A 475,085-nucleotide genomic window follows, 5' to 3' on the forward strand; every position below is an offset into this window, starting at 1 on the left:
CGACGAGATCTCACTCGTCATCTTCAGGCTGGTGCTTTCGGCTTCTTGTTACTGGAACAGAGCAGAATCTGGTGTTTGAGTTCCTATAAATACTGTTGAGGGGTGTGGTGTATAGCCTCCAACGTTCTGGGCAGAGAGGAAGTTCCTAGATTAGTGTGCCTTTTCTTCTTTTGTTCCTTAATTACTTGAGGGATATCTTGAGTGATTTCATGAGTGATATTCTGAATACCACTGGGTGGGTCATTAAGTGTAGATTAGTTGCTAAAGCTTTTGTGTCTTGACCTCTTGAGCTTGTGAAGAGTTTTTCTGAGAAGATGGCTGTGCTGCATTTAGTTGTGCTCTGGCTTGGCTTCGTGTATAGGGGCGAGCTGTGGTTTTGTGCCTTGTGCCAGCCAGATCTGTGTAGGGATTGCAGGGGGGTGCAGCATCCGGAGGTGCCACTATAGTTTGGCTACTGGATGGAGTCTGTAATATGTCTGTGGAGAGGGTCTGGGTTTGTCAGCCAGGCGTTTGGTTCTGGAGATGAGAGTCTTGGCTACGGAGTTTATTTGTGCAGGGTGGTGGTGTGATTGTGCATGGTGGTGGTGTGCAGGGTGATTGTGCACACCAGGGTGATTGTGCAGGGTGATTGTGCATGGTGGTGATTGTGCAGGGTGGTGGTGTGATTGTACACAAAAGCTTTAGCAACTAATCTACACTTAATGACCCACCCAGTGGTATTCAGAATATCACTCATGAAATCACTCAAGATATCCCTCAAGTAATTAAGGAACAAAAGAAGAAAAGGCACACTAATCTAGGAACTTCCTCTCTGCCCAGAACGTTGGAGGCTATACACCACACCCCTCAACAGTATTTATAGGAACTCAAACACCAGATTCTGCTCTGTTCCAGTAACAAGAAGCCGAAAGCACCAGCCTGAAGATGACGAGTGAGACCTCGTCGAAACGTCGCACAGACACCCCGACTCTTACACGGGAAGACACCCGAAGACACCAAAACCTGCATTCCTGTACCCGTGAAAATCTACGAAAGCAAATATATATATATATATATATATATATATATATATATATATATATATATGGAACTGCAGTAAGAGGGAGAACACTCTCCCAGAAACGGCTCCTTTTATTCCTCACCCACACACCCAAAGTGCTGACTCCACCCTGTTCTGGTTAGCTGTCTTGGTAGCCAGTCAGAGGCTCCAGCCCTCTGGTGGAATTCTAATGCACTGTATCACCAGACTCCAGGCTAGCTTAGATGTCTTTCACACACCCTTTCAAGTCTGGGGTGGTCAATATACTGTATTTTTCAGTGTATAAGACTAGGTTTTTTTACCAAAAAATTGGGTTTAAAATTGGGGCTCATCTTATACACGGGTAGTGCTGAGGGGTGTTTTCTTAATTTGGAGTCCCCAAAAATAGTCCCCATATACATGGGGGTGTCTTATACACGGAAAAATATGGTAAGTAGACATATTTTTCAGTCAGAAGCAAAGCTCAAATGGTGCCCCCTCTTTTAGGACCAATACTTTGAAAATCATACAGTGCCGTTCAAAACTGAATTCCTGCCTTCATCCCTCCCTCATGGTGCCACCTAAAGGAGGTCTCTTTATCCTGCTGCACTGAAGGTCAGCCTTTGATATCAGTAGATACTTGTCAGAAAGTATTGCCATTTTCAGTAAGGAAGGTGATCCAGTTGGTGACAGGGAAAGCCTCTGTCTGTGCTCATGGCTCATGGGCACCATTGCTGCTGACTCCAATGTGTTCAGAAAATAGTAAAGTAGACATGACATCAAGAGGAAGTTATTATATATGTCTCCATACTGCATTTGATAGAGATAGATATCTGACAATCAAAAACAGAATGTGAATGCAATTTAGTCTGGATAACATGGAAGTGTTAGTGAGAAGTGTTAACTTGTAAAGTATGTTTAGAATAAGCTCTCATGAAATGGCAGTGATTTAGAGTCTAAGACAAGGAAATCACACTGTCTATTAAAGGTAAAGGTAAAGGTACCCCTGCCCGAACGGGCCAGTCTTGACAGACTCTGGGGTTTGTGCGCCCATCTCACTCAAGAGGCCGGGGGCCAGCGCTGTCCGGAGACACTTCCGGGTCACGTGGCCAGCGTGACAAAGCTGCATCTGGCGAGCCAGCGCAGCACACGGAACGCCGTTTACCTTCCCGCTGGTAAGCGGTACCTATTTATCTACTTGCCCCCGGGGGTGCTTTCGAACTGCTAGGTTGGCAGGCGCTGGGACCGAGCAGCGGGAGCGCACCCCGCCGCAGGGATTCGAACCGCCGACCTTTCGATCGGCAAGCCCTAGGCGCTGAGGCTTTTACCCACAGCGCCACCCGCGTCCCTACACTGTCTATTATGTTCTGTTTATTTAGCAGATTTTGACCCAGTCATACAGTAGGTATGACAAAACATGCTAGATGAGAAAAGGCTGCTGTGGTACCTCTGGTTACGTACTTAATTTGTTCCGGAGGTCCGTTCTTAACCTAAAACTGTTCTTAACCTGAAGCACCACTTTAGCTAATGGGGGCTCCTGCTGCCGCCGCCGCACAATTTCTGTCCTCCTCCTGAAGCAATGTTCTTAACCCAAGGTACTATTTCTGGGTTAGCGGAGTCTGTAACCTGAAGCGTATGTAACCTGAGGTGCCACTGTAATGTGTTTTAAAACAAATCATAAGGGAAACACAATTATAAACCCTAACTGCCTAGAAAATTGTAAAACTGAAAACATAGTGGCCCAATACAGTTAGGAGGCTCAGTGATAAGGTTATAATCATATATGTGGGTTAGTTAACAACTCCTTTGAATCCAACCCCACTCTCTTTACAATTGTTGCAGAATGATATTCTTGCAAAGAAGCTGGTAAAATGTGGACTGGACAAGATAATGGTTAGGTGAATTTGTAGCTCATTGACTGACCAAACCTGAAGAGTTCTCACTAACGGTTCCTCGTTATCCCGGCAAAAACTGGAAAGTGTGGTACCACAGGATTCTGTCTTGGGCCTATTATTCTTCATCATCTTTATAAACAACTTGGATGAAGGTATTCAGGGGATGCTCATCAAATTTGCAGATGACACCAATGCCACTGAAGACAGAATCAGGACTCAATATGACCTTAAAAGATTGGAGAACTGGGCCCAAACTAGCGAAATGAATTTCAGTAGGGACAAATGTAAGGTTCTGCTCTTATTTTTTTTTTAATAAATATTTTATTAAGTTTTCACAATAAAAAAGCATACAAAGACAAAGAAAATACAAAATCACAAAAAACAATACAATACAAAAATACAAACATTAAACACATCAAAAGAAAAAGAAAAAAGAGATAAAAACACATATAGTAACAAAAAACAAAAATTCCCTCTTTCTTAATTTCTCATCTTCAATTAACTTATTTTCCCGACTTCCTCACGTCTCCCGTTCTTGTATCCCTTTTTAGAAATTAATTCAGCAAATTCATATCCTATTAATTTATCTGTTGTTAATCCAATCTTACATTTTACTTTGTTGCTAAAGCCCCTGCAATTCATTTCAATGTCCTTAACATTCAAAAATTTTACTATTTCTGCAAATAAATTTTAAATTTCTTCCAATCTTCCTCCACCGACAAATGTAAGGTTCTGCTCTTAGTCAGGAAGAACCAAATGCACAAATATACGATGGGGAACATCTGGTTTGCCAGTTGTACATGTGAAAAGGACCTAAGGGTTTTAGTAAGTGCTTGTTTTCTGGCAGTACTCAACGGTACACAGTACTGGCACATTCAAAGTTGGAGACGGTCCAACTTACAGCCTGTCAGGGACTGGCCAGATGAGGAGGAGTGGTGAAGACCACCACCCCAGGAGGCTTCCTGGCAGGAGGCAGATGAAGATAGTATGGACCCAGATTTGTAGTGGTGGCAAACAGGACACAACCCAGAAGAAAAAAGCTGCAAAATAATGGAGGATGAGGAACAGGAACAAGCTAGCAGATGCTCCAGTCCTGAACAGAGACAGGAGTGGTAGAAACAGTACAGCATACAGTTGACACCATGTCACTTGAGCCTCCTCCTTCTCCTACAACCAGATGCTCCCTTTGTATCTTAGAGAAGAAAGCCAGAGACAGAAAGATTCCTTTACTGGCCATCATAGGCAGCAGGAGGGGCTTAGAAGCCAGGAAGTACTGCAAGGGGGGTGGACTGGGCACTCTGAGCAAAGTCTTGAGGGACCATATTTCATGGTCTCTGTATTTCTGTTGATTTAAATAAAAGAACTGGAAGAAGCTCTCTGCGTCTCTGATTTCACTAGGCAGTTAGCCAGTGAGCTCGTGATACAGCCCTGTCCTGTTGGCACAGCTGGGGAGCAGGAAACCAGAGGCACTGTTTTGGGCTGAGTTGCTGCTGCTTCCTTACTCCGTCAACATGAATGGAGCCCCCAAAAGGCCTGGGAGGAGCCCATGGGAATCGCCAAGGGGGGGCAGCTCCCCCCCATAAAGTAAAACAATATACTTAACTGACCAATCACGTCTGTTCTCCTTCCCCAACAAAAGTCCTGCCCCTACCAACAAAAAACCTGGCTATGCCCATGGAGGGGCATCTCTCCTCAGCCTGGTGCACACCCTGGTGATGACTCAGATCACCCCAGAGCCTCCACCCTCCAGTGCTTTTCCTGGACTCCTCCCCATCCTCTTGGTGGCGAAGGAGAGGAAAGCTTCATGAGCACTGAGCAGGACCCCCCTTCCTGGCCTCCGCCTTCCCCCCTGTTGGGCTAGTGGCAGCGAGACGGCCTCCCCCATCCCATCCCAATCATCTCCTGCCTGCTTCACCTTGCCCAGCTTTGCCAATACCCAGTGGCCCTGGTGCCAAGGTGAGCCTCTATTCTGCCTTGGTCAGACCACACTTGGGACGTGTCCCATTCTGGGCGCCACAATTTAAGAAGGATGTTGACAAACTGGAATGGGTGCAGAGGATGGTGACCAAGATGATCAAGGGTCTGGAAAGCAAGCCTACGAGGAGCAGTTGACAGAGCTGGGTATATTTAGTCTGGAAATGAGGAGACTGAGTAGAGATATGATAGCCATCTTCAAATAGCTTAAGGGCTGGCACATCAAGGATGAGAAAGCTTGCTTTCTTCTGCTCTGGAGGGTAGGACCTGAACCAATGGATTCAAGTTACAAGAAAGGAGATTCCAACTAAATATCAGGAAAAACTTTCTGACAGTAAGAGCTGTTTGACAGTTGATCAGAGTCCCGCAAGAGGTCTTTCCTTCCTTGGAAGCTTTTAAGCAGAGGTTGGATGGCCATCCGTCATGTATGATCTAGTTGAGATTTCTTAATTGCAGGGGACTGGATGATCCTTAGGATCCCTTCCAACTCTACAATTCTATGATCCTATGATGTACAGAGGATTCAGGAAAGATAGCAATATAAAATACCAGGTAACATTATTCTTCACTATAAATAAAGTAATCTCCCATAGGTAGCTTGCCCAAAGGGAGACTAGTTTATTCACACTGCAGATTAATGGTATGAAATTCACTCCAAAGAGAATGTCTTCCAGCACTTCTAGGGGAGTGGAAAAAAACAAATCTAGCGTGTGGCTTGTTTCACGTATATGGCTAGTTATTATTGGAGATATCTCCATGGTTGTCATGGAGGCCATGAAGTCCCAAGCTGACCTTAAAGAGTCAGTCTTGGCAGAAATGGTGAGGTTGTTTCTTAACAAGCTCTTACAGGATAGTTGCCATCATTATACACTCATATGAATCACACAAAAGAGCTGTTTTTAAAGTAAATTATTATATTGATGATGACGATTTATACAGAACCATTAGTGTACATAGTGGCTAAGTTACAAAGACATGGAACTTACCTTCTAAAATAGACAATGACAAAAATGACAGGGGAAGGGAAGAATGTGGGCAATGCAATGGATTCTGATGAGGATTTAGGGCAAAAGGTGGGTTTTGAGAAGGAAAGATCACATACATGTTCACAATGGGCGTTGCATGCATAGGGAGACACTTTGTTCTTGTTCTTATTCCAGAAAGCTAGTTGTAGATATTACTTCATTTTGGGGACCAAGCTTAACTATGTCTAGAGTTGCCAACTGACCAGAGGAAGTAGAAGCCTTTGCTTGCTCTTCTGTTTTGAATAGCAGCTATAGAGATCAGTGTGTGAGGCATTTCACAGCATGAAGATAAACTATCACCTCATAATATCTGCACATTAAACTGCTGTTGAAGGTTCGAAGAGACAGGGTCAAAGGCTGGAACCCTAATGTTATATTTATGGTAAGTGTTGCCAGGAATGTACAGCATATGGAAAAAACAATATAATTGAATGAGTTTATTTCTCATCTTACTAATGCCTTAGAGATGCCCAGACTGATATCATAGGCGCCGATTCCATGGGGCCTGAGGGGGCCCGAGCCCCCTCAAAAATTCGTTTGGGGGGGCTCCGCCCCCCAATAATCTCGGGCGCCCCTCCAGCAGAGCGCCACCGCCGCCCCTCCCCCAGCCCAAAATGCACAGGGTCGGGCTGCATGCCTCCTGCCCTCCCTCCCGAGCAAAAGCTCCACCCAATTTCCTTCAGAGCTGATTAATAGGCGCAGCACGCTCTCCCCTATTCGCTCACGAGGAGGCGGCGCCACTTTATCTGCATATTCATGAGCTTATTTATTATTCATGAGCTTTCGCGGGCTCCCCCAATATTTTTTATAAGTCGGCGCCCCTGACTGATATATACGAGAATAAATAAGCCAACAAAAATAATAGGTATGGTTATTTAAATATTTGGCACATTGGTCTCTGCAGCATCCAGGCATAACCGTTATATATTTGTCTATAACGCCAAGCACCTTTGAGAACTAGTCTCACATTGCTCAAGTTACATATTTCAGCCAACCACCATGGTTGTTTTTTTTAATGGCACTGCCAATTGCCAAGTACCTTTCCCTGCTCCCCCTGACTTGTTTTCTGTACTTTTTCACTTAGGTATAAGCCTCAATGAAATCCTCAGGAATTATGTGTGAATGTGCATTGGACTAGGTAGCACAATTTCAGTAATAGCAGTATCATCAATTGTTTTCTCACGTAGGGTTGCCAGCCCTTCAACCAGTAACTGTGCCTTTAGCTGTACATTTATTCTCCATGTTGTGAAAACAGATCAAGCTGTTGTTAAAGCTCAAAGGGCAGGGCAGGCTGCAACCCTGTTCTCAAAGGATGGTCTTTTGGCAAACAAGCGGTCCAGTCTCTGCCCAACGCCTTTCTTTGGGCTCAAGTCCAGAGGCAACTGGTGGTAAAAGAGAGCAGGTAAGCACCTATCCCAACTGTGCACTTGGCAACCCTAACTCCCTGACAGTAATCTGAAGCCCTGGCACACACTCAAATTGTCTGGGTCAGCTCTGCCATTTGGCAAGTGGAGTGATGCACACAAAATAAGCCCCATTCCTGCCCTGAAATATGATAAAATATGCTATTTACTTAGTCTCAGCACGTAAGCCAATAGAAGTACAGTGGTACCTCTGGTTAAGTACTTAATTCATTCTGGAGGTCCGTTCTTAACCGGAAACTGTTCTTAACCTGAAGCACCACTTTAGCTAATGGGGCCTCCTGCTGCTGCTGTGCCGCCGGAGCCCAATTTCTGTTCTCATCCTGAAGCAAAGTTCTTAACCTGAAGCACAATTTCTGGGTTTGCGGAGTCTGTAACCTGAAGCGTATGTAACCTGAGGTACCACTGTATCTTAATTCCCGTTGGGTATCTGGGAGCTGGGGCTAAGCCTCAGGCACAAGCCCCAGCCGCAGACATAACATTTCTTCGACAGCGAGGTCGCCCCCTTCATCTCAGCCTCTCACGGCCCCGCTCCCCCCCCCACAGTGTCGTTGATCCTTCTAAAAATAAGAGGCTCGCCATAAAATGTCATCTGGCGGAGCTGGCGGCGAAAGAAACCGACCAAGGTGGTGGTGGTGGGGAGCCATGAGCAACAATAGCAGCCCTGCCCTCGAGGACCCATAAAACCAGCCCGTGTTCCTCGCGGCCATTTAAGTAGCGGGCGCGGCGGGGAAACGGCTCGTTCCTCCCTCGGTTATTGCTGCTGCGTTGCAGTAGAAAGGCAGCGCAGTGGATCCGAAGGGTATTTTTTATTACTTTCCCGGGATTTCATTTCGGGGCGGAGGGGAGCGTGGTGCGCGCAGAGCAGCCAGCGAGCGAGCGAGAGAAAAGGTCCGCCATATTTCTGCCTCGCCACGCCCGGGGAGCCGAGCCGCCCCAGTCCGGCTGGCGACACACCTCGGGCGGGCAGGCGGCCGGCCCTCTTGCCCTCCCGCGCCCACCCCCCTTTTCTGACAGTAAGGGGAAGGCGGCCCCGAGAAAGGAAGAGCCGCTCCTCCCGGGCTGCGCAGGGCGCGGGGAGGGAGCCTGGCTGCGAGGAGCTTCGGAGCCCCCGGAGGCCCTTGCCGACCCCGCCCCGCGCGGACAACCTCGGGCGGCTTCTGGGCGCAGGGAGGCGGGGTGGGCGCTGCCAATGTGCGGGGAGGGCCCGTCGGGGTGAGGCAGCTTAGAGGGGGCGGCGGCGGGAGGACAAGGAGGGGCTGCTTCCCCGCGACGGTCTTTCCCTTTCTCTCGCTGCCGCCTCCCCTGTTTGGTGCCTGATCGGGCGAGGAGGCGGAGTGGGGAGCCGCCGCGCGTGTGCCCGGGGGCGGCGTCGAGGAAGGCTGTGCTCGCCGTCGGCCGGAGAGGCGGGGGGGGGGGGCGCGTGGTGGCTGCGTGTGAGCGCGCGTCTCCGCGTGTTGGGCTCGCCTGGCTCTGCTCTTCCCGGGAGCGAGGCGCGGAGGCGGCGGCGGCGCAGGCGGGGGGCTCGCGGCTCGGGAGCGGCAGCTGGGCTTCCTCCCTGCGGCGGCGGCGGCGGCTTTGTGTGTCGGGGGGCGCGGCGCGTGTTTTGGGGGTGGGGGCGGGGGCTGCGCCTCAACCAGTTGGGAAGAATGACTCTGGAGTCCATCATGGCGTGCTGCCTGAGCGAGGAAGCCAAGGAAGCGCGCCGGATCAACGACGAGATCGAGAGGCAGCTCAAGCGGGACAAGCGGGACGCCCGCCGGGAGCTCAAGCTGCTGCTGCTGGGTAAGTCTGGCCCGACGGCGCCCTTCGCCCCATCGCGGGGCGGCTGCTGCCCCCCCCGTGCCCCCCCCGCGCGCCTCCTCCATTGCCTTTTCCTCCCACACAGCGGCGGATGGCGGCGTCTCTGCCTGCAGATCGGCGATCTGCGCGGAGAGGAAATGCCCCCCACTTTGGGGTGTGTGTGTCGGAGGCGCGGGAGCGCGCCGCGAGGGGGGTCGCTGCTGCTGCTGCCGCTGCCGCATATATGTGGATTTATTGTTCTGTACCGTTGTGCGGTAAAGCAGCCCGCTGCTGCTGCCGCTGTAGGAAATCAGATCCTGGTGGTGGGGAAGGTGTGTGCAAGGGGGGGGGGGGAGAGAGAGAGAAGCCAAACTCGAGTTCCCTCCCCCTTCCTCCTTCCCTTTCCCAACGGGCGCTTTGCGAGCGTCCATCGATGATGCTCATGGGGGGGGGGCGTTGATCATGGAGGAAAGGCGAGCGGCGCCCCTTTGCCACGTTCCACATGCACGTCTGTCCCTCTCTCCCTGTGCAAATCAGACGCGTGTAGCGGGGCGAATGGCTACCTCTGGATTCCGGGGGGGGGCTTCGTGTGGAGTGGGCGAAAGGAAAGCGGGGGTGCGGGTGGAAGAAGAATGGGGGGGAGCGGGAGAGAGACGGCGACAGAGATGGATGGCAAATGCGTGTTTTTTTTTGGGGGGGGGGAGGCGGCGAGGAAACCTGTCAACAAAGCTGGAGGAAAAGGAGGAGGTGCGCGGGAGGAGTTGCCTTCCAGGATGGATGTCGACGGGGCTTAACATCTGCATTGGGGGGAGCGCCCTCCGCCTTGGGGACGTGGAGCGACTCCCCTCTCCCTGCCTGCCCCCTGGTTTTGCCTTTTGCTCTTAAGGAAAGGGGGCCGCACTCGGATGGTGGCTTGGCTTTAATTGCCTGCCTCTGCATCCACCCACACCTGGTGTGCCTGTGAATGGCTGCTGCCTTTCCCTGTGGAGCTGCTGGCTTGACACCAAAGGCGCTTAAAGCGAGATGAATTAGAATGGTTTAGGAGGCAAAGTTTGAACGGGGATGTTTGATTTAAAACATTTCTGAACAGCCTTTGCCTTGCAAGTTGTCCTCTTTGGGCAGGTATGGAGGGGGCTTGCACCCTCTTGTCACAGCCCTCTTCCTCAGAAGATTCCAGGGCAGTATAAATGAAACTATTCACACAATATCTGCCCTGCTTCATGACTGTGAAAATCTGGACTGTTCAGGTTTTGTGGGACTGCAGCAGCACTGTTAGTTGAGAAGGCGTGGTGTTATAAAACTGGCTACCATGTGTGAAAAGCATGAATGGATTATTGCTTTATTGAAGCCCTTCTCTGCTTTATACATAGAAGGAGCAACTGAATCTAGGATACAGCTTGTTTCAAGATTCAGTAAAATTGATTCGCAATTAGGAAAACAATAAACTTTATAGTCAGTGATTGCATAGCCATGTGCACGTATCCATTTTGTTTTTATCTAATTTCTGTTGTGTGGTAGTGAATGTGGAGAAGAACATACCTTAGTTCTGAAAAGAAAAGGACCCTTGCTTTTTGACCTCCATGTAATTGGGTTATTATTCAGTGCTTCATGGGAGGTGGATTAGAAAATAATGTGGGTGTGCTGGTGCTGTTGTAAGGCGACTGAGTGAAACATTTATAGCACATTGTTGCTATATTTGACTTTCATATCATATAGTCTACCTTAGGGATATGTTTATTTCCCATTTCATGCATTATCAAGACTGCAATCCTAGATGAAGTTAGGCATGACCTGAAACTGGAGGAAATGTAGATTTTGAAAAGTGTGGATTTTGAGATCTAGGACACTACAAACATGTGGTTTACATATGCAAATAAATTAACCCATGTATATGCTCTTTGTGATAGAAAGCACGATCAGATCTTTGTAATAATTTGCTTACACAGTTAATGATAATAGGTGGTTCAATATATAAATACTGTTGTTTGTATTTCAGTGTTGGTGAACATAAGGATTTTTTGGTTCCCACATTATCTATATAGCAGTGCCGTGCTAGTTTAAAATGGGAGTTTGTAGTAGTAGTATGGCTTATCTGAAAACTTGCATGGTTTACCCAGTGCAAGGAAAAAAATTATATGAAAAAATAGATGTCCTACAGTGAGAATATACTGCATAATTCTTTGAAAACATTCGTTTTCCTCTTTCTTACTCATGTCTAACTAACAGCTGCTCCTGCTGAGCACTACACTCTCTAAACAAGCTTTCCTGAAATGAATTGATCTACTGCAGGGCTTTGTATATTTAGAACATTGTTAGCAAACTGGTGGTTTCACAAATGTAGTTGAAATCTATGACTATGATGTTTATCTATGACTAGCAAGTAGATTTAGCATTGTGCAATGCATTCATTCAAAGACAAATGGACCTCTCTGAGATTGTTTGCCCTTTCGGTGAAAGTTAAGACAATAAGCCATCAAAGAGGTGAGAAATAACTTTTTCTTGCTGGATTGATTTTTGCAGCATCTGCAAACTTTCAGTAATATTTTGATACAACTGAATTTGCCATTCAGAAACAATGAGACTTGCTTACATTTAAGTAAATGTTTTTAGGATTGAGGTGTCAGACTGATCCGAAGCATTCATACCTGGGAATGAACACATTGGGCTTACCTCCAGCTCCAAGTAAATGTGTTTGGTATTGAAGAGTTAGCTCAAAATACAGTGATGTCTTTTGTTTACTGCATTTCGTCAGAAACCTTTGGCTTGTATAGCTGTTTTATTGCCAGTTCCATCTTTTAAAACATATATCTGTGTAAGTGGTATATCTTTAAATGCTTCTAATATTTTCTGTTATGGTTTATTTATTAAATTTCTATGCTTCCCTTCATCTGAGGATCACAGGGCGGTTTACAATCTAAAACACAAACAATTCTTGCCATAGTAATAAACAATAACAACACTCCAACACACCTTTCACAGTTTAAAACGCCATAGAAGTCCTGGGACAAGAGGAATCCTTTTGCCTGGCACCTCAAGGTATGTAACAAAGGTGTCAGGAAAACCTCCCTGGGGGCAGCATTCCACAAGTGAGGAACCACTGCGGAAAAGGCCCATTCTTGTGTTGCTGCCCTCTATTCGCAAAGGAGCAGTGCTGGAACTTAGGTGCATTTTGCACCTGACTATCAGCTCCTTGCATGCAAGTGAAGATGCCTGGGTGCCAGGATGGCAGTATGACATCTCCACCATCTGGCTGGCACATAGCACACTCTTTCTCCTCTGCCACATCCTGTATGCAGCCCCATGGGCACAGCCAGGATTTTTGTTGGGGGGGGCAGAACCTGGGGGGGGGGCAGAACCTCAGTTTGCTATCTATTTTTGTTGATTGGGAGGGGTAGTTGCCCCTCCCTGCTCCCCCTTGTGCCACCCGCCACCTCGGACTGCCCTGATCCTCCTACTCCTGCCCTGGCTTTGCAGGTGGCACCAAACCCCATAAATTGCCGACCCTCTCTTCTGAGTCACTCTCCCGGCTCCTTGTTTCCTCCACACACACTTCAGATCCCTAGTAGTCCCTGGCAGATGATGATCATAGGTTTGGGGTTGGTTCATGTGGGTGGAGGTGGTCCTTGAAGTATTGTGGTCCTGAGTCGTTTAAGGCTTTATAAATCAAAACTGGAAACTAATTGGCAGCCAGTGCAGTCGGGCTAGGAGAGGCATTATATGCTCAAAGTGTCTTGTCCCAGTCAGCAACTTGACCACCGAATTCTGTACCAGCTGAAGTTTCCAAACTGTCTGCAGAGGCAGCTCCACATATAATGTGTTTCAGTAATCTATAAGAGGCAGATTTTGCAATACGTTATGGAAAGATGATTTGAAATGAAGCACTTCATATTTCAGAAAGTGATTGGATGTTTAAGGAATTATGTCTTGGAGATCAGGCACCTCAGAACAATGGTCTGGGAGCACCTGGTGGTGAAGCTAGTATGGATGCAAGAGCCTGGATGGAAGACCACCAATATCCTACGTGTGGTGTATGTATTGCAAACAATCTGAGTTTGTTGTTATAAGGTTGCAAATTCTACATAATAGCCATTTGCTTGGTGATTTGCAAGAAGTAAAAATTGCTTTCTGATGGCTAGGCAAGGAAAAATCACAAAACTGAGCTCTTTCTTTTAAGCATCAAATGACTAACATTAGATGTTGACAGGCTCAATTTTCACTGCAGTGACATTTCTCTCTCTCTGGATTATCATTCTGCAAATATTAAATGTTGTACAGTTTTTCATCTTGTATAGCAAGTCTTCTGCATGTTATATTCAAATTGTAATTTGCCTTCATGAAAATAATAAAAGGGATCAGTTTCTCATAGTCTCTCAGATACTGTCATTTAAAAACTTTTCTTCCAGTCTCCATATCTTCTCAAATTGTAGGGAAAAGGGTAAGAGACCTCGTAAAGAATGCATAAACCTCAGCCCCACCCCCACCCAAATTCTAGGCAAATAATGACATAACCATTCAAAAATAATAACTAAGAGGTTATCACAAAATAGAAGGGAATGTGGTTCTCTAATTTAAGCAGAATCAGCTATTCTCTTTACGGAGGGCAAGTGCCTCCCACCATTTTTTAGTAGCTAATTTACTGTATTTTTCCGTCTTTAAGATGCCCCCCCCCATGTATAAGAACCCCCTATCTTTGGGAACTCAATTTTAAGAAAATGAGGGGAGATGGCCCAAAGTTGAGCTTCTCCCCTCATGTAGCTGTGGGAAGGAAAACTCCCTAGATCATTTCCCACACGTAGCGGCATCGGGGGAAGTTGCTGTTCCGCCAACTGGCTGGCTGGCGGGTGCGCCGCTTGTCCCCCCCCCATGCCACTATCTGTGTATTGGACAACCCCAGTTTTTTGACACAATTTTTGAGTCAAAAAACCTTGTCTAATACACGGAAAAATATGGTATATGCTGCTGTTATTGGGTTCAAATTTAGTTTGTGGTAAACCTTCTAAATTATTTTATCCAAATACAGTGGTACCTCTGGATACAAACGGGATCCGTTCTGGAGCCCCGTTCGCATCCTGACGTAAACATAAGACGCGACTGAGCAGGTCATGTTTCACCGCTTCTGCACATGCACTATTTTGAGCATCTGCGCATGCGTGAGCGGCAAAACCTGGAAGTAACGTGCTCCGTTACTTCTGGGTCGCTGCAGAGCGCAACCCAAAAATATTCATCTCGAAGCTACTTCAACCCGAGGTATGACTGTAACTAAGTCAAATCAGTGACTAGAAGAGAAGAAAATTCCAACAAACCGTCAGTCTTAATATGTGCATATTTCCAACGTGTAATGCTTCTGTCAAGTGCTAAAATGTACTGAAACATCATCTTGTAATTGTTCTCTCTTACCTGATCTAAAAGGAAGATGTTCAGAGCCTTTTAGTGCATACTGATGGTCAAACACAATTCTGTAATTGTTATTGTCTACATTTACTCCCATATTTCCTTAAACAAATTGCCTTCTGTATCTTCCAGAGTTGTTAATAGCTGGTAAATTTTGAACAATAACATTCTCAGCAGGGTTTCCCCCTCCTCATAATAAACGTTAGATTAAAATAGGAGTAGGGGGTCATAGTTCCATTACTGAGAATTTGCAGAAGAGAATTCTTCAGTTGAAAACACTAGTATCATTGGGATACACTAATTTGCTTTATCACCATTTGAGCTAGAAACTTTTGATAGGCCTCTTTGAATTTAATAGCACCATACTATGTCAAATTAGCTGTATTTCCACCAATTGCCTTTGTGCTTTGCTTGTAAGCTTCCCTTAGGCGTCTGGTCACTGTGGGAAACAGGATGCTGGACTACAGGGACCTTTGGTCTGATCCAATGCAGCTCCTCTCATGTACAAAATACTTCATAAATGATTGTGGTAGTGAAATAGGAATGTCTTTGCCACTTAGTCCTAATTTCTATTTCTCTTCGGATATTTATCCAACTGAAGGATATATATTCTTTTCTATGTAGAAACAAGATTTCTTGCCTGTTCCTATAGTATGTGTGGAATTTGGCCTTTTAAACCAGCAGCTATAGTTGCATAGGGTGGCATTCATTTATAATAATAATAATAATAATAATAATAATAATAATAATAATAATAATAATATCTTTATTGTCATTGCCCCCTTCGGGGACAACGAAATTACGAAATTAAATTTAAGTTTTACTCAGAGTATAGACCCACTGAAATTAATGAACACGGCCATAAATTAGGCCCAACAATTGCAATAGGTCTGCTCTAAGTAAAACTTAGTTTAAGAGGGAAAAAGTTAGAAAAATTGGAGAGTAATTATGGTAAGTGTCATAACTTGGCAGTTTCAATTCTACAGCATTTCAGCCAAACTGCTGTTTGGTTTACATTTCCATTTTATGATTTGGATAGGTGCAGCTGAGCTTTTGGTAGCCAGAGATACAAGTTGGGAAGCACAGTATGCAAGGAATTTACATGCAGTCCATGTGGAAATACATGAGAATTGAACATAGGTTTCATGGTGCTTGGGTTGTTGTTGTTAGATACTTTGGGTAGTTTAGACATTTTGCCTCTGGGTGAAAAACTCATTTGGCAGTTGGATCACCATGTCAGGTATGACCTGAACTGGGTCACTCTTCAGAATTTGCCTAAGATATGAATGTATGTGGTAAATGTCAAGGCACAGTTGATTAGCAGATTAGCACTTTTCACATAAGCCACATCTTTCTGGCCCTAATCACTGCATTGCTTTATACAGTGGTACCTCGTGTTGCGAACTGTCCCCCTTACGAATTCTTTGGGGATACGCGCTCCGCTAACCCGGAAGTAGATGCCCCTTGTTGCGAACTTTGCCCCGGGATGTGAGCGGAAGTCGCGCTCTGGTGGCGTGGCAGCAGCAGGCGGCGCCATTAGTGGAAGCGCGCCTCATGTTACAAGTGGTTTCCGGTTATGAATGGACCTCCGGAATGGATTAAGTTCATAACCAGAGGTACCACTGTATACAGAAAATAGTGCCACACTTTAGAAGTATGAAATCATTTGGGGTGACTAACTAGGAGCTGCTAAGTTGTATAGCAGTTTATATGTGGGAATATAATAGATTTGGAAATAACTTCTTTCATTTCGGGTTTCTGCACAGAAAACTGCTATTATATCTCCACAATTGAATACCCTAACATTGTGTAGCAATTGTGAGATCCTTCATGGGTAGTGCTCTCATCTCTTTTCCTCACAACTTTCCCTTCTTGCTGACTGTTGGGAACAGACATGCAGTGCTAGAAACCCAGATATATAAGCTAGGCCCCAAATGGCTCCTTAAACCAAGGTTACAGCTGCCAAAACAGAATGTCTAGTTGCCATTTTGGGGTAAGAGGGCCCTAATGTCTTATTTTCCAAATGGTGGACTGACTGTGGTTATCAGTTAAAAATTGGGCTAGTTCAGATGACAACCTTGAGCTTGAGAATTTAAAGAAGAAAATACATTTAATCCCTGGACAGTCTACATATATATATTGGCCTGTTTCTACCTCTCTTTCTTAGTGGTGAGTGCTGTTGCTCAGGCTGCGCAGAAAAAGCATTTTGGTTCCTGAAATTCATTCCAATTGTGCAGATAAAATATAACTGATAGAATTCTGCAGGATGTGTTTCTAGTGTGTGAAAAGAGTCCAGGTCCAGTGATCCCCAGGCGCGACGCACCTCCAGATGGTAGAAATGTCAGGAGCCATCCTGGCACCCAGGCATCTTCGCTTGGTTGCAAATGGTCAATAGCCAGGTGCAAAATGCTCATGGCGCCTGGCTAATTTGAACACTGCAGACATGGTTTATATGAATGAATGAAAGTTATCACAGCAGTATTAATCCATCCATCTGATGACCCATCTGGCGACCTCATCACCAGTCGAAAGAAAATAGGAACTTTTCACATTAAAAGTTGTGGTGAAGGAATTGTTGTGAAGTTAAAAGCCACGTTAGGGAATGTGAACAGAACATGAAGCAGCAGAAATTAAATTAAGGATAAGAAAAGCCCCTCCCCCTTCTTTCTCCTTCTATGATGGAAATTTATGAATTGGGGGGAACTTGCTGTTTGTTGGAGTAGGGGCATTGGCCATGGTGCAATTTTTCCTGTGATCATAAAATTTCTGTGAGCTCTGAAGTTTCAAGCAATATGTGTGTCAGGCCTCACTAAGTGTCTCAAAATGGTGTCTGTGGGGTGTTTGTGTTGGAAATTTTGTATACAGATACTCTTTTTTTTCCTGAAATAAACGTTAGAAAGCTACTGTCACTTAAAACAACCAGAGATTCCCAAGATACAAATAAGATTTTGTTTCTTGCTCAGAATCTGCCTCCAGGGCCATACTTCACTCCTGACTATATTAGGCTTTAGGACTCTGAACCAGAGAGAGAGAGAAATCCCTGTTATATTCAGACTAACAGAGTTCTGATTTAAAAGAACAAACAGACATAAAAAAGTGGCAGAAACTATATACTTCGATGCCATGGCGGTGAGCAAGCAGCACCTAATATTTTCCACTGAGATTTATTTCATTTTAATAAGAATTTTATCTTGCTGCTCAGTTTTATTTTGAAAAAGAGTACACTTTAAACAAATACTTTTAACATAACAAAGATTTTATTTTTTATATTCTATGCTCTATCACCTTGGTATTCTTGCTATAAACATAGCATTTATAATTTCCTATTAAAGGCAGGAGCTATTTAAGTATTACATTAAGGTGCGTTTATCGGGAAAAAAAGTGAATGGCAAATATCCACTGAACATTAAATTTAAATCACATAAACCTTAGGTTTTTAGGCAATTACATGCTTAATATTTGGAAAAGTCAGTAGTTTGGAGGTTAGTCTTTGCAGGTTTAGTAAACCGTTTTATGGGATAGCTGCTCACTGTCTGTCTGGGCTCCTTTGGGAGGAAGGTTGGGATAAAAATGTAATAAATAAATACACACATACCTTCATGGTTCCTCTGCATTTGATACTAAATTCCCATGTTTTTTGCAGCATGTGCTTGAGTATACACATGTAAATAATAATAGTAATAATAGTAACAAAATGAGTGTGACTAAATTGCTGGTTGATGTAGTAAAATATGACAACATGCATTGAAAATAGTATATTACTTCTGTGTGCTAATCACAGTGTTAAAACATGAGTGGACTCTTAAACAATTGTGGGCAGATTGATGATGACAATGACAATGACAGCAGCAGCAGCAACAACAACAACAATAATTTATTTGTACCCTGCCCATCTGACTGGGCTGCCGCAGCCATTCTGGGCGGCTTCCAGCAGAATATAAAAACATAAGAAAACACCAAATGTTAAAAACTTCCTGATACAGGGCTGCCTTCAGATGTCTTCTAAAAGTTGTGTCATTCTTTATCTCCTTGACATCTGACAGGAGGGCGTTCCACAGGGAGGGTGCTACCACCGAGAAGGCCCTCTACAGTGGTGCCTCGCAAGATGAAATTAATCCGTTCCGCGAGTCTCTTCATCTAGCGGTTTTTTCGTCTTGTGAAGCAACCCTATTAGCGGATTAGCGCTATTAGCGGTTTAGCGGCTATTAAAGGATTAGCGGATTAGCAGCTAAAAGGCTATTAGCGGCTTAGCGGCTTAGAAAAAGGGGGGGCGAAAAAAAATCGGAACACTTGCAAGACGTTTTCGTCTTGCAAAGCAAGCCCATAGGGTAAATCATCTTGCGAAGCAGCTCAAAAACGGAAAACCCTTTCGTCTAGCGGGTTTTCCGTCTTGCGAGGCATTCGTCTTGCGGGGCACCACTGTATCTGGTTCCATCTTACACCCATCTTCCTTTTTAAAGAGGCACCTTAAAAACACCTTTTGGAATATGCAGGGCTTTTTCCCCCAGCTGGAACTCACAGGAACTCTTTTCCGGCACCTCTCAGGTGGGCACCATTGCCATTATAAGAGAACGTGAGTGAGTTCATGGTTCTTGGGATCTTCTTGAGGACTTCCCATAGGCATCTGGTTGGCCACTGTGAGAACAGGATGATGCACTATATGGGCGTGGCCTGATCTGGCAGGCTCTTATGCTCTCTCCTGTCTCCCTTGGTGGAATTTAACCTGGTACACGATTCAGTGTGGCCAGGCTTTCATCTCGGTGAGAATTTTCTAGACCTCGTAGCTATGGAGGGAGCTAGGGAACAAACTGCTTTCTGAGGTCTGCCTGAAAAGTGGCAGAAATGAAACCTCATCTGTTGGTAGGGGACAAAAGGACACCACTCCTAGCACTTACCGTTGCACGGGGGAAAGGCTATTTCTGCAGTGCACTACCACATACTTGCCTCTACTACCTGCCCTTATCCTTCTTACCCTTCATATCTCATTGTGACATGAAAAATGAAACAGTTATGATTTGTGTATATGCGTTGTTGTCTATAAGCACAGCGCACAGTGTTAGAAACTCAGATATATAGGTAAGTCATGCTAGAAATTACAGGTGCCAGGTGCGTTTTGTGACTGGTGCAGGTCCAGTTGCAACCATGTGGAGATCTCTGGGTGACAGCTTGGTGGCTGACATCTCCACATGAGTGCCCCCTCTAGCTTTCTTAAGCAGGAAAGCAGAAGAGCTCGTTTATTGCACTTATATACCACCTTTTCTTCCAAGGAGTACATCACCCACCCCCTCCTCAGTTAATCCCTACATCTTTAGTTAGTTTGAACAGAAATGAAGCTTCAGTTTGAATGGTTTTGAAGCTTGTACCCTTTGATGATTTTACCTGAATGCTGTTTCACTGATATTCTATACTTCAATGTCTGTTTTGAGTTGCATTGTAAAAAGGCAGGCATTTTTCTGTGCACTCAACAATGTTAAATTTCAAATAAATATAGTACAGCATCAGAATGCTCTATAGGGTACATTAGTAGGCTATGGGTCATCCTCTCATGCTTTGCAGTATGTCTGAGCTGCTTGCCAGTAGCTTAGTGTGAAGCAAGCTATTTTACTGTGGTATTGCATAAAGAAATAGTGTGTATATTTTACCTAATCAGCAAAGGGGGCAGACTGGGGGCGGGGGTTATCTGGCTATAGCCTGCACACTGGGTGAGAAATGTGCACATGAGTTAGGAACTGCTCTTTCCTCTTTCCCCCCATCTACTTTGTTGGTATTTCTGTCATGGGGATAGGGAACCTCTGAAGGCCTCCAGTTTGCAATCTCAGCAACAATTTTCTTTTTTATTCTGTGAGAATAGAAGAATAGAACACTTAAAGCTATTCCCACATTTCTGGGCAAATGGGTGTCAGCCAGGAAGTCAAACAAAAGGTTTCCTTAGGGTGACTACTGACTTACAAGGCCAAAATGAATTTGAGCACAAAAAGTTGGAAGGATGCCATAATACCTTGATTTGTTTTTGTTCTAACCTCTCAAGCTTGGGGTGGGGGTTGAAAAATGCCCCAAATACGCAACTCCTTTTAACTCAACCACATTTCCCTTTGGCAGAGACTTCCATGTGCAGCCATAGATTTAGGTTTGTTTGTTGAAAAATGAAAAGCTCTTTTCAGTGGAATTGTTTCATGAGAACTGGAAGTGGTGCTAATGCGGAGATGATAAAGTCAAGTAGTGGAAATGGAGATCTTCTGGCGGTGCTGATAATGGAATATTCAAGAACCTGGCATTATTCAGATAATTGTTTTGTTGTAATTGGAAATCTAGTGGATTTCATTACAGCTGAGTCAGAAAACAAATTCTTTTGGTAAAGATCTTTTAGTGGTTCCACATGATGGGGAAAATATTGTGTTTTTGTTTTAGAGAGATCTGCGGTAATGTTTGGCTTTTGCAGTGTCTTTATGAGATGTGGGAACAAATGGGGAAACTTTGAAATATATTTCTTTAACCTCTCCTTTGAAGTTAATATATTGTTTTGTGTTGTATGCTACTTTTCCCATTTAGGGGTAAATACAGTGACTCAAGTTTTATAAATAAATTATTGGGCTTTGGTTTCTGCCTTTCAGGTTTTCATTCATGTATCTTTATTTGTTTGGTTTGCTTGACTTGTTGATTTGCATTCAACCTCTGTTTATCATATCTATTAACTAGAAATAGTTCTGTTAGTCAGGAGTCCACAAATAATGACTCTTCATGTTGGCCAGAAATTTAGCATTCGTGACAAGCATTGAAAACCTTCTGTCTACTCGGCTACAGGAGTAGGCTTTAAAAGAAAACAAAAAACTGCTACCAACACAAGAAGCCAAAGAGTGCCTCTTTCAAAATGGTGCTAATATGTGTATTGTACAGTAATGCGGAATCAGTATCTTGGTTCAGAGAAGTGCTTTCCATTACTCCCTGGCCTTGAATAATTCCCTCACTTGGCAATACATACTACAGAAATGGACTTTGCCTCTGTTCAATAAGAAGCAAGAAAGCTGAGATGCTGTATACACTATTGCTTTAAAGCACATTTGAGACACCTCCTTTTCCTCAAAGAATTCTGGGCACTATAGTTTGTTAAGAGATGCTTGGAATTGTAACTCTGTGATAGGTAAGCAAAAGCTTTGAGGGAAATAATGTTCTGTAAAGGTATAGAGCGCAGACAGCCCCACAGGATACTGGAAAGAATGACTGGCTACTCAACCCAGCCTAAAATTATGCATCTCGGATACAATAAGATTTTTCAGTGGTTTTGAACATCTAATGAGGCAGCATAACTTTTTAATGTGGTGCCCATAGTAATTTATTTGGCTAACAATCATGGAAGTTCAATTTTGCAGACTTCAAAAGCAGAGAGCTCAAATTCCTGTGTAGCAGTGGTTTCCCCTTCCACTGAAATCCAGTGTGGTAATTTTTTTTGAGTCAAGAAATCACAAACAGTGATTGATCTTGTGTATGAGATCATGGGACATAAAAGCTGTAGTATCTATCCATATTCATTTGGGTTCTTGTGACTAGGAAATTGAGGGAGGGTGACTGTTGAAGCAGCCTTGCAAAACTAGGTAGGGGTTAAGAAGAATAATTTTCCAGCAAGTAAAGTAGTTCATCTATTCTGATCCAATTTCCGTATTTGCATTTTTTATATTAAGGTTGCAATCATATGCACACTGTGCAACTTCTGAGTAAATATGAAGGTGATTACATCAATCTCTTTATTATGGTCAGTGGCCAGTATACTTTGTACAAACAAAACAAAATATAGAAGCATAACAATAAAATGGCTAACATCTGTATTGTATTATCGAATGCCAGGCTTATAAAGCAGAATTCTAATTTTGCTAAAATTAGTCCCTGACAAGTTTGACATGCAACAGCACAATATTTAGCCTGTAAATGTTAACATGGGATGCAGCTGTGTTCTGCCCCTTTGCTGTAGGAGTTGTGTGTGTTCTGTGTGAGATCAGTGTTAACTTAGTGGTAGAGGGATTGCGTTTAGCGGTGCCAAATACCCTTGTTCCATTAGCACAATGCAATGCTTATGTAATGGAACTTGCCCCTCGACCTGTTGCAGCCTCCCCAAGTCTGCTCTGGAGGGTTGGGAGAGCCCCTCGAACAGATTGCTGGGGGAGTGTGGGGGCGGGAAAGGGATTGAAGTTCCCTTGCACCAAGCATCAATCATTGTGCTAACGGAACACGAGACTTAGTGCTAGTTTGAAAACAAGCAGTGCTATTTGTCTAGAAAAAGAGGTGCCAGAACTCACCACGAACAGTTCTTATAATTGCAATAGTGCCCACTTGAGAGGTAACTGAGTTCTGGTGAGTTCCAGCAGAAAAAAAAGCCCTGGATATAAGCCATTGATTACCACAGGCCAGTTTCAGAAAAAAAATGATGTGCAGGAGATTCAGGTTTGTGACACCTGCATTGTTCTGAGGCAGGACAGTCACCGGAGGAACTGTATAGATACGTAGATCAGTTGTACATAAAAGTCACGTTAGAAACTTAACAGGTAGATTTAGAAGGTTACTTTAGCAGGCTCTTAAGCACTCTGATTTTGTTAAAAAACACACCAAGTGTCAGTCTGTGTAATTTGCAGTTGTGGCAGCTGCTCCCCTCCCTTCCCTTGAAAACCCATTTTGGTTGTGTGTTCCTGCTGAGCAAGTTATCTATCTTACATTCTGCAAGTAGAAACTGAAATGTACTCTGACACAAGCTTCTGCAAAGACACAAGCCTGCAAAGTTTCGGCTTTTGTTCGTAGCAAATGAGTCACCACAAGTTGACAGTTGCCATGGACACAGAAGGAGTAAAATACAATACCACAAACAGTATATTTGTAAGCACCAGCTCTAAGATTAGGAGGGATATAGTTCAAAATAGTTAAGAGGATATTTACAGACTTGCTTCTGTGGGTCATCAAAAAAGTGGTCAACAGCTGTGTCCAGGGCATTGGCAAGATAATAGGTAAGCCCTGTTACACCAGCACCTGCTGCACTGTTGCCAGATGTGGTACAGGAAGATGAGTGGAACTGCTGGAGTAAGTTTGGAGTAAGATGAGTGGCCTAGTTGCCTCCTAAGATTTACTTAGATCAGATTACCCATGTTTCCAACAATGTCATCACAAAATGAAAACAATATTTTGATCAGTATACATCACATACAAAATTGGATCCTGACACCCAAGTAGAACAAATTAATTTCCAAATTAATTTCCTTCAGCGGTATGAGTCAATTTCACTATTTACACTTCAAGTCAGGGACAGCATGTTGTGTACTGGGATGCGGGTGGTGCTGTGGTCTAAACCACTAATCCTCTTGCGCTTCCTGATTGTAAGGACTGCTGTTCAAATCTGTGCAGCGGGGTGAGCTCCCATTGCTTTGTTCCAGTTCCTGCCAACCTAGCAGTTCGAAAGCAAACCATCGCAAGTACATAAATAGGTACCACTGTGGTGGGAAGGTAAATGGTGTTTCCATGCGTTCTGGCACTCATCACAGTGTTCCTTGCCATACCCCATAGTTGAATTCGATTGGACCTAACTGGCCAGGCGTCTTTGCCTTTTACCTTTACCTGGGAAGTACCACCCTGCTCTGCTGCAACTCCAGAAACGTGGTGCTGGCATTTGGCACCAGTTTTCAAAATTTGCAACCAAGTGAAGATGCCTGGGTGCCAGGATGGCTCCTGACATTTCTACCATCTGGAGGTGCGTTGGGGATCACTGGACCTGGACTCTTTTCACACACTAGAAACACATCCTGCAGAATTCTATCAGTTATATTTTATCTGCACAATTGGAATGAATTTCTGGAACCAAAATGCTTTTTCTGTGCAGCCTGAGCAACAGAACTCACCATTAAGAAAGAGAGGTGGAAACAGGCCAGTATATATATATATGTAGACTGTCCAGGGATCAAATGACTTTTCTTCTTTAAATTCTCAAAGTTCTTAACCTAGCTCAAGGTTGTCATCTGAACTAGCCTGATTTCTAACTGATAATCACAGTCAGCCCACCATTTGAAAAATAAGACTTTAGGGCCCTCTTACCCCAAAATGGCAACTAGACATTCTGTTTTGGCAGCTGTAACATTGGTTTAAGGAGCCATTTGGGGCCTAGCTTATATATCTGGGTTTCTAGCACTGATTGGCGCTGATTTCTAGTGAGATTTTATCAAAATCTTGCAGGATCTCTCGTACTCTCAGATCTCTCAAGATCTTGCTGAAAATTGGTGTTGATACCAGTGTCACTTTTCCACTGGTTGCAAAGGCACTCACCTCACCTCATGGGTGGGCTGGCCTTGACTTCATTCAGTGTAATCCCATGAATGCTTTCCTAATCTTAGTCACCTTGTATACAATTTGCCAGGAACTGTCACCGGGGAGAGTGCGAAAAGCAACCTTGGAAAAATTCCAAGTCCCTGGCTTGTAGAAGAAAAGAAAAAGAAAAAAAAGGATGTAATTGTCTTTCAATTTAAAATAGTCCTTCAGCCCTGAAGAAACAAGTGACACAAATTTGCACCCAGTACCATATTAAGTATGTTAGGATGTCAAAGAATATTGTCCAGAGTATTGTCCAGGAATGCTTTAGGAAAAAATGATAGATCAGTTTGTTTCTCGTTAGAGAGACTTTTGATGTTGCTACACGCACAAGCTCTCACACTAATGTGTTTAACCAAAGCTTACAAGTCTTACATGTCCATGTTCCTTTTGCCACAGACTGGAAGTGCAAGACACTGGAATATTGAGATGTCTGCACTGACTGTAATGTCTGAAGCTGATACGTGTGGAATCTTTTGTTTTCTGTGAGCCATCTTAATAAGTTCACTAGATCAGGACCATAAAGCAGTCCAACTTGCAATATATTTATTTATTTTGTCTGGTGCTCTAGATGTCTGTACTCACTTATTTAAAGAACTTTATGTGGTTTCTCTTATCAGGGGTCAGCAAACTTTTTCAGCAGGGGGCGGGTCCATTGTCCCTCAGACCTTGGGGGGGCGGACTATATATTTTTTTGGGGGGGGAAAGAAATGAACGAATTCCTGTGCCCCACAAATAACCCAGAGATGCATTTTAAATAAAAGGACACATTCTACTCATGTAAAAACACGCTGGTTCCCAGACCACCCACGGGCTGGATTTAGAAGGCGATTGGGCCGGATCCAGCCCCCGGGCCTTAGTTTGCCTACCCATGCTCTTAATGGTCTTCTGCTAAGTTTTGAAGCATCCTCCTGATAGTTGGACATTCTTTTATTTTTTGTCAAATACATTTGCTGCACATGTTAACATTTTTCTCTTCATTTTGAATATCTTATAACTGAAAATTACCCCCAACTTTAACTCTGACACCCTTTGGAATTTTTTTAAGTGCAGGTGCCCCCCCCCCAGTGATTTTGAATTAGAAGTTCTCTTTTAACAGCTCAGATTTCTAACTGTATTTGCTCATTTTCTTGTTTCTGTGTTATCTGGAATAAAAAGGGTGTCAGACTGCCTTTTTCATATTTATGAAGCAATAAAAGTTTCCTTCCTCATGTTTCAAGGGCTGAGTGTCCCTTTACTGAACCGAAGTTCTGGATTACGCATAAACAGTGGAACTGGGTGCCACTTCCTGGTTGCACTATCAATCAACAGAGCAGTTTAGAAATAGTACAAAAAAAATAATACTCTGAATCTCACACCCAATTCTATGCATATCTACTTGGAAATAAACCCCATTTTTTCACTAGCACATGCTTCCAAGTAAATGAAAAGTATTTCAATATAATACCTCAAAAATAATTCCAGCCAAGTATTTATATATGATAAAATATAGAGTTATTTTGCAGGTACCACATCTTTCTCTACTGGACTAGATGGCATACATAACAATCATAAACATGTGTATTTTTATTACCGCCTGTAGCAATAAAATCCGGTGCCTGTTAGCAAGAAGCACTGTTTGATTACTTAGCAGCTCGGACTCCAGACGTTTCCCTGGATAAGATCTGCACAGCTTCCTAAGTACATTGGCATGCCTCCTCCAGCGACCCATTCCACAGCCTTGAGGTTGTTGTGGAAAAGGACCTGCTCCTCATTATCTGCTAATCTTCACTGGCAGTAGTGAGTGGATTGTAAAAGGAGAGGTGATCTCCTCAGAAGGCAGGCCCTTAAGTGTTTTAAAAATAAAATTCAACGGCTTGCTTTGGCCTTGAATTGCCAGTGCAGTTTCTCTATTGCTGGTTGAGTATACTTTCACTAACAGTATAACATGGAACAGCAGCATTCTTTCTGCACCAGCTGCAGTCTTTGAATTGTCTTCAGGTTAATGCACTGCAGTAATCCATCCTTGAAGTTACAAAAGCAGGCTGAAGGCTAGATCTCTATTATCCAAGATAGAGCATAGTGGATATCCCACTTGTAACTGATAAAGAAATAAACACCATTGTTGTTTTGAAAAATAAGTGTTATATGTTAATGTGTGGAGTCATTGTGCTGAGCATTTTGCATATTCTTTGGGCTTTTTAGTTGGGCTTCATGTAGACCTTGTTTTGCATATTCAATGGAAGCTTTTTAATCTGCTTTAATCTGTTGGGACAGTTTTCTTTTTCTAACATACTTACAATATGACTTCATAATTTTAAAATGGCAAACCTAAAGGAGTGATCTACTGACAGCAGCCACATCATACTGTATTCTTGGAATGTTTCCTGGTACTCTGACATTTCTTTGAAAAGAAACTGCATTTGAGGTTGAACTCCATAAATTATGGCATCTAGTGTTTAGCTAGAATATTGGTAAAGCAGTTGGGCAAATAACCTCTGCTGCTTATTCATATACGTAATGGCAGTCTTGGCTCCATGCGTGGACTTCCAAAGTGGATACTTGGCAGTCAAGCAGTGTCTGTGGTCTTTATTCACTTCTTTTCTACTTTTCAAACAAACACCACCACCGCTACACTATAGTTGGCATGAGCATGCTAGGTTTAAGCTGCTGGGGATTTTCCAGCAATTGAGACTAGTGTGCAGTTGCTAACAAATTGTCCTGAGACCATTTGGTCCCACTATTATGGCACAAAGATCACTGCTGTTATATTCTGTTTACAGTATATAAAAATCAAATCAATTGCTTGCCTTAATGAGACTGTTATTTACCCAAATAGATTCATACTTATTTCATAAAATTAATGTACCACCTGATAGTAAAAAAAACCACCCTCAAATTGGTTTCCAAAAAACGAAACAGCAAATTTAAGGAAAAAATACAGCTTTACTTTAAAACATACAAAAGTTAAAATACAAAAACAGGTAAAAAATACCACAACTTTCTAAGCATCTGGGTAGGCTTATCTAACCAGGAATGTATTTAGCAAATGCCAAAAAGCGTATAGTGAAGGTGCCAGCTTGATCTCAAAAGGCAAGGAGTTCCAAAGATTAGGCACTGCTAGACTAAACAACCAAGTTCTTACAAATGAGTATCATTCTTGCAGCTGTAGTTGTACACATAAACAAGTTTCTATATTGCTTAGGTAGCTCTGATCCCATTATCCTCAGAAGAAAAGCTTCTGGGTTGTTGTTTTTTTACAAATGTTATCTTAAACATCTTTTTCAATTCATTACCGGTATATATCATTTCCCAGTAAGCTTTAACCTTATTGCAAGTCCACCATATATGGGAAAAGTACCTTCTTTCTCCTTACATTTCCAACACTTGATTTTAACTGATGCATTTTTGCCAGCCTGCTAAGTGTTAAATGCCATCTATATGACATTTTCATATAATTTTCTCTTATACCATATCATGCTGTAAATTTTATATCCATATTCCACAATTGTCCCCATGCCTCCATTTCTATATTCTGACCAATATCTATTGCCCAATGTATCATTGAAGATTTCACTTGTTCATCCTTTGTCTCCCATTCCAATAACATCTTACACATTTTAGACATTACAGTCTAACAGGTCTTTCTCTAATTGAGATATTTGTCCCCCAAACCCCCATTTCATATCCCTTTCCAATACTTTGTTCAACTGATGATATTGTATCCATGTTGTTAACATTCCTGATAAATCCTTAAACTCTTTTAATTTACAGATAGGTAGCCGTGTTGGTCTGCCATAGTCAAAATAAAAAAATTCCTTCCAGTAGCACCTTAAAGACCAACTAAGTTAGTTCTTGGTATGAGCTTTCGTGTGCATGCACACTTCTTCATCTTTTAATTTAAACTCTCCACTTTCCTCTTTTAACAAATTTCTATAAGTTACCCAATTTTCCATCATGGTTTCGTTCTTCACCAGTGGCTTCCAGTGGTGAAAGCCAAAGTGGTGTTTTTGTCTCCAATAAATTTTTATATTTAACCCATGCTCTGTACAAATGTTTCCTAATTATATGGCTTGTAACTCCTTTGTGAATTTTCACCAGCTTCAAAGCATTATTTAATACAGTGGTACCTCGGAAGATGAAAAACGTTCGACTCACAAGGCATTTGGGATCCAAAGTACGACTGTAATAGAATCATAGAGTTGGAAGGTACCCCAGTGGTAATCTAGTCCAACCCTGTGCAATGCAGGAATCTTAGCTGAAGCATCCAGGACAGATGGCCATCCAAATTCTGCTTAAAAAAAATCCTAGCCTGTTCTGAAACTGGTAACCATGGTTTCCCTGTTCACACAAAATGGTGAATTTTGGTTAATTTGAACAGCGGTTGGCAAACTTTTGGGGCCCATGGATACACTTGCAAACTGGAGGAACTGCCATGGGCATAACACACAAGAACAATCTATTTTCAAGTCTAGTTTCGAGGGCAGGCAGGGGACCCTGTGAGCATCAGGGAAGACCACTGCAGGCAGATTTGTGCCCAAGGGTGCCATGTTTGTGACTTCTGAATTAGAGGGCTTCAATTTGATTGCTCATGCAACAAAGAGAGGGGCAAAAGCAGCTTCAGTGTGCACTCACAAAGCTTGTTCCCAGGTTGAAACTTAACACTGGAGGCAATATTTTTCACTAGACTTCTTCCTTTTGTTTTTCAAATTGAGGTTTTCTTTTTAGTCTTTATTAAAGCCATTCATTCTAAAAAAAAACCTCTGTATCAAAATTGCACAGCTATTACATATGCTTACTAGTCCCCTGTCTGTCATTAGCTAATGCTGCTTATACATGACAATCGAGCCATCACAGATCACACCATGTTCCAAATTAGAAATTTGCTACAAGCTCACATAGCAGAAAATAACTTGCATGCAGGACAGATGATTCAAGAAAGTGAACAGATTACAGATCAAGGAATTAAGCATCCTGAAAACATCTGTCCATTTTACAAATGGGGATACCAAGACTCTGTGATTTAATTGACCAACGTCATTCAAATGCTAAGCCGTCTACCCGCCCCAACCCAATGTCCTTTGATTTGGTTTACTATAGTAGTAATAATAATAATAATAATAATAATAATAATAATAATAATAATTTATTATTTATACCCCGCCCATCTGGTTGGGCCTCCCCAGCCACTCTGGGCGGCTTCCATAGAAACCAAAAATACAATAAAATATCACACATTAAAAACTTCCCTGAACAGGGCTGCCTTAAGATGTCTTCTGAATGTCAGGTAGTTGTTTATCGCTTTGACATCTGCTGGAAGGGCGTTCCACAGGGCGGGCGCCACTACCGAGAAGGCCCTCTGCCTTGTTCCCTGTAGCTTTGCTTCTCGCAATGAGGGAACCGCCAGAAGGCCCTCGGCGCTGGACCTCAGCGTCCGGGCAGAATGATGGGGGTGGAGACGCTCCTTCAGGTATACTGGACCGAGGCCGTTTAGGGCTTTAAAGGTCAGTACCAACACTTTGAATTGTGCTCGGACACGTACTGGGAGCCAATGTAGGTCTTTCAAGACTGGTGTTATATGGTCTCGGCGGCCGCCCCCAGTCACCAGTCTAGCTGCCGCATTCTGGATTAGTTGTAGTTTCCAAGTCACCTTCAAAGGTAGCCCCACGTAGAGTGCATTGCAGTAGTCCAAGCGGGAGATAACCAGAGCATGCACCACTCTGGCGAGACAGTCCGCGGGCAGATAGAGTCTCAGCCTACGTACCAGATGCAGCTGGTAAACAGCTGCCCTGGACACAGATTTGACTTGTGCCTCCATGGACAGCTGTGAGTCCAAAATGACTCCCAGGCTGCGCACCTGGTCCTTCAGGGGCACAGTTACCCCATTCAGGACCAGGGAATCCTCCACACCTGCCCGCCTCCTGTCCCCCAAAAACAGTACTTCTGTCTTGTCAGGATTCAACCTCAATCTGTTAGCCGTCATCCATCCATAGCCAGAGTCCATCCAGGAAAATCCATGGCAAAACAGAAAGCCAGTCAAGAGCAGACAGACAGTAGGAGGCACCAGAGTGACGCACCAGGGCTGAGAAACTGGGAATTGGTCATCATCAGGATGAGTCTGATCTGGTGCTGCTACTGGTCTGCTCCTGCCACTCCAAGTGCTGCTGCTCTGCGCTGGACCACTCTGGTCTCAGGGAGAGCAGACAAATGAACCAGAGAGAGGCTCCAAGGGGATATCCCACTACCTTGCCAGCTGAGTAGCTGGCATGAGACTGCCCCTAAGCCCTTTGTATTCCCAAGATATTCTCATGCCTTTCTTACTCTTCATTCTGTTATTGCTGTTTGCCACCATTCCGTTTCCACAGCAGGACAGAGTGGGTGGAAATGCGTGAGATCTTTGACAACTAGGTTAGTTACTCACCTGCTGCTCACAGGGACTGGAGGCTTCAAGGCCGAGAGGTGGCTATTTTAGATTCTGCACTTGCATTACCGTTTGTGCTTTCCCTGCTCAGTAAGCATGCATGTTCAGTGCATTTATCTGCCTTGCCATTCTTAGCCAGTAAAAAGCAGCAGTTGGCATTCTAGGAGCAGAAAGAGGCAGCAGGTGTGATCAAGGGGGAAAGTGGGATGAAGGAGCAGTTTATTTGCACATTTTGTTCTTGGAAGGGCATATTCAGAATTGTACTGTAATGTAATCTTCAGAAATGTAAACAAGAGACAACAGAGTAAATCAGTGCACAGTTTTCAATGTTTGTCAATACTGAAGAAAACTGCTTCCTTCCCATCTCTTTTTCCTGTTTGGAGAATCAAGATGATGATTTGAAGAAGAAAGAAAAGGAATTATTTGAATAAGAAAAGAAGTGCAGTTGTGTATTTATTGTACTTCCCCTATCAGTGGATGAAAATGAGCTCCCAATAAAATACTTCCTTTAAAAAAAATGAAAATTACAATATGTAATTTGTAGCATGTGGCTTCAACACTTTTTATGGGGCTACAAAATGTCCAGTCAACCCACCACCAATCTAATATTGCCTCTGTAAGAGACATCTGTTTTGTAGCAGAGGTCACCCTGGGTGGAATGGTCAGCTATCTGTTCTCCCCTTCTCTCTCTCTATATATATTTAAATGAATGAATGAATCAGCAATCAACTACTTCCGGCCTACTTCCCTACTTCCTGTTTCTTATGTCCTCTTCTGTTTCTTATGTTCCCATTATATATAGTTAATGGGAGCTTATTAAGATAAGGGTTGCTTTGCATCCCCAAATAATTGTTCCTGTAAAATAAAAATGTGCAGCTAGAATATCTTCCAGCGGCTTTCTGGCTTGCAGCAAGTCCAACATTTATTATTTAGTAATACACTTATGTATATACTGCTGTATTACAAATATATACGGTATACTCTTTCTGAACTTTTAGTGTTTCTTCCTGAATCAAACAAGCAGTGGCAGGGTTCTTTTTTGTTGTTGTTAAAGTCCTCTTTGTAGTAGTACCAGCTAGCCTTTAAAATCAGGATGTTATTGGATGCCCAATAACAATTAAAAATTATTGCAGGGGAGGACCTCATTACCAACTACGTATTTTCTCACATGGCAACAATTCCTAACATTAGGCATTTCATGCTTTTGTTCTGAACATCTAAGGTGTAATCTGTATAACTTGAAAGTTCTCTCTGTATTTTAATGTAGTAGGTTTTTTAAAAACAACAACGAAGCAGCTAGTGTAGCCTTTCAGGTTTGATATTACCAGGACTTCAGGACTCTGTCTGGAATTGCATATTGATGGGAGAAGCATCTAGGATATTTTGGTAGCCTGTGTACTGAGATAATTTTTGTACCTTATCTGCAGTGAGGGATACATGAATCAGTACCTATGAAGATATGCAGCACGTATCCACACTGATGCTATCAAAGGTTTTAGCCCCCTGGAATCTTTGGGAGAAAAAGAAGCAACTGAGATGTGTTTAGTACTCTGTATACCTTCTTTGGTTTGCCTTAAGTAGCTGCAACCAGCTTTAGCATGAGGGAAGGCAGCTCAGATCAGCAACGTTATTGGCCAAGATCATTGTGCAATATTGGTGGTGCCTTGAAATTGCCTGCCCTGCTCTCCCTTGCGTGAGGAATGATATATTGCTGTGTATTACCGGGTCAAAAATCGTTATCGCGGTCTGATTTCAAAACTGATTTTGGCAAATATATCAAAAAACCGTGCAGCGCTAAAACAAGCTATAAAATTTGTGATACTACAATGAAAAAGCAAAAATTTAGTTGGGGGGAGGCAAGGGAGGGGGCCGTGGATCCCCAGATGTCCACAGACCCCTCATTCGGAACCACTAGCGTATAATGTATGAAGCTTTCAAGTTGGGTTGTTCACCAACATTGCAGTATCCTTGCAGTGCTATCAGATGCAGCTGCTGCAATGTTGAGGACCAAGGCACTCCAGCCAACAACAACAAGGTATTACAGTTGCTCATATCGGCAAAAAGTTTATATCAGGTCCAGGAGCATCGCTTGAGTTACTCTGACCTGTAGGTGAAGGAGCCTTCCTTCAGTAGTATAAGTAGCCTCTTCAGTTTCCTCCTGACCACATGTTTGGGGCAGGATATGTGTGTGTAACTTGGGTTCTTTAGGAGGAAGGGTAGGATAGAAATGTAATAAATAAATATAAAGTAAGTAACATCCAGGATTAATCGTTATTACTCAGCTCACCATTTGAGGGTCAAGTCCTGACAAATATCCCAGCTCTGTTCAACTGTGTGCTCTTGTTTTGAATAGCAAAGATTAAAAATGCGCCCTCTCATTTTGTGTCTTTTCATAGCTATAAAAAGTTTTACATTCTTTGTGTAAATGTTGCCTGACACAGGTTTGCTGGGAAGTTTTTGCTCTGCAGTATTTGGATCTATGATTTCAATAGAGTGGTATTCAACTAACTTTTACTCAAAGTAAACCCATTGAAATTAATGAACATTAGTAACTCAGGTTAATTTATTTCAGTGAGTTGATTGAGTAAAAGGCTAGTTGAATATCTCCCAAAGGGTCAGAGGTAAACCTGGGTCACCTGAACAGGTAACTCAATGGATTAGTTTAATATCACATTAGTGATAGTATTGTCAAGCTTGGAGAGGTGATGGGAAAATGTGAGGCCTTCTAGGGGAAGCAGGTCCTGAGAACAAGAAAAAGCTTAAATGTTAGAACAACGCTGAAGTTTTTTCTAAAATTGCATTGCTGTGGATATAGTTCCTCAGTAATTGCTTCAAATCATACAAACTAAATGGAAACTGAATTGTGGAAAAAGGCACACTTTGGGGAATAAAGTTATTACTGAAGGTAAGCTGAGCCTTATGAAAGAACCTCTGACAGTGATATGTTGCGCAATTTCAGTGTCCCACCAAGTATTAAATTGAACCTTCCCAAGGGAATAGGAATGACATTTGGTGCTTACCTAAAGTTACTTTACACAGAGCCTGGGGATTATATTAAATCTTCATAGGAAAGATTCTTGTTCTTGCCTTTCATGATGCTAAGTTTCCCTTCTGGTCAGTTACTGGAGTCTTGCATAGAATAGTGCAGCTTGGTCTGATCCAGCACTGCATGCTCAGGATCACACCAGTGGCGTAGCGTGGGGGGTTCAGGGGGGCCCGGCCGCACTGGGCGCAACATCTGGGGGTTAGGGGGCGCAAATCCACGGGTTAGGGGGCGCAAATCCGCGGGTTAGGGGGCGCAAATTACTTGCCTTGCCCCGGGTGCTGACAACCCACGCTACGCCACTGGATCACACAGCAGTGATTAGTTGTGCTTTAACTGAAGGAAGAAAGTTTTAGCATTTGCTCCTGTTTTACTGATTTGAAACACGTTGGTGGGCCACAAGCAGTAGGTTTTCTATAAAATTTTGAATTGGACTGTTTTATGTGATTTAAGCCCCTCCTTTTTTTTTGGTTGTGGGGAAATAGGGCATTAGGCTAATTTTATTTGGTTGGAAGGATAGTTGAATTAGGATAATTTGCATTGGAAAACGTTTCATTGTTATTGGAATTTTTTTCTGGTGACATTCCTCCCAGTTCATACACACCAGCAAAGTGGATTTGAGCTTCTCTGTTGTATATTTTAACAGGCTTCTGCTGGTCTGACTGAGAATGTCCTGTTCAGTTTTATGTAACAGTTTTAAGTGTCCCCCCAACAATAAATAGTTCCACTATTTAATGCAAAACTAACTTACATTGGCCTCTATCTTTGGATGGGACTGATTTTATTCCATGTTTAGTGGCTTGAGTCCAAACTCTGTGTTCATTTGTATGGCTTTCACTATTAGTGTTAGGAATGCAAGGCCTCACATTTTGTTTCTTAATGCAGAGAGGGGTATTTAATATTTAATTTAATAACATTGTGTACACTAAGACGGAAGCACTGAGGTATCCTTCAAAGGTGTGAAACTCTTTAATTTAGTTGGTTAGTATATTTGCAGCAAACTTCCTTTTTAAAAAATACTTTTGTTAAATTCCCCCCAAAAATTACACATAAAATTCCAATACATTCTTAAAAAAAAAATTATTTTCTATTTTTGACTTCCCAACCCATTTTCTGTGATGTTTTCCTTACCCCCCTCTTCTCTCTTCTTTTTATCATAATCAGAGCACAATAGTCTAATTATTTCTGTTACTCATAACTCAACCTGTTCGCGGATTCTTCATGTTGTAATATTTCTTCAAATAGTCTAAAAGGGGCTTCCCTTTAGTAAGAGAATCTTACTAAAGCCGTTAGCTTTGCTGATTCAACATAGTCCATTACTTTGCTTATCCATTCTTCTTTAGTAGGAACTTCTTCATCTTTCCATTTCTAAGCGTAAAGATTCCTAGCTGCTATACATTTGTAGCAAACTTCCAATGTATTCTGAGAAACCTCTGTAGGTCCTCGGTGGTCTCCTGCCCAGGCAGTGCTCATTGCCAGACATATTGCATGTTCAGATACACCCATTCCCCACAATTAATGTATGTCAACTTCTATTTTGCTGGTGCTGTACTTTATTTGAAGCCAGTCATACGCCTTGTCCTTTAAGTTGCATTATAAATTGCTCTCCCATAAGAACTATTAGAGCTTAACCCTGCTAGTTCAAGATAATCTGTTGCGGTCCCTTTCCATGTGCTACTTCCATCAGACCTACGTACTAAGATCATCTACAAAGGCGGGGACCTTCTCAGGAGTGGCATCTAGTTATGGAATGCCCTCCCTAAAGAGATTCTTTTGGTACCAACATTGCTAAGGCTTAAGTGAAAACTTTCAGATTTACCCAAGTATTTTAATAGATCTTGGTTTTAGTCTGTTTTAAAATTTAGGGAGGTATGAACATGTTTTAAATAAATAAGGACTCTCTGCTCTATTGCTTTTTGTGTCTCAGTTAGACCCAAGTTGGATCCAGAATAGTCATGCTTTGAGTAGCCCTACTGAAATAGTAGGTCTTGCTTACATCAGTGCCATCAACAAATGTCCTTTCCTCTTCTTCATTGTTGTAATTATATTTTGACCAACTTTTACTTCAAATAATAATAATAATAATAATAATAATAATAATAATAATAATAGGGGTTTGGGGGAGGAAATGGATAGGTCATAACAAGTTACGGCTATGTTTAGATCAACTGAAATCAGTAGGGCTTGTCTTAGCATGAATATATTTGGCTCTAACCCTATACATAAATGAAACAAAACATTGACTTTAAAGAAAGTTGTGGCATATGTCACCTGACATGTAATATTCAGATATATGGTTTGCTGCATAATTTTATCCCGTTTTGCATTCGTAATGCACAGTTCGTACTTTCTATTCCTAATTATGAACTTGAACGAGTGAATAAGTTAATCAACAACTCATTTATCTATCATTCATCTTTAAGTATATGAGCCGCAGCCTGCTAGAAACTAATTTCTGATGATCTTTGGACAGAGGCGTAGCTCGGACTTTTGCCGCCTGGGGCAGTCACTGAGTCACTCTCACTGTTTCTCATCCAGGAGTCTTGCCATGGTCGACTTGCCACGGTCCTCCCCTCCGCTCCAACTGTCCTTCCCTCCCCACCCACCCCCATTTCCCAAGGGGTGGGAAGGAACTCAGTTCCTGTCACCTCAGACTCGACCTCTTCTTCGCTTTACTTAATGCCCCATCATGTTACTTGTTCCTCTTGCTTCAAACACAAACAGAACTCAAGCACCTATTCCTGCCAAGCAAGAGCACCCAAAAATAGTGCAAAGCAGGAGCAATAAGAGAGAATATAATCTCTCATACTTGCATGCTGTTTCTGTGGACACCTATAATACTGCTCAAGTACGGTGGATTTAGGTGGTGTCATAGGTGCCCCCTTTCCCGCACCTATGACAAGCCCTATCGGGCATTTTCGTGGCCTGCTGTAGGAGTGGGAAAGCCCAATGGGACTCGTCGCAGGTGTGGGAAGACCTGGCAAGGCCTAGCCCCTCAAGGTTGGGGGGGGGGGCTTAGCCCCACCCCAATTTTTGGGGGGGCTGGCTGGCTGAGGTGTCCTCAGCTATAGGGAGTTGGCGCCTATGGGTGGTATGGTCACATGAGGGCTGCCATTTTAAACCTTTCCAAATCTAGGTAAGTACTTCACAAAATTCTACGTTTAAAAAATCCACAAATTGCATTAGAAGAGATTTCTCTTTGTGTTCTTCTAAGTCCCACCAGTTCCTTTTAGCCTGAAAGGTTCTATGCTTAGGCAGGAAGAACCAGTTGCACCAATATAAGATGGGGGAGACTTGGCTTACCAGCAATACATGATTCAAAGGATCTAAGAGGCTTAGTAGACCACAACATGAGTCAACCATGTGATGCTACAGCAAAAAAAAAAAAAAAAAAAAAAAGCTAATGCTATTCCAGGCTGCATTAATAGAAGTCTAGTTTCTAGATCAAGTACCACCCTATTCTGCCTTGGTCAGACCACACCTGGGGTGTTGTGTCCTGTTCTGGGCGCCGCAATTTAAGAAGGGTGTTGACAAGCTGGAATGCGTGCAAGAGGGCAACAAAGATGATCAAGGATCTAGAAAGCAAGCCTTATGAGGAATGGTTGTGTATAACTTTGGCTAAGATACTTTGGTTACATCCAAGTAAATCCTACTTACAGTGGTGCCTCGCAAGACGAAATTAATCCGTTCTGCGAGTCTCTTCGTCTTGCGGTTTTTTCGTCTTGCGAAGCATGGCTATTAGCGGCTTAGCGGCTATTAACGGCTTAGCGGCTTTAAGAAAAAGGAAACAAACTCGCAAGAACTCGCAAGACGTTTTGTCTTGCAAAGCAAGACCATAGGGAAATTCGTCTTGTGGAACGACTCAAAAAAACGGAAAACTCTTTCGTCTTGCGCGTTTTTCGTCTGGCGAGGCATTCGTCTTGCGAGGTACCACTGTATTGCAGACCCTTTGAAATTAATGCTTGGATTTTTAATTCATTTCTGTGAGTCTGCTCTGAATAGGACTAGCATCAAAGGCAACCGTGTGTGTGTGGTGTAAATTTACATGGGGGGGGGCAAATTAGGGCTGAGAGCAAATGTAAAAAGGATAGGACAGCTGCATATTCGTGCATTGTAGGGGGTTGAACTAGATTATCGTCATCAGGGTCCCTTCCCACTCTTCAATACTATAATTCTTTGAGAAAGGAAAACCTCTCCCCAAAGGTGTCTTTCCAGGGTGAGGAAGGATTTAAAGCAAGGCCAGAGTTAAGCAGGGAGATGTGGAAAGGTGAGAGGGGGCAGAGAGAGGGAGGAAAGTGAATACAGGAGTGTAGGTACCGTATTTTTTGCTCTGTAAGACACGCCAGACCGCAAGACGCACCTAGTTTTTGGAGGAGGAAAACAAGGAAAAAAATATTCTGAATCCCAGAAGCCAGAACAGCAAGAGGGATTGCTGCTTTCGCTGCACAGTGCTGTTCTGGCTTCTGGGATAGCTGTGCAGCCTGCATTCGCTCCATAAGACGCACACACATTTCCCCTTACTTTTTAGGAGGGAAAAAGTGAGTCTTATAGAGCAAAAAATACGGTACTTAAGAGCTGCAGAGTGCAGTTGCAGCCAAGAGAGAAGCAGCTACTTGCAGCTCCAGGGCCTGAGCTGGGTTCAGGGGGTGGCACAGGCACACCCTCTGCCCCCAATGGAGAGGGAAGGTGAGGGAGGGGGGAAAGGAAGAGCCATTCAGCATGGCGCCCCCCCCTCGCTGTGCAGCCCTGGGGTGGACCACTCCTCCCACCCCCCCTTCCTCCATCAGTGTCTTTGGACCAGGGATTATCCAAGAAACCTTGAAATGTCCGAGATCAAAACAATATGGGCATTCCAAGGCATGTGCAATATTCCAGGTGCCTCTTTATGACTATCAATATGCCACTGATTTAGATGTATTTTGATGCATATCTGGAACAATAGGGTTGCCTGTGTGCAACTGCTGTTTCCATGAAATCACAAGAATCTATTGTTAAAATGGCAGCGCCTCAAAAATAGTGAAACTTTAATACCATCAGCAAGAATAAAACTCCACCTTGAAATTAGGAGAAAAGAAGAATAGATCAGAAATGAGATTGCCACCCGGGGTTTTGTGTCGATTTGACATTTTTATTCAGTTGGTTTTTTTAAAAGTCGGCACATGACCATATTTGAAAGGAAGGAAGAAGAGAAAATGCATAATGAAGGGAAGGAAATGTGAAAAATTATTATCCAGGACTTACTTTTACTACAGTTGCTTGGTCATCTGTGGGGCTGTGTGATAAATCGCCATATTGTTGAATACTGGTATTGAAATAACATGGTGATAAGTGCTTCAACAAGGCAATATGCCAGTGAACAAAAGGTGGAGACGTAACAGCTTCCTGGGGGCAGCTCAGCTGAACGGATACTTTACAGATAATTTGCAGGCACTGTCTCTCCCTCCTCCCTCCTAACCAATAAGAAAAGTAGATAAGCCCTCACACAAACCAGCAAACTGTTTCAGCTTCACCCCTATCTTTCCACTTAGAGGTCAGCTAATTATGCAGAGCTTGCTAACAATAGACAATCATAGACCCAGCAGCAAAGAATGTAAAAAAAAAAAAAACCCTCACACTCATCCCCACTGTCAAAAAAAGAGGGGAAAGAGTTTTTATTTGTATTTTCTGTTGGTGTTTATGTTGTTATGTAAATAGCTTTCCTCCATATTAAAAAGGAAAAGTTTTTATAAAAATATATATTAAAGGAGACTATCTTTTTGCTAGCTTGCCCTCCCTCTGATAAAAAAAGGAGAGATTGGTGGGATGAGGGCTTTGGGGGGGGCTTCTGTGGGGGGCAGGAATGGAGGGGAGAAGATTTAGCTGGCTGCTTTATGGCAGTGTTTCCCAACCTTTTTTGGGCAAAGGCACACTTGTTTCATGAAAAAAATCTCGAGGCACACCACCATGCCAGATGGGGAAAGGTCACTTTTTACTTATGTAAAAAAAAAATAAAAAAATAGTAACAGCATAGAAGGTAATGGTTAGGCTAGCATCCCTCTTCCAAATATGCTAGGTTTTTATTTGCAGGGACTGTTCTACATGGGAAAGCATTCAGCACTGTCATTCTCCCATCTGCCATCTGAATTGGTACTATTCTGGGTCAACTTACTCTGCTGCATGTGTAGATGAAAATGGCACCAAGTGTGGGGGAGGGGGCAGAACAGGTTTCAGATACAGGATATTAAGCATACACGTACTTCAGATTGAACTGGTTGCTTGCTTTGCAGGTTTTCATTTCCCAAATGACTGCCTTGGCAAGCGCAATACCTACCAGGCTCAACGCCGGTCTCGCGCTGCCGCTTCCCGCGCTCTCAAGGACCTGGGAGGAGGAAGGCGTGAAGGGAATCCCGAAGGCGCGAAAACCTCGTGCATGCGCAGGCCTTCCGCCTGCGACAGCCCAGTAGGCCGGCCGAAGCGAGCGGCGATGGGATGTGGGAGGGAGCTCACTCGCCGCCCCGCGTGTGCCTATGTGGGGCACGTTACAGCCCCGTGACGTCAGCGCCACGCAGGCAGCCAGGCAGGCATACGGCGAGAGCCCCGCGCTGGGCGGCCTCTCCTCGCCGCCGCCGCCCCACCTCTCGCCGCCCGACTCGCCCGCCTCCCTCCCACGGCACACCAGGCAACGTCTCGTGGCACACTAGTGTGCTGCGGAACACCGGTTGGGAAACACTGCTTTATGGGAGGTTGGGTACTATGTGAGAATGATGGGGAGGGTGTTTTTCAGTAAGCAGTGCAGGTAAATGCATGTCTACTTGCAAGCAAGCCCTACTAAATTCAATGAGGCTTACTCCCAGGAAGATAGAAGTAGGTTTAGTTGAACTCAGTGGGGCTTCTGCATGCACAGATTCCGCTTAGACCTCTGAGTGGGGAAGCAGATGCAAATTGACTAGTAAATCACTTAAACTACTCTTAAATTAGTTGAAAATATATTCAATATATTATACGAAAGTTTATTTAATATTTTTTATTAAATATACTACTTCCTTACATTTTAAGGCCCTCCACCGGCACAGGGAGCCTTGTCAAGGCCCTCTGCTGCTGTGGGGAAGCACAGCACACCCTCCACCGCTGTGGGGATGTACGGTGTGATCCTCTGTCACTGCGGGGGGCACGGCAAAGCCCTCTGCTGCTGCGGGGAAGCGTGGTACACCCTCTGCCGCCACGGGGAGGCACAGTAAGGCCTTCTGCTGCTGTGGGGAAGTGCGGCTAGGCTCTCTTCTGCTGTGGGGTGGTATGGCAGGACCCCTTGCTGCTACAGGGAGGCGCTGCAAGGCTCTCTGCTGCTGCAGTGAAGTGTGGCACAGTGGCGGAGGCGCAGCAAGGGCTTCTGCTTCTGGGGGAAGTGCTGCACACCCTCTGCCGCCCTGGGGAGGTGCGGCAAGACCTTCTGTATCCTCCTTCACCTCGGGGAGATACGACGGGATCCTCTGTTGCTGTTGGGAGGCCCAGCAAGGTCTTCCACCGCCGCGGATATATATCGTGATATATCGAGATATCGTGATGTTTAGCTGGTGTAATATCATGATGTTGAAAACCAGATATCATCCAGCTCTAGTCATCTGTATCATCCTGCAAATGTCAAATAGGATTGTATCACACATCAGGTGTAGAAGTGTAATGATATGTTTGTCTGTATGCACCCTAATATTTTTTAAAACAATGATACATACATGGCATATTGGCATACTGACTAAGCCTAGCACGAGCAGATGTGTTCACAAATGCGAATTTCCAGCCATTTGAAATCTCAGAGCCATTTCTTAGAAAATATTTGTGTATTTAGGTAAATGCCAGAGTGCAAGATACATATATAATACATCAAATATTAGACAGACTTGTATTTAAACTTTGCAAATTTACACTTCAAGTAGACATGAACAAGGAAGTACCAAAAAATCAATTCATGTGTATTTTATAAGGATTTCCACATATATCTGATACACGAACTGTATATGTATTTTATACTCTTTGTCTGTATGCAGAATTCTAAACATATTGTAGAAAACTGCTCATTGACTGACTTCTTGAAATTCCTTCTTGAAGTTAGTTTAGAATCGCTGCTGCAATTGACCACAGGTTGTGATTCATGCTCCCTGTTTTTAAACCTATGCTTACTTATTATTTTTGATGCACCTGCTTCTATGTTTTATTAAGTATTGGAAAAATAGCCGAGTGAACTCTTAGGAAATCTGTTTCTTTTGAGGTTATAGCTCTTATAGGCCCCACTTTGCTCATAAACAGAGACACTTTCAGAAGAGACTGATCTCACAAAAAAAATATATTATACCGAAAGCTATTTAGGAATGAGTGCTGCCTCTTCTCTTCCCCTCCCCAAAGTGAAGCACAGATCTCCTTTTCTGTTTTTATTGCACAAATTACAGGGACCTTATAAATAGGAATTTAGTGTATACTTTTGGGTCATAATCGGCTACAGTGGTACCTCTGGATGCGAACGGGATCCGTTCCAGAGCCCCGTTTGCATCCTGAAGTGAACGCAATCCGCGTCTGCGCGTGTGCGGGTCATGATTTGCCGCTTCCGCACATGGGCGTGACGTCATTTTGAGCGCCTGCGCATGCGCGAGCGGCGAAACCTGGAAGAAACACGCTCTATTACTTCCAGGTCACCGCGGAGCGCAACCCGAAAATGCTCAACCCAAAGCTACTTCAACCCGAGGTATGACTGTCCATTTTTCAAAAATTGATATTTATTCCTCAGGTGGCTCGCTGACAGGTGTCTTAACAGGTAACAGATTTGGCTGTAATGTCTTGGTGAGTTACAGGACGTATAACAGAGAGCCATATAACTCATTACAGTGGTTCCTCATGTTACGTACTTAATCCGTTCCGGAGGTCCGTTCGTAACTGGAAACCGCTCGTAACATGAGGTGCGTTTTCTCTAATGGCGCCTCCGGCTGCTGCTGCGCCACCAGAGCGCAACTTCCTCTCGCATCCCGGGGCAAAGTTCACAACAAGGGGCATCTACTTCCGGGTTAGTGGAGCACGTAACCCGAAGCATTTGTAAGGGGGACGGTACTTAACACGAGGTATCACTGTACATGTGCCTAGTGACACTCTTCAATTTTCTCCTCTGAAAGACTGCCCCTCTTCCCAGTTCTTCTGTACTGCTAATTATTTTAGAAGCAGAGAAGAATTTCAGAGCTATGCATAACAGAGTGTTAGGGGGAGGTTGCTGGATATGAAGCTCATGAGCTTTGTTTTAGGTCACTGATCATTCCTTCTCATTGCAAACTTGGGGAATGAAATGGGTGCACCCCAAAATAAGCATATGCTTTCTATATACTTGGGGATTTCCTTGGTAAAACAGAAGTATAGAAGCTAGTAAACATAAAAGAGCACCCAGAAAGAAGTTACAGAAATGCAGGTTACTGGTCTTTCCTCTTGCCCTACTGGTATCGGGGAGAGAGACACCCAGAAGTGACCCGAATGGATATTCAGAAGATTATGCTATTAATTAAGAAAAAGAAAAATCTCTTTGTATAAGATCCCCTGCTTATATAACCTTAACAGGAAGTAGCCAGAGTGATTCCTTTGTGCAGCAAGGGGGTTGATATCAAAAGGAACAGTTAGGCAAAGGAAGGAAAGGGGCCTTCCTGTTGAGTCAATATTTGGAAGTTCATATTACCCCTGGAGAGGAAGATGCAGAAAGGATTGTCATCACCTTCTTCCAGGAAGGTGCCATCTCAAAAGGAGCAGGACTTATACCAGTAGATGGGGGGAAGATGATAAAATATTAATTCCAGAAATAAGTGCAGTTCAGAGGAGGGAACAGGATGCCACCACTTATTTGGAGTGAAGCCCATCAATTACTGTGGAGACCCATGCAGCCAAGCTGCCATTTTCTGGTGTACATACCGTACAGCTTTTAGAGAGTTAGAGGAAGTATTTTGAAGAGTTCCAAATTCAGTCACATTCAGGGGTTCCTGCCATTTAAAAAAAAAAATACAATTCTTTTAAATCTGGCTTGCAAGTTTGTATGTGCACATCTTTGTGCGTGCTTTATTTCATACGTGGAAACTCAAATATATTATAGTCCATTGTTCCTCAACCTTGGATCCCCAGCAGTTATTGGACTACAATTTCTATCATCCCTGGCCATTGGCAAAACTGGCTGGAAATGATGGGCGTTGTATTCCAAAAGCATCTTCAACCCAGGGTTCAGTTAACACTTATTCTTATAGTGCTAAGTCTCATGTTAAAAACTATACAGGAGGTAAGATTTAACCAGTAACTTCCACATGAAATTTCCCATATGCTAAGCTTTGCACCAGAGGCCCTTCTTTGGCTTCCACTTCTATCAGAAATAGGCTGACAGCTACTGAGGAAAGAACCTTCTCAGTCTGTTCACTGGGCTGAGAGGTATAAATCTTAAGACCTATTTATTCACTCAGATATTCAATTTATTTTTTTATCTGCTGATTTTTTTGTTTTTGTTTTTTGTGTTGGGATTGTATGAGGTTCTGCTGTTTCTTTTTTAAGCAAATGTTTGATAATGATTTTTTTAAAAAAAATATTGTTGCACTTCTTTGAAAATCCCAGGATGATGTCAGGATCTGGAAGTTCAAGAGTCTAATCCTTCCTAATTCTTGAAGTTGTCCAGTATTTTATAAAATAGAAACTTTGCATCTTTTCTCAGCTTTCAGGGGAATACTGTGCCACATACAATGTGTGTGTTTGTCGTGGAGGAAATGCAAAGCTTCATAAGTGACCTTATTTTCTAAATAATTCAGGAATTTCAATTTAGCAAAACTTCAAAACCAAATTCGAGAAGTTTGAAAATTGCTAGGAGAGGATAATGAATATAATATATTTTTTTAATGATTTTGGATCTGAAACTGGGTTTCATAAGTAAGTACCGTGTCATAATACTACCTAGCTGATGTAGCTAATTGCTTGAATATTGATGGATGGTAATGTTGCCCAATGGCAAGGAAATATATTTGTAGAACTAGTTCTTACATTGTGTGTAAAAGTGTTTAATCATAAGTTTATTGTGTCTATGCATTTTCAAGCAGTGATTGAGGAATAACAATAACAACAACGGTGCTAGAGTTGAATTAATACATGAACCCAAAACGGTTGTACAGTGGTACCTCGGCTTAAGAACTTAATTCATTCTGGAGGTCCATTCTTAACCTGAAACTGTTCTTAACCTGAAGCACCACTTTAGCTAATGGGGCCTCCTGCTGCCGCTGCGCCAGCGGAGCACGATTTCTGTTCTCATCCTGAAGCAAAGTTCTTAACCCGAGGTACTATTTCTGGGTTAGCGGAGTCTGTAACCTGAAGCGTCTGTAACCTGAAGCCTCTGTAACCCCAGGTACTACTGTAATAGGGAATAAAGTTTGCTTTAACTGGAGAAATGAAGTTGTGCGACTGCTGCATTTTCTTCAGTCTAATGATGCATCTGTATTTGATTATTTTTCAGGTACAGGAGAAAGTGGCAAGAGCACATTTATCAAACAGATGAGAATCATCCATGGTTCTGGATACTCTGATGAGGACAAAAGGGGCTTCACAAAGCTTGTGTATCAGAATATATTCACAGCAATGCAGTCTATGATCAGAGCTATGGATACACTCAGAATCCCATACAGCTATGAACATAATAAGGTAAGCTGTCAGTTTTAAATATACATCAGAACTTTTTTCAGCTTTACTTCTGGAATCACATCAGATGGCTTTGACTTTGTGGATGTGCTTTAGCCATTTCTGGAGAGGGAAAAGAATGCCATTTTTAAAGACAGCACACCAGAAAACTACTCAGCACTGGTATTTCTCCACTTTGTCACAGAAGGTGGTAGAAAGGTATCTACAGCTGATATCCAGTATAGGTAGAGATGACTACTGTGGATGTGGTTTACCAGACCTGTTCCTCTAGCCTAGTTTAACTTCCACTACACTTGATCTTAGCCAAAAGGCCGAGAAACTAAAATAACCAAATATAATACCATAGAACCTTCTCAACACAAACAAATGACTCAATTAAAATGGTCCCAGGAAATGAGTGCAGCAGTGGGGCAAAAGCTAACAGCCAACCTGAGAAAACAAGTACTATCTAATTTAAAGACCATTAATCCCCACAGTGATATTCCGAAAATCTATAATGAAATTTTTCAAATGTTTGCAGAGCTTAGTACCCCACCTAAAGGTTGGATACTTAAACATAGCGCTAGCCCCTGGTTTGACGATGAATGTTTCCAGCTAAAAAGAAAACTGCGCCAAATATTTAAAAATAACCGCACTAAACTAGAGCCCTCTTATCTTGATGAAAAAAGAAAATATCATCACATTCTGGCCGAAAAGAAACAGAAATACGCAACCCAAAAATGGCTACAATTACTCGACTCAATTCAGAACAAAAACAACAAAGCGTTCTGGAACCTAGTGTATGGAGGATTGAAACCCGAAAATCAATTAACCCAATCACCAATTGCAGAATCCAAATGGTACCAATATTTTACTTCTGTCTTTAACAATCTACACAGTGAACTTAAAGGAAATGAGATCACTAAAAACAAAATCAATAAACTCCAGGAGTGGCCAAGGGTAGAAGAAGCGGAAATTAGAGAAATAGTTAAAAATTTTAAATCGGGGAAATCTCCTGGGCCTGATGGTCTACCAATAGAATTATTCAAGACCTATATAGATTGGTGGGCAGAACCCTTAGCTCAATTGTTTACTCTCATAGACAAAGAGGGGATCATACCTGAGATATGGCTAAGATCAATAATTATCCCAATCTTTAAAAATGGTGACCCAAAAGAACCAAGGAATTACAGACCGATAAGCTTATTATCAGTGATAGGGAAAATCTACGCTAAGCACCTTTTATCTAAACTCCTTCCCTGGATGAAAAATCTAAATTTACCAGGGAAAGAACAAATAGGTTTCTCTAAAGGCTGCTCTACATTAGACCACTGCCTTATACTTATGCATTTGGTTGAAAAATATAGATCCCAAAGGCAATCTAAGATATATGCTGCTTTTGTAGATTTTCGTGGTGCATTTGACTCAATTGACCGCCCAAAGCTGTGGAGGAAACTCGCAGAATTAAAAATTGATCAGCGTTTATTGACTTTAATACAAAATCTATACTCTTCCAATGTCTGTCAAGTCAAACTTAACACCAAAGGTCACCTTTCACCAGACATCCCAAACTCGAAAGGGGTAAAACAAGGGTGTATTCTTGCACCCTTTCTATTTAATTTATTTTTATCAGACTTGCCAGATCACCTTCAAAAAATAGAATCACATGCCCCTAAACTTAATCAGAAACCAGTTCCTCTCTTATTATACGCAGACGATGCAGTTCTACTATCACTAACGAGTCTGGGTCTGAAACGTCTTATATCTTCTCTGATCCTTTACTGTGAATGTAATAAACTCTCAATAAATTATGAGAAGACAAAAATTTTGGTCTTCTCGAATGGTTGGAAACTAGAGAAATGGAAAATAAGAGGGCATGAAATCCAACAAGTAAAAATCTATAGGTATCTGGGAATATTATTCCAGAGCAATTTAGGGTGGGCAAATCATCGCACAAACGCCATAAAACAGGCAAAGTGCACCTCATCAGCAGTTGCTCGTTTTTACTATCAGAAAGGTAATCAATTTATCCCTGCGGCCAATCAGATATTTCAAACAAAAGTGCAAGCCCAGATACTCTATGGAATCCCACTATGGGTCCAAGCATATAACAGTGATCTAAAAAAGATCCACTCCAGCTTTCTGAGACGTATTCTTGGACTCCCAGCTGTGATCAAATATGAAACAATGTGTGCAGAAATAGGCATACACACAATGGAATACTGGGCCTGGTCCACCTCAATAAAGTACTGGTTACGCTGCCATTTTCGCTGCTCTCCATCAAGCCTGCTCGCTGATCTGCTCAAAGACCCCTATAAATCAAGATGGTATCAGTACCTCGAAAAAAAGATTGAATCTTTAGGCATCGAGCTGGAGCCCCTATACAATTCTAATGAGCAATACATTTTCCATAATATCCTAACTAGATTAAAGGATGTTGAGAGACAAAATATTATGGCAGCAGTAAACAAAATTTGCTCCCCCGTATTCTATGATTTAAATATCTTAGATAGCAGAGCCAACTACGTCACTAAATTAACAATCCCAGCCCAACGTAGGGCTTTTATGCTGGCCCGGTTGAATGTTTTTCCCTCAGCTTTTGTCAGGGGAAGATATCAAAACATCCCCAGAAACAAGAGACTCTGCAGATGCTCTATGAATGTCCCGGACACTGTAGAGCATATTCTCTTTCATTGTCCATTGTACAGTACGCTCCGTCAACGCGTGCTGTCCCCTCTTCTGGGTGGCCTGGAACCCCAACAAGGTGAATGTGTGGGATTCTGCCTATCCGACGTTGACCAAAGGGTAACGGCGGGGGTAGCTGAGTTTTTGGTAGCAGCCCTCCAAGGAGCAGGTTAACAAGGAAAATCACTGACTCTATATGTGTATATATATATATGTTTGTAGCCAACCGCTGCTTTCTTACATATACTTCAAGTCACTTATATGTTACTTTTTCTTTTATGGTTTTATCTGTACAATGCCTAATAAAGGTTTGATTTCAAGCCTAGTTTAACTTTAACAGGTGATAAACCTACTTGGGCTGAACCACCACCACATTACAAGTAGGGACTATGACAAGTATTCCTCTCGCCTAATAGAAAACTAGCAAATTAGCGACTAGGGTTCTAGCCTAGTTCTCACTGATATGCTTGTTGTTCTGTGTGGAAGGAATATCCTTGCATGGAAGTATTTTCAGTGCTGTGAGCTCACTGTTACCTGAACTGGTATAGTCAAAAACAGAAATGGCCCTTCAGAGTGCAGCCATTCTTGGTGGTGTGATGTAAGAACATGATGTTGCCTGTTCTGCCTTTCCTGAGCCATGGATGGATCCTGCTTTTGTGCGGAGTGTGCTCATTGATAACTTAACTTGGGTTGATGTAAAGCTGGACATAGAAATTGAGTGGAATAGATGCATGGAGGGAAAACTTTGACTTGATTGTATTTATGCACCTTGAAATTATGCAGCCTCTTTAACCTTGGGCCCCCAGATGTTGTTGGACTACAACTCCTGTCAGCTCCAGCTGTGCTAGGGTACATTTGGAAATGTGCACACCGGAGACTTGCAGATGTGAACCTTCCCCCCTTGGTTCACAGCACAATATTTATACTTTAAAAAACTTCCGCAGCATTTTTTTCTGAGAGAGGTAGTAGAATCCTAATGTCAAAAGGTACTGGAACTTTATGTGCATATAATAGATAGGAAATTAATTTCTCTCATCCATGTGGAAAGGTCTGAATTTGCTAACCAGTTTTGTGCAAGAATTAATGTGACTGACATTAATATGATGATATCACAACTCTTAGGACACGTTCAGGTATCTATAGAGTTTTTTATTACATCAAAATGAAATGTGGGAGAAAAATCCAATAAGAACATATGGTTTTTGTTCAATTATCAATTTATTGAAGTTAAATGGTTATCATTTAAATTCAGGTGTCTGTTATTATACGGTTCACAAGGATTATGTAAAACTTTAAAAATCAGTACTTTTTGTGATTATAGTGAATACTGTTAAGAGCCCACTATATATATATTTTTTGTGCACTTGTATTTTCAAATATTTCAGTTTATTTTGTACTAGAGGACATCTAGTAGGGGACGCGGGTGGCGCTGTGGTCTAAACCACTGAGCCTCTTGGACTTGACAATCAGAAGGTCGGCAGTTTGAATCCCTGCCATGGGGTGAGCTCCTGTTGCTCAGTCCCAGCTGCTGCCAACCTAGCAGTTTGAAAATATGCCAAAAAGTGCAAGTAGATAAATAGGTATCGCTCTGGCGGGAAGGCAAATGGTGTTTCCTTGTGCTGCTCTGGTTTCGCCAGAAGCAGCTTAGTCATGCTAGCCACATGACCCGGAAAAACAGTCTGCGGACAAATGCCGGCTCCCTTGGCCTATAGAGCAAGATGTGCACTGCAACCCCAGAGTCGTCTGCGATTGGACTTAACTGTCGGGGGTTCTTTACCTTTTTAGAGGACATCTGGTTATTCAACACACCAGTCTTGGGGTAGGTAAGGGACAGTTGAACTATTTTCATGGCTGTGTGATTTGAGCAAGTAAAAAATAATCAAAAAAACCCATAACGTTCTCCTGCTATCAAACTAAAAAAAATATACTAGTGAGGTGATGCTTCTGGACAAAAGCAAGAACACAGCTGTGTGGGTGTGGTTATGATACTTGGAATTACAATGCTCTGCCATCGCTGGCTTTAGTGGAACTATGAGTCAGTGAACACATTTGCCATGTGGAACTCAGTTTAAATCCTTTGTCTTGGGTGCCTATGGGGCTGTCTCAGACATGTTATGCTCATGTGGATGTCCAATTTGTATGAACCACCTTCTCTAAAAAGTGTCACCACTCTCACGGAATTTGTGGGAAGTATGTGTACAGTACTGATATGGAGGCATCAGTTCACACAAATGCTGCCTTGGTGCAGGCATGACCAGTCTGTCCAGCCCACTCATAGACCCTGCTCCTGAGGTCACCTGCGGATCTGTGAACTGGACTTTCGACACCACCTTAAGTTCTGAATTCCGATACTTTTTGTCTGTAGAATGATAACCATGAAGAAAGCTGTTAGGGTCTCCTGTGACCACATTAATCAAAAACAGGACCTGAATTCACCAGGAAATGTGCTTTTGCTAAATATGTTCCAGGTGATATAAAAATGTAAATTTTACACAAAAAGTTGACTGAACATCCTACTCTGTTGGATAAGCAGAGGCAAAGTTATCTTAAAACCATTTCCTTTCTGCATCCATGTTTCTGAGTCTCCTGGAAAATACAGGAAAGGCACTACCTAATCGCTTGAATCTCATATCAGGAAATTCTATCCATGCAGAGTTTCGTTTTTGCTTTTAAAGCAGCAGGGTATTTTTAGTAAGCCACTTTGTTTTTCTCATCAGTTTCAAAAAATCTACGCTCCTTTTTAAAGATTCTGCCAGGCTTGAAAAAGTGGCTTGGATTATTGAACATTTTCAATAAAACCAGGAATGTATTGGTGTCGTCTTAAATTAAATGTAAGCTTTAATTACTATAATAAATACACTCTTCCATTAATTGCAGCTTACAACTAGAACTCCTAAGTATGTTGTTGCTGTGGCTACTTTATTTTAAAAGTAAAGTTTTCATGAGTCATATTTGCAGCAGAGTCCTATGTATGCTTCCTCTGCAGTAAGTCTTGCTGTGTTCCATGGGGTTTTCTCCCGAGTAAGTAGATTTAGGATTGCAACCTTAGGGTTGTATCCAACATTAGTCATTCTTAGAATACACCCATTGGATTAATCCAGTGCTTGTTTAAAGTGAAGTGTGAATCAAGCTTGTGTTTGTATGAGGAAGGAATAGGAAACCTGTGGTCCTCCAGATGTTGCTCTATTCCAGCTACTTTCCGCCGTGCAGCCAGTATCAGAAATGGTCAGGAATGGACCACAGGTTCATTATCCCTGATGAAGAAAGAGGTAGAATGTGACTAGTTAACTAAGAGGTGTCTAAACTTTGGTTCTTGAGATGCTGCTGGACTACATCCCTGACTATTGTCCATGTTGGTTGGGGCTGACAGAATGCAAAGTCCAACACCTGGAGCACCATGGATTAGCCTCCCCTGAGTTAACTGAACACTGCTATTGGTGTTTGTGTGATGCTGGGAGAGCTTAGTGATACATGCCTTTTAGTGGAAAGATGTGACTGTTCTGATCTGCTTCGTAATCCTCATTACCAGAGGCTAAACAGAGTCTGATGTGATATTGAAAACAGTAAAGGGGAAAGATCTGTAGCATTGCTTAAATCTGGGTCTTAATGAAGCACACAGCTACTTTTGCCTTCTCACAGACAGCCACAGTCCCCAGTGTGTTGCCTCATAGTACTTGTTCGATGTACTCGTGTTATTTCTCTTGGGACTGGAAATGGCTTATTTTATGGACATCTTCATGATCTTATGAGATGTTTGTTCATAAATGGATAAGGATGGAGCCAGAATTCTGCAAAAGCAGTAGTTTGGTTTCCATGTGTGATCAGGAATCTATTCCTGATCATGGTGATGCATGATCACTGCACTTCACAAAAAAATGGTGTATGTGTCCCTTATGTTATGCCAGGTGGAAGAAGGAGGATGGTTTTTAGCTAAATAGACCAATCAGTGCAATAACTGAAAGCACACCTTTAGGGGGTCTTGCTCTCAGCATTGATTAGCTGATAAGTCCCAGGAGGGAGTCCCATTTAAGTTGTCGTCTCACACCAGTAATTAATAGGCAGCACTGCCTTTCTGGACAGGAAGAGCTTAGGATCCCTTCTGCCAGCGGGAGAGGGGACAACTGTTTTTGAACAAATTATATCACAAGCTCTTCCATTTTTAACAAAAGTGTAGTTCAGATTTGGACTAGGCTCCTTGAAGGTTATATACTGGGTATTTTCACTTTGCTGCTTTTCAAGTGGTACATTAATTTTGCTGCACTCTCTGTTTCTGGTTTAAGTTAGGCATGTTCACTTGGAGAAATACGGTAGCAGAAATTATACAAGACTCCTTCAAGGTCCACTTGGAACAGGAGCCTGTGGAATACTAAATAAGCCTTTTAACAGCTTTTCACACCTGCAGGGCTCATTTTCTAATCTCTCAGTCTGCACTCTGGACAGCTCATAGCTATGCAGAAGCAAAGCTGGTTTCCAGACCACCTTGTGCAGTTTCTTTAATAATAGGTCTTTTGACAAAGAAAACAAAATAGAAACACAATTTTTGTGCATACATCTTAAGGAAATATGTCTCGATAACCTACCATTTAGGGAATGGAAGTATGTGCAAGCCACCACAAGGCTAGTAACTTGTAGAAGCAGTAGGTGTTTTGATGCCTAAAATATTCAGGGCTCTGTCCTCTGCCACACAGGTGCCTCCTCTTATCTAAACCTTTCATCAAGAAAACATGGGCTCCCTTTTCAGAAAATGTATGCAGCTATATCCCTATAAATCTAATCAATTTTCATGTATGTAATTCAAACTTTGAAAATGTTCTGTGATAGAGAAGCCATTAGTCAGTTAACTTGCATATAATTATTTAAATATGTGCAAACGGAAAGAATTATTTCAAACGGTATTGAAGCAAAGCTAGTTTTATAGAGGATGCTTGTTTGGCCATCATCCCTCTCTAGTCTACAAGATTCTTCCCCATGTTTGCAAGCCATTGTCAAATAAATGATTCTCAGAAGTTTCAGCTAATCAATGAAATGTTCCTCTTTTTAATTACACAATTTTGTGTCCTTTAAAATTATTGGTTGCACTAAGACATCCACTATATATTAAATAAAATAACTTCAAGGAAATCAGGATGGCGGTATGATTAAAGACACTTCTAACAATGATGTGAATTAAGTAGCCTATTAAATAAAGAAATCAGTTCTGTTTGTTCATGCAGTGAAAAGAAACTTCAAAGAATTTTAATTGTAGGATCACTGCCAGTAAGGGTCAATTGACAGCTGATTTTGACTAAATAGTTTCATGTGTACACACTCTCATACATGTGCTTTGGAATTAGTTTTGTCAAGGAAAAGCCTCCTGTTAGTTGGCAAATGAAATGGTTATTGAATGAGAAGCTCATTGGAAATTAAGGAGTTGACAGTTCCGCTTGTGTGATAACTGTTTCTGTCCTGTCCACAGTATGGTTTAAATTATAATCAGCAAATGCAACATTGACTGTCTCTTGAAGCAATATTGTTTCCCTCCATCCAGAGGCTTCTTAAATAAGTCATTATAAGAAAGCAAAAAGCTTTGCCATATTTGTGTTTTATTCTGTCCCTTCCCAGAAATAATAGGATATGCATAGCCTAGTTTGCTCCTTGTATTCAGCCAAATTTAGACACACATCCTCTTGCAGTCTTCCTGTAGAGCTTCCTATTTTACTTGAACATTGATGATACTGTGTGATTCAGCAATGTGTGTGGTGGCTTGCCCATTAGACAACAGATAAAGCTCAAACAACAGTGTTTATAAGGGTCCTTTACTGAAACCAATTTGTTTCATACTATTTAGACTAAATAACCCAGTATGTATAAACCATACATATCACAGGATATGTATGACTTCAATCAAGTTGTGTGTGTGGCTGTGTGTGTGTGTGGAGGGGGGGGGGTTCTGCCTCTTCGCAAACTGTAAAGGAACAGTGTTTAGAATATACCTCAGTCAGTCATGCAACCTGCTATTTTGGAGGAACGTTGTTGGCTTTCAGCACTGCCTTCAAGAAGAAAAGAGACCTTGCTTATCACTCTTGTTGAAGTTCTGTGGATAATTTTGCCCCTCTGATTTGTGTACTGTTACAGTTGCTTGACCGGGCGCATGCACTAGGGAGATGCCACTCCATGTTTGCTGGCTGGCCCCCATTTTATCATCTGGGTTAGCGGAAGATGTGTGGCAACAGGATCACTGGCCACAGTGATCCATGCGACAGTCATCTCCAGGCTTGACTACTTTAATTCGCTCTACGCGGGGCTGCCCTTGAAGCTGTCCCAGAAACTCCAGCGGGTACAGAATGCTGCAGCGAGGCTCCTCACAGGGTCTCTGCCATGGGAGCATATTCATCCAGTGCTTTTCAAGCTGCACTGGCTCCCGGTGGAGTACAGGGTCAGATTTAAGGTGCTGCTTTTGACCTTTCAAGCCCTTCACGGCCTAGGACCCTCGTACCTACGGGACCGCCTCGCCTGGTATGCCCCACGGAGAGCCTCAAGGTCCATAAATAACAACACCCTAGTGGTCCCAGGCCCTAAGGAAGTTAGATTGGCTTCAACCAGAGCCAGGGCCTTTTCAGCACTGGCCCCAACTTGGTGGAACGCTCTGTCTCATGAGACCAGGGCCCTGCAGGATCTGATTTCTTTCCGCAGGGCCTGTAAGACAGAGTTGTTCTGCCTGGCCTTTGGATTGGAGCCAATTTGATTCCCTCCCCCCCCCTTTTTCTTTTCCTTCTCCTGCAATGAGGCTTCATTTTAATATTTTAATGTTCCATTATTTTAATGTTGTATTTTATTTTTGTTTTTAAGTTGTAATCACTCATCTTGTTTTTATTATTGCTTGTAAGCCGCTCTGAGCCCGGCCTTGGCTGGGGAGGGCGGGGTATAAATAAAAAATTATTATTATTATTATTATTATTATTATTATTATTACTGGACTAGATAGTTGGTCTGATCCAGCAGAACTCTTCACATGTTCTTCTGCTTCATGTTTAGGTAAAAGACCGTAGCTCAGTGGTAGAACACATGCTTTGCATGCAGAAGGCCCCGGGTTCAATCTCTGGCCTCTCCAGGTAGGGCTGGAATAGACCCTTGTCTGAAAACTGGAGCCGCTGCTGGTCAGTGTAGACAGTACTGAGACCGATGGTCCTTTGGGTCTTACTCAGTGCAAGGCAGCTTCCTCTGTCTGTTGTCCTTCTTATTCATATTCAGCATAATACATAAATGGGATTTGTCAAACATTCCATAAAATATGAAGGTAAAAATTAAATGTAAGGAGAGTTCATGTGCTAAGAAAATACTAGGAGATCCGGATAATCCTGTGAGTACAGAATGAGGTATTCTTTCTGCAAGTGCATGTTCCCAATACCATGCTTACTTGGATAACTCGAATGCATTGAGGAGAGTCATCAAGGGGAATGTTGGGTAAAGGGGTACTTCATCTTTCTCCCATGGCCACATGCTCTCCTCTCAGCCCCCCACCCAGCTGAGAAAAAATAAACTGTGGGGGCTTGTAAGTGTCATTTGCAGAGGAGAATCAGCAAGTGGTCACAAGATTAAGTGTAATTTGACCACACTGTCAGGAAAATATATGGTTGCCTATCCCATATTTCCTTCATTGTGTCTAGTTCTACTTGAGTCTGCTGCCTAGCAGTATTGTTGTAAGGTAAAAGGTAAAGGTACCCCTGCCCGTACGGGCCAGTCGTGACTGACTCTAGGGTTGCGCGCTCATCTCGCTCAAGAGGCCGGGAGCCGGCACCATCCGGAGACACTTCCAGGTCACGTGGCCAGCGTGACGAAGTTGCGTCTGGCGAGCCAGCACCAGCGCCGCACACGGAAATGCCATTTACCTTCCCGCTATAAAGCGGTACCTATTTATCTACTTGCACTTAGGGGTGCCTTCGAACTGCTAGATGGGCAGGAGCTGGGACGGAACGACGGGAGCTCACCCCGCCATGGGGATTCGAACCGCCGACCTTACAATCAGCAAGTCATAGGCACTGAGGTTTTACCCACAGCGCCACCCGCGTCCCTAGTATTGTTGTAGGTCATGCTAATTCTAGTCCAATACTGAACCTCCAGAATACTCATTTAGACATTTGTAGGTCAGGTGTAAAGAGGATATCAAATGGGATGGGGAAATCTGGATATAGTTAAGTCATAAAATTCAATTTAAACAGTCTTATGCTGAAAACAGGCCATATCTAGTGAAGCTTCTTTGATCTTACTTGTACATACAAAATCTTTTTTTTTTCCTTATTAAATTTGTCTAATAGGATGTAATTATTACTCAGCAAGATGCTGCAGTAAACTCTTTGCAATGTGAGTGTCTTCTTTCTTCATTTCCGATTAGTAGTCATTGCTAAGCCTTTGGAAATCAGGTAGATCACTCTTTCTCATCTTCATCTGTCCTGTCTCACTATTGATCTGCAACAATTTTGTTTGTTTGTCCAGGGAAGTAAAATGATTTCTTTCCCAAATAAGAAATAGACGTGAAAATGCAAGTGTTGTAGCAAGCTGACAGTTTTTGAAACCTGTACAACTGTAACGAATGGAATAGGATATGAAAGACAAATTTGTACCGTCCAGGATCCTCAGGGTGCCTGACTTACAGCCACGGGGTTCTTTCCTTATGAAAGCAGACTCCCGGTCTCCAATAGTATGTATACAGTTGGATCTTTTATAGATATACAGGAGGCTGCCTTATACTAACCTAATTTGCAGTAAACTGAACTGAGCTAAGACACAGTTAGTAGTAAGTGAAGAGAGACAGTAACCAGGAGTCTTGAGTTCAAACTTTGGCTTGGCTCAGCACAATGCAGCAGTAATAAGGACTGGGGAAGAGTGAAGGAGCTGTGAATTCCACTCTGGGAGCCCACACATTTGTGTGGCTTTGCAAATCCATAGCTTAGCTCACAGTGCGGTGTGTCCATCTACCTCAGTACTGTCTGCACTGACTGGCAGTGGCTCTCCAGGTTCTTTCCCCAGTCCTTCCTGGAGATGCTGGGGATTGAAGCTGGAACCTTCTGTTTGCAAAATGTGTTCAATAAGCTTTGGCCCCTTCACCCTAGAGAATGAAGATGAGGTAGGTATTGGCCATTTCTTCCAGATATATGTGGTCTGTGATAGTACAAAACTACATGTTGCCTCTCCAGGTTACATGTTAAAATAGATCTTGCTGTAAACAAACAAATGAACCTAAATAACAGTAGTAATTCACAAATAAGAATAACATTCCTGAGCAGAAAGACTGAACAGTTCTTTTCTCCTGACCTGCATTTTTCTATATTAACTTGAAGATGTAGTGAAAGAGTCCTCAACTTTTCCTGGAAAGATTAGCTTTAGGGAAATAATGCTATATCACATTCTCTTTTCAGCAAATACACCTTTGAACAGTGCATGACCTAAGCATAACTTTTAGTTTCTTCACAACAATAGCCCCTGTGAAAACAGGCAGAAGCAACTCTCTTAGAGACAATAAGAGTTTGTGTGTTTGTCAAAAACTCCAGCTTTTCTGACAGGCTTGTACTAGCTTTTAGGTCAGACAGGACAGCCAAGTTAAGAGATCTCACAGGCCTTTACTGTCAAATACAGTGGTACCTCGCAAGACAAATGCCTCGCAAGACAAAAAACTCGCTAGACAAAAGGTTTTTCCGTTTGCGATTTGCCTCGCAAGACGAATTTCCCTATGGGCTTGCTTCGCAAGACGAAAACGTCTTGCGACTTTGTTAAACCGTTAAAACCGTGCTTCGCAAGACGAAAAATTCGCTAGACGGCAAAACTTGCGGAACGAATTAATTTCGTCTTGCGAGGCACCACTGTATAATATGAATATGCAGTGGTACCTCTGGATGCGAATGGGATCCTTTCCGGAGCCCCGTTCGCATCCAGAAACGAAGGCAACCCGTGTCTGTGCGTCTGTACATGCGCGGGTCGCGATTTGCCACTTCTGCGCATGCGCGTGACATCATTTTTGACCGTCTGCACATGTGCAAGCGACGAAACCCGGAAGTAGCGTGCTCCGTTACTTCTGGGTTGCCGCAGTGCGCAACCCGAAAATACTTATCTCGAAGCTACTTCAACCTGAGGTATGACTGTATGGCAAAGGGATATAAATTTAGATCCACACACAACACGCATTTGCCAAGTTAAGCAAGAAATAACTTTGAGAGTTTGGAAAGTAGCTCCTGTTCCCTGATACAGTAATTTATACCTCTATAAAATGAGAGACAGGTGGAAATACTTTATACCTATTATTCTTATCTGTATGCGATAACTATTGCGTATGTCCAGCCAAAATAAAGCAATTTAAAACAGTACCATTTTGTTGGTATCCATCTGTCTCGAAAGACAGTGGAGTGTGCCACTGTCAAATTGCTGGAGATTCACAGCGCCAACCTGTAGCTGTGGAGACTGGTACCGAAGTGACCTCTCAGGGGCGCAAGCCTGGGCATTGTGTATGGAGGTCCTGGGCTGCCCAGAAGACCCCCTGCCCTCTGCCTCGTTGATGTAGCTCAAAGGAAACCAGAGCAATACATTTGGCACCAGCTTGGCTGCAGGAGTTGCCAGAAGGAGGTGCACACGATGCTATCCAACCATCTTAGGGACTCTATTTTGGATTTGTGCTGGGTTCTGAGCATTTGAGACCAATCGGCTACCCTCACCTGATTTAGTCAGCGGCTGCCAGCCAGTCAAAACCATTTCCCAAGGTGTGGCCACTGTTGCATGATGACAGCTTCTAGGATCCACAGGTGAGAGCTGAGTTCAGGGTGGGGACCAAAGTACCGTATTTTTTGCACCATAACACTCACTTTTTTCCTCCTAGAAAGTAAGGGAAAATGTCTGTGCGTGTTATGGAGGAAGGTATATCTGTCCCCCACCAGAGATACTAACGTCCCCCTAACACCCCAAGCTCCCCGTAAAGGTAAAGGGACCCCTGACCATTAGGTCTAGTCGTGGCTGACTCTGGGGTTGCGGCGCTCATCTCGCTTTGTTGGCCGAGGGAGCCGGCGTACAGCTTTCCGGGTCATGTGGCCAGCATGACTAAGCCGCTTCTGGCGAACCAGAGCAGCGCACGGAAACGCCATTTACCTTCCTGCCGGAGCTGTACCTATTTATCTACTTGCACTTTGACGTGCTTTCGAACTGCTAGGTGGGCAGGAGCAGGGACCGAGCAACGGGAGCTCACCCCGTCGCGGGGTTCGAACCGCTGACCTTCTGAATGGCAAGTCCTAGGCTCTGTGGTTTAACCCACAGCGCCACCCGCGTCCCTAAGCTCCCCATAGGTACCATTAATTTTAGTGATTTGACTATATGCTTTGGGATCATGCAGAATGTCACTAGGAGGGAGGCTGCAGCTGCACTGCTTTTCTTTAACTACACTAGAGCTGCAGTGACGGAAATAAGTGAGCTGGAATTTGCAAATGAGAATGATAGAAGTGCATTTTCACTTTCACTTTTCTGTGCTTGGTTGCAGATGGGGCTGGGTGACATCTGGTTTTAGTGATATATCGCCAGCTAAACACTGTGATATATTGATATGTCACGATATCTGAAATAAGGAAGGAACGATGCAGAAGCGAACAGGACAATGTCCTGTATGTGCCTGGAAGCATGTTTCTGTATGTGTGTCCCACCAAATAGCTGATTGCTGCTATTGCTGTTGTTTTGTCAGTGCTATTGCATGTGCAGCTCAATTGGGGTCAGTGTTTTTTCTCTCCTTTTCTCTACACCTCCCAACACCCTTGTTCTCTTTTTATGTAAGGTCTCCTAGAATCTAGATGAGCTCTATTCTTTATAAGGAAACAAAAAGGTAGTGTTTTAAACTGAAGTTATCCAACACAGCCTAGACTGCAGAAACTTAAAATAGGAACCCTCCCCTTTTCCTCTCCTCTCCTTCTTTGAATGTAATGCAAGGAACAGCTGAAGAAATATCACACACAGTGGATTGAAATTATTAAAAATGCATGTATAAATTCCTCCAACATTGTGAAGAGCACACGCCTAATACCAGTTCCCGTTGACACACATGAAGAATGTTGTTCCTCCAGATTTGTAAGGCTGTCAACCTTGTTGTGTTATGTGACTTGGCTAAATTCAGACCGCAAGCCCTCCTTGTATGGCTGTACCAGGGCAGGGTCTGCAGAACTAGCACAGTCAGCTTCTCACAGAGGAATTAAGTAGTTTAAGAATACATTAAGATATCTGTTTTTATCATTATCCCACACAATCCAATTCACGCTGAACTATGAATTCTCCCCTCCCCTTCAATTTCTCTTTCAAAATACTAGGAAATGGACAGTGGCTTATTTAGATGTCCCTAATGTAGGGTTAGGGACGCGGGTGGCGCTGTGGGTAAAAGCCTCAGCGCCTAGGGCTTGCCGATCGAAAGGTCGGTGGTTCGAATCCCCGCGGCGGGGTGCGCTCCCGCTGCTCGGTCCCAGCGCCTGCCAACCTAGCAGTTCGAAAGCACCCCCGGGTGCAAGTAGATAAATAGGTACCGCTTACCAGCGGGAAGGTAAACGGCGTTCCGTGTGCTGTGCTGGCTCGCCAGATGCAGCTTTGTCACGCTGGCCACGTGACCCGGAAGTGTCTCCGGACAGCGCTGGCCCCCGGCCTATAGATGTGAGATGGGCGCACAAACCCCAGAGTCTGTCAAGACTGGCCCGTTCGGGCAGGGGTACCTTTACCTTTACCTTTACCTTTAATGTAGGGTTACCATAAGTCTGTTTCCCCCCGGATATGTCTGAGACTTCATGGGTGAAATCACCATCTGGGGGGAATTTTTTAAAAATTGCCAAAATGTTTGTTTTTTGGGTGGGGGAGGGACAAAAGGAGCATGCGTGCTCTGCCCAGAGTGCCGGATGTAGGAGGCTCGGAGAAGGAGAGAGCTGGCGGGCAAGGGAGGTGGGGAGAGAAGGAGGGTGGCTGGGCTGCTGCTGGTGATGTGAGGGGATTGTGTGGCAAAGGGGGAATCGGCATCACAAAGCCTATGCTCCGCTTGGCGATGCTGTACGGGGTTGCCAGGATGGTTGAGGAGGACGCAACGGGCATGCCCCTCTGCCCTGTTGCTCCTCCTCACACTCTGCCAAAGCGGAAGAGGGGTACTTAAGGGGCTAGTCCATCAAAAGGGGGAGGGGAATTAAAGTTTTGTTCGTTATCACATTATGTGTTTTTGTTTTTATACTGCAGGCCGCCCTGTGATCCTCTTGGGAAAGCTGGTATAGAAATTCAAATAAATAAATAATAAATTGAAGTGAGGGGAAAGCAGGAATCCAGCTTTCCCTTCGAGGAAGATTTGGTCTGGATTCTCTCACTCTGAGCTGCTCCTTCCCTGAGGAGGCCTGAGGGACTTGGGGTCTTGGCACCAGAAGCGAGCTGAGCCGTCCCCTCGGCAGTGCCTCTTCCTCTTGCCTTGCCTCCCCCACTGGGGGGCAGGAGGCTAGCTGGCCAGCGTGCGGTGGATCTCGGGGCTTAGGCCACTATGGTGGAGAGAGAACCCCCTGGGGGCATCTGTATGAGTTTGAGGGAGAGGTGTGCTGTGCTTCCTCGGCTGGCTGCGGGCTTGCAGCCGCTTATAAATCTCAACTTAGCCTGGAGGAAACACGGTGCGCAGGAAGGTTGGACAGCCATCTGTCATGGCGGCTTTAGTTGAGATTCCTGCATTGCAGGGGGTGCCAGGGTGGACTAGGTGACCCTGGGGATACCTTCCAGCTCGACAAGGCTATGATTATATGAAGCTGACCAGTGGTTCCTCCAGCTCAGTATTGTCTACACTAACATACAGCAGCTCTCCAGGGTCTCTTCAATAGGAGTATAGCATCTAGATCAAGGGAGGTAATAGTGCCACTGTATTCTGCTCTGGTCAGACCTCACCTGGAGTACTGTGTCCAGTTCTGGGCACCACAATTCAAGAAGGACACTGACAAACTGGAACGTGTCCAGAGGAGGGCAACCAAAATGGTCAAAGGCCTGGAAACGATGCCTTATGAGGAACGGCTAAGGGAGCTGGGCATGTTTAGCCTGGAGAAGAGGAGGTTAAGGGGTGATATGATAGCCATGTTCAAATATATAAAAGGATGTCACATAGAGGAGGGAGAAAGGTTGTTTTCTGCTGCTCCAGAGAAGCGGACACGGAGCAATGGATCCAAACTACAAGAAAGAAGATTCCACCTAAACATTAGGAAGAACTTCCTGACAGTAAGAGCTGTTTGACAGTGGAATTTGCTGCCAAGGAGTGTGGTGGAGTCTCCTACTTTGGAGGTCTTTAAGCAGAGGCTTGACAACCAAATGTGAGGAATGCTCTGGTGGTGTTTCCTGCTTGGCAGGGGGGTGGACTCGATGGCCCTTGTGGTCTCTTCCAACTCTATGATTCTAGGATTCTAGGATTCTTCCATCCCTGCCTGGATGTGCCATTGGGGATTGAACCCTGGAATCTTCCTGCGTGCAAGGCAGATGCTTCAACCACTGAGCTGCAAGCACATGGCTCGCAGGTGTTAATTGCACCACTCCCCACACTTAAGGCTGACCAGGAGGGCAGGAAAGTTTTAGTAAGAATGTTAATCTGATTTTTGTTTTATTTCCTTACACACAGATGCACACAAACACACACAGAACTTGGAAGGAACTGAACGCATGCATTTTGTTATGTACTGAAGTTCTCACCCTGGGCCAGCAGGGGGGATACTGTAGATAGTTATGCAAATAAGGGATCGAAAGTGATGTTCAGTGATTGGATAGTTTTAGAGAATTGTTACAGTTATGTTGTACTGGAGTTCTCTATAAGCAGGCTGACTGAACCCTTCAGTTCAGTTCTGTTCTGGCCTGGCCTGTGAATAAACAAGAGCTGTTTGAAGAATCGCTGTGTCGTCTGATATGTTCACCCACAACTTAACACATTTGGTTGGTTGCTGTGTGTCTAGCACTTTATGCAGAAATTAAGAATGGAATTTTAGGACGTTTCATATACCACCCTCATTTTCCAGTCCTAGTAGCTTTATGTTTCAAATGGCTTCAGGAAGAATTAACTTGAAACTTTCAGTTATTGAAAGAGCGCTTTCACTGTTTGCTATATGCCAAGCGTTACTCCCTGCCCCAAATGTGGTACACTTCACAAAGTTGAGCGTCATCCCTGCAAAGGGGGCACATGTTATTTATTATGGTGTGCTGTAGTGGTTAAAATTTGTGTATCGAAGTTTGTAATGTCTGATGTTTTATCGTGCTTCTAATATTCTGTTGGGAGCCGCGCAGTGTAGCTGGGGAAACCCAGCCAGATGAGTAGGATATAAATAATAAAATTTATTATTATTGTCCTGGGATCTGGAAGAAATCCTCACTCAGCCATGAAGCTAATCAATAGACTTTCATACCACTTTGTGAGGCTGTTCCGCTTTGTCTTGCCCCAGGTGGTTGTGAGGTAGGTATATATATCTTAAATTGGTGACACTCAGACCCATTAATTCTGCAGAAGAAAAAGAAGCTTTGAGACTCCGTAGGGTAGTGATAAAGTGGGATATCAAATCCAAACTCTTCTTCTTATAATACCAAACGCTATCCTACGTTCTCATGGCAAGATATAAACTCATTCCTTATTGGCCCCATTTCACCAAAATCATCACACATGTACTGCCATTGGCAGACTGGGAGTTCAAATCAGATGGTGTAGCATTTAGACATGTTGCTCGGTCCCTGCTCCTGCCCACCTAGCAGTTCAAAAGCATGTCAAAGTGCAAGTAGATAAATAGGTACCTCTCCGGTGGGAAGGTAAACAGCGTTTCCGTGCGCTGCTCTGGTTCACCAGAAGCGGCTTAGTCATGCTGGCCACATGACCCGGAAGCTGTACTCCGGCTCCCTTGGCCAATAAAGCAAGATGAGCGCCGCAACCCGAGTCGGCCACGACTGGACCTAATGGTCAGGGGTCCCTTTACCTTTACCTTTATGTCTCGACATCTCCCCATTTAGAAATCAAACCACTGAAAGCAGTACAATATATTGTGTATAACCCTCAAAAGGGGTGAACCAGAGGGTGAGGAAATCGCTTTCGACAGCAGTTCACTGTAGTTTTGTTTGCTGCTTGATGCTGCTAAAATTCTTCCCCACACAGAATAGCCTCCTTCAGGGACATGTAAATTGGATTGTTGGGCACTTTTAGTTCTCTGATAGGGAATGTTCAGGCAATGATTGTTCCATAGGAAGCCAAAGAGAAACAATACTTTTGCAGAAGCAACTTTTCCCCCTACGTTGCCTTGAGTTTTAAGTTAAGCATTATGAGTGTACATCTGCAGATTGAGACTTTCTATGCTGGAAGTTTTTGTTACAGAGAAGAAAAGAAAGAGTAGCCTGCAAGAAGTTGGCCTCCAGAGCTTCATGACCAGACCCTCTGCAGGTTTGGGTTGCTCTCTCAATTGTCCAGGACTAGCCCCTTATCCGCGGAAACACATCCTGGCATCTAGCAACACTGATCCCTTTTAAATTTCTTCCACTTACACCAAACTCTGGGCTTTATTCTTCACCAGGTTTCTTTACCTAGCTAAACACTCATTACAGCTATGATATTTTTAATGTAATACTTTTTAAGATCCTATAGAAATCTTTACAAAAGGCAGTAAATATATTACAAAAAACCCTTTCATTTTAAAATACATGATGATGTAGATTCCTTTCTTTTGTGTATCTCAAAATCTTTATAAAACATGGAAGTATGTCTATTAATAATATTGGATAAGCAGGTGGCGCTGTGGGTTAAAGCCTCAGCGCCTAGGGCTTGCCGATCGAAAGGTCGGCAGTTCGAATCCCCGCGGCGGGGTGCGCTCCCGCTGCTCGGTCCCAGCGCCTGCCAACCTAGCAGTTCGAAAGCACCCCCGGGGGCAAGTAGATAAATAGGTACCGCTTACCAGCGGGAAGGTAAACGGCGTTCCGTGTGCGGCTCTGGCTCGCCAGAGCAGCGTTGTCACGCTGGCCACGTGACCCGGAAGTGTCTCCGGACAGCGCTGGCCCCCGGCCAATAGATGTGAGATGGGTGCACAAACCCCAGAGTCTGTCAAGACTGGCCCGTTCGGGCAGGGGTACCTTTACCTTTACCTTTACTTTTTGTGGGGAAATTAATTACCAACAATAATTGCAGGAAGGATAACATATCAGGGAGAGGAGATTACTCTTTGAGCCCGAGAAGGAAGATTCCTGCTTGAAATTCTGCCACATTTAGTTGCCAAAAGTGTGAACTCATTTTCAGGCTTTATATATTCATTTCATGAGATTTATACACTGCTTGATGGTTAAAAAATAAAAACCTCAAAGTGGTTTGTATTGATTTGAGCAACATATCTGTAGGCAGGGAAGAGGGAGCGTTTTTCAGTTTGAGGGTGCTCTCCCTCACAGACGACATACGGGAGGCCACATTCCAGTAGTAGGCAGGGCCAGAGGGATAAGAAAGTAGAGCAGTGGGTGTGACTCTTACCTTTGTATACAGTAGGCAACCATTTCTACTCCAACCATAGAAATGCGCACACATTCTCCATGCAGGCAGGAGGCTTTATCCCTGTTCAAGAACACATTCCAGCCAGGCAAAGGCCCAAGGTGGGGGTGGAGCAGGGTCAGTGGGGGGTGGGGTCAGGGGGAAGGCTAGCCTGGAGTGCCAAATTTATGAGTGTTTGACCAGATTTGGCAATGGTTGGAGTGGAGCACGTGGCCTTTGCCAACAGAGAGCTTTTGTGTGTGCTTTTGTGTGTGCGTGTGAGTGCTTTCCCTGTCTAGGAGAGACTCCTGGTTTTGTGAGGAAGGAATGTGTTTCAATAATCCATTTTAAGCAAGACACAGTATTCACGTAAAACAGAGGAGTGGAGTACATGGGAGGCAGTTGTGGCACTTAACGCATGCAGAATATGTTTCCTCTTCCCTTGTTTATTCTGCTTGGGTGCTCTGCCCATGGAGTCCCAATAGTTAGAACTGGGATGCAATGGGGTGTTGGTTGGCCGGGTCTAGAGTCCCAAAGCAAGATACTTGGAGCAGAAGTGTTAGCAGTGTGCTTTAGTTCAGGTTGCTCACTTTTTGTGCAAAGCATCCTTACAACAAAGTTCCCCACAAAAGAACTTACCCTTGTGCATGAGATAAGGCCTGAGAGATACAACCCTATGCAGCAGACCCCATAGTCCGAACCAGAGATGCCAACTTGAATAAAATGCCCACCCTGCATAATTGACCACATGGCATGGTGCATGTACACCATTTGAATGGCAGTGCCCATCAACTTGGGGTGGCTGCCCCCCTCAAATATTTTATTGGGGGGACAACGACGAAGGGACCTCAGCCCCTAGGAGTTGGCTTCTATGGTCTGAATTCTGATCTACTGGGTGATGTTATATATACCTCTGGTGGTGTGGTGCAATTGGATGCTAGCTTGTACCATATCCAATATTTTGGCTTTATTTGCACATCACAGTAACCTAGACTAATCATGGTTTAGGAAGTACAGGCAGTGCTCTGGTGCATGTTTCCTAACTACTACTGCCCTTCTGTGCCATGAGCAGAATAAAATAAACCAGGAAGTCTTAGCTTTGCATTATGCCCAAACCAGGGATTGTGGTTTGTTTCTCTCTAAGAAGCCACAATAACTAGCCGACCTGAAACCATGATTTCTTGTTGGCTTGCTAATTGTGCTTGGTTATGAAAAAACAAGCCATGGTCCCTGCTTTGGATATAATATGAAGCCAAATCTTCCTGGTTTGCTCAATTCACCAATAAAGAACATAGACGACTCCTGTTGATTCTAGAGCTGATTCTAGAGCTGATTCTAGAGCGATACTGGCACGAGAGTCAGAGTGGGCCTAAATGACTACTTGTCTCAATCTTTCAAGTCAGCTAGTGGTGTAAAACAAGGCTGCATTTTAGCCCCCACACTTTTCAACTTTTACATCAACGACATAATCCCACATTTAGCCCAAGCTCACTTTCACTCTTCAGTACTTAGAAACAGGAAGGTGTTCTGCTTGCTGTATGCGGACGATATAGTCCTTCTTTCTCTTTCCTGTCTGAGCCTTAAAAACTTCCTGGATGCTCTCAGTTCATATTGTAAACAAGAAGACCTCCTGGTTAACCACTCCAAATCATGGTCTTCTGAAAATGTAGCCCCCACTATAAATGGATGCTTGAGCACCATGATTTAGAGCAAACCCATGTTTTCAAATATCTTGGCGTCCTTTTTAATGAAACATTGACTTATAAGTGGCACATCAAGGTGGTGAAAACCAGAGTGCAGAGAGAGATTGGGGCTCTGATGAAGTTTTACTTCACAAAGGTTGGAAAACAGTTTGAGCCCGTGCTAAAAATATTTGGCAGTAAAGCGATCCCTCAAATGCTTTATGGAGTTGAAATCTGGGACAAGGATAAGAATGCTATCAAAGGGTTAGAAATGGTGCAAAACCAATTTTGTGGCAGAATCTTGAACTCTTATTATTTCCATAAGGTAGAGGAGATTACATCCACAGACAAACACCAACTAAGTGATTGGTGCCACTGGACAGAATTGCTACATGATCTGCAAGCGATTAAATTCTCTAAATGCTCTGCTTGGTTCCCCCTTCTGAAAATGGTCCGTTTTAGAGCCAGTTACCTGTCAAATCTTGGGCTTGCTAAGATTCGCTTTTACTGGGCTGTGTTTTCAGACTGTGCCCTCCAGCATCCTAAAAAGACTCTGTATATGTGGGCACCTGCAGGTAGAAGACATCTTGCACTATTTACTATATTGCCCACCCAGGAGGCGATTTCTCACCATCTGTACAGGAAAAATGTCTCTCCTGGCAGAGAAGGTCCTATGGTTTCTTAGTGGTGTAAATGCTCCAGTGACTCATAAAATTGCCCTGTTTGGCGGCCAAAAAGAAAACCCTGGACAATACAGCAGTAAACTGTAAGGAAGACGCAGAGATCTAAATAGAGACTATTATTTGTGGCGCGACACCACTTTTTTTTTTTAAGATTTAGATTTTATTTAGATTTGTCATGGCCAGTGGCTAGAACGATAAAGTTATTTGGATTGGATGGAATATATTTCAGTCGGTTTACTAATCTTGTCACATTTAGAATTGATTCACTTTTCTGAGGGCTGTGGTTCACTAATCCAATATTGTCAAGCACTTATATGAGTGTGCTTTCTACAAGTGTGTGTTTATGCTTTCTGTCTCTCACAAAGCAAAATTGTGTCCCAACACTACTTCAGCTAATTCCAGTTGAAAGATTGGCCACTTCACCTTGTAGAAACCTTGCGCAATATAGATTAACAACCTGATCCTATGCAGTGTAACACTCACTGAGCTTTCTCCCAAGTACAGTATGTATTACTGTCTTTACTCAAGTCTAATGCGCCATCGAGTCTAATGTTCACCTCAATTGTGAGAACTCTGAAACAACAACAACAAAAAGGATTTGCTGGTGAATATAATGCACATTGGCAAAAAGTGCACTCTTCACAACAATGAGTTTTTATTATGAATTCAATTTTACAAAAAACCCGCTATTATTTGATAAGCTTACTAATACACTAAAAAATTAAATCTCAAAAATTTACTGCTCTTTGTAATTAAATAAACAGTTTCCTTTATATCCTAAAATTTCAAGTGTATATACTGTTCTTTGGTGTTTCAATTACTAAATACAGAACTAGATGACAGACTGTAACTTAATCTAGAACTTAATAATAACTGCAAGATGAAATTTTGGTCAGCCCCTGTGCTTTGGTACTCTCTGCCTGTAGACATTATTCAGCCACCATCACCTGTCCCAGAAGTAGATGCTCCTGGTAGCCAACTTTGCCCCGGGATGCGAGCGGAAGTCGCACGCCGGGGGCAGCGGGAGGCCCCATTAGCAAAAGCACACCTCATGTTAAGAACAGACCTCCGGAACGAATTAAGTTCATAACCGGAGGTACCACTGTACTGGGCATAGCCAGACACTTGATTTGGGTACACCTGTTCTTAAGTTTGCTTTAAATGGTTTATTAGGTTTAATTGTTTTTAGATATTTTAAACAGTTTTTAAACAAGGTATTTTTTATCTTATTTTTATGCTGGCTGGGGCTGATGGGAGTTGTTGCTCAACAACACCTGGCAGGTCACAGGTTCTCACCATCATGCCGATGTAACTGTAACCAACATTAGAAAAAGATAAGATCTGCACACCAATGTTTGTTTGTTTTTTAAAGTTTTTAAACAGTTTTCAGCAGAAAATAAAAGCCTGTGCTGGTGCAATGCATTATAACCCAATGTTGTTGTTTTTTTAAAAAAAAGTATGATAAATTTGATACAAAAGTTAATTGACATGAACCCTTTCTCCCAACAGTGGCAAGTCTGGTTAAGCAACAAACCTAAGAACTGTGATTTATGCTGTGAAGGGACTATGTGGGTGCTATACTCAAGTTCTGCTTATGTAAGACTTCCAAAGAAGGGAGGCTGCCTGGTGGGAGTTGAAAGTTGGCTTTCTGTTTTAGCAGGCTTGCAGCGCTGTCAGTCACAGAGCAGCCTTTCTGCAACTGTTACTTAACATCTCCCGTTGGATTTCATTATGCCTTGGCCTGAATAAGAGCGGGCTGCCTGTGCCTGCGTTGGACTGCCCTGCTTTTTCTTCATGCTTTTCAAGACTTGCTTACAAATGGTTGCTCGGAGTTGAGGGACAAGCTGTCCTCTAGCCCTGGAGTGGAAAGAAGCTGCTGTGCGAGAGGTGGAGCTGGTGCTGTGTTCTGTGGGCAGCAAGGCTTGGGAAAGTGGGTTGCAGATGCTTTGTGAAGTGCCTTGACCATCACCGCCTTGGAGTGGAGGCTTTTCTGGCCGTGATGTCTTGTCCTTTTTTAACCTTTATCTTCATGCCTATATATATGTATGTATGCATGTCCGGGATTTTGTTTTCTGTGGGCACCCTCAGGAGAGAATGATGGAGAAACAGAGCCTATGATTTTCAACTGTAATTGTTTTAAGAAATAATTAAATTAACACTTCTGCTGGCTGAGCTAACAGCTTCACTGAAAGGTGTATGCAAAAAAAAAAAAATTAGCCAGCATTTCCAGTTTGAAGCTAGCCAGGCTTTGAAGCCAACAAGTGTTTAAATACAACCAAATGAGGGATAAGTACCGTATTTTTGGCTCTATAAGACTCACCTTTTCCCTCCTAAAAAGTAAGGGGAAATGTGTGTGCATCTTATGGAGCAAATGCAGGCTGTGCAGCTATCCCAGGAGCCAGAACAGCAAGAGGGTTCACTGCGCAGCGATCCCTCTTGCTGTTCTGGCTTCTGGGATTCAGAATATTTTTTTTCTTGTTTTCCTCCTCCAAAAACTAGGTGCGTCTTGTGGTCTGGTGCGTCTTATAAAGCGAAAAATACGGTCGCTGATACTTCCCAGGGGATGGTGGACTTTTCACCCACAACAAATTACTTGTATTGATAAGTTGTCCGTCTTCACTCTCCAAGAGCCTTCCCCAACCTGGTTGGGCTTCAGCTTCCATTTGCCCCAACCAGCTTGGGAAGTTAATGGAAGTTGTAGTACAGAGCATCTCTAGGCTGCTCTAAAATACGCTACTTTTAAACACAATGAAAATGGCACAATGTCTTTTCTTCAAATTAAAGGCATCCCCAGGGGACTGAATGGCTCAAAGCATTTCAGTTTTTCATATCAGCTTTTCAAGTTAAACATCTCACCGGTTAATATGAACCCTCCCCCAAAAAACGCTGGCCCAGTCACAGATTTGAACAGCTGTTTTTCCCCATTCAGTGTTTCTAAAAGTTGGAGAACTTGTCTATCTCACCAAAGAGATTTTCTTTACTAAATTTCATACGTATAGGGTAATTTTAATCTGTTTTATAAGGAATGGAATGTACAGATTTTTAAATGGTAGAATACTTAAAACAACAACAACAATCTCTCTGCCATATGCATTAAGCTAAGGGAGTGTTTTTATAGTTTTCATTTTTCCTGCCTGCTGGGCGCTTACCTCTCACTCTTTTGGTGAAACTTTTCCTCCTTGAATCCACTTCCTACCCAGCCCAGGATAAGGGGGGTCAGAGCACCCAGAGTCTTATGATGCTCCCAGTCTTTTTAGCTATTCAACAGAGGGCCAAGCAGCAGGTGGCAGCAGACCTGTGTCTTTTTCCAACACAGGTCTGTATTAATAACACGTGACGTCAAGGGGCAGGTGCAGTTTAATGTCCTCTGAGCTCAGTTCTGGTCAGGGCATCAATTTGCGAGAGAAATGGGAGATGGGTTGTGGTCTAGTGAAGTAGCAGGCGGGGGGGGGAGGTCAGCATCTCTGCAGCACACGGTTACAAGCAGGGTGGATTTGATTTAAATCACGATTTAATTTTTTTTTTTTAATAAAATTTTTATTGGTTTTACAAAGTTTTTAAATAACAAACAAACACTTAAAAAGACAAACATACACGTATAGTTTCATAGCATATTTTCATAAACCTCTTTTCTTGGACTTCCCCTCCCCCCCCCTTTCTGCATCCCAATGTCCATTATTATTTTTTTAGCAACTCCCAATTGTTACTTCGAACCTCTGTCATCTTAGTCTTCTCTATATTCTGACCTTATATCACTGTAACCCTTTGTCTCTGAAAACCACAACACTTTAACATTCATTGAGTTTATAATAGTCCTTAAGGTAACTTTTAAATTTTCTCCATTCTTCTTCCACCGTCTCCTTTCGTTGGTCGCGGATTCTGCCCGTCATCTCAGCCGATGTCATATAGTCCATCACTTTCATCTGCCATTCTTCCAAAGTGGGTAGATCTTGTGTCTTCCAATACTTCGCGATAAGTATTCTTGCTGCTGTTGTGGCATACATAAAAAAAGTTCTATCCCCTTTAGACACCAATTGGCCGACAATGCCCAAGAGAAAGGCCTCTGGCTTTTTAGGAAAAGTACATTTAAGTACCTTTTTCATTTCATTATAGATCATTTCCCAGAAAGCCTTAATCTTCGGGCACGTCCACCAGAGGTGATAAAAGGTACCTTCAGTCTCTCTACATTTCCAACATTTATTATCGGGCAAATGGTATATTTTTGCCAGTTTGACTGGGGTCATGTACCACCTATAAACCATTTTCATAATATTTTCCTTTAATGCATTACATGCCGTGAATTTAATACCGGTGTTCCATAACCATTCCCAGTCAGCTGACATGATATTATGCCCAACGTCCTGTGCCCACTTGATCATAACCGATTTGACTGTTTCATCCTGTGTATTCCATTTCAGCAACAAGTTATACATTCTAGATAAAATCTTAGTATTGGGTTCTAATAACTCAGTTTCTAGTTTTGATTTTTCCACCTGGAAGCCAATTTTCCTATCCTTTTTAAATCACTAGTCAGTAAGACTTGATTTAAATCATTTTTTTTACAGAAAGACTCATTCTTGCTAGTATAATCTTAATATTTATAATCTTAATATTTACAACCAGATGAAGGTTTCGTTTTTGGAATAATAAATTTTCAGAGTAGTTTTTACAGTTATATAAAAAATTACTGACTTGTGCAATTACAGTGCTACCTCGCATTACGAACTTAATTCATTTTGGAGGTCCGTTCTTAACCCAAAACTGTTCTTAACCTGAGGCACACTCTTGCTAATGGGGCCGCTGCGCGATTTCCATTCTCATCCTGGAGCAAAGTTCAACTACTTCCGGGTTAGCGGAGTTTGTAACCCAAGGTGTTTGTAACCCGAGGTTACAAACCCGAGGTACCACTGTATTACACAAAGATCCCAAGACCTGTGGAGTATTCTGCTCACAAGACTGCACTTTCATTTTTACTGCTTCACACTTGGCTACTTGTGCACATCTATTCCACTCCAAACAATCTATTCATAGAATCATAGAATCATAGAGTTGGAAGAGACCACAAGGGCCATCGAGTCCAACCCCCTGCCAAGCAGGAAACACCATCAGAGCACTCCTGACATATGGTTGTCAAGCCTCTGCTTAAAGACCTCCAAAGCAGGAGACTCCACCACACTCCTTGGCAGCAAATTCCACTGTCAAACAGCTCTTACTGTCAGGAAGTTCTTCCTAATGTTTAGGTGGAATCTTCTTTCTTGTAGTTTGGATCCATTGCTCCGTGTCCGCTTCTCTGGAGCAGCAGAAAACAACCTTTCTCCCTCCTCTATGTGACATCCTTTTATATATTTGAACATGGCTATCATATCACCCCTTAACCTCCTCTTCTCCAGGCTAAACATGCCCAGCTCCCTTAGCCGTTCCTCATAAGGCATCGTTTCCAGGCCTTTGACCATTTTGGTTGCCCTCCTCTGGACACGTTCCAGTTTGTCAGTGTCCTTCTTGAATTGTGGTGCCCAGAACTGGACACAGTACTCCAGGTGTGGTCTGACCAGAGCAGAATACAGTGGCACTATTCCTTCCCTTGATCTAGATGCTATACTCCTATTGATGCAGCCCAGAATTGCATTGGCTTTTTTAGCTGCCGCGTCACACTGTTGGCTCATGTCAAGTTTGTGGTCAACCAAGACTCCTAGATCCTTTTCACTGAACCTCTTGGAACTTAGCATTGAAGAGATATGGGGTTGATTCTGTGTATATAAATTTGCAAAGGAACAATGGGTTTAAATTTCCCCCCTCAACTCTATATGTTTATTTTTCCTGTGAAAAGGCATGTTATCTCTGCAGACACAAATTCACACTTTTGAGAACTGCAAAAACAAGCACCTGTGATACTATCATCTTGTTAGAAAAACTGCCCCAAATAATCTTACAGAAACCTCTGGAAGAGCATGACATTGTGAATGGATTAATGGAATTCATTTACCAAAACATTTAAACATTGCATATAAAGTCTCATGTTACATAATTAAAAGCAAATCTTTATTTCCTGGACTATAATGTAACTTAAATAGAAAACTAACTTTAGAAAGAATTTTCTTCCAAAAGCATTTTATTTTTTAAAAAATCCAATTAGAATTTTTAAAAATCTGATTTAAATTTTTAAAAAATCTGATTTTTTAAATTTTTTATTAAAAAATCATTGATTTTCATCCACCCTGGTTACACTCCTTTCCTCTCTCCCATGTTACATATATTTGGAACAGGCCGGTGTTAACAGAAAGATATTTTGTGCTTTATGTTGGCCATTGTGACTATTTTATATTCTTATTACCGATCTGGCATATTTCCTCACTCTAGTGCACCTCTAAGCTTTATTCCATGCCCTCTAACAGACTCTGCACTTCAGATGCTGATAATACTGTAAGTCCTGGAATTTTTGCATTTAGCTAATGTCTGGCATCATGGCACTAGTGCGCAGCAGCTCAGCAGGAAAGCACATGTCTTGCGTGCGAGAGGCCTCAGGTTCAGTCTTTGGCATCTCAGGTATGAGTAGGAAAGACTCTCGCCTGGAACTTTGGAGAATCGCTGCCAAACATTGAAGACAGCACTGTACAAATGAACTGATTCCTATGTTCACAAGAGACCTTTGATTAAAATAAAGGACTTAACTCCCATTCCTGTGGCTTACAAAAATGGATGTGCCATCATTTTTATAACGTCACATGTTTAATTACAGTGGTGCCTCGCAAGACGAAATTAATCCGTTCTGCGAGTTTCTTCGTCTTGCGGATTTTTTCGTCTTGTGAAGCACGGATGCACCCTGGTAATGTATTATAAAGCGGGCAAAGCACAAAGCGGGTCGCTCCCCAGCAGGAGGAGTTTCCCCAGCCTGGAGGATCTGATGCCGGGAAGAGGCAAAGACACCTCCTCCCACCTCCCCACAAAAACAGCCCCCCTTCCTCTGTCGCCAAACCTTGCCGCGTCTTCGCTCGGCCAAACCGCGTCCCACATCAAAGCCCCAGCCCGCTCCTCTCCCTCTCTCTCCACGAGGTGCCAAAGGAAGTTCAAGCCCAGGAACCGAGGGTGGACGCACGAAGCGCCTGGCGCGGACTCTCCCTTGCTCCCCCCGTTACCTTGCGCCACGCCGCCGGGCTCCCCACAGTCTCGGCAGCTGCTCCCGGCTTCTTCCCACCCCCGCAAAGGTGCCTTCACGGTGGCCCAAGCGCAGTCGATGCCTCCTCCTCCTTGGTCCCCCTCCTCCTGCCTTCGCGCAGTTAGGGCAAAATGGAGCAGCCATTTTGGGGAGGGGGAGAGAGAGAGAGAGAGGCAGAGGCGGCGCAGAGACCCAGCCAGATCCGCTGGATCCCAGCCCACCTGCCTCCTCTGTGCCCTCTCCAGAAGAGGATCCCTCTGGAAAAGGTAGGTCGCTCCCTCGCACGCTCCCTGCCAGCCCAGTTCCCGCTTCAAAAGGAAACAAACTCGCAAGACGTTTCGTCTTGCGAAGCAAGCCCATAGGGAAATTCGTCTTACGAAGCACCTCAAAAAACGAAGAACTCTTTCGTCTTGCGAGTTTTTTGTCTTCCGAGGCATTCGTCTTGCGAGGTACCACTGTACTGGAAACCATGGCTTCCCATAGTGAGGAACTTACCAGCATTTTCTTGCTATGGCTGGTTCTGTATCTGTTCTGTTCTCACTTGAATGTTTAGTCTTTCATTTCACAACTACAGAATTGTAGATTTTGTCAGCTGCAGATCTTTGATCTACAATTGTAACAGCTAGATCTTACTAGAAATATTCCTCTGTGCTGAGCATTTGCTGATATCATTTAATATTACAGCGAGTGCATTAACAAGTCCCCAGTTCTTAAGATCTGTTTGCAGATATTGTGGAAAGATACTGATGGATATACAGGCAGCATACGTTTTAGGTCCATCCAATATTGGCGTAACTACGCATGTACACATTGCACTGAACCCAGAAGTGACCCAAAAATATTACAAAAACATCCCAGAAAGGGGCGGGGGAGCAGAATGGGGTGTTTGCAGGCTTTTTCAATAGGTGTTACGGTTGCACACAATTTCACACAAGCATGCAGTGACTCAGAATGCAACCCGTTTGCAAATGGGATATTGCCCATAGTCTGCCCATTTTTGTTATATGCATCACAATCGGACTTAATGTTTATAACTTTTCCTTTTTAAAAAAGAGAACAACTGCCAAAGATACTTTATTGTCTATTTATTGACATTTCTCTTTTAAGCAGTCACCTTTTTGTGTGTGTTGCAGAGTTCACTAATGATCCTTTGCAATATTTGAATAAATTAGTCTGTGTACTTTTCAGGGGAAAGTGCATTATCTGACTATGTTCATTATTAACGTACAGCAGTATATGCTTGCTGTGATATTAACTACTCATGATAGTAGCTAATTGGCTAATGATCAAATTCTACCATAAAACAGTTTAATTACAGTTAGGAAAAGGTACGTTGTACATTGAAATAAATACAAAAATCATAGTAATTTGTATTGTGCATCTTGTGATTGAACAGCAAAAGGTAAGGGATTAAAAACAGTGTCTCAAGTTCCATACTTACTGCCATTCCTTCCTCCAATGTGTGCATATTGTTAGGCATGTATTCAAATTACACTGCTGAATAAGGGGTTGAGCTGTTTGTCCCAAAGAGTGCATCAGTATTTCTAGACAAGTGAGCCACTTTGACTGTATTGCTCTTACTGTAATGATGAAGACTAGAACTAGCTGGTTCTAATAGCTACACATAGGAATGAACTTTTTAATTCTTGCACCAGTAACTTCCCCTTATTTTATAGTTCCAGGTAGCATCAATGAATATAACTATTGGAGGCCGGTTGCACAAAGCTAGTGTTATATAAGCAGAAGGCATGGTGCTATTTGGCTGTTATTGCAAGATGTTGTGCAATCTTTTGGTTAAATGTTAGTAGACATTCATTAGACTTCACGAGTAACTGCCGATTCCCCCAGCTTCCCATGTCTGATGTAAATTTTAACACCTGGTAGACTATATGGACTTACTGAAAAGGTTTTTCAGTAATGCAGTCTGCTTGCTTAAAGAAAAGATAACTTCCTTAGCTTGAAACTGTGCTATTTCTTTGGCTACTTCAAACAGGAACTGAAAATTAAAATTTGAGCCTGTGAATTGTTTGTTTAGCAATGTCTGATTAGCTAAGCAAACAAAGAAGGGGATTTTCCACATTATGGAAATAAGTTTCTGTTAGTGTTTGTGTTGTCAATTGCAGACAGTTCCCTATAAGCAAGTATTGAGTATAGTGAATTGAGTCAAGGATAATTCACTTTCTGCACGAGCAAATGAAGGTCATGTACATCATTTTGAGAAAGCTCATTTGGTTGGCACAGAGAGCAGAAGAGCTTCTTTTTCATATTATCTTGGGTGAACATAAGACGAACGTGTGTGATCAGGCCAATGTCCATAAAGTCCAGCATCCTGTTCTTACAGTAGCCAACTGTGGGATTCTTGCTTTTAAAGCCAATATCTTTGCCAGTTAAAATGTTTTACTTTTATATTAGATGAATTGACGTTGACATTTTCCCAGTTATATGAAGTGAATAAAATAATACGATTTGCTCATGCTTTATATCCAACATAACACTATTTTTGTAGCGTATTTTATATCAATAAATATAATTTATCATAAACGTATGATTTGTTAACATACGTTTATTATAGCTTTCATATATGCTACTGTAGTATTGCTAATGAATTAGTGAATATAAGTATTTTCAGATACAGTTTAATATTAGCAGGTCTTCATCTTGAACCCCAGCTTCCACCTAGTTAGAATGTCCACACACCTTTGCTCTGTCCAAATTACCAGTACTCTGATTGTCAGCCAACAATCACTTCTCTTTTTCTATTCTACTTCCTTTTGTGACTCACACTCGCATCTCAATATCCTGAGTGCTGTCATTGCCTTCTGATAAGTGTCACACCCCAAAGTCAAATTCGACTGCACTTAATCTTCCAGGGGTCCTTTTCCTTTACCCATTTTACCTTCCAGAAAGTACTTTTTTTTAAAAAAACAACAACATACTTACCACATATTTTTGAAAAGAAGTCTGACCGTATGTCTAGGAAACTTCATTTCCAAATGTTCTTATCAACACATTATGCGTGTGTGTGTGTGTGTGTAAGTAAGTAAGTAAGTAAATAAGTAACCTAATATATATTTTGTTCAGTGTGTTTAATGCACTTAAATGTAATCGGATTTTGTTTTTATTATTATAGGCTAATGCGCAGCTAGTTCGAGACGTTGACATAGAGAAAGTGTGCTCATTTGAGAACCCTTATGTAGATGCAATAAGGTATTTATGGAATGACCCTGGAATCCAAGAATGCTATGACAGGCGGCGAGAGTATCAATTGTCAGATTCTACTAAATAGTAAGTATAAACGGGAAGATGTTTTGGATAGTAATGCTTTAGACATATCTCATGGGCAGCTGTTTTTCAAGAATTATTTGAGGTGTCCAGTCACTGGGAATCTTAGTTGTTCAAACTTCCTTTCTATCTGAATTAAGATACATACCTTGTTTTATTTTAGGATAATGTATACCACTACTGATAATATACTTAGTTTATAAATGTACATGTACTCCACTGTCTTACTGCATAGAGTTTGATGTCCCCAAGAATCCCAAATAGGACAAGAAGAACCCTGTTTCGGAGCCCAAAATGGCAGTGTTTCTCTTAAGAGATGGGAATACACTGTAAGATTCTGTCCCTGTTTTCACTTATTTGTATGGAAAACTCAAGGTGGCATTGCTTCAGCTAAATAACTGCTGAATATAAACCACAGCAGTTTCTCCCCTCAGTCTTTGCTGCCTGGTCAGAGTTGTGCATCAGAATGATCTCATCTTTGATGTAGAAGAATCCGCAGACATAGAATCTGCAGTGTTGAAAATGACCAGAAATGATGGATTGGAGCATGTCCTCCCACACCCTAATTAGATTTTCTAGGCAATGTGTTGTAGTCAAATGATGTACCTATTTTAACTTACAATTATATAACATCAGCTTGCATCATTGTTGTGACAAATGTGGTAAAAACTGTATGATTTTATAAAGCCATTTAAACTACCTGATTACTGAGTGTTAAAAAAGACTATCTCAGTGTGGTGCAAATTTTTAGCGGCTTTCCTACTCAAAGTTTTCTACACACATAGAGTTACAGTTGTTTCTGATACAGAACAGAGTAGCAAAGGAAGCTGTAATCTTCAATAGGAAAAGATCTAAGTACAATGGTACCTCCGGTTACGAACTTAATTCGTTCCGGAGGTCTGTTTGTAACCCGGAACCGTTCTTAACACGAATGGCGCCTCCTGCTGCTGCTGCACCGCTGGCACACAACTTCCTCTCGCATCCCAGGGCCAAGTTCACAGCAAGGAGCATCTACTTCCGGGTTAGCAGAGCTCGTAACCCGAAGCATTGGTAAGGGGGACGCTACGTAACATGAGGTATCACTGTACACGTGCCCAGTGACAGACACTCTTCAATTTTCTCCTCTGAAAGATTGCCCCTCTTCCCAGTTCTTCTGTACTGCCAATCATTTTAGAAACACTTATGTATGTAACAACAGCAGCTGGGATTCTATATGCACAGAAATGGAAGGAAGAAGAAGTTTCAACAAAAGAGCAGTGGTTAAGTTAGATAATGGGCTATGCAGAACTGACAAAACGTAAAGCAAAATTAAAACAATCTAATGATGAGTGTTGTATAGAAGAATAGATGCCTTTTTCAGACTATTTAAAGAAAGGTTATAGTATGATGAACTTGCTAGCAGGACTTGAGCTATGAGCATCAGAAGTAATTAGATCATAATACTGTGGTTATGATTTGATAGATAGAAAACAGGGTGCAGCAAAAGCAGAGAAACAACTCCATGGAAAAAGGGGTGGGAAGTTGACAAAAACAAGAGGAAGGAGAAAGCTGTTTTGACTGTATTTGTTAAACATGTTGAAAATTAAAACATAATGAGAAAATAAAATTGTTTTTGACTAGTGCCTAAAAACAGATAGTGATGGCACCAGCGTGGTTGAAGCATTCCACAAATGTGTGCGACCACTGGGAAGACCTGTTCTCATGTGACCACCCCACCCCTCTCGGAGGCGGCACACAGAGAAGGGCCTTAATATGCTTTAAAATAGAACAAGGATCCACTCGCCTCTTCAGGATACCACTGACTTGCACTTCCTACAAGGCTCCTGACAAGTCCCAAAGAAAGCATTACTTAGGCGCAGGTGAACAGGAAAGGAAGAAAAGAAAGGAACCAGCCTATACTGAAGAAATCTAGTTCCTGCAGTGATCCAAGGGCTTGTAACATCTTGGGAAAGCTTAACACAGAGCAGCCTCTGGGTACATTATAATGAGCTGTCACAATATCATTTCCCCACAGGGTTTTACTTTACCCCTTTTGTTAGAGCTGGTTTCCCCACTGGTTAAGTTTTCTAGTCCTTCAGGAGGCTGCTCTATGTTAAGCTTTACTTAACTTTACTTTCATAAACATAAACAATCACATGCTTATTCAAACATGGGTATGTTCCCATTTGAATTGTTGATGGAAGTCTTCTTAGACTTATAAACAAAACTGCGTTGAGACTTGCACCAGAGATTTACCTCACTCAGGCCTTACAATTGTGAAAGGTTTTTATTTTCACCTCAGCAGTATTTTCTTTGTTCCTTACAGAGAGCTCCTGCACAGGTTTCTCCCTATTAACATTTAGGGATCTTTCTCTGTCTGTTTCAAATCCGACAGATCACGCTGACACAACACTGTCCTCAGCAGTATCCTGAAAACATCCTCTCTTAGCAGCCATTGTCCCTCACACACATGCACAGAGAGAGCAGAAAACAGTTAAAAAATAACAGTTACTGGAATAACAGTCACAACAGAATGAAATACCTCTCTCTGTGATTCAGTCAGCCAAAAACATAAGAGCAACTGCCGGGGGGGAACAATGTTAAAAGTACCCAGTAATTTAGCATAAGTAAACATCTGCATTTCAGGAAATTATATCATTATCCTTAACAGATACTTGCATTAGAGATGGCTAGAGCTTTGGTGGATCAGTTTGACAGGCATGTTATGCTATGATTGAGAACTACCTATCATCACATCTACTATTGAGAGGTCTTTGGTAGAAATTACTGGTGCTTCCTTTGATGGGCGGACACCACATGAACGGCACTTCCTCCCTCTGATTCCTTGTATTGATGCTGTGCTCATTGCTCAGGTCAAAGCCAAATGAGACGCACAGCCCCTGTACATTTGCAGAGTTCCAGCTGAACCGAACTTAGTAACATTTACCATATTTTTCGCTCTATAAGACACACCAGACCACAAGACGCACCTAGTTTTTGGAGGAGGAAAACAAGAAAAAAAATTCTGAATCTCAGAAGCCAGAACAGCAAGAGGGATCGTTGCGCAGTGAAAGCAGCAATCCCTCTTGCTGTTCTGGCTTCTGGGATAGCTGCGCAGCCTGCATTCGCTCCATAAGACGCACACACATTTCCCCTTACGGTTTAGGAGGGGAAAAGTGAGTCTTATAGAGCAAAAAATACAGAAAATGCACATGGAAGACTGCTAGCTAAAGCCATTGTTGCTAACTATCTACATTCACAGAACCCATTTTATATCAGCTTGTCTGTGAGGAAATCTTTTGTGTCAGTTGTGGAATCCCAGCACATTCGGGAGGATTCTTGAGGTATGGGCCAGGACAAGGATGGCAAACTGATGGGCTTGTACAGTAGATGCTAATGGACTACATCTTTTCTTGTCTGTGACCATTGGCAGTGCTAGCTGAGGTTGATGGAAGTTGTAGTCCAGTAGCATCTGGTTCCCCATGTATTTCTCTGAGCCCATTCTGTTCACCCAGGGACTAACCAGGCCAGTTTGGCCTCACCCTTGCTTTTATTACTTGGAAGTGCATTCATGAACATAGCCTGTTCTTCCCTGCATGTTGCAGATGAAGTTTGGTTGGGATGGGTAAGGAGTACTACATTATCTTGGAGGGAGGCTTACAAGGAACCCTGGAGCTCTCTGGAAAACTGCTTAGGTGGTGGCTTGCCCTTGCATTTTGCCTGTGTAGTGCTATAAGGCAACTTTTATTCTGATAGTTCCGCATAACTAATAATATGCATGCTACAAAACCTGTAATAAGATCTTTAATCCTTTGTGAATGCTGAAATTTATGTTTGGGTGTAGCACTAAAGGAGACTTACTCAAAAGTCATGACCTTCAACTTTGAGACAAGAAATCTCATTGACTGTTGTGGTTAAGAACTGACACTCTTCGTTTGCATAATTTATACTTGCAGTAATGCTCTCTAATGTTTTTCCTGGAAATTCTCATTAGACTTAGAATAATTCAGGCACCTTTGAAAGCTGTGCGGCACACATTCTCTCTCTCTCTCTCTCTCTCTCTCTCCCCTCTCCCTCTCCCTCTCCCTCTCCCTCTCCCTCTCCTCTTCCCTCCCTACACACACACACACACACACACATACACATGCATGTTTCTGGAAAGCTATTTCAGTCACTGGCTTTTTATATTTTGAGTGATACATTCAGTTAACTATTTAACCAAGAAAAAATGAAGCACGTGTGTGCACACACATTTTTACAAATCTTTATATATGTCTAGTACAGGCCATATTTTACAAGTTAATTATAGTTGTAATTCATCTTATAAAAATAATATTAACAGGCTGCTAAGGCAATTCTGCTGGGTTGCCATAGAGATAGAGCTGAGGTGCATTACCAAGGTAATATGTGTATAACAAGCAATTGGCCACAACACTTTCTGATGCAGCTACAGAATCCCAGTATAGCATGGATTTGCAGTGTAGTTTAGGAGATAGTAATATTGGTCACAGTTATCAGACAGATAAAAATTTCATGGAGAGTCTAGATAATATTACATTACAGTCCTTTGGATGAGGTGGGAAAGAAATGTAAATTTCAAAGAGGAGATTCAAAGGCTGCCTGACAATAAGAAATTGCCAACACACTCAAAAAGACTCAAGACAAGAAAGATGGGCAGCAAGTTATATTTATTAAAATTCAACAACTATAGAATCTGGCAATCATAATAATTCAATCAAAATGAGATCTGGGTGGTGAGGTACATTTATGGGAAGATTCCAACTTTCCCATCTCCTGATCCAGCTGTGATCCTGCATAAAGGTCTAATGATATTCTCCCCCCTCACTGCATAGTCCTTGGGTATATGAACCTGACAAGCACACCGTGACCCCGTTGGTCATCGTTCACCCCAGTGCGCCAGACAGGCCCAAGCACCACTCTGTCAGATATTTCCCAAAATCCACTCACCCACCCGGACCAAATGCCAGTTAGCCAGATTCAAACAAAACGCCACTCCAGTCACACAGACAACACCCAACAGTGTGAAGTAGGCAAAAAAGATGTGGCATGGGCCAATTAGTGTCACCCAGAAAATTCCTACTGCAATGAAAGCAACTAGCAGAGCCTACACTGCAAAAGGGGCAGGAGGGTGGGAGCCTCAGTGAAAAGAGGGGAGAGTATGGGGTGGAGGGGGCTTAAATAGGCTGATCTCCACTTCTCCCCCATAGCGCAGGTCACCCCACGTGGTTGCCCACATTACCACTGTGGGAGAGTCCATCTCTTATTGCATACGGGGAAGAAACAGAATTTGGTGGGGCAGTTAGCATCTTTTTTTACATTCTTGACAGAAATCACTTTATCTGGGCAGCCTTATAGCATAGCTGGATAGATTCCACTTGTTCTGAGATAATACAATTGATTAACAACCAGTTCAACAGCAGAGAGACAAAAGATAGTGGTGTCTTATAGTGTTTTTTCCAGAAATAATTGCGTGAGCTTTCCTGACTTGAATGACTTTCAACTGTCAGTTTAAGACAACAGGTGAATATATATACATACAGAATACACACGTACCTTGCTACTTTCCTAACAGAAGTTTTGATAATACTTAGGTAAGGTGAGACTCTCACATTGCCTTGTGACGGCCCTTCTTCTGATGAGAAGTTAGCATAGGTTCATATATTCTAAAACCCACTTTTAAGAATTAAGCAGGTTTGTACAATCTGTGAAACCAAATATTCCAAACCAGATTTATGCATATCAAGTGCACCTTCATACAAGACTAATAGGGGATTTTTTTCAGCATGCTGAAAATGTTATTAATCAGCTAGTATTCTAAAATAATGTACTTAAAAACATTATATTTCACAGTAAAAAAAGATTTTTTTTGAAAGATCTGGAATGGATCTTTAATGTTTTCGTTTGTGTGGCCTGTGCTCAATCATCTTCCAGGTTTCTGTGTGTGCATGCTCATAACTCCTGCATTTACTGGCTGGAGGAACATGCGAGTTTGTAATCAAAGCCACAAAATTTGATGGAGGTTGCAGAGCTTTGAAAAATTAAAGGATAAGGTGCAAGACTGGTTTCACTATGCCCAAATTAATGAGGTGGTTAAGCTGGACAAAAAAACAGGTTTCCAGGTGGAAAAATCGAAACTTGAGACAGAGTTGTTAGAACCAAAGACCAAGGTTTTATCGAGAATGTATAACTTGCTGCTTAAATGGAACACTCAGGATGAGACAGTTAAGTCAGCCATGATAAAGTGGGCTCAAGACATTGGGTACAACATTATGTCTGATGACTGGGAAAAGTTATGTACCACTGGTATTAAATTTACGGCATGTAATGCCTTGAAAGAAAATATTATGAAAATGATATATAGGTGGTACATGACACCAGTCAAGCTTGCAAAGATATACCATCTGTCTGATAATAAATGTTGGAAGTGTAAGGAGGCTGAAGGGACATTCTTTCACCTTTGGTGGACTTGTCCAAGAGTGAAGGCCTTCTGGGAAATGATCTATAATGAGTTAAAAAAGGTGTTTAAGTACACCTTTCCCAAGAAACCGGAGGCCTTCCTCTTGGGCATTGTGGGCCAAAAGGTGTTAAAGAAGGATAGAACATTTTTTATGTATGCAACTACTGCAGCAAGAATTCTTATCGCTAAACATTGGAAGACTCAAGATTTGCCCACACTGGAAGAGTGGCAAACGCAATTGATGGACTACATGGAATTGGCCGAGATGAATGTCAGGATTCGAGATCTGGGAGAAGAAGCAATGGAGGAGGACTGGAAAAAATTTAAGGACTATTTACAAAAATTTTATAAGTTACATGAACTATAGGAATTTGCACGATCCGGAAGGTTAGCCCCAGCAACGAGAGTGGAATATATATGAAATTAGATAATAATTATGAAAGAACTAAGGTTTAAAGGTTTGTTTTTTTTAAAAAAAAAAAGATGAGTAATTTGGATAATAAGTAATTTAAACCTAAAATGTATTTGAAGTTACAAAAGAAACACACGAAATAAGGTTATAATTTGCTGTCAAATTTATTGTTGAGAATGCACTGTGCGGGAGATGTGGGGAAGTCCGTTGGTGGATTGAAAAAGGATTTGGAAATGGTCGGTCCTTTTGTTTTTTTTCTGTCTTCTCTTTTCTTGTTGATTTCTTCTGTGCTGTTTATTTCTATCTGAAAAAATGCAATAAAAAATATTATAAAAAATAAAAAAAACAAAGCCACAAAATTTGAGCACAGCACCCCACCATTCATGTGGAAAGGAAAACCCAGCAATCTTTAAAAGAGTGACATGTGACCAAAGGTTCAGACCACACAATCACAACTACAAACTCACTCTTAAAAATGTCATGTCAAATGGCAACTCTAGGTTGGGAATAAAGATGATAAAAGCAAGAAGTCCTTTAAAAAGTAGCCTCCTATGAGGAAAAACCACACATGCAGTACCCTTAGATATTTCTTCATAAAGAAAAAAATCAGTCAGAGTACCCTCATGTTTGAAAACAAAGCTTTTTATAGAACAAGAATTCTGTTCTAGAGGAGTGGGTGGGAGGAGCTATTTGGTTATGGATCCACTAACCCATCTGACCAGTGGAAAAACTGCTTTGGTTCTTGGTTTTCATCTTCTACTGTCCCCCTCCCCCCTTGGTACGAGTGAAAAATCAGAATGCAAGTTGTTATTTTTCAGGGTGCCAGATTATGTGGTGGGTTCTACACCTGCCCTTTCATGGGAGACTCACCAATATGAGAAATACAGTGGTACCTCTGGTTACGTACTTAATTCGTTCCGGAGGTCCATTCTTAACCTGAAACTGTTCCTGACCTGAAGCACCACTTTAGCTAATGGGGCCTCCTGCTGCTGCCGCACCACTGCTGCCCGATTTCTGTTCTCATCCTGAAGCAAAGTTCTTAACCCGAGGTACTATTTCTGGGTTAATGGAGTCTGTAACCTGAAGCGTATGTAACCTGAAGCGCCTGTAACCCGAGGTACCACTGTATGTACCTGGCATTGCGCTCTGCTGTAGAAATGAAACATGAATGTAACCCGCAAAGCAAGTCAGATACTGTTATTTCTTCCTCGTTGTGCAGTAGCCCCTCATTAGGCCTTGCTAACCTGTCTTTGATCTTGCATGAAAACTTCTGATTAGTCAAGACAGGTTGATGTGAAATGCAGGAAAGGAATGTGAACCTGTGAACGTAGTGAGCCACATCAAGAGTTTCTGAAGTGGAGGGCCTGTTTCCCAGGGGTTGTAGTGCAAAAAGGCAAGGGGCATAGAGACTGGCAGCATCTAAGGGGCTTCAGACACACTGTCTTCTTGGGCAGGCAGTTTACCTTTTTAAATGTAGGAATATAGTGAAAATGCCACACCTATATACTCTCACCCTCTACCCTGAGTAATTTAGTGTGTCCTTTTCGTTTTGTAAATTATGATCGGTTCTTTTGGGGGGAATTTAATAGTTGAAGTATCCTATTCCTTTCATCAGTTTTTTTCTGAAAGGATTTCATTTTGTCTGGGTCTGCAGGGGGGGGGGGAGTAATTATTGGTGCTTTTATATTCAGTTCTATGTTTTTAAGATCATTTTCAAAGGAAGATGGCTGAATATTGTTTCTTAATACACTGCTACTTATGCACCTATTAAAACGTAGTAGATGAAACCTTTGTGTAATGAGGGAGAAGAGTGATTGCAACACAAGATTATCTCCCTCTCCATAGATTGCAGTCAAGTACCCTGTCCAAATTCTGATTTACTGCCCTGGAGGCTAATCCTGCTATGCCTGTTTCACAGGGAGTATCTTTTGTTCAAATACCCCTCCACCTGGTGAAAGCTGGTATTTTCTATGACAGGCTAATTCCATTTTTCAATTACCTTCCCTGAGATTTTGAACATTCTTGGAATTGTGGTGATTTTCAGCCACAACTGATTAAAACTAACAAAGCCATAATACACAAAATTGTTAGCTCTTGGTGTCAAAATGCTTGTTTCTTCTACAGTTATTCAAGAATTAATTACATTCCTGTACACTTTGTTACCACTTTACCACATGCACTCAAAAATTTCTTTGTCCTTTAAATCCATACTGTGTCTTTCTTCAAAAGGAGTAGAGTATCACTATATTTCATTGCTGTTGTTTCTTTCCTGTCTATAGTTATCTTAATGATATGGACCGTATAGCAGATTCTGGCTATCTACCTACCCAACAAGATGTCCTTAGAGTCCGAGTTCCAACTACAGGAATCATTGAATACCCATTTGACTTGCAAAGTGTCATTTTCAGGTAGAGAAAAAGGCTTTAAAAATTGTTATTACTTGATACATTAATTTTGGGGGTTTTTTTAAGCATGTATAATCAACTGTGAGAAAATATCAATTTTGAAGAATTTCTTTCCTTTTTTAAAAATGGTAACAACAATTTCCATTTGGATACACATTCAGGGAAACTATTGTCAAACTGCAATCTCCACCACCTCTTATTTTACATTGTTCAAGAATGTGGGGTAGAGAAGAGATTTACTTGCATTAATGTATGTACAACATACATACAATTTAATGTACAATTTAAATATAAGTTTCAAACAAGCACACATTTTTTAAAATGAAAAGTAGTGCCCCTGCACCTGCAAATTTATATAAATATATTGCATCCACAAACCAGTTGCTGGTATAAAATCTTCTCTACAAATTCTGCCTCATCTTTAGTTTTTTAAAAACAAACTTTAAAAATAATAATTTGCTAGTGAACAGAAATCTCCACATTTTATGCGTTTTACAACCTCATTATGCTGACATTAGCTGTGCATGTTTAAAATATTTCAGAATGTTATCATAATTTGTTTTAAAGGAGCAGACTGTTTACCATATCAAGCAGAAAGTTTCATTTTTAATCTTTTAAAATGCCAGTTAGCTATAATGTGTTTATAACAACTTGTACAGAAACTTTTTTACGTGAACTAAAAGTAATGAATAGGTCTCCTGCTCAGTGATGTCTGGGGCAGCAGTGCCTCTCAGCAGAAGCTGAGTGCATTAGAATGCATTATGCATTCTAAACATTATAACTTTTTGTTAAATTTCTTCTTAAATGTCTTTAGGAATTATAGTCTAGCTAACAAAAGTTATTTGTCAGATCTGTGCAGTATTTCCCATCAGCTCTATTCCATTATTCATTTTTCTGCTTTTGATCCCCCCATATAATTATATAATGTGTTTGAATGCTAGCTTTCTCTTGAAAAAAGGAGTATTTCATACCATGCATACTATTTTGTTACAGATTAATGTAAAATATAGGCTGCATTCTCACACAATAGTAAACTGAGCTTTCATATTGCAAGAACAGACCTATAATTGTTTACTAAAATAAGACATCTTCAAATTGTGGTTTATTAAACCAGTTTGTTCCAAACAAACCATAACGAAGATTAACCACAGTTTAGGGTTTGGATGTTACCCTAAACTTTAGTTAATCAAAAATGATGAGAAAGTTCAATCTCTTTCCTGCAGCTGCACCAGAATAGTGGTGGTGGTGGGGATGCACAAGCTTCAGACTCACACAGGGTCGTCCTCGTTCAAATAAAACAAGGGCAACAGTGAAGTAGACAGACCACATGCTGGCTTTTGTTCCACACACACTTCCAAGTTTTATATGTTCACATTAGTTGTCAGAATCTTTTATATCCCAGTTTTACTTCTAAAGGACATCTCATGCTCAAGCGAAGCAAGTGTCAATATTTGATGCAACATTTCTGTAAGCCAGATATTTTCCATAACTTTATTCAAGGTGTACTTTGAGGCATTAATGATCAGAATTCTTAAGGCTGCATCTTTACTCAATTTATTATGGAATAATCTCACTGAACTTCTATTTAGGTATGTTTGGTTATTACTGAGCTGCTACAGACTGGCTGACTCCTCAAGCTGGTCCTCCTCTTGTGGTTTACTCATGATATAGAACACACACCTGTTTTCCATTTAAATGTGGATGGAATGCCAGTGTATAGTTGGCTGGCTCTAATGCCTTTCTAATTGATTGCTTTAATGTAAATAATACCATGCTTTTTATATCTTACCTTTTGACCCATGTATTTTGCTGTTATTACAGAATGGTGGATGTGGGGGGGCAGCGATCAGAGCGAAGAAAATGGATACACTGCTTTGAAAATGTCACCTCTATCATGTTTCTAGTAGCCCTTAGTGAATATGATCAAGTACTTGTGGAATCAGACAATGAGGTAAGCAATTTTAAAAATGCACCATTACTTGAGAAGTAATTTAAGGCTCCCATATAAATTTGCCCATGTGCTGACATTTTTCCATGGCATTCTGAGGCTATTCAGATAGTTGCAAGCAGGGCCTTTTCTGTGGTATCACCCCTGTTGTGGAAGACGCTGCTCAAAGAAGTTTGTCAAGATGGTTCTTCCATGGTCTTTTGCAAGTTGGCTGAGACATTTTAATGCATCGGGCTTTTGAGGAGTTGTTGAGTCTCTTTTGTTGTTTTTGTCTGACGTTTTATGAAATCCCTGTTCACAATTCCCTCAGTCAAGGAAGAGGATGGATCCCTATCTTATCCTTTGCATAGCTCTGTTCAAATAAATGTCTATTCATTTCATGTAATTGATACTTTTATAGCAGCATACTATAACAAGCTTTGCTCAGATTACTCTTGTTTATCAAACTGTCAAGAGGAGTAACACATAAGTACAAGATGAACAAAATAATATTTTATGTATATCACATCATTTCAGATTAGGGCAATTTCACCCATGTGTGTCCATCACATAGTGCACACTTTCAACGCTTCTGCCTCTCCCTTCCCCGACTACTCCTTCTGTGGGCGGAAATACTATAGCCCTAGGGGTGCTAGGGCTTGTAATCCTAGTCACCTTCTCAGCCAGTAGTTGCCAGCCGAAGTTTTGAGGTCCTCTTTGTGGTTTCATCAAGAACTGTGACTTGTGGTACAGTGACGCAAAACAGCCTTCTTGGTGGAAGTGCTCCAATTGTGGAGCTCCTTTGCTGGGAAAGTGTATTAGTCCTCTATGTTGACAACCTTTTCACCATTGGCTAAAGACACATCTGTTTATCTGGGCTTTGGGGACAAAATTAGATTTGAAACCCAAAATTTTTAGTATCACTTCCTGCTGGACTGTGTTTTGGGGGCTTTAGGTAATGTAATTTTATTTGTATTGATCACTGTTTTCTGATGGTTGTATTTTACTACATAGGATCCTGCTTTTGGGGCGCAGCGTTGAGGAGCTAGAGAGGAAAATTAGGTCATTTGTCTCCACTAGCAGGGCCACATTCCTTGAGTAGAGCTACAGTGAGGGAAACCTCCTGACAGCAGGAAGAAATCTGTATCCAAATCACAATGTCTTTTGAACTTCTGCAATGAACCATCCCATTTAGCTGGGTGTTTCCTTTTTCTACCATGGAGTTTTTCTTTCGGCAAGATTGAATCACATTTAAATGCAAATGTGCATAGAGATAATCTAGCCTGGAAAGCACTTACCAAGGAAGTCATTATGTGTAAGGGAACTTGTTAATTTATGATATGATTTTAAACACATTAGTCATGCTTCAAGTTTGAGGCATGTACAGTCATACTTTGGGTTACAGATGCTTCAGGTTGTGCGTTTTCGGGAACAGGTTACTTCAGGGTTTCAGCGCATGTGCAGAAGCACTAAGTTGCGCTATGCGCAGAAGTGCTGAATCGCGACCCACGCATGTGCAGGCTGCGAGTTGCGAACGTGCCTCCCGCACGGATCACGTTTGCAACCCAAGCGTCCACCCAAGCACAACAAAGGGGGGGTTTTATTTTAAAAAATCATTTCCTCCTCCTCCTCCTCCTCCTCCTCCTTCTTTATTGACTTTATATACCGCCCTATACTCAAAGGTCTCAGGGCAGTTTTTTCATATTTGTTTAAGGCTGGGTGGACTTTATTTTCATGTACTCATGACTCAGTTTTGAGTCAAGAGCCTTTATGAAAATCTCAACAGAAAAGAAAAATTGAGGACACTTTATCCTTTATCACCACTAAGAGAAGCATATGATATAGTATAACCCTACTCTGCATTTGTTTGATCTTTTAATCTCATAATTAAATTATTAGATTAAACAATACGTGGTTGCTCTGCTGTGTTCCTTCTTCAATACTTTATTTTAAATAATTTATAAGAAGAGGACCTCTTAATTATACTGCCTTATCCATCCCCCTCTCAATTTTCTCTACTTTTTTTCTATTATTAAGAAATAATTGAATAATTGCTTTCTGAATTGCATTTGTTGGTTTCTTGAAGTGTAAGTAGTTTCATTTCAATGTATTGATGATAGAATAACTAGTTTTCATCACTTGAAACTGCCAGTCCTGGTATCACTCTGTATCTAGTCTAGTGTTAGAATGGGTTTTTCTGTATTTTCTGTATTTTCCTATATACATAAAAATGTAATGCTGTTGTCATGCTGCAGTTTCTGTGGCTGCCAATAGGTGGCCATGCCAACTCCAGCAGTATGACAGGGTGGCAGGCAGCCCAAATGTTTAATAGAGTGGGGATAGGGCAGTTGGGCAAATTGCTCTGTGAAGCGCCACTTCTGCTATACATGTCTGCAGTAAAGTTCTGAAGTGCCTTCCCCCTCTTTTAAAAGTGGGTGGCAGTTACAAACAACCATACAAATCTGGAAACAGAAACCTTTAGCTTATGTCTCTGAAATCTCTCTATTTAGTCCCCTGTATTTTCACCCACTTTCTCATTCTAAAGAACAGTAGATATTAAGGGCTGGAGGAGTAGGGGACTTTATGACTGAGATTTCTATATAAATGGTAAACTTATCAAAGAAATGGAATTGAATGAGAAATTGGAAAACATCCACATCCCTTGGTTTACAGATTAGTGCTTTTCTGCACAACAAAACTGTTGAAACCTCTGCCACATGTGATCTTTCCAATTTTGAAAATTTTATTCTCTTATTTCTTCACACTATTCAAAAGGTACAATTTAAAGTATTGTTAAAATTTTGCTCAGATATGAACCTGTTAACCAAATGAGTTTAAGAATTTCCTGGAACACAAACGTAAAATGTGACATAACTGAAGACACTTGACTAGCAATGTGGGGGGAAATCTCTTTTTCATAATGGGATAGTTTTCCAGCAGGGCAATAACTAATAAGTTGAGAGTCCTTAGTGGCCAAAGAAAAAAGGATGATTTCATACCTGTTTTGTCTGGCTTTATTTCTTTTGTATGCTAGGAAGAACATGTGTTTGAGATTGTGAAAGCTGTTGCTTGTTGTGCTGGGCAAGTGGACCATTGGGCCTTTTTCTGTATAATACAGCTTCAAATACATATATATGTTCATGCAAAGTAACAGCAATACAAGAATCTGTTACCTAACAACAACAATCTACGCTGGGTGGATTCCATCAAAACATGAAAAACACAATAAAACATCAAACATTAAAAGCTTACCTATACAGGGCTGCCTTCAGATGTCTTCTAAAAGTCATACAGTTGTTAATCTGTTTGACATCTCATGGGAGAGTATGTCACAGGGTGAGTGCCTCTTCCGAGTAGGCCTGGGTGGTATACCAATATATACCAATATATACCAATATATCACCCAGGACTGGTATGAGGAGCAGACCACAAAGTCGGCTTCTCTCAGCGGTCTATCTTGACTTCCTCTAGTGGGTGCTGCTAGCAGAGGGACTCAGGAGTGGCAGCAGTTTCACCAGTGATACACCATTGAGTGAAACTGCCACCCCACTCTGCCCTCATACGGCACAGAGGGAGAAACAAGCTGCATCGCTGAGGCGCCGATACATCTTGTTCCTCCCTCTGCATCTTTAAACTGCTCAGCTCTGGGGTGCGCGGTTGCCACTCCCCTCAGCCGAGCAGTTAAAGCACAGGTTTCCAAACTTGGGTCTCCAGCTGTTTTTGGACAACAGTTGCCATCATCCCTGACCCCTGGTCCTGCTAGCAAGGGATGATGGGAGTTGTAGTCCCCAAACAGCTGGAGACCCAAGTTTGGGAAACCCTGAGTTAAAGGATACCTCAGCCCAGCGCTGGCTCCCGTAAGCCAGCGGCGAGGTTGGGGCTCTGTGAAACTGCTCAGCTGAGGGGAGCACACCAAGCAATTAAGGGAGCCCCCAGCCTAGGCTTGCACGTGAGCAGGAGGAGCACCAGGGCTGGCTCAGCTGGGGATCGGGAGCCCTCCCGTGCCCCAGTTGAGCCGTGCAAACAAGCTTCTGTGTCCCAGTCTGTGAGGCACTGGGGTGAAACCGCCTCAGCTCCCGCGGTGAGAGCTGAGGCAGTTTCACCTGGCGCCTTGCGGGCTGAGGCCAATGCAGCTTGTTTTTTCAATATCACAGTATATCACCAGACCGTGATGTTTGGCTGATGATACACCACAGTGTTGCAAAGCTGGTATCACCCAGCCCTCCTACCAAGAAGGCCGTCTGCCTGATTCGCTGTAACTTCACTTTTCACATTGAGAGAACCTGTCAAAAGGCCCTTGGAACTAGACCTCAGTGTCCAGGCTGAATGATGAGGGTGGAGACGCTCCTTCAGGGCCTGGGTTGTTTAGGGCTTTAAAGGTCAGTACCAACACTTTGAATTCTGCTTGGAAACGTACTGGGAGCCAATGTTGATCCTTTAGGAGCAGTGTTATATGGTCTCGGCGGCCGCTCCCAGTCACCAGTCTAGTTGCTGCATTCTGGATTAGTTGTAGTTTCTGAGTCACCTTGAAAGGTAGACCCACATAGAGACCATTGAAGAAATCTAAGTGGGAGATAACCAGAGCATGCACCACTCTACTCTGGTGAGACAGTGTGCAAGCAGGTAGGGTTTCAGCTGGTGTACCTTGTGGAGCTGGTAGACAGCTTCACTGGACACAGAATTAACCTGTGCCTCCATGGACAGCTGTGAGTCTAAAATGAGCCCCAGGCTGTGCAGCTGGTCCTTTGGATCTCAAAGTTGTTAATAAAGGAAGACCTCCTGGCTCAAGACTGTGTTAGTACTTTGGGTTGCTTGTTGCCCGTAACCTGATAATGCACTTCAAAATTTTCTTTGCTCTATGACTCTTGGTGAAATATTCAATTCTCTATTACCTTAGTTGTAAGGTCCACAAATCTTAATGGGACATACTTTTGTTCAATATAGATGTACAGTGAAAATGCTTAATGCCAAAGAATGAAAGTAGCAAGCTTTTACTGGCTTATGTTTGGCATACTGTGAACAATTGAATGATTCTTAGGTGACAGAATACTAGGTGTGTTCAGTTCATTAATTTCACTGGTACTTGGAATAGCTAAAGTTACATCATTTTGTAGAATATTATTCCTCTCAATAGAGAAAAGCATAAAGGATTCAGACATTTTGCACTGAGTGATTTAAAGCTTATTCAAATCCAAAATTATCCTGATCAGAAAAGGCAAGATAACTGAAATATTGGAGTGTACTGAGAAGTGTATGCTACTATTGTGTGGTTTGCATGTTTGTGGGGGCAGAATTGTGTGTGCGTGCGCGTGCAAATAAAATTTGCCATTTTCATTCATAAATTTCAGATTTCACATATTTATGCAAGGTACAAGGAGCAATTTACCTGTTTGAATAACTGAATTCATGTGAATGCCTACTGTACAAAGTAGTTTAATTCCTTTTATTTCCTCAAGGATTCAGTTTATTCTTTAGGATAATATAGGATACATACACACATGACAGATATTAGTTGTAACGAAATATTATAGCTAACGAGTAGTGTACTTTGGGTTTAAATGAGTTTGCTTACACCATTATCTTGTGATGAATGTGACAAGCTAAAGTTAAAACAGTAGTATGAAAATGTTGATGTGTAAATGTCTGTCTAAATGGGTCCCAAACCAACCCAAATTCTTCTTTCAGTATTGAGTGAAGTTTTGGTATGCAACAGATACCAGATTAGCAGGTATCCCACCTAGTGGATTACAAATAAGGGTGGCCGAAACAAAACAAAACAAAACAAAAATAAATAAATAAATTCCTTCCAGTAACACCTTAGAGACCAACTAAGTTAGTTATTGGTATGAGCTTTCGTGTGCATGCACACTTCTTCAGATACACTGAAACAAAAGTCACCCAGACCCTTATATATAGTGAGAGGATGGGGAGGGGTATTACTCAGAAGGGTGGTGGGAATGGGTGATTGGCTGATAGGTGTGGTAAACCTGTTGATGTAAGGACTGTCTTACAAGAAAAAGCAAGGAGTGAGTTGGCTAAAAATAAGGGTGGCGTTTAATTTACGCTACTTGAACACTAGATGGTGCTATAATCCTCTGGATTATAGTATAAATATATGGATTAACCTCCATTCAGGTTAGTGTTGTATCAAAAGATTTCTCAGTCTCTCATCAGTTAACGAAAAAAGAAAATGCATTCAGAAATTATCCAAGGGGACAAATAATTCGGTGATAGTCTCACGGCTTAAGTGCTGGGTGCTAGTTCCACTTTCCTATTGAAACTTTAGGATGCAACGGATATGGTTGTGCTTTCTTTACTTTCAAGGCACCCAGAAGCTATTTGTGAGTTTTCTTTGTTTCTTTCTTTCTACAAATAATCTCACCAGTGTTTCTCAACCTTTTTCCAACCATGGCCCTCTTCCGACCTTGTTTCCTTCCAGTGCCCCCCTCCACTTTCCTACTGATAAAAAGGTAGCTATTTAGGTAAAGGTTTTGTTTGTAAATAGAACATGTTTTATTTATATTTTTATAATTAAACAAAATACAAAATTTATACTTTAAGTATTTCTCAATCAATGTGACCCTTGTGCTTGATGACCAGAAACAAGCTTTTTTATATCTGGTTCTATTGCTGTCCCCTCTGTCCAATATGTTAAGGTGATTCCAGGTTAGGCTGTGTACCTCTTGCATGCAGTAACATACTTCCTTTCACAGTAATACTTGCACAAAGAAACAGCGTCCCACACACTAATGCTGCTGCAGTCATACACCTTGCCCATGACAAACGAGATGTAGCAGGTTGGTGCAGTCACGATTGGAGTGCAGAAGTGGGAGGGAGAAGGACGTGGCAGCAAGTTGGTGCAGAGCGCACATGGCACTCCCTCCACGGGGAAGCACTGTCACTTCTCTGTTTACTCTAATTCTCTGTTTTGTGCTATCTTCACTTCTCTTTTTCCCGTTTCCTTTCCTTTTTTTCTTTTCTTGGTCACTTCTCTTTTTTCTTCACTTACCTCTGTGGCCTCTGAGTCTTGTGCCGTGGCCCCCCATTCATGCAATTTTCACCTGGGGCCCCCCGTTGGGAAACATTGGTCTACACTCTGTAGCCTTCCTGCGTGTCTGCACTTCTTGAAAATTCCATAGGGTCCTAGGTTGGAATTTCTTCTAAGGCCTCTGCAATTTCAGTGTACCCTTCTCTGTTTTTCTACTGCTTCAGACAAAAGGAACGTTCAGGTACACATAGATAGCCAGAGAGCAGTCTGCCTGCAGCGCCACACGCTTCTTGGGGGCTGCCAGCCAGTGTGAACCTCTCCCATGGCAACTATAAAATCCAGCTGTAATTTGCATGTGTAAAAACAGAGCTCTCAGATCATTCCACCCCACCCCAAGTACAACACCAGAAGCATCTCAGTTGTTTGATACTGGTGACGCACCTGAATGTGTGAATCTGGTGTGGTTTTTTCATTGTTATTTTTTAGTAAAATCATTACTGGTGGAGCTAATGAACAAAACCTCTGATTTAAATACGGCAAGCTAAATTTCATTCAGCGTAGATAAGCTCAACTTAAAACAGGCTGACTTTTTCTTTATTCAGTTGACTAAGCCTCAAAATGATGACTGGGTGTTGAGAGGTTTGGGTGCTCATTTCACATTTTTTGCATGATCATCAGCCAGCTGTTCATAATTTTTGCTGTGGATTTTCTGGATTTGCATTGACATCCTCTTTATTGGTTGGCTCCCTGCCTGAGTCTGCTTCATTTCTTTTAGCTGTTAAAATTTTTAATTAGATACAAGAAATAAATCTGTTTCTACACCAAACATTTTTTCCACAGCTGCTTTCAGTGTTATCTTTTGAGCCCCCCTAGAAGTTGGTAAGATTTTAAGACTCTTCCCTGCTCACGTGAAGCCACCTGCCAGTATTCTGGGCTTCAGAAACCGTTTTTGTGTTACAACCATGCATACAGAAATTGATGGTTTCTGATGCAAGATCACTTCTCAAGTTGCCAATGTTTCGAATCCAGTTTAGTTTCTGCAACATCTGAGTAAAAGTGAAACAGTTTAAATACTATGATTTCCTTATGCATCACAATTACTTTATTTATCAAGGACCAGCATCCATACCAGGAATAATGAGTAGCAGTGATATCACCATGTGTAAGCAGCGTAACACTTGTGGGATTTAATTTTTTATAAATGTGAAATAAAGTACAGTGGTACCTCGCAAGACGAAAGAGTTTTCCGTTTTTTGAGTCGTTCCGCAAGACAAATTTCCCTATGGGCTTGCTTCGCAAGACGAAATGTCTTGCGAGTTCTTGCGAGTTTGTTTCCTTTTTCTTAAAGCCGCTAAGCCGTTAATAGCCACTAAACTGTTAATAGCCACTAAGCCGCTAATAGCCGCTAAGCCGCTAATAGCTGCTAAGCCGCTAATAGCCGTGCTTCGCAAGACGAAAAAACCGCAAGACGAAGAGACTCGCGGAACGGATTAATTTCGTCTTGCGAGGCACCACTGTACCTAGTTGAGATGAGCTTTAAGACTTTAGGTGACTATTATTTGAATGCAACATTTACTCCACAATGCCATTCTAAAAGCCCTTGGTTGTAGATGTGGCAGTATATAAGTAAATGGAAGAATAATGTTTACTCTGATGAACAATTCAATGTTCTTTGGCATGCATATTGTGTATACAGTAGTTTGTAGTCAAGTTAATATTTCATTTACATCTTAAGACAGTTTCTTTATTTTCATTGTTCTGGTTGAATCAAAACAACTTATCTCACATCTGCTTAAGTTAGAATTAGTAGTCTCCACTGGCTAGTGTCAGGAATTATGCTTAAAATATTCGGGAGAAAAGCTCATACTTTCTCTACATAGGGCCAGATCATGCACCTCTGTTGTATTGAACATCTCTTTGGTTTGGGAACCTGCAGGATCCCAGCGAGGGCGGGGGCAGAGAGAAATAAGATAGGTGAGCCAGGCTCAGCAAATTCACTGTATTGATAAAGTATATGCTGAGGCACCAAGAACCTCACATACTTTACTCACATGGCATATTTATGTAGTCATTAAATGTATGTACAGTGTGTGTTTATACAGTATTGTACATGTCATCTGTGGATTTTGTTTTGTCTTTTATGGTAATGTATGCTTGAGATCTTGGGGTTAATGGGAGATCTGCTTTGGGCAGGAATGTTGACTCTTAAGTTATTTTCACAGCTTGTTGCTTGGCATAATTTACAAAAAGAAAAGCCTATCTACTTTCTAGCGGTGTTAGAAACTGAGATACAAAAACTAGGAGCTAAATGGAACCTTAAAGCTAGGATATGGGTGCAACAAAGGAATGTCTAGGCTTGCTTTTTTAATAACAAGAATACAAATCTGAAAATGAATAAACTGAATGAACTGCGGCTAAAATATGTTCATTTTCACATGGTCCCCTAATACTCTTAAGAGGGTCCTTTCTCCAGTCTTCAGAGAGTAGCTGGGAGAGTGGGGAGCTTGGTGCTGTGCTCCGAACCGAGGGAGGTGGGTTTCCGATCTGGTTTTGGAGGAAGAATGCTAAGCATAGCCGGCTGCGTGAGACATTATAGCAAACCATTGTTAGTGCTAAGGAAGAAAATGAAGTCCTGTGCAAGAAGAGAGGAAGAGGGAGCATGCAAAGCCCCCAGCTCATTTCTGATTGGATTGATTGATTTATTAAGATATTTCCATACAGCTCTTCGCCAGAAACTGTCAAAGTCCAATTTACAACAAATCTCTCTCTCTCACACACATGCATTTTTAAAATGCATCGTAATCTTAACCCTTTGAAAGCCTGACAAAAGTTTAGGCAAGATGCACTTCAGTAGGGGAGTTTGTTCCACAGATACTGTGCTACCACCAAAAAGGCTCTTTCACTGCATTGAGTCCAATAATGTAATCAGAGCTACATTTTTTTGAGAATGTTACCTAATACAATATGTTTAATTTACAGATTATGCCCTTGGAACATGTATGTATGAATTGTGTTATTCTCTCATTTAATTCTGTATTTTCCCTCTCAGAATCGAATGGAGGAAAGCAAAGCATTGTTTAGGACAATTATCACATATCCCTGGTTTCAGAACTCTTCAGTCATTCTGTTCTTAAATAAGAAAGATCTTCTAGAAGAGAAAATAATGTACTCGCATCTAGTTGACTATTTCCCAGAGTATGATGGTAAGAGAGAACCCGGCTTCCTAAGACAAGTAAACTTCTTTTCATATACTTCCCTTCCACTCCTTCCATGGTTTCCTCTCTATTCCCAACCTATCCTTTCATCTTGTTCTTCTAAATTTTTCTCTCATGTAATAACTTATGCTGCTGAATTACATCATTCTGCTAGGTTGATTGTCTTATTATAATAACTTTTCATGTATTCTATATATAACATCCAATCCTCTTTATGTTTTTTTAAAATCTGTGTTTCTTATTCTATTAGTCATACCCGCTAGTTCTGCATATTCCAACAGTTTATGATGCCACTCCTCTTTTGTTGGAAACGCATCTGTTCTCCACTTTTGTGCAAATAAAATTTGTGCAGCCGTGGTCGCATACATCAGTAGACTCACTTGTTTTTTTTGGGGGGGGGATTTCTGTCATTATTATACCTTTATTATACCTAGAAGATAAGCTTCTGGGTTTTTAGGAAAGGATCTTTTAAACATTTTTTTTTCAATTCATTATGGATTAATTCCCAATAGTCTTAAATAACACTATAAGACCACCACATATGGTAGAATGTTCCTACTGTCTATTTACATTTCCAACATTTATCACTTTCTAATTTGAACATCTGTTGGTGTTGTTTTTATTATAACAGGACCTCAGCGGGATGCACAAGCAGCAAGGGAGTTCATCCTGAAGATGTTTGTTGACCTGAATCCGGAGAGCGAAAAAATTATCTACTCCCACTTCACATGTGCCACAGACACGGAGAATATCCGCTTTGTCTTTGCTGCTGTCAAAGACACTATCCTACAGTTGAACCTGAAGGAGTACAACTTGGTCTAACTGTGCCTCTAAAGTCTCTACCACCCCTTATTCCCCCTTTGGGCAATGGAAGATATTCAAGAGGGACTGTATTATCTGTGAAAACAATCTGCATAATACTAATTTATTACTGGCCTGGACTCTGTGAATGTTCACAGGGTTTATAGTAAATATTATGATTTTATTTAAACTTTGCAGAGGAAAAACAAAAGATGCTGAACTACATTCACAGCACATTTCCTCATTTTTTAAGTCAAAACCTTGTGACTCGATGTGTGTTAAATTCTCAGTCGTGCACTCACAAAGGATAGGGACTCGGATGGTCTTTGTTTTTTTCTGAAGCAAAATCAAGTTGGTGTCTCTCCCCTCTTGTCTTAAGAGGTACAGTGGCCTTTTACCCAAGTTTCATTCTTTCATTTCCTCTATAGTGATATGGTCAGCAAAAATCTGTCTCTAGAATTTAAGCCATCAGTTGTTCTGATTTTTCAGCAACTAGTTTTTGGAAGGATCAAAAATATTGATGTGCTTAACTTTCTTTTGTTTTTCATTTAATTTTTGGCAGAGATGTCAAATACATCTGCTTCTTGGTACTGTCTTTGCACTGAAGGCCCGGGAGTGTTGTTCAGTGGCAACATGAATTGTAGCAGTGTTACAGAATTTACCTTTAATTTTCTCATGGAAACTTTGCAAACTGTGCAGAACACAATAACAAACAACTAAGACACAAAAGCAAATAAGGAAATAGGATAGCTTTTTTAATTTCCATGTGCCATAACAAAATTTATCCTCCCCCCCCCCTTTTTTTATTGCGTCCTAAACACAGATGCCAAACAGATGTCATGGACACTACAGTAACCTGGAAGCTTTTGTTTTTTGTTTTAATTAATCAGACCTTCTCGATTTCTCTCACCATTTCAAGACTATTCTTAGTGTCTACCAAGTTTGACATTGCCAGATCTGGCTTTTAAAAAAATGGAAGTGTAAGTTACTGATTTTAAAGGTCAAGTTAACTGATTGGGGATCTGTCTGTTCCAGATGACAGCCAAATGTTTAAGCAGCTAGAGTTCAGCTTCTCTGTTCCCTGTTTGTATTGGGAAGCATTCCTTTGTCAATGCCAAAAAACCACTGCAGTGTGAGTGAAGTGAAAATGTTATTTGGTGCTACATACATATGGTCTGCTAATTCAAAGTCAGTTTTACTCTTGTCTAGGTGACATAGCATTCCACAGTATTTCTTTCTTCTTCTTAACTGAAAAACACAGAATTGGAAGTACAACATCCTTGATGTGGTTGCTTAATTGGTTTATTTGGGGATTTCTAAATAGGACCTGGCCTTAGAATTGTTATTATATGTGAAATGACTGGGGAAAATCATATTGGAAGGTGAAGGCTGCAGTCCTATGCACATTTCCCATTGAGAGCAATTTATTCTGAGTGGACATGTATGGGATTGTAAGTATACCTATTTTTAACAATATAAAGGGTGGAGAGATATGACTGTGTATGCCTTGATGGGTATCTCTTTCACATCATGGATTTAGGCTTTGTGTAAATAAGATTACTGTCAGATTGCAAAATTGTGTATGAAGGTTAGAAAGAGCATATGAGAAATTAACCCTAGCCCTAACTTTTTCTAAAATGCCATGTTGCAGCCCTTTAGTAGAAACTGTAGCTCAGCAGCAGCATTTGTGGCAGAGGGGCAGCGAGACTGGTGTATTAGTTTAGTACCAAAGTTTAACTATGGCTGCAATCTACCAAGCATTATTTTCAGTGGCACTGGTGCAAGGTTCCCACGTACAATGAGCATGAGTGTTAGTGCACCCGTGCTTGGTGGATGCTTCTCAATGATTTCTAATGAGATGCCGTTCACACTTAACTTTTTCCATTAAAATTAATGAAAAGTTGAGCTGCTTTTGTTCCCTCATAATGAAACATCTTGTAATTTAAAAATGGTTGTAGGTATAGTGCAATTATGAATGCTATAATCATTGTACACACACACACACACACACACACACACACAAAACAAACATATATATATATATATATATATGGCAGCATCCATATTGGCTTTGTAATCATTCATTTTTGGCAGATTGAATGTGCTGTATTGATATGTATCTATGTAATTGTAATGTATGTCTTATAGATAATTCACATTTTAAATAATGTTATTTTATTTACTTTTTTAAGAGAGAAGAATGTAATTTTTTGTCAGTTTATTTCTGACTAGGGTTTTTTATTTTTATTTACAAAAATAATTATTATAGTGCAGAGCGGTACTAGCATCGCGCTGTGTCAAATCATTTGCACAGCCTGAATAGAAGTGGACTGAAAACACGCACGCACACACAAAGTCATCGATGTTTCTATACAAGTTTTCAGAAGGTTTTCCTCTTGAGGTAGCTTTCTTAGAAGAAAATGTGCTGCTGGGCTGCATTGATTCTGGTAAATGAAAAGAAGGTTAGTTTACCTCCCTGACTTTGCAAACTTTCTTCTTCTTCTTCTTCTTTTAACCACCAGGTTATACTCTACAGTCACCATATAGTTGAGATCTATATGGTACCAATTTTGTGTGAGTTCAACACACTTCTGACTGTTCAGAAACTGTGTGACTGGCAAACTTGCTAATTTATTGGCCTTGTCTTTTGTGTGTGTGGCGATGAGACAACTTGGTGTATATTGAACCCATTCACAAGTGGGGGTCTCATAGATCTCCAAATACAACAAAGTGAGCAGGAAGGACTGTTTGATTCCACTCTTGTGCTGCTTCACACATGCCAGTCTTCCTACATGAACATCTCTTCAGTGTAGGGACAAACATATATATACTACTAATATACTCCCATGTGTGGTGAGCACATGTGTGCCTATATCATTGTGTACATATGATGAGAAGTTGAGATACAGAAATGGTTGTATGTGATGGGGGCCCTTATGAGATGGTTTTAACAGCCACCTCAATTCATTATGCAAATAAAATTATTGTGCATACATTACTACTTCCCTAAATATGCTGTATTCCAGAATTTAGTTTGTCAGACCCAACTGAGTAACATTTGAAAGGTTGTGCCTTTCTTTAAACATATAGCAAAATTACCAGTGATACAGCTCTAAAAAGTATTCTGTGTTGCAGAACTATAAATGATAGGCATAGAATGTGAAAAGACACTAAAATGGGGTGGAATGGGAAGGAAATGATACTTAAGTCTTTACTAACAACATTATGAAATCTGTCCTAATTTTTATATAAAACAATGGATATAATACAGGAGGAACTGTTGCTTACGCAACTGCCATTCATTTCTATCAAGCTAAAGTATGTTCCCACACTGTTATTTATCATTTATAATAGCATTTTATTTTCAGTTTGTACTGTGGTCTCCTCAAAATATTTAAATAAAGTAGGATGTTTGTGGGAACTGGATCTCCAAATAGCATTGAATTAGACAAAAAAGCTCAGTCAGACTGTGAAACTTTGCTGCGCAAGATTCTTTTTGGAGAAGATGAACAATCTGTGTCAGACAGATGCAGAAGTGACACACATTGGGCTAGCTGTGCTTACCTGTCTCATCTGAAGCCACCTTGAAGTAGTGACTTGCTATGTGACAAATCTATAGCAGATGTTGGATCTGAAGCAAGGTCTGCCAGATCTTTATGTGGTTGACCAGGCACTTGGGGCCTTCACTGGGGGTTGTGGTGCATTGATTTTGGTGGCCTCTGCTCAGTCCTGGATTTCTCTTCCCACTAAATGCGAGAATGCATGACAACATTCCTTCTCTTTAACAGGGAATAAATTGACCACTCCAATTTAATTTGATACATTTTTCATTAAATAAGCTACAGAAAGGAAAGAATGGAGGAGTCTAAAATATTATTTGGGGTGACAGTATTCTATTATCATTATTATTATTATTATGGGTCTGGTGGGGGGAGTTTTAAAACTTGTATAACAAGGAATCAAAGTTTACTTATGTCTCCTCATAATTACAAAGATGTTCCACTAGCATCTTCTAGGAAAAGTTAAGACTTGTGGCAAATGTTTAGAGCATTGGATCATCTTGTTGGTTGAAAGAAGGGGACTTTGGTGTGCTGAGGCAAGCTTCCCTTAAATTGCCATTACAACATTGCCATGTGCCAGTTCCTCACAGCCACTATTTTTCCTTTTGAAATGACACTGCTCTTCCCACGTGTAAGTTATACTGCTCAGATGTATTTTTCTTTCATAAACTGCTGGTTGTTTTCTGCTATGCCTTACAGGTTTTGAACCCAGACTTTAGTGCCTCTTAGCAGGGAGCTGGAAGAAAGCTAACAAAAGGAAAAAGATGTGTATATTTGCCAAAGCATTGTAACATGGCATATCGTAAATGGACCAAAAGGAAGCTGCTTGGAAGTGTGTGCCCTTGAGCTCATTAGGAGTGCTGTCCTCTAGCTATAAAGTTGTGCACAATCCCTTTTAGAGATCGTAGGAGCTGAGGAAGTGCAGCTCCCATTCAACTCAATGGGGCTTGTGCAGAAGAAGCAGAATTGTGTCCTAGCACATAAAACTTATTAATATATGAGATGTTCATGGGTAGCTTAAAAACACAAACATGTAAAACTTGCTTTTCTCACAAGATGGCTGGCGCTCTCCAGATATATGAAGGATAAATACATGATCAAGGTCATTTCATTTTTTATTCTTCAAAACTACTTTGATTGCCAAGATTATGGGAATTGTTTGTTTGTTTGTTTTTAGTTATGCCATCACATTAGTATAGTTTTTCCCCAACCCCGAGTTTGAAAGTGGAGCAGACTTTTTAAAAAAAACAAAATGTGGGAATATCAGGTTGGAACTGACTGCATGATTTGCAAACAGAAATCACGTGGGGAGGGAAAGGGTTGCATATTAAGTGACTTCTAGGCTCTCCCAGCCTTTGGTTGTAAGATGCAAATTACTTTTGACTTAATGATTGACTTTTCCCATTCGTTTTGCATTTCTCACAAAAGCCTGGAATGATAGAAAATCAAATGTTAACACACATGAAAAAAATAAAATGTACCCAAATAAATTATAATGATGTGTTGCTCTTCTTGAAATTTTTATAATATATATATATATATATATAGCTTTTCATGCCAACTACAACAGTATTTTTCCTTAACTAATGGTGTGCAGTCTTAGAAACTGAGATATGAAAGCTAGGAGCTAAATCGCACCTTAAACCTAGGTTATGGGCACAACAATGGAATGTCTAGGCACAGTTTTTTTATAACTAGAATGCTAAGCTGAAAATGAATGAACTGAAGCTAAAACATTATGTTCAATTTCCATATGGCCTGGTCTTTCCCCTGGTCTCTTCTCCAGTCTTCAGAGAGTAGCTGGAAGTGGGGGGGGGGGGGCAGAAAAAGGTCCTCATTTCCTTCCATTCTGCAGTTTTAATCTGAAATCTTAGGCAGAGTACCTTGCCCAGAGTTCAGAAACGGCTCGAGCTAATGAAATTCCCTCTCGCAAAATGCACCTAGAACAAGGCCAGTTTTTCTTGATATGTTAACATGGCCTACCTTAGCTAGAAAAGAACCCTAATCATATAGCCAGTTCATGTCTTTGGGATTCCATCACAGTGCCACCATCAAATTATGAAACATGTTGCATATGCCTGACTGCTGCATTTTAGACATTCAGATAACCTAGTATTGTAATAGCCCTCCCAACATACACCTTTACCTCTCACATCATAGTAGGCATTAAATGTGTATCTTCCATTCTTTGCGTAGCCTAATGCTAATTCAGAAATTGCACACTTTTCTTCAAATCAAGTTGGCCCTGATCCAGAGCTCTGTGTCTACTGGTGTGTACCTGGGTTTTATTATTTTGTTTCCTTTCTTCTGGGACTCGATTAAAATATTTGTTGAAGTGACCCAGAAGTGGCAAGAAAATTCATGTATACATTGGGCTTCCCATGACTGTGAGGAATTGCCATATCAGGCTGCATTATATCCAGAAATTACAGTTTTTCTTTATCCTGAAAAGGAATTATTGCTACATTTGGATCATTTAGTGACCACTTAAGTATGAGTGGTCCCATTAATTTCTTGTGTTAATTGCTTAATGATAATTGGTCACTCATTTTATATTAGTTTTTATATATATTTTCCAGCGTAGCATCCTTTTAAACATTATTTCAAAATTTTGGGCTATCACAGCCTAAGACTTCCTTCAACCTCGACTGATGGTTTTCAAAAGTCTTTCTAATCATGCATTTTGTTACTATAATTATTGCTATAAGCGCAACTCATTCTGATATTTGATGGTAGTTTTTACAATGTTACAGACAACACCCCTGGTTTGAACAGGCTAGTTCTGAAAAATGGGGAAAGGAATACAAGTTAAATAGATAATGAAAGATTTAAAATGCCAGACAGCTTAAAGATAGAGCTGCCTCAGAAATTTTCCAAAGGATATGATGTGATTTGTTAATGGTGTCTTTATACCACCATCTTGGAAGTTGGCCTTACAGGACCTGTAGATTTAACAGGTGGGACTCATACTTTTAACTTAGCAGTATTTTATAAATTGCACTTGTTCTTAATGTCCTTCAAATGCATGTATTGTCTATGGCTTGGGGATTTAAAGTTTTTGATGAACGAATGTTGTATAAACCTCCCCATATGACCTTGCTAGTTAAAATTACAACATTTTTGGCCATACTTTTGTACTCCAGTATCTTCGTTTCTTTACATTTGCATCTCTTGAAGTACCTTTGGCTTACTGTTCTCCTGAAATGCTTTTCAAAAAAAATACAATATTGGAATAAATACCTTTATTCCAGTGATTACCTTATAGTGCAGTGCTTTATCCTCTGTAAAGAGCAACATATCCTGAAAATATTTGTAACAGCTCAAAGGTTCAAATCTTCCTTTCTGCGTTGGAGGACATCTGTTCTACACAATAAAAATGGATTGGTTTACACAGAAAACCATCAAGGTATGTCCATGCATGCATAATTGTGCAGTTAATAGAGAACTAAACTAGAATGTGACACAACGGTTTTCTAGAGAACCTCTTTAAAAAGTAACAGCAGAATACATTTTTTCTTTGGTGGTGGACTTAATAGGGTGATAGATTTGTATTGTGTGATCAGTAATTCGTTTTTCTTGAAACTGCAACTACCACTTACAGAGATGACTACTAGCTCAAGTGCAGAGGAAATACAGCTTCAAGAAGCTGATGGAAATCTATCAGATTTAATCTAAGAGCATTTGCCCTCAAGGGTAATCTATAGCAGTCTATTCAATAAAGTGTAACATGGAGACATGCAGTACATTGAAGTTAGTAGTTCCTGCCTTCTGGGTAGTTTTTAGAGGAGCATTCTGTAGACCCCATTCCATGGGGAACCTGGTCATGCAGCAAATGACGAGGAACTCAGTAGCGCAGCCAGCCCCAGTAGGCAACCCTCCATTGCCAGTGCCCAATCGGGGACAATTTAGGGCTCCCCATTGTACATTGGTAGTTGAGTCTGCCTGTCCCAGAGATGTGTGATGTTGGGTGTGAGGCAGGTGTGTGTATTTTGGGGGACAAAGGAAACAAAGTCGCGAGACGTTTTCGTCTTGCGAAGCAAGCCCATAGGTGAAATTCGTCTTGCGAGGCAAATCGAAAACGGAAAAACCTTTCGTCTAGCAAGTTTTTTGTCTTGCGAGGCATTCGTCTTGCGAGGTACCACTGTATTGGTAAATGTTCACAGCCAATATAGTTGAATGTTTGGAAGTTGAGGACAGACAGAAGGAAATTGTATCTTCATACAGTACATACAGTGCATCCTTAACCTAAGGCAGTGGTTTTCAACCTTTTTGAGTTCACGGCTTCCTTGACCAACCACATTCTTTCCGTGGCTCCCCACTTAACCCTGGGGTTCCCTGTCCTTACACATGTAAGTGGGGATTTCCCCATTCTGCTCCGCCCTTTCCAGCGCCATTGCTGGCTCGTGTGTGTCGACGGGAACCCAAGCAACACCACTGCCCTGTAGGGCTGAGCTAGCACACTCCACATGGGAGCCCCAGCCTGCCTCTCCCGAAATTAGGGTGCACATAGCGGGGGGTGGAGAGAGCAAAACAAGATTAAGATCAGAAGCAGAAATACGTTATTGCGGGGAAGGGAAGCGAGAAGCACACAGCACAGGACTCACATGCAGACTTAAAGCCATAGAATCATCTGAGAGTTGGAAGGGACCCAGGGGTCATCTAGACCAACCCCATGCAATGCAGGAATCTCATTCATGACAGATGGCCACCCAACCTCTGCTTAAAAGCCTCCAAGGGAGGAGAGTCCAACACCTCCCAGAGGGAAGCCGCAAGGGAGCCCGGACTCGTAAAGGTTTAAACCCACTGATGTACAGTATAATGTTGCAATAGACAATGTAGTAGTAGCAAATGTTACTATTTGACTTCTAAGTATTTTACAAAACCAAATGAGCATATGGCCAATGCACTAATAATGAAAATCAACTGATTCCCCTAAAGCCATCTATCACCTGTTTCTCCATAGCATTTTAACATTTACTGATATCCTACAAGCAATCCTCACTTAAAATCTTCTAGCACGACGCAGCAAGACTTTTTCTCAATCAATATTTTAATCAAACTTGCAACTATTTTTGTTCTGCTTGCAGTAAAAATGGTTCAAATGTTACTTAAGACATTACATCAGACGCCACAAACTGCCTTCTAGAAGGATGAATTTGCATCAGGGGTGGCTAACCTGTGGCCCTCCAGATGTTGGACTAAAACTTCCACCATCCCTGGCTATTAGCCATGCTGGCTAGCTGGTGTCACTCCAAAAACATCTGGATGGTCACAGTTCCCTATTCCTGGTTTTTGAGATGACTGCAGTCATCTATTGATAACCTGTTTTCAGTTCTTTGCAGACTGGCCCCCCCAAGCCAGGAGCCTGACCCATAGGGTCACTGGGTGCTCCTAAACAGGGCCAAGGGGTGCTTTGGCTAGTCTCTTAGGACTGAAGGTCCCCTAGGTTGGTTGCTAAAAGCCAAGGGGTCCCTGGGCTGGTGCCCCACGCCAAGAGCTTGGTTCATCAGGTTGAGGAGACCCCAGGCTAATTCTTTAGGACTGAAGCGGGTCCCCAGGTTGGTCTCTAGGGCCAAGGCGGCCCTAGGGTGGTGCCGCAAGCTGAGAGGCTGGTCCATAGGGTGATGAGGTCCTTGGCCAGTCCTTAGTAGGGCCATGGGGTCTGTAGGCCGGTCCTTAGGGCAGTAGGGTCCCGAGCTTGGTCCCTAGGGCCAAGGGTCCCTAGGCTGCCCCCCCCCCAAGCAAAGAGCCTGACCCATAGGGTCACTGGGCACTACTTAGTAGGGTCTAGGGGTCCTTGGCCGGTCTTTAGTAGGGCCATGGGGTCCCTAGGCTGGTCCTTAGGGCACTAGGGACTTGAGCTTGGTCCCTAGGGCCAAGGGTCCCTAGGCTGCCCCCCCCAAGCAAAGAGCCTGACCCATAGGGTCGCTGGGCACTACTTAGTAGGGTCTAGGGGTCCTTGGCCGGTCTTTAGTAGGGCCATGGGGTCCCTAGGCTGGTCCTTAGGGCGGTAGGGTCTCGAGGTCGGTCTTTGCAGCCCACAGGTCCCTAGGTTGGTGCCCCAAGTCCACAGGGTCCAGGGGACCCTGGGTGGTCCTTTCCAGGGCCAACCAGTCCATCAGGTCAAGGAGACCCCAGGCTAATTCTTTAGGACGTGAAGGGGGTCCCTAGGTTGGTCTCTGGAGCCAATGCAGCCCCAGGTTGGTCCCACAGCCCACGGGATCCAGGGGTCCCTGGGTGGTCTTTTCTAGGGCCAACAAGTCCATCAGGTCAAGAGTTTGGTCCATCAGTTCGAGGAGACCCCAGGCTAATTCTTTAGGTCTGAAGGGGGTCCTTAGTGCCTAGGCTAATTCTTGAGGACTGGAAGGGGGGGTCCCCTGGCTACCTGGAGGGAGATGAGGTCCTCACAGATGGAGAGGGCCATCCAGATGGCATTGGGCTTTTGGGGACGGAGGTGGCGTTGAGCTGGATCTTCCAGGCGCCATGGCGCTTGTTGGCCTGGCCGATGGCCTTGCGGAAGACCTGCTCGTGCCTCTTGGTGCTCAGCACCGCCCCGATGTTCACCACCTTGGGCTCGCAGCCCCCCTGCGCCACCGAGAAGCACAGCAGCACAGCCAGCAGCATGGCAGTCACCCCACCATCGCCTAAGGGCCCCAGGCACTGGAGATCTGCCCCGCAAGAGCGTCTATCTGTGGTCCTCAACCAGCCCTGCAGAAGGTCCAGTGGTGGCCACTGTCCCTGGTGCTGAATTGCCCCCCCCTGCAACAACGTCACAGTCCCTTGTGCTGAATTAAAGGTAAAGGTACCCCTGCCCGAACGGGCCAGTCTTGCCAGACTCTGGGGTTTGTGCGCCCATCTCACATCTATTGGCCGGGGGCCAGCGCTGTCCGAAGACACTTCCGGGTCACGTGGCCAGCGTGACAACGCTGCTCTGGCGAGCCAGAGCCGCACACGGAACGCCGTTTACCTTCCCGCTGGTAAGCGGTACCTATTTATCTACTTGCCCCCGGGGGTGCTTTCGAACTGCTAGGTGGGCAGGCGCTGGGACCGAGCAGCGGGAGCGCACCCCGCCGCGGGGATTCGAACCGCCGACCTTTCGATCGGCAAGCCCTAGGCGCTGAGGCTTTAGCCCACAGCGCCACCCGCGTCCCTTGTGCTGAATTGCCCCCCTGCAAAAACCACATCTATCCCTCGTGCTGAATGCCCCCCCCCTTTGCAAACAGCCACTGGATCTCCTTGCAAAGAAGGGGTCCGCCGCTGGCCGCGGTGCTGAAGCGCAATGGCACAGTTTAGGGTGCCGAAACGCCCCCTGCAAAGACAGGAGGAGGAGGGGGCCAACCAATGTGGCGTTGTTTGGTGGGGGGGCAGGGCTTGGGATGGGGGTAGGGAGGGAGGGAGAGATAAAAGCGGTGGGGATGGAGAAATTGCGGGGGGGGGGGAGAGGAAATCAAGGCCGTCGCCCCCAATATACAAAGCAGGGGGGCCGCTCAAGAGATTCCCCCACCCCGGCAATCTTCCTAGGATGTGCCCCCCCCAATACAAAGCAGGGGGGGAGGAAAGCCAAACCTCCCCGCTCAAGAGATCCCCCCCCAAATATTTATAGAATGTGCCCAATACAAAACAGGGCGGCTGCAGAATCCCAAAGCTCCCCGCTCAAGAGATTTGGGCCCCCCCAAATCTTTATAGAATGTGCCCCCCAATATTCTTCAGTTGGCCTTGCTAGCTAGGGGTGATGGGAGCTGTAGTCCAACATCATCTGGAGACCCACATGTTGTGAACAGCTGATATATGGCATTGTGTGTGTGTGTGTGTGTGTGTGTGTGTGTGTGTGTGTGTATTGTACAGGTATTTTATTAATGTGGTTAGACTACAACTCCCATCATCCCTCACCACTGGCCCTGTTAGCAAGGGATGATGGGAGTTGCAGTCCAACAACATCTGGGGAGCCACAGCTGCTAGTCTCTGCTTCTCAGTTTGTATTGTATAATTTTATGCACTGCGGCTTGCCATTGTTTTATTGGTTATGGTATAGAAAATATTTCTCTTTAACTTTTATATGTTTATATGGATATATAACTTTTATATGTTATATGGATTTCTCTTGAACTTTTATACATTGATCTTATTCTCTTGGACTAGTCTAATAATGGTTGAAAGTTCCTTTATTGGATGTTGCTTGCTTATTTTAAAGTTTTCTTTTATTATCACATTTTTCTATTGCATCCGATTATCAGGTGCACATTTTTTGCTTCTCCAGCTTGCAAACCGCCTTGAGTCTTGTAAGGTAGAAAGACAGTATACAAATAAAAAATGATGGTGATGATGATAATTTATTATTTATGATGATAATTTCTCTCCTTCTTTCCTTCTTCCTGGGAGGTTCGGAGGCCCCTTGGTCCTGGGTTCCAGATGCGAGATTGCTCCCTTGCGGTGGGTCAGACTACATGACCCGGGCTCCCTTTTCCAGCTCTTCCATCCCGGGCTCCCGATTCTGGGCAGCAAACCCTCCCCCCCAAAATACACACACACCCTAGCTGATTTTCAGATTTCCCTTGAATAACCTCCCAAAAACCCCCACAGTTATATATTATAATGATATAATATATGATAATATTATAATAACCCCTCAAAAAACCCACAATTATATATTATAATTATATATAAATAAGTGTGTGTGTGTGTGTGTGTGTGTGTGTGTGTGTGTGTGTATGTGTGTGTGTATATATATAATCACCCCCCACCCCAATTTAAACTGGAGATCCGGTTGAAAAATCCCGCTGATACAGGATTATTGTAATTATTGTTATGTTTACAGGAGATGATTGGATGAGCAGGTTTGAGCAGGAATTTGGATAGGCAGAAGATATTAGAAATTCAATTTAAATTCATCTAATTATCTACTTCTTTCCCCCTCTTTCTGCGGTTCCTTACATTTAATAATAGTAGTAATAACAACAACAACAACAACAACAACAACAACAACAACAACAACAACAACAACAATAATAAACTTTTATTTACATTTTATTTTAATAATAATAATCAATAAAATCCACAGACTCCTTGGGAGGAGATGCCCAAATTCCAGTCTGCAATTCCAGATGTTAGGTAAATATGTGAGAAATGATTTCAGACGAGTGAAAATGCTAGCAGGATTCAAGTAAATAACAACAACAACAACAATATCAATCATAATATCAACAATAATATTAATAAAACCAATAATAATATCAATAAAATCAATAATAATAATATCAATAATAACAATAACAACTTATTTATACCCCGCTACCCTGGGTTTCTGACAACATAGTGTACAATAAAGGGAAGATCAGGGGAGGAGTGGATCTCTAAGAGACCCGAATGGATCTCTAAGAAGGGAGGAAGTCAGCTCAATGGATCCATGGGAATAGGCAGGAATGTTGGGAAAATGAAGGGAAGCAGGGAAGAGGCGGTTGGGAAGTCTTGGAAAGGAAGGAAGGAAGGATCAAAGGATCGAAGGAAGCATGGAAGGAAGGATGGAAAGAAGGAAGGAAGGAAAGAAGGAAAAAAGGACGGACGGAAGGACGGACGGAAAGAAGGAAGGAAGGAAGGAAGGAAGGAAGGAAGGAAGGAAGGAAGTAAGTAAGTAAGTCGCCCCTCCCAAAAAAATTGAGTGATCCCCAAAGTGGACAAAAGGAAGAGAAGCAGATTATGTACATGGACAGGATGGTCAGTCGGCTCCCCCAAATCGAGCAAGCCCCAACGTGGACAACCGGAAGCGGAGCACTGTACATGGATGGGATTCTCCCAGTTGCGCCCAGCTGCCTCCTCTCTCGGGCAAGCGGGCAAGCCGGGCTTTCCTGGGAGGGTGTCCTTTGAAGGGGTGCAAGGAAACAGGAAGTGGGCACCGAAGGCACACCAGAGCTCAGTCTCTGTCCGTCTGTGGCGGGCGGGCGGGGCCACTTCCTCAGCGCCGGTCCCCAAGGGAGGTCCGTGGGAGAAGAAGATAAAGAGCCGGTCCATTCCGAGGCCCCTGGGGGAGTCTGAGAGGGGGTGGGCAGGAAAGAAGTGACGGGTTGGGGTGGGGCCCCCCAAGTCTCCCCTCGGGCATCTCAGCTGCCCCTTCCCAAGCTGGCGGCCCTCACACCACGGTGCTGACTGAGGGGTCCGAGAGGTTGAGCTGCCCCGCGAGGTCGGTGGGGTGGTACTGCTGCAGGGGAGACAAAAGACAAGACACAGGGGAGGGCCGGGGGTCAGGCAGAGGTGGGCCAGAGCGCAGCTGAGACACACGCCACCCCTGCAGGCCGCCACCGCCCCAGCAGGAAACTGCTCAAGGAAGATTCTGTGCCTCTGAACCAGGATGCTTTCAAGGCTGCGAGCGCCAAGCGGGGAATCTCCGGAGATCCGTTCTCTTCCCACAAAAAAAGCCAGGGTGCCACAATGTGGGCGGAGCCAAATGTAGGGCCACCCTTCCCATTTTAGGGACCCTGACATACTGCCACCCTACTAATTTTGGAACCCTGACCTGTGCCGTCGTGTCCTGCCCCCTGTTTCCATTCGGCTCAGCTCCTTCCCGGTTGGAGCGCATCGTCCCTCAGGGATCTCCCCAGGGGGCAGCCACATGGGGCAGGGGCCCCCTCCTCCACGCAGCGCAGCCGCTTCCCCCGGAAAGCAGCACCCGCTAGCTCAGCCATTTCGGGCCGATCCCCTTTGGAACCACCCGGCAGCTTCGACCCCTTGACAATTTCGGGTCGATCCCCTTCGAAATCTGCCGACGACTCTCCCTTTGTGGTCGCCGATAAACTCCCTCCGGGAAAAAGCTCAGCGACTCGGCTCGCAAAAGAGCCACTTTTTCCAAGATGGCTGCCCTACTCCTCTCCCGCCCGGCCCTTTTCTGGGATGTCCCGGAAGGGGACGACCAGTTGTTCCCCCCACCAGCACCACCACCCGTCCCACAAGATCATACAGGACTTTGGATACAGGACAAAAATGCATCAACATTCACAACAAGATCCCACCCTTTGCGGAGGAACTCCTGAAGCCGGGAATTCTCTACAGGGCTTTATCTGCAGCTCACGGACTCTGGGTGTGGCGGCCTCGCGGGGGTGTCTGTAGGGAGCAGGCGCATCAAAGGGATGGTCTATTACATCGAAAGCCAGCTTTGAACCCAGGGACACCGCTGAAACCACCACCCCGGGAAAGCGGGACTCCGCCCGGCCAACCCGGAGCTGCGTTTCTCCTCCTCCTCGTCCTCCCTCCGCCCTCCATGCTGGAATGCCTAGAAGGGAAAGCCACCAGAGGAAGCAGACCCTCCAAGCACCCCTCTCTCTCCTGGGACAGAAGAATCCAGCCCGGTTTCCGACGGGATCCCGGAAGCTTCCGCTGTTCGCTGTTTCATGGGAGAAATGTTGGAGGGGATGGACTAGGACTTCCCTATTTCCATCAGAGAAATGTCAGAGGCTATGCAAATGCCCACCGCCGAGGGACAGACATTTTTTTATAAATCCCTGCGGTTACAAACGGGAGGAATAAACGGAGAATCATGCAGGGGGAGTTTGCGAAGGCGGGAAGCCATCTTTTCTGGCTGAGACCTTTTCCCTTCTGGAATGCCACCCTCCCAATATCTTGTGACAGATGTCCTTTTGATGGGGAGAGAAAGAGAGGAAAAAATCAGAATTTCAAGATGGCTGAGAAGTTGGCTTTCGCCCCAGGTGGACCTTTCGATATCTGGGACCTTTGGAAAGGCGGCAAAGGGGGGGGATGAGGTCGAACCCGATGCCCACCAACTCAGAAACATGCATAATAGAGGGTCTCCAAAACGGGCCGGGGGTTGTAGAGGGAGAGGGAACTTTCCTGCCCACATGGCGACTGTACCGGAAAGGATGATGCGCAATGGGAAAAATATCTGGGAATTAAATCAAATTTGGTGGAATGATTTGGTTGCTTTGCTGCAATCTGCTCCTTGGAAACAGCCGGAATCCTGCAAATGTTGATTAGACATGGGAGGGAGGAATGAATGAATGGATGGATGGATATTCAGAGGAAGGAATAAAGGGATGGATATTCAGCAGAACAAGGGAATGGATGGGAGGTAGGAAGGAATGGATGCATATTCAGCAGAATGAGGGAATGGATGGGAGGGAGGAATAAATTCAGCAAAATGAGGTGGAGCCGGAATGCCGCGGAGTGATGGCTTGGAACATCCAACAAGGAAGAATCTGCCGTGGGAAATGGACAAAAAATTGGGAAATGGATTAAAAATAAATAAAAAGGGATGAGAATGGATTGACATGCTGTTAAACTGATTTTTAATTCTGTTTCCTCCCTCTATGGTCTTGATTGATGGGCTACTATAGGCTACTATAGCCAGTGTGGTGTAGTGGTTAAGAGCGGTAGTCTCATAATCTAGGGAACCGGGTTCGCTTCCCCACTCCTCCACATGTAGCTGCTGGGTGATCTTGGGCCAGTCACACTTCTTTGAAGTCTCTCAGCCCCACTCACCTCACAGAGTGTTTGTTGTGGGGGAGGAAGGGAAAGGAGAATGTTAGCCGCTTTGAGACTCCCGAAAGGGAGTGAAAGGCGGGATATCAAATCCAAACTCTTCTTCATCTTCTACTACGGGATGCGGGTGGCGCTGTGGGTTAAACCACAGCACCTAGGACTGGCTGATCAGAAGGTCAGGGGTTCAAATCCCCGCGACAGGGTGAGCTCCCGTTGCTCAGTCCCTGCTCCTGCCAACCTAGCAGTTCGAAAGCACCTCAAAGTGCAAGTAGATAAATACAGGTGAAACTCAAAAAATTAGAATATTGTGGAAAAGTTCATTTATTTCAGTAATTCAACTTAAAAGGTGAAACTAATATATGAGATAGACTCATGACATGCAAAGTGAGATATATCAAGCCTTTATTTTTTATAATTGTGATGTTTATGGCGTACAGCTGATGAAAACCCCAAATTAACAATCTAAGAAAATTAGAATATTAAATGAAATCAGCAAAACAAGGACTGCAAATAGAGCAATATTTCACCTCTGAGAAGCAGAAGCATGCATATGTACTCAGTACTTGGTTTGGGCCCCTTTTGCATCAATTACTGCCTCAATGCAGCGTGACATGGATGCTATCAGCCTGTGGCACTGCTGAGGTGTTAGGGAAGACCAGGAAGCTTCAATAGCAGCCTTCAGCTCTTCTGCATTGCTCGGTCTCATGTCTCTCATCTTTCTCTTGGCAATGCCCCATAGATTCTCTATGGGGTTCAGGTCAGGCGGATTTGATGACCAATCAAGCACAGTAATCCCATGGGCATTGAACCAGGTTTTGGTACTTTTGGCAGTGTGGGCAGGTGCCAAGGTCCTGCTGGAAAATGAAATCAGTATCCCCATAAAGCTCGTCTGCAGAAGGAAGCATGAAGTGCTCCAAAATCTTTTGGTAGACGGCTGCATTGACCCTGGACTTAATGAAGCACAGTGGACCAACACCAGCTGATGACATGGCTCCCCAAATCAACACAGACTGTGGAAACTTCACCCTGGACTTCAAGCATCTGGCATTGTGTGCCTCCTCATTCTTTCTCCAGACACTGGGTCCTTGGTTTCCAAATGAGATGCAAAAGCTGCTCTCATTAGAAAAGAGATTTGGGGAGCCATGTCATCAGCTGGTGTTGGTCCACTGTTGGTCCAGCAGGACTTGGCACCTGCCCACACTGCCAAAAGTACCAAAACCTGGTTCAATGCCCATAAGATTACTGTGCTTGATTGGCCAGCAAACCCGCCTGACCTGAACCCCATAGAGAATCTATGGGGCATTGCCAAGAGAAAGATGAGAGACATGAGACTGAGCAATGCAGAAGAGCTGAAGTTTGCTACTGAAGCATCCTGGTCTTCCATAACACCTCAGCAGTGCCACAGGCTGATAGCATCCATGTCACGCCGCATTGAGGCAGTAATTGATGCAAAAGGGGCCCAAACCAAGTACTGAGTACATATGCATGCTTCTGCTTCTCAGAGGTGCAATATTGCTCTATTTGCAGTCCTTGTTTTGCTGATTTCATTTAATATTCTAATTTTCTGAGATTGCTAATTTGGGGTTTTCATCAGCTGTACGCCATAAACATCACAATTATAACAAATAAAGGCTTCACATACCTCGCTTTGCATGTCATGAGTCTATCTCATATATTAGTTTCACCTTTTAAGTTGAATTACTGAAATAAATGAACTTTTCCACAATATTCTAATTTTTTGAGTTTCACCTGTAGGTACTGCTCCGGTGGGAAGGTAAATGGCGTTTACGTGTGCTGCTCTGGTTCGCCAGAAGCAGCTTAGTCCTGCTGGCCACATGACCCGGAAGCTGTACACCGGCTCCCTTGACCAATAAAGCGAGATGAGCGCCACAACCCCAGAGTCGGTCACGACTGGACCTAATGGTCAGGGGTCCCTTTACCTTGTTATAGGCTACTACTACTGCTGCTAATAGTAATTAATAATAAAATAAAATAATAGTAGTAATAATAATCGTTCTGATGTTTCTTCTCTTTATGGGTTTGATTTATGGGCTACTACTAAAATGAGGCTGTATTTTAAACTGTATTTTAATTAACTGTTCTTGGGTTTTTCCCATTATGTTTTATTGTAATTTATATTTGGTGTTAGCTGCCCTGAGCCTGGCCCTGGCCGGGGAGGGCGGGGTATAAATAAAAAATTATTATTATTATTATTATTATTATTATTATTATTATTATTATTATTATTATTAATGTTTTTATCAGAATTGTTTTTACTGGTTTTGATATGTGTGTCTTTTTAAATATATTTTTCCCCCATTTTTTCTGTTTTACAATCTTGAATACTCATTTAAACATCCTTAAAATTCAAGGGTATTTTAATGTGGTATTTTTTTTGGGGGGGTGCTGTGATGGTGATCTTGGCACTGATATGGGAGGATTTGATGAGGAAATTCGGAGGAGAAGCGGTGAGGAATATTCAGGGCTGGTCTCCAAGAAAATGACAGCGATCTTAGCATTGATACAGGAGAATTTTCAGAGGAAATCCCGAGTGGAAACAATGAAGAATATTTGGGGCTGATCCGAGAGAGTGACTGCAATCTTCACATTGATACAGGAGGATGTTCAGAGGAAATTGTAGCCCAACGCCCTTTGGAATAAGTTTGAGAAATCATGGGAGAAGTTTTGTGAAATATATTAATTTCTATTAATAATAATAATTAGTAGTAGTATTATTTATTATTTTATTTCTGCTGCATCAAACCAACACAGCTGCCTACCTGGTGATAATAATGATAATACACAGCTGCCTACCTGGTGATAATAATGATAATGATGATGATTATATATTATATTATATTATCATCACCACCCCCACAATTATTGTTGCCAAAGAGCCATAACATAAATTAATAATAATAATAATAATAATAATAATAATAATAATAATAATAATACCCCACTCATCTGGCTGGGGAACTGCCTGCACATAGGAAAACAGCAGAAAGTCTGCAGATTGTGGAAGTTCGGGTTGTCCCGCCTTGGCCTCTTTCCCAGCCTATCAACAGATTGGGATGAGGGATCCTAACAGATATCCCAGGGTCCCTATTTTGCAGGGACAGCCCAAGATCTTAAGAAGCCATGGCAGTTTCTGGTTTGATCCGGGGTTGATCCCGCTTTTCCTAAGGACATTCCTATTTTCATGGGAGAAATGTTGGCAGGTATGGAATAGGACGTCCATATCTTCTTGGGGGAAATGTCAGAGGGGATCGTAAGAAGTCTGTATTTTCATGGGAGAAATGTTGGGAGGTATGGAACAGGACAGGGAACTTCCTGACAGTAAGAGCTGTTCGACAGTGGAATTTGCTGCCAAGGAGTGTGGTGGAGTCTCCTTCTTTGGAGGTCTTTAAGCAGAGGCTTGACAACCATATGTCAGGAGTGCTCTGATGGTGTTTCCTGCTTGGCAGGGGGTTGGACTCGATGGCCCTTGTGGTCTATTCCAACTCTATGATTCTATGATTCTATTCTAGGCAATTTTTTCTAGCAGCCGGCCGGTCTACTGTACCACAGACCTTGTGGCGGGCTGGAGAAGCAGAACCAGGGGGTGGAGCTGGAAGAAGAGGTGAGGGGGTCAAATTGTCCTCCTCTCCACCCCCCAGCCCCAGCTTCCCAGGGGCTGCTGCCACTGCCACCACCGCTTCTCGTGAGTAGGCAGAGCGAGTCCGTTCGCTTCCTCTCTGGCTCGTAGAATAAGGTGACCAGAATTCCCCCCATGAATCCGGGGATACTTTTCAATTGGCAACAACGATGGGACAAAGAGACTGAGATGGTGGCTTGACCAATCCCACACCGCACCCGGATCCTAGCATGGGGTGGCGCCATTCCTGCCAATCAAATGCCGCCGGAGCAAATGCCGCCACCACTCTTGGTCCCATCGGTGTTGCCGAGAATTACGGATCCGGCTTCCTGGATTGAGGACCCGGGTGGGCCTGATCCATAGCTGTCAATGGTTCCCTTTTTAAAAGGGAAATTCCCTTATTCCAAATAGGATTCCTCACAAGAAAAAGGAAAGGTTGACAGCTATGGCCTGATCTGGCCCGGGGGGACTTGGGTTGCCGGTTCTGTCGGGTCAATGTCAGAGAGGACGGCCAGACACCCTGTTTCCACAGGAGAAACGTTGGCACGGGCTAAGCAATGGAGCTCGGCCATCCGCCTGATGACGGAGGGCCCCTCCCCGCCTCGTCGTTTCCAAGGAAGCCACAGACGGAAACCACAGGTATAGAAGGTGACGAGAGACACGGCGCCAGGCGAGGCCATGACCCTTGCCTGAATCCCACAGAAAGTGCAGAGGCTGGAGACGGCGGGGCAGGGGATGGACGAGGGGAAAATGGCACAGCGGACTGCTTTCCAGGCAGGGACCAGGATGGGAAGGACTGGAAATCAAAAGGGGGGGGAGAAAAATTGGGTTTTTCAGGGAGTCAGAACAGAAAGGAAAACAAACCACGTACGGGGAGAAGAGGGAGCCCTCGATCTTTGGGACAGACGGTAGAGACGGACGGACAGAGGACGGACACGGGGCCATGGCAGCTGTGAGATGGGGCGGTTGATGGGATGGCAGGAGAAAGAGAGAGAGAAACAAGGAGGGCACAACCGGTTGTCTTCTTCTTACCGTGTCTCTGCAGGACCTACGGCTCTTGAAGCTGTTGGCCAGCGTGGATGTGATGGACCTAAAAGTGGTTTTCATTCTAGGGCCTGGTTCTGCTCTAGCACTTGGTCTATCCTAAAACGAACATGTACATAAGCGGTTAGATCTCCGGACGGCCGCCGCGGGCCACCGCGTCTACACTGAGCCTCGCTTTCCTGGGCCGCCTCACTTGCCTGGTGTGCTCCTCCTGCCCTATGGGGCAACCGGGCTCCGGAGGGCCCCTCTGAGCGCCGAACCTCCGAGCAGCCATCTTGGGCTGGGCCGGTCCTGGGAACCGCCCCAGATTCTGAGCGGATCCACTGTCCTTTTCACGGACGTACCTGAATTACATGGGACGGGGTGGGAGAAGATGCCCCTCTTGGAATGGAATCAGAAGTACCTCTTTTCATGGAAGGGGGAGGAACCAGACATTCCTCTCCCCCCACTCCCGGAGAAATGTCAGAGAGGATATACAGTTGCCCTCAAAACCATCCCATCCCTGGGGCAAACGGGGCAGGTCCCCGCTGAGAGGGCGATTTTGGGGGTCTCGGAAGGGGCGGTTTGGGTCGGACGCACTCCAAGCATTGGTGGTAGGGGGTGGTAGGAAGACCCTGTTTTCCAGGGAGGAACGTCATGGTAGGACGTCCATAATTTGGTGGTGGGAATGTCACAGAGCATGGTATGATGTCCATAATTTCGTGGTAGGAATGTCAGAAAGTGTGGTAGGACGTCCATAATTTCGTGGGAGGGACGTCCTTTATTTTATGGGAGGAACGTCAGAAAGGGTCGTAGGACATCCATAATTGCATGGGAGGAACGTCAGAAGGGGTGGTAGGACGTCCATAATTTCATGGGAAAAACATCAGAAGGGGTGGTAGGACATCCATAATTTCATGGGTAGAACGTCAGAAAGGGTGGTACGACGTCCATAATTTCATGGGAGGAACGTCAGAGGGCAAGGTAGAACATCTATAATTTCATGGGAAGAACGTCAGAGGGGATGGTAGGACATCCATAATTTCATGGGAAGAACGTCAGAAAGGGTGGTACGACGTCCATAATTTCATGGTAGGACGTTCATAATTTCATGGGCGAACAGCAGAAAGGGTGGAAGGACGTCCGACGGAAAATATAAGTGAGGACCCTTTATGTGGGACGGAACCTTTTCTGGAATGGGTTGGTGGGACTGGGGCGGGGCTATGAGCATCGTTGGGTTCCTGCAGCATCTCTGAGGGCCTCCTCTCAGGAGGCCAGCGGGCAGTCCCTGCTGGTCGCTGGCAGACCCTTCCATCTTCTAGAGGGGGGGGGAGAGACTTTTTCCACCTACCCCTAAATAAATAGAATCAGGGCCTTTGGTCAAGGCAGGTCCTACGGGAGATAGAGAGAAGACTGCGTTGGAAGAGAAGGGAGGTCATTGTATGTAAATGGGGGGGAATGGGGGGAATCAGAATTAAAGAAAGAAAGGAAAACCAGTATGGGGGGGGATTGAAAAGGGTATATAGGACTCCCGAAACCAGCTGCCGGAAGTTGGGGAGCTGGTTTCCGGAGGGACCCCTGGCAGGAATCCAAGAGGGGGGTTAAATGGGGAGGGGAGAGCTGAGGATTGGGGATGCGGAGCAGGAACGTAAGCCATCAAGGAGGGGGGGAGAGGCCATGTAATCATGGGGAGCGGGTGGGAGGCAACCAGACCTGGTTTTGGGGGGGTTGGGAGGGGCCCCCATTTTTGGGAGTGGAACCCCATTTCTGACCCCATCCCTTTGGGCTATGGTGGAATTGGGGGGGTTAGGGGAGGGGGTCCACGATCTGAAGCCTCTGTATCCTCCCCTTGGGGAACCCCATTTCCCTTTTGGATTTAGGGATTTTTTTGGGGGGGAGAGAGAGACCAGGTCTGGCTCCTCCACATCTGGCTTGGTGGGGTGACCGGAAATGAATTCATTTCCTGCTTCTGTTCCTGGTGTTCCTCTTCGCCGCCCCCGCTCCCCCGTGCATGCACAGGAAAAAAGCAATTGATAGGATGGAATGGATGAAGATCCATATCTAAATATATATAGATAGGGAGAAACCTCCCCCCCCCATATATATATATATATTTACATATACTGATCTAGAGGTATCAGCGCGTGGCTTGCCACGGTGTTGCGCCATGGCGGAAGGGTGACCAAAACCAAATAATAATAATAATAATAATAATAATAATAATAATAATAATAATAATTTATTATTTCTACCCTGCCCATGATTTCAAATAATAATTTGAAAAGAAACACCCATGTATATACATTATATATATATTATATGCATTATATATAGTTATATATATATTTATATATATTATATACACATATATGAATTATATATATTATATACATATATATATATATATATATATATATATATATATATATATATATATAACATACATATATAAATTATATATATATAAATAAATATTTTTTTATTTTTTACATATATGCACACAAACATATAATTATATATATAATATGTATATGTGTATTTATATGTATGTATGCATATGTGTGTGTGTGTGTGTGTATACACACACACACATACATTTTTTGGTCATAGTTTGATTTTTTTAAATTGATTTTTATTTTAATTGATTTTTTAAAATTGGTATTTATTGAACAAAGAAATCTTCCCGTTCACCTACCTTCTAGCATTGGCCGGAGGGTTCCTCCTGCAGAAAAGTCTTACATTGCCAAATGGATCTTCAGAGCGTCGGCTTTCCTCGTCGGGCGTGGGGTGGGGTGGGTGGGCATGCTCAGCCGATGGCCCCCACCCAAAAAATCCTGGACCCCCCCATATCTCAGCCAGCCCCCCAAACCCCAGACCGGACCCACCGTCAACCCAGGGAAGTGTTTCTCCTCTCTAGAAAGTTGGCATGTGAAAAATGGCAGTGACAATTGCACTCGGGATGCCCTACAAAATTTGAGCCTGCCTCATTTGGGAGGCGGAGCGGGCAGGATGCAGGGATGGACAGACCCCGATTGACAGGACACCCCTATTCCCATTGTAGGGGATTTAATAGGACGTCCCTATTCCCATTGTAGGGGATTTAATAGGACGCTCCTATTTCATTATAGGGGATCAAATAGGATGCCCCTATTTCCATTGCCCCCCTATTTAGGAGGGTAGGGAGCCCTCAAAGGCCTTCCCAGGATGAGTGGGGCAGTGCGTCCCCCAAGGGTCATCCAAACCAACCCTCCACCCTCTTGGAAGGTGAGACTCTTATGGGGTTCCCCCACCACATAAGTGGGGGCCACAGAGAGGGCGTCCCCCTAATTCTACTCCCCTTCGGCACCCTAGTGACTGTTGGGGTGAAGGAATGGGAAATGCAAAAGGAACTCCAAATTAAAAAATGGAAATTCAAAGACGTCCCACATGTTTTGGTGTTTTTTCCGGCGGTTTTGTGGGTTACCTGCCCCCTGCCAGAGGTCTCTCCTCCTCCCAAAAATGGCCTCTTCCTACCTGTAGGTTTTTCCTCCAGACATTGACGGCGGCAAAGGCCAACTGCATCTGCTTCCGTCGGGCATCCTTGTGCCTCTTGTAGGCAATTTCGATGAAGATCAGGAAGATTCCGGCCACGATCCCACCGGCCACCAGCATGAAGACGCCTGGGAGGGGTCGAAACGTGGGAGGGAGAAGGGTCAGAGAGCCGGGTTTGAAGGAAGCGTGCGCGTGCGCACACACACATGCCGCCACCACAGTCGAGGGTCATCCAGGAAGCAGAGTGAGAATCGTAATCATGAAAAATAATAATAATAAGGTAAAGGTGGGAGATAAGAACTTGCTGAGTTAACTATTGGAATTAGGATGTAAGAAGGGGAGGTGTGGGGAAGTCAGGGAAAGTGGCTAAAAAAGTAAGGATTTGAAATTATGCATGTTTGTGTTTGTGTGTCTGTGTTGTGTATTGTGTGTTTATAAAATCCAATAAAAATTTTATATAAAAAAAGAGAGAATCGTAATCATGGCGGCAATCATCATGATAGTAATAACGATGGGGATCCGGAATAAGAATAGGAATCACAAATGACAATTGTAAGAAGAAGGATAGCAATAGCGATAGGGATACTTGCAAATGGTGGTGGTGGTGGTAGAAGTAGTAGTTAGAAATGGCAATAGCAACAATAACAGCAATATATATAACTAATAATAATAATGTGAATCTAAGTCTGGCACTCATCATCATCATCATCATCCATCATCATCCATCATCATCCATCATCCACCCACCACCACCACCACCATCTCAATATTCTTATTCTTAAAAGCCGGGCTAAGTACAGGCCGAAACATTTTGTGAATCTAAGTTTGGCACTCATCATCATCATCACCACCACCACTATCATCTCAATAGTCTTATAGTGGTACCTCGGGTTACATACGCTTCAAGTTACATATGCTTCAGGTTACAGACTCTGCTAAGCCAAAAATAATACCTCGGGTTAAGAACTTTGCTTCAGGATGAGAACAGAAATTGTGCTCCGGCGGTGCAGCGGCAGCAAGAGGCCCCATTAGCTAAAGTGGTGCTTCAGGTTAAGAACAGTTTCAGGTTAAGAATGGACCTCCGGAATGAATTAAGTACTTAACCCGAGGTACCACTGTATTCTTAAGAGCCTGGCTAAGCACCCATCACCATCATCCATCACCACCACCATCTCAATATTCTGATTCTTAAGAGCCGGGTTACATATGGGCCGACACATTTTGTGAATCTAAGTTGGCACTCATCATCATCATGATCACCATCGCCATAACCATCACCTCAATACTCTTATTCTTAACAACAGAGCTAAGCACTGGACATTTTGTGCCTTGCCTTGGGTTGGACTGGATGATCCCCGGGGGTGGGGGTGGTGTCTCTCATGCCCCTTCTTCTCTGACCCCTGAGGGAAGGGAGCTCTGGAGGGGACGGGGAGGTTTAGGAACCCACCTGCCATGTTCTCAAAGGTGAGGGTGGCCGGGGCGTTGCTCCTTGAGTCGCACTCCTGGTACCTCACCCACGTCTTGTCCAGCTCTTCCATGAAGCCATTTTCGTGGAGGCTGTGGGATGGGAGGAGAGAGCTGAAGCGGGGAGTCCCGCCATCTTGAATAAAATATGGATTGGGGGGATGGGGCAGGTGGCCAGCTGAAGCCATGCCTCGCAACCCTCAAATCTCTTACAGGGACCCAAGGGAGTCCCGGGAAAGGCCACTTCCTGTTCCCTGGACCACTTCCTGTCCTCCAGGAGACCAACTTGGACCAAAAAGGCTCCTCGGCCATCTCTGACAAACCCAGAGGAGGTCAGGCCCAACTGGACTCCCTCTTTCTGGGATCAATCCCGGAACATCCCAATGTTTTGGGGGTGAGGAACGTCGGAAGGGCTAGCGGGGGTCTGGTTTGATCCTGGAACACCCCAATTTTGGGGGGAGGAACTTTGGAGGGGCTGGCAGCTTTCCGATTCAAACCCCGGATATCCTATTTTCCCAATTTCCCCCAGAGGGGATGCCTGGACCTTTCTCCCGTGAAAAGAGGTCCTCTCGTGTTTCTTCTCCAGAGTGGGAAAGGGAAGTTCCGGGATTGATCCAGGATGCTCGGATGGTCCTGCGTTCTCCAATCCCACCCCCTTCCCTGGATCATTCCCGTGGGCGGGGGAGAGGGTACGGACTTCAGGATGGCTAGCGAGACGTTCTGCTTCCAGGGACTGTCCTTCCTCATTCCGATTCCAAATCCAGACCGGAAGAAGAGTTCTCCAGTGGTCACCAGGTCGCACTTCTGGGAGGCTTCAAACTCCAGGACGGCGGAGTCCCAGATGAAGGCGTGGAGCTTGCTGGGTGGAGACACAAGTGTGAACAGTAACCAGGAAAAGGGGGTTGACTTCAGCGCTCCCAGCAAATTCTAGAAGCCTTCCTTCCCCCTCTTCCAATGGAGGATTTTCGCAGGATGAAGCGGTCCCGAAAGGAAAGGATCAGATATCCCAGCAAATTCGTTCCTGAGAAATTCCTGCCAAACCTTTCCTGAGAAATACCCACCAAACCATTTCTGAGAAATTCCCACAAAACCATTCCTGAGAAATTCTTGCAAACCATTTCTTACAAATCCCGCCAAACCTTTCCTTAGGAATCCCTGCCAAACCATTTCTTAAAAATCCTACCCAACCACTCCTTAGAAATTCCTGCCAAACAATTTCTTAGAAATCCCAGCAAAATTTCTTGAAATTCCAGCCAAACATTTTCTTAGAAATCCCAGCAAAATGTCTTATATATTTCTGCAAAACAATTTATTAGAAATCCCTGCAAAACATTTTGTTTAGAAATCCCAGGAAAATTTCTTAGAAACGCAGCAAACATTTCTGAGATATCCCAGTCAAACAATTTCTTAGATATCCCAGCTACATTTCTTGGAAATCCCAGCAGAATTAATAATAATAATAATAATAATAATAATAATAATAATAATAATAATTTATTTGTACCCCGCCCATCTGGCTGGGTTTCCCCAGCCACACTGGGCGGCTTCCATAGAAACCAAAAATACAGTAAAATATCAGAGATTAAAAACTTCTCTGAACAGGGCTGCCTTAAGATGTCTTCTAAATGTCAGGTAGTTATTTATTGCTTTGACATCTGATGGGAGGGCGTTCCACAGGGCGGGCGCCACTACCGAGAAGGCCCTCTGCCTGGTTCCCTGTAGCTTTGCTTCTCGCAATGAGGGAACCGCCAGAAGGCCCTCGGCACTGGAGCTCAGCGTCCGGGCAGAACGATGGGGGTGGAGACGCTCCTTCAGGTATACTGGGCCGAGGCCGTTTAGGGCTTTAAAGGTGAACATCAGCACTTTGAATTGTGCTCAGAAATGTACTGGGAGCCAATGTAGGTCTTTCAAGACCGGTGTTATGTGGTCTCGGCGGCAACCCCCAGTCACCAGTCTAGCTGCCGCATTCTGGATTAGTTGTAGTTTCCGAGTCACCTTCAAAGGTAGCCCCACGTAGAGCGCATTGCAGTAGTCCAAGCGGGAGATAACCAGAGCATGCACCACTCTGGTGAGACAGTCTGCAGGCAGATAGGGTCTCAGCCTACGTACCAGATGGAGCTGGTAGACAGCTGCCCTGGATACAGATTTGACCTGTGCTTCCATGGACAGCTGTGAGTCCAAAATGACTCCCAGGCTGCGCACCTGGTCCTTCAGGGGCAAAGTTACCCCATTCAGGACCAGGGAATCCTCCACACCTGCCCGCCTCCTGTCCCCCAAAAACAGTACTTCTGTCTTGTCAGGATTCAGCTTCAATCCATTAGCCGCCATCCATCCTCCAACCACCTCCAGGCACTCACACAGGACCTTCACCGCCTTCACTGGTTCTGATTTGAAAGAGAGGTAGAGCTGCGTATCAACTGCATATTGATGGACACCCAGTCCAAACCCCCTGATGATCTCTCCCAGCGGCTTCATATAGATGTTAAATAGCATGGGGGAGAGGACGGAACCCTGAGGCACCCCACAAGTGAGGGCCCAGGGGTCTGAACACTCATCCCCCCCACCACTTTCTGAACACGGCCCAGGAGGAAGGAGCGAAACCACTGTATAACAGTGCCCCCAGCTCCCAACCCCTCTAGACGGTCCAGAAGGATGTTATGGTCGATTGTATCAAAGGCCGCTGAGAGATCCAGCAGAACCAGGAAACAACTCTCACCTTTGTCCCTAGCTCACCGGAGATCATCAACCAGCGCGACCAAGGCAGTTTCAGTCCCATAGTGAGGCCTGAATCCCGATTGGAAGGGATCCAAATGGTCCGCATCCTCCAGGCATGCCTGGAGTTGTTCAGCAACCACGCGCTCAATCACCTTGCCCAAGAATGGAAGATTTGAGACTGGGCGATAGTTGGCCATACTGGCCGGGTCTAAAGATGGTTTTTTAAGAAGCGGTTTAATGACCGCCTCTTTCAGCGGATCTGGGAATGTTCCCTCACAGAGGGAAGTATTCACCACCCCGCAGAGCCCATCTCCCAGCCCTTCCTGGCTTGCTTTTATTAGCCAGGATGGGCAAGGATCAAGGAGAAAGGTGGTTGGTTTCACGTGTCCAAGCAGCCTGTCCACATCCTCGGGGGTAACGGATTGAAATTGATTCCATGCAACTTGACCAGACAGAGCTCTAGCACTCTCCCGCCCCAGCCCTGCTCCCACGGTGGTGTCTAGCTCCTTCTGAATATGAGTGATTTTATCTGCAAAAAACTTAGCAAAATAATTGCAGGAGATCTTGGGGTCTTTACAAGGCCCCGGTGGTAAAGGTGGTTCCTTTAAATTGCGGACCACCTGAAAGAGTCTCCTGCTACTATTTCCTGCAGATGCAATAGAGGCGGTGAAGAAAGTCTTCTTCTCCGTAGCTATCGCCACTTGGTAGGCTCGACGTTGAGCTCTAACCTGTGTCCGGTCAGATTCGGAGTGAGTTTTCTGCCACCGACGCTCTAGCTATCTCAGCGATTGTTTCATCGCCCTCAGCTCCGAAGAAAACCATGGGGCTGTCTGGGCTCCATGCAGTCGGAGAGGGCACTTCGGAGCCAGACAGTCGATAGCCCTGGTTAACTCTGCATTCCAGTGGGCCACCAGGGAATCAGCTGAAAGGCCATCAACATGGGCTAAAGCATCCCCTACCACTCTCTGGAAACCATTTGGATCCATTAAGTGGCGGGGGCGGACCATACGAATTGGTCCCACCTCCCTGCAGAGGGGAAGGGTCACGGAGAAGTCCAGTTGCACCAGGAAGTGATCTGACCATGGCACTTCTTTTGTTTCACTTTTACTTAGTGTCAGATCACCCACGTCACTAGAGGTGAACACCAGGTCTAAGGCATGTCCATGACTATGAGTTGGGCCAAACTTATTTCTTATAAATCCCAGCCAAACAATTTCCTAGAAATCCCAGCAAAATTTATTATAAATCCCAGATGATTTCTTAGAAATCCCAACAAAATTTCTTAGAAATCCCAGCAGAATTTCTTAGAAATCCCAGCAAAATTTATTAGAAATCGCAGCCAAACAATTTATTAGAAATCCCAGCCAAATTCCCACAAGAATTCTTCGCCTTTGCATTGGCTTCAAATCAGTGGGTTGTTAATTCGTCAAAATACGTGGAAATTACCTGGCTGAAAAATAAAAATGGAATCCCATAATCCAACGCCTCTTTCCCCATTGGTCCCCCATGTCCTCCCAGCCCACCCACCCGGAAAAGTCAAAGGAGTCCGACTCACTTGTCCCGGACAGCCTGGATGGCTTCGGCGGCGCTTTCATAGTTATGCTTCTCCATGTGGCGGTACATGGTGCTGAGCTCCACCTGCCGGCGGAAGTAGATGTCCACCGAGCTCTGCTTGACCGTGGCGTAGATGAATTTGTCAGACGGGTTGCGCAGCTGGGAGAGGGGAAGGTAGGACGTCCGTATTTTGGTGGGAGAAACGTCAGAAGGGGTGGTAGGATGCCCATAATTTCATGGGAGAAATGCTAGAGGCGATGGTAGGACATCCCTATTCTCATGAGAGACATGTCAGAGGCTTGGTGTTCTCCTTCCATGCTTACCCTGGGATCATTGATGCCCGTGATCCGTTCCTCGGGTCTGTCCAACACCAGGAAGGCCGCCAGGTTGGCAGTGTAAGAGGCCACAATGATCATGGCGAATCCAGCCCACACCATCCCCAGGATCCGTGCGGAGAAGCTCCGGGGAGCGCCTGGAAGAGATAGGGCAGCTCAGGATGGTCCTCAAGCATCTGAAGGACCGAAACCCTGGGGAGATAGACCTCACCCAAACTCTCTAGGGCCACCCCTCGAAAAGACCATCTAACTGGGGAAGAACCCAGAGGGGAAGAAGTTGAGATGGACATCCCTATTCTCGTGGGAGAAATGACGGAGGTCAGAGAAGATGGTAGGACCTCCATATTTTCATCCATGTCAAAGGGGATGGTAGGACCTCCCTATTTTTATCAAGGTGAAAGGGGATGGTGGGACCTCCCTATTTTCATGGGAGAAATATCGGAGAAGATGAGATGGGGTCGGTGGCACCAGCCTTTGCTTTGCAGCCTCTTACGGACGGACCCATCCAGATCGTTCCCACTGGAGAGACTCACCTTCTCCGATGCCAGAGTTGAGCAAGACTCCCCAGGAGAACCACATGGCAGATGACAGGGTGAGGGCATCCTCTTCCTCTTCCTCGCTGTTGACTTTGAAGCGGCCGAAGGGGCTGCAAGAGAGCAAGCGGGGCCAGTGGTCAGCCGTCCGTTGAGGAGCAGGTCTTAGAAGATGCCCCATGGAAAGAAGCTTCTGGACCTCATGGGTGCGAGAAACTCCAGAAGTTCAGGGTGGGCAGAGGGCGGAACTTCGAGGACTCCTCGGTTTCCCTCATGTCATTCGCAGGTGGAATAAGTGATGCAAAGTCAGTGGACAGAGGTCCCTTTGCATCATTGATGGGTATGTAATTTGGTGACGTCTTGAGGAACAGCCCATCCAGTTCCTTGTCCCTGCCCCCATTCATGGGTGGGAGGAAGCAGAGCTGGATAACTTTTCCTTGCTTCTCTGGGAGGAGGAGGAGGAGACCAGGAAGACCAAGGGGTAGAGGAAAGAGGGGTAGAGGGGGGAGGAGGAGGAGGCCAGGAAGGCCAAGGGGCAGAGGAAAGAGGAGGAGGAGGAAGGAGGAGGAGGAGACCAGGAAGAATAAGGGGTAGAGGAAGGGTTAGAGGGATGAGGAGGAGGAGGGGGAGGGGGAGGAGGAAGAGAGGAGAAGGGAGGAGGAGGAGGGGAGGGGGAGTAGAGGGAGGAGGAGAATGAAGGAGGAGGAGGGAGGAGGAGGAGGAGACCAGGAAGACCAAGGGGTAGGAGGGGTAGAGGGAGGAGGAGGAAGAAAGAGGAGCAGGAGGAGGAGGAGGGGGAGGGGAAGGAGGAAGAAAGGAGGACGAGGGAGGAGGAGGAGACCAGGAAGACCAAGGTGTAGAAGGAGGGGTAGAGGGAGGAGGAGGAGGAGGAGGAGGAGGAGGAGGAGGAGGAGGAAGAAAGAGAAGGAGGAGAAGGAGGGGGAGGGGGAGGAAGAAAGGAGGAGGGGGAGGAGAAGGAGGAAGGAGGAGGAGGAGACCAGGAAGACCAAGGGGTAGAGGGAGGAGGTGGAAGTGGTGGAGAAGACCAGGAAGACCAAGGGGTGGCTGCAGTTACCTGAAACGGTCCAGGAGATAGAGCATCACAGCTACCACGTGGACTGAGAGGCCCACCAGGAGCCACAGGGTGCTCTGGAACGGCTGCATGAACGAGTCCAAGGTGCTGCGGGGGATTTCCTGCAATGGAAAACCGGAAGTGGGCGTCAGCAGCCGGGGGAAGACCCCAGCAGGGGCTGCTTAGGGTTCCTCACAAAGGTTGAGAAGATCATGGCAAGAAAACGTTTCTCCTCTTCTTCTCCCCAGGCCTTTCAAGGATGGACCTTGATGTCATATAAGGGTGGCTTTTAATGGATGCTGATTATATTATATTATATTCACAAGAAATTCCATCGGGACTTTGCAAAGGGAAGGAGATGGATAACGGGAACGGCTTGACCAAAGCAGAGCGTGGCCACCTCTGCGGACCAAGCCCTCTGGAGGGCACAGTGATGCCTAGTGGTCGTTGGCCATGTCTACCCACCTTCTTCACCAGGATGGTGAGTCCCTGGTACTTAAAGGGCTTGGAGAACTCGATGTACTGGGCCCGCTCGTTGTTGATGGTCAAAGGAGCCACGATCATGTCCGCCTGACCGCTCAAGAGCTCCCCCATCATGCCGTTCCACTCCTTCTTGTTGCTGTTGTTCACCTGTGGTGAGACAGAGCCGGGGTGAGAAGGGCAAGGAGGTCCATATTTCCATGGGATGACCATCAGTGATGATGGTAGAATGTCTATATTTTCGTGGGATAAATGTGGGAGATGATGGTAGAACGTCCGTAATTTCATGGGATGGATGTGGAAGGTGATGGTAGAATGTCCATAATTTCATGGGATGAATGTGGGAGATGATGGTAGGACGTCCGTATTTTCATGGGATGAACGTCAAAGGGGATGGTAGGACGCCCATAATTTCATGGGAAGAACCTCAAAGGGGATAGCAGGAAGAAGCTATGGGAAGCAAGTTCACGAATGGACAACCCTCCAGGCCTCTCCTGAAGGTTCCTCCGGTCACCCCAGTGTGGGCGGAAAGCCAATGGTGACAGCCAACCGTTCCAGGAACGACTTCCCACAGATCCCCTTTTTCAATGGGACGGCGTCTGTCCGTCCCCGGCCAAGGGGCTGGACCCTCGGAGGTCTTCAGAGAAGTTGGAGGGTGGCCCGTCCAGCCTTCCCGAGGCCCGCTCACCCTCTCCTGTGTGCCAAACTTCCCGTCGCCCACCAGGTGGACCTCGTAAGTGAAGTTCATGGTCTTGGCCAGCTTGATCAGGAGGTCAACGCAGAAGCCATAGCAGCAGAGCATCACGCTGGGGCGGTCTGGTGGGGCAGGAGAAAGGGGGACCATTGAGGCCCGTTCCAGAAGGTCCCCAATGGAGAGGACCTTCTCAATCGCTCCACCTCCCCATTGTTCCTGACCACTGGTCCTGCTAGCTAAGGATCATGGGAGGTGTAAGCCAACCACATCTGGAGGAGCCTGGTCTAGACTAAGAGGATCTCATCTCCACCATGCAGTGCAGACCCTCCCAAGAAGGAGAGACGCCTGCCGCCCAATAGAGACGCTTGGCGGGGGAGCTTCTGACCCGACGCCCCGGCTGTGGGTTCGAGACATACCCGGCATGGTCTCGTTGGGCCCCGTACAGAGGACCTGCTGCACCAAGCCACCGGTGCTGTTGGTGAGGGCTTTGCACTTGCCATCGGCCAGGGTCTCCTTGACGTAGACGAACGGCTCCTGGTGAATGGTGACAATCTGAAAGAGATTGAAAGAGAGCCATTTCCTTCAACCGTTTCTGCTAAGGCTAAGCTTCTAGGCCCTCAACCATCTTGAGATGTTTGAAGGTGGTTCCCATATCTCCTTGGTCTCCTCTTCTCCATCTCCTCTGAAGTTCCTAACCGTTCCTCCTAAGGCTCAGCTTCTAGACCCTCAAACATCTTGAGATGTTTGAAGATGGCCCTAACATCTCTCAGCCTCTTCTTTTCTGAGCTAAAGAGAGCTATCTCCTTCAACCTTTCCTCTAAGCCTCAGCTTCTAGACCCTCAAACATCTTGAGATGTTTGAAGGTGGCTCCCATATCTCCTCTTCTCCATCTCCTTCAACCCTTCCTCCTAAGGCTGGGCTTCTAGACCCTCAATCATCTTGAGATCTTCGAAAGTGGCCCTAACATCTCCTCTCAGCCTCCTCTTTTCTGGGCTAAAAAGAGCCATCTCCTTTGACCATTCCTCCTAAGCCTCGGCTTTCAGACCCTCAATCATCTTGAGATGTTTGAAGGTGGCTCTCATATCTCTTGCTCTCATCTTCCCCAGCTCCTTCAACTGTTCCTCACCAGGCTGACATTAGTGAGGGAGGGAGGTGGAGCAGAGATGATACCTTGAGCTTGGTAGACATCTCGTAGCCCTGGGGCGTCTCGGTTTCTCCTCCCGGCCAGATGATCTTGCGGTCGTTGGGCAGGAACTGCGGAGGTGAGGAGAGAAAGGTTGGGACCAGACCTTCTCTACCAGCCTTCCCTGTTAAACGACCATAGAGTCAGAATGGGACCCCTAAAGGTCAGCCAGTCTGACCCCCGGACCAGGCAGAGCCCTCCCATCCAGGGATACTTACATGGCTGCCGTTGTAGACGCCGACCTGCACCAACTTGTTGTTCTGCAGGTTCATGACGCTGTAGTTGGCGTACCTGCGGTCCCCATCCTCGTTGAACTCCACCCGGCCCGTCACACCCTCGGCGTACTTCGTCTGCATCAGTACCCTGGGCAGAAGGCGGGTTGATCGGGATGCGGAGGGATGGAAATGTCTCCAACGAAATTACGGACGTCCTACCATCCCCTCTGACATTTCTCCCATGAAATTACGGATGTTCTACCATCCCCTCTGATGTTTCTCCCACAAAATTATGGACGCCCTACCACCCCTTCTGACATTTATGCCACCAAATTATGGACATCGTACCATCATCTCCAACATTCATCCCATGAAAATACGGACATCGTACCATCCCCTCTGACGTTTATACCACAAAATTACGGATGTCCTACAATAATCTCTGACATTTCTCCCATGAAATTACAGACGCCCCACCACCCCCTCCATAAAGAACCCAGGTCTGAGGTGCCCAGGACGCTCTTACCTCTTGAAAAGTGGCCCCGTCTTCCAGATGTTGGTGTTCCCGACACACCCCCTGGGTGGGTCAGTGATGTTCTCCTTCTCAAACAAGTCGTGGACCGCCTGGGCCACTATGGCCACCGCGTCCCGGATATGAGCTGACTCGTTCTTGCCGTTCATGAGCTGCAAACCGATGAGACCTGGGATGGGAGTGGGGGGGGCGGAGACAGACAACTGGGTTGGCCGGTACCCCAGAGTTCATCCAGGCCAACCCACTGCTGGGCGGAGACCTCCGAATGGATTTAGAGAAGGGAAGGAGAGCACCACTGGGTGATCAACCATGGGGCAGCTGGACCATGGGGAGGGGTCCCAGGTTACCTTCTGGTGCATTGCGTAGGGCATTGCCGGAGATCTCCCGTTCCCCCACCAGCCAGACGTAGCCGGGACCTGTCATGTTTTCTTTGGCTGCGGCCGTGTAGACAGTGGTGGCGTCGTCCTCACTGGAGAAAGAGAAGAAGGCTGTTGGGATGGTAGGACGTCCATATTTCGGTGGGAGAAATGGCAGAGGAGATGGAATAGGAGGTCCCTATTTCCATGGGAGAAACGTCAGAGGGGATGGTAGGACGTCAGCATTTTAATGGGATAAATGTCAGAGTGGGTGATGGACATCCATAATTCCATGGTAGAAACAGCAGAGGGGATGGTAGAAGTCCATATATTCATGGGATGAATTCTGGAAGGGATGGAATAGGACACCTCTATTTTCATGGGGAAATCGTCGGAGGGGATGCTAGGACGTCCCTATTTTCGTGCGATGAATTCTGGAAGGGATGAAATAGGACGTCCCTGTTTTCATAGGATAAATGTCAGAGGCGATGGTGGAAGTCCATATTTTCGTGGGAGAAACATCGGAGGGGCTAGTAGGACATCCCTATTTTCATGGCTTGAATTCTGGAAGGGATGGAATAGGAGGTCCCTATTCTCATGGGAGAAATGTTGGAGGGGATGGTAGAACGTACATAATTTCATGGGAGAAATGTCGGAGGGGGTGGTAGGACATCCCTATTTCCACGGGATAAATTCTGGAAGGGATGGAATCGGAAGTCCCTATTTTCATGGGACAGACCTCAGAGGGAATGGTAGAATGTCCATAATTTCATGGGAGAAACATCGGAGGAGTTTGAACGAGGGGAAAATGGGGGTCACCTCCACTCACCTGACCCCAACCCCGCCCCACCGGCCGGCCCTCACCTGGCAGACAAGATGATCACCCTGGCCTCCAGTTCCTTGGCTTCCAGGAGGAGAGACGTCACATTCTTGGTGCCCGGCTCAAACTGAAGGACCTTCTCGGCCTGCAATGTTGGCGCGAGCAAATGGGGTCAGTCGGCTGGGCCCCGATCCCCCATGCGAGAGCCATGCTTTCCTCAGAAAGATACCTCCTTCTCTCTTTCCAAGGTCTACCTGGAAAGGACTCAGTTGTTCCTCATTTCTTTTCCTCGGTTTTTTTCTCCTACCTCGTTCTTTTTTTTCTTCTTTTCTCCTGGTGGGGTTCATTTCCTCCCCACCCCCCTTAAAAAAATAAAAATCTAATTTTTTATTTTATTTTCTATTTTTAAAAAAGAATCATTTTTCTTTGTTGTTGCACTGGGCATGCAAACAGAAGTCACTCCAGCCCCAAAAGAAGGTCGTGCATTGGTACAGGAAAGAGGAAAAAAAGGCATATATAGAGATACACAGCAGCCGCCAAAGTGATTCCACCCACCGTGGCAAATTGATTTCTCGCTATTTGGTTTTTGCAAAAAAAAAAAAAAAAATCTTGCGAATCCCTGCCATCTCGGAAATTCCATCTCTGCGACGGCGAGGGAGCCCCTCGGGCGGCAACTGCGAATATCCATATATTGGTTGGTTGGCTGGTTTCGCAATGTAGTTGACTGCTCAAACGCCTGTTGCTTTTCCAAAAGACCAAAACAAAAAACAAAAAAAACCACAAAAAACCAGGAAAGGGGGAGGGGAAAAACACGCAAGGGATCCGCCTTGCAAGGGAATTGAAGTGAGCATCTCGCATTTCCTGTTGGGACAGGAAGGGGCAGAGCAGGAAGAGGAGAACAGGAAGGGGGAATCAGATGGTCCAGGAGGAAACAAAGGGAGGGGGGAATAAACTCGCAAATTCGCTCTGGCTCCACATGCATGGTCTTCCGAAGAAAGACGTCCAGGATGGGATTGCTCCTCAAACTCAAGCTCAAACCAAGCATATCTCAACGGAAAAGAACGTGCGACCCAAAAGAAAAACACCAGTGGAGTCTGCTTGCTGGCTCCAGAGATATTTTTATTTTTTTCCCTTAAAAAAATAATATATATGTATATATCTCTCTAAAATTTATTCTTATTTTTTTTGTGGGGTGCCCTTGGGCCTAGGTGGCCTGATTGATGAATTTTTATTTTAATTTTTTTGCTCGTTAGGTTGGTGGGCGGCGTGCATTTCCATGCAAATATACCTTGGGTCCTCGCTTGTTGTCAAAGGATAGCGGTTCGAGGCTGTCAAAGCTCCTTTTTTTACTCTGATGGATAATGTGCACAGAGAAAATATGCAGACACAGAAGAAGATTATAAACAGTTGAAAGAAGAAAGACGGGCACTCAAAGCAAATCCCATATCCAACTCCTCCTGATCCGGGGTGGGGGGGCGTAACAGAGGAGCGGGGAAAACCCCCTACAAGCTTTCCTATTCAGTTTCCTGCAAAGTTTCCTACAAACTTTCCTACAAACTTTCCAACAAGGTTTCCTATTAAGTTTCCAACAAGGTTTCCTGCAAAGTTTCCTACAAGGTTTCCTATTCAGTTTCCTTCAAAGTTTCCTGTTAAATTTTCTGCAAATTTTCCTACAAAGTTTCCTATTAAGTTTCCTACAAGTTTTCCTGCAAAATTTCCTATTATGTTTCCTACAAGGTTTCCTATTCAATTTCCTGCACAGTTTCCTAGAAGGTTTCCTATTAAGTTTCCTACAAACTATCCAACAAGGTTTCCTATTAAGTTTCCTATTAAGTTTCCTACAAGGTTTCCTACTACGTTTTCTACAAGGTTTCCTATTAAGTTTCCTACAAACTTTCCTACAAGGGTTCCTATTAAGTTTCCTTGAAAGTTTCCTGTTGAATTTCCTGCAATTTTCCCCCACAAAGTTTCCTATTAAGTTTCCTTCAAGGATTCCTGTTAAATTTCCTACAAACTTTCCCGCAAGGTTTCCTATAAAGTTACTAAAAAGGGCTTCTTAAAAAGTTTCTGATGGGGGTTCCTGACCCAACCCAGGAGAGAAGGAATTGGATCTTCAGGAGAAGCTCGGATTGGGGGAAGTTGTGGACGATTGGACCTTTTATGGTGTTCTTCTAGATGTTGGAGCGGCTGGGGCAACCCAGTCTGATGGGTGGGGGTATAGATGACAAAATTATGACCATTATGACTGATCAGATTGTTGCGTTGACCATGAGCTTCTTTGGAGAGGAGGAAGGAAGCAGGTAAAGGGAGCTGCCTATCCCTGCCTCACAAGTCTCTCTTGGGGCTCCTTCCCAACTCTATGATTCCATCTTGAGGTTCCTGCCTTGGTTGAACCAGACAACCCTTCCAGGTCCTTCCCAAGTCCATGATCCAAGCCTACCCTCCTAGACTCTCTCTTCCAATAAAGAATTGGGTTTTTGGCCCAGCTCCAGGTTACGTCTCCCCCCTCCTCTCCCCGTTTTTGCCTCTTTCGGATTTCATTTTTTTTAATGTAGTTGGAGATTTCGATTTTTTTCAACCATGGCAAAGCAAGTGAAATGAATAAAGAGTAACAAACTTTGGCCAGCGCCTAAGAGCACAATGTGGGTCATGTTTAACAATGGGAAGAAGAGAGAGAAGGTGTATTTACAGATGTCAATCTACACACGGACGACAAAGCGCGAGACATTCAAGAAGAGCGTGGGTGGCGGGAAGCTACTGACCTTGGACTCTTTCTCCTCCAGGAGGGTCTCCAGCTTCTTCTGAGCCGCCCGGCCCTCGTGGTCATCGCTGACGATGAGGATGATGTGGTTCCATTTGTAGAAGCGCATCATCTCAAACCAGACATTGGACTGGTGAGAGTAAGGAGGGACCGTGCGGAGGAATGAAAGATGGATACTCTGGGGAGAGAAGAAGCCAGAGGGAGCGTCACTGTGGACCAAGCGGGGGCGTCTGGGTTGAAGCGCCGTCCCTCCTATGGGGTGGAAGGAGCCTCTGGAGAAGTTCCATCTTGAGACCCCACCTGCCTCTGCAGAGAGGTCCATGCTCTGCTCAGCTAAAGCGTTCTCCATGGGGCTACCTTGGAAGGGGACCTAGAAAGGAGTTGGGGCAACGTCCCTCCTATGGGGTGGAAAGAGCCTCTTGAGGTCTTCCATCTTGAGACCCCACCTGCTTCTCCAGAGAGGTCCATCCTCTGCTCATCTCCTGCTGTCTCCATGGGAAGGTGACTTGAAGATGAGATTGAGGAACATCCCTCCCCTGGGGTGGAAGAACATCTCTAATATCAGCTCCATCCAAGACCTGGCCATCTGCTTGGTCTACTGCCCTGCTTTTTTCATGGGGCTACCTTGGAAGGGGACCTGGGAACCATTGTGGAAAACAGCCCTCTTCCGCAGTGGAAGGGCCTCTTTAGGAAGCCAATGGGAAAGATCTCCAGACGGACAGATGGACATTGACTACTGAGAAGAACGAATGGCTGTATCAAGGCCTTCTCCCGCCAGATGTCCAGGAGAACGGTGGGTCCCCGACCATCGGGAGCTGTGGGCTTACCTTGTCCGAGTAGATGGACATGCGCGTGGTCAAGCCAATGACCGGTATCCGGTAGAAGCCAGCAGTGTATGACACTGGCGTTGGCGTGAGGTGGTCGTTGGGAGCCGGCGGGTGACTCACCAAGATGGCGTAGACCTGTGAGAGAGACGTTTTCCCCATGGAATTACGGACGTCCTAACATTCCCCTCCGACGTTTCTCCCATGAAATTATGGACATTCTACCATCCCCTCTGACGTTTCTCCCATGAAATTATGGACCTTCTACCATCCCCTCTGACGTTTCTCCCATGAAAATATGGACATCCTACTATCCCCTCCGATATTTCTCCCATGAAATTATGGATGTCCTGTCACCTTGCTGACATATAGATCCATATAGTTCAAGCTATGGTTTTCCCACTAGTGATGTATGGAAGTGAGAGCTGGACCATCAAGAAGGCTGATCGCCGAAGAATGGATGCTTTTGAATTCTGGTGCTGGAGGAGTCTCTTGAGAGTCCCATGGACTGCAGGAAGATCCAACAGACCCATTCTGAAGGAAATCAGCCCTGAGTTCCTTCATGGACTGCAGGAAGATCCAACAGACCCATTCTGAAGGAAATCAGCCCTGAAGCCTCAGCTTCAGGATCTGCCCTGGAAGGACAGATCCTGAAGCTGAGGCTTCAAGACTTTGGCCACCTCCTGAGAAGAGAAGAGTCCCTGGAAAAGACCCTGATGTTGGGAAAGATGGAGAGCGCAAGGAGGAGGGCGCAAGGAGACAGAGGATGAGATGGTGGGACAGTATTCTTGAAGTGACCAACATGAGTTTGACCAAACTGTGGGAAGCAGTGGAAGACAGGAAGGCCTGGCGTGCTCTGGTCCATGGGGTCACGAAGAATCGGACAAGACTAAACGACTCAACAATAACAACAAGAAGCCATTTCCCTCCGACGTTTCTCCCATTAAATAATGTATGTCCTCGAATGCCCAGGCTTTGACAGGCGGAGAGAGAAGTCGGCTGAGCCAGATTGCAAGATAATATGATTTCCTTAACCGCACATTAAAGGCCTAAATGCCATTTCCCCACCAGCGACCATTTATGATGAAATGGTCTGGCGAGAAGGAGGCGAAGAGCAATCGATGGAAGGAGCCAACCCTATGGAAGCAACTGAGATGGCGTTTCCATGGAAACTTCCTCCTCCCTTTGCTGGCTTCTCCTATAAATGACCTTTTCTGCTCCGTTTGGGGGAAGAAGGAAGTCTGTAAATGTTGATCAGGTCTGCACTTTGGGTGGCTTCAAAGGAGATCCCAAATGAGACGTAAATGGGGCCAAAATAGCACCATTTGATGACTTGGGGACCCGGTTTGTTCCTTGGGAAATGGGCTGTGTTGGGGTATTTTTAAGGTCCCAATATGTGGGTGTGTAAGAGGGAGAGAGGGAGGGGGAGGGGGAGAGAATGAGAGAGGGGAGAGAGGTATGATAAGAAATAAAGAGGGAAAGAGAGGGAGAGAAAGAGAGGGAGAGAAAGAAAAAGAAAGAGGGAGGGGAGGGAGGAGAAAAAATATAGAGAGAAACAGGGGGAGAGAGGGAGGAAAAGGGGAGAGAAAGGGGGGAAGGTAGGGAGAGAAAAAGAGAGAGAGAGAGAGAGAGAGAGAGAGAGAGAGTAGGCAGAGACAGGGAGAGGAGAAGAAAAAGTAAAGAGAGAAAGAGAGGGGGAGCAAGGGGGAGAGAAAATAAGGGAGAGAAAGAGAGAGGGGAGAAATAAAGAGAGAAAGAGAGAGGGAGGGAGGGGGAGAGGGAGAGGGAGGAAGGAGAAAAAATAAAGAGAGAACGAGAGAGGGGAGAGAGAAATAAAGAGAAGAAGAAGAAGAGTTTGGATTTGATATCCCGCCTTTCACTCCCTTTAAGGAGTCTCAAAGCGGCTAACATTCTCCTTTCCCTTCCTCCCCCACAACAAACACTCTGTGAGGTGAGTGGGGCTGAGAGACTTCAAAGAAGTATGACTGGCCCAAGGGGGAAAGAGTGAAAGAGAGGGAGAGAAAGAAAAATAAAGAGGGAGGGAGTGGGAGGTAGAGAAGGAGAAAAAATAGAGAAAGAGAGGGGAGCGAGGGAGGAAGAGAAAAAAGTAGAGAAATAGACAGGGGAGGGAGGGGGAGAAATAAAGAGCAAAAGAGAGAAAGAGAGAGAAAAGGGGTAAAGAAAGAGAGGGAGGGAGGGATAGAAAAAGAGGGAGAAAGAGGGGGAGAGGGAGGGGAGAGAGGTAAGGAGAGAAATAAAGAGGGAAAGGGGGGAGAGAAAGAAATAGAGAGAGGGAGTGAGGTGGCAGAGAAGGAGAAAAAATAAAGAGAGGGGGAGCGAGAGAAAGAAAGCAAGAAAGCAAGAAAGCAAGAAAGCAAGAAAGAAAGAAAGAAAGAAAGAAAGAAAGAAAGAGGGGGGTTGTCCCTGGGCTGGTGCCCCAAGCCAAGAGGCTGGTTCATAGGGTCAAGGAGTTGTTGGCTGGCCCTTAGTAGGCTCAAGAAGTCCCCAGGCCACAGTCCTTAGAGCTGAAGGTTCCCTAGGTTGGTTTCTAAAGCCAAGGGCTCCCTGGGCTGGCCCCCCAAGCCTGATCCATAGGGTCCCTGGGTGCTCCATAGTAGGGCCAAGGGGCCTCTGGTCGTCTCTTAGGGCTGAAGGTTCCCTAGGTTGGTTTCTAAAGCCTAGGGCTCCCTAGGTTGGTGCCCCAAGCCCACAGTCTGGACCATAGGGTCAAGAGGTCCTTGGCCAGTCCTGAGTAGAACCATGGGGTCCCTAGGCCAGTCCTTAGGGCGGTAGGGTCCCTAGGTTGATCTCTGTGGCCTGCGGGTTCCTAGGTTGGTGCCCCATGCCAACAGGATCCAGGGGTCCCTGGGTGGTCCTTTCTGGGGCCAACCAGTCCACCAGGTCAAGAGCTTGGCCCATCACGTCGAGGAGGAGTCCCTAGGGGGTTCCCCCGACCGGTTCTTGGGCGGCACGGTGCGGCTACCTGGCTGGAGATGAGGTCCTCGCAGACGGAGAGGGCCATCTGGATGGCGTTGGGCTTGTGGGTGACGGAGGTGGCATTGAGCTGGATCTTCCAGGTGCCATGGCGCTTGTTGGCCTGGTTGATGGCCTCGCGGAAGACCTGCTCGTGCCTCTTGGTGCTCAGCACCGCCCCGATGTTCACCACCTTGGGCTCGCAGCCCCCCCGCGCCACCGAGAAGCACAGCAGCACGGCCAGCAGCAGGAGGCGCATGGCGGTCACCCCACCGTCGCCCGGCGCAGCCCAAGGGCCCCCCAGGCGGCGGAGAACTGCCACGCAAGAGGGTCTATCCGTGGTCCTGAAGCGGCCCTGTGGAAGAAGCAGAGGCGGCGGCTGTCCCTGGTGCTGAATTGGCCCTTTGCAAAAGGCCGCTGTCCCTGGTGCTGAATTGCCACCGCTGGCAAAAAACCGTCACAGTCCCTGGTGCTGAATCGCCCCCCCCCCTTGCAAAAAGACGCTGCCCCTGGTGACGAATTGGCCCTTTGCACAACGCCGCTGTCCTGTTGCTGAATTGGGGCCCTCCTGCAAAAAACCGCCGCTGTCCCTGGTGCTGAATTGCCACCAGCCACCGGATCTGCCCGCAAAAAAAACCAAAAAGGCGCAATGGCGCTGTCGCGCAATGGCGCTGTCCGCCGCGCCGAAATCCCCCTGCAAAGACAGGCGGGCACCCGCGCGCGCGGTCGCGCGCGGGAGAGGAGGAAAAGGAGGCGGCCGGCCAACGCGGCGGCGTTTGGTGTCACTGGGGGGGGGGAGGGCTTAGGGGGAGAGGGGTTAGATAAAAGCGGGGTGGGGGTGGGGGGCAGGAGAAATCGCGGGGGGGCAGAGGAAATCAAGAGATTGGCCGCCCCCCAAAAAATCTTTATAGGATGTGCCCCCCATTATACAAACCAGGGGGGCCGCTCAAGAGATTCCCCCCACCCCGTCAATCTTCCTAGGATGTCCCCCCCCCAATATACAAAGCAGGGGTGGAGGAAAGCCAAACCTTCCCGCTAAAGAGATTCGGGCCCCCCAAATCTTTATAGAATATGCCCCCCCCCATATTCTTCAGTTGACCGTGCTAGCTAGGGGTGATGGGACTTGTAGTCCAACAACATCTGGGCACCCACAGGTTGAGAAAGCCTGGTATATGGCATTGCATATATATATATATTGTGCAGGTATTTTTTGATGTGGTTGGACTACAACTCCCATCATCCCTGAGCTCTGGCCTTGCTAGCTAGGGGTGATGGGAGTTGTAGTCCAACAACAGCAATAAAACACATCGATTTTATATGGATTGATATGTTTATATGAATTTCTCTTGAACTTTTATATGTTTATACCCCCCAAAAAAACCCCAATTTTATATACATGTGTATATATATGTGTGTGTGTGTATATTAATCCCCCCAAAACCCACAATTATTATAATTATTATATTATATTATATTATATTATATTATCCCCCCAAAAACCCCATATATATATATATATATATGTAATATTATAATAACCCCCCAAGACACACATACACACATATCTAATGATACTATAATAACTCCCCCCAAAACCCACAATTATATATATATTTTTACACACACACACACACACACACACACACACACACACACACAAATATATAATATTATAATAACCCCCCAAACACACACACATATATAATGATACTATAATAACTCCCCATAAAACCCACAATTATATATTATAATTATATATTATAATATGTTATTATTATGTGTGTGTGTGTATAACCTCCCCCCCAACCCCCCCCCACAATTATATATTAGTCCCCAGACCCAGTTGAAAAATCCCGCCGATACGGGATTATTGTAATTATTGTTATAATTGCAGGAGATGATTGGATGGGCAGATTTGAGCAGGAATTTGGATAGGCAGAATATATTAGAAATTCAATTTAAATTCATTTAACTTGCTCATCTAATTATCTATAGTATCTAATGATACTATAATAACTCCCCCCAAAACCCACAATTATATATATATTTTTACACACACACACACACACACACACACACACAAATATATAATATTATAATAACCCCCCAAACACACACACATATATAATGATACTATAATAACTCCCCATAAAACCCACAATTATATATTATAATTATATATTATAATATGTTATTATTATGTGTGTGTGTGTATAACCTCCCCCCCAAACCCCCCCCCCACAATTATATATTAGTCCCCAGACCCAGTTGAAAAATCCCGCCGATACGGGATTATTGTAATTATTGTTATAATTGCAGGAGATGATTGGATGGGCAGATTTGAGCAGGAATTTGGATAGGCAGAATATATTAGAAATTCAATTTAAATTCATTTAACTTGCTCATCTAATTATCTACATCCTTCCCCCTCCTCCTGCGGTTCCTTAAATTTATTTCCGAATATCCTCCGCCCACCCAAATTCATTTACCTTGCTCATTTAATTATCTAGGTACTTCCTTCCCCCTCTTTCTGCGGTTCCTTACATTTATTATTATTAATTTTAATAATATAAAATAAGAATAATATATAATAATTATAATAAAAATAATAAAACAACTTATATTTACATTTTATTTTAATAATAATCATTAATAAAATCCACAGAATCCTTAGGAAGAGACGTCCAAATTCCAACCCCCAATTCCAGATGTTAGATAAATTTCAGACGAGTGAAAATACTAGCAGGATTCAGGTAAATAACAACAACAACAACAACATAATATCAATAATAATCATATCAACAACAATATTAATAAAATTAATAATAATAATAATAATAATAATAATAATAATAATAATATCAATAATAATAAGAACAACAACAACAATTTATTTTTACCCCGCCATCTGGCTGGGTTTCCGAAAGCATAATATACAATAAAGGGAAGATCAGGGGATGAGTGGATCTCTAAGAGACCCAAATGGATCTCTAAGAAGGGAGGAAGTCAGCTCAATGGATCCATGGGAATAGGCAGGAATGTTGGGAAAATGGCAAGAAGCAGGGAAGGGGTGGTTGGGAAGTCTTGGAAAGGAGAGATGAAGGAAGGAGGGAGGGAAGGAAGCAGGGAAGGAGGGAGGGGAAGGAAGGAAGGAGGGAATCATAGAATCATAGAGTTGGAATAGACCACAAGGGCCATCAAGTCCAACCCCCTGCCAAGCAGGAAACACCATCAGAGCACTCCTGACATATGGTTGTCAAGCCTCTGCTTAAAGACCTCCAAAGAAGGAGACTCCACCACACTCCTTGGCAGCAAATTCCACTGTCCAACAAGGAGGGGAAGGAGGGGAGGAAGGAAGGGGGGAGGGAAGGAAAGAAACAAAGAGGGAGGGAAGGATGGAAGGAAAGGAGGAAGGAAAAAAGGAAGGAAGGAAGGAAGGAAGGAAGGAAGGAAGGAAGGAAGTCCCCCGAAATTGAGTGATCCCCAAAGTGGACAGTAGGAAGAGAAGCAGATTATGTACATGGACAGGAAGGTCAGTCAGTCAGTCGGCTCCCCCAAATCGAGGACAACCAGAAGCGGAGAACTGTACAAGGACGGGACTCTCCCAGTTGCTCACAGTTGCCTCAACTCTCGGGAAGCGGGGAAGCCGGGCTGCCCCAGGAGGGTGTCCTTCGAAGGGGCGCAAGGAAACGGGAAGCAGGTGCTGGAGGCATGCCAGAGCTCGTTCTCCATCCATCCGTGGCATGGTGGGCAGGACCACCTCCTCGGCACCAGTCCACAAGGTAGGTCCGTGGGAGAAGAAGAGCTGGTCCATCCCGGGGGGAGTCTGAGAGGGGGTGGGCAGGAAAGAAGCGATGGGGGCCGTCACACCACGGTGCTGACCGAGGGGTCCGAGAGGTTGAGCTGTCCCGCAAGGTCAGTGGGGTGGTACTGCTGCAGGGGAGACAAAAGACAAGACACGGGGGAGGGGCGGTGGTCAGGCAGAGGCGGGCCAGAGCGAGGCCGAGACACATGCTGCCCCTGCAGGCCACCACCGCCCCAGCAGGAAACCGCTCAAGGAAGATTCTGTGCCTCTGAACCGGGATGCATTCAAGGCTGCGAGCAGCAAGCGGGGAATCTCCGGGGATCCGCTCTGTTCCCACAAAAAAAGTCAGGGTGCCGCAATGTGGGCAGAGCCAAATGTAGGGCCACCCTTCCCATTTTAGGGACCCTGACATAGGGCCACCCTACTAATTTCAGAACCCTGACCTGTGTCGTCGTGTCCCGCCCCGAGTTTCCATTCGGCTCAGCTCCTTCCCGGTTGGAGCGCATCATCCCTCAAGGATCTTCCCCGGGGGGCAGCCACGTGGGGCGGGGGCTCCCTCCCCCTCGCAGCGCAGCCCTTTCCCCCGGAAAGCAGCACCCGCTAGCTCAGCCATTTTGGGCCGATCGCCTTTGGAATCGCCCGGCAGCTTCGACCCCTTGACAATTTCGGGTCAATCCCCTTCGAAATCTGCTAACGGCTCTCCCTTCATGTACGCCAAGAAACTCCCTCCGGGAAAAAGCTCAGCGACTCGGCTCGCAAAAGAGCCACTTTTTCCAAGATGGCCGCCCTACTCCTCTCCCGCCCGGCCCTTTTCTGGGATGTCCCGGAAGGGGACGACCAGTTGTTCCCCCCACCAGCACCACCACCCGTCCCACAAGATCAAACAGGACTTTGGATACAGGACAAAAATGCATCAACATTCACAACAAGATCCCACCCTTTGCGGAGGAACTCCTGAAGCCGGGAATTCTCTACAGGGCTTTATCTGCAGCTCACGGACTCTGGGTGTGGCGGCCTCGCGGGGGTGTCTGTAGGGAGCAGGCGCATCAAAGGGATGGTCTATTACATCGAAAGCCGGCTTTGAACCCGGTGCCGGCACCCTGGGACACCGCCAAAACCACCACCCCAGGAAAGCGGGACGCCTCCCGGCCAACCCGGCCAACCCAGAGCTGCGTTTCTTCCTCCTCCTCCTCCTCCTCCCTCTACCCTCCACACTGGAATGCCTAGAAGGAAAAGCCACCAGAGGAAGCAGATCCTCCAAGCACCCCTTTCTCTCCCGGGATAGAAGAATCCAGCCCAGTTTCCGCCGGGATCCCAGAAGGTTCCGCTGTTCCTGGGATGTCCCTATTTTCATGGGAGAAATGTTGGAGGGGGTGGAATAGGACGTCCCTATTTTCATGGGAGAAATGTTAGAGCGGATGGAATAGGACTTCCCCGTTTTCACTGGAGAAATGATGGAGGGGATGGAATAGGATTTCCCTATCTTCATTGGAGAAATGTTGGAGGTTATGCAAACGCCCACCACTGGGGGGGAGAGACTTTTTTTTTTATAAATCCTTGCAGTTACAAACAGGAGGAATAAACAGAGAGTCGTGTGGGGGGAGTTTGAGAAGGCGGAAAGCCATCTTTTCCGGCCGAGACATTTCCCCTTCTGGAATACCACCCTCCCAATATCTTGTGACAGATGTCCTTTTGATGGGGAGAGGGGGGGGGGAATCAGAATTTCAAGATGGCCGAGAAGTTGGATTTCGCCCCAGGTGGACCTTTCAATGTCTGGGACCTTTGGAAAGATGCCAAAGGGTGGGGATGAGGTCAAACCCTATGCCCCACCAACTCAGAAACATGCACAATAGAGGGTCTCCATAAACTGGCCGAGGGTTTGGAGATGGAGATGGAACTTTCCTGCCCACGTGGCGACCGTGCTGGAAAGGATGATGTGCAATGGGGAAGATATCTGGGAATTAAATCAAATTTGGTGGAATGATTTGGACGGGTTGCTTTACTGCAATTGGCTCCTTGGAAACAGCTGGAATCCTGCAAATGTGGATCAGAATCCTGATTTAATAATTTTGACAGATTGCTTTGGTGCAATCTGCTCCTTGGAAATAGCTGGAATTCTGCAAATGTTGATTAGAAACCTGATTTAATCATTTGGATGGATTGCTTTGGTGCAATCTGCTCCTTGGAAACAGCCTGAATCCTGCAAACGTCGAGAGCGACCCCAATTCGCAATCATTTGATTGTGACCGCCCAGAGTGGAAGATGGAACGAAAGAGAAATTCCCAACGAAAGAGCGACGGCGGGAGGGACGGGCGGAAGATGGAATGTGCCAAGGTGAAAGCGGAAAGGAGGGTTTGGAGGAGGAGAAGCGGAGAGGAGAGGAGAGGAGAAGGCCGACCGGGAGTAAGAATGGCGGGAGCGGTGGGAAGAATGAGGGAATGGAGGGGAGGGGAGGGAGGAATGAATGGATGGGAGGATATTCAGAGGAAGGAAAGCATGGGTGGATATTTAGAGGGAGGAAGGAATGGATGGATATTCAGCAGAACGAGGGAATGGAGGGGAGGGAGGAAGGAAGGAATGGATGGATGGATATTCAGGAGAACGAGGGAATGGAGGGGAGGGAGGAATAAATTCAGCAAAAGGAGGTGGAGCCAGAATGCCACAGAGTGGTGGCTTGGGATGTTCAACAAGGAATAACCTGCCGTGGAAAATGGACAAAAAATTCAGAAATTGATTAAAAATAAATAAAAAGGGATGAGAACGGATTGACATGCTGTCAAACTGCTTTTTAATTCTGTCTCCTCCCTTTATGGTCTTGATTTATGGGCTACTATAGGTTACTACTACTAATAGTAATTAATAATTAAAATAAAATAAAATAAAATAAAATAAAATAAAAAATAGTTCTGATGTTTCCTCCCTTTATGGGCTTGATTTATGGGCTACTACTAAAATGAGGCTGCATTTTAAGCTGTATTTTAATTCAGTGGCGTAGCGTGGGGGGTGCCAGGGGTGCCAGCCGCACCGGGCGCAACTTCTGGGGGGGGGCGCTCGCTGCCTCCGGAGTCGCCGAAGAGCCTCGGGCGCAGGCTGTAGCTGGCAGCAGCTCTCAGCGCTCGCCGCGGTCCCCGCGCGTCAGGGCCACGGAGGGCGCGCCAGGCAGCCCCTCCTCACCGACGGGCAGCGTTCGCCTGCGGGGCTCGGCCAGCACGCTGGGCTGGCCGCGTGGAGTCGCCGAGGAGCCGCCGCCGCCTGCCATGCCACCCTGGCTGCTTCAACCGCGTCCGACAGCCGGCTGATGATAATAATGATAATGATGACGATAATAATATATATATAAAAGATTATGGTTATTATCATTATTACTATTATTTTATTTCTGCTGCATCAGACCAACACGGCTGCCTACCTGATGATAATAATGATTATGATGATAATTACAATAATAATATAAATAATAATGGTGATAATAATAATAATAACAATAACAACAATAATGTTTTATATATATTATCATTATCACCCCCACCACTACAATTATTGTTGCCAAAGAGCTATAAAATAAATTAATAATAATGATAATGATGATAATAACAATAATAACAATAATAACAATAATAACAATAATATTTTATATATATTATCATCAACACCACCACAATTATTGTTGCCAAAGAGCCATAAAATAAATTAATAATAATAATAATAATAATAATAATAATAATAATACCCCACTCATCTGGCTGGGGAACTGCCTGCACATAGGAAAACAGCAGAAAGTCTGCAGATTGTGGAAGTTTGGGTTGTCCCGCCTTGGCCTCTTTCCCAGCCTATCAACAGATTGGGATGAGGGGTCCTATCAGATATCCCAGGGTCCCTATTTTGCAGGGACAGCCCAAGATCTGAAGAAGCCGTCACCAATGGAAGCTAAGGCTCAGAAAAGACTCAATATGGAGGCCAAATGGCCAAAATATTGGGAAATACTGGAAAAAGATGGAGACACTTGGAAATTGCAGAGTTTTGAGAAATTAAAAGATAAAATGCGAGATTGGTTACACTATGCTCAGATCAGGGAGGTCTTTAATTTGGATAAAAAAACAGGCTTCCAGGTGGAAAAATCGAAATTAGAAACAGAACTGTTAGAACCTAAAACTAAGGTACTTTCAAAAATGTATAACTTGCTGTTAAAATGGAATACACAGGATGAAACGGTTAAATCAGCTATGATAAAATGGGCGCAAGACATTGGCTATAACATTATGTTTGCTGACTGGGAATGATTGTGGACCACCGGTGTAAAATTTACGGCATGTAATGCCTTGAAAGAAAATATTATGAAAATGATATATAGGTGGTACATGACCCTAGTCAAGCTTGCAAAAATATATCAATCGCCAGACAATAAGTGTTGGAAATGTAAAGAAACTGAAGGAACATTCTTTCACCTTTGGTGGACGTGCCCAAGGGTTAAGGCCTTCTGGGAAATGATCTATAATGAACTAAAAAAGGTATTTAAATATACCTTCCTTAAGAAACCAGAGGCTTTCCTTTTGGGCATCGTCGGCCAAATGGTGCTAAAAAAGGATAGAACTTTCTTTATGTACGCGACAACTGCAGCAAGAATTCTCATCGCAAAGTACTGGAAGACACAAGATTTGCCCACGCTGGAAGAATGGTAGACGCAACTGATAGACTACACGGAATTGGCAGAAATGACTGGCAGAATCCAGGACCTGGGAGAAGAGACAGTGGAAGAGGACTGGAAAAAGTTCAAGGACTATTTAAAAAAGCATTGCAAATTGTATGAATGTTAAGATGATGCAGGATAGAAAATAATCTGGCATTAGTAATTTAGTGGAAGTGGTATGACAATAAGTGTACTATAAGAACAAGGATGAAATTTTGATTAATATTATGTCAAATTTAAATATCTAAATATTGGGCAATAAAATTTAAAATTGGAGACATAATATTTGAAAACTACAAAATAAGATTCGGAAAAAGGTGAAGCCCTGCTGATTATAACTTTATAAATGGGAACACAGGAAAGGGAGATGTGAGGAAGTCCAAAAGGAAGGGTATGGAAATTTGGTTTTTTGAAATTTAATTATGTTGTATTTTATTTGTTTTGTGTTTATCTTTGTTTCTATGTTGGTGAAGGTGTTTTATGTGTTTGGTGATGTATTGTTTAAAACCTTTAATAAATATATTATAAAAAAAAATAAATCTGAAGAAGCCATGGCGGTTTCCGGTTTGATCCGGGGTTCATCCCGCTTTTCCTAAGGACATTCCTATTTTCATGGGAGAAATGTTGGCAGGTATGGAATAGGGCGTCCATATTTTCATGGGGGAAATGTCAGAGGGGATGGTAGGAAGTCCATATTTTCATGGGAGAAATGTTGGCACATATGGAATAGGACGTCTGTATTTTCATGGGAGAAATGTCGGCAGGTATGGAACAGGACAGGGGTTGGCAATTTTTTCTAGCAGCCGGCCAGTCCACTGTCATGCAAACCTTATGGAGGGCTGGAGAAGCGAAACCGGGGGTGGAGCTGGAAGAAGAGGCGAGGGGGGTCAAATTGTCCTCCCCACCCCCCAGCCCCAGCTTCCCAGGGGCTGCTGCCACGACCACCGCTGCTGCTTCTCGTGAGTAGACAGAGTGAGCTTGTTCGCTCACTCTCTGGCCCGTAGAATAAGGTCACCAGATTTCCCCCCATGGATCCAGGGATGCTTTTCAATCTCCATGGATTTTGTAGGATTTCTAAATCTGGGGACGGTCCAGGAGAGGGCGGTGGCAGGGAGTCCTGCTGGCCACTGCCTGCGGAGCCATACAGTTACCACAGGCAGAGGGAGACGGTGGAGATGGCAGGGCAGGGGACGGACGAGGGGAAGACGGCACAGCGGACCACTTTCTGGGCGAGGACCAGGACAGGAAGGACTGGAAATCAAAAGGGGGGGAGAGAAAATTCTGGGTTTTTCGGGGAGTCAGAACAGAAAGGAAAACAAACCACGTACGGTGAGAAGAGGGAGCCCTCGATCTTTGGGACAGATGGTGGAGACGGACTGACAGAGGACGAAACGGGGCCATGGCAGCTGTGAGATGGGGCGGTTGGTGGGATGGCAGGAGAAAGAGAGAGAGAAAGAAGGAGGGCACAACCGGTTGTCTTCTTCTTACCGTGTCTCTGCAGGACCTACGGCTCTTGAAGCTGTTGGCCAGCGTGGATGTGATGGACCTAAAAGTGGTTTTCATTCTAGGGCCTGGTTCTGCTCTAGCACTTGGTCTATCCTAAAACGAACATGTACATAAGCGGTTAGATCTCCGGACGGCCGCCACTGGCTGCCGCGTCTACACTGTGCCTCGCTTTCACGGGCTGCCTTGCTCGCCTGGTGTGCTCCTCCTGCCCTAAAGGGCGGCCGGGCTCCGGAGGGCCCCTCCGAGCGCTGACCTTCCAAGCGGTCATCTTGGGCTGGGGCGATCCTGGGAGCCACTCCAGACTCTGAGCGGATCCGCTGTCCTTTTCACGGATGTACCCTAATTTCACAGGATGGGGTGGGAGAGGACGCCCCTCTTGGAATGGAATCGGAAATACCTCTTTTCATGGAAGGGGGAGGAACCAGACACTCCTCTCCCCCAACTCCCGGAGAAATGTCAGAGAGGATGTACAGTTGCCCTCAAAACCATCCCATCCCTGGGGCAAACGGGGCAGGTCCCCGCCAAGAGGGCGATTTTGGGGGTCTCGGACGGGGTGGTTCGGGTCTGAAGCACCCCAAGCATCAGTGGGAGGGGTGATAGGAAGACCCTGTTTTCCGGGGAGGAACGTCATGGTAGGACGTCCATAATTTGGTGGTGGGAATGTCAGAGAGGATGGTAGGACGTCCAAATTTCATTGGAGGAACGTCAGAAGGGGTGGTAGGACATCCATAATTTCATGGGAAGAACATCAGAAAGGGTGGTAGGACGTCCATAATTTTGTTGGAAGAACGTCAGAAAGGGTGGTAGGACGTCCATAATTTCATGGGGAAAATGTCAGAAGGGGTGGTAGGACGTCCATAATTTCATGGGAGGAACGCCAGAAAGGGTGGTAGGACGTCCATAATTTCATGGGAGGAACGTCAGAAAGGGTGGTAGGATGTCCATAATTTTGTGGGAAGAACATCAGAAGGGGTGGTAGGACAACCATAATTTCATGGAAAGAAGCTCAGAGGGGAAGGAAGGGTGTCTATAATTTCATGGGAAGAACGTCAGAAGGGGTGGTAGGACATCCATAATTTCATGGGAAGAATGTCAAAGGTGATGGTAGGACGTCCATAATTTTGTGGGAAGAACATCAGAAGGGGGTGGTAGGAGGTCCATAATTTAATGGGACCAACATCTGACAGAAACTGTAAGTGATGACCTTGTATGTGGGGCGGACCCTTTTCTGGAAGGGGTGGGGGGAACGGGGCGGGATGGAGCTACAAGCAACCTTGGGGTTCCTGCAGCAGCTCAGAGGGCCTCCTCTCAGGAGCTTGGAGAGGAGGGGCCCCCACCCTATTGGTGGCCTGGGAGGGGGGGCAGTCCCTGCTGGTCGCTGTCGCCCCCTTTCTTCCATCTTCTAGAGAGGGGGGCAAGAGACTTTTTCCACCTACCCCTAAATAAATAGGATCGGGGCCTTTGGTCAAGGCAGGTCCTACGGCTGGGAGATAGAGAGAAGACTGCATCAGAAGAGAAGGGAAGTCATTGTATGTTAAGGGGGGGAATGGGGGGGAAATATCAGAATTAAAGAAAGAAACGAAAACCAGTATTGGGAAATCAAGGAGGGTATATAGGTCTCCCGAGATCGGCGGCCGGAAGCTGGGGGGCTGCTTTCCGGAGGGACCCCGGGCGGGAATCCGAGGGGGGGTTAAATGGGGAGGGGCAGCTGGAGGGTTGGGGATGCGGAGCGGGAACGAAAGCCGTCAAGGAGGGGGGAGGGGAGAGAATCGTGGGGGGAGGTTGGGTGGGAGGCAACCAGACCTGGTTTTGGGGGGGTGGGAGGAGGCCCCCATTTTGGGAGGGGAACCCCGTTTCTGATCCCAACCCTTTGGGCTACAGTGGAATTTGGGGTTGGGGGGAGGGCCCCCGATCTGAACCCTCTGTATCCTCCCCTTGGGGAACCCCGTTTCTGATCCCCCCCTTGGGATTTAGGTAATTTTGGGGGGGGGAGAGAGACCAGGTCTGGCTCCTCCACATCCGGGTTGCGGGGGGCCGACCGGAATTGAATCCATTTCCTGCTTCCGTTCCCGATCTTCCTCTCCCCCCTGCCCCCCCCGGGCATGCACAGGAAAAAAGCAATTGATAGGATGGAATGGATGAAGATCTATATCTAAATATATATAGATAGGGAGATACCCACATATAAATATATATATATATATTTACATATATTGATCCAGAGGTATCAGCGCATGGCTTGCCACGGCGTTGCGCCATGGCCGAAGAGTGACCAAAACCAAATAATAATAATAGTAATAATTTGCTACCCCGCCCATGATTTCAAATATTTCAAATATTGCTACCCCGCCCATGATTTCAAATAATAATTTGAAAAGAAACACCTGTGTGTGTGTGCGTGTGTGTGTGTATATACACACACACATACATACATACACATACATATACGTATATACATATATACATTATATATATATATATTATATGCATTATATACTTATATGTATTATATATTATATACGCATATATAAATTATATATATATTGTTTATATACATATATAAATAATATTTTATATATTTTTGGTCATATTCTGATCTTATTGAATAGACACACACACACACACATATGTTATATATAGACTTATATAAATTTATATATATACATAAACATATATTATATATAATATGTATATGTATGTATGTATGCATGTGTGTGTGTGTGTGTATATGTGTGTGTGTATATATATATATATATATATATATATATATATATATATATATATATATATATATATATATATTTGCTTTCGTAGATTTTCACGGGTATAGGAATGCAGGTTTTGGTGTCTTCGGGTGTCTTCCCGTGTAAGAGTCGGGGTGTCTGTGCGACGTTTCGACGAGGTCTCACTCGTCATCTTCAGGCTGGTGCTTTCGGCTTCTTGTTACTTGCCGAAACGCCCTGCTGCCGCTTTCTTACAGCCACAGGTCTCGGGAAACGACCCTTAGCCTGGGAGAGATCCTGCCGGCTGATCAGCGCCACAATGCCTCCCAGGCTAAGGGTCGTTTCCCGAGACCTGTGGCTGTAAGAAAGCGGCAGCAGGGCGTTTCGGCAAGTAACAAGAAGCCGAAAGCACCAGCCTGAAGATGACGAGTGAGACCTCGTCGAAACGTCGCACAGACACCCCGACTCTTACACGGGAAGACACCCGAAGACACCAAAACCTGCATATATATATATATATATATATTGGTCATATTTTGATTTTTTATTTGACTTTGACTTTTATTTTATTTTATTTTTAAAAATTGGTATTTATTGAACAAAGAAATCTTCCCGCTCGCCTACCTTCTAGTATTGTACTAGTGGCCGGAGGGTTCCTCCTGCGGAAAAGTCTTACATTGTCAAACTGATCTCCGGAACGTCGGCTTTCCTCGTCGGACGTGGGGTGGGGTGGGATGGCCCCCACCCAAAAAATCCTGGACCCCCCCACATCTCGGCCAAACCCCAAACCCCGGACCGGACCCGCCATCAACCCAGGGAAGCGTTTCTCCTTTCTAGAAAGTTGGCAAGTGAAAAATGGCAGTGACAATTGCACTCGGGATGCCCTACAAAATTCAAGCCTGCCTCGTTTGGGCGGCAGAGGGGGCAGGACGCAGGGATGGACAGACCCCAATTGACAGGACGACCCTATTCCCATTGTAGGGAATTTAATAGGACGTCCCTATTCCCATTGTTGGGGATTGAATAGGACACCCCTATTTCATTATACGGGATCGAATAGGATGCCCCTATTTGCATTGTAGGGAATTTAATAGGACGTCCCTATTCCCATTGTTGGGGATTGAATAGGACACCCCTATTTCATTATACGGGATCGAATAGGATGCCCCTATTTGCATTGTAGGGGATTTAATAGGACGCCCGTATTCCCATTATATGGGATTGAATAGAACGCCCCTATTTGATTATTGAGGGTCGAATGAGATGCCCCTATTTCATTATAGGGGATTTAATAGGACACCCCTATTCTCATTGTAGGGGATTTAATAGGACGTCCCTATTCCCATTGTAGGGGATTTAATAGGACGTCCCTATTCCCATTGTAGGGGATTGAATAGGACGCCCCTATTTCATTATAGCGGATGAAATAGGATGCCCCTATTTCCATTGGGGCATTTGCCCCCCTATTTAGGAGGTTAGGGCCCCCTAAAAGGCCTTCCCAGGATGAGTGGGGCAGTGGGGTCCCCCAGGGGTCATCCAAACCAACCCTCCACCCTCTTGGAAGGTGAGACTCTTATGGGGTTCCCCCCACCCCATAAGTGGGGGCCACAGAGAGGGTGTCCCCCTAATTCTACTCCCCTTCGGCACCCTAGTGACTCTTGGGGTGAAGGAATGGGAAATGGAAAAGGACCTCCAAATTAAAAAATGGAAATTCAAAGACGTCCCACTTGTTTTGGTGTTTTTTTCCGGCGGTTTTGTGGGTTACCTGCCCCCTGCCGGAGGTCTCTTCTCCTCCCAAAAATGGCCTCTTCCTACCTGTAGGTTCTTCCTCCAGACGTTGACGGCGGCAAAGGCCAACTGCATCTGCTTCCGTCGGGCGTCCTTGTGCCTCTTGTAGGCAATTTCGATGAAGATCAGGAAGATTCCGGCCACGATCCCACCGGCCACCAGCATGAAGACGCCTGGGAGGGGTCGAAACGCGGGAGGGAGAAGGGTCAGAGAGCCGGGTTTGAAGGAAGCACACACGCCGCCACCACAGTCGAGGGTCGTCCAGGAAGCAGAGTGAGAATCGTAATCATGGCGGCAATCATTGTGATAGTAATAACGATGGGGATCCGGAATAAGAAGAGGAATCACAAATGACAATTGTAAGAAGAAGGATAGTGATAGCGATAGGGATACTTGCAAATGGTGGTGGTGGTGGTAGCAGTAGAAGTTAGAAATGGCAATAGTAAAATAACAATAATATTTATATTATTATTAATAATAATAATGTGAATCTAAGTTTGGCAGTCGTCATCATCATCATCATCCATCATCCATCCACCAACACCACCATCATCTCAATATTCTTATTCTTAAGAGCCTGGCTAAGCACCCATCAGCATCATCCATCACCACCACCACCACCATCATCTCAATATTCTGATTCATAAGAGCTGGGCTAACAACTGGATGATGGCTAGGAAAACTAAGGCCCATCATCCATCACCATGACCATCACCTCAATAGTCTTATTCTTAAGAACTGCGCTAAGCACTGGACATTTTGTGCCTTGCCTTGGGTTGGACTGGATGATCCCCGGGGTGGGGGTGGTGTCCCTCATGCCCCTTCTTCTCTGATCCCTGAGGGGAGGGAGCTCCAGGGGGAACAGGGAGGTCTAGGAACCCACCTGCCATGTTCTCAAAGGTGAGGGTGGCCGGGGCATTACTCCTTGAGTCGCACTCCTGGTACCTCACCCACGTCTTGTCCAGCTCTTCCATGAAGCCATTTTCGTGGAGGCTGTGGGATGGGAGGAGAGAGCTGAAGCGGGGAGTCCTGCCATCTTGAATAAAATATGGATTGGGGGGATGGGGCAGGTGGCCAGGTGAAGCCACGCCCCACAACCCTCAAATCTCTTACGGGGACCCAAGGGAGTCCCAGGAAAGGCCAAGGGAGTCCTCCAGGAGACCAACGTGGACCAAGAAGGCTCCTTGGCCATCTTTGACAAACCCAGAGGAGGTCAGGCCCAACCGGACTCCCTCTTTGATGCTTCTGGATTCGATCCCAGAACATCCCGATTTTGGGGGGCGAGGAACGTTGGAGGGGCCGGCAGCTTTCCGGATCGAACCCTGGATATCCTATTTTCCCGATTTCCCCCAGAGGGGATGCCTGGACCTTTCTCCTGTGAAAAGAGGTCCTCTTGTGTTTCTCCTCTGGAGTGGGAAAGGGAAGTTCCGGGATCGATCCGGGATGCTCGGAGGGTCTGGTGTTCTCTGCCCAACCCCAACCCCCTTCCCTGGATCATTCCCGCGGGCGGGGGAGAGGGTACGGACTTGAGGATGGCCAGCGAGACGTTCTGCTTCCAGGGACTGTCCTTCCTCATTCCGATTCCGAATCCAGACCGGAAGAAGAGTTCTCCAGTGGTCACCAGGTCGCACTTCTGGGAGGCTTCAAACTCCAGGACGGCCGAGTCCCAGATGAAGGCATGGAGCTTGCTGGGTGGAGACACAAGTGTGAACAGTAACCAGGAAAAGGGGGTCGACTTCAGGGCTGCCGGCAAACTCTAGAAGCCTTCCTTCCCCCTCTTCCGATGGAGGATTTTCGCAGGATGAAGCGGTCCCGAAAGGAAAGGATCAGATATCCCAGCAAATTCGTTCCTGAGAAATTCCTGCCAAACCTTTCCTGAGACATTCCCGCCAAACCTTTCCTGAGATATTCCCACAAAACCTTTTCTTAGAAATTCCCACCAAACCTTTCTTTAGAAATTCCTGCCAAACCATTGATTAGAAATCCCAGCAAAACAATAAATTAGATTGCAAAATTTACGAGAAACCCAGCAAAACCATTGATTAGAAATCCCAGCCAAACAATTTCTTAGAAATCCCAGCCAAACATTTTCTTAGAAATCCCAGTAAAATGTCTTATATATTTCTGCAAAACGATTTATTAGAAATTCCTGCAAAACATTTTGTTTAGAAGACGCAGACATTTCTTTGAAATCCCAGGAAAATTTCTTAGAAACCCAGCAAACATTTCTGAGATATCCCAGTCAAACAATTTCTTAGAAATCCCAGCCAAATTTATTGGAAATCCCAGCAGAATTTCTTAGAAATCCCAACAAAATTTCTTAGAAATCCCAGCAGAATTTCTTAGAAATCCCAGCCAAATTTATTGGAAATCCCAGCAGAATTTCTTAGAAATCCCAGCCAAATGTCTTAGAATTCCTAGCCAAATAGTTTCTTAGAAATCCCAGCCGAATTTCTTAGAAATCCCAGCCAAACCATTTCTTAGAAATCCCAGCCGAATTTCTTAGAAATCCCAGCCAAACCATTTCTTAGAAATCCCAGCCATATTTCTTAGGAATCCCAGCAGAATTTCTTAGAAATCCCACCCAAATTCCCGCAAAAATTCTTCGACTTTGCGTTGGCTTCAAATCAGTGGGTTGTTAATTGGTCGAAATTCATGGAAATTAACTGGCCGGAAAAAAAAATCGAATCCCATAATCCAACGCCTATTTCCCCATTGGTCCCCCATGTCCTCCCAGCCCACCCGCCGGGAAAAGTCAAAGGAGTCCAACTCACTTGTCCCGGACGGCCTGGATGGCTTCGGCGGCGCTTTCATAGTTATGCTTCTCCATGTGGCGGTACATGGTGCTGAGCTCCACCTGCCGGCGGAAGTAGATGTCCACCGAGCTCTGCTTGACCGTGGCGTAGATGAATTTGTCAGACGGGTTGCGCAGCTGGGAGAGGGGAAGGTAGGACGTCCGTATTTTGGTGGGAGAAACGTCAGAAGGGGTGGTAGAACGTCCACATTTTCATGGGAGAAATGTCAGAAGGGGTGGTAGGACGCCCATAATGTCATGGGAGAAATGCTAGAGGCGATGGTAGGACATCCCTATTCTCATGGGAGACATGTCAGAGGCTTGGTGTTCTCCTTCCATGCTTACCCTGGGATCATTGATGCCCGTGATCCGTTCCTCGGGTCTGTCCAACACCAGGAAGGCCGCCAGGTTGGCAGTGTAAGAGGCCACGATGATCATGGCGAATCCAGCCCACACCATCCCCAGGATCCGTGCGGAGAAGCTCCGGGGAGCGCCTGGAAGAGATAGGGCAGCTCGGGATGGTCCTCAAGCATCTGAAGGACCGAAACCCTGGGGAGATAGACCTCACCCAAGCTCTCTAGTGCCACCCCTCGAGAAGACCATCTAACTGGGGAAGAACCCAGAGGGGAAGAAGTTGAGTTGGACATCCCTATTCTCGTGGGAGAAATGACGGAGGTCAGAGAAGATGGTAGGACCTCCATATTTTCATCCATGTCAAAGGGGATGGTAGGACCTCCCTATTTTTATCAAGGTGAAAGGGGATGGTGGGACCTCCCTATTTTCATGGGAGAAATATCGGAGAAGATGAGATGGGGTCGGTGGCACCAGCCTTTTCTTTGCAGCCTCTTACGGACGGACCCATCCAGATTGTTCCCACTGGAGAGACTCACCTTCTCCGATGCCAGAGTTGAGCAAGACTCCCCAGGAGAACCACATGGCCGACGAAAGGGTGAGGGCATCCTCTTCCTCTTCCTCGCTGTTGACTTTGAAGCGGCCGAAGGGGCTGCAAGAGAGCAAGCGGGGCCAGTGGTCAGCCGTCCGTTGAGGAGCAGGTCTTAGAAGATGCCCCGTGGAAAGAAGCTTCTGGACCTCATGGGTGTGAGGAACTCCAGAAGTCCAGGGTGGGCAGAGGACGGAACTTCGAGGACTCCTCGGTTTCCCTCATGTCATTCGCAGGTGGAATAAGTGATGCAAAGTCAGTGGACAGAGATCCCTTTGCATCATTGATGGGTACGTAATTTGGTGACGTCTTGAGGAACAGCCCGTCCAGTTCCTTGTCCCTGCCCCCATTCATCCAGCAGAGCTGGATAACTTTTCCTTGCTCCTCTGGGAGGAGGAGGAGCAGACCAGGAAGACCAAGGGGTAGAGGAAAGAGGCATAGAGGGGGGAGGAGGCCAGGAAGACCATGAGCTAGAGGGAGGAGGAGGAGACCAGGAAGGCCAAGGGGCAGAGGAAAGAGGAGGAGGAGAAGGGAGGAGGAGGAGGAGGAGACCAGGAAGGCCAAGGGGTAGAGGAAGGGTTAGAGGGATGAGGAGGAGGGGAAGGGGGAAGAGGAAGAAAAGAGGAGAAGGGAGGAGGAGGAGGGGAGGGGGAGGAGGAAAATGAAGGAGGAAGGAGGAGGTAGGAGGAGGAGGAGGAGACCAGGAAGACCAAGGGGTAGAAGGAGGGGTAAAGGGATGAGAAGGAGGAGGAGGAAGAAAGGAGGAGGAGGGAGGAGGAGTGGGAGGAGTGGGAGGAGGAGAAGGAAGGAGGAAGGAGGAGGAAGGAGGAGGAGGAGGAGGCCAGGAATATGAAGGGGTAGAGGGAGGAGGAGGAAGTGGTAGAGAAGACAAGGAAGACCAAGGGGTGGCTGCAGTTACCTAAAACGGTCCAGGAGATAGAGCATCACAGCCACCACGTGGACCGAGAGGCCCACCAGGAGCCACAGGGTGCTCTGGAACGGCTGCATGAACGAGTCCAAGGTGCTGCGGGGGATTTCCTGCAACGGAGAACCGGAAGTGGGCATCAGCAGCCAGGGGAAGACCCCGGCAGGGGCTGCTTAGGGTTCCTCACAAAGGTTGAAGAGATCGTGGCAAGAGAATGGTTCTCCTCTTCTTCTCCTCAGGCCTTTCAAGGATGGACCTTGATGTCATATAAGGGTGGCTTTTAATGGATGCTGATTATAGTATGTTATATTATATTATATTCACAAGAAATTCCATCGGGACTTTGCAAAGGGAAGGAGATGGACAACGGGAACGGCTTGACCAAAGCAGAGCGTGGCCACCTCTGCGGACCAAGCCCTCTGGAGGGCACAGTGATGCCTAGTGGTCGTTGGCCATGTCTACCCACCTTCTTCACCAGGATGGTGAGTCCCTGGTACTTAAAGGGCTTGGAGAACTCGATGTACTGGGCCCGCTCGTTGTTGATGGTCAAAGGAGCCACGATCATGTCCGCCTGACCGCTCAAGAGCTCCCCCATCATGCCGTTCCACTCCTTCTTGTTGCTGTTGTTCACCTGTGGTGAGACAGAGCCGGGGTGAGAAGGGCAAGGAGGTCCATATTTCCATGGGATGGATGTGGGAGGTGATGGTAGAACGTCTGTATTTTCGTGGGATGAATGTGGGAAATGATTGTAGGACGTCCGTATTTTCATGGGATGAATGTCAAAGGGGATGGTAGGAAGTCCATAATTTCATGGGAAGATCATCAGAAAGCGTGGTAGGACGTCCATAATTTCATGGAAAGAATGTCAGAAAGCGTGGTAGGACGTCCATAATTTCATGGGAAGAACCTCAGAGGGGATGGTAGGACGTCCATATTTTCATGGAACAAATGTCAAAGGGGAAAGCAGGAAGAAGCTATGGGAAGCAAGTTCACGAATGGACAACCCTCCAGGCCTCTCCTGAAGGTTCCTCAGGTCACCCCAGTGTGGGAGGAAAGCCAATGGGTATGGCCAACCATTCCAGGAACGACTTCGCACAGATCCCCTTTCTCAACGGGACGGCGTCTGTCCGTCCCCGGCCAAGGGGCTGGACCCTCCGAGGTCTTCAGAGAAGTTGGAGGGTGGCCCGTCCGGCCTTCCCGAGGCCCGCTCACCCGCTCCTGCGTGCCAAACTTCCCGTCGCCCACCAGGTGGACCTCGTAAGTGAAGTTCATGGTCTTGGCCAGCTTGATCAGGAGGTCGACGCAGAAGCCATAGCAGCAGAGCATCACGCTGGGGCGGCCTGGTGGGGCAGGAGAAAGGGGGACCACCATTGAGGCCTGTTTCAGAAGGTCCCCAACGGAGAGGACCTTCTCGATCACTCCACCTCCATGCCCTTCCATCGAGGAGATGCCATTTGACCGGGCCCCATTAGGACAATGTGGATGGCTTTCTGGTGGAGATCCAACCCGTTTCCCGTCAACCCGTTTTGTTCCTGGCCTGTTGAGCTGGATTCCTTCCTGGTTGTATGTGGAAGAGATCATCTGAACCAGGCTTCCTCCACCTCAGCCCTTCAGGTGGTTCCGTTCCATATATGATCAGAAAGCGATCCAGTTCTTCAGGCTTGATCAATGGGGAACGGACCTCCCCATTGTTCCTGACCACCGGTCCAGCTAGCTAAGGATCATGGGAGGTGTAGGCCAACCACATCTGGAGGAGGCCTGGTCTAGACTAAGAGGATCTCATCTCCACCATGCAGTGCAGACCCTCCCAAGAAGGAGAGATGCCTGGCGCCCAATGGAGACGCTTGTTGGGGGAGATTCTGACCTGATGCCCCCGCTTTGGGTTCAAGACGTACCCGGCATGGTCTTGTTGGGCCCCGTACAGAGGACCTGCTGCACCAAGCCGCCGGTGCTGTTGGTGAGGGCTTTGCACTTGCCGTCGGCCAGGGTCTCCTTGACATAGACGAACGGCTCCTGGTGAATGGTGACAATCTGGGGGGGGGGGGAAACAGCCCCCCAAAAAGTGAGAAGATGGATCACCATCCTCTTCCCAGCCAAATCGGCTTCTCAACCCCTCTGCTGCCTTCTCCTGGAAGGGGAGAGTTGGACGCAGGGATGCCAACATGGAATTCAGAAGTGGTTGAGATGGAAGGGGCTCCATGGTAATCTAGACCAACCCCCCCTGACGTGCAACGATTTCCACTTAGGCACCCGGGACTCCAAGGAAGGAGAGCCGGCTTGGTTGCGTCCCGCAAATTTCTCCTGCACATCAGGCCGGGCTCTCCTTTCTTGGAGCTGGAAGCCACGGGTTCAAGTCCTACCCTCTGGAGCGGGAGGACTTGTTCTTTCTTCCATGCGAAAGCCCTCAAGATATTTGAAGACGGCTCTCATATCTCCTCATCCTCAGACTGAGTATTCCTATCTCCTTCGGCCATTCCTCCGAAGGCTCGGCTTCTGGACCCTCAATCATCTTGAGATGTTTGGCTCTAAAGAGAGCGATCTCCTTCAACTGTTCCTCCCAAGGGACCCTCCATTATCTTGAGATGTTTGAAGATGGCCCTAACATCTCTTCTCAGCCTCCTCTTTTCTGAGCTAAAGAGAGCCATCTCCTTCAAATGTTTCTGCTAAGGTTGAACTTCTAGACCCTCAACCATCTTAAGATGTTTGGAGGTGGTTCCCATATCTCCTTGGTCTCCTCTTCTCCATCTCCTCTGAAGTTCCTAACCGTTCCTCCTAATGCTCAGCTTCTAGACCCTCAAACATCTTGAGATGTTTGAAGATGGCCCTATCATCTCCTCTCAGCCTCCTCTTTTCTGGGGTAAAGAGAGCCATCTCCTTCAACCTTTCCTCTAAGACTCAGCTTCTAGACCCTCAAACATCTTGAGATGTTTGAATATGGCTCTCATATCTCCTTGGTCTCCTCTTCTCCATCTCCTTCAACCATTCCTCCTAAAGCTGAGCTTCTAGACCCGCCATCATCCTGAGATGTTTGAAGGTGGCTCCCATATCTCCTCTTCTCCATCTCCTTCAACCGTTTCTGCTAAGGCTGGGCTTCTAGACCCTCAATCATCTTGAGATCTTCGAAAGTGGCCCTAACACTTTAGCCCAGAAAAGGCCTCCCCTTTTCTGGGCTAAAAAGAGCCATCTCCTTTGACTGTTCCCCCTAAGGCTTGGCTTCCAGACCCTCAATCATCTTGAGATGTTTGAAGGTGGCTCTCATATCTCTTGCTCTCCTCTTCCCCAGCTCCTTCAACTGTTCCTCACCAGGCTGACATTAGTGAGGGAGGGAGGTGGAGCAGAGATGATACCTTGAGCTTGGTAGACATCTCGTAGCCCTGGGGTGTCTCGGTTTCTCCTCCCGGCCAGATGATCTTGCGGTCGTTGGGCAGGAACTGCGGAGGTGAGGAGAGAAAGGTTGGGACCAGACCTTCTCTACCAGCCTTCCCTGATAAATGACCATAGAGTCAGAATGGGACCCCCGAAGGTCAGCCAGTCCGACCCCCAGGCCAGGCAGGGCCCTCCCATCCAGGGATACTTACGTGGCTGCCGTTGTAGACGCCAACCTGCACCAACTTGTTGTTCTGCAGGTTCATGACGCTGTAGTTGGCGTACTTGCGGTCCCCGTCCTCGTTGAACTCCACCCGGCCCGTCACACCCTCGGCGTACTTCGTCTGCATCAGTACCCTGGGCAGAAGGCGGGTTGATCGGGATGGGGAGGGATGGAAATGTCTCCCACAAAATTACGGACGTCCTACCATCCCCTCTGACATCTCTCCCATGAAATTACAGATGTCCTATCACCCCTTCTGACATTTCTCCCCCAAAATTATGGACACCCTACCACCCCTTCTGACATTTATCCCACCAAATTATGGACATCGTACCATCATCTCCAACATTCATCCCATGAAAATACGGACATCGTACCATCCCCTCTGACGTTTCTCCCATGAAATTACAGACATCCCACCACCCCCTCCATAAAGAACCCAGGTCCGAGGTGCCCAGGACGCTCTTACCTCTTGAAGAGCGGCCCCGTCTTCCAGATGTTGGTGTTCCCCACACACCCCCTGGGTGGGTCGGTGATGTTCTCCTTCTCAAACAAGTTGTGGACTGCCTGGGCCACCATGGCCACCGCATCCCGGATATGAGCCGACTCGTTTTTGCCGTTCATGAGTTGTAGACCGATGAGACCTGGGATGGGGGTGGGGTGGGGGGTGAAGACAGATGACTGGGTTGGCCAGGACCCCAGAGGTAATCCAGGTGAACTCGCTGCGAGGCGGAGACCTCCGAATGGATTTAGAGAAGGGAAGGAGAGCACCGCTGGGTGATCAACCATGGGGCAGCTGGACCATGGGGAGGGGTCCCAGGTTACCTTCTGGTGCATTGCGTAGGGCATTGCCAGAGATCTCCCGTTCCCCCACCAGCCAGACGTAGCCGGGACCTGTCATGTTTTCTTTGGCTGCGGCCGTGTAGACAGTGGTGGCGTCGTCCTCACTGGAGAAAGAGAAGAAGGCTTTTGGGATGGTAGGATGTTTGTATTTTGGTGGGAGAAACGGCAGAGGGGATGTGTAGCAGGAACCCCCCACCCCAATCATTCAGTTTGTACAAACTTCACACACTCACACTCACACACTACATATGCCACACTTCTGTTATAAATTCATAGAAAAATCAACCATACATCGGATTTGCACTGTTCCATTTTTGTTTTACTCCATATAACAAGGACTATCAAAGGGGGTGGATTGGTTCTGGTCAGCCATAATCCCTTCACCATCCCAGCACATCCACAGGAGCCCTGCCCAGTTGCTATGCCAACCCTGATGGTCCTAGACAGAAGACCATCAAGATCACAAAGAACTTGCATATGGGAGTGGGTTCAGCATGGACTGAAACAAAGGACAATGATCAGATCTTCCCTCTGGGGGCAGGAAACTGCCAACTCCCCTTTGTCTCCTGGAAGTGACTCATGGGGAGGGGGAAAGGAGGAACCAGCCAGGTGACAGGACACTCAGGTTACCACCACAACTCCTCCCTCAACCCCTCCTTTCTGTAATGTATGCATGATGTCAACCCCTCCTTTCTGTAATGTTTGCATGTCAACCCCTCCTTTCTGTAATGTATGCATGATGTTTCTGGGGGTGGGCTTGACCTAGAGGATGGGAATTTCAAAAGTTTTTATAAGGTCTTGCACACCATCTTTTGGGGTCTTTCTTCTCTTCTGCAAGTGAGGGGAACACCCTGTTGCAACAGTTCAATAAAGGCCAAGCCTACAGGCTGCTGTTTTGCTCCAAGTTATCCTGGTTGGTGTCTTTGTTTTTGTCCAAGGGAGCCCTCGTATTTTTCCAGTAACAGATGGAATAGGAGGTCCCTATTTCCTTGGGAGAAATATCAGAGGGGATGGTAGGACGTCAGCATTTTGATGGGATAAATGTCAGAGTGGGTGGTAGGACATCCATAATTTCATGGGAGAAATGTCGGAGGGGATGCTAGGACGTCCCTATTTTCGTGGGATGAATTCTGGAAAGGATGGAATAGGACGTTCCTATTTTCATGGGATAAATGTCAGAGGCAATGGTGGAAGTCCATATTTTCATGGGATGAATTCTGGAAAGGATGAAATAGAAGGTCCCTATTTTCATGGGAGAAACGTCAGAGGGGATGGTAGAAGTCTATATTTTCATGGGATGAAATGTAGAAAGAATGGAAAAGGAGGTCCATATTTTCATGGGAGAAACATCGGAGGGGATAGCAGGATGTCCCTATTTTCATGGGATAAATTCTGGAAGGGATGGAGTAGGAGGTCCCTATTTTCATGGGAGAAACGTCAGAGGGGATGGTAGAAGTCTATATTTTCATGGGATGAAATCTAGAAGGGATGGAATAGGAGGTCCATAGTTTCATGAGAGAAACGTCAGAGGGGATGGTTGGACGTCCATATCTTCATGGTAGGAACATCAGAGGGGATTGTAGAAGTCCCTATTTTCATGGAATAAATTCTGGAAGGGATGGAATCAGAGGTCCCTGTTTTCATGGGAGAAACCTCAGAGGGAAACGTCGGAGAAATTTGAACAGGGGAAAAACAGGGGTCGCCTCCACTCACCTGACCCCAACCCCGCCCCACCGGCCGGCCCTCACCTGGCAGACAAGATGATCACCCTGGCCTCCAGTTCCTTGGCTTCCAGGAGGAGAGACGTCACATTCTTGGTGCCCGGCTCAAACTGAAGGACCTTCTCGGCCTGCAAGGTTGGCGCGAGCAAATGGGGTCAGTCGGCTGGGCCCCGATCCCCCATGCGAGAGCCATGCTTTCCTCAGAAAGATACCTCCTTCTCTCTTTCCAAGGTCTACCTGGAAAGGACTCAGTTGTTCCTCATTTCTTTTCCTCGGTTTTTCTCTCTCCCCCCCGTTCTTTCTTTTCTTTTTTTTTCTCCTGCTGGGGTTCATTTCCTCCCCACCCCCCTTAAAAAAAATAAAAATCTATTTTTTTATTTTATTTTCTATTTTAAAAAAAAGAATCATTTTTCTTTGTTGTTGCACTGGGCATGCAAACAGAAGTCACTCCAGCCCCAAAAGAAGGTCGTGCATTGGTACAAGAAAGAGGAAAAAAAGGCATATATAGAGATACACAGCGGCCGCCAAAGTGATTCCACCCACCGTGGCAAATTGTTTTCTCGCTATTTGGTTTTTGCAAAAAAAAAAAATCTTGCAAAATTTGCATTTTTTTTTTTTTGAAAATTCTGCAGAATCCCTGCCATCTCGGAAATTGCCGACCTGCGTTTTTCGCTCTGTCATCGCCATCTCTGCGACGGCAAGGGAGCCCCTCAGGCGGCAACTGCGAATATCCATATATTGGTTGGCTGGCTGGTTTTGCGATGCAGTTGACCGCTCAAACGCCTGTTGCTTTTCCAAAAAACGAAACAATAATAATAATAAAAAACAGGAAAAGGGGAGGAAGGGGGAGGGGGAAAACACGCAAGGGGTCCGCCTTGCAAGGGAATTGAAGTGAGCATCTCACATTTCCTGTTGGGACAGGAAGGGGCAGAGCAGGAAGAGGAGAACAGGAAGGGGGAATCAGATGGTCCAGAAGGAAACAAGGGGGGAGGGGAATAAACTCGCAAATTCGCTCTGGCTCCACATGCATGGTCTTCCGAAGAAAGACGTCCAGGATGGGATTGCTCCTCAAACTCAAGCTCAAACCAAGCATATCTCAACGGAAAAGAACGTGCGACCCAAAAAAAAAAACACGGAGTCTGCTTGCTGGCTCCAGAGATATTTTTATATTTTTTTCCTTTAATATATATATATCTATATATATAAAATTTATTATAATTTTTTGTGGGGTGCCCGTGGGCCGAGGCGGCCCAATTGATGAATTTTATGAATTTTTTATTTTAATTTTTTTGCTCGTTAGGTTGGTGGGCGGCGTGCATTTCCATGCAAATATACCTTGGGTCCTCGCTTGTTGTCAAAGGATAGCGGTTCGAGGCTGTCAAAGCTCCTTTTTTTACTCTGATGGATAATGTGCACAGAGAAAATATGCAGACACAGAAGAAGATTATAAACAGTTGAAAGAAGAAAGACGGGCACTCAAAGCAAATCCCATATCCAACTCCTCCTGATCCGGGGCGGGGGGGCCGTAACAGAGGAGCAGGGAAAACCCCCTACAAGCTTTCCTATTCAGTTTCCTACAAGGTTTCCTATTAAGTTACTACAAAGTTTCCTATTAAATTTCCTACAAATTTTCCTGCAAAGTTTCCTACAAGGTTCCCTATTCAGTTTCCTGCAGTTTCCTAGAAGGTTTCCTACAAAGTTTCCTATTAAGTTTCCTAGAAACTTTCCTACAACGTTTCCTATTAAGTTTCCTACAAAGCTTCCTATTAGATTTCCTACAAAGTTTCCTAAGAAATATCCTACAAGATCTCCTATGGGGGTGTCCTAGGAAGTTTCCTTGGAGCTTCATGCAAGTTCTTCCTCTCCTTTAAATCGGTGAAGGTACCTTGCGAGTTTCTGAGGGCAGTTGGACATTTTCATGGGAGAAATGTTGGAGGGGATGGTGGGTTGTCCCTCTTCCCAAATGTTGGTAGACCTCTGAATGCTGGCCGCTTGGAGTGAAAAGCGGGGGCAAGGCCGCCACCCTCAGCTCCTTCCTCCTTGCAGGATTCTCAACGGCCACTGAGAAGAGGACTATGGACCGGATGTCCTGCCTTTGGTCTGATCTAGGAAGGCTACCCATATATGTTGGCTTGGCTGACGTGGAGCCACCGCTCACACCACGCGCCAAGGAGGCTCGGCTTCAAAGCCCCCCTCCGCCACTTCCGCTGGAGAAATGCCGGAGGGGGTGGAGCCACGTGGGCCCCCAATCCAGGAGAGAAGGAACTGGACTCTCAGGAGAAGCTGCGATTGGGGAAGTTGTGGATGACTGGACCTTTTATGGTGTTCTTCTAAATGTTGGAGCATCTGGGGCAACCCAGTCTGATGGGTGGGGGTATAGATGACAAAATTATGACCATTATGACTGATCAGATTGTTGTGTTGACCATGAGCTTCTTTGGAGAGGAGGAAGGAAGCAGGTAAAGGGAGCTGCCTATCCCAGCCTCACAAGTCTCTCTTGGGGCTCCTTCCCAACTCTATGATTCCATCTTGAGGTTCCTGCCTTGGTTGAACCAGACAACCCTTCCAGGTCCTTCCCAAGTCCATGATCCAAGCCTACTCTCCTAGACGCTCTCTTCCAATAAGGAAACGGGTTTTTGGCCCAGCTCCAGGTTACGTCCCGCCCCCGTCTCCCCGTTTTTGCCTCTTTCGGATTTCTTTTTTTTTTAACGTAGTCGGAGAGTTCGGTTTTTTTCGACCATGGCAAAGCAAGTGAAATGAATAAAGAATAACAAACTTTGGTCAGGGACTTAGACGGCCGGCGCTTAAGAGCACAATGTGGGTCATGTTTAACAATGGGAAGAAGAGAGAGAAGGTGTATTTACAGATGTCAATCTACACACGGACGACAAAGCGCGAGACTTTCGAGAGAAGCGTGGGTGGCGGGAAGCTACTGACCTTGGACTCTTTCTCCTCCAGGAGGGTCTCCAGCTTCTTCTGGGCCGCCCGGCCCTCGTGGTCGTCACTGACGATGAGGATGATGTGGTTCCATTTGTAGAAGCGCATCATCTCAAACCAGACATTGGACTGGTGAGAGTAAGGAGGGACCGTGCGGAGGAACGAAAGATGGATACTCTGGGGAGAGAAGGAGCCAGAGGGGGCGTCACTGCGGACCAGGCGGGGGTGTCCGGGTTGAAGCGCCATCCCTCCTACGGAGTGGAAGGAGCCTCTGGAGAAGTTCCATCTTGAGACCCCACCTGCCTCTGCAGAGAGGTCCATGCTCTGCTCAGCTAATGCATTCTCCATGGGGCTACCTTGGAAGGGGACCTAGAAAGGAGTTGGGGCAACATCCCTCCTATGGGGTGGAAAGAGCCTCTTGAGGTCTTCCATCTTGAGACCCCACCTGCTTCTCCAGAGAGGTCCATCCTCTGCTCATCTCCTGCTGTCTCCATGGGAAGGTGACTTGGAGATGAGATTGAGGAACATCCCTCCCCTGGGGTGGAAGAACATCTCTAGTACCAGCTCCATCCAAGACCTGGCCATCTGCTTTGTCTACTGCCCTGCTTTCTCCATGGGGCTACCTTGGAAGGAGACCTGGGAACCATTGTGGACAACGGCCCTCCTGCGCAGTGGAAGGGCCTCTTTAGGAAGCCAGTGGGAAAGATCTCCAGAAGGTTTGAGCTGGGTATCCACCAGTATGGGGAAGATACAAAGCTCTACCTTTCCACCAGAAGGTTTGGGCTGGGCGCTCACCAGTATGGGAAAGATACCCAGTGTCCTTTCAACCAGTGAAGGTGGTGTGGGTCTGGAGGAGCTCGGTAGACAGACAGATGTCGAATGGCTGTTTCTGAGGAGCATGGGGCACCAGGCATGGTCTGATATGGAGTCACCATGCCTCTAATGGACCAGCCATTCTGGACTCACCGGGGTCCATCTCCGAGGGTCTCCTGGTGGGTCTCCAAGCAAGGAGGGTCTCCAAGCAAGAAGCGAAGTGGTGGGGAACCGGGCAGAGGAGAAGTCAAGGCCTTCTCCCGCCAGATGTCCAGGAGAACGGTGGGTCCCGACCAGCGGGAGCTGTGGGCTTACCTTGTCTGAGTAGATGGACATGCGCGTGGTCAAGCCGATGACCGGGATCCGGTAGAAGCCAGCAGTGTATGACACCGGCGTCGGCGTGAGGTGGTCGTTGGGAGCCGGCGGGTGACTCACCAAGATGGCGTAGACCTGTGTGAGAGACATTTTTCCCATGGAATTACGGATGTCCTAACATTCCCCTCCAACATTTCTCCCATGAAAATATGGATGTCCTATCACCTTGCCGACAAAGATCCATATAGTTCAAGCTATGGTTCCCCACTAGTGAAGTGAGAGCTGGACCATCAAGAAGGCTGATCGCCAAAGAATGGATGCTTTTTTGGTGCTGGAGGAGACTCTTGAGAGTCCCATGGACTGCAAGAAGATCCAACAGACCTATTCTGAAGGAAATCAGCCCTGAGTGCTCACTGGAAGGACAGATCCTGAAGCTGAGGCCTCAAGACTTTGGCCACCTCCTGAGAAGAGAAGAGTCCCTGGAAAAGACCCTGATGTTGGGAAAGATGGAGAGCGCAAGGAGGAGGGCGCAAGGAGACAGAGGATGAGATGGTGGGACAGTATTCTTGAAGTGACCAACATGAGTTTGACCAAACTGTGGGAAGCAGTGGAAGACAGGAGGGCCTGGCGTGCTCTGGTCCATGGGGTCACGAAGAATCGGACATGACTAAACGACTCAACAATAACAACAAGAAGCCATTTCCCTCCGACATTTCTCCCATTAAATAATGTATGTCCTCAAATGCCCAGGCTTTCACAGGCGGAGAGAGAAGTCGGCTGAGCCAGATTGCAAGATAATATGATTTCCTTAACCGCACATTTAAGGCCTAAATGCCATTTCCCCTCCAGGGACTATTTATGATGAAATGGTCTGGCGAGAAGGAGGCGAAGAGCAATCGATGGAAGGAACCAACCCTATGGAAGCAACTGAGATGGCGTTTCCATGGAAACTTCCTCCTCCCTCTGCTGGCTTCTCCTATAAATGGCCTTTTCTGCTCCGTTTGGGGAAAGAAGGAAGTCTGTAAATGTCGATCAGGTCTGCAGTTTGGGTGGCTTCAAAGGAGATACCAAATGAGACATAAATGGGGCCAAAATAGCACCATTTGATAACTTGGGGACCCGGTTTGTTCCTTGGGAAAATGGGCTGTGTTGTGGTAAGAGGGAGGGAGGGAGAGAGGGAGGGAGAGAATGAGAGAGGAGAGAGAGGTAGGATAAGAAATAAAGAGGGAAAGAGAGGGAGAGAAAGAGAGGGAGAGAAAGAAAAAGAAAGAGGGAGAGGAGGAGAAAAAATATAGAGAGAAAGAGGGGGAGAGAGGGAGGAAAAGGGGAGAGAAATGGGGGGAGGTAGGGAGAGAGAGAGAGAGAGAGAGAGAGAGAGAGAGAGAGAGAGAGAAAGGGGGTAGGCAGAGACAGGGAGAGGAGAAAAAAAGTAAAGAGAGAAAGAGAGGGGAGCAAGGGGGGAGAGAAAATAAGGGAGAGAAAGAGAGAGGGGAGAAATAAAGAGAGAAAGAGAGAGGGGGAGGGATAGAAAAAGAGGGAGAGAGGGAGGGGGAGAGGGAGAGGGAGGGAGGAGAAAAAATAGAGAGAACGAGAGAGGGGAGAGAGAAATAAAGAGGGGGAAAGAGTGAAAGAGAGGGAGATAAAGAAAAATAAAGAGGGAGGGAGTGGGAGGTAGAGAAGGAGAAAAAATAGAGAAAGAGAGGGGAGCGAGGGAGGAAGAGAAAAAAGTAGAGAAATGGAGAGGGGAGAGAGGGGGGGAGAAATAAAGAGCAAAAGAGAGAAAGAGAGAGAAAAGGGGGAAAAAAGAGATGGAGGGAGGGATAGAAAAAGAGGGAGAAAGAGGGGGAGAGGGAGGGGAGAGAGGTAAGGAGAGAAATAAAGAGGGAAAGGGGGGAGAGAAAGAAATAGAGAGAGGGAAGGAGGTGGCAGAGAAGGAGAAAAAATAAATAGAGGGGGAGCGAGAGAGAGAGAGAGAGAGAGAGAGAGAGAGAGAAAGAAAGAAAGAAAGAAAGAAAGAAAGAAAGAAAGAAAGAAAGAAAGAAAGAAAGAAAGAAAGTGGGGGGTTGTCCCTGGTTTCTAAAGCCAAGGGCTCCCTGGGCTGGCCCCCAAGCCTGATCCATAGGGTCCCTGGGTGCTCCATAGTAGGGCCAAGGAACCTCTGGTTGTCTCTTAGGGCTGAAGGTTCCCTAGGTTGGTTTCTAAAGCCTAGGGCTCCCTAGGTTGGTGCCCCAAGCCCACAGTCTGGACCATAGGGTCAAGAGGTCCTTGGCCAGTCCTGAGTAGAACCATGGGGTCCCTAGGCCAGTCCTTAGGGCGGTAGGGTCCCTAGGTTGATCTCTGTGGCCTGTGGGTTCCTAGGTTGGTGCCCCATGCCCACAGGATCCAGGGGTCCCTGGGTGGTCCTTTCTGGGGCCAACCAGTCCACCAGGTCAAGAGCTTGGCCCATCACGTCGAGGAGGAGTCCCAAGGGGGTTCCCCCGACCGGTTCTTGGGCGGCACGGTGCGGCTACCTGGCTGGAGATGAGGTCCTCGCAGACGGAGAGGGCCATCTGGATGGCGTTGGGCTTGTGGGTGACGGAGGTGGCATTGAGCTGGATCTTCCAGGTGCCATGGCGCTTGTTGGCCTGGTTGATGGCCTCGCGGAAGACCTGCTCGTGCCTCTTGGTGCTCAGCACCGCCCCGATGTTCACCACCTTGGGCTCGCAGCCCCCCCGCGCCACCGAGAAGCACAGCAGCACGGCCAGCAGCAGGAGGCGCATGGCGGTCACCCCACCGTCGCCCGGCGCAGCCCAAGGGCCCCCCAGGCGGCGGAGAACTGCCACGCAAGAGGGTCTATCCGTGGTCCTGAAGCGGCCCTGTGGAAGAAGCAGAGGCGGCGGCTGTCCCTGGTGCTGAATTGGCCCTTTGCAAAAGGCCGCTGTCCCTGGTGCTGAATTGCCACCGCTGGCAAAAAACCGTCACAGTCCCTGGTGTTGAATTGCCCCCCCCTGCAAAACGCAGCTGTCCCAGGTGCTGAATCCCCCCGCCCCCGCAAAAAAGTCACAGTCCCTGAATGCCCACCCCCTTGCAAACAGCCGTCGGATCTCCCCGCAAAAAAGGGGGGGCGGCCCCGTCCGCGGTGCTGAAGCACAATGGCGCTGTCCGCGGCGCCGAAATTCCCCTGCAACGACAGTCGCGCACCCGTGCGCGCGGCCGCGCGCAGGAGAGGAGGAGAAGGAGGCGGCGGCAGGCCAATGCTGCGGCGTTTGGTGTCGGGGGGGGGCAGGGCTTGGGGCGAGAGGGGGGAGGGGGAGGGAGAGATAAAAACGGGGTGGGGGTGGGGGGCTGGAGAAATCGCGGGGGGGGGAGCAGAGGAAATCAAGAGATTGGCCGCCCCCCCAAAAAAAAATCTTTATAGGATGTTCCCCTCAATATAAAAAGCAGCGGGGCCGCTCGAGAGATTCCCCCCCCCGTAAATCTTTATAGAATGTGCCCCCAATATACAAAACAGGGGGGCTGCGGAAAGCCAAAGCTCAAGAGATTCGCCCCCCTGGACTACAACTCCCGTCATCCCTGAGCTCTGGCCTTGCTAGCTAGGAATGATGGGAGTTGCAGTCCAACAACATCTGGGGAGCCACAGCTGCTAGTCTCTGCTTCTCAATTTGTATTGTATAATTTGATGTACTATGGTATAGAAATTATTTCTCTTTAACTTTTATATGTTTATATGGATTTCTGGACTTTATATGGATTGATATGTTTATATGGATATATAACTTTTATATATTATATGGATTTCTCTTGAACTTTTATATGTTTATCTTATTCTCTTGGACTAGTCTAATCATGGTTTAATGTTACTTTATTGGATGTTGCTTGCTTATTTTAAAGTTTTCTTTTATTATCACATTTTTCTATTGTATTCGATTATCAGGTGTACATTTCTTGCTTCTCCACCTTGCAAACCGCCTTGAGTCTTGTAAGGTAGAAAGACGGTATACAAATAAAAAATGATGATGATGATGATTTATTTATTATTATTTATGATGGTGATTTCTCTCCTTCTCTCCTTCTTCCTGGGAGGTTCGTACGGCCCTCGGTACCGTGTTCCAGATGCGAGATCGCTCCCGCGCTCCCCTTTCCAGCTCTTCCATCCCGTGCTCCCGAATCCGGGCAGCGGACGCCCCGCCCCCCCCCCAAATACACACACACCCTGGCTGATTTTCAGATTTCCCTTGAATACCCCCCCCCCAAAAAAACCCACAGTTATATAGGTAGGTAGGTAGGAAGGAAGGAAGGAAGGAAGGAAGGAAGGAAGGAAGGAAGGAAGGAAGGAAGGAAGGAAGGAAGGAAGGAAGGAAGGAAGGAAGGAAGGAAGGAAGGAAGGAAGGAAGGAAGGAAGGAAGGAAGGAAGGAAGGAAGGTCACCAAAACTACCACCCCGGGAAAGCGGGACGCCGCCCGGTCTGCCCGGCGAACCCGGAGCTGCGTTTCTCCTCTTCCTCCTCCTCCCTCCGCCCTCCAAGCTGGAGTGGCTAGAAGGGAAAGCCGCCCGAGGAAGCAGACCCTCCGAGCACCCCTTTCTCTCCCGGGATAGAAGAATCCAGCCCAGTTTCTGCCGGGATCCCGGAAGGTTCCGCTGTTCTGTGGGACGTCGGAAATGTCGGAGGCTATGCCAACGCCCACCGCCGGAGGGGAGACTTTTTAAAATAAATCCCTGCGGTTACGAACAGGAGAAATAAACGGAGAGTCATGCAGGGGGAGTTTGCGAAGGCGGAAAGCCGTCTTTTCCGACCGAGACCTTTCCCCTTTTGGAATACCACCCGCCCAATATCTCGTGACAGCACTGCTCAACCAAAGGATCCATGCTGGGATAACAGTCACATGGTATTAAGCATGTCCTACTAGATATGATATGAGTCCTTAAATTTATTTCAGTTGGTAGATGAGAAACCAAATGGCCACGTCACCAGCACTTTGGTTTTAAAGGAGTTGCGCATTGCTAGCATTAAAGACCAGTTGCAAAATAGTTCATGTTGCTTCCTTAAAGAATAAATAAATCACTCAATAGTGCTAACTGGTAAAGCTGTCATAAGGTAGGTACTTTTCTTGCCTTAAATAACCACTCCACATTCTCATGAGTTCCTGCTTGGCCATGAGTAAAAGTGACCTGAAGTATCCTACTGCTGGGAGCCCCTCCACTTTCCATTTCACTGCTCCTTGGCTTTGCCACTATAATAAAAGACCCCGAGGCTGCTGTAATCTATCTCATAGCCATGACTATGTTACTGTCTCTTGAAGAGTTCCCACCTGGCTAATACTGAACTACCTGGCTGGTTTTCATGCACTCAGATTTTTCACTTGAAACATTAAGAGCGAATATATATCTTTGGCTGCAATTTTATGCACGCTCTGAATAAGGTCCATTAAACAGCGGAACTTTAGAACTGCAATCATAAACACACCACAGAGTAAGTCCTTTGCTTTCAACTGTTGCTTTCAAGTATATGGATATAGAAGTGCACTCTTAAGTACAGTCCATAGCATTCCATCATTTGCCTCCAGGAGACATATTGCTTCTGACTGTGCTCCCCACCCCACCCACCCACCCTGTGCCCCCACCCTGCTTCCTGCTTTCTTCCAGGTGTTCCTTTCCAAAAAGTAACAGGGAGTGTGGGAAGGAGAGTCATGTGCATTGAAACACCAATTATGGCTGATATAAATTATTTCAGTTACAATAAAGCAGTGATGGAGAACCTCAAATTTGAAGGTCAGTTTAGGCCTGGCAAGGGTGGCAGTTTGATTTGGGATGCCCTTTTCCCAGCCCAGTCCACCTTTCAAATGTAGCCTGCAAGGAGTAAAAGTGATAAGGTATAAAGTAAAAGCCAATGGAGATAATAGGTTGCATTTCCATGTCTCTTTGCATGCGTGGGCGCGTGCGCGCACACACACACACACACAGAGAGAGAGAGAGAAGTCTACAGGTTGAGAAATGGGTTTTAAGCTTCTGTGACACAGGAGGCTTTATGTTGAGGCTTAGCTTTTGTCCCATGTTGTTATCTCATCTAGGGAATTTTTAATCGAAATTCTCCCAAGAATGTTTCTACATCCATAAACTGGCATAAAGTCACTCTCCCTTAAGTGAATCCTGAGAACTGTAGTTCTTGGAAAGTTCAAGAGATCTCCAGCTGAGAACCTTGCACTTAACCAGTATTCCCAGTATTGTATGGGGAAAGCCATGACTGTTTAAATTCCTATACTACTCATATAATTATTAGTGTGAATATGTCTTAATCTCTGCTGTGTTGTAGCATGTATCAAGAAAGTTATATAATGAAAGGAAAGTCTGAGCAGAGTAGGAAATTTGTTGTATAAGTTGTGGACTTTCTTTTACTGGAAGGACTTGATGGGCAACTTAATAGGGGGAAACACCCCCTTCCAAGGCCCTCTGTTTAGGGGACTCCTGCGGCTGATGGCCAGCCCAGCTGCTCCTGCATCCCTTCGAGGTTCTCCACCTCCTGCCGTCAAAGAGCAAGACGGAGAGAAAGTAGGTGGAGACAGTGGAGCTTATCAACACTTTCACCACTAAAACAGAGGTAACAGGGAAAATGTAATATGACGAAGGTAACTGTCACTAAAGTGGTGGCAAAAATGGAGCTGGGACCAGCACTGAAGGGGCCATGAAGAGGCAGAGGAATGCTAGAGGCAGTGGAAAGGTGAAGGCAACAGGAAGCCTTAACTGGAACACTTTCTAACTAGAATTCACAAGAAAATTCATTGATGAATAAGGCAGTGGTGGGAGAGACTACAGATGAGGTTTTTTTAAAACAAAAAACACCTTGAGCCATAATGTATGTAAATTGATTAAGGCTTGCCAGCTTTGGACTAGCTCCTCTCCTCTGCTTTAACAGCAGCTTGATATGCAAACTTTGTGTTTTTCCCAACAAAGTCATTCCATTCATACAATGGAACTTCCTCTCCTTCTTCTCCTCTCCTCTCCTTCCCTCCCCCCCCCCCAAAAAAAAATCTGTTCTGGGTTTTACCCCAACCCTCCTGAGGAGATTTGAGGAGAGGGAAGGAAAGTTCCCTTGATAAAGCAGAAGTCTTTGTGGAATGGGAGGCATTTGTTAGGTGCAAAATGTGTTTATTATCTACATATCCTGAAGACCTTCACTTGCTGATTTTTGCATAACAAGCTGCTGTTAAAAGGCACAAGTGTAATTCCAGTACCACCCTGGTCAGTTGGCAGCCCTACCTGCAGCACACACAACAACCTTAAAACTTTCTCACCACCTTCCAAACTTTTGGCACTGCCCCTTAGATTCCGTATCTACTTTTTGTGGATCAGTGCCTTCCTACCCTTTAGTCCTTGTCAGGTTAAACAAGGGACAGGGAAGCATGCTGCCCTCCAGATATTGTTAGGCTTACAGTTTTCAACATCCCTGACCACTGGCCATGCTGGCTAGAGCTGATGGGAGTTGGGAGTCTTAACACCTAGAGAGCCACATGTTCCCATCCCTGCATTAAACTCTGTGCTGCTGCCATCTGTTTTCAATGCAAGTTTCCTTTCCATTCCAGTTGTAGCTTTCGCATGCTATCTTATTGACTGTATCTCTATGTAAGTGGAATGAGTCATTGCCATGGGTTCTACCCTGTTGAGATAACTTTTGTGGGAACCAGCCAGTGGGGAATGGTTTAATCTAGAAGAGGGAAACCCGTGGCCTTCTAGATTTTGTTGGACTACATCCCTGACCATTAGTCAAACTGGCTGAGGCAAATGGGAGCTGGGATCCTATATCATCCAGAGGTCTCCTCCCCTGGTTTGCACAGTCTCTCCCCAAACTACTCTTCCAAACAGTACTGCGACTTCAAAGGCTGATTTTAATATTTAAACAACCTTTGGAAGAGCATTATATGTAATGTGTAATTTATCATCTGGGTGGGAGTCACAGTATCTGAACTAACAAGGGTTTAGGTGTGTTGGTTTTAATGGATTAAAAGGTTACAGGGAAACGTTCCAGAAATACTGTAATATGCTGGATGCAATCCAAAAATTATATATTTGAATATAGGAGTCGGCCTTCCAGTACAATTAACTGAAGTGTTACTGTCATGAAGGCAAACGTTGAAGAGTACGCTATGAAGAATGCATCCTGTTCTCTGAAATTCTTTTGAAACAGGACAAACATCTCCACCCATGATACTCTCTTTAGATGTTGATGTCCTGAATAATTTCATGCTCTTCCTCTTTATAATAATGACTTAATGGCTTTTATTGATTACTACTAGCCAGAATGACAACTGCAATCTCCACATAAAAACTTGAAATCTAAATCTAAAGGGAAATCTAAAGATTATGCATTCCCTTTGCATCATATATCAATTAGGTGCCAGGCAAAAACATTCCTCTTCTCCCAGGCCTTTAGCTAATTAAGCAACCAGTGGTCTTTTAAGCTGGGGGGGGGGAGGTTTCTTTGTAATTATGCTATATAATGTTGTGTTTTTATATTGTAAACCACCCTGTGATCTTCAGATGAAGGGCAGTATAGAAATTTAAGTAAGAATAACAATACAGAAGAAAATAGAAGAAATGAAGCACAGTAGTCATTTGCATAATTGATTATTGTGATTTTATTGTTCTATTGATGCTCAGAGTGGCTAACAGTGTAAATGAAAAAGAATCATAGCAATTAACAGTATGAAACAGATAATACATTATCACAGGAAAATCACAATGAAGTCAGGCAGCAGTGAGGTCTACAATTACACATTAAAAGCCTACGGCAATAAAAATAAAAATACCTTCAGTTTCCGGGGTTGGGGATCAAGGAGGGTTTCTGATGGATTTCAACAAGGAGACCAGAAACACGGCAGCACCACACAAAAAGCCATGCCTCTTATGCTTGCCTGACACAATGAAGTAAGTGGCAGGGAGAGCAGGGACTCATTCACAGTGTAACCCTAACCATGTCAAATCAGAAGCAAGTGCTATTGAATTCAAGGGAGCTTACTCCTAGGTAAGTGGAGCTGGAATTGCAGCCTTGGTGCCCAGGCCCGCCTTAAGGTGACTGATTCATAATAATTTAGAGATTTAAATGCCAGAAATAGCATCTTGAATTAGGTCTAGAATCAAATTGGTATGCAATGGAACTAATGAAATATCAGAGTTATGGTTTAGACCTGCATATTGGAGCCTGCTTCTGATGCTTCGCTTGCTCTCCCATCCTGGGCGTGCCCTGTCACTCTTGGCCAAAATATACCAAGCTCTGTGAAGAGCAAATGATTAAAAAAGTTTTGGTGGAGCAGAGCAGCAGGCCACAGAAGTAATTGTCTTGCCTCTGCATGTTTAAGATGTATGTAACACCCTTGGGTGTTCACCACTGATCACTTATCCCTTCCAGCACTATGCCAATGGAGGTCTTCAGCAGCATCCTTAGATTTTGTTCCTATGAATATTAATATATGAGACAAAGTCCAAGCTAGAAATTTCAGGACTACAACCCTGTAGCTGGTCGTGCCATCCTGTGCCCCATACTTAACAATCATAAAAAATAAAATAAACCATGAGATGCCTGACCATTATGTCTTGCCTAAAGCTTCCAGGTAGTAAAGGTGGTTGTTACAATGTTAGAGCCCTTAGAAGTTGAGGGCAACATACATGGTTTTCCCTCTCATTTTATCCTCACAACCCCCCTGCAAGGTGGGTTAGGCTGAGAGTGATTGACCCAAAACAAACAGCAAGGCCAAATCCTTCCTCATTTTATTTCCGAACTCCCAACATAACTTGATTTTCTCTAATGAAACTTTAAGAAGACTTAAGAGTTTAAGAAACCCACGAAGAAGAAGAAGAAGAAGAAGAAGAAGAAGAAGAAGAAGAAGAAGAAGAATATAATGCATCCTATATGCACCATAGGAAACATGATACACAACAGGTCAATGCTATTTCATAGAATTGTAGAATTGTAGAGTTGGAAGGGACCCCAAGGGTCATCTAGGCCAACCCTCTGCAGTGCAGGGATCTCAACTAAAGCATCCAGGACAGATGGCCATCCAACCTCTGCTTAAAAGCCTCCAAGGAAGAAGAGTCCTGTGGGAGTCCGCTCCACTGTCAAACAGCTCTTGCCATCAGAAAGTTCTTCCTGTTTAGTTGGAAAGCTATGACCCTCGGCTGGAATAGCAACTGCTCAGTTTGTGGGGCACTACAAAATGTGGGGTTTTCACTGCAAAACAACTGCAAAGGTTTGGCACAGGTTTGGAGGGGATTCCAGATTTTGGTGTTTGTAGTTTATGTTAAGTATGAACTACCATGTTTGATGTATTAATCAGTACTGTATTAATTTGATTTGTACACTGCCTGAATGCAGCAGCTGAGCTACCTATTCGGGCACCCGGAGCAACGTACATGCCATGCACCCAGGGGGAAGGGGGAGCCGCCCACAGATGACTGGCCCCACTGCCCCTCTTCCTATGCCCCTGCCTGAATGATGCGGGAACTGCCTTATGTAACCAATTACCCAATTTGATGTTCACCACATTCTTTCAGAAGACAGCAAGCTAAACCTCTGAATACATAAATATTTTAAGAGGGGTCCAGATAATACACATATCTACTCAAAAGTTAATCCGACTGAATTCAATGGGGGGATCATTCATGGTAAGTGTGTACAGAATTGCAGTCTCTGTTCCCATTGAAATCAACAGGCTTAAGTCATGACTAGCCTGACTCACTGGTTTCACTGGGACATGAGTGGAACTGACACAATCCAGTGCTTTTCCCCCTAGAAAAATAGGTGCCATGAAATTGTTACAGTAAGTGCCACACTTTTTAACAACAAAAATGGCATATGCAATAACTAGGTACTTCAAGAAACCCAGCAAATATGCACAAGTCCCTTACACCAGGCCCAGGCCCTTTGATTGAAGCCTCTGTTTCTAGAATCAGATTACTTTCACTGTGCTCAGGGCAGGAGGTCTCAAATTTTGCACCAGGGAAAGCTGGATTTTCTCCTGTAAAGATCATGTACTTTTTATAGCCTTCCAATTTTTTGCATAATTTTTACTGTCTAAGATAATTGCAGAGAACAACAACAACAACAACATAGTAGGACCCCAGAGGAGGGGGTTTTCCCTTCTGGGGTAACACAGTTGTGGCACATGAAGAGGTTAGTGAGAAACTGGAGTGTACATGGGGAAAGTGGCACTCTGTGTAAGGGGGGGGGGAGGGAATTGGAAAGTAAGTGGAAGGAAGCAGGAAGACTGAAGGGGCATAGAAGCTGTGTAGAAATGCCTAATGAAGTGTATAGGTTGTGCAGCGCATAAAAGTTTAAAGTGTGTGTTGGGGAGGGAATTTTTGAGATTTTCTGCCCTAACATGTTAATCTCAGATTTCAGCAGCTGCCCATCCTTACAATGACTCAGAGCACTGGTTGTTGCAGGCTGTTGTGGGAATGACTTGAATAACTGTGCTGCTCAAATAATGAAAAATATGAAATTGATATTTAAATGTAGTGTTAAAATGTAGTAGTATATTTTTCAAACAAAGAAAAATGAGTTGAATAATACAAAACATAGCCTTCCAGGGTAAGCATTTGAAATGAAGGTTGGCTTTTGTTTGTTCCGTTTGTGGTTTCAAGGACCCTACCTTTCAACATTTATAAGAGCCTTAAAGGTAACTTTGGCATCTACCCGTCAGGAGTTCAAAAGTTTAGCTCCATTATTTCTGTTCTGTTCAACAGCAACCTGTGAAGGCACAAGTGCAAGAGGGAGAATAGGAATGAGAAGGCAAATAGAAACAAGAAGAGCAAAGCCTGAAAAAGCAACAAATAAAATGAAGGAGAAAAGCTGGAAAATTAATGCTGGCTTACAACCATTTTTTTAAATGTGATGCCAGCATAAGGTAGTTCTCACAAGCAGTCGCTTTCTTCACTTACAGGTGAAGCTGCTGGAATGCTGTCCCATGAACAAAGTTTACTATACACACTACATTTGCATGACATGGCTAGCCAGGCTATGGCTTACTGAGGCTTCAAAGGTGCAGGCCAGGGATGTTTGGCAACATCTGGAGGGTCAAAGTTGCTCCACACCTTTGCTAAACCAAGTTTTGGCTTAATTCAGTGCATCAGTAAAAAGAACTGAGGGGGCATGGGAACTAAAGTGGCTGTGAGCCCCCCTCTGGAAGCCCACATTTGCACAGTCTCAGTAAGCCTCAGTTTGGCTTATTGTGTTGTGTGACTCAGCTTACAGAATTATTATTATTATTATTATTATTATTATTATTATTTGCGGCTTCCAACAAAATATTAAAATGCAACAGTCCATCAAACATTAAAAGCTTCCCTAAACAGGGCTGCCTTCAGATGTCTTCTAAAAGTCTGGTAGTTGTTTTTCTCTTTGACATCTGATGGGAGGGCATTCCACAGGGTGGGCACCACTACCAAGAAGGCCTTCTGCCTGGTTCCCTATATCTTTGCTTCTCGCAGTGAGGTAACCGCCAGAAGGCCCTCGACACCGGACCTCAGTGTCTGGTCAGAATGAATGGGGGTGGAGACGCTCCTTCAGGTATACTGGACCGAGACTGTATAGGGCTTTAAAGGTCAGCACCAATACTTTGAATTGTGCTTGTGTACTGGGAGCCAATGTAGGTCTTTCAAGACTGGTGTTATGTGGTCTCGTCTGCTGCATTCTGGATTAGTTGTAGTTTCCGGGTCACCTTCAAAGGTAGCCCCACAAAGAGCACATTGCAGTAGTCCAAGCAAGAGTTAACTAGAGCATGCACCACTCTGGCGAGACAGTCTGCAGGCAGGTAGGGTCTCAGCCTGCATACCAGATGGAGCTGGTAAATAGCTGCCCTGGACACGGAATTGACCTGTGCCTCTATGGATAGCTGTGAGCCCAAAATGACTCCCAAGCTGCACATCTGGTCCTTCAGGGGCACAGTTACCCCATTCAGGACCAGGAAGTCCTCCACACCTGCCTGCCTTCTGTCCCCCCCAAAAAGTACTTCTGTCTTGTCAGGATTCAACCTCAATCTGTTAGCCACCATCCATCCTCCAGACACTCACACAGGACCTTCACCGCCTTCACTGGTTCTGATTTGAAAGAGAGGTAGAGCTGGGTATCATCTGCATACTGATGAACACCCAGCCCAAACCCCCTGATGATCTCTCCTAGCGGCTGCATGTAGGTGTTGGAAAGCATGGGGGAGAGGACAGAACCCTGAGGCACCCCACAAGTGAGAGCCCAGGGATCCGAACACTCATCCCCCCTACCACTTTCTGAACATGGCCCAGGAGGAAGGAGCAGAACCACTGTATAACAGTTCCCCCAGCTCCCAGCTCCTCTAGATTGTCCAGAAGGATGTTATGGTTGATGGTGTCAAAAGCCAATGAGAGATCCAGCAGAACTTTGAAACAGCTCTCACCTTTGTCCCAAACCCGCCGGAGATCATTGACCAGTGCGACCAAGGCAGTTTCAGTCCCATGATGAGGCCTGAATCCTGACTGGAAGGGATCCAAATGGTCCACTTCTTCCAGGCGTGCCTGGAGTTATTCAGCAACCACTCGCTCAATCACCTTGCCCAAGAATGGAAGATTTGAGACTGGGCGATAGTTGGCCATCGTGGCCGCATCTAAAGATGGTTTTTTAAGAAGCGGTTTGATAACCGCCTCTTTCAGCTGGTCTGGGAAGGCTCCCTCACGGAGGGAAGCATTCACCATCCCGCAAAGGTCATTGCCCAGCCCTTCCCGGCTAGCTTATATATATATATATATTTTAAATAATATTTATTAGTAGTTTCAAAGTTATAAAGAAAAAAGAAAAATTAAAAACAACACTGTAATACATAGAAAGAAAAAAAAGAAACAACAATACAACAACAACAAAAAGAAAAAGAAAAATGGAAAACACAAGAAAAAAAGAAAACAACATAGATCCCAAATTACATATCTATAACTTCCATTTGCTTGTTTCATTGACCTCCTCACACCTCCCTTTTTGTATTCTAGTTTAATTAATTATTTCAGCAAATTCTTTCCATCTTTCTCAATTTTTGTTAAAAAATTTATCTTGACAGTTTAACTTAATAATTAGCTCAGCAAATCCTTACCATCTTTCCCCATATTCTATTATTCAAATTGCCTTAATTTATTTAACCTTATCTTGCCCTAAAATACCTTAAAGCTTAAATCTTAGTTTTCAAATATACATAACTCCTGATATCATTTCTGCTAGAGTCATATAGTTTCGTTCCAACATTTCCCCTAATATTCATTAATTTTTAGCCAATTCCCTAAATAAAAAGTTTCCTTTATAAATTTTCTTCCAATCTTCATCCAACATCTCATCTTCCTGGTCTCAGATCGTGTCAGTCCTTACTGTCCAAGCCATCTAGTCCATCAACCAGGAAGCCTTATTTCCAAGGCCCTTAAGTCTCTTCCATGTCCCTTCTGCATTTCTTCTTCTTGTTGTTTATACTTGCCCTTTTCCTTGTCTTTTGTTGGTCTCTTTCTTAATTCCTTTCCTTTCTCATTGAGGAGTAGTTCTCTGGGGGGTTCCAACCCAGAATTGTCTCCATCTCCCTTCATCAAACCCACCCATTCCCCAAAGTCCCACTCCCCACAGTCCTCGATAAAATCCAAAAAATATTTAAAAACATATTTCAAGGTCTCTCCAAAGTTAGGAACCTCCTCAACACCAGATTCCCCCTGGCCCATTCCAACTTCAATCTTCAATGACAGCGGCTTATGCTCCTGTAGGGCCTCGGGTCTCTCCATTTGTATTATTTGAGGTGCAACCGCATCCTCCTCCATTATCTTCTGTTCTTGCCTAGTCAGTACTGATTCATGAGTTGGTCCCTGAATAATTTCTGTATCAATGTTCCCTGTTTGTCCACAGTTATTAACCACAACAGTCAAATCCATTTTTCCATTCATCAAGTCCATCTTCTCATGCATCTGTTCCAACAGGGCACTTGTCTTGCATAAGGCAAGCACCCAATCTTCCTCCCAGCTCATCTTTAGGCAAGGTCAGAAAAGACTGTTCCCACGGTCTTAATCTCACAGCTGTTGAGTCCTCAAGTATGCTGCTGCAACAATTTAACAAGCTCCCTCTAGAGGAGACAATTTCTATTTGTATCCATTTTTTAATTTTTTTTTAAGGCAAGTCCAACAAAGGAAAATTACTTTCATTTTTCAGATATTTTCCAGATATTTTGTTTCTTTAAGATGCAAAAGGCAACATTGGAATCAGCTTGTTTCTCTTCTTTAACTATCTGTCAAAATGTTCCATTCACAGTCAATGAACCTACAGTTTCTGTCTCTGACACCCCGTTCCCAGGTTAGAGACGGTGGAAACTCATCCTTCTCGCTCCCTCTCCTGCAAGGGTTAAACAAATCCCCCCCCCCTCTTCTCCTGCTTCCAAGGGGGTTTCAGTAGTTCTGAATGAAGGAAATTTAGACTTTTTTGACAGCTTTCCAGGCTTTAGCTTTACGAAGTTTTTGCTTTAGTCTATATACAAAAAGCGGAAGGTGGACTTCCTGTTTTGAACCTTCCCGCTTCGATGCCAAATTAAGATATTTCTTTTTTTTATAATATTTTTTATTGCTTTTTTCCCAGGGTCAGAATACATCATCGATAACACAACAAAAGTGATTTTACAAAAAGAAAAAGGAAATTAAATAAAAGAACATTCACTTTTCCAGATCTTTTGTCATAATCAACTGGACTTCCCCATATCTTCCATCCCCTGTTTTCTTTACAATAAAAAATAAACAGCAAATTGATACCTTATTTCATGTGTTTTTGTACTTTCATCTAATTATATACTCTAAAAATTTAAACTTTTCGCAGTCATAACTTAATTTCCATCATTTTCAAATCTCAATACTGAAGCATGTTTTTCCCAAAACTTAGCAAATTCTCAACATTCATATAACTTATAATGTTTTTGTAGATAGTCCTTAAATTTTTTCCAATCCTCTTCCACTGCCTCTTCTCCCAGGTCTCGGATTCTGCCAGTCATTTCGGCTAGTTCCATGTAGTCCATCAGTTGCGTATGCCACTCTTCCAGCGTGGATAGCTCCTGTGCCTTCCAATATTTGGCTATAAGGATTCTTGCTGCTGTAGTTGCATATAAAAAGAAAGTTCTATCTTTCTTTAACACTCTCTGGCCTACAATGCCCAGGAGGAAGGCCTCTGGTTTCTTATGAAAGGTATACTTAAATACCTTTTTCAACTCGTTATAGATCATTTCCCAAAAGGCCTTCACCCTCGGGCATGTCCACCAGAGGTGAAAGAATGTTCCTTCAGCCTCCTTACATTTCCAACATTTATTGTCAGACAGATGATAAATCTTTGCAAGTTTAACTGGGGTCATGTACCACCTGTACACCATTTTCATAATGTTTTCTTTTAAGGCACTACATGCCGTAAATTTCATACCGGTGGTCCATAACCTTTCCCAGTCTTCAGACATAATGTTGTACCCAATGTCTTGTGCCCATTTTATCATGGCTGATTTAACTGTCTCATCTTGGGTGTTCCATTTAAGCAACAAGTTATACATTCTTGAAAGCACTTTCGTCTTAGGTTCAAGTAGTTCTGACTCTAATTTTGATTTTTCCACCTGGAAACCATTTTTTTTGTCCTTTTTAAAGATCTCTAAAATTTGGGCATAGTGAAACCAGTCTCGCACCTTTCCTTTCAGTTTTTCAAAACTCTGCAACCTCCAAGTATCACCAACTCTTTCTATTATCTCACAATATTTTGCCCAGCCACTCTCCATGTTAAGTAGTTTTATGGCCTTAGCCTCCATCGGTGATAACCACCTCGGAGTCTTATTTTCAAGTAAGTCCTTATATTTAGTCCAGACAATAAATAGAGCTTTCCTGACAATATGGTTTTTAAACAATTTATGAGTCTTTGCCTTGTCGTACCACAAATATGCATGCCACCCAAAAGCATTGTTAAACCCTTTCTTGACCCAATTTTCCATTTCTACTCACGGGTACTTGTTTTAAATCCAATTGTCCACAGGAAAAAGTCAGCGCTCTCCGGCAATGGCTGTGCGGCTTCACTTCGTGAAAGTAGCAATCAGTTCGCAGCACCGCACCGCTCACCCCGCTTCAATCTGGCACCCCAAAAAGGGGTTCCCGGTGAGTAGGGGGGCACTTCTGGTGCCCTGCCGAACCCCACGTTCCCAGGCTTCCTCTGCCTGGGATTTCTAGTGGGTCCCCGCCTTTGCCGCGGCCGGAAGACCCAGTTTTCACGGAGCTAGTTCCTCCGGTCGGAGGAACTCCGCCATTCACCGATGGTGCTGACCCGGTAGTACACCGGCTAGCTTTTATAAGCCAGGATGGGCAAGAATCAAGGAGACAGGGCTGTCCCTGAATAAGTCTGGCCCAACTCATAGCCGCGGACATGCCTTGGACCTGGTGTTCACTTCTATGGATGTTGGTGATCTGACACTAAAAGTGAAACGAAAGAAGCGCCACGGTCAGATCACTTCCTGATGCAACTGGACTTCTCCATGACCCTTCCCCTCTGCAGGAGGTGGGACCGATTCAGATGGTCCACCCCTGCCACTTGATCCAAATGGTTTCCAGAGAGTGGTAGGGGATGCTTTATCCCATGTTTATGGCCTTTCAGCTGATTCCCTGGTGGCCCACTGGCAAGTTAACCAGGGCTATTGACTGTTTGGCTCAGAAGCGCCCTCTCCCATTGCATGGAGCTCTTTGGCAAACTTCTGTACCTGTTTGTCTGCCCTTGAGGTATAAATGGTATCATCAACAAAGACTAACACCATTTCCTGTGACTCTCCTGACCCTTTAAGGTACAGGCAGCTGTCAGCAAGACTCTTCCTGAAACCTAGCTTCTCTAAAGCTTCATTGAGGCACATTGAGCTAAACCATTGAGCTTCCAGTGTCATGGGGAGTTCTGTGGTGGTTTGGAGTTGGGGTAAGTGGTGATACTTGCTTGCCCCCAGTAGTGCAGGACAAGAGGGGATGTGAGGAGAACCTGAGCTTACAGGGTTAAACAGCTCGGAGTGTGCGTCCTGCCCTATTGTGGGGCAGAGAGACTCTGCGTCACTTCCAAGAGTCTCAGTTCTTTGTTTCGTCTGCTTTCGCTTTTGTCCGGGACAAACACGTTTGTGCGATGTTGCTGGATAATGGCTGGATTCTGCTGTAAATAAACTGCTTTTAGTTTTAGTAACTCTGCGTGAGAGCCTGATTTATGCACACCGATGCACAGAAGACAGAAGGCTTCGTTCCTGAAAGCTGTGTGACTCTGCTTTGCTCAGAGCTTTGGAATGTGTGCTGAGCAGCAGAAGCCTGCCGGACCTTATCTCTCTGAACAATAAATCTTCAGAGTGCACACGCACAAGATGCCTCTTCTAGTGTCCCATTTCGACTAGCGGACGGACCTCCAGAACGGATTATGTCTGTAAGTAGAGGTTCCGCTGTACAGTAAAAAACAAACTCATCTAAAGAAAAAGAAAAGAAAAAGAGATAGAAGAATGCAAACTCCTGTCTCACAGATACTGAATAACTTACCTTTTGTCCCATGCATAAAAGGTGCACCCTCCCAGCTCTCACCTGAGAGCATCCCTTTCTTCCCTCAGCCTCTCGCCCTGGGGAATCTCCCCTTCCCTGCCTCTCACACAGGGTCCTTAACTAACTATTCATTGCCTTCATCTGAATGCAATTCATTCTTTAATCTAGAGTAGAGGACAACAGCAACAGAAAATAAGTCAAAAGAAAAACAAAATAACACAAAAAGAGGAGAAACAAATATCACAAAAAGGATCAGAGAGGAATAAAGAATAAAATACAAATACAAAGGACTTCCAACTTCTTGATGAATACAACTTATGGAATGCAATAAAGATTATCATTGCTGATACAACCAGTGTTAACACTGGGGAAAATAATGGCGTTGTCAAATTGCAACGAATGTTCTCAGGCAAGGATGTCTTATCAGTTGCCAGCATCACTTATCAGTTGCCAGCATCACGTTCTGGACAAGATTCTCAGAGTGGTCATGGACAGGGAACTTGGTGGTAACACCAGATCTCCCAATATGGAATATCCATTTATGTCTCAACTGATGAACAAATATGAGGAATTGAAAGCAAAGTTTGTGAATGGAACAGAAGAAATCCTCAGTCAAGCAGGCTGGAGAGATGACATGAACATTTTATACTATCTTACATGGGTGTTCAGATTCCTTGAGGAAAAAGGGGTTGTTTTTTCCCCATTGGTTAAGTTTACGGAAGTTCCTAACAAAAGCAATGCCAGGTGGAATTCAAGAGCCATTCTCACTGTCCTTGTATTCATTCTTATACCTACAACAAGAAAGACTTTGGAGAAAGTACGCAGACTCGTTTCATATGGCTGGGCAGTCTATTGGTTTACTAATCAGATGTACAATGAAAATGACTTCAATAACTTGGCAGAAACATTGAAACCTTACAAAAAAGCACTGTGGGTATTAGAGAATCAATGGAAGCAGGGGCCATTGGTACTTCAGATACCAAGAAGTAATCAGTTCACAGAACATACAATCAAAGTGATGGGGGAACTTTATGGAGCTTGCAGCAGAAACAGACAAACTGCAGCCTCAATTTATTCTAAGCAATAAGAAGTGATATACAATGTACAAAACATTGTACAATTATTAGAAAATTTGCAGGCTCCATTTTACCTGTATTATAATACATGTTGTGCATATTACATAATATACAACTGATAAATCAAGAAGTGGAATGGAAAATTAAACAAATGAAACAAAGATCATTTGAATCGGCGAATAAATGTGGAAAACTGCTAGCATGGCAGTTGAAAAAGAGACAAAAATTGAACTTTGTTACTAACTTAGAGGTTGAAGGGAGAAACATTCAGAAACCAGACGAAATTAGAAAGTGTTTCCAGAAATACTTCAAAAAACTATATACGCAAGGGCCTGAGGAAGTGTCTGAGATAGATCAATTTTTAAAAGGCAATGGCTTACCAAAACTATCTCAGGAGAAGAGATCAATATTGAATTATAAAATAACACAACAGGAAATCGAGGCAGCCATTCAGAACATGCAACTAGGCAAATCTCCAGGCCCAGATGGACTTACCTCCAAGTACTATAAGATATTAAAAGACTATTTGACACAACCATTACTGGAGGTTTGTAACCAGATTATGGAGGAAGGGAGGGCACCGGAAACGTGGAAAGAAGCTTTCATCACATTGATACCTAAATCGGAAACTGAGAAGACCCAGCTTAAGAACTACCGTCCCATCTCACTCCTAAATGTGGATTACAAAATATTTGCGGACATTTTAGCAAGTAGACTTAAAAAGGTATTAAATGAAGTAATTCATAAGGACCAGGCAGGCTTTCTCCCAGGCAGACACTTGTTTGACAATACTAGGAATATTATTGATATTCTGGAACTTTTGCAAACCAACATTAACACTAAAGCAGTGTTAATTTTCATTGATGCGGAGAAGGCCTTTGACAACATTTCTTGGAAGTTTATGAAGAAAAATTTGGAAGGGATGGGAGTGGGACGGGGGTTTGTAAATTGTATAGAAGCAATTTACTCAGAACAAAAAGCTAAGTTGATAGTGAACAATGTGGTGACAGAAGAGTTCAAAATTGAAAAAGGAACACGACAGGGGTGCCCCCTATCTCCCCTACTATTTATCTCAGTCCTGGAGGTGCTTTTGAATATGATTAGGGAGGACCGGCTGGTGCAAGGAGTACGGGTCGGAGTGAAACAATACAAACTGAAAGCTTTTGCAGATGACCTGGTTTTAGCACTACAGGAGCCAGAACCCAGTACAAAAAGAGTTTTAGAACTGATTCATGAGTTTGGTCGGGTGGCGGGATTTAAGTTGAACAAACAAAAAACTAAAGTCTTGGGGAAAAACTTGACACCTTTAGAATCAGAGGGGTTTCAGAAGGAAACAGAGTTAAATGTGGTCAAAAAAGTGAAATACCTGGGGGTTAACTTGTCTTCCAAAAATTTGAATTTATTTAAAGATAACTATGAAAAATGTTGGTCAGAAGTTAAAAAGGATTAGGAATCTTGGTCAAGACTGAAACTTTCCTTGTTGGGTCGAATAGCAGCTATAAAAATGAATGTGTTGCCAAAGATGTTGTTTTTGTTTCAAACCCTACAGATCGTGGACAGAGTGGAATGTTTTGGAAAGTGGCAGAAGGATATTTCAAAGTTTGTTTGGCAGGGCAAAAAGCCCCGAATAAAGTTTAAAATACTAACAGATGCAAAGGAAAGAGGGGGGTTTGCCCTGCCAGACTTAAGGTTATATTATGAAGCTGCAGCCTTCTGCTGGATGAAAGATTGGATGCTCTTAGAGAACACAGATGTCCTAGATCTGGAAGGGTTTAATAACTCGTTAGGATGGCATGCATATTTGTGGTATGACAAGGTAAAGACTCACAAAATGTTCAAAAACCATATTGTTAGAAAAGCAATATTTATGGTCTGGACAAAATATAAAGACTTATTAGAGAGTAAGACCCCGAGGTGGTTATCACCAGTGGAGGCTAAGGCCCGAAAAAAACCCAATATGGAGGCCGGCTGGCCGAAATATGGGGAAATAGTAGAAAAAATTGGAGAGAACTGGAGGTTACAGAGCTATGAAAAACTAAAGAATAAGATGCAAGATTGGTTTCATTATGCTCAAATTCAAGAGGTTTTTAAGTTGGACATAAAAACAGGATTCCAGGTGGAAAAATCGAAACTAGAGACAGAATTGTTAGAACCAAAGACTAAGGTACTTTCGAGAATGTATAACTTGCTGCTTAAATGGAACACTCAGGATGAGACGGTTAAATCAGCCATGATAAAATGGGCTCAAGACATTGGGTACAACATTATGTTTGAAGACTGGGAAAGGTTATGGACCACCGGTATGAAATTTACGGCATGTAATGCCCTGAAAGAAAACATTATGAAAATGATATACAGGTGGTACATGACCCCAGTCAAGCTTGCTAAGATATACCATTTGTCTGATAATAAATGCTGGAAATGTAAGGAGGCTGAAGGGACATTCTTTCACCTGTGGTGGACCTGTCCAAGAGTGAAGGTCTTCTGGGAAATGATCTACAATGAGTTAAAAAAGGTGTTTAAGTACACCTTTCCTAAGAAACCAGAGGCCTTTCTCTTGGGCATTGTCGGCCAAAAGGTGTTAAAGAAGGATAGAACGTTTTTTATGTATGCAACTACAGCAGCAAGAATTCTTATTGCAAAACAGTGGAAGACTCAAGATTTACCCACACTGGAAGACTGGCAGACGCAACTGATGGACTATATGGAATTGGCCGAGATGACTGCCAAGATCCGAGATTTGGGAGAAGAAGCAATGGAGGAGGATTGGAAAAAATTTAAGGACTATTTGCAAAAATTTTATAAGTTATATGAACTATAAGAATCCGCATGATTTGGAAAGGTTAGCTCCAGCAAAGAGAGTGGATGATATATGAAACTAAGTTATATTAATGAAAGGATTAATGTTTAAATGTTTAAAATAACATCATATTTGTCTTCAGAGTAAATTAGTATTAAGTAATTTAAACTTAAAATGCAATAATTGGAAAGTACAAAAGAAACGCATGAAACAAGGTTATAATTTGCTGATATTTTTATTGTTAAGAATGCACGGTGAGGGAGATGTGGGGAAGTCCGGTAGAAGACTGAAAGAAGCTTTGAAATGATATATCTTTTTTCTTTTTCTTTTCTTGCTGTTTTTGTTTCTTTGTATATCTGACTGTGTATCTCTATCTGGAAAAAATGTAATAAAAAATATTTAAAAAAACATATTACATAATATACAGTTACATATACAAAAATCAATTTATTGATTTTAGAGTGACCTTTTTTCAAAATATTTGGAAATGACAATTCATTCCTTTGTTTTTAGTCAAAAGTTCAGGAACATGGGGTTGCAAAAATGTTATAACCCTATTGTACGTACAAATTTCTTCAAAATATTTGAAATGATCACTCCAAGATAACAGCCAGTTATTCTTCCTTCTGCTAGATGATGGGCATCTCAAGTTCATTTTCCATCCACACAAAAAGTCCAAAAGAGGTTGTGAGCACTGTTATCAATGGAAGTCAACATTAGTTTTCCTCCAGTTCAGCATACCAGCTTTGCCTCCAATACTGAGAAACAATACTTCCTTAAATCCTTATCCCCACAGGGTTTTCTTTGCTGTGTTGATATACTAAGACTGTGAGCTATAATGATTACTTATTGAGGGTTTTTTACAGAGAGAAAAAATGGCTTCTGCTTTCTACTCTTCCATTTTTTCCACAAGCATTGTCAGTGGCTTAGAAGCACTTTCCTTTAATTTGAAACCAAATTTTACAGAATCCTTTCCTTCTCAGCTTTGCGTCTGCCAGTTCAGTATATTCATTAATCTTTCCACCCGTGGTTTCCTTCTCTTCCTCTGACATAAATCCACACTTTGACCTCCCAACACCTGTCTTTCGATGCACTTTGACCTCCCAACACCTGTCTTTCGATGCTGACATTCACTGCCTCCAGCATTCCCATTCCCTTCTGCTCTGGCAATCCTCCATCAGTATCCCCCCCCCAGCACTATTTAACTTCTCCACCGTCAGCTTCACCCAAACCATCTTTGTTCACCATTCCGTGTAGTTTTCCCCTAAGTTCTCTCTCAGCTGATCATTCAAGAGATGCCACATTACAGGAACGATGCGTCTCCCATGACCTGGACCATGCTGGCTGCAGTCAGCGTCGAGGGGCCAATGGCGGGACTCTGCCTAAGGCACCTTCTTCTGGGTCCCTCCTCGATGGGAGTCCCCCCCCCAGCCCAGAGCCCCCGAGAGAGGTCCATCTGAGGCTGCAGCGTGCCGGGCTCTTCTTTTGCGAAGCCTCTTTGGCCCAGCTAACGCTCCAGTTTGCAAACCCAGAAAATATGATCCCCAGGCGCGCCATGGCCGAAGAAAGCCCACCCTGCGACCGGCCCCGAGCAGCGCCTCCGGATCGGGGGCAGGGGCGGGGCCGCCGCCGGGGGCGGGGCTTGGGCTGCGCGGCGATAGCGTCTGGCGCAGAAAGCGATCCGCGCGAAGCCCGTCCGCCTCGGCGCCTTCCCTGCGGCAGCTGCGCGCGCTCCGTGGCCCGCGAGCCGGAGCAGGACTCGGCGTGTCCCCGGCAGGCGAGAGTCTTCCTCGGCATGGGCGGGCAGTGCTGCTGCTTATCCTCGGAGGAGAAAGCGAACAGGCTGCTGAGCTTGGAGATTGAGCGCCGGCTGCGCCAGGACAAGCGAGACTCGCGCAAGGAGCTCAAGCTGCTGCTGCTGGGTGAGTTTGTGGGCGAGGAAAGCCTCCCGCGCTCTCCAGCCAGGATGCTCCCGAGAGCTCTCCGCTTGCAGGATATCCCGGCTTTGCTTTTCCATAACTTGAGCCCGCGAGAACAGCTCGGCCCAACCCGTCTTGCAACAGGTGAAACGATGCTCCAGGGTCTGGGTGTGTGCAGACTGCATTTTCAATACCGTGGGCACATTTGCAGTGTTTTTTAAAACCACTTTAGTGATTTTAAAAAATCTGGACTGCAATTCCTAAACCTACTTATTATTCATTTAAGATGTTACCTTTAATGTGCATGCATGGTGTTTTGCATTCTTGCTTGGGTACTTTGTAAATTAGACCACCCTTGCTCTAAGCTTAGACAGAGACTGAAGTTCCTTCCAGGGGATCTCCCTCGTTTTTTTGCAGGGAGGTGAGATGATTGCTGATATATGATTGAAGTTCAGCTGAAAACGACGACTGTCTGGAAGTGAACTTAGTATACTAAGAGGAAGATACTTGTACAAGGCCACTTAGAACTGTTTCTAGCATTACATTTCCTGTTTCTAGCATTACATCTCCACAACAACACAACAACAAAAAAAAAGGTTTTGTTTTTAATGCAGATACAGAGAGTGGAATGCAGGAAGCTGCCTCACTAATTGTCTGGGGACAAGCAACAGTCCATCCCCTGGACTCTATCTGGAATGGCTAAGTAATTCCATAATCTTCAGGGTGGGCCTTGAAGGCCAATTAACTCAGGTTGGAAAGTGAGGTTTAAAAAGTGGGTTAAAGGAATAGGGGCAGAATTTGTGTGCACTAATTGTGTAGCTGTATGATTTATTCACCACTCTGTTGCCGTTAGATTTCCAGTATGGTTGGACAGGCACTTTCCAGTTGGTGCCACTAAGGCTGGGTTCTTATATTGCCTCTGTGGGAGCTGCAGGCCTTCTATCTGACACGGTGAATAGTTGTTATGTGGACTCAATGGAGTTTCAAATCCCCATTGAGGTGACCTTGGACTAGTTACTATCCTTCAGCCTGATCTACCTCACAGGACTGTTATGAAAAGAACACTGGGGGTAATTAATCTTTAGCCTAAAGAAGCCTAAGGCTAAATCCAGTATTAGTTCTACTACTACATCCATTCAAACGAATAAACATGGATACCTTAGGTCCATTAATTTCAGTTATTCAGAGGAGAACTAAGTTGAATGCATCCCCAAGGGTAGACTTGATAGTAGTCTTCAAATATCTGAAGACTATTTCATACAGAAGATGGAGCAGACATTTTTCTGTTGCTCAAGACGGCTGGACTAGAACCAATGAGTGCTGGTTACAGGAAAGCAGATTTCGACTAGATGTAAGGAGAACCTTCCAAAGTCTGTTTGAACAGACTGCCTAGGGAGGTTGAAATCTCCTTCTCTGGAGGCATTTAAGCAGAGTATGGACAGCTGTCTGCCAGGGAAACTGTAATTGCAGGTTGTATTGTGGATCCTGCACTGAACAGCAGGTTGGGCTAGCCAACGATGATAATTTTATTATTTGTACCCCTGTACTGGGTTGCCCCAACCACTCTGGGACATTAAAAACTCCCCTATACAGGGTTGTATAGCCCTGTCTAGCCACCAAGATCCCTTCCAGCTCTTTAATTTTATAATAATTATTATTTTAACAATCAGCATTGACCTTGTAGGTCCTATACTGCACCATGCAAGGTTAATGGGAAAACCCAGGAACAAGCATGAAGAGCATTGAAGTGGGGTGGAAGGTTTCTACACAGAAAAAAATGAAACTTTAGTTAAGCAATCAGAAGCGCTGTAATATATGACTTCCTTTGGACAATAACACTACAGGGGACTAGCGCCAGAGTACTAGACACCGGTGGCAATAACTGAAGGAAAGAGGAGGCGCCATTTGCTGCTGAGGTAAAGCCTCGATGATGATGACTGGTACAGAGAGACATAGGGAGGCATTCAACATTGTTCTAAATTGTCAGTGCAAGCATTTCTGCTTGGCAAATGGGCTGATTCCCTTCTCCCCCCCCCACTGTTGTAGGTGTTGTCCCATCCCTCCAGAGTGGATTTGGAGGAGCTGGGAAAGCCCTGTTGCACTAGGGGGAGCCCTTGTGCTGGCTTCTGCTAACCCACACAGGAGTGTGGGAGCTTATAAGATCTCAGCCTCCAAAACAAAGTTGAGGAATAAACAACAAAGTTTCTGGGTGTTCAGAATGATTGTGTCTAAATTAGGGAGCGCTAAATAAGGGATTGTTGATGCTCATGCAGCTGCTGCCTCTGCTCTTATACCTTGACCAAGTCAAGGCAGTGGTCACCTTTGCTCCTGACCTCTCAATTACAATTTATCTGGAACCTCAGTAGGTGCACCTGAGGCCAGTGACATTCCTCCATACCTCCTCTGCTCAGCTTGTCCCTTCTATCCCATAATTCTCAGGAAAGTCCAAAGGAACAACAGTCCTCTTCTTTCAGTTAGTTGACTGAATAAACAAATTTCAAGGTCCCACCATTTTCTTCCTCAGTCTAGAAAGGGAAATACTTTTTTCTCCAAATGTGACCACTGACAGTCAGGCGCACCTGCCCTTTAGCAGCACCACTAGAGACCCTGCTCCGCCTCTGCTCACAGGTACCGTACTCCTCTCCCCTCCAGGGTAGCATTTTTCTTTAAGCCAATATCCTTCCTCTTAATAATAAATTGTATCTCAACATCTCTATAAGTTCATGTTCTCAGAGACTTTTTTGTGGGGAGGGGATAAGCTCTAATTTCCCAATGACATCTATCAAAACAAAAAGGCTCACCCTCTTCATTCCTTTCAGTCCACAGGCAGCCTCAAATCTTCTTTTAAATAGCAAAGTTACATTGTGAATCAAACAATCCTCACTTGTATATCTTTAAACCTTATATTGTATCAGGAGAGGGTTGCCAAATCATAGACCTAAGGACTTCCATAATATAGCAGAGAGCCCTCTCTCCTCCATCCACTGCCAACACAAGTAGAATTTTCTCCTAATTTCAAACCTCAATTCCACACAGCTGGATAATCCACAGTTGTCCACATAATGTCGACATCTCCTCTGGTGCACGCCTTTACTTAATGGCAACTGACTCCCAGTTATTAGGAGAACCTCCACTCTTGATGGCAATGGGGGTGGGGTTTACATCAGGGCGAAGTACTTAGCACCCAGTGCCTCTGTCTGCCTCTAGTCAGCCTGCTCCTCCCATACCCTGGGAGGTTTCAGAAAACAATTTAGCCCTATTCATTCTCTTCTCCTTCATCTGTGCCTCTCTCCAGTGTTGAGAGAGCCATTGCGCAGGACCACATCTGGAAGCCTGTATGGACCAGCCTTGACTCGTCACACAAACGTGTGGAGCTCGGCAAGCTTACAGAAGCTACAATCTTGAATGATTCTTTTGGGAAGATACTTGATGATTTGCAGACACAGAACTTACTGTGCCATATATTTTTTCAGGCACCTTTTCCTGTAAGTTTACTGGGAACTATAGAGTGAAGTTTGATTCACTTAAGCTTAATAAGAGAGCTCTTTTTGTTGTTGCCCCAAATGAATATGAATTTCATTAGCCAATTTTCATATGCTTTGGGAAAAGGTGGTTGAGATAGAAATTAAATTTCCAAATGCATGTGGCTTGAGCCAAGTTCAGTTAATTAAGGATAACTCTGTGGACATACATGGAAACAACATTGTCAAAGAAAAGATAATTGTTAACAGCAGAATCCTTTGCCCACTTACTTGGCAGTAAGTCTCATTGTGACTGTCTTCCGTGTATTGAGTCAGGATGGCTGGCTGCAATACTGAAAATGCTTACTGGGAAACAGGGCTGTGCAAAGCTGGTAGACCCAGGCCAGATAGGAAATGTAGGCCTCATTTAAATAATCTTTACCGAAGGGTTTCCCTTTGCCTTTACCAGGGGGATTTGAATAAGTCCCCTCAAATTTGTAGGCCCATGCCAATTGGCTCTCCCTGGTCCCCACTCCAGTCTCGCCTGCTGGGAAACATATGCCATTGAATGCACTGTAATTTGTTTGCAAGACTATGTTTGTTTGTTTCAGGCACTGAAGGGTGACCTTAGAGTCAGTGTTGAATGGAGTATACATGTAAAGATGCTTTGTCAACAGGGGCAGAGGGAGGGGGGTGCAGTGGAGGCGGGGCACCCCAGGTGTCATCACTGAGGGGGGTGACAAAATGCCAGGCAGCACTCACCACAGGGCCTGCAGCACACCCAAGCCACACGTCTCTCCTGGGAGTGATGCAGTGGCTTGGGTGCCCGCAAGCTCCGCGCTGCCCCAAATGGTCTGCCCGCTGCCTCCCCCTCAGCTGTTGGGCTGCTGAGTGGGAGGAGGCAGGCAGACTCCTCGGAGGCCCCGCAGAGCGTCCTGCCATGGCTGGCTCTGCCCCTAGGCGCAGGGCACACACCTCGCCCCAGGAGCCCAATCAGTTTACTCCACCGCTGTTTGCCAATGGGACTCACTAACTTTTTAATAACGCATTGCTTTGTCCTTTTCATTTCTCTCTCTCTCAATTTAAGACTCTTCATGCAGTCATTTCCTAGTTCTTTAATGTGGTTGCACAATGTGTACAATCAGCAGAAATGACAGAACAGTGGGTTTTGGCAAGGCGGTAATAAAACATTACTAGAAGTTTTAGATGCTTCTTAAGCAATTGGTTTTAAATAATTGTTTAGGATTCAAAGCCATAGTACCCACAGTTCAACATATGCAAAAATGTCCTAGTAAAGTTAGTTGAGGATGTGGACTTTGATTGCTATAAATGGGTTGTGCTCTTCTAATATGTGTCTGAGCTCTCAATCTATTTTGCTAGGCAGATTAAGAGGACTGGCAGGCCACATTCAGCTAAGGACCAGAGATTTCCCATTCCTGTCTGGTAGTGGCTCTCCACGTTTCGGAGAGGAGTTTTTCCTACCTTGACAGGAGATGCCAGGGGTTGAATCTGGGACCTTCTACATGCAAAGCACGTGCTCTGTGGCTGAGCTACACCGCTTGCCAATTGAATCATAGAATTGTAGAGTTGGAAGGGACCCTGAGGGTCATCCAGCCCAAGTCCCTGCAAGGCAGGAATGTGCAGTTGCCCCATGCAGGGATCAAACCTGCAACCTTGGTGTTATCAGCACCATTCTCTAACCAACTGAGCTATTGGTGGAGGCTAAAAAGTTGAACTATCACTCACCCGGCCTACCCAAAAAGGATGAGACACTGCCCCTGCCCCTGCCCCAATATGTGCCCTTAGCATCTGATACTCATTTTCTATCCCTGAACATGAACTTGCTTGGACAGTGCAGTATCCAAGGAGGGAATTCATGGAAGATAAGAGCAGCTTCTGTTTAGTATTGTATAAAAAGGTGCCTGGCAGATACTAAAACATACTACTACTACTACTTTTAAAGAACGTAAACTAGTAAATGCAAGAGGACAAACAAATAGCCAAGAATAACTACTGTATTCCAAACAAGGAACGATGTATTCTGTATGTAAACAAAAAAGCACGGCCCGTATCCACATCCTTTGGAAAACAGACTGCAGGTTACTAACCATCTGTTATACAAGTTTTATGCAAATGAAGTAGATTTTTTTTGTGAATATTCATTTTAAAGAAATAAAATAGTTTAACACTGGAGTCCTTTCCCAGCTACTGCTATGTTTTAGCCACATTGAAAGCAGGTTGACTTGAGTTCTTCCCACCAATTTACTTCATTCATTTCAAAGCAGACTGGGGCCCACATATCAAGAAGAGTCCTGCTAGATCAGGCCAATGGTCCTTCAAGTCCAACATCCTGCTTTGACAGGGGCCAGCCGGGTGCTGGTGGGAAGCCCACAAACAGGACCCTATACAGAAAGCGCACATGCAGTGACCATATGGGCTGCCATGCGTGCGCACTCTGTACGGGCTGCCACTCACACATGGCATCCATATGGGCTGTCACTTGCACGGCGACCATATGGGCTGCCGTGTGAGCAGCATCCTGTAGGGAGTGCACATGTGTGGCATCCCGTACGGACTGCGCACACCCGGCAGCCCGTATGGTCGCTGTGCAAGCGGTGCTCATACTGACTGTGCGCACCCTCAGCCACTCTACAGCTGGGGGGAGGCAGGGGCCATCTTGTCACCCCCCCAGAGTGGCACTTGGGGTGGCTAGCCCCCTCTGCCCCCCACTTCATACGCCCCTGCCTGGTCCTGAAATGAACGTGGTCCACCAGGCCTTTCAATATGCCCTGCAAGACTCTTCTCCCCCCCCCCCTTCTGTGACTGGCCAGTGAAGCAGGGCGTTGGGACATTGGGCTTGGCAAAACAAAGCATACACTTGCTTTTCCCCCTGCCCCATACTGGTCACAGAAGAATTGACTGTTTTCACTCAACTGGTATGGAAGCAGATGAGGCTGGCAAATCTGTGCACTGTCCCTGCTCCATGAGCCTGACTAATTTCAATTCAAGCAGCTTCTGAGTCAGCTCCATCTTTGTTGGGGTAAATGATGATAGTGGGCACAGCTGGAGTTGCCTTAAGTGGCCTTCTCTCAGACCTGTACATAAGAAAAGGAAGAGAAGAGACACTCTTTTGTTACCAGGTAAGTAGTGTGGAAGAGAAAGTGAATCAGGAGTGCTTATCTTTCTCTCTTTTTATTACTAGCACTGAATGTATTTTTGTGTTTATTGAGTTGGGTGGGACAGGCCAGCTGCAGAGCAATACTGAAAGGATGGGAGAAGTTGAACTACCTGATGCATGGCAGAGAGAGAGATGAAATACCTCTTGAATTGAGCTGCAGGGAGCGGTAGCCTAAATACTTGTTTTGGGGGTGGAAGTTTGTGAGTGGGGTGTGTATATAGTTTTGGCCCTGCCTACATTTGGGTGGTGATGTGGGTTAAACCACAGAGCCTAGGACTTGCCAATGAGAAGGTCAGTGGTTCAAATCCCCGCAATGGGGTGAGCTCCTGTTGTTGCCAACCTAGCAGTTCAAAAGCACGTCAAAGTGCAAGTAGATAAATAGGTACTGCTCAGGCGGGAAGGTAAACGGTGTTTCCGTGCGCTGCTCTGGTTCGCCAGAAGTGGCTTAGTCATGCTGGCCCGGAAGCTGTACGCCGGCTCCCTTTGCCAATAAACTAGATGAGCGCCGCAACCCCAGAGTCGGCCACGACTGGACCTAATGGTCAGGGGTCCCTTTACCTTTACATTTGGCTTTAGCCCTGCTAAGCATTGGTGTACAGCTCGTAGGTGGTGATGTATGAGGAATGCTGCCCCAGGCTCAAAAGGGATTCTAACTCCTGGTACAGACAGTAGTGAGCTAGACGGACCAGTGGTTTGACTTGGTACAACACAATTTCCTATGTACCCAAGTTGGGATTTCAAATGAATGCTTAGAGCCAGTATGACAGACTTCTAGGTAGAAATGCAAAAGGCTGATATCAGCCAATGGAGGTCAACACTTCTGGTATCTGATGAAGTCAAAGAATGCAAAAAGCTCTAAAAAGTTCTGATGAGACTTCCTAAATCATGTAAGTGAAGCTGCCTTGATAAGAGTTTTATCTCTTTCTGGGAGCAGCTGCATCTTCCTGATTGAATCTTTTGGAATCTTATTTCTATTTCTCAATACAATTATTTTGAAAATCAATGAAAGCAAGAGCATTTATTTGTCATACAATCCATTGTTATTGTGTTTGCTTAAAAGTCTTTTATGACTAATACCATCAAGGTAATTTTCAAATCTTGAAAATTGTTGATAGTGATCTGAAGTGGTACAGCTAAAATACTCAGAAGTATAACTACAATCTCTGCTAAGACCAACTGATCTAGAAACCTTTATTTATTTAGTTTTTGCTGTGGCAGGGTTTGAATGTGCCAGGCATAAAATGAAAACATCTAATAGTTGTTTTTTACTTTGTGGCTTTTATGACTATTCTGTGAAAGCGTTGAGACAATAGTTTCATATTTTGTGATATGTGGTTGAGAACATCTTCCTTGTTACTTTAAAGGGAGAATGATAATTTATATTGTTATCACCCAGGTTACATTCTCTAATCTTCATTTCCATAGGAACCAGGCATGGAACATGAAAGCCTTTGTAAGAAGGTAGTAAACTCTCTGGTTGAAATCATTTAATTAAGTAAACTAAAGTTCTCTTATATCCTGTTTCTGCAAAGTGTTGATTGCCAATAGTGATTTAGGAAGTCTATGCTAAATAGTACATCCGCAAGGACATAAGTTTGCCTTTCAAATATCATGCTGTTGTATACCTGTCCTTGGTGACAGAGGGGAAGAATGGAATTTCCATTAACAAAAATGGCTATCCTGTTAGCTCTTTTGTTTTGCATAAATCTTGTTTAAAAGTCAAATGGTCAGTCCTTAACAGATTTAAGGGACTGAGAAAACATCAAAAATGTCAATGTGAGCAATTCATTTCATTTATGCTAGCTTCAACTGGGTAGGCAAGCAAAAGGCTGCAAAACATAATTTTAGGCATTGCTGCTGAGTATCAGTATAACTTTAAAACACTAGATGAGCAAAATTAGATGGAGGCATGTTGACTTTGACTCAGCCTCTTTGTGGCTCAGCCATACATTCCAATAATTATTTTGCTTAACAACATCAACAAACACTTAACAAGTAATGACACTGGGGGGGGGGACCCAAACATCTGGTATGGGTTTGGGTGCATATATAGTATAAAAATTTGAAGATGTTTGTTCATGTGTGAGACATTCTTAGGGCAGAACTAAAAGGAAGGGCCCTAGAGCAGTGGTAGAAGATGTGCTTTGCCAGTGAAAGATCCCGGGTTCAGTCCTTGGCATCCTTTGGGGGGGGGGCTTGGATTGCAGGAGAATTACACAGTGTACAGTATTTCTTTGCCATTAGCCTATATAATGTGCTAGTGGTGGCAAGAATTACTAAACATGCATACGTACGTGCCTTATTACATATTATATTTTTTTATAGTTTGGAGCCACAACAGGATATATATTTTAAAATACATTATGATCACATTTTACATGTATTTGACTTACACAATTTCAACTATATGCAGTTGAAATTATGCACATTAAATGCAGCAAGGAACAAGGAGCAAAAAGCTTAAAAGCTTTTTTTAGCTCCAGGTCTGCTTGGGTGACGGGACGCGGGTGGCGCTGTGGGCTAAAGCCTCAACGCCTAGGGCTTGCCGATCGAAAGGTCGGCGGTTCGAATCCCCGCGGCGGGGTGCGCTCCCGCTGCTCGGTCCCAGCGCCTGCCCACCTAGCAGTTCGAAAGCACCCCCGGGGGCAAGTAGATAAATAGGTACCGCTTACCAGCGGGAAGGTAAACGGCGTTCCGTGTGCGGCTCTGGCTCGCCAGAGCAGCGATGTCACGCTGGCCACGTGACCCGGAAGTGTCCCCGGACAGCGCTGGCCCCCGGCCAATAGATGTGAGATGGGCGCACAAACCCCACAGTCTGTCAAGACTGGCCCGTTCGGGCAGGGGTACCTTTACCTTTACCTTACTGCTTGGGTGAAAAAAACCCATTTAAGATCTCTGCCTTTCTTGGCCAGGGGTGGGCAGCACCAAAGGGGTAGCTTGAGTATATGCATTTTTAAGTATATGTGGAACCCTTGGAACTGAACCCCAGTGTAAGATGCACTTATTCTCTAATCCTATACATGGGTAAGGATGTGAATGCCACCAACAAGACTGCAGTTCACAAGGAGCTCTAGGAGAAAAGCTTCCACTGGATTGCAGTTGGAGAGTAAACAGAGGTGTTTCAAAACCAAGCTCATGGCTCTAACTATACCTCATTTTTCTTTAGGCAAATAATGTCCTCTGGATGAACATGATACACATGTAAATTCTGTACACCTAGCTCTGTTTAGTCAGCCCAGGAGATGAATAAAATATTATCTTACCTGTATGAAAACACTATGAAAATGGTTTTCAAAGAACTAATAGGATACATACTAGTGTCAAAATAGCAAGTATATGGGAAACCAAATGAAGGCGTACGGGTCGCCATCATATAATCACATCATAAGGTTTTATAGAATCATAGAATTGTAGGGTTGGAAGGGATCCCAAGGGTCATCTAGTCCAACCCCCTGCAATGCAGGAATCTCAACATGCTGTCCCCCATCCAATTTAAAACTATACTGGACCCTGCTTAGCTCTGCAAATGTGTTAGCAGTTTTACTGCTGCACTTCACTTCCGTGAGTTATGCCTTTCCCCTTTTGCTCCTGCTCAGGGTTTTCTGACTTCCCTCAACAAATTCTCATGGGATTGGTACTTTAATCAACTATACCTGTTAATTGATTGGATTAGTCATGCTGGTCACATGACCCGGAAGCTGTACGCCGGCTCCCTCGGCCAATAAAGTGAGATGAGTGCCGCAACCCCAGAGTCGGTCACGACTGGACCTAATGGCCAGGGGTCCTTAAACATTGGATCTACTGTGTAGATTGGATCTACACAGCAGGTGGCGCTGTGGTCTAAACCACAGAGCCTAGGACTTGCTCCTGTTGCTCGGTCCCTGCTCCTGCCAACCTAGCAGTTTGAAAGCACGTCAAAGTGCAAGTAGATAAATAGGTACCACTCCAGCGGGAAGGTAAGTGAAGTTTCCGTGTGCTGCTCTGGTTCGCCAGAAGCGGCTTAGTTATGCTGGCCACATGACCCGGAAGCTGTACGCCGGCTCCCTCCGCCAATAAAGCAAGATGAGCGCCGCAACCCCAGAGTCGTCCACGACTGGACCTAATGGTCACGGGTCCCTTTACCTTTACCTTTCATGATGCGTGTGGAGCTGTGGGTTAAACCACTGAGCCTAGGGGTTGCCAATCGAAAGGTCGGTGGTTCAAATCCCCGCAAAGGAGTGAGCTCCTGTTGTTCGGTCCCAGCTCCTGCCAACCTAGCAGTTTGAAAGCACACAGTTCAAGCAGATAAATAGGTACTGCTCTGGCGAGAAGGTAAACGGTGTTTCCGTGTGCTGCTCTGGTTCACCAAAAGCGGCTTAGTCATGCTGGCCACATGACCCAGAAGCTGTATGCCAGCTCCCTTGGCCAATGAAGCGAGATGAGCGCCACAACCCCAGAGTCATCCATGACTGGACCTAATGGTCAGAGGTCCCTTTACCTTTACCGTACATTGCCCCAAAAGTAGAGCTGCTCTATCAACAGCTACCCTCATGCTATCTCCTGCAACATTGTGGTAGATGTTTTATGCATCCTTAAGATGCTGGTTCTGGAAAGTGGCATGGAGAGTAGAGTCTGCTGAACTGCTTAAGTTCAGAACTAATATATTTGTTAATTAAATATATATCCTGTCTTTCCTTCCAAAGGACTCCAGGGTTGTAAAAAGCAAATGATAAAGCAATAAAAACATGTTTGAAATTCCTTAAGAACAATTCAAATACAGATGCATTCTGGGGGAAATCTCTTCTTAAAAGGCTTGTTGGAAGATGGAGACCTTCAGCAGGCATCAAAAAGATAGCAGAGACGGTGCCTGTCTAATACAGTGGTACCTCGGGTTACAGACGCTTCAGGTTACAGACGCTTCAGGTTACAGACGCTTCAGGTTACAGACTCCGCTAACCCAGAAATATTACCTTGGGTTAAGAACTTTGCTTCAGGATGAGAACAGAAATCGTGTTCTGGCGGCGCGGCGGCAGCAGGAGGCCCCATTAGCTAAAGTGGTGCTTCAGGTTAAGAACAGTTTCAGGTTAAGAACGGACCTCCGGAACGAATTAAGTTCTTAACCCGAGGTACCACTGTATTTAATGGGGAGGATTCCAAAGGTTGGGTGCCACAGCGCTGAATACCTATTTCATATATTGTGCAAAACAGACCTCCTGATAAGATGGTAACTACAGGAGGCCCTCACCTGCAGAGCACAGTGTATATGGGTGAGATGATATTTTAGGTATCCTGGTCCCAAGTAGTATAAGATTTATGCATGAAAACCAGGACCTTGAACTTAGCTTGGTAGCTAATTGGCAGCCAGTGCAATTCTTGTGATTTTGGCTTAAGTGAGCCCTATTTATACATGGGTAGAATGATTTTTTTAAAGCACTCCCTATTCAAGTATTTCAATGTTTTCCATGCAGAATTTTGGGTGGTATATTGTTCTCGAACAAGGGGCTTTATATGATGATCTGGATTAACTCACATACTCTTTGAAAGAAGGAGTGTTTTGATAGCCTCTCATAATGGTTTCAGCTCAACAAGGTCACCTGATACTTTTTCTTTCAAAAGTTAGCTATTGCAAGAGAGTAAATGTTATCGCTATACCTGTATCAACTTTTCTCACTATAGCCATTTTGTTCTTGTAAGCAGAAAAATAAATGTAACCAATGCTTTTTCTGAGATATAAAAAAAACCATTCAGGGATGAAGAGGGAGCTATAACATGTTTCCTTGGTAACAAGAAAAGCAGCTGTTTTTTCAGCTCCACCAAGGATGAATATAGCAACTGATACAATCTCTCTCTCTCTCTCTCTCTCTCTCTCTCTCTCTGTGTGTGTGTGTGTGTGTGTGTGTATTTTTGAATACCTATTTTTCACGTAATTTCGTTTATCTGTTTGTGACTAATATTTTTACATGAGGGTTTTTCTTTTCAGGGGCGTGGAAGGAAGCCAGTAAATGTTGGTTTTGAATATTTAATAACCTTTATTAGTTTTTTATTGGTTGTGCATGTGAATTACCTTGATGGCTTTTGTAGCTGAGAAGTGTGGTACAGATGCAATAAACAGTGTGAACAACTGCAAATTGCCATATGCTTTGCAGACAAGGGCCCAGTCATTCCAACATTTCAGGTTCTTCAGAAGCACAGCTGGTATCTCTGTTGTGTAGTTAAATGTGCCCAAAGATATTCACTAAGCAGTGATCAACACATGGTGTGTCAAGTTAATGCTGCAGAATATACCCAAATGGGTATGCACTAATGTGGTTATGCTAACACCATTGTGACATTCCAGCAACTGTGGAATAATGGTGTTTTATGTTCTAGGCTAGGTAATCTCTCAATTCCTGCAGAACATGTACAGTCAAAAATATAGGCCCTGTGGTTTGTTTTTAAAACCCTTTCTTTGATGGAGGGGGAAAATCCATCTGTACAGCTTCCATGTAGCAGTGAAGCCCTGCAGATGTGAACACTGGCCGACTGTGGAGAGCTCTACTTCCCTGTTCCTAATTGGCTCTCTGAAAGGAGTTCTCACAGACTAATGTGCGCACTTTTTTCACATAGACTGCTCAGGGAGGAAGCTGTGAACTCTTATCAGGCTCACTTAGAAATTAATAGCAATAAAAAGCTAAGAAAGGTAAAGGATGCTGGGAATTGTAGCTCCATAAGGGACAAGCTACAGTTCCTGCAATGCTTTACAGAAAATAATGTGCTGTAAATGCAGGAGTTCCCTCCTCCAGCCGGGACTCGGGAGCAGCGGTTTCACATCGCTCTGCCCTTGTACAACAGAGAGGGAGAAACAAGCTGTATCGTTGAGGTGCTGATACAGCTTCCTCCTCCCTCTGCATCTTTAAACTGCTCGACTGAGGAGTGTGCAGCTGCTGGGGGCTCTGTGAAACTGCTCAGCTGAGGTGGGGGGGTTGCCGCTCTCTGCAGTGAGCAGTTAAAGGAGCCCTGATGCTCCGCCCACTTGTGTGTGAGTAGTGAGAGCACCAGGGCTGTCTCAGCTGGGGGGGAACCTCCCCTCCCCCCAACTGAGCGGTTCAAACTAGCTGTATTGTCCCAGCCTGCGAGCCTGGATGAAACCGCCTCAGCTCTCAAGTGAGAGGTGGGGTAGTTTCACCCGGGGTCTCGTGGGCAGAGGCCGGTGCACCTTGTTTTTTCAACATCACGGTATATTGCCAAGCAGTGATGTTTGGCTGGCGATACACCATGATGTTGAAAAGCTGATATCGCCCAGCCCTACTGCTCATTAAAAGGCATTAAAACAATACTGCATTAAAATGTGCCATGAAAGTAAACCTTGCTTTATTGTAGATGATGAACCCCAATCAATGGAAAAGCAAAGGGCCTTTATTGTTGCTTTTGGAGATAATCTTGCCTGCTTGGTGTTAGAGAAAAATGGTGGGGCTTCCAAGCCTGCATGGAGCCACCACTATTAGGATTTACAGTGCATATGCCAGTGGTTTTCAACCAGTGTGCTGTGGCGCCCTGGGGTGCCTTGAATGATGGTCAGGGGTGTCGTGAGCAGCACTGGGCTCTCCCTCTTCCCTCCTGCTCTGATGCCCGTTCACATCTCTGCCTCCCAAAGGCTTGCACAGCTATTTGCTGCAGCGGCGCTGGCTACAGGCTCCGCAGGTGAATGGTGCCTCTGGGACTGGCCAGGGGGTGCTGGTTGCCAGGGACAGAGGTGGCCTTGGAGTAAGCAAGCAAGTGGGTGAGGGAGCTCAGCCAGCCAGCCAGTAAACCAGCTCTTGCTGTGGGAATGGATGGACCCAGTGGGAGGCCGGGCAGGCAGGCGCCACACTGGCCTTTCTTGTGCCTGCTGTGTGCAGTGTCTGTGTGGGAGCTGAGTGCCTGGTGCCAAAAGGGAGCCTTTCCACCCTGCAGGCCCAGCAGTGCCTGCTGTCTCCACTGCAGCCTCCCAAGGTGAGTAAGGTGCTGGCCTCACATTCACCTTTGGCCAGTTTCCATTCGGCTGCTAGAGGCTCCTCAATGTGGAGTGGGGAGGTTGGCTCACAAGGGGAGAGGAGCCTGAGGGAACACTCCACAAGGAAAAGGGATGAGGGGCTGCCGGCTCTGCAGGCAAGGGGTGACATAACTGGGCTTCTGAGGCTCGAAGGACATTTTCCCATGTAGTTGGCCAAGGAAGCCATGGGCTCAAGAAGTCTGAAAACCTCTGGCATATGCAGATTGTGAATTCTGCTTAAGGTATGGGGGAGCAAAGCCTTTCTTTCAGATTGTGTGTTTTATTAGAAAAGCAGAATGATTGAGGGGTAATATGTACTGGTGCCTAAAGGAACTGCAGTAGGAAACTGTTTTTGTAAGTAATCATCTTTAGGGCAACCTGTAGTGAAAGTTCTTGGAAGGGCCAAATGTGGTGAGCTGTCTTGGCTCAGTGCTGGAGCACAGCAGCTGCATGCAAAAGGTTTCAGGTTGAATCCCTAGTACTGTATGTAGGACTGGGAAAGACTTCTATCTGAAACCCCAGAGAGGCACGACAAGTCAGTATAGATGATTCTGGGCTAGATGGATCAATAGTATCAGGCAGCGTTCTATATTCCTATTAGAATTGGCACATCCAGGAAAGTGTGAGTTCTCTGTACTTGGCATATTTGTTAAGATAACTGCAGGTTGATGCAATGATGAGATTGCCTCTAGCAAAGTTTTATCACTTTGGTCAGATCATAGTAACACACTTTTTAAAAACTATTTACATGAACACAGCATATATAAAAGCTTTGTTCTTCTTCCACATGAGTTCAAGTGCCAAAACGAGCTCAGGGCTGTAATCAGTTATCACTGAAGTCTAGTTCTCTGTGAAGTGGTAAACTTGAACTTGGGATATGTTTTGTTTTAGTTTGCAAGTGGTGGTTCACATAATTCTATTCACTTGAAAGCGAGATGCAGAGAAGGGCTGTAGCCTTGTCTTGTCCATGGTATTCTATAGTTTTTATAGAGAGCAAGAGAGGGGGCAAAAATACTGAGATATGTGAGCTGTTACCTGCAGCCTAGTCTAAAATGCTACTGCCAGACACATTTTGCTACCTCAGCAAGCGCTGGCCTTCACCTTCAAGGAGCTTCTCTGATGCTTCTGAGCAATGGAACAGGAAGTCCCATTAGAAGCTGAATTGGTCAAATTTCTGGATTAACAAGGGGAAAAAAACTTGCTAAGCAGTCTTAAGGGGAGATAAGAAAGAGGAGAATTAAATTATATATATTTTAAAACGCTTTGTAAGGTAAACATATAACTAAGTATAGTAAATCTTTTAAAGTTTGTTCAACAACAGATTTCTAGATGACATCTTATTGCATTTTGAAACAGTTTATAGACCACACGTTTCTGCAGATATAAAGCATATACAGTGGTACCTCTGGTTACGTACTTCATTCGTTCTGGAGGTCCATACTTAACCTGAAACTGTTCTTAACCTAAAGCACCACTTTAGCTAATGGGGCCTCCCGCTGCCGCCGCGCGATTTCTGTTGTCATCCTGAAGCAAAGTTCTTAACCCGAGGTACGATTTCTGGGTTAGCGGAGTCTGTAACCTGAAGCGTCTGTAACCCGAGGTACCACTGTAGAGATCTTTTACTTCTCAGTAATTCTTGGCTCCCTCGGCCAGTAAAGCGAGATGAGTGCCGCAACCCCAGAGAGGTTCACGACTGGACTCAATGGTCAGGGACGGGGTCCTTTTTACCTTTTTATTTCTGCATTAAGGTACATTATGACCTCTAGTGGTGGCATGTGGGAAATGCTAAATAGTTTGGTTAATAGGTCAGTAGTGATACTGACAAGCGTCTTTTATTTTTCCTTCAAAAATGTATGCAATAACATGACTGCCAGAGTGAGAGTGGGCATTTCTGGTTCTTCTTTCTTTCTTTTTAAAATAAATGTTATTAATTTAGATTTTTCAAGATAGCCTACAAAAGAGAACCAAAAAACAAATATAAAACAGATTAAAAACATCAGAAACAAAAGCAATTATTGCAGCAACAATAAAAATACAAAAAGCAGTACATATAAAATCAGTTAAATTAATTATTTAGATTTAAGGGTGGAGCTGCATGTTTAAACGAGGGGTGATCTAGCAGAGACATCAATGGTGAAGGCCTAGGAGCCCATCCTGAGTTCCAATTCTGCCACGCCATCAACGTTACTTTTTAAAAATGGGTTGCCCACCTTTTCTTGTTCCGTGTGAGGCATGAGCATGAGCCGATGGTCTTGTGTGGGCACTTTCTACCTGTGCCCATTTCTGGTTCCTTGACAGACACAATTCCAATTAATTGGGGGCGGATGAAACACTGGTGTCCTCTGGCTGCATTACTCTTGAACATCTATTCTGTGGTTTATAATTTTTTTCTGCCCTCAACTGGTCATCTTCTTTCTTAGAAGACTCTTGTGGAAAGAACAAAGTCTAGTGTTTGTGGAACCATAGGTATTATGCTAAACAATGTCATTATTATAATAATGAGAACTACAATGAGAATTATAGGAATTATGGAGCTTTGTTGATTGAATAAAAGATGAATTGGTGCATTATGGTTCCATGAAGTTGCCTTGTCCCAAGTGAGATCATTGGTCCACCCAAGTCAGCTCTGTCTGCACTGACTGGTGGTGGTGATGCAGAATCCCAGGCAAATGTCTTTTCCAGCCATTTGAATGAACCTGGGCTAGTCTTACTCCAGAGCAGGTGTTCTGCCATTGAGCTATGACTCTTCCCCCTTGCCTCAAGGCAATGAAGTGGTATAATGGTTTTATTTATTTATTGTACTTCTGAGTCACCCCATAATAGAGGTTTTTTGGGGGACATGCAGTTCAAAGAAATAAAAACAGTTATAAAACATAATCAAACAAATCAGTCAAGTATAACAATTCCAGAACAGTGCCAAAATCAATAAAAACCATGGACAAAACACAAGAATCATAACCACAGCGACTGAGATAATTAATATAAGTACAGTCATACCTCGGGATAAATACACTTCAGGATAAGTATTTTCAGATTGCACTCCGTGGTGACTCAGAAGTAACGGAGCGTGTTACTTCCGGGTTTCGCCGCTTGCGCATGCACAGACGGTCAAAATGATGTCACGCGCATGCACAGAAGCGGCGAATTGCGACACACCTGCACGCGCAGACAAACAGTCACGTCTTATGTTCTATTCAGGATGCAAACGGGGCTCCGGAACGGATCCTGTTCGCATTCCAAGGTACCACTGTACCACTGTTTAAAAAGTATCATAAAAAACTGGTAGGATGCCTGGTGCTTAGAAGATAAGCCTCTCTAGGGAGAGTGTTCCATAGCTGCTGTGGGGCAGGGGGCTGCTGAAATGGCTTTCTACCTTGGGTCCACCCAGGGGTGGAGGAAGGGGGTTGCGGTGGGGGTGGGCTGCCCTGGGTGTGTGTGATAAAATGCCGGGCAGCACTCACTGTGGGGCCTGCAGTGCTCCCAAGCCACACGACTCTCCTGGGAGTGACACGGTGGCTTAGGCACCCGCAGACTCTGCGCTGCCCAAACGGTCTGCCCACTGCCTCAACCTCAGCCTTAGCTGTAGGAAGGCTGAGTGGGAGAAGGCAGGCAGACTCCTCGGAGGCCTTGCGGAACATCCTGCCGCGGTTCGCCCCACTCCCACAGGCAGCTGACTCCACCCCTGGGTGCAGGGCATGCACACCGCCCCAGGCACCTGATTGGCTTGCTCTGTCGCTGGGTCCACCCTCCACTTCAGAATAAGGGGGCTCTTAGGGAGTGGGACCACCATGTTATTTTTCAGGGCAGGAATGATGACATCAGCTGCTGGAACACCAGGGTAATTGGCAAGCTTTCTATGCACTGGCAAGTGAATGAGGTGATATTAAGGCCTTCAAGTTTGGTTTTTGACAGATTAGCGTAGAATAAATCAGAAAATAATAACAAAGTAGAGGTTGAATACTACCTTCCTTTCTTTGAGGAGGCTCCTACTTTATACTAGCTTTAAATAGTGGTACTTCTTTGGGAAGAATATTTGCATTTCTAAATAACAGCTTAACACCTGGCTGAAGATCTGTTAAGTTAAACTAGTGTCTTGCAAGTTGAAATGATGCAGTCAGAAGTAAGCACAGCTGGATTCAGCGGAGCTTGATCCCAGGAAGCAATGCATATGATTGCACTCATGCCCATCCAAGTAAATTAGACATTAACACTGTGTACTACCACTCTTTGGTGTGTATGGGCATCATAATGTATTAGTAAAGCTGCCTGAAGTTTGGTTTCTCATTGGGGAGGGATCTTCATTGAATCTGCAGGGATTTTCATTTCCATCTGCAGCACTCTATGCCATATTCCATACTGTTGGAGAGGGTCTGCTAATCCTCTTGGACATATATTTTGGAGGTGGGGTCTGCAGCAGGAGGGGGGTACTGGCAAAAACCACCTCCCTTTCTCTTATGTCAGGAGTCATGTCTGTGAGTGGAGCAGCAGCACTCTTAGGAGCCTTCTGTGTAATTGGAGCTTTCTCTAAATGGGCCTTTCCTAGGGAATCTTCTTCCTCAAGATGTACAGCAAGCAGGGCATAGGAATGTTTAGAAGGCTTTTAAAAACATGCTTGTTGCTCCAGGCTTTTGGGTGTCAATCAGGAAATTTTATTGGTACTGTGTTTTTTAATCAAGATTTATGGTGACATATATGCATATTAATTTTATTATTTTGTTTAATATTGTCTATATGGGTGTTTTATGAACTGCTTTTAGGGCTCACTTAATTTATTTACAAATATCATGCTTACACAGAGCATTGTATGCATAACTTGATTTTGATACATCAAAAGAATTTGTTGATTCTTCTCTTCTGATGCTGTGAAGCTGGTGCTCTCTGTGCTTTGGTGTGTTTAATTTGAAAGATACGCTTTCTTCTTGTGCTTTCTTGCAGGTACAGGAGAAAGCGGAAAGAGTACATTTATTAAGCAGATGAGGATTATTCACGGATCAGGCTATACGGAAGAAGACCGGAAAGGCTTCACAAAATTGATTTATCAAAACATATTTTCCGCTATGCAAACTATGATCAGAGCTATGGATACTTTACAAATTCCATACTCATCTGAGCATAATAAGGTACAAAACTCTTCTTTATTGGTGTCAATAACACAGGAAATACAGCAGTTGAAATTCCCAAAATAACAGTTCATTGAATGTACTTTCCCACCTCTTATGCTCTTAGTTTTAAACCTTGGCCAGAGAATCTAGCATATGCCGTCTCTTCTCTCCCCAGTCTTTCCCATAGTCTTTGTGCCCGGTAACACAATGCAAATATACACGTGACTTCAGGAAAGAAGTGTGTCTTTGGCACATGACAAAAAAGCAACACAATTAAGTTGCCACATGTCCAGGTTTTCCTGGACACGTCCTCTTTTGGGGGGTCAATATGGCCATCCGGGCGGAATAATTTTACCTTTTTCAGGAAATGTCCAGGGTTTTTTAGGGGGGGGCTTGTTGAGGGGTGGAATGCGGCACTTCCTGTGCCCTGGAAGCAGAAGCATTGTGTGGAGTGGTTGCTTTGGCTGCAGGAGAGCGTGCAGAGCAGCCATCGGAAGGAGGAAAGCCATTGGAGGAGAGCCATCAGGCAGCGTAGGCTTAGGATGGCAGTGGCTGACGCGTGTAGAGCTTCTCCCAGCTCAGGCCACCAACGCAGGAAGCTGGGTACACAGTGCCAGAGCCTAGAAGGGCAGGGCAGGCAGAAGGGGGTGTGTGCCACTCGGCTGCCCCAGTGGTGCTGCCCACAGCTGGTGCCCACCCCGCATAGGCGAAGGGGATCGAGATACGGATATGCTCGTACCCCTTCCAATCTGCGCCCCATCCCGAGAGACGAGGGTAGGGTGAGAAAGGATTACTCACCTCCGTCACTGGTGTTGTGCAATGCCAGGTCTATAGGCAACAAAACCGCCACCCTGCGAGATTTCATCATCTCGCAGGGGGTCGACCTGGCTTGTGTGACGGAGACCTGGGTGCGCGAAGGGGTAACTGTTACCTTACGAGAGATGGCGCCCCCGGGTTTCTCCGTCCTCCACCAGTCACGGACTGTGGGCCGGGGGGGAGGGGTGGCATTATTAATCCGGGAAGACTGTTCTTTCAGGGCTCTACCACCGCCATCGATCCCCGGCATTGAATGTGTTGGCCTAGTGTGGGGCTCCGAGGTGAGCTTGGCTGTCTGGCTGGTGTACCGGCCACCTAGCGCACCAGCAGCCACCCTGTCAGGCCTGCTGGAGGCGGTGGCCGGCTGGGCCTTGGAGTTCCCTAACCTATTGGTATTGGGGGACTTCAACATCCATGCCGATGCCACTCCCTCCTCACAGGCTCTGGACCTGGTGTCTTCCATGGCGACACTAGGGCTCTCCCAGTTTGTTTCGGGCCCCACACATCAAGCAGGCCACACGCTGGATCTGATCTTTGGCGTCGGTATAGATGTGATCCTGTCTCCTTCGATGAAGGTGCCATGGTCGGATCACTATGCTCTGAAAGCCAGGATTGATGTTCCACCCCCACCCTGCTTAGGTGGTGAGCCGATTTGGGCTCGCCCGCGGAGGCTGATGGACCCTGATAGATTCCGTCAAGCCTTGCGGGACCTTTCTCCCCCTGGCGACTCATTGACTGAGCTTGTTGAGGGCTGGAATACCCAGCTCCTGGCAGCCATCAATGAGATCGCACCTAAGCGCCCTCTGCGACCCCGCAGAAACCGGGCTCCCTGGTTTACTGAGGAGCTCCGGAAAATGAAGCGGGACCTCAGACGGCTAGAGCGAGTATGGCGGGGTGCCCGTGACGGAGCCTCAAGAACACCTTATAGGGTTTTTATGAAAACCTACGAGATGGCAGTGAAGGCCGCCAAGAAGTCCTACTTCTCGGCCTCCATTGCATCCGCTAGCTCTCGCCCGGCACAATTATTTAGTATAATTCGGTCTTTAACGTCCCTCGAAGGACAGCCAAATTTAAATAACAATTCGACACATAGCTGTGAGGCATTTGCGAGCTTTTTTGCGGAGAAGGTCCTGTCGCTCCGCCATGACCTCCCTGCCAATTTGGATACAATAAAAGAACTGAAGGCCCCTCGACTGTCCTCGGGTCCAGTATTGGACCACTTTGACCGGATATCCCCAGCCGATGTGGACAGACTCCTCCGAGCTGGAAAGCCCACCACTTGTCCTCTCGACCCGTGCCCGTCTTGGCTGATTAGAGCATGTCCAGACGAGGTGCGGGCCCCCCTGGGGGATATCATCAATTTGTCCCTTGGCACCGGGACATTCCCAGGGGAACTGAAGGAGGCAGTGGTGCGTCCGCTCTTAAAGAAAACATCATTAGATCCCTTAGATCTATCCAATTACCGCCCAGTTTCGAATCTTCCATTCCTGGGCAAGGTGATTGAGAGAGCGGTTGCTGAACAGCTTGGTAGGTTTCTGGATGAAACATCGGCTCTGGATCCATTCCAGTCCGGCTTCCGCGCTGGTCATGGGACCGAGACGGCTCTGGTCGCCCTAACAGATGATCTCCGTAGACAGCTGGATCGAGGCGGGTCGGGGCTGCTGATTCTTCTAGATCTGTCAGCAGCTTTCGACATGGTCGATCACGAACTTTTGGACCACCGCCTCGCCGACGTGGGGATCCAGGGCGCAGTCCTTCAATGGCTGCGCTCGTTTCTCTCTGGTCGGGGACAGAGGGTGGCGCTTGGGGGGGGAACTGTCATCCCGCCACTCCTTGGTGTGTGGAGTGCCTCAGGGTGCGATTCTCTCCCCGATGCTTTTTAACATCTTTGTGCGCCCCCTCGCCCAGCTTGTCCGGAGTTTTGGGCTGGGCTGCCATCAGTATGCCGATGACACCCAACTCTATCTGTTGATGGATGGCCATCCTGACTCGGCCCCAGACACACTGATCAGATGCTTGGAAGCTGTGGCTGGATGGTTACGTGGGAGCCGGTTGAAGTTAAATCCTTCGAAGACAGAGGTCCTCTGGCTGGGACGGGACGATATGGGATTGAGGGGGCAACTCCCATCTCTTGCGGGGGTGCAATTAGTGCCAGCACCGTCCGTTAAGAGTTTGGGTGTAATCTTCGATACCTCCCTCTCTATGGAGGCGCAGATTGCAGCTATAACAAAGGCGGCATTTTTTCATCTCCGCCAAGCTAAGCAGTTGGCCCCTTACCTCTCTCGCCCTGACCTAGCCACTGTGATCCACGCGACGGTCACCTCCAGACTGGATTATTGTAACTCGCTCTACGTGGGGCTGCCCTTGAGACTGACCCAGAAACTCCAGCGGGTGCAGAATGCCGCAGCGAGACTCCTTATGGGGTCTTCGCTGCGGGATCACATTCATCCGGTGCTATACCAGCTGCACTGGCTCCCAGTGGAGTACAGGATCAGGTTTAAGGTGCTGGTTTTAACCTTTAAAGCCCTATACGGCCTAGGACCCTCGTATCTACGGGACCGCCTCTCCTGGTATGCCCCACAGAGGAACTTACGGTCCTCTAATAAAAACATCTTGAAGGTCCCAGGCCACAGAGAGGTTAGGCTGGCCTCAACTAGAGCCAGGGCTTTTTCGGCTGCGGCTCCAACCTGGTGGAACGCTCTGTCACAAGAGACAAGGGCCCTGCAGGACTTGACATCTTTCCGCAGGGCCTGCAAGACAGAGCTGTTCCACCAGGCCTTTGGTTAGGGCACAGCCTGACTCCCTCCTTCAGCAATCTTTACAATACTTTAGTTTATGGTTGCCATTAATTTTGATTTTAATTAATTCTTATGATGTTTTTATATTGCTGCACTTTTTTAGTGTTGTTAGCCGCCCTGAGCCCGGCTTCGGCTGGGGAGGGCGGGATATAAATAAAAAATTATTATTATTATTATTATCCTCCGGGGTGTGGACGGCTCTTCCAGTGGTGGCTGCCCATTGACATGTGGGGAGCTCCAAGACTTGTGTGGGTGGCAAGCACCGCCCGGTGTTGACTCGGCTGGTGGGTGGGAGTGCTGACATACCGCAGCCACTGCCAGCCTGAGCCGGGGAAAGAGGCACGCAGCGCTGGCAGCAATACTGGTGGAGGCGACAGAGTGCAGAGGAGACTGAACATGGCAGTGCCCACTATTACTCTTTTTCTTTCTCTATTATTTTTATTTTACTATTACTCTCTTTCTTTCTTTCTTTCTTTCTTTCTTTCTCTCCCCCCCACCTCAACTCGCCTACAAATGTGTCATCTTTCTTGCTTTTTGAAATATGCTTTTTTGCTTTTTGAAATATGGCAACCCTATGCCATATCCACCTCTTTGAAGATGGAATTCCGCAGACTGGGGTGGCCAGAGAGAATGCCCTTTCCCAGGCCACCACTCCAAGCTTCCAAGGGTGATAGAACTATCAAGAGTCGCCTCTCTGCCAATCTTATCACATGAGAGAGTTTGAAATCATGAAACAAATTGTCTGGCATCTGTAAGGTGTCGTTGAATGATAGCGTGAGTTCTGCGTTGTGACTAAGAAGCTTGAACTAGCTTGTGAAGTCCAAGGATGCTGAGAACAGAGTAACTCTTTTTTGTTCTTTGTTTTGTTCTTATGGCTCTCATAATTTCATATTTTTACTTGTAGCATATTTAGGGATATGCAATTCATTTATTACAGTTTAGTGGGCTTTACTCCCAGGTAAGTGACTACACAATTGCAACCTAATCTGCATTAGGTTGACAGTAAGGGTTGTTTGACAGTGGAACAACCCTCTGGGGTTTGTGGACTCTCCTTCTGTTATGTACTCAAGTTCTCACCCTGGGCCAGCAGGGGATACTGTAGATAGTTTTCACTCAGGTCCACATCAGTTATTTTAGGCGGGAAACCCTGGGTTGTTGTTGCTACAATGTTGACAGCCGGCTGCCTATAAAAGCAGGCCGGCTGAGCTGTTTGCTGTTCAGTTCTGTCCAGCTTACAAATAAAGAGCTGCTCTGAAGAAATCACTGTGTTGTCTGCTATGTTCGCCCACAACTTAACACTGGCGACGAAGGTGGGATCGATGGACATCAGAGCACAGCCAGATGCAGCCACCTCTGAGCAGAGCTGAATCACTGAGCGAAATCACTGAACAGAACCAATTCAGAGCCGACTGTTCTGGCTAGAGCACGGTGTTCCATCCATCGCCCTTCATGCCGGCATCGGAATCATGGCTTCACTTGTGCCTCTACTGCCCTTTGTGCCAGCCTCTGAATCATGGGACTCCTACCTCGCTCGGTTTGACTGCTACCTCCAAGCCAACGAGGTGACGCAAGTATCACAGGAGCGTAAGCGGGGCCTATTCATCAGCCCCTGTGGGCCTGAGGTGTTTGAGATGGCCCGAGCATTGGTTGCGCCTGAAGCAGTCCAGGCAACACCGTGGGACACGATCCAAGAGAAGCTCCGCAACCACTACGCACCAAAGCCGTCCAAGATTGCTGCCCGCCATGCGTTCTACCACCGGAACCAGGCAGAGGGGGAGTCAATCAACAACTACACCACCGCCCTGCGACAGGCTGCAATGCACTGCGAGTTCCGAGACTTAGATGATGCCCTGATGGATCGAATCGTATGCGGGGTCCGGGACATCCATCTGCAACGGCGTCTCCTCGCCAAGCCAGACCTCACGCTACAGAAAGCCATTGAGGAGGTTGTGGCCCAGGAGATCCGCAAGTCCAGCAGCCCGCGTCTTGCTAGGAAGCCAGTTCCAGTGCATTACGAAGAGGCCAGCAGTGATGAGGGATCCTCCAGTGAAGACGATGACATGCACCAGACAAAGCGGGAGCGCAGGAAGTTCCAACAGAAGTCCAGGGGCCAACCGGAATGTGCCGGCTGCGGAGGCAACCATTCCCGTGTCAAGTGTCGATTCAGAGACGCCATCTGTAGGAAGTGTTCCAGAAGGGGCCACATCACTAAGGTCTGCCGATCGGCTCCGTCTGACACCCCCCCCTTCACCGACTCGCAAGTCCAAGTCTTCACTCCAGTCTGCCAAGGAAAGCTGTTTCGCTCTCACCAACTGCCACTGCCCGTCTGGAACCACGATTGGTCAAACCGACTCACCTACGCGATGCAAGCTGAACGTCACGGTGCTCATTGAAGGAGCTCCATGTGACATGGAGATCGACACCGGGTCTGCCCTGCCCATCGTGTCTTGGAGCACCATCAAAAGACTGGTACCTAGGGTGTCCAAAAGGCAACTTGACTCTCACCGCGTACACCTGAGAGACTGCCAGGGAAACGACATTCCCGTGGTAGGTGTTGGACAGTTCCGGATCGCCTTCAAGGATTTTTCAGGCCTGCTCCGGTTGGTGGTGGTCGAAGGTCAGTGGCCAAGCCTCCTAGGGCTAGACTGGTTTGATGCCCTGGCCTGGAAGTCACCAGCATCAACTGCATCTCTAACGCAGAGACTGAGGGTCTGGTCAAAGACTTTGCCGAGGTTTTTGACGGCACTTTGGGGCAATATACAGGGACGCCCATCTCCTTTAGCCTTGATCCACAAGTCGCCCCCATCAAGCTAAAGCCACGCCGGGTTCCCTTTGCTCTCAAGGCTAAGGTGGATGAACAACTGGACAAGCTGATCGCCCAAGGAGTTTTGGAGCCGGTTGACCACACCAAGTGGGAAACCCCCATCGTCACGCCTGTTAAGCCAGATGGGTCAGTGAGAATCTGCGCCGACTACAAGTGCACGATCAACAAGGCACTTCAGCAGCACGCTTACCCAGTTCCTGTTGTCCAACACCTGCTGCATTCCCTGGGTGAGGGTAAGGTCTTCGCTAAGCTGGACCTTGCCCAAGCCTATCAACAACTGCCCGTCGATGATGCCACTGCTGAAGCCCAGACGATCGTCACCCACCGAGGGGTATTCTGTTGCCGCCGGTTGTAGTTCGGGGTGAGTGTGGCTCCTGGCATCTTCCAAAGTCTTATGGAGCGTCTCCTGCAAGGGCTTCCGGGCGTGGTACCATATTTTGATGACGTCTTGGTGTCCGCAGACTCACACCAGCAGCTGTTCGAGCGCCTCCGTGCCGTGCTGACCAGGTTCCAAGAGGCCAGGCTCAAGGTAAAGAGGGAGAAGTGCCAGATCGCCGTTCCACAGGTAGAGTTCCTGGGCTATCTTATCGACGCCTCCGGCCTTCACCCGACCACATCCAAGATCCGTGCTATCCAGCAGGCCCCCATCCCAAAGAACAAGACGGAGTTGCAGGTGTTCCTGGGGCTGCTGAACTTTTATAACATGTTCCTGCCCCACAAAGCCACGGTGGCTGAGCCTCTTCACCGACTCCTCAGCACAAGGATGCCTTGGTCCTGGGGTCATCGGGAGACGGCGGCCTTCAACGCAGTCAAGGCTCTCCTTTCATCGGACCATGTGCTGGTACAGTACAGTGAATCTAGGCCGCTGGTCCTTGCCTGCGACGCCTCACCTTTTGGCATCGGCGCTGTCCTTAGTCACCGTTTTCCAGACAGAAGAGAAGCACCGCTCACCTACTTTTCCAGGACGCTATCTCCGACGGAACGGAATTACAGCCAGCTCGAGAAGGCAGCACTGGCACTTGTGGCTGGAGTGAAGAGGTTCCATGAATACCTCTATGGCAGGACTTTTGACCTCATCACTGACCACAAGCCGCTCCTGGGCCTCCTTGCCAGTGATCGTCCAACTCCACCGGTCCTCTCGCCACGCATGCTGCGATGGACTGTTTTCCTGGCTGCCTACCACTACTGGCTTGTCCACCGCCCGGGGAAATCGATGGGCCATGCCGACGCCCTCAGCCGTTGCCCTCTTCCAGCGTTTGTGGAAGACCCGGCTCCAGCTTCATCACTCCTCCTGATTGAGGATCTTCCGGCAGCGCCTGTATCGGCTGCCACTGTGGCCTCCGCGTCTGCCCAGGATCGCACCATCAGCCGTGTGCTCAACTGGGTGTGGAGGGGGTGGCCACAAGGGCCTTTTGCATCGGAGTTCCAGCCCTTCGCAACCAGATAGCATGAACTCTCAGCTCATCGCAGCTGTCTGCTGTGGGGAGACCGCGTCGTGATTCCCCAAAGAATTCGTCAGCGCGTCCTGGAGGCTCTGCACGTTGGCCACCCGGGAATTGTCAAAATGAAGGCGTTGGCTCGGTGTTACGTCTGGTGGCCTAATATGGACGATGCCATCACTGCCTGGGTGTCCGCCTGTCAAGCGTGCAAAGAATCGAGGCCTGCACCACCGGCAGCTAAGGGACACACCTGGGAGACGCCCAAGACACCCTGGCCGAGGGTGCACATCAACCTGGCTAGCCCCTTTCACGGCTGGACCTTTATGGTAGTGGTGGATGCATATTCCAAATGGCTGGAGGTGGCCCTGATGCCCTCCACCACTACCGAGGCAGTCATCCGGGTGCTGCGAGGCCTCTTTGCGACGCATGGGTGTCCTGATGTCCTTGTCTCCGACAACGGATCACAGTTCACGTCAGGCACTTTTGAGCAGCATCTTTTGGGACTGGGCATCCGCCATGCCCTAACGGCACCCTTTCATCCATCCAGCAACGGGCAAGCAGAGAGAATGGTGCGCTCGGCAAAAGAAGCACTGGTGCACCTGGACCGGGGAGACTGGCACGAGCGGGTTGCCGAATACTTGTTCGTGCAACACATCACCCCTCATGCGGCCACAGGGCGGAGTCCTGCCGAACTGCTTATGGGCCGCCGCCTCAGGTCACCGCTCGACCGGCTGCACCCGGACTTTGCCGTGGCCGAACCCCCAGGCTGTGCCAACGCGCCACGGTCATTTGTTCCAGGAAACCAGGTCTTTGCCCGGAATTATGTGGGGGACATTCCTTGGGTGCCAGCCACAGTAGTGGGAGTCACTGGACCTTGCTCGTACCAGGTGGCACTCGAAGACGGACGCTTGTGGCGCCGGCACATAGACCAGCTTAGGCGCAGGGTTGGGGACTTAGACACTACCATGGTGCCAACTGCGCTTGTGAGACACTTACAGATGGTGAGGCTCCACCTACACCTCCCTCGCAAACTGCCAGTGTGGAGCTGAACCAAGCCATTTCAGAGGGTCTGCCAGACTTACCACAGACTCAGACCACTCCACTTGCGGAGGCTCCACCCACAGCAGCAGATCCAGGGGATTTGGTTTCAATGCCACCTAGGGTCGCACCACAGCCTCAGCAAGAATTGTGTGGCCCCCTGGACTTGGCTACCAGTCCCCGGCGGTCTGGCAGAGTTTCCAAGCGCCCAACTTATTTAAAGGACTATGTTGTTGGACATGTATCACTGTTGGTCTAAGTATGGGAAATGTAACCGATATGCTTTTGTGCCTAATTGAACCATTACATGTAACTAACGCCTTATCTCGGTGGGGAGGGGTGTTATGTACTCAAGTCCTCACCCTGGGCCAGCAGGGGGATACTGTAGATAGTTTTCACTCAGGTCCACGTCAGTTATTTTAGGCGGGAAACCCTGGGTTGTTGTTGCTACAATGTTGACAGCCGGCTGCCTATAAAAGCAGGCCGGCCGAGCTGTTTGCTGTTCAGTTCTGTTCCAGCTTACAAATAAAGAGCTGCTCTGGAGAAATCACTGTGTCATCTGCTATGTTCGCCCACAACTTAACACCTTCCTTGAAGGTTTTTAAGCAGAGGTTGGATGGCCATCTGTCATAGATGTTTTAGCTGAGATTCCTGCATTTCAGGGAGTTGGACTAGATGAACTCTACAATTCTATGTTGTTGAGACATAGAAATTTACCAGAATACATCTGATAATACAAAGCACAGGGAAAATGTTGATCAATCTGAACAAATAATAGTAAGTGAATGAAAATTGTTGTGGTGGCAGTAATGCTCCCTGTGAGACACATTCCAGAATTCCACAACCCTTTCCAGATGGTGGATAATTTCACAATAAATATTAAAACATCCAGAAAAAACATTTCAGTTAAAGTGGGCTCAAATTGCAACAAATGAAATGACACCAGTTATTTATTCAACAGCATAATTGCATGTCCCTCCCCACACAATTCCAAATTCTGCATCTTTGTACTGAAACATAATACTTGTGCCAAAAGTATGTATGGCAAATACATATCTGTGATTATTACTTACAAAGTGGTATGGTTGGAACGTAAAGTTAAGATGGATTCTCAAGTTAAGCTGATTTAGATATAGGTATGCAAATCAGCAGACTAGGATTTAAGGCAGAGGTGAGAATTTTGGGGAAAATTTCCTGCCTTCCCTCCAATCCATGCCATGATTGTCTCCCTTCCCTCCTGTTTTTGAGCAAATGGTGGTTTGCATTTGCCCTACAAATCAGAATTATATGCCAGAATTTATGAGGTCTTTCTTGAGACCTCTTTGCATGCAAACGTGAAGTGCTACCTGTGTTTATCCGCTAAGAGGCATCACACCTTGTGCCTGTTGAAAATGCAATGTGGCTCTCAAGCAGAGGGTGAATGCAATTAAATCACATTAAAGGCCCATCTAGGAATATGAATTCTGTCCTGTGTGCTTGGTGGTTGTTTTTATAAAAAGAAGTCAGTGAGTGCTGTACGATAGTCAGGCACTGGAACTAAGAAGTTGGTTAAGGAAATAAATAATAATTTGCCATTGGGTGGTTTCACTTTGAAAACCACTCAAATATACAAGTAATTGTCAAACTAGAACAAGTAAAGGGGCTTTGGATATTTTTATTTTTACAAATCCCACCATAAATAGCTTCCAAACATACTGGTGTGGTTCACATTGAATTCAATCAATTGTATGCAGGGCCAGATTTAGGTTTGATGAAGCCCTGAGCTACTGAAGGTAATGGGGCCCTTTATATGTCCAGCTGCCATTTGTCAACAACAATTTGTTGCTGTTTTTTGTGTTGAATATATGCTATATGGTAATTTATGGACCTAATAGGTATCTAAAGCCATTTGCACATAACAAAATAGTATTTTATCAAAGTAATTTTTGAACTTATCTTATATTTTGGAAATGTACATCCAGGTTTTTCCCCCTTTAAATATTTTGGGGGCTCCCAAGAGAGTGGAGCCCTAAGCTATAGCTTATTTAGCTTATACAGTGGTACCCCGCAAGACGAATGCCTCGCAAGACGGAAAACCCGCAAGACGAAAGGGTTTTCTGTTTCGGAGGCACTTCGCAAGACGAATTTCCCTATGGGCTTGCTTTGCAAGACGAAAGCCCATAGGGAAATCTCCGGGGACCTGTTTTAAATTGCTGGTGGTCGGGAGCAAAGACTTTCGCCCACAGCCGGCCTTCAGAAGAGGTCCTGGACCTCTTCTGAAGGCCGGCGGGGGGCAAAAGTCTTTGCTCCCCCCGGCTGCCTTCCCGGGACAGCAGAGACTTCTCCGCTGCCCCGGGCGATCTTAAAATGCTGGCGGGCGGGAGCGAAGCGTTCGCTGCCGACCCCCAGCATTTTAAAATCTCCCCGGGACAGCAGAGAAGTCCCGCCCCGCTCGGGATGGCGGCGCAGAGCTGTCTGTCGTCCCGGGTTCAGCGCAGCTCTGCGCGGCCATCGGGAGCCGGGGGCGAAGCCCGCCCCGCTCCAGATGGCCGCGCAAAGCTGTCTGCCGTCCGGGGACTGCAGGCACATCTGCGCCACCATCCCGAGCAGGGCGCTAAGTCCCGCCCCGCTCGGGATGGCGGCGCAGAGCTGTCTGCCCTGCCGGGACTGCCATCCCGAGCGGGGCAGGAGCCTCCATAGGCGCGCGTCACCTCTCCAGCCGGGGGAGGGTCGCAGGGGGCTGCTTTAGCCCCCCGCGTGCTCTCCCAGCTGGAGAGGTGACGCGCGCCTATGGAGGCTCCTGCCATAGGCGCGTGTCACCTCTCCAGCCGGGGGAGGGTCGCAGGGGGTGCTTTAGCCCCCCGCGCGCTCTCCCAGCTGGAGAGGTGACCCGCGCCTATGGAGGCTCCTGCCATAGGCGCACGTCACCTCTCCAGCCGGGGGAGGGTCGCAGGGGGCTGCTTCTCTGCTCCCGCCCGCCAGCATTTTAAAATCGCCCTGGGACAGCAGGGGCTTTTAAAATGCTGGAGGTCGGCAGCAAAGCCCTCCTGTCCCCGGAGCTTGCGGGGCGGGAGGTGGGAAGAAGGGCTTTTCTTCCCAACCCCAGCCTTCAGAACAGCTTTCTGAAGGCTGGGGGTGGGAATAAAAGCCCTTGTTCCCCCCCCTCAGCCTTCAGAAGAGGTCGGGGGACAGACTGTCCCCGGACCTGGTCTGAAGGCAGTTTCCCTAGGAACGCATTAATTGATTTTCAATGCATTCCTATGGGAAACCGTGCATCGCAACACGAAAAACTCGCAAGAAGAAAAAAATTGCGGAATGAATTAATTTCGTCTTGCGAGGCACCACTGTACGTGAATCTGGCACTGATTGTATAGCTAAATAATAAAAGTGGAGTGACTTCTTCCAATGTTCACTTGATACAAACTAAAAACAAATTAAACAACTGACTTTGGAAAAAGGGACTGCGAAGACTTCTTTGATAATGAATAAATACTAGGTGCATCTGGTTTTAGATTGTTTTCTTTGAGAAACTAGAATCTTAAGTGGAGAATGTTCTGCCAGAACGTTTCAAGACATTTAGGCCAGTGCCCTAGTGTATCCCTATTCATTAGAATGGAGGACTGGGTTACTTAGGGACTTAAACATGTACAAAAGGAAGGAGCCCTGCATGTTCTTTTTTAAGGGAAAGAGTAAAGTGGAGACATGTTCACATTTGTTTAAGTTTTTGTACAAAAAAATATGAATTAAATAATCACAGCAGACAAAATTCATGCTTGCATGTACAAAGCAGAAATTTTGGGAAAACAGTGAAAAAGCAGGCAAGATCTTGGCCAGTCGTTTAAAATGAAGGACAGGGCAATGGGTCCCAGTATTAAATAATTTTACGAAGGTTTTCTTGGCTTACAAAAGTACATGCATTGTCTCTTTTTTCATGTTGTGGAGTCTTTTATACAGATGGGTTACATTTGATATGAGACATTAGTGTTGTATACAGTATAAGATTGGGGAAGAAGAGAAGGGGGTGGGGGTGGGATGGTGAAATTTATATTCTTTTCTATAGTGTACATGTGGGGTTTTGTGTCAGCATCAACTGGGTAGGTTCGCTGTCTATTCGCTTATTATATTTCCTTAGTACTGAGAGGGATTGGGGGGCCCAGGGTGTGGTTGGTTGTCTGTGTTTGGCTGCAGTGAGGTTTGTTTGCATTTGTGAAGGGGGTGATTGTTGGGTCAAGTTAGCCATATTGATTTGTATGCTGTCAGTGGCTTCTTGTTGTCTTGTTGGGCTGTGTATGTGATAAAGGGGAGCCATACTGGGACGAAGGTGTCCTCTTCTATTTGTCACTGTGTTCGTTTCAGTCTGCTGGTTAGCTTTTCCAGTAAGGTTGTTTCCCATATGATATGGTACCACTGGTCCACTCCTGACAGGTCTCTCCAGTGTCTGGCTATGATGCTTCTGGCTGCTGCAAGTAGGTGGCTTATAAGCTCTTTATAATGTGTGGGCATTATCATCTTGGAAAATGTTCAAAAGCAGCAGTTCTGGGTGAGTTCTAATACCTGTTTGGTTATTTTGCATATTTCTTGTATGATTGATGTCCAGAAGAGTTGGATTTTGGGACACTCCCATCACAGCCTCTCCAGGATTTTGATGAGTCAGGAAATATATGGAATATGATGGCTAGTAAAAATAAACGTGATCAATTTTCTCACAATAAATTGACCCTATGGGGAAATTCAGCTTTAAAAATTGGGTGGGAAATAGTAGTATGGAAAAATTGGATGGATGCAGGTATGTTATCTATAGATAAATTAATAGATGAGAACAATGATTTTTTTTTTTACATATGCTACCTTAAAATTAAAGTATCGCTTAGAGGGAATGACACAGTGGCAGTTTTTTACAATTACAGCATTTGCTAACATCTGCATTTGGGCCTGAAGCTTTTAAAGCATCTAAGACAACGAAGATACCTGAACGCTTGACTGAATCCTTTGAGGCTTTTACTTTATATAGATATCTAGTATCTATTAATCAATTTGACATACAGACTTTTAGAAGTGAATGGAATAAATAATTAATAAGCCCCATCTTAGTTAATCAATGGGATCATGTTTTAGCCTCAGTTTCTAATGTGTCAATAGACCAGGCATAGGCAAACTTGGCCTTCCAGATGTTTTGAGACTACAACTCCCATCATCCCTAGCTAACAGGACCAGTGGTCAGGGATGATGGAAATTGTAGTCTCAAAACATCTGGAGGGCCAAGTTTCCCTATGCCTGCATTAGGCTATAATCTCCAACTTTTTGTTGTTGACTTTCTGTATGGTCTCAAAATACACTGAAACCCTAAAGCTTTTGCATAGAAAGGCCGGCCGGTGTAATGAGAGCCACAGTTGTAGAGCTGTTAAAATATAAATTGCATGCTCCCAGTGTAGTTGGAACCTTTGCAACTTTTGTGTGAGCACAGCTCTCTACTTGCAGGCTGGCTGGCAATTGGAGGAAACTCCCTTGTTTAGATCAGCACTCGGAGAAAGGAGAGGGAGCTTGCAAAGGATGGTTAGACAGGGGCTTCTCTTTCTCTAAATACTAAAATAAAATATTGATTCAAACTTTAGAAAAGTCAGCACGTCTATTAAGAATTAGTACATCTCTCACAATATTTTTATTCAAGAATAACAAAAGCAACAGTAAAGGGATGTGAGATATAAGTCAATAATATTATCCCAATATTATAGATGCAAGGTTGAGGTATAGAGGCATTGATGGTGATATAAATATGTTATCCTTATATAGTACATTTTTTAGCATTGAAGCCAATTCACATGTATAGTAATGCTTGCAGCAGCCCTTCAAAAAAACCTACTACTATTATTCTCATATTGCAGGGCAGGGGGATCTTGAGGCAGGGCCGAAAATAGGCTTTCTGTCACCCAGGTCAAAGACCCAGTTTGGCACACACCCCAGATGCATGTTTGTGTACACACACACACACACCCCACACTCCTCAACACATTTATTTGAAAAGGGCATAAAAAGTAGGAAATATATTATTTGAATCCTAAGAAGCATTACGACTGTATGACCAAAGGGAAAATGAGCATCCCTTCCAATAAAAGCAAATTGTTTATCAAAAGTAGAACTTCCATGTTCAGCGATTGACCTGAGGTCAGGTTTTGAATTGGATTTATTTGGTCACAGGATCATTAAAAGACCCTCTTTGAGGATTTTTGACACATCACCCCCTTCTTGGTTCTGTGCAAACCCTTTCAAGGAGTTCTGACGTGGAAATTTGCTCCTAAGCTTCAACATGATTCCTTCCAATTTTATTTTTGTTTCAATGATAATTTTCTAGTCATTTTAGCTCCCAAGCAGGGGAGCCCAAACTTTTTTCAAAGAGGGCCAGATTTGATGAAGTGAACTTTAACCCCAAAGTTGTTGGGCTTTTTTTTACCATTTTACCCAGGACATATACTGCCACGGGGGCCAGATTAAATCTGTGCAGGTGTGATTTTCGGTGTCTGGGCATGCGCAGGAACGATTTCCAGCATCGCACTGTGCCAGTCTGGCCCATGGACAATCTCCATGGGAGTGATCTGGCCCATGGCCGGTGAACCTTGCTGACCCCTGCAGTCTGGAAGCTTCACCCAGGGCTCTTTTAAGGCAACCCAATGAGTTTTTTTGTCCTGCAGTATCCAGAGCTATATGTTGCTAAAATGGTTAGTGCAACATGTGGAGAGAGAATAGCAACAATGGCATTCAGTTCCCTACAAGATAATGGTGCAGATGGAAGTTGTTAGAGGATGGAAATGCAATGTAAAGGAGAGCAAGATCTTTGTTCTAAACCTTGCACATGGCAGGAGCAGGGTAGGGGTGAAGGAAGGCCATGATTTAATGAAGCCTGGAATGATGGTCCAAACCAGACCATTATTTCTGAAAAGAAGCATCAATCTTTCACTAGGGATTCTGTGTGAGCTGTTCTTGGCTTGTGGTAGCAGAAATAAATCAAATATTTGGAAAAGCAAACATCTAATGTGCTGTTCAAGATTCAGAATGTTTGGAAACTGATAGTCAACTATGTTTGTGCACAGAATATTGCTACTAAAGAGAAGGCACATTGTCAATGATTCAGCATGAAATACTTTCTAGCATTTGGCTTGGGAGGAAGCCTCTATGGTATTTTTCTGCAGTGCTGCAATAAAAAGAACTAACTGGCATCCTGGTGGGGTGCCATCGCGGCTGCTGCCCACGCCCCTGGGACGTGCGCCAGCCACGCCCCTGCCTGAGTTTGAAGCTCCACCACTGACCATGTGAAAGACCTCTCAGTTGGAAACATAATCCAGCAAGACTGATCTTTCTTTTTATGTTAGGATTGAAGTAGCTGGTAGTTTCCTGGTATGTTACAGCAGAGCCGTAGCTATGGAGGGGCAGGGCTAGTTGGGTTTTTTGCCCCAGGTGCTATTGAGGCTCCAAGTGTGTGTGTGTGTGTGTGTGTGTGTGTGTGTGTGTACACAAATGCGCATGGGGGTGCCAAACTGGGTTTTTGATCCAGGTGAAATAAAGCCTACTTTCATCCCTGTGTCACAGTGGCCAAAATTAAATACAAAAAAGCATTGTCCAGACCATTGTCCCACTGCAGAATTATTTACTTGTCATTGCTGTCCATTTTCTAAGCTTGCACAGTTATGGAGTACGTACATACTGATATATCTATGTACAAGGACCAGTGTATATTTTCCCCCCTGCTGCAAGGTGAGCTCATCTTCCCCTGACCAAAAGTGAGCGCAGTTCCCCAGCACACCTTCCCATCAAGCTATGTACATCTGTATGTAACCTAATTCAGAAATGTTTAAAAATAAATACTGTAAATAAAACATCCAAATAATGAGGTAGGAACAGTAATGTTATTTATGCATCACAGAAACAACAGAAGAGTTCATTGTTTCCCATTGATTCAGTCACAAGAGAGCCAGTGTGGTGTAGTGGTTAAGAGCGGTAGTCACGTAATCTGGGGAACCGGGTTCATGTCTCCGCTCCTCCACATGCAGCTGCTGGGTGACCTTGGGCCAGTCACACTTCTTTGAAGTCTCTCAGCCCCACTCACCTCACAGAGTGTTTGTTGTGGGGGAGGAAGGGAAAGGAGAATGTTAGTCGCTTGGAGACTCCTGAAGGGGAGTGAAAGGCGGGATATCAAATCCAAACTCTTCTTCTTCTTCTTCTTCTTCTTCTTCTTCTTCTTCTTCTTCTTCATATACAGTGTGCAGGGTATTTTTGTTTCACTCACCCTCACCACCCACCTAGTGGTTCTAGGTCAAAGTTAGTGCGTGAAGGATGAACCTGGCATTTGGGACTGTTGGTTGTGCTTTGAATGCCCAGCAGTGTCTAATTTTGCAGGTCCATGTTGACTAAATTGATTATAAATCCCTAACTACCCCCCTCCCCCCTCCTGCAGGAGGCTGGCCAGATGATTGAAGAGATGAATGTAGACTCAGTAACAACACTGGAGAGAGAACTTGTGGAAGCCGTTAAGAGGCTGTGGGAGGATCCAGGAATCCAAGCATGCTATGATAGGCGAAGAGAGTACCAGTTGTCGGACTCGGCTAAATAGTATGTATCTTACAGTAATAGATCTCTGGTCTGAAATGTTTAGGTTTGGTAAATATTAGGATTTAACTAGAATTTATATGAAGTGCTATTTTTCAAGAAAAAGAGGTGCCAGAACTGACTATGAGCACCTCCCTTGTTTTCTTATAATGGCAACGGTGCCCTCCTGAGTTCCAGCTGGAAAAAAGCCCTACTTGTATGTATGCTGGGATATAAGACAGTCTCAATGGATATTAGAATGGGGGTTATGCAAAGGGGTTGAGGTGTTTAAGTAGTGTTTGTGTAAAGACTTGTGTCATACTTTGAAAATGTAATCAAGATCCATGTGTACTGGAATGTGTGGACCCACTTCTGAGCATCAGCAGTTAGCATTTGAAGAGCTAATTAACCTAGGTAAATGTCCTAAGTGTGTACCAGTCTTTAATCCTAGTCGGTCAACAAGTGGGAACTCAGGGGAACTCCTTTGTTAGGTGACACCTGGGGGGGGGGCTAATCATTAGCACTCCAAAGCACCAAAAGAACTGACCATTAGGATGCAACTGAATAAGGAACAGCAGAATTAGTAGGAGAGATGCCTTGGAGTGGAGGGCTACACTCCAAGCCCCTCTTGAGATGACCAGGCTGTAAGAGCTGGAATCCCTCCATGCAGAGTGAAGGTGTAAATATGTGAATAAATCATATTTCTTTGTGTCTTCAGTTCTCCAAAGGAGCACAGACCCAGGGCAAGTGTCTGCAGGCCCCTGCAATCTTGCTACCATTCAGCACTTTTGCCAGATTGTATTATTATGATGGGTTGTACTGCCAACTCTCCCCCTGCCCCAATTTGTAACTCAGATTTTGGCATGAAATCACATCTGTCTCTTCGTGTAGATGAATTAACAAATAACAGTTTTGTTTTAATATTACTAGTTTTCTTTTCTATGGGTAAGGAAATGATGAGCAGCTATTCTTCTTCCCATACATACATACATACATACAATCTATTTCTCTTATTATATTACTAGAAAATTGAGTGGGTTTTTTTCTTTTGTTTTGGTTTTTTGCTAAATACAATAGTTTGGTTTTGCTGGAGGTAAGAAGAGTTTATAGTTTCTTAGTGAAGCATGATCCAGATAGCAAATGAACTGTGAGTAGTAGGGCGGTTCATAAAAAACCTTTTTTTTAAAAAAAATGCCTGCTTCACTGAATTGAAATTTCAGCCATAGAAAAATGGCAATGTAAACAGCTATTTTCATGGAGGAGGGTCAAGATATTAACTGATATGCATGAAATTTCAGAGATAGCTATATAATCCCTAGTGTAGTAAGATAAGACCTTTGGAGCAGGCATTTTTTTTAAAAATAAATAAATTATGAACCTCCCTAGGGAGCAAGGGCTGAGCTTGGCAAGCAAAACGTCTTTGGCTCAGCTGAAGGGGTTAGGCTTGAATAGTCAAGGGTCTGGCAATTGGGGGATGTGCAGGATAGTGGAGGTCTTAGGATTTAATATGTTAAATAATACTACTTTCTTACAGTGACTAGTCTGGCATTTTTGGTTTCATTGTTCCAAAATTAAACTCGGTTCAACACATTTCTGCAATACTTTGCTTTATATAATTTGCCAGCATTTTAGTGGCTTTAGTTTCTCTGATCAGGTTCATTATACAATCTTTTACAGCACAATAGTGCTGCAAAGAATTTTATCAGAGAGAGGGCTCTATGGGCTTTCTGTTTGATCTGTGCTGTACCGCAGTTCAAGAAATTGCTTATTGAACCAGACTACTAAAAAGTCCACCACGGCCTTCTGTTCTGAGCCCCCTTTAATCCCCCAAGTATCAGGTTCAGTCTGTGTGAATTATTTTCCAGTTGCTCCAAACTTACATCAAGCATAAGAATTGCACTCTCCATTTTTTCAAGACCTTAATGCTGATATCCTATGCTTCCATTATAGGCACCCCATCCATCTGCACAGCAACCTCATGTACCTTTTCCTCTGGTGGTTTAATTATTTCAGTTAGATCCTCTTGCGTTATTTGCAATGTGATCTCAGAGAGCAACTCTTCTTCATCTTTGGATAGTTTTGGAGTTTAGGGCAGCATCATCAGTTCCATCAAACAGATTATCAGGCCCGGTTATTTTCCTAGTCTCAGAATAGTTTCTAAGCGTCTTAGTTTAAAGCAAATGTTAATTCCCTTGCATTAAGTCTGAAATTGTTGAGTCTTTTATTCTTTTATGATTTTTTTTTTTTAAAAAAGAATTCTAGTAACTAAAGAGAGGAGCTTGGAGACTAAGTTACAATCTTGGTCTGCACTGTCACTCCCCCCCCCCCCCGCTGGGTTAGGATTTTAGTTTTTATATAATGAAATAGCAATTATGTTGGTCTTTACTTAAATGTTTAAACTTACTACTTTGTAAATGAGGACAATGTGTGGAAAATGTGAATATAAATTGACAGGCTTCTTTTTGATACAGTCAGCTCAAAATTAAATAGCGTAACTGAAAATAGGCCACTATTGTTATTCATACATGGTGGACTGGGGGTGGGGTGGGGTGAGCGCTGTGGCTGAAAGTATCTTGTGTAATGGTAGTTGTGCAATAACAGTAGCACTGAGTTTTGAATCTAGAATGTCCGTGTTCTTTAATCTTTTACCTTGTGTGGTCTATTAGCTCTCATTTATTGGTGAATTAATCTTCTACTTAAATAAATATTTGATTTCAACATGTGTTAATTTGTTTATGACAACATGTAACACTTTGCTAAATAAGTGTCTGTATTGGACTTGGAAGTTACCTTTCAGACTTTGACCGTATTGCTGCACCATCATTTGTGCCAAACGAGCAAGATATTCTCAGAGTGAGAGTGCCAACCACTGGAATTATTGAATATCCCTTTGAGTTGCAAAATGTTACTTTTAGGTAAGTTTGGTTATGCAAATTACTAATCGAGGTAAAGCAGCATTGAGTAGCCAAATACAGCAGCACCAAATATGAACCAAATGGGGAAAGTTCATCCTGGACAAGGCTTGGTTGCCGTTATTACAATCAGACGTAATTAGATTTTGATCTAAACCTTAAGAGTTCGGCGGTTATAAAAAGCCCTTTTGAATGTGGGCTTTTGTGAGCCTCTAAACATGGTTTCTGAATTTGGTCCTGGAGCAACTTTTACTGTAAATAGTTTGTTCAGCTATCAGGTCTTCTTCACAGCATAGTTGAGTTGGGTTTATTTTGTTTGGTTGGTGCCCTGGAAGCTTATTGCACACAGTTACTCCTCTTTCTATTTACAGAATGGTAGATGTTGGTGGACAGAGATCAGAAAGAAGGAAATGGATACACTGCTTTGAAAGTGTTACCTCAATAATATTCTTGGTTGCTCTTAGTGAATATGATCAAGTCTTGGCAGAATCCAACAATGAGGTAAAAGAACAGAGTGCTCTAGATTATTTCAATTAGTGCATTTTACTGTGGCAGATTATTTTCTCAATGCATCTCTCCATAGAATGGTCACTCTCTCCTGTTCGATGAACAATACCAATTTTTGTATGTGTATCCTGACGAAATTCTGGAACAGACACACTCTTAGTTTTTCATTCTTGCACATATAGCATCCATTGCATTGTATTTCATATTATTTTATTGCATTTATATCTTGCCTTTCCTCAAAGGAGCTCAAAGTGGTGAACATGGTTATCTTTCACCCCATTTACACTTTGTTTGCCGCACTGGAAGAATAGCTAGTGTTATAATTAATTATACTTGGAACACCTCTGGGTAGAAAATTAGGATAGATGGGAATAGGTTTTGGGTATGAAATAATTATACTATAATCTGAGCACAGAAATGGGGTGCGCAGGCAGAGTCCCACTCACACAATAGACTTCCCCCATTCACCCCCAAAATGTGCTCTTGAGGGTCCCCCAAACCCCTGGGGGATTGTGAAAGCAGTGGAATGAAGGTGAAGTTCTGTTACACAAGCAGAAATCAGTGTTGGATACAGCCCAGCACCCACTAATTTCTTTAAGACTACTTTGCTAACATTTCATACTTTTCTTGCAGAATCGGTTGGAAGAAAGCAAGGCTTTATTTCAGACAATAATCACATACCCTTGGTTTCTGAACTCCTCAGTCATCTTGTTCTTAAATAAAAAAGACCTTTTAGAAGAGAAGATTATGCATTCCCATTTAAGTACCTATTTTCCAGAGTTCACAGGTAAACCAGTTGTGGTTTACATCTGATAAGCAATTATTGTAGCTGCTTTGTCAGTTCACTAATGACCAGCACTTTAATGTGAAGTGTTAGCTACCCCAGTTGTTGGCTGCACTATAACAGACAACATTTACTGTATTTTTCGCTCTATAGGACGCACTTCCCCCCTCCAAAAATTAAGGGGAAATGTGTGTGCGTCTTATGGAGCAAATGCAGGCTCCATGGCTTCAGCGAAAGCAACGCAAAGCCTCCAAAGTGCAGAGGGAGCGCTCCTGCCACGCTCTGGAGGCTTTGCGTTGCTTTCACTGAAGTCTGGAGAGTGAGAGGGATCAGTGCGCACCAATCCCTCTTGCTCTCCTGGCTTCGCTTCACTGGAGAGGCGCTGCGCAGCTTTCCCTCTCTGCGCAGCGCCCCTTCAGCGAAGCAGGAGGAGAAATGGAAGGGGCTCCGTTTCTCTTGCCGCTTTGCTGAAGGGGCGCTACACAGAGAGGGAGAGATTTTTTTTTTCTTGTTCTCCCCCTCTAAAACTAGGTGTGTCCTATGGTCGAGTGCGTCCTATAGAGCGAAAAATACGGTACCTATTTTTGCAAGCAAATGATTAAAATTATATGCACATCCATATTCCCAATGTGGGAAGTTAGCATTTGTTACTACACACACGTCCTACTGTCCAAACATAAGGAATGAGTACCCAAACCTCGCTACACACGCATCACAGATTCTGATATCAAGACAGCCAGACATAGTTGTAGTACTGTAAACAAATGAGCAGCCTTAAACAAGACTTACTTTTTGTGTTTTGCTAGTTCATGGCAACCAAAAACCATGGTGGGTGGAGGAAAGATGAGACAAATAAGAGAGAATCCTTTTCCTTGCCTTTTGCAAGGTTTCAGTGGGTTTTCCTGGGTTTTTTCAAAATTTTGGGGTAAACATTCTGTGGCTGGGAACATGGTAGAAATTTTTCCCTAGGAATAATTGGAAATCGTTGACTCGTTATACAAACGCTCACCTAACAAATGATTTCCTGAGAATGCATTGTGTTTGGATAGCAGGACCTGTGTGTATTAGTATATTTGAAAATAGTTACAGTGGTACCTTGCAAGATGAATGCCTCGCAAGACGAAAAACGCGCAAGACGAAAGAGTTTTCCGTTTTTTGAGTCGTTCCGCAAGACGAATTTCCCTATGGGCTTGCTTCGCAAGATGAAACGTCTTGCGAGTTCGTTTCCTTTTTCTTAAAGCCGCTAAGCCGCTAATAGCCGTGCTTCGCAAGACGAAAAAACCGCAAGACGAAGAGACTCGCGGAACGGATTAATTTCGTCTTGCGAGGCACCACTGTAATTGGCATTAATTAACTCTGCATACACTAGTGAAAATAGAAATTTATTTGAAGATTGCAAGGAGTCTCTCTCTGTTTAATGGTGTCATTTTTTGCTTTTGAGCAGGACCAAAGCAAGATGTTAAAGCTGCCAGAGAGTTCATTCTGAAGTTATACCAGGATCAGAATACAGATAAAGAGAAAGTGATTTATTCCCATTTTACATGTGCTACAGACACAGAAAACATTAGATTTGTCTTTGCTGCTGTCAGAGACACAATACTACAGCTGAATCTAAAGGAGTTCAATCTGGCATAAACCACAGGGACCCAGCATTGTATTTAAACTCCATGTATGTATTTGCAGCAATTGTTTGTGTCCCTGTTGACCATAAAATATTTACTTAACAAAAATGGAAATTTAGACATGATACTTACAGATTTTTAATGTATACACTTTCAAAATGTTTTCTCCCCCAGTTTTTGATTTGAGGTGCATAATTTTAGTTTTGAGGTGATTAAAGAAAAAATATCTGCCATTTATTTATAGATGCTCCCTGCACCCGCTAATTTAATTCATTTGATAATCTTTTAGCCAGAGATGTCTTAGATACAGAAGATTGGATACTATATTGTCATTTGACTAAGGTACATGACTACGCTGAATGAAAAATAGCCTATATTTATATAATTCTTTAGGTTTTTAAAGCCTCTTTGAAGGACATGGCATACATCTTATTTTCCTTGAAACATGGCAGCTTGTTGTGCAATTTTTGATTCATAAGTAAAATGCTAGCTGCCAATATGTTTAATATTTGTTGTTTTCTATATACTTTGGGGCAACGTTATTTAAAAAATAAATAAAAACAAGCTCCCTTCCGCCCTTTGCTGGAGCCTATAAAAAGTAACTGCTTCCGTGACTGGAGAAGGGAAGGGTGCACTTGTCTCAACTCCAAAATGTATCAAGGGACCCCTGAATGGCATCTATCATTCAACAGTTCCATTGGGGTAACCATACCTTTTGGTGGCCATTTTTGGCAAAGGCAGTGAGTGTTCATTTCCCATTTTATTTGCTTTTCCTTTATGTTGGGTTGAAGTTTAATAAATAAATATAGTTAAGACCTACCACTTGTTTGGCATCATTTACACTATTGCTATGTCACCCCTTCATATGAAGTAATGCAGCATAAACTGTTTGAAGAAAGATAACATGTTGAATATTTGAATGTTTGACAGAGCGGTAATTCAATTAGCATCTCTTCACTGTGTGAACATTCCTAAAATTTAAAAATGACGTGAACCAACTCAGTATTTGGGACAGCACATGTATGTGTTTTTCTCTACAGGTCTAGCAGACACAGGGATAGAAATCTAATAAGCACAAACAAAAATAATGTATAACCAGCCTAGGAGGCATCACACTCTTTATTGTACACATTTAGAAGGCGTGATCTGTATGGTTGGTCTGCAGCTTAAGGGCCACAACTCAAAGTGTTAATGCTCAAGTATGATATGACTGTCAGTGAAACCAATGAATCTGGAAAGAGTTTGTTCATGTTCTTGAGACACAACACAAGTTATATTTTGGCATATCCAGTAACCATTAATTCAATATACATTTTGTATAGCAAGAAATAAAATGTTATGGGGAAGACTGCAATGTATTCCTTTAAGCACCTCAGGTGGTTACATAATGGAGCAAGCAAGACTTTTATATAAATACATACAATTACATTTGGCATGCCATTTACTTTATTTAGCTTTTACAACAAAGCTACAGTTTGAGGAGTTTAAGTACCACCAGCAAATTCAGGAGGGCCAATCTCTTTCACCTCAATCCTCCAAACAGGAGTTTGGAAAGAATATTCTGGAGCAGACATTTACTACATGCATCAAACAAGTCAAATCTGGATTAGGCAATACACTTACATACATTTGCATTCTTTTCCCTTTTATGATGTGATTTCTTCATCTACATGTGCATTTATAGGCATTATTGTATAGCCTAGCAAAATCAAATTAAAAGAAATGTGTATGCAACCCTCCACATACTGAAATCTTGTTGTTTTCATGCAGAACTAAAAAGATCTTATGAATTGTTTTGGGTTTAAATGCTGAAATGGGTTGTATTCCCACGTTAGTCATACTCTGAGCAGACGCACTGAAATTAAGAGACTTGCCTAATTTACGTCCATGAAATTCAGTGGGTCTATTCTAAGAAAAACAGTTGGATGCATCCCAAAGTTAATGAAAGTTCTCAATTTTTAAAAATTAATGACAATGCATTCAGCATGAGCATGAAATTTAGATTCCCCTCACTCAAAACAGTTTTTCATTCAAGAGTGTTCCTTAGGTTTATATACCATTTCAAAACATGATCTTTAGAAGGTTTTGATGACTTTGCTGAAAATTTTATGTATTGAAAGTAAAGATCATGCCATTCAAAGCACTGCTGCAAAGGCACATCCCTGCCTAGGTTATCATTTCAATAATTCATGTTTATCTGTGTACATCTACCCATCATCATGAGGTACCAGAACACCTTGCTAATTTTTTGCATCATATAAAAAGTGAGTGTTAAAAATAATATTACAGTACCACAAACTGTTTATTTGTATTAAAAAAACTAAATAACCTCATGATATATATATTGGTAAATAAAAAGGCTTCTTGAATAAACAGATCAGCAAGATCATTCATAATATAAGAGCATTGCTGGTTAAATCAGTCTTTCCCTGAAGAATTTAACTGAATTTCAGTGAATTACATTATATTAACATGTAATGTGGCAATTATAGCATATTAATTAAAATCCCGATGACAGGAGAAATAAAGCTTAGATGGTGGGGGAACCCTGATTATCACATAAAATCACAAGATTAATCTAGACTTAGTCTTTTTTAAATCATGTGACAGAATATGCATGAAAACATCATTTTTACTCCTGATATAAGTAACTCTATTATTTATAAATAAAAAGCTCAGTAAGCCACAATTTGGCAGAGGTTCTCAGCTCTAGAACAGTTTAAATGACACCGACCATGGCAGATTTTTTCCTACTCTGGCTATGTAGAAGACATCAACAATCCCCTTCATAGTCTTAGCAATGTCACATGCTAAGCTTCAATCAAAATGTTGAATTTGGCACTCTCTGTTTTGTCCATCTTGGAATCTTGCACAAATGGTCACAATTTCGGATGGTTCTCCCTCACTTCTTCCAGTTTTGAGAGAACCCACTATGAAAATTTGAGAGAAAATTTAGACAGTGAAAGTAAGTCAACATATTCATCTAAATATTAATAGCATAGAACATTAGTATATAACTATATAGTCAGTCCACATGTTGGCAAATCCCATTTTCTGGGGCTGCTGCCAGACTCCCAGCTGGGCTATACATGCATCAATGTGACATCTGAGAACTACTGTCACACATGCGTGGTGCCACCCTCACAATCAACATTTTGGTTATCTGAATCTAGGACTATGGTTGTATACTATTTTCAAGTAAACATATTTAGATCAGTAGTATTCGATACTCACCTTAGCATCATCTGGCGTTTTAAAATTAATAATTTTTCCAAATTCTTTGGCATGGAATACAGACTTTACTCGTTCCTACAAAATAAATAAGTTTCCTATTAATTTGGCTTTCTAAGGTAAAATGAAATGTAATACTTCTGTTATTTTACTTTCCCAGCATACAGCTCACAGCTTTATAGTGGACTGCACACTGATTCCACCATGAGCATGAGGCAGCTCCCAATCAGGTTTGCGGACTTGCCAAACTCGAACAGTCAATGGAGTCACAAGTAGTAAGGAAATAACAGGTGCCCACTTTCCTCTTAAACATTTAACTTAACTATTTTTTAACTTACGAATTAGCACGTTGCAGTCCATATTAAGGAGTGGCTCCAATGACTCCATGATGCCTTAGAGGTCTACATTTTGAGTCGGTATCAATTGTACTATCTCCTACTGGCGCCATGGGGGACACTGGCTTGGGATTTCAAAGAGCTTACCCAATTAGGGCAGGTCCAACTGCAACTTGAGCTAACATTAGAGGCCCTGCTATAAGAGCTTGTGGCCAAAGGAAGCCTCGGCCAAGGAATACAGATCAATCTTATAGTGCCTTGTGCTGGGGCATGCCCAGGTGGCTGCCCTGCCTATGTCCCCAATAGGGGCATTAGTGGAGAAGGCTGCAGATGCAGCTGTGGCCTGGGTTGAGTGGACTGTAAGGGACTCATAGGATATCAAGATGCAAATGCATATCCTCCAAGATAGCATAGAGCAATAATCATTGTAGCTGGCAGCAGTAGGAAGGAGACAAATGGGGTGTGTGTGTGTACATTTAAACTCCTTTGTCTGGATGATGTATACCTTAAGGGCGTGCTGCACATCGATTGAGTGTAAGGCTTTCTCTAATGGATGGGATTGGGGCAGAAGGTAGGGAGCACCAATTCTGCTGCATGTGAAAATGGGAGGCTACCCAGGCCAGAATATCCAAGTCCAGCAGATCACAGAAGTAAACTTCCATATCATTATAAAGCAGCTTCAAATGATTCACATACACCATTATTTCATCTTTCAATTCATCACTAACTGCTAAAGAGGAAAACTCTGAATTCTTGACATCCAATATTGGTGGCATACTGCTTGACTTTTCCAAGAAACCCTGTAATAATCTCCTTGCTTGGAATGCATGGTCACTTCTCTGTTTTCCATTTTCCTCACTTCTCTGTTTTCTTCCCTGTTTTCTTTCCTTGGTCACTTCTGTTTTCGCCACTTCTCATTTCCTTCTGTGCCCCCTAGTCTTGTGCTGTGCCCCCCCATTTATGCGATTTTCACCTGTGCCCCCCCGGAATATCCTGGGGGCCATATGCCCCCCGGTTGAGAAACACTGCTTTAGAGAACACAAGGGCTGAAAAAGAGAGTGCCTTCCAGAAGAGTCTTGTTCTCTATGCAGGAAAACATTAACACTCTCTCTCTCTCTCTCTCTCTCTCTCTGTGAAGAAAGGAAGAAACAAGGGGGGGGAGATTTGAAGCCCCCTTTATCTGACCATGAAACTTTGAATCAAAAAACAAGACTAGTGAAGTAAGTTTTCATAGGTGGTATTACTAGCTTGGTAAATTTGACTTGTTATATAACAACAATATAATAAACTAGCAAGTTAAGGAAAACAACATGCCATTTAAGTTGCTGAATTCTACTGGAGACAAATGACTTATTTTTAAAATATACTCTGAAGCTAATCTAATACATTCTACAACAAGCTGAAGTCTCTCACGGTACCTTTGCTTCAATGCGCAACCTCCGTCCATCAACAATGAATGGCTCCTTGGTAAATTCATCATAGGTGTACTGCCATTCACATGTCAACTGTCCAAATGTACCTCTTGTCACAAATAATATGCCACTAAAGAAGAATACAAAATAAACCATTAAAATAAAGCAAGCAGACATACAACAATTACTTTTTAAATAAAAAATTAAAAGTTGCCTTGTTATCACCCAGTTTGATGGTTTATTAATTCCACAATGAAATACACACATATGGATTTGCACAATGATGCCAGTGGAACCTAATCATATACGTGTGTATATTAATTCAGTCAAAGAAGACAACTACATTCTACTTTAAAGATGCAGAAATCAATATATAATAAAGAACAGCTGGCATATAGAATGATAACCAGGCAGCAGCAATAGTTGAACTGAACACATACTTTTGTTCAGTCATGTTCTAATAATTAAGATCAAATACATTCTACAAAAAAACAAGTGTTCCTGCATCTTCACTGAATTGAATTTGTTAGTTCCTTGAAAAAGCTTGTAGGGTTACATGTTTCAATAATATTTCAGTTAGAAAATAAAGCAAGTTTTGTCAACCAAAACTCTGGTCAGGATCCAGAGAGGTGCTTTATGCATGGTTAATAACATTATCCGTCTAATGGTAGCGAGATATTTATGCCATTTTATGAAGTGCATCCGAAATTTCCTTCAGTTTCAGAAGCATGATGGGATGGGGATAATGTTTGAGAAACATTAAGGTGTAAATTCCCTTGTAAATGTGGAATTACAGTGGTACTTCTGGAGGCAAACGGGATCCGTTCTGGAGGCTTGTTCGCAACATGGCAGAACACAACCCGCGTCTGCGCAGGTCGTGATTTGCCGCTTCTGCACATGCATGTGACATCATTTTGCATGTCTGCGCATGTGCGAGCAGCGAAACCAGGAAGTAAACCTTTCTGGTACTTCCGGGTTGCCGCGGGACGCAACCTGAAAACGCTCAACCTGAAGCAAACACAACACGAGGTATGACTGTCGTTATGTGGAGTGGTTTCCAATTGTGCCTATCCTTCCAAATTTGCTCTGGAAATCTGAGAAACCCTAGGGAATATTTGAAGTGGTGTGGGAAACTGCAGTGGGGAAGGCAGGAAAAGGAAATGAGCTTGCACAATATTGGATAGCAACTGTTGCTTTTGGGGGGGGGGGGAACTTAGCTGTATACCTTCAAAGTGACATACTATTTCCTATGCAGGGGTGCCAACTTGAATTAAATATGGGGGCGGGCAGATAGGCCCCACCCTGCATAATCAATCACATGATGTGGTGCGCACACACTATTTGAGTGGCAATGCCCATCAATCTGGGGGGTGGGGGCAGACCTCTCAAATATTTTATGGGGGGGAGCCCCCACGGCCCCTAGGAAATGAATCCTATGTAAGAATAAAACTAATTCACTACCACTAAATATGTATTCTGCTGATTTCAAGGTGCTTGTTCTAATAATCAAACAGAGTTCCTGTTGCTTTCCTATTCTGTTTCATAGGGCCACTGAGATGTGAGTACAGGGAGTACTGATGTACTGAGCCCACATCATGCAGGGGGGGGGGGCAGACTCTGAGCTTCCATTCATTATTTTTTTAACTCTCTAGCCCTCCTGGAAAGAAAGTTATGAAACAAAATGCGCAGGTACTCTTCTAAGTGATTTCTCTGAGATGTGCCAACCTGACTGCTCCCACCTTTTAGTGCCGCCAATGAGTGAAGTCAGGGCTGAGATAGACGAGTCTGTTGTTAGGAAACCAGGTGATTGGAATCCCTGGAATCCAAAGGAGCTGCTGTTTCTCCCTCCCCTTCAGTGCACTCTTCTGTCTCATTTTCCAGCCCTTTGTATCTAAATAGTTTGTTCTTTTTTCATCTAAGATCATATACTTAAATGTTATATTCTGCAAATACTACTACACAGTAAGTGTTAAAGAATCCACCTCCTCCCTGAAAATGGCAAATATAAAATGAGAAAACTTTGCAAAGAGGTTTAGGCATGTTTTCTGCCATGTCATTCTTGTGCCTTTGAGGCAGGCAGAAATTCAACATGTTAAGTATTTTCTAGTATGAAGATACAATTATATATATGTTTCTGGATGCTCCTTGCAAAAAAGGACACAAATTTGCATATGATACATTTCATTTCATTTCATTTAATGAATTTTTACCCCGCTCTTCAGAAAAGGGTGGAGGGAAGGCTCCAGAGCGGCTTACAAACGGCTAAAGAAAAGTCCCTGCCTTCAGACTTTTGCTACATAAAGGGGGAAATGGTTAAGAGGGAGGAGGAAACCAGAAAACTCTTGGATATGAATGATGTAATAAACAGATTAACAGTAGTTGCCCCCGCTCCAGATTTCCCCCCTCAGCTTGCAAAGCATAGCTAAATTTTATGCAAATTGGTTTCCTTTACAAGTAGCTCAGATATCCCACTTCCAATGCTGTGCACTAAGCACAGAAAATCCTGTTGGCGCCCTTGCTCTTCAGTCAAGAGAGGCAGAGACATTGCAAATTTCTTTATACTCATGGAACTGTCTCTTCTACTAAATTGAACAAGGAAGCTTTCGTTGATGTAGTTTCAATATATATGGACACCTGCACCCACAAGGAACTACTTAACTGAAGCACATCAGTTACAAAAGTACATGGTAGAATCATTCTTAAGAGAGAGAGAATGAATGAGAGCTTATCCCATGAATATTGTTATTCTGACTACCATTTATCAGTTCCAGATTTTCACATACACACTAACATTCTTAACACAATCTCCAGTCTTAACTACTATGAAAATTCTAATCAAGTGCTTTGAGGTAACATAAAAACATTCTAAATCTTGGTCTTCTGTTGTAAAATATAGCCTTCAGTATCTATACCTTTAAGGACGATTGGAGTTTCTTTCATTTAAATGATAAGGGAAAATCTAAACACACTATTTATCGGAATATTATTATTGAGTGAGCAAAAAAACAAGTGTAACAATGCATGCAGCTTATAAGGTTAACTGGACAAATGGGGAACCTTACCTCTTTGTTACCATTAGTAAATCTGTACTATTAACCATTGCATGTGTAAAGTATCTCAGTTTGGCAAATCTTCCATTTTCAATATTCTAAAAGAGAAAGACAGTTGTATAGAATTCCCTAGAGTATAGAAAGTTCTTTCTGAGGAAAATATTAATGTCTAACATTATTATTAAGTTCAGCTTACATTATTATTAATTTCAGCTTATTATAAAACATGTATACATCACATATATTGAGGACATTTAATATCTGCCATGATTAAGAAGAATTTTCACACCTAGTAGTACTGTAATAGAGAGTTGACCTAACTGTAAACATCCTTCCACATGATGCGTAATCATCCTAGAATGTGAAAAACCTTTTATCTAAAATTATGAGTACATAATATTGGGCTATTCAGATGTTTGTAACCTTGAAAGTACAATGCATTTTCAGATTACAGAATGCTGTAATACTCAAAAGAGAAGACCACTCAAATTCAACCTGAATTGTTACAGAAACCATTTCTTATTGTATTTCTCAGTAAATGGAATACAACTATGCAAATAATCATGGTTTCAGACACAAGCGTCCAATCATATATGATGGTTTTAAAGGAGTGAACTGTGTTTGAGGCATGTAATCCAGGCTGGTGGATCTTCCTTAAGCCATAGCTGATTTTATTTTAAACATGAAGTGAATAAAAATAAGATGTTGACCTCTGTCTCATAATACCATCCCATGCTGAAATGTTCCTCAGCTGTTTATACAGTATTTTCAAAAAGTCTCAAGCACAAATGTTACATCATGTTATCAGTCCCCCCCCACACCAATGAGAGAACAAAAAGTCCCCAATTCATACACTCCCTAAAGTCAAACAGCAATACTTTATATTGCATAAAAATTCAATCATACATGTATACATAAAATGGGTGGTTTGTTTTTACAGAACAGGCCTGATATATTTAAATATGTTTTCTTTAACTAAAACCAAAAGTGTAATTTGGATTTTAGAATGAAAACGAAATAATAAGGAACAACATTTTAAATCCCTTAAAAACAAGCATAGAAACAATTTTGGTGGTGCATTTAAGAAAGTGAGTAGATTGCAAGATAATTATACTTTATAAAAATGCTAAATTTTCACTGCAAGTTCATTAGAAGAAATTCTACAAAACATACAAAACACTGCAATCCATAATATATTCCAAACTAGCCACTGATATAGAACCATTTATTATATAGCAGACAAGGTGAATCTGAGGATTCCAATACACTAGTAGGTTTGCTAGATTATTTTTTAATCCAAGTGACCAAATTATTTCACAAATTAAATCTCAGCAATCCTCAGAAAACATTATCCACACATTGCCTATGGAGGGGGAAGGGGGAGACAGAGATGGCAGCGCTGAGATTTATACTTCCTGCCTCCCAGCTCACACTCTGAACATGGCTCTAGCTCTCTTTAACTACAGCCACTAGAAATACTTCAGGTTATATGTGAACAGACATTTCAGACTTACAAATTTATGTGCAGTGACAGAACAAAGGAAGCAAAATAACAAATATTTCAGCTGCTCAGGGAAGTTCAGTGCATCTCTTTCCCAAGGAGAAAAAGCAGTTACCAGAGAGGTCTTGTTTAAGGAATCTTGGCACTGAATAGGACTGATGAGCACCCTAAAATACCTCATTTCAACTATGTGATTCCATTGTGAATTGAAGATTGGATGGGGGGGGGGTATCAGAAACCTGGTGTTAACTGGGTTGAATTATAAAGAGTTCTGCCTCATCATTCAGCTTTTCTTTTGTATTTTTCCTTCCATTTTACACCTGCTCTTTGCTGCTTGTTATTACCACTCTTTTCAAATGCCACCTTACTGTCACTTTCATAATTCATTTTGAAACTGAAAGTTCAATACTTAACAGAGCCCATTATTTGCATGAAGTGCTTAATTTTTGAATGCTTTCATGAATCTTGATTATATCACTTATTTAACTCAGGCATCCCCACTAAGAATTCACCTCTCTTTATCCTCCAGTAGCCATTGACTAACATGCCTGCTGCTCTCTTCAAGCAAATGCAAGAATGGCTTACTTGCTCGTACCACTGAAAGACACATATTTTTTCCAAGGCAAAAGAGGAAGGACTCAATTACAGCTTTATTCTGACTAGTAGTGCCACTAAATCACATCCTGAAGCTACTCCTTACTCTATTAACCACACTTCTTCTGGATTGGGTTATTTGAACTGGAATCACAACAGTGTTTTTGGAAAGATGTTCAGAGTAAAGAAAAGTGAGAACAATAGAGAATGGCAGCCACATAGTAGGGCAACAATTGGTGACTGCCTTATCAAAACTTCAGACAGGTAATCTGTGTAGCGGTTCACCATTTTTTACACACAGATCTCCTTTGATGGATCCTTCTTACTGTCTCTTTAAGGCTTTGACATTGAAGAAGTTATACGCCAAACAATATACAATTTATATATATCCCACTTATTCTGGAAATTGGGGGTGGGGATCTAAATACATGTAAACCTTTCATATATTAAACTGTTTATTTATAAAGACTGTTGTGTTGGCAACATGTATCCCATAGGAAAAAGGCCAAATTTCACTGGAGGGGTGGAAATGGAAAAGAGCACTAGGTAAAATGTTCTTCAGTCTTCCAGTGGAGTTACAATCATCCGTCAGACAGCTGCAAAAGAAGGATTCTGCAAAGTCAGCTGCTGTGACTTGGAAGAAGGGAGCAGTTGAACCTTCATTCTCACTGCAGTCAGTCTACTTCACCATCAGTAGTTTTTATCCCTCAACATTTCTCATAACTATTTCCAAGCCTGGACTGCACCATCACTAGGAAGAGACTAGCTTATTTCTGTTCTGTACAAAGATGCTTATACATTTGCCAATTTCCAAACTAGGTGTCAAGATTCTCTTTCCTGAAAATCTGTTGTGTACTATATCCAGGTTTTGCCTGGCCTTTAGGCACGTTGTCCCCAGTGGGCTACCCTGGCTAGCACTGTCAACACTGCTCATTTGCTGGCCCTCTGCCTTCAGGCCAAATCTGCACTACTGCCTACAAGAAGACATGGCAAGCAGGTTACTTCCCCTGCTGCTCCTTTTGCTTCCTGCACTCTTAAGAGGACAGGGAAACAGGTAACAACAGCATAAAGAAGCAGGGCAATGGCTTCAGGGGCCAGAAGGGGGGTCCTTGCAGGAATGCTGCCCTGATTCTAGCACTGAATCTGCGAATCTAATAGAAATCTTATAATTAAAATATTCTGATATAAATTGGTGTTGGAATTGTAATTCCCATTGTAGGCTCCTACCTCCACAACTCACTGAGGCTTTGAATGCTAAAAAGGAGTTAAAGAATGGTTGAGATAACCATATAGCCATATGAAGTTGTTTTCTAATGTTAATAATGCATTATTAAAATGTGACACTAGATGGCACTGCAGAGCTAACCCCCTTCCAGAAACTGGGTAGACCTTGTGGAAAAGGAAGAAAAAAACCAAATGTATTGATGTTTTAGAATAATTTAAATATTGTTTTAATAACATTTAAAAGGTGAGTGTAATTACGTGCCCCCCACGTCCATTTATTTCCTAGGGTCTACTCTGAGTAGAATTAATTTTGGCCATCACCCTCAATTTTTCGAGAATGAGAAAACTGGCTATTTATATTTCCCTCAATGTTTCTAGCCTAGAATAGTGCATACTATTTTGTTTTACAACTCTATAGTTGATCTTTATTTTTAAAATACCCAAATATTCCCCCTTTATTGTCAATTTATGCATGGATTTTAGTGGTTCTGACCCAATTGGACTTTGCTCACATTGGATAACCTCTTATACTGAACACACTTACAGCCAAGCAGCTCATGGGTTTGATTAAAGAGGAAAGCCTCATGCTGTATGATATTTCTGTAGCGTAATTTTATATTAATACATACCTTTTAAAATAGTCATATGCCTTTTCGTATTAATCTTTTTATGTGCTTGGTAGTTTAGGAAACCTGGAGTGTACATGTGTATAATATTCATACAAGTCTAATAATAAATATATAAATGAATATAATATGCACAAATTGATCATTTTTTGTGTGGATCAATACATAAACCCCTTGCTTCTTATTGTGATTAAGGAGTGAGATGGTTGTCAGAAAAAAGTATGTGCAGGTAATCCTGACATTCAGATTTCTGAAAACTCCCATCCCTACTCAGTGGTCCATAAATCTAAGGAACTAAGCTTTCACAGATGCCCAGTTTCTGACTCTGGCTTATCAGCAGCTGTGCTGCTACAGAGATGACAGTCCATTCCCTAGGGATTGCTGAAAAGTAAAAGCATTAATTTCTAAGTCAAAAATTTCTTTTCTCTCAGATTCACAAGATAGATAAACCTTGCAATGTTTCAACGATATGCTTACAGAAGGCATATTCTTATACTATCATAATCACATGGTGTAACTGAATGGAAAGAAAACATTACAAAGCCCCTATAAATAGAACATTCAAGTAGAGCAGCAGCTCCTGTAATAGTGATACCCAACAACAGACACTGCTATGGACAGTCCACCACCTAGGCTTCTCCTCACCTACTACCACAGTGGCAATAAACTCATTTGGGTCTTTTATATGCCTTCAGTTGCCTTGGTCAGGATGACACTGCTTCCCTACTTTACCATTTCTGTGTATGTTCCTGTTGTGCACTGATCGGAAGAAATGAAGGGCATCTACTCTCTCCATGCAGTCAAAAGCCTTTATATATTCTTGAAATTCAGTCAAAAGCCTTTACATATTCTTATTTTCTCTGGCACATTGGCTGATTAGTGGCTGGACTAGTGACTGATCATCAAAATATTTCCAAGTGAGTTTCTCTTCCACCTTGCAGCACCTTGTGGTTGCAGCCCCTTCATTTAAAAGTCAAATCATCAGTAGTTTCAATTTGAACCACAGGGTTAGAATTAAAAGCCTCATATTTCATTACTATATTTCACAAGATGTTTGAACTAAATGAAAGTTTAAGGCAAAAATGTTAAATTAAGTTTCTGAAAATGAAAGGATGTAAACTATAAATGTGTTTTTAAAAATAAAAGTTGATAAAGCAAATGACAAATAGGTAAGATAATAAATAATGGTAGGGATGTTTGAACAGATCAGATCAATCTTTTTTTATATAGATTCATTTATTGTTATTACAGAATATTCATACACAATTTTCAATACCTAAAACTAAAATTTAACAACAACAATAAACACAGTTATAGGGCAACACTGAGCACTTATATCTAAATGGCATTTTGCGTAAAAATGCACAAATGATTTTAAATTTAATGCATAAAATTAAAATAATGATGTAAATGGAAAATATACTATTTAAAAACAGTATATATTTTGACTGGGGAAAAATCATAGTTACAAGATTATTGTCAAAGTACTGTCAAAGCAACAGCATTCAAATAAAGACAATTAAACCAACAATTTTCTTTGTGTTTGTGCTTAGACTTCATTAGTGTATATTTTTAAACTTACATTTAAGACACAATTGTAAAACAGCTACTATAATTTTTTGCTTTTCTGTGGCAGTTAAACTTAAAGTGGCAGCATTAAACTTGATAATTCAGCAGAGAAAGTACATATTACTCTAACTGTCATCATCATCACTATCACTAATATGACACATAGTCCATTTTCTGCAGGCCTGTCTTTTCTGCAAGCATGGTAAGAGAAGAAAGAAGCAGAAGTGTTAGTTGAAGCTGGAAAGTTTAATTATTTGTTATTTTTAAAAATGCAAAAAAAGAAAGATGAGATGCAACTTTCGAATTTTTAATATGCAGAAGAAGAATTTCAGTTAGTACAAATGTAATCCTATATTTCACCACTCACTAAAATAAGTCCAAGTTTATTTTTTCTATAAATATATGCAAATCTCAAAACCTATTGCTCAAAAGACTTTGGAACTTACAAAGCACAGTCACAGCTGAACCATAGCTTTCTGTACTATATAAAACCAACTCTATTTGCGTTTTCTATTTTTAGACCACATAGATTTTATAAATCAAAGTATAAAACAGGAAACCTGTGAGTAAGAGAGTTTTCTTTGCACTGATCTGCACACAGATTTGCTTAATACATTGGAATGCATAGATAAATCTCCACAGGCAGAGGAACTCTGCATATGAAAGCTTCTGTACTCATAAACTGCTGGTTCTGCACCATAAATTGCTGGTATCAGTCAGACATTATTCAGTTCCAGAGCTGCAATTTGTAAATCTGGTTTACAGTAACTGCTTTGGTTTACCATAGCTGCTTCAACTTATGGTGGAGCACATGAAAGCACTCAAGCCACCTTGTGAGCCAATTTTACAACACTACTTAAATTAATTAAGTACTGTGGGATAGGAGAAGATGGTGAAGTCCACCTCATCATTGGCCAGAATCCCCTTTGTTTCCCAGACTAAATTGAACAGTCAATTGTAATGATCCTAAATTGCCTCTCCCAGTAAATTGACAGCAGAAAAGGGGTATCAGGACTCAGCCCGTGTCCATTTATCCAGTTCTAATATGTGATCACAACAGACTAAATCTAAGCGTATATGTACTACTCGGGATGGTGGTGCCAATACCAGAGTTCCCTTCCTGCCAAAATCACAGGAGAGTTATAGAATGTCTTTCTATGTCTGTCTCACTGTACCCTCAAGTACAGTAAATCTACTTACGGAAACCTTTATCTGAATAAGGAGTGTCTAAACTATTATAAAATGCATTAATAAATCAAAAATAAATCATTGTGACCAATGCTTGCACAACCACTTTCAGATAGTGGGATGTGAACTGAGTGACTGAGGGATATTCTCCATGCACACGTGGAAGAAGCTGCTCAATTGTTGCGAATATACTCAAATTCCCATTATTCACTATGAGGCCACAGATTTAACAATTTTGAACTTTCCAAAACTTAACAAAAAGGATCTGGGAATTGTTCTCAATTCAACTGTTCCAATTTATCAAACAAAGAAGGAAAACTGTAACTACACAGTGCCTTGGTTCACACATTGTTCTAAAAGAGACTCTGTCTCAGAAGGTGGGCATGAGTGTGTGAGCTCCCAGAGAGAATCTTGCAGCCAATTTGCTCCTTCCATCAGTAGTCTTTGTTTCTCAACATTTCTATACACTTATTTCTCACAACTAATTCCACTAGCCACTATCATGTTTCAATTCCATAGTAAAATAAACCCCTTTATTTATTTTTTCTTTTTAAAATTGTTCTAGATAAAAACTAGTCAACAATGGCCAATATTCAAAATACTATGAGTTTTATAGACTATAAAAAATAATTTTTAAATAAAATAAAAACCTGTATTGAAGTACTGTAGTAACATTTCAAATAAAGACTTCTATAAATATAAAGACATTTCAAAAAGATTAAGTGCATTTCTTTTCATCTCAATATTTATTCTTTGTTGTGTCCCTTCTCATTAAGGCATTTGTGTAGGTTATATAGTTAAGGCTTTAGAAAACATTTTAATATAAATGTTGTCGCTTTCCCCCCACTACTTTGGATCTGTTATCCTACTTACATCCCCTCACACTGGCCATTTTGCAAATCTCTATTTTTATTAGACAATTAAAAAACAGCACTTAGGATACGTACTTAACTTTAAGTATGCTTATATGATATCCAAGATCTCTGCAGTAAAAATCCCACACGCTAGGGTTAAAACAAAGTGAAATCAGCTGCAGTAGCTGATTTTTTGTTTTGCTTTCACATTCCTTCAAACCAAAGACTGCTATTTCAGCTGCCTCTCTAAGCTACATTTCTAATGTATTTTAACTAAAAATCCTTATCTTGAAATCTAGCAGCTTTCTTAGGTCTAATAAACACATCTGTCTTGTGGACCGTGTTATCACAGAGAAAATGAGAGGAACAATACAGGCCATCCGGAGCATGCAGAAATGTGCATCCATAGTTCTGCACACAAACACACATGCAACAGATGGAGAGAGAAGGATGCGCCGATATTATAAAAGCAGATTATTATTATTTTCAAAAACTTAAGTAAAAAATGTCAAATAATCTTGAAACCAACAGGTAACATATACTGTTAATGCAAATTGGAAAAATGGTCTCCCCTGACTAAATACTAAAACATTCCTGAATGCATAAATAGGAATAATTGTTCCTAATATTTTTTAAAAAATATATATGTTTAAGTATGGAAGAGGAATGTATGTGCATGTAAAAAGAGTATTATATTACATCTCCTTGAAGGTTTAGTTTCTTCACCTGTAACATTTGACTTCCAGCACCATCTCTTAATCTGTATGGTCGAATGACTCCATCCTCACCAAAGAAGCGGGGAGGACGCAAGCTCATAACATCTTCGGAAGCATTTGTAGCTCTGAGGGGGAGGAAATTTAAGACCTTTGCATTACAGAAATAGAATAAATATTTTCATGAATATTCTAAAATGTTTTAATAAATTATAAACATCCATATAAAAATAGCTAAGCAATACAAATTACAAATTCAGAAACTAGTAAAAAAACTTAGCTGAGTCAGGAGGAACGTACTGCCTACGTCTAGACAGGAGGAAAAACTGAGGGAGTCCAGCCTGCTTCCCACAAGTCTTTGCTCCTGTCTAGTGTCTTGCGACAGGGCAAACACCCTTTCCATTGGATATGACGCCCCACAAACAAAAATAGCTCCAGTAGGTTCAGGTAGGTAGCCATGTTGGTCTGACGCAGTGGAAAGTACACGAAAGCTCATACCAAGAACAAACTTATTTGGTTTCTAAGGTGCTACTGGACATTATATAGATATATAAAAATATATTTCTAGCTCCAGTAGGTGTATTTCCCATTGCATGGGTGTACCAAAAGCCAGTGAAGACCTGATTGCTGGGAAAGAACACAGAGCAGGGGAGCCTGAATATCTCTATTATGGGGGAGGCTCTCTCACCACAAAGAAAAATCAATCAATCAATCAATCAATCAATCAATCAATCAATCTTTATTACGGTCCAGAGACCCAACAAATCATTACAAAGCAAAGCACAATTCAGACAGCCTACCTCCAGGTTAAACAAGCATTTTGTTCAGACTTAAAGATAGGGATCATTGGTTCTTGCAACCACCGATAAAAACTTCGCCACTGCTAATGTTCTAGCGTTTGTCCGGTCTTCCAATAGGAACCTGACATAGTGAGCCTCTGATTTTCCCGGGAAAGGTACCAGCAAGGGTAATATCAATTCAGCCCTGGCTTGTTCATATTTCGCACAGCGCACAAAGAAAATAAAACACACTGGAACAAAATGGTTCATAACAGCAAATTTCGCATAATTCTCTTAGTATGCTATGTTTTTTTTCTTTGTAGTTTTTACTGGTATGAACTATGACAATCTGAAGACACAGTGAGAAAAGAATGGAGTAAGAGGTAAGGGTTACTGTTTTTTAGTAAAACTTTTTTGAAAAGGCAAAGAAGGAATAAAGGAGAGGGAAATACAGCGAAAAGAAAGAACCTGAGCTCAAACGGCAAAAAAATTGTGAAGAGTAGAAAAAACACATATGCTTTGGGAAATGACAGGAACTAAAGTGAAGGAGTCCAAAGGGCAGAGCACATGCAACTTAGCTAACCCCAACATGTGCCTGTCTTGGATGAACTACAGAACACAACTGTTTACATGGATGTCTCCTATGCCAAGCTGAGAAACATACCAATAATGACATATTTAAAATTATATTTTTTCAAGTACTTCTATTCCAAGCTAATAATATGTTTTATATTTATATATTTATACACATAATGACATATTTAAAATTATATTTTTTTCAAGTACTTCTATTCCAAGCTAATAATATGTTTTATATTTAGGGGAAATATTTCAAAGAAAAGTAATATAAGTATTATAAAATGAAATTTATCATGTGTACAACTGTTGATTTTTTTTTTAATTAAAGAAGTTGTCCTCATTTTATTTAAAGTACCTGTGTTATCAGCGCTGATAATTTTATTAAGGAATGTTTAAATAAAATTACTGATCAAGGGCTGAAATGTGAACAGTATGGCGCAGTCACTTTGTGACGGTGGTGGTCACAAATAATGGTAATCAATACATTCTTACCTTTTAATTCCCTGAAAGGTGCTGCTAGCCATATCTATTATTCCTCCAGTGGGTCTTGCTACAGCTCCCACTAATCCTTTCCCAACGCCTTTGAAGAAACCTGTTGCTCCTTCTTTCTGGGCTCCTAGAAAACAATGACAGCAGCAAACAACAAAACATAAAATAGAATCACAGCATCACAGAATTGTAGAGTTGGGAAGGTCCCAGAGGATCACTTGGCCAAGCCCCTTTCAGTGCAGGAATACGCAGACGGGGACTGAACCAGCACCACACTCTAACAAATAAATGAACATCTTTTTAAAGAAAGCATATTTTATCATTTGCTACAATTAAGACTGAGGTGTGAGTTATTTCATAAACTTTTCCAGCTTAAAGGAGGGCTGTGGGAGAGGAAGAGTGTAAAAGGTTTCACAAAATGCATGCCCCCTGCAACATTGAGGATATCTGGATCCAAATCAGAGTGCAAGCAGTACTTTCGGCCTCAGTCTGGTCCTGAAGTTAAAGGAATAAGGGGGAAATGCTGTCCGACAGCAGCAGGGAATGTGGTAAGTGCTGGTAATGGTGAAAAAACTTCACCCCTCTCTGTAAGTTCTCCTAAATATTATCAAAATGCACTCCCATCCAATCACAGCCTGCAAAATGGTAGACAGGAGGCTATTTTGGCTTAGCGCTAATTAAAACTATGACACACCATTATAACAATTGTAAACATACATTATTTTTTTCTATTTTGCTTCATTTGTCAGCAGCAGGTAAAAAGTAGCTTGTTTTTCACATAAAGTATATCTCAGCAAATAGCAGCTTTAGGTTCAAATAACATAGTACAAACTGAGAGAACGATCATACCTCTTATTGGCTTTGTTACTATTCCTGTTATTCCACTGACAAAACCCTGCAAGTTAAAACAAAATGGTATCTCAACTTTTGGTCTAAAATGGATTTCTCAGCATGATTTAAGACTGTGAAGTTGATTATATAATGATAATAATTTATTATTAATACCCCACCTATCTGGCTGGGTTTCCCCAGCCACTCTGGGTGGCTTCAGCAAAATATTAAAATACAATAATTCATCAAATATTAAAAGCTTCCCTAAACAGAGCTGCCTTCAGATGTCTTTTAAAAGTTGTATAGTTCTTTATCTCCTTGACATCTGAAGGGAGGGTGCCACTACTGAGAAGGCCCTCTGCCTGGTTCCCTGTAACTTTGCTTCTCGCAGTGAGGGAGCCAGTAAAAGACCCTCAGAGGAGGACCTCAGTGTCTGGGCTGAGCGATGGGGGTGGAGACGCTCCTTCAGGTATACTGGGCCAAGGCCATTTAGGGCTTTAAAGGTCAGCACCAACGCTTTGAATTGTGTCCGGAAACGTACTGGGAGCAAATGTAGGTATTTCAGGACCGGTGTTATGTGGTCTCAGCGGCTGCTCCGAGTCACCAGTCTAGCTGCCGCATTTTGGATTACCGGTAGTTGTAGTTTCCGAGTCACCTTCAAAGGTAGCTCCACACAGAGCGCATTGCAGTAGTCCAAGTAGGAGATAACCAGAGCATGCACCACTCTGGCAAGACAGTCCACAGGCAGGTAGGGTCTCAGCTGTTGTACCAGATGGAGCTGGTAGACAGCTGCCTTGGGCACAGAACTGACCTGTGCCTCCTTGGACAGCCGTGAGTCCAAAATGACTCCCAGGGCGCACACCTAGTCCTTCAGAGGCACAGTTACCCCATTCAGGACCAGGGAGTCCTCCATACCCACCCGCCCTGTCCTCCCAAAACAGTACTTCTGTCTTGTCAGGATTCAACCTCAATCTGTTAGCCGCCGTCCATCCTCCAACTGCCTCCAGACACTCACACAGGACCTTCACCGCCTTCACAGAGGCAGAGCTGGGTAACATCCGCATACTGATGAACACCCAGCCCAAACCCCCTGATGATCTCTCCCAGCAGCTGCATGTAGATGTTAAAAAGCATGGGGGAGAGGACGGAACCTTGAGGCACCCGCAAGTGAGAGCCCAGGGGTCTAAACACTCATTTGCCAAAGTACTGGAGCAGGCTTAGGCAAACTCCAGCCCTCCAGAGGTTAACTACAATTCCCATCATCCCTAGCTAACAGGATCAGTGGTCGGGGATGATGGGAATTGTAGTCTCAAAACATCTGGAGGGCCGGAGTTTGCCTATGCCTGTACTGGAGCATAAAAATAATGGAGACTGAATTCCTAATATAAACTTTCACTTACTCTAAATCATAGCCAATATTTTCAATCTTACCTTAATGAGAGCATGGATCAATAGCAAATGGTGTGGTGGGGCCAGCTCACCTGACCTCCCGACAGCTGAGTCACTGCTGCTTGCAGTCACACTATTTGCATTACACCAACCTCTCCATCTCTGTGCCTCTTCCCTCTTTTGCAAGGGAGCAGCAACTCTGCTGTCAGAATCCCATCATGTTCACTTCTGATGTGAATGAGAATATAATTTATGCAGCTTGTGACTGCAACTCTATCCGCCAAAGAACTAGTGTTGAAACCATTCAATCAATCAATATTAAAATACGTTATGTGATGTTTCTTACAGATACCAAGCCTTTTCCACCACGAGTGATACCCTCTTTCAGGCCAGCAGGCTGCCTATTCATGGCTTCCCTTCGCTTCTGCTGATAGTCTTCATCCATAGTTATTGCTGCTACTCCTTTAGCCATAGCACCTGTTATTCTTGATGCAGCACCAGCTAATCCACCTATTAGCATAAGAGATTTAATGAAAAAATTCAATGTTTTAAAGAGTAAAAAAAATTACTTTTGCAGCTTTTACCTATGTGTAAAAAAATGACTGCTTACCAACAGCACCACCAACTAGGGCTTTAAGACCCAGTGCCATTCCTTCTACAAACTCTTCTGGACCCTGGATAGCCCCCTAAGAAGAAGAAAGACAAATATCTTTAAAATATTCTGATTGATAACCTACAACCAGTTCTTTTCTGCTAAGAATAATAGAATTGTAGACTTGGAAGGGATCTCTAGCGTCATCTAATCCAACTCCCTGCAATGCAGGAATCTCAGTGAAAGGATCCAGGACAGATGGCCATCCCACCTCCTGAGGGAGACAGCTCTTACTGTCAGAAAGCTCTTCCTGATGTTTCGTTGGAATCCTCCATGTGACAGCCCGTCAGATATTTGAAGATGGGTATCATATCTCCTCTCAATCTCTTTTCCAAGCTAAACATACCTCCTTCAACCTTCCCCCATACGCCTTGGCTTACAGACCTTTGGTCATCTTAGATGCCCTCCACAACACACATTACAGCTTGTCCATATTCTCCTTAAATTTTAGTGTCCAGAATTGGACACAGTATTCCAGGTGTGGTCTGACCAAGGCAGAATAGAGTGGTACTATTACTTCCCTTGAACTGGACACTTCACTTCTGTTGATGCAGCCTAGAATAATATTAGCTTTGTTTTTGCTGCTGTATCACACTGTTGACTCATACTAAGCTTGTGGTCCACCAAGATCCCTAGATTCTCACTCCTCAAATATTTATAAAGAGTCCAATCTAGCAGTTTGTTGTTTAGTCGTGTCCGACTCTTTGTGACCACATGGACAAGAGCATGTCAGGCACTTCTGTCTTCCACTGCCTCCCGCAGTTTGGTCAAATTCATGCTGGTAGCTTCGAGAACACTATCCAACCATCTCGTCCTCTGTCGTCCCCTTCTCCCTGTGCCCTCCATCTTTCCCAACATCGGGGTCTTTTCTAGGGAGTCTTCTCTTCTCATGAGGTGGCCAAAGTATTGGAGCCTCAGCTTCACGATCTGTCCTTCCAGTGAGCACTCAGGGCTGATTTCCTTAAGAATGGATGCGTTTGATCTTCTTGCAGTCCATGGGACTCTCAAGAGTCCCCTCCAGCACCAGAAACCAAAAGCATCCATTCTTCGGCAATCAGCCTTCTTGATGGTCCAGTTCTCACTTCCATTACATCACTACTGGGAAAACCATACCTTTAACTATTCGGACCTTTGTCAGCAAGGTGATGTTTCTGCTTTTTAAGATGCTGTCTAGGTTTGTCATCACTTTTCTCCCAAGAAGCAGGCAATTCTATACTGCCATCTCCACATGGACATAAACTGTTTTCCAGCGAAATTTTTTGAAATCAACCTTCAAGTACAGTATGTTCAATCTTGCATAAGTGAAAGCATGTCTGTATTTTGGAACTGTTAAATTTTGCAAGTAGGGTGTCAATGTGTCAAGGAGACTAGGTGAGAAATAATCATACCATTGACAAAATTTCCTTATGTTGGCCAAATTATTTTGTCGTTCAATGTCATATAGGCACTGTTGAATTAAATTCTTTGCTTTGCTGAAGCCCAATGTTAATCATTGTTGTGGTGATAAACCAGGTGAATAAAGCTTTTGGATGACAAATTTTAGTCCAGGCACTCTCATGACAGTCTTGCAATACTCCAAAGGACATCTACCACAAATTTGTTCCTTCCACAGTGATTAGGCCTTCGAAAACTCAGTATCTTTCTACACTTTTCGCAGAATTTTATGTGAAGTGGCTGTTGCCTTCCACTGTAAATATTTACATGCTAGTACAGCCTGTCTTAGATTGCCTTGAGGAAAAACTAGGTGGAGAACACACCTGGTATGGTTCATAGAAGAATGCTTCAACTCCTTCAGACAAGTCTCTTATGAATCCAAATGGATTGCCCAAAACATCCAGTCCAAGAATAAGAACATACATTTGCTTAATAGCCTAAAATGCAAATAAACATGTTATAGAAAATATATATTTAAAGCATATAATTTCAATCTACAAAGGAATCTACAAATAACTCATTTTTGTGAGTCTGTCTACGCAGCTATTTATTATTATTAATTAAATTTGTATACCACCCTTTAGCCTATGCTCCCAGGGTGGTTCACGACAGAAAAATACAAAACGAGAATACAAAATATGTAATAAAATGAAAACAAACCCCTCCCACAAACACATTTAAAAACCCATAGAACCAACCAAATGCCTGGTTAAAGAGATTTTTTTTTTGCCTGGCTGGCACCTAAAGTTATGTAATGAAGGTGCCAAGCAAATTGGTCAATTCATGTTAGGTTCATGATATACTAACCTGCTTTGAATAATGCATAACTACAGCCCACTGCAGTTGCTCTGTAGTACAAAAGTGGTAGTTGAGCTCAAAGAATGCCAATCTAGAACAAGTAAATTACATTAAAATGGCAAAATAAAATATATTCTGTATGTAATGTTTTAATTAAAATCAACTAAGTGAATATTCTACTTACTTAAGAACAACATCCTGCACATCTGTGAGTGTGGCCCCAATACTCTTTAACAAGAGGTTTAAGGACTGAACTGGAATTAGCTCCTTGCGTGTCTCTTCCTTGTTGCTATCGTCTCCAGGAGTGCTAAGTGAAAAACTTAAGTGTAACTGAAATGAGAGGGGGGGGGGAGGGGATGAAAATATGGGAAACACCAGTAGTATGTGGGATGCTACCTTAGATCTTAAAAATATTTTTGCTATGATATTACATTATTATATCTTACATATAAGTCAGCTTGATAAGAATGTTTACCACTGTTATTGCACAAAAATACAAACCATCAACTAGTATGGTACAAAGTGTATGACTAGGACTATGGATATGAGGTTTCAAATCCTCAAATGAGACCTTGGGGTAAGGATATATAGTGCTGGGCATCTCTCTCACTAGAAGTCCTGGGGCTCTTGTGTTGTGGAATGCTTCCATACGAGAGCTGCTGTGCACTTTTGAGGCCCTGGTCTTGCAAGATCAGCTGCAGCAAAACTAAAACTATTATTATTTATTTATTAAATTTGTATACAACCCCTCAGCTGAAGATCACAGGGCAATTCGCAACATTAAAATATAAAATGAGAATACAAAATAAATGTAAGCAATGTTATGCTTAAAATTCTACAAGGAAGGCTCAAGCAGTATGTGGACCGAGAACTCCCAGAAGTGCAAGCTGGATTTAGAAGAGGCAGAGGAACCAGAGACCAAATTGCAAACATGCGCTGGATTATGGAGAAAGCTAGAGAGTTCCAGAAAGACATCTACTTCTGCTTCATTGACTATGCAAAAGCCTTTGACTGTGTTGACCACAGCAAACTATGGCAAGTTCTTAAAGAAATGGGAGTGCCTGATCACCTCATCTGTCTCCTGCGAAATCTCTATGTGGGACAAGAAGCTACAGTTAGAACTGGATATGGAACAACTGATTGGTTCCAAATTGGGAAAGGAGTACGGCAAGGCTGTATATTGTCTCCCTGCTTATTTAACTTATATGCAGAATTCATCATGCGAAAGGCTGGGCTGGATGAATCCCAAGCCGGAATTAAGATTGCCGGAAGAAATATCAACAACCTCAGATATGCAGATGACACAACCTTGATGGCAGAAAGTGAAGAGGAATTAAAGAACCTTTTAATGAGGGTGAAAGAGGAGAGCGCAAAATATGGTCTGAAGCTCAACATCAAAAAAACGAAGATCATGGCCACGGGGCCCATCACCTCCTGGCAAATAGATGGGGAAGAAATGGAGGCAGTGAGAGATTTTACTTTCTTGGGCTCCATGATCAGTGCAGATGGTGACAGCAGTCACGAAATTAAAAGACGCCTGCTCCTTGGGAGAAAGGCGATGGCAAGCCTAGACAACATCTTAAAAAGCAGAGACATCACCTTGCCAACAAAGGTCCGTATAGTAAAAGCCATGGTTTTCCCAGTAGTGATGTATGGAAGTGAGAGCTGGACCATAAAGAAGGCTGATCGCCGAAGAATTGATGCTTTTGAATTATGGTGCTGGAGGAGACTCTTGAGAGTCCCATGGACTGCAAGAAGATCAAACCTCTCCATTCTGAAGGAAATCAGCCCTGAGTGCTCACTGGAAGGACAGATCGTGAAGCTGAGGCTCCAATACTTTGGCCACCTCATGAGAAGAGAGGACTCCCTGGAAAAGACCCTGATGTTGGGAAAGATGGAGGGCACAAGGAGAAGGGGACGACAGAGAATGAGATGGTTGGATGGTGTTCTTGAAGCCACTAGCATGAGTTTGATCAAACTGCGGGAGGCAGTGGAGGACAGAAGTGCCTGGCGTGCTCTGGTCCATGGGGTCACGAAGAGTCGGACACGACTAAACGACTAAACAACAACAACAACAATAACTCCCCCTCCACAAACATATTTAAAAGGCCATAGAATGTTAATCAGCCCAAGGCCTGGTGATCGAGAAATGTTTTCACCCGGCACTAAAAGACATGTAATGAAGGCATCAGGCGAGCCTCCCTGGGGAGAGCATTCCACAGATGGGAAGCCACCACAGTAAAGGCCTGTTCTTCTGTTGCCACCCTCCACACTTCTTATGGAGGGGGCACACAAAGAAGAGCCTCAGATGGGGATTGCAGGGCGTGGGTCGGTTCATATGGGAACTGGAGGACCTTGAGGTATTGTGGTCCTGTGCCATTTAAGGCTTTATAGGTCAAAACTAGCACTCTGAATTAGGCCTGGAAACTAATTGGCAGCCAGGCTGGAATCTGTGTAATATACTCAAACCGACTTGCCTTGGTGAGCAACCTGGCCACTGAATTCCGCACCAACTGAGGTTTCCAAACCGTCTTCAGAGGCAGCCCTAATCTAACCTAGAGGTTCCCAAACCATAGCCAGAAGTTAGGCTACCCCTGGCCAGATAAGAGGCACAGCTGAGCCACCAGCTGAAGCTGATGGAAGGCACTCTGCATTACCAAGCCCATCTGATTCTCAAATGACAGCAAAGAATCCAGGAGTACCCCCAGGCTGCGTACCCACTCCTTCAGAGTGTAACCCCATCTCGAGCAGACATCTCCCATCCATCTGGGAGTACAGAACCACCCCCAAACAGTGACTCAGTCTTATCTGGATTGAGATTTAGTTTGCTGGCTCTCATCAAGTCCATCACTGAGGCAAGACAATGGTCCAGCACATCCACTGCCTCACCTGCAGATATAAAGGGGAAGTAAAACTGTGTGCCATCAGTATATTGCTGACATACTCCGAGACTCCATATAACCCTGCTCAGTGGTTTCATGTAGATGGTAAACAGCAAACACTGAACTCTGAGGAATGTGACATTGAAGTTCTACAGGACCAAATAGGACTCCCTAAGCGTCACCCACTGGAAACAAACCATCCAAGTAGGACTGGAACCACCACAAAGTAGTGCCACCTACCCCTGACCTGGACAGCCCCTCCAGAAGGATACAATGGTTGATGATATTGAAAGCTACTGAGAAGCTGAGGAGAATTAACAAGGACACATTTCCCTTGTTTCTCTCCAGACAAAACTCATTATACAGTGCAACCAAAGCAGTTTCTGTGCCAAAACGGGGCTTAAACCCTGACTGAAATGGATCTAGAAAAATCAGTTTCCTCCAAGAGCACCTGGATCTGGTCCATGACCACCTGCTCAAGAACCTTGCTGAAGAAGGGGAGATTGGCAACTGCCTTATTGGCAACTGAATCTAGTTACTTAGACTTTCTGAATCCAGCGAGGATTTGTTAAGGAGTGGTTTTACCAGTGCTTTTTAAACACTGATCAACGTTTAAACTAAAAGCTATAGCATTTTAACTCCATTTTAATTATGAAGGTAAAAGTGGGAGAGTATTACAAACCAAGAATCTCGGGCTTAAAGTGAGATCTTCTATTTATTCAGAAGTGAACCCCTCTGCTCTGTCCATACTGTCCCTCCTGTCCTTTTGGGGCACATCTCCCACCGCAGCAAAGGACACTGACTCCAACTTAAAAAGGGGCAGTGTCTGTAGCAACATGTGCAGCACAGATTCCCAGCTTTCTTGGGGTAGAAGGGCTGTGAATGCATTATTGCTCAAAGGAAGGGATATGGATGTACTGTATAAAAATCACTGCAGCTGGGCTGTTTGTAGGTGGAGTATGAATGGGCTGGAAGCTGTGCTTCATTCTGAGTAAAGTGGGGTTTCATGCATTAATATAATCACCTTCATCTTCACTCTTGTTTATTGGCTGCGTATTTAAATATCCAAACATAAGAGTTATGACATACACATACCTTGATTGGAGAAATATGAAAATATTCATATAGGCTGATTTGTGATGTATCTGTTGATGATATATTCTTCAATTCCTCATGTACAGATTCTACATCCTTTTTGAAGAGTTCTATCTGTGAAGATAAGAATAAGAATAAGAATAATACTTATGCCCCGCCCATCTGGCTGGGTTTCCCCAGCCACTCTGGGCGGCTTCCAACAAGAGATTAAAAATACATTAAAACATCAGTCATTAAAAACTTCCCTAAACAGGGCTGCCATCAGATGTCTTCTAAAAGTCAGATAGTTGTTTATTTCTTTGACATCTGATGGGTGGGCGTTTCACAGGGTGGATGCCACTACCGAGAAGGCCCTCTGCCTGGTTCCCTGTAACTTTGCTTCTCACAGTGAGGGAACTGCCAGAAGGCCCTCGGTGCTGGACCTCAGTGTCCAGGCAGAATGATGGGGGTGGAGACGCTCCTTCATTAACTTAAAACCAGCATTTCTTAAAGCCAAATTATACACTACCAGTTTAATGACAAATGGTATAGCTATTCTGTTGAGTTTAAAGAACCTTCTGGGTTGATGTCAATGTGTAGAAATATTTCATGTTCTATTTCTTATTTGATGACAAACAGTGTTTGACCTTGTTTATATGTCCAATGTAGCACATGTTCCATATTTCTCATTAAGCACCATTTGGTACAAAATATTCAATCAGTGTATAAAAAAATTGAGCCAACACACATTATGGTTTGTTGCTTTTTAACTCCATTGAACAATAATTTGTACCTCTTGATCTTTGGGCACTTCGTCTGCAAATGTAAAGAATTCAGCCAATGCATAAAGAAACCCAAGATCTAATCGGAGATCCATCTCTTGAATTAGGACCTTAAAATACCTGCAAAATAGTTTAAAAGTGTCACATTGCAGAAGCTTTTTTGTTTTTGTTCTGTTAATAATGTCTTTGTCTTTAAAATCCACCAGTTCATAAAAATATTAAAAAATTCTATTAATGAAAGTTCCAACTGAATTCATATGGATTAAGTAGAAAGGCAGTCTAGATTTAAGAATGAAAAAGGAATATGTACTTACTTTATACGTGATATTTGAGAATGCCCTGCAGTTCTCATGACAATACTGACATCAGTAAAGGGTTTGGGTTCTATGAAAATTCCAAACAGGAAACAGGAGTGCGTAAAAATGACTCATACTTATGTAGAATTCAATTTATTTTGACATGTAAACTATAATATATAGAACTGAGTCCATTTGCAAAGGATATAATGGAAGGGTTGGACAAACCAATGGTCTAAGGTATTAGAGGCATATATGGGAAGAAATGACACTACTTTCTAAAATGAGGAGTGCACATCCACAAATATTTTCAATATAAGTTCAGCAGATATACACTGACTGTGAACAGTTTAATGAAGTTACATAGAAGTTATTTTCAAATTCCAACTGCATCAATTGTATAGGTCTCAAAGTAAGTTCTAGGTTTCCTAAGGGCACTGAGTCCCTTGCTGTTCCCAATCCATCCTAGGAGAACATTCTTGCTTGACAATCATATGTTGTCTGCAAGTGTTATCTACAGCTAACAGATTTCAGGGAAAGGTGGTGAATCCTTCATTGCCCCAGAACAAGGACCATGGAAAATACAAATGGCAGAAGCTGTCTCACAAAACCACAGATTACTTCCAGATTAGGACTGGAATCACTTTGCTTCCTAAAGAGACTATATATAGCAATGTCTGACTGGTCTTGTTCTTTGATAAGAACCTATTGTTGTTAAAAAAGAAAAGACAAATGTTTGCATAATATGCTTTCATGAAATGCTGAGACATTTCAACTTCTAGCAAATTTAGGACTATGCAAACCCATCAACAAAATGTAGTTTATTTTCTAATCTTACTATGAATGACTTCCCCCCATGAAGATCTCAATGTTTCCTTCTTCTTAATTATTACAGATGCAGAAAAATAATAACAATGCATTAAACTGTATTAACAAACCTGAATCCAAGGAGATGGACTTGGGAGGTTTAATAGGATAGAACACAAAGGGAAATATGGCTCCAGGAATCTGGTTTTGTATCTGATAAGGGTAATGACAATATGGTGCATGTTAGATGTTCATTTGCAAATGCTTATTTTTGTCCTAATTTACAATTATACTTCCTATTAGCTTCTCCATTACATGAAGGCTGCATTCTAAATGTTGAAGGTCTTTATATAATTTAACCTATATTATTCCGAATTCTGATACAGTGGTGCCCCGCAAGACGAATGCCTCGCAAGACGGAAAACTCGCTAGACGAAAGGGTTTTCCGTTTTGGAGGTGCTTCGCAAAACGAATTTCCTATGGGCTTGCTTCGCAAGACGACAATGTCTTGCGAGTTCCTGCTGTTTTTTTTCCCTCCCCCCCCCCTTTTCTAAGCCGCTAAGCCGCTTATCAGCTGATCCGATCAGCAGATAAGCTGCTAAAAGCCGCTGAAAGCTGATAATAGCACTAATAGCGCTAATCCGCTAATCCGTCAATGGGCTTGCTTCGCAAGATGAAACAACCACTAGACGAAGAGAATCACAGAACGGATTCTTTTCGTCTTGCGAGGCACCACTGTATTTGTAAGATGAATTGAATAAAATACTTGACACTTAATACACTTTGCAAAAACATCTATTTTCAAATTTTGTCATTTGAAAATTAAAAATTAAAAAATGTTTTCTATTATAAAGATGCTTTCAAGAAGCCCAGTTTATACTGATTGTATTATTTCTGAATTTATTTTATAAAATTTATATACAGCTTGGTTGTAGAAAACCTCAAAGTGGTTTACAGGAAAAAATAAAACAGCAAGGTTATTAGTAAAAACAATTTAAACATTCAAAAAAATAAATCAACTAAAACACAACAGCATTCTAAATATCTGGGTAGGCTTGTCTAAATAAAAATGTTTTTAGCAGGTGCCAAAAAGAGTACAGGGAAGGCACCTGGCAAATGTCACGGAGTTCAAAAATGTAGATGCTGCCACATTAAAATATTGATTTCTTACAAATTTCTTACAAATGCAGAATGGATATTATGTGGCACCTGTAACAGTGCCAGTTCTTCAGAATGAAGTGGTCGAGAGGGCATAATTGCATGGGCTTGATCACAATCAGAGAAGTCCCACTGAAATGAATGGTCATGACCAAGGCTCAAGGACTATCCCTGCATCCATAGTCTGGCAGCTCATCATGTTGGAAAGTGGGGCAGACAGACTGGCTAGCCATGGCTATGAGAGCAGATCAGGATGCAGCCAATACTGGGCTGGCTCAGCTCTGCCCTCAGGACACCTCATTTTGAGGTTATGTGCTGGACCCTGCAAGTGGAGATACCTCCAGATACTTTCTGCATGCATGTTCAGGACATGAATGGGGCTATCTGTACCGCTGGAATGATGGCAGAAGAAGAAGTGAGCAGAGGGATGCCTCTGCTGAATCCCACCTCATCCCCACAGCCCAGAGTAACTTTGGATTGCAGCACATTAATTTCAGGTCCTGAACAGAATTCAGTTGTGTGTAATCCATTATCTGTAAAAACCAAATTTTGTCTTACTCTGAATTTCTGTTTACTGGGAATGACAGATGACATTCCTCATATACCTCCAGGATGGTGCTTACTCTTTTCCTTATGGGCTTTCTATGGGCCTTATGCACTTCTGACTTCTGTGTTTACGACAAGGGAAGGAGTCCTTAACCTCTTTGTGAATGCAGAAGTGTACCCATGAGAGGAAACCAATATGACTCACACAGAAAGCAGCATGACTCATCCCACCTGCAGAATGAGAGTGTGAATCAGAGGTTCCTGCCTAATAATATCAGGCACTCCAAGAGAAGGTGACATTGGCGTTTGACCAGTAGCCTCCTGTACAATCTTCATGGTCAGAGGCGCAGAAGAAAGAGGCAAAGCCATAACGATTATGCAGGAGCATACCCAAAAAGGAAGGAAGAAGCTGGTCATGCACAAACTGTCCGTGCACTGATCAACCCCCCAGAAATTCAAAAGGCAGAGGATGTTGAAAGGATTAAAGAAAGCTGAAATTCAAAGCACACTGATCAATGATGCAGGGCGGGGCAGGAACCAAGCAACGATGCTGTGTTTTGGTGCGCAAAAGTGCTTAATTAATGGTGATGTTGGGGCAGGCAACATTCTGATCAAAGAGAAAATGGTGCTCCCACTTAGGTGGGTTGTTTTATGAGCAACAAGTGTTTAAACAAAATGGTGGCTCTGCTCAGTATTGTAAATGTAAATGAGGGACCTGCTAAGCTTCGTGCTCTTCAGAAATCAAAGTAAGGGCTCCCAGGGAACCGTGATGAAGTCAAAACGCCCCTTGTGAAGACACAATTCTCCCTCAGACCACAAGGGGAAAAACCGGGGGGGGGGGGGAAATAAAAAAGAAATGAAGCATACACACAAACACACACACACAGGGCAATGGAGTAACGTACTGAAATAAAATATAACCAAAACAGTAGTAACAGTTAAAAACCCAACTCACAAAAGCTGCAATAAGAAATGCGCAAGACCAAGAAAAGCCAAATATTCAAGAGAGAACAAAAGGCTCCAACCATCACCATCTGCAGGCAGGGCCAGTCTGGTGAGAGGGATGATTCCCTCCCTTGGGAGAGGAGGCAAAAGACTTCCGTGGACCCTGCCTATTCTTTCCAGCAGGAGGCATCCCTATGAAGAATGTCATCCATCATTCTCAGGTAAAAACCCTGAAAGCTACTTTATTATCTTCCTTGTCTCAATTATAATGTTACATTAAAGGATTTTGAATATTCTTTATTGGTAACCTTGAAACATACTTGTATTCTATAAATCTGGACTCTGAAGGATGACTGATGTTCAGATGTACTATATTGTACTTTTAAAGCTGGCAAGAAGCTTCTTCTCACAGGGATTTCATTTGGTTGAAGCATTTTCATGTTATTACCAGTAGGTGTGAAGCAGACCTGTCATATTGAAAGGAAAAAGATGTCCAGATTTTAATGCCATTTCTTATAAATCTTTCAAATACAACATAAGTCAGAATCTAGCCAAATATAACCACTTAAGTGTCAATGTTATTTAAGGGACACATTTAAGCAAGTACTTAAGCAGCAGTAGAGAATCATTTTTCTTTCAAGGGCTTCTGACACATGAGAGAAGACAACTGGGGTGCTTAGCATTCACTCTTGTGGTGGTCAAGAATAAACTTTTACCTGCAGCAGATAGATAGCCGTGTTGGTCTGCCATAGTCAAAATAAAAAAAATTCCTTCCAGTAGCACCTTAAAGACCAACTAAGTTAGTTCTTGGTATGAGCTTTCGTGTGCATGCACACGAAAAGTGTATCTGAAGAAGTGTGCATGCACACGAAAGCTCATACCAAGAACTAACTTAGTTGGTCTTTAAGGTGCTACTGGAAGGAATTTTTTTATTTAAACTTTTACTTGTTACTAAAAAGTTCTAAATTTTGCTCTGCCCAGGTGCAGAATCCATGGGTGGAACCCAGCATAGAGCTAAGGCAAACGTTTTATCAGCCGAAAGATTTCACTTTGTACAACAGGATGTTTCCCCCCTATTCCCACCATGTGCCCCCCTAAATCTGGAGATTTTGGGAATGGGGGGAGGAAAGGGGGGAAAGTCCCATTGTACAAGCAGAAATCCTTATGCTGACAAGATGCATTGGTAGAATACTGTGGGACAGTATAGAGATCATGAAGGAGAACCACAACTGCTGAGAACCAGGGGTCAGGGTGCTCATGCCTTTCCCCGCATCCAGACAGCAGAAGGCAGATGAAAGTCATAACTCTATGCAGTAACTCTTGGTGGAATTTATCCTGGAGTGAATATAAATAAGATCAGGCTCTAAGCCTCTGTTGTGGAACAAATTACAGCAGGACACAAAGTCAAGGCAAGGAGCAGAAGATTCAACTCATTTTACTCAGAGCAGACACATGGAAATTAATGGAACTTTCTTAGGCATGCTCATTAATTTCAATGTGTCTACTCTGAGTAAAACATAGTTGAATATGACCCTGTACTGACAAGTTTCTAATAAAAGAGCAATATCCAGTTATGCTAAGCTTTATGTTACGAATGTATTTTAAATGGACAAACAAACAAAATTCCCCTTAACATTACCGGAGTATTATCATCCAGCTCCACTATTTTATTTTCTGTGGGTGAGTGATCACAGTAGTCATTAAATTCTTTCTCCAGCATTTCAGTTTGTTTCAAACTCAGTGGCCTCCATCTTGACTTTTTTTTAGGTTTCGTTTCCCAAATTATATCAGAACTTGCAAACAAAATAAAGAATAGAACAGTAAACTTCACCCTGCCTGATAGTTATCAAACACAATATATTTTGCAGAAAAAATATATGAACAAAACTATCACCTGACAACCCAATAAATAATGATGTTTCATGATACCTCTGAAATTTATTTAACCTTGAAAATTGAGCTCTTTGTTAGAAGCAAAAAGAACTCCAGTTCCAAAAGTATCTCTTTAATCGCTAATAAAACTTTTTGGAAGCTCCAAAAATTATTGTGCATTTTTAGAGTACTGAAACTGATACAATTCTAACTTGTCCCAATTGAGGCTTTACTGTATTTATACTGAGCACAATCCAGTCACACTTAAGCATTTTCAAATCCTAATCATTTTGACAGAAAACTTAAGCATGTGTCTAATACTGTTCCACTGAAATGAATGATTACTTAGAGTGCAATACTGTACTATATGCACCTGCCTGGATGTAAGGCTATATTGAGATCAGAATAGAAATGCACTGTTAAAAATGTTTAACTGGCTGGATCATGCCCATATTCTTATGTTATATCATCCAGAAGCAGTTCACTTGAATCCAACAACATATGTAGCTAAAATGAAAACACTGTGTTTTTAAAATTAAAGCAACACTACCTTGTGATGCCAATGTATCCTACTTCCTGTTTTGAATAGTTATTTACTAAAGAAATCCCAACATCTTGTAATGATATAATGATTTCTTGTTCTGCCAGTTCAGCTTTTTCACTTTCATATGTTAGTTTGAAAACTTTTTCATCTTGAGTGAACAGAATAATTCGCTGCAAGCCTTCAAAAAATGAAACTAAATAAATAGTTTTGCTTCCCACTTGGATAGGTGTCATCAAGTCCTAAAATGGAAGACAAGCAAATGTTCATTTTCAATACAACAGTCTCCGGAAAATCCTTTTATTCACCAAGGATTCTGTAGTTTACTGATACCATACACTGAGAGACTGCTTGGTTACTGTGATTGTTTTTCTTTGTATTTTACTCTGTTAATTCATTGTGAGGTGCTTTTATTTTCCTTTAAAATCTTATTTTCTGAAGTTGGATTTTACTCTTGTAAACTGTGTTTAGATTTGTATGAAGGGTGGGTATAAAAATATTTGAAATTAATATATTTGCAAGTTTGGATACACTTACAATCTTTTCAAAAATGGTTCTGGCTTATCTCCATCTACTGTTAGGTATCAGCTGCTGCAATCCACATCTGACACAGCTACTGGTTATCAGTGCCCAACATGGCCCCAAATCAATCCGTACACAACTAAAATTATGACACTTGATCCAGATGACGCCTTAACTATGCATCCAATAAAGAAAGTGTGGTTTCAACCAGCTACAAACAAAGCTCCCAATTAGCTGGGAATCTTGTATAACCTTGTAGGTCAGGTTAGAGCTAATCCTGTGTAAGTCACTGCAAACCATCTTACAACAAAAGGTATAGCCCAGATCCAATTGACTCATGGATTTTGTCTGTAGTTGCTGGATCTTTGCTCCTGACTACGCCAAAACATTTTAAGTATTAGATTCTTTGACTGTTAATAAACAACACTGATTTGAGTGTTATTAATAGTAGCATACATACATCTTTCTGAGTTACTTCCCCACTGCTCTTTCCACATTTCCATTTCAATGTTCTAGACCCTACAGGATCAGCCCATGTGTACAGAACTGCTTTATTAGGGGACAGAACATCTTCCATTGCATAGTGAGAACTGCAACAAAAAACAAGAACAAGTAAATCACAATACTAGAAAGAGAAAGGATATAGGAGGGAACAGTAAAGAAATAGAAATAAAGTTCTGTTGAAGTTAAAAACACTTAGCTGACACAGAAGGTCAGAGTGTGCCGGGAGAAAATGACCTGATCCATCAGGAAAGAGAGAAAAAACTGAAGGGGACTGTGCCTGCCTCCCAGAGTTCTTTGCTCTCCTGCCTCTGTCACATGACAAGGGTCATAACCCAACCCATTCAGGTCCTCAGTAACCGTTGTCAAATTTCTAGAAGGATGATTTTTTCCTGCATATACCGGCCAGTCCTTGAGATCTTCATTGAAGACACTTCCTCAGGCTACTCAGCCAAGTGATGTGAGTTGAGTAGCAACTATGGACCTTTAGGCACCAAATGAAAACCTTTTTGCTTTCCCAGGTATAATATTAATTATAATATCTATTTTAGTGGTTTTAGCTTCTTACACCAAGTTATTTCCTATGCTTGCTAGATGTTGGCCTAAACTGCTCTGTTTATAGAGGTTTTAGCCGTTTTAATTTATTTAACATTGGTTTTAGTGTTTGCTTGTTTTTGTCGTTTAAAACACAGTGTTACACTTTGTAACGGTAATGGTCTGTAAACTGCCTATATAATTGTTTTCTCGGTTATATGGGCAGTATAGAAATGTAACAAATGTACAATAGGTTCTCCCTAGAGGTTTAACCTTCGCTTTTTGAATGGAATTCAAAAACCAGCATGCGTAAAGTGTCTGGGACTGGGGAAGATTGCTGAATTAGGTTCAGATGTTAAAAGCCATCAGAGACAGACCCAACTTCTCAAGTATCCTGTGGTCTTCTCTTGCTTTGCTAAATTGAACAAATACTTTAAGATACCCAATACCTGTTTGGCAGTGAAGCACTAGTAAGATAATACAGGAAAAAAATTGTATTATTGATTACCAGTATTTACTCAGATAGAATCATAGAACTGTATAGCTGGAAGGGACCATTAAGGTCATTAGTTCAATCCCCTGCAATGCAGGATTCTTTTACCCAACGCGAGGCTCGAACCAACGACCGTAGGATTAAGAGTTTCATGCTCTACCAAGACTGAGTTATCCAGCTACAACTATGTGACAAAATCCTAGAGTGTTCTGTGTTCTATAGAATTAGAAGGAAATCTTGTATATCATGTGAATAAATTCTCTTTATTTGAATTAAGTTTTAATGGGCATTGTGTAATAAATATATTTCCATACCTCTGACATATGTAGTACCTGTATCTGACCCTACCAGGTTCTTGGTAAGTTAAAGATTCAGAGGAAATAAGTGAGACTGGTGGCAGTGGTGTGAGTTTAGGGGAACCACTGGAGAAGGAGCTGTGTTTTGTTATTGTAGAATAAATAAACCAACCCCCCCCCCCACCTTCACCACACGTACCTTTGCCCGTATTCAATAATTTCTTCTTTGGTATGGTTAATTATCAGGAAGGGAGCTGCACCATCATGATAATTAGAGAATGTAATTGCTGTTGAATGTTCAGCTGGTGTAACATCCACAATAATGCCTCCAAGCTATCAGATATGAAAACAGTGCATTAAAATTGATTTTATTCATTAGTCTAATTTATTATCACAACAATTATGTTAGTTCTAAAAGCTGAATTAGTTTGGCATATTTTGCTCATTTGAAAGTATTCATTTGATTTCTTTATATGGAGCTGGTTGTTAGCCAAGGGAAGGACTTCTGGCAGTGCCAACGGAACATCCCCTTTCTCTCTTCTTCCTGTTCACCACTGCACCTTCCTTAAAACTGTTCTGGAAGTTCCCCCAACTCTCTGGTGCAAATTTGGAGCAGGTGCACAGGAAGAGGAGAAAGGAGAAGTTCCTTTGCACAAATGAAATGTAACTGAAATGTACTAATTGAATGACAGTCGTACCTTGGTTCTCAAACAGAATGCGTTCTGGGAGTCTTTTCGACTCCTGAAACCGTTCTAAAACCAAGGCACAGCTTCCAATTGGCTACAGGAGCATCCTGCAGCCAATCAGAAGCTGTGCTGGATGTTTGGCTTCCGAAAATCGGAACACTCACTTCCAGGTTTCAATCGTTCGGGAGCTGATTTGTTCAGGAGCCAAGGCATTTGAGATCCAAGGTACGACTGTACTTTGTTGGCTTCCACTCCAAGTTAGTTAGTTGTTGGATTAAACTCCAAGATAGTTGCACTTAGTTTCCAGTGAAATCAATATGAAAAGATAGGTTATCATGACTAACTTACGTCTCAGTTGTTTCAATGGGAGCTAAATGCAACTATCTTGGGGTGGAATTGGGATCAAACTCATGGCAATCCCCTTCAATTCTATGCATTTTGGATAGAGGAAAAAGGTAGAACATGCATTTAAAAGTTATGTAGCTAGTAAATTATGCTACTCACCCTGTTGTCTAAATGTAGCAGCAAACAATTTTCTTGCTTATCAAACTGTATAATTTTTGGTGGAATGTCAGAATGTTCTACTCTAACACGTAACTTGCTTTCATTTTTTTCAGGCCAAAAAGGAGTGCACTGGGGAAGAAAAGGATAAATACATGATTTTGTAAGGATACACATAATGGGAAATAAAGAGCAGCCTCCAAAAATCAACCCTTTATCTTTTTTACCTTAATATTAAGTAATTGTAAGGATTGTGATTCTATTACTAAACATCATTTGGACATGGGAGATGAAACAATTATTTTAAATTTCAACTACACTTTCAGCTTTAGAAATCTGCATGGATCTGTTCTTTAGAAGATGAGTAAAATTAGTAAGAGTAAGGTAAAAACAAATGAGAAGGTAGATAGAGGTAAATTCCATTCTCATGGAGCAGCTTATGCCTGGCATTTTGCTGCACAGGCTAGTATAATAAAACTAGAAGAAAACTACAAGAACACTAAAGTAAAAAATGTGGCATACTCACTCAGGCTTTCAGAAGCAAAGGGCATTGCCCTCAATCAAAGACTACATTTAATACTATCTGTATAAATATGTGGACTGTGACTATACTGAAATGGCCATTTTAAGAATTGTTTACTCTCCGATGCTAACTCACTTTGAATGTCTCCCACAAAACAGTCAAAATTTGCACTACTGCAATCACATCATCTCTGTTCTTCCACTGTATCACCTTGGTACCCTGAAATCGATCCAACTTTACTGACAAAATTATTCATCGCTCTTGTAATTCCAACTGCACAAATCCTCTCCTTAAATCTCTAATCCTGTCTACTCCAAGACCCTACAAAACAATCTTGTCTCACTTTCAAAACCCCAGCTGGCCTCACCCCAGCTCTTCACTCTCTTATCCCATCACAAACCTTTGCTCATCCAGCTTAATCACCCTCAGCTCCCTCAACCCCATCCCTTGTTCTGTGCAGTCCACTGTGGCTGGAAGAACCCCCTAGAATGCCTTTGTGAGGCTACCTCTTAAACATTCAAATCTCTCCTCAAACCCCACCTTTCCTTCAAAGCCTTTGGTAAATAGCCGAATAACATGAGGTAGTCAATATGATGCCCTTCAAATGCTGTTGGATTTCAGTTCTTGTCATTCATGACCACTGGTCATGATTGCTGGGGCTGATGTGAGGCATAGTTCAACATTATCTGAAGCCATGTTGGCTACCTCTGTTCCACGGTAACTAGTGTAAGAACATGTAATAGAAATAATAAATTACAGTGGTGCCTCGCAAGACAAAAAGTATCCGTTCTGTGATTCTCTTCGTCTAGCGGTTTTTTCGCCTTGCGAAGCAAGCCCATTGACGGATTAGCGGATTAGCGCTATTAGCGGCTTATCAGATCAGCTGATAAGCGGCTTAGCGGCTTAGAAAAAGGGGTAGGGAGGGGGAAAAACCCACAGGAACTTGCAAGACATTTTCGTCTTGCGAAGCAAGCCCATAGGAGATTCATTTTGCGAAGCACCTCCAAAACGGAAAACTCTTTCGTCTAGCGAGTTTTCCGTCTTGCGAGGCATTCGTCTTGCGGTGCACCACTGTATTATTCTCTTGTTTACCCCTCCATCAATTTCCTTTCCCTTCCTTTGCTGCCTTCTTTGTGTGCATTTTTAAATTGTATGTGCTACGGGCAACAGACCTATTCCATCCTTTTAGGAAATCATCATGTACACAAATGGTGCAATAACAACAAGAGCCTTGATAAGTATGTGCTTACTTGGAGAAATGTCGTGACTTGGCAAGCACAACTATGATTTAGCCAAGGTTAAGTACCATTAAATACCTCAATTTCACCCATTTAACTTAGTTCAGTGGAACACAGAAGTACTTAACTTTGACCAGACTGTTTTCATGTTTAGTTGCAATTTTAATTAGCCTGATATTTCTTTTCCCCTCAAACACTGCATTCATAGGAATTGCTGCCAATTACAATAGTCATCACTTCCCATTTCCACACACTAATTTTGCTCAAGTGAGTGCACTGTCAAGAAGGGTCAGGACGGCTTGCAGAGACAACCAGTGGATTGAGCCTATTAACCCTTAGTTAATTTCTGATGTGTGAGAATGAATACATTAATGTCATTCTTTAGAGATGAACAAAATGGTACCAACACTTTGTTACAAATTGGTGCTTTAAAAAAAAGGTGGGGAGGGAGAACAAATGAACTGAAAATTAACCAAGGCTACAGAATCCTATACTGATGTTGATGAAAACTTGTCGTTTAGTTGTGTCCGACTCTTCGTGACCCCATGGACCAGAGCATGCCAGGCACTCCTCTGTCTTCCACTGCCTCCCACAGTTTGGTCAAACTCATGTTAGTAGCTAATGAAGACTAAGACAGAATAAATGTTGCTATTAACATAAGCTACTAACAGGGTGCTATATACAGTTTGTAGTGCAACTGTTTCCTTTGCTGTGTATAGCAAAGGAAATAGGCAAAGAAAAAAGGATTTAAAACCTTCTATTATTTTTAAGCTTGCATAGTGTAGTTCAGAATCAGACAACTTTAGAATGAGCAGCACTTTATGTGGTGAACTGTGTGTGTGATGGGAAGAAGAAATGATTTACAAGTGCCCCAGATACTAGAAGAAATTCAAAATAAAAAAGACCCCAAAAGACTTACCTGCTGGGAAATTATTGGTATCCACTTTTCACTGTCCTCTTCAGCTACTTCTAAAGTATGCATACTTCTGTTTGTGATCATAAAAAAAGGCGTGAAAGTCACTATTCTAGTGATGTTGAAACTGCTGTTATGTATAGTGACACCAACCTGGGAAAGACAAAAAATGTTTAGTGTACATCAGTCTCATTACTATTAAGGGTGCCCCCAAACTGTATGTGGGTAGTTATTGTTGTTTGCACAATCTGTGAACTTTTTTGCAAGAAAAATTGGGGGATACAATTCACACTGCATTCTACAGATCAATGCAAATTCTGTCATAAACATCCATATGATGAGCTCCCCAACACCACTTGGAGCAAATGAACATATATTTAACCACATGAAACTGCCTTACACCAAAGCATAACACTGGTCCATGTAGCTCATTGTTGTCAGTACTGACTATACGGACTAGCAGAAACTTTCCAGGGCTTCAAGCATGATTCTGAGGGAGCACACAAAGGTAATCACACTAAGAGACAATTTCATCCGAAAATACAGAGACCAGCAACTAGGGAGGAAGCAGTTGCACAAACAAGTAACTCAGAAAAACACTCCAAAAAGCAAGTGCCTGAGATAGAAGAAGGCAGAAAGGCAGCACAAGCTAGAAGTGAGACTGCTTTGGACAAAGACAAGAACAAACTGCCACTCCAGAGGTAAGAGACAGATCAGCTTCCTTTGAGTGAGGTTTCCTGCGTTTGAGCACTAGGAGGAACAGAATTCTGATTTCTCATTCAATGGTGAAGGGAGAATTTTGGGCACGTTTTGCTTTAGTATGTTTAACAATGCACTGTCTGTGTCCCTCTGCTGTTCATTTTTCTCTGAAGACTCCTGAATTTCATCCACATTTTGGGGGGTGGGAGGAGTAGTCAGTCACAAAACGGAGTTTTGCACATATTCAGCCCAAAGGTCTCCGGTTGCCACTCCATGGACCAGGAGAAAAGGCAGGCAAAAGCCGCACGCCAAACTTGGTTTGCCACACCATGGAGCAGGAGTGGGTGGGAAACAGAAGCTACACACTCTCTCCTTGTCACAGCTGCAGACCAGGAGGATGAGGACAAGGGGCAGGCACTCCATCGCTGCCAAAGCAAACTGGAAGGCAGGCAGGCAGGCTTAAGATCAAAGGCTAATAGAAGCAGCCAGGCAGGGATGTAACAGGGACACTCACTCCGTTGCTGGTGTAAAAACAGCAAACTGGGAGGAGGTGGCCAAGCTGTTTTTAAATCAGGACAGGAGAACGCAAACACCACACCACCAGTCACACAAGTAGTGCGCACACCAAAACTAAAGACAGAAATACAGTTGTGACCCCCCAAAAATGGCAGTGGCTGCAGAGGCTGCTGAGGGAAAGAAAAAGGGCGCGCTGGCAGTGGGCCGCTGCGCCTGAAGGCGGGAACGGCCGTTGGTGCTGCAGCAAGGGCACCAGTTCTGGAAAATTTATCAATGTAAGTAAACAACTAAGGAATAAAAGAAAGGGGGCTTATAAGCGAACAACCAAATATAAAGAGCAACGGAAAGGGTTTTTTTTGGGGGGCGGGGAACCACAACGCACAAAGAACTGTAAAACTAAAACGACGATAAGGTAAATCTAAAGAAAAAAAGGGGGTTCAGAAACTAATAAAAAACTTAGCTGAGTCGGGAGAGCTGGGAGGAATGTACTGTCTGCGTCTAGACAGGAGGAAAAACTGAGTTCAGCCTGCTTCCCACAAGTCTTTGCTCCTGTCTAGTGTCTTGCGACAGGGTGGACACCCTTTCCACTGGATATGATGCCCCACAAACGAAAACATCTCGTCCCAGTTCATGCAGGTGGCCAATGGTAAGAGAGTTGGTGATGTGCTTACATGATGCCAATGCTACAATGCTGCAAAGACAGTCAGAATATTGGGCAAGCAGTAAAGAATGGATGGGAGAGGGACAAACCCAGCTTTTACAATGCTAGCCTTAGTTTGATCTTTGATGGAATAACTTATGCTTTGCTTGTAGACTGTTAAAGAAATCATATATCACATGTCATAACATAGCATGACCCTTCTTTCAATTAAACATGCATAGACTTATGCCTACAATGTATTTAACAGTATTAGTTAAACCAACTCACTTGGTAATCGTTTATGTTGCCCTTACATTTAACGAAACCATGACTGCCAACAGTATCCAGAGAAAAGTGATCAGAAAGTTCACTGTCTGTCACCATAAGCTGAACCTGTAAGGAGAACATTTGTTATGCTCACTTCATTACAAATGACATTTAAAGCAAGGAAAAATACATTGGCTGTCATTTGAAAATGAATAATAGATGGCAGCAACTGGAACCTACATACTCCTGACTAGTGTTCCAGCCAGCCATGTCCTCTCATTCAGGACATTCAATTTCAACATCCCTGGTGTTCTGCTGTCACCACAAAAGACACCAGCATTCTGTGAGCGCCGAGCATGGTCAAGTCCTCATTGGGTTCTTTGCGCCCTATGGGTTTTATGTACTTCTGCAAACCTTGGAGTTCCTCTAAGGATTATGATATTTCTCTCTTGTTTCTTAGTGGCTGTCATAATGAGCATCAGAGTTCACGCTTAACATACTGTATACGTAGTAACTATTGTCTTCCAAATACAAGAACAGTTCTAGAGAATCTTTTCATCTGAAACCCTTCTTTATGCACAATAGATAGTTTTTTCTTAACTGGGAATAACTATGCATTTATTAATGACGTTATTATCTAGCATCTTCTCTTTTAAAATCTTCTTGCAAAAATCCCCACTACCCAACTTATAAATATAAGAAAGTAATAATATCACTTATTAGTAGGAATAGAGAGCACAATATATCGTTTGAAATATACTGATGTATTCTATCATTAGTTTGTAAAGGTAAAGGTAAAGGTACCCCTGCCCGTACGGGCCAGTCTTGCCAGACTCTAGGGTTGTGCGCCCATCTCACTCAAGAGGCCGGGGGCCAGCGCTGTCCGAAGACACTTCCGGGTCACGTGGCCAGCGTGACATCGCTGCTCTGGCGAACCAGAGCCGCACACGGAAACGCCGTTTACCTTCCCGCTTGTAAGCGGTCCCTATTTATCTACTTGCACCCGGGGGTGCTTTCGAACTGCTAGGTTGGCAGGCGCTGGGACCGAACGACGGGAGCGCACCCCGCCACAGGGATTCGAACCGCCGACCTTTCGATCGGCAAGCCCTAGGCGCTGAGGCTTTTACCCACAGCGCCACCTGCGTTCCTCATTAGTTTGTATTGCATGATAATAAGTTGAGGTAATAAAAGGAAAAATTGAGCTTTTCCTTTTCCCTGCACAAGAAAAATTGGGTGCCCTCCAGATGTTGTTTGGACCTCAAATGACATTATTCCTGAGTACTGGTGAAGCTGACTGGGGCTATGGGATTTGGAGTCAAACATCTAGAAGGCATCGTGTTGACCAGTCCTGGAATACTATATTGAGAGCTTAATGCATTGTATAACTTATTTTGACTCTGGAGATATTAAATTTTCTGAGATTTAAAACATTACCTTGTTGTTATGGTAAAAGTGTTTTGGTTGGAAAGAAAAAAGAAGTGGCATCTTGTAATCAGGTGGATGTTTGCGATGAATGCCATCAGCTTTGTACTGCAACATTCGACCAGTCTTATTTACCATCCAGTATGGACTGTGAATTGCTATAATCACTTGTCCCGTGGCATAGGTTATGTGCACAGCAATATCCAGTTCTGTCCTGTCAACGTCAGTGATGCATGAGAATGTGATGAAACTAATTTCTTGCTGATTCATTCGAGTGTAGTATTCAGCAGTCCAATTTTTACCAAGATAATTAAGTAAATGTAATTGCAGCTTGCTCTGATCTAATACTGCGTTATGAATCTGAGTTGAACATCCATTTTCTAGAGTATGGCAGGCTGTACTGTTTTCCTTTTGAAAAAAAAGTTCAAAGATATGGTCAATATAGTCCTTAATTCAATAACAATTTCTATTCAAATACAAAACACATGGGGGAATGATCAATTATTTATCATTAGCTTCAACTATGTTTGAAAAGCCACAATAACAATGATATTGGTAACCATGTCATGTGTTCAGGTTTTTCATTTGGACACCATGCCGTATCTTTCATATCTTTCTTGTTGGTATCTATCCTCCCAATTATACAGTCGTACCTCGGCTCCCGAACGCCTTAGGAGTCAAATTCATATGTTCCTGCCTGTTGTAGGCTGTGGGCGCGGGGGGGGGGGGGTTACCCAATTGTCTTGGATGCCTCCTGCATGCAACCAGGCAAATCAAACTGTACACTAACGGTGGATATGAACCAGTTAGAAAGGAGGATTGTTAAGAAAGATTAGGCACTCCAAAGTCAATTTTGTACCCTTGGAAGCTAGTAACTGAATTCTAGACAAGAGATAGAACATTTTAGGATATCACCAGAATGCTTTATATTTATGGAACATGCACTGTGATGCTACAGACAATAAAATAGTATTTTTATATACTTAGAAGAATTGGAAAACAAAAATTAGAGAAAACTACCTCTAAGGAATAAGCAATCTGATATGGAAGAAGATTGCGGAGAAGAACAGAAGGCCATAAATGAACAACATATGGTAAATCCCACTGATCATCTATACCAACTGAAGATATCAGAGTATCTTGCATTGGAACAATATTGATGATGAGTGGGTGGTTAGATGATTTTGTAGGCTGACATTTCTTCTGCAACACTTTGCCAAAATTCTTCACCATTTCATCAAAGCTAACTCCTTCACTTGATGCATACTCTCCGGAAGTTCCGCCTTCATCAGCTACTGGTCGAAAAAACAGTAGCGCTCTGTAAATGAGCACACCAATTATTATCCTCATTTCACTTTCCAGTAGAAAACATTCAGTGTGACACAATGACTCATTTAGATAGCATGTTTACAAGTTCTGCTGAAGTTAGTTATTATGTCAAGGAAACATTCAAGAAATTAATAAAGAAATATTTACAAGAAATAAATAAAACAATCACAATCAATTTGAACCACATACCGGTAGTTGCTTGACAGAACTTTTAGCAGGTTGATTTGACAGGCATGTAGCACTTGTAGAAGCAGCCATAAAAACTTGTCAATTTAAAAGCGATAAAAGGAATACATCACTGAATGCTAAAATGTATTCTCCAGACACCTAAAAATTCTTTCAACAAGCTTTTTAGGTTAAGATCTTTCCCAGTGTCCAATACTTTCCAGAATCAGAATTGTTTTAAGATGTTTTTATTGTTTTACTTGTTTACCACCCTGGTCCTATTTGGAGGAAAGGTGTGATATAACTGTAATAAATACATACATAAAATAATCTGCAACTGAAATCTGTGAAAATTAGACTAGTGATGTCCTGTAGTGAACTTTGACCACTTTCATACAACTGTTATCAAGGCACAGGCAGTTGTTTTTCTTTCTGCAACCTTGGCTGCTCACACAGGAAAAGGAGGAACACATGCTTTCACAGGAAGGTCACTGTGAGATCATTTGCTTTACTATCTTCCTTCCTGAGCTGCTCCAGTAATTTCAATGATTTTGTGCATTAAAATAAGCTCAGGCATCAGGGGAGAGTAGTCACAGTGCCAGTTTAAAGGCCGCAATACTGACTGACACCAGCTTGTCAGTAAGCAAGTAAATCCACAAACTCAGATTTGGATGCAGTGCCAACCCAATTCATGTTTTATCCATGCATAAAATGTTAACAGCAGGGCTTGAGGAAAATTTCAGTGGCTGTGATAGTTGCTCCAGGAACACGCACATTTGTTTGACAAGTTAGTTCAACTTCTCCATAGGTATGCATTGAAGAGATCGATCATTTCAATAAATCCATAAGTGAGTGGGTAATATTAAAGTGGAATCACACTAGTGAGAATGTGAAACTTCAACCATGTTCTGTTTGGAAAGAATAAATTATGAGGAAGGCAGCATATCAATAAACAGTCAGTTTATCTATAGAATATTGCTGAAGCAATAGTATTAAACTATAACTATATATATTTTAAATTAGCTGGATGGTCAGCATTCATAAAATATCTAATGAAGTGAGAAAAATAAAAAAGGAAATTAAAAATCACCTGTAAGAGGTCAATGGTATGTTAAATTCATCCTCTGGTAGAGCCATTCCTAAACATTTTCCATCTTCAAATATTCTCAAGGGAATTGAAAAATGATTCTTTATCTATATGGAAAAACAACAGTGCGTATTATAAAATGCTAAAATGTCTCTTTTCACACTAATAAGCAAAGACCACCGCCAACAGAGGGCCTATTCAACTGTGCAAGAAGGCAAAAGGGTACTGCTCTCTTAAAGGTCTGTGCTACTTTAGTATGTGTGTGTTTGTTGGGTTGAAAGCACCTCTATATCAAAATGTATCTGCACATAGCAAATATAGCCTTACTCAGCCAGGCAATAGGATGAAAATGACACTCTTGCTAATCTAGGTGGGGGGGGGGGAACCTTTAATTTATGAACTCTGGGGCATCATGTTTAGTGAGCAAAACTTACCTGAATAGGAGAATGCACTGTTATCATCTTGCTCCCCTCAGTGGTGTCAATTTGGCAAACTACAGATCTCACAACACCAGAGTCATTGTGTCTTACTCTGTAAAGACTTCGTCCCACTTTTGTCAGAGGAATCTTTTCTGTAGTGGAGTGGTTCTGAGGAGCTAGAAACAGAAGGCAATACACTGACTTGTATTGAAATGAAACTGCTGAAAACGACCTGAAAATGAACTGGCAAGTAAGCAGAGGTATCTATTTCTCTGAATTTGATGCATTTTCAGCTTTCATAAGTTAGGGGGCATCAAACTCCCACTAGATGGACTTTCATCCAGAGAAAAATATAGGTTGAAGTGAATGGACTGAGGTCTTTTAAAAGTTTTTTTTTAAATTCATTTTCTTCTTAGCTCTATACTCACACCAGTGCTGACCCAGTGCTTTTTGTGAAATATTCTGTCCTTGTAATTGAAAGGATAGCTATTCACCTGTGCTGTTGCTATTTTTAAAAAATCAAATCCGTGGCCACCTGTACTAGAAAGAAGAGCACCCTGCCTTGAAAAATAAAATTTGAAAATATCAACATGTCCATTAAAGGTGGGGTATTGTTGTGGGGAAAGTAGATAACATTTCCTATGTTCACTAATTTGTGCTAGATGCTAACACTTAGTCCGTTTCCTGTTGTGTTAAAATTCCCAAAGCAAATTGCCCCTCAACTTGCTAACATACTCCTTTCACTTCAATCCAATTCTAGCTGTGCTTAGAAAAATACAAATCAAGAGATTCAATCACAGATCTCCAAAGTAAAATGTAATTTGTTCCTGGCATACATATGAATGTTCACTGAACTATCTGGGGGAGGATAGTCTGTTAGTGAACAATATGTTTGGTTGGATTAAAAAACATTCTATCCAATGACGTAATATAGAGACAGGCCACATAAGTAGACATAACGTCCTTAAAAAGTTTATTTCAAAATTAAAATGTACTTTTTAAAGTAAGCTGTTAGTTATTACTTCATCACTATACCTAATGCAGAGCCATGAAGCTTGAACAAGCTGTGGGTGTAAAGGAAGCATTGGGAACATGCTCCAAGTGTACTCTTGATTTTTCCTTTCTGGTGCAATTTACCGTATTTTTCACCCCACAGACGCACCGGTCCATAGGACGCACCAAGTTTTTTGGGGGGGAAATAAAGAAGAAAAAATGTATTCCCCCCCCAGGCGCTTGTGGGGCCGGCAGCGGGGAGAAGCGCTCTTCTCCCCACTGCCAGCCTTCAGACCAGGTCCGGGGGCAGCGGGAAGACGCGCTGCACCTCCCAGCTGTCCCCGGAGCTTGCGGGGCTGGCGGCGGGGAGAAGCACGCATCTCCCTGCCGTCAGCCTCCAAACCACATCGGGAGACAGCAGGATGGCGGCATTCCACCTCCCCGCTGTCCCCGGAGCGCACCAACCCCTCTCACTCTCCAGGCTTCAGCGAAAGCCTGCATTCGCCCCATAGGATGCACACACATTTCCCCTTCATTTTTGGAGGGGAAAAAGTGCATCCTATAGAGCGAAAAATACGATAACACTTTTTGAATTTGGTGCCTTTTCCTCTCACCACATAATTCAAAAGACACCAAATTCTACCAGTGGCTGGAAGGGAAGAATCAGGAGTGCACTTAGAGTGTGTTCCCAATTCTACTTTTAAATTTGGCCTTGGTTATAGGCATGAATTGACAGGCCCCGGCAAGCTTAATAAGGTTTGTGGACTGGAGTTTCCACTGCTGACCTAACACTAAGCAAAATTTCTTTATTTATAGAGACCAAATAATACATACTGTCAGGGAACTGACATCAGAGGGAAAGGAGGTGGTAGGGCTCCCAGAGACTGGGAGAGACTCAACAGCCAAAGCAGGGACCAGCAGGAGGAGCACGGGGTCTCTGGAGGAGAATCTCAGTAATACTGAGAGAGACGCAGCAACGCAGGCAGGAAGCAGGGGAGAGAAAGGGGTGAGAGACACTTCTAGCGAAAATAGTGGGGAGGTGTCAGAAGCAACTGCAGGGAGACCCATGCTTCGTCGGAAGCTGTCACGTCGTGAGTCCAGGAGACGTGTTTCCGTTAAGGAACTTCTTTGTTGGAGGCGTTTCCGCAAACAGCCACTGTCGGACACCACCAGTGACTAGAGCAGACATGTCTGATGAACTCTGTCACACACAGAGGCTTGTGGAGCCGCACAAACTCTGAAGGGGCACACTTTTAAGCACAAGCAGCTAATCAACCCCCTGATAGCAGTCCGACAGTCTTTGTACGCTGCCTGTGCAGGAGAAAGCATCATGAGCGACCCAGCAGGAGCCGGAGCCGGAGGAGCGGATCCAAGCTTGGAGGAAAGATACCGAGCATTGGAAGTCCAACTTGCGCTGCAGACGGCGAGGCTGGAGGAGAGGAGGGCGCAGGATGCTGACAAGAAGGGGAGAACCACTCAGTTCCCCAGAAAGGTACCAGGATTGGTGCAGAAGTTTGGGGGGGACCCCAAGGACTATCATGCCTTTAGGACAGAGATGCAATATGCCCTGAATGTGCAGTTTGATGAGTTCCCTGATGAGGAATCGCGAGTTGCTTTCGTAATTGGGCATCTTGAGAAGGGCGCGCGTGATTGGGTTCGGCCCCTGATGGCAACGCACAACGATATCCTAAAGGACACTATGAAATTCTTTCGTGCAATGGATATCATGTTTTCCAGCGATATTGAGGAAGGGTTGGTGCGCAGACAGCTGATGGCTTGCAAGCAGGGAAGCAGATCTGTCCGTGAGTACTGGACTGAATTTACCATGCTGATTCACAGATTGGGGTGGGATTTATCGGCAGCACCCATTCAGATGCTGTTTGAAGAAGGTCTTTCTTCGGCTGTGAAAGACGAGCTGTCCAGGAGCCCCAGGGCTGTGTCGATGGATCAGCTGACCAAGTCTGCGCTGACCATTGGAGCGCGCCAGGAGGCAAGAGCCTTGGAGAGGCGGGAAGGGAGAGGGGAACGTTGGAAGGAGTTACGCATTCCAGACATTCCTGAGCCAGCTTTCCCGCCGGCAGAGCCGATGGAAATCGGAACAGCCCGCGCGCGCGCAGTTTCAAAGCCCAGTGAGGGGGCGAAGAAGGAGGGAAAGGGAGCCCGGAAATGCTATCTCTGCCAACAGCCAGGCCACTTTGCCAGAGTCTGCCCCCAGAGGAAGGAATGGCAAGGGATGGTGGGCGCAGTGGAGGGAGGAGAGCAGGGAGAAACGGAGCAAGTAAAAGCCAACGCCTGGTTGCCGTCAGGGCACTGCAACCAGGCTCAAGAGCAGTGAAAGTGCCCGTACCAGAAGCTCCTCGACCTGCCCTAGTGATTGAAGTGTCGCTAGAGCTGCAAAATGGACACCCCCTACAAATAAAGGCGCTGTTGGATTCCGGCAGCTCTTGCAATTTTATGAGCAAGGAGTTTGCTGCTGAACATCAGATACAGACTATCCCTTTAAGCAACCCCCTGCAGGTGACCACAATCGATGGCAGGGAGCTGTTGGGAGGAGGAGTCAGCTTGCAGACCGTCCCAATGATAATGAGGGTGGCAAGGCACACAGAACTGATAGCGTTTAATGTGGCCACCTTGGGAGGCGCTCCCATTATTTTGGGAATGAGCTGGCTAGCCCTACATGATCCGCTGGTGGGCTGGCATCAAAGAGTGGTTTCCTTCGGTTCAGCACATTGCTTAGAACACTGCAGGGGGGAAAGGGGTTCAGCAGGGGCCCAAGCCACCCTGGCAGGGACTGAAGTAATGGAGAAAGGGAAGGTGCCACCACAGTATGCTGATTTCAACGATGTGTTCAGCGAGAAGGAAGCTGATCAACTACCCCCGCATAGGCCCTTTGATTGCCAGATTAATCTACTCCCTGGAGCCCAGCTTCCTGTAGGCAAGCTGTATGCCATGTCAGACAGGGAGATGCAGGAGTTGAGAGCGTTCATTGACAAGAACCTGAAGAGAGGCTTCATCAGGGAGTCTAAGGCAGCGGGGGGTAGCCCAGTGTTTTTTGTGGATAAAAAAAACACGGACAAGCCGAGGCTGGTATGTGACTTTCGACAGTTAAATGCAGTGACTGAGCCTGCGGCTTTTCCCATGCCCAGGATTGATGATATTTTGACCAGGGTGCGAAAAGGAAAGATTTTTACAAAGCTGGACCTGAGGGGGGCGTACAACCTGATACGTATAAGGAAAGGGGATGAATGGAAGACCACCATGTTCACCCCTTTGGGGGCATTTGAATATCTCGTGATGCCTTTTGGGTTACAAACAGGCTCCGCGTGTTTTCAAAGTTTTATGAACCACGTGCTGGGGCCTTTGCTCTACAAGAATTGCGTGGCCTTCCTAGATGACGTGTTGGTGTATTCGGAGAACGAGGAGCAACATGTGAGAGACGTCAGGGAAGTGTTGAGCAGGCTGCAAGCCAACCGACTGTGGGTGAAACTGGAGAAGTGTCAGTTTCATACCAAGGAGGTGGAATTCCTGGGGTACCGCTTGTCCGATAAGGGGTTGGCTATGGACCCCAGCAAGGTTCAAGCGGTGCTGGAATGGAAAACACCCAAGACCAAGAAGGATGTGCAGAGGTTCCTAGGGTTTGGAAACTTTTATCGTAAGTTCATCCGGAACTTCGCCCACCTGACGGCGCCCATCACGGACTGTCTCAGCGGCAAAAAGAAGTTTGTTTGGACGGGGGAGGCGGAGAGAGCGTTTGATGAACTGAAAAAGGCCTTCGCCTCTGACGAACAACTTCTACATGTGGATTTACAAAAAAAGCTGAGGGTCGAAACAGACGCGTCGGACAGAGCCATAGGGGCGGTGCTTCTTCTGCAGCCGGGGAAGGAGGGGTCAGAGTGGCGACCGTGTGCCTTCTTTTCGCGAAAGCTGAACAAATCTGAGAGGAACTACACGGTGTACGACCGGGAACTTCTTGCCATTTATGAGGCCTTCCGGAGATGGAGGCATCTACTAATTGGTGCACAACAGAAGGTGCAAGTGTGCACGGACCATAAGAATCTAGAGTATTGGAGAACTGCGCGAGTGCTCAACCAACGGCAGTTGAGATGGGCCCAGGAGTTCTCCAAATTTAACTTTGAGATTTGTTACGTACCAGGCCCGGAGAACGTTAGGGCTGACGCTCTCTCACGCAAACCTGAATATTTGGAGGGAGAGGGTGCACCCGAGGAGACCCATGTCATTCCCGAGGACCGCTGGGTGTGTGGGGCGGCATTGGTGGGGCAAAGGGAGCTGGTAGAGGGAACGGTGCAGGATGAATACGCCCAGGACAAACTCAGGAGTCTCAGGAGGGAGGGAGACAAACCCGGGGGTTTTGAGGAGAGAAATGGGGCATTGTACTACAAGGGAGCGTTATACATACCTGAAGGGGAATTGAGGGAAAAGGTACTCAAGCAACTGCACGATAACCCCACAGCCGGGCATTTTGGGCAACACAAAACCATGTGGCTGGTCACCAGGGAATTCTGGTGGCCCAAGGTCAGGGAAGATGTGCGGGAATATGTGAGAGGGTGTGACAGATGCCAACGAGCCAAAGGGGAGAGGCGGGCACCGGCAGGTTTATTAGAACCACTACCCACGCCGGAGAGGCCATGGGAGGCAGTGGCAATAGATTTCATGACTGATCTGCCCAGGTCCAAAGGGAAAACAGCCATCATGGTGGTGGTAGACCTGTTAACCAAGATGGCCCACTTTATAGCCTGCTCACATGCGGTCACAGCAGAAGAAACCGCCAAATTGTTTGTGGAAAATGTGTTTAGGTTGCATGGCGCCCCCTTGAGGGTGGTTTCGGACCGAGGGAAACAATTTACTTCCAGGTTCTGGAGGAGACTCATGAGCTTATTGCATGTAGAGGTCAATTTCTCTACTGCCCGTCATCCCGAAACCAATGGGCAGGCGGAAAGAGCCAATGGTGTCCTCCAGCAATATTTGAGGTGTTATGTTAATGACAGAGAGAATGATTGGGTGGAGAAGCTGGCGTTGGCAGAATTTGCCTACAACAATGCAGAGAACGTGTCCACGGGGATGAGCCCCTTTTTGGCCAATCACGGGTGTCATCCCCGAGCCTTCCCAGGGGGGGAGGGGGAGAACTGGAGCGTTCCAGCCGCAGAACAGTTCGTTGAAGAAATGGAAGCTATCCACCGCCAACTTCAACTTAATTTAAACCGGGCGAAGGAGGAATATAAGAGGCAGGCAGACAAAACCAGAAGGGAAGGGGAAAGCATTAGGGTGGGGGACCAGGTGTGGCTGTCCACCCAAGGGTTACCGTTTAAAGGAGGTTGTAAGAAGTTAAGACCCAGAAGACTGGGTCCATTTGAAGTCACGCAACAGGTCAACCCAGTGGCTTTCAGACTCCGGTTACCGAACCACATGAAGTTGCACCCAGTGTTCCACAGATCGTTGCTGTCACCGTATATAGGGGACAGAGAGGGGAGGGTCAATAGGGGACCAGCGATGGAGGAAAAAGAACAAAGCTACCATGTAGCGGAGATTCTCGATTCCAGGTGGAAGGGAGAGCAAGTAGAGTACTTGGTAAGGTGGGAAGGGGAACCGGAGTCGGAAAACACCTGGGTCAGGGCAGAGGATGTAGATGACGAGGTTCTGATTGAAGCCTTTCATCAGAGATTCCCTCGTAAACCCCAGCCAGTGGCGAGGTTCCGGAGGGAATACTTCGCCACCACCGACGAAGAAGAAGAGTTGGAGGGGTTCGCTGATTCCGAGGTGGAGGAGGATTCAGCGAGTCGGAACGAAGACCGATGGAGGGAAATGTTCGAGACGTCTGAAGATGAAGAGGATTCGTTTCGGGGTTTCAGCTCCTCACCGCCCAGAGGAGAGGGAGGGGGCGGGGGGGAAGGGGGCCCTGGAGGGGAGGTGGATGTCAGGGAACTGACATCAGAGGGAAAGGAGGTGGTAGGGCTCCCAGAGACTGGGAGAGACTCAACAGCCAAAGCAGGGACCAGCAGGGGGAGCACGGGGTCTCTGGAGGGGAATCTCAGTAATACTGAGAGAGACGCAGCAACGCAGGCAGGAAGCAGGGGAGAGAAAGGGGTGAGAGACACTTCTAGCGAAAATAGTGGGGAGGTGTCAGAAGCAACTGCAGGGAGACCCATGCTTCGTCGGAAGCTGTCACGTCGTGAGTCCAGGAGACGTGTTTCCGTTAAGGAACTTCTTTGTTGGAGGCGTTTCCGCAAACAGCCACTGTCGGACACCACCAGTGACTAGAGCAGACATGTCTGATGAACTCTGTCACACACAGAGGCTTGTGGAGCCGCACAAACTCTGAAGGGGCACACTTTTAAGCACAAGCAGCTAATCAACCCCCTGATACATACTATGCCTACTTACTGAGCCAGATGTAGAATACTCTGCTGCTTAGGGTAGTCATTGCTGTAAACTGGTCTTGATCACTTTTAGTTCTGACATACTCCATACTTAGACTTTGCCCATCTTCAAGATGAAATGAATTCCCCTTTGAGTCAACATTAAGAACATTGAAGGAGTCACTAGGCAAGACAGTGGTGGGGACTCCTAAGGAATTCATTAATACAAAGGGGGCCTGGTCTTTTTTGGAGATTTCTGAAGTTTGTGAAGCTGCTTCTGCAAATGCCTAGCCAAAAAAAGAGATGTGAAATAATGAATTAACTAACAACATTTTTTATAAAAAAAAGAAAGACCTGAAGAGCAGATTCGTAAGATAGATGATGAACACACTGGATGGGGTAACTTGCTCATCACGTGACAGAGGAAATGGAGCCTGCCTCCCACAATTCTGTGCTCCTGCCTCCGTCACGTGATGAGGGAATTACCCAATCCAGTGCCTTCATTGTCCACCACAGTAAATTGAACATATTACTTTATTTAGGTCACAGATGCAAATCAAAGTCTTATTACCGTGCCGAGGTTACTCAACATTAGTAGACCACATTTGGACAATGTAATGTTCAGCTGATCTTGAGAAAAAATAGTTATTACTGTCTTGTACTCTGGGACTTTGTATTGTTCTTCTTCAGCAACTGATTCAACTAAAGCTTTCTTGGCTTTCTTCTTCATCTTTAACAGAAAAAGGGGAGGGGAAGAGAGGAGAAATTAATACTGGATGTAGAAAGCTGATGATGCCATTTAGAACATTTGCAATATGGGCACAGCAATCTAGACTCTTGGTATGTTGGATACAATGAAGGTGCCCCTCTACCTGCTTTTGCTGAGCCTCAGAGGTGGGGTGTGTGTGTGTGTGTGTGTGTGTGTGTGTGCGTGCACGTGCGTGTGTGCTCTAGTGGCATAAAGGGCTCCGTTGTGCACACTGAAAATGTAGGCAGGCAGAAGCTGTTCTCTCCTCCATGGCTATGCGTTTGAAATTAAGTCCATACATAACTTTTCAAGTATCTGTGAATCCTAAAGACTAAAGATAGTGAAAGAAAAGTGAAAAATACATTAAATAATAGTCTGGCTCATAACCTCAGTTCCAATTAATTAATTTACTAGAAAAGCTCAGCATCTTGACAGGTATGGTATGTGTGGAGAAGCAGAACTAATATTGCAGGGCCCCTACTGCATACAGTGCGCAGTGTGTCTACGCTACATGAAAGAGGAAGGACAGAATAAAGTATGATAAATACACAATTCCTGAATTGCAGCCTGGCAGATGACATGAAGTAGACTGAAGCAGCAAATTTTCAGCGTAACTCTTTCCAGCCTAAAACAGAACTAGGTCAGGTTCCTCAGTACATAGTAATGGATGCAGCTTTAAAACGGCTTCAAAGACAGGCATCCGTTTCCATGTTTTACTTCTTAAGTGAGGATATATTTCTACCCAGTGACAACAGGTACAAGACTATTGTTCTCATATTATGAAGAATTTTAAGTACCGTATTTTTTGCTCTATAAGACTCACTTTTTCCCTCCTAGACCGTAAGGGGAAATGTGTGTGTGTCTTATGGAGCGAATGCAGGTTGCGCAGCTGTCCCAGAAGCCAGAACAGCACGAGGGATCGCTGCTTTCACTGCGCAGCGATCCCTCTTGCTGTTCTGGCTTCTGAGATTCAGAATATATTTTTTCTTGTTTTCCTCCTCCAAAAACTAGGTGCGTCTTATAGAGCGAAAAATACGGTGTATGTGTTTACAGGATCACAAATATGAACTTGTTTATGTTTTTATTGTTAAATCATTCTGATATGTTATATTGGAAATGAGTAATAAATGGAAATAAATAAATATTTTGAAATATTATATAAAATGGAGATAGAAGAACATCTATTCAAACATTAAAGTCCATCTATCCTATACCAAAATGAATTTGTATTTCTAAAAGTATACCTTCAATTCTAGAACCCAAGGTCTGAATTCATCAGTGTTTTCAACTTCCAGTGGTTCAAGTAATGGTTCCCAAACACCAAACATCTCATTGTAATAATGTACCTAAAAATACAAAACATAATTAATCTGTACAATGAGTGATATCCATCTGTAGCATGTAATGAAAATGAAAAACATTATTGAAAACTCAATGGACTATTATTGTATGACAATCACTATTCCTATATTATTATTTTGCCCAACTGGAGGATAAACTTTAGAGAAGCCTTTCAAAAATTTTAATGTTGGTGACACACTTTTTATACATACATCGTTTCGTGATACAGTAATTCAGTTTTAATAGCAAACCGGAAGTTGAACTAATCCCTTTCGAGCCCCAGGAGAAGAATTGGGAGGATTTGTGTGACACACTACACACTGCAGCCAACACAGTTTGGAAAGCTCTGCTGTAGAGTAACACATTTGGTTTTAATTATATCCCAAAGCACTAAAATATCTTAAGAATAAGTTAATTCTAAAAAGACATTCAGCAATGGCCATGCCTACAGAAGCTTCCCAACCAGGGGCACCGACTCATGGAGGCTGAGCTGGATTGGGCCCCCTCAATGTGCAGGGTGCTGGTGCTCTGGAACGCGCCACTGTGACCATCTTTCTCCTGACCACGGTGTGCTTGGGCGCACAGCTTAGTGCAGCGCCCAGCCTCTCACTCATGGGATCACCACCTTGTCATGGTGAATGGGCTTGCACGTTTCTATTATCCCTGTGAGTGAAGCCATCGGGAGTCTCATACTCCCAGTAGGGTCACCCACTGCAGTAAGGTCAAAGGGGAGGAGCTAGAAAGAATGATCCAGTAAGTCTTCAATGGCAGAACAGGCAGAAGATAACAAGCACTATGTGACAACAGCTGTGAAGGCGGATGAAGGATACAGCAGATAAGAATCTACCGGTCATTGTGATACTCATGCCATCGGAATAGCGCCTTACTGTGAAGACTGTGTGTTGATTAGCATGCACTGATCTTCACACATAAAACAAATTCATACATAGGCATTTTCAGGGGCGGAAACCCCACACCCTCCCAATATGGCGGGGCGCTCTGCTGTACGCCGCAGTGCCCGGTTTTCTCTCGACTGTGCAATGTCACAAGCACATGTCACATGTGCGTGTGAGTCACAAGTGTGCCTTGCACACGTGACAATGGGCCCTCAATCTTCAGTGCAAGGTGGTGCCACTGTCCCCAACTAAATCCTACCTGTGAAAGCGGGTGGGCACGTTCACAACACCACACTATATTTCAAGTTATAACCCCAGCTTGATCCCTCCATGTGTTTTCAAGGGGACAAGGAAATATGTGAAAGATACTCTAATGCCATGTTGCCCTAATGCACTGAGACATCACAATGACCTATACAACTGTGTGATACCTTGAATCCATTTTTTTTCTGGGCAAGGAGGATACATTGCAATGTGGTATCTGAAGGCAGAACTACTAAATACTGTGCTTTAGATTATTCAGTAGCCATCTGGTGCCAAAAGGCTACCAAATTTGAAATGTTGTGGGGAAAGCTGAACTCTTACTAGCAAAGTAGCTAGGCAACTATTACACCCAACATGCAAATACTGTTTCTGCGTAGTGGACACAATTCACAAAACAGCTTTAAATGTCTGCCTTTTTCTTCCATAACAGAACAAAACTCTACCCACCTCTAATTCAAGACGAGAAGAGAGATTGATCAGACTACTCCAGTTTCGAACTTCTCCAGAAAATGATGACTTTGCTAATAGCATTGGCACTGTTTTGTGGCCAACCCCAGCTTCAAGGGTTATGACAACAGTTTCAATTCTCATTTTCATCGTCTCTCCTGTGGGGACCAACTCAATTACAGAAGCAGGATCTTTATTTTCACTTGACTCTTCAAGAAACCACATTTTTAGATTTTTAATATTCTTCTGATCCCAAATATCTGGAGGTACTGGACTAATGTCTTTCTCTGTAGTCTCATTTGTTGGGAAGAGTGCTGATGTAATGGTTATTACTGTATTTAAGATAATTGGCGTCACCTAAGTTTAAAAAAAAGATTATTCTCAAATGAAGAACTATGTATTTCTAATTTGACTTAGTGAATCAAGAAACCACTACATATTAGAAGAAATACAAATATAGTATTATTATAGGTATACAAATAGGATTATATGTTTGAAATTGGCAGTGGAAGGACTGAAACAATGTAATACTATCCTCTGAGTAACTTATTTGTTCAGTTTTCCAAGGGACGTCTTAGTCTTATGATGGATTCAAAACTTGAAAAACAAAAAACTGTAAGGAAATGTATAAAATGGTCTGTAAAGGCAAAAAATACCATCTTTTCCCCCAGGGATGAATCCAGACACAATTTTAAATGTACCTTAATTGTGAGGGATTTAATTGACAGATCAGCTTTCTGAGGATCTCCACCTGACTGTATCATCTCAAAGAAGAGGTCACAGGGCTGCAATATCTGGATATAAATCACAATAAATTGAAACATATAATTTTGCCAGTTAAAAATGTTTTCTAAATGCACAGTGAATATCATATACATTTCCTATGCAAAACAGCAGTCTGTGAAACAAATGCAGGCATCCTAACTTGTAAAAAAATTGACAAATTTCTTTATCTATGGGTAGTTGCCTAGAAGGAAAGGAGATAAAAGCACATAACTTGGTGCTGTTCAAGCAAATTCCAGTTAGATTGAGAATTTTTTTTAAAAAAAAAAATTGTTATTGGTTTTTCCATGTATACATCCTCTAACAATATTTCTCCAAAATTTTTCCATATTTCCCCCCTTCCTGCCCTGGACTTCCCTCATATTCCCATTTTGTTTTATTTCCATATTACTCACCCTGTGTGTTGTTTCCCAAAGTTTTCCCAATATAATCTTACTTTTTGTTATGTTCAATTGTGTTTGTTTATTCAAACCCTGCCAGTAAGTCCAATTCTTTATGTTGTTTCTCCATATATGTTGTAAATGGTTCCCACTCTCTTTTAAAGTCTTTGTTATCCTTTTCATGTAATTTATCTGTTAATTTGAGCTAGACTGAGAATTGAACACGCAGCACCAAACTCATGGTCTGCAATGTGGGGGCAAACTCAGAACAAGTAAGTGCAATTCCCGTCAGCACTATACAGTATGCATGATAAAGTGTAATCTTATCTATATTGTAATCAAATAAGGTTGCACGTCTCCGCAGAAGTCACAGTGTTCAGGTATTGCCCTTACAGTGACCAGCAGCAGTCAGTGGGGTGGTGGTGTTTACTCTTATCACTAGCTTCACCGCAGAGTGATGTGGTGCAAATGCAGGAGCAGGACTGCAACATTCTCGCCCCTCCTCAATTGCAGTGATAGGAGGTCAGATAAGGACCACTGAACTATGGGTCACTATAGAATGTAACTATTGTCTTAAGAGACTCTAATATTACTCATTTATGTTGCATCCTGTTATATACCATAAGCACAGGTTTAATTTACATCTGCATAGCACTGCACATTTCTGCCTTAGCTATCTTATAATCTTACCGTAGTAATACTGCCCTTTCTCATTTCTGGAAGAAAAGGGCAGGCTTTCACCTTTATATCTTTAACAGCAGCTGTCATTTTATACATTTCAGGGCCGTATTTCATGGAGACTTCACACTGTGCTGTAGCCACCAGTGCAGGAGCATCACTTCTTGTTAAATCGGCCACAAACACAATCTCAGGATTTTTAACGACGACATTTATTTCCATTGTGGATACCGGTTGTACAGAAACTAAAAATGCAACATTTAGTACAATTAATCCAATTTTACTTCACAACCATCAATCCATCTCTAGTCTTTGCTTTTAAGTAAAAATGATGATAGATTCCAGTGTTTCTATTTTAAGAGCGGCCCAGCTGAATCAGACCAAAGCTCTATCTTGTCCAGCATTCTGTTTCCCCCAGTGGCCAAACAAATGCTAGACTATATGGCCTGTTGTCACAGTGAGTGATCAGTTACCATTAAATCTGGAAAGATCCCCCTCTGCCCAGCAGGGGAGGCTGTACAAGGCTGTACAAGGGATTCTCCTCAAGAAGCCCTTACAGAGTTTGCCCTCCCCCTCATTGCAGGAGCATTTCGCCTCTGGTGCCTGGATCTTCAACCAGAATGCCAATCAAGATAGAGCATCCATTATAGCTGTCCATTATTCTATTTGGTACCCCCCAAATCAAGATCAACCTCTCAAGGTCCCATTACTTTGAGACACTGAATTTCCTGCAGCTGCGTAGGACCTTTGTTGAACTAAGGTTCCAACAGATGCCCTCAGCATATTTAGAGGGGAGATACCTGGGAATTCCCTATATGGAACGCGAATGCATTTATGGATGCAATCAGTTCAAGGATATCATGCATTACCTGCTGATGTGCTCCTTATATACAATGCCCAGGTAAAATTCTTAATCATCTATTCTTAATTGCTTCTCAGGCCGACCCCCCCCCCCATGAAGTGACAGTCGAACTCTTAGCTGAAAAAGATCTTCAAATTACACATTTGGTAGCCAAATTTGCTCTGGCAGCTAAGAAGCTCCGTTCTAGATATGCTAATGCTTCCTAATTTTAAAACCTTATGCGGTAAACTTTTACAGGCCATGTTGTTTGATTCCAGAGGAAAGCCTTGTTCTTATCCTCTGCTGTACATTGTAAAGGCCTCTGGCTATACAGTGGTGCCTCGCAATACGAAATTAATTCGTTCTGCAAGTTTTTTCTTCTTGCGAGTTTTTCGTCTTGCGAAGCACGGTTTCCCATAGGAATGCATTGAAAATCAATCAATGTGTTCCTATGGAGACCGTCCAGGGACAGAAGGGAAGCGCCGCGCGCCTTCCGCTCTGTCCCCAGACCTGTTTAAAGCAAGGGGCGGCGGGGAGAAGATTGCTTCTCCCCGTTGCCTGCCCCGCAATCTCCGGGGACAGAGGGGAAGGCACGCGCGCCTTCTCCTCTGTCCCCGGACCTGTTTTAAAGCAAGGGAAGGGGCAGCGGGGAGAATCCGGGGTCCGGGGAGAGAGGGGAAGGTGCGCGCGCCTTCCCCTCTGTCCCCTCTTTTGAAGCAAGGGGTGGAGGGAGAAGATCGCTTCTCCCTGTTGCCGCCCCTTGGTTCAAAAGGGGTCCAGGGAGAGAGGGGAAGGCGCGCGCGCCTTCCCCTCTGTCCCCGGAGATTGCGGGGCTGGCAACGGGGAGAAGCAATCTTCTCCCCGCCGCCCCTTGCTTCAAAAGAGGTCCGGGGACAGTGGGGAAGACGCGCTGCGCTTCCCCGCTACCCCCGGAGCTTGCGGGGCAAGCTTCGTTTTGCGAAGCAAGCCCATAGGGAAATGCGTCTTGCGAAGCGGCTAAGAAAACGAAAAACTCCTTCGTCTAGCGAGTTTATCGTCTTCCGAGGCGTTCATCTTGCGGGGCACCACTGTATACAATACACTGATATTCTATTCTACTAGCCTTTACTGGCTTAGAATAAAATGGATTTTCTAATGTGAAATAAAGACTTGTTTTGCTTTAGTTTTCACTATGACAACCACAGATTGGGATTCCAATGCTATGCAGAGGTAAGCCCCACTGGATACAATGGGGTTACTTTCTGGAAAGCAAGTAAAAGTCATCCTTCCTGATTTAATATGCTGTATACACACAGAGAAATTACAAAAGCCTACTAATTTGTTCTCAGACAGCTGGGAGGAAAACAACATTTTTTCCAAAGCCATACTGTCAGGATAAAATACAGCACCACAACAGATTTGTTTTTATCAAACAAAATACTGTTTTTTTCTAATTATTATGAAACTACATAGAGGGAAAGAAGTTTGGAATCCAGGGAGGGAAAAAGGAGCACATGAACAGAGAGAAAGGAACGCTAATGGGATAGAAGAATGGGTCAGCTTCAGGTGTCAGTTGCCAAATAAGATGTGGTTAGACTATATAGTCAGAAACTCACTCTAAATTCAATTCAATTTAAATTAACTATCACATAATTTAGCTATAAAAAGCGAGTTATAGAAAGCTTTAATTTAGCAGTAAAAGACCAGTCCTTTGATGATAGAATCATAGAACTGTAGAGTTGGAAGAGACCCAAAGGATCATTTATTCTAACCCCCTGAAATGCAGAAATTACAGCTACGGAATCCCTGACAGATGGCCATCCATCCTCTGATTAAAATCCTCCAATGAAGGAGAGTCCACCACTTTCTGAGGCAGTCTGTTTCACTGTTGAACAACTCTTACCGTCAGAAAGTTCCTCCAAATGTTTAAGATCATTCTCACTATTAAGATGTATATCTCATATTATTTTTATCATACATAAGCCTTGAGGTACTTTAAAAATAAAGACTTAGGTTTTCCTCCAAGATAGATAAAATGTAAAAGTAGAAATACATGAAAATAAAAGGGTTGGGGTGTCATGTAGTGACTTTAACATATACCAAGTTATAACCGAAGGGAGAAATTCAGATAGACGGTGATTCTATTAGGAAAGACAGAAAAGTAACATTTAAGCCCGTATCTACAGTTGTGGAATACTCTTCCAGCAGAGATTTGGCAGACATCCTTGCTTTTGACTTTCATGTGTCCCTTGAAGACCTTTTCATGCTAACAGGCAGGGCTTTTTTTTCCAGTTGGAACTCATGAGAACTCAGTTCTGGCTCCTCTCAGGTAGGCTCCATTGCCATGCTAAGAGAACGAGGGAGGCATTCATGATGAGTTCCAGCACCTCTTTTTCTAGAAAAATAGCATTGCTAACAGGCCTTTGCAGCTGTTTAAATTGATCAGCTAGTCACTTTAATGATTATGTGTTTTGTTTTTAGTAGTGTTTTATGTTTTACTGTTGTACACCGCCCTAATATTTATGATATGGCAGTACAGAAATACTTATAATTAAGTAGGTTTTCAGTCTGCACCCGCAGTGTCCTGGTACTGATCACTTACCTTGTTCCTTCACAGCCAAAGTTTGCTTGAAGTTTTTCTGTGCAGCAGCACTTTCAGCAGTAGCATTTAGAAATACATCCGCAACAGTAAGAAGAAATTCTATGCTAGCACAAACATATGTCTCATTAACAAATGTGTCAAGAACAGTGTTGCCATCTCTCGCCTGCTTATAAGATATATCCATCATGACTTTCTTTTCAGATTCACGCTTCATTTCTACCATTCTGAAAGAGAAGTTAGTAGAGCAAATACTATAATTAGAAAAGCATTACATTGCCCAAGTGTTCTTAATGACAATAACCACTTTGGTACTAATAAGTGCTGGAAGTTTGCATTCGGCTCAGTTTCTGAGAGGGGTTTGCATGGGTTAATACAGATAAGAGGAGGGGATCTCCAGATTCCCAGACTACCCCTGTAAGTTTATTGCTATGCTGACTTCTCTCTCTCTCTGATGTTTAGATGGATAAATCTTAGGTTGCATCCAGGTTACAACTTCCTGCTCCTCCTCAAATTCCTTCTCTGAACCTAGAGGTGAAATGAATTTATCTTCTGAGAACAAAGAGGCAAGCATGGCTTCTTTTGTTTCTTTTGTATATAGCTAGCTTCAACTAGACAGTACAGAACTCCTTCCCTATCAAGAATGTACTTCCTTTAATAAACATAAGCTGTTTTATTTTATACCAAGTCTCAGTCAAAATACCTTTCAGCTAAAGGTGTGCTCCAAGCAAAACTTCAATTAACTAAAGTTACATTTCAGTTGCTGCATACAAACTCTATATACTAACAATATGAAAGTGGGTATGTATTTTATGTACTATCGCTATAGTGTCATAAACCAGAATTTAGTATTCTTTTATTTGTTTTTCTTTTGATTTAATAAAATAAAATTGAGGAAAAACCAACCTTGGTGTAGCATTCTGGACTGTCTGTCGTTTATCATCTAAAGTGCAGTTTGTTAATTTGACTGAGGCATTCATTGACCCATCTGACAACATTTTGACAGCAGCTGATATTAACAGCAGTTTAAATTCTGCAAGTTTCAAATGACCGTCTCGTTCACCCTGATTTGTAGGCTGCTTTGAAAAGAGAATGCATAGTTTAATGCATGATATAAAGAAAATGTTTCTGCAAAAATACAAATTCTGTTACTGCAATCAGACCAAAATTTAATTAGTAAATCATATAATGTTGGACTGAAAGAATTGCAACCAGAAGGAGTTTACTTAGAAATGCTGTTTCACAAACTTTTGTGCAAGTCATTTGCACAACATATATGCCGTTGTACCAAAGTATACCCATGGCTTCTTGTTCATACAATGGCTTCTTGTTCATACAATGGAGCAAAGGCTCCATTTAAAAATAAACATTAATGGCCAGGACTTATGAAGAAAATCCTAATGAAAAGTTCCCTATTCGGATATGCTTGCTTTTGTCACAATATAAAAAAACCTGCTAGTTTTAAAACACTTCAATACTCTGTTCATTTTTATTTTTACTGGGACTGTGCCCCTGCTCGCTCTGCTATCCTACCTGCTGCCATTCCCTCCATAGTGACCATTTAGCTTGTATTCTGGTGTATTAACAAGAGTGCTGTAATGTTGACCAAGGGCAGGCGCCAAGGCACCACCTGTCTCCTTGATCCTTGCTCATCCCGGCTCATAAAAATGAGCCAGGCAGGACTGAGCAATGGGCACCATGGGGTGGTGAATGCTTCCCTCTGCAAGGGAGTCTTCCTGGACCCCCTTAAATAAGTGGTTATTAAACCAATTATTGCCTAGTCTCAAATCTTCCATTCCTGATCAAAGTGATCGAGTGGGTGGACACTTAACAACTCCAGGCATTCCTGGAGGATGTGGACCATTTGGACCTCTTCCAATTGAGATTCAGGCCAAAAGAACTGAACTACTCATTTCATGCAAAGTATTCCCAGTAACCCCAAATTTTATTTCTGCTCAATTGGCAGCATCTAGCTGCCACTTTAGTACAAACCTATAAAATATTATTTTCCAGGTTTGAAGGTGTAGTTGTTTCCTCCCATATCTCTAGCCAGTTGCAGAAAATCTGGGTCCAACCCACCAAGTTTATTTTATAGAAAATTATGTTTTCTTTACCTGGTTGGAATTTGGACTGTACAAAACTAGAGTCAGGGAATCAATCTGGAAGTCCAGTTTCAGCACTGTTTTAGTCTTAACTGAGGAACGTGCTTCTACAACAGCAGATGTCACTATTCTTACTCCAGCTATAAACATTAGGAACATAAGACACAATTATAATTACCATAATAAGAAAAAAGAAAAAGTTATAGTCTCTAATGCACTGCATTTTGAAAGAGAAGAAATGTAACTAGATGAATGTAAATAAAACAATTTTGCCATCAATGACCATCACCAGAGCAATAAGTTTGCCAGACTGACAGTTATGAAACACTCTGCTTAACACATGGTTATTCAGTTAACTGATTTTGTATAGGCTATAGGGTTCTTAAGGTTGTTTTCCTTACACACAACAGGTCCAGCCCATACTGGACTCAGGTGGATTTAGTTCCCTCCAATCTTGAAGGAACTTTTAAGCAGCCCATTTCTGGAAGCATGTTTTGCCAAGCTAGATAAATAAGAAATACACAGCACCCACCCACAAGCAAAACATGTGAACATGGCAGAAAGCTTCGGCACATATAGTATGTGGCCCTGGGTCTAGGATAACAGACTGGAGACACACCCTTCAGATAACCCCAAGGGACCCTACCATACTGGACCCAGCAGGGATGCTTCAAAGCTGACCAGAACCAATAGGGAGGGTTATCTAAGAGGAAGAACATTCTGCAGTATTTGCTTCCCAAATGCCACTTCATCAGATGTACACAAAAACATTTTATAATGGTAAGTAAACATACTAGGTTTAGTCCATGCAATAGCCCTACAAACCTAATAAAGAAGAGAGTGAATGGAAAAGGCCACAGCTGCTGCAACTGCTTTATTGTAATTCCATGGTAAAAAGGTCACAAATGATTTAGTTTGACTGATGGGACAAGTCTGGAAAATATAGATTTTTAAAAGGATTCCATGACATTGATGTGGTGGATAGAGGAATGGTAAAAGATAGGAAGGATGAGCTCCTCTTGGTGATGGAAAGAAGAACTGACCTTTCGGATGAAGGAAGGTACCTCAGCACTACTCAGGTTTGAGAAAGGTGTGCAGGTGTTTTGCCACAAACAGTGCATTCAACTCAGACATACTCTTTTGCAGATGTCACTGCCATGAGGAACCAAAACTTAAACCGTGTACAGAAGAACTGATAGAGAAGGAGCATCCATGGCAAAGAATGAGAATGAAAATTTTGGAATAATTCCATATTGGTCTATAGGAGTAAAAAGGTTAGCAAGTGATGATGCCCACCAATCTGCATACTTTTTTGTGAAGTATAGTTATAAGGGTGTGGGTACTTCAAACAGCTGTTTTGAGAAGTGCTTTAAGGCAGCTTCCTTGGTTCCAAGTGGGAGCGCTGCTTCTCCTGCAAGCAAGTGAGCAGCAGTGGAGGGGAGGGTGGGGAGACTTTTCCCATCCTGCTGCTTCCACTTGCCTGCTTGCAAAAAAAAGCATGTGAACTGTGCTTGTAAAAAGCACATTAACTTCAACTCATCTGCTGGTTAGTGGGCATTAAATCCTGATGCCTTGGCTGTGTAATCCTGTTCTCTGCTGGGAGCAGGACACATAGCCAATGCCCATCAGTTGACATCACCAGTGATGTCAGCTGATAGATAGGTGGGTGTGCAAGCTGAACTGGAACCCCTGGTGCACCAAGACTGGCCCATAAGATGGAGGTTCCTCACTCCTTATCTAGGACATCATCAAGGCATAAGTGTTGAATGAACAAAGGTAGAAGCAGCACAAGATGCCCTTATGGCTAAGACCACTGCCTCATGGGCCCACCATAACCCAACACCTGCCTTACCTTCAGTCAAAGCACAAAACTGGGCTTGAATTAATTATTAAATTCAATCATTTATGGAAAACCAATCTTATTAAATCAATTACAGGAAATAAATCATTTCAAGAAGAAATTACTCTGGGGAAATCAACTGAAGAAATTACAGCAGGAAAATTAATTAAGCTATCAACCAGCAAGTATTAGCAAGAGGAAACAATCACAGACTAAAGTGAAGTGATGACTCCAGGAAGGGGGGGGGGAATCCCTTCCCACAAAAGGAGGCAAACACACACAAGCCACACAAAACAAATCACCTGTCCTGAGCACACACAGCTAACAGAAAAATAACACAAGCAAAATCAGAAATGATGGGAAAATGACCAAGCTACTGCCTTGCACAATAACTCAGTAACATAATTGAGGTGGCTTCCTGGAATGGACTAGTTAGAAGTTCCTGAGATGAGAGTATGTTCCTGCCTTTGAGCACCAGGGAGAGGTAAACACACCTGTGCCCAGTGTGTCAGCATGAGAGAAAGAATGTTTGGATCATTAAAAAGGAAGTAAACAATGGATTTCAAAAGAAACTGTCCAAGATGAATGTGAGCAGGCTTCTATATATGAAATATAATACGGGTCTGTCAAAATATAGCAAAAGTGGTGTAACTCTCCATGACGTACCAATTGTAGATGATACTGCTCACCAACCCATTTACAGAATTTTGTCTATGAATTAAATAGTAAAACTATGTAGATCAAGACCCAATGTTGCAAGTGAGTTTTATGTAAGATATTCATTTAAATTCACTCAAAACAAAAAATTATAGTTCATGTAACTATTAAATTAAATTAATAATTTCTTCTATAGGAAAGAGATAATTGAACTGTAGCTTAAGCTTTAAAACACATACCTCCAGAATGCTGGGAAACACTTGCTGTTCCACTATGGATGCTTAGTACATCTTTTTTTTCCGGTACAGGAGGTGGAGGGCCAGAGCTATCCCCTAAATTTTCATTCAGTGTTCTCAAGATAGTTGTTATATCATCCTGACTCAGAATCAGCTTTGAAAAGAAGTTGATTACTCTTAATTGCAGGCTGAATATATATAACTGTATTAAATGTTACAGGTCCTCTAGAATCAAAAGGTTTTTCCATGTAATAAGGATTATAAATTCATTTTAAGTTTAATAATAATAATAATAATAATAATAATAATAATAGCAGCAACAACATGTATAAGGAGCACCAGCTGCAGACAAGGAGGGCAGAAAAGCATCAGTAGTGCTGCATTTGCAGGAGCAGGGATAGAGCAGGGTAGTGACCACTGGGTTGGCATCACCCTGCAGCTGCCAGGTATGCGTGTGGACTTGCAGGTCGCCACCAACCGAGGGCTCCAACATCACCATCCTGCCCTGGCAAATGCACCTCTGCCACCACTTCATGCATTGCTACTGCACTGGAGTGGGGGGGGGTCAAAATTTATTCCATGTTTACATTCAAATGCTTGTGCAGAGAGAATATTTATTGAATACATAGCAAACTTCAAAATAATAGAAAAATTGAAATTCAGGCTCTGCCTCTCCTCATTTCTTGGACTGTTCAAACTATACTTTGCCCTCAAAAGTGAAGGGGTGGGGCAGCGGCACCAGGAGCAGATCTTGGGCTCATGTACTCCCTTCCCTGTCCATGGATAAAACTGAAACGGAGTATTGATTTGAATATTTTATCTCTATGGCTCATTTTCCCTGCAATAAAAGGATTAAGGGAGGAAAGAATACAAATATGAAGCACACTTCCCACTTCCAATCTCTCCTTGTAGAATCTGGGACCAAGAATAAGCAAACCCTGAAAGATGCACTAATTATTTATTTTGTACTATATACAGAAGTGGTCTGGAAGACCTAATATTTTTGCTTATTTAAATTTGTACCATATATGGAAACCTTGTTTATTTACTATATTTATAATCCACCCTTCACCCAAAGCTCCCGGGGGAACATTAAAACATATACAGCAAACATGAATTCCATGTAAACAAACAAAAAAACAAAAAAAAACAGGAGCAATAAAAATACAATCCAATACACCTAAACCTACCACAAATGCCTGGATGACAAAACAACAATGTTCATTAAGCAGTTAACAAATCCTGATGACCTTTGAGTTGTATTCAAATGTTCTGTTCTATAAACAGATGGAAGAGACTCCTTACATTCACAGAAAGTAACATCTGCAGCAAATAAAAAACTATATATATGCTGCTAAATCATAAGATACAAGAAATATTGGGATATATGAAATGACAGGGGTCAAACCTGCATTTAATTCCTATTAATATTGACAATAGTTGCAAGAATATACATCTTTGCAACTAAGAACTTACATTCATTGGCTTGAGACGTCCAAATATTTTAATGTCAGGAATTTCATGATACCAGAGAGCGGCTAAATTGCGTTCAACACTAACTTCAAGATTTAATGGTTGCAGCAGCTGTATTTCATTTTGCAATAAACCACTTATACAACTTGATCTGTAAATAAAAATGAAAAAAAGTCACAATCCAATTAAGGTTTCTCTTCAACCAGGTGCTTGGCTGATTGACATTCTATGGCCATTTATATGTGTCTGGGGGAAAGGGGTTATTGGTTTGTTTTGTTTTTGCTTTATTTTGGATTTTGTGTTTTCATGTTGTTTTTCATTTTGTGAACCACCCTGTGATCTTCGGGTGAAGGGTGGTATAATAATAATGATGATGATGATGATGATGATAACAACATCATTCACAAGGCTGCATTCAAGTTTAATTGCTTTTTAATTATTATTATTTTCTGTTCTTAGACAGTTTCCATTTTAGCTGTAAGCTGCCTTGTGCCTGTTATATTATATAAATATAATATAAATATGAATAGAAATAGAAATATAAAAATTTAAGACTGCAATATCTGCAAATGGGCTCAGGATTGCAGCTTTGATGAAATACTTCATTTAAGTGTTTTGTACCTGTGTAAACATCCAACAATATACCCTGTGTAGGACAATGCTGGATATTCATTTGGAGTAGGTATATTTTTTATTGATTTGTTTTATTATTGAAAATTCTATCCCATCTTTCAAACAGAAACACAGAGTGGTTTTCAGTACTAAATCTACAAGTACATGAAACCACTGAATGGCGTCATCTGGCGCTTTGGAGTGTGCTGCCATTAGCATCTTGATGATGCACTGATCTATTTCTCCTTTTAATCTTCTGCAAGTGAGATGGACGTGCTGATAGTACAAGGAAAATCAGATTAAGGGTGTGTGCAATGCACAGATGCAATATGATAGTGATGCCTGGTCCCAATTAGCAATGTTGCATTTGTATTTTGAACTAGGTGTACTTCCAAGTTTCTTTAAAAGCAAACCCAAGCATAAAGCATTACTGTGGTCTTACCCTGAGGTAAGAACCTGGATAATTAAGGCTAGACTATCTTTGTTCAAAGTGGGTCACAGCTGGTACACTAGCCTGAGTTGGTAAAATGAGCACCTAGTGAAAAAACCAGTTCATGTAACTCCCAGATTACAAATCTGTTACTTCAGGGAAAGAGCAAGCACTACTGAACCACACAGATGAACAACATATCTATAAGCTGCTAGACCGGGGGGGGGGGGGGTCACCTGGACCAAAGTTTGGCAAGAGGGGTCATTTTCCACATTACACAGGGTTAAGAGGACCAGCAGTGGACTGTATGCTACCGCTGCCCAGGCTGGGTGCATGGGGCATGAAGCCAGAGGACAGGCACGGAGGAGGCCCACTGCGGCCGCACCAGCCCAGCCCTCGCCACTGCTTCAGGGGAATAATAATCATCATTTATTTTTTATACCCCACCCATCCGGGCGTATCCATGGCGTCCTTGCAGCCCTGCACAGCTGGGGTTGGACTATCTAATCCCAACCTTAGAACGTAGCGTGGGAGGTGCACTCGCATGCCAGAGCCCAGTGGAAGAGGGGGGTTCTGCCGCCGCCGCCTCTCCTCCACTTCCACCCCTGGGTTAGGCCTGACTTGGGAGTGGAGCTGCAGCCATCTGGCAGCACGGGGCCACCATGCAAGGAAGCTGGATCCCAAAGGCCAGGGTGCAGCTTCCCTCCCTGCAGCTCCTGCCTTGATGAGGGAGGCTGTTGTGGGGGTGCTTCACTACACCTCCTCAAAAAAATGTGCCTGGGGCCACAGCCCCCCAGCCTCATCCCTCACAATATGTCACTGGAGTGGACCACACACATCACTGTAGATTAAATCTAGAACTCTGGTGCTTCTCTCTTCATTGTATGAAGGAAACAAAGGTTTCCCACTTTCTTCAATAATGCAACTTACACACTTGGTTGTGCACTTTGGTTTACTTTCACTACTAACAGTACCTTCATACCACATCCAAGCACTAATTAATACTGCTGCCTCATATAAATTAGATAAAAAGGAAAAGAGTTCAGTGTCACTGCACATTGATGACACCTCATCCTAAACCTCCAGATGACCTCAGTTGTCCCATCTAATGGAAGAATCTTCTCTCTTTAAGAACATTAGTTAGCAAAACTAAAACTTTGGTTTGTAAGTAGAACATAGTGTTTACTTAGTACATTTTCTTCAGTTTTGTTACTTTTGACAACTTAATTTAGAAGAAATCATTACAAAATCATTATAAAGATATTACCTGTACAACTTTAGGTCACTAAGTTTCACATGTATACAATCAAGAATAGGTGGGACACTATATCGTAGTGACGTTTTAATGAGAAGGAATTCATTCTTTATGGTGATCAACCCAAAATCAGCAACTATAACATCAGTTGATATTGCCGACTGTGGGATTATGACAACGGGTGCTTTAATATTAATGTCCAGTGCCATTCTGGAACTTTGTTGAGCCAATTCCTTTACACCAGTAGCTGCTTTCTCAGCAGCTTGAACAGTGGCTTCAGTAATTGCTTCCTTTGCTGTCTGAAAATTGTTTACAAAAGCCTAGAAAAGGGACAGGAAATCAGCAACAGATGAGGATAACAGTCACAAAAATACATCATTTTTGTATCAGTTTGCTCACTACACATTACAAATTATCTGTGTTGTTCTCTATGTCTGTCTTTCCCTCTTCCACACAGTTGAGCAATAAACATGTTTAGAGTAGAAGAGAAAAAATAAAAAGCATTATATAGTTCCTTGTTACATAGACAAATTAACAAAACATAAAAAGGAAAAAAGGTATAACCATATGGCAACATTATACAAGGTATTGAAATATCATGTTTGTCTCAGAGGCTGACTTCAATTTTAGTTTTCTATCACCATAGACCCATTTGGTTTAAGTTATAACAAAAGTATACCTCTTTTTAAACAAAGAATTGTCTAAGCATTGCACAACAACTAGGAAAGCATACTTTCACTGATATTGACATACTTAATTTTAATCCCCAAGGTTTTGCTAGACATCAATGTGGCTCAAATGAATATAAACATCAAGCGTAAATTTGAAAACCTAACTCTAGTTTGAATAATTCATTATCTAGTGCTGGGATACAACATAATATAAGTTACTGAATATTATTTATTTTATTATTATTTATTAACTTTGTATAGTGCTCTTCATCCAAAGATCATAAGGCAGCTCACAACAAAAACAAAATGAAAACACATAATACAGAATAAAACAGAAACAAAAATAGACCAATAACGCCCCTCCAACAAACACATTTAAAAGGCTAAAGGCCTAGTTATAGAGAAATGCTTTTGCCTGGTGCCTTCATTACATATCTTTAGGTGCCAAGCCAAAACATTTTATAGGTCAAAACCAGCACTTTGAATTGAGTGCGGATCTTTTTTTTGGGCAGCCAATGCAATCAGACCAGGATCAGTGTAATATGCTCAAACCATCTTGGCCTGCTGAGCAACCTGGCAGTCAAATTCTGCACCAGTTTCTGAACTGTCTTCAAAGGCAGTCCTACATATAATGTGTTGGACTAACAGGGGTCAGCAAACTTTTTCAGCGGGGGGCCAGTCCACTGCCCCTCAGACCTTGTGGGGGGCCGGACTATATTTTGAAGTGGGGGGAGAATAAATTCCTATGCCCCACAAATAACCCAGAGATGCATTTTAAATTAAAGGGTACATTCTACTCATGTAAAAACACACTGATTCCCGGACCATCCGCGAGCCGGATTTGGAAGGCGATTGGGCTGGATCCGGCCCCCGGGCCTTAGTTTGCCTACCCATGGACTAATCTAACCTAGAGTTTACCAGAGCATACATGACAGAAGTTAGACTATCCCTGTCCAGATAGGGGCACAGCTGGGTCACCAGCAAAGCTGATGGAAGGCACTCCACACTACTGAGGCCAACTGAGCCTCAAGCAGTAGCAAAGGATCTAGAAATACCCCCAAGCTATGTACCTGCTCCTTCAGAGGGAGTGTAACCCCTTCTAGAGCAGGCAACCTCCTATGCATCTGGCATACAGAACCACTCCCTAGCAGTGCCTCAGTCTTATCTGGATTAAGCTTCATTTTGTAGGCTCTCATCCAGGCCATAACTGAGGCAAGGCAATGGTCCAGCACATCCAATGCCACATCTGTAAATGTAAAGAAGCAGAACTGTGTGCCATCAGTGTACTCTGAAACTCCATATAACCCCAGTCAATGGTTTCATGTAAATGTTAAACAGCAAAGGGGTTAAAATCAAACCCTGAGGAATTCAACACTGAAGATTCCATGGAGTTGAAGAGCACTTCCCAAGCATCATGCTCTGGAAACAACAAGGGCCAAGTAGGATTGGAACCACCGCAAAGTGGTGCCAACCACCCCTAAGTTGGACAGATCCTCCAGTAGGGTACCATGGTTGAGGATATTGAAAGCCAGTGAGAGGTCAAGGAGAATTAACAGGGACATATTTCACCTGTCTCTCTCCTGACAGAGGTCATCATACAGGGCTACCAAAGCAGTTTCTGTGCCAAAACCGAGCCTAAACCCCAAATGAAATGGATCTAGAAAATCTTTTTTGGATTTCCAAGACCACCTGGATCCTGCGGTTTCATATTCAATTTCAATGAAATGGGCTAGGAGAAACAGAAATGGATCTCCCAATCAGTGGTGTAGTGGTAAATTTGAAGGTACAGCTCATCGTGACAGTCACACAGCCATGTTCTCTGCATAGCCACACCACCCCAATGACAGTACAAAAATGCACGTATTTATACAAACTTGTGTACACCAATTAGCAGCCATACATAGATTAATACCCAATTTATAAGGATCAGCTGACAGTCATAGATTAGGAAACTGGACCCATTCCCTCACTTCATTTATGCCAATAATCTAGAAACAAAAGTTTCTAGAGAGTCAGTCTCTCCAACTAATGGCATCATCGCACCTACTTCGAAAAAAATCCCAGGGGTGCACTACTCTTCCACTACACCATTGCTCCCACTATAAGTTAAGTAAAACAATCTCTTCACCTTATTGTATTTTCTAAAACAAAAAGGAAGCTTACCAAAATAGCAGAGACAAATTTGTTGACAAAAACAATCTGAATGCATCCAACAGTTAAGTAAACCTGGCTGTCAACAGCTTCCATATCAGTATACGAAATGTCATTTGTAGCATACATGTACGTCACCATTTTGAAACTGAAGACCTCTTTGCCTGTAATATACAGAGCCTTGGAACAGAAAAAAGTGTTCAATGTTAAGAGTATAATATTTACAAGGTGTGCGCAAAATAAAGGTAATGGGCTGCATCCAAAGGTGTTCTTACATTAATGGAAGGAGTCTTTCTGTTCACACAAGGGGCTTGGATAAAGCACAGGTGTCCTTCATTGGAAGTGTTGATGGAAGAGACAACACCTGCCAGTTCCCTTTCCCTGCAGCCACCTATGACACCTCACCAACCCTCCAGGAGCAGATATTTGGGGAGCATAGCGGAAAAGGTTGGCAAGAATGATGTGTGTACATTACATAATCCAACCTATGTCTTTTCTCTATAGCACACTATTCAATACAATATATGTGTGGCAGTCCTTCACTGAAGGGCTTCAGTTTAAGTTAACAGACTTTTTTGTCCCTACTCTTTGGTATAAAACATATACCCAAAAACCACACCAAGCATGAGGATAAGCAAGAGATGACTAAAGTCATTATCAATTAAACCAGGCTAAAGCCTAATATTTATATTGCAAGTACACTGCTTTCTGTACACAGCCTGGCATGCCCTTTAAATGAACACACATACCTTTTTATGCAGTGCTGCCGCATCACAATCCAAAATAACGATATTCTTTAAGTTTGCTGATACTTCAGTTGTTTCTTTCTTCATCTTTACCTCACTATCAAGACCTAAATTTAACAGTATTAATTAACAAATCTAATATGGCACAATCTTCAAGGTACTTCCTCTGGGTTCTAGTAACCTTTAAATATTGTAATTGGCATTTTAGTCTTACCTTCAATGCGGATTTCAGATATCCAGCTTTTTTGTTCTCTTATAAAAATGCGTAAACAGGACATGTCTGCACAAACATGGAGATCACAAACATCTTCATACTTTGACTTTTTTGAAGCTATGGGAAAGTTAAAAGCAAAAAGTGTTATATTTGGAATTAGAGATCTGAATTCCAACGAGGATCACAGTTGTACAAAAACACAGAGTGCACAAATACAGAGAGGAATGCAAACTATGAAAGTAGTAGCTCTACAGATTGGTTTATTTTATTTTTTTTCGTGCAACATGCCATTAGAGTTAAAGCAGTATCTTTCAAGTTAACAGAAATGACTAAATATTACCAAGAAATAATGTCTTTATGCCTCCTTCCTCGGGGCATGACTTGACACAGGCAAGGCTACATAAGCAGAGAACAGGCTGTCACTTCATAGGTTATCTCTAATCCTCGGGACATACTAGGATTCCAAAGCTGAGTAAGACAGTGCTGTTGGCATCCATCTGTCTTGAGAGACAATGGAGTGTGCCTCCAGGGGTGAAGTCAAACCACTGTGTTAGCAGCACCAAAATGACCTCTCTGAGGTGCAAGCCTGGCCAGTGTGTCTGGAGGTCCTGGGCTGCCCAGATGACGACCAACCCCCCTCAGCTTTGCTGACGTGATACAAAGGAAAGCAGAGCAATACGCTTGTCACAAGCTTAGCTGCCAGAGCTGCCAGAAGGAGGCGTACGAGGTGCCATCCAACTGTTTTAGTTAAGGACTGTAGATTTGGCAAAATGCAACTTTCTATCGGTACATGAGAGATTTCTTCAAACTAAACTTCCTTCAAATAACACATGGAAATAAGAAGGAACAAAGTTCTCCTGAGGTGTAGGCAATACACTTCAGTAATGCTTACACTATCAGAGTAACTGATGTGCACTTTACTGATTGCCATGTGCACTTTATTGATTCTGAAGTACCATGTTTAAAGCACATTCCTCTTCCACCCCGACTCTATACAGAAACTCGAGAATTATTTTCTAGATTAGGGTTTGGGCAAATGAACATGACCCACAATTTTCATTTGCTGTCATCCAGCCTGAAACACTTTCCTGCATGCACTTTTTAAAAGCCTAGGATGTGAAATGAGGCTGGAAGAAAGTTAGCAATACAAGAGTTTGAGACTGAAAGACCTTACTAAGTTTCTTAAGAACTTCCTTTTTTTCTTCTTTTTCCTGGACGATCTCTACTGTACTTGTCTCTTGTTTCGGAAGAAGATTATTTAGGAAATTCATGGTACTCATAAGTGCTTCTGTGTGTAAATGGATATCTACAGAAGAAAAAGTAACCTAACAACAAAGTAATCTTAGTAAGAATATGTTTTGAATGCACTTTCCTGGACATAGCAAAAATTACAAAAATAAGCCATCATTATTACCTTTATGAGCTGTACCACATTCTTATAAGTAGTTTTCAGATCTGGGCAATTAATATCTGCCTGTTCTCAGAAGGTAAATAAAGACAGTTAAAATGAGAAAACACTATATACCATACAACCCAGCTCTATCCAGAAATATAGATAATGCTGTTACATCCGCTCCTCAGTATTTGTTCTGATACTAACATACTAACTTAAATAGTGTTCTGCTAGACTTGATCAAGGACCCATCTAATCCAGCATTCTGTCTTCAACCGTGGCCACTGGGAAGTCCACAGCAAAAACGAAAGGCAAGAAAAATGGCACCCCATGTCATTTGCCTTCCAGAGGCACATGGCTAATGAACATGGAAGCTCCATTTAGCCATTCTTCATAAATTTACTTAATCTCACTTTAAATCTATCTAGAACTGTGGTCATCACCACATCTTGTGACATAATTATGCATAAATGAATGTCTTAGGTGAAATGATACTCTCTTCTGTCTGTCCTGTCTTATTACTGGTATCTGGAAGCTACCCCGGGAGCCTCCCCACCCCACCCCACCCCGCTTTGCTGAAGAGTGGGATGAAAATAATTTAAATAAATACATTTCACTAAATGACCTCGAGTTCTAGTGTAAATGGAGAGAAGAAAGTATATACACATCAATGGTATCCTCCCCAGAGTCATTCCCCCCCCCAAGCTGTCCTTTTTTGTACATTTTCCACTCTACAGCATCCTTTCTGAGATGGAGTGCCTAAACTAATGTTCATTTGCTAAAACAGCAAACAGGATCAGGTCTCTAGGTTTTTAGATAATTAAGATTATTTGTCAATTTAACTAGTATTTAAAACACATCAGTATTATGGTGAAGAAAAAAATTGTATCTTCCCTTCAGCACTCTTACCTTTACATATTCAATGGCTAGAAGATCATCAATTAAATTATCCAGTGTTGAAATGAGGTAAACTGGCTTATTTTTATCATCTAAAAAAACAAAGAACAGTAATAGCCAAAATGACATACTCACTGGAGTTACTTATTGTATTTTCAAAGTTATGTTGTCAGATCAATAAATAGTGACAGAACAGGATCTCAATATATGATTTAATCATCATTAGATTGTAAGATCATTTCTATAATTAGTTTCAGAAGCTAAACTAAAAAAAGGGGTGCTGGGGGGGAGGGATCCAGAAAGGCTGGCTTGCAGGGAGGAGAGCTGCTTGGGGGGGAGGGAAAGGGCTGGCTTGAGGGGGGGGACTGCTTGAGGGGGGAGAAAGAAAGGGCTGGATTGGAGGGGGAGCAAGCTGCTTTAGAGGGGAGAGATAACTTTTGCCTCCCTTTCCTTCCCGCCACTTAAACTCCCACCTCCCGTGTCCACTTAGCCACCTCCTTCCATACACACACACCCTGCGCGTGCTCCTCGTCCCTCCAATGACAATGGGTAGATCACTGCCAGTATTTGATACTTGGTAGATTGCAGCCTATTTGAAGTTGGACATGCCTGGTTTATTGCTTTCATTTTATGGATAAATGGTCTCGTTAGATAGTAAAATTCATGTTGAATTTATGTTTTAGGGGTTGTTTTTAAAAGTCTGGAACAGATTAATCCATTTTGCATTACTTTCTATGGGAAAGCGTGCCTTGGTTTTGGAATGCTTTGGTTTTGGAACAGACTTCCGGAACGGATTAAGTTTGAGAACCAAGGTACCACTGTAGCTCTATTCCATCCCTTGAGCACCGAAATAACTCATCAGGAGATTGGGCTTGAAGAGTTATCAATATGTAGATGATAGCACAGCTCTATCTCTCTTTTCCACCACCTAGTAATTCCAGGGAGACAGTCAAAACCCTGAACAGACACTGAGGGAAGGAGATACTGGAATGAATGAGGCTCAAGCTAAGCCTCAATTTGCATATGACAGAAGTAATGTGGCTTGGAAAGCTGCCAATCAAAATCAAAGTCTAGATCTGACTCTGAATGGAATAATACTTTTCCTGAAAGGACAGGTGCACAGTCTAGAGGTGGTTCTGAACCAGGTGCTGTCTATGCTATTCTGCTCACAACAGAAACTTACACATTTTTTTCTGGCACTGGTGTGAGCTGCGCCAGTGTGCTTTACTATGGAAAACTGGCATAGAAATAAACTAATGATAAGAAGGACTATATTCAAGAACAAGCCTTTGCTGTGAGTTGTCTGCCAATCCTCCTATGCCTTACACTGATTTTCCCAACAACTCTTTCCAGCAGAAACCTAAATAGCAACCACAAATAATTAATAATTATTTTAACACAGAGGTAAATACTTACCCATGTATTCTGGACACATTAAGCAAATCTCTTTAAGAAAAGCAGTGGCTGCCATATCATATGTTCTTAGCTTAAGCTCAGTGCCTAAACTATAAATCTCCAAACGAAGAATTGGCTTTTCAATACCTTCAGTAAAACGAGACACTTGAAGGAACACCTATGTATAAACAAAATATGGGGCTAAGTCAACCAAACCAACAGACATGCTGGGGGTGGGCAGCTGCTTATAAAGAGAGGAAACGTAAGCAGAGCTTTAAAGGCTTTTTAGAATATGGTGTAGAAGACAGTTTCAAGAATCCTCCTTGGTTTACACATTCCTACAAAACCGATTTGGAACATCATCCTAGGCATATTTTATTCCATTATTCCATTAAAAGTTGTCAATTGCATCCAGTGAGAAATATAAAGAAAAAAAGCTGTTGGGTTTTTTCCCCCATTCTCAGTGCCAGTGCATGCTATTTGGTCATGAAGGGCCCTGCCTCCAAATGTATTTATTTCTTCAATGTTCATATTTTATGAACCAAATTTAAATTTACAGGCAATTACTACAAAACAATGCAATCCTCTACATGTCCGGTCAAGAGAACTCCAAAGTAGATAGGTAGATAGATGACTGCAATAATAAGATAGGATTTATTATCAGTAACTGTTATGGATAATGTACATTTCCAACTACTTAGGGGAAAAGTTTTATGAAGATATCTATTATTGTAACACTACCAATATTGAAAAAGAAATGGGTGGTCTCCAACTAACTCATTCCACCAGCATAAGGATTTATACAACAAAACATCTCCCCTCCCTCCCCCACAAATATCCAACAGCACCCCCAAATCTGCTCCAGAGGGTTGGGGAACTCCCAGAGCAGATTTAGGGGGTGCACAGGTGCTAATCTTTATGCAGAAGCGATGACTTGGCTGGATTCTACCCCATATACATACTGATAATCCAGTTAAGGTGAGAGGTTTTTAGCTTTACATAGACAGAAGAATTAGTTACCAGCATTTAACATGCTATCAGTTGTTGTTGTTGTTAATTGAATTTATATCCCACCCAATACCCAGAGGTCTCAGGGTGGTTCACAGGATAAAATCAGAATATTAAACCACAAAGTACATAATCAAAATAAAAACAACAACCCAATAACCCCCTACAACACATTTTAAAAGGGAATAGGATGTAAATCAGATCTACCAAAGGCCTAGTTAAAAAGGAACCATTTTCCCTGGCATCTAAAGGTGTATAATGAAGGCGCCAGGCGAACCTTCCTTGGAAGAGCATTCCACAGATGGGGAGCCACAGCAGAAATGACCTGTTCTCATGTTGCCACCCTCTAGGCCTCTCATGAAGGAGGCACATGAAGAAGGGCCTCAGAAATTGACCTCAGGGTGCAGGTAGGTTCATACGGAACAAGGTGGTCCTTGAGGTATTGCACTTCTGAGCCATTTAAGGCTTTATAGGTCAAAACCAGCACTTTGAATGGGGCCCAGTAACTAATTGGTAGCCAGTGCAGTCGGACCAGGATGGGTGTAATATGCTCAAAGCGTCTTGCAACCGTGAGAAACCTGGCCACTGAATTCAGCACCAGCTCAAGTTTCCGAACTGTCTTCAGAGGCAGCCCTATGTATAACACACTGCAGTAATCTAACCTTGAGGTTACCAAAGCATAGACAACAGTAGTTAGGCTACCCCTGTCCAGATAGGGGCATAGCTGGGTTACCAGCCAAAGCTAATGGAAGGCACTCCGGGCCACTGAGGTCCCCTAAGTCTTGAGTGACAGCAAAGTATCCAGAAATACCCCCAAGCTACAAATTTGCTCCTTCAGTGAAGAGCAGGCGAACTCCCACCCATCTGGTCTTGGGAACCACCCACTCTCAGTGCCTCAGTCTTATCTGGATTGAGCTTCAGTTTGTTGGCTCTCATCCAGTCCCTTACTGAGGCAAGACACTGGTCAAGCACTTCCACAGCCTCACCTACAGATGTAAAGGAGAAATAGAGCTGAGTGTCATCAGCATACTGCTGACAACGTTCTCCAAACCTCCAGATAACCCCACCCAGCGGTTTCATGTAGATGTTAATCGTGGTGGATAGGATTGAGCCCTGCGGAACCCCACATTGAAGGATACAGCTAACTGTACTTGCCAAACAGCCTCCCCTTAAGTGTTTCCTTGTGCGAACTTCCTCTGATTTCCCTTTCCTACAGATTTCCTTTTCCTACTCCAGTGACCTGCAACACATCTCTAGCCCTTTATGAGGGTCATTGCTCCTAATGAGAGGCTTTTTGGGGTGTGGGGCAGGGGAATGTAGAGTTAAGAAGGAGGGGGAAAGTCCTGTTGCACCATTGGCTTCTTCTTCCACACACTCTGGATTCAAATCCTAGGGTTTTTTAAATACTATGTTAAAATTAATTGAAATATCTATATTCTATTCATTCACATAACTGAGATAACTAATAATAAAAAAGTCAGAAACAGCTAGATTATTGTTGAAAAGTGAAGCAAAAATGCTAACGATAAAGAACGCAACATAGTTAAGGATAAACACACAGCAGTCATGAAGAGACATAAAGTAAGGTAAAATAGTATATTACCTCAGGTATTTCAAATCTTAGTTGGAAATCAATCATATTCTTCAATGATTCCCGTCTCACTGCCTTTTTCTTTAAGCTGCCAGGCCTACTTGAGGACCCCAAAGAAGCTTCAAAAAATGGCCAGTCTTCTATAGGACTGCTTGGGGCATCAAAAAATTCTTCTTCAGATTCTAACAACGATAATAGTTCAAATGGTTATCATGAAATGCTTACACTTAAGCCATAAATATATTAACATAATCCAATAATTACATAACTATAATTGCCTTTATAAACTATAAACTTGGATCCCCAGCTGTTGTTGGACTACAACTCCCATCATTCCTAGCTAGCAGGACCAGTGATCATGGATTATAGGAGTTTTAGTCCAATAATAGCTGGAGAAGTTTGAGAAACACTGGCATACCAGGAACAGCTGATGCAATCAAGACGTCATCACAGAAAGTATCTCCACTATAACAGTTCCCAGATTTTGCTGCTGAAGTCACTAATTTATGAATTAGTAATGAGGTCCAGGGCTGAGAGCCTTTTGGCAGTTCCCTCACTGTGAGAAGCCAAGTTGCAGGGAACCAGGCAGAGGGCCTTCTCGGTAGTGGCACCCGCACCGTGGAACGCCTTCCCACCAGATGTCAAAGAGAACAACAGCTACCAGACTTTTAGAGGACATCTGAAGGCTGTCTTCTTCCCTGTTTAGGGAAGCTTTTAATGTTTAACACAGTGTTTCCCAACCTTGGGCCTCCAGCGGTTTTTGAACTACAATTCCCATCATCCCTGACCACTGGTCTTGCTAGCTAGGGGTGATGGGAGTTGTAGTCCAAAAATAGCTGGAGGCCCAAGGTTGGGAAACACTGGTTTAACAGACCATTGTTTTTAAATATTTTGTTGGAAGCCGCCCAGAGTGGCTGGGGAAACCCAGCCAGATGGGCGGGGTATAAATGTTGTTGTTGTTGTTGTTGTTTAAACACTCCAATTATGTCCCTTCCAAGCAGATCTGTCCAGTTAGCACATCAAGTGATAAATTGGGGTATCTACTTGCAGGCAAGAGCAGCAGCAGCTTGTAAACTTGCTTGTAAACTCACATGCTATTCTTCACAACTGCAAATGGAGCACTGGTTGCTTATAATGAAGGGGTCTTCTCTAGCAGATAATGTGAGCCAGTCACTGTGGGTTACATCATCTCCTAACAGCCCAGGCAGGAAACTTGTAGATTAATTCTAATATTTTTCCAAATTTCAACTGTGTCCACAGTTTCTGTTCATGGAAATTCCCTTGAACACTTTTTGAACCAGGAGCCAAGGCACCCCCAGATAGAAATGAAAGAAATAGGAATCCTCCATTGTGTGAACAGGGCAAGTCCCAATCAGTGAGAAGTGAGGAATGAAGACTGAGCAGCACATATGTAGGGTGCAGTGTGACAGGCTTATTTGGCTGCCAAATAAGAACTATTTACAATAAATGACCAATGTTCCATTCTCCTAGCCTCCCTGCTGATCGGCTGCAGATGAGAACTACCCTAGTGGTGACACTGTCCATTAGGACCGGGATGTGGCTCTGTTTAAGCCTGTTTTTAAAGTGCCTGAGAGATAAGTGCACCACCCTGAGCTCCAGCCGTTTTAAGCTGTGTTCCCTTTCTAAGTGGCTCAACTGTCTCTGAGCTGTAAGATGCAGATAATGAGCTTTCCAGCCATGAAGCCGTGTATCAGTAGTGATTACTGCTCTCTGAGGCCCTTTTAATGGAATGTTCTATGTGAGATGATCAGTGTCCAGCCACCGGATGAGAGTTTGCTTCAGGAGGGCAGAGAGGAATAATGGATTGTGGTGCTTGGCTCTGATCTTCTTCTGGCTTAGGAAGAGAAGCAATCCTAAATGTCGTGTGTGTGTATGTCCACGGGACGGACCGTACAGAAAGCTATCATAGCAAGCCATTGAGTAAAGGTCATGAGGCCTACTGTTCTTAGAGGAAGAATAGCTAGGACCACATCCTAGATGTTGCTGATCCTGTCAGACATGGATGCCATGGAACTACAACTACAGTAGCCCATAGGTTCTGAGTCTGGCATAATAAAGAGATGGATTCTTCTGACACTTCTAGCAAATTGAACAGCGCTAAGGTAACATCTACTGTAAGTGGACAGATATCTTTAACTCTTTGCAGGACAGGTTCTGCATCAACATACACAAGCATATTCACCAGCATATTCTTACAGGATAAAAAGAGGATTGAAGAAAAAACTGTAAAGGATCACAGATCAGATAAAAGGCACAGCAACTAAACAACTGCAATACAGATGCTTACTGGGAAAGAATTCTGCTTTAAAGCCTTGTTGATTAAAAGGACTTCAGTGGTTGCTGAAAAGGCAACAGAGATGGCGCCTGTCTCACATTTGACTTAACTGAATTTAAGTACAACTAGTTTTGGATGAGTGCAACCTCTTATCTATTTTTTAAAGATCTTTTAAATATACAATAGAAAATGAACTATAGAATATGGATTAAAATCATGTTGCTGGCAGTGACTGGCTTCCCCACATTCCCCTTCTCATGCAAACTCCTGTGCCTGAAAAACTTCTCCCAATCGTTGGAGGATCTTGTTGAATGGGATAAGCTATTATGGCAGAGGAGGCAAAGAGAGAAGTGATTCCTGAAAATAGGGCAGAGGCAACTTCTTTGAGCAGGTGCTGGTAACTGATGGATCCTTCCAGTGGGATGACTCCACAGCTTGATTTTGTTTCTTTTTTATAACCACTTCTGAGCTACACTCCTCTGGTTCAAAAGTTCAACTTTTGTGAGATTTTTACTCTAATTCTTCACACACACACCAAATTGCACCATATCTGTTTGTCTGGTTTAGGTCCTAGAAAAGAAACTGCCTGAAAATTTAAACATGTAGATAATAAGTATTAGGATATCATAAACATTTTCTGAACATACATTAACCAAAAACAAAATGAAGAAAATATTTACCACTTGATCCAGCTACCGAAAGAGATTCTAGAAATGGAAGTACAGAGGTTGACATTTGTGGTGTTGTTATCAGTGATGATACCTGAAGCTAAAACAGAAAGTAATATGTAACACTTATTTATTGTGGGAACGGGTAGGGGCAAGGGGAGCGTTCTTAGTTTGGTTTGTTCTTGTTTTTATTATGTATTTTGATCTTGTATTTTTATGCTATGAAGTGCCCCAAGATCTACACAAATTTAATAAATAAAAATAAAAATAAAAATTTATATGTACAAAATGACTATTATTTGGTTAATATACTTTATTTGATAATTTTAATCTTTATTGATTGTTCAAGACAGCTAACAATAACCATAAGATACAAAAATAACAACAATAAATATAGACAATTAAAATGAAATAAAAAACATCAACAGGAAATACTAACAATGAAACAAGTCACAAAAAACATAAACTGACTTTCTGTTTAACACCATTTGCATTCCTAAACAGGAAGGTGTTCACCAGTGGAAAGCCAAAAGAGGAAGCTGGAATCAACCTTTTTGGGGAGGGATTTCCACAACCTAGACATGACTACCACAAATGCAGTGCTCTCTCCTTTGTCTGGGAGTGATATAATAGATGAGATGGAACAGACAAGAGAGCTTCCTGAGTTTACCTTTGTGATCAGGCAGCTTTGAACAAGAGTAGACAGTCCTTCTGATCTCTTGGTCCCAAACTGTCAAAGGCCTTAAAAGGTCATGAGAACTAGTCTCAAACAAATGGACAGCCAGTGTAATTGCTTTAAAAAGGGAGTTACATGCTCCCAATAGGCAGCTTTAATTAACAACCTCTATGCTATGTTACTGATGAATTAAATTTCTGCATAGAGCAGACCACATACTCCAGACATGATATTAAGGCACGTGTTAACATGGGCAGAACTGAGACTTGAAGAAACAGATGAAACTGGTACTCTAGCCCAAGTTGGGCAAAGACACCTTTGAGAACACTTGTCATTAGGGCATCCAGGGTTAAGGTCAGAAACACCCAGAGACTATGAACCTGTGGCTTCAGGGGAAGTAGAGTCGCAACCAACATAGAATGGATCCTTGTCCCTGGTCATGAGTTCTACAGAACAGGTGTCCCTCCGTCTTGTCTGGATTAAGATTCAATTTCTTTGCCCACACCCAACCCCAAGATCTCTTCCTAGGCTGCAAGGAGAGATGGAGGCAAAGAAAAACACGGAGACAGACAGACACAGACAGACAGACAGACAGTTTGCGTGTATGTGTGTGATCCAGATACCAAATACATTGCACTTCAAATCCCTGGACAATTTCTCCCACCAGTTTTATACAGAATTTAAAGCAGCTTAGGAGACAAAATAGGTATCATAAATCAGGGATAGGGAAGCTTTGGCTAGCCAGATGTTGCTGGACTCCCGTCAGCCCCAACCAGTCACAGGCCAGCCGTAGACCCAGTACTACCTTCTGGAAACAACTGTCTAGGAAGGTCAGGTATAAAATTAACACCTTCAAACTCCATTCTGGGAAGCCATTCCAAGATACCATGTTTGTTTATATGAATGTCACAAATAAATAAAATATCAAAAGCTGCTGAGTGAGGTCCAGCGGAAGAGGAATGTTCTTCTCTTTTTTTATTTCCAGACTAGGGAACTTTCATTCTGCAGTTACATGTTAACTGTAACATTTCTTCAGGATTCTGTATTAGTACACACTCAGAAAACTCTAAAGTGTAAGAATTCACATACTAAACTACACTGCCAGTTACTGAAACTATCTGGACAAAATGAATGATTTAAATCATCTCAAGGGAATATGGCCGTAAATAAACTTAAAGAACATTCTAAGGAGCAGGAGACTAAGTAATAAAGGATAGCAAAGAGACTTCAGAAAAGCAGAGGAATTGCTTTACTGCTAAAACAGGAAATCTAGAAATATGTTATCTGTAAAAGGGAAACACACGTATTGCTAACCCTAAATAACTTTGCGGTCAACAAACTTGGGAAGGGAGTCATTTTGGCAATATTTGGAGGCGAGGGATGTAAACTTACCAATAGGGTCAGTGCTCCAGTATTTTATCAGGTCACAAACAAGTCATGAGTTCCCTCCTCTTGTACATCTGACATTGTTATTTTTATCACGCTTTCTTTAAACCACAGTTTCCTATTATATCTGAATTGGGAAATTCTGCTTTAATCTCAGCTTACAAACCAGATATGAAACAAAGTCCTGCTGAGTAGCACTACCACGGCAAATACATGGTGGTAAAAAATCTCATTTAGTGTGAACCTCTACCACACTGAGAAATATCCCACTGCTAAAAAGAGCACTATGATGAAGTGGCGGATGAATTACCAGTATTGTTGAAGCTTTACCAAATGTTTCTACCAATTCAATACAACACTTGCCTTGGAAGGTTGTGTAGTAGCAGTAGTTTCAGGAGGAGCTTCTGGTAAAGGAATACTATCAATAAGATCCAGAATACTTTTCAATTTCTCATCTGAGATATTGAAAGACAGTAATGGCAGTTCACCAAACATTTTGTACCTATAACACAAAGAGACAAAGCAATTAGAAAACAAAGGGGGCCATGTACTAGGGAATTAATCTATTTGATAAATTAAATCCAGCCCCACAACGCAAGTGGTTCCAGGTAGGCATATATTATTTTTTAAAAGAACAATTAACATTGAAACAGGTGTGCCAACTTGAATAAAATATTGGGGGGGGCAGGTAAGCCTCACCCCACATAATTGACATGACACACACATACCATTTGAATGGCAATGCCTATTAACGTGGGGGAGCTGGCCCCCTCAATTTTTTGTGGGGGGGGGGGCGGGGGCAAAAGGACCTCAGCCCTACCTATGCATTGAAATAACTATCTGAAAGACATAATAAAAATGGAACATGCACTGATCAGCTTGCACTGATCAGCTCTGCCAAGGTTTAAATGTTATTTTATTTGCATTTATTTAAAACTTACATCCTTCCTGTCAAGGAATTCAGGGCAGCAGTTTCAAAGAAACTGTTGTCAAGCAAAACAGTTTTTGACAATGTCCCTCAACAAATACTTCTGAGTAAACTTAGGAGTCATGGGATAAGAGCTGTTCTAGAGAATAGCTCTTAAAGAACAGGAAACTGAAAATAAATGGTCTGTTCTCAAAGTAAAGGACAATGGAAGCAGTGACTGCGCTCCCTACCAAGCCAGCAACCTGAAAATTCACTTAACAGCAAGAATGTCATACTTGGGCATTCTTGCATCTGTTACAACCATTGCTCTGCTCAGTTCCATTTTCACATCCAGAGGCTGTATGATATGCTGAGATGAGGATCGTAAGTTTCGAGCTTCCTCCCAGTTTTCATCTAAAGATAGAAAAGACGTCCATTACAATGCTTGAGTCTCTGTTTCATGCGCATTTTTCCTAAAGCCTGCATACACACCAAAGCACGTGTTGTTTTAAAGAGATGATGGACCACTTCACAAATGTATTTGTTAATTAATTCTAGTAGTATTTTTTTGTTACTGTGAAGTCAAAATGCATGGGTGCATCTAGATGCGTAAGTAGTGTGCATATCATTTAAGTTGATTTTCTTGATCCTTGTGATAATTATAAACTGATAATTATCTGCTGGTATGCATTTAAGACTATAGGAGCCTGTTTTCTGAATTCTACTTTTGATGGTGAGCTATATTCTTCCCTTAAAAGGCTATGTAAAACAGCTGGGAATGTAGTAAACTTATCTAGAAGTCAGGTGGTGTTCAGGTGGGCTGATGACAGGGTCAACCATGGTTAAGTTGTAATTAATCTAATACTGTATACTGTACATCTTTTCCCCTCATTGAACCAATGTATTGTATTTTTCCTGCACACATTATTCCCCCCCCCCATTTTCTCAAGATTCTTTTATGTTTTTTGTTCCTCTTTGATATTTAAGCATACATCTTTAGTAAACTAAGATGCAATCACTGGTCTTTTGCACATGTAATTAAAGTATTTTCCCCCAAATGAATTTTAGGCTATTGGGTCCTGTCTGGTCACCATCCTCTTGCTCACTGGGGTGATGTAAAGATCTCTCTCATTTTCACTTTCATGCACATACTACTATTTGTTTTTTAAATGCCAGGTAAATAAATATAAAGCATCAGAAATTTTTAAAATCAGATAAAACCCGACAACATGCACTGAACAATAGTGATCATACTGTTGGAATCAGACTAACAGTAACTTATGCTAAACCTGTCATACTTTTTAATGTGTGTGTGTGTGTGTGTGTGTGTGTGTGTGTGTGTAGCATTGATTTATATGAATAATTACCATGTCTGCTATAAAGAAGTTGTATGCTGCTGAGCTGAATGTCAAACATATCATATGCTCTTGACATAATATCTTCAAGAGTGTTTTCACCAACTTTGATATTGCACATGTCAGACCGACTTTTACTTGTCATCTTAAAAAGAAAATAACAGCAATAATCAGTTGTTAGTTTTTCAAATATGCATCTTTAAGTATTTATTGAAATAAAGCTTACTTTTAAACTGTCCCCCAAGAAAAAAACCCTGTAAGACTTTTCCAGACTTCTTGACGACCTAATGAGATATCCTGTACTGATAATTAAAGACAGAATATCAAAAGGAAATTTTAGGAAATACATTGAACCATTAAGAAACAGTACAGTTGGTTCTTACCTGAACTGTAGATTTGGGAGGGATAGCTGGGCTATCGGGTTGGGTTTACGCTCCACTCCAATGACAAGGCAGGAAGAAAGTATTCTTCAGGGATGTGGCTGGCTCTCAATCAGTTTTACTGACTTGTGAAGCTCGATAGTCATCGGAGCAACACAGTAAGTGTATGTAAAATGATAGTAAACTCTCATCCCAATAAGGAAAAACTAAGAACTATAGGAAAAACATATAGAAAATCCAATACAAACTTATAGGCCATTGCAGCCACACCAGAGTGAGGTCCCGATAGTCCAGTGACCCCTCCCAAATCTACAGTTCAGGTAAGAACCAACTATATTATTTCAGGAGGGTGTCACTGGGCTAGCGCATTGGGACGTACCACAGCATACCCAACTAAGGCAGTTCCCAACTGCAATGGGGAGTACTAAGGTGGAAGAACTTGCTGCAGATTCATAAAGCTGAAGGCAACCTTCCATCGTGAATGTAGTAAGAGATGGCAAAGTGGCTGCCTGACAGATATCAATCAAAGGGTTGTCAGCAGAGAAAGCTGCCTAACTAGCTGTTGCCCTAGTGGAATGAGCTGTAATAGAAGATGGTGGAGGAAGTTTCAAAGCTCCCCGTGCCATCACACTACAAGCTTTAAACCACCTAGATAAGATGGAAGAGCAAACTTTTTTGCCCAAGGGAGTGGGATTAAAGGAAGCAAACAAGGAGTCAGTTAATCTACACTCTTTTGTCCTGGCTATGTACACCTCGAAGGTCCACCACAAATCTAACAAATGCCAGGCCTTTTCCAATGGGTGAGAAAAGCTGGGATAAAACATAAGGAGTATCTCGACAGAACTTTGGGTAGGAAGAAGGGATCAGTTCTCAAAACCACCCTGCCCTTAATGAAAACACATAAATGCTTTTCTGATGAATGCCTCCAACCCAGATACTCTAAGAACAGAAGTAACAGCTAACAGAAAGAGAACTTTGAGGATAAGACTGCATCATCCACCTGATAAATCTACTATTCAGGTAAGACCAATCATCCTGTTTATTACGGTGGAAGATGAAGTCTTCAGATTGGGACATACCACAGCGATTCCCAACTGGGCAGGACCCAACTGCAGTTGAGCTAACTATAAAACCTGATGAAGAATTGTGCAGCCAAAGGCTGCATCACTTGAGGATAATAGATCTAGTTTGCAATGCCTAGTGAAAGTACTTGCCAATGCCCAATTAGCTGCTTTGCAGATATCCAGGAGAGGCATACTGGCAGCAAAGGCCACCGACATAGATGCTGATCTGGTAGTGTGTGGTAATATAAGTGATGGAAAAGGTAGCTTGAGAGACTCATAAGCCAAAGATATACAAGCACATAGGCATCTGGATAATGTGGCAGATGAAACTTTCTTTCCCAGAGATGGATCAGGCTCCCAATGATTGAGCCACAATGTGCAGCAAACAACAGCTTGTGCTGTCATGGCTTGAGCTGGAAATTGAGTAGCATCCAGAGTGGCATCAACAATAAAGGCTGCCACCCTGGATTTTTTTTTGGAGGGGGGTGTCACCTACCCCTGGCAGGATCCTGCTGTGGGTTATTCAGTAATTCATCAACCCAAAATGATAGATGCCCTTGAGAAAAAGGAGGCAGTACAAGCTGCTCTAAAAGAAGAAGCAGTAGCTTTGTGAACTCTGCATAAGGCAAAGTATATGAGACTCTCTGTGGTGTCCTTCAGTTGAGAATCCCCTTCACAAGCAAAGAGATTTTAAAGAAGACATAAATTCAGGGTTCAGAATAACATATTTAGTCACAATCTGGACCACTTTTTAAACTGAGGGTGGAGTGGGGTATCCTGCTCCAATTTAGCCAACTTTTAAAACAGAGTGGAGGTTGGAATAAACTTGGACGAGGACTGTGGCCCTGGGAGCACTGCAGTTCCCTTAGAAGGAGGAGGGGCTTCTTGAGGGGGAGATTAAACCTAGAGCAGCCAAGGCCCTGCAAAGTAATCGCATATAACGAGCATCCTGAAAACGATGGTGCGATTGCTGTTCCTCAGCAACCTTACTATCACTCCACACACACTCTTCCAACTCAAGGAAGCAGCCTTTCCCAGGAGACTGCATAGCCAATGAGACAAACACTTTCCCTGCTGTGCCACCCGGGGGCAAGACACATGGACTGGGAGAGCCAAGAGACATACCACCATGACCATCAGGCAACGGGGCGTCTGGGAAGGAGGGTTTTCTCTTACGGTTGCTTCTGCTTCCCAAATTGAGAAGGCGAGCTATGTCACATCTCACAAGCAATTGATGCAATTAAGGCATTCTTGATCTGACTAACTGAGAATTCAAATGCAACCCCCTGATGTATTTGGGTGGGACGAAAGGCCGTCACTGTTCTCTCCATCTCTGCATTGGAGAAACAGCCAGTGTAAAATTTCAAAGAGATCGGCTCATTGGTTATGGGGGGGGGGGAATGTACAGAAGGCAGAGGATCTCAAGAGGGACAGAAATGCAGATTTCATGAAACTTTGAAGTGCTATAAAATCAAAACCATTTGTGATAGAGGGAAAAAAATTAAGGGGGTTTCTTTCAACCATAAGGGATGAGTGTACATCAAGTTTCATCAAAATCTGAGACAGTAGGTGGCGAAACCCATTTTTTGCATTGATTTGATGTGGAATGACCCTTAGGCCAGACTGATCAGACAGATAATGGATAGAAAAGTAGACCAGAAGGAAAAGTTCAGTAGACTGGGAGGAGACATTGCTCAGCAGCTCGTGAGGAGAATCAAGGGACAAACTCTGAGGCTGCAGACCGGGAGAAATAAAGCTCTGGAGAGACTGGTGCTGAGACCACAGACCTTTTCCTGTAACAATTACCTCCTCAAATGCTCCTTCTTCTCTTTCCCACCCAAAAGAGCAGATGAAAAAACCAGCCGCCACCAATCCAAGCAAAGGGAGGGCGGAACTTAAATGGTGGGAAAACAGAATACAGAGAGAATCTGAGGCAAGTGTTTTTTGTTTTTTTCTTAGGAAAAGGAAAGAGACGGAGGGAATATCAAGTAAATATTTTTGTCTTTCGTTTTTCCTTAGGAAAGGAATGATGGGCAACTGTTATCAGCAGAGCCAAAAAGAGATTAGGAGAAGTTAAAATGTAAAAGATAGTGATAAAATGTTAAGTAAATATTACAGAAAGAATGGGAGTGAAGCGGAAGTGATCTGCTTGTTGAAGGCAGGAGAAAAAAGCTGACTGGGAGCTAACCACATCCCTGAAGAATTCTTTCCTCCTGCCTCATCATCAGGGCGGAGCCTAAGCCCAACTCAGGAGCCCAGAAACACCCTCCTGAAATGATACGCCTACTAGATAAAAATTCTTTTTCACTCCAATTATTCTTTTTTATTAAGAAACACTGGGGAGAGGGGGCTCTAGAAGACACAGGATAAAACACACACTCTTAAAAAAAACACAAATTGAGAAACACTGAAGCAGGAATGAAGAGACAGAGAATGTTCTGAGTACAGATTCAGTAGAGGCAAAATCAGAAACTGGCTTCCAAGGAGGGAGGGATATTCAAAATTCTGTTGGAGCTGCAATTTTGCTTGCTATTGCTAGATGGCACTGAATTCCCATTTTAAGTCATCACCACATGCACAAGTGTAACTATCCACATATCGGGTACAATAAAATACAAGTCATAATTAGGAGATGAATACTAAGTGTTAAGTAGTTGATATTTCTGAGAATTTTACCTTTAAGTTACCAAGGTCCAAAAGTAACTTATTTGATGTTGATTCATAGAATCCACCATGTGGTACAATGATATAAGAAGCCATAAGATTTATTCTTAAATCTAGAACCTTCTGCGTTTCTATAATATACACTAAGCCTAGAAAACCACAAGAAAAGCATGAGAATTAAGAAGGATCACAAGAACACTGTATTTATGAGTGAATAAATTTAAGCAAAACAAAGACCTTCTATACCAGAGATGGAGAACTTGATCTGACTGGTGGGCCACACCTCTCCCATCCCTGCAGACCACGTTTGACAGCTGGGTGGGGCAAAGGCAGGTATCCAGCATTTTGCAGCTGTCACCAGTCAGCTGACTGATTTTGCCTACAAAGCTTCTTTTGAGGAAACTGCCTATTTACCTGCCCCACACTTGATGCCATATATGACACTAGGCATAAGGCAGGTGTATGTGGCTTAGAGAAAACAGCCTCCTCCACTAAAGGGGAGACCTGGAGGGTTTAACAAGGCTGATGGGCTGGAAGTGTCTCCTCACCATTCTACACAGCGCAACAGTATTACATGAGTTTCAGATGCAGATATTTGAAAAATAAGGCCAATTCATATACCCTTAAAAATTCCATGAAGAACTTAGCCATGTTAAGATAATCTCCACATAGTGAGAACTACTCATGTACACTACACAGTACAAAGTTGGCACTAGTGCTCATTGTGCTATGAATACACAGAATTTAGTCTTTCAAAAACTTATTCCAAGTGGTTGATGTTTACCTGTTGCTGTCTTTTCACGAAATTCTTCTAGCTTTGTTAAAGTTGCTGATGTTAGTTGCTCTAAATGAACATCACTTGGAGGTCGAAAGAAATCTACTATGCTGTTCACAGTCATCTGAAAAAGTATAAAAGGTCAGGAAAATGTATTGCTAATGTAATATATAATTTAATTTTTGAAAACTTCTAGAACTCATTTCTACTTACTGCATCATATATTATTTCCAAAGGCTGTGACTCTATTCTTAGTTTTTGATTGGCAGTCTCATCTAAGGGATTGGTCTCAAACATAATGGTGAAGAGTGATGCATTGTGCTCTGAATGGACTGTGTGAGATGACAGTAAGCAAGGTACTGTTTTTTCCCGAGCCATGCCTTCAACTTCAAATGCACTTACACTAGATTCAAATCTGTGTAAAACACATTATGAAAATTACATGAGCATATATACATACAGCTGTACCAACAAAAGGTCGGGGTTTTGCTATAGGGCTTTTTTTCAATAAAAGGTAAAGGACCCCTGACAGTTAAGTCCTGTCGCAGATGACTCTTGGTTATATTGCCCTTTAAAAAAAAAAAAAAAAGCTTTACGATATTACCATCCCATGATTTGATGAGTAGATGGTAATATATAAAAGTGTGATTGGAAACCATGATAACAGATATTAGAGACACAAAAAGAAGAATATAGCTCCATGATATACTGCTGAAACAAGGTATGTGTTCAGCAGGGGGACTAAAGCATATGTGGGAAACAAGACTTGGAAATGAAAATATAGGATGAATCTTGGGAGTAAGCTGTTGGGGGGGCACATTTGCCTATAAAACTGTATCAAGCAGCATCAAGGAAACAATGCTGAAGATAATGCAGACATGGTACTTAACCTCACATGAAAAGGATGATTGGTCTTACCTGAAGCAGAGATTTAGTAGGTTGCAGATTATCCAAGTGGGTTGGGTTACTACCCTCTTCACATGACAGAGGCAGGAGAGCAAAGAACTCTGGGAGACAGGCACAATCCCCTCAGTTTCTTCAGATTTGCCCAGCAGCATCAGATATTGTACATATCAGGAAAGGAATCTGTACATATCTGCCTACTACTGGCTCAGCTCAAATAAAATAATGGAGTTAACACTAACAATGTAACAGAAAAGGAAAGAAGCAAGGAACTGCAGACCACTATAGGGATGGGCCTCTTTCAAATCATCAGCAACCTACTAAACCAGTCGTCCTATTTACAGTGGTTGCTGATGATCCGAATGTGTCGGGACATACCACAGCTTTCCCCAAGTTATAGTATCTAAACCACTTGATGAAGGACCGTGCGGCCAAAAGCAGCATCAGCCAAAGCGAGCAGGTCCATTCTGTAATGCCTGGTGAATGTACTTGGTGAAGACCAAGTAGCTGCTTTACAAATGGAAGTAATAGTAATGGAATATTAGCAGCAAAAGTAGCCAAAGCTGCTGCTGACCTAATAGAATGAGCCAATGTATGTGTTGGCTGTGGTAACTTAAGTGACTCGTATGCTAGAGAAATACAAGCCCAAATCCACCTCGCATGGGTGAAGCGTGTAACTTTCTTTCCCATACTTGATAGATGTAAGAATACAAATAGGTAATCAGTGGATCTAATGTCCTTTGCTATCTGAATGTACACCTTCAGTACACGGCAAACATCCAAGGAATGCCATGCTTTCTCCTTCGGATGCTTAGAATCTGGGCAAAAGATTGGAAGCACCAATTCCTGCTGGACATGGAAATGTGAAAGTACCTTTGGCAGAAATGAAGGGTCTGTTCGGAGGACCACCTTATATTTGTGAAAGATGCATAGATGTTTTGCCACTGACAAGGCAGATAACTCTGATATACGACGTGTAGAGGTGATGGCCACCAAGAACAGTACTTTGAAGCACTCCTGAATCACAAGGAAGACCTGCCTGTTGAGCATCCATTCCCTCGCAATATGCTCTGCTGTGATACTGAGAATATTCCTTTCTGCCCAACTGAATAGGAGTGATGATTCTCTCTGTAGGCATGCCAATTTTGTTCCACCATGATGACAGATGTGACTTGGCAGTGGAGTTGTTGGTGCGTAGCAGCACATGATCGATGCTCAGGAACTGAACAAAATGGACCAATGCTAACCAGGCTGCCCTCAGCTCCAATCAATTTTTGGAGTGCACCTGCTCTGCTGTAGTTCATAGCCTCTGCATGAAGTGCCTTTGGCAATGCACACCCCAACCCTGCAAACTGGCATCTGTTGTGATCACAGTTCCTTGGTGAACTTCGCCAAGTGAAAAGGAGTTCCCTTCTGAAGATTTGATTCCACTATCCACCATCTCATGGACAAATTGAGTAGTGGAGGTAACTTGAGCACCTTGTGGTGGTTATGTGTAATTACCCATTGATAGGGAAGTAGAGGACGCAGGTGGTACTGTGGGTTAAATCATAGAGCCTAGGACTTGCCGATCAGAAGGTTGGCGGTTCGAATCCCCGCAATGAGGTGAGCTCCCGTTGCTCGGTCCCTGCTCCTGCCAACCTAGCAGTTCGAAAGCACGTCAAAGTGCAAGTAGATAAATAGGTACTGCTCCGGTGGGAAGCTAAACGGCGTTTCTGTACACTGCTCTGGTTCGCCAGAAGCGGCTTAGTCATGCTGGCCACATGACCTGGAAGCTGAATGCCGGCTCCCTCGGCCAATAAAGCGAGATGAGTGCCACAACCCCAGAGTCGGTCATGACTGGACCTAATGGTCAGGGGCCGCTTTACCTTTACCCTTTAGGGAAGCAGAAACCATTGAAAGAGATGGGCATGATGTCTTACCCACAGCTCAATCTGCAGAGCTAACATACAAAGACCCAAAATTGCCAACAGACGCTTGATGTCATGTCCTTGGACAATCTCAGCAGAGATTACACCACCTTGATCTTGATTATGCGCTCTGGCAACAGAGCCACTAACCCCCGAACTGTGTCCAGCATGGCTCCCAGATGGATAATCTGCCGTGATGGAACAAGGCAGCTTTTTTCCTTGTTTATCAAGAATCCATGTGACTGAAGGGCCATCATCACTGCCTGGAGATGATCCTAAGCTCCTTGTAGTGTTCTTGCCCTTTTTTGTGTTTTGGGGACCAGCAGAGCTGGAGAAACACTGGGAGCCCTGTCTGCCTTTGAATCTAAGTTTGAACTCCTGTGGCCTAAACCTGAAGTCCCTTTGCTGATTTTGATTGCAGAAGGTGCAGAAGGACTGAGGCTGTTGAGAATATGGGAAGAAACACCTGGCATATCTCCTATTCTCCTTCTGACTCATTACCTTTCTTTCATCTTTAGATTCAATAAGCACATCCTTCAATGCCCCATCTTCAAACTGGTGTCCCCCCCCCCACAAAGGAAACAGTGGCCAAATTGACTTTAGATGCCGCATCCGTCTGCCAATTTTTTAACCATAAGGCATGCCACAATTTGAGGTGACATTGCCCTGGCAGAAAACTGAGTCAGCCATAAAGGCTTGTGCCTTCAATAATTTATTTAAGGTCTGCTGGAGCCTCCAACCCAATCATGCATGCCCTTGCGCAAGAGGAAGCTGTACACACCGCCCACATAAACAATGCTGTGGCGTCATGCACCTTATGCAAGGCAAAATTCAAACACCTATCCATCATATCCCTCAGGCAATAATTCCTCAGGCAATAAATTACAACTGGATGGCCTGCAGATGAAGTCTTAAAATATGCCATAAAATCTGGCTTCAGACAATAAAGCTTATCTGCCAAAGTGGTCTCCTTCTAGACCAGTGATGGTGAAACTTTTAGAGACCGAGTGCCCAACCTGCAACCCAAAACCCACTTATTTATCGCAAAGTGCCAACACGGCAATTTAACCAGAATACTGAGGTTTTTGTTTAGAAGGGGAGGTTGGCGCATCCATGTGGAGAGAGAGTGGAGCAATATACAAAACTTGGACTCAGTAAACTCCAGAGTGGTAACTTTCTCATCCTGTAAGGAACCACCACCCCATTCATCCTCCTCATCACAAGCAAATAGTTGAGAATGGGAGGATGGTAAAAGACCATCATGAGCCACCACCTCTTCCTCTGGTCTTTGAAAGGCATTAGCGGACGAGTCACCCACAGCCCTTTTAACCTTGGAGCTGTGTTTTTTAAGCAAGGAATTTGCATCATGGGCCTGAAAACCCATGTGAAGTTCTGAGGAAATAGAAACAATGGGAGCATCCTTACTCTGATCAATCATGCCAGCAGCTAAGTTAAGGCTTGCAGAGTCTTGAGATAGGTGGCGGGCTGTGTGACATCCCCTGCCCCAGTTGACTAACTGAAAACCCCATGAACTCAGGTTCAGAATCAGAGGAGATACTATCCGGTCTGAGTTTACCACATGGTGGCAGCAGTACCTCACAATCCACTGTTGATGTTTTTTTTGAGTCTGGGCAGGTACTTTTCCAACAATAGGACCAAGTGGAGTATTAGATCTTAACAGAAATCCAGAAGCATGATGTTGCCTGATATGCAAACCTTTAATAACCAATCTCTGCCACTTAAGCAATTCTGCAGACAGATCCATGTGCTTTGCCTTCTTCTTTGCCTTTTTTGGTGCCACATTAACAGGACAATGCACAACCTCCATGGATTCCATTGGAGAGCGAGCTATTTAAGAGTGCAGTTGGCCCAAACACTACTCCACACTCCGAAAAACAGCACATAGGGAGGTCAATAGGCAGGAGCGCTGACAGGAGCTGCAGACTGCTGAGGTAATGCCAAATACCGTATTGGCCCAAATATAAGTCGCACTGTTTTTCCCCAAATTCAGACGGAAAGGTTTATAATATATAAGTGTGGTTTATACTCGTGACCTTACGCTGCTGGCAAAGTGGCGTGGCTCCCCCCGCCCCCTCCGAAAGCAACCCAGGAGCATGGGGCAATGGAGCGCAGCCCACCCGCCACTCTCAAGCCTCCACTGGAAAGAAGGGAGAAGGCCGCCAGCAAAGCAGCGTGGCTCCCTCCACAGAAAGCAGCCTGTGTATTGTCTTTTTCTCTCCCTCCCCCCTTTCAATTTTAAAGATGCAGCTTAATTGCAGGTGCAGCTTATATTCTGGTGAATACGGTACTGTGGACACAGGCAGAAAGTCCTTCAGGTGACTTAAATGTGCATGAAGCGCAGCAGCAGTTGGCAACTCAGGAGGAGAAAAGCGGCTTCTGGTGTAGTGGAAGCAGCTGGTACTGCAATGGTAAACCAATGGCTGTTAAGAGGCCAAATGCTGAGTATGCAGCTGCGCTGCACAGCAGAGCGCACTGGTCTGAAATTGGCCAATCAGGAGACTGCGGCAACCATTGGTGGTGGGAATTGATCCAAGCCACAAATGGACAAATCAAGGGAGGGAGGGAATAGTTTGTCCAATCAGGAAAAATAAGAAATAGTAAAATAATAAACCCTTGCCAGCAGCAGAGGAAAAGGGAAGCAAAGGAACAGAAAGCAACCGAAAGTAATAGTGAAGCAGCAAAGTGAGTTTTTCTTTTTTTACCTGAACAGAGAACAGAGATAGAAACAAACAAGAACAGAGATAGAAATCAAAACACATAATCACAAAACAGTTAAGGAGAATAAGAGGGAACCAGAAAGAGAAGTTGAAAGTAAAGGAACTTAGCTGTGAAGTACAGAGAGAACCTGGAGAAAATGTTCTGCTCCTTCAGGCAGGAGAGAAAAAACTGAGGATACTGTGCCCACCCTCCCAGAGTTTGTTGCTCTCCTGGCTTCCGTCACGTAAAGAGGGTAGTAACCCAACCCATTTGGATAATCAGCAACCGCCGTAAATTAGTAACATTTTCCAAGTGCCATGCACTTTATAGCTTATTATTAAACTAGAAAATTTTAAAATTCTGTTTTCAAATCAGAAGTATCAACTAATTTTGTTTCAAGGAATAAATATGAATGCAACAAATGCCTACCTTATTGCTTCAGCACCAGGTCGCTGAGTTACTGCTGTACGCAGATCAATTAGTGCAAGTTTCAGCAGCTCAGGTTTCTGATTGTTTTCCCTTATTGATACAGTCATGCTTAATAGTTTTACATAAAGTTTCATGGCTTCATACTGTACAAATTGACAAAAATATATCATGACTAGCAAAATATATTAATAAAATACAAACATGAATACAGTTTTATAATATGAAATTCAGAGTCCCATGACAGTAGGCTTGAACCAAAATAGGTTCCCTAACTGCTATTCCTAATTGCAGTGGCCTTTTTGGGAGGGGGGCTCAGGGGAGATGAATGAAAACTTATGTTCATTCTTTTCTTTTTTTTAACAGTTATAAAGGAACTTTCTGGGCGGAAAAAATATGGAAGTGGCAGAGTTCTGGTTGCCCCTTTTGCTAGAGAAGCAGGGCTTCTAAAGGGGCACAGAAGAAGAGCTGCTATTTCGACAAACATTTGCTTGCTTGCTTTCCCTCAAATTCCCCTACTTTGCCACATACCCTGAAATCACACCCTGGTTTCAGGATTTTGCTCACAAAAAAATCTGACAAGCCTAAAATTGGACAATAGTCTGACCCTGCAAGATATATATATTTGGTCAACATGTAAGATGTTTCATATTGATTCCTGACTAATAAAATCAATTATACAAGCTTTTGAACAAACAGAAAGGGGGAAATGCACCCTTCCTTTCAAACACACACAAGATATAAGGATAGGCCGGGAAACCAAAATAAACTCATTATGGGGTCCAGTTGCAACTGCATTTTTTCACATGTATTTTAATGTGAAAATGCTGAACTGGATTTTAAAAAATCAGCTCACAATTCAAAAATTCATTGCACAGGAAGAGTTAGATATATGACATGTACAGTGGTGCCTTGCAAGACGAAATTAAACCGTTCCGCGAGTCTCTTCGTCTTGCGGTTTTTTCGTCTTGCGAAGCACGGCTATTAGCGGCTTAGCGGCTACAGGTATAAACTCGTTCCCGCAACTGCAAGCCTCGACCCCTGGGGAGCATCTGGCCATTGCATAAGCCTCGTCCGGCCTCTTAAGCAGTCCCTCCTGACACGCTTACATAACACAAGCCCTGACCACCGCCATCCCAGCGACCCCGGAAGATAAGATCTGCAGCAAGCACCCCGCACCTCCGATCCCGGGGCTCAGCCAAAGCGTCCCCGGACACCTGTCCCGCCGCGCCTTTGCGCAGCGCTCTGCAGAGCAGAGCGATGAGCCCGGCCGATCGCAGGCAGGGCAAGCGGCGGCAAAGGCGGAGAGAACGAGGCCCAGAGGGAGGAGTCTCTGGCAACGCCATCGACGGCCCCGCCGCAGCTCCGGGTCCTGGAGCCCTCCGGCGGCCAGAGCCTCCTCTGCACCGGGATCCTCTGCACCGGGATCCTCGCACGCTCCCTCCGTCTCTCCATGCCTTTTAGGTGAGTGGCGTGCTTGGGCTGACTTTGGACGACCCACAGCGGGGCTTCCCTCGGCCGCGCGACCGGAGCTCGCCTTTGCGGTCACTTTGAGAAAAAGGGGGGGGGAAACTCGCAAGAAGTTTTGTCTTGCGAAGCAAGCCCATAGGGAAAATCGTCTTGTGAAGCGACGCAAAAACCGAAAAACCCTTTCGTCTTGCGCGTTTTTCGTTTTGCGAGGCATTCGTCTTGCGGGGCACCACTGTATGTAATACTGTTAGACTAGCATATAACTGTAACTGCATCAAACATGAAAGACTTTGAGGAATAAAAATATTCAAATTGTATTCAGAATTTAAGGTGTGCAAAAGCCTTTTTTAAAACATGGCATTCCAAATTTTATATGACATGACACGACTCAAGTGAATTTCTACTAAAGTTAAAGCAGTGTTGCAGTGAAGCACACAGGTCAAAACTTCATTCCCCCCCCCCCCCCTTATTACATGATGAGACAGTGCTACATCAGAAATAAAGAAGTCACCAGACATTTTCTCCCTCTTCAGTTGCATTTGGAGAAAAACAGTAATCACCAGGTTAACAAATAAAAAATCACTGACATTGCCAAAAAATGTATAAATGTATAAAACACAGAGTGATTGTTCTCCAGTCTATTTACAGCTACATATAGAATGTTTAGAGCACTTTTGTATGCAAACAGTGTGCATATATTGCTACCTCTGGGAGGTAGCCAGCACTACATTTTTCTTGCATACTGATCATGTGAATTTCAAAGCTTGAAAATCATTGTTCTTCTTTTGTAAGATACCATGACTTTAGATAAAGCCAAATGCTATACTATACAAACCGAGTAATACCTACCGTTTTGGGCAATGTTGGATCAACAGCTGTTTCACTGTAACCAATTGCTGCATATAACTTATCCTTTTCTTGTGGGGTCATAAGCTGTTCAATGCCTACCATTTAAAACATTATTATTATTATTATTATTATTATTATTATTATTATTAGTTTTTATTAAAGATTTTCTTATGTCACAAAACAAATAAACAAGGAAAAGTACGTATAGTGTCTCAATTTTTGATTCTTAATGTCTTTTTCAGTTTTACGTTTGGTATGACACGCTATTGTCGTAGACATCATGCAGTTAATGCATTCAGTATAAAAAAAAACTCAATTCTCATAATGCATCATGGCATACCTGACACACTACATCAATACATTGGTTTTTTATTATTATAATTTAGTAAAAGTTGTAAACACACCGTTTTCACTTATGCTACTTTGCCTTTCCATAGAGGCAATGTCATAAGCCTGAAGACTTGGCATTTGATCTCAGGGTAAGATCATTCAGCCACCAATTCAAAACCTTGCATTATCAAGGGTACAGAATAATGGATGAATCCAAATGTACTTTTCTGCCTCCTTCCATCAGAGGAAGAGAACCTTTGGCTGCAACCCAATGTGTCTGTCAGTCAGACTTGTATTATTTGTAGTGAATCATCATTACAAGATAAATCACAAAAAAGTTAAAGTATATGAATTTTCAGAAGGAACGGATAATAGAGAGGTTCCTTTGGAGTGCTGATTTATTGCCTTCAAGCAATAGGAGGAATACTATCCCACTTCAAGGTCCTACTGCCCAAACGAAAACTGCAAATAATCAAAATTTAAAATTGTAATGTTTCCTAAACTATTTAGATTTTTAAAATCACCTTTGAAAATAATCAGATTGACCTTCTACAAAATTCTGAAATTAATGGAGGACTTTATTCCTTTAAAAAATTGTATAAAGGGCAATACAGTGTAACTGCAATTTTATGCAAGGGTTACATTCCTGGAGGAAAGGCAAAATTGTGCAAAGTCAGAACAATCCCAGGAACTGTCCCCACTGTCTAGAATCTCGTGAGACTGAGGCTGTCTGAGATGCTGTGAGATGCTGCAGGAGCCTCCCAGAGACCTCACACAACTGCCCCAGAGCTCAGTAAGCAAGCTGTTTCCATGGTTTTCCTTGCATGATCTCAAGAGAACTTGAGATTTCCTTGCAAGATCTCAAGAGCCTTTAAGGTTAGTAGCCAAGGATCTCCCACCCCTTTCTATTTATATTTGGTGGTCTATATAAAGCTGTGATTGTGTAAGTCAGCGTAAATTGTGATTGCCCTGTACAGAATATAGTCACAATGTTTAGCAACAAAAACATTTATCACTGATTCTATCAGACAGCGACCTCTATAGCTTCCAATAAAAAGGCAGATGTCGTAAGTGGCTTCCACATTTAAGCTCCAAATATTTAAATTAGTTACAATGTTTGATAATATAGCCATCTAAGAGTCATTTATGCTGCCTAGACCTTTTGGCAAACACAACTATTTTGCTCTTATATCTAATAGATCAGACTTCCTGCTTAGAATAAATTTCAAATTTAGATGGCAATATTGTTACACCTACTTCAGATAATGGAATAAGAGCCAAATTGTCTGCATAATTTGACCGCCAACTGGGGGGTGGGGCCAAGAAAGCTACTGAAAGCCTTCATTTATGTAGAGATTAAACAATAGTGAGCCAAAAAGCAGTCTTGTATTACACCCCACATATAAATATTGAAGATACAAGAAAATCTGAAAGTCCAGCTCAAATTTTAACACCAGCAATAGAATACAGCTACTGTATAAGAAACAGCAGCCATTTACCTATTCAGCCTTCCTCTCTTTCTAATTATCATCCCATCTCTCTGCTGCCTCTTGCTTCTAAACTTTAGTAAAGGTACCCCTGCCCATACGGGCCAGTCGTGACCGACTCTAAGGTTGCGCGCTCATCTCGCTCAAGAGGCCGGGAGCCGGCACCGTCCGAAGACACTTCCGAGTCACGTGGCCAGCGTGACAAAGCTGCACTGGCGAGCCAGCACCAGTGCCGCACACGGAAACACCGTTTACCTTCCCGCTATAAAGCGGTACCTATTTACCGTATTTTTCGCTCTATAACACGCACCCGACCATAACACGCACATAGTTTTTAGAGGAGGAAAATCCATAGGCATGCCACCCGTAGGCATTTCCTCCATAACACGCACAGACATTTCCCCTTACTTTCTAGGAGGAAAAAAGTGAGTGTTATGGTGCAAAAAATACGGTATCTACTTGCACTTAGGGGTGCTTTCGAACTGCTAGGTGGGCAGGAGCTGGGACCGAATGACGGGAGCTCACCCCGCCGTGGGGATTCGAACCGCCGATCTTACAATCAGCAAGTCCTAGGCCCTGAGGTTTTACCCACAGCGCCACCCGCGGCCCTAAAATTTAGGAGCACGCTATTCTTTCTGTTTTGATTTTCTTTCTTCTAGCTTGGCCCTGAATCTCCTGCAATATAGGTTTCGTTCCCTATACTCCACTGAAATGGGTCTTATGAAGATCAGTAAAGACTTTATTGCCAAATCAAAAGGCTTATATTCTATGCTTAATCCTTTTTTTATTTCTGCACTCTTTGATATGGTTGATCATGCTCTTTTGCTGGGTTTCTCAGTGACCTGGGATTTTGTGATACTATTCTAAGGTGGGTTGCCTAGTATCTGTAGGCCATTCATTTATTGTTTCTACAGGAGGTCATTCATCATTTACTTTTCTTGTTACAGTTGGAGTTCCCCAATGTGCTCTTTTGGGTCTCCTGATGTTTCTTTTTACGTTTTATCCTTGGGCCAGCTTATTCATTCTCATGGGTTTCAGTATCATTTGTACGCTGATGACATTCAACTCTATTTGTCAAATCCAGATCTTCCAGCATTCAGGCGCAGATTTTAAACTGTTTTGATATATAAGCTTGGGTGCTTCATTGTTGTGTGGTACTTAATTCAGCTAAGGGTGAGCTGGTTTTTTCCCCTTCTACAAAATCTTCTCCATATGTGTTCTCTATATATATTGACAGTATTATTATTCTCCCATGGAGCAGGAGGCATGTAGGCTGGGTTTCTATTTTTGTTTTCCACTAACAAGCATCCTTTTTATTGGGTGAAGGGAATTACAAGACTGGCCCTTGGCTTTCCCTATTGCTAATAAAGTGGCGGCGGCCCCTCCCACCAAGAAGCTGTTGCGAAACCTGCTTAACATCCGGAGTACAGCTCTTCGGATCCATACTTTCGCCGTGGGACGGTGAGGAGGTGCCCGTCTGCGATTACTACTTATGTATGACCCCTGCCTCTACATATGGCCATGTGAAGAACCTTTTCTTGCAACTGTTCCCACTTACAGGACTTTGAGCTTCCAGTAGATAACTAACTTTAGAGAGATTTACTTGTTTCAACTGTGTATGACACTATTACTATATACATTATTAGCAGAGTTGTGCCACTAGTTGACTGTATGTCTATAAGCACCTCCAGGCTTTGATATGCCTGTTGCACTTTAATTTGCTGAATTAAGTAAAATTGTCCTTTATATCTGCAAGGCGGTTTGGTGTTTGGGTGATCACTAGGACTTGTTTCTTTGTAACATTGCTAGAATTTGTCCTTTTCTTTCTGTTGCTTCTACTTAAAACATTTAATTACCACTATGTCATAAAAATATATTTATCAAAGCAGTTTACAGCAATAAAAGTAACAACCATAAAAAGTTAGAGAGAGTTAAAAGCAAACATTAATTAACCATTGTGGAAGGATGTAATTTTAATTGCTTGCAAAGGCCTGGTGGAACAGAAAAGTTTTCAGCAGGCATTTAAAAGCTGGCACAGAATGCATCTGCTGAATCTTAACTGGTAGAGTATTCCACAGGGCTGATGACACTAAAGGCTCAGTCAGTTTCTTGTTGTCAAATGAGCCTCACCAACACGGGGAATGACCAACAACACTCCTGCAGATGATCTCAGTGATCAAGGGATGTAAGGGTTAAGACACCATGGACCTAAGTTGCTCAGAGCTTTCAACCTTGAACCCGTTTCAGCAGTAGATGGGCAGCCAGTGTGGCTGTTTTAACAATGATTTAACAAGCCCAAGATTTAAAAAAAACCTTCAATTAAGAGTTAAATATCTTAACATAAAGAACTCATTATGTTCTTAATAGTTGCAGTGCAATTGGATGGTCCCTGGATCTCCAGTCTACAAAAGGAGTTTTCTGCAGGGTTTGGCATCTAGCTGTTTTTCTAAAAATCAGGTATTCCCCAAAGCAACATTGCAAGATGTGAACTACAGACTCTTTGATGGCGTTTATACACCATTTGAAGACTTGTCAGTTTCAGCAGGCCTCTGTTGACAGCATATTATTCCCAACCTGTGCAATTTGGGAACATTCACAATATTCCTAAATCAAAATAGACATATACATACCTTTGGGTTCTGGTGTGGATTCTTTGCCTTTTCCTCCAGTCCAACCCCACATCCAACTAAACCAGCCACCAGAGTCTTCATCATCTTGTTTAGCCCCTGCTTTGAAAATCTTTAATCCAGCCTTAGTTGCCTATTACACAAAACAACACAATCTTATTTAAAGTTTAACATTCAATATCTTTATTCAATAGAGCCAGTGTTTGTTTTCCTGAGGGGGGGGGGAGTAGAACTCATCACAAAATAAATAAATAAATGGCTAGCTAGAGAGATTGCGGGTGCAGTCGCTGTGCCACCCCACCCCACCCCCAGGCCGTGGCTAAATGTAAGAAATTATCAATAAACTCAAGCAGACAATGATCTGGGTTAGAAATGGCCACAACTTAATTGATTAGAGATGTAGATGGATTTTTGGCTTGGGTATTGGGTGTATATATCTGTTCCAGTCCCCCCCCCCATTGATTTTTAAATGGTAAGGGAACTCAGTTCCCCCAAGTTCCTGCTTTAAAAAATGTGCTTCCTAGTAAACATGGCTAGGCTTGCGCTGTGACTTCAGATTCCTAGTATGCGCCTTTCACTAGGTGTCTGGTCCCCTGCTTCTTCCACCTTCGCTCAAGATGGCAATTTCCCTTGTTGTGAATCCACAAGAGCCAACACACACACACACACACACACGGGCCACTTCAGAGGGTTTCCCCCTTTTTTCTTTCTTTACTACCTCCTTGATTTGCTTACTCTACATCCTATCTTCTCCTCAAAACCAACAATCCTAGATTGACTCTGACTTACTTGGCAGGGAGACCCACTGAAGTGAGAGGGATTTACTTCTGAGTAGACATGGTGAGGATTGCAGTGTCCCATCAGAAGCTCCTTTCCCTTCCCCCCTTTCCATCCAATGTTTTGCCTCAAGCCTTAACAGAGCTCTCTCTCTCATTTTAGAGGCAATCCTAACTTTTAAATGAGCTGCTTTAAAGGGGAAGCTAAGGAGTCAGCAGCAGCAGGCGACCCCACTCTGCTAGGTGCTGGGGTGGATTGCACCCTGTGCCTTGCAGAGTCAGACCCAGGCTGCCACCAGGTCCAGCACTGGCAACAAGCAGCTCTGGCTCACCCAGCCCTACCCACTGCCACCCCACCCCCACACTTACTGGACACTGGGGTTCTGTATCACGGGCTTTACTGGTCAAAGCAGGAGCCTCAGCAATCGCCCTCTCCTCCCCTGGAAACAAACCGGGACTGCTCCAATAAAATGTACGTGGCAAAAAGGAGCACTAGGCCCTGGTGGGATGCCCCCTTACCTGCTAAGCAGATAGTCAGCCAATCAGGATTTTTAAAAATGATTTTTTTCCCCTTTCTTCGCTTCTCACTTCCCTCTGTGGCCCCCTAGCCTTGCGCTATGGCCCATTTACACATTTTTCACCTGTGGCCCTCTTGGAATAACCATATGGCCTTCAGTTGGGAAACACTGCACTAGCTCACAAACACGCAGAATGGAGCAAAGGGGGCTTTAAAGTAATAGCAATTTCCTCCTCCACCCCTTAATTTCAAGCAACAGCTTCTGTCTGGAAGAGGGAAGGGAAGGCTCAAAGCCAGAGGTCAGCAACCTAAGGCCCATGGGCCAGAAGCAGCCCATGAGGGTCGCTTCACTGGCCCATGAGCCACCCCCGAACCAAGCTGCCCACTCGGCAAGTCCCCGTGCACTGCGCTAAACCGGCACAGCGTGGCGCAGGGACTCACTTCCATGACTCCAGAAATCGCATCTGCGCATGTCCGCAGCACCAGAAATCGTTTCTGCGCATGCACGATTTTTGGCATCTGGACATGTGCAGATGCAATTTCCGGCACCATGGACTTGCGCAGAAGCGATTTCCGGCATCGCACTGCGCCAGTCCAGCCCACAGGGAATCTCTGCCGGAGTGATCCGGCCCATGCCCAGTAAGCCTTGCCGACCCCTGCTCAAGGCAGTATCCTGCTTTCTGAGCTGGGTAGCTCAGCTCACAAACAGGCAGAAAGCAGCAAAGGGGGCTTTAAAGGCATGAAAAAGTGCTTTCTTCCTCTTGAGAAAGAAGGAGAGACAGGACAGCTTGCAAAGTGCAATGAACTTCCCTGCACCTCTGCTCAGCTGGTTCACAGAGAGGCCCTGCCTCTCCAGCTCAAGCAAGCAAGCAGGAGGAGCAGGGCTGTTTGCAAAGCTGAAGCAGAGGGAGGTCAGCTGTTAGGCGGGAGAGCCTCAGCAAAGCCCCACTGCACCTCCTGCTCCTGAGGAGACCCCCTCTGGAGCTGCAGAGGGCGGCTGCTTTGGGATCTGGGGAGGGTCTCATGAGCCAGAGGTGCAGCAGAGTTTTGCTGAGGCTGCTCAGGTCTCTCCCCCACTCCCTCCCTGGCCTCCTGGGGGTGACAGAACTCTGTTCCAGGGGCATTCTGGCTCAAAAAAGCCCTGAATAGAGCAAGTGTGTAGAAGATCTGTATCAGAATGTGGAAGCTCTGGAGGAGCAAGTGCAACCCTATGTTATTGCTTGGTAATTTAAATTATATTGGAAACATATTAATAAGTAACTATAACTTGAAAATTTAATGGTTGAATCTATAGACCTCCCAAAAGGAGATGCCAAGACTGAGGTACTGGAACTTATTTGAAATGTATATACAGACACTGTTCCACGGAGGTTTAATTTGAGCTTGCTGTTGTTGAAGACTTTTATGCATTTCTCCAAGCTAGGAGCAAATAGAAGCTTTTTAACCTCAAAGATGTTAAACAACTAACTCATGGTTTCCATAAAATCAAATTCATTTTAGAGCAGTTACCTCAAATTCTGCCTGTTGTCTTGCCAGAGTGATGTTGAATATGTCCAAGGTCTTCTCTAGTTCCTATAAAGGGGGATTGAAAGTAAAATAAAATGTCACTACACAGAGAAATGGCAAAATGGCTCCTCCGTAATTATTTATGAAAAGAGAAATGTTATGGTAGATCTCTCCCCCCACCACCCTGGTCAGAGTTAGAGGAAGTTGTGAGAGAAAGTTGTGAAACAGCTGCGTTACAATTTATCAAGGTTAAATGATATTTGTATTATCATGAACACTACTGTGTGAATAGTTACATATATTTAAACTTTAATGTAGCAATTACACACTGTAATTTTCATTTCATTTCCCTCTAATCTCACTGTTTACAATTCCTCCCTCTACTCCATCAACCTGCCAAAGTAGCACTTCTTGCATCTGAAGAAATAGACTCTAGTCCACACAAGCTGAAGGCATAATGAATTCATTAGTATTTAAATTACTACCAAAGTCTTTCCTGAAAAGGCACCATAGTAAAACACAAATTTCAGGAGTACTGAAGGGAATGACACAGGGGATATAGGAAAGAGGCTGGGGGGCTTTAGGTAGGTCCTATTGCAGGAGACCAGAAATCAAATTACAGAATGCTATAGAGAAAAGAAAGGAATCAGAGCCCAGTAGAGTCCTTCTTTATTTATTAATTATTCATTTCTGTACTAGTACAATTCAAACTTAATGACTAAATATAAAGTTTGAATTGTACTAGTACAGAAATGAATAATTAATAAATAAATAAAGAAGGACTCTACTGGGCTCTGATTCCTTACTTTTCTCTATAGCATTCTGTAATTTGATTTCTGGTCTCCTGCAAATATAAATGGTGACTTGAAATTTGGAGTAGGCAAAATAGGGGCTATGAAAATAGAAAAATGCTTTGGGTAAAGTGAAGGAAGATTAGGGCTTTAGGGGTCAGAATGGAAGTATAAATAAATGAAATAAGAGCACAGAAGAATTCTGGAAATATGGCAGGCTGCCTCGTAATAAATTTGATGAACATTACTTTCAATGAAATCAAAAGAGATGCTGCTGCTTTGATCCTGACTATCCTCTCTGGAGAGACACTTCCCCCTTCACTGTATCCAAGAGGGTGCTGAGAAGGATGCTATTTTGAGCGCTTCTTGAAAGGCTGGCGCTTTCACTAGGAGACTGAGGTGCCATTTCTTCTGTCCTATTTTTGAGCACAACGAAGAATATGGAGTAGAGACCACAAAGACACTGGTGGGAAGGAACTGGAGCTATAGCTCCCATGGAAAGAAGACAGTGAATCAAAGACCAAACAGCTTGAAGACAAAGTTTGTTTTTTTGTAGTGGAGAAGGGATGAAATGATCGGGAGGAACCAAAATGAAGTCTATTAGGTAACCTTCTGAAACAATTTCCTTAACCCAGCAGTCGGAGACAGACTTTTGCAGGCGGGAAGAAAGCTAAAAAGATGAGCCATCCACAAGAGACGTCACTGAGTTCATTGTTTGGTTGTCTGCATTTGAGGAAGCCTGGAACCGCTGGAACCCTTGCCTACCTTGAAAATGTTAACAAAAGGGGTGGGATCAGAATCTAAAGTACCTTTGTCTATTTGGGTTCAAAGAGGAGAAAGGACTGAGATTGAAAAGCATTTGTTGAGAAACTGGCTGGTCACTTGTAATCTCTCTGGGTTAGCAAAACTTTCCATTTTTCCTTTGATTCAATAAGGACATTTTTCAATTCCCAAAAAGGTGACCGCCGGAAAAGGGAATGGTAGAAAGGTTCACTTTAGATGCTGCATCCGCATTCCAGCTCTAGCTACAAAGTGCATCTAGCTGCTACCTGGGACACCACCACTCTAGCTGAAAATTGAACGGAATCCATAGAGGCATCAGCCATAAAGGCCTGAGCCCTTAGTAGCTTACTCAGACTTTGGTGTTGATTGCATTAAGTCCTCAAGCCACACAATGCATGCTTGGTCACATGATGAAGCAACCCAGGAAGCTCTTAAGGAAAAGGCAGCTGCTTCATGAATTTACATGGAGCGAACTCCAGCCTCCTGTAAGTCATGTCCCGGAGTTGGGCATCTCCCTCCCGAGGGATCAGATGATGAGATGAAAGATTTAACACCAGTCAGTCTGTGACAGGGATCTTAATATATGCCATGAATTCAGGATCCATATCATATAACTCGACAGCCAGGGCATTATTCTTTCTAGAATACATAGGTGTGTCAAGCTCAGACTTAACAACTGCCTTCAATACTGATGGCACCAACATAAAGTTAGCTGAAGTGCTGTTATTAGTAAAGACACCTCACTCTCTGGTTTTGAGGCTGACATTTTATGAGACGGAGTTGATAATTCCAATGTGTGCATTATCTTATGTTTCAGGATGAGGGCACTAGACTCTTGGAACAGTCTTATAGAAAAGGATTCGTCTTGAACAGAACCATCACTCTAATCATCATCAACTTCTGCTTCTAGCAAAGAGGGTGGAGAGGAAGGAAAAGAAAACTCACCCTCAGCCTTTTTTCCCATAGAGATGAAGGTGTCAGGGGAAGAGACCCTAAGATCCAACTCCAACTGCCCCCCCCGGGTGGCAGAATGAGTTGCTTTAAAAAAAAAAAACTTAGGCTGCTTCTTTGGAAGTAAGTAAGTAAGCAAGTTAAATGTAATTCAGAGGACAGTGAAGCAATTAGGGCTTTCTTTAACTGCTCAATCAATGAGGCTGGAAAGGTTTGAGAAGTGGGGGGGGGGGTGGAGTGGGGCACCTTAAGTGGCTGGCGAGGGAACATGACACTCTTGTCCCTGTTCTGCCAAAAAACCTAAGAATTCTGGCTCAGAATCTGATAAAGCATCAATCTGTCCCTCGCCAGCAGGTGGCAGTATAGTCTTCGCATTTGACAGAGTGGAAGCACTTTTAGCCGCTGAGGCTTCCTTCTTTAGAAGGTCTGGGGGAGAAGCCTTAGCAAATTCCCCAGATTAGAGGACACCATGCTGTTTTTGCTTTGCTTTTTTGGAGGTGGGCTGCTTCAGCCACAAGTGTTTTCCATGTGCTATTAGAACAGCAAAGAGGCACATGCGTGTGTGCGCGCGCGCGCACACACACACACACACACACACACAGAAACAAAAAGCCTCTGATTTTCACCAAATAAACACTCAACTCCGTTTGCCACACCATGGACTGGGAGGAGGAATAGATATATTCAGCCCAAAGGTCTCGGTTTGCCACTCCGTGGACCAGGAGAAAAGGCAGGCAAAAGCCTTACACCAAACCACTCAACTTGCTGTGCCACACCGTGGAGCAGGAGTGGGGGGGGGGAACAGAAGCTATACTCTCTCTCCTTGTCACAGCCACCAACCAGGAGGATGAGGATGAGCGGCAGGCACTCCATCGCCACCAAAGCAAACTGGAAGGCAGGCAGACAGGCTTCAAGATCAAAGGCCAATAGAAGCAGGCAGGCAGGGACGTAACAGGGACACTCACTCCGTTGCCGGTGTAAAAACAGCAAACCAGGAGGAGGTGGCCAAGTTGTTTTTAAATCAGGGCAGGAGAATGCAAACGCCACACCACCAGTCACACACGTAGCGCACACACCAAAACGAAAGAAAGAAAGACAGTTGTGATCCCAGAAAAATGGCAGTGGGCCACTGCGCCTGAAGGCGGGAACGGCCATTGGTGCTGCGGCAAGGGCACCGGTTCTGGAAAATTTATCAATGTAAGTAAACAACTAAGGAATAAAAGAAAGGGGGCATATAAGAACAACAACCAAATGTAAAGAGCAACGGAAAGAGCAAGGAACTGTAAAACTAAAATGATGATAAGGTAAATCTAAAGGAAAAAAGGGGGTTCAGAAACTAGTAAAAAACTTAGCTGAGTCGGGAGAGCTGGGAGGAATGTACTGTCTGCGTCTAGACAGGAGGAAAAACTGAGTTCAGCCTGCTTCCCACAAGTCTTTGCTCCTGTCTAGTGTCTTGCGACAGGGTGGACACCCTTTCCACTGGATATGATGCCCCACAAACTAAAATGGTGTACCATAATATGTAAGTAAATATACAACACCGGCATTTAGAAAACTATCAGGAAAAGCAGACAGAATTTTTAGTGTTTATTATAAAAGTTAATCTCCAAATTAACAGTAATTTCAAAGTACTAACTTCCAGCATGTTCAAACATTCCTCAGCAGGCTTCTTTGATGTTATTTTTGTTTTGTACAGATCTCTGTAGCTCTTCACTTTATTCCTATGGTAACGAATATGTTCCCAAGACCACATCTGTAACTTCGGTTGAACATTTACTTCAAGAATGCCAAATATAACGTACTTCCACCTAATGGGGGGAAAGAAAACATTTTGGGAAAGCACAATATGAAAAAGGATTTTTCCTTTTAAAGCACATCTTATTATGAGTCTTAAAAGGTAAAGGTAAAGGTACCCCTGCCCGTACGGGCCAGTCTTGCCAGACTCTAGGGTTGTGCGCCCATCTCACTCAAGAGGCCGGGGGCCAGCGCTGTCCGAAGACACTTCCGGGTCACGTGGCCAGCGTGACATCGCTGCTCTGGCGAACCAGAGCCGCACACGGAAACGCCGTTTACCTTCCCGCTTGTAAGCGGTCCCTATTTATCTACTTGCTCCCGGGGGTGCTTTCGAACTGCTAGGTTGGCAGGCGCTGGGACCGAATGACGGGAGCGCACCCCGCCGCAGGGATTCGAACCGCCGACCTTTCGATCGGCAAGCCCTAGGCGCTGAGGCTTTTACCCACAGCGCCACCTGCGTCCCCATTATGAGTCTTAAGTTGGTGCAAAAGAACCCAGTTATTGATTTTCCTCCAAAGAACACAAAAGTTTAATATGTTCTTATGGGATGCTTATGGAATTCTCCCCTACCAAATTTTTGGAACTTTTTACCACAACAGCTCCAAGATTTCAGCAGAATCCAGATTTGTCCAGCTTTCCATTTCTGGAATGCGTAACATTTCATAAAATCATAGAATAGTAGAGCTGGAAGAGACCCCATGGGACATCTAGCCCAACCTCCTGCAAGGCAGGAATCTCAGCTAGATTGTACAGTGGTGCCTCGCAAGACGAAAAGAATTCGTTCCATGAGTCTTTTCGTCTTGCGATGTTTTTCGTCTTGCGAAGCACGGTCCGTCGCAACTGCGCCTCTTCAAGCGGCTTTAAGAAAAAAGTGCAAGACGTTTTCGTCTTGCGAAGCAAGCCCATAGGGAAATTCGTCTAGCGAAGCAACGCAAAACCGAAAAACCCTTTTGTCTAGTGAGTTTTTTGTCTTGCGAGGCATTCGTCTTGTGGGGCACCACTGTACATGAGAGATGGCCATCTAACCTCTGCTTATAGAAACCTCGAGTGAAAGATAGTCCACAAGCTCCTGACGGAATCTGCTCCCTGAAGTGTAGATTTGAGAAGTTGCTGATGATACAAATGGGTTGGGTAGTACCCCTCATCATGTGACAGATGCAGGAGAGCAAAGACCTCTGCACCTCTGGGAGGCAGGTGCGGTCCCCTCAGTTTTTTCAGATTCACCAAGCAGCATCAGACATTGATCTTAGCCAGAAAGGAAAATGTATAGTAAATCCCCTCCTTCCCATATTACTGCAGACCACAGTAGAGATGGGTACCATTTGTATCATCAGCAACCTCTCTCAAATCTACACTTCGAAAGGTAAGACCAACTGTCCAACTTGAGATGGTTGCTGATGACCCGAATGGGTTGGGATCACAGCTTTTCCCAACTGCAGTTATAATGACTAAAGCACCTGCTGAAGTACTGTGCGGCCAAAGGCAGCATCAGCCACAGCCAACAGGTCTATTTTGTAGTGCCTGGTAAATGTACTTGGTGAAGATCAAGTAGCTGCTGTACAAATCTCCAGCATTAGCCACAAACTCAGCTGTGGTGGATGCTGACAGTGAGATGAGCCAAAATTTGTGTTGGCTGGGACACAGGCCCTAATCCTCCTTGTAAGGGTGGAACTGTCATACATTGTCATACGTGTGTCATTCGTGTGGAGGAAAACCTTAAACACGTTGCAGAGTTCAGCAGAGTTCCCAAAAATAGACCAAAGGCAATAGTACTTCATTCGGCAGAGCTTTACTTGTGCTGAAGGCAAAGGAGTGTAATGGTTATCAAATCCAATACAATCAGGATTGGCTCAGTCCATATAAAATCCAGTTGCAGCATTTATGAACTTAACTCATAATAAGACTAAACCTTAGCACTAAGAAACACCACACCAGAAGAGAAAGAGAAAAGTAAGACCCAGGCTCCTTTTGGCCTATATTTCTAGTCAGCATGACTCTGCAGAATAGAGATAAGAGAACTACCATATTTTTTGCCCTATAGGAGGCACTTTTCCCCCTCCAAAAATGAAGGGGAAATGTGTGCGTCCTATGGGGCGAATGCAGGCTTTCGTTGAAGCCTGGAGAGCGAGACGGGTTGATACGCACCGACCCCTCTCGCTCTCCAGGCTTCAGGAAGCTATCCGCAAGCCTTGCTAACCCGGCAGGAGTTCCCGCGGGCTCGCAAGGCTTGTGGGCAGCAGCCTGCAGCCCACAAGCTTGGGGGATAGTGGGGAGGCGCAGCGCCGCCACCCCGCTATTCCCCAACCTGGTCTGGAGGCTGGCGGGGGGGGAGCAAGCTTGCTTCTCCCCATCGCCAGCCCCACAAGCTCGGGGGATAGTGGGGAGGCGCAGCGCCGCCACCCCGCTATTCCCCAACCTGGTCTGGAGGCTGGCGAGGGGGGGGAGCAAGCTTGCTTCTCCCCATCGCCAGCCCCACAAGCTCGGGGGATAGTGGGGAGGCGGAGCACCGCCACCCCGCTATTCCCGGACCTGATCTGGAGGCTGGCGGGGGGGGGGAGCAAGATTGCTTCTCCCCATTGCCAGCCCCACAAGCTCGGGGGACAGCGGGGCAAGCCGCTCCCCCATGGAGGCTAGAGAGGCTGTCCCTGAAGGCAGAGAGGGAGGCGGAGCGCTCCGTCTCCCTCTTCTAGCTTGGGGATGGCTACGCAAACCGGGGGGGGGGGGATAAAAAATTTTTCCTTGATTTCCCCCCCAAAAAACTAGATGCATCCTATGGGCCGGTGCGTCCTATAGGGTGAAAAATACGGTAGTTCAAAGCAGCTTCCCAAAAGGTATAACCCAAACAATTGTTAACACTTCTGCCTATGCTTTCCTCACACATAGAAGCTTCTAGTAGTTTCTTGTATTGATCGGAATAGAAAAGAATAGGAAAGATCTTTACACACGAGATCGATACTTTCTGCACTAAGAAATGCAAACTGACAAGAATACGACACATTTTCTTGTAGAGGGTGAATGAAAGGAAAGAAGGGAAAGTCAAGGAAAAAGTAAGAGTGAAGCGGCAAGACACAGGAGGATTTTTTTATTTTTTTTACCTCAGCAGAGAGAAATGGAAGTTAGAGACCAAACTCAGCAAGAAATTAAAGGGAAATAAGAAAAATTGGAAAACACTAGAAAAAACAACAGTAAGGAACAGCTGAAATTTGAAAAAGTTAACTGAAAAGGAAGATCAGTGAGAGCCAGGTGAAAAGATCTGATCCATCAGGCAGGAGAGAGAAAAACTGAGGGAACTGCACCTGCCTCCCAGAGTTCTTTGCTCTCCTGCCTCCATCACGTGACGAGGGATAATATCCAACCCATTTGGGTAATCAGCAACCGCCTCAAATCAGCTCTTACTCTCAGAAAGTTCTTCCTGATGCTGAGTCAGAATCTACCTTCTTGAAGCCACTGGCTCAAATCCTACCCTCCAAGCAAGAGAAAACAAGTCTGCTCTATCTTCCATGTGACAGCCCTTCAGATATTTGAAGATGGCTATCATATCTCCACTCAGTCTCCCCATTTCCAGGCTAAACATACACAGCTCCTTCAACCATTCCTCATAAGGCTTGCTTTCCAAACCCTTGATCATCTTCGTTGCCCCCTGCAACACATGTTCCAGCTTGTCAATATCCTTCTTAAATTGCAGTGCCCAGAATTGGACATAAGTAAGAATAAAGGTAAAGGGACCCCTGACCATTAGGTCCAGTCGTGGACTCTGGGGTTGCGGCGCTCATCTCACTTTACTGGCCAAAGGAGCCGGCATACAGCTTCTGAGTCATGTGGCCAACATGACTAAGCCACTTCTGGCAAACCAGAGCAGCGCACGGAAATGCCGTTTACCTTCCCACTGGAGCAGTACCTATTTATCTACTTGCACTATGATGTGCTTTCGAACTGCTAGGTTGCAGGAGCAGGGACCGAGCAACGGGAGCTCACCCCATTGCAGGGATTCGAACCGCCAGCATTAGCTTTTTTTGCGGCCTCATGTTAAGCTTGTGGAGACCCCTAGATCCTTTTCACATGTACTATTGGCAAGCCAGGTGTCCCCCATCTTATATCTGTTCAGCTGGTTCTTCCTGCCTAAGTGCAGAACCTTACATTTGTCCCTACTGAAATTCATTTTGTTAGTTTGGCCCCAGTTCTCCAATCTGTTAAGGTCATTTTGAACCCCAATCATGTCTTCTGCAGTATTAGCTACCACTCCCAGCTTGTTGCCATCTGCAAATTTGATGAACATCCCCTCAACGGGCCCAAGACAGAACCCTAAGGCACGCCACTTGTCACTTTATTTCAGGTTTATGTGGAACCATTAATGACTATTCTTTGAGTTTGGTCCGCCAACCAGTTACAAATTCAGAAAAGCCATAGTAAAAAAAAGTAGCTCTAGGTGATACTTTTGTTTCTTCCAAAGAATAGAGGCCTTCTGGAGACAGGCAGCGTTAACTTTTTTTTAAGCCTCCAAAAGAAAAGCAGTAGAACAGAAATGAGGGACATATGCTCATCTCCAATCATAGGGTTGTACCAGATTACCGGTAAGTAATATGCTCATCTCCATGCTCAGAACAGACCTATTAGAAATGAACTTGAGTTATTCATGACTAACTTAAGTCCACTGATTTTAAAGACTTTACTCCAAGTATGACACTGGACAGAACTTATCTTGTTTAACAGTCTGAAATATGTTGTAATTATGTTGTGCACATTTCAATACACAGCTTAAAGACATATGAATTAATATGTTCAAGAGATGAGCTAAAACCCTCCTGGAAAATATGTTTGAAAATGAATTCATGCTTGATTTTTCTCTCAGAAAGAACAATGTTGTTTTGATAAAAAAAAACCTCACAGGTAATTTTTAGAAGCAAGTTATTTACAAAAATGGATACGTTACCATTTCTTGGCATTGTTGTGAACAGGAACATCTGGCCTGTATTTCCTGTATGGTAAATTTCGAGTCATCATATCAATTGATTCAAGAAGCTCCATAATACTGAAATACTGCAGGAAAAAGTGTTACACTTAGGAGTTTTCTTACAAAAGAATTATAACAGAACCTTAAAAACATTATTTTTAGTACAAGCTATTTGTTAGCAGAACTTTCTTTTTTAAACTGCCAATAATGTATTTAATAGAGAAATGCAGATATACAAGTAGGATTCTGCATTAACCATCATCTTGCCAAAAAAGAAAATCACACTAAACATGACAAATATGTGAGTGAAAGCATGTTCTGCTCTAGAGACACAGGTTAACTAATTACAGATTAACTACTGGGTGAAACAGAATTTTATTCTTTTTACTGAGTAAATGGAAATTTGCAGAAAATTTCATTTTTCTCGCTCACTCAGTGAAGGAAGACACATGAATGTTCATAATCAAGTGTTTATCCCAAAATGAGCAGTTAATCCTGCACTGCAAATTGTCCATTCAAAAGGACTACTGCTGTAGAAGCAAAGACAGAGAAGCAAAACCTTTAATGTCAGACCCTGACCTAAGAATCTTGCCAGAAGGAATTGAGCCAAACCATTATTTGTTTTAAATAGACATTATTATTGATTTTCAGCATAACATAGAAATTTCCCCATTTGACCAAGACAATTGTTGATAAGGCTCTTGCTCTGAATGGGTGATGTTCCCAATGAATAACAAGATGTCCGACTGATACTAGCACCATATAGTCTTTGACCAATGAGCTGAAGGGCATGCTGAAACTTCTTTTGCAAACGAAGAAACGTCCTCAACAGCTTCATCCTATCCCAAAAGCCAAGGTGTGCAGCAGATGGGCCATAGAGCTTACTTCAATGGCTTGGGAGGGTCATACGTGGCTTGACCCTGTCATGTGAGGGGGTGTGAGCGATATACACCCAGTGCCTAGGCCGAATCCAGCCTACATCTGGAATCAATAAAGTTGTGGCCAATTCTTAAATCCCAGACTGTCCTGTTTGTACCCCTTCTTGGCTCAGGCCTTACTCTGGGGGTGGGGGTCCCTGTGAGCAGGTCTGCAATGTATAGAACACACTTGTTATTTTTCCTGCATATTGCTCTGATATCCAGCAGGTGGCAACAAGTTGTCTCTAAGCTTTATTACAATATATTTTAAGTACAGTGGTACTTCTGGTTACAGAGGCTTCAGGTTACAGACTCTGCTAACCCAGAAATAGTACCTCAGGTTAAGTACCGGCGGCAGCGGGAGGCCCCATTAGCTAAAGTGGTGCTTCAGGTTAAGAACAGTTTCAGGTTAAGAACGGACCTCCAGAACGAATTAAGTTCTTAACCTGAGGTACCACTGTACTATTTTAGGCATAGGGAGGAAAGACCTAAGGCAGCTGATACACTTCATTCAATGCCCTGCTCTGCTCCTTGCCAGCAGGGCAGGCATGAGGGCATACAAATGTTCTTGCACTCCTCCTTCCTTTCATTTCCTTAAAAAAAAATTCTTGTCATTCAGAGCTGGACGGGGGTAGTTTTTGCCATTGCTTGTGGGGAGGGCATGTCAGAGGACTGAGAAGTTGCTGGATCTACGCCTAGCACACAGCCTTTTCAGTTTTACCAAAATAATAAGGGTGATATCCACAGTAGATTCTGTGGTACTGGAGAAGGGGCATTCAATACTGGATCTCCCTCTCTGAGGCTGGAACACTCTCTCTGCCCTTGGAAAGGATGGTCCAATGCTTCCTACAGTCCCTGAGATAGCCTCTCATGGACCATAAGATTACATAGTTTATTTCATTGTTTTCTCTGTTACTGTTTAGTGTATTGAATAATTTATCAATGCAGCCAGGTTTTTGGATACTGAGCTGAGCTGATTGTATAATTAGATTCAGTCTCTTCTGATATACAGTGGTACCTCGGGTTACATACGCTTCAGGTTACACACTCTGCTAACCCAGAAATAGTACTTCAGGTTAAGAACTTCGCTTCAGGATGAGAATAGAAATTGTGCTCTGGCGGCCCAGCAGCAGCGGGAGGCCCCATTAGCTAAAGTGGTGCTTCAGGTTAAAAACAGTTTTAGGTTAAGTACGGACCTCCGGAACGAATTAAGTACTTAACCCGAAGTACCACTGTATGTTATTTATGTGTTCAGTGTATTATTGCTCTCACTGTATAATATGGTATTATGTACACAGAAATGAATGAAATCTGTTGGCCTCACAATTCAGTTACATTAAAACTATTTCTTTATTTAATTCATTTTTTCCCACCCTTTATGAAAAGATTATCAAAAGATTCTAGGGCAGTGTACAACATGAGGAACACAAATTTGATAATTCTTTCTCTATATAATTTGCACTGTCTGTCTAAGCCACTAGCAGGTGCAAGAGGCACATGGAATGAGCCTGAATTTGGAATTCAGCCCTTGCAGAAATCCACCTGAATCTGACTGGGTCACCCGAGGAGGAGTATAGGAGAGGGAAGTATTTCCATGACCTGGAGCGGAGGGCCTCTCCTTGCACCTTCTCTGGCCCCTAGGAAGACATTTTGTAGCAGATGATGGGAATAGGGGGAAAAGAAAGATAAATGGGGTAGCGTGGGAAGAGAGATTTTTTTGAAGGGAAGCTATGGATGGGAGAGACAGAGAGGAGACATTCCAACTCTTTTGTGGTTTGGAAGTGAGGAAGAACACACACTACAGTTCTGGGGAGGGAAACTGGGACAGTGAGAGGGGATGGGAAGCAATGCAAGCAGGGCGACACCATCTACATATAAAGATCAGCTGTAGGGATGGGTGTGTGGGTGTGGGTGTGTTATCATTATATTATTGTTATTATTTTAGAAAGTTCATCTGCAACAGGGAATGTGTTAGGAATGTTAAGTTATAATGTGATTCCGGGTCCATGAGAAAAATGAAGTTTATTTCAATTAAAATCATTTCTGGAAAGTTACCTGTGGTTTATTAAGTTCTATGGCTATATCCTGAAGATTCACATCTAGATCTAGTTTTGGTGCAGAAAAGTCAACATCAGATCGTGGATTCATACGGAGCTTGGCTTTAGCTGATATTGGACGGAATACTACAACAAAAAACAGAATTTTTTTAGAACAAGGCAGTCAAAAGGGAAGTGGATCCTGTAAACTGCTTTATCATTTATGAGTAGATCTTCTCTTTTTTGACTATTGTGAGCAAAGAAAACAGGATTCCCTGCTACTTACCAGGTAGTAACACTTGTCTTCGTGAACACTTCCCCAATCACAAGCAGTGCGCTTGCTAATGTAGTCTATATGAGTAGAACTATGCACAGAACAAAGGTTCTGTTGTGAAATGAGGAAACCTATGAATGAGCCAGCATCCCTGAGGCAACCTCCTCAGCTGTCAGTGTGGTATAGTAGATGGAATGTGGTGGTTCAACAGACCTCATCAACAAAACACAATATGGCTTTGAGACAGTCACTAGCTTTCCTAACTTTCAGTCAAACTTATTGGTTTAAACTTTAATAAGGATAAAATAGGCAAGCTTATGTTGGCCCTTGAAGAAGTGCAGCACATTGATGGGAGTCTGAATTTTTTGCTGAACTACTGCAAATTATCCAGGAACTAAGAATAACCCCTGATTTACCTTCTGACCACACCTGGGCTATATACCTCACTATCTACTTAAAGAAATTACCATTTTTGTTATTACTGTTATTGTTATTATTGAGGAGGAGGATGTAAGAACAGGAAGCTCATAGTGGAGAAAGATTCCAACATAACAGTCCCTGACCTGCTGTTATTACAGATATTCTCCTAGCTGAGAGACTACTGGTTCTGCGAGACTTCAACATCCATGCCAAAGCAGCCGGCTCTAGGACAGCTCAGGACTTCACGGCTACCATGACAACCATGGGGCTGTCCCAACATGTCACCAGCCCAATGCACATGGCAGGCCACACTCAGGACCTTGTTTTCTTGGGCAGAAAGAGGGTGATTTGAAGCTGGGGGACATTGACATCAGTCCCTTGTCATGGTCAGATCACTTCCTGTTGAGATTTAGGATGTCAGCACCTTTTCCCCTCCAATGAGGCAAGAAATCTATTAGGAAGGTCCACCCTCGGAGACTGATGGATCCAGTGGGATTCCAAACAGCTGGGGGGGCATTCCAACTGATATGACTGGCGCCCCTGTCAAAGCCCTGGCCGACCTCTGGGACACCCGAATGACTCGGACTATTGAGCTGAGGATCCTCTCCCACTTTGTGGAACCTAATTGGGCCCTTGGTACACTCCAGAGCTTAGGGCGAGGAAACAAGCTGGGAGACAGCTTGAACACAAGTGGAGGAAAGATCTGAATGAATGTAACCGAACACTGGTAAGGGCTCATTATCGAGCCTACCTAGTGGCAATGAAGGCAGCAAAAACTTTGCTGCCTCCATTGCATCCTCATTATGTCATCTGGCAGAGCTTTTCCAGGTTGTACAGGGCCTTTTACAGGCTGGCCCAAAGGAGGTGATAGAACCAATGGTAGCTTGCTGTGACTTGTTTGCAAAACATTTTGAGGATAAAATCACTTGCATCCACCAAGACCTTGACTCCACTGTTATAGCAGATGAATCCCATGGGGTGCCCAGAGCACAGTCTAGTTCTGTTGTGTTGAATGAGTTTCAGTTGGTAGGGCTCAAGGATGTGGACACGGTGCTGGGATCAGTCAGGGCGACCAGTTGCACTAGACCTTTGCCCTTCTTGATAAAAACCAGCAGGGAGGGAACAGCTGGCTGGGCCAGGGAGGTGATCAATACCTCTTTACGAGAGGGGGTGGTTCCTGCCTGTTTGAAGGAGGCGGTGGTAAAACCACTCCTTAAGAAACCTTCCCTGGATTCAGAAAACCTAACTAACTACCGGCCAGTTGCTAACCTCCCTTTCCTGAGCAAGGTTCTGGAGCAAATGGTCACAGACCAGATCCAGACGCTTTTGGAAGCTGATGTTCTGTATCCATTTCAACCAGGCTTTAGGCCCAGTTTTGGCACAGAAACATACCCCTGTTAATTCTTCTCGACCTCTCAGCGGCTTTTGATACCATTTACCTTGGTATCCTTCTGGAGCGACTCTCCGAACTAGGGCTGGGTGGCACCGCTTTGCGATGGTTCCAGTCCTACTTGGATGGTCGTTCCCAGAGGGTGTTACTTGGGGAATGCTTTTCAGCCCTGTGGAACCTTCAATGGGGGGTTCAGCAGGGCTCAATCCTTTCCCCCATGTTGTTTAATGTCTACATGAAACCACTCAGTGTGATTAGCCAGAGGTTTGGAGTACATTGCCAGCAGTATGCTGATGACACTCAGCTCTACAGTGGTACTTCTGGTTGCGAACGAGATCCGTTCCAGAGCTCCGTTCACAACCTGAGGGGAACGCAAGCCACGTCTGCGCGTCGCCACTTCTGCGCATGACGTCATTTTGAGTGTCTACGCATGCGCGAGCGGCGAAACCCAGAAGTAACCCTTTCCGGTACTTCCAGGTCGCCGCGGGACACAACCTGAAAACATTCAACCTGAAGCAAACGCAACACGAGGTATGACTGATATTACATCTGCAGGTGAGACAATGGAAGCGCTGGACCAGTGCCTTGCCTTGATGAGAGCCAGCAAACTGAAGCTCAATCCAGATAAGACTGAGGCACTGTTACTGGGTGGTTGCCAAGACCAGATGGGTGGGAGTTCGCCTGCTCTTGATGGGGTTACACTTCATCTGAAGGAGTAGGTTCATAGCTTGGGAGTACTCCTAGATACTTGACTGTCGCTCAAGGCTCAGGTGGCCTCAGTGGCCCAGAGTGCCTTTCATCAGCTTTGGCTGGTAACCCAGCTACGCCCCTATCTGGACAGGGAAAGCCTAACCACTGTTGTCTATGCTCTAGTAACCTCAAGGTTAGATTACTACAATGTGTTACATGTAGGGCTGCCTCTGAAGACGGTTCGGAAACTTCAGCTAGTGCAGAATTCAACGGCTAGGTTGCTCACGGGAGCAAGAAGGTTTGAGCATATTACACCGATCCTGGTCTGACTGCACTGGCTACCAATTAGTTTCCAGGCGCAATTCAAAGTGCTGGTTTTGACTCGTAAAGCCTTAAACGGCTCAGGAGTGCAATACCTCAAGGACTGCCTCTTTCCATATGAACCTGCCCAGACCCTGAAATCATCTTCTGAGGCCCTTCTTCATGTGCCTCCTCCTTGAGAGGTCTGGAGGGTGACAACATGAGAACGGGCCTTCCTTGCAATGGCTCCCCATCTGTGGAATGCTCTCCCTAGGAAAGTTTACCTGGCGCCTTCATTATACACCTTCAGGGACCAGGCAAAAATGTTCCTTTTTAACCAGGCCTTTGGTTGATTTGATTGACATCCAATGCCCTTGAAATTTTTCTTTTGGTGGGTGTTATTAGGTTGTTGTTTTTATTTTGATTATATATATTTTGATTTTATATTTTGATTTTGTTCTGTGAACCGCCCTGAGACCTCTGGGTATAGGGCAGTATATAAATTAAATAAATAAATAAATATACACATGATCAGAAGGGCCAGAGCTAGAGAACTACACAATCATAGAAACCATATGTGGAATTACAGATACTATGAAGAACTTACCAAAGCTGTAGCCTTCTGGAATCATGTCAGTGCCCGCAACTCCACTTTTTAAGTTACTCTTTTGTAGAGGAAAGGGGAAATAGAAATAAAGTATAAAAATGGAATATTAACATCCAAGAGCAGAATGCTTCAAATCAAGCTGTACTTTCCTGCTCAGCAGCTAAATAAAACTATTTTCAAGATACAAGGTCTGATTGTCTAATCAAAGTCTCTCATTCTCTCTCATATATATATATATATATATATATGCAGGTTTTGGTGTCTTCGGGTGTCTTCCCGTGTAAGAGTCGGGGTGTCTGTGCGACGTTTCGACGAGGTCTCACTCGTCATCTTCAGGCTGGTGCTTTCGGCTTCTTGTTACTGGAACAGAGCAGAGTCTGGTGTTTGAGTTCCTATAAATACTGTTGAGGGGTGTGGTGTATAGCCTCCAACGTTCTGGGCAAAGAGGAAGTTCCTAGATTAGTGTGCCTTTTCTTCTTTTGTTCCTTAATTACTTGAGGGATATCTTGGGTGATTTCATGAGTGATATTCAGAATATCACTGGGTGGGTCATTAAGTGTAGATTAGTTGCTAAAGCTTTCGTGTCTTGACCTCTTGAGCTTGTGAAGAGTTTTTCTGAGAAGATGGCTGTGCTGCATTTAGTTGTGCTCTGGCTTGGCTTCGTGTATAGGGGCGAGCTATGGTTTTGTGCCTTGTGCCAGCCAGATCTGTGTAGGGATTGTAGGGGGGTGCAGCATCCGGAGGTGCCACTATAGTTTGGCTACTGGATGGAGTCTGTAATATGTCTGTGGAGAGGGTCTGGGTTTGGGTCTGGTGTGGTTGATTGGTGACGGCGTTCTGTGTGCCTCTGGTTCTGGTGTCGGTTTTTGTGGGGAGGGCTAATTTCCAGATGTCTGGCAGGCGGGACGTGTCGTCACGCTTGTTCATGTTGTGAGGGTGTTTCTCTATCTCGATGGCTTCCATGATTATTCTCTTGTGGTGATGTTCCATGTTAAAGAGCAATTTGGAATCTGCAAGATTAATTTCATGTCCTGTTTCTTTCATGTGTTGGAAAAGAGAGGAAGTTTTTTCTTCTTTTTTGACGGCATTCTTGTGTTCTGCAGCACAGCCATCTTCTCAGAAAAACTCTTCACAAGCTCAAGAGGTCAAGACACGAAAGCTTTAGCAACTAATCTACACTTAATGACCCACCCAGTGATATTCTGAATATCACTCATGAAATCACCCAAGATATCCCTCAAGTAATTAAGGAACAAAAGAAGAAAAGGCACACTAATCTAGGAACTTCCTCTTTGCCCAGAACGTTGGAGGCTATACACCACACCCCTCAACAGTATTTATAGGAACTCAAACACCAGACTCTGCTCTGTTCCAGTAACAAGAAGCCGAAAGCACCAGCCTGAAGATGACGAGTGAGACCTCGTCGAAACGTCGCACAGACACCCCGACTCTTACACGGGAAGACACCCAAAGACACCAAAACCTGCATTCCTGTACCCGTGAAAATCTACGAAAGCATATATATATCTGAATATAATATATAAATATCTGAATATAATATATAAATATATAATATATATTTATATAATATATAAATATCTGAATATAATATATAAATATAATATATAAATATATATATCTGAATATAATATATAAATCTACGAAAGCATATATATATCTGAATACCCAGTGGTATTCAGAATATCACTCATGATATCACTCAAGATATCCCTCAAGTAATTAAGGAACAAAAGAAGAAAAGGCACACTAATCTAGGAACTTCCTCTCTGCCCAGAACGTTGGAGGCTATACACCACACCCCTCAACAGTATTTATAGGAACTCAAACACCAGATTCTGCTCTGTTCCAGTAACAAGAAGCCGAAAGCACCAGCCTGAAGATGACGAGTGAGACCTCGTCGAAACGTCGCCCAGACACCCCGACTCTTACACGGGAAGACACCCGAAGACACCAAAACCTGCATATATATTATTAGGGGATGATTAGCTGCTTGTGCTTAAAATGGTGCCCCTTCAGAGTTTGTGCGGCCCCACAAACCTCTGTGTGTGACAGAGCTCCTCAGACATGTCTGCTCTAGTCACTGTTAGAGTCCGACAGTGGCTGTTTGCGGAAACGCCTCCAACAAAGAAGTTCCTTAACGGAAACACGTCTCCTGGACTCACGACGTGACAGCTTCCGACGAAGCATGGGTCTCCCTGCAATTGCTTCTGACACCTCCCCACTATTTTCACTGGACGTGTCTCTCACCCCTTTCTCCCCCCTGCTTCCTGCCTGCGCTGCTGCATCTCTCTCAGTATCCCTGAGATCCTCCTCCAGAGACCCCGCGCTCCCCCTGCTGGTCCCTGCCTTGGCTGTTGAGTCTCTCCCAGTCTCTGGGAGCCCTATCACCTCCTTTCCCTCTGATGTCAGTTCCCTGACATCCACCTCCCCTCCAGGGCCCCCTTCCCCCCCGCCCCCTCCCTCTCCTCTGGGCGGTGAGGAGCTGAAACCCCGAAACGAATCCTCTTCATCTTCCGACGTCTCGAACATCTCCCTCCATCGGTCTTTGTTCCGACTCGCTGAATCCTCCTCCACCTCGGAATCAGAGAACCCCTCCAACTCCTCTTCTTCGTCTGTGGTGGCGAAGTATTCCCTCCGGAACCTCGCCACTGGCTGGGGTTTTCGAGGGAATCTCTGATGAAAAGTTTCAATTAGAACCTCGTCATCTACATCCTCTGCTCTGACCCAGGTGTTTTCCGACTCCGGTTCCCCTTCCCACATTACCAAATACTCTACTTGCTCTCCTTTCCACCTGGAATCTAGGATCTCCGCTGCATGGTAGCTGTGTTCTTTTTCCTCCATCGCTGGTCCCCTATTGACCCTCCCCTCTCTGTCCCCTATATACGGTGACAGCAACGATCTGTGGAACACTGGGTGCAACTTCATGTGGTTCGGTAACCGGAGTCTGAAAGCCACTGGGTTGACCTGTTGCGTGACTTCAAATGGGCCCAGTCTTTTGGGTCTTAACTTCTTACAACCTCCTTTAAATGGTAACCCTTGGGTGGACAGCCACACCTGGTCTCCCACCCTAAGGCTTTCCCCTTCCCTTCTGGTTTTGTCTGCCTGCCTCTTATATTCCTCCTTCGCCCGGTTTAAATTAAGTTGGAGTTGGCGATGGATCGCTTCCATTTCTTCAACGAACTGTTCTGCTGCTGGAACGCTCCAGTTCTCCCCCTCCCCCCCTGGGAAGGCTCGGGGATGACACCCGTGATTGGCCAAAAAAGGGCTCATTCCCGTGGACACGTTCTCTGCATTGTTGTAAGCAAATTCTGCCAACGCCAGCTTCTCCACCCAATCATTCTCTCTGTCATTAACATAACACCTCAAATATTGCTGGAGGACACCATTAGCTCTTTCCGCCTGCCCGTTGGTCTCTGGATGACGGGCAGTAGAGAAATTAACCTCTACATGCAGTAAGCTCATGAGCTTCCTCCAGAACCTGGAAGTAAATTGTTTCCCTCGGTCCGAAACCACCCTCAAGGGGGCGCCATGCAACCTAAACACATTTTCCACAAACAATTTGGCGGTTTCTTCTGCTGTGACCGCATGTGAGCAGGCTATAAAGTGTGCCATCTTGGTTAACAGATCTACCACCACCATAATGGCTGTTTTCCCTTTGGACCTGGGCAAATCAGTCATAAAATCTATTGCCACTGCCTCCCACGGTCTTTCCGGCGTGGGTAGTGGTTCTAATAAACCTGCCGGTGCCCGCCTCTCCCCCTTGGCTCGTTGGCAACGGTCACACCCTCTCACATATTCACGCACATCTTCCCTGACCTTGGGCCACCAGAATTCCCTGGTAACCAGCCACATGGTTTTGTGTTGCCCAAAATGCCCTGCTGTGGGGTTATCGTGCAGTTGCTTGAGTACCTTTTCCCTCAATTCCCCTTCAGGTATGTATAACGCTCCCTTGTAGTACAACGCCCCATTTCTCTCCTCAAAACCCCCGGGTTTGTCTCCCTCCCTCCTAAGACTCCTGAGTTTGTCCTGGGCGTATACATCCTGCCCCGTTCCCTCTACCAGTTCCCTTTGCCCCACCAATGCCGCCCCACACACCCAGCGGTCCTCGGGAATGACATGGGTCTCTTCGGGTACACCCTCTCCCTCCAAATATTCAGGTTTGCGTGAGAGAGCGTCCGCCCTAACGTTCTCCGGGCCTGGTACGTAACAAATCTCAAAGTTAAATTTGGAGAACTCCTGGGCCCATCTCAACTGCCGTTGGTTGAGCACTCGCGCAGTTCTCCAATACTCTAGATTCTTATGGTCCGTGCACACTTGCACCTTCTGTTGTGCACCAATTAGTAGGTGCCTCCATCTCCGGAAGGCCTCATAAATTGCAAGAAGTTCCCGGTCGTACACCGTGTAGTTCCTCTCAGACTTGTTCAGCTTCCGCGAAAAGAAGGCACACGGTCGCCACTCCGACCCCTCCTTCCCCGGCTGCAGAAGAAGCACCGCCCCTATGGCTCGGTCCGACGCGTCTGTTTCGACCCTCAGCTTTTTTTGTAAATCCACATGTAGAAGTTGTTCGCCAGAGGCGAAGGCCCTTTTCAGTTCCTCAAACGCTCGCTCCGCCTCCCCCGTCCAAACAAACTTCTTTTTGCTGCTGAGACAGTCCGTGATGGGCGCCGTCAGGTGGGCGAAGTTGCGGATGAACTTACGATAAAAGTTTCCAAACCCTAGGAACCTCTGCACATCCTTCTTGGTCTTGGGTGTTTTCCATTCCAGCACCGCTTGAACCTTGCCGGGGTCCATGGCCAACCCTTTGTCTGACAAGCGGTACCCCAGGAATTCCACCTCCTTGGTATGAAACTGACACTTCTCCAGTTTCACCCACAGTCGGTTGGCTTGCAGCCTGCTCAACACTTCTCTGACGTCTCTCACATGTTGCTCCTCATTCTCCGAATACACCAACACGTCATCTAAGAAGGCCACGCAATTCTTGTAGAGCAAAGGCCCCAGTACGTGGTTCATGAAAGCTTGAAAACACGCGGAGCCTGTTTGTAATCCAAAAGGCATAACTAAGTATTCAAATGCCCCCAAAGGGGTGAACATGGTGGTCTTCCATTCATCCCCTTTCCTTATACGTATCAGGTTGTACGCCCCCCTTAGGTCCAGCTTTGTAAAAATCTTTCCCTTCCGCACCCTGGTCAAAATATCATCAATCCTGGGCATGGGAAAAGCCGCCGGCTCTGTCACTGCATTTAAGGCCCGAAAGTCACATACCAGCCTCGGCTTGTCCGTGTTTTTTTTGTCCACAAAAAACACTGGGCTACCCCCCGCTGCCTTGGACTCTCTGATGAAGCCCCTCTTCAGGTTCTTGTCAATGAACGCTCGCAACTCCTGCATTTCCCTGTCTGACATGGCATACAACTTGCCTACAGGAAGCTGTGCTCCAGGGAGTAAATTGATCTGGCAATCAAAGGGTCTATGCGGAGGTAGTTGGTCAGCTTCCTTCTCGCTGAACACGTCGCTGAGATCAGCATACTGTGGTGGCACCTTCCCCTTCTCCACTACTTCAGTCCCTGCCAGGGTGGCTTGGGCCCCTGCTGACCCCTTTTCCCCCCTGCAGTGTTCTAAGCAATGTGCGGAACCGAAGGAAACCACTCTTTGATGCCAGCCCACCAGCGGATCATGTAGGGCTAGCCAGCTCATTCCCAAAATAATGGGAGCACCTCCCAAGGTGGCCACATTAAACGCTATCAGTTCTGTGTGCCTTGCCACCCTCATTATCATTGGGATGGTCTGCAAGCTGACTCCTCCTCCCAACAGTTCCCTGCCATCGATCGTGGTCACCTGCAGGGGGTTGCTTAAAGGGATAGTCTGTATCTGGTGTTCAGCAGCAAACTCCTTGCTCATAAAATTGCAGGAGCTGCCTGAGTCCAACAGTGCCTTTATTTTTAGGGGGTGTCCATTTTGCAGCTCTAGCGACACTTCAATCACTAGAGCCGGTCGAGGAGCTTCTGGTACTGGCACTTGGGGAAGGGGCACTTTCACTGCTCTTTGGCCTGGCTGCAGTGCCCTGATGGCAACCAGGCGTTGGCTTTTACCTGCTCCGTTTCTCCCTGCTCTTCCCCCTCAACAGTTCCCACCATCCCTTGCCATTCCTTCCTCTGGGGGCAGACTCTGGCAAAGTGGCCTGGCTGTTGGCAGAGATAGCATTTCCGGGCTCCCTTTCCCTCCTTCTTCGCCCCCTCACTGGGCTTTGAAACTGCGCGCGCGCGGGCTGTTCCGATTTCCATCGGCTCTGCCGGCGGGAAAGCTGGCTCAGGAATGTCTGGAATGCGTAACTCCTTCCAACGTTCCCCTCTCCCTTCCCGCCTCTCCAAGGCTCTTGCCTCCTGGCGCGCTCCAATGGTCAGCGCAGATTTGGTCAGCTGATCCATAGACACCGCCCTGGGGCTCCTGGCCAGCTCGTCTTTCACAGCTGAAGAAAGACCTTCTTCAAATAGCATCTGAATGGGTGCTGCCGATAAATCCCACCCCAATCTGTGAATCAGCATGGTAAATTCAGTCCAGTACTCACGGACAGATCTGCTTCCCTGCTTGCAAGCCATTAACTGTCTGCGCACCGCCCCTTCCTCAACGTCGCTGGAAAACATGATATCCATTGCACGAAAAAATTTCATAGTGTCCTTTAGGATATCGTTGTGCGTTGCCATCAGGGGTCGAACCCAGTCTCGCGCGCCCTTCTCAAGATGCCCAATTACAAAAGCAACTCGAGATTCCTCATCAGGGAACTCATCAAACTGGACATTCAGGGCATATTGCATTTCAGTCCTAAAGGCATGGTAATCCTTGGGGTCCCCCCCAAACTTCTGCACCAATCCTGGTACCTTTCTGGGGAACTGAGTGGTTCTCCCCTTCTTGTCTGCATCTTGAGCCCTCCTCTCCTCGAGCCTCGCCGTCTGCAGCGCCAGTTGGACCTCCAATGCTCGGCATCTTTCTTCCAAGCTTGGATCAGCTCCTCCCCCTGCTCCGGCTGGGTCGCTCATGATGCTTTCTCCTGCACAGGCAGCGTACAGAGACTGTCGGACTGCTATTAGGGGATGATTAGCTGCTTGTGCTTAAAATGGTGCCCCTTCAGAGTTTGTGCGGCCCCACAAACCTCTGTGTGTGACAGAGCTCCTCAGACATGTCTGCTCTAGTCACTGTTAGAGTCCGACAGTGGCTGTTTGCGGAAACGCCTCCAACAAAGAAGTTCCTTAACGGAAACACGTCTCCTGGACTCACGACGTGACAGCTTCCGACGAAGCATGGGTCTCCCTGCAATTGCTTCTGACACCTCCCCACTATTTTCACTGGACGTGTCTCTCACCCCTTTCTCCCCCCTGCTTCCTGCCTGCGCTGCTGCATCTCTCTCAGTATCCCTGAGATCCTCCTCCAGAGACCCCGCGCTCCCCCTGCTGGTCCCTGCCTTGGCTGTTGAGTCTCTCCCAGTCTCTGGGAGCCCTATCACCTCCTTTCCCTCTGATGTCAGTTCCCTGACATATATATATATATATATATATATATATATATATATATATATATATATATATATATATATATCCATATCCCCCATTTCCAGAAAAATGATCTAGAAAGATACAGGAACTGGTCAGACTTGACTCTGTAACAAACCTTCTATTTAGCAGCATTTTGCTACAAGTATAATAATAATAATAATAATAATAATAATTTATTATTTATACCCCGCCCATCTGGCTGGGCCTCCCCAGCCACTCTGGGCGGCTTCCATAAAAACCAAAAATACAATAAAATATCACACGTTAAAAACTTCCCTGAACAGGGCTGCCTTAAGATGTCTCCTGAATGTCAGGTAGTTGTTTATCGCCTTGACATCTGCTGGAAGGGTGTTCCACAGGGCGGGCGCCACTACCGAGAAGGCCCTCTGCCTGGTTCCCTGTAGCTTTGCTTCTCGCAATGAGGGAACCGCCAGAAGGCCCTCGGCGCTGGACCTCAGCGTCCGGGCAGAATGATGGGGGTGGAGACGCTCCTTCAGGTATACTGGACCGAGGCCGTTTAGGGCTTTAAAGGTCAGCACCAACACTTTGAATTGTGCTCGGAAACGTACTGGGAGCCAATGCAGGTCTTTCAAGACCGGTGTTATATGGTCTCGGCGGCCGCTCCCAGTCACCAGTCTAGCTGCCGCATTCTGGATTAGTTGTAGTTTCCGAGTCACCTTCAAAGGTAGCCCCACGTAGAGTGCATTGCAGTAGTCCAAGCGGGAGATAACCAGAGCATGCACCACTCTCGCGAGACAGTCCGCAGGCAGATAGGGTCTCAGCCTACGTACCAGATGGAGCTGGTAAACAGCTGCCCTGGACACAGATTTGACCTGTGCCTCCATGGACAGCTGTGAGTCCAAAATGACTCCCAGGCTGCGCACCTGGTCCTTCAGGGGCACAGTTACCCCATTCAGGACCAGGGAATCCTCCACACCTGCCCGCCTTCTGTCCCCCAAGAACAGTACTTCTGTCTTGTCAGGATTCAACCTCAATCTGTTAGCCGCCATCCATCCTCCAACCGCCTCCAGACACTCACACAGGACCTTCACCGCCTTCACTGGTTCTGATTTAAAAGAGAGGTAGAGCTGGGTATCATCCGCATACTGATGAACACCCAGCCCAAACCTCCTGATGATCTCTCCCAGCGGCCGCATGTAGATGTTGAAAAGCATGGGGGAGAGGACAGAGCCCTGAGGCACCCCACAAGTGAGAGCCCAGGGGTCTGAACACTCATCCCCCACCACCACTTTCTGAACACGGCCCAGGAGGAAGGAGCGGAACCACTGTATAACAGTGCCCCCAGCTCCCAGCCCCTCAAGACGGTCCAGAAGGATGCTATGGTCGATGGTATCGAACGCCGCTGAGAGATCCAGCAGAACTAGGAAACAGCTCTCACCTTTGTCCCTAGCCCGCCGGAGATCATCAACCAGTGCGACCAAGGCAGTTTCAGTCCCATGATGAGGCCTGAATCCCGACTGGAAGGGATCCAAATGGTCCGCTTCTTCCAGGCGTGCCTGGAGTTGTTCGGCAACCGCTCGCTCAATCACCTTGCCCAGGAATGGAAGATTTGAGACTGGGCGATAGTTGGCCATCGTGGCCGCATCTAGAGATGGTTTTTTAAGAAGCGGTTTAATAACCGCCTCTTTCAGCGGGTCTGGGAAGGCCCCCTCACGGAGGGAAGCATTCACCACCCCACGAAGCCCATCGCCCAGCCCTTCCCGGCTTGCTTTTATTAGCCAGGATGGGCAAGGATCCAGGAGACAGGTGGTTGGTTTCACTCGTCCAAGCAGCCTGTCCACATCCTCGGAGGCAACAGATTGGAATTGATCCCACTCAACTTGACCAGACAGAACTCTTGCACTCTCCCGCCCCGGCCCTGCTCCCACGGTGGAGTCTACTTCTTCCCGAATCTGAGCGATTTTATCTGCAAAAAACTTTGCAAAATCATTGCAGGAGAACATGTGGCCCGTACTGGGCCCCGATGTTGCAGGTGGTTCCGCTAAATTGTGAACCACCTGAAAAAGTCTCCTGCTGCTGTTTTCTGCAGATGCAATAGAGGCGGTGAAGAAATTCTTCTTCGCCGTCGCTATCGCCACTTGGTAGGCTCGACGTTGAGCTCTAACCTGTGTCCGGTCAGATTCGGAATGAGTTCTCCGCCACCGGCGCTCTAGCCGTCTCAACGATTGTTTCATTGCCCTCAGATCCGTGGAAAACCACGGGGCTGTCCGGGCTCCATGCAATCGGAGAGGGCGCTTCGGAGCCAAACAGTCAATAGCCCTGGTTAACTCCACATTCCAGCGGGCCACCAGGGAATCAGCTGAAAGGCCATCAACATGGGATAAAGCATCCCCTACCACTCTCTGGAAACCATTTGGATCCATTAAGTGGCGGGGGCGGACCATCCGAATTGGTCCCACCTCCCTGCAGAGGGGATGGGTCGCAGAGAAGTCCAGTTGCACCAGGAAGTGATCTGACCATGGCACTTCTTTCGTTTCGCTTTTACTTAGTGTCAGATCACCAACATCCATAGAGGTAAACACCAGGTCCAAGGCATGTCCACGGCTATGGGTTGGGCCAGACTTATTTAGGGACAGCCCCATGGAGGCCATGCTTTCCACGAAGTCCCGAGCGGCCCCTTGTAAGGTCGTGTCGGCATGGATGTTAAAATCCCCTAGGACGACCAAGCTAGGTGTCTCCAGGAGAACATCCGCCACGACCTGAAGCAGCTCGGGCAGGGAATCCTTGGCGCAGCGGGGAGGTCGGTACACCAAAAGGAATCCTGTACTGCCCCTATTGCCCAACTTCCAGAACATGCACTCAGAAAACTGGGTCTTCCCAATAGGACGCCTGGTGCAAACTAATGACTTCCTAAAAATCACTGCAACCCCCCCTCCCCGCCCACATGACCTGGGTTGCTGTGCGTAAGAGAAACCTGGTGGACAAGCAGCGGCAAGAACAGGCCCATCTGCTTCATCCAACCAAGTCTCTGTTACACATGCCAGGTCAAATCCTCCATCCATGATCAAGTCATGGATGGCAGTGGTCTTCTGAATCATTGACCTGGCATTGCACAGCAGCACCTTCAGGCTATGTGGGTATCCCTTGCTGATTCTAGTATCCGTCCGGACAGGACCAGACCCGGAGGCAGGGATAGTCCTCAGACAACGACTAAACCTGCCTCCTCTGTAATGACATGGTCTGGTCTTAGCGTAACTCCTCCTCCTACCCGTGATCACTGAGATCGGTTGTCCCAGTGCATCCCCCCCTGTGGAACATGCCCCAGCCATTTTGTGGGCTGGGGCCCACTCCCCGGCAGCCCTGACCCCTCCCCCTAAAAACAAAATAACACCTTAAACAAACAAACAAAACCAATACAACAATACAAACAAAAAATATAAAAATTACAAAAACATCAAAATAAAAAAATAATAATTCCCCAAGCCCAACCAAACATCAATCCCACCCCCCACATACAAAAAATCCAGAAAAATTTTTTTATAAAACATTTTAAAAACACTCTGTGCCTCTCCGGCAGTAACAACTGTCCTAGTGAGGCCTGTCAGGCCCCGCCCTGGGCCAGGTGGTAAGTGGCAGGGAGGAGCAGGGCCCTCAAGCACTCACTCAGGGAGCCTTCCTGGGCAGCAGGCCGCAAGCAGCACACAGTCCTTGTGAGGCCCCAGGCCCCGCCCCAGGCCAGATGGTAAGTGGCAAGAGCAGGGCCCTCAAGCACTCACTCAGGGAGTCTTCCTGGGCAGCAGGCTGCAAGCAGCACACAGTCCTTATGAGGCCCCAGGCCCCGCCCCAAGCCAGATGGTAAGTGGCAAGAGCAGGGCCCTCAAGCACTCACTCAGGGAGTCTTCCTGGGCAGCAGGCAGCAAGCAGCACGCAGTCCTTGTGAGGTTTCAGGCCCCGCCCCAGGCCAGATGGTAAGTGGCAAGAGCAGGGCCCTCAAGCACTCACTCAGGGAGTCTTCCTGGGCAGCAGGCAGCAAGCAGCACACAGTCCTTGTGAGGTTTCAGGCCCCGCCCCAGGCCAGATGGTAAGTGGCAAGAGCAGGGCCCTCAAGCACTCACTCAGGGGAGTCCTCCTGGGCAGCAGGCAGCAAGCAGCACACAGTCCTTGTGAGGCCCCAGGCCCCGCCCCAAGCCAGATGGTAGGTGGCAAAAGCAGGGCCCTCAAGCACTCACTCAGGGGAGTCCTCCTGGGCAGCAGGCAGCAAGCAGCACACAGTCCTTGTGAGGTTTCAGGCCCCGCCCCAGGCCAGATGGTAAGTGGCAAGAGCAGGGCCCTCAAGCACTCACTCAGGGGAGTCCTCCTGGGCAGCAGGCAGCAAGCAGCACACAGTCCTTGTGAGGCCCCAGGCCCCGCCCCAGGCCAGATGGTAAGTGGCAAGAGCAGGGCCCACAAGCACTCACTCAGGGAGTCTTCCTGGGCAGCAGGCTGCAAGCAGCACACAGTCCTTATGAGGCCCCAGGCCCCGCCCCAAGCCAGATGGTAAGTGGCAAGAGCAGGGCCCTCAAGCACTCACTCAGGGAGTCTTCCTGGGCAGTATGAGATTCCCATGACATTCAGAGGCATAGAGGGATATACTTTCTTAGAAAAAACTGTGAGGAAGAAAGAATTTCAGCAAGTAAAACCTCTCCCAACCCTACACAATGTACACCTGTCAAAATCCCACCCTCTCTAATAATTAAAGGCACTGGGACTTTTTCCTATTTTGCATTTGGTCATCCTACATCATTTGAAGGTGAGAGATAAATAAGAATGATTTGATACTACCTTGGTTATGAACGACAGTACGTAAATGCCTTAAATAAATAAAATCACATGTATTTAGAAGTAATTTCTACAAAGTTCAGAAGGGCTTATTCCCAAGTAAATTAGGACAGGACTGCAGTGTTAATAAGTAGAAAGAACAATACATTTTGAGTCCAAAGACTTCAAATCCAACATATTCAACAAAATGCAATCCCTACTGAGCAAACCTTATCTTGAAACAATTTATGGCATTAATATCATACTTTTTTCACTCACCAAAGATTCTTTAAAACCACCCTGATAAAACATTTCAGACTTCACATTCCAATATGCAAAAAAGTTGTCCAATCGAACGAGCTGAAATCAAAAATTTAAGCAGAATCAACGGAATTGTCACCTCAGTACTTTTCCATGCAATACAAAGGATCCATATACCATATTTTTCCATTTATAAGACACCCCCATATATAAGACACCCCCTGTTTTTGAAAACTCCAAATTAAGAAAACACCCCTCAGCACTATCAATGTATAAGACGAATCCCAATTTTAAACCAAATTTTTTGGTTAAAAAAGCCTAGTCTTATACAGAGAAAAATACAGTATATTAAACATATAAATGTTTGAGAGGAAGCTTCTGCACACATGCCACATTTTGGGGGATTAATGCCATTAATTAAAACATATAGGCTTTTTAAACATGGTACCCTCAGGATTTGATCACAGACACATTTAATTAAAAATAAATCCTGTCGAAATCAATTAAAATAACGATAAGGGTCAGAATACTATGACTGGTTTAAGGATCAGCGTTTTTCTTTTTCTCCCAGAATACCAACATATTGCAGTTTGGCCAGGTTCTATTAAAATGCAAAAATAGCTCAAGTATTCAGCACAAATTAGTTACCAGATATGCACTCTAGACATCAATCCACTGCAACAACTTTTCTTTATGAGCTACTATGGCAGTTTTACAAAATTCTCCATTATGCTCTGGCAGTTTTTAACGTATGTGGGGGAAGCTGGTACTGTCTGTGAATTTTGCCTGTTTTTTGTGTTCCTCTGCTTTTTAGAGGTTGAATATTTCACTCCATAATGCTGTATCTCATATGGGATTCAGCTCTCATGGCTGTGTTGTACTATCATATTACATGGTCAGGTGGTGGTGTGTGAAGTGCAAGAGCCTTTCGTCTCATCTTTCCAAGCACCAGCAATATTCCAAGCAGTATCTTTTCCTTAATCCTTCATATTCCAAGAGGGATCATTGGGACTGAGAGATCAGCACCAGTAGGAGAGAGAAATTCCTTCCAGAAGGGAAGGGCATACACAGTTCAAAACTGCCACTCCCAGAACACTAGCTATACTTAGGCTAAAGTGAAAACTGCAGTCACTGTCCTCGTTAAATTAATAGTGACTTATATACATAGCCAAGAAATCTGTAGAAAATGCATTATTTATTTGAAAATTACCCCTAGTCCAATGGCTTAGCAGCAAATAAGTTTCATTGCTAGCACCTCCATTTTCCTTGCCTTGTGAGAAACAGAGCTGACTGAAATTACATGCTGATTTTAAACATTACATTACTTGTACCTTGGAAGTAATGAGTTCTTATCCAATTTAAACAAGCTACCGTAATTTTCGCTCCAAAACACACACTTTTTTGCTCCTAGAAAGCAAGGGAAAATGCCTGTGTGTGTTACAGAGCGAATGCATGGATCAGAGCCATGGCTGCTATCAGTCAAGCAAAGCGGGAGCCGCTTACACGCTCTACGAGGCTCTCACTTTGCTTGCTTTAAAGCGACCTGGAGCCAGGAAGGAGAGCCATGGCAGCAAAGCCGGCAGCAGCCACTTACACGGGAGGAGGGACAGACTCTAGCAAAAGTCCGCGCGCTCTCTAAACAGAGCAATGAGGCTGCAGAGGGACGGCAGGTAAGATAAAATTTAAGCAACCAGCAGCAAAATAAAACCAACCTCGAGCTCTGAGCCAGCACAGTGAAAACCAGGAAGTAAAAAAAAAGGCTGGGGAGGGCATGAGGGAGAGGGGAAAACTTCGCCAATCCCCCGCGTCTCAGCTGATCTGCAGCTTGTTTTCAGGCAGGATAGATTTGAGCATTGTCTGGGTCCTAGTGCCCCTACCGCTTTTTTGTGCTTCATTCTATTGCTGCTGGTGGCTGCTTATCATTCAGGCTGCAAGGAAGAGCGCTTTTATACAGCTAATGGCGAATCCCCTGCAATCCAAGTCCTCCTCACTTGCTCAAATCTATTCTGCCTCAAAACAAGGAGCGGAAGGAAAAGGCTGCAAACTGTTAAATGGAAAAAAAACCCAGGCACAGGGCAAATACCTTAAGTATGCCTTTAAAGAAACAGTGCTCTTTTCCTCCCTCCTCCCCGCTCAGCTCGCCGAAAAGCTCCTTCTCCACACACACCCCACGCGTGCTCCTTGTCCCTTGAGTTCTTTTCCTTCCCTCCCCACTTAAAACGTGGTTACAAAGCACGGATCCACATGGATCCTCAGGATTTTTGCACTGGGTCACCCCAAATTCACCATCAGATCACATAGCATTTCCATGGCTACAGCCTGCACCAAAACACACACACACACACTGTTTCATGGGGCCGCAATGGCGCAAAAACGTGGTTACAAAGCATGGATCCACATGGATCCTCAGGATTTTTGCATTGGGCTACCCCAAACTCACTGTCAGATCACATGTCTGTGGCCACAGCATGAACCATAAAAATCATACATCCACTGTTTCGTTTAGAATATTTTTTCCTTGTTTTCCTCCTCTAAAAACTACGTGCGTGTTACGGTCAGATGCGTGTTATAGAGCGAAAAATACGGTATTTCAGGCTTGTAACATATTCACTATTCAACTTATTTCCTATCATTTGTTGTTTGGATGCCCAAATTTTATTAACTCCTACCACGTTATGACTGTAAATAGGAGCCGTAAGAGCTCTGTAGGCATTAAAATCCCTCACTTGAGTAGCATCATATGGCAGAGAGGGAAGACCAAGCTCCAGTTCTGTCACCCTGTGCAAGCTGCAGAGCAAACTTTTGAAATGGGGAGCCTGCTGTACTCATGAAGACTCCCTACATGATCTAGAGCCCTGATCTTCCAAGGTACAAAATCATGCAGGGACTGCCATGAGGCTTCCCATTTAAAAGAAATGTCCTCTAACTGGTAGCCCATTCATTCCCGCTCATTGTCACACCTGTGAGAGACTGTAATTCCTGAAGTCATACTTTTTAAAACAGGTGCAAGATAGCGGAAGAATGATCTAACCCTTCCAGAGTCATCTCACTGAAGCTGTATCATGTTAATAAATAATGATAATTTGGGAAAGTAATGTGTTATTTCATTTACTATGATGCATCCATAACCTTTTTAATCATTGCAGATAAAGGGCCTGTAATTAAAAGGAAAAGCCATGCTTCTTATTTTGCCATAATTCAGCACCAGATCTGTACACTGCAACCATAGAAAGGAAGCTTTGTGCATGAAATGACACTAAATAGAAGAGTCAACAGTATGAAAAGTAATGTGCAAATTCCAGATCAGGTAGAAATAATGACTAAAGGTGGTCTATAGACAGTTAAAAATGAGGTGGCCCAAAACATGTCAACATCAGAAAATTATCAAGACTAAGAAAAACTCCAGTCAAACATTGTGCCATTCACATACATCGTCAGACAGCAGTTTTACACCATCTACTCTGCACAATTTATCTTTCTCCCATATGTAGCTTATAGCTCATTTTTATGAAGGTGTTGATTTCAAGAGCCTCAAAGTTCTTGGCAGCTAGGATGATATTCTCTAAGAGATTGTCAATGGAGTGGATTGTAGTTTCCTCTGAAAGTCAGTAGTTTTCTGCAAGTAACTTGGGATGATTGGTGCCCTAAGGTCCATATAACGAGGCACCCCAACTGTAATAGTAGGTGTTATCATCAACATTGCTTAGTTAAATGATCACAGCAATTATCTGGCATACATTTAGGCCTTCTCACTGGCTCCTCCCAGAATCTGGCACTCCCTCTCTAGAGAAGTTAGACTGGTCTTCTTGTCCTTCCGCCAGCAGGTGAAGACATTACTGTTCCAACAGGTTTTTTTGGAACTGACTGCTTTGTAATGAAAGGGCTAGTCCTGTGCTGTTTTTATTTTAATTATTTGTATATTATACGTCTGGAAAGATAGAAACAGATAGCTATAGAGATAGATATATGTAGTTTTAACTCTGTCAATGTTTGATTGTTTTTCTTTATTGTTTTTTATCTGTAAGCTGCCTTGAGTCTCTGCTAGGGAAAAAGGCAGAGTATAAATAAATTAACAACAACAATTTCTGTCCACCAACCATGTATCCACATGCCTGCAAATTTCAGGTTAACACTTCAAGAATCTGAAGAAATAGACTGTACTCTATGAAAGCTTATGCTGTAATAAATTTGCTAGTCTTCAAGGTGCCACAGGGCTTTTAATTATTTCTGCTACAACAGAAATTGTCTAATGGATGTAAAATGCCTATTCAAGCTAAAAAGGATGGCAACAAAACTGCATGCATGCCCTCCTTTGTCTATCTTCATGACAGACACATGACTGATCCAGACAATTTTTTAAAAGTAACTGAACAGCTGGAAAGATTAAGTGCATTCAAAATACTTACTGCATAAATCACAAAACTTGATAATAGCAACATACCTGTGGTCTCCCTGACAACAGAAGATATGGCACTAAATAATTTGACCAATGGTCTGCTGATTGCTAATGAGTGAACAAACCACTGTTTGTTTGGAAGAAGAAATCTGACATCTTATCACTTATATAGACAAGTTAACCTCCACTGCTGGTCTGGAATTAGTGACACATCGGTGCAAAACAAATGCTACACAGCAAGATGCATCTGTTTCAAAAACAATTTGATATGGCTATGATGGCACCAGCTGTTCCATGTTGTTTAACTATTTCCTTATACAGTGGTACCTCCAGTTACGAACTTAATTGGTTCCAGAGGTCCATTCATAACTGGAAACCACTTGTAACATAAGGTGCGCTTTTGCTAATGGTGCCTCCCGCTGCTTGCGCGCCACCAGAGAATAACTTCCATTCGCATCCCGGGGCAAAGTCTGCGACAAGGAGACCTACTTCCGGGTTAGTGGAGTGTGTAACTTGAAGCATTCGCAAGGGGGGGTGGTACGTAACATGAGGTGCCATTGTACTACTTATACAAGATGCTTATTATATAAATCTTGTACCTTCTTATAATTGAGCATGTCTGTACACAACCCTTATTTCTGTTGTGCATTTGCATCAGCAGGCTATTTATAGCATTTTTCCATCTTCAAAGGCTGTGTCTCCTAGTACAGTCACAACTTTGCAGGCATCAATCTAATTTAGATGTCATGGGTCAGATTCAACTAATGTATCCCATCAGCAGAAGCACAGCTTAAGCGTTTCCCCCAGCACTATATATAGGGCTTCACTCCACTCCCCTCAAAATTGGCTCTGGGAGCTTTAGGAGAACCCCCAGAACAGCACACAGTGGGAGGACAGGGATTATTTTGGCTGGCAAGCCAAATGATCACCTTAGCACAATGCTGAATTGCTCACCTTGCCTGGTAAGGACACTAAGATCAGCAAATGGAACCCAATTAGTTTTACCGTGGCCTAATGATTATCAGCTTGCGATGGTGGGGAAGAAAGCTTTTTTTACTGTTGGCACTGGTTTTATAGAACCAATTTTATAGAACCAAGTGAAGTATAGTTCTTATAGAACCTGATGAAATACAAGAGGCCCCGATCTGTATTGGCATTGTACTTTAGAAGATGCACCTATTTACACAGCCATTCCCTTAAACCAGGAGACTCTGGTTGGGAGTTCAACTGCTGTAACTGTTTAATGGGATTCTTTCATTGCATATTTTAATTATCTTTTAATGTTTTGAGACAGGGAATTTCATTAATGCAAGCAGTTTCTGAGCTCTGGGTGCAATACTGTGCCTAAGATTTCAGATTAAAACTGCCACTGATGGAAGGAAAGGAGGACCTTTTGCCACCTCCTCACTTCCAGCCACTCTTTGAAGATTGGAGAAGGGACCCTCATAAGAATATTGGGGGAGCGGGAAGGGGAGGTATGGCATTGTTTTTTGCAGTCTTCAGATGAGGACTAGACCATGTGAAAAATGAACACAAGATTTTAGCTGCAGTTCACTCATTTTCAGCTTTGTATTCTTGTTATAAAAAAGCACGCCTAGAGACTCCATTGTGGCGCCCATAACCAGTGCTTTTTTTCTTTAAAATGTTTAGGGGTACTCTCATTTTCCTACTCCTATTGAAATACTGCCCCTCAATAAGGCCAAACTTAGATTTACAAAATGCTTAGGGGTATGTGTACCCCTGCATACCCCCAGGAAAAAAGCACTGCCCATAACCTAGGTTTAAGGTGCCATTTAGCTCCTAGCTTTCATATCTCAGCTTCTAACACTGTGTGGTGGGATTGTTTTTATACTTTTAAACTACTTAGAAGCTCAGTTTGGCATTCAGCTGTAAATAAAGTAAGTAACAAACAAACAAACAACAACAACCTTGCAACAACTGAACTTTCCAGATACTTGCCCCATCAAAGAATGTACTGCAGTATCTTAATCTGGATGTTACCAAGGCATGCAAAAGATTTGCCTTCAACATCTAGAATAGGTTAAACACTTATTCCTTGATGGGCCATTCACTGAATCAACAAAACCTCCATCTCATCTGGAGTACCGTATTTTTCGCTCAATAACACGCACCATCATAACACGCATGTAGTTTTTAGAGGAGGAAAACAAGAAAAAAAATATTCTAAGCGAAACAATCAATGTATGATTTTTGTGGTTCATGCTGTGGCCACAGACATGTGATCTGACGGTGAGTTTGGGGTAGCCCAATGCAAAAATCCTGAGGATCCATGTGGATCTGTGCTTTGTAACCACGTTTTAAGTGGGGAGGGAAGGAAAAGCACTCAAGGGACAAGAAGCACACGTGGAGCAGGCTCTGCTTCTCTCCCCCCCCCCCCAGCGAGCTGAAAACCTTTGCTGGAGGGACAGAGAGCCTGCTTGCTTTAAATGAGCCTAAAGCAAGCAGGTTCTGCTTCTCTCCCTCCTCCTCCCTACCCCCTTAGCGAGCTGAAAAGCAAAGTGGGAGGAGAGAGATACAGAGAGCCTGCTTGCTTTTTGCTTTAAAGGAGCCAAGCGGACAGGAGCCGCTTACACTTGTATAAGCGGCTCCTCTCCCCTCCCGCTTTGCTCCTTTAAAGAAGCAGGCACTCTGTCCCTCTCTCCTCCCCATTCAGCGGCTCTTCTCCCGCTGGAAACCACGGAGGAGGAAGTTTCGCCCCGTAACACGCACAGACATTTCCCCTTACTTTCTAGGAGGAAAAAAACGTGTGTTATGGAGCGAAAACTACGGTATGTCTCAGCTTGTTTACCCACAATCAGTCAGTCATTGACCTCTAACATAAATTACATTAAAAACCCTTCTAAAATATTTTTAAGTGGCCACAAAACCAGCCAGTCTGGCTGCACCTTAACTCCTTCCAAAATTTAATGGTTTTAAGAAGTCATATGTAAAACATCTAACCTACAGGAAGCACTTTATGCTTGATTTTTGGTAATTTACAATTATGTGAGGAGGGAAATGGCTGTTAAATTTAAGCAGGGGTAAATAAAAATGGATTAAGCCAAAGCAGTCGATATCAGGGCAGAGTGTTGAGATCATACCCAACGAGCGAATGGATTCCGACCAATGCAAATAAACTTTATGCTTGCCTTTTGGTAATTTAAAATTACCAGTATGCAATACAACAGACAGGATAAGAAAAACAAAACAATAGCTACTGAAAATTTGAAATGCAAGTAACAGAAGTGTTTATAGTTACAGGTAGGTAGCCGTGTTGGTCTGCCGTAGTCGAAACAAAATAAAAAAATCCTTCCAGTAGCACCTTAGAGACCAACTAAGTTTGTTATTGGTATGAGCTTTCGTGTGCATGCACACTTCTTCAGATATGTTCAGAAGTGTTTATGGAAAGCTTGTATTGCAACAAAATGTGATTTGCCACACAGCAACTGATATGCATTTAGAAAGGTTGTCAATATGCAACTGCAATATGCAATATGCTATTTATATTACATTCTGAACACACATTTATACGGGAAGCATTCCAAGCTAAGACTTACCTTATAAAACAATTTAGTAGATGCATCCTGTATACATGGATTCCAGTTTTGATCTGAAGTCTAGAAGACAAACAGGAAGTTATTATGAAAGAAGCACTACAATATTATCTCTTGAATTCTATTTTTAGTATAACCACATAAAAAAAAATCACATGGCTAATACTGTACAAAGATCAACTGAGCTTGAAAAATTTCCCTACAATAAAGCACAATATTAAATTTTTGAAAAAATGTACTTCCCTCTCCCTGGCCACCTAACAGGCTAGTAGGCTTATCAGCTGCATCACAATGAACTTCATCAGTCGGTGACACAGCAAGCTATGGTTAACTGAAAGTGGAAGCAAAACCTTCCAAACTTGTCCTCCTGATTGTATGGGGGGCATGAGAGTCAAAAAGAAAGCAATGCTCATTCATATCTTGTTAAACCATAGTTGAGTGCAGAGGTGGGAAACCTTAGGCCAGGGACTGAATGTGGCCCTCCAGTCTCCTTTAGCTCACCCTTGGGACTCTCTCCATGCCACAGCCTTACTGAGACTGCTTTGCACCTTCCATGAATGTTTTTGTAAGTAGGAATTTGTCCTCAATCTCCTGCCCGGCTATCATATAGAGACAACTATGTAACTGTGCATGGAACAAGTCTAGTGTACAAAGGTAAAATTTACATTAGCTGCTTCACCCTCTTCTGCCTCTTGCCCCATCTATTTTAGCAGAAATGTGGCCCGCAGGTGTCTCAGTCTCCATTGGCTACTGCTATCTGTGAAATCCCTGGTGAGTAACACCACAGTTCTTCCACTCCCTAGACAAGCCCATTCCATTATGATATCTTTTCAAAAAAGCATTCTATGATTGCCCCAAAGCTATAAAAATGTATTTCCTAAGGGGAACTACCAAAAACCAAAATATCTGTATTAATAGTGGGTTTTACCATTTGTTATAACATTCCATTTTCTGAAGAATTTATATTGCAAATTTAATCATTATTGCATGTTCAAAAAAATCTACCTTTGAGTGTAGAACATGATTAAAAAAATAAAAATAGGGTTATGCAGCAGTAGTTGAAAGTCATGTACCTGTAAACTAAGATTTTGAAGTGAGACACCAAATGACAACGGAATATCTTTGTTTGTAATCTGAAAATAAACAAAAAAGGTTATTCACCAAAACAGACACGATTTGCAACTTGGATAAGATAACTTTAAGATTTGTGACTATTTATCTCATAAAACAAAAAAGATTTCCAAGGGCACAAGGCAAAGATGCCCACTATCACCTCTATTGTTTGTTTCAGAATTGAAGTACTAGCAGGAAGAATAAGAGCAAATGCAAATATAAAACATGTGAGAGTAGAATGTCAAACATATAAATTGAAGGCATTTGCAGATAATGTAGTTCTTACATTAGAGGAACCAGGGAGTAGTATACACAAAGTGATTGAAAAAATAAATAATTTTGATAAAGTAGCAGGATGTAAAATAAAATAAATTGAAAACTAAGATGTTGGTTAAAAACATGAATGTGTAGGCAAAAAAGGATTTAGAATCATTGAGTGGATGGAAAATGAAGACAAAGGTGAAGTATTTAGGATTATGGCTAACAACTAAAACCCCCAATATATTTCAAGATAATTATGTTAAAATATGGAAAGAAGTTTTTTAAAGCCCTGGAAATATAGGGGAGAATGAAATTATCTATGTTGGGAAGGATTTCAGCCATAAAAATGAACATTTTACCTAAGATATTGTTTTTATTTCAAACCGCTCCAATAATTAACAATACAGACTGCTTTAAAGAATGGTGGAAGGATATTTCTAGATTTATCTGGCAAGGGAAGAAACCCAGAATAAAATATAAAATATTAATAGATGCTAGAAAAGAGGGGGCTTCACATTGCCAGATTTTCATTTATATTATGAAGCAGCATGTTTGTGTTGGTTAAAAGAGTGGATAATGTTGGAAAACACTCAGTTATTGGATCTGGAAGGATATGGTATGAATTTTGGCTGGAATGCATGTTTGTGATATGGTAAAGGTAAATTCATTCTTAAAAAAGAATGTCATTCGGAAAAATATAGAGAGAATTTGGGAGAAGTATAAAAACCTGCTAGAGAGAAAAACACCCTTATGGCTATCTCCAATTGACGCAATCTCACAAAAAAACTTAGCCTGGGAAGGAGATGGACAACATATAAGGAACTTTTGGACTTTATGGAGCCAGAAGTCAAATTGAAGAAGTTTGAAGATGTTGGTACCCAGGTGACAAACTGGTTACAATAACATCAAATGAAACGCTCAAAGCTGGTAAAAAATGTGCTTTCATTCATCAGAATTCACATTTTGCAAAGTATCTGATAGAAAACCGTGATAAATTAATATCTAAGATGTATAAATTACTGTTGGAATGGGAAACAAAGGATGAAATGGTAAAATCAGCAATGATCTGTTGGGTGAGAGATGTGGGTCACAGCCAGTAAATTAAAAGGTAAATTACATGAAAATGATCTGTAGATGGTACCTGACACCAAGTAAATTAGCAAAAAAAATTCAGAGCCAAATAAATGTTGGAAATGTAAAGATAAAGAAGGAATGAGACCACCACTGCAAGAATGTTAAGCTTTCATTGACTACAGGGTGCTACATTGGCTACAAAAGACAAACATGGAGTCCTCGGGACATTTGTCCTTGCAAATGAAGATCCAAGATTGTGGTCTGGTTTTTCATCCAGGTATTCTTACAATACCTTTTGCAAAAAAAGATTCCTAAAATGTGTGTTTTGGGCCTGATCCACTTGCCACAGACAGCAAGTGTTCATTTTCCAGTTCCATCCACAAACTGGCTCGTAATATGATGACAGGGCCTTATCTATTTTGATTTGGGAACAGTGCCTAGCAAAAATAATAGATTAATAGAGTAGCTTCATGCTTTTTCTCCTCCAAATATCCCAAAGCATAAAAAATTAACATACTATTTTGACCTCTCCCGGAGAGCTCCAAACTGCAATCATGCACAGTCACATGCAGAAAGCTAACAGTCATTCCCTGCAGCAGTGCAATGTTCAGTTTCTTTGTAGGCTTGCAAGTTTGATAACAAATTATCTGTAACCACATCTTGAATTATTTATAGATATTCCATACACAAATACTTACATCATCCTCATAGCGAATATGGATGTTAGAAATTTTCAGCTGAAGATTTTTGATGACCTGAGTAATTAGTTTTTCTATGAAAGTGTCTTGCTTCTCTTCTGGTTTATCTAAATTAAAGCACAACTAATGAATACCTAGTATGATTAAGCATAAGGAGTGGCATCCAGTGTTAGTGATACTCAGAGTACCCATTGAAATCAATACACATTGGTCTACTTTGAGTATGGCTAACATTGGATATTCTCTACGGAGACTTAACCAATGTTGACTGATTAGCAAATTGATGTACTTAAATTCAATATATTTTAACCAGAGACCTAATAGGAGTAATATTAGGACATTAAATTGCAGGTGTGATTTGGGCTCTTCTTGTTGTTGTTCTGTTGGGTGCCTCCTTATGTTTTAAGGCAAGAATAAATAATTCCATGCCTGTCATATACAACAACACACACACCCCGCCCTTCTGCAACTCCTCTCAACTTGGCTCCTCTGACTGGGACTAAAGGGAATTGTAGACCAAAATGTTTGAAGGTGTAACATTGGTTACCTTTGTTCTACCCCTTCCAATTATACAGAGTGAGTCTTTTAAAAGAGGCCTCGTGGAACATGTGTACTCTGTATCCACAGGGGCCACTTTTAAAGGACTCACCCTGTAGAAACACACTGTTGAATAGCTCACCTAGTGAAAAGCAATTGCTATTCACAGTAATGACTATGCACATGTTAAAACTGAATAAGAAAGCAAATGTAGTAGAGCTGGATCTAGGATATTTAGGTCCCTGCCCTTTTAGGAATAAAAAGCATACTTTCCCCACTACCTCCCACATTTGAGCCAGAGTGGTCATAGCATGACAAAGGTGCCAGATAGTGTCTATACTACTGAACTGTTTAAGAGCATCCAGGTACTCAACCTCTACCTTCTCAGCATGGCATACTACAAAACCTACATAGAATTTGATGAATGCAGAAGGAGAAATATGCCCATCAAACTGACAGGTTCCATGGGTCATTCCATGTCAAGTGATCCAAGGACTTTCACCTTACCATTTTACATTACTTTCATTTTCACTTTCCTAAAAGTAGTATAAGAGAAGGTCCCAGATCTCTGTTTTTAATTTTTTATCTCATCCCATTTTGAGTTATGAGAGTTGGAATTTTTTTCAAAATGACAATTTTGGCCTTGCCGGACTACACAAAAACCTTAAACGCTCAGCCAAGAACTGAGATATTTCCAAACTAAATATACCAATCTCTTCAGAACTTCATGGGCTTTAATATGACATGGCACATGAAGAACTTACTTTAAATTTCAAAGTTAATTTACATAATTTAAAATTTTAGAAGGTGATTTAAAAAAATCAATATGATTAAAAATCTCCCCAAAAATGTATTGATTATTTCATATTTCTATGAGCTTCTTGCTAAATTTCATCTTGGGATCTCAATGGGATCACATTAAGTGATATATCTACACACACGCGCGCGCGCGCACACACACACACACACACAGTGGTACCTCCGGTTGCGGACGGGATCTGTTCCGGAGCTCTGGTCGGATCCCAAGGTTTCCGCAACCGGACAGACCACTTCTGCACATGCGTGTGGCGCGGTAGAGTGCTTCTGCACATGTGCGTGAGGCAAAACACTTCCAGGTTTGCCGCTTTCGCAACACAAAGTTTACGTTACCCGAGGGTAACACAAGTCAAGGTGATACTGTATTTTACATTGTTGTTTAGGATAAATAGGTCTTCCTGGAATAAAATGTAACAGAATAAACAAGACTTCACACCATATTATCAATTACTTCAGGCATATCTTTAAAAAGATATTCAATTAAAAGGTATCTGGAAAGCTAGTCAGGCTAGTCCGGCAAGGCCAAAATTGTCATTTTTTTTTATTTAAAACTCTCATATCACAAAAACAGGATGAGATAAAATATTAAATTTTTAGATTTAAACTTAGTTCCAATTGTTCAACAAGTGTACAAAATTTTAAGAAAATTTGACAAAATGAGGTAAAGAAAATCATCAAAAATTGGACCATTTGATATTGAATGACCCCATGTTAGTATTACAAATAACTATTTGAGATCTTATTGTTACCTAAATAATTCACAAAATGGGAAACCAATCTACCATAATTCATAATGGGTTGTGCCTCTTAGAAGATTTAGCAAAGTGTAGCCAAACCGTGGCACACTTATCTTTAGCAACAGCATGCACCACAATTATAAAATAATGTTGGTTAACCAAAGACTCAGAATGTGACTCTTCTAAAATAAATCACAGTTGAGTAATAAATAACCACAACATAAAATCAACTATTCACAAAACATCAGCTTCAACTTTCAATTTTACCAGAGAGTCCTTTAAAAAAAAAATCCCTCATCCCTCTGCACTTTCACTGAAAACTAAATCTTATCACTCTCAGAGCACAATATTATACATCTCTGTTGAGAAGTGTGTCCCATCAATGGGACTTTCTTCCAGGTGAGTGGGTACAGAATTGCAGCTTTAGATGTTTGGCAACCTCTACTCCCACGAATAAAAATTGGTATTTTCTTTTTCCTTACTTATGTCAGCGATCTTTTGCTTGGCATCTTCTATTCTTTGAAGTTCTCTCTGCTTTGCTTCTAGTTGTTGCTTTAGTTCTTTTTCTGCATCATATTTAATACCTGACAAAATGGATGAATTAATACAGTACTTCACATTTTTAAGATCACAATAAAGCCAAGTTGTGATGAAACAGGCAAATAATTTATTAAACAAATCGAAGCTATAAGATTTAAGACATTTTCACATATTAATGCTGAATCCAGTTTAATAGAATTTCTCAATCACAAAGTAACTTCAAAATTTCTATATTTTGTCCTATCCTGTGTTTGTGCTTTAGAGTCCACATTCTTAAGAGTAAGGGGAAACCTACCAAAAGCCACTGCATTCCTTTTCTTTTGAAAACAAAACATTCCATTCCACCCCTGTCCAGCTCTATGGAGTGGTTCTTCCTTACTCTGGGATGGTCACTGATTATAGGAGCTGCCAGTGTCTGTGTACTAAGAGCATTAGGATAGATTTGCAACTAGGAGTAGCTGGCAGAGAGGGGCATCTTTCCTCTTTAACCATGACTAGTAACCTAGCTATAGGCATAGTAAGATAGCTCAGGCATTAGTAATGGACCCTAGACACTTGACAATACTGAACATTACCAGCCAAATTGTTGGCTGGTAACTTGGGAAGGCTGGCAGCATTTTCAACTCACTGGGGAAGATTTGTTTTGTCAAAACATGGTAATATCTGATATATAGATCATACTGACTAAAACTATTGCATGAATAAAAACAAAAAGAAATTCAATCAAATAAACATGATTTTATCTTACATAGTTACATAAAGAAACAAATCTACTTACTGGCTGTAGGCACAATAAGTAAGAAAACTTCATCTAAAACAGCTTCAACTGGTTGAGTATAAAGATTTTTCCATGGAATTTGCAAATTCAGTTGACCTATGAATACAAAGGAACATATACTCTTACTGCAAATATTTGTATTATTTTTATAAATAAAATTAACCCTGTTTCTGGTCACTTGTTAAGCCAATACAACATCTCCAAATGCATATTTAAACCAAAGAATAGAACATCCTACTATTACAATGATTTACACAATCAGGGCCTCACTACACATTAACACTAAAACATAACTTGAAGTTGACTCTTTAAAAAAAGAAAACAGCAAGGACTGAGTGTTAACAGTCACCTTAAGGCAGCTGTGGAAAACCTCTGATTCACAGACCAAACCTGGCACACCAAGTTTCCCCAATTGGCCCGCAACTCATTTTGGTCAAGTCACACCCACCTGCCTTACACCTGTCATCACATAAGGGGTGTAGGGATACAGTACTAAAACAAATAGGGAAATCACTTAGTAGGGCCCTGCTGTCAGTGAAGTGCTTTGATGTCCCTGACTCATCTGAGATCATTTACGATGTCATTTGACTGACAAGTGGGTGGCCCTACCCACTTGTCAATTTTGGTCTGCAAGACAGGTCATTATAATGAACTGACTAGTGGAGAGAAAAAGATTCCCCATCCCTGCCTTGAGGGATCCTAAGGGTCAAGACGTACAACCCAGATCTCATCTGCCATGTCACTAGCATGTCACACAGATGGTTCACATCACCCGCTATTTTTATTCATCCTGTTTCAATCAGTAGACAGGATGGTGCTTCTAAATGCAAAGAAGTTGTGCAAATAAATGTTTGTCCTGTTCTAATGAAGTTCCTGCAGGTTGCATCATTCCTTCCTTCACACTTCTAGCACCCCACAGTCTTCCCACTGCAGACACAAAGTCTGAATCACCATTTCATAGGCAGAAGTCTAAAAAGATTAATATTCATGTTCTAATTAGGTTTGTAAAAGATAAAAAGCCACAGTCTAAAGCTGCTTTAATCATACTGGAAACCAAACAGCTATGGTTTTTTTTAAGCGAACATTATCTGATAGGATTCTCCAATGATAATAATAATAATATATTATTTATACCCCACCCATCTGGCTGGGTTTGCCCAGCCACTCTGGGCGGCTTCCAATGGAATATTAAACAGAATAAAACATCAAACATTAAAAACTTCCCTAAACAGGGCTGCCTTCACATCTCTTCTAAAATTCAGATAGTTGTTTATTTCCTTGACATCTGATAGATGTAATAAATGCAAACAAATAATGCCCCGAATGAAGAAAGCAAGAAAAATATATATGAAACAAACAGAAAAGGTATAAAGAAACAATCTGGATATTTGAACCAGAATTCAAGAATTTTTTATTGATATAATAGAAAGGATGTATTTCAGAGATAAATCTAACAGAATGAGAAAACCAAGAAAATACATTCTCTTTTCTGTAAATTAAATGTCATTTGTAAACTGCCGGTTATAAAACAATTTACTCTGAGTCATCATGTACTGCAAGTTGCCCAAAAAGGTCAAATTATTCTGGAAGTAAGAAAATAGCTATTTTAAAATGAAATGTGCATTTCCTCATGTTTATGTATATATATACTTTTAGGTCCAAAGCTGTATTAATTGGGAAATTCGGGGTTCTTTATAACCTATCAATGAAAAGCAGCATTTAATGAACAAAAATAACTGAATGCTTAACCTACAATGAAATTGTATGAAAATGGGACATTTAGTAGTCCACAACAAATAAAACTACACTGCATATTAAAATGCTATTCAATAATTATTTGTAGAGCTAACACCAAAATAAGGAAGTCTTACAATGCAATCCTATCAATATTTAGATTTACATATTCTATCATGCTACAGAGCCTCACAAGTAGTTATAAGAACCCCAATGTTAAGAAATGGTGCCTGGAATTCCTTTTTTCCTCCTCTGTCCTCCTCAGTTCTTCCTTGTGCATTGCTGCCTGAGAGAAGGAACTGTATTTGTTGGTTTGTTTTTTTCTGTAACTCACTCTGGGCGCATTGTCAGTTAAAAAGCAGTATACAAATGCTTTAAACAAAATAAATAAATATTTACTCATTATTTTTTTTTTGCCAAGGGAAGGGGGACCTTAATGGCTCCGTGAGCCAAATCTCTATCTCCCCCCACCCCAAATGGCAACTTTGAACATTGGGGAGACCACCCACCTGTCAATCATCTGACATCATAAAGAGACTTCAGGTGACTGTCAGGTAGGTTGTCCCACCCAACTGTTCAAGCTGCCCATGAGGATGGGAGGTGATAGAAACCAAGTACAACTGAATTCCTGCCACATCAGCTGATGCACAGAGTTCACTCCTTTCTGCAGGGTTCAAGTGTACCAGCGAGTTCCCCACAGGAAACTCACTAGTGCACCTGAACCAATCAGGAATGAACTCCTTGCATATAAACTGATGCAGCAGGAGTTCAATCCTGGTGCCTGTAGCAGTAGCCAATCCAGCTGCCTCGCTATCGTACCGGACTTCACATATGACATCAGATGTAGGGCAGGTATGCATGGTTTAAATGGCCTGGCAGGCCAAATTTGGCCTGTGAGCCAGAGGTACCCTAACCCTGTTCTAATGCGTTCAATGAGCCTATTTCCAGGTAAACTGGAGTAGGATTACAGAATAAACCAATTAATCATACGGATTTTAGTTGATTAAATATGAATAAAATTTGCATGTGAATGAAAAACATGCTTTCTGTGTGCAAGAGAAGGTGAAATGCTTCGTCTATAAGATGACATCTGGCATCTACTGTTTTTATAAAAACTTGTGTTAAGAACAATCATTTCTTACTTTTTTAATCTGTTTCCTCTTTAATTAGGGGCACATTCAACTAAGACTGCCTCCCTCCATTCCACTTATCTGAGATAAAGTCCTACTAAAGTCAATAGGATTTACTTCCAAGTAGACATGCATGGTGAAAAGGGACCCTGACCATTAGGTCCAGTCGTGGTAGACTCTGAGGTTGTAACGCTCATTTTGCTTTATTGGCCAGGGGAGCTGGCGTACAGCTTCCGGGTCATGTGCCAGCATGACTAAGCCGCTTCTGATGAAACAGAGCAGCGCACAGAAACGCCGTTTACCTTCCCACCGGAGCAGTACCTATTTATCTACTTGCACTTTGACGTGCTTTCGAACTGCTAGGTTGGCAGGAGCAGGGACCGAGCAACGGGAGCTCACCTTGTCCCCGGGATTCGAACCGCTGACCTTCTGATCGGCAAGTCCTAGGCTCTGTGGTTTAGCCCACAGCGCCCACCCATGTCCCAGGCATGGTATTGCATGGTAAATGTTCAAATCCTAAATATATCAAAATCTAATAAGTCAACAATTAACTGCTTATCCAAATACAGGTCAATAAAATAGAATAACAAACTAAAATCAACTCAACTCCAAGTTAACAATTTTAAATATAATTGTTTATTGCAGCAAAATATGATAGAATTCAACTTACCGATATGCCCTGCCTTAACTTTAAATGGTACATCAAACTGATACTGTAAAGATAATTTTTTTAAAAAGTTATTTCAGCAACAAAATTAGTTATTTTAACAGTACAAACCATACACATATATTTTACTGCTTTTCAGCTTTGAAGATAAATAATTAAATATCATGCAGCAAGTGAGACAACTTTCTGGTACCAACTACGTTGGTCAAATATTGTGAGCCCAAGAGCCTGGATACGATGTGACAACACAGAATTAATGAAAACAAAATAAGTGGGATTGTGCCCATTGTCTCTGGACTACACTCATTCAGCATAATTTGCAGAACTCACATGTATATTGTCTGTCCATGCACAGACTCTCCATGCATGACTGGGGACCTTGAAAAAAGCTGGATTCTTGATCATGTTAACAGGGTCTAGATCATACATACATACAGTGCCTATGCACAAACAGTTCTACTTATTTACTCTAATGATGTTCACTCTGTGAAGCGTTAGGAAGTCAGAGATTTATTGTTCTGTTCCCCTTTATAATGCCAGTGTTCACTTTAGACTCCATAGATCAGAGCTGGCAAACCTGTGGCCCCGCAGATATTGTTGGACTTTCTCATCAGCCCCAGCCAGAATGGTTAGTAGTGTGGGATGATGTGATTTGTAGTCCGCACCACCCAGATATCCATGGGTTCCCTACCCAGCCTTTTTCATACAGCTGCATGCTGCAAGCATGTCCCTGAGTGAATTTCTGCACAGTTGTGCAAATGTTTATTTCATATATACTGTATTGCCATTTCACTTACAGAAACAAGTAGTTTCATTTTGATTCATCCTTGGCAATGGAAACTTATGAACTTTCACAAGGAAGGTTGTAGTTCTGGGGTACAGAATCTGTTTTGCATGACAAAGGTCCCAGTTTACTTCACTAGTATCTGGAACTGGAACTGTCAATCAATGTAGACAATACTGAGTTAGATGGAGGACTGGTCTGACAGTATAAGGCAGCTTTCTATATTCCTATGATGTTACATTACTGTCAGGATGACTGCATAGAGAAAAATATGGTTTCCCCCATGTGTTATGGGAGAACCATTCCATTTTCTTCTGGCAATCTCCCCAAGAGCAACAGCAACAGTTCCAGGTGGGTGCTATCTGTAGGAATCCAGTTTTATTGCTGGTGGTGAGGCCAAACTCCATGGAAGTTTGGGCAAAACAGTTGATGCATCTCTGTAGAGCTTCCTCAGAGTTCACGGTCAAAGCTGCATCATCTACAAACAATATCTCCCAGATAAGAACCCATCACTCCTTGAAGGCATAGGAGAGCAACAGGGGAAAGAATATGCCAAAGAGAGTTGGCGCAAGGACACAGCCCTGTTTCACGCCACTTCTTTATAGGGAAGGAGTCTGATAATGAACCCTCATACTGGATGGTGCTGTGCATGTTCTTGTGGAAGGACACAATCATATTGTGAGGTGGGCATCTTATCTTGTTCAGCAGTGTGAAGTCATTTTCAACTGACAAGGTGAAAGGCCTTTGTCAGGTCTATGAAGGTGATGCACAAGGGGCATCTCCGCTCTCGACACTTCTCCTGCAGCTAGCGCAGTGAGAAAATCATGTTAACTGTTGACTGATGAACTCTAAAGCTGCATTTTTACTCTGGATAGATCTTGTCAGCAAGCGACGGTAATCTGTTGAGAACTACCATACATAGGCAAGGCTTTCCCCACAGTACTCAGCAGGGAGATTGTATTATAGCTGATACAATAATGGCAGTCACCTTTTTTTAATAGAGGGTCACAATGCTGGGGTCCTGTACGTCTTGTGGCATGAATCCTTTTTCTCCACACTGCAGGAGAAGGCTTCCAAAATGGTAGTCAGCCATCTTAGGCTAATGTTAGGAATGATGACTCACATTCATCAAAATTTAGCAAGCATTGTGAAATAAAGATCTTTGTCCCTTTTTGCAAATATTAAATTTCATATTACATGCTTATTTGATTGAACTTGGATGTGCTAATTTAAGAAAAGTTTTTGTGTTTTCAGTTTGGAATTGCAGATACAAAATGTTTTCTGTAAGCTATAATAAGAGACCACTCTGTTGATGACCCTACAGAAAGACTACCTTACATTATATATTTAATGTATTTAGTAAAAAGAATTTACTAAACCATATGCATGATTATCCTTTGAGTTTAAACATGGAAAATGTTTAAAATATACACTTGGCTTTTTGCTGCTGCAAAAGACTGGCCCAGATTTGTTTAAATACATGTGAAATCTGTTCAAAGATGTTTCATTTTTAATTTAAAATTCTGGCTGTATTTTACATTGATTATTGGGTCTCATGTTTTATCTGTATTGCTTTATATATTATGTTCTATAGAGCAGGTTGGCTCAGGACTTAGTTATGCATTGAGTAGACCCACTGAAATCAGTGGGACTTAGACATGACTAATATTAGCTCCATGGATTTATTCTAATTATGACTGAGTCTCAAACTACCCCAGTGTTTTTGCTAGCTTTAAAATTGTGAGAATTTATGTTCAATTACTTGTACTAAGGCCTAATGATGTAAACGGATATAAATATATTCAATCCTTTGTAGGTTTACTCAGAGCTAAGCCTCACCAAGCTAAGTTTCTCAAGTAAATGCGCATAGACTTAAAACCTTACATTTCCCTCTGCAACACACGTCCGGTGCTAAGACAGTAGGTCAGGAAATAGAAAAGATTTAGAGAGGGCAGCAAGCTCAATAGATTTTGAATTACATGCATACATTACTTGTCCAATGGCAACACAGTTTGTACTGTACTGGTTCATTTACTAAAGAACAGGGACAGGGGATCTGTAGTCCTCCATATGCTCTTGGAGCACAATAATCACTGGTCATTGGCCATACTGGCTGGTGATGATGGGAGTTGGAATCCAACATCTGGAGGACCACTGGTTCCCCATGCCTACTACAAAGTTAACACTTGACAACAGCACATAGTTAAAAGTTTTGTTTGCTCTGAACTTACCAGTGCATTTTCTTTTATTTCAAGATTCTTAAGTGCTACAGCTCCTGTTATGAAATATATATATATAATTGTAATTAGCAAACTACTTAAACACGTGAATCTCTTTTATAGCAGGCAACTGATAAATTACCCCAAGTTAGGAACTGGCTACCACATAACATCCATCTTCCCAGGATTCAATGTCAGTTAACTTGCCCTTGACCAGGCATCAGGTTTTGCACGGCCTCTCCTGATTTGGATGTTACAAAGACACAGAGCTGGGTATTAGAAAGGTACTGATGACACCTCACCCCAAAGCTCCAAATGGTGCTACCAAAATCTTCATATAGATGATACCCTGCAGCATCACACAGCACAACTTCTGGAGGACTGAGAGTTAATCACCTAACACTATGCTCTGAAACTGACTCTGGAGATAGGATCAGAACCACTATAAAACAACAACCCCCAATATCCATCTCACATAGCCAGTTCAAAAGGATCCCATGGTCAGTGGTATCAAAAGCCACTGAAAGATCTAGTAAGAATAATATGGTCACATTCCCGCTGTCCTCTTGTTAAGGTCAGGGGGAACAAGGCAATTTCAGTCCCATAGCCAGGCCTGAACCCCAACTGGAATGAGTCAAGATAATAAGTTTCATCCAAGAGCATTTGGTTACCCTTGTGTCACAACCCTCTTAATCACCTTCCCCAGAAAGTGGGTATTTGAAACCAGGTGGTAGTTGTCACAAGCCAATGGGTCCAGGGTAAGCTTTCTCAGGATGTGTCAAGTCAATGCCTCTTTAAAGATAGCCAGGATCTCTCCTTCCCACAAAGATGTATTTACTATTCCATGGATCCACCCAGTCATACTCCCTCAGAAACTATAGACAGCAATGATAGACAAGGGATGAGGGAACAGATGGTTTGCTGCATTATTGCAAGGCCATGTCCACATCATCAGGATGAGTTCCAGTTAAAGACTGCAAATGTGAGGCTATGTGCAATTCTCAAAGAAGAAAAATCTGCAACTGTGGGGTCACTATTAAAAGGGCCCTAATATTGCAAACCTGATCAACTTTAATGGTAGCCCAGACTGCACGGCCTCTCAGGCTGATCTTTGGACCTAAGAACTTGTCTCAAGCCATTCAGAACATTAAAGGTCAACACCAGCACTTTAATCTAAACCTGGAACCAAATAGATAACTAGTTCAATTTTGATCAAACCAAGTAGTCTGCACAAGATTTCTAGTGGCTGAATTTTACACCAGCTGAAGTTTCTGAACTGTTATTAAAGGAAGTCCTACACAAAGAACATTCTGGTAGCCTAGTCTAGAATATAACCAGAGCATGTGCAACTGAGGCCAGTTTCTTGTTTACTCCTCTACCTCTTAAATTATGAGCCCAGATCCTATGCCAATTAAATGTGCTAACCAAACTGAACCGCCTTGTAACTCTTACTTATGTATACACGGCTTGGTTGTGGTAAACCTGAAAGCGGTTTACCAAAAGGTAACACCATAAAATCAGGGGGAAATACAATGAATTAAAACAGACAAGAAGTTAAAATACTAAAGCAGATTAAAATTCACATCAGCTTTTCTAAGCATATCTGGATAGCCTTGACTAAACAAGAATGTTTTTAGCAGGCACCGAAAAGAATATATTGAAGGCACCTGTTTTATATCAATAGAGTTCCATACTAGACGATTAGGTTCTTACACATAATGAGTATTACATGGCACCTGTAATAGTGCCAATTCTGTGGATGGAACAGAAGGTACAGATTAGATTAACTCTGTCAAGCAAACTTCCTAATTTTACTGTTAATATCACATAAGGTTTAAGAGACATTACATTAAATCTAGGAAAAAATGAATTTCCTTTACTATACATAGGCACAGCATGTCCTCTTGTTAACTACAGAGTTCAGACAAAGCTGTCTACTTTAACTGTTTATCTTTTTTCGGTTCCCAACAGTTATTTTCACTCAACACTTTAAAGATACTTTTAAATACAAGCACTTTTACACACAGCTTTCAAGATTCATCTGGCTTAGTTGCAAGCTATATACTGAAGATCCGGGCACTAATACCTCAAGACAAGTCTTGCCGAGTAACCATTCTGATTTAGGTTTACATGTGACCCTATTTCAAACTAGTGCAGCTGCCAGAATTTGCCTCCTCTTAGATTAGACCGAATTTTGTGCTGCTTGTTTGAAACGAACCATGCCAATACACTGACAAGATGGAAAACCTGTTTGTCTACATTTTGTACATGACTCCTTCTACTGCATTCAAAGCCAATATACATTACAGACCTGCAACATCTGAAGCAACCATGTGTTCCCTTTCACATGAGATGTACGCAATGGATACATGTGGCTGAGAGCCATCTGCTCATTGTATACAATGTATGCTGTTGTTGTTGTTGTTATTGTTATTATGCCAATATATAGAGTCACATCAGCTTTTTAAATATACATACACATTACAGACCTGCAGGATCTACCTGCTAAAGTGATAATCTGTAAAAGTAGCCTTCAGTGTTTCTCTTTCTTCCTACAAAAAGTTTAGTAAAGCAATGGTCCCCATTAAAAAACAGTCCCTCATTTGTGGCAAATGTAGTTGATACAGTTTTAAAAAGCACTTATTGCTTGTTTTCAATAATGCAGTGAAGAAGCATAGCAGCTGCCTCGTCAAAAATGCTGAGAGGTTAGTGTCACAAAATGAGGAACCACAATGATCATACAAATACACACTAATTTCTATATACAGTATTCCACTTTTAAAAAGAAAGCAAATAGTACTGCAACCTCGCTGAAACTAAGCAGTTCTTTATATGATCAGGGTGGAATGCTGCCTGGGAACTTTATGAATGCCACTCTGAGTTCCTTGAAAAGCAAAAAGGATGGATATGAAATAAACTGCAGAGAGATTAGGGCAGATGGATGCAAATGAAACTTTTTTTTAACAGCTGTGGCTCAAAAATACATCGAATGCTTTGCTTCCACGAAGTGAGCTGTCAGATATACACAGAAAAAACGTGCAGTGCCAGCGGCAAAAGCAGTTACGCTGGGTGGGTTTTCGTTTGTTTCCGCTCCACCCCAACTCCAGAACTCGACCCAGCCGAGCTGGGCAGGGCGTGGAAAGGAGCAAGGAGCCGGCCCATAACGTGCTCCTGCCTCGCGCGCCCGGTGCGGCCAGGGCTCTTGGCCACCCAAACTTCCGACGACCCGGGAGCGAGAGCTGCGGCCGGCGAGGCGGGGAGGGCGAGGCGCGCGAAGGCGCTGCGCACGTGACAGGGCCTGGCGCGGCCCCGGAGCGCCGGCCAGACGGGCGGGCCCCGAGAGGGAACGCCAGCCGCCTGTGGGACTCGTCAGGCAGCCACAGCCAGGACGGCCGCCCTGGGCTCCCTCACGCAGCAGCAGCACCGGCCGAGAGGCGGCCTCGGGAGGAGGAGGAGCAGCGCCGCCGCCGCCTCCTCTGCGCCTTGGAGGGCGAGGGGTCAGGCAAGGGCGGCCTCGCCCCTCACTCACCTCCCCAGATGCCGAGCGAGAGCTGGGAGCTGTCCAGGTTCACCACATAGTCGCCCAGGAAGCGGTTCAGAACGTCCACCACCACCGACTCGAACACCATCCTGGGCAGCGGCTCCCGGCGAGCCTCGCTCCGCCTTCAGGACGCCAAGGGAGGCGGAGGAGCCCCCGCCCGCCCCTTCTCGGGCTCGCCCGCCGCCCGCCCGCCCGCCGGACACAGGTCTCCGCCGCCGCCTCACAGGCGCGCTGTGGAGCCAGACTGGCCCTGCCCTGCCGCGCAGGCGCACCGGGACGCTGGGGCGCTACCGAGGGCCGGCCATGAGGGAAGCGCTCGCTCGCTCTCTTCCCGCCTCTCCCTTCGCCCAGCCAGGCAGCGCCCAGGCAGCGCCAAAGATAGGCTGGCGGCGGCGGCGCGCACGCGCGGCCTCCCGCCCCCTTTCCGTCAGGCGGGCGGCGTTCTGCGTCGCGCGAGACTGTGGCGTCGGTTAAACTGCCCCCTCCGCCCGCCCCCCCCCGAAGCCCCCCAGGGCCGCCCTCCGCGGGTGCCTTGTCTTTCCTCACGTTAACGGGGGGCCGCGTGTCGACGTAATTCTGCCCCAAGGGAGTGATGAGGAAGCCCACCGGCGCCCCAGCGCAGCTCCCCCGTCCGAAGCAGCCCTAAAGGTCTATGGGACCCGCGAACGGGTTAAAGCGGAGCAGGCGCTTCAAGCCAGGGAAGAGCAAAATGCGCCGAGAGGGTTGCCGTCTGCTGCACAGCCCTTTAATTCCCGGGTGCGACGATGTCACGATGTCACGATGTCATTTCTAAAGCCCTCTGGGTGTTATTTACACGTTTCTATGTATTTTTAAAAAAGAAAGTATTGATATAGAATTGTAGAGTTGGAAGGGAATCCGGTCATCTAGTCCAACCCCCTGCAGTGCAGGCATCTCAACTAGATCATGCATGACAGACATGCGGGGTCAGCCAAAGTTGTTGAGCATTTTTTCCGAAAAGGAAGGCGTTACGGGGGAGGAGAGTGGCAGAACCTCAGTTAATTAAATGCTTTTCAATAATATCTGTGGATGCCCCCTCTTGGCTAGACCCATTGTGATAGACAGATGGACCTCCACCTGGACAACATTTAACATGGTAAGTCTACATTTGATGAAGAAGTACATAAACTGCTTTTGGAAAACCAAATAAATGTCATCTTCTGAAAATGTCAGGTAAGGCTAAGTAATTATAACATAACTGCAAGTACTTGGCAATCATTTTTAATTATTTCAATGCAATTTTACACAATTTAACTTACCAAGCAAAACTAAATTATATTTATATCCAAAATATATTTTCAATTCCCAAGTCATGTCGCAACCCATCATTTTTGGAATTTGAAAGTTTAAAAATTCAACATGTCCTTTGGGTCGGCATAGCTAAAAGTTCCTATGTCCATAAATAGCTGCATTCAAAACACACACATAGACCATCAGAATACAGTATATTATTTTGCTAATGGCAGGAACAGTACCATTAAACAGCAGTGTGTTCCTTGAAGTGTTTATTTGTATAGCTGCCAGAGATGAGGTTTACATTCAGATGCAAGTGCTGACCAACATGGTTTGATAATTGATTCGATTTAAATTTTATTTTATTAGCATGGTTATACAACTGTTCTTTAACTTTTAAAAAATCTATGAAGAATACTTTTCAGGTATCTGGCAGGGTCAGGAAGAACATGCAACAGAGAATTAGCCTCAAATTCCATTATTAGAATTCAAATTGTTTCCCTCCAAGTAGACCAGGCCCATTTTTACCGTATATACTTATAATATTCAGGACTATGGCGTGGTTCACCAATTACTATTGGGTATGAAATTCTGCATCAACCTGCCCTGACACCCATCCACCCCACTTTCCCTTTAAATTGTGTTTCTCTACAGAAGACTGTAAATATAGGCTTAAAAATATAAAGACAGTGCTTAGTGAAATCTCAGAAATGAGAGTGGGGGCTAAGCAAGATTTCAGGTAAACACGCTGATTCACGTCTAATGTTAAGTCATTTGTTGTTTAACAAATCACACGTTAACCATAACTTGTCCCACACGGTTTCATATTGTGGTTTGTTTGTAGTAAACATTCATAGTTAAACTTACGGGCAATTTGAACACTCAAACTATGGTTTAATAAACCATGACTTAGTGCTTTGTGTGAAACAAACCAGTTGCCGGTTTATCACTATGTCCCTACCCTACAGCTAACCGAAACAGAATATATAGTGCACTAAAAAGTAAACATATAAGATAGGCTAAGTTATACAGTTAATATTAATTATACATTAATATTGAATTTAGAGAGGGACGTGGGTGGCGCTGTGGGTTAAACCACAGAGCCTAGGACTTGCTGATCAGAAGGTTGGCGGTTCGAATCCCCGCAACAGGGTGAGCTCCCATTGCTCGGTCCCTGCTCCCGCCCACCTAGCAGTTCGAAAGCACGTCAAAGTGCAAGTAGATAAATAGGTACCGCCCTGGCGGGAAGGTAAACAGCATTTCTGTGTGCTGCTCTGGTTCGCCAGAGGCGGCTTAGTCATGCTGGCCACATGACCCGGAGCCGGCTCCCTCAGCCAATAAAGTGATGTGAGCGCCGCAACCCCAGAGTTGTCCACGACTGGACCTAATGGTCAGGGGTCCCTTTACCTTTACCTTTTATTGAATTTAGATGTGTTTTTAAGGCACATAATATTGTTATAGCTTTGGGGGGAGACCCACCCCCAAACCCTAGAAATGAATAAATAGTAGGATTTTGTTTATTTGGGATGTGTTGGAGAGGAATTCCTGGGCTGGCCTATGCAAAACAACCTGGCCAAACTAGGGCCATTAAGAAACAATTGAGGGCCATTGGCAATGCAAGAGAACTGTCCTCCCTCCTTGCCCAGAGGCAGGGGTGCCAACTTGAATAAAGTATTAGGGGCAGGTAAGTCTTGCCCATAAGTGTAGTGTGGGTTGCCGGCACCTGGGGCGGGCACATGCACGCTGGCGGAAGGTGAATGGAGCCTGTTGCATCAGCCCCGCAGGCCTGGCCCAGGCACAGCTTGGCTTGTGTCTCCACGGCTCTGGCCTTAATGATGGAGTCTGTAGCGGGGTGCCTGGTTGTGCCCCCTCAGAAATCTGCCTGGGGCCATGGGCCCCCTGGCTCCTCCACGCCATGCACCTGACCCCTCCCCACATAATCAGTCACAAGACACGGCACATGCACACCATTTCAATGGCAATGCACATGTGAGCCGCCCCAAGCGAACGTAAGAGGGGAGCAGCCTGTATGCACAAAACGCATGGTGCTCCACGCATCTCCGTCGAAGAGGCAGCCCGGCGAGCCTCAACGCTTGCCGCTCTCTATCCCACCACCAATTAAAATTTCTTTTGTTTGAAAGTGCTTCCATTTTAGAATTAAAACACCCAAACCACTGCCCCAATGAAACTTGATTGAAGCTTTCCCATGCTGTCCATAAAGAAAGGCATTCTGCCAAAATCATTAAGACACCTAAGGGGCATCTTATCAGCGTAACATTTCCAAAGTAAAAGATACACCCCATTAGCAAGTCAATGAAGTACTGAGCATTGATTTTAAAATTACAGTTGAAGTTTTACGATTAATTTATTTTAAATTTATTTAAAATGCTCTGAGATGATCAGGAGATTGATTTTCACTCTTAGAACATAGATCTAGAACTAGGAGGCAAAATACCAGTTCTTTTGACAGCATAACATATACAGGTAGATTGTTTTTAGGAACGGAAAGTCTTCAGAGTTCAAAATTTGGAGTAAGCATATTTCTAATAGATGACCTTTCAGTATGGTTGCTCTGCAGCTTGCTGAAATTTATTTCTTAAGTGTTTTTGTAATACAACAATACTCTTTTGTTGAAAGACTTTATTAGTCCCCTGCCAAGAAAATTAATAATAATAATAATAATAATAATAATAATAATAATAATAATAATAATATCCCACCCATCTGGCTGGGTTTCACCAGCCACTCTGGGCGGCTTCCAACAAAATATTAAAATACAATAGTCTATTAAACATTAAATGCTTCCCTAAACAGGGCTGCCTTCAGATGTCTTCTAAAAGTCTGGTAGTTGTTTTTCTCTTTGACATCTGGTGGGAGGGCCACTACCAAGAAGGCCCTCTGCCTGGTTCACTGTAACTTGGCTTCTCGCAGCAAGGGAACCACCAGAAGGTCCTCAGCACTGCACTCGCTCAATCACCTTGCCCAAGAATGGAAGATTTGAGACTGGGCAATAGTTGGCCATATTGGCTGCATCTAAAGATGGTTTTTTAAGATGTGCTTTGATAACCGCCTCTTTTAGCAGGTCTAGGAAGGCTCCCTCACAAAGAGAAGCATTCACCACCCTGCGAAGCCCATCACCCAGACCTTCCTGGCTAGCTTTTATAAGCCAGGATGGGCAAGGATCAAGGAGACAGATGGTTGGTTTCACTGGTCCAAGTAGCCTGTCCACATCCTCAGAGGTAACAGATTGGAATTGATCCCACACAACTTGACTAGACAGGACTCTAGCACTCTCCCGCCCTGGCCGTGCTCCCATGGTGGAGTCTACCTCTTCCCTAATCTGAGCGACTTTATCTGCAAAAAAAACTTTGCAAAATCATTGCAGGAGATAATGTGGCCCTTACTGGGCCCTGATGAAGCAGGTGGTTCTGCTAAATTGCTAACCACCTGAAAAAGTCTCCTGCTGCTGTTTTCTGCAGATGCAATAGAGGCGGTGAAGAGAGTCTTCTTCGCCATCGCTACCGCCACTTGGTAGGGTCGGCATTGAGCTCTAACCCGTGTCCGGTCAGCTTCAGAATGAGTTATCTGCCACTGGCATTCTAGCCGTCTCAGCAATTGTTTCATTGCACTCAGATCTGTGGAAAATCACGGGGCTGTCCAGGCTCCATGTAATCAGAGAGGGCACTTCAGAGCCAAACAGTCAATAGCCTTGGTTAACGCCACATTCCAGCGGGCCACCAGGGAATCAGCTGGAAGAATAGAAGAAGAAAAAGAGTTTGGATTTGATATCCTGCTTTATCCCGAAGGAGTCCCAAAGCGGCTAACATTCTCCTTTCCCTTCCTCCCCCACAACAAACGCTTTGTGAGGTGAGTGGGGCTGAGAGACTTCAAAGAAGTGTGAGTAGCCCAAGGTCACCCAGCAGCTGCATGTGGAGGAGCGGGGAAGCGAACCCGGTTCCCCAGATTACGAGACTACTGCTCTTAACCACTACACCACAGTGGCTTTCAACCATCAACATGGGATAAAGCATCCCCTACCAGTCTCTGGAAACCATTTGGATCCATTAAGTGGTGGGGGTGGACCATCCGAATCAGTCCCACCTCCCTGCAGAGGGGAAGGGTCATGGAGAAGTCCAGTTGTACCAGGAAGTGATCTGACCATGGCACTTCTTTAGTTTCGCTTTTACTTAGTGTTAGATCACCAACATCCAGGTCTAAGGCATGTCCGCGGCTATGAGTTGGGCCAGACTTATTCAGGGACAGCCCCATGGAGGCCATGCTTTCCACGAAGTCCCGAGTGGCCCTTTGTAAGGTCATGTCGGCATGGATGTTAAAATCCCCTAGGACAACCAAACTAGGTGTCTCCAGGAGAACATCCGCCACAACCTGAAGCAGCTTGGGCAGGGAATCCTTTGTGCAGCGGAGAGGTCGGTACACCAGAAGGAATCCTATACTGCCCCTATTGTCCAACTTCCAGAACATGCCCTCAGAGAACTGGGTCTTCCCAAATAGGATGCCTGGTGTAAACTCATGACTTCCTAAAAATTACTGCAACCCCCCCCCTCCCCACCCACAAGGCCTGGGTTGCTGTGCATAAGAGGAACCTGGTAGACAAGCAGCGGCGAGGACAGGCCCATCTGCTTCATCCAACCAAGTCTCTGTTACACATGCCAGGTCAAGTCCTCCATCCACGATCAAATCATGGATGGCAGTGGTCTTATGAATCATTGACCTGGCATTGCACAGCAGCACCTTCAGATCATGTGGGTTGCTGATTCCCTTGCTGATTCCAGTATAATAGCTGACATATCTAGATTTCCAAATGAATTAGAGTGGATATCATTTCCCTCTTCTGTAGTACTGCTTACTCCCAGGTAATCACATACCCAGCAACATTTGTCCAATAAAAATAGGGATATCCTAGGAAAAGTGGGACATTCCAGGATCAAATCAGAGGCTGGGACAGCATCCCTAAATCAGGGACGTCCCTGAAAAATAGGGACTATTGGAGGGTCTGCTATACCTATTTATAGTTTTAAAATAATTCATGGTATCCTGATCTGCAAAAATAATCTATGCTTTCTGTGTGCTATTTTTGTATTTGGCAAAAGGAAATGGAAGACTCAACCCCACAGCTACATGGGCATGCAGGTAAGGCAAATTCAGCGCTTAGCTTAGTGCAGGGGCGAAAAAAGGCTTTATTTCACCTGGGTCAGTGACCCAGTTTGCCCCCCCACACACACACACGTTTGTGTACACACAAACACAGGCTGGAAGCCTCAATGCTGCCCCTCTGGAGGCTTCACCTGGGGCAAAAAAGCCACCAGCTAGCATCCCCAGTACCCCAGTAGCTGTGGCTCTGCTTAGTGAATGTGTTAGTTTGACTATTGTTTGTTCTGCATGAAATGTACAAAGGGGGAAATGGCATGTTTTGCTTAAAATTAATTTCCTGTCTTTTTTAATGCTGCATTTGAGTTTGGCAGTGGAAAGATGGTGATGATGGTGATGAATTCATTTTACTCCCTTTCTATTAGGTTATTAGTTCTGTAGGAAAGGCAAATGGAAGACAAAGGGCTGTATTGCCGCAGAGCTTATCACCCTGACACTATTTTTCAAATAAATGTACAGTGCTAGGTAAAATACAGACACCATTCCAGAACATAGCAGACAGAAGTATAATTATGTTTTACAAATTCTTTGGGAAAATGTAAATTGAACAAATTCTAGCAAAAACGAAAAAAATTGTTTATTGGTTGATTCAAATAGCACCATCTGGTGGACAGAACATTTCCCAAATGTTTTCCCTTGGACAGAACATTTCCCAAATGTTTTTATTAATTAGAATTGATTACTTGTGTTAACCACAGTTCTAAACTCCTTGTTCAGAGGCATCCCCTCTCGTGCCTCCATGCTCCAGCTCCAGTGCTGTATTGATTCAATACTCGTATGTCACCCATTACTGAATGCACAAGTTAGAAGCTGATAATGCGAGCTACAATTTTATTGAAATTGACAGTTTTGCTTTCCCTAGCAATATAATTGTATCCTGGGTGTATATGTTGCTCTGTATATTCACTTTCTTCTTTAAGTTGACCATGTTTAATGTCAGGTCTACTTTCTGGTAAATTAAGCTTCTTTTTCTTAAACAGATATCCAATTCAGAAGTTTTCTACTAAGCCTTAAGCTTTAACCTTATGCTGACTTACTTAGAAAGTAGAAGCTTTCTACTAAGCATTAAGCTTTAACCTTATGCTGAGTCCCACTGAACTCACTGGGATTAGTTCTGAGTAGACATATACAGCATGCCCTTTAATACCAAACTTACGATTGTCTTATGCCTATCATATTGTAAGTTAAACTGATCCACCGAAAATGAGCTAGTGGTTTTTGCATACTTGGGTATAGAGAAGTATGTTAGTTTTCACATTAGAAGAAAAATAAATGTTTAGAATGCCCTGGCAAGAACCTATGTTCAGTGATCAGCTTGGGGAAGGTTGTTTCTTAAATTAAGAATGCCCTAAGTACTTTTCAAAAGGTTCTTTTAAAAATGTATAAAACATGGAAAGAAAACATAGAAATAGCCTGGTAAGCGAGATGCTGAACTTTGGGAAGGAGGCAAGAGGGCTCTGACAGGGTCCTAGAATCCTCCCACCTCCTTCTCAAAGCCCAGTTAGCACTTTCCCAGCTTGGGGGAAAATGTCCAGCTTTTTTGAAAAATTGGACTGTCTTGCTGTATCAGGTACCTATACCTTCTCAAAGGTTTCCAGTCTTTGGTGTGAAAATGCTAATGACTCTTAAAGAGAGATGGAAAGATCTGCCAATTTTTGTTCTCTCAGTTTTTCATTTTTCCAATACAGTGGTACCTTGGTTTTCAAACGTCTCCGTTGACAGACGTTTCAGGTTTCAAAAGTCGTAAACCCGGAAGTAACTGCTTCAGTTTTCGAACACTTTTCAGAAGTCAAACATGCCACACAGCTTCTGTATTGAGATTTCTCTATTGTATTGAGGCTTCTGTATTAGGTTTTTTGGTTTTTGAACGTTTCGGAACTTGTACGGTCTTCCAGAATGGATTACATTCGAAAACCGAGGTACCACTGTATTAAATTCTGTTCTCGACATTTTGTAGCAATTTGCTATAATTACTACTTTAAAAGCCTCCTGAAAATTCATCACCATTTTAGTGCAAATTTCTCCGAATAAACACATCTTTATATGCAGTTTTGACTAATGTACACATTCTTGCAAGCAATTTCTCAAATAAAATGCAAATTTATGTTATTTTCACTAATATCTTCACTTTTATACACATTTTCCCCAAATATATTCATCTGGAGCCTCCTTTAAACGTTGTTTCCCACTTCTTATCTTAGTGATAATATTATGCAATTACTGGGAGAGTTGCCTGTAGGCAACATGACTGATGGGCGCTATGCCATTTCTAAAAGCTTCATAGGTCTCATGGTTGCTGTTATTCCACTGCAAAAGCAGTGATGGGCTGAACAATGATTCTTGGTATAACAGAGTATGGTCAATAGCGTTGGCTGAAAATCCACCAAAATCCACAACAATTTCTCCCCCCAAACCTCCTTTCTCAATCTCTCACTCTTCACAGTCCTCAGAGGTTGATGCAAAGACTCAGGGGGTTGCAGTTGCCAAGGTTCCTGGGTTTGCTAGCAGCTTTCCTATTTATTTTTGCACCATTCTGACACTTTTCCCATTCTTTTCAGGCTTTTTTGCGCCTTTTTGCAGTTTAAATCACTTTATTTAATTAAATAATTATTTAATTATTTCCTGGAACAGCCTGGAACTGGTGCAGCAAAAAAGAAGTACCGTAAAAACTGTTCTACCCTCCCCCTTTGCCAGTGCAAATGACTGCAATTTGTTTTAATACTGAATTTTGTGACTTTACTCCATTCTGCTGTTCCCTGGCCAGGACTTAGAATTGCTGTTATGTGGAACTTCGTACCAAATAGTAAGTAAATCTCTTGAGACATACTCCAAAATAAAGGTGTTTTTAACTGCGGTACTGGTGTGTAGGGGGGAACTTTAAAAAACAAAAAAACAAAAAAAAAACCCAGTTGCTGGCACTTACCAGTTTTCAGGTGATTTTTATGTTTTGCATTGTGGAATAATGGCTTAAAATCTGGATACTTCAAAATCACTTAATTTATCTCCCTTTCATGGTTACTGTCACGGGAATTGGGGTTGCTTGTGTGTAAACCTCTAGCTGTTCCAAACTGCTTAGGGGCGGTTGTGTCTTTCCCTGACTGAGCAGCCTGGGTGCTGCTGCTGCTCAGTCGCTCGACGAATCCGTGAGTGGGCGTCTCCTAAATTTCCTCCAGCATAAAAGCTCCTTGACGGACATCCTTCACCTCGCCTCTCTGCGCTTAACCCTTGGACAACCTTCGCCTCGCCTCTCTGCGCTTAACCCTTCTGCACAGAGTGGGCGTGCCCAGTGGTGCCCCTCCACTCTCTTCACTGCCAGTGTCTCGGAGCCTCCCCTCCGAGATGCTTTCTCCCTCTCCCTTCTTCCTGGTGTCACCTGGACATTCTTCCCCAGATGACATTCTCTCTCTACCCTTACTCGTCCCCTCTTCTGCAGAATCGGGAAGCACCGCCTCTCCCCTCTGCTCCGATGTCAGTTCCCTGACAGTTACTATTTCGTTGGTTCTTCATGGTGAAGTATGAAGGACTAGTCTTTCTGAAATACAGTCAAACCTCGGTTTTCAAACGTCTTGGCTGCCAAATGTTTCGGAAGCCAAACGCCGAAAACCTGGAAGTGAATGCTTCCATTTTCAAATGCGCCTCAGAGGTCAAACAGCTTCCGAGGTGCATTTATCCATTTTTCCAATGGATTTTCTGCCAGCCCTTTGACCATTGGTTTTCGAATGTTTTGGAAGTCAAACAGACTTCCAGAATGGATGATGTTTGAAAACTGAAGTTCCACTGTACAGCAATTGGGAGCGTTTTCAGATGGCAGGGATGGTTGCTAAGAAATGGTGGCAATTGTCAGCTGCTTAATCACTATTTTACCTTTTGGGGCAGACAGCATATTTGAATTTTCTATCCCCAGATGCCACAATGATTTCTACAGGCTCTTTTTCCAGGAGGGAAAAAGAGATGGCCATCTGCAGCAAAACTGAACTGTAACTATTCCTGTGACTGTAATTTGTTTTTAACTGTTTTTAACATGGTGTTTTGAATTGCTGTCACCCACTCTGGGGCGTTATGGTGAAGGCAGGTAAAAATTTGAATTATTAATAACAACAGCAACAGCTATAGCAATTCTTAAGGTGGCCATCCTCAAACAAAGGAATTTCAAAGCATGAAACTGCTGAATTACAATTAATCAGGAAATTCAATTCAATCACCAGTGACTTAAATCAAGATTTAATCAGACCACACATGTTAAGTAGTTGACCCGATGCCCCATATTTGTCTTTTCAATTGTCATGGTAACTGTTTGTCTTTTAAGTAAGTATCACTATTTACTCTTTTTGCATTTTGTTTGATCTCATTCCTTTCCATTCCATTCTCTAACCATATGTGTGTATATGCCTCCTAATTTACGATTACACCATTCATTTTCAGATACTGGCTCTTGGTTCACGTTTCCTTAAGACCACGCTCTTCTTCATTCCACCTTCCAACCATGTATGTGTATATGCCTCCCAATTTAGAATAACACTTCTGGCCCATGAAATATTATGTGATAAGAAATTGTTAGTCTTTAAGCTACTCCAGGACTCTTTGTTGTCTTTGGCTACTCCCTATGCTGAGGCCTCATTTGGGCAGTTTTGGGGTGCTCCATCATTACTGAGGGTTTTTTTCTGCTTCTGCAAACCTTTAGGTTTCCCCAAACCTATTGATATCTCCCTCATTTGTGTAGATAGTGCCGTTTTGGCATCATAAAGAATGGTGCTTGAATAATTCATATTTACTTATAGTAAAAATAAAAAGGTAAAGGACCCCTGGATGGTTAAGTCCAGTCAAAGGTGACTATGGGTTGTGGTGCTCATCTTGCTTTCAGGCTGAAGGAGCCGGCGTTTGTCCATAGGCCAGCAAGACTAAACCGCTACTGGCGCAACAGGACACCATGACTGAAACCAGAACGCTCGGAAACACTGTTTACCTTCCTGCCACAGTGGTACCTATTTATCTGCTTGCACGGGTATGCTTTCGAACTGCTAGGTTGGCAAGAGCTGGGGCAGAGCAACGGGAGCTCACCCCATCGTGGGGATTCAAACTGTCGACCTTCTGATAGTATTGTGTGTGTGTAGACTAACCAGCCTTAAAATGTGATAATTCAGAGAGCACAAAGTGAAATATACACACATTGCTGTACCAGTATGTTTGAATACATCGCTGAACTGGTGAATTGGTTATGCCAGGGCTTTCGAAACTGTGCCACGACACATTAGTGTGTTGGCTGCAGTGTGTAGGTGTGTCGCATGAATGCTCCTTGCACTCCTCCCAGGACTGGAAAGGGGTTATTTTAACTTCTGGTTTGCTAGTCAAACATTACTGTATTGTGAGGTGATGCATGTCTAAAAATTGTGTCACCAACATGAAAAGTTTGGAAAGCTCTGGGTTATGGTATTGAAATAACTATGAATATAATCAGCAAGTGAGAGATAATACTCCTGTAGACCATTGCGTATTATCACACCAATTCTTGTGATCGCCATATTGCAAAAGATGCCACTGTAATCATTGTAACTGCTGCAGTTTAAAAATCCTGTTAGTACGGCAGTATTAAAATTATTAAAATTATTTGACTTTTGTTAACTTGGTAGATGAAAATTTGGTGAAAGAAAATATCATTAAACTGAAGAATAGAATTATTCTACATATGAACTGTCAGTAGGTTTTATTAATTTGTTCCTGCAGTTATTTTTACTAAATTCTGAGCACACCTTTCTACTTCCAGTGGCTTTTAAAAATACTTGCTCTTTTTAATATGGCCAGAAGATGGCAGTGGATGGTGTTGAGGAGTACAGTATTCTTTATTTTGAACCTCTTCCCATCAGAGCAAGCAATAAATAAATGAATAAATAAATAAATAAAATACAATGCACTTGCTTTGAATATTGAGATCAACAACAAAAAATAACATTTGCACCAGTCATGCATACATAAGGAAATCTGTTTTAAAGATTTCTGAAAGTTGAAAGATACAAAATGTCCATACATCTTGAGGCAGTGGGAAGAAGAGTTCACAATTTTTAGTGAAAATAAATGAAATTTTGGGCAAAAAATAAATATATCACAATTCTTTTTTGTCAACTTGAACTTACTTGGGAGTAAGCCTCATTGAAATCAGTGGGAGACTGAAGCATGGATAGAGTAGACATGGGTTGCGCTAAGGTTGCAATAGTGTGCATTCTTAGTGTGCATACTTAGCAGGCATAATCCCAAAACTTGTGCTATCAGTTACTTATCCTGTGACTGAACAGAATTGAGTTAATGGTGGTATCTGCCCCATTAATAGTTGTGTTGAAGAGGGAATTTCAACAGGTGCAACTTGTCATACAGGGTGCATTAAAGGTGCAGGAGCTCTAACTTATTTTTCACCTGCTCATGCTAGGTAAGAGCGTTTTGTTATTAAGAGAATGAATTCAGCATTTTCAGGTTGCTTAACCCCTGGCTAAGAATTCGTTGCTACCATGGTTTAATCTTAGAAAGCAACGTCTCTCAGAATGTGCAGAGTCAAATCTCCTCAATAAGCAACAACAGCCTGCCCAGTACCTCTAAGATTAGGAAGGTTAGCATGGCTTTCAGACAGACAGAGGGCTCAACCACCCTACATTTTAGAAACTGATTGCAGCTTGATCGTACATTAGATCTAAGTTGATGAATTTCAGTGGGTCTGCTCTGAGTATGACTTAGTGGGATATCATAGACCCATAGAACTGTAGAGTTGGAACGGACCCTGAGGGTCATCTCTTTCAAGCCCCTGCAATGCAGGAATATGCAGCTGTCCCTTATGGGGATCGAACCTGCAAACTTGGCATTATGAGCACCACGCTCTAACCAGCTGAGCTATCCTGTCTGTTAACTGCCCTCTGTGCCCCCCGGCGCGTTCTCCCTGGCGCCGCTGCACAAAGCAACCCTCTTCACACACAGGTTGAGTTTCTTGCCGTGCTCCTAGAAAAGGGATAAATAAAATCATTGAAACACAATGATCTGGCAATACTGGAAAATTTCTGCATAATGAGATTGCTTCATTTCCCCTCGGTGCATTGCAAAAGTGGAGCCCTTTCTCAGCACGATGAGATGAAAGATGGCCATTGGGGAGAGATGGCTTCCTTTGTGGCGCAGGCGAAGCAAGTGTGGCTTCCTGGGCATCATGTCAGTCTCAGGGGCCAAGCGAAGAGGCCTGTCAGGCCAGATTAGGCCCTTGGACTGGAAGTTCCCCTTGCCTACTGTACCTGAAGTTGGGCACAACTCCTTTTTCTCAAATACATTGAATGTCTAGTTTTGTATTTTTTTGAGTACAATTTTTTTTAGTACAGACTCTGACAGCTCTTTATCACCTGCCCTTAATTCTATGCTCTGAAAAAACACCAGTACCTGTAGGTGAAAAGAAGTGTGGAAAAAGAAATTAAGATGCTGCTGTGTATAATCATAAGACTGCTGCCTCTTCCTTTAAAAAAATAAATCATTACAAGTGGCTTTATTGTTGTAATAAAAGAGTGAGTGCTCTCTTCCATCAGAAAAAATAAGAGCAAGTTGTATTTCCCATAGTCTGTGTATGCTGTCAAATGTAATTTAATGTCTGATGTTTTGTCAGCTGACCCAGGTCCTTCGAAAAAGTGGAGATTGCTACTTTTGCTATGATGAGTGCATAGTATCCACTCGTTTTCTTGAGGTGTTCTATAGCATTGTTCAGTGAAGGAGAAAAACCCGAACCTGGTAATTGAGACTGAATGTCAAGTAGTGTCAAGACTCCTCTGTTCATCATGCCAATAACCCTTCGTATGATTGCATTTTTATCTGTGCAGCTGCTGTGGTCTTGGACTTTGTTTGTGATATTAAACACTAATGTAATTCTGGCATTATTTAAGAAGCAGGTATGAAATTAATGAATAGGGTTAATGTTGTATACCTGTTCAAGGAATTAAAAAATAAATTATGTGTCTTTGGGGATGGGTCCCCAATATGGCTCCTTTGGTGGTTGTTTCCCCTTCCCTCCCTTTTTGGAAGCATTGGCTTGGTTTTTATTATTTTAATGTTGTATTTTAATTTTCTTTTTAAGTTGTAATCATTCAACTTGTTTTTATTATTGCTTTGTAAGCCGCCCTGAGCTGGGCCTTGGCTGGGGAGGGTGGGTATAAATAAAAAATATTATTATTATTATTATTATTATTATTATTATTATTTTCAGCACATGGCTTTTCTACTTTGTGTCCTGAGTTGTTTTGGTCTCTATAGGTCATGTTACTTATTAAATTTGTTACTCTCCTTATTCTATCCTTCTGTTTGCCCTTTGGTAAATAAATGCACTTCTTTTAATCGGTTCATATAATCTGACTTGTGTCCTATATATCTGATACAGATATGTCTCTGTATAATATTCTTTTGCTGATAGGCAGGATACATCATATGAAGAGGTCCAGAGAACATCACACATCATTATAATCTTCTCTGCTTAGGTTGCCTTCTTCACTGGTTTCAGGATTGTGGTTAAAGATGGAGGTTGAGCATGCTTGCTTTCCTGTTACACATCTCTGTCTTCTCCTAATTGAGAGTTGACACGTATTATTATTATTATTATTAAAATTGGTACACCACCCTATACCCACAGATCTCAGGGTGGTTCACAACATAAAATCACAATATAAAAACACAAAATGTGTATTAAAAATAACAAGAATAACGCAAAAATCTCCCCTCCCTAACCCATTTTAAAAGGGCATTGGATGTCAATCAGCCAAAGGCTTGATTAAAAAGGAACATTTTGCCTGGTGCCTAAAGGTGTATAATGAAGGCGCCAGGCGAACCTCCCTGGGGAAAGCATTCCACAAATGGGGAGCCACTGCAGAGAAGGCCTGTTCTCATGTGGTCACCCTCTGGACCTCTTGTGGAGGAGGCAGACGAAGAAGGGTCTCAGAAGATGATCTCAGGGTCTGGCTAGGTTCATACATAGAGAGACGGTCCTTGAGGTACTGCAGTCCTGAGTTGTTTAAGGCTTTATAGTTCAAAACCAGCACTTTGAATTGAACCTGGAAGCTAATTTATAGCTAGTAGTGCAGCCGGACCAGGATCGGTGTGATATGCTCAGAACATCTTGTGCCAGTGAGCAACCTGTCTGCTGAATTCTGCACTAGCTGAATTTTCCAAACTGTCTTCAGAAGCAGCCCTATATACAACATGTTCCAGCAGGAGTGCCAGGTTGGCCCCACGACAGTGGGTGCCTGGGGCCATGGGTGCCATGCAGTGTGCATGGCCCTGGCACTGAAACTTGTGGGTGCCCAGCCCCTTCATGGGGAATTTTGTGGGTGCTCAGGCACTCAGGGCCCCATGGAGTTGGCACCTATGCGTTGCAGTAAACATGTAGTTAAACATTGTTACCAGGAGTGTTAGGGGTTTAGGTACAAACAACAGGAAATAGGTTCACATTGAACTGAAGAAACTGTAGGCTAATAGAGCCTTCTTACAGGGAACTCACCTATCTCAGATAAAGATAGGCTTTGCACAGAATGGGTGTGAGATGTTTGTGCCAGTGGAACTTTAAATAGTAATAATAATCAAAACAAAAGGGTGTGATCAAAAGTTTCCAGCTTGCAGTTTTAGCAGTCAGCATACTAAGTGCAGCATTAACTATGATAAATATATATGCTCCTATTATAGATTCCCCAGCAATCATTCACGATTGTTTTCATCATCTAATCAAGTGGTGGGCAACTCTTGGCCCTCTGCATGTTGATGAACTGCAACGCTCATCAATCCCAGCCAGCATGGCCAATTGCTGGGCATGATGGGGAGTTGTAGTTCAACAACATTTGGAGGGCCAAAGGTTCCCCACCCCAATCTGATCTCTTTCACCTATGAACACTTAATTCTGAGTGAGGACTTCAGTGACGCTCTTGTTCCAGTCATGTTCCTGCTATGCTTGACCTCTAACAAGAACATATTCCCAATCCTCAAGAACTACAAGAGACACCTCTCTTTCTGTATACATACACTCCAATACTGAGAAAAACGTGACTATATTTAATATATTTTATATTTTTATTATTTATGCACACTGCTCATTTTGTTTTCTGTGATTGTGGGAAGGAGGATGATGTACCAAAATGGTCAAAGGCCTGGAAACGATGCCTTATGAGGAATGGCTAAGGGAGCTGGGCATGTTTAGCCTGGAGAAGAGGAGGTTAAGGGGTGATATGATAGCCATGTTCAAATATATAAAAGGATGTCATATAGAGGAGGGAGAAAGGTTGTTTGCTGCTCCAGAGAAGCAGACACGGAGCAATGGATCCAAACTACAAGAAAGAAGATTCCACCTAAACATTAGGAAGAACTTCCTGACAGTAAGAGCTGTTTGACAGTGGAATTTGCTGCCAAGGAGTGTGGTGGAGTCTCCTGCTTTGGAGGTCTTTAAGCAGAGGCTTGACAACCATATGTCAGGAGTGCTCTGATGGTGTTTCCTGCTTGGCAGGGGGTTGGACTCAATGGCCCTTGTGGTCTCTTCCAACTCTATGATTCTATGATTCTACCTCTAATGTTTAGCAAACTGAGAAACTTTTGCTTGCTTTCTATTCAGCACTACAGAAGTCTTCCGAGTTGTGAAAGTTTGGTATTTAGTGAAATCTGTTCTGAAATGTGTGGAGGGAGAGCTGCTCTGGAGCTGCATCCCCCCCATTATTGCTAGTACACAAAATATAACCATGAGAAATTTAGTCTTCATTTCGTCTATGGACAATAGCTGGAATTTAGCTGTTTCTTGCTAACTGGCTTTCTTTTCCTATTTCCTCTATAGATAAGAAGTAAGTGTGTGTGTGTGTGTGTGTGTGTGTGTGTGTGTGTAAAATATCATAATAGTGAAATGCACACTTACTTTGGAACCATGAAGGTAATATTCAATGTTTAACAATAACACTGGAGATGCACAGGAAAGGAACAATGAACACTGACATCAGTTCAATTATCTAGCTAGCGATTAAAGTAGGATCTCAAATTCTTACTAAAGAACAAGTAAAAGATTATGTCAAAATTGAAGAAGACTTCAGCAGCTAAAAGCTATTCAAACCCAATTGAGCATGAGTGGGGCTGCTGAATAATGCAGACAAGATAATGAACTGGAGATAAATGATCTCAGGAGGATATGGCCTTGCTACCAGGAGAGTGTGTTGATAAGCCAGATTTATTATCTTAACATCTTATGGCAATGACCTTAAATTTATCGAAAATACCTAAGCTAGTTATAAACTATGTGTAACTGTACAACAATGTGTTTCCCTTATAGGAGCCCCTTGGCAACATAATGGAGTGGAAAGAGTTCTGTATATCACAGCAATGTATTTGAAAGAAGATTTTGATTTTTGGGCTTCAGTCTTAAAGTCTTCTCAAAGAAGAGCTTAAGGACTGCTTTAAACAAAGCCAGGGTTGTTGTTTTTAAGCAACTGTGTTTTATTGTGAAATTTAAAAATTGTGAATCTATTTCTTAAGAGACTCCACCATAGTAGGCCTGGGCACCGCAAACCCCCTTTTTCACTCTCTGCAACCCACCTTCTGCCGGCACAAAAACTCTCTCTCTCAACTCTCCCAACCCCACTCCACCCTCTGCCCACATCCCGCGATAACTCACTCTTGGTTCTCCTCCTCATGGAACCACCCTCTGCCCACACAATCTCCTGCTCAGGCCCTCACTCTCCTCCTCCCGCCAGACCCACCCTCTGCCCACACAGTTTGGAAGAGGAGGAAGAGCTAGAATATGTGATAAAAGGCATCCCGTTTGAAGTCCAAACAGTACAGAGGACACTTTTATCAAAAAAAAGGGGACAATCACCCTTTTCTAGGGATGGGTGGCAACCCTAGCATGCATGCAAGGGAAGCCTTTAGGCAGGGTCCATATGGCACATACATTTTTATCCCTTGATTACTGCAACAGTAAGTGGTGAAATCAAACACGGTGAACAGAGCATTCACACTACCTAGCATTTGCTTTAACACAATACTTTTTAAGAGAGGAAGTTCAATTATTCAGCTGAGAAACATCAAATGAAATACCTTCATGGATACTTTCACCCTGAAGTGAAGTATTCAGATTTTAAAAATATTATTTCTCTGTACATGAATTAGTGATTAAAGCACAAAGCATCATTTTATGCAATACTTAGTACATGTTCATAAATAGTCATGCATACAAACATATTAGAACAGTAATTAGTAATTTTCAAGTCCTGATAAACTGCAGGAAGCGAATACTTGGTCTCCTTGCACTTTCAAAGAGGAACAGTGCGTGCTTTTTCCAAGGGCTACTAGCAAATAAATGAACATGACTTAGTTGCTATGATGAATTAATATGCACACTGACACCTTATAACCACAATATTGCTTAGGGGAATTATCTGTGAGAATATATATATGCAATTATATGTTTTAATGATTTATTTAATTTTCTGAATAATATACTACTTAAATGAAAATTGATAAAAATAGAGAATGCAAATATAAAGTTATATCAACTTTGTCTTGAACCTATTAGTGTAAGGCCAATTTTAATAAGAAAATTAATGTATTAAGCAGTTCATTATGGATGAGCATTATTTCTCGTTGTTAAGAATTTATTGTTGCAGACCTGTCATAGTCTCTCTAATTATGATTAATACCTTATCTTGAATTCCATCTCCATTCACATATCAGGAAAAAATGCAAACCTCTATTTTCCAGTCAGGGTTCACAAAAACAGGGTGATTTACTGATGCGCTCATATTTTATTCATTTAGATATTCATATTTAACAGATTTTAAAAAAATGTAACATTGATATTTGAAATCTTAAATGTATTTTATTCATGGCATGTCACATAAGCCTCTTTAGTCCAATGAACGCAGGGTTATGTATTCAATATAAATGAAGCATTTCTACAATTTAATTATGACTTCCCAAGTATAGTAACCATTGCTTTATAATATTTTGTTAATGACAATCCTGTTCTCACTATGCCAGTAGCAAAACCAATAATCAAACTGCCTGCTCTTTCCCATTTTTCTATTGCTTTACCCAGACTTTCTCCAGACACAATCATAATCATAAGCATAGACATTAATTGTGCATTATTTCAGAAATGTTATTGTAATCAAATGCCAGCAATAAATGCATATGTCAGATGAGCACCTTGTGAATTGTGGGGACTTGAGTTGCTGTAATGAATCTGAGGTTTGATTCTCTCCAAAATCACCTCTGAAACTCTCCATTGACTTATAATTTACTAAAAAAGAAAGAAAGTACATTCTGCCCTCCCCCTGCCAATAGTATATTCTTCCCTCCCTCTGCAGTATTCAGGGGGCAGCTTACAAGTTAAAAATAATTACCAAAATATGATAAAGATTCCAAAACAATAAAATGAAGACAATAACAGCAAATAAAATGAAACTCAGTGCCAATCAAATTCTTCAACGCAGCAGGTCAAATGCCTACTGGAGAACAATTATTTGAACTTTAGAAAGACATCAATTTTACTAAAATAAAAAAATTCCTTCCAGTAGCACCTTAAAGACCAACTAAGGCAGACTATGCCAGACCAACTAAGACAGACTATGCCAGACCAACTAAGGCAGACTATGGCAGACCAACACGGCTACCTATCTGTAACTGAAATCAATTTTACTATTATTTTTTCATGTTCTATAATCCCATGTATGCACTTCCCAAAAGAATCTAAAACATTGAGAGACTATATCATGCCATCATTTCAAAAGCAAGTTTGCGTAAAGTTTTGCTTCATCATTTAAACTATAGTTGAATATAGGCCTAATTACAAAGCCTGATTTTCAATGAGGATTTCCAGTATTTCCAGTCACAAAGTATCTGCTTTCCTCAGTTCTTCACTTGCTAATGAAAGAAGGAAAACCCTTTAAGGCTGCAGTTTTATGCACACTTACCTGGGAGTAAGTCCCATTGAAAATAGTGGGACTTACTTTTGAGTAAACATGCATAGGATAATTGTGCTGTAAGAGTTGCAATACCTATTCTTTGTGATGCTGGTAAAATATAAAAGCATTTTATTTTGCTTTCTAAATTAAAACTCAGGGTCCTACTTTAAATTTTCATTATAATCAGAAACACATTGATTGTGCTCAGTACAGAACACTACCCTGAAGATAAAATAAATATCCTTTGTGTCTAGTGAATGCTCTCATGCTCTGCATTTTAATGTTATTTCCCCATAGGTATGTGGGGGTCATATGTTTAAGAGTATAAGAGCTACTTACAAGTTATTTCTTTCAGCAGTCTCCACCACTGAGTTAATGGGTCTGGCCTTTTAAGAGTCACCCTTTGTCATATTTATGGCAGTGTCTAGTTGTTGTTATATAAGCCTACTGATTATGTCCATTGAATTCACTGTATTGCCTCCTTGAGGATCTTGACAACTCTTCTGATCTCCTCCTCTCAAATAATCAGATATCAAACACTTCTGGGTACAATTGCTCAAAGACAGCTCAAAACACTATCTGTAGGAATAGATGGCAATTTCCTACCCAGGTATCAGTGAGAAACAGGCCTTCGTAGTTCCCCGGACAAAGCTTCATGGAGAAGTCAGCATAAAACCAGGGACAGGCCTGGGAAGAGCTGAGCAGCCACCCGTTATGCTCTCAAGTGCAGTTCAGCAACATCTGTCAGGTCCTTCAGGTGCATCATGAACATGTGTAATCATATCAAAGGCTTTCAGCGGATGTTAAATGACCACTAAGATTCTATCACCACCAGCAACCCTTTCATACTAATGATCATGCGTGGGCTATTATATGTTTAACCATCACACCACCGAGTCTTTATGGATCAGGGCAGAGTTGTGTGCATATAGCCATGGCTAGATGGATTCTGGATGATAAAGTGTAAAAGGCTGGTGTTAGAATACTAGTACAGATCCAGACACAGTGATTCAGAGGTTGCTGTTATTGTCAAATATTTGTTTTATGGTCAGCTATAAAAGCCAGCAATATATCTCCTGAGAAATAAAGTCTGGAACAGCAACCTTTAATAAACAGGGTCTAAATGTATTAACCTCCCATTAGAGAATAGGGGGAAAAGGGAACATGGGAACATGTCTCTGTGGAAATTAAAAATTAATAGCCATTAGGAAAGACCATAATCAAGGGTTAAGATGAATAGGTTAGACTTGCTTTAGATAACATTTTGTTTAGCACCACAAAAGACACATTTGGCTATATTCATTTCTAGTAAAGGGCAAAGTCAATAAAATACAATGAATTATATAAATATCATTTGCTGCCACACTTGCTTAGGACATTTGTCTCAATATACAACTCCCTTTTCAGGGAGTAAGTCCTTCTGGGGCACAAATTACTTTGTGACAGGGTTTAGTTTAAATGTGTTAGTGGAACTATTTTTCCTGCAGCGACTTGTGATTTCTTCTGCTGGAGGAGAGGCTGTTGCTTGTCCAGTGCCAGAAACGTGGGCATAGCCAGGGGGGTGCAGGGGGGTCAGATGCCTCCTAAATAAAGTAGATTAATAAAAATGCTTAACTAACTGACCAACTGTCTCACAGATAACTTGGTTCTGCCCCCTAACATAAAGCCTGCCCCCCCAAAAAAATCCTAGCTACACCCATGCCCAGAAACTGTCATGTTTTCAAACATGAAATAGTACAGCATGCATAACTGTGGATCATTTAGTCTAAATAGCAGTGTGACCTTGTAAAGTACTCAGGGAGCAACAGGCTCAGATCAGAAATGGAATTTTATCAAGAAAATATAGAAAAGTTGCAATTTAATAGTTACTTTTAGAAGGCCATCCCAGAATGGATGAAAGGAATAAAAGCAGGATGAGTCGTGGAGTTGCTGCCAACCCCAGGAAGGGGCCAAGCAATTTCTTAGCTTCTGAGAAGGGAAAAAGAGGGAGAATTTCAATGCAGTAAGAGGGTAAGCAAGAGAGAGAGATCACTTTCTTTCTTTATGCTCTATCCAAACAAAGGAGGAAGGGGGCCAAGAAAGTCCCCCTCCCCCAAAGAAAAGGAATAAATGTTCCTTGGCTATGGCAAAGCTTTACTGGGTGAAGCGGGAGTACAGAAAAAAAAGTAACAGCACATGGGCTGGAGCCCCGGAGACCCCTCTGTCCCTGGCATCACTGCTGCCTGCTTGGGTGGCATTGTGGAGACTGAGACTGTGCATGTGGGTGCACAGCTCTTGCCTGTGCACCCACATGTTGAGCTTTAGTAGGGGAGCACCCAGCCAAAAGTATTGAGATTGCCCCCTCACCCTCGATGATTTTGGAGCCTTACACTTTCACCCTCCACTGTGACACCCTGATTGTGCCACTCGCAGCCTCCGGTCCGCACCCTCGAGCGCCATGATGCTGTGTTACTGTGCCACAATGGTACAGAGGTGTCAGAACATACCGGAACATACTCAGTTCTGGTAAGTTCAATATGGAAAAAAAGCCCTGCCAAATACTCCTCCAAATGAACAGTAGCAATTCAGTGTTTGCATGTGTATGCCTCTGTGGTTCCACCTCAGTATATGTGAAAAGAATCTAGAAGTCTTAGTGGACCACAAGCTTAACATGAGTCAACAGTGGGAAGCAGCAGCAAAAAGCTAATGCCATTCCAGGCTAAATCAACCAAAGCATAGTATCCTGATCAAGCGAAGTCAGAGTAGCACTCTATTCTGCCTTGGTCAGAACACAACTGGAATACTGTGTCCAGTGCTGGGCACCACAATTTAAGAAGGATGTTGACAAACTGGAACTTGTGCAGAGGAGTGTGACCAAGATGATCAAGGATCTGGAAACCAAGTCTTATGAGGAACGGTTGAAGGAGCTGGGTATGTTTAGCCTGGAAAAGAGGAGGCTGAGAGGATAGATGATAGCCATTTTCAAATATCTAACAGGCTGTCACATGGAAGGTAGAAAAAGTTTGTTTTCTCCTGCTCCAGAATGTAGATCCCAAACTAATGGGATCAGGAACTAAACATCAGGAAAAACGTTTTGACAGTAAGAGCTGTTTGTCAGTGGAACAGATTCCATTGAGAGGCAGTGGACTCTCCTTCTTTAGAGGTTTTTAAACAGAGGTTGAATGGCCATTTGTCATGGGTGCTTTAACTGAGATTCCTGCATTGCAGGGAGTTGGACTAGATGACCCCTGGGATTCCTTCCAACTCTACAATTATATGATTCTGTGAACAAAGGAAGTAGGAAGTAGGTGGAATTTAAAGTGAGGAATATAGGAAGCTTCCTTATATGGAATCAGACTGTTGGTCCACCCATCTCAATGTTGTCTAGCAGCAGCTCTCCAAGGTTTCAGTTGTATCTGAAGATACCAGGGAGTGAACCTGAGACCTTCTACATGCAAATTGGATGCTCAGAAACTGAGCTACACTCCTTCCCCAGGACTCTTCTCAGGACTCTCCAATTGATTCGCGGCACAGTGGGGTTTTGATTAGATTAGGAACCAGAGGAGAGGAGAGCATTAAATTCCAGAAGATTCTACACGACTGTATATCCCACCCTTCATTGAAAGGCATCAGAGGGAAACATTTAGTTGCACCTTGCCTTAGTTTGATAAAACTTTACAAGTTTACCGTTACAGACAGAATGTGTATATATTGACCAAGGACTCAGCTATACTGCTGCAAATAAAACATTTTAAGTGTGTTGTAAAGTGCAATATACAAATGTGACACTAGATGGCAATTGTGAGCTATGGCAAATTCAATCTATTTTTCAAAATGTTTTTAAAAAAGCATTTTCACAGCGTTTTTTCTATGTGTGTAGATTCCACCCAAGACAATAGCACTCGTCACTGGCACAAAGAGGGAAAGTGAGTAATAGAGGTCATGGGGGCTGCAGATAGTCATGCCCCCCCCTACATTGCTGCATCCATGAGTACAAGAGGATCCTTGCTGCAAAAGTCTTAGCTGAACTTGTGAGTCACCAGCACAAGCACTGCAATGACGCAAGCAGGACTAAAAGTGTAGCCCTGCACCCTCCTTATACAGTGGTACCTCGGGTTAAGTACTTAATTTGTTCCAGAGGTCCGTTCTTAACTTGAAACTGTTCTTAACCTGAAGCGCCACTTTAGCTAATGGGGCCTCCTGCTGCCGTGCTGCCGGAGCACGATTTCTGTTCTCATCCTGAAGCAAAGTTCTTATCCCCAGGTACTATTTCTGAGTTAGCAGAGTCTGTAACCTGAAGCGAATGTAACCCGAGGTACCACTGTACTTGCTTTTCCTGCTGTAACCAGGCCTGAAATTCCTTTAACGTATCCTTTTATCAACTCTGCTGCATTCATAGTACTAAGTATGATATATCTTTAGGAACCTATACCTACTTTTCTGATTGAGGTGCTAGTACCATTGATTATATTGCACTTTCCGTCTCTTTATTTTACTATCAAATAGGTTTGAGGTTTGCAACAGGATTGACAGTGATTATTATCCATCAGTTCTGGCAATTGATACTTTGGGTCTCTTCCAGTGGAGGGAATAAGGGAGCAGAGTCCAAACTGGTGAAAATCTAATTTGGTGGTCAACCTACATAACATTCTTCTATAGCTGGGTTATTTGAAAGGATACTTTGTCAGCAAGCATTGGCAGTGAATTGGATGTTTTATATTCTTACTAAAATATTGTTCAGCTCAGCACCTACAAACTATTTGGGGCCATACTAAGTGTTTTAGCACAAATTGCAGAGGTGGTTTGACTAAGAACGTAGACATACAAATAAAGAATTAATGACATAACCTTGATGATCCTGTTAAAGACAGGGCCACTAGTAAAATGATTCATATGATGTTATTACATTAATAATGCAAGGCACTTTTAAGAGAAAAAAGAGGGCACACACTGCACAAAAATGAGGTGAATTCAGACATTCTGCACCCAAAAAGAAATAATCCAACTTTTGGGATCTTGCTTCATCAGGATTATATACAGTTAAAGCTCTAACTAACATGCAGATATATGTCAGTGACTAGCTCATGTGCATTACAATAAGATAAGCTATTTGGGAATCAATCTTCAGAGCAGTGGCCAAGATTCCCTTTGAACATTCCATACAGTACTTGCTCCCTTGGTTCCCAGCTTCCATATCTGAGATTATAAGTCTTATTATCACCCTCAGTGCAGATGCTGAACTCAGTTGCAGGATTTCAGAGCAAAGCACACTGCCTGATGGAACAATAATTTTAAGTTCAGAATTTTCCCAGTGGTTTTGTCTGTGTAAAAAGGACCATAGTAGAACATAATGGGTTCTGACTATTATTTTTTTGAATTGTAAGCAACTTTGAGACAAAAAAATTGTAATAAATGACAATATAGCAATAGTAATAGTAATAATAATAATAATAATAATAATAATTTGTCAGTGCTCAGGAAAGTCTTTTTAGTTTTTCATTTTCAGATTATGACATTGGCCCATATCATCCTCCTTCTCTGGTTCAGCCTAGCTCCATTTAGGGAACTGGTCAGATAGCAGCTCCTTCAAATTACATCTCATTTTGTCCTTTCTATTGGGGGTACATTTTTAGTTTCTGGATACTCTTTTATTGGGATTGCACTCAAAAATCATCCCAGAAAAGATATCATTATCCATTAACAGATATTGATGTTTTCTGTGACTTACACGGCGTTTCTTTTTGTTCTGGCTGCTGCAAGGATCCACGCAAAAGCACTTTCGGAGATTGCTATAAACTGACATGTTGGTGTCCTCATTTGATCATACTTTTCTTATTTATTTTATTTGCTTTTTAATCTTTTTTAAAATCCTTGATTCTGGCTTTTATTTACTGCATTTTATTTATATAGTAAATGTTCAGCATTTGTTCTTGCACATGTGATTTGTTGTATACCTTTGAGCCAGTTTGGATTTTTGCAAAGGCCTTTGGCTAAGAGCGATTTTAAAGACAGAATAATTAATGCTGCCCTGTAAGTATCTTCCAGTTGCAGAATGCTTATATATATATATAATTTTGTTAGCAAGAGAAAAAGAGGCTAGAAAAAGTTAGGTGGGTAAATATTGGAAGAAAATAAATGCTGCACACAGTTTATTTGCCATTGTCTGATCAGTTGCTACTATAAAGCTAATGTAAGACAAACATACGTATTTCAGGTCAAAGGAAAATAGTATCCTACAATTGAATAATGCCTTTGGGAGAATGTCTGACCTCACACCTCCAACCAGGACTTTGTTTAACCACTTGTGAATTTCAATTATTTGTTCAGAGGGGCCATTCATAATTGCTGGGCGTAAGCCTGTCTTTAGGATGCAAAGCAGAAAACGATGAAAATGCTACACAAGCAAATTAGAACACTGGCACTTAAATGTATAAATTAACTGAGCTTCTTTTCACAGCTTTCTCTTTCTGTTCTGAGAGGCTTCAATCTGGTGACATCAAAGGCAGGATTATGTAAGAAGATAAAAACTTGATTAATGTCCATGTTTGAAGTCATGAAAGTCTTTCCCTCTACAAGTCAAAATAACCCTCCTTAAAGCACAAAAAGCCAGGCGCCAGGTGCAAGTGGGAGGTTGCAGAAAGGTACTGGGAATGAAGCTTTTCCTTAATATACTCTTTGTGGTCTTTTGTGCTTGTAGGCAGAGAATATTATTCTGCATGCTAATGAGGTGGCTTTTAAATAAGAATTTCGCTGGTGTCACATATAAAAGCTTACTATGGTTTATTTTGGCAATTGAAATTTACACAAGGTGGCTAATATCAATCAGCATTTATTATCTACCTTTCTATAGTGGTTTGAGGAAAAAAATAGGTATCATAAATTGGAAAATTGTATGGTAACTCTACTACCACCAGCATATAGCACCTCTACTTTAATGGTTAGCAATAGAATTTTGTTACCATTTTGTGATCACTGCAAACCAAAAATTAAGAGAGTTTTCTGATTAAATGCTCTGCACATGTTTCTAAATAGCCAAATAACACAGTCTCTCTTCAGAAATTGTTTTGTAACGAATCACTGTTAGTTGTGTCCAATGCAGCATGTGCAGAGTTCCACTCATCCAGGACTTCCGCTTTCTCTCCTCTCCCCATATGCCCCCAAAATCTGTTCCCCAAACCCAAGCATGTGGGGCTGCAGAGGAGAGGAAATGTGTTGTGCAAGCAGAAGTCTGCTGTGTCAGTGGAATGACAGCGCTGGATACAGCCCTAAACCAGCATTCGCACCTGGATCTTCATATATATGTGCTTGTGTGCATGCAAACGCTACATAAAAAATATATATTAAAATGATTCATGACTAATTTAATTCAATGGCACATTACCCAAAATGATCAAGCAGAGCACTCCTAAGCCTGTCATGGAGTAGTGATCCTGCGAGCAAGTACTGTTGGGTGGGGCCCCTCAGGCAGGTGGTAACAATTAGTATCCCAAGTGGGAGCATGTGATGGGGCTGGCTAGTTGCCAGATCCCTCAGCCCCTATAAATCTTTGAGTTAACCTGCCAGGGGCAGGAGAGAACACGTTGTTTATTGGACTTGTTTGATGTCCTGTAACTTATGCCAAGGAAGAAGCCAATAAAGCTTGGTAACCCACTCGGTGCCTGTGTGGAATTGATGAGTAGCCTGGAGGGAGGAATCAGGGAAATGACTCCCTCCATGACAAACCCCACCTGAGCCACTTCTGCATCCAAAGTTCTGACAGCTCCTGCCAGTAAGGATGGATGGTGTGTGTGTGTGTGTTTGACAGCTTTTGCTGTGCCAGCTCCCCATTTCAGGGCCATACACCAGCAACCCCCGGCAGGAGGACTCACAGTGGTAGCCTTGCTCTGGCAGAGACCAGGCCTCTCCTCTACACATCAGAGCTGCCCTTCCCATCATCAGTGCCCCTCTCTTCCCACAGAAGCTGAAGGACAGAGGCCCAAACTTCATCCTAACTCCCTTCCACACCTTCATCAGGTGGGTTAGCTACACAATCAGGCTACAGGAATATAATTTGTTGCAAATTTCTCTGTGTCGTGTTATGTATGCCAAATTTTGTTTTATGGAAGACAAGCCAACAAATCTATTTATCTGTTGCTGTGAAATTCAGAAATGAAATGTTATGCTTTTGTTTTGGCTACAAACTGCCTGTAACTGGATGTTGATTCATGCATATCTGTATATTTAAAGCTCCTTGTTCACCCACAAGTACACGTTTCATCTGTTGTGTAGTGACGCTTATTGCCAGGTTGGGTGCCGTTGTGGGGTGGTGAAAACGCCTCCCCTGGATCCGGCAGTTGTGCTGGAGGTGAGGGGTTTTCCTAGGCTTGGATAACCCTTTTTGGCTTCTCCCAGGCCCGATAAGTGGATTTCAGCTTGCCTGCCTATTTGGCCAATGGCAGGAGGGCTGCAGCACCACTGCCATTCCTGGGGAGGATCAGACTGAGATGGCAGGGGGGCCCTGAGGTTACTGTGCGCCAGTATTTTATTTTTTTATGTCCCTTTAATACAATCTGTTTTGAACTGTCCGCAGCGGCATCTGGTAATTGACACACCAGTGCACAGATGTATATGAATTGAAAAATCTGTCATAATTTTACTGTCCCTGTATTTAACAGGTGCAAAGACCCAAAATGCAGTCCCACTGTGAAAGGGTCCTTTTCAAATGTGAGTAAGAAATAAACACCTGACCTGCTATATGAACAATGCAAAGAAATATTGTATGCTGTTTTTGCATTGAACACCACAACACAAATATGCCCTAAGTATCCTATGTTTCTTTCTATAATGGTTAAGCTTTATATTTCTTTCTGAGAAAGATGTCATGCATGTGTATTTGAGTATAAATGCATAATCACCTAGTGGAAAGTTCAAAATCTGTTATTTTGGAATCTATGAGCTATGAGCTTTGGTGTTGCTTGCCAAATTCATAGTCACAGATTTATCTTTCCTCTCCAGTATCTGATGACTTTGAGTTTGTAGATGACAAAGTAAAATAAAATAAAATAAGGCGTTTCTTCTGTTTCCAAACACTCATCATCAGATAAAAGGGGTATTTTAAAACATTCTATAACTAATCATTTATTTTTCAAACTTATTATACAGGTGGGTTTCCTTTTTCTTCTCTGTTCTGGTTAAAGGGAGATCACGAACTGTTTCAGCCCAATGCAATTGTTCTCAAGTATTTTTAGAAGACTAGAGAAAAGGGTCTTTGTCACTTGGTGATGTTGGATAACTGCTCATGCAGGGTTTCTGAGAAACTTGAGAGGAACAATTTTAACTTAGCAAAAGTCCCTTGAAAGTCCTTTATAGTATTCAGAGATCTGGGTGGTCCCAACTGATCCTTTGTTTCTTTTAGAGCTCTAAATGTTTTGCAGGCTGCACAGTTCTTGAAAATTCTACAGACCCTGGCAAAGGGACCTGGAGAAGCCTCTCTCAGAAGCCTCTGTGTCTCTGTCGCTTTCATGCCTTCTCTCTTTGATCCCTTACTCCTTCTCTAGTCTCATTGCCCAGAAAGAAAATATACACCCTATGCATGTGATTTACAGACTTCGTCCCAGGCAAATATGGTATTTATAAAAGGAATGACAGAGTTTGTACTGCTTTGAATCTAACAGCTACCCTGACTTTTGGATTGGGTCTTCTTTGAATTTCTTTTGTTAACTGAAGTACAATCCCAAGCATGTTTACTCAGAAAAAGCACTATTGCATAAAATAGAATTTATTCTATAGTAACTGACCATAGTTACAGCCTGAAACAAAGTACGAATGAATCTCATAGCCCAATAATAACAGTTTCCTGTGGGGTGGCTTAAAGCAGGTATCAAATACAGACTTGGGTTAAGGCATAACTAATGATGAATTGGAGGGATTATAGAAGAAACCCTGAGTCAATCCATTTTGGCTGCCATCAAGGAATCCCTTGTTGACACTTAATATCAGAGAAATTGCATTTCATAAACATGAATGTATCACCAAATTGTTGCAGGGGCAGTGAAGGCAGAAGAAAAGTGATGCATCTGTTGTGGGAGTTTCCTTATATTGATTGATTGATTATATTTATTCAGAAATATTTCTTTACTTTGCAACTCCCATTTGAGGAAACAGTTGAGGCTTTTTAATTTAGAGAAAATGGGAGTAAAAGGAGGTGTGATAAAGGTGTATAACATTATGCATTGTGTGGAGAAAGTGGACAGAGAGAAGCTGGGACTCAGGGACATCCCCGGAAGCTGAATGTTGGAAGATTCGGGACAGACAACAGAAAGCACCTCCTCACCCAGGGCACTGCTAAACTCTGGAATTCACACACCCAAGACATGGCGGTGGCCGCAACGGGGGTGACTTGAAAAGAGGATGAGAAAAAATATTGGAGGTTAATGGCTACTATCCATGGCAGCTTTGTTCTGCCTACATTGCTGGAGGCAGCGTGCTTCTGAATGCCAGTCACTTCACAAGCAGGGAGAGTTCTGTTGCACTCACGGCATCAGGCTGGCCACTGGGAGGAAAGAGTGCTGGACTGTTGAGTCTTTGGCTTGAACCAGCAGGCTCTTCTCGTGCTTTTAGGGTATTTTGTCATTGCTGTATTCCTTTAAATATATGTTTCCAGAATTTCATCACCAGTGGACAGAAACCTTTGCCATTACATCATTTCTGTCAGTTTGTGGTGGAAGGTTGCATTGATCTTAGGAAGCTTTATAGGAGTGATGTATGATCTATAGATTATATTCAACATTGTCTCTTTCGTGTGGGATGAGGACTTTCCCCATAAAGCATTCCACTGATTTTCTTTTATTTCTATTCCACACTCTGCTTTCCACAAGTTTCCAAGACCAGTTGTAGCACCAATTTTCTGGTCAGTTGCAACTCTCAATTCTAATTTCTCATGAAGTATAAGAATACTAAAATGTGTGCATTTTACTTCTCACATTTAATACCTTAAGCATGTACAGATTCTTATCCAGTCGTACCAGTCTGAAGTACCAACTGCAAAGGGCATTTTTTTCAGAGTCCCTTATGTAAATGTTTGAGTGTACTTCATCTTTCAAAGCAGCATAGGAACCAAATTTATTAGTGCTGCTTCCTATGTGCCTTACCATGTGAGAGAGGACTGGAGGTGATGCTAATGTATAGATGTGGAGACAGAACCTGGGATCCATCACGAAAGAGGCCAGTAAAGATGGACAATATATTCCCCAAATAATGCAATTGTTATGTGTCAGGAGGTAGATTTGGGGTGGGAGAGTGGCAGGATTCAACCAATCAGAGGGGAGTAAACCTTGCTTGGCACATCACCTGCACAGGGGATCTAGTCCAGGGTGTGGAGCCCCTAGTCTACCACCAGATTTCATCTGGATCCCTTCCAGGGAAAAGAGCTTTACAGTATTGTAGTGCCGAGAGCTGCTGCAAGAACATCAAAGCAGAGGGAGCAATGTATCGGCAGAGAGATAGACTTGTATTCATTTAAATGAAGTGAATTCCACTGCAGAATGTAATGTCCAGTGAACTCAGCACCTCCTTCTCACACTCCCCAAGCCATTTGAAGCAGCAGACTGGCCCGGAGGCTGCCTCAGAATTTCTGACTGTCCTCGCGTGGACGAAAACGGCGTCTGTCTGTTCCTGGGGAGAAAGCAAAGAAGAGACTTTTTGACATTTTTAGGATTCTCCCAATCTACCCCACAGCGTGAGGTGGCTGGAGGTTTTTCGCTGGCTTTTAAGCCAGGAAGCGATTGGCTACTGGATCAGTAGAGAGCTTGACCTGCTGGATCCCTGCAAGAAAGAAGCTGGGTCTTGGTCAGAGCGCTTGGCGGCCGAGAAGCCCGGAGGAAAGTGCAGAAAGGGGAGGCGGAGTGGCTGGAGAGGCAGCTGTAGCAGCAGCTGGATAAAGCTCCGTTTTGGAACGCTCCTTCTTGCCCTGGACAGTAAATCAAAATCTCTCTCTCTCTCTCTCTCTCTCTCTCTCTCTCTCTCTCTCTCACACACACACACACACACACACACCCTTAGTATCTGAGGCTCAAAGGACGAGAGCAGGGACCAGATGAGAGGAGCGAACAAGCTGAGGGCAGCGCGACGAGGTGAATCCGAAGAGAGCCGCTCCTGCCCCTCTTTGGCAGGGGAGAAGGCAAGCGGGGGGGGGGGCACTTGCTTCGAGTGAATTGAACGAGAGGGAGCCGCATCTTGCTCAAATGAGGGCTGTGTTCTAGTTAGGTTACAGGTGGCTAAGTCAGTGTCGAGCAGCGGCGTTAGTTCAAAGTCGGAATCAGGCTCCGCTCCAGGACCGGGATATGTCTCGCCAGCCTTTGCAACCGGAGAGGACGCGAAGGACCTCTATTTGTCTTTGTGCGAGAAAAGTTCAATATTTACGGTGATCTGGGAGCGAGACGTTTCTTGGAGCTGCTGCCACTTTGTCGTTCCCCCTCTCCCTCTCTGTCACACTCACACGTAACCCACGGACACGCATTTCACTATCCGTAATTGTTAACAGGTTAACTGCGTTTCATTTGGGGTTCTCATTGACTCCTAAAGAAAACGGAGCAGGTGGAAATTCTCTAGAGACCCGGAGGGACCTCTCCCCTCCCCCAGCACTTCCTGAAAAACTGCCCTGGGGTCTCCCTTACGTTATCTACGGGAAACTAAATGACTAAACAGGTGTTTTACAAACTTGGGTCGCCAGCTTTTTTTGGTCTACAACTCCCACCGTCCCTAATTAGCAGGATCAGTGGTCAGGGATGATGGGGATTGTAGTCCAAAAACAGCTGGAGTCCCAAGTTTGGGAAACACTGGACTCTAAACACGCGCGCGCGCGCACACACACACACACACACACACACACAGAGAGAGAGAGAGAGAGAGAGAGAGAGAGAGAGAGAGAGAGAGAGAGAAGGGTGTAAGATTGGTTTGGTCACTGAGTAGCCTCTTGTTCTTCTGCCTGGTGGCTGCACCTTATTCAAAGGATGGTTGTTGGCTATCATTTCAGTTCAGTTCAGTTCAGTTCAGTTCAGCGAGCCTGAACACATACAGAGCCGGACCATTGGGGTCCACCTAGCTCCGTATTGCCTACACTGACTGGCAGCGGTTCGCCGGGGTTTTCAGACAGGAGACATTCCCAGCCCGTCCTGGAGATGCCAGGGACTGAGCCCGAGGCCTTCTGCATGCGAAGCTGATGCTCTGCCACTGAGCCACAGGTCTTGCCCTACTTGGGGGTCCCACTGCTGCCTTTCATTATTTCCCCCTCCCATCTCCCCACCTAGATTATGCAACACACCTTATTGGAACTGGGTGGGTGCTGGGCACCCATCGAACTTCTCCAAGCCCCGCGTCCCGCCTGCGTGAGCTGCTGGGAGAAACCCGCGAGGCAATTACGCGCAGGCAAAACATCTCCCCTTAATCGCACGGGCTTCAGTCAGAGACCGGTTCGGGTTTCCAAAGGGGCGGGGGCGGCAGTAGAAATTACACGTTATCCAAATATTGGCTGCTGCTGAGTCGAGGGCGGGGGGCGGCGGCTGGCAGCCAGGCTGTGCCCCCTGGACGCGGGCAATTAGCGCGACAGCCCCCTACGTTGGCTTAGATGCGTCTTCTCTAGTGACACCCTCCCCCTATGGCCCACAAGAAAGGCTGATTGCCCCCCTGGGAGCCAGCGCCAGCTCTTCACGGGGAGTCTGGCAGCTCCTGCCCGAGGTCGGTGCCAAAGAAAAGGGCCACCGCCGCGTCCCTGGGCGCTGCCGCCGCAGATTGCATGGCAGGCAGCAGATTTCGTGGTGCCGGGCTGGCTGCAGCGTCGTCTGCAGCAGCAAAGCCCAACTGTCAGGGAAGAGGCTCCGGCGACGGGCGAGAGCCTCGGGCAACGTCCAGCAGCGGGGCGGGAAACAGAGACCTCCGGTCCTGGCTGAATCCCGCTGGCGGAGTGGGGAACCTTTCGTCAAGGCGCAAGCTTTCGCGGACCAGATGCATCTCCTGAAGCGGGCACCCAGAATAAGCATGTCAGTCTTTAAGGTGCTTCAGGTTGCTGTAACTGACTGCTAACTTCTACTACTCTCAAGACATCCCAACGGAATAGCACCTCTGGATCCCTTAACTAACATTTTGTAGGCTTCAGTGGAAGATGCGGGGAGTCCGTGGGTGAGAGAAAGAATGGGCTACACTAAGGACTCCTTCAGTTCTTGATCTCATTGTTCTGTTGCTGGATCAGCGCCCTAATCCTGACCCTAAACGCGATTTCAGGAAATGGTTCATACTTCCATGTGACACTTTCAGAGTTTTAAATCACTACCTCACCCTGCCTATTACTACAGAACTGGCCCCGCGCATGGAGGCGCCTCCCCCCGAGTTTTTATTCTCTGTAGGACAACAGTGGCCCTTTGGAACTGACCGTCTTTTGTCTCTCCGACAAGACTCGAAGCCCAAGACTCAAATCCTCGCCTCAGACTCGAAGCCCAAGTCAAGCTGGATTAGCAGCAGTTAACAAGAATTTTTCTCACTCATTCCTGTATCAACTCTCCCCAACATAATGCCCGGGGGAGATAAATGTAATAATCTATGGACTATGCAGCACAGGATTTCATGGGTGTCTTAAAATAACAGTAGTCCAACTTTCAATTTCTCAGTCCTTCTCAAATGAAGAATTGTGGAAAGTACTGGAATCAGCAGGTGCTTTTATTTCTCAGAAGAATGAAGGCTTACTACCTCAGGTCTAATAGTCTCCCAAATTTGAAATGGCATCCACCCTGGGAACTTTCGGCCCCGTCCCGCTTCCCTGGTTCAAGTCGACTTGACGACAAATAACGTGGGCGAGGAAGCCTTGCGAAAAGCCGTGTTAGCGTGCTTTATTTAGGAGTGCATTACCTAGGGAAGGAAAGACTTGGTTTCTAGATAGCATGTCATTTAAAAACACTGCCACCTTAACTTGGAAGCAGCTCCTACCCCTTAAGCCCCATAGAATTGGGGTGCGTGCGTGCGTGCGTGCGTGGGTGGCTACGATCCAGCTAAAGTTCTGGTTTATCTTCTTCTTCTTCTTCTTCTTCTTCTTCTTCTTCTTCTTCTTCTTCTTCTTCTTCTTCTTCTTCTTCTTCTTCTTCTTCTTCTTCGGTTTCAGTGGGCCCTCCTGCCTGCTCCAAGCGAGTCCCACGACTTATTTCAAGCCTTAACCGGCTGGGGCCCATGGTTCTGGGGAGTGAGGGGCGTAAGACCTTCAAACGTGCCTGGAAAAGGTTGCGGGTCTCTTGTCCTTGCGATAAGAAACTCCCTATCGCAAAGCCAGGAACGTTCGCTCGGAAGTTCTGCAGAAATCAGCCCGGAAGCGAAAAACGTCAAAATGTCCACTTTGAGATCAGTCAGGTTTCGCCTCGTTCTTCGTGTTCCTCCATTGCTTCTAAAGCTCCTACAGTTTCCTCATAGTGCATTCTATTTTCTTGAACTGAAATTAACTTCGCTTTCCTCTGCCGGAAAAAACTCAGCACGAATATCCTGATTGCTGCATCTCTTTCATGTGGTCTCTGCCTCTTTTGAACCAAAAAGCAAGCGGAGAAATACTTGGTCTTACAAGCAGGGAAGATAAAAGTCTTCCATTCGCCGTTATGCCGAGAACCGAGTTTCCAAACCGAAACAATGCTGTGATTCCTCTGCGGCTGACATCAAACGAGAAATCTGTCCACGGTCCTCGCGAACACAAGCGGGGGGGGGGGGAGAGAAATCATCTCCAGCCATTCCTGTTGGTTATCGGAGATGATCACAAGGATTCTACACTTGTTAGAATCTACACTCAAGTGAATGGCAAAAGAGATGGGGAAGCGGTGCGGTGGCCACAGTCGTTTAAATGGATGGGTAGAAAACAGTCCCCAACGACCCGTGAATTATATTAGACTGCAAACGTGCGTTTTAGCCGGAGACTTTAGCTGAGGATGGAAAAACTGGAAAATATCAATAGACTGACTTCCAAGAATTCGTAGAGAACTTTCCCCCGCTCCTGGACTCTTAAGAAGGTCGTACTTGTTCCACCCAAACAGTGTTGTTGTTTTTAGAAGTCAGGGAGTCTCTTTAAGCCTAATGTGAACTATGAACTCAAATTCTATTCTTACTTAACCCAAAGTCCGGTGTTATTAATTTATTTTCTGTTAGGAAACTAGGAAACTGAAATGAGTAATGTAGAAAACAAACAAAAAAGGGAGCATTTTTATCTTTAAAGTTTTTAAAATAATAATAATAATAATAATAATAATAATAATAATAATAATAATAATAATAATATCACGGAAACTTTCGCCCCACAACCTGGAGAGAAACCTGTGAAATATAGTATCAGGTTTTCCTAAAACGGTTGAATCGACCCGAAAATGAATTATGGCATGTGGATGAACATTTTCTGATTTAAGGGGAGATCGATGCGTTTAACGATAACTAATGCATAATCTTTCCACAATAGGAATGCTGCACGCTTTCCTGGGAGTAAGTCCCATTGAATTAAATGGAACTTGCTTTTGAGTACATATGTATGGGACTGCGTATACCTGGCACTACAAATATGGACTCATGTTCTCACCCAACTTTTTAAACCTCTATGTTGCTGAATGATGAGGTGAGATTCCTGGTCGCTCAAAAGTGACTTGATCCTAAAGATACCAAGATATTAGAAGAGGAGGTCATGGAGAGGATAATGGCTTTGCCCTTTTAATACTCTGATCCTTAGTACATCTAACTGAAGGATTAAAAAGAGTTATTTAAATCAGCAATGCATCTTCTTATACTGTACGGGTATTTTGAATGGAGTGGCAGAATTCGCAATGCTAGTGAATGGGTTTACTTACCCGTCCCCATGTCTGGAAAGGAAGCATGACACTCCAACCCTCAATTCAGGCACGTTTATTCGGAAGCGAGCCTCACTGACTGCAACAGAATTAACTTCGGACCAAGGCTGCTTATGGCCATAACTCGACATTAGAGCCGGCAGCGCAGATGCGACTAAGATTTAAACCAGTGTCAGTTTTAATTATCTTCCACGTTCAGCAAGTTTTTTTTCCTGGCACTTATTTCCACGTAGGACCGCGAGCCATCACTGAGTTTGTACTAATGAAATCTTACAGCCCAGGGCTAACCATTGTCTACTCAGAAGCAAGTCCTATTGAATTCAATCCCAGGTAAAGGGCGGGATTAGGATTGCATGAATACAAAACTCCTGGGCCAGAACGAAGAGCAGAAGCGTTTGAACAGGCCGGCCTCCCTTGTCGAAACTATTCCCAGTGTCTGAGCAGACTGTTGCCGCAGTGTAAAGCCCCTCGTTATTTACTCCCAATAAATTCACAGAAAACGAGTTAGTCTTTTCTACTACACACATCCTTCCTGCCCATACTTTCAGAAAAAGTTTTTACCTTCTATAGAGACTCTTTTTACACCTCGGTGCTTGCATTAGCAGAGACGCAAAAGCCTCTGTACAGTTGAACTAAAGGCAAGCTAGGAACCCCATATCTAACTGGCCCATCGATATCCAAGCACAGCAGTCGGTCTTCTTGAAATAAACTGGCCCTCCTTCCAGTTTATTGTAAGAAAAGTCTGTTCTCCGGGTCTGCGCGACCCAGGGCACTTTTCAACAGAATTCTTGCGGTTTTGTTGCGACCAGCGCTGGTTAACGCCTTGCGCGCTTTGCCCGAAGTGACTCGCTAACCTTTGGATCAGACCTTCCTCAATTCAAGAGAACACATTCCAAACTCGGGTGCGGCATATGTGGGAGCTTTCTAGCGCACACAGCTCTGTAAACCACGGATTTTTAAGAGGGAGAAAAGAACCCCCTAAGCATCGGGGTTAGAAGGAGGAAGCCAACATGTCATATTTTAATTGAAACAATGATGTACAGTAAGGCAGACAGGAAGCGCCAACAACAATACTTCACAAACCAGCTAGGACTCAGAAATCCAACCCAAAAGAAAGTTGTGCTCGGGAAATGGCTGCTTGACCCATTCCCTAGCTCTCACAGAACTTTCTTCTGCGTAAAGTGCTTATCATGTAAGAGTTGTGTCCCCCCCCCGCAGGTCCTCACCCTCACCCCCCTCCATCAGCATTTAATTTCTAAATTCAAGTGGAGTAAGAACAGACCGTTGGAGCCTGTGAAAAGCAGCCATGTATGTATGTATACCAGTAGGGATAATAAAGGTGTTGTAATAAGCATACTTACAAGAAAGAGGATTTTTTAAAAAATGCTTTCGGAACAGAGTAATGATGAGACAGGTCTTGCACGTTTACACAACAATATTACACCAAACGCGTAAACTTCACTAAAGAACGCTATGTGAAATTTCCACTCGAAAAAATTGTCTCTATATGTCATCGTTCGACACATTTTTTCAAACCGAAATAGACTATCAGACAGTTCTTAGGTTTCAAAACCCATTTCCACTTTTAATCCCCGCTCATTTCTCCTTTAAAGTTTAGGGTTTAATCTGCTGTCAGCATTAATACTGTATATATTTGGTCACATTTTTGGGCGGGGGGTGGGGAGGTTGCAGATTCGGTGTGAATCTGTATTACCAATACACCCATGCAGGACTTTTCTCAATCCATAGTACACATTTCAGTTTGAACCAGGTTTCCGAAAGGTTAGTTCACCAAAGAGTGAGCAAATGATTCCAGGCGATCTCCTAGTTAACCCTATTCCTAAATTTTATATTGGCTCACTTCTCAAAGCTACCTGTGCTCCTCCATCTCGACTTGCCACTGGGGCTGGATCTATTATTAGTAGCTTGGAATAGGCAGTGCAGACCTGGGCGATGAAGAGTTCTTGGTAACTCTAAAGCTAGCAAAAGGAAGTTCCAGTAAAAGACGTCACGGCCTATCTCACGGAAGGAGCCCAAATGAAGACCATGGCGACGTTTCTATTTATTTTTCAAGCCCCGGATTGCACAGATTGATGGTCATGCTTAAAATACTTTTTAGGCATAACTTCCTGAAATAATACCAGCTAGACTCCCCCCCGCAACACCCTGTTCTACAATACGTTTACGTTAAAATAAGTCTCACTGAAGCCAGTAGCACTGCCACCAGACCACACAAGAAAATAATTCGGCGCCTCTTTTCTAAACACAATCTGAAATTATGTCTGGGCTGATTAGACCTTCCAAGGAACTTCCTTTAAGGAATCGGCTTCGCGTTGAAAACTTTACATCCTGATACCTGGGAGATATTTTATTATTTCCGTGACTCCAGTGGCGCTTACTTTCAAGGAAGTGTGTTAAGGACCTTGGTTTTAGGCCCCGATCGTAAAGGGTTTCTTTCTTTCTTTTTAGGGAGGGTGTCGTTTTGTGTAGCATTTCAAGCCTGGGTGCAGCTTTGAGAGTTTGATGATCAACATACTTGCTAAATGATCACCAGCAATCTGATTTTTAAAAATGGTTTAACAGTTTACACAGAGACCCTTACCTGAACCTGGCTCTCGGCAAACTGATTGTACAACAATTAAAATACAGAGCTTGAAAGAATGAAGATGACAACGAGGATCAGAATAAGAACAGAGCAACGATCTTCCCAAACACTCCGCTGCGGCCGGGCTTTTGCCCTTAACGTCTGTGTTTCCTAAAAGGCGAAGGGAAAAGCAATGCCGCCCCCGCTCTTGTAGGAATGGGCCGAGGCGGAATGTCAGGAACTTTTGCCTTCCGAGGAGTTTGTGGGAGTCTGTTCGAGAAGGGAAGAGGCGGAGCTGGGCGAAGCGGACGCGCAGAGCTGTTGGGCCACCTGGCTCACGGCCAGGGCGGGAATGGCGGGGGCCGAGGAGATGGCCGGGGTGGGCTTGATGGGCACCGGGATGGCCGGCAGCGTCTGCGCGGGCGGGTGGCAGAGGGCCTTCATGGGCACGCCGAAGGGTCCGTACTCGGCGGGGGAGAGGGGCAGGCCGCCGCCGCCGCCGCCGCCGGACTCCATCACGCCCACGTGGGGCCACACGGAGCTGACCATGGTGCTGATCTGCTGGCTGGCCACTGGGTAGCCCAGGTGGTGCATGACCGAGGCCAGGGGCAGCCCGCCCCCCTGGATCACGCCCTTGTAGTCTCGCCCGATGAGGTTCTCGATGGCGAAGGGGTGCTTGAAGCCCGGCGAGGAGCTGTAGGGCTGGAACTGGGGCAGCCTCCCCACAGCCGCCGCCGCCGCTGCAGCTGCAGCCGCAGCAGCCATGCTGGAGTCTGGGTGGCCTTTGGCGGCTCCTGGAGGCTGCAAAGAAGGAGGAGGAGGAGGAAGAGGAGGCGGCGGCTGGTGCGGGTGGTGCGGGTGGAAATAGTGGCTGAGGTGCGGGTGCAGGACGCCCCCTGCCTTGCCCGCCGCCGGCATGTGGGGCTCCGGCCGCGGCACCTTGAACCGCTTCCTGCGCCGGAGGAAGCTGCCGTTCTCGAACATGTCCCCGCAGTCCGGGTGCAGCGCCCAGAAGCTGCCCTTGCCCGGCTGGTCCGGCCGGCGCGGGATCTTGATGAAGCAGTCGTTGAAGGAGAGGTTGTGGCGCAGCGAGTTCTGCCAGCGCTGCGTGTGCTCGCGGTAGTAAGGGAAGCGCTCCATGATGAACTTGTAGATGTCGCTCAGCGGGAGCATCTTCTCGGCCGAGTGCTGGATGGCCATGGCCGTCAGGGAGATGTACGAGTAAGGGGGCTTCTGGTCGCTGTAGGAGCTCTTGCCCGGGCGAGGCATGGCACTGGCCCGCCCCTGGCTGAGACGCACGGAGAAGAAGAACCCGCACACTCAGATCTCTCCCCGGCCGCGAAGGAGCGCTGCTCCTCTCACGGCATCACTGGTGCAGGCGGCAATGGTACGTCCAGCCTTCCCGGCACGTCCTTCCCCGCAGATCTGCGACCCCGGGCGGAGAATACATACTGCGAGCCCACCCCCTTTAATCCGTATCTCTCCCCTCTTTCCCCGATCTTTCCCTCTAGGACTGGCTCTGCAATGCTACATACAAAGCCGGTTCACTGCTCCCGAATCAAGGTGCTTTCGAACCGCATCCTCAACCGTCTCGCTCCCGCCGGCGGGACAGAATCCGGCAACTTGTTTGACACGGGTCTTTTTCTGAACTTCCCCCCTCGCCATGTCTCACTACTCTGCGAAGAGCTTCAGCCCATAGTGGGGAGGTGAGTCCCACGGCAGAACTCAATGCCCGACGAGCTGCGCCTCGCTCCGCGCAGGAACCGCTCCAAGCAGAGCTGCCGGGGCCCGTCGAAGAAGCCGCTCGGCTCAGCGCACGGTCCTCGCAGGGCGAAAGCGGCCCCTGCACGTTCCCGCGAAGGAGGCGGAGAAGTCACTCGCGGCCACCTGGATTTAGGGGATCCACTGCTGGCAAGGGTGTCTTGTGGCTGGAGTTTCTGCCGTGGGGAGCGGATTGGTGGTGAGTGCTTGGCCCGCGGGATCCGCTCGAGGAAAGAAGGAGCTGCTGGGAACTGCCAGGCAGCTGCGTCCGGAGCGCTTGGCCGCCGCGCAGCCTGGAGGCAGAGCGTGGAGCGCAGAGGTCGGCGACGGCGGCTGGAGAAGGCAGCGTGGCAGGCGGGCTTCTGGCTCGGCAAAGCTTCCCGGCTCCGTTTTGTGACGATCCCTGGCCGGGACAGCGAAGCACCCCGCCCAATTCCAGCTTCTTTAACATCACATGACAGAGGCTTAGGGAACACCAGAAGACACGGGTCGCATTCTCTCCCCCCCCCCCCGCTTAACTCTTTAAGCGGACAAGGTGGGGCCAGGGACACGCGCAGGGAGGCGACGCTGGAGGGAGCCGTTAAATCGCTTCTCTGCCTCCCTCCCCTCCTCTCTCAGGATGGCAAGGAGGCGACCTCCTCCTCCTCCCTCCTCCGGCTCCCCAGCGCCCACCACTCACAGCCGCTTGAACTCCATGCCGCTCGGTTTCGCTCCTGTCCTGGGAATCTCCCCCCGCCTGCTCCTCTCTGTAGAGATGGCGATGGCTCATAGCTGAGCTTTCTTGTTATTGAGAAGCGATGCCAAGGAAAACAGAAACGCCTGTTCGGAACCCGAGTCAGGGTCTTGACTTCTGAAATGCTGAACTAGAAAGGTTTTTGGTGAGGCAGCCTTAGGCTTTGTGTAGAAAATAGATTAATTACACCTCTTCCACCTAGAATTCCCTTTCCATGGCTTAGTGAGCGACATAGTCCAGTCCTGAGAATGCTTTCTTGGAGTGAACCCGTGTGTTAATGGGATAAGTATGCATAGGATTACAGATGTCGTGTATTTAGCGACGAAGGCTGGAATCCTGGATACACTTCCTAGGTCCTCTTTAATTCAGAGGAGCATACTTCTGACTGAGTAGACCTGCGTGGGAGAGGTTTTTGTTTTGTTTATACCCTGACCACCATTCCCCGTTCAAGAGCATTTAGGTCTCAGCGAACCCAACAAGATTTGCTTCCAAGTAAAAGGGTATGTGATAAGAGCGGAAGACGGATTGAAAGATGGACGCTGAAGTACGTTCAGCGGACATAATAGAATTATAGAGTTGAAAGGGATCCCTGCGGTCATCCAGTCGAACCCAGGATTCCTGCCCACAGCAGTTCACTTAAACCAATGGATTGAGGAGGAGGGGCGAGATCCACTTTCCACTTGACTTGCTGGGGATACTTTTAGTGATGGTTGGTGGATAACGCCATAAGTTACGTCCCATCTTCCTTGGAAATCTATCCTATTCATTTCAATACATTTTCAAGGCTTAGAACAGAGAGTCTGGTCCGCTGGCAGCTTCAATGTATTCTAACGAAAGCTTAGGGTTGTGTGTCATTTGTCTACCTCGTTCTCAGCAGGATATTGGAACTATGTTCCATCGACATCGAAGCACGTGTGTAAGACTTCGCTGAATATGACTAAATAAACTTTAAACAGTAGCAGAACTAGCAATCAGATCCAGTTCGCTAGTTGTCTCGCCAGCAAGAAGGGAGCAAGAAGTGTTTGTGCGCCAAAGGCTTCCCACTGTGATCTTTGCTATTGAGGAGCAGGCGCCCTGCGCGTGCCAGAGATTAAAAGGACCTGAGCTGATATGGAGGCCCTGGGAGAGGAAGTTTCTTGGAACTCCTACCGGAGTTTCAGCGCTCTCTCACAGTCACACTCACACGTTACCCACGAACACGTATTTCACCGTGCTTAGTTCTTGACAGATGACCCGGGTTCCATCTGGTCTTCACGTTCACTCCTAAACTGAGAAGCGGGGAATACTCGCGGAACGGGGGGCGGGGGGGAGCTTCCAAGCGCTTCTTTAAGAGCACAACCGCACATCTGCCTGGCTTCAACTTTACGCTTTTAAGGCGAAGTAAGATGGGGGGGGGGGGACGCAACAAGGAATGCGAAATTCGCTGAATGCCTTTCTTGTTCTTGTAACAGACTTTAGACTGCAAGTTATTCAAACGACGCTTATGCTTTTTCAGTTCAGCGAAAAGGATACCCGTATTTTTTTTTTTAAAGTATTAAGTGGTCCTAAACTGATGGTTCCACATTGCTGGAGAAACTGTCATGCCCTGACCAATCAAGTTCCCCGTTCCCCGCTCTGCTGGCTATTGAAACCAAGAGCGCTACAAAATAGTAAAGAACAGAGATTAGCTAGGGTCACAGGTTGCTTGCTGCCAGTGCCAGGGTTTGTTCTCCGCCACCCTCAGTTCCGCAACCCGCCCCCACTGAATGTGGTGTTGGGCACCCATCGAACTTCTCCAAGCTCCGCGTCCCGCCTGCGTGAGCTGCTGGGAGAAACCTGCGAGGCAATTACGCGCAGGCAAAACATCTCCCCTTAATCGCACGGGCTTCAGTCAGAGACCGGTTCGGGTTTCCAAAGGGGCGGGGGCGGCAGTAGAAATTACACGTTATCCAAATATTGGCTGCTGCTGAGTCGAGGGCGGGGGGCGGCGGCTGGCAGCCAGGCTGTGCCCCCTGGACGCGGGCAATTAGCGCGACAGCCCCCTACGTTGGCTTAGATGCGTCTTCTCTAGTGACACCCTCCCCCTTTGGCCCACAAGAAAGGCTGATTGCCCCCCTGGGAGCCAGCGCCAGCTCTGCACGGGGAGTCTGGCAGCTCCTGCCCGAGGTCGGTGCCAAAGAAAAGGGCCACCGCCGCGTCCCTGGGCGCTGCCGCCGCAGATTGCATGGCAGGCAGCAGATTTCGTGGTGCCGGGCTGGCTGCAGCGTCGTCTGCAGCAGCAAAGCCCAACTGTCAGGGAAGAGGCTCCGGCGACGGGCGAGAGCCTCGGGCAACGTCCAGCAGCGGGGCGGGAAACAGAGACCTTGCACGCATCCTGGAGCAAAGCCGGGAGCGCAAAAGTGGCTGCGGAGGCGAGAGAGCGCTTTTCTACTACTGTCCGGGGCTGAATCCGGCTGGCGGAATCCCCAAGGGAATAGGAACTGCCTCTCATGTCTACTACCATTCTGTGGATTTTAATGGAAAAGACATGCAGATGTTGGAAAATACGAGGCTGAGAAGATGGGTAGGTGGGCAAAGGGGCCCTTTTTACAGCAAAGGACACCTGCTCCTGAGAAAGAGATGGTTGTTCTGCTGAGATGGATCGGACTTGCGCACGGTTCGTGAGCCCATGAGACACTTTCAGGGTTTTAAAGCCACCACTTCGCGCTTTAGCTCGTTTCACAGATAGACAGTCCTTTGTTTTCCCTCCTCATAATAACCCCTTAGAGGAGAAGTTCTTAGTTTGTGGACAATTTGTAAAGGTGAGGCTGCAGGGTGAGAAACTGACTCTCTTCGTCGCCCTGAGTGGAAAAGATAGAAGACCCAGTGTCAAAATATAATTAATATATTTAATGCAGCCTCCTTGGTTTACATGAACATCACTGAAAAATAATCTGAGCAAAACATCTTTAAACACGAACACCGTTTGTGTTATTTTAAAAAGGGAAAACACAAAGCCAAGACCGATTTCCTGATGCGTGATGGGTTGGGAAAGATTAGCACGCCACTTCGGAAGAAGGCGAGGAGTGGACTAAGATCTGTTCCAGTGCCGCTCCAGTTATTGTCTTCAGTGGCGTAGCGTGGGTTGTCAGCACCCGGGGCAAGGCAAGTAATTTGCGCCCCCTAACCCGTGGATTTGCGCCCCCTAACCCTAACCCCCAGATGTTGCGCCCGGTGCGGCCGCCCCCCCTGCACCCCCCACGCTACGCCACTGATTGTCTTGCTTCCTTGGGTTCAGTGGAGCCTGCAGTTCGATGATCCTCTGCACGTCTTTCTCGCTGCTGACTCCGGCTCTCCCAAGTAAGAGGGCAAAAATTTGATCGAGACGGGCCGGATCCGGGCCGGTTGCTGTGGTGAGGACGAGGCCTTGAAGTCTGGATGGAAAGAAATATTGACTCTCTCTTTCCCTTCCGACAGTAAACTTCCAACTGCAGTGCTAAGGCGAGTTTACTTCGGGTCCTGCTGATCTCGACGTGGGAAATAAAAACATTTCTAGGGAGCCGACAACGTCGGGTGGAAGTCACGAGTTTGTGTCAACCAGCAAATGAAGGATCATGGGACGGCCAACCGGGGCTCGTCGCCTTCCTGTTCCGTCCTAGTTCCTAAGCCTGTCCGAGTCACTAGCCTATTTCCAGAAACAGTTTCCGAGATTCATAGAATTGTAGAGGGGGGAGGGGTCTCAAGGGCCATCCAGTCTGGCCCCCTGCAGTGCAGGAATCCTGCCCACAGCAACCCTGGGTGGGCTTGAACCACCAACCTTCTGGTTAGCAGCCAGACGCACTGACCCATTTATTTGTTCTTGGAAGAGTATTTCAGCCTCAACGCCGGCATTTCTTATGAAGAGGTTGAGATTAATTCATGTTAACTTGTAATCAAGCCTACCCTGTCCCCCAGCATTTTAGTATAAGGGAGTGTGGGGCCTGGACTTTCATATGCTGAAATGAACTTTCCCTTCCTTTAGGAGGACCACATGACTATTGGTGCAGTTTCATGGTCTCTGAGTTGCTTTTCCAAGGCCTTTGTCTCTTTAAGTCTGACTTAACTCCTGCAATAACAAGGAACAAACTTCCTCTTGCAAAGAGTAATAACAAAAGACTGTTCATCAGCAGCCAGGTGTCACGGTGCAACTCCTGACAGCAACTGTCTTCCTTTTGAGCCAGCCAGCTCTGGAATACATTACATTAATTAAGTCTTTGGTGATTTAGCCTCCTTTGAGAAAAGTCCAACAATGTAATTAAGAGCATACTGGTTCTATTAGGTATGAATATTCAAAACAGTGTCAATTAATTAGCCAACAGATCTATCTCACTATGCCTCATCTACAGCCCAAGTCTTCCAAAATGCTTTTAAAGGGTCATTGTCAGCGAAAGTAGGAACAATTAAAACACACACACACACACAACCAGATCGTCTTTAGGTAGCATGTAACCATTTTGTAATGATGTGTTTTTACACTGTTTACATTGCCTCTTCACACTGGCTAGTGGAGCCTGCTGGTGGATAAAGTTGGATTTCAATGGCCAGTGAAAACCACGATCTCTTACAATTAAAGCCAGGAGCTAGTACTGGAGTGGAAGGCCTCCTTTAAAGGCACCATGAGGCTAATCCATTCTCCATCCTCTCCGACATGTTAGAAAGATAAATATTAAATCTGCTATCACAAAGGGAGCTGTTAAACAGATACTAAGCTGATATGCATAAAAAATTAATTAGGTAGTTTTCTCAGCATCAAACTCCTGGACAAATAACTACTTGTAAAGTACACCTTCTGGGCATATTGAACATATGCTGGAATTATCCTTAATTGACTAATTACATAAATTACTCATTAATTTTACAGCACATCAATTATAAAAGATATATCAATTAATTTTGCATAAATTAAGACCCAAGCCCCCCAAAACACAAGAGAGAGAGAGAGAGAGAGAGAGAGAGAGAGAGAGAGAGAGAGACTGGTGTAACAGAACATGGAGAGGAGGGGGAGGAAAAAACAATGTTTGTGTATTTGTAGATGGCAATAATAATTTGTTCTGCTCTGGGCACCAAGATTTTCTTAAGGAAAAACATCCTTGGCAATTAAAATAGTCCTAAAGACCACTTACGACGTGATCATGCGTGCACCAAGGCGAAACAAACCATTTAAATCAATTAGAATTGCTCTGATGGAAAATGAGAGCTTGGCAATGACAAAGCACTTAGACATTAGTAATCACAAATGATTTAACATCCACATTAAATGGCTGACTGGGTAGTAAGGCTTATTTTCCTAAGTCAGCAGGGTGCCTATAACTAAGTAAGTTATCTCTGTGTATCCCAAAGTAGACTTTGGCAACGATTTCACACACAATTGGTAGAAATTAATTTGATACCCCCTCAGACCCAACACATTCTTGTTTGTTATTCAGTCAGTCAGTCTTCCACCTAGCCCTCCTCACCAGCCAGACGTTTCCCAGAAGGGAGTGTGACTAAAATATGGGTGCGTGGATCTCCTGGAAGGTGCTTTTAAAAGGAGGAGGAAGAAATGGACAAGTTTTTCAAAACCCAAGGAGCACAAAGATCCAAAAAGGCACTGCTCTGGGTCTTACCTTTTGTGGATATGAGGACTCTAAGGGCAGGTTCCTCCATGGGGATGATCACATTATAAAAATTTTGTCAATTGAGATTTGCTTGAGTTCATCTCTCTTGGCTTTTCCATGAGTAGGTTGGCACAGGTCTTTTATCTGAGAAGGTATTTAGTGTCGGCTCATACAATTGGTTTCTTTTTGTGTTTTATCTGGCTATGTTTGCATTAACTACTTTTTCTTATTTCATATGGTTTTTGGATTTTCAGATTGATTTTTAACTCTAGCATTGTTATTCATTACTTTCAATATGATCTGATGGCAGGGAACACGGTGCATGCCCTCCAAATAAATAAGAACAATGTGACAGTACTTGCTGAATACCACAGAGAAATGGCATGATCCAGCTGAAGTTAAAACATGTACTGCAGATTTTGGAATCTAGAGAAACTTTTTAATACTTAAAACTTACTAAAAGTCAGTGTGATTATATGCAATTGGGAGGTCTATGACCTGAGCATTTGCCCCTTCTAAAAGGTTAGTAGCAACCATGTATGTGTGTGATCAGGGAAAGGAGTGTGGTCCTCTCTCCCTGCATCTGCCCTCCCCTCCGAACTACTATTTGCTCTTTGTGTTTGTGAGGATTGGGGCAGAAGATATTGCCATGGTACCTGTAGACTTCTCCCCATATGGTAAACAGCAGCTAGCTGGGATTGTCACTAGGGGAAATATTTGTTTGTTTGTTTATATTCCACCTTTTAATCCAAGGAGCTCCAGGTGGTGTATGTGGTTCTCAATTTCCTGATTTAATTCCCACAACAAACCTGTGAAGCAGGTGGGGCTGAGAGTCAGTGACTGGCCCAAGGTCACCCTCAGGGAGCTTCATGGCCAAACGGGGATTTGAACCCTGGTCTCCCAGGTCCTGGTCCAACACCACTGTTATTCTTCTAGAAAAAGAAGTGCCAGAACTCACCACAAATGCCTTCCTTGTTCCCTTATAACAGCCATGGCACCCACCTGAGAGGTGCCGGAACTGAGTTCTGATGAGCTTCAGCTGAAAAAAAGCCCTGCCAACCACACTGGCTCAAGAAACCCACTTCCTCCAGAGCTGTGGTCTCCCTCCTACCACCACATGGTTTCTATCAAACTTGGAAAGAGTAGAAGATCTATGTTACATCTATTATGCCTTGGCGCAAGAAACCTGAAGCATAACTTTCTCTAGAATGATCTGTTAGGAGTTAGTATTCAGATTTCTCTAACACATGGGTAGGCAAACTAAGGCCCGGGGGCCGGATCCAGCCCGATTGCCTTCCAAACCGGGCCCATGGACAGTCCGGAAATCAGCGTGTTTTTACATGAATAGAATGTGTGCTTTTATTTAAATGCATCTCTGGGTTATTTGTGGGGCAAAGGAATTTGTTCACCCCCCCCTCAAATATAGTCCGTCCCCCCACAAGGTCTGAGGGACAGTGGACCGGCCCCCTGCTGAAAAAGTTTGCTGACCCCTGCTCTAACACAATGGGTGGCATTCAGCTTATGCATATTCAGAGTAGACCTATTAAAATGAATGAACATGACTATGCGAGGTCCAGTAATTTCAATGGGTATATTCTAAGTATAAGTTAGTTGAAAAGCAACCAATATGTTTATTTAATACATTGTGGGAATCTGTGTGGGAATCCCTTGCAGATGACTGCAGCACCTGGAGACAGTCAGGCTGTGTATTTACTGCAGTGACTAGAGGAGGAGTGACCCCCGGGAGGAGCGCAGAGAGAAGAAACACTACGCTACACCTGCAACAGCACAACCAGATGCCTTCATCTGCCCCAGCTGCAACAAAACATGTCTCTCCCATATCACTCTCCACAGCCACAGCAGGTCCTGTAACTCTCCAATGGTTTGACTTAATCCCTGAAGACTTCATTCTTCATTGTCTTTTGAGACAGACAGATGCCAACAATTTATTTACCCACTGTTCAAACTACAATGAGTTCTATCTGGTAAAGTCATTCCTTTAGTGAAAAGACTTTCACCTTCACAACAGAATGTCCTCTTTCTCTTCTTGCCCTGCATGCCCCATACCCCTCAAAACTGTTCAGCAACCATGTGGAGCAGATTTGTGGGGGCATGAGGGTTGCAGAGAACACACAGAAAAAAGAGACACAGGAAGCTCCACTGTGCAGACAAAAGTCATTGCTTCCCGTGACAGCTAACAGCTTTTAAAACTATATCAAGGAATCACAACACCAACAGAACACTCCAAGTCCTTCTATGCAAGCTGGAGAGCACCTTCTTCAAGATCCTGCAGTAGTACCCCAAACCACAGATGGAGCAGCCCCCCAAAAATCACAAATGTGATCCTTTCAGGAACCAAGCTGATCTTCAAGACTGCCAGCTCTCCTAAAGCCACTTGTTGGGATGCAAGACAGAGCTTGAACTGTCCAATTGTATTGCAGCAGACAGCCCCCTTTCCACCCCTTTCAGTTCCAGCTGATGGGTGAGACTCAGGGCACTTACACACCGTCACTATTTTTGGTTGGGATTCAATCACATACTGACAAATTCAGGTTGTACAATTAAAGCTGATTTCAATGAAAAATAAGCATTTTTGCACTGAGGAATGTCTTAGAAATGAAGTAGAAAATATGGAGTAATACACACTATGATGCAATATTGTCTAACCTCCTCAACAAACAAATTAGAATGGATGCTCACTTAATAGCTAGCACTATTTAATCTCACTGCAATAAAATCAGGATGAGTGCTCAATAAAACAGGTTGTTTTAAAGCACTCTTAGGTAGTTGTCAGGTGTGCACTGGGATTTAAGAGCGGAAGTAAACTTTAGCCTTTGTTGGAACAATGCTGGTGTGGCCTGGGGAGCATTCTGTAGGCAGATAGAGAGGTCTGGAGGGCCACATTCAAACCCCAGCCAAGCCTGAAGTCCCCCCCCCCCTTGTAGAACTCACTAACAAAAGCAAAATGAACAAATCACTGTGTTTGAACAGCATCTACCTGTGAGTTCTAAAACAACTCAAATTTCAAATAACTCATCTCTAAAATTTACCTCCATGCCAGAGGAGTTGAAAATAGCCAATGTTAATACCAGCCTTTTGAAAATAGAGGCTTGGGATCATTATAATGGGTATATGTGTGTGATGCATAATACAAACAGAATTTGCAAAGATCAAAAGGTCTCTCTAGAGTCCAGCAAAGGCGCATTTTCCACAGTAGCCTTTCAGAGGCTTCCGAGAGGTCCTTCAGCCCAGGGCACAGAGCTAATGGCCCCCCTTCACCGACCTGTTTCCACCCCCACCCCTCAAAAGGAACACTTCAGTTAGGGCTGGGGATGCAGATTTTGTCGTGGGTCCCCCCTTGTAGAATTAATATTTTCAAGGACAACACATTTTACCATATCATTTTCAGTAAATCTAGATTGGCAGATTAAAAAAAAATCTGTAATCAACAAATCTACAGACACCCACCCCCAAATTGTCATATAACAATAAAAGAACCCATTTTGAAGGGCTCAGTCATGTCCTACTACATAGGTTCAGCATTAGCATGGCATAGCAGAATCATGTTTCCTGCTTGTCTCCTTTCCACCCCTTTCAGTTCCTGTTAGCATAGGTGCAGGCACCATGTCTGACCATTGTGAGGAATGGGAGACCTGCGTGCACATTCCAGCCAAGGAGCTCATGCTCCCTAAATGGGTGAGTACCCCACAGCCTTCCTACTCCTGGTCTGGCAGTTTTTATGCATGCGCCTATGAGGAGGAAGGATAAACAAAGCTCTTCATGCCCTTTGCTGTGGGTACTGCTCCTGTGTAAGACTCAACTGAGCCGTTAACTCATTAGGAATGAACTCTGTCATTTAATTTCATGAAATATCTTCTAAATAAGGGAATGACCCATCACGCAATTTGTGTAGTTAGTCAGAAATCACACTGCAACGTCATTAAATTTCATCAAGGGATTTAAGTGAAGTGAGTTAAATGCAAAATTAATTAAGTTGTTAATTAGTTAATTAACTGTTATGCTTTTAAGTGATGCCATTATCAAACTGACATAGATTTCAGTTTAATTTCCTAAATGTAGAAAGTGTTTACGAAACTGTAAAAGCCTGAGGGCTTCATTCAGCCCACAGACTTTAAAAGCAACTGCTAAAATATTCATATATTTTTATAGAGAAACAATTTAATATGGATTGCTTTAAAAAAGTCTCAGCTGAATAATGCTGTTTGGGGAAACATTTTTTTATATTATTATTAGCAGTTCAGTCCTATACATGTCATGTCCTGTACTCATACCTGAGTTTCATGGGCCCATGTGGGATGACTGCAGCTTCCTATACCTCAAGCCACCAAAAAGCTGGAATCCTATGCCTCTTCGCCTGGAAGTAACACTCATTAAGCACAATGGGGCTTACTTCTGAGCAGCATATACTATGTATAAGATTATACTGTAATTAAACTCAGGAAATTGATTTGAGTCGTGGTGATCTAGGCCAGTGTTTTTCAACCACTGTTCCGCGGCACACTAGTGTGCCGCGAGATGTTGCCTGGTGTGCCGTGGGAAAAATTGAAAAATTCGAAAGATTTTTTAAAAGATAATAATCAAATTTTCGCCCACTAGGCAGGCGCCGGACTGTGTCCTGGGTATGGGGTGGGGTGGGGTTTTTGACCCCACCCTCGGCCAGCAGGGACGCCGATTGGCGCTCCTCAGGGGGACACCCTCCACTTTTCTGATGTCCGGGCTGTGATTGGTCCAGACTCCAGCCTGGACCTATCACAGTAGGACATCATCTTCCGACTTCCTTCCCGCCCGAGCACAGTGTGCGCAGCAGCGGAGAGAAGAAGACGTTGCGACTCGAGCCACCAGGAGGACGGGAGAAGTTGTCATTTTATTTCTCTTCAGTCTCCACTGAATGCCTTGACTGGGTTAGGGACCCTTATAGCTCAACATCAGTTGGTGGAAAGGACATGACTTTACAGGAGCAGGAGGAACTAACTGAACTGAGACAAAATCGTGGTTTCAAGCTAAGATTTGCTGATCTACCTTTGGACAGTTTTTGGTTGGATACTGCCAAGGAGTTCCCCCTTCTGGCAAACAAAGCTATTTTGACATTGCTCCCATTTTCCACTACATATCTATGTGAGATGAGCTTTTCAAGCATGATTGATATAAAAACTAAATACAGAGAGAGACTGAGAGCTGTTGACGAAGAGCTACGTGTGTGTCTTTCTTCGATTCCAGCCAGAATATCAGCTTTGTGTTCAGCCAAACAGGCCCAGGTTGCACACTGAATAAAGTATTTTATAATTTTTCATATTTCTGTTTACTTACTATTTCATTAAAAAGTAATTATAAAATACTTTCTTTGTGTTTATTTGATTCCTATTCAAGAGAATTACTTTATATATAGTCAATATAGGCACAGAGTTAATTTTTTTAACATTTTCTAATGGTGGTGTGCCTCGTGATTTTTTTCATGAAACAAGTGTGCCTTTGCCTAAAAAAGGTTGAAAAACACTGATCTAGGCTATTGGGTAAGGTATTAATTTGTGAGAATAAATCAATTTAACATGATCTTATCTAGAGTTGATTTGAGGGCAATGAATGGAGATAATTGAAGGGAAATGGAACTACTTTTGAGCAGGACATGTTGGGAAAGTAACTGGAGGATAAAGGAATATTTTTGGGGTGATCTGGAGTCAGGTGTAAATTAATTGAATTTTAGTTAATCTGGATACAAAATTAGTTGCCTTGTCTTTTGGTTTTTAAATTCTAAATTAGAATATGCAAGTTGTACACAAATTTGTATCTATGGACCCATGCTAGAATTTTGGACTTGCCGATCAGAAGGTCAGCAGTTCTAATCCCCGCGACGGGGTGAGCTCCCGTTGCTCGGTCCCAGCTCCTGCCCACTTAGCAGTTCGAAAGCACATCAAAGTGCAAGTAGATAAATAGGTACTGCTATGGGCGGGAAGGTAAACGGCGTTTCCGTGCGCTACTCTGGTTCGCCAGAAGTGGCTTATTCATGCTGGCCACATGACCCGGAAGCTGTACGCCGGCTCCCTCAGCCTGTAAAGCAAGATGAGCGCCGCAACCCCAGAGTCGGTCACAACTAGATCTAATGGTCAGGGGTCCCTTTACCTTTACCTTTAGCTGAAAGGGAAGCTCAGGGTTGTGTAAGCTATTTCCCTCTTCAGACTTAGGGAAGAGCAAAAAAAGAGGATGTGGAGTGCCCCCTTCCACGGTGCACCTGCACTGTGGACACACCATACCCTTCCTTTTATCTGATGAAAATAGGGGCATTCTTAATAATCATCATCATCATAATAATTGTACACCGCCATCTGACTGGGTTGCCCCAGCCACTCTGGGTGGCATCCAACATATACCATATTGGCCTGAATGTAAGCCTTACTTCACCCCAAAATTCCAACTGTGAAAACTTAAAGTGTGACTTATATCCGTGACCTTACGGTATGCAGCTAGGAGCGTGGGGCAAACAGCGACAGGAGTGTGGCAAAGCAGTGCCTGCCCTGTGCGTAGTCCCCCACCCTCTCCCCCAAGGCCAGGAAGGGGGAGAGCGATGAAGGTGAAAGGCCGCCGGCAACGCAGTGCGGCTCCCCCCCCCCAGTATGTACCCAGGAGCAGCGAGGAAGGGAGTGGTTTATATTTGGGTATTTTTTCTTTTTTTCTCCCCCCCCTCCAGTTTTAAAGGTGAGACTTATATTTGGGTGCAGCTGATATTCGGTCCAATATGGTAAATAAACATAATAAAACAATAAACATTAAAAAACTTCCCTATACATGGCTGCCTTCAGATGTCTTCTATTTTTTTTTTTAATAAAATTTTTATTAGGTTTTCACATTTTTTATAGACAAACAAACAGAAAAACAGACAAAAAAGACACAAAAACAAAAAGAATATAAAGTTTCAAAAAAACCCCACTTATTTTCATAACCCTGGTCTCTGACTTCCCCCCACCCCCTCCCTTGCATCCCTATTCCCAAAGTTATATCAGCAAATTGTCGTTTCTCAACCTCCTAACCTTCTCAGTAATAGCCCTTTTAAAAATAAAAACAGTTGTTCTAAGTTGGACCTCAGTTCCCTTCCCTCGATTTCCCATTTTGTCTTTAATATCGGTCCTATTGATTAATTTCCATTGTCCTGAGTGTTGTTAAAATTACATCTTTCCCTCCCTCCCATCCCCGGTTTGCATCCCTTCCCAATGCAAGTCCACAATGTCAGTTCTTAGCCTGGGTCCCACACGTCCGAGGCTCTCAAGTCTATCACAGTCCCTCTCCGCCGGTCTTGTTGGTAATCCTTTATGTCAGACATCAAATCTCGAAAGAGGTCTATCACAATCCATCCATAGTCTCTTAAGTAGAACTGCTGAGGAATTTCCACAAGGCATGGATCTTTCAAATCATAGTCAGAGTCAAAGTCAATGTGGAGGCCCCAATTATATTTCTTTATTTTAAATTCTTGCATTCCATAAGCTTCCAGGGCCTCCACTTTCATCTTTTGCATCTTTCGTAGGTTTGTAGTAGATTCAATCCAATAGTCTCCTTGCTTGTATTCCACAGATGTCAGATTCTGGTCAACATTTAACTTTACTTTCTCTTTCTCTTGTTTTGTCTCCTTTTCTTTGATTATCATTTCAAGTTCAGCTGTGGGTTCTTTCTCCTTCCAATCCTCCTTACAATCAGCAGGACTACTTGTTTCAGTAGTCAAGGTCATCATATGTTTACTCATTTCCGAAGTATGCTCTTGTAAGGTTCCCACCAGTTGAAACATCCTTTCGATTTGCTCCAGTATCTTTCCATCCACAGCCATTGTAATTCCACAGAATTCCCCCTAGAGGGAATCTGATTACTTAGCGTTGTTTTCTCCAACAATCCTCTTTCTTATTTTTATTACTTTGTTTCCAACAATTTAAGTTCAGTTGTAACACCTTTTATTCCAGAGGGGTCTTATGTAGCAATTTTTTCCTGTAGACTGTCTATTTGACAGCTTTGACAGCTGTCAAATTCTGTGCTTACAGGCTTCCAAATAGGATGCTCCCGGGCCCGGGGGGGAGGGTTGTTTACAGCAAAAAGAAGAAACCTCCAAAACTTCACTCTCCTGCACAAAATTACTTTTTTTTTGCCCAATCTTGGGAGTTACAGTCCTTTTAAACTCGCCCTTTGCAGGGTAAACTCTCCAGCTTAGTTCGTACGTCGTTGCTTTAGTTCGTCTGCAAGGGGGGGGGTGCGGACTTCCTTTTAGCACACCCCCCGATCGTCTCAAATTCAAATAGGAAAATCTTAAAGTCCGATTCCAATTTACTCACGGGTTGTTCTTTTCGGCCGAATTTCAAGGAAGGAAGTCAGCGCTCTCCGGTCATGGCTCGCGGCTTCGCTCAGCGGGGGTAGCGATGGACTCTCAGTGCCACGCCGCCCCCCGTATCCCCTCCGCAGCCTTTAAAAAGGCTCTTTGTGAATCAGGGGGGGTGCTTAAGGCACCCACCGAGTCTTCAGTCCGCAGGCTTCCGTGCCTGCGGTTTTAAGGGTCCCCGTGTCGCCGGCACGGCAAAGACCCGTCCCCCGCTGAGCCGATTCCCTCCGGAGCTCGGAGGGAATCCGCCATTCCCAGATCGCGCCAACCCCGGAAGTCCCTTCAGATGTCTTCTAAAGGTGGTATAGTTACAAAAAGAAATACAGTATGAAGATCTAAGCAGTCTAGTGATCTTTTTTTTTTAAAAAAATTTTTTATTGATTTTAACATATAAATTATAAAATATACCACAAAACTTATCACTTATACAATATTTTTAGACTTCCATCAGCACCTCTGATAATCCACCATTTTAACCACTTCTTATGCATTTCTTAACTTTATATTGCCTTTAAATCTCTTAACAAATCATCCTTCCCCTTCTCCATTTTTGCAATACTTCCAATAATACTCCTCACAAAACTTCTTGCAAACCTACAAACGTCGTCTGATCTTCACAAATACTTTTCAAGTAGTCCGTAAATTTACTCCAGTCTTCCGTGAATTTCTGTTTTTTTTAAAAAATAATTTTTATTAACTGGCCAATCACATCAAATTAAATCATATCACATAAATTCCGAATTACAAAGCTGAATTTTAAATTTTGTTGGGGGGACCCATATTTCAAGATCCGAAGGGGGATTCTGATCATCTTCTTGCTGCTGCGTTAATGTCCCAATCAGTCCAAATCAGTCCAAACAAAGTTCATAGTTCTATCCCAACTTATCTTGCTGTTTCCACATCACATCTTGTTCATATATTTTCTCTTTTTTCTTTATGATCTCTTCTGATAGTCTCCTTAAGCCGATAAACACCAATAGTAATAATAGTCCTGTGTGAATTTTCCGTTCTTTCAATCCTCAAATCGAGATGGTTTCCATATATCGTCTCCTTCATAGATAACATCACTCTTTCCATCATAGTCTCGTAAAGCTGTCGCTCTTAAATCCCACTGAGGAGTTTAACCCACAATATATAAACAGCTCTATTTCTTTCTTTCTCCTCCCAGACTCAAGACCTCCGACAGAACTTCCCAATATGGTGACGGCATTTTTAACTGCGTCATTCCCAAGCTCTTACACATTCTATGCTCTTCTTAAAACGTGCTTTGGTTCGAAAGTTTATCTCCACACAGCCTTAAATCCACAGCTTAAGTCCTTAAAACGACATTTCTGACTCATAAGGGGAAGTGATTCTTGTTTAATCATACAGGGAAAGAAGGAAGAGTTTTTCCCCCTCCCCCATCAGTCATTTGCCGTACCTTGTCTTGGCGTATCTTCTCATGTTTTATTCTTATCTTGTTTTGTCAGAGATCTCTTCTGTTAGCAGTCTTTACTCCCCCTTCTTTCATCCAAATTGTGCATTCCTTTCATCCAAATTGTTTCCTTTGAAGTTCTGCATCTAGTGGCACGAATCAGGGACGGTGTTCAGGAGTGCCGAAATCCCACAGGAGGGCTTTGTGCCTAGTGCCCCCACTCCCACAAATTCGGGGGTGGTATAGGGCACAGCAGGCAAGGGCCGTCCCCCCCACAATCCTGGGGGGGTTAAGGAGGCTAATTACCCCCATCATAGCCTCCAAATTACCTCGTGTGGGTCGGAGAGATGTTATTGTCAGCCATCTTCCAATGCGCCCCCTAGTGGCCCCCCAGTCTTCTGTGAATTTCTGGTCCCGCCGGTTTCGAATCCTTCCTGTTAGTTTATCTAGTTCCGCATAGACCATTAACTTCATCCTCCATTCTTCAATCGTCGGTAATTCTTCTTGCTTCCATTTTTCTGCCAGTAATGTTCTTGCTGCTGTTATTGCATATAAAAAGAGCTTATATTCCTTTTTATTTATATCACTCCCAACAATGCCCAGTAAAAATGCTTCTGGTTTCTTTATAAATGTATATTACAACATTTTTTCATCTCATTATATATCAGCAGCAGTCTAGTGATCAAAGGAACGGAGCAAAGCTTTTGGAGGGGGGCAATGGGGTGTCAAGTGCTTCAGCCATTTCCCCCACTCTTTCCCCCCACCCCCCCTCCCAGGACTTTCTTTGCCACATTCATTAGTCTGCTAAGATTTCAAGATGTATAAAACACAACATACACCCCCCACACACAAAGAAAGGGGGGAGGGGCTTTCCCTGACCTTACATCAGAGCTGTGTAACTCTCATTTAACTTGCATTCAAGAGCTGTGTTTAGAGGTACACAAGGTGATTTGGTTCATCTGCACACTAGCTATCCAAATACCAATTGGCCTTAGACGAAGAACATTTAATAAGGACTTGGGGGGATCCTTTTTACTTGCAAGCTCTCTCTGTTTTTTCTTAGATCTTTCGAATATTGCAAAATAGAGTCAGCTTAATTGGGGTGAATGGATAATGCACTAGGGTGGGGTAGAGATCCTGGCATTGAGGCACACAGAGTATATGGGAGATCCTAAAGCAGGGAAGGGGGACAGAGTGAGACCCACCCAGGGAGACTTTCTGGCCTGCTCATAAGCAGCTTACTGGGCACTGGCATGGCCAACTGCTTGGAGAAGTCTAGATAGTAGACTTTGCCATTAGATGATGAGCCCAATCCCAGCATGCACCATGCGGGAGCGCCATAGAGATAGGAAAAGGTCAAGAGTGATCCTTGCATGCACACTTTCTGGCTCTGCTTGCAAAAACCCGGACATTTTGGCAAATTCAAAAAATCTACCTGGAATGAAATTTAACCCCTGAAAAGGAGGACCTCTTCCCGGAAAAAGAAGACGTATAGCAACCCTACAAGATACCCATGTTTTGCTTTAAATCCATTCTATGTAAGCAGAAGATACTTGTTAACTCTGTTATGTTAGCTGCCCATCCTTTAAAATAAACAATGTACCGGGCATAGCTGCTGTTTTCATTGTAGCCAGCAGAGGAAGCATTAGTTAAGTGTAAGCTTTTGTTTTTGGAAATGTCCACTTTAGACAACAATAGGATCTGGACTCCTTGGAAGGTTTTGAATAAACATCCACAAATTAATTAGTAGAACATATGATAGATAACACAATGATATGTACAACTTTACAACATGCAGAGAATAATATGTATAAACAAATCAGAGAGGGGAGCTGAGGGAAGTCTTTGGAGGGTGGGAGAAGGTGGGAGAGGGAGGGAGGGAGAAAGGGGGAGATGAAATTGGTTATATTGATTTATAATTTGATTTGTTAAATTTGTTCAATAAAAATATTTTTTTTAAAAAAGGAAATGTCCACTCTCAACAAATGCTAACAAATACTGTTCTCCATTTTCTTATCAATTTAACATGAAGTACTGTATTTGTCCATGTATTTTTTTAAATATATTTAATATATTCAGGATTTTCTTGTTTTACAGAAGTGTAGTGCCTCGTGTGTTTTTTTCATGTAACATTTTTACAAACCCGTTTCATTTGTTGAGGCATTAGGGGGAGAAGAAAAGAAAAAAGAAGGGGGGGTGGAGAGAGGGAAGATGGATGGGGGTGGGGTCGGGTGGCGGTGTTTCTATTATGTTTAATGTATGTAGAGTTTGGTGTCAGCATTGCTTGTGTTGTTCACTTGTGTTCCTTTGGTGGTGAGAGAGGTTGGGGTTGGCCTAGGGTGTGATTGTTTGCTTGGGATTGGCTGTGGTGATCTTTGTTTTCATGTGTGAGTGAGGTGGGTGGGTGTTTTGGATCAGGTTAGCCATATTGATTTGTATGCTGTTGGTGGATTATTGTCACTGTCCTGTTGGGCTGTGTGTGTGATAAAGGGGAGCCATACCGGGGTGAAGGTGTCTTCTTCTGTTTGTCCCCGTGTCAGTTTCAGTTTATTAGTCAATTTTTCTAGTAGGGCTGTTTCCCATACTATTTGGTACCATTGGTCCATGCTTACTCCTGACAGGTCTCTCCAGTGTCTGGTTATGGTGTTTCTGGCTGCTGAAAGTAGGTGGGTTATGAGTTCTTTGTGGTGTAAATGGGCATTGTTGTCTTGGAAGATGTTTAGTAGGGCCAATTCTGGGGTGATGTCTATTACTTGCTTAGTTATTTTACATATTTCTTGTATGGCTGTTGTATTTGTCCATGTATAAGACTAGGGTTTTTTAACCAACAAATTAGGTTTAAAGTTGGGGCTCATCTTATACATGGGTAGTGCTGAGGGGTGTTTACTTAATTTGGAGTCCCCCAAAATAGGGGGCATCTTACACATTGGGAGCGTCTTATAGACAGAAAATACAGTGATTCTTGAAACAAGTGCTCTTACGTTAATTTGTTTTCAATGTGCATGTTCACAAAGGTTGTTTAAAACTAGTGGTGCTTCCTGATGACTTGTTCATTGAGCATTTGTTTTGTTTTGTTTGGAGAAAGATTAGGTCACTTTGACTAGTCAATGAGTGTTCATTCTGATTTGTTTGTGAGGAGGCAAGATGATGATGTGTCAAAGCAAGAGGTATCCCCCACTTTCCAGTACATTTCTCTGTCATTTAATCTGAACTTTTGAGAACACGGGTGTGTTGTTAAGATCTCTTAATCAACTATATGTGCATAACCTGACTTTTCTGGTACATGAATTAGGCCACCCTAGTGACTGTGTGAAAGCACCTGAAATACAGCCTAGGAGCAGAAGTCTGGCTTACTCTTCCTTTATACTGGGGAAGGACTAGGAAAAACTCTAGGAAAGGTGCTACTAGACAGCGCTAACTATTCTGAGTTTGAGGGACAAGTACATTTTCCCGCTCTCTGCAGTAGGCCTGACAATAACACTAGATTATGGCATGCTAACTTGCTCACAGGTGTGAGCAAGGGTTTGAATGGCATCTATGATAGCTAAATAAAATTTGCCTTAATGGAGGGATCAATTATAACACTCTCAAAGGTTTGCCTAAATGCCAGGAGATTCTAATCTCATATGATACAAAAGATGGAAGCATGGTGAATTCAAAAGCCATGTCTCTGCACGAGGAAAGAGTCAATCACAACAAGTAACTACTGGAATTCTTTTTATAGAATCTTAGTTAAACAAAGGTTGTGGTGGCTTCTCTATCCTAGGAAGTCTTCCAGAGTAAACATTACACACACCCATCTTGCAAAAGGAAGCATGGATGTATTAGCAAAATGTTATAACTTGGCAACTATAGCCAAGAAAATGTAGAAACCAAAGATTCTTTTGACTTAACTGCTCCATTGCCTTTGCAAAATATTTGTTGGAATCCATCATTTTATGTGTAAACATTATTAGAAGGGTTTACCATGCACAGAGATGAGGAAACATCTCCCATTAATAATAATTCTAATTCATACATAAACATAGTAATGAATGTATGCAGTTGCCTTCCCCAGATAGAATGAAACAGACACAAGTTTTTTAAAGAGGGATTTCTTCTGAGTCCAAGTGTCAGGATGCTGTCAGCGGCTCCCGGCTGGTTGCCCAGGAAAGTAAAAGGACAAGGAAAAGTTTCTTACCATCCTTTTTTATTTCAATCTTTACAGAGAGAGGCTGTAGAACTCAGCCTCTTGGATAATGGCGTTGTTCCGAGTGAATCCCCACCCCTGTCTCACCCACTTCCTCATTCATCACTCTCACTGTTTCTCCTACGGGTGCTGCTACGTGCCCTCTGTCTTTGAGCTCTTTTAAGGCTTGCCGGGTTCTGGGAGAGGGAGGGTCTGTCAACCGGGTGTTGTTCTGGCTGTCCCATGATTCCCCCCTCATCTGCCTCTGAGCTGTGACCTCCCTCAAACCCCTGTTGTAAATCTGTACTGCCTTCCTCTTCCTCCTCCCTGGAAGGGTCAGGATGGGGGGGGGGCGTCTCCACCATTCCTCCTCTACCCAGTCCCTGACATCAAGCCATCGTCTGTAAAACTTTTAGAATGTATGAATGTTTTGTAATGACAGGACTCAGTTGATCACACTCTGCTTGAGCAGAAAGATTGACAGTTTGACCCCATCAGTTCATAATTCATAGCAAAGTTCTGGGTATATTAATCTTAACATTCTCAGTAATTACGGTAATTCATTATTATAGGTGTAATCTGGTCTGTGACCGTTTAATAAAATTTGATTAGATTTGATTATTATAGGTGACAGTTTTACTCAGAGTAGATCCACGGAAATTAAGTTAGGTTAATTAATTTCAGTGGGTCTACTCTGAGTAAAATGTAGCTGAATGTCACCCACAGAGATCCTAGGATCATAGGCATAGTTGTTAGGGAGCAAATTCCTTTGAGTAGACATGCAAGGACTGGAATTTATTGTGGTGTAAATACTTAGCTTTATGTAAAACACACAAAGATTTTAAATTAAATTAATATGATTATAAATATCACATTCTTTTAATGCATATTACAAACAATAAACTTCAGTGAATATTAAGCACTTCTGGGATAATTGCAGAAGGGTTACTAAAGCCATAAATAAAGTGTTAAATTTTGGGGAATATAAAACAGCAGATTTTGCAATGCTAGTGTATAAATCCAAGGTATACAAATATTTAGTATACTATGTAAAGTTCTGGTTCACTTTAAAAGTCATGAAGTAGAACTGAAGGTGTTAATATATATATATTATATTATTATATATTATAAACATGCAGATTTGTGATTTAGCAAAATAATTGCAGATGGAAGTTCTGGATACATAAGGGGATCCTGAGATAAAGGAACACATTGGGTTGGATCCAAATTAAGCTAGTTGAACTTGGTTCCCATTGAGATCAATGGAACTTAAGTAATGAATAACCTATCCAAATGATATCAGTGGGATCTGAGTTCAACTAGTGTATTCTGGATCCCACCCATTGCATCAAGCATTCCCTGACCACCCTGGCTCTTCCAGTGTTCGTGCATCTTTGAGAAGTCCAGAAGGTTAATTGCACTTGTAGGCCAATGTGACAGTCAATCTGCCATTCAGTTGCCTTCTCCCCAGTGGGAAAAGAGGCTGATGGACCCTGATAGACTTCGTCAAGCCTTGCGGGACCTTGCTCCCCCTGGCGACTCATTGACTGTGCTTCTTGAGGGCTGGAATATCCAGCTCCTGGCAGCCATCGATGAGATCGCACCTAAGCGCCCTCTGCGACCCCGCAGAAACCGGGCTCCCTGGTTTACTGAGGAGCTTCGGGAAATGAAGCGGGACCTCAGACGGCTAGAGCGAATATGGCGGGGTGCCCATGACGGAGCCTCAAGAACATCTTATAGGGTTTTTATGAAAACCTATGAGATGGCAGTGAAGGCCGCTAAGAAGTCTTACTTCTCGGCCTCCATTGCATCCGCTAGCTCTTGCCCGGCGCAATTATTTAGTATAATTAGGTCTTTAACGTCCCTGAAGGGACAGCCGAATTTAAATAATAATCTGGCACACAGCTGTGAGGCATTTGCGGGCTTTTTTGCGGAGAAGGTCCTGTTGCTCCGCCAAGACCTCCCTGCCAATTTGGATACAATAAAGGAACTGGAGGCCCCTCGACTGTCCTCGGGTCCAGTATTGGACCACTTTGACCGGATATCCCCAGCCGATGTGGACAGACTCCTCCAAGCTGGAAAGCCCACCACCTGTCCTCTTGACCCGTGCCCGTCTTGGCTGATTAGAGCGTGTCCAGACGAGGTGCAGGCCCCCCTGGGGGATATCATCAATTTGTCCCTTGGCACCAGGATATTCCCAGGGGAACTGAAGGAGGCAGTGGTGCGCCCGCTCTTAAAGAAAACATCATTAGATCCCTTAGATCTCTCCAATTACCGCCTGGTTTCGAATCTTCCATTCCTGGGTAAGGTGATTGAGAGAGCGGTTGCTGAACAGCTTGGTAGGTTTCTGGATGAAACATCGGCTCTGGATCCATTCCAGTCCGGCTTCTGCGCTGGTCATGGGACCGAGACGGCTCTGGTCGCCCTAACAGATGATTTCCGCAGGCAGCTGGATCGAGGCGGGTCGGGGCTGCTGATTCTTCTAGATCTGTCAGCAGCCTTCGACATGGTCGATCACGAACTCCTGGACCACCGCCTTGCCGACATGGGGATCCAGTGCACAGTCCTTCAGTGTCTGCGCTCGTTTCTCTCTGGTCGGGGACAGAGGGTGGCACTTGGGGGGAATTGTCATCGTGCCATGCCTTGGTGTGTGGAGTGCCTCAGGGTGCGATTCTCTCCCCAATGCTTTTCAACATCTTTATGCGCCCCCTCGCCCAGCTTGTCCGGAGTTTTGGGCTGGGTTGCCCTCAGTATGCTGATGACACCCAACTCTATCTGTTGATGGATGGCCATCCTGACTCGGCCCCAGACACACTGACCAGATGTCTGGAAGCTGTGGCTGGATGGTTACGTGGGAGCCGGTTGAAGTTAAACCCTTCGAAGACAGAGGTCCTCTGGCTGGGACGGGACGATATGGGATTGGGGGGGAAACTCCCATATATTGCGGGGGTGCAATTAGTGCCATCACCGTCCGTTAAGAGTTTGGGTGTAATCTTTGATACCTCCCTCTCTATGGAGGCGCAGATTGCAGCTATAACAAACGCGGCATTTTTTCATCTCTGCCAAGCTAAGCAGTTGGCTCCTTATCTATCTCGACCCTGACCTAGCCACTGTGATCCACGCAACGGTCACCTCCAGATTGGATTATTGTAACTCGCTCTATGTGGGGCTGCCCTTGAGACTGACCCAGAAAATCCAGCAGGTGCAGAATGCTGCGGCGAGACTCCTTATGGAGTCTCCTTATCTTCGCGAGATCACATTCATCTGTTACTATACCAGCTGCACTGGCTCCCGGTGGAGTACAAGATCAGGTTTAAGGTGCTGGTTTTAACCTTTAAAGCCCTATACGGCCTAGGACCCTCGTACCTCCAGGACCACCTCTCCTGGTATGCCCCACAGAGAAACCTACGGTCTGCAAATAAAAACATCCTGAAGGTCCCAGGCCTCAGAGAGGTTAGGCTGGCCTCAACTAGAGCTCTTGGCTGCGGCTCCGATCTGGTGGAATGCTCTGTCACAAGAGACTAGGGCCCTGCGGGACCTGATATCTTTCCACAGGGCCTGCAAGACAGAGTTGTTCCGCCTGACTCCCTCCTCTGGCAACCTGCACAGAATTTTGCCTAACGGTTGCCATTAATCTGATTTTAATTAATTTTTATAATGAAATGTTTTTAGAATGTTGGATTATTTGATTATTTTATTGTTGTTAGCCGCCCTGAGCCCAGCTTTGGCTGGGGAGGGCAGGATATAAATAAAAATTATTATTATTATTATTATTATTATTATTATTATTATTATTATTATTATTTCTACAACCTCAGAGTGATGAAGCATTCCTCTTAACCACATTTACTTGGTTTATTTTGAAAACAGACAATACAGGTAGATACCAAATCCTTTGTGGTGAAAGGCAGCCTTTGCCAACATGGTGCCCTGCTGAAGTTTTGGACTACAGCTCTCATTGCTGGCTGGAGCTGATGGGAATTGTACTGCAAAGCATTTTGGGAGCACCAAGATGGTGAAGGCTGGCCTAGTGGCTGGAGTGGTGGGCTTTGACCAACGAGGAAACCCAGGTTCAAATCCCTGCTCAGCCTTGTAGAACTCAGCAGGGAGAAGAATGGGGACCAAACTAGAATCAGTTAGCTATGCCTGTCATTGGCCCTGCATACAGGCAGGGGCGGAGGAAGGGGGTGCGGTGGGGGCAGGTGCCCAGGGTGTCACCACTGAAGGGGGGTGACAAAATGCTGGGCGGCACTCAAGCGGGGCTTGCTGTGTTCCTGAGCCACGCATCTCTCCTGGAAGTGACACGGTGGTTTGGGTGCCCACGGGCTCCGTGCTGCCCAAACGGTCTGCCCGCTGCCTCAACCTCAGCTGTAGGGCGGCTGAGTGGGAGGAGTCAGGCAGACTCCTCAGAGGCCTCACGGAGTGCTCTGCCCCACCTGGCCCTGCCCCATGGGCAGCTGGCCCTGCCCCTGGCACCCAATTGGCTTGCTCCACTGCTGCGTACAGTTGACCTCCCTACCTTCTGCCCTACCAGTCTCAATGGGCATCAGTTAATACTGGCTCTAACCAACCTGTCAGACCAATAAACATTATGGTATTGCTGTGAGCTTACAGTTGGGGATGGGGAGAAGGGAGAGGGAGTTGAAAGTGTACATACCTGTGAGTTCCATGGGATACAAACAAAATAATAAATAACATGATCAGTAATTTCATCCGGTTTTCATTTTAGATCCTTTCCTAAAGTACATGACTTAACTAAGCATCCTGACCCATGTCAGTGCTTTGTTATTGCTGCTGCTGCTATTGTTGTTATTATGCAACACATCCTTCATATTAATATTTTAGATGCATAAAACATACAAAATGATGCTTGTCCCCAAATCTCCATTTGATTATCCTCCATATATCAGGCAAATCACCCAGCGTTTGAGTAGAAATCCCAAACTGCAAAGATGCCCGAGTTATAATAATGTAAATGAATGAGATTCAGTGGTTATTCTCTGTTGATTCATGTGCATAATTCCCATTGATGTTAAGGAAAGTTATGCAAAACATCAAGGCAAGATGCTTCCCTTAAGGTAGGCTTTTGGAAGGATTGCTAATTTGCTTTGTTTAGATGCACCAGAAAGAAATTATAACTAAAAGTACAATGAATACACCTGCTTTCTCATCACTTCAATTTACAACTGGAGTAACCCATGGATGTAGCCGGGGGGGGGGCAGCTGCAACCCCCTCCCCCAAGATCAAGTCCACCGCCCCCTAAGAAAAATCCTGGCTATGCCCATGGAGTAACCATAGATAATTGGCTTTGCACCAAAGTGCTGTATGACTGGGGTTTGGACAGAAGTACTGCCAGAAACTCCCTTAGCACTCTTGGTGATGTTGCTAGGCACATCTTCTGTCCAGGAAATTACAAGAAGGTGAACAGATGGTTGGAGAACAACACTCATCCTTGCCACTGCCCCTCTCGTCAGGAGGCAGTGGCAAGCTTGGTATATATGTATGTGAAAGTAAACAAAGGGGGAAAGTGGGCAGTTTTCATAGGTGACATAGAATAAGAGACAGAGAGAGCTGAGCTCTGGGAGGGGTTCTGTAAGCTAACAACATGGCTGCCTCCCTCTCTGATCTGATGTGGGACACTAGATCTGGGGGTCTGGGGGAGCGATTAAGCTGTGCCTTTCCTTCTACCCAATAGCCACTGCCTATAAGCCCCACAAGCCTCCAGTGAGCATCTTCTGGGGGAAACCAGACTCAGGCAAGTGCTGCAGCCCAGGAACTCCTCACCCCTTGAAGAAATAGGTCCAATAAAACACAGGGACATCAGTACCAGCAGTGTGCAATTCAACAAATGTATTGGTATGCTAACTATTGTGAAAAAAAGGACTTGCCTACATAAATTACATATATTATTTCATTTTTACTGCCTGTTAGCTGTGGGAAAGGAACCGGATGACAATCCTGCTTTGAGAAAAAGCAGTAGGGATTCAACCCCCCCCCCCCCAGTCTATCCCTGTGATTTGACATATTTTAACAGATTATTAATTTAATTATTTACTCTAGTTATACAATAGATTTTAAGCAAGGTTTCCTTTTTGTCAGGTTTCCCCCTCCTATACACCGCCTTTACTTTTGCTTTAGCATTGGACTTCCATGGTTTTCCTCTGTCTCTTGTATTGCCACTTTGCAGAAGTCACGGCTGATAAAGTTAGAGCCTCTTTTAATGTCCTACCGTAAGCACAATCTAGGGCCCACAACATGGCCATTGGCTTGCCCGGAGCTTGTCAAGATGGTCACCCATCTGCAGACTGTCTGCAGGCACAAATCTACCCCAGACAGACTCCTTCTGAACTTCCCCTCCTTCTCCTAATTTTATTTTGGCCCAGGGGATAGGTCTTTTTTAAAAAGAGAGGTTAGAATGTATGATGCTGCCACTATTGCTTATATATTTTTGGCCATATTATCAGTAGTGGTGTGTTTGGTGGGGCACAGCTTCCCTCCTGACAACAGTGTTGCTGCTGCCCATGTTGGGAGGGTAGACTGGCCCCACCAAACGTGCTGCTACTGCATTTTATATGCTACAGTATGTTAAAATTTCTGCTCAGATTTCTGGTTGCAGATTTTTGCAATGCTTTGAAACCTACAATACTATTTTGACTAGAAATGAATGCATGACAAAAGAAATGAATCATGACCACCCAAAGCTATGTTTCTAAAATACTACTGCTTTTTAATCTCTGAAAAACGCCTGTCTCCAGCCAAACACTATGCTACTGTCATGGGCTGATGCCAGGATCTAGCACAGCCTTCTGCAACCTGTCGTCTTACAGATGTTGTTGGACTCCACCTCCCATCCTCCCTGATCATTGGCCATGCTGGTTAGGGCTAATGGGTATTGGAGTCCAACAGCATCTGGAAGGCACCAGATGACAGGCACCAGGTTGAGGGAGGCTGTTTGTGAGCTTCTAAACCAAGACGTTCAGCGGTGGCTGGTGCCCATTAGGACTGGGGAGGCAAAGACCAGCAGGAGGGGGAACCAGAGCCAATGGCAGACAAAGTCAACTAATTCTAGTTTTGTCTCGTCCGCTTCCCTGCTGAGGAGGAAACAGTGCCACCTCCTGGACTGGTCATAAGTAAAAAGACAGGTGGATGGAGCCTGGGCGAGGGACAGACTGAGGGGGTGGAGCAGGAACCGGGGAAGAGCAGCATTCAAATCCTCACTCAGCCATTAAGCTCCTTGGGTGACGCTGGGCCACTCACAGTCTCTCAGCCTAACCTACCTCAAAGGGTTGTTGTGAGGATAAAAACGAGGAGGAGGACAACCACCTTGAGCTCATTGGAGGAAAGGTGGGGTAGAAATGTAATAAATAAATAGATAAATAAATTTATAAATGCCATGGATGTAATAAATAATTAAGCTATGCATATTTGTATGTCAATTATAAAAAGCTATGTTCATTTATTTCAACTTTAGCACCGTAAGTTTAAGAACTGCCTGCTCTTTCCAAAGAGGTTCTGAAATCTGTGATAATGGAAGGATAGTAAAAAACACTGACAAATACTTAAACATGGACTTTGGGGGGAGGGGACACAGCTATGTTGCACTTCATGTTTTTCTGTTCTTCAGAGCAGAAGCATATCGCCCGGTAGAACAAGTTGTCCCTGATAGGCAGCTCAACAACATGATCTGCAGAATATCAAGAGCGGCCAATCCATGTGGGAACATTGTAGATCCTCCTGAAAAGGTTTGCTAATAAGGAAACAAATGCTCTGGAGTGCTGCTGTAATATCTTCAATGAACTGTAAAATAATGCAAGTGAGGAAAAAATTCCCAAGACCTTGAAAACACATCAAGCGTATACACGATTATATGCTACTTATTTACACAAAACCACATGTTTATTCATTTGCATGATATTTATTTATACTGAAATTATCCACAGTACACAAACATTTTCTTTCCTGTTGGTTTGTGAGGGCAAGGCACAAATCACCAGATTCAGAGAGTGTTCACAAATGTTTCTTGAATAGAGCAGCAGCCAGGCAGTTGCATCCATGAAAGGCTGTAGCTCACTGGTAGAGCATCTGCCTTGAATGCATAAGGTCACAGAATCACAGAACTGTAGAGCTGGAAGGGACCCAAGGGGCATCTAGACCAACCCCCTGCAATGCAGGGATCTAAACTAAAGCATCTATAACAGATGGTCATCCAACCTCTGCTTAAAAATCTCCAGGGAAGGAGAATCCACAACCTCCCAAAGCAGACTATTCCACTGTTGAACAGCTCTTACTGTCGGAAAGGTCTTCCTGGTGCTCACTTCTTGTAACTTGGATCCATTGGTTTGAGTCCTACTCTCCAGAGCAGCAGAAAATAAGTTTGCTCCATGTGACAGCCCTTGAGATACTTGACAATGGCTAGCATATCTCCTATTAGTCTCCTTTTCTCTAGGCTAAACATACCCAGCTCCTTCAATTATTCCCCATGAGGCATGGTTTCCAGACCCTTGATAATCTTGGTTGCCCTGCTGTGTACATGCTCCAGCTTGTCAACATCCTTCCTAAACTGTGGTGCCAATTGTGGAATTGGACACAGTATTCCAGGCGTGGTCTGACTAAGGCAGAATAGAGTGGTACGGTACTATTGCTTCCCTTGATCTGACCACTATACTTCTGTTGATGCAGGCTAGAATAGCATTAAGTTATAATGGACAAAATCATCCACCATCTTAAGCATGTGGTCACCATTGTTGATGCATAGAGTGCTGGCAACGTCCTGACCCAGGTGTTGATCTTTGTCAGGCTGATGGTAAGGCTGAACTCCTTGCATGCTTGGGCAAAACATTTGATGAGTCTCTGTAGAGCTTCCTCAGAGTGCACGATCAAGGCTGCGTCATCTGCAAAACACATATAGCAGATAAGGACCCGACACATTTTCTTCTTGGAATGGAGACGTGTCAGGTTGAAGTGCTCATCTTTAGTTGAGCTGAAGGCATATGGGAGCAACTGGGAGAAGAATATGCCAAAGAGAGTTGGGGCAAGTCAGGCTTCTGTAAAAATAGTGAAATAGCCACAATTTTCATTGGTGGGATATAGGTGATGAAGCCTTCATAGTGAAGGGACCTGGTCAGTGTGTGCATTGCACAATGTGGCACATTGCATAATATTATTGGGCTACCAGGACCATGGACTACAACTGATCATTGGCTGGGGCTGTTCTACACCAACCAAAGTTAGTATAATAGAAATAGTGCCGTTCTTTATATGTCTGATAAATGGAATTACACAATCACAATGAACATTCTGGACCAAGTCCATGACAGATGCATATTGAAATTCCAAAGAAAATTCAAAATATGGAGAAACAGTGTTTCCTGCCATCTTTCTTTACTTGGCAATGCAAAAGTTAGGCTTTTGGCAGCATCTTGAGCTATTTATAACCATATACTTGACTTGCCCAGTTAGTAAAACAGGAATATGTAATTGGCTATAAAGAGAAAGTGCCACTTTGCTAAATGAAAAACTTATTTCCATGTAGGAATTTGTATACCGCTCATGTGGATGTCCTTTGGCATGTGCACTTTTGGCATGCACATTCAGAAGTGTTCACAGACATGTGCAAGGCCTACACAAACAACAATGTACAAGGAAGACTTGCACAGTCTCCTACACAGAAGTGGGTTCTGTTTAGAAAAAAAAAGTAAAGTGAGAAGTGTCCCTAATGCTTTACTGTTTGGTCAGGACGTTGTAATGAAAACCAACAACCCATCAAATTGAAACACATACATCATTTGAACATCATTTGAACGCTGCAATCTTCAGCATGCAGTACTTACAGAGTAGTTCCATTGAAACCCAAAGGGTTTACTTATGAGCAAACATGGTAAACTTTGGATTGCAAGGAAAATATTTGGCAAACTCGAGTTTCTACTCCCTGACGAGGAAGCAACAGGTGACTAAGAAAGAATACATTAAAAGAACACCAAAAGTTATGCGGCATCCTCATTCTTAAATCGCCACCTTTCCCCCAGAACAGAAGCTTCCAGCGACCCATCCCAGCCCTCCTGCCTCTCCTGCCT

The 475,085-nt window shown here is 43.9% G+C and overlaps 6 protein-coding genes and 2 long non-coding RNA genes across 24 annotated transcripts; 4 read left to right on the top strand and 4 right to left on the bottom strand.

The window, feature by feature from the left end:
* Positions 1-8,932: 8,932 nt before the first annotated feature.
* On the top strand, positions 8,933-106,143 carry LOC309542721 (guanine nucleotide-binding protein G(q) subunit alpha). 2 transcript variants are annotated; one of them, XM_082241653.1, is made up of 7 exons: positions 8,933-9,118; positions 45,767-45,951; positions 78,731-78,885; positions 88,031-88,159; positions 89,978-90,107; positions 100,121-100,274; positions 100,918-106,143. In XM_082241653.1, exons 1-7 carry the CDS (start codon positions 8,983-8,985, stop codon positions 101,106-101,108), a joined length of 1,080 nt encoding a protein of 359 aa, XP_082097779.1. In that variant the 5' UTR covers positions 8,933-8,982; the 3' UTR covers positions 101,109-106,143. The 2 variants fall into 2 exon arrangements, with proteins under 2 accessions (XP_082097779.1, XP_082097780.1); XM_082241654.1 differs by lacking the exon at positions 8,933-9,118 and adding an exon at positions 11,500-11,596.
* A 7,499-nt stretch (positions 106,144-113,642) lies between these two features.
* Positions 113,643-144,332, bottom strand: LOC309542666 (glutamate receptor ionotropic, NMDA 1-like). Of its 6 annotated transcripts, XR_014224348.1 has the most exons (22): positions 143,843-144,332; positions 140,863-140,997; positions 140,037-140,213; positions 138,563-138,625; positions 137,319-137,419; positions 136,446-136,567; positions 136,093-136,267; positions 135,570-135,714; positions 135,339-135,422; positions 134,585-134,720; positions 134,163-134,290; positions 133,460-133,624; positions 132,998-133,116; positions 131,923-132,035; positions 131,378-131,526; positions 131,056-131,213; positions 127,483-127,644; positions 126,769-126,878; positions 125,304-125,449; positions 121,800-121,910; positions 115,648-115,738; positions 113,643-114,839 (listed from the first exon to the last, which is right to left on the bottom strand). XR_014224348.1 is itself a non-coding variant. In XM_082241525.1 (21 exons), the coding sequence occupies exons 1-21, from the start codon at positions 144,089-144,091 to the stop codon at positions 114,771-114,773; spliced, it is 2,817 nt and encodes a 938-aa protein (XP_082097651.1). In that variant the 5' UTR covers positions 144,092-144,332; the 3' UTR covers positions 113,643-114,770. The 6 variants fall into 6 exon arrangements, 4 of the variants coding, with proteins under 4 accessions (XP_082097651.1, XP_082097652.1, XP_082097653.1 ...); XR_014224347.1 differs by lacking the exon at positions 121,800-121,910; XM_082241525.1 differs by lacking the exon at positions 115,648-115,738.
* On the top strand, positions 138,632-172,084 carry LOC309542764. 2 transcript variants are annotated; one of them, XR_014224406.1, is made up of 3 exons: positions 138,632-139,271; positions 170,694-170,805; positions 170,840-172,084. It is a non-coding gene; the product is annotated as an uncharacterized lncRNA (long non-coding RNA). The 2 variants fall into 2 exon arrangements; XR_014224407.1 differs by having other exon boundaries at positions 170,694-170,746.
* LOC309542665 (glutamate receptor ionotropic, NMDA 1) lies at positions 146,446-176,216 on the bottom strand. Of its 8 annotated transcripts, XR_014224346.1 has the most exons (22): positions 175,729-176,216; positions 173,219-173,353; positions 172,091-172,267; positions 170,489-170,551; positions 169,181-169,281; positions 167,415-167,536; positions 167,059-167,233; positions 166,579-166,723; positions 166,348-166,431; positions 164,896-165,031; positions 164,213-164,340; positions 163,467-163,631; positions 162,995-163,113; positions 162,026-162,138; positions 161,481-161,629; positions 161,116-161,273; positions 159,868-160,029; positions 159,225-159,334; positions 158,369-158,514; positions 153,813-153,923; positions 148,575-148,665; positions 146,446-147,765 (listed from the first exon to the last, which is right to left on the bottom strand). XR_014224346.1 is itself a non-coding variant. In XM_082241519.1 (21 exons), exons 1-21 carry the CDS (start codon positions 175,975-175,977, stop codon positions 147,697-147,699), a joined length of 2,817 nt encoding a protein of 938 aa, XP_082097645.1. In that variant the 5' UTR covers positions 175,978-176,216; the 3' UTR covers positions 146,446-147,696. The 8 variants fall into 8 exon arrangements, 6 of the variants coding, with proteins under 6 accessions (XP_082097645.1, XP_082097646.1, XP_082097647.1 ...); XR_014224345.1 differs by lacking the exon at positions 153,813-153,923; XM_082241519.1 differs by lacking the exon at positions 148,575-148,665.
* A 21,109-nt stretch (positions 176,217-197,325) lies between these two features.
* On the top strand, positions 197,326-241,498 carry LOC309542722 (guanine nucleotide-binding protein subunit alpha-14-like). The gene is made up of 7 exons (XM_082241655.1): positions 197,326-197,541; positions 217,103-217,287; positions 234,610-234,764; positions 237,527-237,655; positions 238,024-238,153; positions 238,793-238,946; positions 240,388-241,498. The coding sequence occupies exons 1-7, from the start codon at positions 197,415-197,417 to the stop codon at positions 240,576-240,578; spliced, it is 1,071 nt and encodes a 356-aa protein (XP_082097781.1). The 5' UTR covers positions 197,326-197,414; the 3' UTR covers positions 240,579-241,498.
* Positions 241,499-241,650: 152 nt separating this feature from the next.
* On the bottom strand, positions 241,651-403,450 carry VPS13A (vacuolar protein sorting 13 homolog A). 3 transcript variants are annotated; one of them, XM_082241458.1, is made up of 72 exons: positions 403,207-403,449; positions 399,690-399,733; positions 396,678-396,720; positions 393,144-393,239; positions 392,308-392,409; positions 389,736-389,842; positions 387,663-387,722; positions 386,593-386,652; positions 378,658-378,738; positions 366,056-366,113; positions 362,394-362,521; positions 359,401-359,507; positions 354,313-354,484; positions 350,155-350,217; positions 347,356-347,485; positions 342,909-343,003; positions 340,593-340,735; positions 334,846-335,047; positions 334,642-334,756; positions 333,870-334,006; positions 329,762-329,894; positions 328,691-328,808; positions 327,851-327,989; positions 325,438-325,525; positions 322,474-322,643; positions 319,884-320,040; positions 318,480-318,559; positions 317,592-317,651; positions 317,352-317,502; positions 316,178-316,294; positions 315,967-316,070; positions 315,230-315,397; positions 312,408-312,715; positions 310,102-310,249; positions 308,629-308,779; positions 305,905-306,032; positions 304,697-304,866; positions 303,794-304,017; positions 300,384-300,616; positions 299,232-299,324; positions 298,531-298,887; positions 296,827-296,928; positions 295,406-295,564; positions 294,860-295,121; positions 287,483-287,643; positions 287,052-287,155; positions 285,488-285,785; positions 284,480-284,875; positions 283,067-283,171; positions 280,930-281,076; positions 278,253-278,381; positions 277,262-277,395; positions 275,699-275,828; positions 274,726-274,958; positions 273,943-274,096; positions 272,624-272,770; positions 269,786-269,867; positions 268,866-268,935; positions 268,563-268,671; positions 267,791-267,904; positions 263,998-264,143; positions 263,823-263,904; positions 263,339-263,452; positions 261,540-261,615; positions 261,276-261,439; positions 259,559-259,604; positions 258,713-258,836; positions 256,876-256,990; positions 248,606-248,691; positions 245,550-245,673; positions 243,800-243,874; positions 241,651-243,495 (listed from the first exon to the last, which is right to left on the bottom strand). In XM_082241458.1, the coding sequence occupies exons 1-72, from the start codon at positions 403,304-403,306 to the stop codon at positions 243,445-243,447; spliced, it is 9,579 nt and encodes a 3,192-aa protein (XP_082097584.1). In that variant the 5' UTR covers positions 403,307-403,449; the 3' UTR covers positions 241,651-243,444. The 3 variants fall into 3 exon arrangements, with proteins under 3 accessions (XP_082097584.1, XP_082097583.1, XP_082097585.1); XM_082241457.1 differs by having other exon boundaries at positions 304,697-304,869; XM_082241459.1 differs by lacking the exons at positions 241,651-243,495; positions 243,800-243,874; positions 245,550-245,673; positions 248,606-248,691 and adding an exon at positions 253,760-254,298 and having other exon boundaries at positions 304,697-304,869; positions 403,207-403,450.
* Positions 403,451-403,994: 544 nt separating this feature from the next.
* LOC309542765 lies at positions 403,995-415,762 on the top strand. The gene is made up of 4 exons (XR_014224408.1): positions 403,995-404,332; positions 407,552-409,620; positions 414,061-414,123; positions 414,500-415,762. It is a non-coding gene; the product is annotated as an uncharacterized lncRNA (long non-coding RNA).
* A 26,256-nt stretch (positions 415,763-442,018) lies between these two features.
* Positions 442,019-445,250, bottom strand: FOXB2 (forkhead box B2). The gene has a single exon (XM_082191758.1). The coding sequence runs from the start codon at positions 444,237-444,239 to the stop codon at positions 443,205-443,207; it is 1,035 nt and encodes a 344-aa protein (XP_082047884.1). The 5' UTR covers positions 444,240-445,250; the 3' UTR covers positions 442,019-443,204.
* Positions 445,251-475,085: the final 29,835 nt, after the last annotated feature.

This window comes from Podarcis vaucheri (assembly GCF_965113315.1).
Source record: "Podarcis vaucheri genome assembly, chromosome: 11".
In the NCBI taxonomy this organism is placed as follows: Eukaryota; Metazoa; Chordata; class Lepidosauria; order Squamata; family Lacertidae; genus Podarcis; species Podarcis vaucheri.

Excerpts from the sequence above, each read along its gene's own strand:
- VPS13A (XM_082241457.1), bottom strand. The coding sequence starts at position 403,306 with ATGGTGTTCGAGTCGGTGGTGGTGGACGTTCTGAACCGCTTCCTGGGC. Across the intron at positions 329,895-333,869 it reads TGGACCTTGGTAACTTAAAG|ATGACAAGTAAAAGTCGGTC; the intron begins GTAAAATTCTCA and ends TTTCTTTTTAAG. Across the intron at positions 284,876-285,487 it reads AGATTGCTTATTCCTTAGAG|GAAAACAGTACAGCCTGCCA; the intron begins GTAGTTTTCTCT and ends TTTTTTCAAAAG.
- LOC309542665 (XM_082241519.1), bottom strand. The coding sequence starts at position 175,977 with ATGCGCCTCCTGCTGCTGGCCGTGCTGCTGTGCTTCTCGGTGGCGCGG. Across the intron at positions 170,552-172,090 it reads TGGAGGAGAAAGAGTCCAAG|AGTAAAAAAAGGAGCTTTGA; the intron begins GTCAGTAGCTTC and ends ATTATCCATCAG. Across the intron at positions 163,114-163,466 it reads TCACCATCCTGGTGAAGAAG|GAAATCCCCCGCAGCACCTT; the intron begins GTGGGTAGACAT and ends TCTCCGTTGCAG.
- LOC309542722 (XM_082241655.1), top strand. The coding sequence starts at position 197,415 with ATGGGCGGGCAGTGCTGCTGCTTATCCTCGGAGGAGAAAGCGAACAGG. Across the intron at positions 217,288-234,609 it reads ACTCATCTGAGCATAATAAG|GAGGCTGGCCAGATGATTGA; the intron begins GTACAAAACTCT and ends CCCCTCCTGCAG. Across the intron at positions 234,765-237,526 it reads TTGTCGGACTCGGCTAAATA|TTACCTTTCAGACTTTGACC; the intron begins GTATGTATCTTA and ends TGGACTTGGAAG.
- LOC309542666 (XM_082241525.1), bottom strand. The coding sequence starts at position 144,091 with ATGCGCCTCCTGCTGCTGGCCGTGCTGCTGTGCTTCTCGGTGGCGCGG. Across the intron at positions 133,625-134,162 it reads AGTTTGGCACACAGGAGAGG|GTGAACAACAGCAACAAGAA; the intron begins GTGAGCGGGCCT and ends GTCTCACCACAG. Across the intron at positions 127,645-131,055 it reads ATCCAGGCTGTCCGGGACAA|CAAGCTCCACGCCTTCATCT; the intron begins GTGAGTCGGACT and ends GTCTCCACCCAG.
- FOXB2 (XM_082191758.1), bottom strand. The coding sequence starts at position 444,239 with ATGCCTCGCCCGGGCAAGAGCTCCTACAGCGACCAGAAGCCCCCTTAC.
- LOC309542721 (XM_082241653.1), top strand. The coding sequence starts at position 8,983 with ATGACTCTGGAGTCCATCATGGCGTGCTGCCTGAGCGAGGAAGCCAAG. Across the intron at positions 88,160-89,977 it reads TTGCAAAGTGTCATTTTCAG|AATGGTGGATGTGGGGGGGC; the intron begins GTAGAGAAAAAG and ends CTGTTATTACAG. Across the intron at positions 100,275-100,917 it reads CTATTTCCCAGAGTATGATG|GACCTCAGCGGGATGCACAA; the intron begins GTAAGAGAGAAC and ends TTATTATAACAG.